The sequence below is a fragment of the Triturus cristatus genome, chromosome 6 (assembly GCF_964204655.1).
Source record: "Triturus cristatus chromosome 6, aTriCri1.1, whole genome shotgun sequence".
Lineage (NCBI taxonomy): Eukaryota > Metazoa > Chordata > Amphibia > Caudata > Salamandridae > Triturus > Triturus cristatus.
Genome location: NC_140589.1, coordinates 21,762,790 through 22,339,505, shown reverse-complemented (window position 1 = coordinate 22,339,505; position 576,716 = coordinate 21,762,790). Strand labels below are relative to the sequence as shown.

The 576,716-nt window shown below is 47.9% G+C and overlaps 1 protein-coding gene across 2 annotated transcripts; it reads right to left on the bottom strand.

Moving 5' to 3' along the window:
* Positions 1-160,831: 160,831 nt before the first annotated feature.
* SRF (serum response factor) lies at positions 160,832-565,420 on the bottom strand. Of its 2 annotated transcripts, XM_085610157.1 has the most exons (8): positions 564,460-565,420; positions 506,986-507,252; positions 405,649-405,741; positions 374,654-374,909; positions 286,451-286,567; positions 216,841-217,032; positions 183,639-183,715; positions 160,832-165,457 (listed from the first exon to the last, which is right to left on the bottom strand). In XM_085610157.1, exons 1-8 carry the CDS (start codon positions 564,895-564,897, stop codon positions 165,362-165,364), a joined length of 1,536 nt encoding a protein of 511 aa, XP_085466283.1. In that variant the 5' UTR covers positions 564,898-565,420; the 3' UTR covers positions 160,832-165,361. The 2 variants fall into 2 exon arrangements, with proteins under 2 accessions (XP_085466283.1, XP_085466284.1); XM_085610158.1 differs by lacking the exon at positions 405,649-405,741 and having other exon boundaries at positions 564,460-565,416.
* Positions 565,421-576,716: the final 11,296 nt, after the last annotated feature.

The following is a 576,716-nucleotide window of genomic DNA, read 5'->3' as shown; positions in this document are numbered from 1 at the left end:
CCAGGAACAGAGGGGAAGAAGACCTGCACACTTGAGGAAAAAACATAGTCAGAAATGTGCCTTTCTGAAAAGAATGTAGTGTAAAAGAAAAACCCAACATATGCCCTGGATAAACAAGCATTTGCAATGCAATAGGTCTCGCATTTGCAAGAGTTTGAGCTATTGGTATTGTAAATGACAATGTCTTTTATTTATGTGTTTTGAAAACCTGCAAGCGGTGCGTAAACACGCACTTTGTACATATAGTCCTTGCTTACGAAAAGCAAGGTTGGCAGTAAAAGAGGCGCAGTTACTGCCAGGCTTGATTCTTGTAAGCAACAAATATAAGTCAAAAAAGTGCGTGTTTACGCACCGGTTTCAGGTTTGCAAAACACATAAAAGACATTGTCATTTACAGTGCCAATAACTCAAACTCTCACACGTGTGAGGCCTACTGCACTGCAAAGGAGTGTTTTTTTTGCAGAAGGAATGAGACTGTGATGTTTTAGGTTGAACTCCTGTTTTGCTCACTGGGGCTCTTCCTATACACTGATAAAATAACATTGGCAACGCCAGCAGGCCTGGTTTAATACACCAACGCAGGCATGTACAAATACTGTTTGCATGCTTTCATGCACTGAAGCCAGACCGGTTGGCTTTGTCCCTGCCTGTTTGATGTTATAGCGTTATTGGAGTAGACGCCCTGTTACTGGCTTTAGTTATCTCTTTGAGTTGCTCCCCAGTAGGTTTCATTGACTGATTTAGGGACAGCCGCTTAAAAGCATTTTCACCTGAAAGAGTCCTAGGGACTAATCTACAAGCCTCTTGCGCTGCCGGTACGTCCGTTTTTCCTATATTAAAAGTGGCGCACCGGTGGCGCAAGGGGCTTGTAAATGTGCCCCCCAGTGTGGTGTTCTGTCGCAGTGTAAAGGGCCGTGCAAGTGTGACTCTATGCTGAATTGTTTGCAGTAGCACGGTGACAGTTTGTGCAAGCGCTGTGTTTATTTGAATATGCATTAGTCGAGGCAACGCTGCACAGGTGCACTCTGTGTAAGTGCTATGCATCATCCAGACATGCCTAACTCTAGGCTATGCATTGCATAGCGGCAGTCTGTATATGTGCTACGAGTGACTCGCATATGAATAATGCTAGGCTGCATACACTGCTCAATGGCAGCCTGCATAAGTGCTTTGGGTGGCAGTGCATGCAGCCATAGTAATTAAACAGACTTCTGCTGAGCAGTGCATTCAGCCTAGCCAAGTGTCGGGCATACATGGAGAACAGGCTCAGTGACAGTCTGCATAAGTTGTATGTGTGAGGTATGTAAGCTTAACTCTAGGCTAGGCTGCGTGCACTGCACAGTGGCAGTCTGTATAAGTGAGCAGCATGACCCACGAATGCATAACTGAAGGGGAAGCTCCATGCAGTGCTCAGTGGCAGTCTGCATAAGTGAGCAGCGTGACCCATTAATGCATAACTGAAGGGGAGGCTCCATGCAGTGCTCAGTGGCAGTCTCTATACGTGCTGGCACCTTGCACTGTTTAGCAGCAGTCTAGAACAGTGCTGTGCATGGCCCATATACTCATAACTTGGCGCTAGACTAGGCAGCATGCGCTGCTCAGAGGGACGCCGGTGTCTGCTATGGCTGCATGCATTGTGTAGTGGCAGTCGTTAATAGTGCTATGCCTGGCCCGCATATGCATAACACTCGGAGAAGCGAGGCGACAGGCACTGCTCAGGCACAGTGACAGTCCCCTTTTTCCAGTGCAGGGCTCATATAGTTGTTGCTACACCAAACTGCAAATTTTTCTTATCGCGAGGCACCATGGGAGCCTGACGTCATCCTTCTTCCTGGTAGTCTCGGACTGTCTATCAATGTTGTCCCCGTAAGAGTGTTTAAACAAGGAAAACACTTCACTCGCCCGGACCCGCAATGTTAACTAAATCCGATATTTTATTTCAATATTTGCTTCCTCAGATGCCCATACGTTTACAGTGTTTGAACATCTATCACTGTGTTTTAACTACTAACATTTGAGGAGAAGCTGTCGCCATTGTGAAAATAATAGAGCGCTTACCGACTAATGAAGAAGATAGTGTAACCCTGCAAGTAAAAGATCCAGTCCTGATGGGCGGTCACAAAAGGAGACCTGGCGGTAACAAGGAGGGACAAATAAGCCTCATTATAAATGGGAAGCCAGCATTTACCATGGATGATGACACCAGCCAATGAAAAAGATGGGTGGGCTTCCACTCCACTTCTAAAACATACCCTAATACAGCATGCCTTGCAAAGTGAGCAGCGCATGCGCTGCAACGCTAGGCTCGACCTAAAAAGAGACAAACCAACCCTCAGGACATCATAATGTACATTTATGTAAGTTAAGGTAAAATAGAAGTCATAACAAATCTGGGTGGGGGGGTAAACTTGGTCAGACATATAGGATAAATATAGTTTTTTTAAGTCCTTCATTATGGTGTGTGGGTCCCCCACATCTTGCCTTGCGCAGCCTTAAAATGTCCTTGCGACACTGTTTCAAAGCCATCTCAAACGGTGTGAGGAAGGCCAACAAAGCCTGGATTGGGGCTGGGCCGCTAACGGAAGCTCGGGTTTGAGGACCAGATGGTGTGTGCGTAGGGAGGCGACGTCCCCGTCTCCTGGAAGGTACCAGCTGCGGGGATACTGCTGTACTGGGCAGCCTGGGCTGAATGAAGGCCTTCCAGGAGGTCCACAACCCTGTCCAACTTTCTGCTCATCTCCTGGAGAGCACCCAGGGACGCAGTCTGCCCGGCACGCAGGTCCTTCAAGACATCGAGAGCCTCCTGGGACGCAAGAACCGAGGGCATGGTCGCAGGGGGTGGGGTGTATGCGGCATGCGAGACCCTGGTCTGATATCTTCTGGCAGGGAACTGGTGCCTCGTGGATGACAAAAAAGCAAAGGAAGTGGTGGTGGCAGCTACAGGAGCACATGTCACAGGTGGCGGGACAGCAGCAAATGTCTGTCTTTTGTCGTCGCTGGAAGTGGTTGCTCCTGAGCGGACATTCCAGCCAGCCACCTCACCATCTGCACCACTTAGACAATTGGAGGAGCTTGCACCACCTTCTGATTCCAGTGGCACCTCCTGAGTCTCCCCGGATGATTGGCCGACCTCTTCCTTGGGTCTTCGTAAGGTTCCTGGAGGTGTAAGAGAGATCAGTCACCATAAGATTATCACCATATACAAACATGTCCTATATCATCTGAACGTCAAATTGTAGAGACTGCATGTCAGCTACCACCACCAGGCATCAAACACAGCATTGACACCTCATGGTACACAACTAGCACGTAGAGGCTCAGAGGTGGAAGATACACTGGGATGGCTGAGCGCGCGATTGCCTAGAACCTGCAACCCAAAACAGTGATCACAGCATTTGTTGTGGCACTGAAAAGGGGGGCACCCTTGGTTGCAAAAAACACTACAAGTATTGCACATGTATGTGTAACACAGACAATGCCACAACAGCTTGGTTTGCTCAGTGCAGTGTCACATTACAAGCTTGACTGTTGCCCCCTCATTTCCAATGCCGTGGGTCATGTGAACGACTGTGAAGCAATGGAATCAATGCAAGAACATACATACAAAAAAAAAAAAAAGGACCATGCAGCCAAATCCTGGTTGACTGGCCTTCCTAAGTGACATGGTATGACAAATCCCTGTTACACACTACAACAAGCAGATAGTTCATAGAATATTAGGTGTTTCCCTCACCCGCTTCCTGCTTCTCTTTGGCCTGTAGCTGCTCCGCCAAGTCGGGGTACGCCACCGCCAGGATCCTGCGCATCATGGGCGTCATGGTGCGGCTCACCTTCTTCTTCTGCTCAGTGGACCTCCCCAGCAGATGCACACAGGTGAGCCGTGTCCAGCGGCGAAGATCCTCCCAGCGTTTGCGGCAGTGTCGGCTGTTGCGCTCATAGACTCCCTTGGTTCGGACACTCCTGGCGATGGCCCGCCAGATCTTCACTTTAGCGTGCGCTTTGACCTTTAATAAGACAGAATTAGCACAGCGGTTAATCATTCCAGGTCACCCTCACCATCAGCAATCATAACTGCTGAACCTCACAATGAGACCATGCTTAACACTTGCAAAGGAAGAGAACTCTGAAAGGCGTCCCTGCAAAACAAATAAAGAAATACAACAGTACTGCTTCTGTGGTGCTTAACCATGCCACTGTGAGCATAGGATACACTTCTGAAGAAAGGCGGTCTTCGGGGACAGACAAAACTAATGCTCATCACTATTATCCCTTTAAATGTTTATCAAGTGGAGTTAACAGACCCTCACCCAACTAGAATTCTCTGGTGGGGACCTGAACTTAACCTACTCTAACGTCTCAATGTGGTCACGCTGTCCCTGTGGAATTAGGTACATGGCTGGCCACCTCTCCAATCTCAAAGTCCCTAAACTCATGCTAGTCCTGCTGTGACTGTAGGGATATCTTCACGTGACCCTAACTTGAGTTACTAGTATGTGTAGCAAAAATATACATAATCATGTATCCACATTGTATGTAGTTCGAAAAATACTAGAATGTGTGGCGGGTGAGTTACCAAACCTAATCCGGTGGGTAACTTCATACAGTGAGGCATACATGTGTAAGCTCATACATGTAGGACTAACCTGCTTGTTTGCGGGGCCATACAACTGGGAGTACTTCGCCAGGGCCCCCTCTGCCAGCAGCTCCAGCTCCTCGGGACTGAAGTGTGGGGCCCGGTCACTACCACCCTCAGCCAGGACGGCTCCTTGACAGGACAGGAAGCCATCAGCGGAGGGATAGATCGGGCCAGATTTGGGGTTGTGGAACTGGAACATTGCTGTGATGGATTTCCTGTCCGTGGACATTGGAAAGTCTTTCGATCAGTCACCTGGAGCTCGTCCCTCAGATTTTTTGATCTTCAATGATGGCGCTTTCCACCTTCTCTGGTCGCCACGTCTGCCTTACGCCATGGTGAACCCACTACGGTCAGCAGGTGCAGGTACTAGAGGAATTAGCGGAGGTCATGGCAGACCGAGAAAGAGGACACCAACCTATGGAGGAACAAGAAGGGAAATGAAAGAGTGAGCAGCTCAAATACTGCATTATAAAGGCTTCAATCTTTGTGAGGACGTTGGACTGCGTGAACCGTCATGGACACCGTTCATCCACTGGATGTGGTCTGAGCTTCACTGATCTTCAAAATTAAAATGACCACAAAGGATATGGGGGATTAGGGAGAAAGAGCACCGACTCACACCGACAAATAACCTGAACCCTTCTGGGACCGAAGGAAAGCCCTGAAGATAGTAATACACTTTAAATCACATTAATCAATATTTAACTTACTCCATCCTCAATATCAAGGTAAAGTATTGCAAGAAATCTAATGTCTGATAATTGAAAAAGATCCCTTTAGTCAACGTGATCAAACATGAAATAATGTATTTAAAAGTGATGGGCAGCCTCGAGGAAAAGCCCCACAGAAAAGAAATGCTGGTTTGAACAAACCCAATCAGTCCACCCAAAGTTAAAAACAAGGTCCTGTTGAGCAACACAAGTCCCAGAAGATGGAGGAAAGTAAACAAATGTTTGGGTCCCCCATTAGGCCGGACAACAGTGGAAGGTTTAAAATGTCGACACACGTTTCAGGTTTCAGTGGCCTATCGCTGATGCTTTTTACCAGCTTCATCAGGACCAATTACAACGTAAATTATGAAACCTCAGACATCTTAGATCCTATCTGATAACATAGTGGGGTCTATAAAAAATATAGAAATGCATAATCAAGACCAATAGACATAATGAAATCATATTCCATAAACAATTTAGGATAAATACAGAGATACTTTGACGGCGGACTGCTGTTTCTGCACCTCACATCAGTTTCAAGTGTATCAGGTCCCTTGCGCAACAAGCCCTTGCCCCAGCCGTCAGGTGATGCCTCCAAGTCAGATCCTAAGCAAAATAGAGGGGTTGGGCGTGTGTCAGGTGATAAAGTCCAAGAAGCCAGTATTTCATTTTTCAAATGAATCTTTATTTTCAATCAGTTAGTTCTCACAGAATTGGTGATTTTACGGTCAGCCAACGTGTTTCGTTCTCATGATGAGAACTTCGTCAGGGCTCAGTAGGCAAGTATCTTTTCTTTAAAGTTAAAGGGATACGTTGAGAATAATCGCACTCCACAGGTATAATGGGTGCAATGTAGACTCGGTCCAATGTGATCTCTCGTGTCGAAATTGAGAAAGCGATCCTTCAGTCAAGTCAGTGTTCCAGGCTATTCCTCTGGAAGCAATTTAGGATATCATTTATGAGCTCATTCTGGCAGGAGAATTTCGAATCTAAGATATATTACTGAGACCGACTGAGGCCCTGCGAGATCCTAATTTGTCAATTTGTTATCTTAACACCAGATCAATGGTGAAACACCAACTTGAGACCTTTTATTTTCTTGATTCTGACAAACCCGACATTCTCCTCTTATCCGAAACTTGGTTGACGGACGAATCTAGGCCTGACATTTTAACTGCACTCCCAAATAATTACTATATCCTCCAGTCCAACAGGTCAGAAAAGAGAGTCGGAGGAGGGGTGGCAGCTGTAATCGCTCAAACACAAATTTAATTCTCTTGCTACACTGCGAATTCCACTAGTTGATTATCTCTTGCTTAAACTTGAGTCCGACCACTTTTCTTTTGTCTGTGCCGTATTTTATAGGCCTCCTGTCCTCATGCCTACTTTCTCGCGGCTACTGAGTGAAGCCATAAATCATGCTAGAGTATTGATTGTTGGCGACTTCAACTATTGGCCTAACAATGTGCGGGAAAGCTCTCATTCGGCTGAATTTACTGTCAGGTATGAACTACATCCAGCACATTAAAGTTCCCACTCATGCTAAGGGAAACACCCTAGATCAGGGCTGGACCTCTAATCTAGAGATAGCCAACCTATGCATTTCCCCTTGTTCATGGTCAGATCATCTGTTCATCACTTTTACCATCTCGAGCACCCTTATTCCTAGATTTTCTCCCCCAATTACCATTATGGCCAGGAAATGGAGTCGGGTAGACACTAAAGAATGTAGCACTTTATTAGCTGCATCTCAACCCCTACTGGCATGGCTGTCTCCCTTCACTCCCAGGCAGAAAACATTAACACTTGGCTGGAATCTGCTAGAGACAGTATTGCTCCGTTACAGACAATTAAAAACAAAAGGCCCCACGACGCACAGCACTGGTTTTCTGACAATCTGAAGGCCATGAAATTGGCCTTGCGACAAATCGAACGGAAGTGGAGACAGGACTACTGCCCCCATAAAAAGACCGTCTTTATTGCAGCACTCAAAGATTATAGAAGCGCCATTATCAGGACTAAATCTGAATATTTTTCTTCAAAAATTCTGGCATCTACCAACAAGGCCAAGGATATTTTTTCAATAGTGGACGAACTTGTCAAACCTGACCGCGTTATCGTAAAACCCACTCCCTCACAATCCTTATGTGATTCACTCAATAACTACTTTATTGAGAAAATTGTTAACATTAAATCTAGTATTCCTCAGTCCCCTGCATCTGTGGACTTCCGCGGCTCAAATATTAATCCTCATTGCCTGGATCAATTCCCTCTTATCACCCAAGAGGTTTTTCTCTCCTTACTTAAGAAGGTTAGGTCAGGATCCCCCTCTGACAGCTGTCCTCCTTCTATCCTTCGGGAAGTCTTCTTCTATTGCCCTGAGCCCCCTATGTCCCTTCTTAACAATTCCCTTACCATGGGATTTGTCCCCAACCTTTTTAAGACTGCCGAAGTGGTACCTATTTTAAAAAAAAACAGGCTCCGACCCTTCCATTCCCAGCAATTTTCGTCCTATTTCATTGTTGCCCTTTTTGGGAAAAATCCTGGAAGCTCATGTGGCCAACTGTCTCAGCACTTTTGTTGAGAAGTCACACTACCTGGACCCTCATCAAGCTGGTTTTAGACCTGAACATTCCACCGAGTCTGTTATTTTGGCAGTTCTCGATGAATTACGAAGGGGGGCTGACCAAAGCTCCACGCAAGCTCTGGTGCTCCTAGACCTCCCGGCTGCGTTCGATATGGTCGACCACCATCTTTTGGTCGAGAGCGCCGGGATCCGGGGTCCTCCTCGCCAGCTTTTTGGCTAAGAAAAGGAGACGGACGTGTGGGGTTCCACAGGGCTCATCGCTCTCTCACCTCAAAAGAGGAGATTATGACCAAGATCTATATGGAACAATTTTTGGAAGCCTTACCATTCGGAACACAAAAATGGTTGAAACAGCACCCCCCTTTAACCCCCGAACAAGCGGTAGACATGGCCAAGTATTTCGCAAGGGCCCAACCCCGCTCCTATCCCCTGGAACTGGAGAAATCCAATAAACACCCGATGGGAGGTAGAAGCGAATGCCTGGGAAAGTGCTCATCTCAACCAGACTCACCCCAGAGAGACATATCCCCGGTTTGTGATAAAAGATGGGCTGTTATACCGGGAAGGGAAGGAAGGAGGGGATCGACAGCTGTTAGTACCCCAGCCCTTTAGGGACCAGATACTTTTCTTCTCCCATGCACGTCAATTACAGGTGACCCCCTCCAGAACGCAAAGCTATCATATAAACCTGCTCAAGAAATGGCTAGGGTCCTGTAGGACGGAGGACGACTCGGCACGGCGGAAGTATGAAGATCCGGACGGAGCCGTGCGGGAAACGCCGGAAACTGGACTCGTTCTAGTCACCCTGGGAACAGGTGACGTCGGGACGCCTGCAGCGGACAAAAGGGGCGGAACCCGGAACAAGGACGAGAGGAGCAGGACGGAGGACGAGAGGAGCAGGACGGAGGACGAGAGGAGCAGGACGGAGAACGAGAGGAGCGGAGGAGAACGGACAGCGGAGACACCGGATAGGAGGACCGAAGGCGCTGGAGGAGGAGAGACGGAGGTCGGAAACCCAGGCGTAGGAGTCCCAGAGGCCACAACAACCCCAGAGGAGGGATACACTGCGCTCAAGCCCGGCGGCTCACAAGGAGGAGAGGACGCCCCGGGTACGACTGCCACGGCCCGGTACACGGGTCGTGGCCTCAGGCAAGTGCCACTCAGAGGGTCTTTTTGGTGGGGTAGCTGGGACATTCGTTAGGAAGTATACACTACCGGAACCCCTACTCCCTCACACCCCTGTACAAAGTTCCTTGCCTGATAACCCCATACCCTTCCCTCACGTCGTTATGGTGGAGGTGGCACAACCAAGACTAGATCAGGACAATTCCTAACCGGAGCATTTCTGTTCTTTTATTTTCTTTTGGTGGCCTGGTGAGGAACCCTGGAGAGAATCCCAAGACCCCAGAAGAGGGCGGACCAGGATAACCAGGAGTAGAAAGTGGTAGCGGGACAGCTACTCCTCGCAATCACCAGAATTCACCAGAATTCAGAAGCCTGATTTCTTGGAGACTGTTATCGTATTCCTTTGAAAAACACTTGGTCACATAGACTTCTTGCCTATTGCTGTGGCGAATAAACAGTACCCCGTATGCAAAGAATAAATTGACTGGTTTCTTCCCTACCCCTAGTCTGCCATCGACCATCCTTACAGGTCCCCTCCGAAACCCACGCATTTCTTAATACCCACTTACGGCCCGAAAGCCTCCACGGTGGGTTCCTTGGTGGTAAACCCCAAATTACCGGACGGGAAGAAGGAACAGCTAAGAGAGGCGCTCAGTCCCTTCGAAGACATCTTCTCGGACTCCCCGGGGAAAACGCACCTAGCAGAGCACTCCATTGAAACCACACCCGGAAAAATAGTGAGACAAAAGGCCTACCGAGTGCCCGCTGCAAGAAGAGAAGCTATCCAGAACGAAGTAAATGGCATGTTACGGCTAGGGGTCATACGACCCTCCACCAGTCCATGGTCCTCACCGATCGTGATGATTCCCAAACCCGACGGGTCATCCTGGTTTTGTATGGATTTTAGAGCGTTGAACAGCATTTCCACCTTCGATGCGTACCCGATCCCGCGCGTGGACGACTTGATTGAAAAGATTGGAGAAGCCACCTACATAACAACGTTTGACCTCACAAAGGGGTACTGGCAGGTGCCCCTCCGGGAAGAAGACCGGAAGAAAACCACCTTTTCTACCGACCTAGGGCTTTTCGAGTTCACTGTGTTGCCGTTTGGGCTCCACGGAGCCCCGGCAACCTTTCAGAGGCTCATGAACCAAGTGCTGTTGCCCTACTCCTCCTTTAGCTCGGCGTACTTGGACGACATAGTGGTGTTTAGCCAATCCTGGGAGGAACATCTGCAACAGGTTAAGACGGTACTCAACGCCCTCCGCCAAGCGGGTTTGCACATAAACGCTCGCAAATCCAGAGCTGCTTTTCACAGGGTACAATATCTTGGATATGTTCTGGGGGACGGGGTCATATCTCCACAAGAAAAAAAGGTCACGGCCATAGTCAACACCCCCTTCCCATCCACAAAAAAAGAACTGCGGGGTTTTCTGGGTTTAATCGGCTACTACAGGCGTTTTATACCATCTTTTGCTGACCTAGCCTCCCCCTTAAGTGATCTCCTCCGAAAAGACTGTTCCACCCATACCCTCAGGCATCCCACTGCTGAAACACTGAAGGCGTTTAGGGAACTAAAGGAAGCCATCACTTCGGCCCCGGAGCTTATATCCCCCAACTTCCAGAAGCAGTTTATCCTAGCCACTGACGCTTCAGAAACCGGGATCGGGGCGGTATTGTCCCAAACCGGGGACGATGGGCATGAACACCCGATCCTATACGTCAGCCGCAAATTATTCCCCAGAGAAAGCTCTTATCCCACGATTGAGAGGGAGTGTTTAGCGGTCAAGTGGGCGGTGGAAAAACTGCGGTATTACCTAGAGGGGAGGCCATTCATCCTGTACACGGACCATGCCCCATTGCAGTGGATGTATCGGAACAAAAGCAATAACCCCAGGGTCCTCCGATGGTTTTTATCACTGCAGCCCTTCTCGTTCTCTGTGCTCCACCGCAGGGGTCGGGACAACAGTAACGCTGACTTTCTCTCTAGGTCTTCACCTCTCCCCGAACGGGAGCAGCCAGGGGGGGTGGTATGTGACGGGACCCTACGGTCGGATCAGGGGGCACAAGGGGGAACGGACTGGTGGACCCCGGTATCGCGTGTTCCTAACGTTCTCCCCTCTCAACAGGACGAGTGGGCATCGGATACTGAAGACCGGCTACTATTAGCCGATGTGGTGCCCTTTAACTGGGACGATATGGGATCACAAGCCCCTCCCCTAGACGACGTCACGCAGCCCGGGACTCCAAAAGGGGGAGGAGCCAGGAAGTGGACGGACGGCGATTCCAGGAGGAAGGACGGAGACGAGCGGAGCGGCGAAGGAAACGAGGACACGGACGAGGCCAGAGAACCAGAACAGGCGGAGACCGGAGGAGAGAGAGTCGAGAGGACCAGAGGCTACGGACCCCGCGAAGCGCCCCGCCACGTTCCCAGGGGAGGAGCGTGGCTTGGACAGGTACGGGACCGGGTAGCGGGTTGGATGGGAAGGCGGGAGTACCCGCGTTAACCGAACGACCGTAGCTTAGAGCTATCCCCCTATTCTTTAATTATAAACCCCTCACCGTTACTGACACTCTAGTCGACGTTTCTGTTGCACACACTGAAGGTGATTCCTCACTCCCGGTCCCTGGTGGTAGGTGACGCGCCTGTAGAGATCGAGACTAATCTCGTCCCTTGTCTTTCTCTTCTTCTGGGGCGTACCGGGAGCCGACCTCGCGACTGGAGAAAGGGCCGGCAGAGGGAACCCGACCAGAAGAGAGGCCCACGGAGGAATAGACACCACGGATCCCGCCACCTTTGCGAGGGAAAGGCTAACCAGCCGGACTAAGAGAAAACTCGTATCAATAAAACCACATATACCAAGACCTCGTGTAGCGTCCCTCCTTGACACCCCGTCACACCATGACTCGAAGGACTTAATGCCATCATGGAAAGGCAATCATCAAGAGGAGAACTGTCGTCTTTGTGGTTATTCGGACAAAGCATTAACCAATTTGCTGTGTGTGCGCCCAGCTGCAAAGGATCTAAGGAAATCCTCTTTAAAACTAAATATTCGTACATGCAGACAAGCTGTGATTAGATGGATGGAGGGCTCATCAATCATTCTGTCTTGTCGAGGTGTAAAATATTTTGCCCATATTAGGAAATTACTTCGACAAGCAGATTAAGCAAATATGAACATTGGTCGACAAAACACGATCATAGGTTGTCCGAACATTACAGGCTTTACAGCACTAGGCACTTTGAAGGCATTTTAACCGCATGATTGGTTTTAAACTAGAAGATTTTCATCCACCAGCGATAGTTGCGCATCCCTAAATAAGAGACAACTGCGGTTTGTGATAATGATTTTTTTTTTAATTATGTTAGTGGAATACAAAAAGACATTTTTGACTTCAGTCAAACCATCTTGTATTTAAAATTTAATCACGTACCAATGATTCCTTTTCATGTGATTCCACGGTTTTTATTGTGAAATTTGTTTTATGCAATTTTGTAATGATTTTAAGTAATCACGCAATAAACTACTACTACTACACTGTTTTCGACTTAGACGGACTGGGATCCTGCTTTCCAGGACCCCAGCCTGTCTGCTTTCTCCTGTATATTGTTTGCATGTACTTTACGTACACTCCAGATTGGATTCTGGGGTACCCTTATAAGTCCCTAGTATATGGTACACCATGTACACAGGGCATAGGTACCCCAGAGGCCTCCCAGAGGCTGCAGCATGTATTGTGACACCCCTGAGAGACCATTCAAACTGACGCTACAGGTCTGCTACTGCAGCCTGTGTAAGGTGGTGCATGCACCCCTTACTTAGATATAGGTTACCCATATCTCAATTAAATCACTGCACATATGTTATGTTAGCAGGAATTTCTATAGCGCACGGTCACCGAGAGGTTTCATGCACTTACTTTGGGCAATGTCAAGCGGAGATGGATTATGCATGGGCTTTCTCGAACAGCCAAGTCTTGCGCATTTTTTTTTTTTTGCAAAACCTTTTATTTATAAACATCAGCTTATCGAGCACATTACAGAGGAAGCAATAAGTCAGGCAATATGGGGACAATAGGTAAAATAAAACAGTACAAAATATCACTTGGGAGGTCTAGGGCGAGGGGGGGTCTTCACTGCCCATGGTGAGGGGCGGTTGACATATGTCCCCACGATAGGAGTTCCACAAGCCCCACACACGGGCCCACTTCTTAGGGCAACCTCGGGCCACATATACCGTCTTTTTTCTGAACATTGACCAATCCAGATCTTTATCCCAGTCGCCCACCACAGGAGGTTGAGACGCTCCCCACCGCTGTGCAATGTTTATTTTAGCGAGCATAAGCTCCAAAGTGACCCATTGCGTTAAGCAATCATTCAGATCTGTCGGCTCCCAAATATGCAATAGACATCTACGCGCCTCGAGGCTGAGTTGTGTGGATAACACTGTGTTAATGATGTTGTGTACCTTGCGCCAGTAGGGTTGGATATCCTTTGACTGGGTGTGAGTGTTTGATTGGTTCTGATGCTCCGTCCATCACCACCCCCTTTTGTACCGCTTTGTTCGCCATAAGTTGGCAGGGTATGCTCAAACGTGAGTCCCTTGCTCACTTTGCCACTGGATTCAAGCAAGCCTGGCTGAAGACGGCTGAAATGCCAGAAACCGGTCCTAGGAAGCTTGTTTCCGGTCCAGGGAAGGCATGGCTTGGCAGTTCGGGCTGGACTGTTCCCATGAGGCACAGGGTCAGACTGATTTGCATATGGCCATGTCTGAACTGGGGTGGCAGAGTGGGCTAAAGAACAGTGATGGCTCAAACCCAGATCTGTTGACTGGGTGTGAGTGTTTGATTGGTTCTGATACTCCGTCCATCACCACCCCCTTTTGTACCGCTTTGTTCGCCATAAGTTGGCAGGGTATGCTCAGACGTGACCACCCCCTTTTGTACCAGTAGGGTTGGATATTGTCACATTCCCAAATTATATACATAAAAGTACCCACCTGGCCACATCCCCTTCTACAATCCCCCCCGTCCATTCTCCCCATCCGTACCAACTGTGGTCCTGTCACATAAATCCTATGGAGTACTTTAATTTGGACTAGTCGGAGGCACGCTGGTATTGCCACGACTCTAGGCAAGGAAACGGCCTCTTGCCATTCCTCGTCATCCATCTCTATTCCATCTCTGGACCATTTCTCCCGAGGTGATTGAATGTTATTTATCAACTTTTTATACATCAGTGAGTTAGTTTTATCTGGGATGTGGCCATCTAAGATTCTGTCCTCCAATGAGGAAGATTCGGGAAGGGTGGTACCACGCTGCAGATGGGAACGCAGAGCGTGTCCTGACCTGTGTGTAAAGGAAGAATTCCGAGTCAGATAGCTCAAATTGCTGTTGCAGGGTGGCGAATGACTTAATATCTGACTTGTCCCACAGATCACCTATACGCGAGAGACCTATGAGGTCTCATTTGTCAAACCCTTTGCTTTTCCACAAATTACCCAGCTGTTCTGAGTCCCATAACGGGGTAGCAAGTGTGAGCCTGCGATGCCATCCAAGGCGTTTAACGGCAGTGTGCCAAACATGGACTGAATGTTTGGTGGGGCCTGTAAGTTTAAAGCGTTGTGGTTTGGAGTAAAGGGCTCTATTATAGTTCCCACCAGAAAGAAGCCATCTATCCATGTTATAGCCTGGGTCACCGGGACGGGTATAGGTGCCATGATTGATGGCAGCTAGGTGGGCTGCCCAATAATACTTTTTAATATCAGGGAGGCTAATGCCCCCGTCATACCAATTCAGGGTGAGTTTACTAAGGGCGATACGTGACTTTCCATTCCACAACAAATCCCGCTGAAGGCCCTCCACCTCTCTGAAGTAGGACGTTGGGACCGGGTCTAAGGAATTCTACAGGGCATAAAGAAACTGAGGCAAAGACATCATTTTAAAAAGGGCCGCTTTTCCTAGTAGGGAAAGAGGAAGGGACTTCCAATTGTTTATGTCTTTACACAGCCTGGTTAAGGGGCGGAGAAGGTTCTGGGAGTAACGGAGTGATGGATCCAGGGAGAGAAAAATCCCCAGATGCAGACAGCCTTCGTAGTCGTCCAGTTTTAAGTCTGTGAGTTTGCGGAAGTTTTGTAAGTCGCTGACTTCTCCTTGAAGCGGTGTGACATCTCCAACCATACTTGTGGCGGTGATCTCCACCTGCCTGACCTTCTAGTCAGCTTCCCCAGATCAGCTCTGATGAGGTTCACGTCGATGGCCATAGCGTCCATTTTAAATTCAAGGGAGGTTTTGACTCCGGCGATAGCGGTCATGACGTCCTTCAGTGACAATTCTTGCTCCCCCTCACACGAGCCACCCTGGGAGACCTCTTCGGACAGTCGGTTCTGGTGCGTGTCTTTGGGAACCATGTACCGGTCAAGTTTGTTGGTTTGCGCAACCTTGAGCTCCCGGGCCCCAGAGCCTTTACTGCGGTCCATTACGCTGCTTAGCTGGTACTCAGGCCCTTTCAGGTTACACAGGGCAGGCGTCTGCACGGCCTCTGGTTGCACTCTACTGGCTGGTGAGCCCGTGGTCCTGCCGACCCCAATGTCTCAGGTGAAGTGAGAAACAACACAGTTTCTGATATCCCAGGAGGAGCCTACCACTATGCAATGTAGCTGCAATCGCGGAATCCGGTTTCTGCATTGACACACTTGCCTCCCTCTTGAAGGCTTCCCACAGCGTCTGCAGGGAATCCACAGATCTTTCATTGTCAATAAAGTAATTATCTATTGCGGTGAGAAGTGCTTTGCGGGTTGATGGGGGCCAACCGTCCCACGGCTTATAATTAAGAGTCACGTGAAGCCAAACTGGCGAATGGTCAGAGATACCCCTGGCCAAAAGTTTAATTTCATGGATATGAGCAATCCGATGCGGGGATCAAAAAATAATCTATACGCAAGAGGCTCCCGTGTGCCCCGGAATGAAAGGTGTACTGCACTGTGTTTGGTGATAGGTCCACCACCCATCTACCAGCCCCTTGGTCTCAAGAAATTCAGAAAGCCAACATGATGTGGGGCTCGTTTCTCAGGGGGGATACCGATCTAACTCGCCCGAGACCGCTGAGTTTAAGTCCCCTCCTAATATTAACAGACTCTCTGGAATAGCTAGCAATATAGTCCCTAAATCTCTAAATGTGGTGGCTTGTAGGCCAGGCGGCACATAAACCGAAAGAAGTGTGATGGAGTGCCCCTCCCATGTGCCCGAGACACCGATATATCATCCCCGGTCGTCTTGGCAGGTTTCCTGTACCACAAGAGGAAAGGATTTCTTCATCATAATACCCACCCCCGTGAGCTAGAGGTGAATCCCACACGAGCCAACATTATGTAGCCCCCTCCATGTAATGCTTTGCATGCATTTCGAATGAGATGGGTTTCTTGGAGCAATACAATATCAGGGGCCTGACGCTTAATGTATTGAAGAACCACACTGCGTTTGATCTTGTCCCCTAACCCATTGACGTTCCAGTTTAACAATTTAATCCCTACGTCCCTCCGTGGAGCCATGACTGATTAGGAGATAACTCTACTCCCTCTACAGGAATAGCGACATGAATTTCGACTTCCTCTACGGGAATTACAATAAGAGCTGCTGATGCGATGAATACAACCAAAATCAAACAAAACACTCCCACCCAACAACCCTCCACCCTGCTGCCCTGCACTCTGGGCCTAGAGCTGCCCATCGAAAACTTGCAGAGTAAAGAACTAAAAGTAGAAGAAAAGGGGGAAATAAAGCGCTCCGCTTCCCTGTCCCCAAACAAGTCAAATGTACATCCTCGTTGAACTAAATGTGTCAAGTCTAAGAGGGTCCACAGCCGTGAAGGATCGGAGATGAGGAACTCCCCATCTAAACCCCCCGCACCAGGCCCAAAACACTCACTCCGGACAGAAATGTCAATACGGCCCTCTCTTCAGGCAAGACGACTGTCCTCACTCTCCATTCCAATGTGGTCGCCTGGGCTCCTCATTCCATGGTGCTCGATCCAGTCTGCCACTGCTTCGGGCTGGTCAAAAAAATAGGCCCTTCCATCCGCCTCAACCCGAAGACGTGCTGGAAATAACATCGAATATTTCAGACCTCTGTCTCTAAGTACTCGTTTCACTGAGAGGAACGACCTCCTCTGCCTTTGTACCCTCTGTGTGAAGTCTGGGAAAAAGGTTATGTCTGCATTCTCATAGCGGAGGTGGGGCCCCCATCCTGGCATTTTGGAGGAGGACATCTCTGTCCCGAAAGTTCAGAACTCTGGCCAACATCGGCCGCGGGGGAGTGCCCAGCTTGGGACGGCCGCCCGTTCGATGACAAAGAACTTGCTGAGGCCTTTAGGCTTTAGATGTTTTAGGATGAGGTCTTCAACAAATATGTCAGGGGACTGCCCCTCCGATTTCTCCGGAACACCCAAAATGCGGAGATGGTTACGTTGCAGACAGCCTTCGTAGTCGTCCAGTTTTAAGTCTGTGAGTTTGCGGAAGTTTTGTAAGTCGCTGACTTCTCCTTGAAGCTGTGTGACATATCCAACCATACTTGTGGCGGTGATCTCCACCTGCCTGACCTTCTCGTCAGCTTCCCCAGATCAGCTCTGATGAGGTTCACGTCGATGGCCATAGCGTCCATTTTAAATTCAAGGGAAGTTTTGACTCCGGTGATAGCGGTCATGACGTCTTTCAGTGACAATTCTTGCTCCCCCTCACACGAGCCACCCTGGGAGGCCTCTTCGGACAGTCGGTTCTGGTGCGTGTCTTTGGGAACCATGTACCGGTCAAGTTTGTTGGTTTGCGCAACCTTGAGCCCCCGGGCCCCAGAGCCTTTACTGCGGTCCATTACGCTGCTTAGCTGTTACTCAGGCCCTTTCAGGTTACACAGGGCAGGCGTCTGCACGGCCTCTGGTTGCACTCTACTGGCTGGTGAGCCCGTGGTCCTGCCGACCCCAATGTCTCAGGTGAAGTGAGAAACAACACAGTTTCTGATATCCCAGGAGGAGCCTACCACTATGCAATGTAGCTGCAATCGCGGAATCCGGTTTCTGCATTGACACACTTGCCTCCCTCTTGAAGGCTTCCCACAGCGTCTGCAGGGAGTCCACAGATCTTTCATTGTCAATAAAGTAATTATCTATTGCGGTGAGAAGTGCTTTGCGGGTTGATGGGGGCCAACCGTCCCACCGGCTTATAATTAAGAGTCACGTGAAGCCAAACTGGCGAATGGTCAGAGATACCCCTGGCCAAAAGTTTAATTTCATGGATATGAGCAATCCGATGCGGGGATCAAAAAATAATCTATACGCAAGAGGCTCCCGTGTGCCCCGGAATGAAAGGTGTACTGCACTGTGTTTGGTGATAGGTCCACCACCCATCTACCAGCCCCTTGGTCTCAAGAAATTCAGAAAGCCAACATGATGTGGGGCTCGTTTCTCAGGGGGGATACCGATCTAACTCGCCCGAGACCGCTGAGTTTAAGTCCCCTCCTAATATTAACAGACTCTCTGGAATAGCTAGCAATATAGTCCCTAAATCTCTAAATGTGGTGGCTTGTAGGCCAGGCGGCACATAAACCGAAAGAAGTGTGATGGAGTGCCCCTCCCATGTGCCCGAGACACCGATATATCATCCCCGGTCGTCTTGGCAGGTTTCCTGTACCACAAGAGGAAAGGATTTCTTCATCATAATACCCACCCCCGTGAGCTAGAGGTGAATCCCACACGAGCCAACATTATGTAGCCCCCTCCATGTAATGCTTTGCATGCATTTCGAATGAGATGGGTTTCTTGGAGCAATACAATATCAGGGGCCTGACGCTTAATGTATTGAAGAACCACACTGCGTTTGATCTTGTCCCCTAACCCATTGACGTTCCAGTTTAACAATTTAATCCCTACGTCCCTCCGTGGAGCCATGACTGATTAGGAGATAACTCTACTCCCTCTACAGGAATAGCGACATGAATTTCGACTTCCTCTACGGGAATTACAATAAGAGCTGCTGATGCGATGAATACAACCAAAATCAAACAAAACACTCCCACCCAACAACCCTCCACCCTGCTGCCCTGCACTCTGGGCCTAGAGCTGCCCATCGAAAACTTGCAGAGTAAAGAACTAAAAGTAGAAGAAAAGGGGGAAATAAAGCGCTCCGCTTCCCTGTCCCCAAACAAGTCAAATGTACATCCTCGTTGAACTAAATGTGTCAAGTCTAAGAGGGTCCACAGCCGTGAAGGATCGGAGATGAGGAACTCCCCATCTAAACCCCCCGCACCAGGCCCAAAACACTCACTCCGGACAGAAATGTCAATACGGCCCTCTCTTCAGGCAAGACGACTGTCCTCACTCTCCATTCCAATGTGGTCGCCTGGGCTCCTCATTCCATGGTGCTCGATCCAGTCTGCCACTGCTTCGGGCTAGTCAAAAAAATAGGCCCTTCCATCCGCCTCAACCCGAAGACGTGCTGGAAATAACATCGAATATTTCAGACCTCTGTCTCTAAGTACTCGTTTCACTGAGAGGAACGACCTCCTCTGCCTTTGTACCCACTGTGTGAAGTCTGGGAAAAAGGTTATGTCTGCATTCTCATAGCGGAGGTGGGGCCCCCATCCTGGCATTTTGGAGGAGGACATCTCTGTCCCGAAAGTTCAGAACTCTGGCCAACATCGGCCGCGGGGGAGCGCCCAGCTTGGGACGGCCGCCCGTTCGATGACAAAGAACTTGCTGAGGCCTTTAGGCTTTAGATGTTTTAGGATGAGGTCTTCAACAAATATGTCAGGGGACTGCCCCTCCGATTTCTCCGGAACACCCAAAATGCGGAGATGGTTACGTTGCAGACAGCCTTCGTAGTCGTCCAGTTTTAAGTCTGTGAGTTTGCAGAAGTTTTGTAAGTCGCTGACTTCTCCTTGAAGCTGTGTGACATATCCAACCATACTTGTGGCGGTGATCTCCACCTGCCTGACCTTCTCGTCAGCTTCCCCAGATCAGCTCTGATGAGGTTCACGTCGATGGCCATAGCGTCCATTTTAAATTCAAGGGAAGTTTTGACTCCGGTGATAGCGGTCATGACGTCTTTCAGTGACAATTCTTGCTCCCCCTCACACGAGCCACCCTGGGAGGCCTCTTCGGACAGTCGGTTCTGGTGCGTGTCTTTGGGAACCATGTACCGGTCAAGTTTGTTGGTTTGCGCAACCTTGAGCCCCCGGGCCCCAGAGCCTTTACTGCGGTCCATTACGCTGCTTAGCTGTTACTCAGGCCCTTTCAGGTTACACAGGGCATGCGTCTGCACGGCCTCTGGTTGCACTCAACTGGCTGGTGAGCCTGTGGTCCTGCCGACCCCAATGTCTCAGGTGAAGTGAGAAACAACACAGTTTCTGATATCCCAGGAGGAGCCTACCACTATGCAATGTAGCTGCAATCGCGGAATCCGGTTTCTGGATTGACACACTTGCCTCCCTAGACCCGGAGCGCCCTCCTTTATAAGCCAGTATTGGCACTCGGCCTTGCGCCCTTACTGTCTGCCGGGGGGGGGGTCCTCACCTGCATGTCTTATTGGTGATGATGATACAGGACAGTCTCCACCTCAGCTCGGGCCACAGCTTACACGGCCTCAACACTGCCTGGGTCTTTGCCGGTGCTACGGGCCCCAGTGTCGACACAGTGGGCCCCTGTATGCAAAGCCCAGCAGCCTGAGGGGGGGAGGGAGGGGGGAGGAGGGGAAGCCAGATGACGCGTCACAGGCCTCCGCGGCGCAGCTTCGCCGCTCGCCGAATTTAGGCCTGCCGCGCGTGGACGGCACTGTTCCCGGCCCTTCCTGCCCGACAGAGCTTCTTCTCAAGAACTCACCCGGCGGCATGTCTCAGCGGGGTCCCGGTCCTCACAGTGCGGGCAGCAGTCCCTTCCCAGCGCCGATAAGTCCCGGATTTCGCGCCGCCACGTGAAGTCCCCCGCACAGCTGAGCCACACCCTGGCCTCTAGCAGCACTTTAGGTCCCGGCTTCAAATCGGTAGGTAGGCCTCACCGCTCCAGTCCCTATATCTTTGGTGCCAGACGACGATTGCGAGCTGGGATGGGTGGGATGGTTACTGCAGACATTCCGATACACGGAACCACCTTAGGATGGATCGGATCAAGGTGCCGAAAAGACGTTTGGGAAAAGTCGGGCGGCGGAGCTCTACTCTACGCAGCCATCATGGATCGCTGCTTGGCCATGCCCCCTTGAGCATTTTTCTGAACCCCAGCAGGTTGTCACAGGACCTGATCACTAGTGGTAGGGAGTTCCAGAGTTTAGGGGCAAGATAGGAGAACCTACCCTCCCTGGCATTTGTGCTTAAAGGCAGGGGTAGTCAGTAGCTGGAGGTGGGCTAACCGCAGGTTGCGGGAAGGAACATGCCTTGATATCATACTGCTGATGAATTTGGGGCTATGACAGTGCAGGGCCTTAAAGATTAGGCACCCTGTCTTGAAAGCTGTGCGCTGGGCAATAGGGAGCCAGTGAAGTTTAGCTAACAAGGGTCTGGCAGATTGCCATCTTGGTTGTTTGTGAATTAGTCTCGCAGCCTGGTTCTGCACCATCTGGAGGCATTTAAGCAAGAACAGTGGCTGGCAGAGGTAAATCGAGTTGGAGACGTCGAGATGAGAAAGTACCAGGGCAATCACTACCTGTATGAGGGCGGAGTGTGTAAGCAGGTGGGCAATCTTCCTGATTTTGCACAGTTGGAAGAAACAGGTAGATACCACTGCCCTTACTTGGCCTCTGTGCGAGAGACCAGCATTTATGGAAACCCCAAGGCTTTTCACAGAGGGGGAAGGGGTGGGGGAAGGTCCCAGTTTGGTCGGCCAGTAGTGTGGGCCCCAGATGATCTGACCCTTCCCTAGCAAGACTAGTTCGGTCTTACCCGGATTGAGTTTAAGGTGATTGAGATCCACCCAATGCTGGATGTGGAGCATGGTGGCTTGGAATTCATGGACTGAGTCCGGGGAGTTGTCAATAGTGAAGACAAGCTGAAGATAATCAGCGTAGTTGAAAGTTGTTACCTTCCTGTTTCTTAAGGAGTGAATCAAGGGCAGGAGGTAAAGATTAAACAGGTGTGGAGATAAAGACGAGCCTTGTGGGACCCCACATGTGGTGGCGATCTTGGGGGCAGTGAAAGGGACAAGTCGTACTGCTTGGGTTCGACCTGCAAAGAAGGACTTGATCCAGTTGAGGGCAGGGCCCCGTATGCCGGCCTGTTTGACACGGTCAATCAAGATTTTATGATCGACCGTGTCGAACGCAGCCGACAGATCAAGAAGCACCAAGGCCGGAGGGACACCCTTGTCCGCATTTGCTCGCAATGCGTCCAGCACCGCGAGGATTACTGTCTCAGTGGAGTGAGCAGGCCGAAAGCCTGCTTGACACGGCTCTAGGGATTCCGACTGTTCAATAAAATTGGATAGGCACTTGGCAACATGAGCCTCTAGGATCTAGAAAGGGAGTAGGGAAATGGGGCGATAGTTAGAAGGATTCAGGGGGTCCGCCTCAGGTTTCTTTAGGAGAGGGACCACTATCGCATTCTTGAATGCGTTGTGGAGCTTGCCCTGTGAGAGAGACTCATTTAGAAAGGGTAGCACGGTATGTGACAGGGCGGAGAAGGTGTCCTTTAGAATGTGAGGGTGGCAGCAGTCGGATTTGACTCGGGTCAATAAGTCTAAGAAGGTCTGTGGGCATATGGCAGGGAAGTGGTCTATAGTGGCTGTATTGGTTATCGTGGTGTTGTGGGGCTCCATACATATGGTGGTGGAAATGCTAGCTTTAATACTGGAGATTTTATCTATGAAGAAATCATTCAGGGAGTTGCATAGATCTTGGGTAGGAGTCTGTTTGGGGAGAAGTCTCTCAGCATTGCAAAGGTCGTTAACTATTGTGAAGATTTTCTTCGACTTGTTATGGGAGCTTAGAATTCTGGCAGAGAAGTAGGCAGCCTTGGCTGCCGTTATGGCATTTTTATACTCTTTACGAGCCAGTGAATACTGAAGTTTGTCTTCTAGGGAATATCTTAGTCTCCATTTCCTTTCTTTTTGGCGGAGCGCAAGTTTTTGCTTTTTTAGTTCAGTAGAAAACCATTTCTGAGCGTCTACTCGGCGAGCACGATTTAGTTTAGTAAGTGGGGCATGCGTGTTACTAGCCGCTAGTAGCCAAGCAGAGATGTTCTCTTCCATGGAGTTAACATCGGGATTAAGAGTGGGTGCTGAGCTGGCCACGGTATCAATAAATTCCTGTTTATCAAGGGCCCTCCACTTTCTTATCAGGTCACCCTCAGCCGTGGGAGTCATAACCTCAAGATTGATTGTTGCTGTGAATTTTATTAAATGATGATCTGACCATATGCATGGTGCGATTGTGGGCGCCGACAACATAAGATTGGAGGACTAAATTTGGTCCAGTGTGCGTCCCTTGATATGGGTGGCAGAGGATATATAAGGATGGAGAGCAAATCGGATAGTACTGCGGCGTTTGGCCCGCCGAGGGCGTCGTTAAACCAATAGTTCAGGTCACCTTTGAGTAAGATGTTAGCGTAATTCGTGACAAGATTGGCCATTTGTTCACTCAAGGAGAGAGGGAAAGTGGGCATGTGCTGTGGGGGCCTGTAGATAATAACACAAATGAGGGATCCAGAACTGGAGTCAAGTTTCATGGCGATATTCTCTACCGCCGGGAGACTAAGGGGCGTGATGGTAGTAAACTTGTGGTCTTTATGTATGATGGTGGCTACTCCGCCACCATTTGTACCTGAGGGCCGATTTGCATTTAATATGTAATAATCCTGAGAGAGCGCCGCTAGTATGTCCTGGTTTAGCCAAGTTTCTGTGACCAGGAAAACGTCAGGTTTTTCTGCCATAAGCAGCAGAAGGATGTCCAACAGGTGTTGAGATAGAGAATACGTAGGGCAGTGTGTATTACTTTGGTAGGACTAGTAGTTTGGGAGTGGTAAGGAATGGGGGGTGGAAGATCGACATGGGATCTCTGTGTTTGAGAGATACCATAACCGCTGATGCGTTTGTGAATAGCGGGGTCGAGGGGGATGCACAGTTGGGCCATTGATCCGAGTACCTCTGAGGAGTATTTGATGATTTGGCCACAGGTCATGGCCCCTGGGCCCGTCAGGGTGCAGAGGGGCTTGCCTTTGGCGCGCCACCGGCACGCCCGCTGCACTCCCGCGCTGCGACGTGTATTATGCCCAAACCCTGCCTCTAACTCCTCCCCCTCTCAGCAGGATTGGCTAAGGCCAAGGGGTGGTGCCGAGCAGAACGTCAGGGGTACGTGTCAAGAAGGGAACAAGTTTCAATTTTAAAAAGAGGTTTGTGTTTAAAAATACAATTACATTCTGGCAAGTTTTAAAAGGAATTCAACAAGGCGTGAGCAGCAGCGGTTCGCGCGGCAGTCACACAACACCAAATTGCCCGCTCCCGTGCTGCGACGTGCTTTATGCCCAAACCCCGCCTCTGACTCCTTCCCCTCATATAAACCTATCAGTCACCCCTATGGCCTTATCGATCCTGAAGGCAGGGTGCTGGGTTTTGTGTGAGAGGGTGCCCCTGCATGAGTAGAGCCCTTCTGCAGCCTTCGGAATATATCCTCCAGGGTTGTCTGTGATGCAGCCAAACCATATATACTTAAGTGCATTATAACCTCGCGGTGAAGGCTAACTTTAAAATGGCTGCTTAGAAATAAGTCTTGTTTGGTGTCAAACACCTTGGAATCATACCTCCCCGCCAGTAACTGGCGCATAAGGTATGATTCTACCCTTCTAGAGGGACTTATGTGAAACACCGGTACCCCTGGTATCAGTTCTCTCGACCTGGGCATCACAAAATAGATGCTGCCAGCCACAGACATGAGTCTGCTCTCCTGCTGCTAAGCCAAGCTCGAGCGGAGGAAGGCCTGACAATAGGTTTCCTGTCACAGGGAGGTGTGACCACCTCCCAGACAGGATTTAGTGTATTGGGGCAGGGTGGGTGCACTCTTAAGAGTGCTAGAAAGTCTGCACTGGGAGCACATTTGGTGTCCCCATGCATAGTCCAGCTCAAACCGGTTGCAGAAGCCATTTGCTCCTGTTCTGGCACGAAACTGGACAAAGGACATGGGTGTAGCCACCCCTCTGTCCTATCCCTCCCCTAGGAGGGGCCCCAGAGTTAGTCCAACACCTTCCCTGGGTATAAAGTGGGAAACCTGACTACAGGACTTTGGATTTTACCTGGACTAAACTCCTGCAAGCAGAAACCAAGTACTTCGACGGTCTACACTTCGCTGGACGACAGAAGAATCTCCCTTGGAGTAAAGGAGTTACTCTCCTGCAGCAGCAGGCACCTAAATGCATCTCCTGAGGACTCCGAAGATTTCTGCAACACAATAGGTGGGTTCCCGAGCGTCTCTGAGGTCGACCTGCTCTCTCAGCAATCCTGAGACCAGTATCCCTTGTGGGGACCGTGCAACCCGAACCCCTGTGCACCGTGTACTTTTGCAGCAGCATATGCGTTTTAGCAATCCCTGAGGCTGTGCTTTGGACTACCTGTATTCCCGACCCTGAGCAACAGTTTCACTGAAGATCTTCAGCCTCCACTCCACGAGTGCTCTGTGGTCTGGTACTTTGTGATTCCCCTCAAGGTCCCTTCGCGATCTCTGGTCCATTGGCCTGTGGGTCCTGGCGAGGGTCACTTTGATTTTTGTTGGGCTTCCCTGGTTGCTCCAGACGTGCCCGGACTCCCCATAGCTTGGAGAGTCTCCTGGACCTTGCTGGTCCTCACCGTAACCTGTTTCCTATGCCTGCGTGGGTTGCCTTTGCCAAGGCTTGTTGGTGTTCAATCCGGACACGGACCCCTGAGCACTCAACATCCTTCATGGGACAGCTCACCTCCGGACTTTGGTCATCGTCGACATCTCCTGGTCCCCGTGGCTGCAGAGTCAAGCATCCTATCTTCACATCTGAAGCACCCGACATCGTGGTCATTCGTCTATCGAGCCCCTGGTCAGCCTGAAGTGACTCAGACTCTGTCCCCTCTGCTTTCAGGTTCTTCTCACCTCGGATCCAGGCTTGGATTCCACCGAACACTTTTCAACTTCCCGGCAGCAGTACTTCTTCGAATCACACCATTGAAAAAGACAAGGGTTTCCGACACCACTTGACCCCTATGCACCCGTCTCTTCTGGGATAGGTAACACGGGTACCTCGGTACTCACAAGGGTGCTGGCCTTAGAACCTTCTATGTTCCAAAGGGTTTGCTTGGAGTCCTCTCCGAAGTGTCCTTAAACTGTAATTTTCCAACCGGAACTTTCCCTTAGAGTTGTACGGAGCTCGCGTCTGTGTTCCCACACTTCACCCGTCCTCCGTGGGCTCCCTGTGTCACTCCTTTGGGTGGTTCCTTGAGGTCCCAGGGATTCTACGTGCTCTAGGCACCGTGTCTATTGAAGTCGTGGTTGATATACCATTTTTTTAGTATATGGTTCGGTCTCCGCCTGGAGCCCCCTGTGTATTGTGCTATTTACTGTCGTTCTATTGATTAAGTATTGTGTGCTTTGTGCTCTAATCTCGTATAGATATTAGTAGAGAGTGTTTCGTAATAAATACATATATTTTATATAACACTTGTGTGGTTCTCCTTCCATTTGATCACTCAGGAGGTTCTGCTCTGGTAAAACAAGCTGCTTTACATTCCTTCAAGACTTAGCCTGAAGGCTGCTCTCCATAGCTACCACTAGGATACCTTTCTATAAAGGTGGTCTTTAACCTATCACCATAAGGGTCGTGTGGACTGGTGCAAGGTGCCCACTTTAATTAGTGGACAGCATATACTAGGCCATCTTCTCACACTCGGGATTTGATAAGGGTTGTCAAACAACTCTTTTTAGTCCAATGGCCCCAAACGTTTGTGTCAGGTATGTGATCCTTGGTATACGAGTCACACCATCAAGGCTGGGACAATCCTGAACCCAGGACGTAACCAAGGTCCTTAATCCATGACTTAATCCAGAATAAGAGCGGGCAGTCCAAACAGATCTTCCAGTCCTAGTTCTTCATGACATACGAGGGTGGCAGCGCCGTCTGGGATCATCCGTAGTCTGAGAATGAACCGATTCTCTGCCCACTGGAGAACAGTTGAGGTTGAATAACCCCATAGACCTGCCCCATATGGCCCTGCAGAGATGCATCTAATGTGGTACAGGGACAGCGTTTCTTTAATGGGCTTCCTACCCAGCCTGTGCGAGGACCCAATAGCGCTTGGAGACCATTGCCGTCGTGCTAGGAGGACCGCATCGTCCGCATACAGGAGGTTGGGAATTGGTTGTTTGTCTGTGTGAGTGATATTCTTCCCAACTTCTGCTAAATGTTTGACAATTCCATTCATATTTAATAAAAATAAGAAGGGGGGGGCGAGGATATATCCCTGGCGGACCCCTCGTGTGGATTTAATGTGGGGAGTTGTTTCACTCGACATACTCTAACAGGCAGAGTAGGATCTAAGCGCCTTGACGCCCTTCAGTAATTGTGCGCTTTATAAATCTGTCATTTCATTTCATACATATGCATTTCATTTCATGTCATTACATTTCATTTCATACCGAGCATCCTCGACGCCTTTCTCCCATGCGGACCTTGGCTTGGACCGGTCTCAGCTGAAGTCTGGGGCCCCTTCAAACTCGTCCAAACATCTGCGAAGCAAAATAAGGCCTTTAACAGGACATTTCATCAGAACAGGGCATGGTACCTTCATTCTTTCAAGTCAGACATTGTTACTCCCATGCTAAAATAAGCATTAGCAAAACAATTGCTTTTGCCTATGCTAGATCTATTGGAGTTGTCAATGTTTTTTTAGACATTGTACAGCAGCGTGGGCTGCTGTGCAACTTAGCTCAAAGAAAAGAAAAGGCGCTCGTACGCAGCCAGTGTCGATCGTGTCATAGCGCTTGGTGTTCTTTAAGCGATGTTGCACAGTAGACTGCGCCGCCACAGAATATGCCTAAAAAACATTAACAAAGCCAAACAGCTCTTGGGTGAGGGACTGCTATTTGGCATTGTTACGGTTTTTGTGGCAGACGGGAGGATTGGAGGGGGCAGGGGAAGCGCAATGGGGGCAGGAACATAAAGGGCAGCTGGAGGCGGGCAGGGAAGCAACACAGGCAGGTGCGGGAGGAGGGAGGGAGCAGCAACACAGCGGATAGCAGGGAAGCAACACGAGGGAGGTGCAGGGAGGAGGGAGGGAGCAGCAACACAGCGGATAGCAGGGAAGCAACACGAGGGAGGTGCAGGGAGGAGGGAGGGAGCAGCAACACAGCGGATAGCAGGGAAGCAACACGAGGGAGGTGCAGGGAGGAGGGAGGGAGCAGCAACACAGCGGATAGCAGGGGAAGCAACACGAGGGAGGTGCAGGGAGGAGGGAGGGAGCAGCAACACAGCGGATAGCAGGGGAAGCAACACAGGCAGGTGCGGGAGGAGGGAAGGAGCAGCAACACAGCGGATAGCAGGGAAGCAACACGAGGGAGGTGCAGGGAGGAGGGACAGAGCAGCAACACAGCGGATAGCAAGGGAAGCAACACGAGGGAGGTGCGGGAGGAGGGAGGGAGCAGCAACACAGCGGATAGCAAGGGAAGCAACACGAGGGAGGTGCGGGAGGAGGGAGGGAGCAGCAACACAGCGGATAGCAGGGGAAGCAACACAGGCAGGTGCGGGAGGAGGGAAGGAGCAGCAACACAGCGGATGGCAGGGGAAGTAACACGAGGGAGGTGCAGGGAGGAGGGAGGGAGCAGCAACACAGCGGATAGCGGGAAGTAACACGAGGGAGGTGCGAGGAGGATGGACGGAGCAGCAACACAGCGGACGGCAGGGAAGCAACACAGGCAGGTGCAGGGAGGAGGGAGGGAGCAGCAACACAGCGGATGGCAGGGGAAGTAACACGAGGGAGGTGCAGGGAGGAGGGATGGAGCAGCAACACAGCGGATAGCAGGGGAAGCAACACGAGGGAGGTGCAGGGAGGAGGGAGGGAGCAGCAACACAGCGGATAGCGGGAAGTAACACGAGGGAGGTGCGAGGAGGATGGACGGAGCAGCAACACAGCGGATGTCAGGGGAAGCAACACGAGGGCGGTGCAGGGAGGAGGGACAGAGCAGCAACACAGCGGATAGCAGGGGAAGCAACACAAGGGAGGTGCAGGGAGGAGGGAGGGAGCAGCAACACAGCGGATAGCAGGGGAAGCAACACGAGGGAGGTGCGGGAGGAGGGAGGGAGCAGCAACACAGCGGATAGCAGGGGAAGTAACACGAGGGAGGTGCGGGGAGGAGGGAGGGAGCAGCAACACAGCGGATGTCAGGGGAAGCAACACGAGGGAGGTGCAGGGAGGAGGGAGGGAGCAGCAACACAGCGGATAGCAGGGGAAGCAAGACGAGGGAGGTGCAGGGAGGAGGGAGGGAGCAGCAACACAGAGGATAGCAGGGGAAGCAACACAGGCAGGTGCGGGAGGAGGGAGGGAGCAGCAACACAGCGGACGGCAGGGGAAGCAACACGAGGGAGGTGCGGGAGGAGGGAGGGAGCAGCAACACAGCGGATAGCAGGGGAAGGAACACAAGGGAGGTGCGGGAGGAGGGAGGGAGCAGCAACACAGCGGATAGCAGGGGAAGTAACACACAGGGAGGTGCGGGGAGGAGGGATGGAGCAGCAACACAGCGGATAGCAGGGGAAGCAACACGAGGGAGGTGCAGGGAGGAGGGAGGGAGCAGCAACACAGAGGATAGCAGGGGAAGCAACACGAGAGAGGTGCAGGGAGGAGGGAGGGAGCAGCAACACAGCGGATAGCAGGGGAAGCAACACGGGCAGGTGCGGGAGGGAGCAGCAACACAGCGGACGGCAGGGGAAGCAACACGAGGGAGGTGCGGGAGGAGGGAGGGAGCAGCAACACAGCGGATAGCAGGGGAAGTAACACACAGGGAGGTGCGGGGAGGAGGGAGGGAGCAGCAACACAGCGGATAGCAGGGGAAGTAACACACAGGGAGGTGCGGGGAGGAGGGAGCAGCAACACAGCGGATAGCGGGAAGTAACACGAGGGAGGTGCGGGGGGAGGGAGCAGCAACACAGCGGATAGCAGGGGAAGCAACACGAGGGAGGTGCAGGGAGGAGGGAAGGAGCAGCAACACAGCGGATAGCGGGAAGTAACACGAGGGAGGTGCGGGGGGAGGGAGCAGCAACACAGCGGATAGCAGGGGAAGCAACACGAGGGAGGTGCAGGGAGGAGGGAGGGAGCAGCAACACAGCGGACGGCAGGGGAAGCAACACGAGGGAGGTGCAGGGAGGAGGGAGGGAGCAGCAACACAGCGGACAACAGGGGAAGCAACATGAGGGAGGTATGGGGAGGAGGGAGGGAGCAGCAACACAGCGGACAACAGGGGAAGCAACACGAGGGAGGTGCGGGAGGAGGGAGTGAGTAGCAACACAGCGGATAGCAGGGGAAGCAACACAAGGGAGGTGCAGGGAGGAGGGAGGGAGCAGCAACACAGCGGATAGCAGGGGAAGCAACACGAGGGAGGTGCGGGAGGAGGGAGGGACCAGCAACACAGCGGATAGCAGGGGAAGCAACACGAGGGAGGTGCGGGAGGAGGGAGGGAGCAGCAACACAGCGGATAGCGGGAAGTAACACGAGGGAGGTGCGAGGAGGATGGACGGAGCAGCAACACAGCGGATGTCAGGGGAAGCAACACGAGGGAGGTGCAGGGAGGAGGGACAGAGCAGCAACACAGCGGATAGCAGGGGAAGCAACACGAGGGAGGTGCAGGGAGGAGGGATGGAGCAGCAACACAGCGGATAGCAGGGGAAGTAACACACAGGGAGGTGCGGGAGGAGGGAAGGAGCAGCAACACAGCGGATAGCGGGAAGAAACATGAGGGAGGTGCGAGGAGGATGGACGGAGCAGCAACACAGCGGATGTCAGGGGAAGCAACACGAGGGAGGTGCAGGGAGGAGGGACAGAGCATCAACACAGCGGATAGCAGGGGAAGTAACACGTGGGAAGTGCAAGGAGGAGGGAGGGAGCAGCAACACAGCGGATAGCAGGGGAAGCAACACGAGGGAGATGCAGGGAGGAGGGATGGAGCAGCAACACAGCGGATAGCAGGGAAAGCAACACGAGGGAGGTGCGGGGAGGAGGGAAGGAGCAGCAACACAGCGGATAGCAGGGGAAGCAACACGAGGGAGGTGCAGGTAGGAGGGAGGGAGCAGCAACACAGCAGATAGCAGGGGAAGCAACACGAGGGAGGTGCAGGGAGGAGGGATGGAGCAGCAACACAGCGGATAGCAGGGGAAGCAACACGAGGGAGGTGCAGGGAGGAGGGAGGGAGCAGCAACACAGCGGATAGCAGGGGAAGCAACACAAGGGAGGTGCAGGGAGGAGGGATGGAGCAGCAACACAGCGGATAGCAGGGGAAGCAACACGAGGGAGGTGCGGGGAGGAGGGATGGAGCAGCAACACAGCGGATAGCAGGGAAAGCAACACGAGGGAGGTGCGGGGAGGAGGGAAGGAGCAGCAACACAGCGGATAGCGGTAAGTAACACGAGGGAGGTGCGAGGAGGATGGACGGAGCAGCAACACAGCGGATGTCAGGGGAAGCAACACGAGGGAGGTGCAGGGAGGAGGCACAGAGCAGCAACACAGCGGATGTCAGGGGAAGCAACACGAGGGAGGTGCAGGGAGGAGGGACAGAGCAGCAACACAGCGGATAGCAGGGGAAGTAACACGTGGGAAGTGCAAGGAGGAGGGAGGGAGCAGCAACACAGTGGATAGCAGGGGAAGTAACACACAGGGAGGTGCGGGAGGAGGGAAGGAGCAGTAACACAGCGGATAGCGGGAAGTAACACGAGGGAGGTGCGAGGAGGATGGACGGAGCAGCAACACAGCGGATGTCAGGGGAAGCAACACGAGGGAGGTGCAGGGAGGAGGGACAGAGCAGCAACACAGCGGATAGCAGGGGAAGTAACACGTGGGAAGTGCAAGGAGGAGGGAGGGAGCAGCAACACAGCGGATAGCAGGGGAAGCAACACGAGGGAGATGCAGGGAGGAGGGATGGAGCAGCAACACAGCGGATAGCAGGGAAAGCAACACGAGGGAGGTGCGGGGAGGAGGGAAGGAGCAGCAACACAGCGGATAGCGGGAAGTAACACGAGGGAGGTGTGAGGAGGATGGACGGAGCAGCAACACAGCGGATGTCAGGGGAAGCAACACGAGGGAGGTGCAGGGAGGAGGGACAGAGCAGCAACACAGCGGATAGCAGGGAAAGTATCACTCAGGGAGGTGCGGGAGGAGGGAAGGAGCAGCAACACAGCGGATAGCGGGAAGTAACATGAGGGAGGTGCGAGGAGGATGGACGGAGCAGCAACACAGCGGATGTCAGGGAAAGCAACACGAGGGAGGTGCAGGGAGGAGGCACAGAGCAGCAACACAGCGGATAGCAGGGGAAGCAACACGAGGGAGGTGCAGAGAGGAGGGATGGAGCAGCAACACAGTGGATAGCAGGGGAAGTAACACACAGGGAGGTGCGGGAGGAGGGAAGGAGCAGCAACACAGCGGATAGCGGGAAGTAACACGAGGGAGGTGCGAGAAGGATGGACGGAGCAGCAACACAGCGGATGTCAGGGGAAGCGACACGAGGGAGGTGCAGGGAGGAGGGACAGAGCAGCAACACAGCGGATAGCAGGGGAAGTAACACGTGGGAAGTGCAGGGAGGAGGGAGGGAGCAGCAACACAGCGGATAGCAGGGTAGCAACACGAGGGAGATGCAGGGAGGAGGGATGGAGCAGCAACACAGCGGATAGCAGGTAAAGCAACACGAGGGAGGTGCGGGGAGGAGGGAAGGAGCAGCAACACAGCGGATGGCAGGGGAAGCAACACGAGGGAGGTGCAGGGAGGAGGGACAGAGCAGCAACACAGCGGATAGCAGGGGAAGTAACACGTGGGAAGTGCAAGGAGGAGGGAGGGAGAAGCAACACAGCGGATAGCAGGGGAAGTAACACACAGGGAGGTGCGGGAGGAGGGAAGGAGCAGCAACACAGCGGATAGCGGTGCGGGAGGAGGGAAGGAGCAGCAACACAGCGGATAGCGGGAAGTAACACGAGGGAGGTGCGAGGAGGATGGACGGAGCAGCAACACAGCGGATGTCAGGGGAAGCAACACGAGGGAGGTGCAGGGAGGAGGGACAGAGCAGCAACACAGCGGATAGCAGGGGAAGTAACACGTGGGAAGTGCAAGGAGGAGGGAGGGAGCAGCAACACAGCGGATAGCAGAGGAAGTAACACACAGGGAGGTGCGGGAGGAGGAAGCAGCAACACAGTGTACAGCAGGGGAAGCAACACAGGGAGGTGCAGAGAGGAGGGAGCAGCAACACAACAGATGACAGGGGAAGCAACACGAGGGAGGTGGAGGGAGCAGCAACACAACAGATGACAGGGGAAGCAACACGAGGGAGGTGCAGAGAGGAGGGAGCAGCAACACAACAGATGACAGGGGAAGCAACACGAGGGAGGTGCAGGGAGGAGGGATGGAGCAGCAACTCAGTGGATAGCAGGGGAAGTAACACACAGGGAGGTGCGGGAGGAGGGAAGGAGCAGCAACACAGCGGATAGCGGGAAGTAACACGAGGGAGGTGCGAGGAGGATGGATGGAGCAGCAACACAGCGGATGTCAGGGGAAGCAACACGAGGGAGGTGCAGGGAGGAGGGACAGAGCAGCAACACAGCGGATAGCAGGGGAAGTAACACGTGGGAAGTGCAGGGAGGAGGGAGGGAGCAGCAACACAGCGGATAGCAGGGTAGCAACACGAGGGAGATGCAGGGAGGAGGGATGGAGCAGCAACACAGCGGATAGCAGGTAAAGCAACACGAGGGAGGTGCGGGGAGGAGGGAAAGAGCAGCAACACAGCGGATGGCAGGGGAAGCAACACGAGGGAGGTGCAGGGAGGAGGGACAGAGCAGCAACACAGCGGATAGCAGGGGAAGTAACACGTGGGAAGTGCAAGGAGGAGGGAGGGAGCAGCAACACAGCGGATAGCAGGGGAAGTAACACACAGGGAGGTGCAGGAGGAGGGAAGGAGCAGCAACACAGCGGATAGCGGTGCGGGAGGAGGGAAGGAGCAGCAACACAGCGGATAGCGGGAAGTAACATGAGGGAGGTGCGAGGAGGATGGACGGAGCAGCAACACAGCGGATGTCAGGGGAAGCAACACGAGGGAGGTGCAGGGAGGAGGGACAGAGCAGCAACACAGCGGATAGCAGGGGAAGTAACACGTGGGAAGTGCAAGGAGGAGGGAGGGAGCAGCAACACAGCGGATAGCAGAGGAAGTAACACACAGGGAGGTGCGGGAGGAGGAAGCAGCAACACAGTGTACAGCAGGGGAAGCAACACAGGGAGGTGCAGAGAGGAGGGAGCAGCAACACAACAGATGACAGGGGAAGCAACACGAGGGAGGTGCAGGGAGGAGGGAGCAGCAACACAACAGATGACAGGGGAAGCAACACGAGGGAGGTGCAGGGAGGAGGAAGCAGCAACACAACGGACAGCTCGAGGAATATGAGGGAAGAGCGGGGCAGAAGAAAGGGAACAGCAACACAGCGGATGGCAGGGGAAGCAACACGAGGTAGGTGCGGGGAGGAGGGAGGGAGCAGCAACACAAGGAGCTGCAGAGAAGAGGGAGTAGCAACACAGAGGGCAGTAGGGGAAGCAACACGACGAAGGTGCGAGGAGGAGGGAGGCAGCAGCAACACAACGGACAGCTCAACCAACATGAGGGAAGAGCGGGGAAGGAGGGAGGAAAGCAGCATGACAATGGGAGGAGGATGGGGTTGGAACAAGCGCACGGATGGTGGGAGGGAGGGGTACAGACTGCACACAGAAGCAGTCTTCTAGAGTGCAACGGGAAAAATTTACCTCCAGGAGCATGCAGCCAGTGGAACAGCAGTGGCCAAAGACAGGAAGCTGCAGTTTGTCCATGCTCCACAGGAGGGGCAATCACTGCAAAAGCCTGCAGAAAGAAGGCTCTGACCAATAAAATTCAAGGAAATAAGAGGGACGTCAAAGCCAACCACTAGTAAGTAATGTTAGGATCTCGCTGAAAGCACATGCGTGGAACCTAAAAATGTGGTCCCAATCCCAAAATCATGAAAAACACTCGACCAATATCTTTGTTGTGGACAGCAGCTAAACTCCTTTTCCGTATTTCCGTGACCGATGGGTCCACTTATAGACGGAGCTCATCCACCTAAAATGCTTTGATATTCAGTGATGGTTCCATCAGCCATCTATGGCAAGCTTGTCCGCCTTCCACCATGATATATCTGCCATTGGAAGCAGGCATAGTTACTATAGGAATTACCTGGTATAATTCGGAACAGAATATCTGGATATGACGACATCATCTGGCACCCATCATGGTGTCATCACCATGGCAACAGGTCATGTCCAGCACTTTCAATCCCTGTGCTCGCGGACAATGGTGGATACATGATGGCAAAAGGCAGAAGTTGTAACCACTATAGAAAGCGTGCAGTGCCGTCACCGAAGATCGGCCGGAATTCTTCTAGGCCTACAGGAAAGCCCTGAAGATAGTAATACACTTAAAATCACAATGATCAATAATTTTACTTACTCTTTTCATCTTCAATAACAAGGTAAAGTATTACAAGAATTCTAATGTCTAATAATGAACAAAGATCACTCTAATCAACGTTATCATTAAACATGCAATAATATATTTATAAGGGATGGACAGCCGTCACATACAGATGTGTATATAACAAGGACTTCCAAAGTCAAGCAGCACTTACTCAGGGGAGCGGCTCTGCAGTTGTGGTTTGGGTGTAGAGGATGTTGTCTGTGGCAGACCTGGTTATGGCGACTCGGAATGGAGTTAGCCTGTGATGCAATGTCTGGGTTAAGGGGCGCAACATCGGAGGCAATGTCGGCAGACAAGGGTTTAGGCCCAGTCATGGCTGCCATCAACACGTTTCAACACTTTGCGTTGTGCGGCTTGTTGGCTTTTGCCATAGTTTGCTCACAGGCCTTGTGTCTGCTCACTTTTTGGTTTCCTTTCCTCTGTAGCTCACTGAAGTGTACCTTTCCTCTGTAGCTCACTGAAGTCTACCTTTCCTCTGTAGCTCACTGAAGTCTACCTTTCCTCCGTAGCTCACTGAAGTGTACCTTTCCTCTGTAGCTCACTGAAGTGTACCTTTCCTCCGTAGCTCACTGAAGTGTACCTTTCCTCCGTAACTCACTGAAGTGTACCTTTCCTCCGTAGCTCACTGAAGTGTATCTTTCCTCTGTAGCTCACTGAAGTGTACCTTTCCTCTGTAGCTCACTGAAGTGTACCTTTCCTCCGTAGCTCACTGAAGTGTACCTTTCCTCCGTAGCTCACTGAAGTGTACCTTTCCACTGAAGTGTTCCTTTCCTCTGTAGCTCACTGAAGTGTACCTTTCCTCTGTAGCTCACTGAAGTGTACCTTTCCTCCGTAGCTCACTGAAGTGTACCTTTCCACTGAAGTGTTCCTTTCCTCTGTAGCTCATTGAAGTGTACCTTTCCTCTGTAGCTCACTGAAGTGTACCTTTCCTCTGTAGCTCACTGAAGTGTACCTTTCCTCTGTAGCTCACTGAAGTGTACCTTTCCTCCGTAGCTCACTGAAGTGTACCTTTCCTCCGTAACTCACTGAAGTGTACCTTTCCTCCGTAGCTCACTGAAGTGTATCTTTCCTCTGTAGCTCACTGAAGTGTACCTTTCCTCTGTAGCTCACTGAAGTGTACCTTTCCTCCGTAGCTCACTGAAGTGTACCTTTCCTCCGTAGCTCACTGAAGTGTACCTTTCCACTGAAGTGTTCCTTTCCTCCGTAACTCACTGAAGTGTACCTTTCCTCTGTAGCTCACCGAAATGTACCTTTCCTCTGTAGCTCACTGAAGTGTACCTTTCCTCTGTAGCTCACTGAAGTGTACCTTTCCTCTGTAGCTCACTGAAGAGTACCTTTCCTCTGTAGCTCACTGAAGAGTACCTTTCCTCTGTAGCTCACTGAAGTGTACCTTTCCTCTGTAGCTCACCGAAGTGTAGTTCTGGTTGTTCCCGTCTTCCATCTTTTGCCACTAACTATACACAAGGCTTGGAGGGCCCCGTCACAAGCAAGCCAGTAAGTACGCCTACAAGGGGGTGGAGAAATATGTACCAAAGGTTATGGTAATAGGGCTTGTAATTCCTCAAGAGGCGGAGACAAACCTACAGTACACCCCGGAGGGCTGGAGCCAGTAAGGACGTGTCTCACTCTGGGCGTCTAAAGATGCTGTTGGGCTTCGGTGAGGTCTTGAGTCGTTGCTGGTGGCGGGGTTGGGGTCAGAGGTATGTGAGACTGTCAGGGGGCCACTTCTTTGGGTCTACAGCACATGTGAGCTGGAAAGGCAGGTGTACCACAGAAGTGCGAGGGAATGGGGCAGAGAAAGAGAGAGAGAAAGAGAGAGACCAGCAGGCCCAGGCCCCCCGGGTACCCCGCCACCCAAGACAGACACATCTCTGTTTTATTTGGAAGTCGGAAGGGAAGTGACCTGCCTCTCCCTAAAAGCAGATTGGTGGGAAAGGGGAAACACAGCGTCTGCCTGGACACTTACCGGCCTCCGGGGGGTGGGGGAGGGGGGGCGACTCTCTTCCTGTAGCCTGTAGACGCTGTAAGGGTTTAAGAGTAAAAACCGTCTGTCTGTGACCCCCCTTCCCTCGGTTCTGGCCCCTCCACGTTATTCCAACTGCATCAGCCCGACAGGCCCTGGGGGGTCCAGGTTTCCTCAGCCCCCCAGCTCACTGCCTTCCTCAGTCCGCCCTCCCCCCAGCTCACTGCCTTCCTCTGAGCCTGTTCAGCCCAAGGCCCTCCAGCCGTCCATAGATCTCTCCTCGGACAGGCCCAGCTCACACTCATCCATTACAGACGTCATTCCTCGGCGACAGCACGTGAATGGATGACCCAGGCTCGGAGCCGGGCTTCCTGGACGCCAATACTCTGAGGGGGCATGGAGCGATGTGAGCTGTGGACGCACGGAGCTGTGAGAACTCTGGACGCATTGAGCTGTGAGAGCTGTGGACACATGGAGCTGTGGACACATAGAGCTGTGTGAGCTGTGGACTCAAGGAGCTGTGAACACATGGAGCTACACAGCAACTTCTCTGCAGCCTTCGACACCGTCTCCCACCGCATACTCACCACCAGACTCAACGACGCCGGCATACAGGGAACAGCCCTAGACTGGATCCGTTCCTTCCTCGCCAACAGAACTCAGAGAATAAGACTTACGCCCTTCCTCTCAGAATCCACAGATCAAATGCGGAGTACGCGAAGGTTCCTCACTCAGCCCCACGCTCTGCAACATCTACATGGCCCCTCTCGCAGCCATTGTCAGGAAATACAGACTCCGCATTGTACCCAATGCCAACGACACCCAGCTCATCCTCTCCCTCACCCAGGAACCTAACATCATCAGACAGAGCTTCCAGGAAGGGAATATGGACGTCGCATCCTGGATGAGCAGCAGCTGCCTGAAGCTCAACTCGGAGAAAACAGAAATCCTCGTTGCCACACCCTCCGCGTGGGACAAAACCTGCTGGTCACATGCCCTCGGCAACCCTCCCGCACCTAAGGACCATGCCCGAAACCTCAGCATCATACTCGACTTCTCCCTCAGCATGAACCGACAGATCAACGCCGTATCTTCCACGTGCTTCAACGCCCTCAGCATACTCCGCAAGACCTTCAAGTGGATTTCCTGGAAGCCAGGAAGACCGTCACCCACGCATTCATAACAAGCAGACTGGACTATGGGAACATTCTCTATGCCGGAATTAAATCTCTACTCCACAAACTCCAGACCATCCAGAACGCCGCAGCCAGGCGTGTCCTCGGCATCCACAACAAGACCACATCACCCAGCACCTACAAGACCTCCACGGGCTCCCCGTCAAAAAGAGAGTGATCTTCAAGCTGCTCACTCATGCCTATAAATCCCTCCACAACACCGGACCCCAATACCTCAACAAAAGAATCTCCTTCCATGCCCCCAAAAGCAAGCTCCGCTCCGCCGACCTCGCCCTGGCCGAAATCCCTCGCATCCGCAGAGCCATAACGGGAGGAAGAGCCTTCTCCTACATCGCGGCCAAGACCTGGAACGAACTACCCCTCAGCATCAGACGAAGCCCCACACTGCAAGCATTTAGGGAGAGCCTCAAGACCTGGCTCTTCGGAGGACTCTGCGCTGCCTGATATTCCTCCCCCCCAGCGGCTTGAGACCCTCATGGATGAGTGAGCATTTCACAAATCCCGGGTTGATTCAGCTGTGTGGGCTGTGGACGCACGGGCTGTGTGTGCATGGACTCTGTGAGCTATGGGCGCATGGAGCTGTGTGCATTAAGGTTATGCCAACAGGAGTGCCCTTCTCATCTTCCTCCAGCCTTGTCCCCCCTGCCTGTTCGTTTCTGTCCGATTTTCAAGCTTAAAGTATTTTTAGTCCTTCATTATCATACGGGGGTGATCTTTTCAACACCCCTTTAGCCCCCTCCCTTCACCCTCTGACCCCTGCTGGCATCAACAAAGCCATCACCCGCGTGAGGCTGCTCGGCTATCCGTGGTTTGGGTGAGTTGGCAGAGGTCGGGATGTGTGTGTCCAGGGGCCAGTCCGAGTGCTCATCCAGGCACTGACCTGTGACCACAGAAGCCCCCCCTCATTTAATTTACTACCATCCTCGAGGGCGCCAAATTCCTCTCCGCCCACGCTCAGGGCACTATCCTAGCAAAGGCCGGCTCTGCTGCCAGGCCAGTACCTGCTACAACCGATCGTGGCCTCTCTCAGCGCCTACGCCCCGTGCAAATGAGAGAATGCCCTCTGGCGATAGCGCTGGCACTATATGTGTGCCAGCGCTATCGGTATTGCAGAAAGGGACGCACAAGCGTCTGCGGCCCCTTCTGTAATACCAAAGTGCCCTGGGGGCGCGCAAACGTGGGCACTAACTCACATTGCGCCTCCAGGGCACTTCCGTAATACAACCCCAGGCAGAAGTTAGTGAGTGACTGGCACAATCGCCCCTCCCCCACATCCCTCTGGGAGCCTAGATGTAATGTATCTATCACAAGTGGTGAACGGTACTGTGAAGCAATTCAGGAAGGCACCAATGACGGCGTCTAAAATGAGCCTTTTTAGGTTTTGACTAAACAGAGCATGTGCTGTCGGTAAAAGTTTTTGCTAACAGACTGCCCATCACTTACCATTGGTTGGCTTCAATGTCACTTTTATTTCCTTGCTACCTATTGGTCAGCACCACCTGCTTGCCTCCTGGCTCTTCAGTGTATGTCCCTGCAGTGGAGCAGGGACCTGGTATAGCTTCCTGTCCGAGGTCAGTGTCCCTCCACTGGCACTCGCTCCTGTGAGTTAAAAAAAACGTTTTGCCGTGCACTGTAAAGGAGTGCATATGTCTAAAGTCCATTTCCCCCCACCCTCGGGTATGACAGAGTGCAAACCATCTAAAGAGTGAAAAATATCACAGGGCCACCCTGGGACACCTGGTCTCCCCCAAAACACCATCCCAAGGAGTCCTGGAACCCCTACAGAAAAGCCTTTTCTAAGGATGGAAACTCATTTGGGAGGTGGCTTGCTTGGATCAATCACAATTGATAACATTTGCCACTTTCAACCACTGGCTCTGACGTCAGTTACAAGATGACGCATTGTTTCTGTATGTCTGGTACCTTTGAGCCGCTGCTCTAGCTACAATCAATCAAGCATTTATAAAGCATGGCAAATCAACCAGAGATAATGGTTGCAAATCAGTCTCAACCGTGCTCCAATGGGAACAGTCCAGCCCGAACCACCACGCCAGTTCCTCCCTGAACCGGAATACAAGCAACTACAACCAGTTTTGCCCTAGTTAGGGCTCATCAGCCAGGAATAGCTTAGTTCCAATGGCACTGCGACCGCAGACCCATGTGTAGGTATAACCGTCCTGCTTAGGGTGTAACCCATTGAAGTAGGGTCCAGGCTGATTTGCATATAGCTGGATTCAAACTGAGGCGAGGTGGTGTGCAGAATGATGATGACCTGGGATGCGGCCTTTAATTCCTCTTTTTGTTTCCTGTGGGTCACGAGGGGGGAGGAGTTGGTCTTGGTGACATCTACGGACACCCCCACTTCCGATCTTATGTTGGGTGCGTGACAGCTACACCCCTGCATAATGGTCAGTACCCTCCTTGATTTCCTGCCCTGTACTGTGGGGTGGTGGGAAGCGGGCGCAATGGAACAACTCAGAGGTTCAGAGAGACGCACCTCTGCGCTGCGGGTGCCCCGTGCACCCAGTGAAGTAAAATAGTGGAACACATGTATTTGTAAAGCGCTCATTCACACTTAGGAGCATCCTGGCGCTGGATAACAGGCGCTGCCTGGTTACTTACCGGTAAATTTCATTATCCTTAGTCCCGACTGTACTCGTCTCCGACAGTACTTTTGAGCTGGACCCACCTCCGCCAAGAGTGAGAAACAGGAATAACCCCACCCACCCCTTGGTACCATGAGCACCCTCTGACCCACACCACATGTTGCCCATACCAGGCCTCTGAAGGCAGCTGCCAGGGAGAGAGGCTGGACTGTAATGACTGACATTAGCGACCAAGGATAACCAGATGTTCTGGTATATACAGGGCATTATCCCGACATCCCACGTCCTCGTCCCACTCATTATCCCTACATCCTGCGTCCTCGTCCCACTCATTATCCCTACATCCCGTGTCCTCGTCCCACTCATTATCCCTACATCCCACGTCCTCATCCCCATTTATTATCCCTACATCCCGCATCCTCGTCCCACTCATTATCCCTACATCCCACGTCCTCATCCCCATTTATTATCCCTACATCCCGCATCCTCGTCCCACTCATTATCCCTACATCCCGCATCCTCGTCCCACTCATTATCCCAACATCCCGCATCCTCGTCCCACTCATTATCCCTTCATCTTGTGTCCTCGTCCCAGTCATTATCCCAAAATCCCGCATCCTCGTCCCACTCATTATCCCTACATCCCGCATCCTCGTCCCACTCATTATCCCTTCATCTTGCGTCCTCGTCCCAGTCATTATCCCAACATCCCGCATCCTCGTCCCACTCATTATCACTACATCTCGCATCCTCGCCCCACTCATTATCCCTACATCCTGCATCCTCATCCCACTCATTATCCCTACATCCCGCATCCTCGTCCCACTCATTATCCCTACATCCCACATCCTCGTCCCACTCGTTATCCCTACATCCCGCGTCCTCGTCTCAGTCATTATCCCTTCATCTTGCGTCTTCGTCCCAGTCATTATCCCAACATCCCGCATCCTCGTCCCAGTCATTATCCCTACATCCTGCGTCCTCGTCCAAGTTATTATCCCTACATCCCGCATCCTCGTCCCACTCATTATCCCTACATCCCGCATCCTCGTCCCACTCATTATCCCTACATTCACATCCTCATCCACATTTATCATCCCTACATCCCACATCCTCGTCTCACTCATTATCCCTACATCCCACACCCGTCATTATCCCTACATCCCGCATCCTCATCCCACTCATTATCCCTTCATCCTGCGTCCTCTTCCCAGTCATTATCCCTACATCCTGCGTCCCAGTCATTATCCCGACATCCCACGTCCTCGTCCCACTCATTATCCCTACATCCCGCGTCCTCGTCCCAGTCATTATCCCTTCATCTTGCGTCCTCGTCCCAGTCATTATCCCAACATCCCGCATCCTCGTCCCACTCATTATCCCTACATCCAGCATCCTCGTCCCAGTCATTATCCCTACATCCTGCGTCCTCGTCCCAGTTATTATCCCTACATCCCGCATCCTCGTCCCACTCATTATCCCTACATCTCAACTCCTCATCCCCATTTATTATCCCTACATCCTGCTTCCTCCTCCCAGTCATTATCCCTACATTGGGCGTCCTTGTCTCACTCATTATCCCTACATCCCGCGTCCTCGTCTCACTCATTATCCCTACAACCCGCATCCTCGTCCCACTCATTATCCCTACATTCACATCCTCATCCCCATTTATTATCCCTACATCCCGCATCCTCGTCATTATCCCTACATCCCGCATCCTCATCCCACTCATTATCCCTTCATCCTGCGTCCTTGTCCCAGTCATTATCCCTACATCCTGCGTCCTCGTCCCACTCATTATCCCTACATCCTGCGCCCTTGTCCCAGTCACTATCCCTATATCCTGCGTCCTCGTCCCAGTCATTATCCCTTCATCTTGCGTCCTCGTCCAAGTCATTATACCTACATCCTGCGTCCTCGTCCCAGTCATTATCCCTTCATCTCGCGTCCTCGTCCCAGTCATTATCCCTACATCCTGCGTTCTCGTCCCACTCATTATCCCTACATCCCGCGTCCTCATCCCAGTCATTATCCCTTCCTCTCGCGTCCTCGTCCCAGTCATTATCCCTACATCCTGCGTCCTTGTCCCACTCATTATCCCTACATCCCACGTCCTCGTCCCAATTATTATCCCTTCATCTTGCGTTCTCGTCCCAGTCATTATCCCTACATCCTGCGTCCTTGTCCCACTCATCCCTACATCCTACGTCCGCGTCCCAATAATTATCCCTTCATCTTGCGTCCTCGTCCCACTCATTATCCCTACATCCTGCGCACTTGTCCCAGTCACTATCCCTACATCCTGCGTCCTCGTCCCAGTCATTATCCCTTTCTCTTGCGTCCTCGTCCCAGTCACTATCCCTACATCCCGCGTCCTCGTCCCACTCAAAATCCCTACATCCCAGTCATTACTTTTGAGGATTACGCAAGCTAAGCTGGCCTTCCTGACCAACCCATGTCAATACACACTACAACAGTACACTGATCATGATTACTGATTTTTCTATTAGTGCACAACCTAATAACAGAAATTGTAAGAGGAAAATAAAATGTTCAATACATTTCCCCAAAAATATATTACCTTTACTACACTCTCAGTTCGACAGTGCTTAACAAATGTGTGAGCCGAAGCTCAAGCACCTGCTTGACAAATATCAGGCAAAGGTACCCCCTGCGCCTCAGTCCAAGAGATGCTCTAGAAGAGCTTCCATGTATCCCTCAGTTCAAGAGGCAGTCACTCCTCTAGTAGATCTTCCCTGTAGCCCTCAGGGAAAGAGGCCATCACTCCTCTAGTAGAGCTTCCCTGTATCCCTCAGCCCAAGAGGCCGTCACTCCTCTAGTAGATCTCCCCTGTATCCCTCAGCCGAAAAGGCCGTCACTCATCGAGTCAATCTTCCCTATAACCTTCAGGTCAAGAGGCAGTCACTCCTCTAGTAGATCTTCCCTGTAGCCCTCAGGGAAAGAGGCCATCACTCCTCTAGTGGGGCTTCCCTGTATCCCTCAGCCCAAGAGGCTGTCACTCCTCTAGTAGAGCTTCCCTGTATCTCTCAGCCCAAGAGGCTGTCACTCCTCTAGCAGAGCTTCCCTGTATTCCTCAGCCCAAGAGGCCGTCACTCCTCTAGTAGAGCTTCCCTGTATCTCTCAGCCGAAAATGCCGTCACTGCTCTAGAATATCTGCCCTGTATCTCTCAGCCCAAGAGGCCGTCACTCTTCTAGTAGAGCTTCCCTGTATCACTCAGCCTAAGAGGCCGTCACTCCTCTAGTAGATCTTCCCTGTATCCCTCAGCCCAAGAGGTCATCACACCTCTAGTAGAGCTTCCCTGTATCCGTCAGGTCAAGAGGCCATTACTCCTCTAGTAGATCTTCCCTGTATCCCTCAGGTCAAGAGGCCATCACTCCTCCAGCAGATCTTCCCTCAGACCAAAAGGCAGTCACTTCTCTAGTAGAGCTTCCTTGTATCCCTCAGGTCAAGAGCCCATCACTGCTCTAGCAGATCTGCCCTGTATCCCTCAGCCCAAGAGGCTGTCACTCCTCTACCAGAGCTTCCCTGTATCCCTCAGCCCAAGAGGCCGTCACTCCTCTAGTAGAGCTTCCTTGTATCCCTCAGGTCAAGAGCCCATCACTGCTCTAGCAGATCTGCCCTGTATCTCTCAGCCCAAGAGGCCATCACTCCTCTAGTAGATGTGCCCTGTATCTCTCTGCCCAAGAAGCCATCATTCCTCTAGTAGAGCTTCCCTGTATCCCTCAGCCCAAGAGGCCGTCACTCCTCTAGTAGAGCTTCCCTGTATCCTGGAGTTCAAGAGACTGTCACTCCTCTAGTGGAGCTTCCCTGTATCCCGCAGCCCAAGAGGCTGTCACTCCTCTAGTAGAGCTTCCCTGTATCTCTCAGCCCAAGAGGCTGTCACTCCTCTAGTAGAGCTTCACTGTATCCCTCAGCCCAAGAGGCCGTCACTCCGCTAGTAGAGTTTCCCTGTACCCCTCAGCCAAAGAGGCCATAACTCCTCTAGTAGAGCTTCCCTGTATCTCTCAGCCGAAGAGGCTGTCACTCCTCTAGCAGATCCGCCCTGTATCTCTCAGCCCAAGAAGCCATCACTCCTCTATGAGAGCTTCCCTGTATCCCTCAGGTCAAGAGGCCATCACTCCTCTAGTAGAGTTTCCCTGTATCCCTCAGGTCAAGAGCCTATCACTCCTCTAGTAGATCTTCCCTGTATCCCTCAGGTCAAGAGCCCATCACTCCTCTAGTAGATCTTCCCTGTATCCCTCAGGTCAAGAGCCCATCACTCCTCTATCAGAGCTTCCCTGTATCCCTCAGCCCAAGAGGCCGTCACTCCTCTAGTAGAGCTTCCCTGTATCCCTCAGGTCAAGAGGCCGTCACTCCTCTAGAAGAGCTTCCATGTATCTTTCAGGTCAAGAGGCCGTCACTCCTCTAGTAGAGCTTCCCTGTATCCCTCAGGTCAAGAGGCATTCACTCCGCTAGTAGAGCTTCCCTGTATCCCTCAGCCAAAGGGGCCATCACTACTCTAGTAGAGCTTCCCTGTATCTCTCAGCCGAAGAGGCTGTTACTCCTCTAGCAGATCCGCCCTGTATCTCTCAGCCCAAGAGGCCGTCATTCCTCTATGAGAGCTTCCCTGTATCCCTCAGGTCAAGGCCATCACTCCTCTAGTAGAGCTTCCCTGTATCTCTCAGCCCAAGAGGCCGTCACTCCTCTAGTAGAGCTTCCCTGTATCCCTCGGGTCAAGAGCCCATCACTCCTCTAGTAGATCTTCCCTGTATTCCTCAGCCCAAAAGGCCGTCACTCCTCTAGTCGATCTTCCCTATATTCCTCAGGTCAAGATGCAGTCACTCCTCTAGCAGACCTTCCCTGTATCCCTCAGCCCAAGAGGCCGTCACTCCTCTAGCAGAGCTTCCCTGTATCCCTCAGCCCCAGAGGCCGTCACTCCTCTAGTAGAGCTTCCCTGTATCCCTCAGGTCAAGAGCCCATCACTCCTCTAGCAGATCTGCCCTGTATCTCTCAGCCCAAGAGGCCGTCACTCCTCTAGTAGAGCTTCAATGTATCTTTCAGGTCAAGAGGCCGTCACTCCTCTAGTAGAGCTTCCCTGTATCCCTCAAGTCAAGCGCCCATCACTTCTCTAGTAGATCTTCCCTGTATCCCTCAGCCCAAGACGCCGTCACTCTTCTAGATCTTCCCTATATCCCTTAGGTCAAGAGGCCGTCACTCCTCTAGAAGATCTTCCCTGTATCCCTCAGGTCAAGAGCCCATCACTCCTCTAGTAGGTCTGCCCTGTATCCCTCAGCCCAATAGGCCGTCACTCCTCTAGTAGAGCTTCCCTGTATCCCTCAGCCCAAGAGGCCGTCACTACTCTAGTAGAGCTTCCCTGCATCTCTCAGCCGAAGAGGCCATCACTGCTCTAGCAGATCTGCCCTGTATCTCTCAGCCCACGAGGCCATCACTCCTTTAGTAGAGCTTCCCTGCATCCCTCAAGTCAAGATACCATCAGTCCTCTAGTAGATATTCCCTGTATCCCTCAGCACAAGAGGCCATCACTCCTCTAGTAGAGCTTCCCTGTATCTCTCAGCCCAAGAGGCCGCCACTCTTCTAGCAGATCTTCCCTGCATCCCTCAGTCCAAGAGGCGGTCACTCCTCTAGCAAAGCTTCCCTGTATCCCTCAGCCAACGGGGCCATCACTCCTCTAGTAGAGCTTCCCTGTATCTCTCAGCCGAAGAGGCCGTCGCCCCTCTAGCAGATCCGCCCTGTATCTCTTAGCCCAAGAGGCCGTCACTCCTCTATGAGAGCTTCCCTGTATCCCTCAGGTCGAGGCCATCACTCCTCTAGTAGAGCTTCCCTGTATCTCTCAGCCCAAGAGGCCGTCACTCCTCTAGTAGAGCTTCCCTGTATCTCTCAGCCCAATAGGCCGTCACTCCTCTAGTAGAGCTTCCCTGTATCCCTCCGGTCAAGAGCCCATCACTCCTCTAGTAGATCTTCCCTGTATCCCTCAGGTCAAGAGGCTGTCACTCCTCTAGCAGACCTTCCCTGTATCCCTCAGCCCAAGAGGCCGTCACTCCTCTAGCAGAGCTTCCCTGTATTCCTCAGCCCAAGAGGCTGTCACTCCTCTAGCAGATCTTCCTTGTATCCCTCAGGTCAAGAGGCCGTCCCTGCTCTAGCAGATCTGCCAGTATCCCTCAGCCCAAGAGGCCATCACTCCTCTAGTAGAGCTTCCTTGTATCCCTCAGCCCAAGAGGCCGTCACTCCTCTAGCAGATCTTCCCTGTATCCCTCAGGTCAAGAGGCCGTCACTCCTCTAGTGGAGCTTCCCTGTATCCCTCAGGTCAAGAGGCCATCACTCCTCTAGTAGAGCTTCCCTGTATCCCTCAGGTCAAGAGGCCGAACTCCACTAGTAGATCTTCCCTGTATCCATCAGCCCAAGAGGCAGTCACTCCTCTAGCAGATCTTCCCTATATCCCTCAAGTCAAGTGGCCGTCCCTGCTCTAGCAGATCTGTCCTGTATCCCTCAGGTCAAGAGGCCGTCCCTGCTCTAGCAGATCTGCCCTGTATTCCTCAGCCCAAGAGGCCATCACTCCTCTAGTAGATATTCCCTGTATCCCTCAGCACAAGAGGCCGTCACTCCTCTAGTAGAGCTTCCCTGTATCTCTCAGCCCAAGAGGCCGCCACTCCTCTAGCAGATCTTCCCTGCATCCCTCAGCCCAAGAGGCCGTCACACCTCTAGTAGAGCTTCCCTGTATCTCTCAGCCCAAGAGGCCATCACTCCTCTAGCAGATCTTCCCTGCATCCCTCAGCCCAAGAGGCTGTCACTCCTCTAGCAAAGCTACCCTGTATCCCTCAGCCAAAGGGGCCCTCACTCCTCTAGTAGAGCTTCCCTGTATCTCTCAACCAAAGAGGCCGTCACTTCTCTAGCAGATCTGCCCTGTATCTCTCAGCCTAAGAGGCCGTCACTCCTCTACGAGTGCTTCCCTGTATCCCTCAGGTCGAGGCCATCACTCCTCTAGTAGATCTTCCCTGTATTCCTCAGCCCAAAAGGCCTTCACTCCTCTAGTCGATCTTCCCTATATCCCTCAGGTCAAGATGCAGTCACTCCTCTAGTAGATCTTCCCTGTATCCCTCAGGTCAAGAGGCTGTCACTCCTCTAGCAGACCTTCCCTGTATCCCTCAGCCCAAGAGGCCGTCACTCCTCTAGCAGAGCTTCCCTGTATTCCTCAGCCCAATAGGCTGTTACTCCTCTAGTAGAGCTTCCCTGTATCTCTCAGCCCAAGAGGCCATCACTCCTCTAGTAGAGCTTTCCTGTATTCCTCAGCCCAAGAAGCCGTCATTACTCTAGTAGAGCTTCCCTGTATCCCTGAGGTCAAGAGGCCCTCACTCCTCTAGTGGAGCTTCCCTGTATCCCTGAGGTCAAGAGGCCGTCACTCCTCTAGTGGAGCTTCCCTGTATTCCTGAGGTCAAGAGGCCGTCACTCCTCTAGTGGAGCTTCCCTGTATCCCTCAGGTCAAGAGGCCGTCACGCCTCTAGTAGAGCTTCCCTGTATCCATCAGCCCAAGAGGCAGTCACTCCTCTAGCAGATCTTCCCTATATCCCTCAAGTCAAGTGGCCGTCCCTGCTCTAGCAGATCTGCCCTGTATCCCTCAGGTCAAGAGGCCGTCACTCCTCTAGTGGAGCTTCCCTGTATCCCTCAGGTCAAGAGGCCATCACTCCTCTAGTAGAGCTTCCCTGTATCCCTGAGGTCAAGAGGCCGTCACTCCTCTAGTAGAGCTTCCCTGTATCGCTCAGGTCAAGAGGCCGTCCCTGCTGTAGAAGATCTTTCCTGTATCCCTCAGGTCAAGAGGCCGTCACGCCTCTAGTAGAGCTTCCCTGTATCCATCAGCCCAAGAGGCAGTCACTCCTCTAGCAGATCTTCCCTATATCCCTCAAGTCAAGTGGCCGTCCCTGCTCTAGCAGATCTGCCCTGTATCCCTCAGGTCAAGAGGCCGTCACTCCTCTAGTAGAGCTTCCCTGTATCCCTCAGGTCAAGAGGCCATCACTCCTCTAGTAGAGCTTCCCTGTATCCCTGAGGTCAAGAGGCCGTCACTCCTCTAGTAGAGCTTCCCTGTATCGCTCAGGTCAAGAGGCCGTCCCTGCTGTAGAAGATCTTTCCTGTATCCCTTAGGTCAAGAGGCCGTCACTCCTCTAGTAGAGCTTCCCTTTATCCCTCAGTCCAAGAGGCCGCACTCCACTAGTAGATCTTCCCTGTATCCATCAGCCCAAGAGGCAGTCACTCCTCTAGCAGATCTTCCCTATATCCCTCAAGTCAAGTGGCCGTCCCTGCTCTAGCAGATATGCCCTGCATCCCTCAGCCCAAGAGGTCATCACTCCTCTAGCAGATCTTGCTTGTATCCCTCAGGTCAAGAGGCCGTCCCTGCTCTAGCAGATCTGCCCTGTATCCCTCAGCCCAAGAGGCCATCACTCCTCTAGTAGAGCTTCCCTGTATCCCTCAGCCCAAGAAGCCGTCACTCCTCTAGTAGAGCTTCCCTGTATCCCTCAGGTCAAGAGGCCGTCACTCCTCTAGTAGAGCTTCCCTGTATCCCTCAGCCCAAGAAGCCGTCATTCCTCTAGTAGAGCTTCCCTGTATCCCTCAGGTCAAGAGGCCGTCCCTCCTCTAGTAGAGCTTCCCTGTATCCCTCAGCCCAAGAGGCCGTCACACCTCTAGTAGAGCTTTCCTGTATTCCTCAGGTCAAGAGCCGTCCCTGCTCTAGCAGATCTTCCCTGCATCCCTCAGGTGAAGAGCCGTCCCTGCTCTAGCAGATCTTCCCTGCATCCCTTAGGTAGCGCGAGTTTAGACATAGAATAGGTCAGCACATGAGTTAACCTGATTCAGTGGCTCAAAATCACGTCAGAAGCTTTTTGACCCTTGTTAATTCACACAAAATGCTCCGATTTTGAATCCCCGAGAAGGCGGAAGGTCAATCTATACTGCTCTTCTTACCTCCAACAAATGTAAAGGTTCCTCCTCCTTGGACAAGGAAAACAGAGGACACGCATGCAGCAAGACCCCCTGCTGCCTGTGGAACCTCTGGGACTTGGAAGCCACCTTAGGAAGGAAGGTTGGATGATGTTTGAATAAAAGCCCATCTTCCAGGATCTTCAAAGATGGCGACTTTCATGATAAGGCTGCAGGTTTGCCAATCCTTTTATACCAAAGTGATGGCAGTAAAAATACCACCTTTAAACATGAGAGCCTTACACCAACAGAGATCACACAGAAGAACTCTGCACCAATGAAGATCATGGGCTTGAACTGCACCCACTCCCTGTGATGCTGATCAGTCTAGGACAGTCAGTCTAGAAACAGTTCCAGACAAAGCTAGACCTTTCAGGGGTCTGACCATCCAATCAAAATCTTTCCCAGAGTCACCCTACGGCTCTGTAACTCTACAAGGACTGCCCACCGCGCCCTTAGAGGGGTCACGGCCACCGGCTCCTGGAACCCATCCAACAGGAAGAGTTACGTCCAGGATCTCTCACTCCGCTGGAGACCAAGATCCAGTGGTCCCCAACCTGTGGCCCGGGCCCCATCAGGTACGAGAGACTCCTCAGGGGGGTCCACGACTACTTAGAAAATGAAATAAAAGGAACAGTAATAAAGTGTATAGAAATAAAGAAGCGCTCTGTGAGCTTGCAGCTATGAAGGCTGCAGGCCCAGACCAAATTCCACTAGAGTTTTATAAAATTTTCTGGTCCGTTCTCGGGGAAGATCTCTCAAACATGCTCTGTGGGGTACAAGCAGGGGACCCACCCCCTGAATCCTGAGCCCAAGCCAGTATAGTGGTATTTTTGAAGAAGGGGAAGCCAGCCACAGATCCAGGTTCTTATCGGCCGATCATGCTGATGAACACAGATACTAAAATATACTCAAAGGTCCTGGCAAATCGCTTGAGCCCGGTCCTCGGTCGAGTTATCTTGCCTAGACAACACGGATTCATACCTGGGAGGGGCACTACAGCTCACGTTAGGAGAGTCATCACGCTCTTCGACGCAGCATCAGTCTCAGGAGACCCTATGGCGCTTATTCTTTTGGATGCAGAGAAAGCATTCGATAGGGCCTCCTGGGGCATTCTGTGGGCGGTCCTCGAACAACTGGGGGTAGGCATGGGTTTTATAAAAGCTTTACATGTCTTATATGCCGCTCCCATAGCCAGACTGGCATTGGCTGACAAACAGAGGAATTCAAGGTTAAAAGGGGGACTAGGCGGCGCTGCCCATGCTCCTCGCTATTATTTGCATGCTATATTGACCCCTTGATTCGCAGAATCGATGCTAACTCCAGGATAAAGCCGATAAGTAGCTGTGGGATGGATACCAAGATCTTGGGCTATGCAGACGAGTTAGCGGTTATGACATCAATACCAGAATCAGCTCTGGCCGAAATCGCGAAAGAAACACTGGTTTTCGGGAAAATATCAGGGTACTCTCTTAATCAGCATAAAACCCAATTCGTAATTAATGAATATCTTGGGCTGAACGACCCTCGGGTTGTGCCATCGGCATTGTATTTAGGAGGGAATATCTCATCCAATACTGGGGAAATTGTCGAGCTGAATCTTGCCCCGGTTATCTATAAAGGATCGCATGAATTTGCCCGGTTGAATAATCTTCATCGATCATTGATAGATCGCTGCAATGTGCTGAAAATTATTTTTTTTAACAAAAGTTTTATTTCTTTTTAGATCAATACCGTTGATATTTGAGACGGTATGGTTTAAAAAGTTGGATGGCTTGGTAAATAGATTTATATGGGCATATGGCAAGACAAGACGGGCCATGAAGTTCATGTCTCTTCCTCAGCATTACAATACATGTGCCTGTTAGTGGGGGGAAACCCCTTCGATCCCTGGAACCAGGGGAGGGTGCCAGACATTTATGAATTATTGGTGGGGAAGGACGCTAAAAATCTGTTTTAAAGGTTGACTGAACATATTTACTATAAGAAGGTAAAATTCAAGACGCTATTGGCAGCCGGTCAGGTGTGGAAGACGTTAAAAAGGAAGACAGGGATAGTAGAATAAACTACTATACCCCCGTGTATAAAATCTCAGCATTAGCAACAGTTTTTCATGATTATATAATGAAACGATGGAAAGATTTAGGGGTCGGTATAGTGGGGGACTTAATCAATGTAGCTAGACTCAGGCCATTCTTAGAGTTACCGGATAGATATGGGGTAGAGAGGAGGGATTTCTTTTAAATACCTGCAGGTTTGTAGTTATCTGGGGAAGAAAACAGGGGGTCCAAATGGGCTAGCCAAGAACACCACGATTGATAGTCTGAGGAATGAAGCTGGATGTTCTATTAGCAGAATTTACAGGGAGTTGATTGCCATGCAGCCAGACGATCTAGAGAGAGGCGGAAAAATGGGAACAAAGGCTCGGGATAAAGGGATCCGGGTTTCTTGATTCGTTAGATGAAGGACATCAAAGTTACAGGCGCAACACTTCAAAATGATTTTAGACTTGTATTACACACCTGATAAAATAGCAAAATGGGGCGGGTCTGTAGATGTAAAACTGCTCGTGCAGATGTGGTACACATGTTTTCAACTTGTCCGCAGCTGGACGCTCTTAGAAAGAGTATAGAACAGTTTTTAGAGCGAACCCTGAAGGTTACTGTGGTCTTAACTCCGGAAGTGATGTTACTGGGGGTCAGTGGCCAAGGATCTGATGGTGCACAACCATACTTAATTTTCTTGGCAATGGCAGTGGCTAAGATCTGTATTGCTGCAGCCTGGCTAGACCCGGTGGCTCCATCTTTTTCACAATGGCTTGCACGGCTTCTCTCCACTTTCAACCTGGAGAAAGGAATTTATGAAAGAAAAGGCTGAAAGTCCAAAAAGCTGGGTAAAACAATATGGGCTCCAATTTATCGGTGGAAGGAGGAGGCTGGGGACCCCTGAAGTAATAACGAACTGAAATTCTGTATATAAAAATAATGTCGCTATAGCATGCCGGGGTGGTTTCTCTATCTTTTTTCTGCTTCCTTTATTGTTTTTTTTTTTTTATCCTCCAATGTAGTAATCACCTATCAAAAAGAGTAATACTGGACTGGGGGAAAAAAATAAAATTCTTGTATACACGAGAAGAATGATAGCACAAAATGTATACATTTTTACTCGTTTAGTTTTCTACTGAATCTTTCGCAATAATTATTTGAATATGAATTTATTTATGTGCCACTATTAAAAAAAAAATATATTTTTAAAAAACAAAGAAAAAATAGAAAAAAAGAAGCTAAATGTGCAATTGAACGTTTTAAAATGTACTGTAAATGTGAAGGAATTTGAAATTGGAGACTAAAAATGTAACTAGTATCGTCAGAGTTATTCGTGGGAGCAGCGCAAGAGCATGAAACAGAAAACAGGATGGATGATGAGTGGCCTCACTTGAATTTAGAAAAGCTTCAACCTTCATACTAAAATGTGGATTTTTGTTTTTTTTATATGTGTTTGCAAATAAAATAAAATAGGTCATCATTTGTGTATTTGTTTGAGTGTATTATTTTGTTGTTCAAATCATTGACAATGCTTAGGCTGGGGCCCTCAGCTAGCAGTCAGGACTCAGTGGGGGATCCCCGGATTCCAATAACGGTTCGGGGGGCAGGAAGTTCCCGGGCTCCATTAATGATAAATTGGGAGTCCCTAGAAGTCAAAAGGTTGTGAATCACTTTTAGGGGATCCATTCAAATCCCTCCAATACCTGGAGTAGGATTTCAGAGAAGAGGGGTGCTTGGAACTTTGAATGACTTTCGCTAGAGGTTCAGGCCCCTTCTCCTTTGAAGACCAGCCCTTTCAGTCGCCAAACCGACAAGGCCAACTTCTGTAGAGAGAGACGACCCTGCAGAGGGAGGAGACTTCTGCAGAGGGAGGCGACTTCTGCAGAGACGACCCTGCAGAGGGAGGAGACTACAGCAGAGCCGACCCTGCAGAGGGAGGAGACTTCTGCAGAGCCGACCCTGCAGAGGGAGGCGACTTCTACAGAGGGAGGTGACTTCTACAGAGGGAGGCGGCCCTGGAGTTCTGCAGAGGGAGGCGACTTCTGCAGAGCCAACCCTGCAGAGGGAGGAGACTTCTGCAGAGGGAGGAGACTTCTGCAGAGGGAGGCGACTTCTGCAGAGGGAGGCGACTTCTGCAGAGCAGACCCTGCAGAGGGAGGCTACTTCTACAGAGGGAGGTGACTTCTACAGAGGGAGGCGGCCCTGGAGTTCTGCAGAGGGAGGCGACTTCTGCAGAGCGGACCCTGCAGAGGGAGGAGACTTCTGCAGAGGGAGGAGACTTCTGCAGAGGGAGGCGGCCCTGGAGTTCTGCAGAGGGAGGCGACTTCTGCAGAGCCGACCCTGCAGAGGGAGGAGACTTCTGCAGAGGGAGGAGACTTCTGCAGAGCAGACCCTGCAGAGGGAGGCTACTTCTACAGAGGGAGGTGACTTCTACAGAGGGAGGCGGCCCTGGAGTTCTGCAGAGGGAGGCGACTTCTGCAGAGCCGACCCTGCAGAGGGAGGAGACTTCTGCAGAGGGAGGCGGCCCTGGAGTTCTGCAGAGGGAGGCGACTTCTGCACAGCCGACCCTGCAGAGGGAGGCGACTTCTACAGAGGGAAGCGGCCCTGGAGAGGGAGGCGACCCGTCGCAGAGGCCTGCAGGTACGCCCACCTCCATCAGCGGTTCCGAGTCGGTGGGCCCGGGAGGCCTGCTTCCTGTTCCTGGAGCCCAGGCAGACAGGACATAGACAGCCTCCTGCACATGGAGAGCCCCTCGCACACTACAAGTGCAGTGTCTCGGCCGGCTGGAGATCGCTTCAGCTGCCCCACCCACCTACCCCTTCGCTCCCGCAGGGGCTCTGTCGCCAGATGGTCGCCGTTTGCCAGTCTATGAGGCCGAAGCTCTGTCGTGCCACGCCTGCTTCCTGCACCGCTTCAGACCACGGCCTGATGTCACCCCTCACAGCAGTTAATGCTTCCTTTCCTCCTTCCGGCCTGAGCTACCTGCCCGCGCCCATGAGTACCTAGGATCTCTGTATTGCCCCCACCCCATCCCCCCCGACCTCGCCTGGCTGATGTGTGGGCATAAGCAGAAAGGGTTTGATGGTGCCCCGCCCCTGTGTGCTGCTGCTGCTGCCCCAGCATGATGTCCATCCCGGCCCTGGAACCTTTTAATGTCACTGGCCCCTGCTGGCACAGGGTGCCCAGTGGAAGGCCTGAGTGTTCCACTAGGCCCTTGACATTAGCGATGATAGTAAAAGGCCCATGCTTTTTCATCTCGGCTAAGCTTATGTGCATAAGATCTCCAAACCTGTCGCAGAGGCGGGCCCACGGCGCTGGTACACAAGGCTCCAGAAGGCCATAGCACGCACTTTGAGCCTTTTACAAACCCTGACTAAGAGCGTTTCCTCCTCCGCCAAGCACGGCAGAGACCAGACAAGTCTGTGTGTGTGTTACATGGCCACCCGAAGGGGCTGGCGAGCACTTGCACGCTGCCAGACGAAGGGGAGGAAGTGAGGGAACAGTCAATACAAGGGTGCGCTTCAGAGAACGCATGCGCAGGAGCCTATCATGTCAATGATGGACATCCTGTCCCTAGGGTGGTCCAAACAACTCTCCAAAGCGAGGGGGGCCACCAGGGCATGGCGCAGCAATCGCCCAAAGAGAAGCTTGTCAATTCCATCCTCAAAGAGACCCGGAAGTCGAAGCCAGAGACATCTAGACCTAAGGTGCCAGGCTGGGCCTGCAGACGGTGTGGGGATTCGTACCCTGACACAGGCAAATGCCCAGCACAAGGAAAAACACACAGCGCATGCCAGAAATGGAATCACCTTTCCAAAGTATGCCGCTCTACCCCAATACACTCAGCATCCCAGTCGAAGAGGGGCATCCACTCTCTGAGGTGGTGTCAGTGAGCGACATGCATGACGACGAACACACAACGCTCCAGTCTGCACCCATGTGCCTCCTCAAAGTCAAGAGCCAGCCGATCACTGCTCTAATCGATGCTGGAGCCTCCATCAAACTCATGGCTGCGGATCTGTACCACAACATGCCGGCCGCGCCTGCTCTGTGCGCCGTCAAGGTTTACGCTATTGGTAACTGCTCGCCTCTGCAGTTGGCAGGGGTTTTCCTGCTGAGGTCACCCACCATACTACATCCACAAAAGCCGTGGTCTACGAGTCCCAGGAAGGTGCTGGGTTCCTCCTGAGTTGCCAAACTGCCCACGATCTCAAGCTGGTGTGTTTCGCCTGCAGTGCTCAGACAAGCGATAGACAGAGGTGCGCAAGCGTTTGCTCCCCTGTTTGACGGCATCGGGAGTCTTGAGCGCAAGACCATCTGGCTGCATTTCGACGAGTCAATCGCACCTGCGGCACACCGCCACCAGCGGGTAGCTTCTTATCTCCACCTCAAAGTGGCAAAGGAGCTGAGGATCCTCGAGGAAGCCGGCAGGTAGGAATGTAGGATCTGCTTTTATGGTTACCACCACTTTTTGCTGGTATTCTGCTGTTTCTGACTAGTCTGGCTGGGATCCTGCTAGCCAGGACATTAGCCCCTAAATTGGACATGGCGAGTACTAGGGTAACTCTCCGATTGGCTACTGGTGTTCCCTGATAAGTCCCTAGAATATGGTACTAAGGTACCCATGGCATAGGTACACCAGGGCTCTACCATGGGCTGAAGCATGTATTATGCCACTCATGGGAGACCACCCAAACTCACTACAGGCCTGCCGTTGCAGCCTGTGTAACCTGGTGCCAGCACCACTCACAACAGATATACGTTTCTTATGTCTGAGGTCACTGCACTTAAAACCTATAAGTCACTCCTAAGGCAGGACTTTCAATTCTGAAGGCAGGGTGCTCAGTTATAAGTGTGAGGGTGCCTCTGCATGAGCTGGGCACCCTTACAACCCGGGAGAATGGACTCCAAAAGTTGTAAGTGCATGTCATTTCGACATATAGAGTGGCCATGCAACATTACGCGATGACCATCTCTAAACTGGCTGTAACAAACCCAGTCTTGTTTGGTATCAAACAGGTTGGAAGCCTACCCCCACACCGTAAAGCATGCACTGTAAAGCTCCTCCGTGAGGCCCTCAGTGCTCCCGGTACCAGACTTCCAGAACCGGACAGCAAGCTAGGGCTGCTGCCGACCAGAGACATGTTTCTGCCCTCCTGCAAGCTCAAGAAGGGGAAGGCAGAACAATAGATACTCTGTCACAAGGAGGTGTGACCACCTCCCAGACAGTGTTCCGTGTATTGGGACAGGGTGGGGGCGCTTGCCAGCACCACTGAGACTGCTTGAAGGGCACATTTGGTGCCTTAATTGCCTACTCCAGTTCAACCCAGTTCAGGGAGCCGTTGGCCCCTGCTCTGGCACAAAACTGGACAAAGGACATGGGAGTATCCTCCCCACTATCCAGCCCCTCCTCTGAGAGGGACCCCTGAATCATCCCAACCCTTTCCTTAGGGTACTTAAGGGGTTACCTGTGGGTGGGTCCCCAGATTCATCGTGGGACACGATTCGGATCCGAAACCACTTCATCTTTGACCGTCTGGGCACTCTGGACTTCGCTGGTCTTCAACCTGGACATTGAGACTGCAACTGGGAAGACTCCTGCTGCTCCTGGTCTCATCGTCCTGCAAAGCGGCTGCAACGTCCATGCCCGTGCTCCATACAGGATCCTCCCAAGCCCTGTGGACATCCTTCACTTCAAGGGAGATTCTGAAGGAGTCACTTCCCTGCATTGCAGGCACTACAACACAGATGACCAGTCTGCTGATCCTGGGCTCCCACGGACGAAAGGCTGAGCAACACAGGTGGTGGTTCTACAACTTCCTCGAGGCCTGCACGGTCTTCTCACCGAGTTGGAGGCCAGCATTCCTCGTCTGGACCGCAGGAACCCAACCCCTATGCACCGCGTTGACTTGCTGACTCTCTTCACCAGAGATATTTGGGCTCCAAGAAGCTCCAGCCTCGAACAACTCCTGCAGCCAAGATCTTCATCCTCACCGCTTCCTTTGCACCTTGGGCCTGCATCTCTGGTGAGCTGCTCACTGTCCTCTTGCGACTCCTGTGCCTCCGGCCTGTGGGCCCTCGAGGGTCCTTCTTGACTCCAGTGGGCTCCCCTAATTGTTCGGGCCTACTCCAACCTCCCTGCTGGTGGTGAGTCACTTGGACCTTTCTGGTCCCGACACTGCACCTTTTTCGTCTACCACGTTGTTTGCGGATGATGAGGCTTGTTGGTGCTCTCAATGGACACAGAACCTTCAGCTCTCGACATCCGGCGTGGGACAGCTTGTGAAAGTCTCCAGGTCTTCCTCAGCATTGCCTGGTCCACACAGCTGCAGCTCCAAGGTCAACGTCAACTCTCCTGCATCTCACGACATCGGTGGACATTCGTCTTAGACTCTGTCCCCTCTGCTTGCAGGTACTTCTCATCTTGAATCCACCTTTGGGTTCCACCGAACACTTTCATCTTCTTCATCAGCAGTATCTTCCTGAAGTCCTCCATTGGGTTTGACTGCGGTTTCTGACATCACTTCGCACCTATGAACCCGGCTTCCCTGGTGTATGTATCCTGGTTCCTAGGGTATCCACGGGTGGGGGGGGACTCTCCAACCTTCTGTCTTCCACGAGTTTTCTTCAGGGTCCACTGGGAAGGGTCCTTCTTTAAAACTGCAACCGCGACTTACCCATTGACTTGAATAGAGTACGCAGTTGTGTTCTCACACTGCACACAACCTCCATGGGGTTCGTAGATACTCACCTTGGGTGGTTTCTTGGGTCCCCGGCTCTTCTACGTCTTCTGGGTCCACTCTGGTCTTGAGGCGTGGTTTGCATTCCACTATTGTAGTATATGGTTTGGTCTTCCCCTGGAGACCATCGTGTATTTGTGCTACTTACCTGTTTTATTTGCAAAGTATTATGTGCATATTTTTTTATTTCTGGGTAGGAGATATGGTTATTTGTCAGTGTCTTATAATAAATCATATTTTTATAAATACCTTGTGTGGTTCTTTTTCACTTAACCTATACCAATAAGACTAAGCTCTGGTAAAACAAGCTGCTATACACTCCTTCTGTAGTAAGCCTGAAGGCTGCTCTCCACAGCTACCACTTAGAGAGCTTTCTAAGGTTGTCTAAGACCACTAAAATCACCAGAAGGGTTGTCTGGATTAGTGCAGTGTGCTACACTTACATACGTGAGCACCATATACTGAGCCAGCCTCCTACACGGCATAATTGAAAGAGTGACAGGCCCGACTCCATGGGTATCGCTCATTGTGGTTGCGAAAAAACCCAAACAGTCTGACGCTATGTGGATCTGCATTGACATGAGAGTACCCAACCTGACCACCAAACGGAAATGCCACCAGACACTTACTATTGATGACATCATTGGAGAACTCTCGGGATTGAAGTGGTTCTCCAAAATGGACCTCCAGTCTGGCTACCACCAGATACCGCTGCACCTAGATTCACTTCCCATAACTTCTTTCTTCATAAACGTAGGTCTCTGGTGGTATACCCAGCTGAACTTTGGCATAACGAGTGCAGTCGAATTTTTCCAACACATAATCAAAGAGGTGTTAATCGGCCTCCCTAAGGTATTGAAGATGAGGGATTACATCTTGGTGTATGCTCCAATACTGGACAGCTATTTCACTCGCCTCAGAGCTGAATTTGCCAGGCTAAAAGATCATGCTTAACTTTTCACAGAGTAAAGTGTGAATTTCTGAGGAAGAGCATCTGTTTGTTCGTCTACTAGTTCTCTGACCGGAGAATAGGTCCTTACCCGGCAAAGGTGAGGGACAGTTAAGACTCTCCAGCACCCACCTTCATATCAGGAGTTCGCAGTTTCCTTGGCATGTTTACTTATTGCGGATGGTTCATGAAGAACCTCTCGGACATCACAGGCCCCCTTTGTAAACTCACTGGGTCCACCAGCTTGTGGGTGTGAGGAGAAGAGGAAGATCAAGCATTTTGGAACACGAAGTAAGCACTATCCGCTGATGCAACTTTAATTTACTTCAACTCGAAGAACGAGTGTCAGCTAGTGGTGGACGCCAGTCCCACCAGACTGGGAACCGTACTGTCCCAACATCAGAATTCTGGGGAGTGGGCCCCAGTTGCCTAAGCGAGTTTGACAATCACGCCAGCCGAACGGAGGTACTCCCAAATGGAACGTGAGGCCATTGCAATTTAGCGGGGTACCATCACTTCTGCATGTACTTGTACGGCCACCCTTTCACCATCTTCACTGATCATAAACCGTGGATTCTTTTATTGCAGGGATCTGCATCCAAACTGCCCCAAAGAATTGAGAAATGGATCCTGCAGCTACAACAGTTCAACATTTCCGTAGAATACCAGACAGGTACTCGCAACCCTGCAGACTTTTTGTCACGCCATGCTTGGCCAGCTACCCTCACCAAAGCCAAGAAAGAGCAGGACACTGAAGAATATGTCCTCCTTATTGTTGAGAGATCCAAGTTAATCCCCAAGTCCCTATCGGACGTTGAAGAGGCCACAGGGCAAAATGACTGCCTACAATTTGCCATCCAAGCGGATCCAATTGGTGAGTGGCGGACTCTCCGCTGCCAGTCAGCCCATTGTACCGAGTATGCGAGATTAACACTCCAATCGTTAAATCATGTTCTGCAAGAACTATCAGTAACAGCTGAAAGCTGTCTCATACAAAAGCCACGGCTAGCCCCACACAACAGTTGGGGACATGGTGCGGTCCTCCTAGCTCATGGAGCCCACTAAGGGGTGGTAAAGTTCAAGTACAGCCTTAGAAGCAAGGTCTGGTTCCACACGTTCATCCTCTTAGACAACTTCTCACTAAATCCCAAAGCGGAGATCATGCGACCTACCTCAACGTCGGAAGTCTTCTAAAAGTTGAGAAAATTATGGGCACCCACGGGCTGTTGAAATCTACACCGACAACGGCCCACCATTCAACGATTATGAGTGGGCTGAATATCCCCATTCATGGAATACAAAGAATTATCGTATCACACCAAGGTGGCCCCAAGCCAACAGGGAGGTGAAGTGGTTTTTGAGGATATTAAAGAAAGTCATCTGCATTGCTATTGCGGAAGCCAAGAATGTGGAGAGCTCCTTTTACACCTCTCTACAAGAATATTGGCTAATGCCTAACTCCACCAATGGCATTGTCCCCAGACGACTTTGATTTGGTCAGACACTGATGGACACCATTCCTCACCACCCCCTGTGGGCAGATCAACCAAACCACCTAAACCGCTCTGTCTCCCGAAGAGCAAGCAACAATACGACTCGTGCTGGTGGCGTGCCAGGTGTCGCACTCGTCACTTAGGAAACAAAGTGTTGGTTAAAGAACGACGCCCAGGAAGAATGTTCCGCCTGCCATTCGAAGCAGCGCCATGGACAATCACAGACATCGAAGGCACTATGGTAACCGCCAAGAAAGGACCAGAGACGGTCACCTGGAACTCCCGTTCAAAAAGGTGCCCCCACTACATGGTGGGGCACGGTCAGATGGCGACACCATGGAAGGCGCGCCACTGGACAGCCCACACAGCCCCGACTGGGCAGTAGAGAAATTTAGTGACACCTCAGTTCCAGCTGGATCGTCTTCAACACCACCAGATTCGACACTGCTGGTCCCTATACCGCCTCCCTGCGAGCAACGCCTTGGTGCGCCCTGAGACTGTTGAAGCCACCCAAGCACTAGCGCAGAGGAGCGGCCAGAGCGAGGTCACCTGAGGTCCAACCCAACTCCGTCTTTACGGCTTGCAGACTTTCTGACTGACTGAAAGAGAGGGGGAGTCAGCACTACTACTGTGGAGGTCGAGCGAGAACATTCACCGCCCGTTTGCCAGTTTTCTGATGTTCAGTGACTCAGTTTGAGGAGTGTTCTGGTTGTATTGGTTTCCTGTTTCTCTGTGTTATGGAAGGGATATTGTGTTGTATCATTTGTTCAAGCACCACCACATGGGACACCGGAAGGAGGGGGGTTCCTGGTTTTTCCCCGTGTGTAGTTTGGTACATCCTGGTGTCCAGCGATAGCTACCTAATCAATATAGCCCAGGGGATGGGTGGAGTTAGTTATACTGGCTGCAACTGAATCCCCAGTGTCTGGGAATTATTTGCTGCGAGTGCATGCGCCACGCAACACCCTCCAACCATGTGGGCACATGTCTCCCTGCTGGCAGCTGCGTCCAGGGACAACAGGGGCATGCTCCGGAGTCTGACCTCTAACCACATATGGACTGTACACCCTTCTGCCCTAGTGCCTGGTACAGAGAAAGCCCCCGGCAGGGGTCTGATGGCCATGACCGTATCCCAGTCAAGGTAGGAGTAAATAACAAGCATTTGCAATGCAATTGGTTTCGCCTTTGTGACCTTATATGTATTTAGCTGTATTTCTGTGTGTTAGATATGGTGAGACTTAATGAGAGAGGAGGTAACAGAACACAGGATCTTAGACGCCTTGAGTCAAAATTGATTATTCAATATAGAACTTTAGCTCCTATAGGGCATAATTGTGATGAAGAACTGGCAGTCCACCTGGGTTAAAAGATTGTATCTTTTTGATACGTAATGTTGTGAAACACTGCTTCTAGGCTTGTTCACTTTTTTAAGTGATTTTTCAGATGATGAAACGTTATTTAATTATTAATAATGTAAATAGTATCCTGTTATTTTCTTAAGAACAGCTTGTAGTTTTTTAAATTGTATGCACTGTGGTATGGTGGTAGAATGGATTGTACATGTGAGATTAACAATCTTTTATCATTTTGTTTTTGTTTCAGAGGATGTATTGGCGGCCACATGGAAGAATGCGAAAGAGCAAAAGTATCCTTTGGTTTGCCCACTAGGGCAAGACCGTACATAGTAATGAGATTGGGGAGGTTGACCTTTAAATGAATTGTATGCCGATTAAGCACAATGCTTTGTGATAAGTCATTTGCCCACTGGTGTAATACTGTGGTACAGAGTCCAGAGAGTACAGCGGTAATGTATTACACTGAAATACTGATTTAAAGCTTTATTTAAAATAAGAATTTTGTGCGATTAGGACGATTAATCTTTATACGCCCATTCAGTTGAGCAATGCCATATTGTTTGATATTGAATTCACATTTGCATCTTTTAACGGAAGGTCTTATCACATAACAATGTATTTACGGCAAGTTGTTTAATCAAAGGCACAACAGAAGATACTTAAGATTGAGATTTTAATCTAAAACCGGTTATATACGCCAATACGTGTTATTGATAGACAGAGTGAAGTAACTCTAGTCTTTGAAGTCTGTTTTCACTGTTTGTTTTGAAACAAGATCACATGTTTATTTAAATGCACATTGGGCGTTACCACGGCACTCGTGAACAAGGGAGTTGGTCCTGAAACGCGTCGAGGTGGTTGAATTGTCTGCTAAATAAATCACTGCGTCAAAAAGCTTGAAGAGTCCGTGGCTGCTGTTTTTGGAATTTATGAATACCAGCTTTGGTGCATGTATTTAGCTATGCGGCACATTAGCCTGCGTGCTGAAACATCTACTGTTCTTTAACATGGAGGGAAAGTAAGCACCAAACTGCGTGACACGCCAGGTATGGGAACACATGGAGAGAAATATTGTCTTTCAGCGGGAAATGGTATAGTGCAAAGCTCTGTTTTCAAAATAATATCAGGGCCTTCGGTGGTCATATCACTGAAAATACAAGATTTAAAAAAATATTGTCTACGGGTGCTCATAGAAGACAATTTCTATGGACTGGAATCTAGAGAATGCTAAAGTGATAATGGTATATTACTTTTTATTTTAAAGTCCCTCAGCAGAAAGCAATTCGGGTATTTTACTGACCTCTACTGGTCGTGTTCTATCAAGAAAGTTAAATAGAGGCAGTTGAACAGAAAAAAAGTCCCTAGGCGGAAGCAGACAAGTCCTAGGGATGATCTTCAGAGCCCACAAAGTACGTACACATATAAGTATACACTAAAGTATATACAAGAGGTCTCAAATGCTCAACCTAAAAAGGGAGTGTTGTGGGATGAAGGAGCTGAGAGCACACAAGGGGTGGGTGGGCCTATCCTACACGTCCTGTTTCTGTCTCCTGGCTGAGATGGGTCCACTTCAAAAGTAGTGACTGGGACGAGAACATGGGATGTAGGGGTGGTTATTAATGCCCATCTCAGTGGCACCCAGACCCCGGGAGGCTTCGTGGACCTGCCGGGCCTGAACCCGAGGCCATGGGGGTCAAACACAGGTTTCCGGAGTGGATGCAATACTTCAGAGTCCCTTTAAAAAAGGCTCGGGATGGGTGGGGTCACTGCAGCCGCATAAATACAGTGTGCACATTCCTTCTGACTCCATGTAACGGCCCCCTTCTCACCCAAACACGTCATCAAAAACCAAGTGCGTTAAGAACACATGAAGCGTGCCTTCCACGGGCATGAAGTGTGTAACACACCACATACCAACCACACAGGCCAGGTAACCAGCTGCACACACCGCTCCATCCCCCACAGGCCAGGTGACCAACCGCACCCACCGCTGTGAGAAGTTGGCCTGATATATGCTGTCCACTAGTTATAGTGGACACCCTGTATCAGTCCAAACAACCCCTTATGGTGATAGGTTAAAGACAACCTTTATTGAAAGCTATCCTAGTGGTAGCTATGGAGAGCAGCCTTCAGGCTAAGTCCAAATGAAAGGACAAGCACACCAGGTATATATTTAAAAAATATATGTATTTAAGATAAAACACACCCCTCTAGTCACTTCAATTCAATTCATGAAGCTTTATTCGGTACATATAAAATGACCATAAAAGCACAACAACAAAAAAAATATAACAGATGCATTAGGGTGTCGGGTACAACCGGTTTACAGTCAAAACCTAAATATTACAAATAATAGATTAAAAACACATACTTTTCCTGGCCTTAATAGATTGAATTAAAAACATAGCAGTAAAAAAACAGATAGACGTGTTGTAAGTTAAAAATTAAGCTCATAGCCTGATTAACAGTACGTATACCATATTTAAAAAACATAGGTTTTAAATAGGCGATGCGTAAATTCATATACAGTGTACATATGAAAAGAAAGTGCTCAGTGCTCTGTTTGGAAACGCCATCACACATACAGGGTCCCTACGGGTGTTTCTTGAGTGTTGGCAATGCCACTAAATGATGGGCTATACCAAACCTTAGTCTGGTCAGCACAAACTTATGGGATGGCCTTGTTACCCATACTAAATAAATGGGTAAACCTTCAACAGTTATGTTTATTATAAAACATAACAGTAGATAGAGAGCCGTTAGCAATGGCCCGCTTCCTTGCGGCAAATGCCAAAAAGTTTATTTTCAGCTCTTGTTTCGTTACTAAAGATGCTGCTCTAGGGTCCGCCAAGATGTTTAGATTAAATATTTCTGAAAAACATCTGATAACATAATTTAACCAGGGTATATTTAGAAATGTATCCACCCCTCTAGTCTCTTTATGAGACCGGAGTTCGAAGTACTTAATTTACAAGTGAGCAATCAACAGTAATAGCACAAATACACGTTTGGGCCCTAGGGGCATACCAAACCATATACCAATAAAGTGGTATAAGAACCACGACTGAACTAGACACAAGCCCTAGTGCCTGTAGAATCGCTGGGAACCCAAGGAACCACCCAAGGTAGTGACACAGGGGACCCACGGGGACTGTATGCAGTGTGTAAACACAACCGCGGGTTCCCGTTAGCTTCTATGGGCAATGTCGCGGTTGGAAATTTAAAGATTAGGGACACTTCTAATCCAGTCAGGACCAAACCCCTTTGGACTTAAGAAGTTCTAGGGCTAGCACCCACGGGAGCACCGGAGTACTCATGTTACCTCACCCAGAGAAGCCGGGTGCATAGGTGTCTTTTGGCGTTGGGTCGCGTCATCGATTTCAATGGGAGCCTGCAAAGAACTGCTGCTGCCGTGAAGAGAAGTGTCCGAAGCGATCCAAGCCTGGATCTAGGATGGAAGGAACTTGAAAGCAGAGGGGACAGACTCTGGGTCACTTACCAGTGACCCAGTGCATGATTGACCAATGCCCACAGATGTCGGGTGCTTCAAGTGAGTTGACGGGTGTCTTGACTCTTCAGCCACGAGGTCCAGGAGGCGCCGATGATGACCAGGTGCTGGATTCGAGCTGTCCCATGAAGTCTGTCGAGTGCTGCAGTGTCGGCGACCAGATTGGACCCAACAAGCCTTGGCAACGGCAAGTCACTTAGAATCAGAGAAAGGACGGCTGTGCAGACCAGCAAGGTCTGGGGGACTCACCCAGCGAGGGTAAGTCGGGGCACGTCTGGAGCAACCAGGAAAGTCCAATCAGAAGAGGAGTTGCCTTCGTGGTCACCCACTAGCCAACGGGCTAGCGATCGCGAAGGAGCCTCGAGCGGTCGCACTGGAAACTGGCCCACGGGTCACTCGTGGAGTGGAAGCCAGAAATCTTCGGTGCAGGAGGTGCTCAAGGCTGGGGCTACTCGGAGCCCAAAGCACAATTTGAAGGAAGACCAGGAAGATGATGGTGCTACAAAAGTTCACGGTGTCCAGGGGTCATGGTTCCACGTCACCCACGATAGCCACGGGCCTCAGCTTTGCTGTGGACTCAGGGTAGCCTCGGGGAAGTCTGGAAATCCACCTCTGGGGATGCAGGGACATCGGCGTCCGGCGGGAGCTTCAGAATTGCAGACCAGTCAGTTGCTTCATTGGTGCCTGCCAAGCAGGGGAGTCACTCCTTGACCCCAAGAGAGATTTCTTCAGTCTTCTAAGCAAAGTAGAACGTTGAAGGTCCAGAATATATGTTGCAGAGTTTCGTTCAGGGAAATCTAAAGTCGCAAGGACTGGGTTCCCATACTTATAAAAAGTTTGGGGGATGGACATACTCTAGGGACCCACCTATGGGAGGGTTTGGAAAGAGGGGTGGTTACACCCATTTCCTTTGTCCAGTTTCGTGCCAGAGTAGGGGCAGGTAGCCCTTGCAACCGGTTTGAACTGGACTATGGACAGGGACACCAAGTGTGCCCCCAGTGCAGGACTTCAAAACACCAGAGAGTGCTCCCGCCCAGCCCCAATACACATCTGCCTATCTGGGGACCTCCCTGGGACAGGAAACCTATTGTCCAGGCTTCCCCTGCCGGTGTTTCGGTCAGCAGCAGGAGGCCAGACCCGTGTCTGTGGCAGTGGCATCCATTTTGTGATGCCAGGGCTCTAGAAAGTCCTACCGGGTTAGACCAGTGTGAACATGTCTCTCCCTCTAGAAGGGTGGAATACTACCCCCACTGCCAGAAATGGTGGGGGGAGGGGGGGGGGGAAGTAGTATTCCAAAGCGTTTGACACCAAACACAACATTTTTCCGTGCAGCCATCCCAAAGTTAGCATTTACCGCGAGGTTATAATGCACTTAAGAGTATATGGTCAGCTGCACCACAAACAGCATCAGAGGAGGTACTCCGAACGCTGCAGAGGGGCTCTGCTCATGCAGGGGCACTCTCTCACATAAAAACCAATCACTCTGCCTTCAGGATTCTTAAGGCCTGTCATAGGAGTGACTTATAGGTTTTATATGTGTGTGCAATGGTAGTGATATAGGTAGCCTATACCACTGTAAGGGGTGCAAGCACCACCTTACCCAGGCTGCAGTAGCAGACCTGTGGTGCCATTTTGGAGTGCTTCCCAGGAGTGGCATAATACATGCTGCAGCCCCCGAGGTACCTATGCCCTAGGTACATAGTATACCATATACTAGGGGCTTATAAAGCACTCCAGAATCCAGTTAGATATGTACCTAATGTACAAGGAAACCATTTTAGAGAGGAAGCAGCTAGGCTGTGGTCTTGATTAGCAGGGTCACAGCCAGACTAAGGTCGAAAAACAGTGAAACACCAGCAAATAGGGGGGGTACCCATGTGAAGCAGATCATACTCTCCTACAACCGCCCCATCCCCCACAGGCCAGGTGACCAACCGCACACACCACTCCATCGACCCACAGGCCAGGTGACCACCCGCACACACCGCCCCTCTACATAACATCATGTGCATTTGTAAAGCACATGGTCAAGGGTATCTTGGCACACAATAACAGATGTTTACTGTTCCCCAACTCAGTGGTACTCATTTCATCAACCTCAGAAGGATAAAAGGCTGAGTGGCCCCGGTGGGATTTGAACCTGTGACCATGAGGTGGAACACAGGCCCCTGCAGTGGATGCATTAGCTCGCTGAGCCACCAGACCATGGAGCACTGAAGACAACCTGTGCTGAAAGCCAGGCACGAACCAACCCCACGTGCCACCAAACTGCCCCAAAATCACAGATAGCAACGAAGCAACGTCAGACACTGGCCCCAGGGTCTGAGGGATAAACACGGGAGCAGTGTCAGTGTGGGGTTACCGCACCCCTCCACGGGAATCCCGTTACTGGAAAAGGAAACACAGAACGGACAGTAAACATCCGGGAACATTGTAACTGAGCTCTTCCCACTGAGTCTCCGGCACCAAACATCCGGCCGAGTACCGCGCAGTCATTAACTGACTGCCCCGGTGATGAGCGCCGAGTGAGAAACGAGGGGCTGGGGGTGCACCTCCCACCTCCCTCCCTCTCCCTCCCCCCCCCCCCCCCCCAGGTCCGGATCAAGAGCCCAGCTCAGCCCGGCTCCTGCAGGGATGTCCTTCAATCTCTTTCTACAGACAGCAGAAGGTGCGGACAGTGAGTCTCCTACCTGAGCAGACATCGCCAGACTCCCTCCTTCTGGGGGCCCCTGGGCCGCTCTGAAGGTAAGGACCACAGCCCGGCTCCTACGGAGATGTCCCCGAGGGTCATTCTCTTTATTTCCACAGACACAGCAGAAGGGGCTGACAGTCAGTCTCCTACCAGAGCAGACATCGCCAGACTCCCGCCTTCTGGGGCCCCTGGGGAGCTCTGAAGGTAAGGACCACAGCCCGGCTCCTACGGAGATGTCCCCCAGGGTCATTCTCTCTATTTCCACAGACACAGCAGAAGGGGCTGACAGTCAGTCTCCTACCAGAGCAGACACCCCCAGCCTTCCTCCTGCTGGGGCAGCTCTTGGGGCCCCTGGGTGAGTCTGACGACGAGGATCACAGCTCAGTGAGCTCCTGCAGAGATGTCCCCCGGTGTCATTCAGTCTGTTTCTACAGAGAGCAGAATGGACTGATAGTCAGTCTCTTACCTTAGCAGACACCCCAGCCTCCCTCCTGCTGGGGCAGCTCTAGGGTCCCTCGGGCGGGTGTGGCGACGGGGTCCACAGCTCACGCAGTCGGGGGTCCTTCCTCCCCCACCGCAGGCTGGACACTGAGGGAGGGGCTGGAAGTTGCTGCCCCCAGAAGCGGAAACTCTCTTTCCTGTGAGATTCGTGGCTGAAGCCGGGGGTCATGTCCGAGCTTGGGGCGCCCTCTGGCGGCAGCAACAGGAACTCTCCATCCGCCTCCAGGAGTAAAAGGCTGGAAATTGGCGCTAATTTTAGAAACCTATAAAACTGATGTGGTATTCCCCCGTTCTTACTAAAATAGACCTCTCCTTGCAAGTCAAGCGGCCACCGCTAGGCATTCTGGGACTTGTAGTGTGGCACTGTCAGGACAGTGAACTGAAAACTAGCGCTGGCTTCAAATCAAGCAAGCGGTCAAACAGGGGTTCAGTTGACATGCGAGCAGGACGCGGCCTCTCTGGGGGTTCCAAAGGTACACTTGGTACGTAGGTGACATATCAATTTATGTAAAAAAAAAAAAATCAGCAAGAAATTCTATTTACCTATTTGAAATATAAACGTAAAGCAGCAGATATAAGGATACATCAATGCACAAGTAATTCGTAGAAGATGTCAATCACTCCTAAATGTTTATTGCAATCAGCAGTGGCGGCGTTCCGATATTAAAATACAGGAATATAATATTCCATGCAGCTGCAGCCCCCCCGGGCCCCCTCTGTAGTGTCGTGGGGGTCTGGGCCCACGACGCAAGTTTCAGTATTGTCGTTAGCTCCGAACTAACTCCGCCCAGGGGGGCTGTAGTGTCCTGCGAGACACGTTCTAGTGTTTCAACAGGAAGCTGTAATCCCAGCCACTCCCTCGAGGGCTGGACACACTGCACCCCACACCCATCCATCACGGGTGTCACGAGTGACGTGGCCCCGTCAATAAAAGGGCCCGAATGCACGTGCTCGTGGCCAGTTGCTACCCGATATATCCATGTGTCTGTGTCACTCCTTCGTATTCATGTGGGCCTGAGGCCCAACATTCCACTGGCGACGAGGCGGGTTGCTAACCCCGCATGACCGCTGGCCTACCCGTCATGACTTCGTGTAGGGGGGGAAGGACACTAGCCCAGAAGACGGCACCCCACAGCGATGCCTACGGCCACCAGTGACTGCCGCAGTAACCGCGTGCGACACCGCTCCCCACAGCCCACGGAGCGTCCTCCGGAGTGCAGCCGTGCCCTCATCCCCACTGAGGCGGGAGTGATGTAGGAAAGGACGGACTGGCGACCCCAGTGAAGGTGGGAACCCCGCTAACCAGCGTGCCTGCAGGGCCCAGTGACCCGCAAGTGAATCCCCGCTTTACCTTCTTTCATCGGTGCAGCTGCCACCTACTCAGCGCCACCACATTGCATGAGCAATGAGAGGACATGCTAATGCTGCCCCGACACGGCAAGCGAGGCCACAGCTCCCGGCGCAATGTGATTAGCCCGCCCCAAGCGGTGAAAGGTGCCCACACCGGCAGCCCCAGTCCCGTCCTGCCTGCCGGTTCACCCACGGAAGAAAAAACCACAAGCCACTCACTACAAAGATCGCCACATAGCAACCGCTGGAATCCAGCGAGAGCGCCGACCTCCGTAGGGACAGGGAGGAGCGCTGCGCGGCCTTTGGCGGCTGCCTGGCGCCGTGCTACCTCCCACGGAGCAGAGAGCGCAGCCCCTGTTTGGCGCCATCCGAGGAATGGAGAATCCTGCCTTGCGCTGAACCTGCATGGCCAAGGGAACCGTGAGTAAGGCGACTCGCACGCAGTTGCCTCAGCGCCACCTGCTGGTCACTCTCCGCGCCAGCGTCCCCACCAATACTCGCAGTTTGTAATCGGAGGACAAACTGCTACAGCCTGCGAGGTCGCCCAGCATCACAACACACAATAAAGGCAAGGAGGGACCCTGAAGCCCAGAGGCCACGTCCCTGCCACAACACACGCACACAATCAGCAGATAGCTGCTCACCCGCCAAAGCACAAGAGCCGCCACCACGCCAATCGATCCCTTGCCCGTGCGTGTCCGGACTCCAGATCCAGGCCGACAGCGTTGCCAGGACACATAGCTGCTCACCTGCCAAAGCACAAGAGCCGCCACCGCGCTCACTGCACCCAAATCAAAGTAACACACCACAAGGGAAAAGCACACAATGGTATACAGTCGGCAGTGGTCTTTCAGCTTCCAACGCTACACCACTCACCTGAAAACGTCCTGTGAGGCAGCCCTGAACAGAAACAGCATCAGGAACGGACCGGAGCCGTCCCAGACTCCAAGCAGCCCCCGCGTCTGCATCCCCACTCCAGAACCATTCCCAGCTCGGGGCAAGAGGCTGCCACGATCGAGACAATCAACTTACACCACAGTGCCACCCAGTGGCCACCCATGGTACTGCAGCCACGTCACTCGTGACACCCGTGATGGATGGGTGTGGGGTGCAGTGTGTCCAGCCCTCGAGGGAGTGGCTGGGATTACAGCTTCCTGTTGAAACACTAGAACGTGTCTCGCAGGACACTACAGGGGCCCGGGCTTTTTATTGACTTGCTCACGTGGTCTCGACCTTGGTCGAGACCACTTCTAAACACTGCAAACTGGGGTTTTGCATATCACTAAATCACCCCTATCGTGACGAGAGGCGTGGGCTGTCCCATCGCCTCTCGCGATATTACATTCCTCCTTAACCAGGAGACAACTTAAAACAACTATCAACAACGTCCACGTTCCATTCTATTCCTGACCGTTGACTACCGGTCTTACCATAACGAAATGAAACAGTCTTACTTGGGGTTGGATTGCAGCAGCTCACCCTGGCCGCGAGCCGACATCTGGTCTTTGGGAGAGCTTGGGGCAGGGCCGGAGGTGATACCGGCTTTGACTACTGCGCAGTTGCGAATCTGGAGCCTGGTGAGCTGGATGATGAACGGAAGTCCCACTCTGCTCTCCCTCTGAATCCTGGGCTGATGGTGGTGAGGACGGCTGGTTTGTGGATTGATCAATGGGGCTTGGCTGTCCATGTCCAGCACTTCTGTTCCTCTGCGTTGCAGGTCTCCTTTGGGGCGCCCCATCTTGCTCAGGAGTGTCCACTGGGTCGTTATCTTCTGTGGGAGGGACTTTCTTAAAGAATGACACATTTCGGGTCACTGTCTCAGACCCTCTCAGAGCGGTCACCATGGTGCCCTTGATGGCAATGTCAGTCCATGGGGTTGGTTCGAACGGTGTCCGGAACTTCCCTCCGGGATGCTGATCTTGTACAAGCACTTGGTCACCCAACACGATGGGGCTCTCTAGGGCGCGTCTCCTTTGAGATGCCGCCTCGTTGGTTTTTGTTCGCCTGAGGTCTGATAGGTTCGGAGGATTTGCGGCTTTTTCCCATGTGGAATGGTGAGGAATGGTGTCCATGACTGCTCGGCCAAAGCATAGGCGGCTCGGGGACACCCCTGTGGTGCAGTGAGGGGTAAGTCGGTATTCTCGAAGGAACTGATACATGGCCCGCTCTAGGTTGAGCCCCTCTGACAGCGCAATCTGTATGGTTTTATTTAAAGTCCGCATCAGCCACTCTACCTCGCCATTGGCTTGGGGCCACCTAGGCGTAATTTTGCTGTGCTTTATCCGATGGGATGCGAGGTACTCCGCGAGTTCCGTGCTGGTGAACGGTGGCCCATTGTCAGTCTTGAGTTCTCCAAATAGCCCGTGAGTGGCTATCACTTTCTCGAGTTTGGGGATGACTTCTGCTGCGGATGTTGAGGAGACAAATTCTACCTCTGGGTACCTGGAGAAGTCGTCGACTACCACCAACATGTGTCGTCCTCCGGGGAGACTGCCGAAATCCGCGCTGACCTTAACCCATGGGCTGCTGGGGCCCGCTTCGGTGACCACTGGTGCTGGCCTGCTTGGGAGACTTGTGGCGAGGCATGCGGGACAATGTTGTATGAGAGACTCAATTTGTTGGTCGAGGCCGGGAAACCACACTTTGCTCCGAAGTCGGTTCTTGGACTTGACGATCCCCTGATGTGCTCCATGGGCTAGGAGTGCTGCTTGTCTGGTGAGGCTCGCAGGTAGGACTAACCGCGGACCACGCAGGAGACATCCTTCCGTCGACACCGACAACTTGTGATGGACTTGGTGTAACGATTTGAGCGTGGCTTGAGCTGCGGCTGTACGCCTGATCGACGGGTTTTGGAGATGCTGCCAGTCTCCGGAGCCAACCGCTTGTATTGCCAACTGAAGGCAGTCGTCGTCTTGGGTAGAGGCTATGACTTCTTGCAGTGATATCGGAAGGGGTCGGGACCATTCAACAACCATCCGGACGTAGTCCTCTGTGGCAGCTGCTTCTTCAGCTTCGGGAGGGGTCACTGGCCGGGCATGCCGCGACAGGAAGTCGGCAGGGTTGCGTGTGCCGGGTCGGTATTCCACTTTCAATTGGAACTCCTGTAGCTGCAGTATCCACTTTTCAATCCGTGGAGGGGGCCGGGACGATGAACCTAGGAATAGCAGAATGAGCGGCTTGTGGTCCGTGATGACTGTAAACGGGTGACCGTACAGATAGATGTGGAAATGACGGCACCCCCACAGGATTGCGATGGCCTCTCTTTCAATTTGTGAATAGCGCTGTTCAGTGGGTGTTAAGAGTTCTGCTCGCATAGGCTACTGGCGCCCAGTCACCGCAATCCTGGCGTTGCGCTAAGACGGCACCCAGACCGGTGGGGCTGGCGTCTACGACCAGTTGGGAGTCATGGCGTGGGTCAAAGTATACGAGGGTTGTGTCTGCGGACAATGCGGCCTTGGTCTGTTGGAGTGCTTGCTCCTGTGTTGGGCCCCAGTTCCAGTGGGCGGTGGTCTTTGTGAGCGCTCGAAGGGGGCCTGTCAGGTCCGACAAGTTCTGGATGAACCGGCCACAATATGTGACCATGCCCAGAAAACTGCGGACTCCAGTCACCGAGGTGGGGGCGGGCGCATCTTGTACGTCTTTGACTTTGGCAGGATCAGGCCCAATGCCCCGGTCTGAAAATCGGTACCCAAAGAAGCTTATGTCTCGTCGGAGGAACTCGCACTTCTCCCTGTGGAGTGTGAGGCTGCGATCTCTCAGGCGTGTGAACACTGCGTTGAGGCGGACGATGTGTTCTTCTAGAGAAGGGGTGTGGACCAGGATGTCGTCGCTCACATTGAGCACTCCTTCTAGCCCCTGCAGGACCGTTTTGATGATATTTTGGAATACTTCGGCTGCGCTGGAGATCCCGAAGTTCAGGCGCTTGTAACGCCACAAACCGGCGTGGGTGGAGAATGTCGTGATTGGACGCGAGTCCGGGTGGAGCGGGACCTGATGATATCCCGATCGAAGGTCCATCTTCGAGAACCACTTTGACCCTGCCAGCTCGCCTATGATGTCATCCACCGTTGGCGTTAGGTGGCGTTCCTATTTGATGGCGAGATTCGGGATCCGCATGTCGATGCATATGCGGACGGCATCAGGCTGCTTCGGTTTTTTCGCGACCACGATGGGCGACACCCATGGGGTGGGACCACTCACCCGTTCGATGATTCCGGCCGCTTCCAGCATGCGGAGCTCTGATTCCACTTTTGGTCGGAGATGGAAGACAATTCTCCTGTGTCTGAGAGCCACCGGTGCGACTGACTTGTCTATGTGTAGGCGAACTGCCGGGCCTTTGAGGCACCCGATCCCGTCGAAGAGGGGTGCAAACTCAGATATCAGCCTATCCAAATCGTGTGCTTGCACCGCAAACGCAAACTGGATGAGTCGCAGTTCTTGGGCTGTGCGACAGCCGAGTAGAAAACCTGAACCTTCTCTGGAAACATAGACTTTGGCCGACCGACAGACGTCACTGTGCGAGATTTCCATCTGGAATAACCCGTGCATTCGGAGTGGGGTGTGGGTCCGAAACGCGTACACTTGAACGTTGGTGTTGCGGAGCGCTGGCGGGTTGGGCAGCAGCCGGTATGCGCAGAGGGCCATGAGATTGATTGTGGCGCCGGTGTCAATGAGCGTTGCTACCGGATGCCCTTGCATTTTAACAGTGCACATGGGTGCATCTTGCGGTGGCGCCGCGAGGGCATGTAGCATGTGCACCACGTGCACAGCGGCGGCTTCATCGTCGTCCATGTCTCCGCTTGAGGAATCACCAGGTGCCGGCTCCAGCACGCGCACTGGTCGCGGAGGACCTTGCGATCGCATTGATGGCCTTGAGCGACAGACTTTGGAGAAGTGATTGATTTTTCCGCAGGCACTGCACGTCTTCCCTTGGGCTGGGCACGCGCCGTAGTGTGGGAGCAGGTCCCCGCACCATCCACAGAGGCGGAGTTTAGGATTATGTCCCGGTCCTTGGGCTGAGGGTCTTCTGGGCTTCTGTCGTGGGCCTCGCGGATTGGTTTGGACAGCACAGACTGGTTCCTCTTTGATGGACGCCGGAGCTTTTAGCTCCATATGGGCTGCTCTGGCCTTGGACAATTCTTTGGAGCGTCCCAGGGTCAGTATGTCCTTCATCGCCATGTTGTGCTCTTCCAGGACGCGTTCACACAGTTTTGAGGAAGCGCACCCCTGTATGAATTGTGCTCGTACCTCATCGTCTTTATCAGGCAGGGTTTACGTGCTCGCTAGTTCCTTGAGCAGAGCGTAGAATACGTCGACAGATTCTTCCGGGAGCTGTTTCGCTTGGCGGAGGAGGAAACGTTCGTAGTCTGGGTTCGCATATGGCTCGAAATGCGCGGTGATGGCATCCCGCAACGTGGCGTAGGTCTTCGGGGGCCCTGCTTCGTGTACGGTCTTCGCTATTTTGTGGATTTCCGCGCCGCCCAGATGAAGGAGCATGGACCGCTGTCGTCGCTCTTTAATCTCAGCAGCTTCAAAGAATGTCTCTAGCCGTTCCACCCATTCCTTCCATCACGCAGCCTGGGAAGGCGGCGGACCAGTCACGGAAAAGGGCTCCAGTGGCGGGACGGTGGTCATGGTGGCACCGCAGTGGATAAACTCAGGGGCTCAGGACGGATATGCCACGGCGTCTATGTGCCACCAGAGCGAAGATGGCAGTACGAAGCAAGTGTTGAAAACCAGGCGGCGGTGTCTTCACAGGTGGCTGACCAGCAGGAGACGGTGTCCGGGGCCACACCGGGGCGTGCATACTACAGGTAGTACGGACTGAGCTTCAGCCAAGGGTCGTGTCCCGGAGGCAGGCAGCAGCGCCAGCTGGGGGGAAGGATCCACCGGTGAGGCGGCGTGAAACTGTGAGGCACGGTAGGGCCGAGGAAGTCCTGAAGTTGAGCGTCCAGGATGTGCTTGGCATTTGCACCTGAGGGAGCTGGTGGAGCTTGGTGGCCAGATGACCTGAAGGCACTATGCAGTATAGGCGCTTGCAGCGCGCGACCTCTGGGAGGGGTGAAACACGGCTCTGCCGGGTCAAGGCCTCAGAGGGTGCAGTGGCGGTGATCCGCCAGAGGGGGCAGCAGAGCGCACGCGAACGCTCACCGGGTTGATGACGGCGGTTTGCAGGGCATCGGCACACACGCTGCAGTCATCCCTGATACGGCAGCACCGCAGGCGCTCTTCATCGGTGAGTTCCAGCCGCCACGCGGCTTCGTTGATCAGTGGGAAGCCTCCGGCAATGCTCACAAAGAGCGAGGCACACCCGCGGGAGGGGCCGCTCGGCGACCGGCAGAAGCGTGGTAGCGGCAGTTGCTTGGCACGGTGGGATTGAGGTCGGGCAGCGGCAGCTGGCACCACCTCGTCACCAGTGTAGTGTCGTGGGGGTCTGGGCCCACGACGCTGAATGAAGACACAGTACGCAAGTTTCAGTATTGTCGTTCGCTCCGAACTAACTCTGCCCAGGGGCCCGGGCTTTTTATTGACTTTCTCACGTGGTCTCGACCTTGGTCGATACCACTTCTAAACACCGCAAACTGGGGTTTTGCATATCACTAAATCACCCCTATCGTGACGAGAGTCGTGGGCTGTCCCATCGCCTCTCGCGATATTACACCCTCGAGACCCGAAGACATGCGCATGTGGACGGCGTGTCTCTGCCACATGGGGGTGGGCGTCCGTGCCCCGCTGTTCCATGGCCTGGACCCCTCCCCTCCCCGTCCCCCGGAGAGCATCTAACCTGCTCGTCAGATCCTGTCATTGAGGATTTCTTGTAGGCGGGGTATGAGCCGGTCTTCGTCTCCAGGTTGCAGGCTGTCTTGTCTTCAGGATGGAGCAGTTCTTGAATCATCCCTCTTGTTGCAAACCCTGATGAGTGACCTTCCAAACCTTCAGAAGATACTCATTCTTACAATGGTAGCACCAGCTGGCAGTAGGGCACTCCCATCACACGAACACCCCTCACTGAGACACACCGTCACAAGGATCAGCCTTACTGACACATACCTTCACAAGGACAACCTTTAGAGAGATATACCTTCACATGGACAACTTTTACTGAGACACCTTCACAGGGACAACCATTACCAGCATACACCTTCACATGTATAACTTTTACTGAGACATACCTTCACAAGGACAACCATTACCAGCACACACCTTCACATGTATAACTTTTAGAGAGATATACCTTCACATGGACAACTTTTACTGAGACATACCTTCACAGAGCCAACCATTACCAGCACACACCTTCACAGGGACAACCATTACCAGCACACACCTTCACATGGACAACTTTTACTGAGACATACCTTCACAGGGACAACCATTACCAGCACACACCTTCACATGTATAACTTTTACTGAGACATACCTTCACGCGGACAACCATTACCAGCACACACCTTCACATGTATAACTTTTAGAGAGATATACCTTCACATGGACAACTTTTACTGAGACATACCTTCACAGGGACAACCATTACCAGCACACACCTTCACATCTATAACTTTTACTGAGACATACCTTCACAGGGACAACCATTACCAGCACACACCTTCACATGTATAACTTTTACTGAGACATACCTTCACAGGGACAACCATTACCAGCACACACCTTCACATGTATAACTTTTACTGAGACATACCTTCACAGGGACAACCATTACCAGCACACACCTTCACATGTATAGCTTTTAGAGAGATATACCTTCACATGGACAACTTTTACTGAGACATACCTTCACAGGGACAACCATTACCAGCACACACCTTCACATCTATAACTTTTACTGAGACATACCTTCACAGGGACAACCATTACCAGCACACACCTTCACATCTATAACTTTTACTGAGACATACCTTCGCAGGGACAACCATTACCAGCACACACCTTCACAGCGACAACCTTTAGAGAGATATACCTTCACATGGACAACTTTTACTGAGACATACCTTCACAAGGACAACCTTTAGAGAGATATAGCTTCACATGTATAACTTTTACCGAGACATACCTTCACCCGGACAACCTTTACCAGCACACACCTTCACATGTATAACTTTTACTGAGACATACCTTCACTTGTATAAATTTTACTGAGACATACCTCCACAGGGACAACCATTACCAGCACACACCTTCACATGTATAACTTTTAGAGAGATATACCTTCACATGGACAACTTTTACTGAGACATACCTTCACAGGGACAACCATTACCAGCACACACCTTCACATCTATAACTTTTACTGAGACATACCTTCACAGGGACAACCATTACCAGCACACACCTTCACAGGGACAACCTTTAGAGAGATATACCATCACATGGACAACTTTTACTGAGACATACCTTCACAAGGACAACCTTTAGAGAGATATAGCTTCACATGTATAACTTTTACTGAGACATACCTTCACACGGACAACCATTACCAGCACACACCTTCACATGTATAACATTTAGAGAGATATACCTTCACATGTATAACATTTACTGAGACATACCTTTACAGGGACAACCATTACCAGCACACACCTTCACATGTATAACTTTTAGAGAGATATACCTTCACATGGACAACTTTTACTGAGACATACCTTCACAGGGACAACCATTACCATCACACACCTTCACATGGACAACTTTTACTGAGACATACCTTCACAGGGACAACCATTACCAGCACACATCTTCACATGTATAACTTTTACTGAGACATACCTTCACACGGACAACCATTACCAGCCCACACCTTCACATGTATAACTTTTAGAGAGATATACCTTCACATGGACAACTTTTACTGAGACATACCTTCACAGGGACAACCATTACCAGCACACACCTTCACATCTATAACTTTTACTGAGACATACCTTCACAGGGACAACCATTACCAGCACACACCTTCACATGTATAACTTTTACTGAGACATACCTTCACAGGGACAACCATTACCAGCACACACCTTCACATGTATAACTTTTACTGAGACATACCTTCACAGGGACAACCATTACCAGCACACACCTTCACATGTATAGCTTTTAGAGAGATATACCTTCACATGGACAACTTTTACTGAGACATACCTTCACAGGGACAACCATTACCAGCACACACCTTCACATCTATAACTTTTACTGAGACATACCTTCACAGGGACAACCATTACCAGCACACACCTTCACATCTATAACTTTTACTGAGACATACCTTCGCAGGGACAACCATTACCAGCACACAGCTTCACAGCGACAACCTTTAGAGAGATATACCTTCACATGGACAACTTTTACTGAGACATACCTTCACAAGGACAACCTTTAGAGAGATATAGCTTCACATGTATAACTTTTACCGAGACATACCTTCACCCGGACAACCTTTACCAGCACACACCTTCACATGTATAACTTTTACTGAGACATACCTTCACATGTATAAATTTTACTGAGACATACCTTCACAGGGACAACCATTACCAGCACACACCTTCACATGTATAACTTTTAGAGAGATATACCTTCACATGGACAACTTTTACTGAGACATACCTTCACAGGGACAACCATTACCAGCACACACCTTCACATCTATAACTTTTACTGAGACATACCTTCACAGGGACAACCATTACCAGCACACACCTTCACAGGGACAACCTTTAGAGAGATATACCATCACATGGACAACTTTTACTGAGACATACCTTCACAAGGACAACCTTTAGAGAGATATAGCTTCACATGTATAACTTTTACTGAGACATACCTTCACACGGACAACCATTACCAGCACACACCTTCACATGTATAACATTTAGAGAGATATACCTTCACATGTATAACATTTACTGAGACATACCTTTACAGGGACAACCATTACCAGCACACACCTTCACATGTATAACTTTTAGAGAGATATACCTTCACATGGACAACTTTTACTGAGACATACCTTCACAGGGACAACCATTACCATCACACACCTTCACAGGGACAACTTTTACTGAGACATACCTTCACAGGGACAACCATTACCAGCACACACCTTCACATGTATAACTTTTACTGAGACATACCTTCACACGGACAACCATTACCAGCACACACCTTCACATGTATAACTTTTAGAGAGATATACCTTCACATGGACAACTTTTACTGAGACATACCTTCACAGGGACAACCATTACCAGCACACACCTTCACATCTATAACTTTTACTGAGACATACCTTCACAGGGACAACCATTACCAGCACACACCTTCACATGTATAACTTTTACTGAGACATACCTTCACAGGGACAACCATTACCAGCACACACCTTCACATGTATAACTTTTACTGAGACATACCTTCACAGGGACAACCATTACCAGCACACACCTTCACATGTATAGCTTTTAGAGAGATATACCTTCACATGGACAACTTTTACTGAGACATACCTTCACAGGGACAACCATTACCAGCACACACCTTCACATCTATAACTTTTACTGAGACATACCTTCACAGGGACAACCATTACCAGCACACACCTTCACATCTATAACTTTTACTGAGACATACCTTCGCAGGGACAACCATTACCAGCACACACCTTCACAGCGACAACCTTTAGAGAGATATACCTTCACATGGACAACTTTTACTGAGACATACCTTCACAAGGACAACCTTTAGAGAGATATAGCTTCACATGTATAACTTTTACCGAGACATACCTTCACCCGGACAACCTTTACCAGCACACACCTTCACATGTATAACTTTTACTGAGACATACCTTCACATGTATAAATTTTACTGAGACATACCTTCACAGGGACAACCATTACCAGCACACACCTTCACATGTATAACCTTTAGAGAGACATACCTTCACACGGACAGGCGTTAACGAGATAGAACTTCACATGGACTCTCCGCTGCGTTCGACACAGTCTCCCACCACACCCTCAACAACAGACTCCACAGCGAAGGCATACAGCAAGTCGCCCTCAAGTGGATCGCCTCCTTTCTCACAGGACGGACACAGAGTATCCGACTCCCTCCCTTCACCTGCGCACACAAAGACATCATATGTGGTGTAATCCAATTGGCTAAAATACTTCCACACAACATCCAACATGGAGGATTTTCTAAGGAGGGGGGTCACCTCAGCTCGGGACACCTTAGGGGTGGTCCCGGCTGAGAGAGGACACCTCTCCTGACTACTAAGTTTCCTGCCGACCTTGCCGCCAAAAGTGGGTCTTGGTCAGTGGGGCAGGCATCTCCACAAGCAAAAGGCTCCCACCTCAGGGGGTCAGAAACATGTCCATGTGTGACAGGCTTGTGCTGACCAGTCAGCTGTACACTAGGGAGTTGATCGATTTCAGGGGGCATCTCCAAGATGCCCTCTGAGTGCATTGTACAATAAATACAACACTGGCATCAGCGTGGGTTTATTACGCTGAGGAGTTTGATACCAAACTTCTCAGTCTTTCGTAAAGCCATCATGGAGCTTTGGAGTTCATTTTGACAAACTCCCAGCTCTTGTACTCAGTATGGCTTCACTGCACTTAAAATGTCGAAGAATGGATCTGACACTGTAGGAGCATTTTGCTTATACCGCTATGCCCTCACCAGTTGTACAGTGCACCCTGCCTTAGGGCTGTGAGGCCTGCTAGACAAGCTTTAGTGTATTGGGGCTGGGTGGGTGCACTCCCAGAGTGCTTTGATGTCTGCACTGGGGGCACATTTGGTGTCCCTGTGCATAGTCCAGCTCAAACCGGTTGCAGGGGCTACCAGCCCCTGCTCTAGCGCAAAACTGGACAAAGGACATGGGTGTAGCGACCCCTCTGTCCTGACCCTCCCATAGGTGGGTCCCCAGAGTTTGTCCCACCCCTTCCTTGGGTATAAAGTAGGAACCCCTGACTACAGGACCTTACAATTCATCTGGACTAAACTCTGCTACAGAAACCAAGTACTTTGACGATCTGCACAACTGGATGACTGAAGAATCTCCCTTGGAGTAAAGGAATTACTCCCCTGCAAGACAGGCACCTAAAACGCATCTGAACGGTTTGCATCTCCCGAGCTCCTGAGGACTCCGAAGATTTCTGCAACACAGGAGTTGGGTTCCTGAGGTCTCTGAGGTCGATCTGCGCTCTCAGTAATTCTGAGACCAGTATCCCTCGTGGGGACCGTGCAACCCGAACCCCTGTGCACCGCATACCTTTGCAGCAGCATATGCTTTTTCGCAATCCCCGATGCTGTGCTTTGGGCTATGTGAAGTTCTGACCCCGAGCAGTTTTTCCACCAAAGATTTCCGGCCTACAATCCACGAGTGTTCCGTGGGCTGGTATTTCATGATTCAGCTCGAGGTCCCTTCGCGATCCCTGATCCGTTTGCCTGTGAGTCCCTGTGAAGGTAACTTCAACTTTCTGTGGGCTTTCCTGGTTGCTCGAGATGTGCCCTGACTCTCCATAGCTTGGATAGTCCCCAGAACCTTGCTGGTCCTCACCAAAGCTTATTTCCTCTGACCGCGTGGGTTGCAGTTGCCAAGGCTTGTTGGAGTTCAATCCAGACACTGACCCCCCAACACTCAACTTCCTTCGTGGGACAGCTCACCTCTGGACTTTGGTCATCGTCGACATCTCCTGGTCCCCGTGGCTGCAGAGTCAAGCATAGCATCTTCTCACCTGAAGCACCCGACATCGGTGGGCATTCGTCTATCGTGCCCCTGATCACTCTGAAGTGACCCAGACTCTGTCCCCTCTGCTTTCAGGTTCTTCTCACCTCGGGTCCAGGCTTGGATTGCACCGGACACTTTTCATCTTCCCGGCAGCAGCACTTTTCCACATCACGCCATTGAAAACGACGAAGATTCCCGACATCACTTGACCCCTATGCACCCGGCTCCTCCGGGATAGGTAACATGGGTACCTCGGTACTCTCAAGGGTGCTGGCCTTAGAACCTTCTATGTTCCAAAGGGTTTGCTTAAAGTCCTCTCTGAAGTGTCCTTAATCTTTAAAATTCCAACCGCAACTTTCCCATAGGATTGTACAGAGCTCGCACCTGTGTTCACACACTGCACCCGACCTCCGTGGGTCCCCTGTGTCACTACCTTGGGTGGTTCCTTGGGGTCCCAGAGATTCTTCGTGCTCTAGGCACTGTGTCTAGTCAAGTTGTGGTTGTTATACCGCTTTCTTAGTATATGGTTTGGTCTCCCCCTGGAGCCCACTGTGTATTGTGCTATTTACTGTCGTTTTAGTGATTTAATATTGTGTGCTTGGTTCTCTAATCTCATAAAGAGGTTAGTAGAGAGTGTTTAGTAATAAATACATTTATTTTATATATCCCTTGTGTGGTTTTCCTTTCATTCGGTCATTCAGGAGGTTCTAATCTGGTAAAACAAGCTGATTTACATTCCTTCGAGACTTAGCCTGAAGGCTGCTCTCCATAGCTACCACTAGGATAGCTTTCAATAAAGGTTGTCTGTAACCTAATCATCAATAAGGGTTGTTTGGACTGGTACAAGGTGCCCACTTTAATTAGTGGTCAGCATATACCAGACCAACTTCTCACACCTTAGAGGCCCTCTCTGGTTACAAGGCCCTTTGTACCAATGGTACCTTTTACAAGGGACTTATGTGTGTGCCAGAGGTGTGCCAATTGTGGAAACAAAGGTACAGTTTTGGAAAAGAACACAGGCACTGGGAACCTGACTAGCACAGACCCAGTGCACATTCAGTCAAAGTGCATCAGAAATCAGGTAAAAACAAGGGGGGGGGGGGGCAATCATGCAAAAAGGGGCACTTTCCTACACAATGCCACCACCACAAACTAAAAAGAGTGTGCAAAAATTCCTGGGCCTTTGCAATTACTTCTGGCAGTGGGTGGGTTTTTGATTACAGTACACTCATCACCCCCATACTCGAGGCTATGAAAAAGGCAAAAACCGTCAGCGAGAAACTTACGTGGACACCCAAAATGCACAATACTTTCTGTAAACTCAAAACCGAGATAATGCGGTCACTTGCGTTAGGGACACCGGACTATAAGGAATTCTTCTTATTCCGTCACAGTGATTGGGGCACAAACCCCTTGCGCACTACAGCGGACACCTAGACTCTGTAATGCAGGGTCACTTCCCATGCGAGCAAGCTCTGGCAGCAGCAACGTTTGCCGTCAGATAAAAGCACCTCCATTGCAGAGGGGGGCTCCGCTGACACTGTATACAGAACATTCAGTGTTTGTTGTCATACATAAAAGCAAGAGCTCACCGACTACGCAACAGGTTTTCGGGTTATAAACTGATGCACTCCAGACCTTCATTAAAAGTGGTGCGATGACACCTAGCAACCTTCATAGCCCATGAAGTTCGGGAGGGAGAGAAGCTCCATAATTGTGCAACATACACCCCTGACGGGATCAGCCAGGCAGAAGAGGATCCCAGACAGTCACAACACAGCTAACACTCCTACCACATCTCTCAGCACAGACAGCAGAGTTAATAACTTTGATTGAAGCGCCCACCCAAAACACGTGGAAGACAGTAATAATTTACTCGGACTCAGCCTAAGTCACCACAATAGTGCATTTGAGCATAGGGAGATTGAAAAGGCAAGGCTTCCTGAAATAGGAAGGAGCACCTGTCATGTGTAAGGACTGCCTCAAGCAACTAATTAATGCATTGACCCTACCTAAATGCCTAGCTGTACTGAAATGTGCTGCGCATTCCGGGGACAAAGACTTTCTATCACAGGATAATGCACTAGCCGAACCGATGACAAAGAAGGTAGCTTACAGAGTGGTTAGGGAGACACACGTCCTCTCTGTGCAGCAGGCAGCTGAGGGAAAACCCACTCAGGACAGACCATATACAGAAATGGCAAAATGATATCTGAAAGAATTGCAAGAAACAGCATTACCACACGAGAAAGAGCTATGGGAAGCCAGGGTCTGCACCCAGACAGCACACAAATTCATATATCAACCCACACACACGGGAAAACCAGTCAGGCTTCAGAGCTTAGTAGACATAGCACTGCACCAATTGCACCTTCCAGCGCATACTGCAAAACAAAATATGCTGGCGGAACTTCAGACCAATTGGTTTTCCCCCAACATTGCGTAAGTAGTCACGATGTACTTAAACAAGTGCACCGTTTGCCAATTATATTCACCTAAACCCACACTCAAGGTCATAGCATTGTCCATCCATAGACCAACAGGAACCTTTATGGCACTGCACATGGACTTAATTGACATGATCGATGGGTCAACGAAAAGAATTTGATTGTAGTTGCTTGTCCGTACTCTAGATGGATTGAAGCAGGCCCATGCGTGCATTGTGATGCCAAAGCAGCAGCAACCTTCCCGGTGAGGGAGATCATACCCAGGTGGGTGGGGGGTGTGTGCCAGACGTTATCAGATCAGTTGATAGGATATATTTTGTCTATATCCTCCTGCGAATCAAGCATAAATTAGCATAAGCTTACCATCCCCAAAGTAAATGCATCATAGAAAGGCTCAATGGTTTATTTAAAAATAAAAGAAGTACAATTTGTGCATCCCTTAAAAAGAAGTGGCTACACTGGTTACCCCTAGCCTTATTTGCACTAAGAAATATATCTAGCAGCAATCTCCATCTGACACCACAACTGGTAGACTGATGGGGACTCCCATTCCAACAACTATGGCCAGGCTAAGTTCCGAACCTCTAAGTGCACTATTGCCAAGCTGCCATATACAACACCTCAGCCTAGACAAGAAGCGTGCATTCTAAACTTTGTGAGAAAATGGAAAGAGGCAAATTTGAGGGGCCCTACTGGGTGGTCTTTCAAACACCCACAGCCCTGGAGGTGGAAGGAAAAAGTAAGGGGGTCCACCTCTCTGATGTGCTGTTGAACTTTTCTACAAAGAACCCCCCATAAACGAAAAAACTGCAAACTTTTTAAACTGGTAGAAGAAACACAGTCACCGGAGGAGTACAGATGACTCCCTAGGGAATCCATATCTCGAACTGCAGCGTCACGACAAAAGTTATATATATATTTATATGGTTATGTACGATCTGAACACTATGCATAGTCCCACACTTGAGTACTACAGAGGAACTGCCAAGTCAAGACAGTTTCACTTATGGGGAACAACAGCACCCGTGTAGGGACCTCTCGTATGTTACCTACAATTACACTAAACAGAACACCAGCATCCTCTGCCTATGTAGAATAAGGGCCAAGATCCAGCCCAACAAGATAGAACCACACAGGGTAGTGGTGAACATAAGTCGATATGACACCAATCCAACACCTCTATTCATCCTCACCAAACCCACTGATATCCAAACCAAGCTGAACAGGATGCATAGGTAAGGTACCATAGGAGGAAAATATCACATGGCCCAAGATTTCCCGGAGAAGAGATTTTTTTAACCCCTTCAGCACGGCGCGGATTACCACGCCGTGCTGAAGGTTCCATTGAGCAGGCGGGGCCATGACGGAGTGGTTCCGTCATGCGCACAGCGCGACCGACGCGCATGACGGAACCACTCCGTCATAAGTAGCGATGAGGTTAAGGGAGCAAAACCCCCAACTCAATGCACAAACATGTCTGCTCCAGCATCAGTCTGTGGACTGATTGTGGCTCTTCGTGTAAATGAGTGTTACAGCAAACAAATGATGGACGGAATTCTGACAATGCAAACATTCTCCCCCAGTCAAAAGATCTGGGTTAAATCCATCGTTCTTTTGCTCACTACGCCACCCCAGTTTGGACCCAGGCATATGCAAATCTGTCTTGACCCTGTGCCTCATGGGAACAGTCCAGACCGAACTGCCAGGCCAGGTCCTCCCTGGACCGGAAACAAGCATCCTCAGACATGTTTCAGGGTATGTCACCCTTCTTCAGCCAGGCTAGCTTGAATCCAGTGGCACAGTGAGCAAGGGACCCACGTCTGGGCATACCCATTCCACTTAGGGCGAAAAGTCTTATAGCAAACAAATGATGGACGGAATGCAAACATTCTCCTCCAATCAAAAGATCTGGGTTAAATCCATCGTTCTTTTGCTCACTACGCCACCCCAGTTTGGACCCAGCCATATGTGTAAACGAGGCAGTTATTTTAAAACAACAAGTGGTCCCCTGACATGGAATTCCTGTATAGGGCTGTCCAACTATGGGATAAAAAAGGGAAATGGGTCGAATGGGGGAGGGCTTAATGAAAGTGTGACTACCCCATGTCAGGAAATCTGGGACACCAAGGTGAGTGGATACACTGGGTTAGAAGGGAAAGGGCAAGCCCTGATTGTACAGAACCTTACACTGTATTCCTTATGTTTCAGAAGAAAAGGAACGCTTTGGATGGGAACAAATGCTAACTGTGGAGTGATATTATATATTCTGGATATGCAATGGGGCACCTCAATGCTGATGGATTACCACTGGTTGTGCAGCGAGCATGCCTACAATCAGCTGGCTCTCAGATGGAGGGTATTGTGTTCCCTGGCCACCCTGCACACCTCAACGCTGGTAATTCCTGCAGAAGAGCTAACAGACTTGTACCAGCACCCGTTAAAAAAAAAAAAGACTACCTTGCAGCACCCAGTTTGTGAAAAGAGAGCTGCTGGCTATTTTGGCTGGGCTCAATTTAAAGACATTTCAGAAGAGTTTAGACTGTTCACGGAAGCACAGCTGAGGGCAGGGGTGGTTGATATTCTTCTTCACCCTGCAGACAAAAGCTAATGCCCGCTGGCTACAGATAACCGGTGGGAGATGCTAAAAAAACAGCACTGAGATCCTCCACAATTCTATCAAGGAAGAATTGTGAGCAATTTGCCTCATGGTAATTCAGCACTGTTATGTACTGGACTGAATGACTGCAAAGGAGAGAGGGGTTTGTGCCAAGATCTGAGCCATCTGCTGCACATTCATCCCAGGGAAGGACATGGACAATGGAACACGGACGCTTGCTAATCAGGAAATACACAATCTGCAAAGAAACATGTGTGAAGAGGTAGGTGCCCCTGAGCAGGAGTGGTTTTCGAATGGTTCTCCTGGCTTCCACGATGGATATCCAGTTTATGTAAATCATCACTGTTGCCTGTTCTCACTATGTTGCTATTGGTATGCAGGGTTATACAATTGGGGAACAACTGCTGTAAAAATGCAGTCCTCATACTGGGAAGAATGCAAATATTTAGGGAGGTAGTTATAGTCAAAAGCGCGCATAAGGAACAACCGGCCCCCAAAAAAGTAACTGTACAAATGCAGGAGTTAGATAGTGTAATTGATGAAATCAACTAGAGGGGGGGAATGTTAATATGGAAATTGAGGCGTTCTTTGATAAAAAATGAAATATCATCCTTATTAACAGAATCGCCCGTTCTGAACTCCGCATCAAGCTCGACACACATATATATAGTCAAGCAAGGCCCTGAGACCTAGGCCTGAGATTACTGATTGATATGCCACAGGTGGGAGGGTGTGTAGCTGGCAGACAAACACTCGGGCAGGAAACTCTTGATCAATCCCACAGATAGGCACAGCAACATTACAATGGTTAGGAGAAATTGCTCTAATATAGCACACTTGGCCGAAGGGGGCACGTGCGTTCCTAAAAAACATCTTAAAAAGTCAGATGCCACATGAGTTAGGAACACATAGCCTATCAGGACCTAGCGCGCGTAGTTATCACACACTCCCCATGTCGGACATCTGTGCACGTTATCCACTGGCCAAACTGTGTCCACGCAAGGTCGAGACCCACCTGTAGTAAACATTAGACCATTAATTTACAACTCTGAAGGCAGCAACCAACATTCCTCACCATATATGGTATGCTAAAAACCTTTATTACCTATTGTGCTTTTGTATAAAACAAGAACCTATACCAATTGTAAATTGAGACAGTCCTCAGACCTAGTGCCAGAAACTGTTCCTTCAGGCCGAACTGTTTCATTAAACAAACTGTTCCTGTTTTGCCAAACGCTCTTGACTTCTGTTTTTTAAAGGATTGCCTACACCAAGGAACACCCTAGACCTTCTGGAGCCACACTTTGTTCTTGTTGCCTTAGATATCTGCTTCTCTTGCCACTACTCCTGGTCTTGGGAGTCTGGTAGGAGGGTGGATTTTCACCCATGGTTTTGTTCTCCTGAACTTTAATAAGCTCTTTTGTGGATTTGCCTGTCATTCTATTCACCCTATGGAACGAACATTGCTGAACAAGGAATCATTTTATAAAAAGTCAAAGATGATTTTGTGAACTATTACTGGGCTGCGTGTGCTGTTAACTTACTTCATATCATATCGCGTCATTTAATTTTGTTTCTAGAGAGCGTCAGAAGTAGGGTAAGTTCCTTAACACACATTTTTATTATTGTCTTTCTAGAAGATGTCATCATAAAAAGTCATTGCTGTGATATTTTTTGTTTATAAATACATTTACATGTTATAAAAAATGTAAGGAGAGTAGCTGAGAAAGAGGTGCTTGTAAACCAGGTATTAGTTTGTTTTAAAACAAAGCGATACCAGGATCCAGCTTATATCAGCCAAGGGAAAACGGATAACTTATATTTTCTTTTGTAGACCAGAATACAAAAGTTGCCCTTACCGAAATCGGTCTGATGTGAAGAAAGCTTCACACCAGCTATTTTTCTCTCTTATCCCATTTCCCATTCCCTATTTCCCTGGGGTATTGGTGATTCACATTGAATTTGTGTGGGTCTGGAGTGCCTTTTTGGGAGAGTAGGAGCACGCCGCTGTTTATTCATGGTACTTATTATTATTATTATTAAACTTATAAGGCGCACAGCTACCCTGGTAGGGTTTCCCGGCGCAATAAGTCTCAAATTTAGACTAGGTAATTTAGGCCATTTGCTGAATGAAGAGCCATGTCTTAATGTCTCGGCGGAATTTTAGATAAGAGGGTTCCAACTTCACATGGTTAGGAAGGGAATTCCAAATTTCTGCAGAACAAAGACTTCTGGTAAGTCCCCAGAGTTCATGACACTCCTAGCTTGAAGACGGGATATGATTCAAGCAGATGAATGTAGGAAAGATCCAGTGATGAAGCAAAGGAGCCCCAGAGAGTGAAAAAAAAGACAGACCGAGACAGACAGGCAAAGGTAGTAGGGAAAAGTTACTAACCTGTAATTCTAGATCTCCTTTTGGGGCATCTTCATTACATTTATAAGCACTTACTAGTACCTACTCACTAAGTAAACCGGAGTACTTTACACAAATATACATCTAGTCTAATCTTTCATTGGAAAGGTCAATTGAGAAGCAATACTTTTTAAAGACAAGAGAAAAGCAGGGTAACATAGCTTAAAAAGTGACATGGCTCCTTGAAGGAAGGACACCATCGCGTTCCCATCATATCTGGTCAGTGGCGGTCAGCTCAGACCTCTTTAAAGGAATCAAGCATCCACAGTTTTACATAAACAATCCCTTGTTTGTTTCCTCTGAAGAGGAAGTAGGGCTAGGGATGAAACAGGGGATCTACAGACAGGGGTAGATGATGTTTCCTTCTCCTAGTCGTAAGCATTGGACAGAATAGCAAACACATCCCTTAAAAGGCGGACGAAAAAGATGGGTGTTAGACCTGGCACCTTGGCGAGGGTCTCCCATTTTTTTTTGCTGTTGCCTCATGTGTTTTTGCTGGTTATAGATGCTTTGGGCACTGTGCCACTGCTGTCCAGTGCCACAGTGCAAGTGCTCCCTATGGTAAATTGACGTATGAATTAGTGATTCCATGATTGTCTGGTTTGGTTTACTTGTCAGACCGTAGTACAGTGCACTGAGTGTGCCCAGGGCTTGTAAACCAAATGCTGCTAGTGGGCTTGCAGCACTGGTTTTGCCACCCACAGAAGCAGCCTGTAAAAGTGTGTCTCAGGTCTGCCATTGCAGAGCCTGTGTGCAGTCTGGTACTGCCATGTTGACTGGGCAAGTGCACCCACTTGCCAGTCCCTAAACCTTCCCTTTTCTGCATATTAGTCACCCCCATGGTAGGCCCAAGGGCAGGGTGCTTTGTAAGTATAAGGTAGGACATGCCCTGGTGTGTGTGGCATGTCCCAATAGTGACTTACAGCCATTTTCGTTTTCCACTATTGCAAGGCTACCTGTTCCCCATAGCGGTACAAAAGGGGGTGGTGATGGTCGGAGCATCAGAACCAATCAAACACTCACACCCAGTCAACAGATCTGGGTTTGATCCATCACCGTTCTTTAGCCCACCCTGCCACCCCAGTTCAGACATGGCCATATGCAAATCAGTCTGACCCTGTGCCTCATGGGAACAGCGCAGCCCGAACTGCCAAGCCATGCCTTCCCTGGACCGGAAACAAGCTTCCTAGGACCGGTTTCTGGCATTTCAGCCGTCTTCAGCCAGGATTGCTTGAATCCAGTGGCAAAGTGAGCAAGGGACTCACGTCTGAGCATACCCTGCCAACTTATGGCGAACAAAGCAGTACAAAAGGGGGTGGTGATGGTCGGAGCATCAGAACCAATCAAACACTCACACCCAGTCAACATATCTGTTGGCAGGGTATGCTCAGACGTTGAGTCCCTTGCTCACTTTGCCACTGGATTCAAGCAAGCCTGGCTGAAGACGGCTGAAATGCCAGAAACCGGTCCTAGGAAGCTTGTTTCCGGTCCAGGGAAGGCATGGCTTGGCAGTTCGGGCTGGGCTGTTCCCATGAGGCACAGGGCCAGACTGATTTGCATATGGCCATGTCTGAACTGGGGTGGCAGAGTGGGCTAAAGAACGGTGATGGATCAAACCCAGATCTGTTGACTGGGTGTGAGTGTTTGATTGGTTCTGATGCTCCGACCATCACCACCCCCTTTTGTACCGCTTTGTTCGCCATAAGTTGGCAGGGTATGCTCAGACGTGAGTCCCTTGCTCACTTTGCCACTGGATTCAAGCAAACCTGGCTGAAAACGGCTGAAATGCCAGAAACCGGTCCTAGGAAGCTTGTTTCCGGTACAGGGAAGGCATGGCTTGGCAGTTCGGGCTGGGCTGTTCCCATGAGGCACAGGGTCAGACTGATTTGCATATGGCCATGTCTGAACTGGGGTGGCAGAGTGGGCTAAAGAACGGTGATGGATCAAACCCAGATCTGCTGACTGGGTGTGAGTGTTTGATTGGTTCTGATGCTCCGTCCATCACCACCCCCTTTTGTACTGCTTTGTTCGCCATAAGTTGGCAGGGTATGCTCAGACGTTGAGTCCCTTGCTCACTTTGCCATTGGATTCAAGCAAGCCTGGCTGAAGACGGCTGAAATGCCAGAAACCGGTCCTAGGAAGCTTGTTTCCGGTCCAGGGAAGGCATGGCTTGGCAGTTCGGGCTGGACTGTTCCCATGAGGCACAGGGTCAGACTGATTTGCATATGGCCATGTCTGAACTGGGGTGGCAGAGTGGGCTAAAGAACGGTGATGGATCAAACCCAGATCTGTTGACTGGGTGTGAGTGTTTGATTGGTTCTGATGCTCCGTCCATCACCACCCCCTTTTGTACTACCTGTTCCCCATAGGCCAGAATGGGCAGTTTTATTATTACATCTTATAATCCTAACTGACCCAGGGAACTAGGTGGAAATTTGAGTTTAGTATGACTGAACTCAGAATAATAAAATGCATCTTTTAGTGAAGTTGGTTTTAACATTCTGTGTTTGAAAATACCACTTTTAGAAAATAGGTATTTTCTTGTCTAACCATCCAAGCCTGCCTCTGCTAGGTTGTGTTTTTCTTGTCTAGAGTTTAAGTGACAGGGGGTGGGGGATTCCAGGAGACAGGGTGAGTCAGCACAGGGCTGAATAGAGAGATCTGCATGTAGATGGGTGGGAGAAGTTGCACCTGGGACCTGAATAGGGCTGTGCCTTCCCTCCACAATGCTGGCTCCACCTCCTGTGGTGAATCTGATGTCCCTGCCCTGCACTGTGAAAGGAAAGGAGGAGTCATGTCAACAAAGTGTTCCAGGACTGACCAGAACTGGTGTGGACTAGGCAAAGGCCTCTCTGCCTTCAGAGAACAAAGAGAAACTGGGTATAAAATGGGGGACCCAGACTCCAGAACTTTAGATCACTTTTGGGAAACAATAAGAAACCTTTGCTGAGGAGAGGAACCAGAGAGCCTGATGAGAGACTATCCCTAAGCTTGAGGGATTGGCCTGCAGTGGTTGCCTGACTGCCAAAGAAAGGAGAGAGGAACTTTGTGTGTACTTTCATCAACTTGTGAAGGATCTCCAAGGGCTTCAGAAAGAGCTTGCCGCCTGCTGAAGTCTCAGGGACAACAGACTTCACCCACCAGCTCCCCAAGAGTTCTTTGGAAGTGCCTGCAGTTGTGTTGGGTTTTCTGAGGGACTGCGTGTCGCAAGGAGCTGGAAGCGCGATGCTGGACAAAGAAGCGTGTCGCCGAACTGCCGCTGTTGCTTCACAATGCGAAAGTGCCTCGCATCGCCATAGAAGAGGATCGACGTCACACCAGACGCCGCCACATCATCGGAGAAGCGTGTCGCAGCCGCTGTCGTCGCATCGCTGGGAAAGGGTGTGCCGCTGCAGTTGTCGCATTGTTGCCAAAGTGCCTCGCATCGCCGGAGAAGAGGATCGGCGTCGCATTACCGGGAAGCGTGTCGCAGGGCCAGTCGCGGCTCAGAAGAATCGTTGAGACGCCGCACGGCCGTCGGGTGTGCACGCATCATGTCGCATCAAGAAGAAGACGCCATCTTTGTCGCATTGTACCGGATCTTCATCGCATCACGGCGTTGCGAGCCGCATCGCCACGGAAGCGCAGTAAGAAACCGACGCATCACCTTGCCTCGCAGAGAATAACCAACGCATCCCCTACACATCAGTAGGGACCCGACGCATCACCGTTCTTGTGTGTAAGGAACCGACAAATCATCTTCCCCTTCCCTGCAACACTTTCGTTGTATAGCGTTACGCATCCTAAGGTACATTGAACTCAAAGTGTCTCATTTTACATCTTAAGAGAACTAAGCTATTTCTACCATTTTTAAAGTACAGTATTGTGGATTTTTGTCGTTTATGGTCTTGTGAGAAGTCTATATAAAAATACTTATTTTTATACTACAACTTGTGTGGTGTCCATCTGTAGTGTTGTCACTGGGTTACTGTATGTGTTCACAAATGCTTTACACACTGCCTCTGAGATAAGCCTGTCTGCTCGTGCCAAGCTACCAAGTGGGGAGCAGGGGTTATTTTAGGAGTGTACCCCTCTACCTTGATTATACGCAAGGGCTCCTATTTGGTCAAAGGTACCTACCTCTGCCAACTAGAGACCCCCAAATGTAACAATGGGGAAGAATTTACTTTATCCAAAGAGGTCCAGTTATGAAATCTAGTTCCCAAGTGTGCAATCCGAATCAGGACAGTAGCATCTCATAAATGAATGAATGGACCTCCACATGGCCTCTGTACACATCTCTGTGAAGAAAATGCTTCTTTGTAAGGCAACAGTGGCTGTCTCATCCACCTTTGAATGTGCCATTGGCCCACCTGTTAAAGTTCTGTTAGTATTTCTGTAACAAAACAGAATACAGGCGCAATCTATCAAACGATAGACTTCTTTGGCAGGTTGGATTGTCTTTGTGAAAATGATGGTGATAGCTACGATCCTGTATCTTTTTGTAAGCAGCCCACTCTCCTTTATACAGAGCATTCCTAAAGAATTTGCTGTAATGTTTGAGCCATTTGACATGGACAGGTAATTTACTATGGATTTTCAGGGAGACTTTGGTTCTCCAAAAGAGTTAAGGGGGTTTTATCCCCAGATTTCATGTGGCACAGACACGTTTTGCTCACTAATGGCTCTGCCCATCTCCACAACTCATTCACCAGATTGTTGAAAAAGAGTCTGTCATTCCCCCCCCCGCTCTTTTTACAGTGCGGTCAAACCTTCTAACCAGGCTGCATATGGAGAGTGACCCACATCGTGCAGAAACTGAGCATGGCACCACCTGGCATGCTATACAGATTTGGAGGCATTATACATAGGCGTTTTCAGTGTTCAGTGTCTATAGACGTGTCCAATGGACCTATGTTACACTGTTTTAAGCATAGAATGTGTGTGTATTGCCCTCTCACTCACTCATGTGTCTCATTAACTACTCTCTCTTCTCGTTACATCTCATACTCACTCTGACAGGACTCGGTATGGTTTAGAGGCCTAATAATGGATTAAGAAAGTGAGAATCCTAAATTCAAATAGTTCAATATACAAATTCATGGACAAAGTTGGGGACATTCACATATTCTTTACTGAATATTTTGACATTGCAGGGGTGTTCAACACTGACAGCAACACAGTACATTTTGAAAGTTTTAAAATTGTGAATTGCACCAGATAAATGCATAGTCCTGTATTCTAAGGCACCTGAATCGTGATATTTTAAGCATGTTCACCACTGCTTTTCTGCACTCTTTGCACTACAATAAGGTGCTGCTGCTGCTGTTGTGTTGCCATTCATAGCTGTCAATTGTGTCCATGGCAAATGTCTCACTAATTCAGTCCTGACCCTTTAACAGACATCACGTTGTATTCTAGGACTTGAAATTTGGCTTTTATCATCGTATCTATGGGCTCATACACCCAATCAGTTAAGTGCATTGGGAGGGAGGGGGGGGGGGGCACAGGGTTCGCTGAAGATATCACACACACACCTACAAAGCCCACACGACGCAGGATCTGCATACCTCAACCCCTGTCTCGCATTCCACGCACCAACCAGAGACATTTGTTCTGCCTAACTGGCCCTGGCCACCATCCCACGTATCTGCAAGACCACGACCAGAGGAAAATCCTTCTCCTACCTCGCAACAAAGACCTGGAACACCCTCCCTCTCCACCTCAGGCAATCAATGTCAGAGGTTCAATTCAGGAAGGACGTCAAGCCCTGGCTCTGCAACTGAACCACAGTGCATTCGCCGGATCAGCAGCCCCATCCCCAAGCACCTTGAGACCCTTACCGGTGAGTAGGCACGTTTTACAAGTCACTTGATTGATTGATTGACATAACAATGGGACACCTCGCAGCTATGAATTTTGTTGGTATGTGGAAAGTCTTGTGTCACGTTTTCACCAATATCCCATGTGCATGCTGACAGCACTTTATTCACAGGTACCGGTCAGTGCACATTTTACTGAATGTTTAAAGTCTGGGGCTTTGGCAGTTGACCTGCTATAAATACTGACTTGTTAGAAAAGGGAGTGGATGTATCAAAGAGTTTTACCCATTCTGCGAATGTGAGTAAATGTAATAGAACATTTTAGCCAAGATTCTTATAAGCAAGGAATTCACCAATCATTAAAAGAGTTAAACACTGCCAAAAGATCAAATATGATTTTAATATTTCCAGATTCTCTACAGTGTATTAACTAATAAGATCAGACCCAAACCATGCTTCTACAACCTGCATCTTTAATCCAAGTACAGAAAACCGGAGGAAACAAAAAGAAGAAACAATATTTTGGGGACATCCCTAAACAATCAAATTTACACACAATATTCTTATACAAGTCCTTCTTGCTGCTATCTTGTAAAACAAAGTTACATTTTTCTGTCCTCCTCAGGAAGGAAACAACTCATTCTTCCTCACTTCCCTTTGTTTGAATGGCATTTTATCCTGTTGCTGCACAGGTGTTTATCAGGGTTTATATGTTTACACTGATGAGGGCCGTTTCCCTTTCAGTGGAGTTTTATCAGTTATTCTAAGTTTAAACCTAAAATAGGATAGCCTCATTGTACCCACCTAAGCTTGTTAATAAGTCTTTGTTCGGCTTACTGCAAAGCCAAGATCTTGAACACATCATTACCACTGAATTTGCTCACCATAGAAGATCTGTTCCCCAATGGTTGTTTTTCTTTTTAACATTGACTTTATTTAAATAGCATGGTCATACTACTCATCTTTGTGAGTCTGTACTTTGGCCTTTGCGGAACAGTGCAGACTTACTATTGCACTCTTCTTAGAAGGCATTCATTGTTCTCTCTTTTTTTTTAATCTCTGGTTATATTTTCATCCACTTCATTGTTTTATCACTTCGATCTCCCATTTAGCATCTTCTCAATTTTCAGCACCTTTTGCACATTTCTTTACTTTCATAACTTTACCCTCCCTGTTTCATTTCATGATAATTTATTTACTGCAGCTTTTCACGCCTCAAACTTATTGCTTTGCCCCCCTGCTTACAGCCTCTTCGATCCTGCTATCCTTTTCCTTTAAAAAAATTTCTGTTCCCAATTTAAGAATGGAGACATGATGATGAAACCGTCCCTTCCTTCACCTCATTTTTGTAGTAAAATCTTATAAGCTGTTTAACATAGGGAACGCTTTTCTGTAGTATCTAGTTATGTATGCTTGTGTTTTGGAGGGATATAGTTGCTAATTTGGGTCCCGGAGTAGCGTGCTACTTGCCGAAAAGCACTCGACGCCTCATCAGGGGTACCAAGCGCTATTAAATGCAAACCCTTGCCTCTCCTATGTCTCCACTTTACCTTTTTCAATCTAAATTACACTCATGTCCACTGCTCAAATTAATTTTATACTTCCCTATACTAATTCCCCACAAATCCTTTCTGGGTTCCGCAGTAGCCTGCTACTCGCCAAAAAGCGCTTCGACCCCTCATCAGGAGTAGTAAGCGCTACATAATTGCAATTATAATATGCCAAGCGGAGCATTTCATGGTCTCGAAATGCTCCGCTTGGCATATTGGTACTTATCAGGGTACTAGATATGGAGCCTGATGAATGTTATCGGTATTAGCTGTAGGCCACCTAATAAATTGAAGACCCAGTGTAGTAGATTCTTTACCTCTGAATGTATGGAGGATCAACAAACTATATGGCATATATATATAAGAAATAATCTGCATATACTGTGTGGAGCCTGATGAAGTTCCAGGAGTTTCTGAACGAAACGCGTTGGCTGGATCTTACCGTTTTTATATAGATTACTTAATAAAGGAACTATTTTGAAATTTATATTGCATGGGACTTCTTACTGGTGCACCTTATTATATTTTTCATTCTTGGATATGCTGGACAGTGGCACTAAACAGCAATAGGTGCTGGAAGATATGTGCACAGGACATTACATTTGTTTGGACTAGGACTGAGGTGCAATTCATATAGTCTGCTGCGGTTTCTTTTGTGTAAATCCTGCAATTTTGATAACATTGCCACAGTGCAAGCAACATTAGATAAATATGTAAGTTGGGGAGGACAAGCTATGTTTTCAAAATTCATTGACTTTTTGAATGCATTTGTTAGAGTTGATGGACACATTTTGTGGAAAAAGATAATTGCCCCAGAATTGAGGAGATTGGTTATTGCACACCACATGATCCAGCACAGAACCAGGTCTCCGATCCTAATGTCCCTGCAACGCTTTAGGGGCACATGCTGTGAGGCGGAATCGAACACATCAGGGAGATACAACAAGATCAGAGCAGCATTGCTCCCCTGATCTAATTTCCATTTGATGTGATCAGACACCGTCGCCAACGCCGTATCTGAAGTATACGCTCTTACCACCTGGGTATCCAGCAGCACTCCCAGTTATGGACTGATTGAACATGACTAGCAATTATAACTGCCTGACACTTGGCTCTGGCTGCTGGAAGATGCGGTCAGGCTCCTCCGTTCCGATATCCTCAGGACTGTGCTGATGCTCTAAAAGGGCCCACCTCTAGACAACCCCAAGTCTGGCATACAGTAAAACACAGACTGTTGGGGTAATCGAGCGGGGGCAGGAAAGGGTAGGGACTGTGGGGAGGGAGATCTGAGAAAGATACAAAAAACACAATAGGAGCCCAGTGTCTGAGTTATACGAGGGCACTGAAAATGTAAACGGAAACAAACATCATACCCAACGTCTCCCTCACCTCACCTGAAAAGCAAAGAAGGTGTAGCCTAACATACAGAAGAGAGCAAAGGGCAGCGGCAAGTTCACCTCAGGCAACTAGTGTTTTAAGACAAAAAACAAAAGAACATACAGATTTGATAGGCACTTCAGGGATCGCTACACATTAGAAAATGCAGGATTCAGTTCCCCCTATTACACCTACCAACTCTTACTTGAAGTGAGGCTAATATGCCTAGCCTATGTGGCAACACACCCTCTCAGGAAGCTCTCTCCTATAATAGGTATAGAAAACAAGAAATAATAGTGAAGTCTTGCTTCTGGACTTTGGAGCAATAAACGTCTTGCTTTAGCCAGAATGTGCTCTGCTAGCGTTTGTTATACATCCACAATGTCACCAGCATAACATGTGCAAAGTAATCCATGTAACATAGTAACTGTCCCCTTACTGCTCAGAAACGATGTTCGCCAGGGATAACAGTTCCCAACAATACTGACAGAGGTTTCTCTCGGCCAACATAGGAATGCCGAGACTTCAGGGCTACGAAACAAAGGCTCCTCTGCCTGACAGGAAACAATGGGTCTCAGCCAACAGAGGAGTTGCGAGGCTTTGGGGATCTGAAACAAAAGGGCTCCTCTGCACAAGACCAACAAAAATGGGTCTCAGCCAACCAAGGAGTTGCGAGACTTTGGGGATCTAAACCAAAAGGCTCCTTTACACGAGACCAACCAAAACGGGTCTCAGCCAACAGAGGAGTAGGGGAGGTAAAAGCGAGGTTCGCCTACCTCCGGTCAGTGGCGAGATAACCAGGGGTGCTTTCGCACTCTTACCGCCCAGAATGTTGACGTCCACAGGAAACCGTTACAGGCACATCCAAAAGGAATTATCAGCGACGAAGAAGTCTTCTGTCGCCTTTTTACTTCCGCAATTGACGTTACGTTGGTCACGTGAGGCGTGACTAGCAAAGCCTGCCGGGACGTGTAGTTTTGGCAAGGTTGTGTCCTTATGTCCACTCTACACGTAATAACGGCAGTCAGTGTACTACCGGTAGCGCAATCATGACAGATGCGGTCAGGTACATGAAGGTGATACGGTGTCCAGAAATGTTGATGCTTTGAGGAGCCGAAGATACAGATTTATCAAGAACAACCAATTTTTTTTTTTAAGTTCTTAGAACCGACTAAAGAGCAAATGGAAGACCGTTCTAGTGATAATGGTCATTGTGCACCAGGAGCCTCAGGAATGTGATGGTTCCTTGTTCAGCGGAGTGCAGACTTCCTTGAAGGTATGACTGGAGGAGCGGAACTGAACCTCAGAGGATGGTTTTGATGCACAATATACATAAACCATTTTAAAAAAAACATTCTTTGCCTCTGGAATGGGTCTAGATGCTTTCTGCTACTGGAATGGTTAATGGTCATTGCTTTGTACTCGGCCTTCCTACAGTCAGATGTTTGTTGAGCGCCTCTCCCTTTTGCTGATGCTCAAGGTCTGTAAGGTTGCAGGTGTTGCTACTCACACCCTCTGCTGCGAGTAGCAAGATTCCTAAGGTCTGTATGGATGTGCTCCTTGTGAACTTGTCTAATCCTTTCTATCTAAACCAACAGTTAAGGGTTTTCACCTTGACATTCACTCTTTGCATACTTTCATCTCCATGCAAGACCAGTAATATGTTTCCAGAAAAGGAAGATTTAAAGCCCTCTGTTGAGCTTCACCTGTAAGACGAAGCCAAGAAGCACTTGGCACTGCCAGACTGACACTATGCATAAGCTGCAAGATCAGAGGCGTCTGTTACTTTAGGGGGAAACGCGGCAGTCCACAAGGACCCATCACATTCTCCTAGTAAGGCAATAGCACTTCATTGCACTGGTTGACGTCCCAAAAACCTTTCTTCCCACTGTTGAGGAAATATGAATTTTGTGATCAGTTATGTCCCCTATCGTAGACCCCAACGGCTCCATGTGCATGCTATAAGTACATGTATGTTCCCTCCAGTTCCAGTTATGAAGACGCAAATACATGTGCGTCCACCGTCAACATGTCCTCTTTCAGATTCGCCATGAATGGGTCAGATATTCCATTCCTAAGTATGAAAGGCCACCGACTTTATGTGGTTCACTTTCCACATTTTACAGATTCAGGCGAGTAGGCCCTGAATTCTGCCATCAAGCCTTTTCCTGCCTTCTGCCTCTGAAAGCTCCAGTCCGAGCCCGCATCTGTATCCATGAACTTTGTCCTACTCGCTGCGCGGCTAACGGTGCCTGATCCAGCCTGTTGCCTGCCAAAAACTGTATTTCACCTTCAAGATTATCTGCTCCGCTCCTCATCCGATGCATTCCTGTCTAGTAGTTTAGGTAAACATTCTTCCAGCTACAGTGCAAAGGGCCAGGCCTCACTGTCCTCATGCAAGTAATTCATAGCCCCTGTTACCATGGAAGATTCCTGCCCCCTCGCATCTCATGTAGACACTTAGACGCTTGTACACGCACTAACAGTCAGTATAGAATAGATTCCGCCCGAGAGACTTTTCCTTTTGGATAATACAGTTCTTTAAACATAAGATATTAGATATGATTTGGGATTAGGTTGACATGACCCCTCAGACTTCTGTCTCCACATGTAGAGCTAAATGTCAAATCCCCTTCACCCTCTAGTTGCACGTCAATCACACGTCATGCGGCTGCGCGCGCATCTCTGCCAAATATTTCTGCTGACATTGCAGGATTCTCTTATGGATCCACCCACTTGTGACATCATGTTTAATGACGTATTTAGTTACGCCTATGTTTACGCCTTTTTTCATTACGTATGTGTATCATTATCTGTATTATCAGCTGTTACGCCTCTTGCATCTGTCTTAATGTAATACTTTTCATATAAATATCATTACTTGTCAATAATGTATTGCCTTCCCTTCCTGAACCTTCGTGGTGATGGAATTTGAAGCCTACAGTTCGAACTGTAATTCCTTTGTAGAGGAATAAAGCCTTTCAGAACCTCTAATACCACGGATTCTGCCTCTTATTTTTACTGAGTTATCTTTACTAGACTTTACCGCATAAAAATAGTACCGGTAATGAAATATTTACCACACTGTATCCAACCAATTGCTGTGCATCGATTTCTGCCCTACATTGGTCGCCACTGGTAATACTAAAGACTGATCGGTAACTATACTGGGAACATGACTTCTAACCAAAACCAGGGGAATGTTTGCTCTCAGCATGTTGATATGCCTTTACTTTGGCTATGCCATCGGCTTCATCCTCCTTGAGTTTTGATAGTATAAATATTGTGGCAGTAACTTATGGCATAACTGGGGGTGGGTAGCGTCGTCTTTCACCAAGATCACATTCCACAATATGGGATGCAGTGTCATGACTCCAATGTGAGAAATATGTTGAAAATGTTCATATGTTTAAAAAAAAAAATGAACAATGCATTTTTTATTTTTCCCTTGGTTATTAAACATTAATTTGTGTTTAATTTATAGTCTTGACGAAGCAGTATCATTCAGCAAAACTCCTGATGGTTGTCAACTATGAACTGCCGTGAGTTTATTATATACTGAGCTAATCAAAAATAAAGAGGTGATGTTTTGCCACAGAAAGAATGCAACATATATTGGACATTCTGATCCTTAAAAAGTTTTTGGGCTGTATTAAGTGTCTGATATTTGTATAAATGTTAGCTTTCTCCCCACGATCCACAGAAGTAACCAGTAAGTAACAAATGAGTAAGGGTGCCGGATTTAGGTAGGCAGTAGAAACTCTTTATTTTGTATCTTTTGAGCAAATGCTGTCCTTTAAAGAAACGCTTCCAAAATTACTTTTCATAAAAACAAGCGACTTCTGGTTTACTAGGTGAATGGAGCATGGCTAATAATCCATTTGCAAAGCATTTGTCACTTGTAAAGAAAGGTAATTAAATTTATAGAGTATATTTGGTAGCCTGCAAGTCTGGCAGCGAGGCGTAGAGGATTTTTCCGTAGATTAATATACCTGCAATAATGGTAGTCAGCGATGAGCCAATGCCGAGGTGAAACTACCATTTAATATCTGCTTTGCACCTATTCATTTCTGGCAGAAGATAAAACTACAAGGTAAAGAACAAGCTACTTACCTTCTGTACACTCTTTCTGGTGGAGACTCTATGGAGCTTCAGATTTCTTGCTGCATGTTCCTCACCTTTTGAGTAGATACCAAAGTAGTATGGATTTGGAGGTGGGTCTGTGAATGCACTCAAATCAGAAAACGCCCCTCTCGGTGAACAGGATTGTCCAGGCAATAGTGCTTTGTGACAGCATGGATCGATGCCCAGTTAGACACCAGGCAGATGTCTAGGACAGGGACTATGCATGGTAGCAGCTTTCACCCTGGTAGAACGAGCACGCAGTCCTTCGGGCAGCTGCTTTTTGGCCACTGCATAGCAGATCTGAATGCAGAACACAACCCAGGGGAACATGGGTCCCTTCTGAACTACCTTGCATTTGTTTACTCCAGTGAACCCCAGAAAGAGCTGATCGTCCACCCTCTGATACTTGGTTCAATCAATGTAAAAGCTGAGTGCTCTTCTGAGATCCACGTGACGGAGCCTCTCCTCCTCCTTACAGGGATGAGGTGGAGCACAGAATGCCAGCAGACCGATAATTTAGCCAATGTGGAACGAGTTACAACATTTGGTAGAAATGATGCGCACGTACGCAGAACCAGTTTGTCAGTTTTACCAAAAGTTGCCTATCTGAGCGACCGACATCAAGGTGCATGCTGAATACATGCAACTTTACTAACGTGTGACCTTATACAAAATGGAAGTTGACAGGAAAATGTATGTACCAGCATTCCGAAAGCATGCGATGAACTAACACACCTTCTTACCTTGACGAAGTTGCGTCACTGAAACGAAATGCTTTTGCGGTTTGTTGTAGTGCTAAATATGAATAAATTGAAGAAAATACAGGAATTGGATTGTCATATTTCTTTGTGAACTGAACACACAAAATAAGGTGTTCTTCCCCATTTCCATTGAGAATTTGTCCGGAAAGCAGGTAACGCATGGTGGATTGACAAAACAGCTTGTAATTCACTCATGCCGTGCCGAGATGAGCTGCGAACCGGCTCGAACAGAGTGATCATCAGATAAATAAGGACCAGGTAAATGTCCTATTAGGGCATTACAAAGAGAAAAGGAGGAAACAAATGCTGCACCCCTTTCAGAAATGCATCACAACTGGTGAACTAAACAAAGAGGGTGATCTGGCAACAGTAAGAATGCTGAACGACAACACTTAACCATGGCCAAAGAAAAGGCGTGCCAGGCAGGAGACAAGAACAACTGAACGTCAGATAACTTGGTATGGAGGGGAGTCAATCTGGCATGTGTCACACCAAACCACACATTTGGCCAAATGATAGGCATGTACAGTTTTCATCTTGAGGAGCCTGGCTGCCAGGATGACAACAACCAACTCCGGAGGTGGCGCTTGTGAAGGGCTGGGCGCAGACCTCTGCCCTGTTGCTCTTGTCATTCCAGAGGGGCAGCCTGATCAGAGAACATATGTGCAAGCCCAGGAGTTCTGGATACCATACTCTCCGTGCTCAATGACGAGCCACTAGGATAACGTGGGCTCGTTTGGTCCTGATCTTCTTGAGCACTCAGGGCAGGAGTGGCGTTGGCAGAAATGCATACAGGAATCCAGAGTTCCACTCGAGGTGGAATGAGTCTATGAGTAAGAGACGCCTTGGAAAGTCCAATGGACAGAAGCTCTGGCGACCAGAAGCCATCCCTAACCCAGAAACGATGCATCAGTCACACTGTCAGCTCTGGGTGGGAAAGCAAGATGGGCCTGCCACGGACCCAATCGCGGTTCAACAGCCACCACTGCAGGTCTTTTTGAAGTTTTCTCCGGCATCTGAACATGGTCGGAGAGGTCCCCTTGATTTGGGCACACAGACTTCAGATCCCACTGCAGGGCCCGCATATGATAACTAACGTGTTCGACCTGCAGGAGGCTATCAGTTCCAGCAGCCACAGAGTCGACCTCACTGAAATCCAGGACAGAGACTGAAAGATCGGGATCAGAGCCTGAATGTCCTGGACTCTCTTTCCCGGAAGAAAGGCATGAAAACCGAACTGTGTCCAGAATGGCTGGGATAAAGGGGAGAATATGAGGAGGCGCCAGGTGTGACTTTGGCACGTTGATAGTGAACCCTAAAAATGACAGGAGGTTCACAGTAGTCTGGAGGTGGCTGATGACTACCTGGAGCGAGCCCGTCTTCAAAAGCTAATCAGTAGGATAGGGGAAGACTAGGGCCTCAAACCTTCGAAGACGAGCTGCAATCACCATCATCACTTTTGTGATAAACCTGAGGGGCACTGGTGAGACCAAAGGGGAGCCCAGCAAACTGAAAATTCTGCTGTCCCACTACGAACCGCAGGTAGCGCAGACGGTCCAGCTGGATAGGTATATGGAAGTAAGCATCCTACAGGTTCAGTGCCACCATCCAGTCTCCAGGGTCAATGGCAGACACACCTGGGCCAGGTAAGACATCTGAAATTTCTCCTTTAAAAGGAAGGCATTGAGAGGGTACAAGTCTATAATAGGACAAAGGATTCTGTTCTTCTTGGGCACCAGAGAATAGGAAGGTGTGGTGGAAGTGGCAAGACGTATGTCCTGCGAACGATCCATAGGACCCATCAGTCTGATGTGATTGCCTGCCAACCCGGTAAGAATTGGTGGATTCTGTTTTCGAATGGGTGGCTGTGCTCCTGTAAGGGTACACTAAAGAGGTTTGGCAGGCGGGGCGGCAGGGGTAGTATGAGAGGTCCTATGACCTTGGCCGTGGAGGCAGTGGGCACCACAGCCTCAATCATGAAATTGCTGGGTTCCCTGTGGAGGTTAGAGGTACAGGACACGTTTACCAAAGCCACGGAAGTAGCAGGTGAACTGGGGTGATAAGCAAAGTCCAGAGAGCATGCAGTAGCCCTGCTCTCTTTAAAACACTTTAGTGCATAATCAGTTGTGTCCCCAAACAGGCAAGTCCAGTCAAAGGGCATGTCCGTCAGGGAGGACTGAATATCATTGGAGAACCCAGCTGATCACAGCTAGGTACGGCGGCAAATGATCACTCTGGTGCCCATGGACCTCCCAGTGGAATCGAGGTTGTCCAAACCACAATAAATCATGAGCTTGGCTGCAACACAACCATCTTGAATCGCCCAAGCAAGAGATGTTTGGAGCATGTCAGGCACATGAGGGAGGACTTGTGCTACTGAGACCCAAAGGACATAGGAATACTATCTCAACAAGCAGGTGGCGTTAACTCAGTGGAGCACCAGACTGGTGGAGTAAAACACCTGTTCCCCCAAATGTCTCCACCCACTTAGACTCCCTATCAGGGGAGTGGTAAGGAAGGTTTTGTGGTTAGACCGGCTCGTGAAGGCTTTCACTACTAGACTTTCGAGGGAAGGGTGCTCGAAGAGAAAAGCAGGGATACGAGGAGAGGGGCAATCGTGCCTGGCTATTGACTGGAGGGCCAGAACAAGTCCCCAAAAAGGTATCAGTCAGACCTCACTAAATGGAAGAAGAGCCTCAGAAGATGTTTGGCCCAGTTGAAGTACATCTGCCAAAATATTGGCCTTAACCTCCAACGTGGGAAACTAGAGGTAAAATAGTTCCACTGCCCTAAGCATTACCACGGTGTAGGAAGCAGAGTCCTCTGTGGCCAGGCCAGGGGGGTGGAAGTAGGCCCAATTTCTGGGCAGGTATTGAGACCACCTGTAAGTCATCATACCAATTATCATCCAGGTAGGGTTTAGCAAACTCATAACCCGGGTCATAGTCATTGTTTTAGTCGAAAAGGGAACGCAGTGTGAGTGTTTTCCCTTGTGGAGACAGTAATTCAGGTGGGGGGGGGGTGGAGTGGTGCCTTGGGTGGTATTGGGAGCAACTTATGTTTAGGTTGGCTCTGCCTCACAGAATTGCAGATCTTATCTGCAGCGTCAACAACAAAGTGCTTGGGGACTCGTTCGTGATCCCAGAAACTGTGTCAGGACCATAGCCAGAGGCAAGAGGCCTCAGAGGGTCCAACTGGTGCCAAGGGCAAATCCGCAGTTGGTACTCCAGATGGAGGACCTCTTCGGTCCTTGTTGTCAGAAGGCGCACCAGAGAGGAATTGGTAGAGATCCGAAGAGCTGGAGCATAGTTGCGTAGAACTCTTATCTGATGTGGCGTGGCTGTTCGCCCCAGAAACTTGGGTTGCGCCGGAACCAGCTGGAGGACCAGCGCCAACGTTGGCTGAATTCAGGATCGAGAGTTGTAATGCCACCCCGTGCTTGTTCAAGCAAAATCAAGGTGCGGAATCCCACTTCAATTTCTCTTACTTCTTTTTTGACTTACCGGACAATTTGGATCATGATGAAGAAGGGCCTCTTGAACGGCTACGACTTTGGGAACAGGAACAGAACTGCACTTTCGATGCGGACTGTGACTTAGAGCAATCTCAGCTAGAGGTCTTTTCATGCTTGCTGGTCTAAAGCTTTGCGCTCACCGATGGCCTTCATGTTCATCGACGTGCAGATGCTGCTGGCCTTGGAGTCGGGGCTCCAGCCTTGGAGTCGGGGCTCCAGCCTCGACACCACAGGCATACCTGATGGGATGTGTCACATACATTTGTTTGCAACAGTTTTTATAGGGTTTAAAATCTGTCGCCTTAGGAGGTGACATTCCTTGCACACTGAAGAAACATTTGGGGTAAATGTCTCAGAGAGACACGAAGAGAGCTCCAGATACTTGTCTGGTGGTGCAGAAAGAAAACACCTTATGTCAGCGTGCAGGGTGGAGCCTATATAGACCCTACACATTTCCAGAGCTGGACAGCGTCAGTGTGGAGCTGCAAGACGCCACCTGATTACAGTAAACCCTACTTAATCCCAAAGTCGAATTTAAGGTAACTTGTAAGTAAATGGTAACTTTAGAAAGTTGCCACTCTGTTGGCCAAGTTTTCCACTGATCACTTACAGTTACTGGCCACAAGACACCCTTATGCCCTCCATGTGGACGTGTTAATGATTCTCAGGAAGGAACACAAACAAACAGGTGTTTCCTCTCACTGACAGGAAGGCCACACAGGGTGTGAACCCGAAATGCAAGCTTTAAATGCGAAGTCGCCTTTGAAGGGCAAATGGTGGACACACATGAGAAGGGCTGCTCTTTTGTTCCGGTGGGCAATTTGGTGTTGAGGATAGAGGGGTAAACAGTTGCCAACCAGTTTTCCTGTGGGCGTTTAGTCTTCTGGTAGCCACACCTATACCAGTGCATAGCGGATTACGATGCCTGGATCTTCACACACAAATGTGCTTATTTCACCAGCAAAATCGAAGCCGCAACTAACACATCTCGTGCTCTACCAACTTTAGTCTACCTTTATGCAATATAGTGGCTGACACATTTCCCATAAAGTCGAAGACATCTTCGACAATTTCTCTTCCGAGTCGCCAATCTCCAGAGGGCAGTCTGATGCTAGTTCTGTTACACTATCATGCTCCTTGGATGTTTTCACCCTGCCCTCCTCTCAGGAAACCGATATTCTGATTAACTCTTCTAAGTCAGTTTCCCCCACGGATCCCTGCCCGTCCAGGGTTCTCTTCTTAGTTGCAGAGACCATCGCACTAACTTAAGCGCACATTTTTCATCTTATGTGCTATTCTGGCCCTTTTCCATCGGTCTGGAAAAAAGCTTCTGTCCTTGCCCTCATTAAGAAGCCTTCCTTGGACCATGCTGATCCCAATAATTATTGACTTATCTCTTGTCTTCCTCTGCCCGCCAAGTCGATTGAGAAGGTTCTCAATAAACAACTTATGCATTATGTGAAGGTTAATAACCTGCTTAATGACACTCAATTTGGTTTTCGAGCAGATCACAGCACTGAAACTGCGCTCATTAAAGCTACTGAGGACATTTGCTCTTCTTTAGATCAGGGCTATTGTGCTGCCCTCATCCTGCTAGATTTGTCGGCAGGCTTTGATACAGTAAACCATCAACTGAGCAGGTTGGGCGTACAAGGCCCTGCTTGGAAGCTTCTCCATTCTTTTCTCAGTGATCGTGAACAATCTGTTCGTTTAGGGGATTTCATCTCTCACTCCTATTAGTTACCATGTGGGGTCCCTCAAGGATCCTTGCTGAGGCCACATTTTTAATATTTACATTACCCCACTGTCATCACTTATAAAAAATCTTTTGGGTTCTCATCGAAGTGTTACGCAGATGACATGCAAATTGTGGTCGCTTTTGATTCCGATGTCTTGGGGACGGCATCCAATTTTCAGGACTGCATGCAGGCTGTCAGTTCATGGATGTCCTCCAACTGCTTCAAGTTAAACTCAAGCAAGACAGAGGTTCTGACTTTTGGCGCTTCGCCTTCCTTCTGGCCTCCGACTGGTGGTCCTCCAAGCTGTGCTCTGCCCCGATCCCTGTGAGGAAAGTCAAAAATCTTGGTGTCATCATTAACGGCAAGCTATTCTACCTTGACCAGGCAAACTCTGTTGCAGCATTGGCTTTTTTTTGCAATCTGATTGGTCAAAAATATCCTTCCGTTCATCCCAGCTACCCTACAGAAGTCTTTAGTCACTTCCTCCATTCTGTCTAAAATAGATCATTGTAATGGTCTTTATCTCAATGCCAATCAACATGCTTTAAATAAAGCTTCAAACTTTAAAAAACGCAGCAGCACGTTCCCAAATATCAATCAGTTTCAAATTTCTAGGGAAGCTTCACTGGTTACCTGTCAGGCTGAGCATCCATTACAAAGCACTGTGTCTTGTTTTCAAGGCGCTTCACAATCAAGGTCCCATCTATCTTCAAAACAGTTTCACCCGGTACACGCCAGCCAGAGCTCTCCACTCGGCCTCTGCGCTCCTAGTCAATGTTCCCAGGATCAGGCACACTACCTGGGGTGTCAGTGGCTTTATTCACAACGCTGCCAAATTATGGAGCAACCTCACTCCGGCTATTAAGGCTCAGCCAACTCTTCTGGCCTTCAGGAAGACGCTGAAAACCTGGCTGTTCTCCTCTTAATGCCCTTATCCTCTCTTTTTACGCCTCACTGTGCTTTCTTTTTTTCTGTGCCTCATGTGTAGCGTTGCTAGTGTTAAGACGCCTCCGGGCAATTGAGCACTCACCTCTAGAGTGGGCCACCAAGCACCACACACAGAAAGAGGGGTTCTGTCATCTTGAGAGTGCTAGATGCCACACTATTAAGAAAGTGACCTTCAGGCAGTAAGAGATCTGGTAGCCCATTCGCTAGTAGTAACTGCATTTGTTGAGGGCAATTTCCAGGCATAAAAGTGGCACCAGACCTCAGATGACTGCACTGGAGAGAGGTGGATGTTCTTTACAGTCGGCAAAGAGAGGCTGCACCAAAGACTGGACTGGACCTAGTGATGCTTGGGCGAAAAAAGAAAGGACTGTGCCCGAGGTGCCCTCATCCAGGAATCGTACCCCCCTCCCCCCCCCTCGAGCCCCTGACAGAAGAGGTGACTTCCTGATCTAGCTACAGGACTACAAAAGCAGAAGAAGCCTGCCTTGGTGAATTGGTAGCCACAATTGTTTGATCGAGTCTGAGTCTTGACTCTCAAAAGTTGCACCAGAGTCCCCTGGACCCAGGAGAGTCACCAGAGTACAGTTTGGTCATTCAAGATGGACACTAGCCTCAGTTAACCACTGGTTTCACTGTAACTTGAGACCAGCGGCAAATGGTTTTTGGCTGGAGTTTAATTGGACTTCCAGGGACATCAACTTCTGTGGCCAAATCCATCCCACCGTGTTCATGAATTGAGGTTCAGATCCAGGAAGATCTTGGCCACTGGATCAGCAACCTGCAGCATCCCCGTTCCCTTGCATCAGGGCCACTCTATTGAGGTCTATGGCGGTTAGCCAATAGAGCCTGGAACTGGAATGGAGTCTGCTTTGACTGCAAGGTAACTGTCCTGTCAAGCCTCATTTGCCCCTATGACTTGCTCCCTGCTGGAGCTGGTCGCCCAAAGCAAGTCGAAGTAACTGAACACTTTAATAATAAATAAAATAAAAAGAGAGAAAACTTTTGTAAAGAAACCACTAACAGTGGTCGTTGCCAATGTGTGTTTATGATTTGAACGCACAGCAGTGATTTATTTGCTTAATTTTACATTTTCGGAACTCTCCGGTGGATTTTGTTCATTTTGGTGTCTATAAATTCATAAATATAACCTATTGTTATAAATGGGTGTCTGACTTTCCTTGTGTTGTATTTCTCTCTTTTTAAACTGTTCTGTGCTTCTAAATGCTTTGCACTTTTTTCCTTTGACAAAGCCTGACTGCTCGAAGCCAAAGCTACCCAAGGTTGAGCTAAGGTTTGGCAAACGAGCCTAACTGGACCCAAGATGCATGTGTGAGTTTATTACACAGTGAGGTTTCGCAACCACACCTTGTAATACACTGCTTTCCTCACAGAAAGCAAGTAACAGTCCCTTCTGCATCGTAGGATCTTAATTGATAGTCAAAGATCAGATCGGAACAGCACGATCATTACAAAAACGCACAACTTGAAGATACAAGAAAACGGAGACGGGAGTAGAAACCAAGGATCCTGAAGTTAAACCAGTTTGTACCATACAAGAACAGATTTATCAGGGTAGACTGACTGACCCTTAAATCCTTTCTGTCACCGGAGTCTAAACAGTAGTGCATGTGAAAGTATGGACAAACTTCCATGTTGCAGCTTTGCAAAATACTGACAACACACAATAAAACAGTAGTAGTGTTGAATGACCTTTAGGTTTACATAACAATGCTAGCTAACTGGTAACTAACTAGTAACATAAAACTAGGTAACCAACCCTTCATCGGGAAGTAGATTGCTTGGAAGCCACCATATCTATGCATATATGGCCACAGTTTACAAATAAGAAACTAGTCACTTGCCTGTGAAAAGGGTTCTGAACCTTAAAGATCTTCTAGCTTCACATGCTGTGCATAATTCCGCCATCAAGTGGTTGGGTTCGGAAGAGTTATGGTTCGAAATTAGACAGTTACTTACCTGTAGGAGTATTTTTCCAGATTGAAGAATTTTCTGGCTTCACATGCAGTGCATTATTCTGCCATCTGGTGGTTTTCCTTCTAGTCTTTTCTTTTTCTCTTAAGGCGGTGTTGACAGTTTGCTGATAAGTCCAGCCTACTGTGATGACAGCCCCCGTGTGGTACAATCTTCAGGTCATTTTTAGGTCTCGCCTATGATACGAGGGGATCTTTTGGAATCGATCAGCATTTTTGCCAAAAACGTGCATGTTTTGCATTGCTTTCTATTGCAACTCATGCACTTTTGGTGTTTCCCTTGCGGGAGCGAGCTTTGGCGCCCTCTGTTTGTAATTATGTTGAAAACAGATGGTGCCCCTGCTCGCTCCCGCAAGGGAAACGCTGTGTGAGCCTGGGATGCAGGCTGTGTCAGTTGCCTTTCAATTCGATGGCATGCCGACCCTCTACCCCCTTCTGCCGTTTTGGTCTTTGCCCCTTCCGTGCTGCGATTGGCTCTGTATTTTGTTAACGTTTTATTTTGTTTTGTGCTCTTCCGCACTATAACAACTTATATTTTCAGCTGGCTATAAGAGATATCACTAAATGGCGGCGGTTACCCTTTCCTCCTCTGAAAGCTCCCTGGAGGCAGTAATACGATACTAAATCCAAAGCATTATATTTTATAGTGCACGGACACACTGGACTAGGACGAATGAGTATATGAGCCTGCAAACAAATTAATTTCAGTGTTTGGTGGGCCGATTAAGTTTCTTTTCTCAGCAAGAATCAAATGCCTTTAGAAACTAATACTTTGAATAAATATGTTCGAACTGAGAACCCAGATAATATTCGGCCTCTTTCTGGTCTCCCATGTGCCTCCTTTGAGATCCTCCTCTCCTTCCACATTCTGCTAGCACCCTCCTACCCAATAGTCCTCCACCACCACATCCACCACCACCATGTCCACCACATCCTCCACCACCACGTCCACCGCCAACACAACCACCATGTCCACCGCCAACACCACCACCACCACCACATCCACCACCCTGTCCACATCCACCACCACGTCCGCCAAGACCACGTCCACCACCACCCGTGACAGGTAAAGTCTCACTGGAGGGCAGGGGTAATAGGAGTGTCAACCCCGGCTGTACATGGGACATTTAAGGATGCATTGGGTGCGAGAAGACAGGAATAGGGGCTAGAAGTATTACACCAGACTGAAGATACATTTTGAAAAGGCGCAGTGTCACAGGGGCTCCTGTAAAAGCACTCGCAGGATCTCTACCTTACAGTGGCATACCTGCACGAGCCACTCACTCAAAACAAGCATTGGCATAGCCAATAGGTCTCGCCTTTGGGACCTTATAAGTGTTTAGCCATTCAACACTTGATGTTGTTGCACCAAGGATATTGTGCTGGATAACTAAACACTTATAAGGTCCCAAAGGCGAGACCTATTGGCTATGCCAATGCTTGTTTCCTATGTCATTTGGGCGTTCCTATTTCTTTCTGCATACTCCTTTTGTTTCTCCGTTCCAAATCACCTCATTTTTAGGTCTCGCCTAGCTATTGCGTAGCAATCGCTATGCGAGACTCTATTAAGAGGGGCTCCCAAAAGTGCTCCCAAAAGTGGATTGCATGGCGAGCACGCGCACAATCACGTGCATCGTGCCGCCATGCAATCCGGGAAGCGCTTCAGCCCACTGGCGCCCTCGGCATCAAACTTCAAAGGGTCCGCTCCCCCGCCTGGAATGCGCGCCCCCGCCAAGCACGCGCGCCACGTCGCAAATTTGCTTTCACTTTCGCGGCGGGCGCTATCTTTATGCTGCTTTCTTTCTATAAGTGATTAATGGAAATGAAAATAATATGTTTTACGTGTTTCCATCAACAATTCTTGTCCTATCTTGACGGTGGCCCCATACATCTCTTCCTCTCACCCCTGGCCTCTCACTCGTTAAGATACTCGTCTTGGTCTCTCTCTCGCACCACTTTCCTCTCTCTCTGTGCCTCTCTCGTCCTCTGTCTACTCCTCTTCAGGCGTCTGTCTTGATCTGTGTTCCTCTTCTCTCCTCCCACCTTGTTACTCGTCTTTAACGTCTGCCCACCTGCACCCCCTTCTCCGAGCTCTCACTGCCTCTTTCTGTCAGGTCCCCGTGTTTTTTGCTCCTAATGAAGTGTGGAAGACGGAGGGCACTGGCACGGAGGAGTGGGGTGGGGTGCCTCGCTGTAGACCCTGGGGGTGAGGTGGTGTCGAGCGGGTGGGGGGAGGACTGTCTGTCACAGCTGCTGCCCTCCTGCATCTTTGGTAATTGGAATTTGTAATTCCGAAGGCAGTGAAGGTTGATCAGCAGCCGCTACCAGGATGCACTGCGAGCGCTGGCTCGGGACTCGAGGCATGCTTCAAGAGAGGAGGGGGCAGGGCATCACCAGAGTGGAACACACTATCATCATCACACACCCTGGTTTCGCTGTCGTCCTTTCTTTGATCTTTAAAGGTCCCTGGATGTCGACGGGTCCTTGGGCAGTGTGAACCGTGGTTTGCAGGCAGACAATGACTTGCAATTGTTCACCACCGCCATGAAAGATCCTCACTGCTTCCTCTTCTCGCATGTTGAACAGCAGCATGGCACAGGTCCCAAAAGCGAGACCTATTGGCTATGCCAATGCTTGTTTTAGGAGGTGGTAGGGTCACAAGTCCATCTAAAAATCTTTCAATTTGTAAAAAGTCTCCTAAAAATAGGTAACCATTTCATTTTACATTGTGAACCTTTTCTGGATTCACATGCGGTGTTGATTTTGTAGCAGCATTCTCTCCTAGAGAGGCTGGGTTGGAATGAGTGTTCATTTTTATACAGGGGTTTTGGCACCTTATGTCTTACCTGGACTTTGTCTGGACCACCAGCACAGGGGCCACTACTGCTCTATAGCAGGTTTAGATTTTTTTGGACTATCCATCTTGCTATGGTACCCTTGGCGATTGGCAAACCTTTATTTGTTGGCGTGAAGGAAATACATTGGCTGGTATGAACCAATTACCCTGCCTTGTTGAAGCTGTGATAATATCTCGATTTGTGACACTATGCATGTATTACTCATTTGCCCAAAGTTTTCTTATCTCAGATATAAATATATAAGGCCCCTTTTAATTCCTTAACAATTCAGACAGATTACACCTGCATGTCTCTATTTACAGCTTCTAGCTACACCCAATCGGTGTTTTTTGTGTTTCCCATTTTTTGTCTGGTGTTCTATTTGTAAGCCATTCATTTTTTTAACTTTAGGTTTTAGTTTCAGTAGGTTAATTATGGTAGTTTTGTTAAACGCTCTTTCTAATGTATTTTTCTATGTTTCTTTCAAATGTTTAGCGGATGTATCTTTAACTGATGCAAGCTTGTGTCATATTGCTGTTTTTTAACAAGATGTACACTTTTATGATTTTTATAAAAAAATTTAATAAAGTTTAATGATGAAATAAATTGGCTCCCCTTCTTGATTTGTTTGCCTCAAGTAAAGCCTAATGGCCCTCCCGAAGTCTAGCATGGGAAAGGCCCTGTCCCTCGCGGTATAGCTTTTAAAAAAAATAGTTTTAATGGAATTTTTCAAGTAATCCAGAGGCAAACAACGAACAATCCAGTACTGTCACATAATTTACGATACAACATGTTTCCCCAAAAATATCTGCACTTGCAATGTCATTTACTTTGCTAAAAACGGGAGAATAAAACAAAACAAAAAGGAATAGAATGGAAGGAAGGTGATGGGGGGACCCACTCAGCAGGGGACGTCAATGTCAAGACACGGCGAAGGGATCTGAATAGTCTGCTGTCCTATGTAGGGCGGTTGGAGGTTCATGATGCAGGGTAACTAGGCCGCCTCTGGAACCTAAATTACAATATTGGGGTCTGAGGGACCACCCGCCTCCAGAGGCAGCCACTTGTAGTCTTCGGGCCTATGGCTTATAAATTAACAGAGACCACACGTGCTGTATTGTAGTGGCCAGCTTAATGCCTGCCCACGCCCAACGCTCCGGGCTTTTTATTGCATTACTCGCGTGCCTTCCATGTGCACGTAGGGCGCGTCCACTGCGCACACGCACGGGGGGTGGGGGGGTGGGGGGGGAGTTATTCACACCTCTCCCGAGACGCCCGTAGCAAATGGTCAGGCCCGGCTTGGGCAACACTACACCACTGGGCCCTTCAAGAGCGCGCCTGGGCGAGTAACCAGTTACCTCCACTAGAGCGCCAGATTTTTTAAAAACAAACTTTATTGGGTTTTTCAATGTCCTCCAACATTATTCCGTTATGAACTAGAGCGCCAGATACCATGCCCAGAAGTGCTGAACTCCAGACAGTCCCAAACTAGATGTAGGAAGTCAGGGCAGGGCACACTCTGTGGAGGGTGACCAACCATCCGTAAATTTCACGGACCGTCACATCCGTTGACCGTGACCATCCCTCTTACGGAAGCCCTTTGTCCGTAATTTTGGGGGGTTTACTTACAGCGACCTGCACTGCTCACCTTTGAAATGGCTTAGTTTTCTGAGAACTCCCTGCTGGGGCCACCTCGCACTCTGTGCTCAGGAGCAGCCTCTCACAGACTGTGATGGACCCACTGTCCTCCTGTCTGCCGGCTGATTGTGGCAGACAGAATGACAATGGGCCAGTCTGGGCGATTAAGGCATGTGGTGGCCTGAAGGCAAGGAAAACAAGCATTGGCATAGCCAATAGGTCTCGCCTTTGGGACCTTATAAGTGTTTAGCCATGCAACAGTTGCATAACTAAATACTTATAAGGTCCCAAAAGCGAGACCTATTGGCTATGCAAAGTGGCCGTGAGGCCGTGAAAGTGATCGCGATCGCAATCACGATCAAACATCAAAGCGGCCGTGGGGCCGCGAAAGTGAAAGCAATGGCGGTAAAGCTCGGCGCGCGCGCGCCCGCGCACATGCACTGTAGCTCTAGGCTGGCCTGGTAGCACTTTTTGGAGCCCTCTCAATAAGTCTCGCCAGACCAGCGCATGCGCTGGGTCAGGCGAGACCTAAAAAATATGTAACAAATTCGATGGAAGTAACATTGTCCAGTTACTTTTAACCCCTTCGGTGCTCATGACGGAACGGTTCCGTCATGAGCCACGGTTGAGCTGTGCTCATGACGGAACCGTTCCGTCATGACCACGCCCGCGCAAGATTCCGTCAGCACAGCGGCGGAATTTGCGCAGCATGGAAGGGGTTAAAAACACAAGCATATGCAATTGGCCATGCCTTTGTACAAGTTAGAGCTTCTGTTTACCTACTACCTAATATCAACTTATTTTACTTGCACTTATGTTGGTTGTCTATTTACTTATATATTATTGCGCGATCTTTTCTCCGATGTGTCTTTAAAACTTACCTTTTGTCCCAAAGTTTTGTGGTGAATTTTGACCTTCTGTCCTGAATTTTGACCTTTTGTCCTGAATTTTGACACTCACCGCCCTGAATTTGCACCCATACCAGTTTTTTTCTTTTTAGAAATTTATAGAGCACACAGCTACCCCAAAGGAGGTGTCCCGGCGTTAAGGCAGTCGACTGAAACAGGTACACAGGGTTTTAGGAGCTGTTGAAGAAGCAGGTTTTTAGAGCTTGCCGTAAAGCCGGTTCTGATTCAGTCAAGCGGAGGGGGAGTGGCCAGGCGTTCCAGAGTTTCGTGGTCCTGACCGCGAATGCTCTGCCGCCTGTCCTCGCCTTGGGAAAGTGGGGAATGGCGTGGAGCCGCTGGTGGGTGGATTTCAAGGCCCGGTCATGGTGGTAATGCTTGAGTCTGACTCACAGGTTAGCCGGGCCATGGCGGCTCTGTACGCCAGGGTGAGTGCCTTGAATACTATGCGCCTGATGGGCAGCCAGTGAAGGTTTCTCGGGTGGGGAGTGATGGAGTGGCGGAATGGTACCTTGCAAATCAATCTGGCGGCAGCGTTCTCATTCATTTGCAGTCTGCGCGTCACATAGGCAGGGAGTCTAAGATAGAGACCATTAGTGTAGTCCAAGTGAGATGTAATTAAGGCGTGGACTACCATCCTTCTGCACGCCAGAGGGAGGAAGTGGAGGAATTTTCTCAAGGTGCGTAGCTTCCCAAAACATGAGCAGGAGACGTGCCTAATCTGAGATTTACAACAGAGCATGTTGTCAAATCTGAACCCCAAGTTTCTCACCGAGTCAACAGGTTCAGGACAGGGATTCAGTTCATGTAGCCACCAGAGCGCTGCGGGTGGTGGCCACCAGAGCGCTGCGGGTGGTGGCCACCAGAGCGCTGCGGGTGGTGGCCACCAGAGCGCTGCGGGTGGTGGCCACCAGAGCGCTGCGGGTGGCGCGAACTGCTGGTTGAAGAGCATCTCAGTTTGATCAGAGTTCAGCTTGAGGCAATTGTGGGTCATCCAAGCCGACATGTTACTCAGACACCTTCTAAAGTTGGCAAATGCAGCCTCCGACTGTTCCATAAATAAGAACACCAGTTGGGTGTCATCCCTGTAGGAGATCACCTTCACCCCGCAGGCTTCAACCAGAGCTGTGAGCGGCGAGAGGTAGGCATTCACAAGGAGAGAACTCAATGCGGATCCCTGGGGAACCCTACATACCAGGGGTTTCTGGGAGGAGATGAAGAGGCGGAGAAAAACTACAGGAGAATCAAGTGGGCTACCGTGTGGAAGGCCGTGGACAGATCCAGTAGCACAGCATAGCTGTGTTGCCCTGGTCAATTGTCTCACGAACAGACACTTCTAGGAGGGCGGTTTCCATGCTGTAGCCTGCTCTAAAGCCGGATTGAGAGTTATGGAATTGATTGTTCGATTCCAGATATTCAGAAAGTTAACTGGAATAATTGTTCAAGAATTTTCGCCGGTGCCGGGAGAAGGGTCTGAAGTTTTTATATTCTGCAGTGTCAGCATCTGGTTTCTTGAGGCTAGGCAGAAGGAACTCCCGTTTCCACATTGCTGGGAAGATGCTCGATCTCAGAGATTGAGTTGGTCACCCTAATTCTGTGCTTCATTTTTGGGGTGCAGCATAATTTATGGAGATATTTGAAGTGCACAAGGCCCAACCTATAATTTGAGGAAAGCGCGTACAATCGAGTGCAGCATCGCTTCCATTAATTGTCCGCAAGGGGAGCAGACAGATGTGTCCCACACCCGCGGGCTGACAGGACACCTCAGGGTAGCAGTGCGCTTTATAAGTTTTATTAACATTAACAGGAGCATGCAGTGGTGTGATCTCCTGCAGACCGGCCTAGTCTTATGCTCAGCTTGCGATCGTCCCCAGTAAGTGGGGCCTTGGGAACGAGTCGTTAACCATAAGTACTGCAGCATGTACTGTTGGTAATATGTGGATGTGTCCAGTAGAGACCTGTTGGGCTCCTGTAAAGCTTGTTTCTATAAAAGTGTCCTCCGGATAGAAAGCTCTCCTTGAAGTCAGCTGCAATTTACTCAGCATGCTGCAGGTCCCTATGTCAAGAGTAATAGGGAAGGAGGGGGGTCCAATTAGGGGAACCTGATGAGCAAGTACCCTTCCCAAACAAGCCTGTGTCGATGTTCATTCCATGCCTATATTGTGCAAACAACAGGGTCTGTCTGCGCTCACGCGCACTTGAGGGCCAAGAAAGACAACAGATGAAGAGGGCATGGCACAGCGTGGTCATGTTCGGGTGCTGTGTGCACCAGACATTGTGCAGGGAAAGGTCAGTAATGTACAAACTGTGCCTGGGCACTCTAGTAGGACAGATTCATATCTGGGGCCCCAAGCCCACCCTGCTCAGCGGGGAATATCAGTGTCTCCCATGCGTATCAGGGCTGCCCTCCCACCCAGGTAAGGGATACCAGGCGCAAGTGAAGCTGTCGGCAGAAATACGACGGAAGGGGCAGGTTAACAGAGAAATCATCATCTTGGCAATGGCTAGCCTCCCAGTTAAGGAAAGCGGAAATTTCCTCTAGCTCTCCACCCGCTCATCCAACCAAGTCATTAAGTGCCCATAACTGGCTTAACTCAGATCATCTAGGTCCCTGCTATGCCAAGTCCCCAGGTATCTTACCGGCTCCCTCAGCCACATCAATGGGAACTCCGAGGAAAATTCCGTCGTCGCATACGTCAGAGGGAATAGGATCGACTTGGCCCAGTTTATAGTAATTCCCAATATACTGCTAAACGTAGTGAATTCTCTAATCAGCGGGACTAACTTTTTAAATCGGTACCTCACTTATAGGGTGACATTGTATGCTTGCATTGAAACAATTTTGCGAGGCATGAATGACATACCCCGATGTGCATGGTGCTGACGCAATTTAGCCGCAAGAGAGTCAAACGCCTTAGAGGCGTCCAAGAAACACTGCTGCAGCACTGAGGTTATGATCAATAGTATGGATTAGGGAAAAGAAGGTTTACAAGTGTGAGGCGTTGACCTGCTGGGAACAAAGCTCCCCTTGACCCTGCTCCAGGCAGGTCGCTCCCCATGCCGCACAGCTCCACCTGCCTGTGCCCGTGCCTACGCTTCCGCTACGAGTTCGTGCCTCTTGTGCCTGCTCTCTTCGTTTCTGCTAATTGCCCACTCTCTGTAATTGCCCATATCTACCTGTCCGCTGTCCTTTTTCATACGCTGTGTGCCTTTTCTGCCATTTCTTTACCCCTTCTGCCTCCCACCACTTTCCACCGCTGCGTTTCCTGCGGTCCCGTCTCCCTCCCAGCTGCTCCTCCCTCTCACCTCCCCTTAATGGCACCTAAGGCAAGCCCGCCTGCGCCTGGACCACGCCCAGCACCAGACCCCCTGGCCCCTGTGAGAGCCACGACGCCCGACGCCACTACGACATCAACCTCCTCCACGCACTCAACGCCGGCAGTTCATCTACCTGCTTCCATGCCACCCCGTGATGCACCCACGGACCCTTCACCTGCCAGAACTGCAGCTACACCAGCCAGCGAACACCAGCACGACTCGCTCATCCCACCAGGGCAGGCCACAGCCATCTCAGATGCATACTACTCAACACCCGCTCTGCCCACAAGCACGCCGTCGAAATCTGGGACCTGCTCGACTCATCCTCCCCGGACGTCACCTTCCTGATGGAGATCTGGATGAACTCCTCATCGGCACCAGACGTTGCCATAGCCATTCGGCTACAAGATCACCCGCAGGGACCGCACCAACACACCAAGAGGAGGAATCGCCATCGTCCACAGGAATACCCTCAGAATGTCGACCAACACCGAAGACACCCTCAGCACCGCCGAACACCTGCACTTCTAGATTCACATCGATCCCAACACCACCCTCAGAGGAACCCTCAACTACAGACCCCCCGGACCCCAGCCACAGGTCAGCAACTCCATCACAGACATAGTCAGCTCGCACGCCGTGGCCTCCAGACTACATCCTCCTCGGAGACCTGAACTTCCACCTTGAGAACGCCAACAACTCCACCACTCTGCTGAACAACCTCAGACTCAAACAACTCGTCATGACACCCACCCACTCCGCCGGACACACGCTCGACCCCATCTTTTCCTCCAGCAACCACGTCACCTTCAGCCACACTGCCAAACTCCACTGGACCGACCACCGCTGCATCCACTTCTCCTTCGAGAAAAACACTGCACACAACCACCCGCAACAAATCCCACACCGCAGCTGGAACAAGGTCACAGAAGACCAGCTAATTACCACCCTCGCCCGAGACCCACCAACCGACCACACAGACAGCCACCCACAACCTCAGGCAATGTATCGAAGTCTGTGCCAACACTCTCACCCGATCATGAAACCCTCAAATAGACGCACCGACAAAAGAGCCATCTGGTTCACCACCGACCTCCAGGCATCCAAGCAGACCTGCCAAAGACTCTAGAAGAAATGGCACCACGAACAGACACCGGACAACCACGTAGCCCTCAAGAACGCCAGCCGCAGGCACCACCAACTCATTCGAACCACCAAAAAGATCTCCTTCAAGGAACGCATTGACAACAACGCACACAACAGCAAAGAGCTCTTCAACATCGTGAAGGAACTCGCCAACCCCAGCTCCAACTACATCCCGCCATCACAAGACCTCTGCAGCTCTCTAGCCACCTTCTTCCACCGCAAGATCATAGACATCCCTGACAGCTTCAACACTCAGACCCCCACTCCCCCCCGACAGCCGCCGACACCTCAGTCTCACCGCCCCCCAGTCACACCAGACTCCTGCTCTCCTGGAACCACTTCAACAACGAAGACACCATCAAAACAATGAACACCATCCACTCCGGCTCACCGTCAGACCCCTGCCCTCACTACATCTTCAACAAAGCGAGCTCCATCATCGCACCCCAACTCCAAAAGATCTTCAACCGCTCCTTCGAGAGCGTCACTTTCCTAGAAAGCTGGAAACACACAGAGATCAAAGCCCAACTCAAGAAACCCGAGGCAGACCCAAAGGACCTCAAGAACTTCTGGCCCATGGGGGACGTGGCTAACTGCCAAGCATGGCGGACGTGAGCTAGGAAAGCTCCGTGCCCAACCAGACACTTTGCCAAATTATCCTGATAGAATGGGTCTTGCTGCTGAATCTCCTGAGGCACAGCCGGGAGAAGGGACCCCTAGCACTATTTTAGACTTGTGTGTTCACTTCTGTTTTTAAAAGTTTAATCACTGTACCTTACTCCTCGCACAGCGAAAAAACGCTGCCGAGGGCGGGGGTTTGTTGTATTGCTGAGGCACAATTGGCCGGAACAGAAAGCCACGCCCACCAACCGTAGCCACGCCCCTTTTTTGCCAAAACGCGCGCTGAACACGAGCGCTGCGTCTTGCTGCTGAATCTCCTGAGGCACAGCCGGGAGAAGGGACCCCTAGCACTATTTTAGACTTGTGTGTTCACTTCTGTTTTTAAAAGTTTAATCACTGTACCTTACTCCTCGCACAGCGAAAAAACGCTGCCGAGGGCGGGGGTTTGTTGTATTGCTGAGGCACAATTGGCCGGAACAGAAAGCCACGCCCACCAACCGTAGCCACGCCCCTTTTTTGCCAAAACGCGCGCTGAACACGAGCGCTGCGTCTTGCTGCTGAATCTCCTGAGGCACAGCCGGGAGAAGGGACCCCTAGCACTATTTTAGACTTGTGTGTTCACTTCTGTTTTTAAAAGTTTAATCACTGTACCTTACTCCTCGCACAGCGAAAAAAACGCTGCCGAGGGCGGGGGTTTGTTGTATTGCTGAGGCACAATTGGCCGGAACAGAAAGCCACGCCCACCAACCGTAGCCACGCCCCTTTTTTGCCAAAACGCGCGCTGAACACGAGCGCTGCGTCTTGCTGCTGAATCTCCTGAGGCACAGCCGGGAGAAGGGACCCCTAGCACTATTTTAGACTTGTGTGTTCACTTCTGTTTTTAAAAGTTTAATCACTGTACCTTACTCCTCGCACAGCGAAAAAACGCTGCCGAGGGCGGGGGTTGTTGTATTGCTGAGGCACAATTGGCCGGAACAGAAAGCCACGCCCACCAACCGTAGCCACGCCCCTTTTCACTCCCTACCTCATCCCTTTGTAAGATGTGCCCTTACAGGAAGCGCAGCGGACGAGCGCAGCGGGCGCGACGATTGCGCGCCGAAGGCGCGCTTAAGGCAAGCTCGTCTGCGCTCGTCCGCGCCGAGACCGGGCCTAGGGCATCCCCCCCTGCCCGAGCTCTCCCGCTCCACAAGGCAAACAGATACAGTAGAGAAACACTAATGCTACTAAACCCTTTGGCAGGCAGAGCTAACTGCCCTCGTCTAAGTCCCCATTTTGAGTCCGAGACCAATAGTCTATGTCCCAACTGCCTAGGGCGCCTGCCTCATATCAATCCCCTCCCACTAGTTTTACATTCGAACCCTGATCAGAACACAGGATATAGGCACTTCCTGCCAACACACACCGTCCCCAAACAGACCATTAAGGGAGAACTAGTCAGTGGACTATTAAACGTCAGGTCTCTGCCGAAACACGCCACTGAAATACAGCTTTTGGTCGAGTCCAACCATTTGGACATTTTATTTCTGACTGAGACATGGACGGCTGCGGGAATGGAATTAGAGCTAAGGCTGGCCTGCCCGCCAGGATACAAGATCATTCATAAACCTAGGACCATAGGACGAGGAGGAGGAACAGGGATCATCTTTAAAGAGGAGCTAAATATTGCTACCTTAGATGTCGACACGGTTTCATGTGCTGAAATACTTGGGATATCGATCAGACATGACTCAGGCCACTGCCTCACGAGCCTAATCTGCTACAGGACTCCGGGACATATGAACGCAACACAACAGCAGGAATTGATTGCCGTCATCAACAACATATCAATCTCACACAGCAAACTACTGGTACTAGGAGATTTCAATCTTTGGGATAATGACCAACTACACACGGCCTTCCACAATATCACCCACTCTTGGGAAAACTTAGGGCTGAAACAGTGGATAACTACCCCCACACATAAACAGGGAAATACACTGGATCTAATATTTGCTGCAGAGGATCTTATTACAATGAGAACAACGCTCCCAGTAGATTGGTCAGACCATCACCTCCTACTTTTCAACATTCACACCTTGACTAATACAGGACCTACTAATACACAGAGCAGATCCTTTATTGGACGCGATTGGAAAGGCCTGCTAAAAAGGAAAGAGAAAGGAAAGTTCAATCTCCATCACATTGGGATTTCGTTCAACCCAGAGAACGACATCACCACTAACTATCTCACGCTGTGTAAAGAAGTAACCAAAAAGCTCGACGATACTGTACCCCTGAAAGAAATCAGGAAAAGAGGAAGACCCTCCGCGCCCTGGTACACGGATAACCTGAAGGCACTGAAAAGAGCCTGTAAAAACGCCGAAAGGATGTGGAGAAAAAATTACTCGGAGCCGGAGAAACTGATATGGAGACAAACCATTGTAAGATATAAAAAAGATATCATCGCAGCCAAAGCTAACTATTTCGCCGACTTACTACTCCACAGCTCTAATAAGTCCCGTGACACTTTCAGGATAATCAGAGAGTTATCCAATCCGGATTGTGCGAACAGTCAAATTAAGCCCTCACAAGAATTATGCGATGACTTAGCTTCCTTCTTTCAGGAAAAAATCACTAAAATCATTGAGGGAATGAAGGGTGTTTCCATCTCCTCTGAGCAGGATATTAGTAACCCCGAGAATAGGGAAAAGAGCGAAGACAACGCAGGACGACCCAACCCAAAGGCTACTTTAGAACATTTTAAAGTCCTTACAGAACAAGACTTCACAAAAACTGCTCTTAATACAACCTCAGGGTCCCCTCTGGACCCTTTGCCTCACAAAATAGTAAAGGAGTTCAGGGATGACCTTTTCCCAGTATTGCAACAGCTTTGCAATCAATCCCTCATTTCTGGCACAGTACCAAAAGAATGGAAATTGGCGGTTGTTACCCCCCTATTAAAGAAACCTAATCTAGACCCGAACTGCAAAAAAAACTACCGTCCTATATCGCTCCTGCCATACCCTATAAAGATCATAGAGCGGTGGGTCAGCAGATCCCTTGCCCTCTTCCTAGAAACCAACAACATCCTGGAAGAGGAGCAATTCGGTTTCAGACCAGCTCACGGAACCGAGTCAGCTCTGCTGACAGTTCTGGATGACCTGCGAATGAGGGCGGACAGGGGGGAATCAGCAATCCTGATTCTGCTGGACCTGTCCGCCGCTTTCGATACGGTGAGCCACGACATTCTGCTGACAAGACTAAAAAACATTGGAATCGGCGGAGTGGCGCTCGATTGGTTTCACTCCTATTTAAAAGACAGATGGCAGGCAGTAGCCATCCCCCCTTATCAGTCGGAATTTGTTAAAGTCCCACATGGCGTCCCACAAGGGTCCGCAATCAGTCCGATACTTTTTAATATATATATGCAACCCCTGTTGGGCATTATCAAGGCCCACGGTATTAGCGTGATCAACTATGCGGACGACACGCAGCTGATGATTTCCCTTGATGGTGCCCAGGCCAACTCACTCACGGCTTTCCATACCTGTATGGCAGAAATGACACTCTGGCTAAACCAGAACTCACTACAATTTAATAGTGATAAAACGGAAATAATGCACTGCGCAGTTGGCAGAATTACCAGAAGTCTACCCACCGATTTCTGGCCCTTGGACTCGGGGGAGTCATTCGCCCCAGTGAAATCAGTGAAGAATCTCGGAGTCAGCTTTAACAACTGTCTGAGCTTAGAGATCAATGTCAACAAGCAGATGAGTAGCTGCTTTGCTTTAATGAGAGGACTGCGAAAGCTGCTACCCCTCCTACCAGCGCAGGTCAGAACCACCATAGTTAGGAGCACCATTCTCAGCCGCCTGGATTACTGTAATGCTCTGCTTCTGGAATCCCCGGCCTATTTGATCTCCAGATTGCAAAGCATCCAGGCGGCAGCAGCGAAGCTGGCACTCTCCCGAGAGCGAAGATCCTCTACCACCCTCGCTCTAGCCGATCTTCACTGGCTACCTGTACATCAAAGGATCTGCTTTAAATCCCTCTGCATTGTCTTTAGGGCAGTACACGAAATGGGCCCCCGACCACTTCAAAAGAAATTCAAATGGTATATACCCACACGGTCCCTCCGTTCCTCATCTTCCAACCTGATAAGCATACCCAGGATCAGGAAAGCCACTTATGGTGGCAGAGCTTTCAGCATAGCCGCAGCCCATCTGTGGAACAAATTGCCTATCGACATCAGGAAAACAGACGAACTGATGGCTTTCCGTAAAAAGGTGAAAACATGGCTCTTCCCCAAAGTTTAATCTCACCAGAACTTTATACTATCCCCCTCATCTGATGCACAGTATTTTCAGCAATATGTACACAGCGCCAGGATGCCCGTAGGGTTGCAGAAGCGCTATACAAATGCTATAAATAAATAAATAAATAAATAGAAACACCTGCAAGTAGTAGCGGAGCGGACACGGGGCAAGCGGACTGCACACGAAGACTTCAAGCAGCCCCCCTCCTGTGTGAAACAAATCGAGCTGCTGCTGCGTGGTGACCCTGGAGGAAAGTACGGACAGGAGCTCCGGAGCGCGGCCAGGCGAGGGCCTCGCTGGGCTGAAACAGAAAGAATTTCTCCTTTTTCCTGTCGCCCGACACGAGCTGGAGAATTGGGACGTACCGAGACAGGTGCACGCGGCATGTTGCTGTGGTCGCTGGTGAGCCGGATGGGGCTTGATGACACTGCAGGGCGGCGATGCTCCAAGATGGCGCCGGAGAGATGAAGGCAGCGATAATAGCAGGCAGCGGAGGCATTGCGGGACTGTGACTCCCGATCCTGCGGTTCGGAGTACACAAGCGGGGCGCATATGGAGGCATGAACACAGTGGTAGGAGAGCAGCAATACGGAGAATTACAGGCATAGTGGGGAGCTACGTTGTGTGGGCTGCACCCTTCCCCCCTTTGCAGACTGAGATCCAGGAGCTGCGCGGACCACGGGCGGTGGAGGGGAATTGACTACACCACGCTGCTGGTAATGAAACGTATTGCATGAGAGGCCAGTTGCTGGGACCCATGGCTGCCTAGAGACTGATGTGACGGCGAGAGGGCTCTGGAAACGCGAGGAGGTGTGTGGTGCACTGGAGCCTGGAGGCTGGGGCCTTGTGCATGGAAACAACTGCCTAGAGGAACTGGACATGTCAGACTACCAATAATATCGCACAAGCTTAACAGATGAGACGCTGCGCTGACTGAAGGGCGTGCTGTCCTGAGAGTGTTACACCCTTCCCCCTCGGTGGTACCGAGCCTCGGAAGCACGTGCGGCCTGCGGGTAGTGTCTCTGTGTAGACTGCGACCCTGCTGTTTTGGACCCTGGAACTTTGTGGGGCCACGAGGGAACGCGGCTCTGGGGCTTAAGAGGATGGAGACACTCAGGCGCAATGTTTTATTACTGTGTTTTTCAAAATCTCCAATAAAATTGTTTATCAAAAAAGAGGATGGAGACACACTAGCATGTTTCCCTGGCTGGGTGCGCGCTGTGCTGGCGGCCTATGCAGATGACGTGCTGCTGCCGGTGATGACTGAAAGGGATACGTGGGCAGAGTGGGGGTTTGCATACGACTCCAAACAAGACCCAGGGGACACCGCGGAGCGGAACTATACGGGAGTCCTCCACCCACGCTCTTGAGTCAGGAATACTGGTGCTACCAATTATCTTCGTGCTCGGAAGATACGGAATCCAAGAACACAGACGGCACCCGGTGCCATGGGGCGCACTAGGGCAAAGCACCAGGACGCCCATGCTGTGGCATCTACGGGTACAGTAAGGTTGAGTGGCCGGACACAGGTATAGGACGTGGACGTGGTCCCCCCCACAGATGAAGCGCAACCTGTAGACAAATTAGACCTCATATTGAAAGAAATAAGTGACTCGCGCTTAGCAATGGAGGCGCAGCTGGGATCCCTCTCTACTATCTTCAATCTGTTAAAGGCGGACCACAGGAAACTGGCGGAAACGGTGAAATGCAATAAAATCGCCATCGATGACTTGATTCCGCAACAAACGGAGCAAACTACTCAAATGGAACAGGTGTGGCGCCAGCTGGGGAGGCACCAGGACAGGGTGGACGACACGGAGGGGAGGTCCCGTAGGAACAATGTACGTATTCTGGGAATACCGGAGAAAAGTGAGGGGCGCAACCCCACACAGTTCGTGGAGAACTAGCTAAAAGAACATGTGACGAAGGAGGGGCTATCGCCCCTGTATAGCGTGGAGAGAGCGCTTAGAGCGCCGCCTAGGCCTCCTCTGCCTGGAGCACCCCCAAGACCGCTGATTGCCCGTATCCTGAACTACAAGGATCACGATACGATTCTAAGAGCGGCACGAGAAAATGCTCCTATCCAATTTGAAAATAAAACGGTCTCCTTGTACCCGGACTTTACACTGGCGGTCCAGAAGGCCAGGACCACGTTCCAGGAGGTTAATAAGAAACTAAAAGCGCACAGCCTGAAGTATGCCTTACTCTTCCTGGCCAGGTTGAAGGTAATTTATGGGCAAAAGTCAATTTTCTTCGAGAACCCAGAGGAGGTCGCGGACTGGCTCGAGATTACTTTCTCCCCCCGGCCACGCTGGACTCCCTTCAGCGGGGTGGCTCTAGGAGTTCTCCAGTGCGACAGGATGCACCATCAGCTCTGGCAGATATGGAACACAGAGAGACGGAACCTGGGATGCCTCCATCAATGGAACAGATTACAAGCAGTCAGAGGGACGCATTACTGACAGCGGCGACACTGGCAGAGCATGATGCCAGGTCCCGATCTGCTTCTGCTCACTCGTCTCGAGGGGGCAACGGCCCGCTCGGGGTCCGAATCTAGTCTAACATTGTTCCCTTTAGTGACTGCCCAAACGGCTGCTGATTTCTGAATTGGTGAAGAGGTCCAGACAAGAGTGGTATCGTATACTGTACTGCCTAGTGGTCTGTTATACTGTTGATGTAATAAGTTGTTCTGTTCTATATCATTGCATAGGAGCGTAAAGGGTTTGTGATGGGGCGATGAAAGTATGATACATGATCAAAGTCAATGACAAATAATATTCTGGTGGTTGCCTCCCCCCTTGGCGACTGCACTGTGGTATGATTCCAGTAGATTTCTGGTTGAACGGTTAGTTGTGGTTTGGTCCTCTGCTGTTCATAAGGGGACCAGAGTATTGGGGTGTTTTCTTGTGCTTGTGGGCTCAGCGTTAGTTCATATGTTACTGTCCAGGTTCCTGGGGTCCTGGGTGGCCACTTTATGCAAGGCCTGATGGCACACCCTGATACCTATAAATTTCACTCCTGGAATGTTCGGGGCTTTGGCTCCATCCAGAAACGACAGACTGCTCGCCCAATTGAATAGGCGGAATGTGTGTGTGGCGTTTCTACAAGAGACACACTTCAACCATGATGAGGCAGTAAAGTTAAACAAGAAGTGGAGGGGGCAGTTATTCTTTACATCATATTCGGCCTTTGCTAGGGGGGCTGCAATATGGATTAGGAATGGCACGCCCTTTCAGCTACTAGAACAAAAAGTTGATAAGGATGGAAGATATGTGTTTTGATACATGGGTTACTCGATGGGGACCACATTGTACTGGGAAGTATTTACACCCCGAATACGGAGCAGGACAGGTTTTGGGAGGTTCTGAACATGCTGTTGGTTGGCTGGGAGGGATATCCATGGGTGATAGGGGGTGATTTTAATGCGGTGTTAGATATTGGAATAGACAGGTCACACCCACCGCTGCATAACGCACCCAGTAAGAAACTTGCGGCGGTACTGCGAAACTGGGCACACGGTTGGGGGATAATGGATGCATGGAAGGAAAAACACCAGGGGATCAGGGAATACTCGTTCTACTCCCCAGTGCACAAATTACATACCCGAATTGATAGGATATTCTGCTCGGCCACGTTGATGGACGCAGTTAGTGACTCCACTCACTTATGGAAAACTTTATCGGATCATAACCCAGCAGAGATCACACTGCAATGGGGCAAAGTCCCGGCCATAGTACCAACATGGAGACTACAACTGCAACTACTGGAAGACTCAGTTCAAGACAACGCTAGCTACTGCTATAGATACTTACTTCACCGAAAATGCAAATACAGCTTCCTCCAGACAGATAGAGTGGGACGCATTCAAGACTGTATTGAGAGGGGTGGCGATCAGTACAAGAGTGGGACTGAGGCATACCCTAATCACTCAGCTTACCGACATTGGGGAGATTGGAACAGATGACTGCCTCGGACAAAGCGCATAGGACACAGCTGCAAGACGCTTATGTACGTTATGCTGAACTACTGGAAGATCAAAGACTAGTGGACAATAGGCTTTATGCGCAGAAGCAACATGCGGTAGCAGACAGAGCAGGACTGTTACTGGCTAGGATTATTAAAGATGCCCCACCGGTTGTCCCCATACTGGAAGTTAAAAACACGAAAGGTGATATGGTATGTACGCAACACGACATAAATGAGGCCTTTAGGGAGTATTATGAAACTTTATATACTAGACCAGAGGACGTAGAAGAAGTGGACTTGAACTTTTTTTTGACGGGCTACCTCTCCCCCAATTACTACAGGCTCACAAGGAGGAGCTCCGACTCCCAGTGACCGCAATGGAAATCAAAAAAGTGATACATAGCTTGCCCCGGAATAAATCACCAGGTGGGGATGGACTGCCCGTGGAATTTTATGCAGCATTTGCCGATCTGTTGGTACCCCACCTACAAAGGCTATATCACTTGTCATTAGAGGTAGGCACCCTTCCGCTTACTACACTGCAGGCCACGGTGGGTTCACTGTTAAAACCAGGGCGGGATAGCACGGACATGGCAGGGTATAGGCCCCTCACCTTACTAAATGTAGATTATAAAATTCTGAGTAAAATACTGGCGGTTCGGATTTGTCAATACATACCGCAGTTAATACAAACCGACCAATGTGGGTTTGTCCCAGGAAGGAGCACGGCCCTTAATATAAGGCAGCTGCATCAGATAATGGCTCATATTCTCCAGCGAGCTGATGCAGTGGGTTGTATCATTGGATTTGCGCCAGGCCTTTGATTCGCTACAATGGGAATATATGTTTTATGCTCTGCCCAGATACGGTATCCCTGAAGAATACATAAAATGGGTAATGCTGTTGTATAAAGATCCTACGGCCCAGGCAAGAACGAATAGGCATATCTCGAGGCAATATGTGGTTGCAAGGGGCACCAGGCAGGGATGCCCGCTGTCGCCTCTGCTGTTTATCCTGGCGTTAGTACCCCTTCTATTGAAGCTGCGCGCTACCGTGGGTCATAGGGGAATAGTGTTGGGCCCCACCACACATATTGTATCTGCATACGCAGATGATCTAATACTATATTTCAGAGACTTGGATAATGAGTATGAACCGGTGCCTTTGATCTTTGCCGCATTCCAAAAGCTGTCTGGACTGTCTATTAATGAAAATAAATCCTATGTCTATTATTTTTCAGACGCAACACGTACTGGTACGGGGGTGTTTGGGGACTGGTCGTTCCAGATCACGTCTGGCACTTTCAAGTACCTAGGAATCAATATATATAGGGAAAAGGTGGACCTCCTAGAGGGCAATCTGGGCCGTGCCATCACCTCGCTTCGTTCCCAAATAAAGTTCTGGGTCACATTGCCCTAGTCTGTGGCAGGCAAAGTAGCAATTGCCAAAATGGTGGTGCTCCCTAGATTGTTGTACTTTTTCACCAATCTACCCATAATGGTACCATCCAAGACGTTTAAATTGCTCTCCTCCATGCGGATTGAACTGATCTGGGGTAGGGGCAGGCGGCGTATAGGGCTTACAAAACTGTACCTAGATACTAAACAAGGGGGAATGGGAGTCCCTGATCTGAAAGCCTACTGCTATGCGAGTCAATTGCGATGGCTAGCATATTGGCTGGCAGGGCGAAACTTGCAGGAAATAGACATTACACATTCCCACTGGCGAAGGGGTGAAATACATACACTTATGTTGCCTAATAGCAAAATCCCACTGTTGGCACCACATCATGATAATTGCGTTACTCTATTGGAGAAATTCCCTTCGATACACCGAGACGGCGACCCCGTATGCCCCCTCTATACCTCTGCTGGGGATCCCCACTCAGATGGGCAGAATTACCATGAGGAAGATAGGAGCATGGGAAGAAGTGGGCGTAACCACAGTGGGTGATTTCTTTACGGAGGGTATCAAGATGCCACATGATGGGTTCGTACGGGAACACGGAGCATCGGGCTCACTGTTCCTTTTGCACACAAGTCTATCTCACTACATCCATACTACATGGATACCTGGGGGGGGGGGGGGGGAGAAGGGGGGGGGGGTAGAACTAGCCACGCATACATTGATCACAGTGCAGCATTTGATGGGTAATGGTCGGCACCTTACAAGGTGGCTATACAAAGGCATTCGCACAGTGGCAGCAGTGTCCCTCCATACTCTGTGTGACAAGTGGGAAACAGACATAGGTCGGGCGCTTAGTGACAAGGAGTGGCGTGTGCTGGTGGAATACACCAGGAAGGTGTGGAGACTCGAAATTCGAGTTCATACAACTCATGCTCCTACATAGAGCATATTTGACACCGCGCAGGTTGAAAACCATGTTCCCAGACACATCAGGCGTGTGCCCGCGTTGCCAACTACAGGCAGTGGATTTGATACACATGCTGTGGAATTGTTCACGATTACGACACAACTGGGCGACAGTCTGTGGGATACTGACAAGTATAGCTCCAGTGAGGAATAATGACAGCCTGGAATACTGTCTGCTGGGGCCGGGCCCCACAGGAAAGAAAGGTAGTCCGGTCACCAAATTTAACAACTTGGCGCTCATTCTGGCCAAACGTAATATTACAATGTAATGGAAAGCTACTAGACCACCGGCATTGAAAGATTGGTATGACGAGCTGTTGAAGTGGGGCAGGGCTGAGGGAGCGGAATTGAAAAGGGAGGAACAGCGCGGATTGCGTAGGACGCCTATATCCATGGAATGGAATTTGTTGATGGAGGAGCTTGGCGCTTTGGACATACTAGAATACTGTCCCTAGTGTGTATTCTGAGGAGGCTTGAGTTGGGCAGCAACAAGGGGGAGCTAGAACTCTGACATGCACAGGAGGGTTGCTGGAGGCCAGCACACTAATGAATGTATATAACAAAGAGACAATGTGCTGAACTGGACTATGTATACAACTGGACAATATCTCATTCGCTGAGCCTGCGGGGGGAGGGAGAGGGAGGGGAAGTTAGTAAGATTGTTATTTTTTTTTAAATTTCTTATGTTAAGCTATTTGTTGATACAGTGCTTACTGGACAGAATAACATGTTCCAGGATGTCTCCTGTCAGAGCTCCATGAAAATTAGTTATGGATAATAAGGGATGTTTTTTCTTCATAACGTAACAAAATGAAAGCAGGAATGATACTGGGTATGCTTCCAGGTAAAGAAATGATAAGTTGTGATAAATGCTGTATGATAATGTTTTATCATAATATGACTTGCACTACTATGGAATGACCGTGCGGAATACATCACCCAAGCGATGTACTGTATTACAATCCTCTAATAAAAATGTTTTAAAAAATAAAAATAAAACAAATAAAACTTCTGGCCCATCTCCCTGCTCCCGTTCAAAGTCATCGAGAAGGTAGTCAACAGACAACTGACCCGCTTCCTCAAAGAGAACACCTTGGATTCATCCCAGTCCAGATTTTGCAGCAGCCACAGCACCGAAACCACCCTCGTCGCCGCCACAGACATCAGGACCCTGCTGGACAAAGGCGAAACCGTGGCCCTCATCCTCCTAGACCTCTCGGCCGCCTTCGACACGGTCTGCCACCACACCGTACGCACACGCCTCCACGATGCAGGGATCCGCGACAATGCCCTGGACTGGATCACCTCCTTCCTCACAGACAGAACCCAGAGAGTCTGCCTCCCTCCTTTCCTTTCCAAACCCACCAAGATCTCTTGCGGCGTACCCCAAGGATCATCCCTCAGCCCAACCCTTTTCAACGTCTACATGACACCGCTCTGCATAATCATCTGATCGCACAACCTCAACATCTCATATGCCGACGACACCCAGCTGATCCTCCCCTGTCACCAAAGACCCCGCCACTGCCAAAACCAACTTCCACGAAGGAATGAAGTCCGTCGCCAAATGGATGAAGAACAGTCGCCTGAAACTGAACTTGGACAAGACGGAGGTCCTCATCCTTAGCTCCACCCCTCCGCCTGGGACGACTCCTGGTGGCCAGCCTCGCTGGGAGCTGCAGCCGACACCCAGCGACCACGTACGCAACCTGGGGTTCATCCTGGACTCAGCACTGTCAATGACCCAGCAAGTCAACGCAGTCTCCTCACTCACAAACCACTCCACGACGCCGGACCAACATACCTCAAATGACTCACCTTCTACACTCCCAACTTTGCTCCGCTGACCTCGCCCTTGCCACCGTCCCACGCATCCACCAAATGACTACTGGTGGCAGATCTTTCTCCCACCCCGCCGCCAAGACATGGAACACCCTCCCCATCCCCCTGCAACAGACCCAGGACCTGCTGACCTTCAGGAGACTTTTCAAGACCTGGCTGTTCGAACTGTAGCAGCTCCCCCTCTTCCCCCCCCCCCCCCCTTAGCGCCTTGAGACCCTCGCGGGCGAGTAGTGCGCTCTACAAATGATTGATTGACTGGTCCAGGCGCACAATAATAGCTGCCAGGCAATCAACTTAGCAAGCATTTTATTGTCCCTGTTAATCATGGATAAGGGTCAGTACATCTCACATCGCTGAGGATCCTTATTCGGCTTAAGTATTGTCACGGTCAATGCCTCCCGCAAGGAGAGGAGGGGGGGAGCATGCCAGCAGCAAGGGACTTCTCATACATGGCAAAAAGATGTGGGGCTAGGGAATGGACACATTCCTTATAGAGGGCTACAGTGAGCCCATCCAGGCCAGGAGCCTTGTCCCCAGGTAGTGCATTAATAACCTGTACAACCTCTTCCACGAGAAGGGCTCATCTAAGAAGCGCTGATGGACCTCCTCGAGCCATAGCAACTGCAAGGAGTCAAAATAAGAGGGAAAACCTTGGGGTGGTGCCAGATGCCTGGCCGCATAAAGGGAGGAGACAAAGGCAGTCATTTCTCTCTGGATAGCGTCAGTACTCACAAATTCATCAGATAGGTCATCCCTCAGCACAACTATATAATACTTGCACATGGTCTGCACAGTATGTTAGTCAGTGTCTTGCCTGCCCTGTCACCCTCACCATAGTGCCGAGCATGGGCCTCCTTCCCCAGATAAAGAATATCCCTCTGTGCTTCTTCATAATCCGCAAGTTTGCAAAGAACAGACGCTAACATGGCTGCGCTGCAATAAGCAAAATACTGGAGCTCCAGCTCTCATATCTTCGCCAATCACGTAAGCTCGTCACACCACTCATGCGGCATACCCGCCTGTTTCGCTATACATGCTCCTCTGATCGAAACCATGAAGGCCTCCAAAAGAGAGGCATGCCACTTCACCGAGCGTACATTAAGTTTAAAGTATTCCACCGATCTAATCCCCTCCCTGAACACTCGATTATGCAGTGCCCCGGCCGTGAGGCGCCATGAAAATGCGCATGCATCTCCTCCTGGAGGAGCCATCTCCAGCAACACTGGTGCATGGTCAGACAAAGTTCTCAGCAAGTGTGCGACATTTGGGGCTCATAGATCAATATTGTGTGCTGCCAACCAGTAGTCAATGCGCGACCATGTAGTATGAGTAGAAATAATGTAAGTGCCCTCTGCGCTGCACAAATGTCAGGAGTGCCAAAGATCTGTAAGGTCATTGTCCTCCATGAGCAGACAAAGCTACGAGGCTGCCTTCAGGTGAGGCCCACGAAAGTCCCTGGATCTATCAGCCACGGAGTCGAGGACCAAGTTAAAATACACCCCCCACCACAGAATCACCCCAGCATACCCCCAAGTCTCCAGTAAGAATCTGAGGATCATCTACGTTTGGACCATACATGGAGAGTAATCTGATCGGGTGTCCCTGCAGCATACCAGAAAGCGGGACATATCGCCCCTACGAATCACATAAAACTTTACACATGTGCCATGGCAACCCCTTACGGCTCAAGATAGCCACCCACTGGGCAAAGTTGGAGTAGTCCACTGCATGGCGTTCGCCTATCCACCCCGCCCACATACGTGCCTGGGTGCCCTCTGTGAGATGTAAGTCGTGTAACATGCAAATATCGACGTTTTGTCTCTGTAGATGAGCAAAAACTTGTTGTGCCCTGTGCCCATCATTGAGGCCCCTTACATTCCAGGTTCCATATTTAATGGACGCAGTTGCATCCATATGCTAGTGTGTAAATCACTGATGCGCCAGTAGGAACGCCAAAAAGGAGAGCTTCCATCAAGAAGCTGATTGGCATTCAAGGGGGGGAGGGGACAAAAAAAACATTTTGCAGCCAGGAGGCTGCTTACACAACACTCATTCCCTCACCCACCACGGCTCCCCAATCGGACAAAATGCCACCAACCCGCCCACCAAAGAGCACCCGACGAGCAACTATAGAGAACATCCAGGGGCTCATCCCAAAGGGAACTCAAGCCACAGGCCCAGCACTCTCCCAACCAGTATATAGCCAGGTGGCCGGAGGGTGAAGAAGAACCAGGGAGCGAGGGTGAACCCAAATGGACCAGCAAGGGCAGTCTCATGATCATCCCTGATTTTAGTTCACAGCACATGTCAAACACAGGATCAACAAGTATGATGTAGGAAGAAGTCCTCGACGGGCTTGACATCAATTTCATGACAGCACAAGCGGTCCCCGCAGGGAAAGGGACACCATTATTGTGGATCAAATCAGCATTTTGCGCCGCCAATGGCGAACCCTGCGTGTTTGCTGGTATAGTTTTGACAAACCTTGCGGGTGCCTTTGGATCTGTGAAGTAGTGAGTTTTACCCAGGTGGTGTATGTCCAGCTTGGCTGGGTACAGCAAAGAGTATTTGGCCTCCGTTTGCTACAGCAAGTGCTTGACCAGCAGAAAATCTCTCCTGGCGGCCAGCACGCCCTCATAGTCTAGTTGTATAGCTTGGTTAAGTTGGAAGTGTGAAATGAGTTTTGGGAAGAACTGTTGGTTTGTCCTCATTATCTTTGTCCTAGTCTATCTACAAGTAGGCGTATGCGTGCCTACAATTCGCTAACCCTACGTAAATATGTGATCGCGAACAAGGCGTGTGAGAAGTTGGCCTGGTATATGCTGTTCAATAGTTAAAGTGACCACCTTGTACCATGCCAAGCAACCCTTATGGAGTGGTTGTAAATCAACCTTTTCGGACTAGCTGCCCTAGTGGTAGCGTAGGCTAAGCAGTCTTTGAGGCTAAACTCGTTAAAGCGTGTTAAGCAGGCTGTTTTACCAGATATAACCCCCCTTTATACCAATGAAAGGACACCACACAGATATATATTCAAAATATATATGTATTTATTACTCAAAGTATCCCCTAGACTCTTTATGAGCACAGGAGCACAAATCGTTAAACAAGAAAGTATTACAATATACAGAAGTTGCACTTTATATGGATGGGCCCTGGTGGCCACTCAAACCATATACTGAAATAGTGGTATAAGTACCACGAACAGGAAAGGGAAAAGGCCTAGGGCCTCTAGAATCGCTGGGCCTACAAGGAGCCAACTTCATTTAGTGACCAGGAGGTCCACGGGTCGCGTGTGCAGTGAGGAAAGTTACACGCGTGCTCCCATAGGTTTTCAATGGGTGCGTAAAAGTTCAAAAGTTACTGCCAGAAGGGTCTTCTGGATGGACTACGAACTTAAGACTTAAAACACAGACACTAGAGATGTTTCTCTACACTTGGGCACCGGAGAGCCAGCGTTACCTCACCCACAGGAAGCGGGTGCATAGGTCTCGAAGTGCGTCGGGTTTCGTCTATCGATTCAATGGAGCCTGATGACAAAGATGCTGCAGGCGGTCGGCCCAGAAGAGATGCGGTGGATCCAAGAGTGGATCGGAGTTGTAGAAGACCTGAAAGCAGAGGGGACAGTGTTCACAGTCACTAGCCAGTGACCGGCGTGGCACCAGGTAGGTACCAGGCGCTGTTGGGTGCAAACAGGTGATTAGGTGTAGCTTGTCTCCGCAGCCACGTGGTCCCTGAAGGTAGACTACGTCCAGGAGTCGGTTCACGAGCTGTCCCACGCAGGCTCTTGCTGTCGGCGACTCAAAAGAAGCAAACAAGCCTTGGCAAAGGCAGGAGTCGTGGAAAGTAAAGAAAGCTGATTGTTCTGACCAGCAAGGTCAGAGGGGCTGCTCCTTTGGAGAGCAGCTGGGGCCAGTCTGGAGCAACCAGACCAGCGTCGTAGTTTTCAAGTTAAGTCGCCAAAATGGCCACTAGCCAACGGGCCAGGGACCGGGCAGGCGCGTCGAGTTGCAAAGTGCAGAGGGGCCCAACGCAGATCGTGGAGATGCTGTAGGGCTCACCTTTGGTGCAGATGCTGCTCGGATGTTGGGCTTCTCAGGACCCAAAGCACAACTTGGAGGGAGCCTCTGTTGTCGCGCTTGCAGCTTGTTGTCGGTCTTTCAAGATGGCTGGCTCCACGGGTCTCGGTGCCTCCACGGGTTCCTTCTTCTCAGGGACTGTGGATCGGGCGGTGAGAGGTCTGGAGGTCCAGGTCTTGTCGGGCTCTGGCAGGAGGCGGCGGCAAAGCAGACGTCGAATAGCTGGTTGGTGCTTGCGTTAGCAAGATGGTCACTCCCTGACCATAGGGGAGATTTCCTTTTGTCCTCTGTGCAGCAGAGCGTCGAAGTTCCCGTCTTCTTCTTTGTAGTAATTTGATTCCAGGATGTCTGAAGTCTTAGGACACAGCTCCTACCTTTAAGCGGATTCTAGGTGCCGGACTACCTGCTAGGTCCCTCCCTAAGGGTGGGACCAGGAAGGGGGGTGGTTACACCCCCAATCCTTTGTGCAGCTCGCCCCAGGTCCGGGGCTGGTGTGCCCCAGGACCGGTTTGAACTGGCATATGCACCGAGGCTCCTTGTGAGCCTCAGGCATGTCTCATTCCATTCAAGCCCTACCTGACCAATACACAAAATCCTGTCTGGGGTGGTGCTCGCACCTCCCCTGGCAGGAAACCCTTTGTCCACGTCTCCCAAGCTGGAAGGACTCCCAGCAGCAGGAGGGCAGACTTGTGTCTGTGGTGGCAGCATCCATTTTGTGGAGCTGAGGCTATGTCTGATTTTACCCGGGTTTCAGGCACTGTACATGTCGTGTCCCTCTAGAAGGGTGGAATGCTAACCCCGTCGCCAGAATTGGCGAGGGGTTAGTATTCCAATTCGTATGACACCTTACTCGACATGTTTTGATAAAGCCAAACCAAAGATAGCATTTAACCGCGAGGTTCATAATGCACTTAAGAGTATATGGTATGACGATATCTGGAAACAGTATAAGGAAGTTGTTCCGACCACTGCAGACAGGCTCAGCTCATGCCAGAGCACCATCTCACATGAAACCAAGCACTCTGCCTTCAGGATTGTTAAGGCCTGCCATAGGAGTGACTTATAGGTTAACATGTGTTCCATTTAAGGTTAGGTATAGGTATACTACACCTAAGTAAGAGGTGGTTACACCAACTTACCCCAGCTGAGTGATCAGCCAGTTGTGTCAAATTGCTAGGCCAGGCCAGGGGTGGCACAATACATGCTTCAGCCCCTGGTAGGCCTTAGATACACCAATGCCGTGGGTACCTAGTGTACACTGGTACAGGGGCTCACAGGGTGATCCAAGTCTCAGCAGGAGCCCCACACTTCACCATATTGGGCGACTTCAATTTCCATCTGGAATCTACCTGTGACCCTGATACCCTGGCACTAATTAACGATTTATCAGCGGCCGGTCTTCATCAAATCGTTAATCAGCCAACTCACAAAGCCGGACACACCCTCGACGGGCTATTTACCAGCAACCCACATATTTCTGTTTCCAAAGTGATTCCGCTTACATGGACGGATCACGCGGCTGTCACTTTCTCTATAAAATTAACTTCCCTTCCACCCTCGTCCACTCCCTCTTCTCCTATCACCTACCGAAACTGGAAAAATGTCGACCCTTCTTTTCTTGCGGCTTCACTGTCTGACAACATTATCATTACTGACAACGATCCCTCACTAGCCTCCATTAACTATCTCTATAGTTTAAATACGGCCTGCCACAACGCAGCTCCTCTAAAAACCTGTAACCGTAATAGAAAATGCCCCTCGGCTCCCTGGTTCACGGAATCTCTCCGATTGCAGAGACAACATTGCAGAAATTTGGAAAGGCACTGGCGCCGTCACTACAACCCCACTGATAAATCAGTGTACAAATGCGCCCTCTCCAAATATAAAGAGCTGATAACCACCGAAAAAACGTTCTACTTTACTTCCCAAATCAACCATGCCAAAAATTCATCAAAAAAGTTGTTTCAGGTAGTTACCCACCTTTCCAACCCTTCTGCCCCTCACTTCAAAGAAACTCAATCACTTTGTGATTCCCTTGCTAATTTCTTCACAGATAAAGTAACTGCCATCTTCTCAGCCTTCACTCACGCTCCTTCCATAACCACCATGAGCTCCCCCTCAAATAGTCACACACCTAGCTTCCCGGTTTTCGAAGCGGTTACGGAGGAACAAGTCCATCGACTTGTCCTGACCAGTAAATCAGGCTCACCCCTAGACCCCTGCCCCCCTGCTATCCTCAATTTAATCCCGGAAGCTGTTTCACCCGCCCTGACAAATATCTGCAACACTATGTTCACGACGGGCATCTATCCGCCAGTCTGGAAAAAGGCTATTATCAAACCTTTACTCAAAAAGCCCACCCTTGATCCCCTTCTTCCTGCCAGTTACCGACCCATTGCATGTCTCCCATTCCCAGCAAAAACTTTTGAAAATATCATGAACACCCAACTATCAACATTCATTAACAAAAACAATCTACTGGATGACACCCAATTTGGGTTTAGACAGGGTCATGGTACAGAGACCGCACTACTAAAAGCCACAGACGAAATTAGAATGACACTGGACACTGGAGGAGCGGCAGTATTAATTCTATTGGATCTTTCTGCAGCTTTCGACACGGTCAATCATTCAATTTTGATTGACCATGTCTCAGCCATAGGAATTCAAAATCAAGCTAAACAACTTCTTGCAGCTTTCCTTGCCGATCGCTCGCAAAAAGTAAAAATGGGCCCTTTCACCTCCCAATCCTTCACCCTCCCATGTGGTGTTCCACAAGGATCATCGCTAAGTCCGACACTATTTAACATTTATGTTTCGGACTTAGCGAGGGTAATAAAATCCTACGGAATCGCCCTTACCACATACGCTGATGATACACAACTAGTGCTGTCGGTACATAATGACGGCCCAGTAATTGCTGCAAATTTCCAAGAGGGTATGCGGGCCATCAGTTCCTGGATGTCATCAAACTCTCTCAAATTAAATTCTGATAAAACAGAGGTGATGACATTCGGGAAACTGGAGCCTGTCTGGTCCCCTCAATGGTGGCCACCTGAGATGGGAGCCCCCCCTCAACCAGTTACTAAAGTACGTAACCTTGGAGTCCTTTTTGACAACAAATTGACGTTTGTCCACCACGTCAATTCTGTGGTCTCCTCATCCTTCTTCATGTTAAAAATGATAAAAAAATTAATGCCATACCTTCCACCTTCAGCCAGCAAAACCTTAATCAGTACTTTGGTCTTTTCAAAAACGGATTACTGTAATGCCCTCTTGATGAATGCCCAGGAAAAGGTCCTGAACAGACTACAGCTAATCCAAAATGCTTCAGCCCGAATTTTACTGGGAATCCCGAAGTTCAAATCTATTACACCTCACATTAGGCATCTACACTGGCTCCCAGTTAGAAGCCGGATAAAGTTCAAGGCACTATGCATCGCGTACAAAGCAGTTAATAACGTTGGCCCACAGTTCATCAGAAATGCTTTCCGCCCTCTTGAGCACTCTAGAACACTCCGTTCCTCTTCCGCTCACTTACTCAAAGTGGCGCGAACCAGGAAGGCTAATTGGGGGGACAGATGCTTTACGGTCTCCACAGCAAAAATCTGGAACACACTGCCGGTTGATGTCAAAACTGCTCCTACCCTTTTGATTTTCAGGAAGAAACTGAAAACTTGGCTCTTTTCACCTTGATTTACTTGCTGTAGCATCATCTCCTTCCCCTGAGCGCCGAGACACCCTCGGGTATTTGTGCGCTTTAAAAATTGCATAAACAAACAATTCCAATTGGTTATGCACCTAGGGTGCATAGTGTCAATTTAGTAGAGAGAACAGCAGGCTGGGTGTCTGATTAGCAGGCCCACAGCCTCAACATGTCAAAAACCAGTGAAGCAAAAAGCAAAAATTTGGGGTGACCATAGGATAGCAGACCCTACTCTCCTACAAGGCGGCTGTCCACCTTACGCATAGGTTAAAAGGTCGCCTTCACTGGCTGTGTAAACACTATACTTGGATTCTAGATCGGTGCTCACTTTAGTGGAGATACCCTCATCGCTCCCTCTATAAATCTCTTAATGACTGGTGCATTGAAGACGCTTCTCCCTGCGGACCCCGCATGTACATCCCTATGGATGACAAGTGCACCTTTACTAAAGCAGAGGAAAGGTTCTTACCTAGTAGGCGAATCAGGTACTTGACAAAAGTAGCATTATTTCCTCTGCTGTCCATAAGCCCTACCCTATTGCACCAGTGGATCTCTCACACACAGACACACACACACAGTATAGCATTGTCTTTTAGCCTCTCTTACGACTTTCATGCATCTTCGGAGAAGACCTAGGTGCCCCGATTGTCAGGAGCCACACTTCTAAACCGAGCCTGGCTTGCTGAGTGTGTCATACCAGTGTTTTTTGCATTGTTAGCAGGTCCAGAGGGGATGGTAACCTCATCAGCCTGCCCAAAGCTATATCCACCAGGTCTGAAAACCGTATCTGCCTTACCCTTAGTGGAGTTGATAATTTTAGTTACGCGGGTGTCTGCTTGCACTCGTTTAGCACTAATGCTACCACTAGAATTAGGAGCGTATGCAAATTGCCATGACCAATCTATCAATAGGGTATTGAATTGGGACAGGTAGTGTGTGGCAATGGACACAAAGATGTGGCATTTTGCATTTTCTGGTGTTGCAAAGATTTGCGCCTCACTCCTGAAAGACCTTTTCCACTATGTCTTGTTTTAGTTCTTTCGTGTGAGGTGCTTGTTTGCTTGCTTAACCTGCCTGCTTCTATGCTATGAACACTGGAGAAGAGTATGGTTATTAAGGTTACGCTTCTCTGAAGAGTTCATTCCATATGTCCTGGGCTAGTTTGTACAATGTGTGTTTAAGAAAGTGCCCTCTTGTTTAAAATGGTTTCCTTCACTTTTTGCGAAACTTCCGATATACATTGACTCAGTGTGCCCTGGGTTCCTGCCAAACAGGTACTAAGGGCCTGTGTTCTTTCCCTAAACTACAATAAAAACAAAACCCAATTGGCATCTCTGGCCAAAGGTCAGCCCCTGGTAAATGGTACCACAGGTACCCAGGGATGGACTCTAAGGGCTGCAGTACTTATTGTGTCACCCTTAGAAATCCTGTACCCTTACACATACACACTGTCTTTGCAGGCTGCGTGATTTGGTGCAGAACAAAGTGAAGCGTCGACATGGCACACATCCCTGTGTGCCATGCCTACTACCCACTGCCCTGGCATAGATAAGCAACCCCTCTAGCTGGGTGCACTATACCAGTGGTGAGGATACAGGTGCAGGAGTCCTGTACCCCTACAGTGTCAGCCAATTCTTAGTGCGCCGGGACGCCCCTTAGCTGGGGCAGCTGTGCGCTCTACAAATCCTGATAACATAACATTGTAAGTGCACTGCTGCCATTAAGAGTATATGGTGCTGGGAGTTTGTCATTACGTACTCCACAGCACCATAATGGCTACACTGAAAACTGGGACGTTGGTATCAAACTTCTCAGTACATTAAACCCACACTGATGCCAGTGTGGGATTTAATGAAAAATGCACACAGAGGGCACCTTAGAGAGGCCCCCTGAAAACTATTCTACCACTAGTGTCCAGGCTGAGTGACTGCTTTCAGCTGCCACCACCAGACATATTTCTGGACCCCTGGGTCGAGAGCCTGCTGCTCTCAGGGGCCTGAAACAATGCACATCCTGGGACGAGGTGCCAAGCCTCCTCCCCCAGGATGGGCAGGGTTCATGAAGGAGAAGCTTCAAAGGCTTGCCGCCTTTGTGAGCTTCCCCAGGCCTTTGCTACTTCCAGCAACTGGCCCCCCACCGGTTCTGACCCCTACTATGGGCGGGAGAATCGGCGGGAAAACCAAGTGAGGAAGGGAGGTGTGCCCACCTTTGCCAACCCCACCCCTCAGGTGAGGGAGGCAAGGTGAAGCACAACTCTCAATCCCCGCCATCTTGCAGATGGGGGACTTAGCCAACCAGGGAAAGGCTTATGCCCCCCTCCCACTGGAGAGTGGCATAATAGTGGTGTACCCACCCCAAGGAGGGGGCCCATTGGTCCCTACTTTTTTTTTATTTACCTGTAACACCCCTAAATCTAGTATTTAGGGGCAACCCTGAACCTTGCTTCCCCAGCCAATAACCAGCCAGGAAGAAGAGGACATAAGAGCTGTGTTGAAACGAAGAGGACACCGCCCACTGACTTAGCCACAGCCCTACCGGTCCCCTCGAACCTGCTCCACCAAAATCCCAGTGTGTCCTGCAGCCAGCAACCTCAAAAACCCCGGAGGACCTGCCTTGCCTTTCACAAGAAAGACTGTCTCACGTGAGCACCGGATTTTCTCACCCACAGACTCTGGCTTCGGCCAAATCAGCGAGTCTGCACCGCTATACACTCTACGTCTACGGCCCAAGTTCAAGTGGCCCAACACCACAAGGAGGTCTCCCTGGCGATCCTGACATGAGATCTAGTGATCTCTGACCTGCCTTGAATCTCCAAGTGGAGTCTGCAGCCTTTTTCTGGAGAATCCCCCAACCAGGACCAGAGCTGGTAACGAGAACCAGATGCTTAAAGACACCCCTGCACCTGACATCCCACGGCCTTGGGTGGCCCAACCAACGGTATCTCAGCATCCCCAGGCATCCCAACTTACCTCTCCAACTGGTGGTCACCTCCAGAAGATCTTCATCCCTGAGACTTTGTTGTAACCGGAGAATCTCCATTGAAATCAACAGGGCACCCAACACCAAACAAGCACACTGCACCCAGACGACCCTGCGGGTGCCAACTCTGATCTCCCTTTGCCCTGAGCCTAACACCTGGAGCTTTGCTCCCAAAACCTCATGGCCTGCTCATGAGCAGCCACCAACCGGAGGCCCCCTATCACCCATTGGTTAACATTGGGCCTCAGCACTCTGCAACCGGCCGCCCTAGTGCAGCGGAGGGTGTAACAAGAGGGCATCACTGACCCTGGGGGAACCCTGGTTCTAACCCCAGAATACCCACTCCCACAAACTTGTACTTCTATGTAAACCGATAACTCAATTTCCTTCCATAGGATTGCATTGACTGCTTTTTCCTTAAAATTGTTCTAAGTTTGTTTGTATGAGAACTTGGAACACTGCAAATAACTAAATACTGCTTTACTTACCTTTTCTCTAGGAAATGTCCCAGTGTGATATCTAGGCATATCACACTGAGTAGAAAAAGTAATTAATAAAGTAATCAAAAGTAATCCACAGTAATTTCCACTGTATTGAAAAGATTTACAAACCTGTAACAAAGACATTTTCATTCAGCTTGCTTGTATTGTTCAACCTGCCTTGAAAAGTACCATTTACACTTACCTGTACCAGGCTTGCTTGGTTCTATAAAATAAATCTAACTAAATATTTTTATACAAATCAAATTGGTCTGAGTTCAGTCTTTGAGTGTGTGACATCACTTGCTTATGTTTATGGGGATTTATAGCGCGCACAGATACACAAAGAGTGACCCGGCGTGAGCCCAGTGGAAGGAAAAGCAGCGAAAAACGATAAAAGGCATAGATAACAAGCATTTACAATGCAATAGGTCTCGCAGTTGCAAATGTTAGAGCTATTGGCATTGTAAATGACAAACCTTTAATTTATGTGTTGGTTTTGAAAATAGATAAATAAATGCCATTGTCATTTACAATGCCAATAGCTTAATCTCTAGCTAATGCGAGACCTATTGCATTTGCAATAGGTCTCGTTTTTACGCGAGTTTGAGCTATTGACATTGCAAATAATGCGTTTTATTTAGGTTTCAAAAACCAAAACGTAAATTAAAGTCATTATTTACAATGCCAATAGCTCAAACTTGTGTAAATGCTAGACCTGTTGCGTTGCAAAGGCGAAGTATTAGGTGAACTGAATATTGAAAACAGCCTGGGTGCGGGTCGGGGGGCGGGCATCTGGCAGGACTAGATAAAAAAGGAAAGGAAGCTGCTTTGTGGGCAAGTATTACTTACTCCCCGTGTGCGCTGCCCCCGTAACAGTTTCTAGGAAAGTATCATGGAGGAGGGGCGGGGTAGTTCACAAACGCAGCGTTTTACACCTCCACCATGCTTCTAATCAAAGCCTGCTCCCAATAAATTCCACATTGAGCCGAATGTGACAGCACTTGGTAAAATAATAAAATGATCATTCTGCAGCAAGGTTTAAGACGGCAGATTTCGCTGTTGTTGTGAGTAAGTCAGGCTGTGTTTAAGAACAGGAAGCTCCCGCTCACCTGGTATTTGGAAGCCACACATGGTACTGTGTTTTTAACACGCATGGCAAAGTGTAAACGGCGCGATGTCACCTTGTCGCCCTCTAAACGGGAAGCTAGCCAGCAGCAGTCATTTATAAAATGCAGTCAACAAGACAATAACATTTCTATTTACCAGAATGAACAAAAAAAAGCTTGGACCTACAATTGGTCTTGTGCTGCTTGCCGTACACGAGTGCTGGAGGGAGGGGGGGCCGTAGCAAGGGGGTGGGGGATGGCGGGAGGGGGCTTAAGGGAAGAGAGGCACCCCGAGTGGCCAACTAATAAAGATGAGGGAGTAGTTTATTTTCTGTAACTCCAGTTCTGTAGTAGGGGTATCTCTGTTATAGTCATAATCTAGTAAATAGTCCCGCCCATGTGCGTGGACCCCGGAGCAATACAAATAATCTCTTAAATTGTCAAGCCATGCAGACCTGCATCCACACTTAAGAGAGAATTCAAAGACAGATAATGCAGCCTATATCCACAGGCTACACTGTCCAGTACTTCAACTAGAAAATTCCACCAACATCCACAAACAGCACTGCCTGCCCAGCTTTTTCCACAGAGAAAAACCTGCCTCTACCAGCAAAAGCCTCTGGAATGATAGAGAGGGAGGAATGGACAGACAAGCCCCATAGGCTGCCAGTATGTGGCTCAGAACAGGATACTGTGCCTTTAAGAAAACTTTCCAGAACTTTTCCAGTATCCCAGAATGCACAGCAGGTCCCTTTTACTTTCAGTTCTTTTTGAAGGTGAAAACACGCCAGACCTGTAGCATTCCTTACATTAACATTTATCTCTCCAACGGGGAGGAGGGCGGGCGCTTATGACTATAACAGAGATACCCCTACTACAGAACTGGAGTTACAGAAATGAAACTACTCCTTCTGTAGTAGGGGATCTCTGTGTATAGTCCTAATCTAGTGAATAGAATGGCAAGCCCATCCCCACACCAAAACGGCGGTGGAGAAGATTACAAAATAATACCACTACTGTGCGAACAAATTTCGCAGCGAAGCCTTCCCAACCTGAGCATCTGCCCTGGCATCCGTGTCCAGACAGTAATGCGCAGCAAAGGTATGGACCGACCTCCAAGTGGCCGCCTTGCAGATTTCTGCAATCGGAACATTACGCAGCAAAGCAGTCGTGGCAGCTTTGCCCCTGGTGGAATGAGCCTTAGGTTTACCCCCTAAGGTCTTATTAGCCTTTTGGTAACACAATTGTATACAGGACACAATCCACCGAGAGATTGACTGTTTGGAGGTAGCAAGACCGGTCCTGACTGATCCATAATTGATAAACAATTGGTCTGACCTACGAATATCTTTGGTCTTATCAAGATAAAACTTCAACACCCTCCTATCGTCCAGGGAATGTAGAGACCTTTCCGCTGGAGAAGAGGGATTCTGAAAAAACGTAGGTAAAGTTATGGTCTGGTTGACATGGAAATCAGATATAACCTTAGGAAGAAATTTAGGGTGAGTACGCATAACAACCTTAGCAGCATGAAATACCGTATAAGGTTCTTGGCAACACAACGCCTGAAGTTCACTCACCCTGCGGGCCGATGTAATGGCCACTAGGAACGCCGCCTTCCAAGACAGGTGCTGCAACGAAGCCTTGTGAAAAGGTTCAAAAGGCTCCTTCATCAATCTGGACAGCACCACATTCAATTCCCATGAAGGCGAGGGAAAGTCTGACAGGAGGAAACACTTTCTTCAAGCCTTCCAAAAAATCCTTGATCACAGGGATCTGAAAGAAGGAAGTCTGTGAAGGGCATTTCCTGTAAGCAGTCAAAGCAGCGAGATGAACCTTAATGGAATGGAAATTAAGGCCAGACTGCGCCAAATGCAAAAGATACGGAAGGATGACATCTTCCTTACATGTCGTCGGGTCAAAGTGCTTCGACTTGCACCAGATGCAGAATCTCTTCCACTTGTAAGCATAGGACGTCCTAGTGGAAGGTCGCTTAGCCTCCTTCAGTATATCCATACAATCTGCTGGTAGATTCAAATGGCCATATTGCACTATCTCAGGAGCCATGCCGCCAAACTCAAAGACGAGAGGTTGGGGTGCACCAACTGCCCCCGAACTTCGTGAGAAGGTCCAGCCTGCACGGCAGCCGTATGTGAGGAAGGAGAGACCGGTGAAGCAGGTCCGTGAACCACCACTGTCTGGGCCATTCCGGGGCAATCAGGATAATCCGCGCCCCGGACTGGGACAGCTTGATGAGCACCGCCGGAATCAGGGGAATGGGTGGAAAAGCGTACAGAAAGCTGTTCGACCAGTTCTGTAGTAGGGGTATCTCTCGACCAGTTCTGTAGTAGGGGTATCTCTGTTATAGTCATAATCTAGTAAATAGTCCCGCCCATGTGCGTGGACCCCGGAGCAATACAAATAATCTCTTAAATTGTCAAGCCATGCAGACCTGCATCCACACTTAAGAGAGAATTCAAAGACAGATAATGCAGCCTATATCCACAGGCTACACTGTCCAGTACTTCAACTAGAAAATTCCACCAACATCCACAAACAGCACTGCCTGCCCAGCTTTTTCCACAGAGAAAAACCTGCCTCTACCAGCAAAAGCCTCTGGAATGATAGAGAGGGAGGAATGGACAGACAAGCCCCATAGGCTGCCAGTATGTGGCTCAGAACAGGATACTGTGCCTTTAAGAAAACTTTCCAGAACTTTTCCAGTATCCCAGAATGCACAGCAGGTCCCTTTTACTTTCAGTTCTTTTTGAAGGTGAAAACACGCCAGACCTGTAGCATTCCTTACATTAACATTTATCTCTCCACCGGGGAGGAGGGCGGGCGCTTATGACTATAACAGAGATACCCCTACTACAGAACTGGAGTTACAGAAATGAAACTACTCCTTCTGTAGTAGGGGATCTCTGTGTATAGTCCTAATCTAGTGAATAGAATGGCAAGCCCATCCCCACACCAAAACGGCGGTGGAGAAGATTACAAAATAATACCACTACTGTGCGAACAAATTTCGCAGCGAAGCCTTCCCAACCTGAGCATCTGCCCTGGCATCCGTGTCCAGACAGTAATGCGCAGCAAAGGTATGGACCGACCTCCAAGTGGCCGCCTTGCAGATTTCTGCAATCGGAACATTACGCAGCAAAGCAGTCGTGGCAGCTTTGCCCCTGGTGGAATGAGCCTTAGGTTTACCCCCTAAGGTCTTATTAGCCTTTTGGTAACACAATTGTATACAGGACACAATCCACCGAGAGATTGACTGTTTGGAGGTAGCAAGACCGGTCCTGACTGATCCATAATTGATAAACAATTGGTCTGACCTACGAATATCTTTGGTCTTATCAAGATAAAACTTCAACACCCTCCTATCGTCCAGGGAATGTAGAGACCTTTCCGCTGGAGAAGAGGGATTCTGAAAAAACGTAGGTAAAGTTATGGTCTGGTTGACATGGAAATCAGATATAACCTTAGGAAGAAATTTAGGGTGAGTACGCATAACAACCTTAGCAGCATGAAATACCGTATAAGGTTCTTGGCAACACAACGCCTGAAGTTCACTCACCCTGCGGGCCGATGTAATGGCCACTAGGAACGCCGCCTTCCAAGACAGGTGCTGCAACGAAGCCTTGTGAAAAGGTTCAAAAGGCTCCTTCATCAATCTGGACAGCACCACATTCAATTCCCATGAAGGCGAGGGAAAGTCTGACAGGAGGAAACACTTTCTTCAAGCCTTCCAAAAAATCCTTGATCACAGGGATCTGAAAGAAGGAAGTCTGTGAAGGGCATTTCCTGTAAGCAGTCAAAGCAGCGAGATGAACCTTAATGGAATGGAAATTAAGGCCAGACTGCGCCAAATGCAAAAGATACGGAAGGATGACATCTTCCTTACATGTCGTCGGGTCAAAGTGCTTCGACTTGCACCAGATGCAGAATCTCTTCCACTTGTAAGCATAGGACGTCCTAGTGGAAGGTCGCTTAGCCTCCTTCAGTATATCCATACAATCTGCTGGTAGATTCAAATGGCCATATTGCACTATCTCAGGAGCCATGCCGCCAAACTCAAAGACGAGAGGTTGGGGTGCACCAACTGCCCCCGAACTTCGTGAGAAGGTCCAGCCTGCACGGCAGCCGTATGTGAGGAAGGAGAGACCGGTGAAGCAGGTCCGTGAACCACCACTGTCTGGGCCATTCCGGGGCAATCAGGATAATCCGCGCCCCGGACTGGGACAGCTTGATGAGCACCGCCGGAATCAGGGGAATGGGTGGAAAAGCGTACAGAAAGCTGTTCGACCAGTCGATCCATAGCGCATTCCCCAGCGTCCCCCGCTGGTAGTACCTGGATGCGAAGTCTCGGCATTTGCTGTTTTCGGCGGTGGCGAACAGATCTACGTCTGGAGTCCCCCACCTTGCAAAGACGTCCCCTAGTACTTCGTCGTTTATGACTCATTCGTGGTTATCCTGAATCAGTCTGCTCAGTGCGTCCGCCTGAACATTCTGCACACCTGGCAGATGCGTGGCCGTAATAGTCAGTCCTCGGGCCAGAAGCCAGTGCCAGATCGACTGCGCCTCCTGCGACAGAGTGCGTGATCTCGACTCCCCCTGCTTGTTGAGGTAATACATCGTGGTTGTATTGTCCATCTGTACCAGCAGCGAGTTGGTCTGGAAGGACGGATGGAAGGCCTTCAATGCCAAGTAAACCGCTCTGAGTTCCAGGAAATTGATGTGGTACGTCGACTCCAACGGGGACCACTTTCCTAGTATCTGTAAGTCTCCGGAATGCACTCCCCAGCCTTGGAGAGACGCATCCGTCACGATACTCTTCGTGGGAATGTCCTTGTGGAAGGGAACCCCCCGAGGAGATTTTCCGCCGAACACCACCACTTCAGCGACTGAAGAGCATGCAGAGACAGCCGTATCTTGTCGTCCCAAGAACCTGTCCTCTGATCCCACTGATCCTCCAAGCACTCCTGCAGCGGTCTCATGTGCAGCCGTGCGTGAGGAAGATACATGAGGCCATCGATCCCAGCAGCGAAGACACCTTCCTCATGGTCGTCGATGGAGTGGTCATAAGAGCCTGAACCTTCCGAAGGAGTGATAACCGTCTCTCCTCCGAAGGAGACACGCTTGCTGACAGCGTATTGATGGAGGCCCCCCAAGTACTGTATGCACTGGACCGGAGTCGGGACAGACTTGGACATGTTGACGTGCAACCCCAGCTTGTTCAAGAGAACGCACGTCTTCTGGAAGTGCGCTTGTGCTTCCTAGAAGGAGAAGGCCTTGATCAACCAATCGTCCAGGTACGGGTAGACAAACACCTTGTTCCTCCGCAGGTGTGCAGCTACCACTGCCATGCACTTCGAGAAGGTCCTGGGCGCAGGCTCTAGCCCAAATGGCAGTACTGTGTATTGAAAATGATTGGCGGCGACTTGGAATCGCAGGAACTTCCTGTGCTTCTGTGCAATGGGCACATGGAAGTACGCATCCTGTAGGTCTATGGCACAGAGCCAGTTTCCCCCTTGCAGCGGAGGGTAAATCTGATGCAACGATAGCATGCGGAATTTCTCTCTGCGAATCCATTTGTTTGCTTGACGCAAATCCAGAATGGGCCTGAACTCGTTCTTGTCCTTCTTGCGAACCAGGAAGAACCGAGAGTACAGACCTCTTCCCCTTTGAGACAGAGGTACGTCTTCCACCGCCTTTTCCCTCAACAGGATGTCTGCCTCCACTTGGAGCTCTCGCAGTTGATACTGTGAGCTTACCGGCGGAATCGCTGGAGGCGGGCTGATGAACCGAAGACTGTATCCATTGCAAACAATATTCAGCACCCACTTGTCCCGAGTAATTTTTCTCCACTCTGCCAGAAAAGATTGAACGCTTACCCCACTGGAGTGGGTAACGGTTGCAGGGGAAGTAATCGCTCAGGGCCGAGACCCAGCCGGGCCCTTGGTCGCTGTAGCGGACTGCTGGCCTCCTCTACCCTTCTGGAAGGGTTTCCGGAATTGCTGCTGCTGTCCCGAGGCCTGCCACGCCCTCTGCCTGCAGCCCCGAACCGTCTCTGGAACAGGTGTTTTTTCTTCTCAGGCTTCTCTAACCAGACAGCCGTCAGGGTCTCTGCCTCAGTCTTCATGCGGGCCATTTCGTCGTCCGCATGCTTGCCGAACAGGGTTTCCCCCGAGAAAGGCAGGTTGGCCACTCTTTGTTGCGCCTCCGGTTTGAGTGAGGTAAGGCGAAGCCAAGCGTGACGCTGTTGGTTGATGCCATGACAATATCCATGTGCCGCTAACAGACACATCCGCCGCAGCGCTGATAATCTGATTGGACACCAGCATCCCCTCACGCAAAGTCTCTAGAAAGTCCTCCTTGTCACGAGGCAGCAGCTCCGCGTACTGCTGGAGAGACTCCCATAGGGCACGGTCGTAGCGCCCCCAACAGAGCCCCGGCACTTGCCGCCATCATGGTGGTAGAAGCCGTCCCACAGACCTTTCTGCCCGCCGAGTCTAGCCAACGGCTATCCTTATCAGGCGGCACTGTCGAGGAAGGAGTGGTAGCATGCTGCTTCCTTGCCGCCGTCACAATGACCGAGTCCGGGTCCATCCTCAGAAAGGTCGTGTCCGAGTCCGGCGCCCGATACTTCTTCAGGAGCCTTGAGGGGGCTGGTTTCGTCTCCGCCGGAGTGAGGAACAACTCCGTAACGGGATCCACCAATCCCGGCACTAGTGGCAGCAGGTGGCGAGGCAGGTGCTTCTTGGGCAGCGTCTCGAAGATCACGGACGTCGTAGGTGTTGGCACCGTCACCGTGATCCCTAGCTTGGCCACACCCCTCAGTAGCACCTCCTGGAAGGAGAGTAAATATCGTCGACAGGCGATACTCCCGTCCCTGGTGAGTCCGACAGCGTCGGAGAGTAGTCCCTGGCAGACGATTGGGTGCGGGACCTTGCTCTGCGCCTCCTGCGGCGTCGCCCAGATGTCGATGACGACCGTCCATGGCTCCGTGATCTTCCTCTCCGTCCAGAGCGGGAGCGCGATCTGTTTGGCTTCGGCCGCTCAGCCGGCCTCGCAGGCGACGTAACCTGGTGCCGCGGCCTCAGAGTTCTCTTCGGCGGCGTCGGATACCTAGGCAACGACACCGACCGTGGCGGGGCCACAGGTGGACCCGACGGTGTGTGAGGCGGAATGGTATGAGGCGGCGGAGGAGGAGGTGGAGGCATAGGGATCCGTGGTGAGGGCTCCCTTGGCAAAGGAGGAAAGGGTGGCGACCTAGGCTTAGGAGGTGTATACACCACTGAGTACACCGAGCCCGGTGACTCCGTTATCTTCCCTTGTGACCCCGAGGGACTCCTGGCGTCAGGACTCCTCCTGCACTGCCTCGGTGTCGATGAACGCCTCCTCGACGGCGAACGCCTGTGACAGGTCCTTGACGTCGGGGATCCCCTCGACGGTGACCTTCTCCTCTTTGCCGACGGCGAATGGCGACCTCGCCTCAACGGCGAGCGCCTACGCCGGGACTGTTCGACGCCGATGACTCGACGGAGAAGTCGACGGCGTCAACGAAGATGATGATGAGGTCGTCGACGGCGGACTGCTCAGCTCCCTAGACATCGAGCGGTGACGCAGTTTCTCCCCAGAGCCCTGGGGAGACGGCGAACAGACTGCCGCCATCCCCCTCGACGCCGTAGTCGACGCACACGGAGAATGGGGACGTTTGCTGGGCTTCCTGCCCCTGGGGGCCTGGGGATTCAATGTAATGACGATCGCGTGCATGGTGCGCTGTCATCATTACATTCAAGGGGAGGCAGATGGGGATTCCCCCACCCCCCAAAGTTTGGGGCGGGGGCTGCCCAGAATGGGCATGCAAATGCCCCATCCCCCCAAAAAAATGCCACAGCCTTTCTGCCCCACCCAGCAAGGTGGATGAGGGCAGTCGCCCCTGATCTGCCCCCTTAGGGGGAGGGGGGAGGGGGAGAATCAGAAAGCCCACAAGGCAAGAGGGATTTTTTTTTATATACTTAGGGGTGGGGGCTGCCCAGAATTGGCATGCCAATGCCCCCCCCAAAAAATACTAGCCCCCCTTCCCTGAGAAAGATGGGGCCATATCTCCAGGAGGGAGGCAGACAGCCCTCTAGGCACCAGGGATTCCCCCCCCCAAAGTTTGGGGTGAGGGCTGCCGAGAATGGCCATGCCAAAGCCCCCCCCCCCCAAAAATGCCAGTCTTTCTGGCACCCCCCCCCCCCCCCCCCCAGGAGGCAGATGAGGGCAGTAGCCCCTGATCTGACCCCCCGGGGGAGGGGCAGAAAGCCCACTAGCCACCAGGGATTTCTTTTGTTTTTTAATACATGGGGTGGGGGATGCCCAGAATGGGCATGCCAATGCCCCCACCCCAAAACAATTACCAGTCTTTCGGCTCCCCCGGAAGCAGATGGTGGCAATAGCCCCTTATCTGCCCCCCTGGGGGGGCAGAAAGCCCACTAGGCACCAGGGGTACATTTCTTTTTTAATTCAGGGGTGGGGGCTGCCCAGAATAAGTATGCCAATGCCCTCACCATGCCACAAAAAGATGCCACAGTCTTTATGCCCCCCCCCCCCAGGAGGCAGATGGAGCATTAGCCTCTGATCGTCCCCCCAGGCAGAGAGCCGACTAAGCACCATTCATTATGCTGGCTTTTTTATACGTAGGGGTGGGGGCTGCCAAGAATGGGCATCCCAATGTCCCCACCCACCCAAACAACATAGCCACAGTCTTTCTGTCCTCCTTGGGGGCATATCAGGGCAATAGCCCCCGATTTCCCCGCTCCCTAGTGCGGCAGAAAGCCCACTAGGCAATGACATTTTTGCCCCCGTTTCCCAACCCGAATCGTCTGCAAGCCTCAAATTTAGCTGGAAAAAAATAAATCACTTTTTCCATACATTTTTTTGTGTGGGATCATCGTGCCAGCACAAATGTACTACTACTCAGCCTTCCCCTTGTTCGCCTGAGTAAAACGATACCTTACTTGTGCGGGTGGGCCAAAGGCCTGTGACTGGGAAGAGCCAAAACATAAGGATTAAAGGTATAGCACCGTGAATTCTAAGCGCTACAGTTTAAAAAAATACCTTTTCTAGAGGATTCTGCATTGGACAGCCAGAAAAGCGAGGTATCATTTTACTCGAGAAACTAAGGGAGAACGCTAGGTGGTAGGACATTTGTGCCGGCACAGCGATCATACACAAAAAAGTGTGGAAAAAGTGATTTTTATTGCTAAATTTGAGTTAAGCAGGGGATTCTGGGTAGGGAAACGTTGGGGGATCCACGCAAGCCCTACCTCCCTAGACTCCCCAGGGTGACTTTTCAGAAATGTGTGGATTTGGTAGGTTTCTCTAGATGGACCGCCAAACCCAGGACCAAAACTCATGTGATTCCCCCTCCTTGCAAAAGCAGATCGTTTTGTGATAGGTAATTTTGATGTCTCCACAATATGTTTTGGGCGCTTGCCTGTCGCGAGTACTTAACCAACCCACATGAGAAAAGTACCATTTTTATCGTGAGACTTTGAAGAATGCCATTCCATCTCAGAAATGTGAGGAACAGGTTTTTTTTTTTTCAAACAAAGTTTGAGGTTTGCAAGGTATTCTGGGCAAGATTACCTTGTGAGAGCCTCACAAGCACCCCATCCTTGATTTCCCTGAGTGTCCAGATTTCAAAAATGTAGGTTTGCTAGGTTTCCCTAGTTGCCGGCAGAGCTAGTGTTCAAAATTTACAGGTAGGCACTTTGCAAAAAAAAGGGTACATTTTCACAGTAAAAGTGTGGTGAGTCCATGTTGTGTTTTGTGCCGTTTCCTGTCACGGGCACTAGGCCTACCCACACAAGTGAGGTATCATTTTTATCAGAAGACTTTGGGGAATGCGGGGTGGGTGGAAGTTTGTGGACCCACGCAGATTCCAGAACTTATCACAGAAATGTGGGAAAATGTTTTTTTCTTTTTTTTTTTTTTTTTACAAGGTTTGAAGTTTGCAAGGGATTCTGGGTAAGAGAACCTGGTCAGAGCTATACAAGTCACCCCATCCTGGATTCCTCTGGGTGTCTTAGTTTTAAAAAATGTATACGTTTGCTAGGTTTCCCTAGGTCCTGGCAGAGATAGGGTTTAAAATCTACAGCTAGGCACTATGCAAAAAAGGGTCAGTTTTCACTAATAAAAATGTGGAATGTCCAGGTTGCGTTTTGGGCCGTTTCCTGTCGCGGGCACTAGGTCTACCCACGCAAGTGAGGTACCATTTTTATAGGGAGACTTAGGGGAACACAGAATTGTAGAGCAACTGTTATTACCTATTGACTTTCAATGCATTTCTGCCTTCCAAATGCAAGACAATGTGTAAAAAAAAAAATCACTTTGAAAAAGGTCCTATAATTCATATACTAATATGGGTACCCACAATTTTGGAGATGTGCAAATAGCTACTATATTTTGTTCCCATTTCAGAAAATACATAGGAGTCTTTTATACAAATTTTTCGCTGTTTATATTTTCCCCAAATTAATTGCTATATACCCGGTATACAATAAAAAAACCATTGCAAGACGCTGCTCATTTATTAGCTCTAGGTTCGTCAGATTCTTGGTGAACCTCCAAGTCCTATATATCCCCACAACCAGAAGGATAATAATAATAATAATAATAATAAAGGGGTTTGTAGAGCGCATGGTGACGCCTACCGGCGTATCCCCGCGCTGAGGAATAGAGTCAGAGATCAGAGGAGGGGAAGAGCCTAAAGGGCAAATAGGTGTGTTTTTAGAAGTTTCCTGAAGGTGGCTTCATTTTTTGCTAACCTAATATTGATGGGAAGGGTGTTCCATTTGGTTGCTGCCAGGGAACGAAAAGGATCCAGCGGATGTAATGGTATTTTGCTTTAAAAATCTGTAATACTTAGAAGTTACAGGTGAAAACGTTGGCACAAAAGGCTGTTTTTTCCAACTCCTTTTCAATTTTTCTTATTGTCAACTGTTAGTTTCTATAAAAAATTTTTTTAAGGATCTACACAAATGACCCCTTGCTGAATTTAGAATTGTGTCTACTTTTTTTAAACGTACAGCTTTCCAGGATCTATTATTGCTTTCATACCCATTTCTACAATTAACTGGAAGGAGGTTGAAAGCACAAAAATAGGCTATGTCCCAGTAAAATGTCAAAAGTGTAAACAAATTCTGGTTTTCCGGCAAGTCAGTCTGTTCCTGAAAGCTGGTAAGGTGGCGATTTCAGCACCACAAACCCTTTGTTGATACCATTTGCACAGGAAAAACAGACCCTTATCTGCAGCACTTTTTCCAAATTCTCCCCCCCCCCCCGCCCCAAAATGTGTCTGTATTTTGGCTAATTTCAGGGTCCCCTCAATGGTAATCAACAAACCCGGGGTACCTTTAAAATCCCCATAGTGTTTGAAGTAAAGGTCGCCAATTTGGCTTGGATACCTTATGAGGTCAAAACGTTACAGGGGCCTAAGTGCAAACTACCCCAAATAGCCCAAAAATGGCTTCATACGGGGGGGAGGGGACAGCCAAGGGGTTAATTGTATTATACAGTGAGGTCACACAACCACACCATATAACACCACATTTTCTCACAGTATCCAACTGCTTGTAGATGATAAAAACGTGGAACGATCAACCCTCTACTTCCACCAATATCTTGCAGTCAGTCCAGGTGGTAATATTCTCCCACCTGGACAATGATAAATACTTACCTGGGGACGCCAAAAGGTCCGATTTCTCAACTTTAAACAAATTAAAATCTAGCAGCTAGGCTCAGTCTGTGTCTAAATAGATCCACTAAGATACCCCCTTGTCTTAACTCCGCATCGGTTCTCCATATCCAATAGCGTTGCCTTCAGAGCCCTCTAAAGAGGCCAAATGCAATATTTTCAATGTATCCTGCTTTTCTGGTATTTTGGCTCCATCAGCCCACACACATGCCGAAATAGTCACACCTTTGGCTTTGCTTGCGTTCCCTAGTCTAGTTTAAAGTCAATCTAAACTGGGGATATCAGTCTTTTTTTCTACGTACTTCTAAAAACTGTGGAACAAAATGCCACTTGCCGAGGTCTCAACCTCTCCATCAGTTAATTAAGACATGATATTTTCTAGAAGTCTTAGAGGGTCAGAGTCTGCATGGTTTATGGTCAGTGCATGATCAGCCATGTTTGACAACCGATGCACAATACAACTATGCATCAATCATTCCAACCAATAGATATAAGGGAAGGTTTGTCCCAAGAGTACACAAACAGTACATACATTTAAACACATCTTTACAAGGAGATGCAATCTTCTTCTACTCAAACACAATGACAGGCACAGAAAAAGGGCAAAATTGTGCACAAATTCATACCTTTATTGAAAGTATATAATTTTTGTTTTATACAAAAGAAAGTTATGTACACAGTACGGTGTTTACTTCCACATCCCTTCCAGGAACGATCCTGGAATTTCTCAAATAAAAAAATAAAAACACACAAATAAACTTCAAAAACAACCATAAAATTAGAGTGAATTCTTCACCACACAATAAATGCCAATTTTTCCCTGATACAGAAGTGTTCAGACAAATTCTCAAACAGAACATTAGCATTTAAACTACTCAATTTTCCTCAGGCTGCAGTAAAAAGATATATTGTGATTTCTACACAGACACTTCCCTCCAAAAAGGGCCAGAGCTCGGGAATCAGAATTCAAGCAATATTCTCAGAGCAGGAGTTCTAAATGTCATAAGTAACCAGAGAAGGTAGAGGGGGCCAGTAAAACCATCCGGTGACCTTAGCTTTGGTGGCAGCTAGAAAACCCTTACCAAAATATTTGAACTGCTAAGAACCAGTCAAGTAATCTCACTAGGCCTCTTCGTCAATAAATTAGACATTTTTGGTAAATACTTATGAATACACTTAAACAAAAAACAGGATGGACTGTATAGGTGTAGAAAGAGGTTATTTAAGAATTAGACCGTTTAGGAAATAAATTGTGTGTTGAGTTACTCACATGATGAAGTGATCGCCTAATACAGTAGAAGACAGGACTGTAGGTACAACAGTAGAAGGCGCAGGTCACTTAAGTATTAAAACTCAACTTTACAACCACAATATTCAATCATACCAACAAGACCTGGTCACAGGTAATAACCAATTCAGTCTAACTTTATTTTATTTTTTAAAGGGATAAGAATTCTGGTTAGCTATCAACTTTAATGCCAAAGGGTCAGGTTCTTGTTTTATTCTGGCCACATTAAAGTGTGGCTTGGTTTCTGTGATTGTCTTAACATGTGCAGTTGTCAAATCTTTTGAGTTATGAGATGTATCATAAAGACCAGGAAAGAAGACGCCATTCATCAATACAAATAATTATTTGTAATGATTCAAAAACAAATGGCTGCCCAAGATTTAATTTACAAATGTGCATTCGGACGTCTAGCCAGTGAGGGCAAGAACACACTTGTAGAACTTTGCCCACAGAAATCTACTGTTCAGCCTGGCAGCAAGATTCTTCTTTCTTCAGACCTCTGCGTGGTCAGGAAGTTCTCAAGCTACATTAACCTATAATATGGCAGCCTTTTTAGAATAGTTATGTACATAGCAGAAAACTGCAGGCATCCACCTTGTACTGAGTATCATACAGTTACACTAAGAGATGCTCCACTATGGGCTGGGCGGTTTATCTAATCTCATTTTATTCCATATTGTTCTGCACTGGAGAGCCCTGCATTACACAGGATTCCAGCAGAACCACGCTGCATACTTTGGGGCAGCAGAAATGATCATGGAAGGCACCCAGGTGGACTCTTGCACTCTTCATCAGGTGTCGTTTTAGATTTGGGTGGCATCGCCTCCACTTTTACTAATCCATCCAAAGAACCTTTAAACAAAGGTTAAGTAGCAGGTCCTCACTGGAGCACTCAACCACATCATTTCATATTTCCTACAGACCCCCCCAACCCCAACAGAAAAACATGTTACTGCCCACCAAGCACACAAATAGAAGTTTTGGCAGAAGAGGTACAATTGATCAACTTAAATGCCAATGTTCCAAAACATTTAAAAAAGTAAATGAAACTCCCCTCCCCCCTTGCCCTAGCCCTCTCCTCATGTGATACAAACGTGTAGACAAAACTCATGAAAACTGTACAAGAGCCTGTGTCTTTATTCCTTTTTAGGAAATACATAAATACTGAGCATAACACTTAGAAAAATAAAGTATTTTCTTCAAGGCTTTCATCAGTTTTTATTTTACTAAAAAAAGTTTTAACGCCCTTTCCTTCTCTTTGAAGAGAAAAACCACACAGGTCTACCCCTGCCCAACCCACTGCCTCTTAATAAAAAAAAGCAGGGTGTATTATTCCTACGTTATCCTCTGTACTGAAGGCAGAGCTTACTCCAACCAGTCATGGCCGCACCCAAGAGTGGCTTCTCCCCGACATATCTTATGGCACAACGAATGAAAAGTGTCTGACACAAATACTGACATACCACACCATAGGAATCCCCTACCCACAAATACATTCCAGTAGGGAATACACTACCCCCGTCTTCATCTCTAGTTGGGATAAACCAACATGGTCAGTAAATGGCGTCGCCACTTGCAAGACCAGTGGTATACGGTTAGGCTTACTGCGTGCAACTGTACAGGAGACTGCATACTACATACCCTGCTGCTTTTAGTGATAACAAAAAAAATCTGAAGCGCCACACAACACCCAGCAGCAAGTCTACTCAAGACTATGCTTTGTCCAGTAGACACAATGACAGGATTTGGGCAATGCCTACTTAAGTAGGTAACAGCCAAGATGCTTTCTAACCTGATGCAGTGCTCAATGCCTTTTTCAACAATCAAGACTTAGGCTATTGAAAATAGAACCAAGTTAGCAAAATACACAAGGTCCAAACAAGGCACCAGAAAAAAAGCATGCAAGGCAGTGTATGTTCCCTGCTAGCAATACCCATGTCGTAGGTAGCAGTGCAACTAAGAAGCACACTGCAATGCAACCCAGCAGCACTGGTAACACGGCTTGGCTTCGAGCACCATGTAAAGCTTCATCTAGGGTACGACTTCATGTCCCTACTACTCCCATGCCGCATGGCCTCAAATTAGAAACCTGGACCCCTGTGGTATTCCTCAAGGGGATGTGCAATGGTACAAGACACACAAATAGGCTGTATATATCCGGGTACACAACTACAGTGAGATGTGCAGAAACATTGTATAAACTAGGCCAAATATATGAACGGCATCTTCTGCTGGCACACGACAACCATGTTGTGGCGAATACAGTAACGTTACTATCACATCAGAACGGAGTTATATACTTTCACTGATATGCAAGACATTGCATTATATATTCAAGGGAATACATTAGTGTATGACCCACATACTGTTGATATTAACTTTACTGGCACGAGGAACCACTTTGTTTACTCTAGCGCGTAGTTTCCCTTCACTAGCACACATGGAGTTCAACTCCAGGATATACAGTAAACCACACACTGCACTGATCACAGCAATGTCACTTGCTGTTTACTGTGGTGCATTTTAAAAAGAACACAGAAAACCTGTTATTCTTAAAAGGATACATTTCAGGATCTACTGAGGTTTTGTGTCCCCGGCAAGCATGGTAGCAGTCCTAGCTAAGATCAAGTTATGACCACACAGATATTTGTACACAATGCACCTGCTCCACCGTCCATCGCATGAACTCTTGTAATTTTAAAATAGGAGAAAACACTGGGTTTCACTCCACTCTCGGAATCTAAAAGGTGTATCGCGAGAATCCCCAGAATGGCATGAGTTTATCTCATTACCTACACAGCTCTTCACCAAAGCCTAGCAGTCTCCCCCTACTCCCAGTAAATATTGCACATGAGCAGATCAACTCCAAGGAGGTTCATGACAAGATCACCACTGTAGGAGTCACTGCCGCCCTTCATCCCAAAACCTCATGAAGCAATTCCCTCCCATTGCAGGAACCCCATTAGAAGAGCAGTCCAGGAGATGATCCCTCTGAAGGAGCCAGTCGTGCAGCAGAAGCGCAGCCGTGTGAAAATGATACAGACCATGTTCATTCTAGTGCCTGGAACGGAGGGATTCCCACTCTTTGTTCAGGATTTTAGAGCCCACGCTAGCACTCCCTCATGCCAAGGACAGCTGGCATGGGACACTGCCCACCGCCTCTTTGTCTCAGACCGCCCTAATGCAGTCACATAAGGGAGCGGCGCAAAGGATGGAGTTTATGTATCCCACTCATGCATAGAGGATATACTGAGTCCTCGCATCTGGCAAAGGTTCTTCCCCAGTCACTCTGCTTCCCACTGTGCAGTTCAGAGATGTACCAGCCGATTCGCACTAGAAAACTAGTGCATGGATGGAATCTGCGGAGGCAAACATTAAGTGCAATGACACCTACGTCCGTCTGTCTGTCCATCATCAAGCAAAGGATACAGCTGAGCTGGTTACAGCATTAAAAATACAAATCGTCATTTCAGATGGCAAACATCTCAGGCACTTCTGAGCTAATGCATCCTTCCATCAACCTGCCATTCTCCCCACAATCCTCCATTCTGCCCTAGCCCCTACGCAGTTGGCTGTTTAGACTGGTGTCAGGCTAGACTGCACCAGAACATTCTCACATTCCTTTATGTTTAAACACAACAGTGCACACCCAACTACTATGCCGCCTCCAGGCTGGGCGCCCAAAGCGAGCAGGACTTCACCTCTGTATTCTTACACATGTATATAAAGAAAACGTGAGAAGGCAACAAATAAATAAGTGAGGCAGTCTGTATTAAGTAAAACTGCTGCAGTTCTTGCTTCACGCCAGGTGGTGGCAGCCATGGGGCAGAAGAGTAGGCCAGGTAGTCGGTCAGTCACTCTTGCAGTTGTGTGTTGTGTCTAAATTGACCACCTGGAGTTCTGTCAAGCTACTCCCACTGCTGGACTGCTGGCCAATAACCGCCATCTAAAGTGAAGAGAGAGGTCACTGGAAACTTCATTAAGACTTGAGCAGTTTCAACAAAAAATAACGGGTACTAAAAAGTGAAATCACACGGTTCCATTTCAGTGAAACAACAATTATTTACTATCATAGGGGTGTGAAGCAAATTCAATATATTGCCACACAGGACAAGCACTGCAATAACTCTAGAAATAAAATAGGATGGACCAGTAAGTGAGAAGACCAAGAGTCACAAACATTTATTCCCACCACTAAATATAACCTTCTGCTGGAAACTAAAATTAATACTTGGGAGGGTTGGTCAAAAACGTTCATTGCTCAAGAAAAGAATTATAATGACCTTTAACAGCAGCGACCAGGTCTTCACATTTCCATCGGCACCCAATAGGAGAAACCAGAAAAAGGAAAATATTTGCAACCTGTCCCTGCTAGAACATTACTAAAACAATCCATCCTACAACTAAATCTGAACTTCTAAACATATTGAAGAGCAGCAAGAGTGCTCCTGGCAGGAGCTGGCTGCAGTAGTGTTGGATAATCCTTTACCGCAGAACCTACTCGACTGATATCGGAAGAGAGGCACAAGGTTCTACCAGCAGTAGTGTTGGACAATTCTTTACCGCGGAACCTACTCCACTGATATCGGAAGACAGGCATGAGTTTTTACCAGCAGCAGTGTTGGACAACCCTTTACTGCTGCACCTACTCGACTGATATCGGAAGAGCAGCATGTGTGGTCCTGGCAGGAGCTGGCAGCAGTAGTGTTGGACAACCCTTTACTGCTGAGCCTACTCGACTGATATCGTAAGAGAGGCACGAGGTTCTACCAGTAGTAGTGTTGGACAACCCTTTACTGCTGAATCTACTCCACTGATATCGGAAGAGAGGCACGTGGTTCTACCAGCAGTAGTGTTGGACGAAACAATAATTGATGGACAGAATGCACAACAATGTCATAAATTCACCCCAGTACAGAGATCTGGGCCTGGGGGTGAATGTTTTGATTTGTGTTGCATTCCGTCCATCAATTGTGTGTCTTTAGCTTTCTCGCCCTAAGTGCGCCAGGTATGCCCAGACGTGGGTCCTGGGCTCACTGTGCCACTGGAATCAAGCTATCCTGGCTGAAGAGGGGTGAAACCCTGAAACCGGTCCTAGGATGCTTGCTTCCGGTCCAGAGAGGACCTGGCTTGACAGTTCAGGCTGGACTGTTCCCTTGAGGCACAGGGTCAAGACTGATTTGCATATGGCCAGGTTTAAACTGGGGTGGCATGGTGAGCAAAATAATGATGGATTTAACCCAGATCTCTTGACTGGGGGTGAATGTTTTGATTTGTGCTGCATTCCGTCCATCAATTGTGTGTCTGTTACCCTCCTTGTCCGGCGGAGCAGTCAGCAAAGCGGAAGGATTTTTTGATTTCCACTGAGCAGCTTGAGTAATGACTGAGTCCGGCTTCGGATGGCCTGTCAGGCAAGCCGGAGCAGTATCTGGAGCTTTATATTTCTTATCCAGACGAGGCACCGATGAAGGGTTCTGCATGATCTTATGTTCCCATATGTAGTCTATAATAGGGATAGACCTAACAGACTTCTTTAAAGGCTCTTTAAAATCGTAGAGGAAACAATCCTGTTGGTGCGAGGGCATGGGTATTTGAAAGCGCTGCGCCGCTCTCTCTACGATATTGTGAAAGCCTCCTATGTCTTCCGGAGGCGAGTCAGCTGTGGTAGGAACGGGAGAAGCTGAACAGGGATGTATGTAATCATCCCACTCGTCCCGATTAGATTGGGAATCTTGAAGTTCCCCTTCTTCATGGTGGTCTTCTTCATCATCTGTAGAAAGAGGAGGTGGTGACGTGACAGGCTCAGACTGCAAGTTCAATGGAGGAGGTCGTGGCCGTGGTGTTGGAAGCACAACCGGAAGCGGAGATGGTGCAGGCGTTTGAAATCGCGGCTTATAGTCCAAAATGAGGAACTGTAGGTCAGAGACCAGGGAAGCAGGCAGACAAACCATGGGAGGTGGAGGCAGATGGTATTCCTCAGGAGAAGCCTCCTGATCTTCCTGCCCTTGATCTTTGTAATCGGAGCTGTCTTGGTATTTAGCGTGCAGTTGCGATGAACTTGTCGCTGTGCGGAACATACTGCTATCGTCAGAGTCCTCCTCCTCTAAAAGATGTGCTGGAGGCAAGAGCTGGACCCTACTAGGGGAGGTTAGGGCCGGTGTTAGTGCACGTTTGGTGATTTTGAGGTGCACATATGTACTTTGCATATAAGAACCTGTAGCTGTCGACGGGCCCGTCGACGGCATAGTTGTTGACGGTGAAGTGTGGACGGGCATCATAGTATATTGAGATGCTGTCGTCAGGGCCGTCGTCGACGGTGTCGTCGTTGACGATGAAGGCTTAGTCGACAGTGTCGGCGACGATGAAGGCTTCGTTGATGGAGCCGTCATCGACAGAGTCCTCGTCGACGATGTTGATGTCGACGGGACAGTCTTCGTCGACAGTGTCGTCGACGATCGCATAATCGACGGCAGCTTGGATGTCGACGATGTCTTTTTAATTTTCAGCGTCGACGAGACAGACCTACCGGCCGTCGACGATGGAGTTGTCGCCGTCCATGTGGATAGGGAATGAGACGCGACAGAAGTGGAAACTGTCGTAGTCGACGAGGTGACATGTACTGCCGTCGATGGAGATTTCCTAGTCGTTAAAGCCACCGTCGACGAGGTGGTCGTCGACGGGGTGGATGAAGGCTTTTTGAAGGCATGAACAACTTCCGGAGGAGAAACCTTTGCTGGCAGAGTCTTAGTAGGGACCTCTGAAGACTTAATACACCTTCTTTTGAGGTGGCTGCGACGAAGGGCCCGGGGAGGCCACCCTTGGTCTTTTCTGAGAGGACTGTGAAGAGATGGAAGAGCCTTCACTTTCCTCAGAAGACAATGCTGTATCTTGGTCTTTAAGCCTCTGCAGCCAAATTAAGAGGCGCCCCTCACAGTCTAAGGGTTTTGGACGAAAAGGTACGACATACCTTACAATCCTTTGAAGAGAGGTTTGGATAAAGGCAGTAAAGAGTGCTTGTGTTGGTTGTCCACATGAAGTCTCTTTTTCCCACAGGAAGCACAAGACCTGAAAAGGCCCTTCTTTTGAGTGTCTGCCATAAGGAACTGAAGAACTTTACTCAAAAAAAGGAAAGTCGAAGCAACAAACACTGGTAATCCAGAAACAAGGAATGCTGAGCAGAGCTCAGTTGAGACTCCCTTAGCACGACGTGCGGTAGAAAATCGGAGGGACTAGAGCTCCTTCCAGGAAGGTTCTAGAGGGTGGTAATAGCTGATTGGCTACTCTCCAAGGTTTGGTCCTTTTTTTACAAAAGGACGTGGATATGTTACTAAGGTGAGGCCTTTGGCCTATTACTCTATATGTCTTCTGAGACATTACTTTATTTATGTACCGGGGACTCCCATCCCGACGATGGGGGAATGATTCAGGCATGTGAATCTATGTAAGATACCCTAATACTGGATAAACAAGGTTTCCCAACAACACAGACTTAAAACAAAATGAATGTTGAATACTACTTGTAGCTGTACAATAGGTGCTGCCCTTCTTAAAGTAGGTGAATACTGTGGGGCTCATCAGCCAGGGATGTTTCAGGTTGAAAAAACAGAAAAGAAAGGCAGATCAATGTTTTTGTATAACCAGGCATGCCTATGCACACATGGCATTGTCACACTGGAAAATGTTTTTAGGGCCTGAAGTAATGGGGCCTGCAGAACCTTAACAGGCCCTGCAGGTGATTAATAGGCAGGACATTCTCTTCAAGCTCAAAGGAAGACATGCCTCAGGCAGCTTGTGCCTCACGTGCTAGAGCACAGAATGTAGATCCTATCGGTTAGATGCCGTTTCCTTTAGTGAAGGAGCTTTCCGCACATATTTATTCTTTTAATACGTGGTCTTATTCCTCATACACCAGGAAAGACTGGATAGGTGGTTCTGATGTTGAGACCATGTCGCTACCCCGCTCCGATGCCTAAGAATTCTTTGAGAATCTGGACATTATTTTGATAAACAAAGCTACACAAAACCCAAGCAATCCTGCAACCAAAGTTTAGATTGTCACCATGGATACAGACTTGGCTCGATAACTGTATGAAGTGATTTAACTAAGAGCCAATGAAACCTCTTGTGGAACTTGGCAGTAGTCTGGCTGCAGACCCACGTCACCAAGCCTAATTGCTGCAGTGGTGCAATGACAGGAGAACTCCTCAGAAATGGAAAGGTTTGCAGAGTACAGGAGTAGGCCTTACAGCTATTGGCTTTCGTTTCCAGACATTCTGTGTAAGGTACTTGTACAAAGGAATCTACTCTTACAATCATACAGACAAAAGATTTCAACCCTGTAATTGTGCCTGGTATTCGATGCTAAAATAGGTTTAATAACTTCCATGACAAAAAAATCTTGTTTTTTGACAATACACAAGAACATTTTAAATGTTTTGAGTGAACTCCAAAATTGGAAAAGCAGAAACTCACTTGTCTTTATTCCAAAAACACAACACACAGGGTATTTGGTCTCAGTTTATTTTATGGAAGTTGGAGAAAATTCAGGCTCATAGGGTTGCTCTTTACCTGAGTGAAGGAAACCAGTTACTTACCATAACTTAAATCATCAAGTACTGGTATCTCATGTTTACAGGCCATCGGATTGTGAATACCCAATACCGTGTTAGACCTGTCAGCCCTTTGGGTGGTTCCTCCTCATCATTATTTATTTTGTCCCTCTTTTGCCTCAAACCCTGTTATCATTTTTCCTTTTTGGGAACCACAGACTTTTTAGTGTTGATGCAGGGTCAGGGAGCCATTTTCCCTACCCCTGGAACTTCTGTCTGAGGGCCTGAGACACAAAATGGTGGCCACCCATTGTCACCTGTGACATCATCAGAACCCACTGGAGATTTCTAGAACCTTCCGTAACATTCTGGAACCCTGTGACTGTGAGAGGCAGTTTAGAATGTTGGGAGGCCATCTCAGAGTGGCAGTTGGCATCTGACTAGAGAGGAGAGAGGACCAGTTCAGAAGGAGGTCTGAGTGAGGCAGCAGGGGTGGAAACCAGTGCTTGGAGTGGGGTCCAGAAACCCACCCTTGATGCTAGTCCCTACTGACCAAGCCCAGCCTAGAGCCCTGTGTGGGACCAAGACCAGAAAAACCATCTTAAGGACCTAAATATTGTGAAGAGGCCTTAAAGAAGAAGACCAGCAAGCTCCTGACCTGTTTAGCGGTGTCCTCCTGGAGTCCTGACGTCGAGAAGCCTGGAGACCTGAGGCCTGAGGTGGAGAAGCGACGCTGACAGAAAGCAGACGTCGTACCCGGAGCCGTCAGAGGTCGAGAGAGGGCGCCGACGGAGGTCGTGGAGAGGCACCGGAGGTCGAGTAAGGAGTCACCTGAGGTCGAGGTGAAGCGCGCCGGAGGTCGGGAGTGGAGATCGCACTCCGGAGTCGCCGGAGATCGAGGTGAAGCGCGCCGGAGGTCGGGAGTGGAGATCGCACTCCGGAGACGCCGGAATCTGAGGTGAAGCGCGCCGGAGGTCGGGAGTGGAGGTTGCACTCCGGAGACACCCGGAAGCGGGGAGACCGTGACCCTGCGACGCCGGAAGGCGACATCGAGCCGGAACAGCCCAGCGACATCGAGCCGAGGCCGCCCAGCGACATCGATCCGGAACAGCCCAGCGACATCGATCCGAAGCCGCCCAGCGACACCGAACCGGAGCCGCCTCACGACATCGACACGGCGCCGAGCGGAGCCGATCATCATGAAAAGGGCAGTAAGTGGTAGAAAGGGCATCTGAGGCCCTGTGGAGCCCTAAAAGACCATTCTAGGGGCTAGAGGGGTGTTAGAACCAGCCTGGGAGTGCCAGGGGTGAACTGAGACTGGTGCAGTGACCTCTGTGAGGGGTTGTGTATTTTGGGAGAGCCAGATCCTTAGGTTACCCTTATTCTACCTCAGTTCAGGCCCAGCCTTGACCAATCTAGGTGGGACACCCCCCCCCCGTGTCATCCAAATGACCACAAGTTGTACTTGGGCATAGTAAAACCAAACTACCTCAGGAAAGCGATGTGAACTGTAATTTTCATTAATTGTGTTATTTAAGTTATTGAAGGTGCTTTATTTACTGACTGTATTTATTCCTGCATTGTATTTATTGTCTGACAGTATTTATTAGCCATTTGTATTTATTGCACCCCTATTTATTCCTTGCTTATTTATGACCTGATCCTATTTATTGAAACCCCACTGTGGTATTATTTATTTGACCTGCTCTTTTAAAGGAGAATCTTATTGTCTTGTATTTATTTTATGAACCCTGCAACTAAGAGAAAATAAGATAAAGACAAACTACTTTCTTTCATAATTTTTACGGTATAGTGTCGTTTTTGGAACGGATGAACGGATGGTTATTGTGAGGGTGTGACGTACGCTTAACACGGTGCCTGTACCCCAACCGCTCGAGCCAAGCTACCGTTGTGCTGGGAACCTGGTGACTGCTAACCCGGTTGCCCGGTTTCCAACACTTACCATAACTTAAATCATCAAGTACTGGTATCTCATGTTTACAGGCCATCGGATTGTGAATACCCAGTACTTTTCAAAAAGCAATTATAAAAATGTCCATAGGGACAAAACCTTATTTGAAACAACCGGAATGTTGTGTCTTCCTCCTCTTCAGTGTGCAATGCTAGTATGTTGGAGACCTGCAAGGAGGCGTCCAGGTCGGTCTTCTCTATCAGCAGCGACATTGATGCTGGCCTAGATACCATCCTGGTGGGAAGATTGTTCTAAAGGTTGTAAAGGAACCCGTACTGGGTCCTCAAAAGGGATTATTGATATAAGTGGTCATAAAAGCAGTGGATGTGGATCTAGAGTGACAGGAGGACTCTCAGCTTGAGGAGGTCTTGAAAGACTCTCCACTTTTTTTCCAGAATTGAAGAGGTGGAAAACTGCAGAGCGAAGTCAGGAGACATGAGGTGATAGCCTTGGCGAATGTAGTGGCAATGTTGAGGCAGTGACAATCAACAGCAAAGTAGCATCAATCTATGTATCGATGACGTAGGTGATGAGCACAATAAAGATGTTTTCAGCATCAACGATGAGGGGGACCTGGATGTTGTCCTGTGGCATTTTCTCTTAGACGTCAAGGAATGAAGACGATGGATGGTACAGTTAGAACATTTGTGTTGTGGGGAGTCCCGCTGACATCTATCAGGAAGAAGGTTTAGCAGATGTCAGTATTTTAATGAATGAGAGGCTGGTAGGAACACCAAAAAGACCTTGTTGAGGATCAGAAAGCTTTCTTCCTCCCATAAGAAGGACCCAAAAAAAGAAAACAAAATCACGTCACTAAAAGGAATTTTGTTAAAGACGTTGAGTAGAAATGAATTCCCTAAAAACTTTTATCCAAAAAAAAAACGGTTCTTGCTCAAAGCAGCCAGAAAAACAACTTCTAGTATTTTACAATGGAGAGGGGAAGCTCTTGCAGTATTAAAAAGACGGGACTTTTCTCAGCTTTCAAAGTAAGCCAGACTGTAGGTTTCCTATATTTTATAGACTTTCACCACTTTCTTCTGCATCAGACGCTGCAATTCAGATTTGAAACTACTAATTAGAGATTCATAATTTTATTTCCAGGAAAAAGGTAGCCTCTGACAGGCTATCACACTGCGCTGCTCATCATAAGGACAGACTGAGAAATCTCGATGGACTATACATATATGACATCTACTCTGGGTCTAAACATGCAGCGGGGGATCAGTCAAATGTTGAAGACTATCAGTGACGATCTAATGATGAAGACCTACGGGTTTGCTGTGCCGTCCAGGTGTAGCCCCAGACGGGTGTATGTAGTGGCCCCTTTGCAGTAACAGGCTCATTGTTGGCGTCTGGACACAGGAGGCTTACACACCAATGCAGAACCACAGGTTTGCTGTGTGTGTGGGGGGTGGGGTGGGGGTGGTGGTGGGCAGGCGGTTGGGTCAACTGAATGTCTGTACTGGCCAGGAGGAGTGACCAGATGTCCACAAAGCCCTGCATCAGGAAAAGCTTGGTGGAGCAGTTGGGCCTTATTCCAGAGCTGGTAGTGTTGGTAGCCTCCTCGGTATAGAGTCTGTCTTCTTCTACTGTACCCTTGAAAGGACTGTTCATGCTCCCAGCAATCTTAGTTTCCATGTGCGTTTGCATGTTTACAGGGAAACACGGATATGTTTTCCAAAGAGGGTCCGGTCTTTGCAGCACCACTAATTCAGATAATAGACATCCACTGTTGAGTAAATTATTGCAGTTCAAGCCTTTTCTCCTACCTGCAAAATCACTTTTGAACATCTGTCTTCTGGGATAAGCTCTAGGAAAGGGACAATGTCTTAGCACATTTGCCTAAAATGGCTGAAGAATTTTCTGCAACACTAAAGTGTCAGCCACTGTAGACCCTTTAACAATATTCTCTAGGCACCTGTCTCCCCCCTCTTGTGGAGCCATGCAGGGCACGGATAGATTCTGGCACCTGTCTTCCCCTCTCTGGAGGAGCCATGCAGGGCATGGATTGATTCTGGCACCGGTCTCCCCCCCCTGTGCCTCATTTGGCTCGATTTCTACAGCCACAGGAGAATTGTTTCTTCCCTGTCCTAAAGGTGCTTTGTTGAAATGTTTGTACAGCTCTTCCAGTGTTTCCATTTATGAGCCAGCTATAAGTAGATCTGTTCCTTGTGAGGAGCATCCGAGTGGTCCTTTTCACCACAAGTACCATAAGACTGAGGGCCAGATGTATCAAGGCTTTTTGCATTAGCAAATGGGCCGATCCGCAGAATCGGCCCGTTTGTGAAAGCAAAAAGGCCTTTTGCAATGTATACTTTTGACATTTGCAATATGGTTAACTGCAATTTTTTGTGGTTGCCTAAATTGCGAATGCAGTTAGGGAATCGTAAGCTGATGGTAATTTGCGATTCCTTTGAGAAATGCACAAAAGTGCAATGTGTGTGCGCGTCATATGTGCTCACTTACCTTATTTGGGGGTGCATCAGGGGTACCCATAGGCCCCCTAGCAGCCTTGGATTTGCATTTGCAAATTGAGATTCCCAATTTGGTAATTGCATTCCCATTCCTTCCTATGTGCCTATAGGCCCATAGGAATGAATAGGAATGCATTCCCTAATAGCCAATTACAATGTGCTATTCGTTATTAGGGAATGTGTAGGAATCACAATTTTTTTTTGTTGCAAATCCTACATACATTGCATTTTGCAATTCAAAAAAAGCGAATCGGTAAGATTCGCTATTTCAGACTCGCAAAATACATTCGTGATACATCTGGCCCTTGGACCTTTTTTAGAGGATTCAGACCCTGCTAAAATGCATCTTGAAGCAAGTCTCTAGGATCAGAATCTGTTCGAAAGCTGCAGTAATGCCGGAGTTAAATATTACTCATCCAAAATAGAAATCAGATGTGAGCAGAGTTCAAAGGGACTCCCGTCAGACAAAGTCAGGTAGAAATCCAAGGGCCGATTTATGTGGAGTGTGGTCTTCATTGTGTTCTAACCTCAATGGTTAAAGGTTTCTTTTTTTTTTTTTAAGTTTCCACTTCTCATGCAACTAATTGGTTAAAGTTTTTCAATGAAGGAGTAGGCTAATTCAGTGACGTTTGTATAGTCTTAGGCATTATTTACCATTATGATGAAAAATATGAAAACAAGTTACTTACCTGTAACTTTGGTTCCATTGGTAACTTTCATAGATTCTCATGCTTTGTATCATTCCCCGTCGTCGGAATGGGAGCCTCGGTAACAAAAAAAAAAAAAAAAATATATATATATATATATATATATATATATATATATATATATATATATATATATATATATATATATATCACAACCATAGAAACAAAAGAGAAAAATAGGCCTAGGCCTCATCTCATTTTGTAGTATATCACCCTCTTTGTGTAAAAGAGCCCAAACTTTTGCCAGGACCAATCAGCACAGCCTCACCCCTTGGAACCTTCCTGAGAGAGCTCAGAGCCTCAGATTTTCGTAGCCGTTGTGCCAAAAGCCACTACCTCAGTAAACCGGCAGAGCTTTCCCAGGGGAGGTGGGTGGGCGCATGAGAATCTATGAAAGTTACCAATACCGGGGAACCAAAGTTACAGGTAAGTAACTTGTTTTCTTACCCCAGTATTGGAACTTTCATAGATTCTCATGCTTTGTATCAGAATAGTAAGCAGTACATCAGAAAAGCACATTTTGGAAGACACATGGCCTTACACAACCATCTCAGTTTACAGTAAAAACAATCATTACTGAACCAAATGTGCTTACCAGGATGGAGGGATTGTAGGGAAAGCTCACCTCTCATTGAAAAAGATTCCGGAGGACTGCTTGACCCACAGCAGCGTCATCTCGTCCCACCGATTCCAGGCAGTAGTGTTTCGTGAAGGTGTGTACACTGCTCCACGTTGCTGCCCTGCAAATGTCTTTGATAGCCACTCCAGCAAAGAGAGCCACTGAAGACGCCATCGCTCTCGTAGAATGAGCACGGGCCCTTCTATCCAAAGGTTTGCCCGCAGCCTGATGACAGTATTGAATTGCACTGGAGATCCAGCGGGAAATGCCACTCTTGGCGAGCGGCAACCCCTTCCGTGGTGCACTGTAGGCAATAAATAGCTGCGTAGACTTCCTAAAAGAGCGCGTGCGCTCGAGATAGAATTTCAGACATCTCTGGACATCCAAAGAATGCAAAGTTCGTTCCGCCTGGGTAGAAGGACACGGAAAAAAAGAATTCAAAATCAAAGGTTCATTCAGATGAAACTCCGAAGGCACCTTCGGGATGAATTTTGGGTTGGTTCTCAATACTAGCACATCCTTTTTGAATTGCAGAAAAGGCTCCACTATGGATAGAGCCTGGAGTTCACTCACTCTTCTCGCCGAAGTTAATGCTAAAAGGAGGGCCAGCTTCCACGACAGGAACTTCAAGTCCGCCCTGTGAATAGGCTCAAAAGGAGCTTTCATGAGCTGCGCCAGCACCAGGTTGAGCTGCCAGATTGGAGGGGGTGCTCGGACTGGAGGAAACATCCGGAACAACCCTTTAAGGAACTGTTTCACAATCCTTGAGGACCATAGAGATGGCCCCGATGTCTTTCTCCTAAAACGGGATATGGCAGCCAAATGCACCTTGACAGAAGAGTGCGCCAAACCTGATTTAGCCAGTGACAGGATGTAAGGCAAAACCTGATGTGGCCGGGATTTATAAGGATGGAGTTTATTCCTCTGGCACCACAGACAAAATCTCTTCCATTTTGCCCTGTATGTATTATTAGTGCTTGGCGCCCGCGCCTGAGACAAAACATCCCTGCACTCCCTGGAGAGATTCAGATGACGGAATTCTCTGTATTCAGGAGCCACGCTGTCAAGTGTAGTGACTTCGGATCCGGATGGAGCACCTGTCCCCGATCCCGCGACAACAGAGATGGAATCAGCGGCAAGCAAATTGGGCGATCCTGGGAGAGAAGCAGGAGTTCCGTGAACCAGAACTGCCGGGCCCACGCCGGAGCAATGAGAATCATCTTGCATGGTTCCGCCCTGACCTTCCTGAGAACTCGAGGAATGAGGGGAATGGGAGGAAAGGCGTAGCAAAATGCGGCGAACCAGGCAATCGAAAGGGCTTTCCCCAGAGATCCTTGATGGGGAACCTTGCTTGCGTAAAACCGGCACTTGGCGTTCTCCGGGGACGCAAAGAGGTCTATGGTCGGAGTACCCCATCTCTCGAACACTGCCTCCAGCGTGGCTTGGTCTAACTCCCACTCGTGAGTCACTTCCGTCTGACGACTCAGAGCATCCGCTGTGATGTTGAGGCACCCTGCTAGGTGCTCGGCTTGCAGAGTGATCTTGTGAGAGATCACAAAATCCCAGATCGTCTGAGCTTCCTTGGACAGAGTCCGCGACCTTGATCCCCCTTGCTTGTTGATATAGTGCATGGCCGTCGTGTTGTCTGTCCGGACCAGCACTGCACGATTCTGAAGTCTGGGAAGGAACGCCAGCAAGGCTAAGTGAATGGCCCTCAGCTCCAAGAGGTTGATGTGGCGTAAGCTGTCTGCTGGACTCCAGTGACCGCTGACCTGAAGCTCCTGGAGCACAGCTCCCCAGCCTTCTAAGGAGGCATCTGTGGTCACCACCATAGGAGAAGGAGGGATTCGAAACGTTAATCCTCCTGCGATGTTCTCCTTCACCAGCCACCACTCGCAGGCTTTGCGCATAGCAGGTGTTATCCACACCTTGTCGTTTAACGACCCTTCTGCCTGGCGCCATTGTTTGTCCAACTCCTCCTGTAGAGGACGCATTGAAGCCTGCAATGCAGTATTAAAGGTATGCAGGATGAGATCGATCCGAGTAAGGACTTGTACCGTCGAACCGATACATATCTCCTGTGCAGCATTTGACGAGCGGAGGCGGTCAGTTTGCCCTGACGCTCCTCCGACGGACGAGCCGTGCATAGTTTCGTGTCCAGAATAGCCCCAAGGAACTTTCGTGACCTGGAGGGTATCAGCACCGACTTGGACCTGTTGAGCTGAAGACCCAAATGGGCGAACAACTGTATGCAAGTTGATACGGCCTGAGAAGTTGCCTTGAACGACGGAGCCTTGACGAGCCAGTCGTCCAAGTATGGGAACACTTCCAAGGACTGCTTCCTTAGAAAAGCAGCGACTGGTGCCAGCATCTTTGTGAATATCCGAGGTGCCGACCGAAGGCCAAACGGAAGCACCTTGAACTGGAAATGGCTTCTGCCTACTGTGAAGCGTAGATATTGCCTGTGAGATGGGTGGATCGGAACGTGGAAGTATGCATCCTCCAAATCCAGGGACGCCAAAAAATCTCCCGGATTCAGTAGTCGTAGAATATCTTGGAGAGTGACCATCCTGAAAGAGAGATTGAGGAGATAGGTGTTGAGCTCCCTTAGGTCTAGTATAGGACGCCATGTATCTTCCGTCTTCCGAACCAGGAAGAACCTGGAATAAAACCCGTTGCCCCTCTGCGAAAGAGGTACTGGTTCTATCGCCCCCTTGATGAAAAGTTGGTGGGCTTCGAGATGCAACAGTCGGAGATGTTTTGATGGACAGGCGTCCGGAGCTCTCGTTGGAGGAAGATCTTGGAATTCCAACGTATGGCCACTCTGAACAATATTCAAGACCCACCGGTCCGATGTTAAAAGGACCCAGCTGTCCAGACAAAAGGAGATCCTGCCCCCAACCGGTGTTCTTGGTAGGGGAGGAACAGTAGCCAGAGCCAGGAGGCCGCTATTGCCTCTTGGCATTGTCTCGTCCCTGGTGATTCTGACGTCCTCTCTGGGACTGACGAGAGAAAGACGCCGAATGACCTTGTCGTTGGTTGGAGTATTGACCTTTGACGTTGGTTTCCTCTGTATGTAGAAAACCCTCGACCACGTGCTCCTCTGAATGGCACCTTGTGATAATTCAAAGATCCCAAGGACTTAGCTGTGTCCGTGTCTTTCTTTATGCTTTGGAGGGCGTCATCCACATGCTTACCAAAAAGCATCTCTCCGTCAAAGGGAAGGTCCAAGATCTTATTCTGGACCTCCTGGCGAAACCAGGTCGCCTTCAACCAGCCTTGACGGCGCAAGACCGCTGACCCTGCCAAAGCCCTGAAAGCAGTAGAGGCTATGTCCATCGCACAGTCAATGACTTCCGAAGAGCATCTTTCTCCTTCCATGAGAACCTGCCTGGCTTCTTCTTGACTCGACTCTGGTAGCTGGTCCATAAACGGCTCCATGTCGCACCACATCTGGCGGTCGTACCTGCCTAGAATAGCCAAAGAATTAGCCGCACGGACCAACAAGCTGGCCATGGTGGAGAATCTTTTTCCTACATTGTCCAGCCGCCTGCCCTCTTTATCCGGAGGCGTGGTTAACGGAGTGGACGGATTCTTTGACTTGCTCTGCGCGGCCTGAGATATTACGGAATCCGGCTTAGGCTGTCCTAGAAGACATGCAGGACTGCCCTCAGGGGCCTTGTATTTCTTCTCCAGCCGGGGAAGAACCGGGATGACCGTCGCTGGGTTCTGCATCGTCTTAATTCCCTCATCCCAGACATGTTCTATGATGGGAATTGATCTGACCGACTTTCTATATTGTGCTTTAAAGTCATATAGGAAACAGTCCGACTGCTCCACTTTAATAGGCAGACCAAACCTCTTGGATGCACGCTCCATAAGATTATGGAAACCCCCAATATCTGCCGGGGGCGATACATTTGTCTCCCGGCCTACAGAATCCGGATCCTGCATACCAGTGTCATCAGGATCCCCATCCGGATCCCTTGGATCAGTCAGGGGGATCACCTGTCCCACATCGTCATCTGTAACCAAATCTTGTGTGTCCTGATTGGCAGGTTCCGAATATGAAGACTGAGGAACCACTAACGGTACCACTGTTGAAGCGGTACAAGGTATATCCTTAGGCAGAGGTGGCAAGTCCATTGCCATGTCTCGCGGTACCACAGACGTAGATGGGCGCACCGGTGTGACGTCTGGGAGTGACGGAAAACGAGCTTTATAGTCTTGCAGCATCAGCTGCAAATCTGTCACTAAAGCCACTGGCAAGGCTATCATATCCTGCCTCAGAGAGCGGGGATGTACTTCCTGTGGAAAGCTTTGTCGCTCCTCCTGCACTTCTGGATCATAAAACTCCTCAGTATCCGTGTCCTGCTGTTTCACATTCAGGTCTGAAGGGCTGTAGGCGTCCCCATACTGCCCATCCTCTTCATCCTCCTCCGAGTCATCGAGAAGCATGGATGGTGGCAAAGGCGTGACCCACCTAGGTGAAGTCATGTCCGGTGTAATCTTTAACCTCTGGATGGCAAATCCTGAATTCTTCGTAGTCGACGGTCCCGTCGACGGAGTCGTCGTCAAAGGGATTCCCTGCATCGACGAACTAGACGATGACCTCGTCGACTGAAGGGTAGCCGTCGTCGACGGGGCGAGAATTGTCGTCGACGATGAGGTCGACGATACAGGAATCGTCGTTGACGGTAGGGCCGTCGACGGAGCCTTCTTCGTCGACGGAGCATGTTTCATCGTCGACGAACTCGTCGTCATCAACATCGACGAACTCGTCGTCGTCGTGGTCTTCGTCGTCGACATCGCCGTCAAAGACGAGAAAGAAGCTGTCGTAGACGATTAAGTAGATATCGTCGACGGTCCCGTGGACGACCCCATGGAAACAGTCTTTACTATGGAGATCGTCGTCGACGTACCTGCTTTAGCCAGCGTCGACGGACGCTGTTTCTTCACTGGAACTGTTTGTGAAGTTCCTGCAGCGTGTTTCTTCACAGGTTTCTCCTTCTGGGACGGAGGAGAAGATGTTGCAACCTCCTTCTTGTCCCTAAGGGCTACGTCCACACCAGCAGCCCGTCCCTGCCTCTCCTTTACACTTCCGTGAGGAGATTTCATGGGACCAGCCTCCTCAGACCTTTCAGAGATCCCGTGAGGGGCTTTGACAGGGGGTTCCGCAGAGGTGGAGGGAGATGACCTACCCCTCTTCCTAGATCTCCTGGAGGAGGTGCCAGATATTGAATCCTCCTCATCCGAAGAGAGAACCTCCGTCCTGGTCTTCAGCTTCTGCAGCCATGTCAGCAACCGACCCTCTCTGTCTCTCAAGGTTTTGGTAGAGAAGGTCCGACATATTTTGCAGTCTGTGGCCTTGTGTTCCGGGTATAAGCAGTAAATACAGTTTTCATGCTTATCTTCCACAAAAAGTCTCTTCTTCCCACAAGAAGCACAAGGTCTGAATAAGGCTTTCTTCTCCTTTTCTGACATAATGTCACAAAAGATGGCAAATAAAGATGTCTAATAGTAAAGTTCTGAGAAACTGAGCAGAGCTCAGTGGAGACTCCCTAGCAAAACGTGCGATAGAAAAATCTGAGGCTCTGAGCTCTCTCAGGAAGGTTCCAAGGGGTGAGGCTGTGCTGATTGGTCCTGGCAAAAGTTTGGGCTCTTTTACACAAAGAGGGTGATATACTACAAAATGAGATGAGGCCTAGGCCTATTTTTCTCTTTTGTTTCTATGGTTGTGATATATATATATATTTTTTGTTACCGAGGCTCCCATTCCGACGACGGGGAATGATACAAAGCATGAGAATCTATGAAAGTTCCAATACTGGGGTAATCAATGTTTACTGCCAGCTTCTAGAACTAACTACATTTCAGTAAAGTAGAATTACATCCTCTCAAATTTAGAAAATGATGGCTCTGGTTGTTCTCACTGTAGACAATGTGGTCTGCTTTGTCCGGTTGTATGCCTCCTTTTTCCCACAGTGCCATTTGTCCGGTTTCAGTCATATTTGATTCACTTTAAGTGTTCCACCAGCACTGGGATGCCGTAGGGGTTGCTACTGTGCTTTATAAATCAACTTTCATCCATTCATGTTAATGTTATCATGAGACTCCCACAGCTGGAGGACGGAAAGGATTCAAGCTTGGGAAACAATGAAAAATACAAGACTGATAAATCTTTGCAGCAATGCTCCTTGTATTGATACCCTGCTAAAGTGAGGTACATGTAAGCACTATTCATCGAGCCTCCCAGATCACTAGCTCTCCCTTGGAATGCAAGCCAGCTCCTTGTATTGATATCCTGCTAAAGTGAGGTACATCTAAGCGCTATTCATCGAGCCTCCCAGATCACTAGCTCTCCCTTGGAATGCAAGCCAGCTCCTTGTATTGATATCCTTCTAAAGTGAGGTACATCTAAGCGCTATTCATCGAGCCTCCCAGATCACTGGCCTTCCCTTAGAATGAAAGCTAGCTCCTTGTATTGATACCCTGCTAAAGTGAGGTACATCTAAGCGCTATTCATCGAGCCTCCCAGATCACTAGCTCTCCCTCTGAATGAAAGCCAGCTCCTTGTATTGATACCCTGCTAAAGTGAGGTACATCTAAGCGCTATTCATCGAGCCTCCGATATCACTGGGTCTCGTCGGAATAAAAGCCAGCTCCTTGTATTGATATCCCGCTAAAGTGAGGTACATCTAAGCACTATTCATCGAGCCTCCCAGATCACTGGCCTTCCCTTAGAATGAAAGCCAGCTCCTTGTATTGATATCCTTCTAAAGTGAGGTACATCTAAGCGCTATTCATCGAGCCTCCCAGATCACTAGCCTTCCCTTAGAATGAAAGCCAGCTCCTTGTATTGATATCCTTCTAAAGTGAGGTACATCTAAGCGCTATTCCTCGAGCCTCCCATATCACTGGATCTCGTCGGAAGGAAAGCCAGCTCCTTGTATTCATATCCTGCTAAAGTGAGGTACATCTAAGCACTATTCATCGAGCCTCCCAGATCACTAGCCTTCCCTTAGAATGAAAGCCAGCTCCTTGTATTGATATCCTTCTAAAGTGAGGCACATATAAGCGCTATTCATGGAGCCTCCCAGATCACTGGCCTTCCCTTAGAATGAAAGCCAGCTCCTTGTATTGATATCCTGCTAAAGTGAGGTACATCTAAGCGCTATTCATCGAGCCTCCCAGATCACTGGCCTTCCCTTAGAATGAAAGCTAGCTCCTTGTATTGATACCCTGCTAAAGTGAGGTACATCTAAGCGCTATTCATCGAGCCTCCCAGATCACTAGCTCTCCCTCTGAATGAAAGCCAGCTCCTTGTATTGATATCCTGCTAAAGTGAGGTACATCTAAGCGCTATTCATCGAGCCTCCCAGATCACTAGCTCTCCCTCTGAATGAAAGCCAGCTCCTTGTATTGATACCCTGCTAAAGTGAGGTACATCTAAGCGCTATTCATCGAGCCTCCCAGATCACTAGCCTTCCCTTAGAATGAAAGCCAGCTCCTTGTATTGATACCCTGCTAAAGTGAGGTACATCTAAGCGCTATTCATCGAGCCTCCCAGATCACTTGGTCTCGTCGGAATAAAAGCCAGCTCCTTGTACTGATACCCTGCTAAAGTGAGGTACATCTAAGCGCTATTCATCGAGCATCCCAGATCACTGGCCCTCCCTTGGGAATGAAAGCCAGGATAGGTCTTTACTGGATCATTTTATTGCCCCTAGTGGTAGTGCTAGCAGATTTAAACAAATGTCCTCTGACTAGCAATGAACCGCTAGGGGATCACTGTTGAAATCCTACCTGGTGGAGTTGCACAGCAGAGACCGGGATCTGCACCGTTCCCGATGGAGCAGTTAGAAATACTTGTTGCACACCACCTGGAACAAAAGAATGTTTAAATCATTACCAGTCTGTGAAAGAATGTATTGGTTACAAAATTAATTTGAACTTCAATAATACTTCTTACAGATCAAGCACAATTTTCAGGAAAGTGGGTGTCAACTCCAGTTACAGTGCATTCCCCCTTACTTTATACACTGCCAAATTTCAGGATGGGGTTGTAAAAGGGTTTCCCCTCCAGAACATGCATAACTGTCACTTCGACCCAAAATCAAGGACGCCAGTCCACTGAACTCAAATGGCAGGATCATTTCACTCCAAAGTCAAGGGTGATGATCCACTGAGCGCTGAATTCAAAAGGCTGCGTGCAGTGTCAAAACACCAAGATCACATTAAGTACTTCGCCTTGCATATTAATCACTAGGCTCCAACGTCTGTTCCGCATGACACCGCCCAAACGGACTAGAAGGAAAACTTCTATCTATCCATCCATCTACAACTCTATACCTACCCATCTCTCACTATATATATTGATCTATCTCTATACCGTTCTCTCCCTCCCTCATATCGCTCTCCCTCCCTCCCTCATATCGCTCTCCCTCCCTCTCCCATATCGCTCTCCCTCCCTCTCTCATATCGCTCTCCCTCCCTCTCTCATATCGCTCTCCCTCCCTCTCTCATATCGCTCTCCCTCCCTCTCTCATATCGCTCTCCCTCTCTCTCATATCGCTCTCCCTCTCTCTCATATCGCTCTCCCTCTCTCTCATATCGCTCTCCCTCTCTCTCATATCGCTCTCCCTCTCTCTCATATCGCTCTCCCTCTCTCTCATATCGCTCTCCCTCTCTCTCATATCGCTCTCCCTCTCTCTCATATCGCTCTCCCTCTCTCTCATATCGCTCTCCCTCTCTCTCATATCGCTCTCCCTCTCTCTCATATCGCTCTCCCTCTCTCTCATATCGCTCTCCCTCTCTCTCATATCGCTCTCCCTCTCTCTCATATCGCTCTCCCTCTCATATCGCTCTCCCTCCCTCTCATATCGCTCTCCCTCTCTCTCATATCGCTCTCCCTCTCTCTCATATCGCTCTCCCTCTCTCTCATATCGCTCCTCATCCCTCTCTCATATCCCTCTCTCATATCGCTCTCCCTCTCTCATATCGCTCTCCCTCTCTCATATCGCTCTCCCTCTCTCATATCGCTCTCCCTCTCTCATATCGCTCTCCCTCTCTCATATCGCTCTCCCTCTCTCATATCGCTCTCCCTCTCTCATATCGCTCTCCCTCTCTCATATCGCTCTCCCTCTCTCTCATATCGCTCTCCCTCCCTCTCTCATATCGCTCTCCCTCCCACATATCGCTCTCCCTCTCTCATATCGCTCTCCCTCTCTCTCATATCGCTCTCCCTCTCTCTCATATCGCTCTCCCTCTCTCTCATATCGCTCTCCCTCTCTCTCATATCGCTCTCCCTCTCTCTCATATCGCTCTCCCTCTCTCTCATATCGCTCTCCCTCTCTCTCATATCGCTCTCCCTCTCTCTCATATCGCTCTCCCTCTCTCTCATATCGCTCTCCCTCTCTCTCATATCGCTCTCCCTCTCTCTCATATCGCTCTCCCTCTCTCTCATATCGCTCCCCCTCCCTCTCTCATATCCCTCTCTCATATCCCTCTCTCATATCGCTCTCCCTCTCTCATATCGCTCTCCCTCTCTCATATCGCTCTCCCTCTCTCATATCGCTCTCCCTCTCTCATATCGCTCTCCCTCTCTCATATCGCTCTCCCTCTCTCATATCGCTCTCCCTCTCTCATATCGCTCTCCCTCTCTCATATCGCTCTCCCTCTCTCATATCGCTCTCCCTCTCTCATATCGCTCTCCCTCTCCCTCCCTCTCTCTCATATCGCTCTCCCTCCCTCTCTCTCATATCGCGCTCCCTCCCTCTCTCTCATATCGCCCTCCCTCCCTCTAGGGTGACCAACTGGCATTGGTGCAAATTCAGGACGGTGAGTGTAAAAATTCAGGACAAAGGGTCAAAATTCAGGACACAAATTCAGGACAGGAGGTCAAAATTGAGGACAAAACTTCAGGACAATAGGTAAGTTTCACAGACACATCAGAGGAGGTCGCGCAATAGTATATAAGTAAGCCCAGCCATATCCAAACATATTCAACCATTTGCAAACCTATCCATCATGTATCCTTCCATCTATCATTTCACTCGTCCATCCCTTCATCCATCCTTTCACTCATCCATCCATTATCCATCCACCCTTTCACCTTATCTATCCAGCCATTTACCCTTTCACCCATCCAGCCATCCTTTCACTTACTCATCCATCCACCCAGTCACTTATCCTTCCACCCATCCACCCTTTCAGTCATCCATCCATCCTCCCTTTCTCTCTCCATGGACCCTTTCACTTAGCCATCTGTCCATCCACCCACCCACCCATCTACTCATCCACTCATGACTTCATCCATTGACCCAATCACTCATCCATCCTTTCTCTCATCCATTTATCCTTTCACTCCTTCACTCATCTATTCATCCTTTTGTCCACCTACCCTCCCTTTCACTCACTCATCCATCCATCCATCCTTACATCCACCCTTTCAATCATCCGTCCATCCATTCACTCTTGCACTTATCAATTAATCAATCCATCCATCATTTCACTCATCCATCCACCCACTCATCATCCATCCTTTCACTCATCCATCCTTTCACTCATCCATCCTTTCACTCATCCATCCTTTCACTCATCCATCCTTTCACTCATCCATCCTTTCACTCATCCATCCTTTCACTCATCCATCCTTTCACTCATCCATCCTTTCACTCATCCATCCTTTCACTCATCCATCCACCCTATTACCCATCCAGCTACCCTTCCACCCATACATCCAGCTATTTACCTTTTCTCTCATCCATCCTTCCACTCGCTCATCAATCCATCCATTCTCATTCTCCATCTATCCAATCTTTCATTCACCCATTCACCGTTTCACTAATTCATCCAGCCATCCACCCATCCCTTCACTTACTCACTCGCCCACCTTTTCATATTAATTTTGAGCGGAGCCTTTTTGAGAAGAGGCCCATCAAGAACTTCACCCTCGTTGCAGGAGCCATTCCAGGACTGGGGCAGAAGCCACCCAGGGCGGAGACAGGATCCACCATGGGGGGGACAGGAGCCACCACATGGGGGGGACAGGAGGCATCACTGGGGGGGGGGGGGCAGGAGCCATCACAGGAGGGGGAACAGGATCCACCAGGGTGGGCACAGGGGTGGGCATGCAGTATTCTAGTATCATCTTAGCCCCTCCAGGGTGGGGTGGGGTGGGGCTCCTCACCCCCACCTGGACAGGACATCAAGAAGACAGGCTCTCTTTCCAAAATGTTAGTTTTATCATCCCCCACTGTGATGTACAGTACTTAAAGGAGATACTCCAAGAGAACTGGTCTAACTGATTGTTCTCCATACTTTGTTAATCAGTGTGGGTGTGATTGTGCCATTTCTTTATTTTATTACATTATAGACTGCATGTTTGAAGAACCGAGGTTTGCTTACAATTTAGTAACAGTAATTAGGCTCTGTGAAGAGAACCACGTGCTGCCTTGGGGTAATCAGGGCCGGTTCTAGGATGTTTGGGGCCCTGGGCAGAAAAGGGAATGTGTGAGGCCCCTCTAAATTGTAGAGACATGAGGCATTCAGGGCTGTTTGCATCTGAATAGATGCCCCTGCGCCTGAAGCTGCAGCCCCTCCCTCTCGGTCACCTTCAAGCACCTCTTAACAGCTCATCAAGGGCAGAAGGTGTGAGGGTTGCCATCCCACTGTGCCTCTCCAGTGCTGCCGGGTATCTGAGATTTGGTACCGCATCGGAGTCTGTTACACCCGACTTCAACAGCATCGGAGTCAAGAAAGGAGGTGGGTGGAAGCTGTGCCGGTTTTAGTGTGGTGCGACCGGTGCCCGGTTAAAATTACGGACAAATGGCGTCCGTTAAAGAATCCTTCACGGACAACGGACAGACGGCCGAAATTACGGACTGTCCGTGAAATTTACGGACGGTTGGTCACCCTACCTCCCTCTCTCTCATATCGCTCTCCCTCCCTCTCTCTCATATCGCTCTCCCTCCCTCCCTCTCATATCGCTCTCCCTCCCTCCCTCTCATATCGCTCTCCCTCCCTCCCTCTCATATCGCTCTCCCTCCCTCTCTCATAGCGCTCTCCCTCCCTCTCTCATATCGCTCTCCCTCCCTCTCTCATATCGCTCTCCCTCCCTCTCTCATATCGCTCTCCCTCCCTCTCTCATATCGCTCTCCCTCCCTCTCTTATATCGCTCTCCCTCCCTCTCTATCGCTCTCCCTCCCTCTCTCATATCGCTCTCCCTCCCTCTCTCATATCGCTCTCCCTCCCTCTCTCATATCGCTCTCCCTCCCTCTCATATCGCTCTCCCTCCCTCTCATATCGCTCTCCCTATCGCTCTCCCTCCCTCTCATATCGCTCTCCCTCTCTCTCATATCGCTCTCCCTCTCTCTCATATCGCTCTCCCTCTCTCATATCGCTCTCCCTCTCTCATATCGCTCTCCCTCTCTCTCATATCGCTCTCCCTCTCTCTCATATCGCTCTCCCTCTCTCTCATATCGCTCTCCCTCTCTCTCATATCGCTCTCCCTCTCTCTCATATCGCTCTCCCTCTCTCTCATATCGCTCTCCCTCTCTCTCATATCGCTCTCCCTCTCTCTCATATCGCTCTCCCTCTCTCTCATATCGCTCTCCCTCTCTCTCATATCGCTCTCCCTCTCTCTCATATTGCTCTCCCTCTCTCTCATATCGCTCTCCCTCTCTCTCATATCGCTCTCCCTCTCTCTCATATCGCTCTCCCTCTCTCTCATATCGCTCTCCCTCTCTCTCATATCGCTCTCCCTCTCTCTCATATCGCTCTCCCTCTCTCTCATATCGCTCTCCCTCTCTCTCATATCGCTCTCCCTCTCTCTCATATCGCTCTCCCCTCTCTCTCATATCGCTCGCTCTCCCTCTCATATCGCTCGCTCTCCCTCTCTCTCATATCGCTCGCTCTCCCTCTCTCTCATATCGATCGCTCTCCCTCTCTCTCATATCGATCGCTCTCCCTCTCTCTCATATCGATCGCTCTCCCTCATATCGCTCTCACTCTCTCTCATCGCTCTATTTCTCTCCCTCTCAAATATATATTTATTCGCTGAAAAAACTGTTACAGGGACAATATATTTAGGTTCAGATTTCACTAGTGCAAAACCAGTCAAATTTGGCAGTTATAGTAACCTGAGCGAACTATAACTTACGCCCCCGCAATGCACTGCTTATGACCTCACATATTACATCACTCGTGACCTGGTCAGTGACATCATCCAGCGAGTAAGTGTTTTCTAAGTTTATGATCGTTAAACATATATACTAGGCCACTAAAGTTAAATCAGTATACCAGGTGTACAACGGAGTGATACTACTTCTAACATATATTATGTGAGTGGCTGAGTGAGACTGTGTGTCCATGTGAATGGGGGTGTGAGGTTGTATGGCTGTGAGAGAGGGTGTGGGTGGGTGTGTGAGTTGTTGTATGGGTGGGTGTGTGAGTAGCTGAGTGAGTGTATGTGTGAGTAGTTGTATGGTGTTGTAAGTGGGTGTTTGATTGGTTGTGCAAGTGGTTTGTTGGGTGTGAGACTGAGTAAGTCAGGTATGGACGAGTGACTGCATGTGTGAGTGGCTGTTTGGCTGTATGAGTGGGTGTCTCAGTGGGTGTATGAGTGGTTGTGTGGGTCTATAAATAGAGGCTTGAGTGATCCCGTGGATGATGTAATCAGTGATGTAATTTGAGATGACATCAGTGGTGTTCTGAGTAATGTCACTGACTGTCATGAGGGATGTAATATATGAGGTCATAAGCAGTGCATTGTGGGGGCCGAAGTTATAGTTAGGTCAGATTTTGTGTTTTGGACCCTTTTTTTTTGCCTCCCGCTGGATGGATCACCCTCAATCTTTTCATGCTAGCAAAAGGTTTGGGGAAAATTTTGTGAAGATGCGTCAACCAGCGCCAAAGATACAGGTCAGTCAAAATAAGCGTGTCCTATGGAAACAGGATCCTAACTATAACTGACTACTGGCAACTGCCAGTGGGTAAAATACAATATAACACACACACACACACACACACACACACACACACACACACACACACACACACACACACACACACACACACACACACACACACACACACACACACACACACACACACACACACACACACACACACACACACACACACACACACACACACACACACACACACACACACACACACACACACACACACACACACACACACACACACACACACACACACACACACACACACACACACACACACACACACACACACACACACACACACACACACACACACACACACACACACACACACACACACACACACACACACACACACACACACACACACACACACACACACACACACACACACACACACACACACACACACACACACACACACACACACACACACACACACACACACACACACACACACACACACACACACACACACACACACACACACACACACACACACACACACACACACACACACACACACACACACACACACACACACACACACACACACACACACACACACACACACACACACACACACACACACACACACACACACACACACACACACACACACACACACACACACACACACACACACACACACACACACACACACACACACACACACACACACACACACACACACACACACACACACACACACACACACACACACACACACACACACACACACACACACACACACACACACACACACACACACACACACACACACACACACACACACACACACACACACACACACACACACACACACACACACACACACACACACACACACACACACACACACACACACACACACACACACACACACACACACACACACACACACACACCAGTTATACTTAGGTCAGTGTTTTTATAGGAAATGAGTTGTGTGTTGCTAATAAGCTCAGCACCGTTAAACGAATCTCCACAACACTTCCCAAAAAGGTGCTTTGACTAGTTTGTGCATGGAAAGTTTCGAGGTGATCCATCAAGCAAGGGCCAAGAAGAAAGGAGGATCCCAAAACACAAGATCTCCATGCTTTTTCCAGAGACTTCTTTAAGAAGAGCTACAGCAAAAACCACTGAACGGAATTACAACAAATTTGGCAGGAAGATATATCTTGGTACACAGATTGTGTTTTTATGATTTGGTATAAATTCATTCAGTAATTTCAGAAATAAAGGGTAAAACATATTTGTATATCTGGATGGTTGGGCCCGCGAGTGGCACGAGAAACTCTTGAGTGAACGCCTATTTAACAATGGAGCGTTCCGATTGACCCAGGGATCTTTATTTCCGTTGGGCCAATCAGCTCTTGCGGGAGTCAGACTCACATGGGAGATGGCGTTCCAATTGGCTACCAGCAACATCAGAAAAATTTTAATGGCAGCCATTAAAGTACGCAAGTCCGAGTCCACAGACCTGAAAGTGATACTAGGCCCCTCCCTAAGCTATATTCGAACCCAGGGACCCCATTCCCTGGAGCCCAAAACCTCAAATATGGAGAGGGGGGCCATGTAGCCCCCCTCCCATTGCCATTATAGGCCCTGGGGAGCACACCCCTGGGGCCGAAATTCCCTTTAAAAGAGGGAGGGGCTGCATGACCCCCTCCCTGAGACATTAAAAGCACCGGGGACCCCATCTTCCAGGGCCGGCTCACATGCTATGTCCCGGGGAGCCCATCCCCGGACATGGTAATTTCCCTGCCCACACTGGCGCAAGCAGGGAAACTTGTTTGCTTCTTTAAATCTCCTGCTATACAGGAGCAAACATAAGATCAAGCTATTGCTCCTGCCCGGAGGGTGCAGCATAAATAGCTGCTCCCTCCGGACAGGAGCAATGCGTGTTCTGTTTCCCTGCCTGCATCAGTGTCGGCAGGAAAACTGATTACAAGTCTGCTTCCAGCTGGCGGGAGCAAACACAAGGGAAACAATGAGTCCTGGGGGTGGGCTCCCCAGGACGCAGTATGCGAACCAGCTCCGGAAGAAGGGTCCCGAGGCCAAAAAGACTCCAGGAGGGGGGCCCACCTCCATTCTTCTAAAGTTAGCTGCCCTGGGGTGTATGGTATAGTATCAATGTTGCACATAAAACAAGCTTGCTTTACCTATGGAGGTTGTATATATGATCACAGTAATGATGCCTCATATTATTCGGAGCTATTTAGCACTTACTTTCACAGCTCTAATGCTATAAACATGTAGAGACTAATGGGTACAAAAGAAGCTTGAGTGATGTCATCCGTGATGTCATAAATGATGCCACAGAACATGTCATGAGCAGTGTTCACTTGAAGTTGTGCGCACCTCAGTGCCCCCGAGTGCGCAGTGCTGCGTGTGTGCGGCACGCGTACACAACCCCCGAGAGCATTCGCGCCGCCGCTGCAGCGCAAAAAACAGGCATTTCCAACTTGCAGAGTTAGAGGCATTTAGCAAGTGCTCCCCCCAATGAGAGATCAATTGCTAAATTTCTTTTTTTTCCTAGAGTGTGGCTGCAGGGCTCATTTGTGCTTGTGTTTAAGTATTCGTGTTAATTGCAGAGCCCGTCACAAGCTGAGATTAACATGAATGCTTAAAAACAAAAGCACACAATCTGCCCCGCAAAACAAAAGAAATGCAGCACCAAATAGCATGTGCTTTTAGGATCACCTAAAAGCACACGCTGTGTTTGTAGACTTGCTGCCTTTCTTCTCTTAATAGAGCTGGGCTGCGGGTGATTGTGTGCCTTTTTAAAAAAAAGTTTTTATGTTAATTGCAACTCATGAAGGGCGCTGCCATTAACATGAAAACGTTAAAGGCACATAATCACTCCGCAGCTGCGCTCTATTAAGAGAAGAAATGCAACAAGCCTACAAACGTGGCATTTGCTTCCAGGTGACAAGCTTAAAATTGGAAGCACCGGAGTTTGAAGACCGTGTCTCCCTTTACGCGGATGACATCCTTCTGTATCTCACCTCTCCCCGAAAGTCGCTAATCGTATTGGTGGACGTACTGAATTCCTTTGGTCGCAACTCTGGCCTGGTTATCAACTGGGCCAAGTCGTGTGTTTAAGTCCTCTCGGGCGAGGCCCCCCTCCTGCCACGGGATTGCCCCATCCAGATTGCTACACTGGGGTTCAAATATTTGGGAATCTTTATCTCTCTGGATCCCGCGGTCCGCTATGAGCGAAACCTTCTCCCTCCCCTCCAGCGATTGAAGGCCGATGTCGCGAGGTGGCGACGACTTCCGCTTTCGCCGCTCGGACGGGCGGCATTGTTTAAAATGATGTCGCTACCTCGCTTCTTGTATGCTTTGCAAAATACTTTAGATGTCGTGCCAGCCCGTTATTTTCGGGAGGTGGAGGGTCTTCAGCGCCAACTGTTTTGACGGGCGGCCGCGGATCGCTCTCGCCAAGTTGATGCTCCCTTGGTACGATGGGGGGGGTCGCCCTCCCCGATATTAAACGATACTATTGGGCGTCTCAGTTGGCGGCAGTGAACCATGGGATATACGGTCCTGCCTTGAATCCGGCCTTCGAGATGGATACATTTCTGCTCCCGGGTGGGGATTATAATAGGGCGCAATACTCGGTGACCCCGGACACTCGGTTGACAGGACCCACGCGGGTTGCGGTACGTGTGTGGCACGCGGCGAGTGCTGCGATGGGGTGGAGGGATCGCTTGACGCGGGCGACGCCGTTGTATGCCTCCGGGCGGCTGGGCTGTTTCTGGAGATCGAAAGGCTTTGAGAAATGGGATAGGATTGGTATATGTAAGGTGGGTGATCTTTGGGCGAAGGGGTCTTTCAAAACGTTTGAAATGCTTAAAACTGAATACAAATTAAATGATAGAGAGTACTTCCGGTAAGCGCAAGTCTACCACGCGCTGTGTTCGGTTTTTCCGGACGTTGCTGCTATCCCCGAGTATTCCCCACTGGAGGATAGAGTGTTGGATGGCTACGTGCCCGACAGCACTATTTCTCTGATTTATAAGAAACTCATTAATGATCGCGCGGACTTGCTTCTCCGTCTGCGGGAGGCATGGACGGGCGACGGCTTGGAACTGGACGATGAGGACTGGGTATCGGCGGTGGCCTCCCCGAAAGAGGTGGCGATCCCGGCCCGCTTACGATTCGTACAGCTGAAGATCCTTCATAGAGTGTATGTCACGGGGCCCGGTTTGCTGCGTATGGGTTACTCGAGGGATGGACTGTGTAAGCGTGGATGTGGCCTGCCGGGTACCTTTCTTCATATCTTATGGGAATGTTCGGAGGTTGTGCGATTTTGGAACGGTATCCACACCGTAATGGAGGAGGTCACGCACGTTGCTTTGTTGCCAGAGGCTAGGAGGTGTTTGTTGAATGTCTGGGAACCGAATGATTATAATGCGGCACAGACGCAGTGGGTGACTTTGGGGTACATGGTGGCTAAGCGTAACATTGCACAGCTGTGGGGCTCCCCGAGGCCGCCCACGATAGAGGTATGGAAGGAGAATATGGACTGGTGTATGTTTAGGGAAAAGACGGTGTATGTGGCGAGAGGCAAGCCAGGGAAATGGACTAATGTATGGGGTCCATGGAATTTATATCGTGGACGTACTGCACCCCGCCTCTGCCATTAGAGGTCGATATTGCTTTGTCCCCCTAGCCACACCTTCTGCGGGATTGTGTGAGGTGTGCTCCATGGCTTGTCTTCCCGTTGCCCCCTACTACCGCTTCCAGACAAGAACTGCTTTGGACACTGTACGTTGTTCCCCGTCCTGGGAAGAGCACGCTGCTATTTCGGACTCTCATTGCCTTGAGTGTGTTTTGTATTTAATAGAAAATGAAACTGTTTTTTCCGATTGCTCCTGGCCTATGGCCACGGCCTGTTATATGTGCTTACGAACTGCCGGGAGCTTTGCCTCTGGTTCATTTGAATGTGTGGCGTCGCATTGCGGGCCCTCGGGCTCTATAGCGGCCGGCCTTGGTGGTTGTAGGCCCTTGTCTGTATTTTATCGTGTAATAACGGTTTCTAATAAAAAAAAATTAAAAAAAAAAAAAGTGGAAGCACAAACCATTTGTCTCTGAGCTATGCAGCTTCTGTCATCAGCACTTCTCCCTTTTTCCACAAGAGCAGTTCAAGCATGAGTGGCAAAATATCCTAGTTAGCAAATGTTTTCTAACAATTCTAGTTCTGCAATATTTACCGCATAATGCATCTGCCGCATAATTTGACGATTTTATCTAATGAATTGTTTGTAGCTCAAACAGATCAAATGTTATAAAAAAATGTGACGTGTTTCTGCGAAGTGGACGGCCCTTTGCAAAGGTTGACTGATCACCTTTATCACTGCTGGATTTGTATGTTACACTGGCACTAATGAGGCAACATTTTTCCAGAGATTGTTAGCATCTGTAAAAATGTAAAAATAATAAATTATCAGAAAATATACTGCATTACGCTGCAGCTTTTTTTGCTGCATAATTTAGTCTAAACTACGGCATCATTTTGTCCTCCATTGCTGCATAATTCCAGTGGCCCCAAAGCAGTCAGCACATGGTAAAAGTGCTTGTGCATGAGGCAGAGAGACTGTGAAGTGTGTGAACTCAGTTTGATGTGCTTGCAAATCCTGCATTGCTGACCCCTGGTGAGTTACAGCTACTACTGCTGAAAGAAGGCCAACGGAGGGACCCAAGATCTCAAGGGCAGGGCCGGCTTTAGCACTTTTCCTGAATGACCACCTTTTGTCACCGTTACTGCTGTTCCTTTTATCTATGCCGTGCCGCTCAATTCAAGCTTACGCACTCGGAGGGCAGTCTGTGAAATGTTACTGTTTCACAAGCGAAGTTACACTGCAAGGGATTAAACTGATGGCAAAACAGCAACTGCCTGCTATAGCTATCGATACCTTGAAACTTCTCACGAGAGGGGTAAAGGGTAACTGGGAAGAGCTGGTTACACATTCATATGCCAGAGGACGCCGCTCAAACCCGTCTTGCCCAGGATTTCCAAACAAAGGCTACAATTACGAAAGCTTTGGGAGCTTCTTAAATATTTGGACATCCACTTAAAAAACAAGAGGTAGTAGGTAAAACTCAAGTTGCAGTGTTACTCTCACAGTCTATGTTCCCACAAGAGACTGTGTGTTGTCGTCATTTGTTGCTCGCTCTCGATTGCTTTGTGCTGGGGTGTAGAGGGTTAAAGCGTGCTCGGACACCGAAGTCTGGCCAGAGCATACAATACTAAAAGATAAGGTGGCCATAAAGTGTGCAACGTAAGCAAACAGTAACATGAGCTGGGTCCATGGAACCAATGAAAACAGGAACAAGCACCAGAAAATGTGTACTGTCTGAGGCGGCATTGGCTTAGTCGGAAGTGAATTACTCCTTAAAGAATTCACATCAGATGCTTCCGAAGTTAAGAATAACAAGCTAACGAGGAGGGAGGGGGAGAAGGGGGCAGAAGAGAGGGGGGAAGTGAGAGCAGACAGCAAGGGGGTGGAGGAGCAGGATTCACGCGCTGGAAGGCTTAATGAGCCATGACAGAAAGGCAGATGGTGGCTGTGCACGTGCACACAAGCTTTAGGCCACCAAAAGCCTGTGGCAGCACTTTGAAAACCCATACACTAAATGTATTGCAGAGCAGCGCATGCGCTGACTCAGCGGGACCTAAAAAGGACCCTAACACGCCCCCATCCTCCTCATGCCCTTTGACTGCCCCTGATACCCAACATCAGTTGTTCCCTTCACCCTCCTAGTGGTCTCCCCCGACAGGGATTGGCCAGAGGGAGAATAGATGGGGCTACCCCTACTTCGCAATAACCACCTTTCTGCTAACTCAATTTCTTTAGATACTACTGAGACAGCCGAGTCAGAGGGCATTCCATAGTAGTAACTCGCTGGGTCTTGGGTGGCGAGGATACTTTTGCAATATGGGCTTACCTTTTTCTTAAAGTTAAATACTCCAGGGACACCACTCAATCCAAGTGACAAACTAAGGAAGAAAAATAAACAATACAAACTCCCACCCCCCCTGAATCCCAAGTTCAAATCAATGTTCCATCCACTCCGGACAGCAGGCACTAGCTGGCAGGTTCATTAGGCTCTACCTCACAACCCACATACGCAGGGCCAGTCTAAAAAATTCGTCCGTGTGGATCCCTCTCTTCAGTAGTGACGTGTATCCTGAACAAAGTTAGTTCACCACTTTGGGCCCTCCAAAATAAAAGCCCCTCCGTTCACCAATGTCCAAATCCTGCTGGGCAGACTAGGAGTGCCAGGAAGGAAATCAAAAAGGGGTGGCCCGCCTCTTCCTGGTGCTGATGGGTGCAGGAAAGGCGTGCCCTTGGCACAGGCTCATCCCGTGCAGCAGGAATGCAGGAGCGCTTTTGAGCATGAGTCAGTGGAGGCCCAGTCCCCAGCTGGCAACAATCTGCACCAGCTCCTCCTGATGCGATGCACAATGGGCGACTGAGTCTCCTGCCATGAGGAAGGTGTGAGAAGTTGGCCTTATGTATGATGTCACTAGTTCTAGTGTACACCTTATATCAGTCCAAACAACCCTTATGGTGATTGGTTGTAAAGTCAACCTTATAGACCAGCTATCCTAGTGGTAGCATGGACAAGAGCAGTCTTAGGCTAAACTCTGAATGGCATGTGAAGCCAGCTGTGATACCATATATAATCCCTTGAATACCAAATGAAAGGACACCACAACAGATATATATATAAAATAAGGTGTATTTATTCTAGTCAAACCCTCAGCACTCTTTATGAGATTAGAGGTAAGTACAACACAGTCTTATTCAAGCATACATTAAGTCACACAGGTAAGTTAGGCCCTAGGGGCCACGCAAACCATATACTAAAGAAGTGGTATAAGGACCACTGTCACGGAAATAGGATAGGCCTAGGGAATCGCTGGGGCTACACTACACTACCCAAGGTTAGGAAGTGGGAGGCCCACGGGATTCAGGTGCAGAGTGGAAACACTCACGCGTAATGCGTATAATCGATAGAAATAGTACAGTTCTGAAATAAGCAGTTTTAGGACACTTCTGGTATAGCTAGAAAGTCGAGACTCGGAAACTAGACCCTAGGATAGTCAATACCCTTGTGAGCACCGGAGTACCCAAGTTACCTAGCCCACGGGCTGTGGGTGCATAGGTGTGAACTTGCGTCGGGTTTCGTCGTGGACTTCTATGGATGCCTGAAGGAAAGTTGCTGACAGGCAGTCAGTACAGAGTGTCCGGTGGATCCCAAGGCCGGGATCAAGAAGGAAGGAGACCTGCAAGCAGAAGGGACAGAGTCTGGGTCACTAGCCAGTGACCACGTGGAACCAGGAAGGAACCAGGCGATGTCGGGAGATTGCAGGTGAAAAGGTGAAGCTTGTTGCAGCAGCCACGGGTACCAGGAGACGTTGAGGAAGACCAGGAGGCGAGCTGTCCCACGAAGGCTCTTGCTGTCGGCGGCGTCGAAGTCAAACTAGGACTCACCAAGCCTTGGCAAGCGGAACCCACGAAGAATGGAGGACTTGCTTCTGGTGCAGACCAGGAAGGTCTGGGGTGCTTCTCTTTTGCAGAGGAGCAGGAGCCAGTCTGGAGGAGCCAAACCAGCAGTGGAAAATCAAAGGTGTGTCGTCGCAAAGGCCGCTAGCCAACGGGCAAGCAACCGGACAGACGCGACAAGCAGGAAAATGCAGAAGGGCCGCACGCAGGACTCGTGGAGTGTGGGGGGCTGATCTTCGGTGCAGATGGTGCTTGGGGTTGGGGCTTCTCAATCCCCGGTGCACAACTTCGAGGGTGCCTCAGAAGCTGCGCTGGAAGATACTCGCCACTTTTCCCAGGTAGCCGGTTCCACGTCTCTCGTCGCCTCCACGGATCTCAGCTCGGCTGTGGATGTGGATCAGGGTCGGAGAAGTCTGGAAGTCAAGGCTCTGGTCAGGCTCTGCAGTCGGTCCCTCATAGAACTTCAGCAAAGCAAAGGGTAAGTCTCTTGATGGTGCCTGTTTGCACAGGGTAGCCACTCCTTGGCCACAAGGGAGATTCTTCAGTCTTCTTCTTTCGTCGAATGTCCAGAGTTTCTGTTCAAGTTGCAGGGTCAGGATAATCTAATCTCCTGGGGCCCAGCTACCACACTTATACTAATCTGGGGGGCTGGGTTGCCTGCTAGGTCACGCCTTATGGGTGGGACCTGGGAGGGGGTGGTTACACCCCCTTCCCTTTGTCCAGTTTCGCGCCAGGACTGGGGCTGGAGTGCCCCAGCACTGGTTTGAACTGGACTATGCATGGGACACCTTGTATGCCCCAGGCATGTCTCATTCCTTTCAGCCCTCCCTGCCCCAATACACTAAAGTCTGTCTGGGGAGGTGCTAGCACCTCCCCAAGCAGGAAACCTGTTGTCCAAGCCTCCCTTGCCGGGATCACTCCCAGCAGCAGGAGGTCAGACTCGTGTCTGTGGCAGCAGCATCCATTTTGTGATGCTGAGGCTTTGGTTAGAGTTAAACAGCAAAGTAGGATTTTAACATGTCTCTCCCTCTAGAAGGGGGGAATAATATCCCCATCACCAGAAATGGTATGGGGGTATTATTCCAAAGTGTTAGACACCTTACACGACATGTTTTGATAAAGCCAAACCATAGTTACCATAACCGTTTAAGATAAGGCACTTTAAGAGTATATGGTAGGCTATATCATAGTAGAACAGCTATAAGGACATGGTTCTGAAAGCTGCAGACAGGCTCAGCTCATGCTAGAGCACCATCTCACATGTTACCAAGCACTCTGCCTCCAGGATTGTTAAGGCCTGCCATAGGAGTGGCTGATAGGTACACATGTGTCTATTTTAAGGGTAGATATAGGTATACTATATCTAAGCAAGGGGTGATTACACGACCATGCCCCAGCTGAGTGATCAGCCAGTTGTGTCTGATTGGAAGGCCAGACCAGGGGTGGCATAATACATGCTGGAGGCCTAGGTTACACCTATGCACTGGGTACCTAGGGTACACTGTACAGGGTCCAATAAGGTGATCCTTACCAATTGGGTATGTACCTAGGGTACATGGAGTCCATTTTAAAGAGAGAGCAGACAGCCTGAGACCCTGAATGGCAGGATCTCAGGCCAACTAAGTCGAAAAACCAGCTAGACACTAGGCAAAAAGTTGGGGGGTAACCATAGTCCGATATCCACCTTCCTACAGAAGGTCCAAGGGGGCACAGTACCCCAGAAGCAGCAGCCAAGATTACCTGCACCGCGGGAATCCAGGAACGCTTCTGAGAGCAAGTCAGTGGAGGCCATGCCCCAGGCTGGCAACAAGCTGCACCTATGCCTCCTGATGGGATGCAAAGTGGGAGACGGAGTCCCCAGTACTGAGGAAGGTCCAAGGGGGCAGAGTAGCCCAGAAAAAGCAGCAACGTTTATCCACCTTGACTTAGCCAAATAAAGCACGGTGAGGACATAATGCCGCTCATTCCTGAAATTTCAATGGATCGATGTTTCTCTGAAAGTACAAATGGAGAACCTCTTCCAATGAAAGGAATAAGGCTCACTGCTAGAGGGGCATCTGGCTCGAATTGCGCTATAAGAGTAGTTCAGGACTCAAGCTGCCAAGCATATTTATGGTAAGCTGGGATGCAGAATCTGGCCCTTGAACATGAAGGAGATCTGTTTTGCCTGGGAGTCTCTTGTGCAGTCGCTCTGGCAGGTGAAGGCCAGTGAACCACCATTGTCTCGGCCACATCAGAGCAAGGAGGACTATCCTTGGAATAAATCTGGTGCGTAATGAAGTTTCCGTGACCAGTTGATCAACAGTATTACCCTTCTTCACTGGCTGGTAGTATTGGGGTATTTGTTTTTTGCATTTGCGAAGAGGTCTGAGGGGAAACTACATTTGCAGAGGACGTCTAAGATAGTGCATTAACCTCTTGTGAGTTCTGCCGAGAGCATCTACCTCTGCATTTTGCTCTGCTGGATAATGAAATGCAGTGTTTGAGACCCCTGAGCAGTAGCCACTTCCATATTGCTTGGGCTTCTAAAGAACTATGAATGTGATCTCTCCCTGCTTATTCAGGTCATCCATTGTTGTAGTGGTAGTCATACAATGATGGAACGTGTCTTAAAAGCAAGGAGAAACAACTAGAGCGAGCTCCAGAATGATGTGGTATGACACTCCTCTTACGCTATGTGACTTCAATCTGGGGATGATTCTTATGCGCACTCACTCTTGCCAGAGAAAGATCTGTTATGCAAGGGAACATGCTGGTAGAACAAAACTCCCCTCAAGAGACTGGTCATACTGCATCACCAAGGGAACGACTGCATAGCTGCTGACGTGAGCTTTAGCATCTAGGCCTGTATGTCATAGAACTAGGACCACTGTCTTCAAGAGACTGCTGAAGGGGTCTCATGTGGAGGCAGGAAGATGCCAGAAACCAATGAGCGTCGAGAAGAGAGTAATAACTGCCCAATGTGCTCGCTTTTGAGGATTCAGACATTTCATGCAGGCAGAAAGACTTTCGTCTTAAGGAAAGACTTTTGCACTCTTGTTTTCCAACACAACCACCAGATAATGAATGGGCTGAACTGGAATCAAAAAGGATTATTAAATGTAAGCGTTGGGACGTGCCAGAGATTGAAATGAAGACTGACTCTGCTGAGAAGAATATTGTCGCAACCATAATATAGACATTGGCAGACGGAAATTCTCATTATTTTCAAATGTGCTGCTACTTTGAGAAAGTTATTGGGGCTAAACAGAAGGAACTTTATTGAAAATGGTCATCATCCATAAGAAACCTCAGGAATTTGGGATGTTTTGCCACTATCAAAATATGAAAATAGGTCTAGAGCACACATTCACGCTCCTCGTTGTATTTGATGATCGATCTGGTGAATAGCTGGAAGCCTGAATTTCTTTCTTTATCCATTTGTAGGCTTGTTTAACATGGATAGTTGCCCCAAATGTGTGTGTGGGTCAATATCACTATCAAACCAGCTAGTAGTAGGAATACATTTGGTTTCCTTTTGGAGAATTGGGGAATTTTTATACTAGCTGCGGATGCAACATTGCCTTCTGTAATTGTTCCTGGTCAAAAATTAATTTGTAATTTTTATTAAAAAAATTTAGTATAGCACAGAATTAGCCAAAGGGCAAGAGCGATTTGCAAGTAACAGGGGTAGTTACAAAATAAACTGAGAATCTGATACAAGTATGAGCAGAATGAACAATTGTTACTTACCTGTAAACAGGTGGTTCTCCAGTATTGGTGTCTTTCATAGATTCACATGCTTGAATATTCCCAGTCGTCGGAGTGGGAGTCCCACGGTAAATAATATAGCAATATATACAGTCATAATATATATATATATATATATATATATATATATATATATATATATATATATATATACACACACATATACATAAGTAATCATATAAAACAGAGATATAAGTAAGTGATAAACATCAAGAATGTCCCTATATGAAATCTCCATAGAGATACATGGAAAGAGAAAAAAGACATTCGCAGTCTATCTCTGTCATTATGTTAGTCCAAACTACGGCCAATCAGGCGCCAGCTCCTCTCTAGAACCTTCTCCTCAGAGCTCCTCACCTCCAGATTTTCGCAGCACCAAAGTGACTTTAGAGTGTATGAGGAGAAGAGAGCCTCTGAAGGGAGGAGGGAGGGTCGCATGTGAATCTATGAAAGACACTAATACTGGAGAACCACCCGTTTACAGGTAAGTAACAATTGTTCTTCTCCAGTATTGGGGTGTCTTTCATAGATTCACATGCTTGAATATAGAATAGCCAGCAGTAACAATTATTATTGTTTCCATACTAAACAGTTGTAATGCCAATCAATATCCTTATATATATGATATTACTGAATATCTATATAAGTGTAAATGAACCATTATCTCAACAGTAAATGGAAACAATATGGAGGAGGGAAGGAAGAGGCTCACCTTATTTAAAAAGATTGCGAAGCACTGCCTGCCCAACTGCAGCATCCTCTTCGTTTTAAGCCGCCAAACAGTAGTCTTGTAAAAGTATGTCTGCTCGACCATGTAGCTGCTCTGCAGATTTGATGTAAAGGCACTCCAGCAAATAAGGCGGTTGAAGAAGACATCGCTCTAGTGGAGTGAGCCCTCACTGGTGACTGCAATGGCTTGTTTGCCTTTTGATGGCAGAAGACGATGGCTGCTGAAACCCAACGTGCAATAGTTGGTTTTGTCACTGGACGTCCTTTGTGATAGCGTCCATAAGCTATGAAAAGTTGATCAGTTTTCCGTAAAGAAGCTGTTCTGCTGATGTAGAACTTTAAACATCGTTTCACATCCAGGGAATGTAATCTCTGCTCCGCAGGAGTTTGAGGATTAGCAAAGAATGTTTTCAAAATCACTGGTTCGTTAATATGAATGTCTGAAGGCACTTTAGGCAAAAAAGTTGGATTTGTACGCAACACTACAGAATCTGGTTTGAACTGTAGGAAAGGCGCATTTATGGTAAATGCATGAATGTCACTGACACGACGTGAAGACGTTAGTGCCAGAAGAAGAGCCACCTTCCACGTTAGATACTTCAACTCGACCTTGTGAATAGGTTCAAACGGTGGCCTCATTAGTTGTGCCAATACGATGTTTAGATGCCACAATGGAGGCGGGCGTCTAACAGGAGGAAATTTGCGAAATAACCCCTTGAAGAATTGATGGATAATCCTTGAAGAACAAAGGGACGTTGAACCATCCTGACGGAAACGGGAAATTGCCGCCAGAAAAACCATCAAGGTTGCATGAGACAATCCGGAGTTAGCTAAATGCAAGAAGAAAGGTAGCAATTGTTGTTGCGTGGAGTGAAACGGGTGAACCCCATTAGCTGCACACCAGTTGCAGAATCTTTTCCACTTCAATTTGTACGTTTTTACCGTAGAAGGAGCCCTCGCCTGAGCCAAGATGTCTCTACAGTCCTGTGGAATGTCTAAATGGGCAAATTCACAGTGCTCAGGTTCCAGGCTGATAAGCTCAGTGAGGAGGGATTCGGATGACAAATTTTCCCCTTGCTCATTGTAAGTAGATCTGTACGAGGATGTAGAAGCATTGGTTCGCATTGAGACATTAGGAGTAACTCTGAGAACCATGCTTGCCGAGGCCAATGGGGGGCTATTAGAAGTAGATGGCAAGGTTGCCTCCGCATCTTCCACAGGACACGAGGTATGAGTGGGATTGGAGGAAAAGCGTAGGCAAACAGATTGTACCAGTTCATCAAAAGGGCATTGCCCCGTGACCCTTGATGGGGATGCCAGCTTGCATAATCTCGGCATTTGCGGTTCTCTGGTGTGGCAAAGAGATCCAGTTGTGGGCGACCCCACCGTTGAAATATTTTCTCCAGAGTTGGCTGATGCAACTCCCATTCGTGGGTCGAGGAGGAGGACCTGCTCAGGGAATCCGCTAGGATATTGGATACCCCCGGTAAATGAACTGCTGCAATCGTGATGTGATGGTTGAGAGACCAATCCCAGAACGACTGGGCTAGTCGAGACAGTTTCGGAGATTTTGTTCCACCCTGCTTGTTGATGTAGTGCATGCAGGTTGTGTTGTCTGTCTGTATTAGGACTGATTCTCCTTGGATTAAAGGGAGAAAGGATTTGAGAGCCAGAAATATAGCCATGAGCTCCAACCTGTTGATGTGCCAGGCTTTTTGGCATATTGTCCATTTTCCTTTGATTGATAGATCCTCCAAATGAGCACCCCCTCCTTCTAGAGAGGCGTCTGTTATTGTCATGTCTGGTACTATCGACAGAAATGAAATGCCTTCCATTAGATTTAACGGTTGTGTCCACCACTTCAGCGCCGACTTCATCCGATCTGTGACGGTTAGGAGATCGTTGAAAGAACCCGTCACCTGACGCCATTGAACATCCAGTTCTTCCTGGATGGGGCGTGTCCGTAATCTGCAATGAGGGATTAATGCAATGCCTGATGACGCCATTCCCAGAAATGACTTTAACAGTCTTACAGAAACGGATCTTTTTGCTCTGATAAGGGTAACCAGACGGAGAATCCTTTGAAGACGGTCTTGGGAGAGAAATGCCCTTGCTGACACTGTCTCCAAAGTTGCTCCCAGAAAATCTGGCTGTAGGCTGTAGATGGGACTTCGTGGCATTTATGAAGAGCCCTAAGGCGCGAAACACCTCCTTGCAAAGACGTGTATGCTGTCGAAGTTGCACTTCCGATTGTGATTTTAGGAGGCAGTCGTCCAGATATGGGAAGATCTGGACACCCTGGAGACGTAGGAACGCTACAACAGGGGCTAGCACCTTCGTAAACACTCGCGGGGCAGAGCGTAGGCCGAATGGTAGTACCTTGAACTGGAAATCGTTCCGACCCACTCGATAACGAAGAAATTTCCGATGTTGTCGTAGTATGGGGATATGAAAATATGCATCTTGGAAATCGATTGTTGCCATGATATCTCCTTGTGAGAGTAATCGCAAGATCTCTACAAGCGTCAACATGCGAAAGGATTGTTTCTTCAGAAACCTGTTGAGAGCCCTCAGATCTAGAATGGGTCTCCATTCCCCGTTCTTCTTGGTGATAAGAAAAAATCGGGAATAAAATTCTTTTCTTTTTTGAGATCTTGGTACTACCTCTATAGCTCCCTTGTCTATTAGAAGTTGAACTTGATGTAACAGTTCCTTGATATGAGGCGGTGGTGGTCCGGTAGGTGGTGTGGGTGGAGGGAATTCGGTGAACTCTAAGGTGTGACCTCTTTCTACAATGTCCAAAACCCAACGGTCCCTTGTTATGGAGGACCATTGAGAAGAGTTCAGAGAGATTCGACCTCCAATTTTCTGGGACTGATACAAGTCATTGTCTCTTAGGGGTGGAACCCCTATAAGAGGATTTTCCTCTATAAGTCTTGGAAGACTGCTGTCGAGAGGTTTGCTGTTGGGTATAGGAATATCGGTTGGAACCCTGGTTATAAGTTCGATATTGGTTGTTTCCTCTTCGAAAATTAGAGGAGGTGCCGCGTCCGCGTGCACCCCGAAAGGGCTGTTTTCGAAACTGTAATGTGCCAAGAGAGCGAGCAGTGTCCGTATCTTTCTTTATCGACTGGATAGCTTCATCCACATGATCTCCGAATAAAGCCTCTCCGTCATATGCCATGTCCAATATCCGTGCCTGCACTTCCTGACGAAAGGATGTTGAGCGCAACCAACCTTGCCTGCGCAATACTGCTGCTCCAGCAAGTTGACGGAACCCCGTACAGACGATATCAACTGCACAGTCTATTATCTCTGCAGAAGTGCTCTCTCCCTCTTGGAGCAGCTTTACTGCTTCGCTCTTTGACGGTTCCGGTAGTTGATCAACTAGCGCTGATATATCTGCCCATACTTGGCGGTCGTAACGACCTAAGATGGCTAACGCATTAGCCGCTCTCACAATGGTGGAAGCCATCGAGGAAAACTTTCGCCCTATGGCATCCAAACGACGTCCATCACGATCAGGTGGTGCAGTGATCGTAGATGCAGGGTTTTTAGCCCGACGTTGCGCTGCCTGTGTGACTACAGAATCCGGCTTCGCTTGACCAGTGAGGCACGCTGGCGCTCCTACTGGTGATTTGTACTTCTTTTCCAATCTAGGCACCTTTCCTTCCTCCCAAATGAATTCAATTATAGGGATTGTATTCGTTTGTTTATAAGGCTGATTTTTAAAATCGTACAGGAAACAATCTTCTTGTGTTCTGTTATCAACTTGAACTTTTGTGCTGCCCTATCAATTAACTGGTGGAAACTTGCAATATCAACAGGTGGCGAGTCACCAGGTAGCACCGGAGAGGGAGACGGTGTTTGGGCATGATAGTCATCCCACTCCGCCATATCATCATCATCGCCCCCATCATCGAGAATTTCACCATCCTCCCTGTCCTGTGGAATTTCTTCTTCATCAGTATGATGAGGAGGGAGTGTACGGGTTGAAGAATGTCGTAGTGGTATTGGAGGTATTACCACAGAGGGTATTGGAGCCGGCACCGGTTCCGATATAGTTGCTGGCACTACCGGAGTAGGCGGAACCACAGACTCTTGTGGTGATAAAGGAAACCTTCGATTATAATCGTCCAACATGAGTTGAAGGTTAGTTATCAGCGACAATGGTAGTGTCGTAGTTTGTCTTTCTGTAGGAATTTCTTCCTGATAAAATTGCTCCTCATCACTACTACCTTCTTGGCATTTTATTATTAAATTTGAGGGACTGTGTGCCGTCCCAAACGATTCAGGTAAACCTCCTTCTGAATCCTGATCTGAGTCAGTGGCAAACAATGGTGAAGGAAGGTGGGAATCCTCCAACGATATAACCTGACCCGACATATCTTGTCGAGTACTCGGTGGTAATGCTAATAAAGGAACAGCGGCAAAGGACGAAGTAGGCGCTGTAGACGTGGATGAAATTTGGGTTTTCAATTACCTCTGCGTAGAAATCGTCTTTTTAATCCTTATTTTCACTGACGAGACTGCCGTCGACGGACTCTGAGGCAAAGAGGCTATTGCAGACATCTTCGTCGACGGAACCGTCGTCGACGGGATCGTTGTCGACGGGATCGTCGACAGAGTCGTAGTCGACGGGAACGCCGACGAGGTCTTCTTTTTCGTCGACGGAGCACTCGTCGACGGGTCAATCGCCGAGGCAGATTTCCCAATCTTCGACGATGGCAACGTCGACGAGATTTTTCCCTTCTTCGTCGACGACGACGATGCAATTGGTAATATAGATGACACAGTTTTTATAGTACTTATCATCATAGTCGACGCCGACAACGTCGACGGAACCGTCGTCGACGCGCTTGATGCTGACGTCGTCGTCAGGGTCACCGTCGACGAGCAGGAAACTGCGGATTTTGTCGTCGGAAGCCTCGTCGACGATGAAGCCAGTTTTTTTGCCTGAAAATTGGGAAGTTGAAGCCTCACTAGCCTGAGAACTAAGTCTCGTGGGCGACAAAGCAGTAGTCAATGTAGAAGAAGTGGCAGATGTCATAGTCAGACATTTTCTTCTTTTTAATGAAAGGAGATGGTAAATCCTGTACACTACTGCGCTTTGAGGCTGTGTGGGAACGGCCAGAAGTAAAACTCTCTACCTCAGAAAGTACTTCATCTTTATCCTTCAGTCTCTGTAGCCACAGTAAGAGACGGCCTTCCCTGTCTTTCAGAGTTTTTGTAGAAAAAGTTCTACAGAATTTACATTTACCCACTTCATGGTCCGGGTAAAGACAGTAAATACACTTACTGTGTGGATCCTCTGAGAACAAACGTAGCTTTCCACAAGAAGAACAAGGTCTAAACAAAGACTTCTTACTTGAAGACATCCTGAAGAGAAAAAACTGAGCAGAGCTCAGGGAGACTCCCTTTCACACGACGTGCGGTAGAAAATCTGAGGTGAGGAGCTCTGAGGAGAAGGTTCTAGAGAGGAGCTGGCGCCTGATTGGCCGTAGTTTGGACTAACATAATGACAGAGATAGACTGCGAATGTCTTTTTTCTCTTTCCATGTATCTCTATGGAGATTTCATATAGGGACATTCTTGATGTTTATCACTTACTTGTATCTCTGTTTTATATGATTACTTATGTATATATGTATATATTTCTCCAGTATTAGGGTGTCTTTCATAGATTCACATGCTTGAATATTCCCCGTCGTCGGAGTGGGAGTCCCACGGTAAATAAAATAGCAATATATATATATAGTAAAATATATACATAAGTAATCATATAATTAGCGCATATAGGTGTAAAACACACATAGTGTACCTATAAGAGAAAACTCCATAGGAATACAATGGAGAGAGACAAAAGACCTTTGTAGTCTATCTCTGTCATTATGTAAGTCCGAACTCCAGCCAATCAGGCGTCAGACCCTCTCTAGAACCTTCTCCTCAGAGCTTCTCACCTCAGATTTTCTACCGCACGCCGTGTGACAGGGAGTCTCCCTGAGCTCTGCTCAGTTTTTGTCAGTGAGGATGTCTTCTAGTAAGAAATCTTTGTTTAGACCATGTTCTTCATGTGGAAAACTGCGTTTGTTCTCTGAGGACCCACACAGTAAGTGTATTTACTGTTTATATCCTGACCATGAGGTGGCAAAATGTAAGTTTTGTAGAACTTTTTCTACAAAAACTCTAAAGGACAGAGAAGGCCGCCTGCTATTATGGCTACAGAGACTGAAGGACAAGGATAACCCTCTCTCTGATGTGGAAAGTCTCTTTTCTGGTCGTTCTCAACCAGCCTCTAAGCGCAGTAGTGTGCAGGAGTTACCATCTCCTTTCCTGAAGAAAAAGAAGCTGGCTTTGCCTCTGACAACTGCCACCTTTGTGGTTTCACCTACTGCTTTGTCGCCTAAGGGACACTGTTCTCAGGCTGCTTAGGCGTCTACTTCCCATTCCTCGGGGAAAAACTGGTCAGCCTCGTCGACGATGCTCCCGACGACGAGATCTGCTGTTTCTACCTCGTCGACGGTGACCCCGACGACGACGTCAGCTACTTCGTCGTCGACGAGCGTTATGTCGACGTTATCCTCGTCGACGATTACCATCAGTTCTTCAAGGGCGGTGACTTCTGTTGTGCCCATTACTTCGACGTCGACGAAGAAGGTAAAGGTTCCGTCGACGAAGACTGTGTCGTCGACGAAGAAGTCGTCGAGCTCGTCGACGCCCATTCCGTCGGCGAAGAAAAAGAAGATCCCGACGACGACACGGTCGACGGTGGTTCCGTCGACGAAAGCCTTGTCTACGAAGACCTCGACGACGGCTCCGTCGGCAGCGGCTCCGTCGACGGTGGCTCCGTCGACGATGGCCCCGTCGACGGCGGCTCCGTCGACGGCGAATCCGACGACGGCAATTTTGTTGCCACAGACTTCGTCGACGATAATTCCGTTGACCATCATTCCTTCGACGACGGCTCCATCGACGAGTACATCTCCACAGACATTCGTAAGGGTACGAATAAGCGGTGTGGCGGCTTCCCAGAAAACAAGAAGGGAAGGAGTTTCTTGGACACCATTACCTCCTACTGTGGGCTCGGAGAGCCAGGAACATAATATTCCTTTGGGAGTTGCACAGCCTCCCTCACCATTATTCGCTACAGATTCGGATCAGGAATCCGAGGGGTTACCGGAGTCTTTCGGAACGGCACAAAGTCCATCCGACTTGGTTATTAAGTGCCAGGATGTCAGTAGTGAGGATGAGGATCCGGTATATATACACCAGGCCCCTCCGAAGCATAAAACGGCGACTCTTCCTCTGTCGCTCATTACTAATCTCCAACGCATGTTGGACGACTACAACCAACGGTTCCCTCTATCCCCTCAACGTTCAGAGGTTCCGTCAACCCCGGTGATTCCAGCAATTATTCCACCGGTACCTATTGTAAATCCTGCTCCTCAGATGCCGCCTGTACCTCCACGACAGGTTCCGGAAAGGTTGTTGCCTCATTATGAGCCTGTAGAGGAAGGCCCTCAGGACACAGAAGAGGGTGAAATCCCAGATGATGATGGGGATGTAGATGACAATGATGATGATATGGCGGAGTGGGACAATTGCCAGGCACAAACACCATCCCCCTCACAGATAGTAACAGGGGATTCACCTCCAGTGGACATAGCCAATTTTCACCAACTGATGGAAAGGGCATCACACCGTTTTAAGTTAACAACGGAGCGCAGGGAGGAAGATTGCTTCCTTTATGATTTCAAGAATCAACCTTACAAACAGACTCATGCTATTCCTATAGTTGAGTTTATTTGGGAAGAAGGCAAGAAATTAATGCAGACACCGAATACCTTGCCAGCTCAGGTGCCTCGATTAGAAAAGAAATATAAGGCACCAATAGGAACCCCAGCATGCCTCACGGGTCAGGCTAAACCTGAGTCGGTCGTTACGCAGGCAGCGCAACGTAAGGCGAAAAATCCGGCATCTTCTATCACCTCGCCTCCGGATCGTGACGGACGTCGGATGGATGCCATAGGGCGTAAATTCTCTTCTATGGCCTCTACGGTGGTTAGAGCAGCTAATGCCTTGGCCATCCTGGGACGATATGACAGACAAGTTTGGGCTGATATCTCGGATGTGGTGCAGGAGTTACCAGAGCCATCTAAAGTGGAGGCAATGAAGTTGCTCCAAGAGGGAGAAGCGGCATCGTCGGAAATAATCGATTGTGCAGTAGACATCGCCTGCATGGGTTTCCGTCAGCTTGCCGGAGCGGCTGTTCTGCGTAGGCAAGGATGGTTAAAATCTACATCCTTTCGTCAGGAGGTTCAGTCCATGATCCTAAACATGGCATATGACGGCGAGTCTTTATTTGGGAGCCACGTCGATGAAGCTCTACAGTCCATAAAGAAAGACACTGAAACAGCTAGATCACTAGGAAACCTTCAATTTCAGCGGAGTAATTTTCGTGGTGCACGCGGACGCGGCACCTCCTCAAGTTTTCGAAGAGACAATAAACAATACAAACCTTACAATCAAGGGTCCAACCGTTACTCTTATGGACAGCAACAGCAAACATCACGGCAGCAAACCTCCAAGTCATATAGAGGAAAATCCTCATACAGAGGAACCGCATCAAAGAGGCAGTGACTCTTACCGGACGGACAAGGTTGGAGGTCGAATCTCTCTGTTCTTTTCCCAATGGTCCTCCATCTCAAAGGACCGTTGGGTTTTGGACATTGTGAAGAAGGGACACGCCTTAGAATTCACCAAATTCCCTCCTCCCACTCCACCCTCCGGACCGCCACCACCTCACATGAAAGAACTGTTGCATCAAGTACGACTTTTAAGGCAAAAAGGAGCTATAGAACTGGTACCAGTGTCTCAGAAGGGAAAAGGTTTTTATTCCCGGTTCTTTTTGATCACAAAGAAAAACGGAGAGTGGAGGCCCATCCTCGATCTAAGAGCACTAAACAAATATATAAAGAGCCAATCCTTCCGTATGATGACGCTGGTAGACATCTTGCGCTTACTCTTGCAGGAAGATTTTCTGGCGACGATAGATCTCCAGGATGCCTATTTTCATATCCCTATTTTACAGCGGCATCGAAAGTTCCTGCGTTCGAGTGGGTCAACACGATTACCAATTCAAAGTGTTACCATTTGGCCTGCGCTCGGCCCCTCGAGTGTTCACGAAGGTACTGGCTCCAGTAATAGCGTATTTGCGCCTCCAGGGAGTGCAAATATTTCCATACCTGGACGATTTTCTCCTGAAATCTCAGTCAAGCACTCACCTGCGACAACACACTCTTCTGTGCCAGAACGTGTTTCGCTCTTTAGGCCTGTCCGTAAATGTGGAAAAATCCCAACTTCATCCATACCAACAAAGAGATTTCCTGGGCGCAACTCTGGAGACTGTGTCAGCGAAGGCATTCCTCTCCCAGGAGCGTCTCAAAAAGATGCTGCGACTGGTGGCTCTGATCAGATCAAGAGAGTCAGTTTCTGTGAGACTATTAAAATCATTTCTGGGGATGGCGTCATCATCCATTGCCTTGATCCCTCATTGCCGGCTGAGGACACGTCCTATACAGGAAGCTCTGGATGCTCAGTGGCGTCAGGTAACGGGATCTTTCCACGACATGATATGTGTCACTCGCATGGTGGGCAATTCCAGCCAACTTGACGGAAGGCATGTCCTTTCTGTCGCTGCCACCGGACAGAACACTCACAACAGACGCCTCATTGGAAGGATGGGGCGCTCATTTGGAGGATCTCTCTGTGAAGGGAAGATGGTCCACACATCAAAGATCTTGGCACATCAACAAGTTGGAGCTCATGGCGATTTTTCTGGCTCTAAAATCGTTTCTGCCTTTGCTCCAAGGAGAGTCCGTGCTAATACAGACAGACAACACAACCTGTATGCACTATGTCAACAAACAGGGCGGAACAAAATCCCCAAGTCTCTCCAGGCTGGCTCAAAGAATTTGGGACTGGTCTCTCAGTCATCAGATCTTGCTTACGGCAGTACACCTGCCAGGAGTATCCAATGTCCTAGCGGATTCCCTGAGCAGGTCCTCCTCGTCGACCCACGAGTGGGAGTTACACCAACCCACTCTAGAGAGGATATTCCAACTATGGGGCCGTCCGCAACTCGATCTCTTTGCCACGCCGGAGAACCGGAAATGCCGAAATTACGCAAGCTGGCATCCCCACAAGCAATCACAAGGGAATGCCCTTTTGATAAACTGGTGCAATCTATTTGCGTACGCCTTTCCTCCAATACCCCTCATACCTCGGGTTCTTTGGAAGATGAGGAGACAACCTTGCCACCTGATCCTAATAGCCCCGCGCTGGCCACGGCAAGCGTGGTTCTCAGAACTGCTCCTCCTGTCCCAATGCCAGCCAATCCTCCTGCAACATCGGACGGATCTGCTCACAATGAGCGAAGGGAGAATTTGTCATCCAAATCCCTCCTCACTGAGCTTATCAGCATGGAACCTGAACACCATGAGTTCGCCCACCTAGACATCCCCCAGGATTGTAGGGATATTTTGGCCCAGGCAAGAGCACCTTCTACAATCAGGACGTACAAGTTTAAATGGAAACGATTCTGCCATTGGTGTGCTGCTAACGGAGTTCATCCGATACATTCCACGGCAGAGCAATTGCTACCATTCTTCTTGCACCTAGCCAGTTCTGGACTGTCGCATGCAACCCTAAGGGTTTTTCTAGCAGCCATTTCCCGTTTCCGGCAAGATGGATCAAGTTCCCTTTGTTCCTCAAGAATAATCCGCCAATTCTTTAAGGGCCTATTCCGGAAATTTCCGCCAGTTCGGCGTCCTCCTCCGTTGTGGCACCTCAACGTTGTGTTGGCACAACTGATGAGACCTCCGTTTGAGCCAATTCACAAGGCCGACCTAAAATATCTCACTTGGAAAGTAGCTCTACTTCTGGCACTAACGTCTTCACGTCGTGTCAGTGACATCCATGCTTTTACCATCAAACCTCCGTTCCTGCAGTTCAAACCGGATGCTGCAGTGTTACGCACCAATCCATCATTTCTACCCAAGGTGCCTACTGACTTTCACATTAATGAGCCAGTAATATTAAAGACCTTTTTTGCCAATCCTCAGACACCTGCAGAACAAAGATTACATTCTTTGGACGTCAAGCGGTGTCTTAAGTTCTACATCAGTAAGACAGCTTCTTTCAGGAAATCCGATCAACTTTTTATAGCATATGGACGCTGTCATAAAGGACGTCAGGTTACTAAACCAACGATTGCACGCTGGATCTCGGCAGCGATTGTCTTTTGTCACCAAAGGGCAAATAAGCCTCTGCAGTCTCCAGTGAGGGCACACTCCACTAGGGCAGTATCATCATCTACTGCCTTATTTGCTGGAGTATCTTTGCAACACATCTGCAGAGCAGCTACGTGGTCGACCAGACACACGTTTACTAAGCACTACTGCTTGGCAACTTTAAGCGAGGAGGATGCTGCAGTGGGACAGGCAGTGCTGCGCAATCTTTTTAAGTAAGGTGAGCCTCTTCCTCCTGCCTCCATATTGTTTCCATATATGTATATTATGCATTTACAATGTTACAGTTGTTCAATACTGTTTTTATGCATAAGAAGATTGATTATCTATATATGTTGAATCTATTTTGGCATGGAAACAATGGTGATTGTTACTGCTAGCTATTCTATATTCAAGCATGTGAATCTATGAAAGACACCCTAATACTGGAGAAGAACAATTGTTACTTACCTGTAAACAGGTGGTTCTCCAGTATTGGTGTCTTTCATAGATTCACATGCGACCCTCCCTCCTCCCTCCTCCCTTCAGAGGCTCTCTTCTCCTCATGCACTTTACAGTCACTCTTGTGCTACGAAAATCTGAGGTGAGAAGCTCTGAGGAGAAGGTTCTAGAGAGGGGCTGACGCCTGATTGGCTGGAGTTCGGACTTACATAATGACAGAGATAGACTACAAAGGTCTTTTGTCTCTCTCCATTGTATTCCTATGGAGTTTTCTCTTATAGGTACACTATGTGTGTTTTACACCTATATGCGCTAATTATATGATTACTTATGTATATATTTTACTATATATATATATTGCTATTTTATTTACCGTGGGACTCCCACTCCGACGACGGGGAATATTCAAGCATGTGAATCTATGAAAGACACCAATACTGGAGAACCACCTGTTTACAGGTAAGTAACAATTGTATATATATATATATATATATATATATATATATATATATATATATATATATATATATATATATATATATATATATATATATATATATATATATATATATATATATATATATATATATATATATATATATATATATATATATAATGACTGTATATATTGCTATATTATTCACCGTGGGACTCCCACTCCGACGACGGGGAATATTCAAGCATGTGAATCTATGAAAGACACCCCAATACTGGAGAAATAGAGCACAGAGTATAGAGTAAATACTTTAAAGTGACAGATGGTGTTCCAAAAGAACACTGCTAGGAGTTAGACGTGTTTCAATTAGAGATGCAATGTTCCAACAGATAGATTTGTTAAGTCTTTCCTGTTAGTCAGTGTGGGGGAGTGGATTATTTGAGGTGGACAACTGTACTGCTGAATATCGAGGCCAAGAAATTAGATACAAGAATACCTTCTACAAAAACCTCGAAGACCAAATTATCAAAAAGTAAGTGCATACATAGGAAGTATGTATTTACAATTCCCAACTCCACATCTACATACCTTGAAGATATATGCATCATGAAGGTACAAATATGTGGAGTTTGGTATAGAAAAACTATACTTAAATTTCGATATCTTCGATTTAATACTTTGTTCTGGATATTTTTGTATCTCGATATTCTAGCTTCAATATTAAGGGGGCATACCACCTGAAAGGATAAGGCTACCACTTGCCAGATATATTGCTATGTCCTTGGTACTAAGACACAAAGTGGTTAATCTCAAAAGAGACCAAATGTCTCGCACACTGTCCATCCTGTCACCAGGCCTAAGCCATTGCTCTAATCTGAGAGCGGTTTTCACACCTTAAGGTCAAACAACTGCTAAGCAGCCGCAGCAAAGCTAATGCAAATTAGCCTCCAGGAACTTTAGGCCGGGATATGGTAACTTTCTAAAAGCTTCTTTTTCAAATACTTAACGAATATCTAACCTCACCAATGAATTGGACATTTAATGAATATGATGGCTAGAACTGAATGATTTTTGTACTTGCCTTTTTCCTGTCAAAAAATACAGAAGATATTTTAGAATATGGACTTGACATTGGAGGATTCAGCTACAGCCCCGGCAGTAAAAATAGCTTTTGGGGCCTAGTTACTGGAGGAACGTGCCCATTTTAATTTCGCACGTGCCACTTGTAAATATCAGGCACTATCTTGTGGGCGACAAAGAGCACTTAGGGACAACTTGATAATGTTTAAAGCAGGGATTCTAGCCAGTCAAAATGGTTTGACAGGTCTCTACAGCAGGTTTTTAGGCAGTCCACGGGTGGCATTTAACTTCCAGGCCCAGGGTGTATTTCCTATACCATATACTAGGGACTTCTAGGCAAGATAAATAATTCAATCAGGGGTAAGTTCATTTAACCATGTTTGAAAGAAGAGTAAAGGCACTTTACTCATGTTTAGGAAGGGTAAACTGCATAGTTAAACAGCAAAAATGGGATCCAGAAAAAGGCAAATAATCTGGGGCGACCGTGCAGAAGGTGGATTTGCTACACATCAAGTAATCGGGTTAGACAGAAAATAGGGGCTAGGTTTTTATAGGCCCTGCAATTAGACAGTCTGGTCTCAAGTGACTAGACATTTTTAATAGCGATAAGTATAAAAAAAAGATAATACTAGGAGCAGGACATTGGTTAAGAAAACTTGACTATACAGTAACACTGTTTTAACATGCACCAAATTGAACACATGCATTTGACGCATTTCACTAAGCAGAAGTTGGTTAAAAGACTTGTAGGCGTTTAGTCAGAGACATGCTTACCTTGCTCCTGGACCTGCCCATGAGACATCTGCATGGCGGAGGGTACTTGGGAAAATGCATTGAGGACAGCCAAACCACCATCTGTAAGACCAGAGGTCTGAGCGTACATCACTGCGTGAGGGCTTGGGTACATCATATGGCCGCCAACTGTAGTTGGTACAGAGGATGTCATTATCGTAGCAGGGATAGTAACTGAAATGGGAGTAGAAAGTTGCATCTTAATCACAGAATTCTTAGAGAACAAGTAAAATGTATTAGGCTCAACAAATCTGAAAGATATGTTCCTCCCACAGCCAGCTCCTACTCTTCCCTTAATCAAGAAACGTAAGTTTTAAACAGTTTCGAGTATCGAACGTCAGACTTCCCAATAAAATTACTTTGGAACCTGGCCCCAAGGAAAACTGCAGCTACTATATAACAGACCTATCTACTCAAAACATTTCACAGGTTCCTTAGGGATTATCTTCTAGCAAATACTACCAGCTTTGAGAACAGCACTCATCACAAAACCAGGTAAAACTAGACACAAGCGATGAGGTGTTGTCTCATTATCAGACGGTTCAGTCTTAGTCACATTCATAAATTACAATCCCTCCATAAAATGCCAAAGTAACATCAGGAAACCTTTAACCAATAAGCAGGCTGCTCTGCAAACTCCACTCACTCCCACAATGGGATAGGAAACTAACCAGAATTTTAAAGACAGCTTGAGAATCAGAAGGATGAAGTTAGTTGCATGGATTCAGGTCAACATCTCGCAATAGCTTAAGGACGCAGCTGCCTAGGAAATGAGCAGTGCTTTGTGCGGGTGCACAAGGGATTCACTCTTATTTGGCTCCCTTGAAAGGAGCACAAAACAGAAAAGAACAAAAGTTACTTACCTGTAAACACTGGTTCTCCAGTATTGGTCTCTTTCATAGATTAACATGCTTGGATCATTGCCCGTCGTCGAAGTGGGAGTCCCATGGTACATAAAATAGCAATATATGCATACATATATACATAGTCTAGCAATAGTATAGCTAAAAAATACCATAGGAAGTATTGTAACAGCAATCAATAGGAAAAGAATTGTCACTTTATTAGCTCGTCCAAGTAATTAGATATAGTCCAAACTCCAGCCAATCAGGCGTCAGCACCCTCTAGAACCCTCTCCCCAGAGACTCAGAACCTCAGATTTTAGAACACAAGAATGACATAATAGTCAAGTAAACGAGGGGAACCTCTGAGGGGAGGTGGGCGGGTCGCATGTGAATCTATGAAAGACACCAATACTGGAGAACCACAGTTTACAGGTAAGAAACTTTTGTTCTTCTCCAGTATTGGGGTGTCTTTCATAGATTCACATGCTTGAATCAGAATAGATAGCAGTAAATCCAAAACTGTACATAGTCAGCTATATATACACATGTAAAGATGGCTACAAACACACAGTGTTTCTCGAGTCTCTTTTGCAATCATCCACGCTGAGACAGGAGCGCAGACACCGATTTTACAGTGCAAAATTCCTTGATTTTCTTTCAGCAGCTATTGGCCATAACGCGTTTCAGCCCCGGAGGGCCTTGATCACGACGCGCACACAGCTGTGCTACCACTTTGTGATTTTTTTTCTTAAAGTGCTCAGTGCTAGTAACATGCAGTCATAGACATAGGAAACAGACTCTGCTGATGTTTTACCTTTTTGCAACTCATTTTCATTTGTTTAAAACATACGAATTTGTTTTGGAATCTTTGCTCTTTACACTTAAAAATATCTTGATTTGTTTACATCCATGTATAAATACATAAAATCAGATAAAAGGAATATGCTACTTACCAGTATGCATCTGTTCTTGGCATGTAGAGCTGCAGATCTACACACTTTTGCATAGATCGCCATCTGGTGTTGGGCCCGGATGTTTGCAGATTGTTTTTCCTCTTGGAAAGTCTTTGGAAGTCACGAGGTCGGTGACTCCTCCCTTGGTTCGTATTGCGCATTGGCTTCGGCTCCATCCTCAGATTGTTTTTCGCCAACAGGGAAAGATGGAGCGTAGTAATAACAGTGAAGAAACCCATGTGTGTTGTATCTAAATGAGATAGACGAACAGATACAGGTAGCCGGGGAGGCGGGTGGGCGTGTGTAGATCTGCAGCTCTACATGCCAAGAACAGATGCATACTGGTAAGTAGCATATTCCGTTCGAGGCATATGAGCTGCAGATTACACACTTTTGCATAGACTATATAGCAGTTCCCAACCTTAGCGGCGACCACCGGTATCTGTTGCACTGGTTTGAAATAGTGTTTTTAGTACAGCCTGGCCCACACTAGCTTGTTGCTTGGTTTGCACATCTACACAGTAATGTTTAGTGAAAGTGTGCGGTGTTGACCATGTAGCTGCCTTGCAGATATCATCTAATGGGATGTTCCCTAGAAAAGCCATAGAAGCCCCCATCTTTCTTGTAGAGTGGGCTTTAGGGGGAACAGATAGCATGCGTTTTGCTTTGTGGTAGCAAATCTGTATGCATTTTACAATCCACCTAGCTATCCCTGATTTAGAGATGGGGTTGCCTTTATGAGGTGGAGAAAAAGAGACAAACAGTTGCTTTGTCTTCCTGAAAGGTTGTGTTCTTTGGATATAGTAAAGCAAGGCCCTTTTAACATCCAGTGTGTGTAGAGCCCTTTCTGCAACCGTTTGAGGTTGCGAGAAAAAAAACGGTAATTCTACCGATTGGTTTAGATGAAAGGGTGAGATGACTTTGGGTAGGAATTTTGGGTTGGTACGTAGGACAACCTTCTTCGGGTGCATTTGGAGAAAAGTTTCTTGTATAGTAAGTGCTTGTATTTCACTGACCCTTCTAAGGGAGGTGATAGCTACAAGGAAAGCTGTTTTCCATGTGAGGAATTGCAGTTCGCATTTATGCAAGGGTTCAAAAGGCGGACCCATTAGCCTTGTGAGCACTATATTTAAGTTCCACACAGGTGAGGGTGGCACTCTGGGGGAATTATTCGTTTTAGGCCTTCCATGAAGACTTTAATGGCAGGCACTCTGAAAAGTGATAGGTGCTGTCTGTTTCGTAGGTAAGCAGCAATCGCTGCGAGGTGTAGCCGAATGGATGTATATGCTAGGTTACATCTTTGTTGATGTAGTAAGTAGCATATGATGTGCTGTATGGATGCGTCTAGAGGGTTGATTGTGTTGTTATGGCAATAAACAACAAATCTTTTCCACTTGGCCGCGTAGCAGGCTCTAGTGGTAGGATGTCTAGCTTCTCTGATAACATTCATACAGTCGGGGGGGAAGGTGAAGGTATCCGAATTCTAGGATCTCAGGAGCCAGATCGCAAGGTTGAGCTGAGCTGGGTCCGGGTGTCTGATCTCTCCATGGTTTTGGGTTAGGAGGCATGGTGAGAGGTGTAATTTTTGGTGGGGCACTACTGAGAGTTCCAGCAGCGTGGTGTACCACGGTTGTCTGGCCCATGTTGGAGCTACTAGAATGAGTGTGAGGGAGTGCTGTTGTAGCTTTCGCACCACTAATGGAATTAGTGGGAGAGGTGGAAAGGCGTATGCAAATTTGCCTGACCAGTTCATCCATATCGCATTGCCTTTAGACAATGGGTGTGGGTATCTGGCAGCGAAGCTTGGGCATTTTTTGTTTTCGTGGGTGGCGAATAGGTCTATCTGTGCATGCCCCCACATCTGAAAGAACGGGTGAAGAACCTGCGGGCGACGTTCCCACTCGTGGATCTGCTGCGTCTGTCTGCTGAGCAGATCTGCCATGGTGTTTTGGACTCCTGGGACATGCTGGGCCAGGAGAAAGATTGTGTGGGATTGCCCATCTCCATACGCTCTGTGCTAGTTGAGAATGCTGTGGAGAGTGTTTGCCGCCTTGTTTCTGGATGTAGTACATGACGGTCATGTTGTCTGTGCGGATAAGGACTGCCTTGCCTAAAATCTGTGTGTGAAAGGATTTTAGGGCTAGAAAGACTGCCAGTAACTCCAGATGATTGATGTGGAGTAACTTTTGTTGCGGCGTCCATGTGCCCTGCACTGTGAGGTGTAGTAGATGAGCTCCCCAGCCGGAGAGCGATGCGTCTGTTGTAAGGATTATTTGTGGAACCGGGTCCAGGAATGGTCGACCTCTGGAAAGATTTGTGGTGTTCCACCACTGCAGAGAGCGATGGGTGCGACCGTCTACCAACACCAGTTCTGTCAGTTGCCCCTGGGCCTGGTTCCATTGGCGCGCTAAGCACTCTTGGAGTGGACGCATCCGGAGTCTTGCATGAGGCACTATGAAAATGCAAGAGGCCATCATCCCTATCAGTTGCATAAACACTCTTGCTGGGAGGGAGTGTTGAAGTATGAATTTTTGACGCAAAGCCTGAATGCTTGCGATCCTTGCCGGATTGGGGTAGGCAATGGCTTTTGAGGTGTCTATGGTGGCACCGAGGTATTGCTTTATGTGGGATGGTGTTAGCTGGGACTTTTGGTGGTTCACCGTGAAGCCTAGTTGGTGAAGTAGCTGGATTGTAGTGGCGGTGTGGTGTACACATTGGTTGTGGGGAGCGGCTTTTATCAGCCAGTCGTCCAGATACAGGAAGACGTGAATGTGCTGTCTTCTGAGGTGTGCCGCCACTACCGCTAGGCACTTGGTAAATACCCGTGGTGCTGTTGTGACCCCGAATGGGAGCACCTTGAACTGGTAGTGTTGCCCGTCCACTACAAATCTGAGGTACTTTCTGTGGGGATGGTGTACCGGAATGTGAAAGTACACGTCTTTCAAGTTCAGTGTGGTGAGAAAGTCGTTCTGGGAGAGGAGCGGAAGTACCTGCTGAAGTGTTACCATGTGAAAATGGTCCGAATGTATGTATGTGTTTAGAGTACGGAGATCTAAGATAGGTCATAGAGCCTAGTCTCTTTTTGGTATCAGAAAATATAGGGAGTAGACCCCTACATTTTGCTGATCGTGGGGGACCTGTTCTATTGCATGTTTTTGTAGGAGGGAGATTACCTCCTGTTTTAGTAACGTGGAATGTTCTTGTGACATTGGGCGTTGCCTGGGTGGAATGTTGGGGGGGGGGGGGGGGGTAGGGGGTAGATGTGAGTTCTAAGCAGTACCCTGAACGAATAATTTGGGTCACCCACTTGTCTGATGTGATGGACTCCCAGACGGGAAGGACATTTTGTAGTCTGCCCCCAACCGGAGTGGGATGGTCTGGGGGGAGGAGGGGAAAGTCATTGGGTAGGGGGTGTGGCAGAGCGGGCGGTATTTGTTTTGCCTCTGCCTTTATTGTTATTGCCTCTATAGCCGCCTCTTTGATAACCTTTTGTGAAGGTGGACTGAGGAGGGGATTTGTAAGACGTGGACGCGCTATCTGAGGAGTAGCCTCTACCGGTGTCCCGAAAGGAAGAGCGGCGAAAGGAGCGTCTAGAAGGGTGACACTGTAGGGCTCCCATAGATTTCGCCGTATCTGTGTCTTTTTTCATCTTCGAGGGCCTCATCTATCTTTGGACCGAATAAATGTTCCTGATCGAACGGATGGTTTAATATGGATGCTTGTACCTCGGGTTTAAAGCCTGAAACTCTCAGCCAAGCGTGTCGACTGAGTAGGACACTGGTGTTAATGGCCCTGGAGGCTGTGTCTGACGCGTCTAAGGCACAGCGTATAGAGGTATTAGTTATGGTCTTACCCTCTTGGATGAATTCATTGGCCCGATTTTTATATTTTTCTGGGAGATGGTGCATGATGGTTTCTAGCTCATCATAATGCGCTCTGTCGTATCTGGCCAATAGCACTTGAGTGTTGGCGATACGCCATATATTAGCTGCCTGTGACGCAGTGCGTTTTCCTGACGCGCCAGGAGCTTTGATTCTTTGTCAGGTGGTGGAGCTTCGCCTGACGCCTGGGAATTTGATCTCTTTCTTGCGATGGATACCATTAGGGAATCCAGTGGCGCTGGCCCTTTGATGTAGGCAGGATCTGTAGGGGCAGCTTTATACTTTTTTCTATGCGTGGGTTTAGGACCCTAGCCCTGACTGGGTCTTTAAAAACCTCTGGCGCATGTTTTATTACCCCTTTGAGCATAGGTAGTATAGCAGTAGACCTATGTGCAGTATCAAAGGAGTCTAGGAGGAAATCTTCCTCTACTGGGTCAGTGTGTAGCTCCACCCCGTGATAATGTGCCGCCCTCTGAAGTAGGTGGTGAAAACCTAGTGAGTCTTCTGGTGGAGATGGCCTGGATGGATAGAGGTCATCTTGTGGGACATCTGGAATGTCTGGATTATTATAATCATCCCAGGGGTCTGGGGATCCTGTAGGGGTGGGGTCTTGTTGCACATCTGCTGGGTCGTAGTATGGGTCCCCCTGATCATCATGGTCTGGAGACGGGGTCGGAGAGCGATGAGGCAGGGGTGGAGAAGGTGGAGGGGTGGAAGTGGAGAGGGTGGAGGAGGTGGGGAAGGCACTCTGAAAGGGGAGGTAGGACAGTCCTTCCTCTTTGGAGGTGGAGCTGGTTTGTCCAAATGTCTCTTTATAGAAGACAGTGCCAAATGTCCAGTTTTTGGATCCTTGGTAAGTGTCTTTTGCAAAGGATCCGGTGTAAAAAGTTCTTGCGACACTGGTTGTTGGGTCGGCGCCGACGTTTTCGGGGCCGACGGCTTCTTAGGCTTGTCTGTGCCGTGCTTTTTGGGAACCTCCGATTTTTTGTTAGGTGCCGAGACAGGCTTCGGCGCGGGAGTGTCGGTGCCGAGGGCCTTATGATGTTTGGTCGGCACCGAGAGGCTGGGTTTGGACACTGAGGGCTTTGGTGTGGAGCTCGGTGTCAAGGTAGAGGCCGATCTTTTCTTCGGTGCCGAAGGGTGTTTTTTGGCACCGCTGGCAGGCTGGCTCGAGCCCGAGCCGCCGGAAGGCTTACTTGGCTTAGTCACCGGGCCCGAAGGTGGGGTGTTCGAAGTAGTGTCTTTGGTCTTGCCTAGGCCCGAAGGCGTGACCAAAGCCTTTTTGGGTGTCGGCACGGGTGTGGGAGGGGGTATTTTACTCACATCACTCTGCGCCGGGGTGATGTCCTCCACATCCGAGTCGTCTGCTTCGGAAGCACTGACGAGGTCCTCTTCGGAGTCCCGGAGCTTCGACGTCGTCCCCGAAGATGTCGACTGGAACGGAGGTCGAGGAGTGCACCATTTTCAGCCTGGCCCTTCGATCTCGAATAGTCTTTTTGGATCTAAAAGACTTACAGGCGGGACAGTCTCGAGCCTCGTGTTCAGGGGAGAGGCAGAGGTTGCACACCTCATGAAGATCGGTGTGGGGGAATTTGGACCCACATCGAGGGCACTTCTTGAATGGAGTTCTTTCCATCAGCCGGGACCGGAGCCTGGATAGGCCCGAAAGCCGCCGTCGATAACTGAAATCGAAGGTGCATCGAAGAAGGTGATTGAGGAGATCAGTATCTAAACAATACCGCGGAGAGCGAGGATTCTGCTTCAATCGTCGAACTGGAATGTTCGGAACCGGAGCGCGAAGTATTACATCCGAGCCCGATGGTGGAAAAAAACTATCTGAGGATGGAGCCGAAGCCCATGCGCAATACGAACCAAGGGAGGAGTCACCGACCTCGTGACTTCCAAAGACTTTCCAAGAGGAAAAACAAACTGCAAACATCCGGGCCCAACACCATATGGCGATCTATGCAAAACTGTGTAATCTGCAGCTCATATGCCTCTAACTTAATGTTTACGCGCTAAGATCATATTTAGATGAATGTTAAAATTCTATACAGTAAGTACTGTGCAAATTTGCAAGTTTGGTCTGTAAACAAAATGTATGTAAACCTTCTGACTGCCTGAAAAAGTGCAATGTTTGGTACAAACCCTTACGAAGTGCCAGTGCCTAATATATTTTTTTTGTTTTTTTAAAAGGATAACTGGTGATAGCTAAAAAAAACTGATTTGTTTCGTTTAAAATCTTTATTCGATCTATTAAAAAAAAAATCATAAAAGCAAAAGTTCATCATATCAAACCATTAAAACCATAAAACAATTTACAATTTACAATGATTCAAGTTAGTGTGCCCATCGACTTTTTTTCTCATGCAAGCCCACAAAAAAAAGATGCTACTGAAAAAACAAATGTACTGATTAGGTAAAGACTTCAAAAAGTACAGTGCCACCCTGCATTGTTTAAAGTTTTAAAATAGGTAATATCAAAACAGTACCAAATGTAAGTCAGTTTGGGGTAAGACATTGTCACACAGACACAGTATGAGATAAGCATGCTTGAACTTCCTCTCTGGGACCTCAAGCATCAGGGGGATAAAATTTAGACAAAAACACACCAGAATAAATCTGTGTTGATCCATAGTAATATGTGAGATCGAAATAGTGATGCTCTCCCGCAGGTCTAGGCGAAACAGAGGCATAAGCGATAAGCGCCTGTTGGTGACAAATCCTCCCCCTGCGAATAAAAGCAGCCCAATGCATGTATAGATCAGTCAATTTCTGTTTAGACACTTTCTGCAGGAAGCTGAGTCTTTGCACAGCTCCTCCTGCCCGATGGCTCTTAGCTCAGCTTCTACATAACTGAGCCAACATATCCCATGCACTGCGACCCTCCAACCTGAGGCAATCGCCAATAATGCGTTGGGTTAAATTAACCGTCGACGTCCGCCAGATGGAGAGCCACAGTAGGATCGGTGCCAACCTAATGCAATCAGACAAGTAAGGGAGTCCTAATTCAAAGGTGTAAGATTAAATTAGATGCTGTAGGTGGTAGTGAGACCCTAGACAAAAAAAAAGGTCTTCTTCCATTCTCTGCAGTTTCTTGATGTGAGCCATCCCCCAGACTCCAGCCCCATAGGTTACTGCCACCTTTGTTTTGGGTAAATAGATGGTTTTAACCGTGTCCACGGGGCTGGCCCCCAGCTTCTTAATAAAGCCTCTTATCGCTAGTAGGCTGCTTTCCATGCCCAGGGCTCTGGCTGCCACCAATTTCGACCAAGTTTGTTTGCTGTCGAACAGAAAGCCCAGGTATGCAAAGGAATCAACTACTTCGATTTTTTTGGACGCTAAATGAAAAGGAGGCACTTTTGCACCTTTGGTAGCTCCAGCCATAATGATAAAAGATTTACCTTCATTAACGCGGAGGTCCAGCGAGGCCATAAAGGAAGCATACGCGGTTAAAAGGCGCTGGAGAGCTACACCTGTCCTCGCTAGTAACACTGCATCATCAGCGTAAGCCAATAATGGTAAAGGGGAGTCATCAAATCTGGGAATGTCGAGAGTTGAGCCAGACAGGGCCGCCTCCACCCCGTTAGTATAGATGGAAAAAGGAAACGGGGCGAGGACACAACCCTGCCTAACCCCCTTCTCGATTTTAAACATGTGTGCATTCTCCATTTCGGCAATATCTCACACATAGCGTATAACTGATAAATGAAGTGAATGACTGGAGGATCGATCCCCATTTCCACCATCATGGGCCACAACGTCTGATGGGACACACAATCGAACGCAGCTGACAAGTCAATGAAGGCCATGTATAGCTTTCCGCCCTTGGCCATAGTGTACTTGTCTATGCATATTGAAAGATTAAGACATTGGTCCACCGTCCTCTTTCCCTTCTGGAAGCCATATTGTGCCTGCATTAAGAGGTTTCATTCCAGTGCCCATGCCTCCAGTCTGGCTAATTATAGCCTGCCCATTAATTTTGCCGTTGTATCCAGAAGGGAGATAGGTCTATAGTTGGTCGGACAGCCCGTATCTCCCTTCTTGAAGATGGGGACTAGAACACTGTCTCCAGGAAGGGGGGGGGCCCTCTATGGCTATGCGGTTAAATAAGTTTGTTAAAAGTGGGACTCGCATGTCTCCATTTACCTTAAAGAGGTCAATGGGAACCCCGTCTGGGCCTGGGGCTTTTACCGGGACGCAGGCTACCAACCCTGTTCTTACTTCATGGATCGAAAAAGTCAAGAGGCTACTAGGGAGGGGGAGGTACTGGGACGGGTTGTGTGGATTCTGTGATGGCTTTTGATCTAAAAATGCCCTCCAAATGGTTTATCCACGCCTCTTCCCCTACATGCTTATCTAGTGACGGATCTTTTACGTCTTTGAAGTAGGGGGTATTTAGGATTTTCCAGAACGCCCGGCTGTTCCCAAACCTGGCAGCTTGTTCAAGGTCCTCCCATGCCTTCTCCCTTATGTCCTTTATTCGTTTGGATCTCGCCTGCTTGTACTCACTTCAGTGTTCTTACCAGCACCGGGTCTTTGGGGTTAGATTTTAAGGCACCTACTAGGGATGTCTTTGCTTTAGAACAAGCTGTATCAAACCAGTCGTTGGCTGGTTTGAGACGGTTAAGTGCACCTTTTAATTTTATTAATAAGTCTCTAAACTGTGTGACTATTTGGGAGGGAGGAAAGTCCTCTGCCAGGCAGTATAAGATGTTATCACTTACTTGGGCTATTAGAGTCGGTCAAATTTAATTTAACAACCTGGGTCCATTTTAATTGGTAACCATTTTTCCTGGCTACTACGATGTCATCCACTACCTGCTGGTCTCTTTTCATTTAATATGGGAGGGTCAAATGGGAGTATAAAACTGAAGTTCTAAAAACTAGGGAGGGAGCGGTTCTATTCTCTGGATCTTTTTCCACTAATGTTCTTTAAGCGATATCTTATTAACCCATGTGAATACCTGTTTCTTGTACTGCTGCTTGGCATCTCCACTTTTCATTGCCCGCCCTTCTGCCTGATGTTTATAAGCAGGTATATAAATCTTCCGTGGCGTTAAGACCCCCAGGATGTTTGGAATCTAGGTCAAGGATGTACCTCGTTTCTAATTTGCGTAAAATCCGTTCCCCGTTTCCCTCTTTTGCTGGGTACTACGGAGTCAATCAAATAGCATTTTAGGTCAGTAGGATCTGAGTCATGGTGTTCCATCAAGTGGCGCGCCACAGGCTATGTTATATCTTTGTTTTTAATAGCCCTTATGTGCTGAGTATACGTTTGTGGCCTTGGAGTATTGTACTCCCTACGCAACGTAGGCCGTACGTACATTCCAGCACATATATGACATGATCAGTCTTGCATGTGAGTGACTTCATGATGGTTCTTTCTTGATCCCCAAATGGAGTTTTGCATGATGTTTTGTCAAAATTGTTTTTATTATAATTAAATAAAAGACACAAACAAAATAACCAAAGAAAAGGGAAGACATGCGACAATTCCGCCATAATTTCCACGCAGGGGAGGTGCACAAGATGAGGGGGGCCGCCAGGACTAGCGAAGGCCCTGTTGTCCGGCCCAGCAAGGTAGTAGCGCTAAAGAGGATAATGAGGGGCCAAGACCGGGTCGCCAGATCGGGTGCTTTACAGTTGGACAAAGTCCGCTCTACGAAAACGTACACCTACAAGTGAGTCTCCAGGGCCGGATCAGCCAAGTCCAGTATCTCGGGCCCGTCCCTCTCGGATTCCGGACTGTCACAATTATCTTTCAAACCAAAGAAAAGACAAACAGGGAAACTCCCCCCCCACCCTCCAACAACCCCCCCCTCCCTCCAGTGGTGGAAGCACGCACTCATACCGTTGCCAGCTCCCCGCGGTATTCACACTTGAAATAGATGTAGGGCACTAATCGACGGTGGGCACACTGCAGCTGGTAGACCCCGAGAAAGGAAGCACACTAAGGGCCCCCAGCGGAAAACAAAGTTCTGAAAGTCCCCCAAAAATATGTCCGCCATTCGCTCTATGCTCAACAACTTCCACAACCTCGCATGCCAGAGAGATCGCTGGGGCCTCCCTCTTTTTCCTGGCCGCTGCCAAAGTAATTTTAGCCGCCCCAATGCAGAGCCAGAAGATTTTTTTGTCCGCTCGGGTCGGATGTTCTAGAAGCGGGTCCCTAAGGCCCAACAGCACATGTTCCAAGGAATCCACAATAGGGTACCCCAGGATGTCTTTAATTTGGGCCAGAATCTCTTCCCAATAAGGGCGGATGATCGGGCAGTCCCACCAGATGTGGCGGAAGTCCCCCAACAACCCACAGCCTCTCCAACATCTATCCGAGGTGTTAGGAAAGATGCGATGGAGCTTGGCAGGGGGGAGATACCAGTCCATCATAGTTTTAACATGTGCCTCCCGCAGCTCCATCGAGTGATTGTGCCTGGCCAAATCCCGCCATAGATGGGACCACTCCTCGTTCGTGATGTCACGCCCAATTAGGCTCTCCCAGTGACCCATATATCGCGGCCTAGGCGTGACAGTTGTGGCAAGGAGGTGGCTATAGATGAAGGAGATAGCCCCACGCATAGTCGAGGTGCGGGAGAGAAAGACTTCAAAGGGGGTAGGCGGCCGAGTGGCCGCCTCCCGTACTGACGGGGATAAGGCCCAGTGTAGCAACTGTCCGTGGTGGAACCTTTCCGTTTCAGCAATCCCGTAGTCCCGCCCACAATTCGGGAAAGTCAACGGGGCAGAGCCGTGGAACAAATGCGTGAGGGCCAGGCAGCCTCCCTCTCTCCAGGTGTCAAAGGGCCCCTCCTTAAGCGCAGGCGGAAAGGCCGGATTGAAGTGAATGGGAGTGAAGGGCGATGGGAAGGTGGTCCTTCGCTCGTCCCCGGAGACCGCATCCCAAACCTTAAGGGTGGTGCCGGTAGGGGTGCTAAGATAAGCATTCTTGGGCCTATCCCCCTTAGGTTTCCACACCAGGTCCCAGATCGTGCGGCCTGCAACACTCCTATCCATGTGGAGCCAATGCTTTTCCGAAAGCGGCTGGGTCCACTCCACCAAGACTCAATTGCGCTGCTTTGTAGTAGAGGTGCATGTCAGGGAGGCCCATCCCTCCCTCCGCCCGTGACTGCCGAAGAGTGGCAAAGGAAAAGCAGGCCCTGCCCCCCTGCCATACAAAGCGCAGCATAAGCGTCTTTATACGGCGAAAAAAATCTCTGTCTAAGACAATAGGAAGAGCCTGAAAGAGGTATAAAAGCTTCGGAAGGAGTGTCATCTTGATCGCATGAATCCTGCCCATCCTGCTGCAGCTCTGCCTGAATAGTTGCCAAAAGCGGGGGGAAATTAGCCGAATATAGCTTACCCACTGTGGGGGTCAAGCGGACCCCAGATACATCAGCGAGGAGTGAGACCACGGTAGGGGCGAGAGCAGGCGAAGCCGTTCCACCTCCGCTGAGGAGAGCGTAAGGTTGAGGATATACGATTTGCTATAATTGACCCGAAACCCCGCCACGTCCTCAAAGTGCGCCAGGGCAGTCTGCACATGAGGGAGAGAGTGCGCCGGATCCGCAAGGGAAAGGAGGACATCGTCTGCGAACAGGGAAATCTTATGTTGTTCCCCCGTGAAGGGCAGGCCCCGGATGTCTGTCTGTTCCCGGATTGCCATTGCAAGGGGCTCGATACTCAGGGCAAACAGCAAAGGGGAGAGAGGACAACCCTGTCGCGTTCCCCGCGAGTGCGAGAAGAAGGGGGACAGGTGCCCATTTACCGCGACTCTAGATCGGGGGCTGCTATAGTTGGCTTTAAGCATGGTCACGAACTTGTCCGAGAAGCCAAAGGCCTGAAGAGTGCGGAACAGGAACTGCCAATCCACCCGATCAAATGCCTTCTCGGCATCCAGCCCAAGCAACACCGCCGGGATACGAAACCGGTTGGCCTTCTCAATAAGGTGGACCACCCTTCTGATGTTATCATGGGTCTGCCTCCCCTTAATGAAACCGGATTGGTCCGGGTGGATCAGTGCCGGCATCAAATCCTGCATGCGCAACGCCAAGATAGAAGAGTAGAGTTTAGCATCGAGGTTGAGAAGAGCTATCGGTCGGAATGATTAACAAACAGAGGGGTCCTTACCCGGTTTGGGGATCACCGAGATAACCGCCTCCGCCATGGAGACTGAGGACACTTCCGCCTGGGCCATTTCATTAAACAGGCGAACCAGAAACCCACTGATTTCCACAGCAAATGTCTGGTAGAAAAGGGCCCTGAACCCATCCGCGCCAGGCGCCTTGCGAGGCTTCAAATACTTAATGGCGTCCAGCACTTCCTCGCTAGTGATGGGGGCAGATAGCAGGTTGTTCCATTCGGGAGAGACTCGAGGGAGCGGGAGAGCGCGTAGGTAGTCCTCCTGGGCAGTGGGGTCCAAGTCGTCCCCTGTGTAGAGTGCGGCATAAAAGTCCCCGAAGAGTGCTGCTTTGGTTGCGTCGTCGTGTTGCAGCAAGCCGGCGGCATCCCTTATGCCCCCTATGTATTCCCTCTCCCGTTTGTGGCGTAACTGACGGGCCAAGTGTCTCCCCACCTTATTCCCCTGGGAGTAAGAGTGATGGCGGAGCTTCAAAAGGTTGAACTCAGCCCTGTTGTTGTAGTGGACCCGAAGTTTGCCCCTGATAGCCGTGAGAGAGCGCAGCGTCAGCCTGGACGGGTTGGCTTTATGCGCCTGTTCCACTGTTGAGAGCTCCCCCTCCAGCGCCTCCCGGTCCACTCTCCGCAGCCGATTAAGTGCCGCGTTGAGGGCCAAGCAGCTCCCTCGGATTGACGCCTTGAAGGCGTCCCAAGTAGTGAAGATCGATGTGTCCCGCACCGGGTTGAGCCGAAAGAATTCCCGGATCGCCTTGCGGAGGTCGTTACAAGAAGACTCATCCCGCACCACTGACGCCGGAAAAAACCATCTACGCGGCGCAGACCCCTCCGGAGCCCACTGAAAGCCCAGAGCCAGTAAGCTATGATCAGACACAGAGAGGGGGAATATCTTCGCGTCTCTCAGGGACCCCTGTAGGGATTGGCTGTAGAAAACATGATCCGGGCGGGAGTAAGAGTTGTGCACGTGGGAAAAAAAAGGTGTAATCACGGGAGCGGGGGTGTAGCGAACGCCACCCGTCCCGCAGACCAAGCTCCTCGAATCGCCGCCGTGTCTCCTCAGCGAAGAGGCCGGCCTCGGCCCTCCGCTGGTGAGAACAGTCCAAGTCCCTGTCCCATACCAAATTGAAATCGCCCATCAGAAAGAGGCCGCCCTCCACAAAGTCTTCCACCGAACGCAACAGATCCAGGAGGAACCGATTTTGCCTAGCATTGGGGGCATACACCACTAGGAACATGCAAGTTCTGCCAAGGAGCACTCCCTTAACAACGAGCCATCTGCCCTCATCGCTGCGCACCCCCAGCGGATGACGAAACATCAGGGCTACTCCCCTGTGCTTTGACGCCGCCGAGGACCTGTAGATAAGAGGGAATTGTCTATGCTTGAGACGGGACTCGTCACTCCGGGTCAGGTGCATCTCCTGGAGCCCCACCACATCCAGGTGGTGGTCCAGGATGTATTTCCAGACCTTCTGGCGTTTCTGCGGCGAGTTCAGCCCCTTCACATTCCAAGTACCTAAGGTAACAGGCATCCTACCACACTCCCCTCTCTCTTCTCCGCCAGATCTCCCCCTGCTCTACACAGCAACCTCACACCTCCACTAGCACGACCAGCACTCCCTCTCCAAATTCGGGCCAGCAACGCACCTCGGGGCCATCGCTCTCGAAGCACAGCACCAGAGACTACCAGATCACATCCCGGGTTGTCATGCGGCTCATCGTGCCTATCAGCCAGTAATTGCCTCACGCCTGGACATGGCAAAAAGACCAAGGACCCAAACCCATTCTGCCCCCGACTCCCTCGTCTGCAGCCGAGAAGAGCACTGTCACTCATGCCAGGGCCTCTCTCCATACCCCACCCAACAGACATCCCTCACATCGCTCGCACACTCTCCCCCTGGCCTCCACCACTGGACCCTCCCATCCCCAAGCCCAACCAACCCAACCCAACCCCCCCCCCCCCCCCCTTCCCCCCCCTCATCCCGGGAACCCCCCCAACCAGGGACCCACCAAAGAAAAACAGAAATAACCTGAGTATCCAAGAACCCCAAAGCCGGGACCACTGTGGTTATCCCCCAAGTCCCTGAGGCGGGGTCTCCGCCCTCACCCCTCCAGTGAACAGGTCCAGGGCATCTCCTCAAAGTACATCAATACCCAGTGGTACCTGAAAGGAGGACGGCCCTCCGGCGCCGATCAAACTGAGGTCTCCCGGGTGGCTAGGCAGCAGAAGAAAAGTCATGTAAGGCTGCCTCCGTCACGTTCACCACCGAGGCCACTCTCTCCTGCACGCTGGTCTCAGGGTCCGGCAGACCCGGGGCAGCAGAGCGCCCCACTCGTTGCCAAGGGAAGGAGCGCCGACGTTGCCTCACAGGAGAGCCCCCATCTCCCTGCGAGGGGGACCCGTAATCCAAACCAAGGAGATCCTTGGCAGCCTGCAGAGAGCGGACCTGAATCAGCCTGTTTTGCCACCGAAAAATCAGCCGAAACGGGTGCCCCCATGAGTGGATGATGTTCTGGCCTCGCAAGAAAGACGTTCCGGGGCGAAAGTCACGGCGTTTCTGCAGCGTCGACGCCGCTAGATCTTGAAACAGCTGGGGATGGTGGTCCCTATAAAGCAGTGATGGAACCCCTCTCGCCTTCCGGAGTATACGCTCTTTAAGCTGATAGTCGTGGACGCAAACCAAAATGTCCGGGGGAGGAGCCCCTGTCCCTCTTGGCAACCCCACTCGGTGCACCCTGTCCATCCTGACTTCGCGGATGTCATCCTCTCCCAAAATCTGCAGAAACAGGCCCTCCACATAGCCCCGCAGGTCCCCAGCCTCTCCGTCCCAAGGTACCGAGCGAATGCGGATATTGTTCCGTCGGGACCGATTTTCCAAGTCCTCCGCATGGGCCTGGAGGTCCAAATTCTGTTCCGTGAGCTGGAGAACATCTTGCTGAAGCTGATGGACGTCGCCAGCGAGCCCAAAGTCGTGCTCCTCCAGGGTGGCCACCCTCTCTCCAATACCATCCACATCTCGTCGTACCTCTAGGAGGTCAGAGGCCAGCTGGGAGCGGAGGCTGGTGATATCCTCCTTGATAGCATTAAACAGTTCCAGCATAAAGGCCTTGGTGACAGGCGCATCATCATCAGGTGGCTTAGAGGAGGCACTAGCGCCAGGCGGCGTCGAAGGGGCGGCTCCCCGCTGCGGACCATCTCGTCCGGTTTTGCCCCCACGGTTCTTGCCAGACATCGTGTCCTATTCAAGGCAGTTCGGTGCCACCCACTGGCAGATTACGTGTCACCACCGCCGGTACCGCTCTACCACGTGCCCCCCCGGTCGGGTGAGATCAGTCTCCGGACACGGCCACTCCGCAGTTCGTGCCCAGCGTGGGGAAAAGTCAGACACCGCCCAGCTCTCAGCCGTAGGCCGAATATCCCAGCAAAAGAGCCGCTCCACCGCACCACCGGCCACAGGGCAGCTCCCCGATCGGCCCCGCGTCTTCGGGCCCCCGTCTACTCTCCGCCTCTCGGGCCACACAACCAACCGGGAAAGTCGCGGGGCGATGGTCCCCCCCAGAGATCACCGGGAGGAGACCACACCTCGGGCCCCAGCAAAAGCTTACCGGGTCCTCACGGGGAGCGCCTGGGTCCAGGTGGAAGCCCTACAGTCCGCGGCTCCTCCAACAGTCCGACTAGGTCAAAGCAGGCCCTCCAGCGTCACTACGGCGGAGCGCGCTCAAGCTCCCATGCCTCAGGGCCTCCCAGGCGCTGTTAGGCGATGGCCTCCTGTGGCCACAGCCCCACTACAGTCTCCGCTGCTTTCAGAAGCCCCGGGGAGCCGGACACCTTCCCGCACACCGCGTCCTCGGGCTGGCCTGGTTGGGGCAAACTCCGGTTCCACAGCTCCTCGGTCCGGTGACTCCCTCAGGCTTCACCCTCCTCGCCGGGGCGGGGATCCGTGCCCCCCAGGCGCCCACAGCTGCGATCACTCGTGGGTTAGGGCGCTCCGCTGCCGCCTAATGGGTGACCGCTTCTCCTCGCTGCCGCCAGCATAAGCTCCACCCTCGCCGGGAAGCCGGGCTCCACAGCGTCGGCCTCAAGCCGCAGGCGTGGTCCCGGCTCCTCCTCCGCCAGCCGCCCCACAGGCCTCAGATGTTACGGGACAGACAGCACCTCAGGGGAATCCGCCGGCGACCCCAGATTGTCTCCGCCGCCACCGGACATCGAGCGCTACCGCCGCCAGGTCTTCGAAGTCCCCGGGAGGCCGCTCATACAAAGCTATGCAGGTTCGGCGTCGGAGGGACCTAGGAGAGCGTCCTACTCCGTCGCCATCTTGACTCCGCCCCTTGCATGATGTTTTGTTTAGGCCATGTTGGCATGCTTTGAAAGATATGCAACGAAAAAATCCTTTTCGTTGCGCAAGCCATGATGTGCCTGTTTGGGATTCCAAATTGTCTTTAACCAGGCTATCTCGCATGGCCCTTGTCCTGCTGTATGTAATGGATGGATTTCTGGGTAGTAGATGGCCTATGGTGGAATCATTAAGAATAGGGCAATTTCTTTTGATAATTCGTTTGATAGCCTTTTCTTGAGCGCTGTATTGTAAAATCAGTATGAACTCACTCATGTTGTCACTATTACTTTCTTCTCCTGTCTCTCTTTCTTGCCTGTGAGTTTTGGGCTTTGTTAAGTTGTCAGATCTATTGGCTAAATTACTTTTCTTAATTGCCCTGTTAATACATTTTTTGGAATAGCCCCTTTTTAAAAATCGAAATTTGCTTGCCTGTTGCGCTTTCTTGAGGTCATCTTCATTACTGCATATTCTTTTTAATCGCAACATCCCACCATATGGTATACTTTGTATGAGATGGCATGGGTGTGCGCTGGACGCGTGTAGTACTGCGTTTCCAGCTGTTTCCTTTCTATATGCCATGGTTTCTAACTTGTTTTTGACATAGATCTGTACATCTAAAAAGCTCCACTCCTCAGTGCTGATGTTTGCGGTACATTTCAAATGGATCTCATTTGTATTGGTTTTATCCCTGAACTCCTTGCGCCAGAGGGGCCCCTGCCATACCACAAAGAGATCATTGATTAAACGTAGCCAGAGGTTTACATTCCCATTGGATTCTTTTGTGTATTGTTTTTTTTGGAGTACCAGCCCCGCCCACCAGCCCATGTGTAAACACACACAGCTGGGGGAGAAGTGGCACCCATCTCCTCACCACGCAACTGTTGGTACAACTTGTTTTGGAACATGAATATGTTATAGAGGCAAAATTCCACCATGCTTAGTAACATTTTGCTGTGATTATACAAGTGTCCTGGTCTAGTGTTCAGATGACGTTTCTGCGTTGTACACAAGTATCAACCATCTTGACGGTCTAAGGTCACTGCAACATTAAGTGTTATAAGTAGATAATCTTCCTGCCATACAAAATTATGTATTTTGTTCAAAAAGTCGCTGGTGTCCCCAACGTAGGACGGTAGTTGGCGAACATAGTCTTGTAAAAGGAATATGCTACTTACCAGTATGCATCTGTTCTTGGCATGTAGAGCTGCAGAGTTGTACACTTCGCATAGGTCGCCATCTGGTGTTGGGCCCGGATGTTTGCAGTTTGTTTTTCTTCTTGGACAGTCTTTGGAAGTCACGAGTTTGGTGACTCCTCCTTCGGTCCGTACTGCGCATGGGCTTCGGCTCCATCCTCAGATTGTTTTTCGCCAACAGGGAAATGATGGAGCGTAGTAATAACAGTGAGAAACCCATGTGTTGTATCTAAATAAGATGTACTGGAACGGATACAGGTAGCCGGGGAGGCGGGTGGGCGTGTACAACTCTGCAGCTCTACATGCCAAGAACAGATGCATACTGGTAAGTAGCATATTCCGTTCGAGGCATATGAGCTGCAGATTGTACACTTAGCATAGATTACATAGCAGTACCCAACCTTAGCGGCGACCACCGGTATCCGTTGCAGCTGTTTGAAAAAGTGTCTTTAGTACAGCCTGGCCCACCCTAGCTTGCTGCTTGGAATGCACATCTACACAGTAGTGTTTTGTGAAGGTGTGCGGTGTAGACCATGTGGCTGCCTTGCAGATGTCATCTAAGGGTATATTCCCTAGAAAAGCCATAGAAGCCCCTAACTTTCTTGTAGAGTGGGCTTTAGGGGGAACAGATAATGTTCTCTTTGCCTTTTGATAGCAAATTTGTATGCATTTTACAATCCACCTAGCTATCCCTGATTTTGAAATGGGGTTGCCTTTATGTGGTGGAGAGAAGGAAACGAACAATTGTTTAGTCTTCCTGAAGGGTTGCGTTCTTTGTATGTAGTATAGTAACGCCCTTTTTACATCAAGCGTGTGTAAGGCCCTTTCTGCAACAGATTGGGGTTGCGAAAAGAAGACAGGTAATTCCACTGATTGATTGAGGTGGAAGGGGGAAATGACTTTGGGCAGAAACTTCGGATTTGTGCGAAGTATGACCTTGCTGTGATGCATTTGTATGTAGGGTTCCTGTATGGTGAACGCTTGTATTTCACCGACCCTTCTAAGGGAAGTGATAGCTACAAGGAAAGCTGTTTTCCAGGTGAGAAACTGTAGCTCACATTTGTGCATTGGTTCGAAGGGCGGACCCATTAGACGTGTAAGAACTAAATTTAGATTCCATACAGGGGAAGGTGGTGCCCTGGGAGGAATTACTCGTTTAAGGCCTTCCATGAAGGCTTTAATAGCGGGCACTCTGAAGAGTGATAAATGCTGTCTGTTTTGTAGATAGGCAGCAATCGCTGCTAGGTGTAGGCGTATGGATGAATATGCCAGGTTACACCTGTGAAGATGGAGCAGATAGCATATGATGTGCTGTATGGATGCATCTAGAGGGTTGATTGTATTGTTACGGCAGTAAATTACAAATCTTTTCCACTTTGCGGCATAGCATGCTCTAGTGGTAGGACGTCTGGCTTCCATGATGATGTTCATGCAATCAGAGGGAAGGTTAAGGTATCCGAATTCTAGGATTTCAGGAGCCAGATCGCCAGGTTGAGCTGAGCTGGGTCCGGGTGCCTGATTTCTCCATGGTTCTGGGTTAGGAGGCATGGGGATAGATGCAGTTTTTGATGTGGTACCACTGACAGTTGTAGTAGCGTGGTGTACCACGGCTGCCTGGCCCACGTCGGAGCTACCAGAATGAGTGTGAGGGAGTGCTGTTGTAGCTTCCTGACCACTAATGGAATTAGTGGGAGAGGTGGAAAGGCGTATGCAAATCTGCCTGACCAGTTCATCCATATCGCATTGCCCTTGGACAATGGGTGTGGGTATCTGGCGGCGAAGCTTGGGCATTTTTTGTTTTCGTGGGTGGCGAAGAGGTCTATCTGAGGATGCCCCCACTGTTGGAAGAATGGGTGAAGAACTTGTGGATGCAGTTCCCATTCGTGTAGTTGTTGCGTTTGTCTGCTGAGCAGATCTGCCATGGTGTTTTGTACGCCTGGAACGTGCTGTGCCAGGAGAAAGATGTTTTGGGGAATTGCCCATCTCCATATGCTCTGGGCTAAGCGGGAGAGCTGGGGAGAGTGTGTCCCCCCCTGTTTTTGTATATAATACATCGCAGTCATATTGTCTGTGCGAATGAGGACTGCTTTGCCCGAAATCTGTTTTTGGAAAGATTTTAGGGCTAGAAAGATCGCCAAGAGCTCCAGGTGGTTGATGTGGAGCGATTTTTGCTGTGGCGTCCATAGACCTTGCATGGTGAGGTGTAGGAGGTGCGCTCCCCAGCCGGAGAGCGATGCGTCCGCTGTTAGAATCACCTGAGGAACCGGGTCCAGGAACGGCCGCCCTTTGGAAAGGTTTGTGGTGTTCCACCACTGCAGAGAGTGATGTGTGCGGCCGTCCACCAACACCAGATCCGTCCGCTGACCCTGGGCCTGGTTCCACTGTTGTGCTAGGCACTCTTGAAGTGGACGCATGTGGAGTCTTGCATGGGGCACTATGAAGATGCAAGACGCCATCATTCCTATGAGCTTCATAAACACTCTTGCTGGAAGAGAGTGTTGAGGAAGGAATGTTTTGCGTAAGGCTTGAATGCTTGTGATTCTGGCTGAGTTTGGATAGGCAATACCCTTGGAGGTGTCTATAGTGGCCCCGAGATATTGCTTTGTGTGAGATGGTATGAGGTGGGACTTTTGGTAGTTCACCGTGAAGCCTAGCTGGTGGAGCAGTTGGATGGTGCTGTTTGTATGTTGCACACATTGGTCGTAGGACGCGGCTTTTATCAGCCAGTCGTCCAGGTAAGGGAAGACGTAAATGTGTTGACGTCTGAGGTGTGCTGCTACTACTGCTAGGCATTTGGTAAACACCCGTGGTGCGGTGGTGACCCCGAAGGGGAGAACCGTGAATTGGTAATGTTGCCCGTCCACCACGAACCTGAGGTATTTCCTGTGAGAGGGGTGTATTGGAATGTGAAAGTATGCGTCTTTCAGATCCAAGGTTGTGAGAAAGTCTCCCTGGCAGAGGAGTGGGAGGACTTGCTGTAGGGTGACCATGTGAAAATGGTCTGAATGTATGTAGGCATTTAGAGGCCGGAGGTCGAGAATGGGTCTGAGGGTCCCGTCTTTCTTTGGTATTAAGAAATATAGGGAGTAGACCCCTAGATTTTGTTGATTGACGGGGACCTGCTCTATAGCGTGTTTTTGGAGGAGTGAGAGTACCTCTTGTTTGAGCAGTGTGGAATGTTCTTGAGACATTGGACGGTGCCTTGGTGGGATATTGGGTGGGGTAGATGTTAGTTCGAGACAGTACCCTGACCGAATGATTTGGGTCACCCATTTGTCCGATGTTATGGACTCCCATACGTGGATAAAGTTTTGTAGTCTGCCCCCGACCGGAGTGGAATGGTCTGGGGGGAGCGGAGGGGAGTCATTGTGCGGGGGGGGGTGGCAGAACGGGTGTTGTTGGTTTTGCCCCTGCCCTTATTGTTGTTACCCCTGTAACCACCTCTCTGATTGCCCTTTGAAAAGGTATTTTGAGGAGGGGACTTGTAGGAGGTAGAGGCGTTATCGGTGGAGGAGCCTCTGCCTGTGCCACGAAAGGACGAGCGTCGAAAGGAACGTTTGGAGGCTTGTGTTTGGAGTGCCCCCATAGACTTTGCTGTGTCTGTGTCTTTCTTCATCTTTTCGAGCGCTTCGTCTACCTTTGGCCCAAAGAGTGTTTCCTGGTCAAAGGGGTGATTGAGTATGGATGCCTGGACTTCAGGCTTGAACCCTGAGATCCTGAGCCAGGCGTGGCGGCGAAGCAGGACACTGGTATTTATGGCCCTAGAAGCAGTGTCGGCTGCATCGAGGGCACACTTAATGGAGGTGTTTGTAATTAGTTTACCCTCCTGTATCAGGTCATGAGCCTTGTGCTTGTATTTTTCTGGAAGGTGCTGCATAAGAGCCTCTAGTTCGTCATAGTGTGCTCTATCATATCGCGCAAGCAGTGCTTGTGTGTTTGCAATGCGCCACATGTTTGCAGCTTGGGAGGCGGTGCGTTTACCAGACGCGTCCAAAGTTTAGATTCTTTGTCTGGCGGTGGGGCATCTCCTGAGGATTGGGAGTTAGCCCGCTTTCTAGCTGTGGAGACAACTAGGGAATCTAGGGGAGCAGGGCCCTTGATGTAAGCAGGGTCTGTGGGTGCCGCCTTATACTTCTTCTCTATTCTAGGGTTCAGTACTCTGGCTCTGACAGGGTCTTTGAACACCTCTGTAGCGTGCTTGGTGACACCCTTAAGCATGGGTAAAATGGAAGTGGATTTGTCTTGTATATCAAATGTATCAAGTAGGAAGTCTTCTTCTACTGGTTCACTGTGCATGTCCACCCCGTGGTAGTGTGCTGCTCTCTGCACTAAATGGTGAAACCCTAAGGAGTCCTCTGGAGGAGACGGTCTTGATGGGTATAGGTCGTCCTGAGGTACATTGGGTATATCAGGGTTATTGTAATCCTCCCATGGATCTGGGGTCCCTGGTGGAGTGGGATCCATTGGGGCGTCCGCCGGGTAATTGTCCGGATCCCCATCATCCGGATCTGGGGATGGGGTCGGATCGTAGTGAGGTACAGGTGGCGGAGACCTGTGAGGTGGAGGCGGTGGAGGAGGTGGAGGGGGTAGGGGAGGCGGTGGTGGGGAGGGCACTCTGAGGGGAGAAGTAGCAGAGTCCTTCCTTTTGGGTGGAGGAGGAGGAGGAGGAGGAGGAGGAGCCGGAGCATCAAGGCGTCTTTTCTTGGTAGTTAAAGTCAAAAGCCCAGTCTTTGGATCTTTGGACAAAGTCTTTTGTAAAGGGTCTGGTGTAAACAGAGCCAATGGTGTCGAGTCGTCTGTCGGCACCGGTGATTTCGGAACCGGGGGTTTCGATGGTCTGTGTGCACCGTGCTTTTTTGAGGTCTCCGGGTGTTTCGGCGTCGAATGATGTTTCGGCGCCGGAGCATCGGTGCCGACAGATTTGTGTTTGTGTTTGGTCGGCACCGAGTGTCCAGGCTTCGGCACCGGTGGTTTCGGAGTCGAGCTGGATTTTGCAGTCTTCGGTGCCGGATGCTGTTTTTCGGCACCGGGTGTTGGCTGGCTCGATCCCGAGCTGCCATGAGACTTTGGGAGCTTCGACACCGGGCCCGAAGGTGGGGTGATCGAAGTTTTGGTTTTGGTTTTGCCCAGGCCGGCAGGCGAGGGAGTAACCTGAGTCTCTTTGGTTTTCGGCGTGGGGGTGGGAGGGGGCATAGTACTCACGGCCCGCTGCGCTGGTGTAATGTCCTCCACGTCGGAGTCGTCGGCCTCGGAAGCGCTGACGACGTCTTCCTCCTGCTCGGTGTGTGTTTGCCCCGAAGCTTCGGCGTCGTCTCCGAAGATGTCCGGTGGAGCTGCAGAGGATGAGTGCGCCATGGTGCGTCGAGCTCTTCGATCTCGGATGGTCTTCTTCGATCGAAAAGACTTGCAGGCGGGGCAGTCTCTGGCCTCGTGTTCCGGAGAGAGGCAAAGGTTACACACCTGATGGAGGTCGGTGTGGGGAAATTTAGACCCACATTTTGGGCACTTTTTGAACGGAGTCCTTTCCATCGGCCGGGACCGGAGTCGCGGAGGGCCCGAAGGCCGGTGTCGATGTACGGGATGGAGAAAGTGCCGCTTCGAGAGATGAAGATGATGAAGGAACTCGAAGAATCGAGGATTTTCCGTCGAGGCTGGAACCGTAGAAGTTCGAAGCCGGAGCACGAAGTATCACATCCGAGCCCGATGGCGGAAAAAAACAATCTGAGGATGGAGCCGAAGCCCATGCGCAGTACGGACCGAAGGAGGAGTCACCAAACTCGTGACTTCCAAAGACTGTCCAAGAAGAAAAACAAACTGCAAACATCCGGGCCCAACACCAGATGGCGACCTATGCTAAGTGTACAATCTGCAGCTCATATGCCTCGAACAGAAATCCACATATTGCGATGACGTCTCTAACAAGCTGTTGCATGACGATATTATTGGCCGCCCTGGTGGATTGATCAGATTTTTGTGGATTTTAGGTATAAATATATTACAGGAACAGTTGGATTTTCATTTTTTTAAAACCTGTATTCCTGCATAGATATTAAACCTGCGCTTTTCCATGCCAGAAGCTTGCTGTAATAATCAGGATACATGGTTTTAATAATATGCTATCTGTTTTCTTGTAGCTTACTTAGTCTTGTAGCTGGCTTATGGCTTCTTCCAGCTATGCCTCCTTGCCCCAGATAACCACATTTCCACCCTTGTCTGAGTTGCGTATTATGATTTGTGGGTTATTTTTTAATTTTGTTATCAATTGATTATATTGATATTGTTGCAAGTTGTATTTAAATGCATTTCTTTGGACATCATGTACCCTGTGGTTTAATTGTTTTATTTCCTTGGGGTGCTCGACGAGCCAGCGACATACAGGCTTTTACTATTAAACCGCCTTTTCTTCACTTCACCAAAGACTCTGGTGCTCCTCACTAACCCAGCATTTATCCCAAAGGTGCCTTCTGATTTCCACTTAAATGAGCCGGTCATCTTTAAGACTTTTTTCCCCTAATCCTCAGTCGCCAGCCGAAAAGACTTTACACTCTTTAGATGTCAAAAGGTGTTTAATATTTTATCTACAAAAGACAGCCAGTGTTTGAAAAACTGATCAACTATTTGTTGCTTACGGCATGATGCGTAAAGGACATCCAGTAAACAAACAATCGCTAGATGGATATCTAGTACAATTTCTTTCTGTCATCAACAAGCGGGGAAGACACTTCAAATAACGGTCAAGACACACTCTTCGACTGCACTTTTTGCCGGTGTGCCTCTTCTTCAAATTTGTAGAGCTGAAACATGGTCTAGCAGACATCTTTACCAAGCATTACTGTCTGGAAGCTGCAGACAATGCGAACACAGCCGTGGGGCAAGCAGTGCTACGTAATCTTTTTACATAAGGTGAGCTTCTGTTTCTTCCCTCCTCCTGCACAGAATGTACTTAATGATCTATGTTTTAGATACATAGCCTAGGCAGCCTCAGAGCAGACGTGGATTGTAGGTTAGGTTTAAGGGGGCACCTCTAAGATGCCCTCTGGGGTGCTGGGTACATTAAATCCCACACTGGCATCAGTGTGGGTTTAATGTGCTGAGAAGTTTGATACCAAACTTCTCAGTCTTTAGTGTTGCCATTATGGTGCCGTGGAGCTCGTGTTCGACAAGCTCTCAGCACCATGTACTCTTAAATGGCAGCACTGCACTTACAGTGCTCAGGAATGGACCTGGGCACTGTAGGGGCACAGGGCTCCTGCGCCCACACCATTGGCATAAGGCACCCAGCTAGAGGGGTGGCTGATGTATGCCATGGCAGTGTAGGTGATGGGCATGGCACACAGGGATGTGTGTCATGTCGACTTTGTTATTGTCTTGCACCCAAACACTCAGCCTGCAAAGGCAGTGTGTGTGTGTAAGGGTACAGGGCCTCTAAGGGTGGCACAAGGAGTGTTGCAGCCCTTAGAGGCCTTCCCTGGTCACAAGGCCCTGGGTACCTAGGGTACCATTTACCAGGGGCTGACATGTGGCCAGGGTTTGGTTTGTTTTAGGGAAGGAACATAGGCCCTGGGCACCTGATTGGCAGGAGTCCAGGGCACACTCAGTCAAAGTACATTCAGCAATTCAGCAAAAAGTGGGGGCATACCATGCAAGACAGATGGCACTTTCTCACACCTTGGCCTTAGGAGATGTCAAGTCCGCCTCACTAGCCCTTTTCTTAGAGGCAGTCTTAAGAAAGGAGTTACTCTCCACATCAGAAACTGGGCCATCCTTCATTTTAGGCTACTGTAGCCAAAGTAGTAGTCAACCTTCTCTGTCCCTTACGGTCTTTTGAGGAAAAGTCCTGCATATTTTACAAGCTCTCACCTGATGGTCAGGATGTAGGCAGTAAGCGTCTGAAGTGTGATCTCTTAGTAGTAGACATTGCTGTGAAGCTTCAAGTAGAATTCTTTAAAAGAAGAGTTGAAGTACTGAGCAGAGCTCAGGGAGACTACTTCACAAGACGTGCGGTAGAAAATCTAAGGTTCTGAGTCTCTGGGGAGAGGGTTCTAGACAGACCCCCCAGGATATAGCGGCATGGATTCGCAAATTTAGCGGCACAAATATGGAAATTTAGCGGCATTTTTGCGGCACTTTATTTTACTCATAATCATTCATTTTCAGCCTTAAATCAATGGAAAGTCTTTTAGCAGAGTATTCCACTTTGAATAGACAACCTGGAATATGGAACAGAGGAAGCAGCCCACAGGTGAAGGCTGTTATCCTTTGGAAATGCAATTCTCCATGTGCTTTAGTATAGGTTGGTAGCAGTTATCACACCTTTTGACACATTGCGGGACCGGTAACCCTTTTCTCGCCTTAAAGTCTGAGGGCGGCTGGACACCGCTTTCGTGGACAGGCCATGGCCCTTTGAGCAGGTCCGAGAAGGTCCACTGTGAGAAAAATAACTGACTATTAGTATGAAAACCTTTTGAAATCATACCACTGCCCATTTATTTTAAAGCGCAAAATGATTCTGGTTTCTTCCCACATCCTAAAGCTAACTTCCTGATTTGCAGAAGGGAAGAATATTTGTAAAACATCCTCTCACATTTGCCTCAATTTGTAACAAGCTAATATACAGAATTTAGCACACAATCCCTGGTAACCCCTAGTTTTACTGCAGAATAATTAGACACAATATCTCTGCCCAGGATCGATAGGTGAGTGAGCCAATAAATTAACCACAAGCCGCGCTAAGGGTCAGTCTTGGATTGAAGGGTCCATGCACGAGCCAAGCCTTGAAAATGTTTGGCACGTAAAAATATATTCTCAATCAATCAAATATAGTTTGTTTTGGGACAAAACCTATAAAACCATATCAGTAAAATAAAAAAATAAATAAAACACATGCTAGACCTAAATAAATATGGCACTTAAAAGTCAACCTCTAAATTAATGTTATATAAATAAATTAAGATTATAATTTTAACATGTCAAGGAAACGGGAAATGAGTAGGTACGGGGGCACTCCTAATATTTTAAATGGGATTAATCAGGGTCTCCGCGATAAGTCAGAGGCGCTGGCGATAGCCCACATGTCTGCACCACACAGAGTTGCTCTTTGCCATTGTGTTTTATATGCCTTCAAGGCCACTTGGATCAGTTCCTTTATTTACATTGGATCAGGATCCTGCAGAGTAGAAAGCGCTCCCGGTTTGCTGGGGAGTTGTTCGATACCCCTGTGGGCAGGCGTGCAACACCCATTGGACGCAAAGGGCTTCAGCCCCCCCCCCCCCCCGTCGTGTGTGGCAGCCCGGACAGCTTCCCGGACACACACACAGCCGCACCCTAGCACTTCACAGGTCTTTAAAAGACCATTTGCATGTTAATGAGGCCTCGCTGTTTCACCCCCACTAAGAGCCCCTGCAGCTCCACTCTGCCTATTGCTTAAAGATTCAGCCCCCCCCCCCCCCGAATTTTTTTCTTAGGCCACCCCCCGAAATTTGGCTCTAGTTGCGCCTCTGTCTGTGGGGGCAAAACATCATCAACTACGGGATTAGGTCACTTTTGTAAAAATTGCGGCATTTTTATAAAAGAGCCAATTTCGCGGGCACTTTTGTAAAAATCGCAGCATTTTTATAAAAGAGCCAATTTCGCGGCAAGCCGCGAAATCGCGAAATCCTGGAGTGTCTGTCTAGAGGGTGCTGACGCCTGATTGGCTGGAGTTTGGACTTTATCTAATGACTTTGGACGAGCTAATAAAGTGCCAATACTATTGCTATACTATGTATATATATATAGCTATTTTATGTACCGTGGGGCTCCCACTTCAACGACAGGGAATAATTCAAGCGTGTGAATCTATGAAAGACACCCCAATACTGGAGAATCAAAGGTTCTCTTCTTTCAACCAAGCCTTGAAAACATGTTAAGCACATCTAGGGGCTCTTCCACCTGCTATTACAAATATATTGATGCCTTCAAACTCATCCATGACGTATGCACACTTCCCTTCATCTCCGTCTCAAATTCTTTGCGCAGAAGCCCAGAAATAAATTGCCATCTTACTCCATGGCTTGAGAGCTAGTCATAGACCAAAAAGTACTGTCTTGCTGGCCAGCCAAGGACAAACATTTGTTTGTGGCATCACAGGCACACCTGAACAAGAATTAACACTTCTGTCCCCTCCCCATAAGCAATCTCAGAGTACAACTGGACCCCAACGTAACCCTGGGCTAACACAAGCACACTGGCAAGACCTTTGTAATGGTGAAAAGAAACAATATCCTGCGACCCAGAATCCTGCTTGCATCATCCCACGATCCTGCCTGGACTAGCCTGAAAACAACAGCCCTCTAGGAGAGCTAGGATGACCAGGGCGACCAACCTACCAAGGGTCATGGTCGAACAGTGCAAACCATGCATTGCCTATACCCGATGCCGATTCTGTGCGATAGTAGGAGAAAAGGACTACATTTATGTGTACTAGGGAAACAATGCTGTTCTATTCCACTTCCCCACCCACAAAAACATTAAAAGGGCTTTGCAACTACAAAGCAAGGCTTGCAGTGTTAGTACCAATAAGTACAGTCAAAATCAGCCAATCTCATTGGTTTCTGGCTTCACACTAATTCCTAGTAAGGGGTCGTGGCTCTAGTGAGCTCTTGCTGCAACTCGGGAAGTTTCCCAATGAAAGAGCAACAGTTTGCCAAGCCTTTCTGAACTTTACCAAAGGCCCGGGATGTAGTTACTGGACAGCCTCATAGTTAACGGCAGAGAGGAAGCTCAAACAGACTGCAGATTTAGTACCTACATAACATCCATCAGCAACAACTGAAATCCCTGTGTTTACTGAAAAGGAAAGCTGTAGATAATGTAGTTCTTAATCCAGTGCCCCGATTGCAGTTTTATCACCTGTGCAGTAATTATTTAAAGTTCTATTTATGCTAGAGGTCACATACGTCCAAAAACGGAAGCGGTTCTTCGGCCCATTCCCTGGAATGGGAATCTTGAAAAGTAAACTGTACCAACACATTCACAACCCTTCTGTTCCAAAACGATCTACATCAACCAGCTTCCGAGCCTGCTCCTTTAATCCCAGGGCTTGCACAGCAATGACCTTACCCCTTCCACTTGACCTCTTGATATGCCTATGCTTCCCTGAGCTCAATCACCTTCAATTGGCTGCTTGGGAGTAACCCACGTCAACATGACCACACGCAAAGGTTCGATTGCTATGCTGATCTGATCCAGGCGCATTTGACTAAATTACTCTAGCATGGAGCACTTTCACTGCAAAAAGACTCCAGCACAGACATCTAGCAGGAATGACAAAGGTGCACTTACTGAAGTGAGGTGCTAGTCCGCAAACCTGCCATATATGCTGCAAGCTTTGCACACATACTTATATTTATATAGACATGAAGACATTCCGGGGGGGTGGGGGGGGGGGGGGGAGGAAGAAGAGGGAGTAAGGGGCATCATACCAGAAAGCGTCTAAGTCTTCATTTTACAAAATGTAAGTTCTGTACAAAATGATTGCACCCAAAATGCTAATGTGTTTCGACTGAGTATGGTATTTGCGGCAAAGCCTTACCTTTCCATCAGTTTTGATACAATCTTACTCCATTGCAGATCATTAAATGTAATTAATCATTAATGCACATCTATATTGGCAATAGTCACAAATCATTTCATTTCCGTTAATAATGTACATATCTGTAAGGAAATGCAGTGTATTATATGGTGTGGTTGTGTAACCTCACTGTGTAATGCACTCACCAACCCCTTTAGGACCCTGCGGTTTCTTATGTGAAACCCTTCAGCTCAACCCTGCGCAGCTGTGGCTCCGAGCAACAAGGCTTACAAAAAAGGAATGGGTTTAAAGCATTTAAACAGCACCAAAACAATTGATGAAGGCGACACAAGAGATCTGACACCAATTTATAAAAATAGCCTATTGTTATAAGAATTTAGACATTAGAACGAAAAAGATCCAGAGATAAATTTCACAAGCAATAATAAATCAAAGTATTTTCAATAAATTGCAAACAAGCCTTGGCAACAGAAACTAACAAGATACTAACCTTTAAGAAAACATTGTTAATTGTCAATGTGGTCGGTTACGAGTACTTGGTGTGACCAACTCCAGCATGGAACTAGTCAGGAGGACCAGCAAGCCCCTCAAGAACTATTAACTTCCCAGAAGAAGTAGTCCTTCAGCAGTTAAGGGCACTTTATCCACGTTGCAATGGACTCCTATGGAGTGATCCTGATGCAAGGAATGAAAGATGCTCTATGGATGCTGCAGATGCGACAGTCTTCCTGCAGGGATTCCTCGGTCCACAAAGATGGTGAGGAAGTCCTGGTTGGAGGTTCAAAGCCCCACAGAGACTGCTCTGGCTGAAGTCTGGACTACCAGCCGCCCATTGCAGAGGTCACAGGCCAATCCTTTCCGAGCCAATAACTCACCTTCCGAGGGTCTCAGCAACTCTGAGACAACACTCAGCGAACTCAGGTGCAATTCTGTGTCGGGTCTTGGTTCTCGGTGTTGCACTTCTGCAGTGATGGAAACTTAAAGGGTTTGGGCACCAACTTGTCCCAGCAGGCTTTTTCGGCTGTTGTGTCCCTGTACTGTGAACAGGGGGCCAGTCAGCTGGCCCTTCGAGTTCTATTGGTTAGCGTGGGCTCTGGAGACAGCTTCACCTTGAGCAGGTCACAGTAGGCAGTCTCTCTCTTCGCTAGCCACCGATGGCAGGAGATGCAGCACTAGTCTGTACAGCCTCTTTGCTGCTCTCTCAGTGCAGCAGGGCAGCCCTTCTTCCAAATCAGTATAAGTCTGCAGACTGGGTGCCAGGGATGGCCCCTTTATGCTCAGAAAGTGCCCTCAAGGAAGGATGCGATTGGTGGCCAATGGGCTACCAGGTTCTTTCCCACCTGGAGACAACTTTCTGTAGTGTGGGGCATCTGGCTATCCCAGGATGCACCATTCTACCCACTCCCAAGGCGGCGAGACTTCTCTGTAGTCAGAACCTCCCTAGCCCACACCCGTGTGCGTCTACCTCAGGGATACAGACCCCCGGGGGGAAAACGGTCTGACCACTTGATTCTGCTCCCTACTTCCCATGCCAGCCAGTCTACCTGAATAAGGGGGTAGCCCTACCACCCTGGTGTTACACATCTGCCCTTCAAAAGCGGCTTCACCTTTGAACATCACTGTTCTCTTTTCTGAGAGTTGTTGGAATCTCTCTCCAGGAGGGCAGAAAACTGCTCTCGTGGAGCAGGCTCCATGTGTACCCAGAAAGCCACAGGAGCAACCAAGTAGCAGCTTTGCTAAAGCTGCACACTGCAACAAGTTACATTAAATTGAACTTGAGAAACAACTTGGGCGTAATGTAACAAGCTGTTTGATACCTTGGAGTGCCTACTTTGGTCGCAGTGATCCTGAGTTGACACAGCCGAGGTGTCAGCGTTAACACTACTTGCCAATTGGACAGCCAAGTGTCTCCCAGTAGAAACGGTTGTTTCGCTGTCAGGACATACATAGCACATTTCCTGCCTGTGTCATATGTTATCCTTGCTTTTAAGACTTGGTAGGCCTGCCAGAGGAGTGACTTTTGCAAAATGTCAAGGGGTATTGGTAGCTTTGCAATTGAAAGCAATGGCAAAGTCAGGCCAGCAGTGCATGACTGCTCTACCAGTCTGCAGTGCCATACTGGGGCACTTCTTCTTGGGGGATCTCTAGGGTGGTAGAACAATTGTTGCAGGCCCTGGAGTATCCATCTAACTCACATGCCCTGGGTACCATTTACTATGGACTTACAGGTAAATTGGACATTTCTAATTGGGTATGGCAACGTGGCATACACTTCTGGGCACAGTCACTGAGGTTTGGTTAGCAGGCCTCAGCAGTTGAAAAACTTGGGGGTGACCATACAAAAAGAGGCATTTCCTTGCAATTCCCAGTCGCAATAAAAGGCAAATAAAAACTCAGAAAAGGGCAATAGAGAGGCTATAGTGTCTGAAATCTTTTTTTAAGAAGACAAAGTAACAGAAAAACAGCATTAACGGGGCTATTAAGTGAAAAACAACTATCTGGTTGAGGCAGTCATGCAATGACAAAGAAGAGGCAGTGGACAGTGAAGCTTTGAGTACGCAGTGGGGACTCTGGTTTCGTGACATCACAGGTGAAGGCTCAGGGACGGGTGGGGGTCGGTTGCGTTGGGGGGGGGTCATGGGATGGGGGTGTCGCGATTGCGGGAGGTAGTGAGTAGAATGAAAAAAAATAACGAATAGTTTCTTACCTGTCGGTGTAGTTTTGCAGCTTGAAGATCTTTCTGGATTCACTATGCTGTGCATTATTCCGCGATCTGGTGGTTGGGTCCGGATTCGTAGTCTTTCTTTTTCTTTTGTAGCCCAGGTGGGTGTCCACGTCCCACCATTTGGTGCACCTCTCGTGACGTCGTCGTGCTTCCTGCGGAAGTCCCACCTTTGGGGCGCCATCTTTGGGTTCTTTTTTCCCTTTTTTTTTTTTTTTTTAACCCCAAGCGTTGTCTTAATTTTCCTTTTCCAATTCTCTTTACTATTCCAATTATTCTGATCTTCTTAGTCCTTCCACCTCTATCTCCATCCTCAACTTCCTGGCGGAGGTGGGTGGGTTCGCTAGTGAATCCAGAAAGATCTTCAAGCTGCAAAACTACACCGACAGGTAAAACTATTCGTTTTGCAGCGTGAATCTTTCTGGATTCACTATGCTGTGCATAGACTTTGTAGCGGTTTGTTATCTCTGCGGCAGCTGGGTGGTAGATGAGTGTTGGCTGTTGAATATGTGTTGAAGCACCTTCTGTCCTACTTGTGCTTCCTTGTTCATCTGAATGTCCACGCAATAGTGCTTAGTGAACGTGTGCACTGAAGCCCGTGTTGCCGCCAGGCATATGTCTTGAATGGGCGTATTTGCCAGAAAGGCAATAGTTGCCCCCTTCTTCCTTGTGGAGTGGGCTCGTGGCCCATCCGATAGTTCCTGCCCTGCTTGTTTGTGGCAGAATTGTATTGTCAGTGCAATCCATCGTGCAATGGTGGACTTTGTCACGGGTCTACCCAGGAAACTAGTTGCAAAGGAGACAAAGAGCTGCTTGGTCTTTCTGTGCTCTTTGGTCCTCTCAATGTAGTGCATCACTGCCCTTCTAGCGTCCAGTGCTCTTTCTGCGCTTGTCGTGGGGTTTTGAAAGAAACTCGGTATCTGAATTGTCTGGTTCATATGGAACGCCGACACCACTTTAGGCATGAAGTGTGGGTCCGTTCTTAGAACCACCCTCTTTGTTTATCTGTATGTAGGGCACTTGCAGTGTCAGTGCTTGCAGCTCGCTCACTCTGCGCAGCGAGGTTATCGCTACCAGGAAGGCTGTTTTCATTGTCAGCATTTGCAGCGTGGCCTTGTGGATGGGCTCAAACGGCGCCTTCATAAGCTCGGTTAGGACCACGTTGAGGTTCCATGCCGGCGGTGGCATCCTCTTTGGTGGCGCAATTCTTTTTGCCCCCTCCAGGAACCTCTTTACTACCTGTGACGTAAAGAGACTTCCTCCTCTCTCCCCTCGTGTGTACGCTACGATTGCCGCTAGGTGTACCCTTAGGGAGGATGAGCATAGATTACTTATTAGTAGGTGTGTGAGATATCTAAGCACCGTTGACTCTGTTGTCATTTTATTCTGTAGTTTATTTCTGCTGCACCATATTGTGAACCTTTTCCATTTCTCCACATAGCATTTTCGTGTTGTAGGTCTCCTTGCCTCCCGCAGCACTCGCATAGTGCTTGGAGGTAGGTTCAGGTGTGCAAACTAAGTCTTCAGGAGCCATGCCGCCAGGCTTAGGCTCTCTGGTTCTGGGTGCACGACCTCTCCGTTCTGCATGGAGAGCAGGTCCTTTCTTCTTGTGAATTTGTGAGGAGTGCCTTGTGCCATTTCCACTATTTGAGAGAACCATGTCTGCCTTGCCCACTACGGTGCTACTAGGATCAGTGTCATGTTGCTGGTTCTGCACTTGTCGAGCACCCTGTGTAACAGCGGTATCTGTGGAAAAGCGTAGGCAAATGTCCTTGACCAACTTATCCATAGGGCATTCCCTTGCGATTGCTGTTCTGGTTGTCTGGATGCAAAGTTTTGGAATTTTGCATTCAGGCGTGTTGCAAACAGGTCTATTGTCGGTGTTCCCCACCTCTGGAACAGCCTCTGCGTTTCCTGTCCATTGAGCTCCCACTCGTGGGATGCCGATGTCTGTCTGCTGAGCCAGTCTGCCTCCACATTGTCCTTCCCCGGTAGGTGTATGGCCAGCAGGTCTATCTTGAGTGGGATGGCCCATTTCCAAATCTCCTGTGCCAGAGAGGAAAGGGGGAACAATTGTGTCCCTCCCTGCTTGTTGATATACAACATGGTAGTCGTATTGTCCGTCTGTATCAACACTTTCTGGTTGTATATCCGTTTCTGGAAGGCCTTCAGGGCTAGCAGGACAGTCTTCAATTCCAGGTAATTGATGTGTCTGACCGCATCTGCCGGAGTCCACAGACCCCTCACCCTGAGTTTGCTCATGTGTGCTCCCCATCCCATTTGTGATGCGTCCGTGGTAATGGTCACAGTTGGGTTTGGTGGTTTCAAAGTCTTTCCTGTAGTTAAGTTTTCCCTGTTCCACCATGTTATCTCCTCCTGCACCGCGTGCGTAACAACCACTAGATCCTCCCAACTCCCGCTTGCTTGTGACCATTGCTGTTGCAGCCATTCTTGGAATGGTCTCATGTGAAGCCGTACATTGGGGACTAGGTGGATGCATGACGCCATCATCCCCATGATCTTGCTCACTGTTCTCACTGTCAGAACTCGCCCCTTCTGGTAGAGACGCGTCTCGTTCAGCAGGGCTATTGTTCTTCTGTCGCTGGGCATCACCGTGCCGTCTATGGTGTTGATCTTCGCTCCCAGGAAGATCTTCACCTATTCTGGTTCTATCGATGACTTCCCCCCAGTGTATCGAGAACCCCAGGTTTGTTAGTGTTCTTGTCACCCGTTCTGCGTGCTCCTCGCACTTGTCGCGAGTGCTTGCTTTGACCAGCCAGTCGTCTAGGTAAGGATACACATGAATCCCTTCCCTTCATAGGTACGCTGCTACTGCTTCAAGGCATTTTGTGAAGACCCTTGGGGCTGACTTTAGGCCGAATGCCAGGGTTGTAAACTGATAATGATCCTGGTTGATGTTGAACCTTAGCAGGTTTTTGTGTCGCCTGTACATTGGGATGTGCAGGTAGGCGTACTTGAGGTCCACGGTGGCCATGAAGTCTCAGCCTCGTATTTGGGGTAGAACTTCTTGTAGTGATGTCATTTTGAATTTTTGCGTCTTTATGAATTTGTTTAGGAACCTTAGGTCCAGGATGGTGTAGGAAGGTGGATATCAGACTATGGTTACCCCCAACTTTTTGCCTAGTGTCTAGCTGGTTTTTCGACTTAGTTGGCCTGAGATCCTGCCATTCAGGGTCTCAGGCTGTCTGCTCTCTCTTAAAAATGGACTCCATGTACCCTAGGTACATACCCAATTGGTAAGGATCACCTTACTGGACCCTGTACAGTGTACCCTAGGTACCCAGGGCATAGGTGTACCCTAGGCCTCCCAGGGGCTGCAGCATGTATTATGCTACCCCTGGTCTGGCCTTCCAATCAGACAACTGGCTGATCACTCAGCTGGGGCAAGGTCGTGTAATCACCCCTTGCTTAGATATAGTATACCTATAGCTACCCTTATATTTAGACACATGTGTACCTATCAGCCACTCCTATGGCAGGCCTTAACAATCCTGGAGGCATAGTGCTTGGCAACATGTGAGATGGTGCTCTAGCATGAGCTGAGCCTGTCTACAGCTTTTGGAACCATGTCCTTATAGCTGTTCTATGATATAGCCTACCATATACTCGTAAAGTGCCTTATAATCTTAAACGGTTATGGTAACTATGGTTTGGCTTTATCGAAACATGTTGTGTAAGGTGTCTAACACTTTGGAATAATACCCCAATCCCATTTCTGGGGATGAGGATATTATTCCCCCTTCTAGAGGGAGAGACATGTTAAAATCCTACTTTGCTGTTTAACTCTAACCAAAGCCTCAGCATCACAAAATGGATGCTGCTGCCACAGACACGAGTCTGACCTCCTGCTGCTGGGAGTGATCCCGGCAAGGGAGGCTTGGACAATAGGTTACCTGCTTGGGGAGGTGCTAGCACCTCCCCAGACAGACTTTAGTGTATTGGGGCAGGGAGGGCTGAAAGGAATGAGACATGCCTGGGGCACACAAGGTGTCCCATGCATAGTCCAGTTCAAACCGGTGCTGAGGCACTCCAGCCCAGTCGTGGCGCGAAACGGGACAAAGGGAAGGGGGTGTAACCACCCCCCTCCCAGGTCCCACCCATAAGGCGTGACCTAGCAGGCAACCCAGCCCCCCAGATTAGTATAAGTGTGGTAGCTGGGCCCCAGGACAATTAGATTATCCTGAACCTGCAACTTGAACAGAAACTCTGGACCTTCGACATTCGACGAAAGAAGAAGACTGAAGAATCTCCCTTGTGGCCAAGGAGTGGTCACCCTGTGCGAACAGGCACCATCAAGAGACTAACCCTTTGCTTTGCTGAAGTTCTATGAGGGACCGACTGCAGAGCCTGACCAGAGCCTTGGCTTCCAGACTTCTCCGACCCTGATCCACATCCGAGCTGAGATCCGTGGAGGCGACGAGAGACGTGGGACCGGCTACCTGGGAAAAGTGGCGAGTATCTTCCAGCGCAGCTTCTGAGGCACCCTCGAAGTTGTGCACCGGGGATTGAGAAGCCCCAACCCCAAGCACCATCTGCACCGAAGATCAGCCCCCCACACTCCACGAGTCCTGCGTGGGGCCCTTCTGCATTTTCCCGCTTGCCGCGTCTGTCCGGTTGCTTGCCCGCTGGCTAGCAACCTTTGCGACGACACACCTACGATTTTCCACTGCTGGTTTGGCTCTTGCTCCTCTGCAAAAGAGAAGCACCCCAGACCTTCCTGGTCTGCACCAGAAGCAAGTCCTCCATTCTTCGTGGGTTCCGCTTGCCAAGGATTGGTGAGTCCTAGTTCGACTTTGACGCCGCCGACAGCACGAGCCTCCGTGGGACAGCTCGCCTCCTGGTCCTGGTCATCCTCAACGTCTCCTGGTACCCGTGGCTGCTGCGACAAGCTTCACCTCTTCACCTGCAATCTCCCGACATGGCCTGGTTCCTTCCTGGTTCCACGTGGTCACTGTCTAGTGACCCTGACTCTGTCCCCTCTGCTTGCAGGTATCCTTCCTTCTTGATCCCGGCCTTGGGATCCACCGGACACTCTGCACTGACTGCCTGTCAGCAACTTTCCTTCAGGCATCCATAGAAGTCCACGACGAAACCCGACGCAAGTTCACACCTATGCACCCGCAGCCCGTGGGATAGGTAACTTGGGTACTCCGGTGCTCACAAGGGTATTGACTATCCTAGGGTCTAGTTTCCGAGTCTCGACTTTCTAGCTATCCCAGAAGTGTCCTAAAACTGCTTATTTCAGAACTGTACTATTTCTATCGATTATACGCATTACGCATGAGTGTTTCCACTCTACACCTGAATCCTGTGCTGCTGTTGGGGGCTTCTGTGTGCGGCCGGGCTGGTGCTCCGCTGAGCACACTTTTCACCTACTTTCCCCCTCAAATTGACGACCGGCCGGGCTTGGCTCCGCCGGCCGTGACTACATTTCCCAGCATTCCCTGGCGACGCTCCCGCTGACTATCTTTCCCGCGCCTTGAGGTGCTTAAATCAGCGGGCGGTGGCGAGGACCCTGTGTGCTGCTGTTGGGGGCTTCTGTGTGCGGCCGGGCTGGTGCTCCGCTGAGCACACTTTTCACCTACTTTCCCCCTCAAATTGACAACCGGCCGGGCTTGGCTCTGCCGGCCGTGACTACATTTCCCAGCATTCCCTGGCGACCTGGTGACGCTCCCGCTGACTATCTTTCCCGCGCCTGGAGGTGCTTAAATCAGCGGGCGGTTGCTCGTCCCGCGAGGACGCGCGCGGGACGCACCGGGCGAAGCCCGGGCAAAGGGCGGGCCCTCTGAGGCCCTCAGAGGTCAACAGTGGTCGGGCGGGCCATCCCTCTAAGCTGCTATTTAAGGTGAGCCCTGATACATATCAAGTATGTGGAACCGGAATGCCAACACCACCATAAAGCCATCTGTGGGACATTCTGTCCTCCCGCCGTCTTTAGAAAGTATGCTGGACAATGCCTTTAATTTGGTTACAAATGAAATAGCTAACACTGAGAGGAGAATGTCTATGGAGTATACACGCCTATATTCAGAGCCCCAGGAAACAAGTTCAAATCACACTTTACCGCTGTCCCCCGTGGTCACAGTTTTGAAACCTAATTTGGCCAACCCACCATCTACACTATTAGGGGGTAACTGCGGTACCATTATAATCGACTCACAGCCCGACCCCATTGCGCATGCCCCTATCCCTTCTCTGCCCCCGAACAACAAAACCGCAGGAGAAAAAAAGGAAGAGAGGCCCTTTGAAACCATCAGTTGACAAAAGGAAACAACTCCCTCGCAACAAGAGCCAACCAACACCTCAGAGCATGTGGACTAGAGGGAAGCAAAAATTGCCAGGGGGCAGCAGCTTTACCACTGAATCTTTGCAACTCGCTGAGGGGCTTTTGGACACTGTTCCCCCCAAAGAAGGACATAACTGTGCATGCATACAGACTGATCCCGTAATTGAAAACGTCACTCTAAAAAAGTCGAATGAGAATTTTATGGAAACTATAGTTGACACTATTTTTAAACAAATGGAAAGTCAAATGATCAAACAGTTTAAGAATATTTTTAAAAGATTAGATAGACTGGAAAATCTGATAAAAAACGAAGATGCAAAAAGGAAAGGGGTGATTAGCCTTGATTTAATGAGGGGAGATCGCCTTTTGAAAGAGTTGGAAGTTGCTAGTAAGGGTCTCTTGGGTGGAGGGACCAATACCATTAGTAGCACAGCCACATCCAACACTGCATCAAAAGGTGTTATTGGAGGGAGTAATTATACTGCCATGACTCCACAGTATACCCCGGTTGTAGCAACTGAATCAGTTTGTCCCACTAGCGTGGCCTCCAATACGTCAAAGGACGTATCCATCCTGCCCTCTACGAGGCCGGAGGCACCCACTAACATCAGGCCAGACAAGGGCCAAACCGTTGTTACTAGGCCTATCAAACATCTGGGGCCTGCCCTTCATTTGCCTCCTGATGCCTGCCCTTATGTTTTAATTTTGGCAGGCGTACCACAGCTAAGGGACGGACAGAGTGAGTCATGGGTTCAGCTAAACAACAAGTGTCTTGACTGGTTGTCCAAACACAAAGGGGTAGGTCCTAATATTTCGAGTGAAATTTTGTCTGTCCGACGGGTGAGTTGGGTTGGTCCGTCATTTAAGAATATAACAGGAGACTGTATCGTAATTAACTTCAGAAACCCTACTACAGTTAAATCTATCCTTGGCAGTAACAACACTTATTTTTCAACTCCTACTGTCATAACCCCATTGCCACTGGGCTATTTTTATAGACCCCATTACAGACCACCCAGCCCTGTTTTACCACTTTTTCCACTGCATAATAGGTTCAGTGCATTGTCTGAGCCGGGTACCCTGGACTGACCATTAGCTACCACCCCAGATTTAGCAACCAGGAATTATATTAACACACCTGGCTCTGTGGGGGAATTGTCAACTTACCCCCACTACAATGGCATCTCATGGCACTAAAGCGCCTGCATTGCCAATCCACCCTAAAGTCACTAGCCATGTCACTGCCACGCCCACACCGAATCATAATTTGACAATTATGAGTTGGAACATTGCAGGTCTTAATGCGAAAGTGAAAACTAGGGAATGGGTAGATTGGGTTTTTAATTTCGACATCTTAATGTTCCAAGAAACTTGGTGCACTAGTTCCCTACTTTTTGAGGGCTACAGCTGTTATAATCAAACTGTACCGATCCCGGCCATGGGTAGACCTAGCGGGGGGACTATCCATTTGGGTTAAAATCAGGGCAGAAGTTAAAATAGAACTGCTGGAAACAAATGATATGAGTTTTCAGGCCCTGCTTTATATTAGTAGGATTAAACTATGTTTAATTTTTATAATAACTATTTCACAACACATCCCAATATGAATTTTATAAAATTGTTTGATTTTATTGATGAAATCGTAGATGGTCAAAAGTATGGTAAACCTGATGGTATATGCTTAGGAGGAGACTTTAATGCACACATTTATTCCAAAACCCCTCCTTGCAAAAGAGGTGAAGAATTGTCTAACCATCTAGCCACACGGGACCTAGTTAATGTCATGGAAAAGGCAAATACTGCCGTAAATAAAGGTCCCGTGGCCACCTATGTCGGGCGACGGAGCTCATCTATAATAGATTATGTATTTATAACCTCCCTGCTCGCGGATCCCTTATTAGAGGCCGCAGTCGTTAGAACCATATACAGTGACCATCATCCGATTTTATCTTGTTTTAAATCCATTAAAAAAGTGGTGAACCGGAGAGAAATTGGGGCTAAAAACTTAGCAGTGTCAACAGATAAACTTAGGGTGGGCTGGAAGGGGATTGACAATAAGGGGGTTCTAGCTCGCATTATAAAGTCGCAGCCTTTAATAGTATTCACCTGCCTATCTATTGATAGCTCCGGACATGTTATCGTTGAAGCATTTACAGGGCTGTGTAAGGCTATAAAAAAAAGGAGATTTCCAAACCAGCCCCAGTCAACATCACCAAAAATCCAAGGTGGTTTGACAACTCATGTTCCAAAGCAAATCGGGAACTAAGGGCTGCCCTTACAGCTGATCCACCAGACCAGTTACTGTTGAGGAGTCAGAGGTCAAGATAAAAGCATACCTTAAAAACAAGATCTGAAGAGCTTTTAAAAATCCATTGGGAATCCCTTGTACGCACAGCGACAATGAAGGATGCTGCTGGGTTTTGGAGCGAGGTTAAGAACCTGAGATCGATTGGATCTAATATCACCCCCATAAATTGTAACATATTAGGGGATGTGAGGGTGGAGCATTTTCCAAATATTTACGCGGCACCGCCCCCTCTCATGGAAAATTTTCAGCCCCTTAAGTCACTGAACATTTCCATAACGGAGGTAGAAGATGCCATTTCACAAAGTGCAGGGAACAAAGCTCCTGGCCCTGATGGACTATCTATTGACTTAATCAAATCAGAGCCTGACTTTTGGTCACCTTTACTGTGCAATGTTTTTAATAATTTATCTAATACCCTACTGCCAGATTCCTGGTTTAATAGTATTATCGTACCAATTTTTAAAAAAGGTAACAGACTTGACCCTGGCAGTTATCGCCCAATATCTTTAATCTATAATACCTTGAAGATTTTGGGCAGGGTCATCTTTAATAAGATCAGTAACTGGGCTGAAGAAAACACGATCCTACATCCATGCCAGCTAGGCTTTAGAAGCAATGTAGGGACCGTGGAGCAATGCTTAAATCTAAATTTAGTATTAGCCAAATACACTATAGCTAAAAAATCCCCACTGTATTTAGGATTCATGGATTTAAGTTCTGCTTTTGATTTTGTTAATCGCTCCCGTTTATGGTCAGTTTTGTTGAGTTATGGCTTAGATGAACCTTTGGTCCACTTTTTGGCCCACCTACACAGTGATTTAAAAGCCAGTGTTAGAATAAATAATGACGGTGAGGTCTCGGGTGAGATTTTAATTGGCAGGGGGGTAAGACAAGGCTGTGTCTTGGCCCCCCTGCTTTTTATTTCATACATAAATGAACTAAGCAAATCCTTGTGTAAACTAACTAGCGATGTTCCGCACATTAATGGTAATCCACTCCCCGCACTTCTTTATGCGGACGATGCAGTCCTCATGGGCTGCACACCCAATGCACTGCGCACTTTAATCTCAGGTTTTGTCTCATACATGGCCGATCTCGGCTTATGTACCAATTTTAAAAAGTCTTATATAATGTCCTGCGGCCCAAAGAAACACAAAATTCGTTATATCATGTCAGGGAACAACGTTTTAAATAGCACTTGCACTTTTCCTTATTTAGGCCTGTTGTTGTCCGACTTCGGATCCTGGCAACCTCACGTTGCCAGAGGGAGGAACAAATTGGGTAAAGCTATTAATTCTATAATCACCCTCCGTCAACCTAAACACGCTGAGCTTATTTTGCCACTTTTACAAATCTATAGAACCCAGTGCTTACCAACAGGGACCTATGGCGCTGAGGTGTGGGGATACTCAAATTGTACCAATATACAGACTGAAGAGAATAAATTCTGTAGGAAGGCTTTTGGGGGTGGGGGGGGGGGGGGGGGGGGGGGAGGGTCATTTCGGCCCCATCTTACGTGTACCATAGAGAATTGAATCTCCCCTATATAGAGGACTTCATAAAATCAAGACCCGCTCTGTTCTGGTTGAAAATATGGCGGAACCCTGCTGCCTCTTTGACCCGTGATATTATCTCAGACTGCCTAAAGAGCGAGCGGGCCAACCATATACCTTGGCTCAGGGCAGTAGAGAAGAGTTTAGCAAGTGTGGAGATGGGGCACCTATTCTCAGCACCCCAAACAATAGATTGCACGCATAAGAATTTAGTAAAAAGGGCTTTATATGACCTGTACCGAGAAAATAGAGAAAAGACAGTTTGTAAAGCCAGCAATCCTTGGGTACATCCCCATTCAGGAACCATGTGGTAGGCCCTACAATATGCCCCAAGGTTACCTGCGAAAGAAACTGGGTAGATGGAACAGGAGTTTGCTGTTTCGGTTTAGGGACGGAAGTGTGGTAAATTTACTTTGTTTCCCCTTAGGTTATATTAAAAATTTGGGAAATCTAAGCTGTCCCTGTAACCTAGGTGGCAAACAAAGTCTGTTACATTTTACACTTGTCTGTGGTTTCTACGCAAAATACACTAAACATTACCTAATTCCGTATTTTAGAGAAAGTGCTTTGACGGACTTTAACCTAGCTTTTAGAGATTTATTGTTGTTAAGCTCAGATGATGTAATTTTTAGAGTTAGCCGTTTTCTTCAAACCGCTGTCCGTTCTTGAGCAACAATGAATATGGCCTGATAAGTTTGCACTATTTTTTGGCACTATTTGCACATTGCATATTTGCACAGTGGTTGTTCCTTTGCACATGTTATAGTTATCAATGCCTGTTTTTATTGTTTTATCCGGATAATTGTTGTGATTTATACGTATTTTTATGGATGCAACTTTTAGAGCCAGTCATTTCTTTTAATTTGTTGTTTGATCTCGAGCAACAATGAACACGGTCTGATAAGTCTGTACTACCTCTGTATTATTTGCACATTGCATATTTGCACCAACGGTTGCCCCGTTGCATATGTTATAGCTAACAAATGCTGTTTTTATTGTCTATAGGGATGATTGTTGTGATTTATATGTACTTTTATGGATGTCTTTTAATATATCCGAATAAAGATCATTTGACTTGACTTTTTAAATCCCGTGGGCCTCCCACTTCCTAACCTTTGGTAGTGTAGTGTAGCCCCAACGATTCCCTAGGCCTATCTTATTTCCGTGACAGTGGTCCTTACACCACTTATTTAGTATATGGTTTGCGTGGCCCCTAGGGCCTAACTGTATTACTTACCTGTGTGACTTAATGTATGCTTGAATAAGACTGTGTTGTACTTACCTCGAATCTCAAAGAGTGCCGAGGGTTTGACTAGAATAAATACACTTTATTTTATATATATATCTGTTGTGGTGTCCTTTCGTTTGGTATTCAAGGGATTATATATGGTATCACAGCTGGCTTCACATGCCATTCAGAGTTTAGCCTAAGACTGCTCTTGTCCATGCTACCACTAGGATAGCTGGTCTATAAGGTTAACTTTACAACCAATCACCATAAGGGTTGTTTGGACTGATATAAGGTGTACACTAGAACTAGTGACATCATACATCAGGCCAACTTCTCACAGATGGGTCTTAGTGATTCGGCCACCTTTGGTACAAGGAAGTAGTTTGAGTACGCTCCATTGTTCCTTTCTCTGCGTGGCACTGGTTCTATGGCCTACTTTGTCAGTAGTTGAAGTGTCTCCTCCCTGAGATGAGCAAGCTCCTGACCCGAGCGCTGTCTTCTCTTTGGTTTCTTGTTTGGAGGCCTTTTCTCTAACTCTATGCAGTATCCGTGCTGTATGACGTTGAGAACCCATTTGTCTGATGTTATTTGTTGCCATTGTCGAAGGTAGAGGCCCAGTCTTCCGCCTACCGGTGTTGCATGCTCGTAGGCGCTTGTTTTGCGTAACCCCCTTGGTGTTCTTACACTGCGCTTCACCCTTCGGAGTATGCTGTGGGTGAGCGTCCTTTTGTGTGTGTAGTCACTTAGATGAGGGTTGGTCTCCCCCTCTCCTCCTTTGGCCACGTCCGTTTCCTCTCCCTCGAAAGGACTGGCCTCGAGGCTGGTACTGCCAGTTCTGCTTATGCTGTCCCTGCTGGCTGTGACTGTCAGCCTGCTGGCCGTGCTGGAATGTCTGGTGCGACGTACCCTGCTGGCTTCCTCTCCTTCCGTAGGGTCTCCGATTTGGGGTGCCTCTTCGCATTCCTCTGAATTGCAGGGCTCCCATGGATCTTGCTGTCTCATTTTCCTTTTTCAGCTGGGTGAGCTTCTCGTCCACAGTTTCCCCGAACAGCGTTTCACCGTTGAAAGGGGTGTTCAGTATGTTATTCTGGACTTCCTGCTTGAATTCAGAAATTCTGAGCTAAGCCTGTCTCCTTTCAGTGATCCCTATGGCCATCAGTCTGCTCGAAGTTTCCGCCCCGTCCAATGCAGTCTTGATGCATGAGTTGGCGATATTCTTCCCTTCCTCCACTAGATGGGAAGCTCTTTGAAGGTACTCTTCTGGGAGATGCTTGACTAGTTCCCAATCTCATCCCAGTGCTGGTACTGGTGTGTTCAGTAGCGCGTTTGAGTTCGCTATGCGCCAGTGCATTGCGGAGTTTCTTTCCACCTTCCTTCCAGTGAGGTCCATCCTTCTGCTCTCCTTATCATGAGGTGGACCCGAGGTCGCCGGCACATTGGCTCTTTTCCTGGCCGTGGAAGCAATGATGGAATCTGCCGTGACCGATCCCTTGATGTAAGGAGGATCCTGCAAGGAGTGCTTGTACTTTTTATTTATTTCTGGTATTTGTAGAGCGCAGCATTCATCCCAAGGGATATCAAGGCGCTAAAAAAGAAAAGGCAGCTGAGGTTTATGCAGGAGGGGTTAGTATTTGGGAAAGAGGTGTGTTTTGAGTTTTTTTCGGAATGAAAGAAGGTTTACGGTATGTCTCAGGTCAATAGGTACTTCTTTTCCGTTCTGGGTGTGATGGACCGACATGTTCCCGGGTCCTTAAACGCCTCCTTCCCTTGGTTCATCACGCTTTGGAGCATGGGGAGGAACTGGCTCCTCGTCTGGATGGGGAGCAGAGTTTCGAGTAGGAAGTCTGCTTTCGGCTTCTCCTCGTCCAATTTCACACCAAAGGCTGCTGCAGCACTCTTGACGACCATGGTGTATGCCCCGATGTCGTCAGGCGGCGAAGGCCTCGAAGGATACGAGTCCACAGGCTCTTCGGGGTTTTCGGTGTCGATGTCCTGCCATTCCAGCTCCTGACTCGTTGACGGCGCCGAGCCGTAGAACGACTGCTGATCCTCATCATCACCTTCTCCCTCATAGTAGGTGCCTTCTTCCTCCTCTTCAGGACCTCTCGACTGCTCTTCAGCGTCGAAATCCCCTTCTTCCTCGATCTGCACGACATCCGTCGACGGGACCGTTGGGATTTTTAATTGTTTCATTCGTTCGTCAAACTCCTTCTTCCTCTGAAGGATGTTCTCCATCTCCGCCTTGAGCCTTCTCTTTTTCTTTTCCATGCTTGAGATGTGCTCTGCGTCGACCGCAGGTCTCTTCGACGGAGCTTGCGTCGACGCGGCCTTGTCTTTCGTCGCCGAACGTCCCACCTCGTGGGTCTGTTTCGACGAACTCTGCCTCTCGGCGGTCTTCGGCACCTGGGAGTCCTTCTCGAAGGATCCGCTCGGCCTTTTGTCCTTAGAACCACTGGCGGACGTCGAAATCTTCGGCGCCGGTGTTTCCTTCGAGGACTTGGACACATTTTTTTGAGAGTCACCATCCCATTTTCGGGGCCCTTTCGGTGGTTTTGTACTCGACGTGTCTCTTACCTCGTCAGGTGTTTTCTTATCGGTCTCTGCGACCGTGAAGACATCAGGTCCCTCGGCGATGTTGTCTTCATCGTCGGTGGATAGGCCCAGATCGTACAGCGACGGGGCCTTACCCTTGCCTTCCATGCTGAAGTTGGCTCTCCTTTGACGTTCTCTCACCCGGAGAGTCTTCGGCGCGAAGGCGGAACAGGCGTTGCAGTCCTTGCTCTCGTGGTCGAACGGCTGGCAAAGGTTGCACACCGGATGTTGGTCCTTCTGCGCGAACTTGTGGTGGCAGTTAGGGCAGAACTTAAATGGTGTCTTGTCCATTGCGCTCAGAGCCTCTGAGTGCGCATTTTCCTCTGTACGTCGAAGAATTTCGAGGATCCCCCCCTTCTTCGTCATCCCGGCTAATACCTTTCTCTCTGTAGTCTTCTAAAGGTTCTCCTTCGATGAAACTCGCGTATTTTCCTTCTTCCTTCGTCTAAAACTCTGGAGCTTCTCGATGACGATCCAGACCCAACGGCGGAAAAAAGAATCTGAAGATGGCGCCCCAAAGGTGGAACTTCCGCAGGAAGCACGACGACGTCACGAGAGGTGCACCAAATGGTGGGACGTCGACGCCCACCTGGGCTACAAAAAAAAACCAAAAAAACAAAAGAAAGACTATGAATCCGGACCCAACCACCAGATCGCGGAATAATGCACAGCATAGTGAATACAGAAGGATTCACGCTGCAAAACTTACCTTGTCGAGTACTGCGTCGCTGCTTCTGCTCTCCTGCCAGGAAGCAGGCAGCCAGGCTCCCGCCCTAAAGCCAATCACAGCGTTGTGATTGGTCTGAGCGCCGCAACAGCGCTCGGCCAGGGGCTGGAGGGGTGGGCATGTTCTCCATGCATGCTGTAATGTAGCCTACGTGGAGAACTGGAATAGTACACGTGACTGGTTTGGCAGCCCGAGAGGGCGATAGAACAGTCATTGCTTACTTAAGAGTGGGCAAACCACTCCTCCCCTGCCCTGCTCCGGGAGCAGAGCAGACCTGTCTGCAAAGAAACAGACATAACATGGTAATAACTGAACGTTATCATTTTATGTTTTTGCTTCTCCACGGCTTGAAAGCAGGGAGGCGACGCTCCTCCACCAGAGCGGAGGAGCCGCCGCTGAAGACTGTAGGAAGCTGGCTCTGTGCACACTGTACCTTACTTTGGTATGGTATATACAGAGTCCAGTGGATATCTGTAGGAAGCTGGCTCTGTGCACACCGTACCTTACTTTGGTATGGTGTATACAGAGTCCAGTGGATATCTGTAGGAAGCTAGCTCTGTATATACTATACTAAAGTAAGGTATAGTGTGCAGAGTCCAGGGAGTCCCCAGAGGTATAGCAGAGGCTAAATTAGGTAAGTACAAACCGCTCTCTTTGTGATAGCGTGGTCGAGCAGTTTGGCTTATTCAGAGGGTGTGTTGAGCATTTATTGTATTCGCTCAATCAAGGCTGATGCGCGCGCGCACACACACACACACACACACACACACACACACACACACACACACACACACACACACACACACACACACGACCAATTAGGTAAGTATAAAATGTGGTGTATACAGAGTCCAGTGGATATCTGTAGGAAGCTAGCTCTGTATATACTAAAGTAAGGTATAGTGTGCAGAGTCCAGGGAGTCCCCAGAGGTATAGCAGAGGCTAAATTAGGTAAGTACAAACATCTCTCTTTGTGATAGCGTGGTCGAGCAGTTAGGCTTATTCAGAGGGTGTGTTGAGCATTTATTGTATTCGCTCAATCAAGGCTGATGCGCGCGCGCGCACACACACACACACACACACACAACCAATTAGGTAAGTATAAAATGTGTACTTATGCTTTATTTATAGAACCAAGCAGATCTTGGTACAGGTAGGTAAAATCGTAGAACATTTCAAGAAATGCAACTGGCAATTAATTTACAATCGTTACAGGTTTTGATTTGTTCAAAAAGCAGTTTAAATTACACAGTAATTACTTTTGGATTACATCGACAACTCGGGTGGCATGCTTAGATACCACGCCGGGGATCTCAATACACAGTAAGTAAGGCTCTTCAGGATTTAAGGGACAGCTACTTTTCTTCCATACAAAACAGCAGTTCAACACTTGGAACATTTTTGGAAAAAAAACTTGTAACATTAGTTCCTATGGGAGAAAAATGGTTATCGGTTTTACTGGCATGTACTGGACTTACAAGTGGGAGTTTTGGGGGTTAGGACCAAGGTTACCCAAGATCTAGGTAGGCACTCGAATTGCACCACCAGCGGCACTGGGGCAGCCGGTCACAGAGTGCAGGGCCCCAATGTTAGCCTAAGGGGCCTTTGGTCAGGCACAGCTCATGAGCAGGGCACTTGGCTGTGGGAGCAAAGCTCCTAGGGTAGGGTCCAGCACTGCAGGGGCCAACAATACGCACAGGAGCTGCCCCACCAGCAGCACGGAGGCAACCGGATGCAGAGTGCCAAGAAAATGTTGGGGACCTTGTGGATTGCAATGGAGATCTCCGGTTCAGAAAAAAAGCTGAAGGCTTGGTCAGGGAGGCTTCCTGAAGGCGACCACCAGCTGTAGAGGAAATTTGGGATCTTGGTGGATGCCTGGACATAGTCAGAGGCAAAGCTTGGCGGCATCGGGTGCAGGGGTGTCTTTTGGTGTTTGGTTCTTCTTAACAGCTACGGTCAGGGACCCTTTAGGTTGAGGCTGCAGGCATCAGTTTGAAGATTGAACGAGGTCAGGGGTCACAAGTTCCCAGGTCAGGATCCCTGGGGAGACCACCATGTGGTGTTGGATCACTCGAACTCGGGATGTGGGCGTCGGGTGCAGAGTGGTGCAGAATCGCGAAGCTGCCTGGATCCGTATTCTGTGGTTGTGCCTTTGCTTGAGCAAATCAGGTCCTCACCGGAGACAGTCTTAAAGATGGTTGCAGTGCAGGGCTCTGGAAGCTGCTGGACTCACTGGGGTCCTCGCTGTAGGCAGGTCGAAGTCGAGACAGGCTGGTAGGTCTGAGGCCAAAGCAGTAGGTGTCCTGGGTCGGCATGGCTCCACAGTCCTTCTTTCCTCCTTGAACCTCAAGAGGCAAGGTTCAGGATTGCCCCTAAATACTAAATTTAGGGGCGTTAAAATAGGTGTGCAGGTTGGGACCAATGGGTCCCTTCCTTGGGGGTGGGTACACCCCTTACTATGCCACCCCCCACTGAGAGGGCGGCATGAACCTCTACCTAATGGGCTGGGTCACCTCACCTGCAAGATGGAGGAGACTGAGGTGTGCTTCACCTTGCATCCCCCACCGGACGGGTGGGGTTGGCAAAGGTGAGCACACCTCTCCTCCAAGCTTGGTTTTCCCGCCGATTCTCCCACCCAAAGTGGGGGGCAGAACCGGTGGGAGCAATTTGCTGGTGGCAGCAAAAGCCAGGGACAGCTCACAAAGATGGCAGTCCTTTGAAGCTTCCCCTTAGTGGACCCAGCTCATCCCGGGTGAGGAGGCATGACCCCTTTGCCCAGGATGGTCTTTGTTTCCTGTCTGGTGGTAGCAAATGGCGGGCAGCCATTCAGGAACCACATCAGGGCTGGTCGTTGTTCATGGAGCATCTATTAGATGCCCTTTGAGTGCTGGCGAGTATCTTTTTTTTACCTTGTGCAGTGGGATCTCTTCCAGACCCACTTCTTTAGCATTACAGACTTGTTCTTCATTTGTTGGATTTTCCTCACTAGTATGAGGATCCCACACTGAGCCAGCCAATGGAAGCTACATGAGCCATTTGCTCGAGAACCAAGACAGCCAAAATGAGATGCAGAAAGTTACTCCATGACAGTACTTCGATATGGCTAAGTTGGCATATTCAAGGGAGTCACTGATAACATTGACTCTATAATGGGAGTCCTTCATGTTCTATCACAACAAAGTCCTGTCTGAGAACTTTAGGTAGCTCTTGTGAGAACCTCTATGCTCTCCATAAAGGAACGATCATAGTGGCTCCTTGAGCTGTACATGCCCTAGATATCGAGGTCTTGGATATCAAGTGGAAATGGTGGCATCATTTGATTTATTTTCTCCTTGGAACTTCCTCCAAGTGGGTTCTTTGAGATCGATGTGTAGGTTGCAGTGAAAGAGGCTCATTCCCATTTAGCAATCTTCGTGGGCATCTTCACTCCAGAGGTTCTCCTACTTCCCTCTGAGGCGAATACCTTCTCGTCTTAATGTTGTTCCTGACGAACAAGTTACTTACCTTCGGTAACGCTTTTTCTGGTGGATACAGTATCTGCCTGTGGATTCCTCACCTTGTGAATATCCCCTGCGCCAGCAATCCACGAAACTTTTTCCCCCAGCTCTCTACGCTGACGTGGACGACGTCATAATGCATCGGCTCCGCTTGTGACTCCGTATGACGTCACCGGAGCCATAAGAGAGCCACGTCGGCATGATGACGTTAGTTCCACCCATTTTTTCCGTCCCCCGAGGCGCACATGTGGACCAACGACAGATTCAAAGTATACACAGTATACAATATACAATCAAATATACATAGTACATAAACAAAAGGAAAGCTAAATAAAACAAGCATTTCCTACCAATGTACCAGAAAGCATAACATCTCAAACAAGACAACTTTTAAGGTATACAAAGGTGGACAACGGTGAGGCGGGTGGGCCAGTGAGGAATCCACAGGCAGATACTGTATCCACCAGAAGGAATATGCTACTTACCAGTATGCATCTGTTCTTGGCATGTAGAGCTGCAGATCTACACACTTTTGCATAGATCGCCATCTGGTGTTGGGCCCGGATGTTTGCAGTTTGTTTTTCCTCTTGGAAAGTCTTTGGAAGTCACGAGGTCGGTGACTCCTCCCTTGGTTCGTATTGCGCATGGGCTTCGGCTCCATCCTCAGATTGTTTTTCGCCAACAGGGAAAGATGGAGCGTAGTAATAACAGTGAAGAAACCCATGTGTGCTGTATCTAAATAAGATAGACTGGAAGAGATACCGGTAGCCGGGGAGGCGGGTGGGCGTGTGTAGATCTGCAGCTCTACATGCCAAGAACAGATGCATACTGGTAAGTAGCATATTCCGATCGAGGCATATGAGCTGCAGATTACACACTTTTGCATAGACTATATAGCAGTTCCCAACCTTAGCGGTGACCACCGGTATCTGTTGCAGTGGTTTGAAATAGTGTTTTTAGTACAGCCTGGCCCACACTAGCTTGTTGTTTGGTTTGCACATCTACACAGTAATGTTTAGTGAAAGTGTGCGGTGTTGACCATGTAGCTGCCTTGCAGATATCTAATGGGATGTTCCCTAGAAAAGCCATAGAAGCCCCTATCTTTCTTGTAGAGTGGGCTTTAGGGGGAACAGATAGCGTGCGTTTTGCTTTTTGGTAGCAAATCGATATGCATTTTACAATCCACCTAGCTATCCCTGATTTAGAGATGGGGTTGCCTTTATGAGGTGGAGAGAGAGACACAGTTGCTTTGTCTTTCTGAAAGGTTGTGTTCTCTGGATATAGTAAAGCAAGGCCCTTTTAACATCCAGTGTGTGTAGAGCCCTTTCTGCAACAGTTTGAGGTTGCGAGAAAAAAAACGGTAATTCTACCGATTGGTTTAGATGAAAGGGTGAGATGACTTTGGGTAGGAATTTTGGGTTGGTACGGAGGACAACTTGTTCGGGTGCATTTGGAGAAAAGGTTCTTGTATAGTAAGTGCTTGTATTTCACTGACCCTTCTAAGGGAGGTGATGGCTACAAGGAAAGCTGTTTTCCAGGTGAGGAATTGCAGTTCGCATTTATGCAAAGGTTCGAAAGGCGGTCCCATTAGCCTTGTGAGTACTATATTTAAGTTCCACACAGGTGAGGGTAGCACTCTGGGGGAATTATTCGTTTTAGGCCTTCCATGAAGGCTTTAATGGCAGGCACTCTGAAAAGGGATAGGTGCTGTCTGTTTTGTAGGTAAGCGGCAATTGCTGCGAGGTGTAGCCGAATGGATGTATATGCTAGGTTACATCTTTGTTGATGTAGTAAGTAGCATATGATGTGCTGTATGGATGCGTCTAGAGGGTCGATTGTGTTATGGCAATAAACAACAAATCTTTTCCACTTGGCAGCGTAGCAGGCTCTAGTGGTAGGGCGTCTAGCTTCTCTGATAACGTTCATACAGTCGGGGGGAAGGTTAAGGTCCACGAATTCTAGGATCTCAGGAGCCAGATCCCAAGGTTGAGCTGAGCTGGGTCCGGGTGTCTGATCTCTCCATGGTTTTGGGTTAGGAGGCATGGTGAGAGGTGTAATTTTTGGTGTGGCACTACTGAGAGTTCCAGCAGCGTGGTGTACCACGGTTGTCTGGCCCATGTTGGAGCTACTAGAATGAGTGTGAGGGAGTGCTGTTGTAGCTTTCGCACCACTAATGGAATTAGTGGGAGAGGTGGAAAGGCGTATGCAAATTTGCCTGACCAGTTCATCCATAACGCATTGCCTTTGGACAATGGGTGTGGGTATCTGGCGGCGAAGCTTGGGCATTTTTTGTTTTCGTGGGTGGCGAATAGATCTATCTGTGCATGCCCCCACATCTGAAAGAACGGGTGAAGAACCTGCGGGCGACGTTCCCACTCGTGGATCTGCTGCGTCTGTCTGCTGAGCAGATCTGCCATGGTGTTTTGGACTCCTGGGACATGCTGGGCTAGGAGAAAGATTTTGTGTGGAATTGTCCATCTCCATATGCTCTGTGCTAGTTGAGACAGCTTTGGAGAGTGTGTGCCGCCTTGTCTTTGGATGTAGTATATGGCGGTCATGTTGTCTGTGCGGATAAGGACTGCATTGCCTAAAATCTGTGTGTGAAAGGATTTTAGGGCTAGAAAGATTGCCAGTAACTCCAGATGATTGATGTGGAGTAACTTTTGTTGCGACGTCCATGTGCCCTGCACTGTGAGGTGTAGTAGATGAGCTCCCCAGCCGGAGAGCGATGAGTCTGTTGTCAGGATTATTTGTGGAACCGGGTCCAGGAACGGTCGACCTCTGGAAAGATTTGTGGTGTTCCACCACTGCAGAGAGCGATGGGTGCGACCGTCTACCAACACCAGATCTGTCAGTTGCCTCTGGGCCTGGTTCCATTGGCGCGCTAAGCACTCTTGGAGTGGACGCATCTGGAGTCTTGCATGAACACTTTTGCTGGGAGGGAGTGTTGAAGTGTGAATTTTTGACGCAAAGCCTGAATGCTTGCAATCCTGGCCGGATTGGGGTAGGCTATGGCTTTTGAGGTGTCTATGGTGGCACCGAGGTATTGCTTTATGTGAGATGGTGTTAGCTGGGACTTTTGGTGGTTCACCGTGAAGCCTAGTTGGTGAAGTAGTTGGATTGTAGTGGCGGTGTGGTGTACACATTGGTTGTAGGACGCAGCTTTTATCAGCCAGTCGTCCAGATACAGGAATACGTGAATGTGCTGTCTTCGGAGATGTGCCGCCACTACCGCTAGGCACTTGGTGAATACCCGTGGTGCTGTTGTGACCCCGAATGGGAGCACCTTGAACTGGTAGTGTTGCCCGTCCACTACGAATCTGAGGTACTTTCTGTGGGCATGGTGTACCGGAATGTGAAAGTATGCGTCTTTCAAGTCCAGTGTGGTGAGAAAGTCGTTCTGGGAGAGGAGCGGAAGTACCTGCTGAAGTGTTACCATGTGAAAATGGTCCGAATGTATGTATGTGTTTAGAGGCTGGAGATCTAAGATAGGTCGTAGTGTCTCGTCTCTTTTTGGTATCAGAAAATATAGGGAGTAGACCCCTACATTTTGCTGATCGTGGGGGACCTGTTCTATTGCGTGTTTTTGTAGGAGGGAGATTACCTCCTGTTTTAGTAACGTGGAATGTTCATGTGACATTGGGCGTTGCCTGGGTGGAATGTGGGGGGGGGGGGGGGGGGGGGGGGGGGGTGGGAGGAGGGTTGATGTGATTTCTAGGCAGTACCATGAACGAATAATTTGAGTCACCCATTTGTCTGATGTGATGGACTCCCAGACCAGAAGGAAATTTTGTAGTCTGCCCCCGACCGGAGTGGGATGGTCTGCAGGGAGCAGGGGAAAGTCATTGGGTAGGTGGTGTGGCAGAGCGGGTGGTATTTGTTTTGCCACTGCCTTTATTGTTATTGCCTCTATAGCTGCCTCTTTGATAACCTTTTGTAAAGGTGGACTGAGGAGGGGATTTGTAGGACGTGGACGCGCTATCTGAGGAGTAGCCTCTGCCCGTGCCCCGAAAGGAAGAGCGGCGAAAGGAGCGCCTAGGAGGGTGCGACTGTAGGGCTCCCATAGATTTCGCCGTATCTGTCTTTTTCTTAATTTTCTCGAGGGCCTCATCTATCTTTGGACCGAATAAATGTTCTTGATCAAATGGATGGTTTAATATGGAGGCTTGTACCTCAGGTTTAAAGCCTGAAACTCTCAGCCAAGCGGTATTAGTTATGGTCTTACCCTCTTGGATTAATTCATTGGCCCTATTTTTATATTTTTCTGGGAGATGGTGCATGATGGTTTCTAGTTCATCATAATGCGCTCCGTCGTATCTGGCCAATAGCGCTTGAGTGTTGGCGATACGCCATATATTGGCTGCTTGTGATGCAGTGCGTTTTCCTGACGCGTCCAGGAGCTTTGACTCTTTGTCAGGCGGTGGTGCTTCGCCTGACGCCTGGGAATTTGATCTCTTTCTTGCAGTGGATACCACTAGGGAATCCAGTGGTGCTGGCCCTTTGATGTAGGCAGGATCTGTGAGGGCAGCTTTATACTTTCTCTATGCGTGGGTTTAGGACCCTAGCCCTGACTGGGTCTTTAAAAACCTCTGGCGCATGTTTTATTACCCCTTTGAGCATAGGTAGTATAGCAGTAGACCTATGTGCAGTTTTAAAGGTGTCTAGGAGGAAATCTTCCTCTACTGGGTCAGTGTGTAGCTCTACCCCGTGATAATGTGCCGCCCTCTGAAGTAGGTGGTGAAAACCTAGTGAGTCTTCTGGTGGAGATGGCCTGGATGGATAAATGTCATCTTGTGGGACATCTGTAATGTCTGGATTATTATAATCATCCCAGGAGTCTGGGGATCCTGTAGGGGTGGGGTCTTGTGGCACATCTGCTGGGTCGTAGTATGGGTCCCCCTGATCATTATGGTCTGGAGACGGGGTCGGAGAGCGATGAGGCAGGGGTGGAGGGGGCGGAGGTGGAGAGGGTGGAGGAGGTGGGGAAGGCACTCTGAAAGGGGAGGTAGGACAGTCCTTCCTCTTTGGAGGTGGAGCTGGTTTGTCCAAATGTCTCTTTTTAGAAGACAGTGCCAAATGTCCAGTTTTTGGATCCTTGGTAAGTGTCTTTTGCAAAGGATCCGGTGTAAAAAGTTCTTGCGACACTGGTTGTTCGGTCGGCGCCAACGTTTTCGGGGCCGACTGTTTCTTAGGCTTGTCTGTGCCGTGCTTTTTGGGAACCTCCGATTTTTTGTTTGGTGCAGAGACAGGCTTCGGCGCGGGAGTGTCGGTGCCGAGGGCCTTATGATGTTTGGTCGGCACCGAGAGGCTGGGTTTGGACCTCGAGGGCGGGCTTTGGTGCTGAGCTCGGTGTCGACGTAGAGGCCGATCTCTTTTTCAGTGCCGAAGGGTGTTTTTCGGCACCGCTGGCAGGCTGGCTCGAGCCCGAGCCGCCAGAAGGCTTACTTGGCTTCTTCACCAGGCCCGAAGGTGGGGTGTTCGAAGCAGTGTCTTTGGTCTTGCCTAGGCCCGGAGGCGAAGGCGTGACCGAAGCCTTTTTGGGTGTCAGCGCGGGTGTGGGAAGGGGTATTTTACTCACGACCCTCTGCGCCGGGGTGATGTCCTCCACATCCGAGTCGTCGGCTTCGGAAGCACTGACTAGGTCCTCTTCGGTGTGCTGCTGACCCGGAGCTTGGACGTCGTCCCCGAAGATGTCGACTGGAACGGAAGTCGAGGAGTGTGCCATTTTCCGTCTGGCCCTTCGATCTCGAATAGTATTTTTGGATCTAAAAGACTTGCAGGCGGGACAGTCTCGAGCCTCGTATTCAGGGGAGAGGCAGAGGTTGCACACCTCATGAAGATCGGTGTGGGGGAATTTGGACCCACATCGAGGGCACTTCTTGAATGGAGTTCTTTCCATCAGGTGGAACCGGAGCCTGGATAGGCCCGAAAGCCGCCGTCGATGACTGGAATCGAAGGTGTGTCGAAGAAGAAGGTGATTGAGGAGATCAGTATCTGAACAATACCGCGGAGAGCGAGGATTCCGCTTCGATCGTCGAACTGGAATGTTCGGAACCGGAGCGCGAAGTATTACATCCGAGCCCGATGGCGGAAAAAAAAATCTGAGGATGGAGCCAAAGCCCATGCGCAATACGAACCAAGGGAGGAGTCACCGACCTCGTGACTTCCAAAGACTTTCCAAGAGGAAAAACAAACTGCAAACATCCGGGTCCAACACCAGATGGCGATCTATGCAAAAGTGTGTAATCTGCAGCTCATTTGCCTCGAACAAAGCGTTACCGAAGGTAAGTAACTTGTTCTTCTGATGGATACATCTGCCAGTGGATTCCTCACCTTGTGAATAGATTCCCACAGCAGTCCCCACTCCCGGAGGAGGGTGTCCACCTTCCTATACCAAAAAGTATTGCAAGACAGAGCGCGCAAAGTGGCCCTCCCTCCTCATCTCAGAGTCCAAGCAATAATGCTTTGCTAAAGTATGGAGGGAGGCCCAAGTCGCGGCTATACAAATATCTGCCACAGGATCACCCCTGGCCAAAGCAGATGTAGATGATTTAGCTCTAGTTGAATGAGCCCTAATACCCTCAGGAGAAACCTTAACAGCCAGGGCATAGCAGATCTTGATGGCAAGGATGATCCATCTCGATAAAGTGCACTTGTGCACCGCTCTTCCTTTAGAATGACCAACATAGCCCACGAAGAGCTGATCGTCCAGACGAAAGTCCTTCGTTCTGTCCAAGTAAAAGCTCACAGCTCTCTTTGGGTCCAGGCAATGAAGTCTTTCAGACTCTTTGGAGGGATGAGGAGGTGGATAAAAAACAGGTAGAGTAATAGACTGCCCCAAATGAAACTGAGTAACTACTTTAGGTAGGAAAGCAGCCCTGGTCCTGAGTACCATCCTTTCAGCATGTAATGTTAGAAAAGGGGGTTTAGAACTAAGAGCTGAAGCTCACTCATCCTCCTTGCAGAGGTTATGGCTACAAGAAAGACCGTCTTAAAGGACAACAGCCTCAGAGGACAACTATGAAGAGGCTCAAACGGGGACCCCATCAGAAAAGTCAAGACAAGATTAAGGTCCCACTGTGGCATTACAAAAGGAGTAGGAGGAAACTTGTTTGTAAGGCCCTTGATAAACCTTAGCACAATCGGAGATTTAAATAATGACGGTTGATCAGGAAGACATAGAAAAGCCGATAAGGCCGAAAGATAGCCCTTGACCGTAACCACAGCACAGCCCTGCTGAGCCAAGGAAAGAGCAAACTGAAGCACATCAGAAAGATGGGCTTTTAAAGGGTCAATGGATCTCTCTCCACACCATTTAACAAACTTACACCACCTATATGAGTAAACGGACTTGGTGGAGTGTCGCCTGGCCGATAAAATAACATCCACCACATCTGGCGGGAGAGAGAAGGAATTCAGGTTGCCCCGTTCAATCTCCAGGCATGAAGGTGTAAGCTCTGGAGGTGGGGGTGTAGAACCTGCCCCTCCGACTGCGAGAGGAGGTCTGCCCTCGGAGGGAGATGGAGTGGAGGGCACGAGGACAGGTGGAGAAGATCTGTATACCACACCCTTCTTGACCAATCCGGGGCGACCAAAATAACTTGGGCCCGGTCTTGGCGAACCTTCCTCAGAACCCGAGGAATTAAGGGTATGGGAGGAAACGCGTAAAGGAGTTGTGAGCCCCAACTCAAATGAAACGCGTCCCCCAACGCTCCCTGCATCGGATACTGGAGACTGCAGAATGACAGGCAGTGCGCGTTCTCGCGGGTGGCGAAAAGGTCCACCCGAGGAGTCCCCCACGTCCGAAAACCATGACGAACCACCTCTGGATGGAGCCTCCACTCGTGGTCGGCGGAGAACTGCCGACTGAGACTGTCCGCATGCACGTTCAGCACCCTGTCCAGATGATTATGCCATCAGACAAATCTGATGGTCCTGAGCCCAGGACCAAAGACGCAGAGCCTCTCTGCAGAGACAATGCGACCCCACTCCTCCCTGCTTGTTGACATACCACATCGTGGTAGTGTTGTCCGTCAGGACTTGAACAGACTGACCGCGAAGGGAAGGGAGGAAGGCCTTGAGTGCCAAACGAATCGCCCGCAATTCCAGAAGGTTGATGTGAAGCAACCTTTCCTCTGGAGACCAAAGACCCTTGATCTCCAGATCCCCCAGATGCGCACCCCACGCCAGGGTGGAGGCATCAGTCATCACTGTGGCCACCAATGGAGGTAGATGGAAGGGCTTTCCTTGAGACAGATTGCCCTCCACGCTCCACCAAGATCGATCCGCTGCAGCTTCTCTGGAGATCCTGATCGACTCCCTGAGATCTCCGTTGTGCTGATACAACTGCCTGCGGAGGCACCACTGGAGCGCCCTCATGTGCCAGCGTGCATGGTTGACCAACAGAATGCAGGAGGCGAACAGACCGAGCAGGCGAAGGACCTTCAGAAATGGAACAACCGCTCCATTGTGGAATAAAGGGACCATCTCCTGAATGTCGAGAATTCTTTGAGGTGGAGGAAATGCTCGACACACAGTAGTGTCCAGTACCGCCCCTATGAACAGGTTGCGTTGAGAGGGCACCAGGTGAGATTTGGGCACATTTATCGAAAAACAAATCGAATAACAGCTGAGATGTTACCTGCAGATGATGCTGCACCATCTCTGGGGACTCTGCCTTCAGAAGCCGGTTTTCCCCTACCTGGACGACTGGAATCCCCGACCTCCTGAGATGGGCTGTCACCACTGCCATCACCTTCGTGAAGACTCGAGGTGCGGTAGTAAGACCAAACGGGAGGACTGCAAACTGGTAATGTTGCGACCCAACCGTAAAACGGAGATACTTCCTGTGCGACTTCAGGATCGGGACATCGAAGTACGCGTCCTGCAAGTCGATCGACACCATCCAGTCTCCTTGCTGCAACGCTTGAAGAACCTGCGCAAGGGTCAGCATCTTGAATTTCTCCTGTTTCAGGTAAAAGTTCAAGACTCTGAGGTCCAGTATCGGACGCAATCTGCCGTCCTTCTTGGGAATCAGGAAATACCGGGAGTAGCATCCCTGACCCCTTTCCTGCTCTGGAAGCACCTCTATCGCACCTTTTTGAAGCAAAGCTAGTACCTCCTTCTGCAGAAGAAGTAGATGGCCCTCTGAGCAGTAACCCTGGCAAGGAGGGGAAGGGGAAGGAAACTCCCGAAAGGGAAGGGCGTACCCAGTCTCCACGAGGTTTAAAACCCAAAGGTCGGTTGTAACAGATTTCTATCCTCGCAGAAAATGGGACACCCGACCCCCCACAGGTCTTACATGATCTAGGATAGGGGATCTAGGGCTGCTTCCCTGAAGCTTCATTGGGAGCAGAGGAGGCAGAAGATGAAGATGGGTTGCGGCCAGAACCTCTCCGACCTCTTTGTCTCCCTCTATAGGACCTATAGAGGGGATTCTGCTGCTGCTGTTGCTGCTGGAAGGAGCGAAATGAAGACCTCCCAAAACCTCTTAATTTCTTAAGCCCAAATCCTTTAGCAGGAGCCTGCAGACCTAAAGATTTCGCCGTCACCCTGCTCTCTTTAAATCTCTGCAAGGCGGAATCAGCCTTTTCACCAAAAAGTCTCTGTCTGGCAAAAGGCAAATCCACCAATGTGGCCTGAACGTCCGTAGAGAAGCCAGACGAACGAAGCCACGCTTGCCTCCTAGTGGCTATAGATGACCCCATTATCCTTGCCACCGAATCAGCCGTATCAAGCCCCGACTGAATCACCTGCCTTGCAGCAGCCTGAGTGTCCGTGACCACTTCCATAAAGGACGCCTTATCACCTTCTGGCAACTTAGGGGCTAAAGATTTCATTGAGTCCATAAGAGCATGAACATAGCGCCCTAGTAAGCAGGTGGCATTAGTGGACTTAAGCGCCATGCTCCGCGAAGAAAAGGTCTTTTTAGCCGCCTGATCAGCCTTCTTAGACTCCCTATCCGCAGGAGTCTGAGGAAAAGCTACTGAAGCATGCTTCGAGCATGACGCCTGTACCACCAGACTTTCTGGAGAAGGGTGGGAAGAAAGAAAACCTGGATCCCCAGGAGCCACCCTATATCTTCTTGCCATCTGCCTGGAGACTGCCGGCGAAGAGAGTGGCTTACGCCAGACATCCATAACTGGCTCCAAAATAGCCTCATTAAAAGGCAGCAAAGGCTCACTGGTCGAGGTAGGCGAATTTAACACCTCCGTCAGAAGGTTAGATTTATACTCAGCAGAGGGCAACTGCAACTCCAGCAACTCTGCGGCCTTCTTTATTACAAGATGGTAAGGAGCCAGTTCCTGCGGTGGAGAGGACCTAGTGGAAGAATGCTCCCACTCCGGAGTTGTATCGAGACCACTAGCCTCTTGAATCCCCTCAAAGTCATCAGAAGAAGTATCCACCTCACCTTCCACCTCCTCCCTAGAACGCTCCTCTTCCAAGACTCTCAGGGCCTCTCTCCTTGAGCGGATCCGAGGAACCGGCGGCGCCGTACGTGGAGTTGGTGGAACCAAACGTGGAGCCAGAGGTGTTAGTCGGCGGTGCCGGAGGCGCCGGACGCGGAGCCGAGGGAGTCGGCAACGGCGTCGAGGAAGGCGCCGAAGGTCGATCCAATCGAAGCCGAGATGGATCCCCAGACGGCGCCGGAAACTGCCACGAAGGCGCCATAGTGCATGCCATAGGACCCACGGGACCAGTAGGTGCGCCGGATGGGAAGGCAGCCCGTTGGAAAATCCCATACATAGCATTTAAAAAATGCGTCGAATCCGCACCCGGAGTCGGGAACTGCGGATAAGGGAATAATCCCGGATCCGGCTGAGTAGTACCTGGTACCGGAGCCGCAGTGTCCTCAACAGGCGCCGCAGGATCATCCGGCTCTGGAGAAGGCTCTTTTCCTTGTTCTTGCTCGGCCTCAGAAGCCGAAGACTCCACTGGAACCGGTGACTGCGCCGGTGACTGCTTCGGCGAAGGAGATCTCTCTGGAGACTTAGATGGAGAAGGAGACACATCCTTACTTCGAGGTCGAGGCGAAGTCTATCTCGATGCCTTGCTCTTCAAAGACAGGCGCCGAGAGGAATGCTTCCTCTTATGATGTTTCTTCGACTTTGAAGAATGCGAAGTCGACGACTCCGGTCTCGATCTCTCCTTCCTACCTCTCTTCTCCTTCTTAGCCTTGGCCATAAAGAGCTTCGCCTCCCTTTCCTTCAAGGCCTTGGGATTCATCCTTCTGCAGCTGGAACAATCCTCCACGTCGTGGTCAGAAGTTAGGCACCACAAACAATCTTCATGGGGGTCTGTCATTGACATGTGGACCCCACATTCCCTACAAGGTTTGAAACCAGACTTCCTAGTCGAAGACATGGCAATTTTCTTCAACAGTAAAACACTACACAACTACAAAGTAGCAGGAGAGTGCTGGAAAACCGTTGCGCGTCGACCGCGTGGAAAAAAGGGAACTGACATCACGCCGACGTGGCTCTCTTATGGCTCCGGTGACGTCATACGGAGTCGCGAGCGGAGCCGATGCATTATGACGTCGTCCACGTCGGCGTAGAGAGCTGGGGAAAAAAGTTCTGTGGAATGCTGGCGCAGGGGATATTCACAAGGTGAGGAATCCACTGGCAGATGTATCCATCAGAAACAAAATTCACAATCTTCAGTGGAATGTTAAGGAGGCAAGGAGAATACACACAGTGCAGACCATTATTTTACTCTCTCTAGATGGTCTATCAGCAGCACCGGTGCAGAACTCTCTCTACATGGTCTATAAGCAGCACTGGTGTCCCACTCTCTCTAGATGGTCTATCAGCAGCACTGGTGTCGCACTCGCTCTAGATGGTCTACAAGCAGCACCAGTGTAGCACTATCTGTAGACTATCAGCAGCACCGGTGTAGCACTCTACATGGTCTATAATCAGCACCCGTGTAGCACTCTCTACATGGTCTATAAGCAGCATCGGTGCATAACTCTCTACACAATCTATCAGAAGCACTGGTGTAGCACTCTCTCTAGATGGTCTATCAGCAGCACCGGTGTAGCACTCTCTAGATGGTCCATCAGCAGCACCGGTGCATCACTCTCTCTAGATGGTCCATCAGCAGCACCAGTGTAGCACTCTCTACATGGTCTATCAGCAGCACTGGTGTAGCACTCTCTAGATCTATCAGCAGCACTGGTGTAGCACTCTAGATGGTCTAGCAGCAGCACGGTGTAGCACTCTCTCTAGATGGTCTATCAGCAGCATCGATATAGCACTCTCTCTACACGATCTATCAGAAGCACTGGTGTAGCAGGGTCTCTAGATCTATTGGAAGAACTACTATATCACTCTCTAGATGATCTAACAGAAGCAATGGTATAACACTAATTTGTAGTTGGTCTATATTATTCATTGCAGGTTTACCCCTGCATATTCATGACAACAGGTTGGTCTGCTTTCAAATGGACAAGTTACTTACCTTCGGTAACACCTTTTAAAGCTTCAGACTGGATCCGGAAGATTTTTCTGGGAGTAAAACCCCTGTGTGCGGTTAGGTGGTATTGGTCGGCTCTAAGTGACGTCAGCCGCATCGTCCTCGCTGGTGGTGATATCCACGTCTCCTAATTTGGCACCACCTTGGTGCGCTGACGTCAGTTACTTTTCACACATTTCCATGCCAGGATCATGGAGTCATAAAGTGCACTGACATTGGTGTGTTTGAAAAAACTATTCCCTGAAAGGGAACAACCTTGACCCTAGAAACTTGTCCACAGTGCAGAGAGGGTGGGTTCGTAAGAAATCTCCGTCTAGAGCACGTCTCTACCAGATAAGGCGCTACTGAAGGTAAGTAACTTGTCCATCTGATAGAGAAATCTAGCCGCATATTCCTTACCTTTAAATATAAACCCAAACAATACCATCCGGGTGGAGGACTGCAAACAAATTTCTAAACTAAGAAGTCGTGCAGACCCGAACTGACAAAGTGCCCGTCCCTGCGGCCCAGACTGTCCCAGCAGTAGTGCTTTGTGAACGTGTGCAGACACTCACATTGCTGCCTGGCAGATATCCACGTGCTAGTGCAGTGGTCGCAGCTTTAGCTTTGGTGGAATGTGCCCTTAAGCCTTCAAGAGTCTGCTTCTTTGCCACAGTATAGCAGATCATGTTGTAGAGAACAACCCATCGAGAAATGGCCCGTTTCTGCACCACCCTAACATTTCTTCACACCAACATACCACACGAAGAGCTGATCGTCCACTCACTAATCCTTAGTGCAGTCAAGGTAGAACGACAACCCTCATTTTAGGTCCAGACGATTGAGTCGCTCCTCTTCCTAAAGGGATGTCGAGGAGCCTAGAAAATGGGCAAGGTGACCGATTGTCCCACATGAAAGGGTGTCACCACTTTCAGAAGGAAACAAGCCCTAGTGCAAAGCACCAATTTGTCAGGGAATATCGTCAAGAAGAATATCGTCAAGAAGGTTTGGACGATAGAGTCTGCTGCTCACTCAATCTCCTGGCAGATGTGATTGTCAAACAGGCTGTTTAGATGGTGAGTAGCCAGACAAGGCAATTGTGCAGGGGCTCAAAAGGAGAGCACATTAGGAAGGTGAGGACCAAATTAAGGTCCCACTGAGGCATAATAAAGGGGGAAGGAGGGAACATATGTACAAGACCTTTAAGAATCCATTTACAATAGGTGACTTAAAGAAGGGTTGGTCTGGCACGCTGAGGAAAGCAGACAAATACCCTTTCAGGGTGCCCCAAGAAAGGGCCCTTCTGGGCAAGGGTCAAAATAAAGAGTAACATTTTGGAAAGGAAAGCTGAAAGAGGGCAGACAGGCTTTACTGTACAATATATTACACATTTCTTCCACCGGCAGGCATATACTGTCTAAGTGGAGGGATGCCTGGCTGCCAGAATAACATTGCAAATTTCAGGAGGAAGGTCAAAAGCTGTCAACTGACGTCGCTCATTCTCCACGCAAGAAGGCGTAGAGTTGACAGTTGGGTGAAGGACCCACCTCCGCTGCTGCGACAGAAGATCCTCCTGAAGGGGCAGCCTAATTGGAAGATCGTTGCTCATTTGCAGAAGCTCAGGATACCAAATGCTCCATGCCCAATACAGAGCCACAACGATAACTTGGTCCCAGTCATTGCTGATCTTCTTGAGAACGCTGGGCAGGAGTGGTATGGGCTGAAAGGCGTACAGGAGGCCTGAGCTCCACTTGAGACGAAAAGCATCTCCGAGCAAGAGCTGCCTTGGAAACTCCAACGCACAAAACTGCAGACATTGCGCATTCTCCGTATGGACATGTCAGTTGTGATCCGCTAAACACAAGGGAATGATGGACGGAGCGCTGAAACTTTTCAGACACTCACACACAGTCGCAGATCTGGGTTGAATCCATCATTCTTTAACTCACTTCGCCACCTCAGTTCAGACCCAGCTATATGCAAATCAAGCTTGACCCTGTGCCTAGTGGGAACAGTCCAGCCCAAACTGCCAAGCCAGGTCTTCCCTGAACCGGAAATGGCATCCTGGGACCGGTTTCTGGGTAACACCCTTCATCAATAAGGCTAGCTTGAATCCAGTGGCAAAGTGAGCAAGGGACCCACGTCTGGGCATACCTTGCCAACTTCGGGCGAAAAAGCTGTGATCCGCTAGGCATCAACGGCTGAGTTTTTCCGCCCTGGTGTTCAGAGAACCTGCCTGGTGTTGAACCCCCAGGAACATACCCTGCTGTTCCAGCCATGTCAAGGAATGTAGGGCCTCTTGACAAAGGGTCCACGATCCCATCCTGCCCAGTTTATTGCAGAAACACATGGCAATGGTGTTGTAGATGAACACCTGCACTAGCCTTCCTTTGGAGGGTAAAAGGCTTTCAATGTCAATCGGGTCGCAAAGAGCTCCAGCATGCTGATGTGGAGTCCGGATTCAGCAGAGATGAGTCTTCTCTGATTTCCACCTCTCCCAGGAGTGATGTATCTGTCACTAGTGAGATTGGTTGGGGAAAGGAGAGTGGTCGGCCTCTGACCCAATTGCAGTTCATCAGTCACCACTGCAGGTTTTGTGCCGTACCCTCTGAGATCTGGACCATGTCAGGAGAGTCCTCAGATGCTGCGCCCACTGGAACTTCAGGTTCCACTGCAAAGCTTGCATATGCCATCTGGCATGCATAACCAGCAGGGTGCAACGAGGCCACGAGGCCTAGCAACCTCAGTCAGTCTCACCAAAACACAGGATAGAGGCAAAACATCGGCATCATAGCCTGCATGTCAAAGGCTGAATATTCGGGACACGCCGCTCGGGAGGCTAAGCCTGAAACTGCACTGTGTCCAGAACAGCTACGATGAAAGGAAGCGACTTTGGCATGCAAGTGCAGAAGGTTCCTCATACTTTGGAGGTTGGTGTCGACAGCCTGAGTTGAGATCACCTTTAATAGCCAGTCGTTGAGACAGGTGGGAGGGGAGGGGAGAAAGACTGACCCCCTGATATGCGCAGATGATCTGCGAACAGCGCCATCACCATGGGGAACACCTGGGGTGCGCTGATAAGGCCAAAGTGGAGCACGGTGAACTGAAAATGCTCGTGCCCTACGATAAACGGCAGGTAGTGCTTATGGGCGGTAGGGCTGTGGACTTAGACTGACCGGATCTCTGGCCTCACGAACAACGTGGTCAGAATGAACTACAACCACGCAGGGGTTGCTGAATTGGTTCGGCTTGGAACCTGGGGTATGGCTGGCATGGCTGAAAGCTCCTTATGTTGCCAATAAAGAGACTGGGTGGTGCGGCCAAAGAGAGGCCCAAGGACTTGGCTGTAGCCCACAAGTCCTTATTGCAATCCAGTGCCGTGTCTGCCTTGTCTGCGAACAGATGGGTACCATCAAAGGGCATTCGCATGAGCAAGGTCTAGGCATCCCCAGAAAAGCCAAATGTTCAGCCAGGCGAGGTGTCTGACCACCACCGTACATGAAACTGTTCTGCCCAGCGAGTCGGCTGTGCCTAGAAAACATTGAATGGCACACTTTTCTGCATCTCTCCCAGCTGACACTGCTTGAGAAAGGACAGCCTGGGCCTCCTCCAGGACTTGCGGCAGCACTTCTGCAACAGTTTCCCACAGAGTGAGAGAGTAGAGGCCCAATAAGCATGCAGTGGGCACCGACAGCAAGGTAAGGCTGGTGATAGAATTTTTTTTGCCCAAACTATCCAACCTCTTGGATTCTCTCTCCGGGGGAGAGAAAGGCAAGGCGCCCTGAGAGGTAGAGGCCTGGACTACCAAGCTCTCAGAGGTAGGGTGGGCGGTGAAGAATTGGGGGGGGTCGAAGCAGGGCTATGGCGGCAGGCAATTGTCCTATTCACAGGAGTCCCTGTCCTGGGCTTGGACCAAGTTCCCAGAAGGACATCCGTGAGAGTTTCATTACAGGAGTAAGAGTTCCATAAAGGAAGCTCCTGGCTGTAGGGGGCGAAAGCATGCCAGTATCTAGAGAGTATCCAGTCCACTAACCTCACCCATTTCTTCATTCCAGGCCATTTCCTCTTCAGGTTGGTATTCTAAAGGGTCCAGCGACCCCTCCAAATCTTCTCCCACTCTTGGCTCTCCAGAATAGGGCTGAAGAAACTACCTAGGACCTGGAGGTCCTGTTGGCATCGGTCGACAGTACCAGCTCCAGATAGTCAGGGATTAGAACAGGGCTTGCGCCGCCAGATTGCACCAGCGGCGTAGGTCGCAATGGTATGCTCGGTGCAGAGTCTGATCCATTCCTGGATCCATAGGGGGATGCCGGGGCTAAAACCACCGGCAGGGCACCTGACGGAGCCCCTCTGACCCCATGGGGCCTGAAGACGCATCGGTGGAGTCAGGCTGCCCAAAAATGAGGCGTATGGCCTAATAAAATCCTCAAAGTTGGGTGGGGTCGATACCGGCACCTGGGAAAATCAGGGAGGCACCGAGTCGACCCAGGCTCTGTTGAACTGAGCCTAGAATGTAGAGTCCCCTCCATTGGGTCAGCCGATCGACGGGGAGAAGTTGAATCAAGCTTTGACTTGCTGTGTTTTTTGTGCCTCTTACCCAAGTGTCACGACGATTTGGAGTGGGACAAAGAGGACTTGGGACTCCTGGAGTGGCACAGGGGCCTTCATTTCGCCAGGACCTCCGAGGAGTAGAACGACATGGTGTTGCCTGCTGGGCCGCAAGCAGCTTTAGGTAACACTCCCTCAAAGCCTTCGGTGCCATGGCCCAGCTGCTGGAGCACGACTTCGAGTCATGTTCGAGCTTTAGACACCAGAGACAAACCAGCAGGTCTGTCTCCGACATGATAGTGACAGGTGCTGCAAGGCTTGAAACCTGAAGTCTTCCTAGACATACATACACACCAAAAAGTCGACAAAAGGTCAAATAAAATCCTGTCGAAAAGAGACAAAGGGCATCTCTTCACGGATCAGCGTTTGACCGGTACGGCAAGAACAGAGCCGATGTCAGCGTGCCAAAGAGGTGCCTATATAGGTGACACGAACATCACTACCAGCGAGAAAGATGCAGACTATGTCACTCGGAGCTGACCGACGCCATCTAACAGCACACAGGGTTATTGCCAGAAGAAAAATCTTCCTTATTCAGTACAACACCTGGGAAATTCAAAGGTAAGTTATCTGCGTATAGATGCCCATCAGATATATATATTTATTCATTGTTTTCTCTGATACAACGTTCTCCACAATATCCAATTTGTTTAAAAAAAAAATTTTTTAAAAACACTGGTCTGTACCTGTTCCACTGGAGGAGGTCTGAATAAAATCTGAGCTGCTGTCACTTGAAGGAGATGTCTGATGGGCTGAGTGCACCTGGATAGCCTGAAGAGGAACTGGCTGACCCATGGGGCCTCCTGTAGAGGATGTCCGACATCAAGGAAAGAGAAAACAATGGAGAGAAGACAGGAAAAACTTACTGCCTTTACACAATACCCTCATGTAATCATTTAGCAGTATTACCACAACACACCACGGGCGAAAACACACTTACATGGTACTAAAGCAACCCAGCTTTCAATTACTTTCAGTTGTACTCTGTTATAGCAGCTAAAACAGTGGATGGTGGGTCATACAGCAATAAGAAAAAGAACTGCTGTCTGTACTTCGAGGCATGTAGGGAAAAGCACTACCGCTAGCATGTGGAACATTTAATAAGAAAGCGGTTTAAAACTGGTCCATGTAATAGCAGTTGTATGCTCTAAAAAGGCATCAAATTAAACATAGTATTTAGAGAACATCCAAATGCTCTTTTGTAAAGCGGACAAAATGAAGCGCAAAGGTTTGTAGTGTGAAAAGCTGCACGGTCTCCTTAGGCTAGGTAGGCCAATCTGTCCCAGAGGGCACCATGGGTGATGAAAAGTACTAAAGGCAATAGAGCAAACTTGACCCGAAGGTTTTAGAACACTTTACATGAGCACCAGTTGCATTACACAAAGACAAATTGTGTAGCCACTGGGAGATTAGGTGATTTGATAAGCATCACAGGATGTTGAACCGACGCAGGGTCTTGAACCTGGTTTCCCCCTTCCAAAGTCAGCAGCTCTGACCCAAACACCACATCTTCATCTCTTTTAAATCATAAGCACCACATTGTCCCATCGATGAGTGGGATACAGAGCATTTAACAAAATAAAATATACTTTATCTAGAAAAGCAATTTTATTATTCTTAAAATTAAAAACAATTTACCATCCTATTAACCCCTTGCATGCCCGCCCCTTTCCCCGCCCAGTGCCGCGCTTTTTATTAGCGGGCGGAGTTCATGACGAGCTGGACTCGTCATGGGCACAGCGCCACCGCAGCCCATGACGAGTCCAGCTCGTCATGGGCACTGAAGGGGTTAAAAGCTATATTGGTAAATATTTATTTTCAGGTCATTAAAAAAAAAAAAAAAAAAAGCTGAAAAGTGAGAAAATAAGGACAATGTAGTTTGACACTGTTCCTTTTGCTAAAAAGGCAAATACAGAGGCTAACCAGTGTGTTTAAGGGACTGCTTAATCTGCTTTACAGTTTAAATAGTGTTTGGAAAGAGTATTTAGCACTAGTTTTTGGCTAGAAAAGTGATTTACGTGCAAGAAAAGTAGGATTTTTGGTAGCTTTAGATTTTGGAACTTACCTTCAGGGCTGAACAGGAACCACACAGTGTGGATTCAGCCCGTCTGTATCCAAGGAGATTCTGACTTCAGGAGCACCTTTCTGCCCCGTGCCCACCAGTCTGCTTTACTGATGGGCTCCTCAAGCAGCAGCCTTCAGCCCTCCCCTCACACCTGCACTGGCTCTTATGTTTGTGGAGGGAAGCCCAAGACAGACACCTCCATTTTGGAGCCCCAGCTTCTGAGCCATAAACTGTCCAGTGAACAAAGACAGTGGTAAGTAACAGACTTTGTGCTGTCGGTTTTCAAAGTTTTAAACTGTTCTTTTCCTCTACATGTGACTTTTTAAATGTATCTCTTGGTTTCTGTGCCATTTGTAATTCTAAAAGGAAAATGCTACTTACCAGTATGCATCTGTTCTTGGCTTGCAGAGCTGCAGATCCACACACTTAGCATTAGATCGCCATCTGGCGTTGGGCTCGGATGCTTGCACCTTGTTGTCATGGAAGAAGTCTTTGTAGTCACGAGATAGGGGACTCCTCCCTTGGATGATAGTGCGCATGGGGATCGACTCCATCCTCAGATTGTTTTTCGCCATGATGGGAAATGGAGTTAGTAGAAAAGAAAGATGTCCATGTGTGTATATCTAAGTAAGATAGAACTGGAACAGATACAGGTCCCGGGGAGGTGGGTGGGCATGTGTGGATCTGCAGCTCTACATCCCAAGAACAGATGCATACTGGTAAGCAGCATTTTCCGTTCGTAGGCATATGAGCTGCAGATCACACACTTAGCATAGACTGTACAGCAGTGTCTCCCCTAGCGGTGGTCACCTGTATCGGTTGCAGTAGTTTGAAAGTTTTAAGAACAGCTTGGCCTACAGAAGCTTGTTGCTTGGCTTGCACGTCAACACAATAGTGTTTAGTGAAGGTGTGTGTGGTAGACCATGTCGCTGCTTTACAAATTTCCTCTAGGGGAATGTTCCCTAAGAAAGCCATGGAAGCCCCTAGTTTGCGTGTGGTGGAATTGGCAATGTGCGTTTAGCCTTTTGGTAGCATATTTGGATACATTTAACAATCCACCGTGCAATCCCATCTTTGGAGATGGGTTACCTTTATGAGGTGGGGAGAAAGCTAGAAACAATGGTTTTGTCTAGCGAAAGGATTTAGTTCTGTCAATGTAATAAAGTAGGGCTCTTTTGACTCCTAGCTTGTGAAGAGCTCTCTCTACTTCGGAGTCTGGGTTTTGAAGAAACACCGGTAGCTCTACTGATTGGTTAAGGTGAAATGCAGAGATTACTTTAGGAAGGAATTTTGGATTTATTCTGAGAACCACTTTTGTTAAGATGTATTTGTGAGAAGGGTTCTTGTATGGTTAAAGCCTGGATCTCACTCATCCTTCTGAGAGAGGGGATTGCAATAAGGAAAGCTACTTTCCATGTGAGTAACTGAAGTTCAGAGGTTCAAATGGGGGTCCCATGAGCCTAGTAAGTATAATATTGCGATTCCATACCGTAGAGGGTGGTAATCTGGGAGGAATGATCCTTTTAAGGCCCACCATAAAGGCTTTAATTGCTGGGACCCTAAAAAGTGACAAGTGTTGTCTGTTTAGTAAGTAAGCAGCAAGTGCTGGTAGATGTAGACGAGTGAATGAGTATGCTAAATTACATCTTTGCAAATGTAGTAAGTAGCAAATGATGTTCTGAATGGACGCATCCAGTGGATTGATATGATCGTTAGTGCAGTAAATGGCAAATCTCTTCCATTTTCCTGCATAGCAAGCTCTGGTGGTAGGGTGCCTGGCTTCTTTAATGATGTTCATACAGTCCAGTTGAAGGTTAAGATAACCTAATTCTAGGACTTCAGGAGCCAGATCGCCAGATTCATTTGAGTTGGATCGGGGTGCCTCATCTCTCCATGGATCTGCGTTAGTAGTGATGGGGAGAGGCGTAGTTTTTGGTGTGGGACTAGTGAGTTCCAACAGTGTTGTGAACCACGGTTGGTGTGCCCATGTGGGAGCCACTAGGATCATTTTTTAGAGACTCTTGTCGGAGCTTGCGTACCACTAGTGGAATCAGTGGGAGTGGCGGAAAAGCGTACGTAAATCTGCCTGACCAGTTGATCCACATCGCATTGCCCTTGGAAAGCGGGTGTGGAAACCTGGCGGCGAAGGCTGGGTATTTTGCGTTTTCATGTGTGGCAAACAGATCTATGTCTGGTCGGCCCCACATCTGGAAAAATAGTAGAAGAACTTGCAGATGTAGTTCCCATTCGTAAATCTGTTGTGTCTGTCGACTTAACAGATCCGCAATCCGATTGTGAACTCCTGGAAGGTGTTCTGCAAGCAGGTATATGTTTTGTGGGATGGCCCACCTCCAGATGTTCTGTGCTAGCTGAGACAGCTGTAGAGAATGTGTGCCTCCTTGTTTTTGTATGTAATACATGGCTGTCATGTTCGTCCGGATGAGGACAGCATTGTTCTGTACATGGAGTTGGAATGATTGGATCTCGGATAGTCTTTTTTGATCAAAAAGAGGCGCAGGCTGGGCAGCTGGACTCGTCCTGTTCTGGCGAGAGGCACAGGTTGCAGACCTTATGATGGTCACTGTGTGGAAACTTCGCTCCACACTGGGGGCATTTATTTGAACGGCTTCCTTTCCATGAGTCATAGGCCTTACGGAGTAGATAGGCCCAGCGGCCCGCGTCGACTGGAATCGAAGCAGCAAAAGGCGCGGCGAAGATTTCGATGTTCAAAGTCAATCCAAAGAGTTTGAGGAAGTTTTGCAGGTCGAAAAAGTTTGAAGGTTGCATCCGAACCCAATGGTGGAAAAAAACAATCTGAGGATGGAGTCGATGCCCATGCGCACTATCGTACAAGGGAGGAGTCACCTATCTCGTGACTACAAAGACTTCTTCCAGAACAAGGTGCAAGCATCCGAGTCCAACACCAGATGGCGATCTACTGCCAAGTGTGTGATCTGCAGCTCAAATGCCTCGAACCTGCTGTTTTCTTCTAACCATGACTGTTTACATTTCTATCCTGGTTTTTGCCCTATTCTGTGTTAAGGCCTCTAGAAGGCATCCAACCCCCTTCAAATAAACTAAAGGACCAAATCTACCCCATACCCCTAACCAGTGTGTGAGAAAGTGCCATCTTTCTTGCATGGTATGCCCCCACTTTTTGCTAAATTGCTGAATGTACTTCGATTGAGTGTACCCTGGGTTCCTGCCAATCAGGTGCCCAGGGCCTATGTTCCTTCCTTAAACCACACAAACTCCAGATTGGCAAACCCTAGCCACATGTCAGCCCCTAGTAAATGGTACCCTAGGTACCCAGGGCCTTGTGGCCAGGGAAGGCCTCTAAGGGCTGCAGCACTCATTGTGCCACCCTCAGAGGCCCTGTACCCTTACACACACACTGCCCTTGCAGGCTGAGTGTCTGGGTGCAGGACAAAACAAAGAGTCGACATGGCACACATCACTGTGTACCATGCCCATCACCTACACTGCCAAGGCATATGTCAGCCACCCCTCTAGCTGGGTGCATTACGCCTATGGTGTGGGCACAGGAGCAGGAGCCCTGTGCCCCTACAGTACCCGGGTCCATTCCTGGGCACTGTAAGTGCAGTGCTGTCATTTAAAAGTACATGGTGCTGAGAGCTTGTCAAACACGAGCTCCACAGCACCATATTGGCAACACTGAAGCCTGGGAAGTTTGGTATCAAACTTCTCAGCACATTGAACCCACACTGATGCCAGTGTAGGATTTAATGTACTAAGCACCCCAGAGGGCATCTTAGAGATGCCCCCTTACAGCTAACTTACAATCCACGTCTGCTCTGAGGCTGCCCAGGCTGCCACACAGCAGACACGTTGCTGGACCCCTGGGTGGGAGAGCCCCTGCTCTCCCGGGCCTGCAACAATGCACATCCTGGGTGAGGTGAGAAATCTCCTCCCCCAGGATGAGCAAAGGGAAGCTTCAAAGGCAGGCCGCCATTTGGAGTTTCCCCAGGCCACTGCAACCCCCCACTCTGGCGGGAAGCTTGGCCGGAAACCCCATACAAGGACAGGGGATGTGCCAGCCTGCCCACCCCACCCCTCAGGTGGGGGAGGCGAGGAAGCACATCTCCGGGCTATCGCCATCTTGAAGATGGGAGGCCCTACCCTATCAGGATTAGGCTACTGCCCCCCTCCCACAGGAGAGAGGCAGGATAGGCGGTGTACCCACCCCAGGACAAGGACCCATTGGTCCCTGGCCTTCACCTACCTGTAACGCCCCTAAATCTAGTATTTAGGGGCACCCTGAACCTTCCTTCCGGAGATTCCAGATAGAAAATTACAAGAAGAGCAAGAAGAACAAAGACCTGCCCTGCAGCTGCAGCTGCTAAAAAGAGAAGAAGACACCAACTGCTTAGGCCCCAGCCCTACCGGCCTGTCGACTCTCGAACCTGCACCAGCGCGGCATCTCTCGTGGCCAGCAACCTCACCAACCCCGGAGGACCTGGCTACCTTTTGGCTCTAAGCCCCTGGAACTCCCATGAGTAGAGGCTCTACTCAAGAAACCTATTTTTAACCCCTGGCAGCAGCCCGGAACCGCGGACCCAACACACTCTGCACCAGCCAAGCCTGGCCAGTGCCGGAGTGGACAAAGACCCTGAGGACGACCCCACTGCGACTGTGACCCCGAGTCCGGCACCCAAGGACCCCCCTCGACATCCCGGAGGAAGCCTGCAGCCTCAGAACCAAGTGCCACCCCAACCGCGATCAACCAGAGGGTAAGATTCCCGACGTCAAAAGGCACCCCTGCACCCGGCGCCCTGCGGCCCCCTGTGCCCAATCCCGGGGTACCCACCTAACCTACAACTACCCAACTTACCTCTCGAAGTGGTGGTGGCACCTGAAACATCCTCGTCCCCGAGCCTGCAGCCTTTTTCCAAACCGGAACATTCCCATTGATTTCCATTGAGCGCCCGAAGGCTCAAAAGCACCCTGCACCCAGTCGCCCGAGTGGCCCTGGCAGTGCCCTCTCTACACTAACCTACTTCCCCACTTGCCCTGAGTAAGTGACCAGGAGCCCAGCTCCCACAGCCGCGTGGCTTGCCAGACAGCAGCCACCAACCAAGGCCCCCCTATCCCTCATAGGATAACATTGGGCCTAACTCTCTCTGCACCCGGCCGTCCTGAAACCGCTGAGGGTGAACCAACTGTACCTACCTGACACTGGGGGACCCCTGAGTCCATGCCCGGAATTTCAACTCTGCCAGTCGAGTACTTACCCTTAAACCGCTAACTTCATTTTCCTCATAGGGTAACATTGACTGGCTTTTTCTTCAAAAATCTTCTAAGTGTGAACTTTTCAAAACTGCAAAAATTCACCAAAAATCAGCCAAGTGACAAAAACGAATTTACTCACCTGCTCCTAGGTGAGCTCCCAGTGCTGTATCTTGGTGCCCAGCCCTGACCCTGAAAAGTGTTCACAGCTATACTTACCTCTAACTCATTTTTCTCCCATAGGAAACCATTGTCTGCTTTTCTGTGAAATTTCTTCTAAGTGTCTATTTTTGCAAATTTGAAATATTCTTTTAAAATCGTACCATTTCTGCAAACGAAATTACTTACCTGTTTTTGATAAGGACCCCAGTCCTGGGTCTAGGTACCCAGTCCTGGATTACTAAAGTAACGATAAAGTACTCTACCTGCAATTTGAATTTCTTGCCATAGAGATCCATTGAATGTTTTCTTTGAAATATTTTCAAAGTGCTAACTTTTGAAATAGCTAAATATTATTTAAAAATCATTACAGTTATTAAGTCGACTTTCATCACTTGATTCTGAATACTGACCCAAGGCTGGTTCTAGGAGCCAGACCTGGAATTCCAAAAGTAATCTGAAAAGTAATTTATTACAAATAACCTGAATTTACCATTGAGCTCAATGCATTGTTATGTTTAGGAAATAGGATTGTTTATTGCAACCAACTGTGACTGTTTACACAAATTTATTGCTTAAGACAAAAGTATTTATATTCAACCTCTCATTCTGAGAAAGTATATTTTTACCCCCTTTGTGGTTCTAAAAATAAAACAAGCATATATTTTATATATATCAACCATTGGCCTAGAGTTCAGTTATTGAGTGTGTGAAACCATTTGCTGAGTGTGTACAATAAATGCTTTACACTGTCCTCTGGTACTGCCTTACTGCTCGACCAAGCTACCACTTTTGAGAGTAAGGTCATACCTAACTTTGACCTCTATCAGCCTCTGGGGGACTGTGGACTCTGTACACCCTGTACCTATTAGGGAACAGTATATACAGAGCCACTTTCTCACACAGTGTACAACAAGACTGCTTAATCTGCTTTGTGGTTTAAATTGGGTTTGGAAAGTATGTAGTGCTTGTTTTTGGCTAGAAAAAGTGATTTGGTGAAGTGCGAGAAAACCAGGATTTGTAGTGGCTTTAGATTTGGGCCATGCCTGCAGGATTGAACAGGAACTACAAAAAGTGGATTCAGACAGTCTGTATCCAAGGAGATTTTGACTTCAGGAGCACCTCCCTGCCCTCCTGCACGTGCTTAAGGCCACATGTATAATCGGATTACTGGTTGTTGCATCTGTGCTCTGACAGCCTCCTAGGGCTAGGGTTTCAATTGAACCTAGGGTTTCGGGTCCGAGCTCAGATTGGTTCCTAGGGGTAGGGTTCGACTGGACTTCGTGGTTAGGGTTTGAGATCTGACTGGCTGATAGGTGTAGAGTTCTGATTGGTGCCTAGGGCTAGGGTTTCTATTGGACTTAGGGTTTGGGTTTTGATTGGCTAATAGTGCAAGGGCGGTGATTGGTTGATAAGGTCAGGTCTCTCAAGGGTACTAAGGTTTGGTGCTAAGGTACTGACTGGGTAGGGTTAGGATTTAGATTGGATGGAGGTCACCTGACCTAGGGTTATTTAACATTAGGGATCAAGGCTTTGTAAGAAAGTTTCCAAACTGAAATGACCACGTGATGCAATTCTGTAAGGATTTCCTATTTTGTATGTTATCTTCATTGTTTTCATAGGTGGAACCTGGACCCAAGGAATCACACAGCTTTATAGACATACAAGAGTTTACTTAATACAAATTGCTTTAAAATGTAGAAGGGGCATTTTATGTAACATAGCAAAGGAAAAGAGGGAGAAACAGTAAGAGGAGAAAGAGGTCCAGGTTGGACAGACAATACAAAGGTGAAATAATAAATGTTAACTTGCAGTCCTGATTCTGCACTGCAGGACTTTCATTGAGAGTGCTAGAGCAGATTTATTAATTACAATTAATGCTAGTTTAGGTTAGCATAAAAAGACTGCAATATAAATTAACTGTTTTCTCTGCTTGCACTGACAGCTGAAGTGGCTTTTCAAAGTTTCATGAAAAGTTTATGTGCATGTTTTTCGCTCTTCTGTGTTAGAATTCATTCTGTGGAGAAGCTTCTCGTACTGCATCTAGCTTTGGAGGAAGCCATGGTGGAGATGTTCACAAACAGTTGCAAATAATCATGGCTGTTGCCTGCAGCGACAACTGAATGTTAATTTATTTAAATGGTTTACTGGCCTAGCAGTGCAATGCAATTTCCCCTGTATGTTGGTTAAAGTGGGATCTTTAATTATGACTTACTGGTCCCTGGGCTAGTTTGTTTTATGTAACACCATTTCAACAATGTTTTTCGGTTTATGTCATATAACTTTATTAGTTCAGCCCACGGTGCTACCATGCTGAGTGCGGACTTCTACTCCTCAGAATCTAGAACATTTGCCTCACTTATTATGTATGCTAGACCTTTCCTTGCTTTTATACGGAGCAGTCTACATTTCAAACTCTTATAGAATCCGTACTTAGAATCATTTTGATTCTAGCTATTGATTTATTTCTGACCTTATGTTGAAACCTCACTTATTATGAACTGACTTAATCTGACTACATTTTTTGCTTTCTGGAATGATTCTTAATTTTGAATAACCCTTCCCAGTACTACGTGAATTTATTTCCTTTGGGTCATAGTCTTTTGGGACTCATGTGGCTCCGGAACTGGATATCAGCCCTTTAGCATTTTAGTGGGGCAAAGCACCGACAGATTGGTCATACTGAAAGTGAGTAAATGGCAAATTGAGCCAAATGTGTGTACATTTTGGTGCTAAAATTAAATTTGCACTCCAAAATATATCAGGTGTTAGGGAATCCTGGAATCGCATGGATTAATGCAGGTACACCAGCAGCGGTAGTACATAGAGGTACCAGACCTGCTGATGCTTTCAGGAGTTGCATTACATGAGTAAATGGACTTTTGATAAGTTAGCTGTCAGCTTGGCAAGACGGTCGTGTGTGGTTTGTGGCAGCGGATCTGTTGTCTTGAGATGTGATCTGGAGGGAATATTTGTTTGTGATGAAAGCAAATTGCATAGTTTTAAGGCAGTGGTGTTTATGTTCAGTGTTGAACATTCGTTAACTTTGTTGCATTGTAATGTTTTCCTCTAATTACTGAAGATGTTTAATTAGGATTTTGATGAAGAGATGAGTAATTTATTCATGTACAAAGGTTTATGGATGTATAAGGTTTACAGAGTTATGGAAAACCGAGAACGATAAAATATTCAGGTTGTCTACTAAAAAGGCAAGTGGCGTCACTACAAGTTATAGGCTGAAGTTCTTAAAAGTCTAGCTGTGTATAAACTGATCTGTATTTCCCATGCTCAAAGAAACCACTGTACCCAAACATGGACTCAGAGGTGGGTTACCGCTAGTTGAGAGCCTCTCATAGCATAATTGAAAGCACAAATTGTTTCACCATTCTGTGGCGAGTTTGAGTTCCACCCCATTTCCTGGTAAGATAGAAAAGGTATGTGTTTTTTGGCTTACGTATTGCATTTCAAGTCTCCTAAACTGTATTTTCATTGGTTAGATTAGGATTGTGTTGTGAGTAGAGTTGAAATATAATGGAGAGTTTGAATAAACCAAAAAATCCTGCTAACAGAGGAGATTCTCCACCCCTCACTGGTAACCCTGCCCACAAGATGCTGATGATCATGGTTACATAGATGTTTGTGGCTTAAAGAATGGAATACAATTACACCAGACAACAAAAAGTTAGTTTACTGAGTATGGTACATTTGAAGTGGAAAACAAATTAGAATTTGAAGTGTGTCATGTTTTAGATGAAGCTGCAGCCTAGAGCTATGCAGTCTGAAGCTTTTAATGAGTTAGCCTATGTGTTGAACGAGACAGCACAAAAAATGCCTAAAAGGGCAAATTGGTTAGGCTTTTACCCATGAGATTGGTGTGAGACTGTATTTACAGAAGAAATCATGAAGGCAGAAAGTGTTCGAAACCACAGGTGCTTTTCCTGCCATTACTAATAAAACAGATAAGAAAACTAAAAAGGACAAAAATGAGAACAATAAAGAGAAAAGACAGATAGGTTGAGCTTATGGCTATATTGTGGACTAAAGCAAGACCACAGTATAGTGAGTAATGTGTAAACTAGTGCAGGAAAGCAAAGTGTCAGGCTAAATGAGGCGGCGTCTCGTTCATCCTCACATAGTGAGATGAGAAAAGTGAAAATTGATACTTTGTCTCCAAGGAGATTTGAAATTAATGGCTTTAAGACAATTTCAAATTAAATAGACATTTTATATTTAACTAGAGAAGTAGGAAAACTTGCTCAAACATTTGAGAAATTACAGGAATTGGCTAGAGACAGGAAGTAGATCCTAGATAAAAGAAAATGTGAGAGTCCCAAGATACGGAAGTCTGTAAACTAATGAATGAATCCGAATTTTAATATTTGCAAAATACTCTTGCTGTGTTGGGGCCCGACCCAGGGAAGTAGGGCACAAACACGGTATGTTGCGACTAGCAGGACCTCTATTCAACCATCTGTCTCACAGACCCTTTATCCCTCTCCCTGGAGTCATATCACTTCCGGCCGTGACCCTACAGCCCATTACTCTGTGTGTAAGTGCATTACTCCACACTACGAATCACCCCCCTCCCCATTTTAACCTTAGACTCCGGTTGTCTTCCCAAATTTACATCTCCTCGATCAATCGTTGAGGTCAGATTACTTGGTGACCGAGCATGTGACCACATTGTGTTTGTTGCATTGGTGGGGTTTTCTTTAACCCCTTGCTCATCCTCGCTCTTTTGAGGTGCTTGTCCCCGAGTGATCCACTGGTTGGTCTGAAGTGGGACGCATTTCCTAGGATGGACTTCAGGGTCGGTTCGCTGTGATAATGCTTCCCTTCCATTCAGTCATCTGTAACAGCTCTATCATTGGGGATGTCTTCTTTCCTTTTTTGATTGACCATCACCTAGTCACCTTCAACTGGGAGCGTTTCCTGCTTCTGCCGCTTGAAGTCAGCGTAGGTCTTTTTTCTTTGTTCTCTGATGGTGGCCTTAAACTTGTCGATGTCTGTGGTACAAGTTGCTGTCTATCGTGGGAGCTTGGTTCTCGCAGAACGGCCAAACATGAGCGGTGGGGCTAGCTCTTGGCCTGGATTGTGGGTTGGCTCAATAGGCGCACATAACTTTCTAGATTATCACAACTTCTCAGTTGGATTGCCACACAGTTCTTTTGAGTCATTCTGCTAGTCCATTGATCCATGACCATAATGGCATTATCGGCAGTGTACAAGGACTACGTGTGTTAATTAGTCTGAATTCTCTATTACTGAAGGGCAGACTGTTGTTCGACTAAGGTTTGCGGGAGTCCCAACGTTGCGAAGACGTCACCCAATATCCAGATTACTTTCTCAGCTCCAAATGAAGAGATTATCCTGACTAGAGGGAACCAGGAGTATTCGTCCACTAGTACTAGGAGGTATTGACCGATGAGTGGGCCTTAGAAGTAAACATCAACAAGGTCCCACAAGTTCTCTGGTAGATTTGACATTGTCAGCGCTAGTGACTTAGTTGTCAGGGACAGGCATGTGTACGGTCATATGTCTGCAGCTCTGCCTAACCAGGTCATTGTGTTTCAGGACCCACAGTCTCGCATAGGGCTCTTGTGATGGCCACTATTCCCTGACGTCCCTCATGTTCAAGTTTGATGGCTCTTTGGGGATTACAATTCATGACCCCCTTAGTAGGAGTCTTTCTTTGGTCACTGGTAGATCTTCCTGGATGTTGTGAACGCTCAGATTTCCATGGGGCCAACTACCCAGTCCATGCTGTGACGATTAGTGTTTGGCAAGTTTTAGGTCTCTGTTCTGTCACTGTGGCTATCTGGGGAATTTACAGCGTGGGGTTTTGTTCTTTCTCCAGCTTGTGGACAATTTTGTAGTTTTATTCCTTAAGGCAAATCCCCCATCTTTTAATCCTTGGGTGCAATTTTTGCTTTGGTGTTGCCGAAAATCATTAGTAGGGCCTAGTGGTCGGTTATGACTGAACCACTTGCTGTACAAGAATATGAATAAGCGATCGCAGGCCTCAGCTACTGCCGGGGTCTCCTTCTTTGGGCAGAGATTAGGCTCTGTGTGTCTGAGAGGCTTCTGCTGGTTTATGCTACCACATCATTGCACTTCTTTGTGTTTTGTGCAAGTAAAAGCATAACAGCTGCTTTTTCTATTGCTGTCTTGACTTCAAAAACTTTTCACACTCGGGTGACCATTTGAAGTCTATGGTTTGATTTGTCAGGTGTTGGAGTAGTGCATTAAAGGTAATGCAGTCTTATGTACCTGGCGTAGTAACTTGCCATGCTGCGGGAGGATCCCACCATGATTATGTCTTGTCAGTTTGGTAATGGTGAGAGCCTAGACTTTAGCTGGGTCTGGCGTCATTCCTTTCTCTGAAAATATGTGGCCAAAGAGTTTTAGGTTGGTTTTGTGAAACTCCTATTTCTCCGCATTTAGAGCGAGTCCTGCTTCTCAAAGTAGTTAACTTGCTCGATCGAGTGCCAAGTCATGCACCTCATTCGTCGCCCTCAAACACCAGTATGTCATCACTATAGTTTGATGTGTTTGGCACAGGCTGGATGATGTGACGAAAAGTCTCAAAATGTCTATGCCACTGAGGAGATTACAAGCTTAGTCACTTATACCAAAAACGTCCAATGTGTGTGGAGAATGTTATGATATAGTGGCATCGTTATTCTAGTTCTATTTCTTGGTACCCTTTATTCAGGTCAAGCTTAGAGAAGAGTTTCCCTCCATTCAGTTGTGTGATCATATCTGCTATGTGTTGGACAGGGTGTCGGTCTGGCTCAATGGCTTTGTTCGGCTGGTGCATGTCTGCAGATTTGCACCTCTCCACAGGGGGAGGCCTTTGGCAGTTTCAGTGATGTCCTCATTGATGTGTAGTTTTACACAGGCATCCATCAATTTTCCCATTCCACTGAATAGTGTGAGGAATTTGAGTCACCACTATACTGGAATGTATATGGTTGCTGATTGAGATCAGTCCCATTTCTGCTGCTGTGGAGAAGAGGAGGCGGCAAGCGCCTGGTACTTTCCCCTGTGCCACGTGTATGGTTGATTTAATGGTTGTCTTCTTGTGTGACACGGCTGTTTTGAAGAATCCTCAGCTGTGTAGTGGCTTGGATATGGCCCAGGTGTACACATGGACATCTGTTGCTTCAGGTTCAAGTTCTTTGAATTGGTTTAGCGACATTACATTGACGGACGTTCCACTGTCACTGATATTTCATGATTGTTTACTTGCAGGCGGACTAATAGGCACTTGCTTTCCACTCCTTTTGGTTTCACATGATGTATCGTATCCCCTTCAGGGTGCATGTCTGCTAATCCCAGGCAGGTTGCTGTAGCTAGACATAGGATGCTGGGCGCGGACGTCCGACTAGTACCTAGACTTAGGCAACCATTTCTTGACCCCACTGTGTGAAGGACAGAAACGTTCCTGTGCATTTCAAGGGTTTCTTTTCTGCACACATGTAAATGATCCAATGGGATTAGACTAGCTGAGGTTTGTATGGCAGGCTTGCGAATTTGTGTTTCCCTTACATTTACTGATATACCAGCTGCTTCATGAAGGAGGCTCTGCTGTGCTGATCTTATTAGATCGAAGTGCCCTTTCGACATTGTAGCCCATAAGGTTGTTTTGGGGGTCTTTTAAAAGCTGCACGGAAGTGATAGCTCATTGGATGCACTCGAACGTCCTGAAACTTAAAGCCAATAAGACAAATTATTCTGCTAGACAAACAGTTTGGGAATTTGGTCCCCCGAGGTGGCCAGAAACACAAGCCAGGCTGGTCCAAGCTTTAGGAGCAAGGTAGAAGGCACGACTGCTGAATCTATTTCTGCCTATAATGGGGCGGGGGGGGGGGGGGGGTGACAGCAGGAGTAAGCGGGGATATGTCTGCTAGGTTTGTAGAAGTTTGTGGTTGTTGAGGTATGAAGGGGCCAATCTGTAAGACGGTGTGTGTGAGGAGTTTGGAGAATGATAGCTTATGGATTGTGAGCCAGTGAAGCGGCGGTGCAGGGTGGGAGGTTGAGGGGGAGCCTGGCCGCTGGGTTTTGTATGGTATGAAGTAATGTTATGTGATGTGTATTTCTAAAGCCCACTATCACTCGTATCTTGGGTGCTGAGCAGATGTGTACCTAGCCCTGCCTGCGATAGGTTGGTTAATTGAATAGCCAGGTCTTCAGCTTTTTCAGGAATGAGAAGAGGCGGCTGTGATGTGCAGTAGGAGGCTATTCCACTCTTTAGTAGGTGAAGTAAGAGCATGCTTGTCCTCCTGACCTGGTTCTGTGTATGCACGAGATGCGAGTAGGAGTCCAGTGGAGGTGTCTGAGGAGGAAGGAGATGCAATTGTCTAGGTAGATTGGACCGGGGGGGGAGTGTGTGCGAGAGAGTGTGCGAGAGAGTGAGTGCGAGTGCGTGAGTGCGAGTGCGTAATGAGCACGTTTGTGTATCAGGAGCCAGTGGCGCTCCCTGAGGTGTGGTATTATGAGTTGTGTGGGAAGCAGAGGAAAAGTCTAGCTGCCAAGTTGTCGATGGTTAGTTGTTTACTGGTGAGTTGCTTGAGAAGCTCAGCGTAGAGGGTGTTGCTGTAGTTCAATTTGCTGGTGACTATGCCGTGAGTGATAGTTTTTCTAGTATTATTTGTGAGCCATTTGAAAATTGTCCTCTCCATCTTCAGGGTATGGAAGCAGATGCAGTGGCAGCGCTGACTTGTGCTGTCATGCCCAGTCTGATCTCGAGGATTATTCTGAGGTTCTTAACATGGAGTGGTTTAGAGTTCGTCTGGCCATCAGTTGAAATTCCATGGTGAAGTGTTCCTGCCGAAGCTCAGTAGTTTTGTCTTATTGATGTTGAGCTGGAGACAGCTGGCTTTCATTTAGTTAGCAACTTGGGTAATGTAGGCAGTGAACTTGTTTCTTGTGTTGGGGGTTTTGGCTGGGAGGGTAAAGGTTGCGTGTCATCAGTGTAGTGGAATATGTTGATGTTTGCGCGCATGACGTTGGCATGAGGATCATGTGTGTGTTGAAGAGGGCAGGGCTGAGCGATGAACCTTGAGGCACTCCGCAGACAAGTTTGTGGGTTTATGATAAGTAAGGTGCTAGGCTGACAGCCTTTGCTATGAGCAGATGCAGCGGCGAGCGGGGCCTTGGATGCCAGTCTTGTGCAGGTACCTGATGATTATGAGGTGCGAGTGTCAAATGCTGCAGAGATGTCAAGAAAAATGAGGGCTGCATAATCTCCTCTCAGGATCAAGCAAGTTGTCTGTAGTGGCGATGAATACGGTTTCTGAACTGTAGTTGGGCCTGAATCTGGACTGTATGGCATAAAGAAGCTGGTGGTTGCTGAGGTGGTCAGTGAGGCATTCCTTGATTAGTTTCTTTAAGACCGTTGCCAGGCATTGTAGGAGGGAGATGGGTGTGTAGTTGGAAAGCGCAGCTGGGTCAGCAGATGGTTTCTTAAGCAGGGGTATAACTGTGGCATGTTTCCAGGTGTACAGGAATGTGGCTGTGTCGATGGAGGTGTTGAGGATGGGTGTTAGTGCTTTGTTGGTCAGTAGGAGTACTTTAGTGAAGATGTGGTGGGGGGTGGGGGGGGGAAGGGTCAGATGAGACTGCTGAGTGAATTGTCTTCATGATAGAGGCGATTTAGATGGTGGTGACAGAAGGTCATGAGGTCAGCGTTCATTCTTCAATTGTGATGGGAAGTAGAGTTGGAAAGGTGACTTGGTCGTCCGTTTGAGGGCTGAAGTTACTGTGTAGAGAGGATATTTTGTTACAGAAGAATCCTGAGAGATTGCTGAAAATGTCTTGTGAGGGGGTGATTATGCTGGAGGCGCAGTGAAATCTTTGATAGTGAAGATTTACTTGCTGCTGTTTCGATGGAAACTGCTGTGTTTGTTGTTCCGTATCTGATGGTAGGGTTTTGGGCTGATTTGAAGAGGTCTTCATTTGTGGTGTCTTGCCTTGCTTCCCATTTGCGCTCCATCTGCTTGCAGCAGCGTTTTGTCAGTCTGAGTCCCTCTGTGTACCAACTAGCTAAGCTCTTGCCGTTTTGTTGTGTGGCAGGCCAAATCTTTAGGTTACATTTTGGCCTATTCAAAGTATTGTAGTGATTGCTGCATGCTAAGAAGAAAACGACCAAGGAGAAATTGATCATAGCTCAATCTAAGGTTTTACAGAAGGGTAGCCACCGTGGTTTTCAAACCCCTGGATTTGGTGCAGCGTTGGCGTTACTACACAAGAAAAGGGGCCTGGCTTCTACAAGGTGGAAATGGTGGCCCTTGAGGCAGAGGCTTTACTGACATGCCTACCCAAGAATATTAATAATACACATATGAGTGGGAAGACTGGTCACTGGGAAAAAACCCAAGATCGCAGGTTTAATACAAATATGCTTCAAATTAAGCCACAAACAGTTCCCCAAAATGCAGACTATGAATCAGATGTCACAAAATGGGATGGTACATTCAACTACTCCAGCCCTACAAGCCTGTATGCAGTACATCCAAAAACCAAGGCAGTTAAATGGCAATATGCCTTCAGCGTTAATCATGCAACAACCAACATAGAATAATATGCAGCCTTTCCAATAGTTTATTTTAGCAAAACCCTTATGTGTTCAACAATCTTTCACAATTTGCAGGTATACTCAGAGTTCTCACTGGACAGAGTTCGGCACTAGGATGGTGTCTGAGGGGCAGGTGGATAGCATACTTCCAAGGGGTAGCCCAGAATGACACGTTTGTGGAAATAGTACCATTTTTTAATAATACAGATGTTATATACTCCACTGTTGGACCGCTGGTTTATAACCTAGCGCTCTCGGGAAACAAAGTCTAAGTTTAGGCATTTCAAATAAATAAGTGACTAATAAGCGGTCAGTTAATGTCCCAGTAAAAAAAGGCTCCGCCGTAAGCGATTAGGAGTTCATAAATCAGTAAGACAAGTGCAGGTAATTTATTAGGATTGGACTTGCTTTGTAAACCCAACTCTAATATACAGTACACAGGATGGCATTGGTATTCAGACAATTTTAAGATAAAATTACAAGAGACAAGCGCTAAAAAGCTCCCAGTTTTACAGATGAAGGCTTCCCTCCAGACTTAAGACATACAATTTATGTTGACTATTTTTTAGGAAAAGAGACTGGATTGATCAAAAGTAGAGATCAATGTAAAACCAAATGCAGCATATCCTCGTTCTCCGCAGAAACAGCTTACTCATGAAGCAGAGCAGGGAACTGCACTGGTTATTGACAAAATGATTCAGAGGGGCACATTGACAGAAGTGTTAGGAATACCCTATAACTCTCTGATCATGGGTTTAAAAATATTTGGTGGAAAATGGAGGATAATACAGGAACTGTACAAAAATTATATAGTAGTTCCCTGCTGTCCCGTGGTCCCAAATCATACAGTAATATTGTTTCATATTCCAGAAGAAGCCCGATGGTTTACTGTGATTAATTTGTGTCAATCATTTCCCCCCTTCCTCTACATGAGGATACTGAAGATTTCTTTGTGTTCAAATTCTGTAACCGAATTGAGGTTTGGTGTGAGAAAGTGCCATCTTTCTTGCATGGTATGCCCCCACTTTTTGCTGAATGTACTTTGACTGAGTGTGCCCTGGACTCCTGCCAATCAGGTGCCCAGGGCCTATGTTCCTTCCCTAAAACAAACAAAACCCAAATTGGCAAACCCTGGCACATGTCAGCCCCAGGTAAATGATACTCTAGGTACCCAGGGCCTTGTGACCAGGGAAGGCCTCCAAGGGCTGCAGCACTCATTGTGCCTCCCTTAGAGACCCTGTACCCTTACACACACACACACACACTGCCTTTGCAGGATGAGTGTTTGGGTGCAAGACAAAAACAAAGTCGACATGACGCACATCCCTGTGTGCCATGCCCATCACCTACACTGCCATTGCATACATCAGCCACCCCTCTAGCTGGGTGCCTTATGCCAATGGTGTGGGCACAGGAGCAAGAGCCCTGTGCCCCTACAGTGCCCAGGTCCATCCCTGAGCCCTGTAAGTGCAGTGCTGCCATTTAAAGAGTACATAGTGCTGGGAGCTCGTCAAACACGAACTCCACAGCACCATAATGGCAACACTGAAGACTGAGAAGTTTGGTATCAAACTTCTCAGCACATTAAACCCACCCTGATGCCAGTGTGGGATTTAATGTACCAAGCACCCCAGAGGGCATCTTAGAGATGCCCCCTTAAACCTAACCGACCATCCACGTCAGCTCTGAGGCTGCCACACAGCAGACATGTTGCTGGACCCCTGGGTGGGAGAGCCCCTGCTCTCCTGGGCCTGCAACAATGCACATCCTGGGCGAGGTGCTAAATCTCCTCCCCCAGGATGGGCAGGTGGAAGCTTCAAAGGCATGCCGCCTCTGAGCTTCCCCAGGCCACTGCAACCCCCCACTCTGGCGGGAAGCTTTGGCCGGAAACCCCAAATAAGGACAGGGGATGTGCCAGCCTGCCAACCCCACCCCTCAGGTGGGGAGGCGAGGTGAAACACATTTCCGGGCTCTCGCCATCTTGAAGATGGGGAGCCCTACCCTATCAGGACTAGGCTACTGCCCCCCTCCCACAGGAGAGAGGCAGGATAGGGGGTGTACCCACCCCAGGACAGGGACCCATTGGTCCCTGCCCTTCACCTACCTGTAACGCCCCTAAATCTAGTATTTAGGGGCACCCTGAACCTTCTTTCCGCAGATTCCAGATTCAAAACTACAAAGAAGAGCAAGAAGAAAGAAGACCTGCCATGCAGCTGCTAAAAAGAGGAAGACACCAACTGCTTTGGCCCCAGCACTACCAGCCTGTCGACCCTCGAACCTGCTCCTGCACCAACCCGGCATCTCTTGTGGCCAGCAACCTCACAAACCCCGGAGGACCTGGCTACCTTTTGGCTCTAAGCCCCTGGGACTCCCATGAGTAGAGGCTCTACTCAAAACCTACCTCTAATCCCTGGCAGCAGCCTGGAACCGCAAACCCAGCACACTCTGCACCAGCCAAGCCTGGCCAGTGCCGGAGTGAACAAAGACCACGAGGATGACCCCGCGGCGACTGTGACCCCGAGTCCGGCACCCAAGGACCTTTCTCGACACTCCTGAAGAAGCCTGTAGCCTACCGCGATCAACAGAGGGTACGACTTCCCGACACCAAAAGGCACCCCTGCACGCGGCGCCCCACGGCCCCCTGTGCCCAATCCCGGGGTACCTACCTATTCTCCAACTACCCAACTTACCTCTCGAAGTGGTGGTGGCACCTGAAGAATCCTCATCCCTGAGCTTTCAGTCTTTTTCTATTGAACTCAATTGAGCGCCCGAAGGCTCAAAAGCACCCTGCACCCAGCTGTTTGAGTGGCCCTGGCAGTGAAAACTCTACACCTACCTACTTCCCCACTTGCCCTGAGTAAGTGACCAGGAGCACAGCCGCGTGGCTTGCCAGTCAGCAGCCACCAACCAATGCCCCCTATCCCTCATAGGATAACATTGGGCCTAACTCTCTCTGCACCCGGCCGCCCTAGCGTCGCTGAGGGTGAACCAACTGTACCTACCTGACCCTGGGGGACCCCGGAGTCTATGCCCAGAACCTCAACACTGCCAGTCGAGTACTTACCCTCAAACCGATAACTCTATTTTTCTCATAGGGTAACATTGACTGGCTTTTTCCTGAGATTTCTTCCAAGTGTGGACTTTTCAAATCTTAAAATATTCACCAAAAATCAGCCGAGTAACGAAAACGAAATTACTCACCTGCTCTTAGGTGAGCTCCCAGTGCTGGATCTTGGTGCCCAGCACTGACTCTGAAAAATACTTACAACTGTACTCACCCTTAACTCCATTTTCTTCCATAGGAAACCATTGACTGTTTTTCTGTGAAATTTCTTCTAAGTGTCAATTTCTGCAATCTTTAAATATTCTTTAAAAATCGTATAACATAACATCTGAAAACGTAATTACTTACCTGTTTTGGATAAAGGTCCCAGTACTGAGTCTAGGCACCCAGTACTGGATTACAAAAGTAACGAGAACATACTGTACCTGCCACTTGAAATAACTTCCATAGGGAATCATTGACTGTTTTCTTTCAAATATTTTCAAAGTGTCAACTTTTAAAATAGCTATATATTGTTTAAAAATCATCACAGTAATTAAGTCGACTTTCATCACTTGATTCTAAGTACTGACCCAGGACTGAATCTAGGATCCAGTCCTGGAATTCCAAAAGTAATCCTAAATCTGAGAGTTTGTGTAGTGTTGTGATCCATGGTTGCCGTGCCCATGTGGGTGCAACCAGGATCATCTTGAGTGACTGCTGGTTGAGCCTGCGTACTGCTGGCAGAATGAGTGGGAGTGGCGGAAAAGCGTACGCAAATCTGCCTGACCAGTTCATCCATATCTCATTGCCCTTGGACAATGGGTGTGGGTACCTGGCGGTGAAGGTTGGGCATTTTGCGTTTGCGTGTGTGGCGAACAGATCTATGTCTGGGTGGCCCCACAATTGGAAAAAGGGTCGCAGAACTTGCGGATGAAGTTCCCATTTGTGTATCTGCTGAGTCTGACGACTCAACAGATCCACAATCCGATTGTTCACTCCTGGAAGATGTTCTGCCAGAAGATGTATGTTTTGTGGAATGGCCCATCTCCATATGCTTTGCGCCAGTTGAGACCGCTGCAACAAGTGTGTTCTTCCTTGTTTTTGTATGAAATACATTGCTGTCATTGTCGGTGCGGACTAGGACAGTGTTGTGGAGGAGATGTACTTGGAATGACTTTATCGCTAGAAATATTGCTAGTAATTCTAGGTGATAGATGTGGAGCTGTTTTTGTAGTGTGGTCCACTTGCCCTGAATTGTGTGGTTTAATATATGGGCTCCCCAGCCTGTGAGTGATGCGTCCGCTGTTAGCACTATCTGTGGAACTGGCTCTAGGAACGACCGCCCTCTGGAAAGGTTTTGTGTGTTCCACTACTGCAGAGAGCGATGTGTGCGGCTGTCCACCAACACCAGATCTGTAAGTTGACCTTGAGCCTGGTTCCACTGACATACTAAGCATTCCTGTAAAGGGCGCATTTGAAGTCTTACGTGAGGTACAATAAGAATGCAAGAGCCCATCATTCCTATGAGTTGCATAAACACTCTGGCTGGAAGAGAGTGTTGGGGCTGAAATTTGGCGATGAGGGTTTGCATACTGGCTTTCCTGGCTGGATTGGGGTATGCTAGAGCTTTGGAAGTGTCTATTGTGGCTCCTAGGTACTGATGTAGGTAGGAGGGTTGAAGGTGTGACTTGGTGTAGTTCACCGTGAACCCCAAGCTGTGTAGCAGCTGAATAGGTTGATAAGTGTGGTGAACACATTGCTTGTATGACTTGACTTATCAGCCAGTCGTTGAGGTATGGAAATACATGGATTTGCTGCCTTCGAAAGTGCACTGCTACTACTGCAAGGCACTTTGTGAACACTCTGGGTGCTGTGGTCACCCAGAATGGCAGAACTTTGAACTGATAGTGTTGGCCGTCCACCGTGAACCTTAGATATTTCCTGTGAGCATGGTGTATGGGAATATGGAAGTAGGCGTCTTTGAGGTCTAGTGTGGCAAGGAAGCCACCTTGTTGAAGCAGTGGAAGGCCTTGTTGAGGAGTGATCATGTGAAAATGATTGACTATGTAAAAGTTTTAGAGGTCTGAGGTCCAGTATTGGTCATAGAGTACTGTCTTTTTGGGGGGATGAGGAAATACAGGGAGTAAACTCCTGTTCCTTGATGCTGTAAGGGAACTAGTTCTATTGCATGCTTTTGAAGCAGTTCGAGAACTTCCTGTTTCAGGAGTGTCAGACGTTCCGTGGACATCGGATGTTGTTTGGGCGGTATGTGGGGGGAGTTGCAGTAAGTTCCAGGCAGTAACCATACTGGATAATTTGTCTTACCCACTTGTCTGTAGTGATGAAATTCCAGACAAATGGGAACTGTGAGAGTTTCCCTCCGACCGGAGTGGAATGGTCTGAAGGGAGTGGAGGAAAGTCACTGTTTATTAGTGGGAGAGGCACGAGTGTTGTTGTTACCTCGGCCTCTATCTTTGTTATTTCCTCTGTACCTACCTCTAAAATATCCGTTGTGGAGGGATGTTTGTGTGGGGTTTTTATAGGAGGAAGAAGCAGTGTCTGTACTGAGGTTTTTGGATGCTCCTCTATAAAAGGAGCGCCAAAAGGAGCCGTGTGTCAATGGAGACTAATGCTCCCATGGATTTAGCAGTCTCCGTGTCCTTTTTCATTTTTTCTAATGCTCTATCCACAGCTAGGCCAAAAAGGTGTTCCTGATTGAACGGCTGATTGAGGATAGTAGTCTGCACTCATTGTTTGAACCCAGGAATGCGCAGCCAGGCATGTCTCCTTAGTAACACACTAGTGTTGATGGATCTAGATGCGGTATCTGCTGCATCGAGGGCACACTTTGATGCATTTGTTATTAACTTGCCCTCCTAAACCAAATCATTGACTTTATATTGGTTGGCAAATGCTGCATTAGGGTTTCAATCTCGTCATAATGAGCCCTATCGTACCTGGCAAGTAATCTCTGCGCATTAGCTATCCTCTAGTGATTAGCTGCCTGGGCGGCAACTCGTTTGCCCAAAGCATCTAGTAATTTAGACTGTCTGGAGGTGGAGCATCACCGGAGGTCTGAGAGTTGGCACGCTTTCTAGCATTGGTTACTACCAGGGAGTCTAAGGGAAGTTGGCCCTTAATGTAGGTGGGATTAGGGGCAGGTTTATATTTTTTATAAATCCGAGGATTGAGAATTCTAGCCCTTACAGAGTCTTTGAATAGCTCTGGGGCATGTTTAATGACACCTTTTAACATGGGTAAAATTTGTACTGTCTTTTGTGACTGTGCGAACGTGTCTAGTAGGACGTCTTCCTTTGTGGATTCCGAATGCATTTGAACACCATGGTACTGGGCAGCCCTATCAATGAGCTGACTAAAGCCAATATTGTCATCATCATCCTGTGGTGGTGGTGAATATGGGGGGGAGGGGGGGGGGGGGGGGGGGGGAGTATGGGAGACGTAAGGGTGAAGTTACAGTCTTTTCTTCACAGGCACCTCAGGGATGTGTGGGGTATCCAATTTCCTCTTCTTGTGTGGAATGCTGACAATATGGCCCGTCTTAGGGTCCACTTGGAGAGTTTTTTGTTTCGGATCGATGGGATCCGGTAGAAAAGTTCTTCCTCTTCGATAGTCGCTTTCGGCACCGATTTTTTCGGTTCCGAGCGGGATTTAGATTTCTGCTCTGGAGCCTTTGAAGGGGTTTTTGGATCCTTCAGCATCGAGTCGGAAATCTTTTTCGTTTCCGAGTTTTTTGGTTTCGGATCCAAGGCCTTTTATTCTTTCGGTGCCGAGGCCTTTTTGGAGACTGCGGGAGTAGGATGTGCTCCCGACTTCGGTGCCGATGGTGTCTGTGGGGCACTGACATGCGGCTTGCTCGGTCCCGAGCCGCCGGAAGGCTTTTCCTTTGTCTTCCGAGCTGGGCCCGGGGGCAGAGTTTCTGAAGCTTTCTTTCGGCCACGACTCGGGCCTGCAGGTGAAATCTTGACCGGAGCCTTCTTTTTTTAGGGTGGGGTCGCAGCAGGAGCAATTGTGCTCACTCGTTGACCTGGAGTGATGTGGCCGTCTGAGTCGTCTGCCTCGGAAACTATGTCCAGATCCTCCGAATCCTCAGCCTCCAGAAAACCGGGGCCTTCATCGAAGATGTCTTCTGGCACCGGTGCAGCCTGTTGCACCATAACGTGTCGTTGGGCCCAGCGATCACAGATAGTCTTCTTGGACTGGAAGGAGGCGCAGGCTTGGCAAGTTTTCTCCTCGTGCTCGGGCGAGAGACAGAGGTTGCAGACCTTGTGTTGGTGGTTGTGTGGGAATTTAGCTCCACACTGGGGGCATTTTTTAAAGGTTAACTTTGTTTTATTGACTTTCAAGCATATGAGAAACTATAGTGCCACCATCGGAAGTTCTCGTATCTCGTTTTCAGAGTATCCCCCTCCCTCCATTCTGTTCGAACCAACGTAGGCATGTAGGAGCACCGGAAAGTCCATGTGGTGCGATCGTAGGGGCGGCCTCTCTCGAAGCAGGATACAGGGCTAGCCCCATCGAGCAGTTCAAAAAGTCAGAGTAACCCAAAACAACCCACCCTCCCCTGAACCGGTGTGCTAGGAATCCGCCCCTTTAGGGCTCTAGTTAAAGGGTCTTCGTTAGACAGCAAATCAGGTAGCCTCATTCGTGGGCCTGACCTGTCTTTCTCGGCTTCCATGACCAGGTTAAGGTCCGCCCCCAACCACCTGTCTCCTGTCTTGTGCGCGTAGAACTACCGAGAGGGCCGTCATGAGGAATTTTTCTTGTCCTGAGTTAGGGGCATAGAGGGAACACACTACCAGGGGAGCACCCCCCCACCCATAGTTTGTAGGCCAGAAAACGGCCTTTTACTTCTGCCACCTTGTCACCCACTGAACCCTGGAATGCTCTTGCAATCAGTATGGCCACTCCCACTTTTATCAGGTGTGGAGGAGTAGAACTGTGGGGGGAAAGCTCGGGACCTCGTCCGGTGCCAATCTTTGGGGAGGAGATGGGTCTCCTGCAATAGATACACCTCTGCGCCTGAATTCTCTAGATAGGATAGCTCTCCTTTGAATAGGGCTGTTTAGCCCTTTCACATTAAGGGTGATTATCTGACGTGGATCGCGACATGAGGCAGCCGTAGGCCTAACCTGCTGTATCTGTTTGAGCTTAGTCACCGTAACCTCTGATATGACCCCAGTCTCCCTTATGTCGTGTGTCTCTATGTCGGACCCATGCGTGATCCCCGCCCTTAATTAGAACACCGGTTCCCCAACCCCAACTGGAAAACCCCATACCCCAACAAAAGTCCAGTGCCAGTCACTCGCGAGTTCGGGCATTTGTAGAACGACTCATTTCGGAGCATGTGTGGACCAAGTTTCCCGGACCCTGGGCTGGGCAAGATCCGGACCAAGCACAGCTAGCCGGCGCAGTGTGCCGCGGCCATTTTGCCTCACAGGCACTCAGCACGCGCGGACCTACTTACTCCGAGAATCCAGCCGTCCAGAGCTCGAAACATCCCTCTAAGGCTGCTCCGCGTTGAATGGACTCCGTATCTGTGAGGATGGTAGCATATACGAGGGTAAAAAGTGCTGTTAAGCCCAGGTTAACTGGCCGGGAGTGGAGAGCTGCGGGAAGTTGCGACTCACCAGTCCGCCATCTTGGCCACGCCCCTGGGGCCATTTTGTTAATGGAGTCCTTTCCATTAGCCGTAGGCCCGAAAGGCGTCGATAGGCCCAGCGGCCTGCGTCGACGACCGGAATAGAGTATTTGAGTTAGCACGTCGAAAGGCACGTAAACGAAAACAATACAGTCGAGTTTGAGATGGTTTGCGTGTCGAAAAGGTTTGGATAACACGGTACTGAACCGCTGAAGTTACATCCAAACCCGATGGTGGAAAAAAACAATCCGAGGATTGAGTCGATGCCCATGCGCACTATTGTCCAAGGGAAGAGTCACCTATCTTGTGACTACAAAAGACTTCTTCCAAGACAACAACAAGGTGCAAGCATCTGAGCCAAACACCAGATGGCGATCTATGCAGCCCAACACCAGATGGCGATCTATGCAGTGTGAATTCTGCAGCTCATATGCCTCGAATATATAATTTTTGTGAATCCAAGGTGATTTCACTTTATTGTTCATAGTGTGCCTGCACAACTCTCAGATTAGAAACAGTTAGAGATTTCTTTTCTTATGCCCGTATTTAACAGTTAATGTACAATTTCAAGGCGACTGATTTTGAATCCTCAGGAAGATAATTGTGTGTCAGCCCCGAACATTAGGAAACGGAACTCATGGATAATATATCCGCGTATGGTTCTATTGAGCAAGTTAAGAACTGATACATCAGGATTTCTGTTGTTTTTGAAGAATTTATTTTTAACATTATGCACCATGTTTGGAGGTTTTGCTTTTGAGAGTTGTATTCAAATGGAAGGATGGCTACTTGCAACAACGGAAGTATCAACTTTTGCCTAGCTCTCAAAAAAAGATTCACATTTCAGGGATGTGGAATTCCTATAGCCCGATGCCCAGGGCATCTTGTTTGGGGTCAAGGGCAACAAGTTTTCATGTGTATTTTGTCCTTGGGACAAGTAGGCCCAACCCCCTGCAGCACCAACCCTTTGGCTGCCAGTTTGCAGTACCACATTATGGATCAGGGAAGGGCACTGTCTGCAGTTAAGGTAATATTTGTGTCCATATGTTTATGCTGTTCAAACTTGTATTTATGGTTCATTAATTGAAAGCCTTTGTTATTGGGGTGAGCGCTCTTAAGCACATGTTGTACGCTCCGACTGCACTACCGACCGTGGTTCCAGTAAAAAATTTTTACACACGTTTTCAAAGTTTAGCAATATGAGGCTATGTATAATGCTCCCAGAATGCTGTATGAATTGATGCACATATTTTCAGAAGCTTGAAAGCAAGAGTAATGATTTTGTTTCAAATAATAGTGTTCATAAAAAATGAAAGCCGGAAAAAACATTTCGCTGAACTACTGTAAAATTTAAGGTACCTTTTCTTTGCAGCATCATTTAGTAACATGTGTTGATGCTGGCTAGTATTTCCCAAAAACATTAATATTGGAAAATCAGTGAAACCAGTTTCAATAAGATCATGGGAAACAAAAACAAACAAGCATTGGCAAAGCCAGTAGGTCTGAAATTGGTGGTCAACTGTTTAGTTTTGTCAGTGTGTGGCTTGTTTTGGCATTGTTTTTGTAAAACTTTATTGGTGTGGGAGCTGCTGGGCCCTCCCCATTATAATAAACATTGGCAAAAGCAAAAATTGTGTTTGGTCTCAAAAAGCCCATACTGCCACAGTAGTTACTGGCACTAAACAAAACTACTTTTTAAGCCAATACGCTCCTTGCGAAAGAGCAGAATGCGGTCACTCACAGTGAAGCCAGCCGATACAGAGAGAGAGAGACAAAGGATTGTAATAAACACAAAAGGTCACGGTCAACGGCAGAACAAATTAGAGGCCCAATTATTAAAGATCGTCTCAAAAGTGCACACGTGGTATACATGTCCTTTGCCTTAAGTGCAGCTATATGGCTTTCGTGAATTCCCAAGAATTTACAGAAGGAGGAAAAGAAATAGTACTCATAGAAAATATTTGTGAACTACGTTTTAGCATGAGCAAATATGCATGTGTAATTTGCTCATGCGAAAATCTGAGTATTTGCAAGTACACTTTCAATCCATCCACTTTTTTCACAACTCAGGAAGGTTTACATCTGCCATTGTCAGGAGTAACTTTCCAACCTTTCTCAGCGTAGGAAAAGATTATAGAAGAGTTGTTGAAAACCCTTAAATCATGCAAGTTAGTGGGTTTGCACAGACTCAAAAGGGCATTGTAACCCTGGAACTATTGATTACCACTACCTTCAGCCCTAGTATGTAGATCTGCGGAAACGTGGCAACATAAGGGGATTGCAAGTATTCAAACCCTACTATGGTATGAGCCCTGGCATTATCAAAGAGGCTATATCAGAGCTCTTATATAATGAGATTGCTGCGATAATTTGTCAAAGGGACAAGTGGATTTTGTTACAGGACATGTAGATTTATGAAGCAACCTGCCTCGTGGACAAGTAGATATTTTACTAAATTCCACACCCCTGACATTTTAATACTTTTAATTACATAGCAAGTGTGAATGAGAATACAGTTTACTATCAGTCCATATGCCTTCCATGTTTAAATGAATATCTCTTTGCCTGCAGTTTTAACAAAATTATAGACTAGTAATGTATGGACATGTACAAAGGGAATGTGCTAAGATACTCTATAGTATCTAGTGTTACATAATGTGCAATGAGAAGTAGTTCAGTTCTAGTGTGAATGAATATGGCAATAGACATACAAATGAAGGTGTCTTGAATATTTGACAAACCACAGATTGAGGATATCTTGACCCATATAAGTTTATGACTAGAGGAGCTCACCCCAGTAACGACCAAGAGGACTTGACATTTCCTAGTTAGGGTAAAAAGGAAGTATGAGCGTATGCTTTGATCACTCTACCCATATGTGCTGAGTAGATCGGCAGTGTTCACAGTTCTCCTACCTTGGTACCTTTACTCCTACATATTCTTACCATTTCACCAGGGTTGCCTAGGTAAGTTTCAAAATCATGTTTTACGATTTTAATGCCTCTACCCAGGTCTTTGCAAAATGGGAAGATATCGTTTCACTTTAAGAAGCGACAGGTGTGAGTGGATATATGTAGTGTTTAGAAAGGGATCTGCATTAGCAGAATGAGGGATCTGATTCTCTTGGACATAATTATAGGCTGAAATGTCAGCACATCCACAGAAGTAAGAGGCAATGTTTGCATAACACATCCATACTTTTGTTTTTTAATCTTACCCAGGGTACTCTTAATTAAAAAAAGAAATTTAGTTTACTAAAAGGAAATTTTAGAGATCTGGACACCCATTATATCCAGTAGCCTCTTAAGAACAACCTCAGTCCAAGGTGGAGATTGTTTTGGCATTACTATCTTACCAGGATGGTGCAAGGTTACCAATGATGAAGCATATCACAAATACGTGATTGAGGTTTCAGTCTACAGAAAGGTTGGCTTCTGTTGGTAATCAGTTACATAATGGCCACCGGCAACTGTCACATTCTTTGTGGTTTAGTAGATTAGCATAGCAGTCTTGCAATGATTTTTCCTTTAACTCTATTTGAGGTCTAATAGAGGCAAAGTATTAATCTTGTGAATTTTGAGTACCTACTTTTTTGTTGTTCGTTTTATGGTATATTTTGCTGAAGCTGCCTCTCAATTTGGGCTATTGAAGGTTTAACCTGACGGAACCAACTGTGGTCAATTTGCTCCTTGTCCATTTACTTACATTTGGTTGTGCTCTTTCTGGTGGATACATTTCATCACTTGTGACTCAGCTTTAGAATATTTCCCTGGAGCTAGACTGGATCACGAAACTTTTTACAACAGTGTTCCCGTGCGCTGCTGCGCACCACTATTTTGGCTTTGTTCCACCCGGTAAGTGAAGAGCAGAGCCACATATAAGCACCGTCCCTATGTGCGGACATCCGTTTCTTGATCAACTCTTTCCACGCCCTCGGACTTGGAGCACTATACAATTGGAGGTACCAATGTGCAAATCTCTAAACGGGGACCTTTTTAGATGCCAGAAAGATAACCAAACGGGAAGGTGAGAAGGCAATGAGGAATATACCTGAAGGTGAGTAACTTGTTCTTCTGGTGGATATTGCTAGCCGCAAACTACTCACTTTTAGAATAGCTATCAAAGCAGTACCTCTTGAAATTGGAGGGTTTTTGGCGGGGCCTAAGACAAAAAAGTCTTGCAGGCCGAACAGAGGAAATGCTTTTGCCACTGGAGAATGCTTTTTGGTCAATGCCTAACAGATCTTAACGCAGAGGACTATCCACCATGACAGAGTCCTTCTCTACACCACCTTGTATTTCTCCAGAGAACCTCACAAAAAACTGATGGCCCATCCAGGGGTCTTGGACATAAAGTGGTGATGTAGTACAAGAAGGCTGGGAGCGTGATAGATTGCCCGTCAGAAAGGCCACCTGTGTGCTCAGTACCAGTTTGTCCAGAAAAAGGTGGTTTTGCAAGGTTGCACAGAGAATTGGAGCTCACAATCATGACAAGGAAGCAGCCTTCAGGATCAGAAGATGCAAAAAGCTGCTGTGCAATAGACTCAAAGGGAGTACACAAGACCTACGTAAGGTCCCACTGTGGCAATTTAAACAGTTTGGGAGAAAATACATGGTCAAAGTGTTAATAACATTCATCACAACAGGTAATTTAAACAAGGCCTTTTGGACCAATAAACACGAAGGCTGATAGGGAAGACAAATAACCCTTAATAGTGCCCACTGTAAGACCTTTCTGGGACAAAGGCAAAACAAATCAAATATCTAATAGTTTGGCATCTAAAGGGTCTGTATTGCAGAATTCTCACCAGGCCACAAATTTGTCCTAACACACAGCATAAACATACTTTGTGTAAGGGTGTCTGGCAGCCAGGATGAAACAAACTTCCGGTGACAACTCAAACGCAGCCAACTGCTGCTGCTCTTCACACATGAAGGTGCTGATTGCAGGCGTTCAGGGGGAGATCCTTGCTCTGCTGCCACAACAGGAGTTCCTTCCAAAGTGGTAGCCTGATCAGATGGCAGATGTTCATATCCAGAGTTTCCAGGAACCACACTCTTGGCCCAATCCAGTCGCTAGGATGACTTGGGCCCAGTCATTCCTGTACTTTAGAACTCTGGGTGGCAGAGACGGAAAGGCAAACAGAAATCCTGTGTCCCACTCCAGCCAAGATGAATCTCCTAGTGAGAGCCTTCGAAAGAACTCCAAGCCGTAAAGGTTTGGACATCTGGAGGGGGGAAGGGGGTCATTCAACTGTGGAGAAGAGATCTAGGCAGGGTTTTCCAAATTGTCAAAATATTCCCTATGCCACCTTGGGGTTCAGATGCCATTCATGATCTGTCACGTACCATCAGAGAAGCTTGCCCACTCTGGCGTTCAAAGTCTGTCAGGTTGCTTGTAATCAAGAGATGCCCTGATGGGTAAACCACATCCAAGAGCGCAGAGCCTTCTGGCACAGGACCCCGGACCCCAATTCTGCTGTGCTTGCTGCAATACCCAATAGCGGTGGTGTGAGAACCTGCACCAGCCTTCCCTTAATGGATGATAAGAAGGCTTCCAGCGCCAAAATCAAATGGCCCACAACCCCAGCAAATTGATATTGTGCTGGGTTGCTGCCAGAGATCAGTCCTCTGATCACCACCTCTCCCAGGTGACCTTCCCAGCCCACCAGTGAAGCATCTGTCACCACAGTCCGCTCTGGGTGGGAAAGGGAGAAGGTCCTGGCACTGGTCAGGCTGCAGTTGAGCAGTTACCACTGCAGACCTTGTTCAGTCCCCTCCTAAACCTGAATAGCATCTGATAGGTTTCCTTGATGCTGGGGCCACTGCAGAGCCTGCCTATGCTATGTCGCGCAGCCAACAAGCAGGATTTAGGAGGATAGGCTGACAAGAAGCCGCTCTCTCAGAGATCTATGACCGAGGTTAAAACATTCGGAGCATAGCCCAAATGTTCTGGACTCATTGCAATGGTGGTAAGGCACCGAGCTGCACCGTATCCAGGGAGGAGTCCGGTGCACCTTCAGCTTGCAGATTGAGAAACCCAATGATGTCAGGATGTTCACCGTCGTCTCAAGGTGGTCCCTGGCTGAATGTGGCAAGTCAGTCATGAACAGCTAGTATAGGTAAACTTGTATTGCAACCTCTGAAGGTGAGCAGTGACCACCACTTTCATGAACACCCAAGGGGTGCTGGTGAGCCTGAAGGGGAGCACAACAAACTGAAAATGCTCCCAGATGAGCTTGACCTGCAGGATGGACACCTGAAAGTACATGGCCTGCAGGTCCAGGGCTACCATCCAGTCACCTGAATCCAGGGCAGACAGAACCTGGGCAAGTGTAAGCATTTTGAACCTGTTCTTTCATGGGAAGATATTCAGAGGGCAAAGTCTAATGTAGGCCAAAGACATCCATCCTTTTTCGTTACTAGGAAATAGGGAGTGTAAAAACACATCCCTATTTCTGTAACCATAACCCTCTTGATGGCTTCTTTGGAAAGTGGAGCTCCCACCACTTGCAGTAAGATGGAAAGGTGCTCCTCGGTGGCAGAAAGCTGCATCAGGTCAGAAAGAAAGGGAAGGGCATAGCCTTTCTTTATGTTCCAAGCTGGAAGAAAGTGTTGGAGCCTGCCCCCACAGGGTGACTGTGCACTGTCAACAGAAAGTAAAGCAGCTTGAAAGCAGAGGTTGCAGGGGGCGGAAAGACAATTGCCCCTGATGGTCTGCAAGTTGCCTGCTCAATCTGTCTCCAGCCACAGAAGGACTTTGGTGACTGCAGTGAGGCTGGGGAATGGCATTGCCTGAACTCCAGCCCTCTGGAGTAGCCTCTGAAAGGCTGAAACTGATGAGCAATTGTCTGGCAGGGGTCAAGGGACTCAAATAAGCTGTGGCCAAAATTTCCTCAAAATATTCTAAGATGGCATCTGCTTTTTGCCACATAGGCAAGATGGATTAGTTACTTACCTGTAATCCTAGTTCTCTTCCAGGGGTATCCTCATCAAAGTCATAAGCATTAGAATATTCCCACGCATGGGCGGGAATATTCTAATGCTTATGACTATTGATGAGGATCCCCTGGAAGAGAACCATCGGAAGGCATGTCTTGAAAAACCTGTGGATCGCATCCACGCATGGCGACTGAATATCGGACTAGTATTGACTGCTCGCCCTAAGTGATTGGTAGTATCCAGGCAAGCATAAATCACATATCTGGCCAATTCCTGACTATCTTGAATGGTTTGAGCTGAATAGACCAAAGTCCTTCCGTGACTGCAAACAAAATCGTGCTGCCCATGTCCCAGATGGCATGAATTTATCAGCTGAGTCGGCAAACTGCATTGACCGACCTCAAGGCTAGGCTGGCCAAAGAAAATTAATTTTCCAAATGTCTCAATGCTTTTAGACTGTCTGTCCAGGGGCAGTCGTGTGAAATAGGGATTATGGGCCAGATGTATCAAAGGGTTTTACCCATTCTGTGTCTATGGGAAAATGTGTTCATACATTTGGCCCTACATTACTTAACCTGCAAGCATCTGTTTGTGGCATCTAGTGCTGTAGATTCACATGCTCTGCATACTCATGCCATCTAGAGTTGGGTTTGGAGTAGTGCAAATGGATTTTCTTCAAGACTTCTTTCGTGTCACAAGACAGAGTGGCTCATGGGCACATGGGCACTGACACCTTTGTTAGATTGTTACCTGCAGGCATTGAGAAAGGAGTATAAGGAAAGTGCAAGAAAAGTGATGTCCATGCTAAATGTACGAATCACATAAGTATGTAATGCAATTACAACGGCTACAGGCGTCCAGGGAGGAGGGAGGGAGCATTTGAATCTACAGCACTACATGCCCCGAACAGATGCTTACAGGATAAGTAACAATCCATTCAATGGCACGCATGGCTGTAGATACATGCGCTGCATTGACTGTAAAGCAGTCCCTTCTAAGAAACTGTGACCAGCCTGTAAGAAATGGAGTAGTTTGAAAAAGGGTACGTAGCACTGCCTGATCTACAGTGGCTTGTTGGTATGCTAAAACATCCACACTGTAGTGTTTTGTAAATGTGTGGGGTAGCCCATGTAGCTGCCTTACCAATGTCAGCTATGGGAATATTTCCTAGAAAGGCCATAGTGGCTTTCTTTCTATGAGTGGAATGTGCTCTGGGAGTAACGGGTAAAGTTCTTTTCACCTTAATGTAGCAAGTTTGAACATATTTCACTAGCCATCTGGCAATGCCTGAGTTGGCTATTTGATTGCATTTATGAGATGAAGCCAAGGCTACGAAGAGTTGCTTTGTTTACCTGAATACTTTAGTTCTATCCATGTAGAATGGGAGTGCTATATCTAGGGTATGGAGAGCCCTTTCCACAACAGAATCTGGGGGAGAGAAAAAAAACTGGGAGCTCAATGGATTGTTTGAGGTGAAACAGACTACTTTAGGTAATAATTTAAGATTGACATGAACAACCAGCTTTTCTTTATGTATTTGAAAGAATGGTTCTTCTAAAGTTAAAGCCTGGAACTCACATGCCCGAGTGAATTAATAGCAATTAAGAATGCCACTTTCAGTGAAAGAAATTGAAGGGGGCATGAGTCAAGAGGCTCAAAAGGGGGATACACGAGTCTGGTGAGAACAATGTTAGGGTTCCAAGAGGGTACTGGAGTAACACTAGGAGTGATTTAAGACTGTCCATGAATGCCTTAACAACTGGGATTTGTAATAGTGAGATACTATTTTGGAGATGGGCAGCGATCACTGCGAGGTGTTACTAATGGAAGTATAGATGAAATTAGCCTTTTGCAGATGGAGTAGATAGCAGAGATGTCTAGCACCGTGGCTTTGATAGGATCAATTTGTTAAGGTTGACAGTAGCAAACAAAAAGTTTCCATTTTGCTGCATAGCATGCTCTGCTTGGGTGCCTGCGTGATTGCTTGAGAATGTTAATACATTCTTGAGGAAAATGAAGATATCCAAACTATGATATCAGGAGCCAAATTGCTAGATTGAGAGTTTTAGGGTCTGGTTGTCTGATTTGTCCTAGATTCTGAGTGAGAAGGTCCAGCCTGTTGTGGAGCCTCATGTGGAACTACTGACAGATCTATTGTGTTGTGAAACAGGGCTGATGGGCCAAGGGGGAGCTACAAGGATCATGGTGAGAGATATTTACCAGAGTTTACAAACTAGAAATGGAATGAGAGGGAGAGGTGGAAAAGTGTAGGCAAATATCCCTGACCAACTTATCCATAGTGCACCACCCTTGGATGGTGGGTATGGGTACCTGCAGGAAAAGTTTGGACATTTTGAGTTTTTGGCTTTGGCAAAAGATTTGTGGAAACACCCACTTTTGGGAAGGAGGACTTGTGGGTAGAGTTCCCACTCGTAGCTCTGTTGCTGCATCCTGCTGAGCAGGTCTGCAAAATTGGTGACCGCCCCCAGGAGATGTTCTGCCAACAGATGAAAGTTGAGGTGAATAGCCCAGTTCCATATGGTCTAAGAAAGGTGTTATAGTTGAGAAGACAGTGCACCACCCCACACTCCCTTCCCTGTTTTTGCAAATACATGGCTGTCACGTTTGTCCGAACTGGGACAACCTTGAGTGATCGGTGAGGGAGTAAAGCTTTCAGTGCTAGGCAGATTGCCTGAAGCTCAAAGTAGGTGATGTCTGGCATCCTACAGGCCTTGTACTGTAAGGTGCTGCAGATGGGCACTTTAACCTGACTCCGATGAATCTGTGGTGAAAGTGAGGAACAGGGTCTAGAAAAGGACGCCCCTTTAAGAGGTTCCACCATTGCAGAGACCGGGGAGTGTGGCGGTCTATCAAAACTAGATTTTGGAGGTGCCCCTGTGATTGGGACCACTGGCGAGCTAAACATTGCTGTAGGCGACACCGGTGTAACCTCACATGGGGTACTATGGCAATGCAAAAGGCCATCATTCCTAGGAGACTACAATCAGTACTGCAAGAGTTTTATTTGGTTGGAAATGTGGTAAAGTTACCAGGAAAGCTTAGAGCTCGAGCAGGACTGGGATAAACTAATCCTGATTGAGTGTAAAGGATTGCTCCTAAGTAAGGTTGAATTTGGAGAGGTTGCAGGGGAGACTTTAATGCATTCATAGGGAAGTAGATTCACTTTGAGTGTACTGTTGGCATTGAAGGTGGGTACTGGCTTTGCTAAGCCAATCGTCCAGGTATGGGAACACATGAACGTTTTGTCTTTGTAGATGTGCTGCGACCACTGCAAAACACTGAGGTGCTGTGGTCATCCCGAACGGAAGAACTGTGAATAGGTAAAGTTTGCCTGCAGTGACAAATCTGAGGTATTTGCAGTGGGCAGGGTGTGTTGGTATATAAAAGTAGGCGTCATTTAGGACCAGTGTTGCCATAAAGTCACCTTGTTGGGGAAGTGGAATATCATCCTGTAGAGTCACCATATGGAAATTTTCTGATAGGATGAAGTGGTTGAGGGGTCCGAGATCTAAGATTGGTCTTAGTGACCAACTAGGTGTCTTTTGTCAAAAGGCATATTTAGTACTGTCTGATGGACCTCTGGTTTGAATCCAGATGCCCTAAGCCATGTGTGTAGTCTAACAAACACGCTTGTATCAACACCCCTAGCAGCGGTCTGTTGCACATTGGCTGAATTGTTTGTGACTGGTTGAACCTCTGAGAAATTGTTGATCCTGTTTGCAACTCTTTTTGCCAGCTGCATTTATACCCTTACTCTCCTCCACAGAAAGTGGTGCATCCCCAGTAGCCTGGCTGTTAGCCCTTTTACGTGCAGTGGTTGCAACTATTGAGTCCGGTGGAACTAGGCCCCTGAGGAAGAGGGGATCTGATGGAACAGCCTTACATTTTTTGTCCACCGTGGGGTGATAACTCCAGCATAGACTGGCTCTTTAAAAATTCTCAGCATTTGTCATCGTGCTGGGAATAGGCAAATACTGGGTGTCCCTGTGTGTGGATAAATATGTTTTAAACAAAAATTCCTGTTCTAGGGACTCTTTGTGCAGCTCAGCACTATGGAAATCTGCTGCCCTAGCATGGACTTGCTGAAAAGAAGTGGAATTTTCTGGAGGAGAGGGACAAGCAGGATAAAGATCTGGATCGTTGGGGGTAGTGGGATCAGTGTTGTATGCATCCCATGGATCAGCTTCCCTTAATCGGTCGTGTAACACCCCACACACCCCTCGTCTGTACCTGGTGACCCTGAAGGCGAAGCATTAAATGGGTCAGGTGGTGGCGATGGAGGAGGGATGGACGTGGTGGTGATGGCGGAAGAGATTGGTGTGTAGGACTGTGGATTTATCTTTGATGTTCCTTTTTTGAGGAAGACTGTCTAGTGCCTCTTGGAAGGACAGCCGCCTTTTTGGTAGGGAGAAGCAAGTATCCGCCCTGTACCTTCTTAGATGGGAATTTCCTTTGGCAAACGTCCATTTTTTCAAGAATGGGCTCGACCGGAGACATGGAAGTAGCTGAAGGTTTAGAAACTTTTGGGTCCATAATTTTCGGTACCAAGGCTTTTGGTGTGCAAACAAGTTTGAGGTAGATGCGGTCGGTTGCTGGCTCGTTCCCAAAGGTCGCTCTCAGTCCAAAGAGGTCAATACCGAAGGCTTGGCACCAGCTTTTGGTGCCAGGCCCAAGGGTGGTGTGTCCGAAACAGTCTTTCGGATCCGATCACGGCCAGACGGCAGTGTTGGTCTAGTGACCTCTGTGAGAATGTTTAGAGGTCTGCTTGGGCATTCGAGCAGGGTCTGGGGCCATAGTACTCAAGCGTAGACTGGATGGAAGACTACACATCTTCATATCAACCTCCGTTTCGGAGCCGGAGCTTTCAGCACGGTGGGGGGGGGGTGGGGGGGGGTTTTGGGGGGGGTCAGGCTGAAAATGTAATCTCTGCTTCTGCAAGAAATATTGAATCGACGAGCCCTTCAATCCCGTAGAGTTCCTCCCTTCCTCGCTAACTCATTTCCAAGACACTATGATCTTCATTAGCGAATGGATGAATGAAAACCAGCTGAAACTCAATCCTGACAAAACGGAATTAATCCTCACGGGCGGACCTGCTAACCCATGGAATTCCAATTTTTGGCCATCCTCCTTAGGCAACCCCCCTACCCCGGCCAGCTCTGCCAAGAGCCTTGGAATATTGGTCAGCAACGACCTCTCGATGAAAGCCCAGATCAGTTCAATGGTCTCTGCCGGCTTCTTCCAACTACGCAGAATCAAGAAAATTAGCAGATTCCCGTCTCAGGAAGCCTTGACCTTAGTAATCTTAGCCCTGGTCATCTCCCGACTTGACTATTCCAACTGCCTCTATGTAGGCATCCCGGCATACCAGATTAGACGCCTCCAACTTGTCCAGAACCAGACTGCCAGACTGATTTTCCATCAGCCTAGATGGCACCGTATTCCGCCTCTAATGAAGGACCTTCACTGGCTGCCAGTGGCTATGCGGGGTCTTTTCAAATTGGGATGCACTATCTTCAAATCCCTGTATGGGAACTGCCCAGCCTTCATCTCATCTAAAATCACACGTTATGTTCCCAACCGCAACCTCCGATCCATTCACCTAAATTTGCTAGTCACCCCCACCTTTAAACGCAAAAAATTGGGCCGTGCTCGTTTTGGAGTATTGGCCCCGCAGTTCTGGAATTCGCTCCCGCTGGAGCTAAGGACAACCACCACCTATGCCTCATTCAGAAAACTACTGAAGACCTGGCTGTTTTCTCAGGCCTATGACAACTAGCCCTCTTCTCCCCTGCCGCCCCATGTTTCTCCTAGCGCCAAGAAACCATTGGTGAACGTGCGCTTAATAAATCCCCTGTAACATAACATAACATAACAGCAGGAATTTTGGTTGAGTCCTCAACCACTTTACTGGAATGAAAAAAGGTGTATGGTTCATGAGAACATAACACCTGAATTTCACTAACCGAGGGCTAATGCGATAGCTATGAGGAACTCTGTTTTCCGAGAGAGCTGTTGCAATGAGGATTTGTGAATGGACTCAAATAGACCCTGCATGAGGCAAGCTAACTATATCGAGCTTCTAGTGAGGAGATGGATACCTTATGGGAGGGAAAGCCTTTTTCAAAATCTCATTAAAAAAAAATCTTTGAAAATAGGAATTTTGAAAATAGGTTTGTGAAGGACATTTTCTGTAGGCAGTAATTGCCGCCAAATCAACTTTTATGGAGGAGAATTGTAAGCCTGACTTGGCCAGATGAAATAAATATGGAAGAATCGTCTTTTCTTGGAAGGTCGTTGGATTCAAGTTCTTGTCAGTACACCAAATGCGAAATCTCTTCCATTTAAATGAGTAAGCTGAATAGGCCAACGGTTGTTTAGCCTCCTTGAGAATATTCATGCATTCTTGTGGAAGGTTCAAATGACTATCGAAATGGCTCAGGAGCCAGGTTACCAAACATGGGGAGAAGGTCTGAACTACCATTACCGGGGCCACTCCGGAGCAATCAAGATCATACTGGCCCTTGAATAAGACCGCTTTATGAGAACTGATGAAATCGGGGGATCGGAGGAAAGGTGTAAAGAAAACTGCTGGACCAGTCGGTCCGTAGGGCATTCCCCAGTGTCCCTGGATGGAAGTATCTTGAGGCGAAGCCTTTGAATTTTTTGTTTTCTGTAGTGGCGGATAAATCAACATGGGGAGTGCCCCACATTCTGAAATATTTCTAGGCCTCTACTGAGGGAGTCAGCTTGAACATTTTGAACAACTGGGAGATGAGTTGGAGTGATCCACAGGTGTTTGGCTTACAGCCAATTCCAAATTGTCTGGGCTTCGGTATACAATGATCTGGACCTTGTTCCCCCTTGCTTGTTGAGGTAGTGCATGGTGTCACGTGGCCCATAGGGACATAATAGTTTTTCACTAAGAATGAGCATGTTGCAGCTTGTCTGCTGCTTTGCACACGTTACTACACATCTTTATTTTTGCAATAATTTCAAAGACTGCTTTTACATGAGAATTCATCACTCTGTTCACTCTCTGCGTGTTCCTGGGATTTTGAACTAACATTATGTGCAAGGTCGAACAACAATGCCCCTTGTTATTTTGTTCTGGCCAGACCTTTGCCAGTAGACAAAACATACCGATGCAGCTGTCTGGACAGCATATTGGCGTTTTTAGTGGGGTGCATGAATAGGTGACACTTGGGAGAGGGACATCTCCAGGGAGAAGAGCACCTATGATGTAGATCTACCATCTATAAGCTAAGGAATGGGGTCTGCTGACAAAGCACAGAGATCTATTATATAATAATACTTCTTAGCAAGGGGAGGGAGGTTAGGCACTATAGTCCTTTCTCCATTGTATTTTTACTATAACATCTCCCTTCATGATTTATGGACTGACTGCTATGCTGACAATATTTGTACTATACATTTTCCAGCTTGTTGTGGCACGTATACTGCATGTTAGGGCACGTTAGTTAAAATAAATGTTTCTGGTCTCTGTCAGACCTTATTGTGGACAAGTTCAAGAGAGCGAGCAAAAGGGTGTGTCTAGTTAACGCAATTCCCGAGAGATCTGGGGTGTCTAATCATTTGTTTCTCTGTGAGAAAGTAGGAGAGCAAGTGTGACACTATAGCTAGTCGGTCATGGGTTCGTGGCTACTAAGGTGGTAGGAAGACTCAGTCCCTAAACACCAAGGTCGCATTTATCCTACAATGTGCCACACTTGCTCTTAAAGATAATTATTTCTAATTGGAGGGGGGCTTTCTTTCTCCAAACCAACGGGACATCTATGGGCAGTACTTTCGCCGAGAGTGTGGCTGGACTATAAGTGTACCATCTCGAGACTACACACATCCTGCCCCCTCTCAACCCATTCAGTCCTCACATCAAATTCTGGCATTGTTACATAGACGACATTTTAATGATTTGGACTGGGAACGAGGACTCCCTAGCCACCTTCTTGACGTGGCTAAACAGTTGGGACCCACATCTGAATTCACTAGCTCTGCAAGCGCCACCAGTTTGGCTTTCCTGGATCTCACAATTTAAGCCAGAGAGGGATCGCTACAGACTACAACATTTTATAAACCCACGGCTAGGAACTCCCTACTGAACTTTGAGAGTTTCCACCCTCGTCCACTTGGGGAAAATCTCCACTACGGCCAGTTCCTCCGTATTAGAAGAAACTGTAGCAAGACACCAGAAACAGTCCTCTGAATTGGCCATCAAACTCAGCCAAAGAGGATACCCTGACAATCATCCGGACCACGAAAAAGCAAGCACGGAATCGAGAAGCCCTACTCTAGGACAACCAAAAGAAGGACGACACCATCCCCCTCACATGTGTGACCACATACAATCCAGCCTAAGATAGTGTAGCCAAAATAATCCGCAAAAACTGGCGCATCTTAAACACTGGTGCTCTAAGATGAGAACAGCCACTGTTTTCATACAGGAGAGCGGGTAGTCTGAAGGACCAATTAGTGTCCACTTGCCCCAGAAAACCCCTTGCCTCGGAGGACAGCACTGTCCTTAATGCATGGGGCTTACCCAGTGTAGTGGGCCACTAACCATGTGGAAATTGTTGCATTTGCAACCTAACTAGAGCCACGAAGACACTATCTAGAGGAGGGCAAACATGGCACCTTAGAAAGCACACAAACTGCAATTCAACACTTGTGGTATGCCTCATTGAATGTCCCTGTAAACACTGTTACATCGGGATGACCAGTAGAAAAATTGAGACTAGAATTGGCAAAAACAGCAGCATATGCTGCAATAGGAACACCACAAGGATGACTGAACACTTCATCCAGAGAGGACACACACCCAACAACCTCAGATGGACCGTGATCGAGCAAATCGGAGTCAATAACATGACAGATGACAACATCCTACTCCAGAAAGAACAACGCTGGATCTACCGCTTATCCACACACAAAGGCTCAACTACAGCATTCCGTGGAACGCCCTCAGCAATCACGGAAATGATGTAACATCACCTCTACATATGTGCACAACACTCGCCTGTGATATGAGATAGGGCGCAACATGAAAACACTCACCAATTCATGATGTCTCTACCCACTTAGTAAGGATCTCCCTGTACCAAAGATATGGTACAATTGCGTCATGGGGTTTTACCCGTACCCTGATAAGAGTGCTACCAATATTACCTCCTCATAATCCTGTACCATCTTTGGGACACCAACATGACTCACGGGTAACCATGTACCCCACGCCATAGCACACCCCAGCGAGCCCATTCCAAATACTGGGGCTTTGTGAGCATACCCTCTCTACACCTAACCGCGCACGACATCACCCCTTATACATACATATGGGCCTTAACTTCTCGGTGTATCTATTACAGACTAAACACTCTTGCCTCTGTCACCACCATTCAAGGTCTGACAAAGGGACTCTTAATACCCAACAGTAGGTCTGACTGCCGGACTCGTTCCGACCGGAAGAGCGCAGCAGCGGCAGTATGATTATTTAATTCCAACCTACTCATTCATGATCTGGATCTCATGCACATTGTAACAATATAATTTAACTTTGTGGACAATTTTATTAAACACAACTTTATTCACACTGAGTTCTCCAGACATGGACTGAAGACCATACAGTCTTCCTTCAGTCTCTATTCAAAGAGGATGCTAGTCGCGATGACAACGCAGGTAGACGCTGATTGCTATGATGGGCAGGCCCGCATTGATAAGTAGCACCTGGCTGAACAAAACAGTATTTAAACTGCCTCCCAACTACCGGCTCACATCGACGGAATTCCGGTAGCAGGCCGCATTAGGTATGGAGTGCGGGTCAGTGACTTTGACGAAGTAAGTGGGGCTCTGGGGGTCGCGTTCTCCCAGCTGGTGGATGCAGTTCCACATCCTGACTGGGAACTTCTCTCTTAACCATTCTCGTTTATCTTTCCTCACTCACACAGTGTGACAATAGGTCCAGCCCCCTCACGGGACTCCTGTTGCTCACTCTGAAGATTTCAGTGTAAATATTTTTTCCTCTTTTGCACGATTTACCTTGTCACTCATACCATGAGCATACTGACAAAATGACGCTATTTATTAAAGGAACAGTAGCGCATAACTAACGGCATTATTGAACAGCCACTTCCTCACAATCAGTTTCACTGGCGCTCATTTTTCCGCATAGTGTACGGACACGACGCTAAACCATTCACAATACCGTGTGTGAACAAGAGAAGCTATTATCACTTAAATGTTTATGTCGGTTTGTTTTTTGTCGTTTTAATCCCTACGGGATTTGAGCTACCAGAGGAACACCTCCACTCTCAAAATACGCACCTTAGCGCGTGCGACACATACTGGTCTAGCAAGCTACACTTGACCATCACTAAACCACCCATACACCTAGGTCCTGACGAAAGCCAGCACACTTAGCAGTCTGGCTGAAACATGTAGATCTCATTGGATATTGGAGACCTAACCGTACCTCCTCATATCTGCGCTGTTTTTAACACTGCCAAGGGCCCATTATTATTAAAATTCTCTAGCCAAACGGGACCCATTGGACCGTTGAACAAGTTACTTACCTTCGGTAACGATGTATCTGTAAGAAACATTAGTTAGTTAGATTCCTCACCTTAGAATATCCCCAGGCGTCAGACTGGATCCGGAAAATTTTTGTAGCCATACCCCTTGCGCGTCGCTAGGCGTTTTCTGCGGCTCCGCGTCAGTCGTTGGCGTTGTGCGCCGGAATGACGTCGGAGTACTTAGACGCCGCCCTCGCGCGCTGACGTCCGTTCTTGTACATAGCTTTCCGCGCCAGGCACGCAGAGCCATGCAAGATACCAACACTGGTACCAAAAAATTCTAGGGCCCTGAAAGGGATAGCCTTAACCCTAGATGTCAGTTCGCAGAACGGGGAGGATGGGTGGGTCGGTGAGGAATCTAACTAACTAATGTTTCTTACAGATACATCGTTACCGAAGGTAAGTAACTTGTTCATCTGAAAGAAACACGTTAGATTCCTCACCTTAGAATAGATACCCAAGCAATACCAACCCCGGTGGTGGGTCTGCGAACCAAGATCACACCAGAAAGTCCTGGAGGACAGAACGGCCAAAGAAGCCATCCCTCCGGACTTGGCTATCTAGGCAATAATGCCTGGCAAACGTGTGCAGCGAAGCCCACGTCGCCGCCTGACAGATGTCCTGCAAAGGGACTCCCCATCCCAAAGCAGTAGTAGCCGCTGTGGCCCGAGTAGAATGGGCTCGCAGCCCAACAGGAGGGTCCTTTTTTGCCAAGGAATAACAGGTTTTTATACACAAAACGACCCACCGGGAGATGGTCCGTTTGTGCACAGCTTTTCCCTTCTTAGCACCCACGTAGCCAACGAAAAGCTGGTCATCCACCCGGAACTGTTTCGTGCGTTCCGAATAAAAGGTGAGCGCACGTTTTCGGTCCAGACGGTGGAGCCGCTCTTCCTCTTTGGAAGGATGCGGAGGTGGAAAGAAGGTGGGCAAGGAGACAGATTGCCCAAGATGAAAGGGGGTCACCACTTTTGGTAGAAAGGAAGGACGAGGCCGAAGGACAACCTTGTCCGGATGAACAGATAGAAAAGGAGGCTTGGGCGATAGAGCCTGGAGCTCACTCACCCGTCTAGCCGAGGTGATGGCTACCAGGAAAGCAGTCTTAAGAGTGAGAAGACGAAGAGGACAATTGTGAAGAGGCTCAAAGGGAGTGCACATCAGGAATGTTAAGACAAGATTCAAGTCCCACTGAGGCATTACGAAAGGGACAGGAGGGAACGTGTGAGTAATGCCTTTAAGAAAGCGTGACACTACAGGGGACTTCCGCCGGCAGGCGTATACCGTCTTTGTGGAGGGACGCCTGGCTGCCAGAATGATATCACAGACTTCAGGAGGCAAGTCAAATGGCATCAACTGCCGCCGCTCAATCTCCACGCATGGAGGTGGAGGCTGGACAGGTTCAGGTGGAGGACCATCCCCTGCTGCTGCGACAGAAGATCCTCCCGAAGCGGCAGACGTATCGGAGGATCGGTCAACATACTGAGTAGCTCGGGATACCAATCAATCAATCAATGACACTTATAGAGCGCGCTACATACCCGTAGGGTCTCAAGGCGCTGGGGGGGGGGGGGGGGGGGGGGGGGCGCTACTGCTCGAACAGCCAGGTCTTCAGCTTCTTCCTGAAGGAGAGGTGGTCTTGGGTCAGGCGCAGGTCGGTCGGGAGGGAGTTCCAGGTCTTGGCGGCCAGGTAGGAGAAGGACCTTCCTCCTGTAGTCGCTCTTCGGATACGGGGGACGGCGGCGAGGGCGTGGTTGGCTGATCGGAGGTGGCGTTTGGGAGCGTAGAAGTTGATCCGGCTGTTGAGGTAGCTCGGGCCTTGGTCGTGTAGGGCTTTGTGTGCGTGGGTGAGGAGGCGGAAGGTGATTCTTTTGTTGACGGGGAGCCAGTGAAGGTCTCTCAGGTGTCCGGTGATGTGGCTGGTTCGTGGGATGTCGAGGATGAGTCTGGCTGAGGCATTCTGGATCCGCTGGAGTCTCTTCTGGATCTTGGCGGTGGTACCGGCGTAGAGGGCGTTGCCGTAGTCCAGTCGGCTGGTGACGAGGGCCTGGGTGACGGTCTTCCTGGTCTCGGTGGGGATCCACCAGAAGATCTTCCGTAGCATGCGTAGGATGTTGAAGCACGCCGAGGAGACGTTGTTGACTTGCCTGGTCATGGAGAGGGAGGAGTCCAGGATGAAGCCCAGGTTGCGTGCATGGTCTGTCGGTTTGGGTGCGGCGCCCAGGGCGGGAGGCCACCAGGAGTCGTCCCAGGCGGAGGGTGAAGAGCCCAGGATGAGGACCTCTGTCTTGGCAGATTCCGGTTTCAGGCGGCTGGTCGCCATCCACTCGGCTACCTCATTCATCCCTTCGTGCAGGTTGGCTCTGGCGGAGGCGGGGTCGTTGGTCAGGGAGAGGATCAGCTGGGTGTCGTCGGCGTAGGAGATTATGCTGAGGTTGTGTTTGCGTACGATGGCCGCGAGGGGGCTCATGTAGACGTTGAAGAGGGTGGGGCTCAGAGATGATCCTTGAGGGACGCCGCAGATGACTTCGGAGGCCTCTGACTTGTACGGTGGTAGGCGGACTCTGTGTTCTTCCGTCGAGGAAGGAGATGATCCATTCCAGCGCCTTGTCCTGGATTCCGATGTTGCTGAGGCGCTGTACTAGGGTGCGGTGGCAGACCGTGTCGAATGCCGCGGAGAGGTCTAGGAGGATGAGGGCCGCAGTTTCTCCATTGTCCATCAGGGCTCGGATGTCATCGGTGGCGGCGATGAGGGCGGTCTCGGTGCTGTGATTGGCTCGGAAGCCGGACTGTGAGGGGTCGAGGGATCCGTTCGTCTCGAGGAAGGCGGCCATCTGCTTGTTGACGGTCTTCTCGATGACTTTCGCAGGGAACGGGAGGAGCGAGATGGGGCGGTAGTTCTTGAGTTCGGTGGGGTCCGCTGTTGGTTTCTTGAGCAGAGCGGTGAGTTCGGCGTGTTTCCAGCTCTCAGGGAAGGTGGCGGTGTCGAAGGATGTGTTGATGATGTCTCGCAGGTGGGGTGCGATGACAGCGTCGGCCTTGTTGAAGACGTGGTGAGGGCAGGGGTCGGTCGGTGATCCGGAGTGGATGGAGTTCATCGTGCGGATGGTGTCTTCGGTGCTGATCGGGGTCCAGGCGTGGAGGGTGGTGGTGGGGGGTGGTTGTTCGGTCATGGTGTGCGTTGGTTGGTTGTTGAAGCTGTTGTGTATGTCCGCGATCTTGTTGTGGAAGTATGAAGCGAGGGAGTTACAGAGGTCTTGCGATGGGGTGATGTCGTTGTTTCCTGTGCTGGGGTTGGAAAGCTCTTTCACGATGTTGAAGAGTTCCTTGCAGTTGTGTGCGTTGTTGTCCAACCGGTCCTTGAATGCTGTTTTCAGTACCTTCGTGCCCAATCCGGAGCCATCAAGATGACTTGGGCCCGGTCGCTCCTGATCTTCTTCAGCACTCTGGGCAGAAGTGGTATAGGCGGAAAGGCGTACAACAGACCGCAACTCCACTTGCGACGAAAAGCATCGCCGAGCGAGTGCCGCCTTGGAAATTCCAACGCGCAGAACTGCTGACATCGCGCGTTCTCGTCGGTGGCGAATAGATCTAACCAAGGCTCTCCCCACTGCTGAAAGAGACCTTGCGCCACCTCGGAGTTCAGACGCCATTCGTGATCCATCATGCACCGGCGGCTAAGTTCGTCTGCTCTGGTTTTCAGAGAGCCCGCCAGATGTTGAACCACCAGGGTGATGCCTTTGTGTTCCAGCCATGTCCAGAGGCGCAGAGCCTCCTGACAAATGGTCCACGACCCCACCCCGCCCTGTTTGTTGCAATACCACATGGCGGTGGTGTTGTCCATGAACACCTGCACAACACTTCCCCGGACAGAGGGAAGGAAGGCTTTCAGTGCAAGTCGGATCGCTCTCAGCTCCCACAAGTTGATGTGGAGGCGAGACTCCGCCGGAGACCAGAGGCCTCTGATCTCCGCCTCTCCCATATGGCCACCTCATCCCAGGAGAGACGCATCCGTCACTACGACATGCTCCGGTAGGGAGAGGCTCTTGCCTGTGACCCAATCGCGGTCCGTGAGCCACCACTGCAACTGCTGTGCAGTGCCCTCCGAGATCAAGACATGGTCGGACAGGTTGCCGTGATGCTGGGCCCACTGAAACTTCAGGTCCCACTGCAGAGGCCGCATGCGCCGCCTGGCGTGATGCACTAGTAGGATGCAGGAGGCCATCAGCCCCAGAAGCCGCAACACTAGCCTGACCGAAACCCAGGATAGAGGCCGAAAGATGGGAATCAGGGCCTGTATATCCCGGACCCGCTGTTCCGGTGGATGAACCCGGAACTGCGCCGAATCGAGAACCGCTCCGATGAAGAGGAGCTTCTGAGAGGGGCTCAGGTGTGACTTCGGCACGTTGATGGAAAACTCCAGCAAATGCAGGAGATCCGCCGTAGTCTGGAGGTGGGAGACTACTGCCTGGGGCGAGCCCGCCTTCAACAACCAGTCGTCGAGATCGGGGAAGACTGGAACTCTTGATCTGCGCAGATGAGCTGCGACCACTGCCATCACTTTCGTGAACACCCGAGGGGCACTGGTAAGGCCGAAGGGGAGCACGGTGAACTGAAAGTGCTCCGGACCCACCGTGAACCGCAGGTAACGCCGGTGGGCCGGCAGGACGGGGATGTGGAAATATGCGTCCTGCAAGTCCAACGCTACCATCGAGTCTCCAGGGTCTAGGGCAGCTAGAACTTGAGCCAAAGTCAACATTTTGAACCTTTCCTTCCGGAGGAAGGCATTGACGTTCGAGGTCCAAAATAGGGCGCAGGCCCCCCTTGCCCTTCTTGGGAACCAGAAAGTAGTGGGAATAACAACCACGACCTACTTCTGGGCTCGGAACGCGCTCAACGGCCTCTTTGGCCAAGAGGGCCGAAACTTCCTCTCGCAGAAGATTCAAGTGATCCTTCGAGATACGGTGGTGCTGCGGTGGCATGGCTGGAGGGGTCGTCTGGATGGGGAGGGAGTAGCCCCTTCGGACGATTTGCAGCACCCACCTGTCCGAAGTGACGGTACGCCAGTGGAGCAGGTGATGGCGAACCCTGCCTCCCACTGGCGATTAATGGGCCTGAAAGCTCGGACTAGGAAGGCTTTGAGGCGGATGCTGCCGGGGTGGATATGGACTGACCGCGTTGTCCTCCAGTACCGCCTCGGCGGAAACCACGTCCGCGTGCAGGCTGGTTCTGCGGCCGGTGGCTAGGCGGACGTGAGGAGGTGCCCCTTCCTTGGCCGCGAAAAGCGGAAGTTTGTGGCCGCGGGCCGAGAGGCCCAAGGACTTGGCCGTAGCCCGGGAGTCCTTGAAGCGAGCCAGCGCACTGTCCGCTTTCTCACCAAAAAGGCGAGCGCCATCAAAAGGCATGTCCATGAGAGTGCTCTGGACATCCCCTGAAAAGGACGTGGACCGCAGCGAGGCGTGACATCGAAGCGCCACCGTGGTCGAAATCGCCCTACCCAGCGAGTCATTAGTGTCGAGTCCACATCGGATGGCATGGCGCGCTGCATCTCTCCCATCGGCCAGAGCCGAGGAAAGCCGCGCCCGGGCCTACTCCGGGCACAGTGGCAGCACGTCCTCCACCGTATCCCACAGAGTGGGAATAATGGTCAAAGAGACAGGCGGTGTTCAAAGACCGCAGGCCCAAACTGAGCGAGGAGAACAGCTTTTTACCGAACTGTTCCAGTCTCTTGGAATCCCGGTCCGGAGGAGCGGACGGGAAGGAGGATTGGGAGGTAGAGGCCTGGATAACCAGACTCTCGGGGGTGGGGTGTTGGGACAGAAAACTGGGGTCGCCCGGAACAGGGCGGTGGCGCCTGGCAATGTTCCTATCCACAGGAGGGACTGTGGAGGGCTTGGACCAGGTGCCCTGAAGAACGTCAGTGAGGACCTCATTGGATTGCAGCAGAGGCTCAGTGGAGCATGTGGCAGACTGAAGCACCTCAGTGAGGATGTTAGTCCTCACAGCCACGGCAGGCAGCTCAAGCCCAAGGGCGGCGGCCGCCTTGAACAAGAAAAAGCTGCACCCTCCTCCGAAGCCACAGTCGGAGGAGAGATGAATCCAGTGTTCGGTGAGGTATCCAAACCACTGGCCTCCCCCAGTGCATCTGCCCAGTCCTGTGAAAGTTGGCCCTGAAGGGCCATAGGGTCCTCAGACCCCTCCCAGTCGCCCCCGTCATCCGATTCCTGGTATACAGGAGGAATGATCGGAGCCGGTCGATAGACAAATTGTGTCTCTAGCGGCGTAGGATGCGGCGTCGGGCGGCACCGCACCGGCGTCGGGACCGGACAGGGGCTGAACCGGGGATCGACGTCGACCTGAGTCAGCGTCGGGAGGTGGCACCGGTGTCGACGCCGGCGGAGGAGGCGTGACGAGGTCGACCGGGGCCGAGGCCTGGGCCCCTCGGGGACCTGCGGCGTCGGGGCCGGAGCCTTGGGCGTCGACGGCGGGGCCAGGCTCCTCATGGCCGAGAGGAAGGCACTGACCTCTGCCGGCGTCGTGTCAGTCCCAGGGACCGGCGGGTATGGGGACGTGCGCGGCGCCTGCGGCTCCGGCGGAGCCGCAGGGTTGGAACCACCCTGACCCTCGGCCGAGTCGCGCGACCGGCAAGGGGAGTCCGAAGAGCGGTGTCGCCTCTTGGACTTCTTGGAGTGCTTCGACTTACCCGAAGACTTCGAGCCAGACGAGCGACGATGTCGAGTGCGGCTACGCGACCGATCCTTGGACCTCCTCCTAGACCGGGATTGAGAGTGGCGAAGCTCGAGAAGCTTACGGGACCGCTCCCGCCGAGCTTTCGAGGTCAGGGCCATACAATCGGAGCACGACTCCGCGTCGTGGTCGAGGCCCAAATAGTACAGGCACCGGCGGTGATGATGATCGGTCACCGACATCAGTCGGTGACAGTCGTCGCAGGCCTTGAAACCAGGCATCCTACCAGCACCAGAGTCGAGAAAGTGACCAAAAAGAGTCAAAAAAGTTAGTAGAAAAAATGACTAAAGGGGTAGCTCTCCCGGATCGGCGCTTACTGGCACGGAAAAAAGAATAACTGACGTCAGCGAGCGAGGGCGGCGTCTAAGTACTCAGACGACGTAATTCCGGCGCACAACGCCAACGACGGACGCGGAGCCGCAGACGACGCCTAGCGACGCGCAAGGGGTATTGCTACAAAAATCTTCCAGATCCAGTCTGACGCCTGGGGATATTCTAAGGTGAGGAATCTAACTAACGTGTTTCTTTCAGATTTTAAGAACAAATGTTACTTACCTGTAAACTGTGGTTCTCCAGTATAGGTGTCTTTCATAGATTCCCATGCTTGAATATTCCCCGTCGTCGAAGTGGGAGTCCCACGGTATATGAAAAGCAATAAGTGATATATATATATATATATATATATATATATATATATACACACACACACATATATATATACATATATACATATCCAAATAAACTTTATATACAATTCAGAAATATCACATCAAGTGAAAAAACCATAGGATAGTTGTGAGAAGTTGGCCTGATGTATGATGTCACTAGTTATAGTGTACACCTTATATCAGTCCAAATACCCTTATGGTGATTGGTTGTAAAGTCAACCTTATAGACCAGCTATCCTAGTGGTAGCATGGACAAGAGCAGTCTTAGGCTAAACTCTGAATGGCATGTGAAGCCAGCTGTGATACCATATATAATCCCTTGAATACCAAATGAAAGGACACCACACCAGATATATATATAAAATAAAGTGTATTTATTCTAAGCAAACCCTCAGCACTCTTTATGAGTTTAGAGGTAGGTACAACACAGTCTTATTAATGCATACAGTAAGTCACACAGGTAAGTAATACAGTTAGGCCCTAGGGGCCACGCAAACCATATACTAAAGAAGTGGTATAAGAACCACTGTCACGGAAATAGAATAGGCCTAGGCCTAGGGAATCGCTGGGGCTACACTACACTAGCGTTAGTTAGGAAGTGGGAGGCCCACGGGATTCGTGTGCAGAGTGGAAACACTCACGCGTAATGCGTAAAAGTCAATAGCAATATTACAGTTTAGAAATAGATAGATTTAGGACACTTCCGGAGTAGCTAGGAAGTTGAGACTTGAAAACTAGACACTAGGATAGTCACTATCCTGATGAGCACCGGAGTACCCAAGTTACCTAGCCCACAGGCTGCGGGTGCATAGGGGTGAAGATGCGTCGTTTTCGTCGTCAACTCCTATGGATGCCTGAAGAAAGATGCTGACAGGCAGTCAGGAGAGAGTGTCCGGTGGATCCCAAGCCTGGGATCAAGAAGAGAAGAAACCTGCAAGCAGAGGGGACAGAGTCAAGGTCACTAGCCAGTGACCACGTGGAACCAGGAAGGAACCAGGCGATGTCGTGAAGAGTTGCAGGTGAAGGTGAAGCTTGTCGCTGCAGCCAGGAGGACCAGGAAGCGTCGAGGACGACCAGGACCAGGAGGCGAGCTGTCCCACGAAGGCTCTTGCTGTCGGCGGCGTCGAAGTTGGACTAGGACTCACCAAGCCTTGGCAAGCGGAACCCACGAAGAACAAGGGACTTGCTTCTGGTGCAGACCAGGAAGGTCTGGGGTGCTTCTTCTTTGCAGAGAAGCGGGAGCCAGTCTGGAGGAGCCAAACCAGCGCAGAAGATTTCAGGGAGCGTCGTCACAAAGGCCACTAGCCAGCGGGCAAGCAACCGGACAGACGCGGCAAGCAGGAAAATGCTGAAGGGCCCCACGCAGGACTCGTGGAGTGTGGGGGGCTGGTCTTCGGTGCAGATGGTGCTTGGGGTTGGGGCTTCTCAATCCCCGGTGCACAACTTCGAGGGTACCTCAGAAGCTGCGCTGTAAGTTACTAGCCACTTTTCCCAGGTAGCCGGTCCCACGTCGCTCGTCGCCTCCACGGATCTCAGCTCTGCTGCAGATGTGGATGAGGGTCGGAGAAGTCTGGAAATCAAGGCTCTGGTCGGGCTCTGCAATCGGTTCCTCGTCGAACGTTTCACAAAGCAAAGGGTAGTCACTTGATGGTGCCTGTTTGCACAGGGTAGCCACTCCTTGGCTACAAGGGAGATTCTTCAGTCTTCTTCTTTCGTCGAATGTCGAAGGTCCAGAGTTTCTGTTCAGTTTTGCAGGTTCAGGATAATCTAAAGTCTTGAGGCCCAACTCCCACTCTTATACTAATCTGGGGGGCTGGGATACCTGCTAGGTCACGCCTTATGGGTGGGACCTGGGAGGGGGTGGTTACACCCACTTCCCTTTGTCCAGTTTCGCGCCAGAGCTGGGGCTGGAGTGCCCCAGCGCCGGTTTGAACTGGACTATGCAAGGAACACCTTGTGTGCCCCAGGCATGTCTCATTCCTTTCAGCCCACCCTGCCCCAATACACTAAAGGCTGTCTGGGGAGGTGCTAGCACCTCCCCAAGCAGGAAACCTATTGTCCAGGCCTCCCTGGCTGGGATCACTCCCAGCAGCAGGAGGTCAGACTTGTGTCTGTGGCAGCAGCATCCATTTTGTGATGCTGAGGCTTTGGTCAGAGGTTACACAGCAAAGTAGGATTTTAACATGTCTCTCCCTCTAGAAGGGAGGAATAATATCCTCATCACCAGAAATGGTATGGGGGTATTATTCCAAAGTGTTAGACACCTTACACGACATGTTTTGATACAGCCCAACCATAGTTACCATAACCGTTTAAGATTATAAGGCACTTTAAGAGTATATGGTAGGCTATATCATAGAACAGCTATAAGGACATGGTTCCGAAAGCTGCAGACAGGCTCAGCTCATGCTAGAGCACCATCTCACATGTTACCAAGCACTCTGCCTCCAGGATTGTTAAGGCCTGCCATAGGAGTGACTGATAGGTACACATGTGTCTATATATAAGGTAGATATAGATATACTATATCTAAGCAAGGGGTGATTACACGACCTTGCCCCAGCTGAGTGATCAGCCAGTTGTGTCTGATTGGAAGGCCAGACCAGGGGTGGCATAATACATGCTGCAGCCCCTGGGAGGCCTAGGGTACACCTATGCCCTGGGTACCTAGGGTACACTGTACAGGGTCCAATAAGGTGATCCTTACCAATTGGTTATGTACCTAGGGTACATGGAGTCCATTTTACAGAGAGAGCAGACAGCCTGAGACCCTGAATGGCAGGATCTCAGGCCAACTAAGTCGAAAAACCAGCTAGACACTAGGCAAAAAGTTGGGGGTAACCATAGTCAGATATCCACCTTCCTACACAACCCCCCCCCAAACGAAAGGAGATAAGGCTGGCCTTGACAAGGTAAGCCTCTATTGCCTAAGTGGCCATATAAGGAAGAACCAGCACTGGCATGGTTACCCCCTGTCTCATGGTCCACTAAGCAATCCCTCATCCTAAAGATATCATAGGGTCTCCACCATAGGGAATCTCTACCTTTGGTGTGTCTTTGCAAAGTAAAAGGCTGGTGTTGAGATGGAGTACTGAAGTGAGTGCCCTCAAAGTGAGGCCTCAGCTTCCTCCAATCATCCTCCACCATGGATGCCTTTCTTTCTCTAACTGAGTTGCACTGTGCTCTCAGGGTCAGCCTCTGGCTACCTAAAGCTGGAGGCTGGGTCCCTTTTGTGGGCTTACTGGAGGGACAGGTCAGGTTTGGGGCCCTAAGGTCCCAGGTTTGCCTGTGCCCAACAGAATCCCTCTGGGGGAGGTCCCTAACTACCTGTAAAGGGGATCCCTCAGGAATGTTTTTACCCATCACCTGGCTAGGGCTACTAGCCAGGCAATCCTCATTCTTTTGATGGGGGGGTTCTTGTGGACAGGGGCCCTCTTGGGGTCCACTGGCCTCCCTGACCTCTGCAGCCCTGGGCTGACTGAGGCAGGGTAGAGAGAGGCAGGTTACCTGCACCAGACTGGGTCCCACCTTGGAAGGGGCCACTGACATCAGAGGCTCTGCCAGGCCAGGCCTGACTACCTCTGGGGCAGTTCCTTCACAAGGGGTGAGGTCAGATCCCTGAGGAGGCTGACCTTTTCCTAATGTCTGGGGAGAGGGAGACTTTTCTTCCTCCCCACTACTCTCTGTTTGTGTGGAGTGATCCATAGTTTCAGGCTTCACTACACCTATATCAGTCTGAGTGTGGGCTGAGACCATTACAGCCTTGCCAACCTTTTCAGGAAGGCACTCAGTTTGTGTTTGAGCTGTGACTGTCACAGCTCTGCCAATTTCTACAGGGAAGTCTGTCTGTGCCTGGGCTGTGGCTACCACTGCCCTTCCAACCTTTTCAGGGAGGAAAGCTACTTGGACAGGGGTTGTGACTGGCACACCCCCACTACCCTTTTTGGAAAGGCCTACCATTTTAGAATGGGTGTCTTGTTCAACTCCAGCCCAAGCTGAGAGTTCTAAGTCATTCCCCAGCAAGCAGTCCACAGGCAAGGTTGGAGACACTGCCACCCTTTTAGGGCCAGTGACACCTCCCCAGCTGAGACATACCTCTGCCATGGGATGACTGTTCTGGTTGCCATCAATGTTAGTTACCTGGTATGAGAAACCAGGCAAAAGCTGCTCAGAGGGAACTAGCCTATGGGCCACCATAGTGATGCTAGCTCCAGTGTCTCTGTAGGCCTCAGCTTTTCTGCCATTGATGTAGGGTTCCTGTCTGTACCTACCCAAAGTGTTGGGACAGGCAGTGAAGTTGGCAAACCCCATGCCACCATCACAGACAAGAGTAGCTGCTGCAGGGGAATTGGCTAAGCCAGGATCCCCCTGTGTTCCCCAAGAAAACCCAACCAAATTTTTGGGGGCACTCCCACCACCTGGGGGATTACTGCTGACAGTAATAGGTGGTGTGACAGGAGTAGTTGGAGGAACAGTTTTGTTTTTAGCCTGTGGACAACTGCTGTCAGTTTTCCAATGCCCAGGTGTTTTACACACATGGCAGTAAGGCTTTTTAACTGTGGTAGAGGAGGGAGCTTGGGACCCACCACCCTGTGTGGAGTTTTGGGGCCCTGAGGAAGATTTCTCTTTTGCTTTATCCCCACCCTTCTCTTGAGGCTTGGTGGTATCTTTCTTTTGGTCACCACCCTGATTTTTAGGCCTAATCCTGGTCCTGACCCATTTATCTGCCCTCTTTCCCAATTCTTGGGGAGAGGTCAAATCTGAGTCTACCAGGTGTTGATGGAGAAGCTGGTTCTGACAATTATTAAGGATCTGCTCCCTCATAATCAAGTTGTACAATCCTGTATAGTCCTGCACCTTGCTGCCATTTAACCAACCTTCCAAAGCCTTAGTGGCACAATCCACAAAATCAGACCAGTCCTGTGTCTGTGTCTTCTGGGTGTCTCTGAACAACAACCTATATTGCTCAGTGGTTAAGCCAAACCCATCTATCAGAGCACTCTTCAGGACTTTGTAATTGTTTGCATCCTCATCACTGACTGTGAGGAGCTTGTCTCTACCTTTGTCAGAAAAGGAGAGCCACAAGATAGCTGCCCACTGACTTTGGGGTACCTGCTGTACTTTGCAGGCCCTCTCCAAAGCAGTCATCCATTTGTGGATGTCATCCCCATTCTGATATGGGGGGACTATCTTGCTTAGGTTTCTATGGTCATAAGACCTATCCCTATCTCTAGGAATGTTGCTGCCACCAGTGGGTTCTGACCCACACAATTTTTGCTCTCTAGCCAGAGCAAGCTTCTCTTTGGCAAGGGCAATTTCTTCCCTCTGAATCCTCAGATTAGCTTCCCTCATTCTGGCTTTATGCTCCTTTCTCTCAGGTGAAGTCATTCCCCTGTGAGAGGAAGCATTAGAGATGCTAGAAACATGGGAGTGGATGGATTCCCTTGAAGGGGATCTGTCCCTCCTGCTTCTCTGTGAATGCCTACTTGTGGGTCTGTATGGGGGGACCCCATGCAAACTCCCATGTAAACTTAAGTTAGCCTGGCTAAGTCTCCTTACTTGGCTCTGGCTGTCTACCTCCCCATCTGAAGCCCCATCTGACTCCTCTGTGGTGGGTAGACCCTCCTCTGTGCCTAGGGCACCTTCCTGAGATGCCCTCTGAGCATCATACTCCTCTAGGAGTTGTCTTAACTGAAGGAGGGTAGGGTTTGCACCCTGTTTTATTCCTCTGGAGGTACACAATTGTCTCATCTCCTGGAATGTTAAGGTATCATACCTAGAGGGGGTCTTCTGCAGACCTGCCCCTCCTGAGAGAGCATCTACTTGATCTCCTCCCAGAGGCATGATCTAGTGAGGGTGTGGTGTGTGCACCTACCTACACTAGTTGTTTCTACTAAACCTCTCTAGTAGTTGTAGTCAGGGTGTGTTACTCCCTTCAACCTACAACCACTAAGTCCAGTAGGACTTAAGTATTATAAACTATGTTATATGTACCTAGACAATATCTGTGTGATCTTTCAATTTAGTATCTCAAGATTACAATGGTATTACAACAGCAAGCTCAGATCCCAACCGCTGCTCACCAATGTGAGAAGTTGGCCTGATGTATGATGTCACTAGTTATAGTGTACACCTTATATCAGTCCAAATACCCTTATGGTGATTGGTTGTAAAGTCAACCTTATAGACCAGCTATCCTAGTGGTAGCATGGACAAGAGCAGTCTTAGGCTAAACTCTGAATGGCATGTGAAGCCAGCTGTGATACCATATATAATCCCTTGAATACCAAATGAAAGGACACCACACCAGATATATATATAAAATAAAGTGTATTTATTCTAAGCAAACCCTCAGCACTCTTTATGAGTTTAGAGGTAGGTACAACACAGTCTTATTAATGCATACAGTAAGTCACACAGGTAAGTAATACAGTTAGGCCCTAGGGGCCACGCAAACCATATGCTAAAGAAGTGGTATAAGAACCACTGTCACGGAAATAGAATAGGCCTAGGGAATCGCTGGGGCTACACTACACTAGCGTTAGTTAGGAAGTGGGAGGCCCACGGGATTCGTGTGCAGAGTGGAAACACTCACGCGTAATGCGTAAAAGTCAATAGCAATATTACAGTTTAGAAATAGATAGATTTAGGACACTTCCGGAGTAGCTAGGAAGTTGAGACTTGAAAACTAGACACTAGGATAGTCACTATCCTGATGAGCACCGGAGTACCCAAGTTACCTAGCCCACAGGCTGCGGGTGCATAGGGGTGAAGATGCGTCGTTTTCGTCGTCAACTCCTATGGATGCCTGAAGAAAGATGCTGACAGGCAGTCAGGAGAGAGTGTCCGGTGGATCCCAAGCCTGGGATCAAGAAGAGAAGAAACCTGCAAGCAGAGGGGACAGAGTCAAGGTCACTAGCCAGTGACCACGTGGAACCAGGAAGGAACCAGGCGATGTCGTGAAGAGTTGCAGGTGAAGGTGAAGCTTGTCGCTGCAGCCAGGAGGACCAGGAAGCGTCGAGGACGACCAGGACCAGGAGGCGAGCTGTCCCACGAAGGCTCTTGCTGTCGGCGGCGTCGAAGTTGGACTAGGACTCACCAAGCCTTGGCAAGCGGAACCCACGAAGAACAAGGGACTTGCTTCTGGTGCAGACCAGGAAGGTCTGGGGTGCTTCTTCTTTGCAGAGAAGCGGGAGCCAGTCTGGAGGAGCCAAACCAGCGCAGAAGATTTCAGGGAGCGTCGTCACAAAGGCCACTAGCCAGCGGGCAAGCAACCGGACAGACGCGGCAAGCAGGAAAATGCTGAAGGGCCCCACGCAGGACTCGTGGAGTGTGGGGGGCTGGTCTTCGGTGCAGATGGTGCTTGGGGTTGGGGCTTCTCAATCCCCGGTGCACAACTTCGAGGGTACCTCAGAAGCTGCGCTGTAAGTTACTAGCCACTTTTCCCAGGTAGCCGGTCCCACGTCGCTCGTCGCCTCCACGGATCTCAGCTCTGCTGCAGATGTGGATGAGGGTCGGAGAAGTCTGGAAATCAAGGCTCTGGTCGGGCTCTGCAATCGGTTCCTCGTCGAACGTTTCACAAAGCAAAGGGTAGTCACTTGATGGTGCCTGTTTGCACAGGGTAGCCACTCCTTGGCTACAAGGGAGATTCTTCAGTCTTCTTCTTTCGTCGAATGTCGAAGGTCCAGAGTTTCTGTTCAGTTTTGCAGGTTCAGGATAATCTAAAGTCTTGAGGCCCAACTCCCACTCTTATACTAATCTGGGGGGCTGGGATACCTGCTAGGTCACGCCTTATGGGTGGGACCTGGGAGGGGGTGGTTACACCCACTTCCCTTTGTCCAGTTTCGCGCCAGAGCTGGGGCTGGAGTGCCCCAGCGCCGGTTTGAACTGGACTATGCAAGGAACACCTTGTGTGCCCCAGGCATGTCTCATTCCTTTCAGCCCACCCTGCCCCAATACACTAAAGGCTGTCTGGGGAGGTGCTAGCACCTCCCCAAGCAGGAAACCTATTGTCCAGGCCTCCCTGGCTGGGATCACTCCCAGCAGCAGGAGGTCAGACTTGTGTCTGTGGCAGCAGCATCCATTTTGTGATGCTGAGGCTTTGGTCAGAGGTTACACAGCAAAGTAGGATTTTAACATGTCTCTCCCTCTAGAAGGGAGGAATAATATCCTCATCACCAGAAATGGTATGGGGGTATTATTCCAAAGTGTTAGACACCTTACACGACATGTTTTGATACAGCCCAACCATAGTTACCATAACCGTTTAAGATTATAAGGCACTTTAAGAGTATATGGTAGGCTATATCATAGAACAGCTATAAGGACATGGTTCCGAAAGCTGCAGACAGGCTCAGCTCATGCTAGAGCACCATCTCACATGTTACCAAGCACTCTGCCTCCAGGATTGTTAAGGCCTGCCATAGGAGTGACTGATAGGTACACATGTGTCTATATATAAGGTAGATATAGATATACTATATCTAAGCAAGGGGTGATTACACGACCTTGCCCCAGCTGAGTGATCAGCCAGTTGTGTCTGATTGGAAGGCCAGACCAGGGGTGGCATAATACATGCTGCAGCCCCTGGGAGGCCTAGGGTACACCTATGCCCTGGGTACCTAGGGTACACTGTACAGGGTCCAATAAGGTGATCCTTACCAATTGGTTATGTACCTAGGGTACATGGAGTCCATTTTACAGAGAGAGCAGACAGCCTGAGACCCTGAATGGCAGGATCTCAGGCCAACTAAGTCGAAAAACCAGCTAGACACTAGGCAAAAAGTTGGGGGTAACCATAGTCAGATATCCACCTTCCTACAATAGTATTGACATATAGGAAAGCATTGAGAAAAAGAATCACTTTACTGACATATCATTGTCGTTTTATAGTCCAAACTCCAGCCAATCAGGCGCAAGCACCCTCTAGAACCTTCTCCTCAGAGGCTCAGGCCCTCAGATTTTCGTAGCACTTGAGTGACAAAAGAGCCGAAGGAGGTGAAGAGAGCCTCTGAGGGGAGGAGGGTGGGTCGCATGTGAATCTATGAAAGACACCAATACTGGAGAACAACAGTTTACAGGTAACATTTGTTCTTCTCCAGTATTTGGGGTGTCTTTCATAGATTCACATGCTTGAATAGAATAGTGAGCAGTAAGCAGCAGCCGTCTGACAAGGCCGTAATAATATTGCATGAAATACAATGACAATGTATTTAATACGCAATTAAGAATTCCCAAGGAGGAGGGAAGTAGCAGAGGCTCACCTTATTTAAACAGATTCCGAGAACTGCTTGTCCCACAGCCGTGTCCGCTTCATTAATCGATTCCAGGCAGTAGTGCTTCGTGAACGTGTGCCCTTCTGGACCACGTACCTGCCCGGCAAATCTGATGGATGGGTACACCAGCGAACAGGGCAGTGGAAGATGACACGGCTCTCGTTGAATGAGCCCTTACTCCAGAAGAGGCTTGCCAGCCCTTTGATGGCAAAAGGAGATTGCTGAAGAAACCCAACGGGCAATCGTGGGCTTGGTAACCGACTGTCCTTTACAAGTGCGTCCGTAGGCCACAAACAGCTGATCCGACTTGCGAAAGGATTGTGTTCTGCTAATGTAAAATTTCAGACATCTTTAAGTCCAGAGAGTGTAAACTCTGCTCCGCCGGAGACTGCGGATGCGGGAAAAAGGTTTTTAAGATTACTGGTTCATTGAGATGGAAATCAGATGGCACTTTAGGCATGAAAGCCGGATTAGTGCGGAGAATAACGCAGTCCGATCTGAATTGAAGAAACGGAGGTTGTATTGTAAAGGCGTGAATGTCACTGACTCTGCGGGAGGAAGTCAGAGCAAGGAGGAGGGCCACTTTCCAAGTTAAGAATATGAAATCCGCCGAGTGGATTGGCTCAAAGGGCACCTTCATGAGCTGAGCCAATACGATGTTTAGACGCCACGTGGGTGGAGGACGCCGAATGGGCGGGAACATTTGGAAGAGACCCTTGAAAAATTGCTGTATTACTCTAGATGAATAGAGAGAGGACGAGCCATCCTGCCGAAAGCAAGATATTGCCGCTAGAAAGACCTTTAAGGTAGAGTGTGACAGTCCAGACTGCGCTAACTGCAGGAAGAACGGCAGAATGTGTTCAGGGGAGGCGTGCACTGGATGTATGTGAGCGGACGCACACCAAAGACAAAATCGCTTCCACTTTAGCTTATAAGTTTTCACTGTGGAGGGTGCCCTTGCCTTAGCCAACACCTCCCTGCAGGCTGGTGGAATGTTCAAATGAGCAAATTCAAGGTGCTCAGGTTCCAAGCAGACAAGCTGAGTGAACTGGGATTCGGATGGCATATCCGTACGTCGTTCATTGTTAGAAGGTCCGGCCTCGGGAGAAGGACGGGTTCGCATTGGGAGAGGAGGAGAAACTCTGAGAACCATGCCTGCCGAGCCCACCGTGGAGCTATGAGGAGTATCTGGCACGGTTGTTGCCGCATCTTCCGCAACACTCGAGGAATCAGAGGGATCGGCGGAAAAGCGTACGCAAATATCCTGTACCAATTTATCGAAAGGGCATTTCCGCACGATCCTTTGTGGGGAAACCAGCTTGCGTAGGACTGGCATTTGGTATTCTGAGGGATTGCAAACAGGTCGATATTCGGGCGACCCCAAAGGCCGAAGACAAAGTCTAGAGTCTGCTGATGCAACTCCCACTCGTGGGTCGATGACGTTGACCGACTGAGTGCATCCGCCAGAGTATTGGAAATGCAGGGCAGATGGACTGCCTGGAGCGTAATCCGATGGACTATGGCCCAACTCCAAATCCTCTGAGCCAGACGGGAAAGCAGCGGAGATCTTGTCCCGCCCTGCTTGTTCAGGTAGTGCATGCAGGTGGTGTTGTCCGTCTGAATGAGTACTGACTCCCCCTGGAGCTGGAGGCAGAAGGATTTCAACGCCAAGAAAATGGCCATCAGCTCCAATCTGTTGATGTGCCAGAAACGCTGAGCCGTTGTCCACTTGCCCTCGATGGATAAATCTTGAAGATGTCCGCCCCAGCCTTCCATGGGTGCGTCCGTGGTAAGAACGAGCTCTGGGGCTGTTAGAAAAGATGTTCCTGCTGCGATGTTGGAAGGACGGGTCCACCAATGCAGCGCCTGAGCCATGCGGGGTGTTACCACGAGCTGGTCGTTGAAGGAACCGGAGACCTGACGCCACTGCTTGTCCAATTTCTCCTGAATGGTACGACTCCTCAGTCTGCAATGTGGGATCAAAGCGATACATGACGCCATCCCCAGAAAAGACTTTAATGTGCGGACTGAAGCGGACTATTTTGCTGCGATGGATCTTGCAAGCTGTCGAATTCTTGCTTGACGTTCCGCAGAGGCAAAGGCCATAGCCGTGCTCGTATCGATGGTCACGCCGAGAAAGGTCTTGTACAGAGCTGGCGTGAGCTGAGACTTTTGCAAGTTGATCGACAAGCCCAGAGACTGAAACAGATTGAGACAGCGCTGAGTATCGAGGGCCGCTTGGTGGGAGGATTGAGATTTGATGAGACAATCGTCCAAATACGGGAATATTTGTATGCCCGTCAGTCTCAAATGAGCCACTACCGGGGCCAGGATCTTTCTGAAGACCCGTGGAGCTGAGCGGAGGCCGAAGGGCAGGACCTTGAATTGGAAATCCCTGTGGCCCACACGAAAACGTAAGTACTTCCTGTGGCGTGGAATTATGGGCACATGGAAATAAGCATCCTGAAGGTCGATAATTGTCATGAAATCGCCCTGAGAGAAGAATTGAAGGATGTCCTTTAGCGTGAGCATGCGGAATGATTGGTCCTTGAGAAATTTGTTGAGCGACCTTAGGTCGAGGATGGGGCGCCACTCCCCCGATTTCTTTAGTATGAGGAAAAATCGGGAATAGAACCCCAATCCCTTTTGTGATTTCGGAACCACTTCGATGGCCCCTTTTTTGAGCATTATCTGAATCTGATTGAAAAGTTCTTTGAGGTGAGCGGGAGGAGGCCCGGATGGAGCGGTGCGTGAGGGAACCTTCACAAACTCTAGGGTATGGCACCTTGAAATCATGTCAAGAACCCAGCGGTCCGAAGTGATTGAGGACCAAGTTGAAAAGAACTGGGAGATTCGTCCTCCAACAGGAGAAAGGGGAAAACTTGAAAGAGGGGTCGTTTGATGTACCCAGTCATTGTTTTTTGGAAGAGTTTCCCCTTGTAATTGGACTTTCCTCTAAAAGATTTGCCAGACTGCTGTCTGTAAGATTGTTGTTGCTGTGAGGAATAACGTTGTTGTAGGAGCGGTACTGGGAAGAGGAGCCACGAAAAGGAGGTGCCGCGGCCGCGCGCACCCCGAAAGGGCTGCTTCCGGAACTGGAGAGTGCCAAGGGAGAGAGCCGTCTCCGTGTCCTTCTTGATAGCTTGCAAAGCGTCCTCCACATGCTGGCCGAATAGAGATTCTCCGTAATACGGCATGTCCAGAATCTTGGCCTCTACCTCCTGACGGAACGAGGTGGAACAAAGCCAACCCTGTCGTCTTAAAACAGCCGCTCCAGCCAATTGACGAAAACCCGTGGAGGCAATGTCGACGGAGCAGTCGATTTCGGAGGATGCCCTCTCACCCTCTTGCAGGATCTTTAGAGCTTCCGCTCTAGAATCTTCCGGGATAAGCTTAACCAAAGCCGCCATGTCCGACCACATTTGTCGATCGTAACGACCGAGGATGGCCAAAGAGTTTGCTGCCCGGACTGTTGATGAAGCCATAGTTGAAAACTTCTTGCCAATGGCATCCAGGCGGCGGCCGTCACGATCCGGAGGTGACGAGAGCGGAGACGATGGATTTTTGGAGCGACGTTGCGCCGCCTGGGTGATCACCGAGTCTGGCTTAGGCTGGGACACTAAGCAAGCTGGGGAAGAGTCTGGGGCCTTGTACTTTTTCTCCAGTCGCGGGAGGACAGCCGGGATGGAGTTAGGCGTTTATCAGTTTAATGCCCTCGTTCCAGATAAAGTCATTTATGGGCACGGCTCGTACCTGCTTCTGCGGCTGGGACTTGAAGTCGTACAGAAAGCAGTCCTCCTCCCTAACCATCATGGGAAGGTGAAAGCGTTGAGCTGCCCTGTCCATCAGTTGATGGAATCCTGATATGTCGACAGGTGGTGAATTTACTGGCGATGTTGGAGGGGATGCTGGCGAATTGACTTGATAGTCATCCCAGTCCGCCATAGTCTCGTCATCAGGAAGCTCTCCCTCCTCCGTATCCAGATTGTCGACCACCTCATCTGTTGCAGGGGGAACCACGGATGGTGTCGGCATTGTTGGCAACACAGGGGTAGACGGAACAGCAGATGGCGTCTCACGTGGAGAGCTATGAAAGGAAGCTGGAAAGCGCCGATTATAATCTTCCAACATGAATTGAAGGTTGGAGATGAGCGACAATGGAAGTTGCGCCATGGGAACTTGTGCAGGGGGATGTTGCTCCTGCTCCTGACAGTAATAGTCTTGCGCATAATCATCCTCTTCGATATCTTGGCATTTTATGTGAAGCTCAGAAGGACTACTAGCATCTCGAAAAGAGGACTGAACATCGTCAGAGTCCGAAACCTCCTCAGCACCCGTGGGGAATAGCTGATGAGATGGCCGAGTGACCGGTGGCAGCATAACCGAGCCTGGCGCCGGTGCAACAAGGTGTCCACCGATACTGGCGCTGATGTAGACATTGGCACCAAAGGCATAGTTGCAAAATTTTACACCTCCGTCGTCGAGATTACCGTCGACGAAGTCGCCGTCGAAGTAGTCGCCGACGAGGCCGCCGACGTAGACGAGGGTGCCGTCGGTGCCGTCGACGAGGGTGCCGACGAAGAAGCCCGTGCCGACGAGCCCGCCGTCGACGAGCCCGCCGTCGACGATGCTGTGAGCGTCGACGGCTACTTCTTTTTTATTATAGTCGACGAAGCCTTAGACGTCGACGGAAGCGCCAGCTTCCTATTCGTCGCCGAAGAAGATAGCGGAATAGTCGACGAAATGGTCTTCAGGGAAACACACACCACTGTCGACGGTGAAGATGTCGACGAAGTCGTCGTCGACGATGAAGGAAATCTGCTCGACACAGTCGTCGACGAAGTGGCATATCTCGTCGACGGCCCGTCGACGGTTTTGCGCGTTTTTGACTGGAAACATGCGCTGACGGACTCAGAGACGCCCGAGAGCCAAGTCTTGGGGGCGCTGGCGTGGTAACAGAGACTTGGCCTGTAGACACTTCCTCAAGATGAAGTATCTTCTTTTTCAGAAAGGGAGACGGCAAGTCCTGAACACTACCACGCTTGGAGGAGACTCCTGTTCGAATAGAGGCTACACTCTCCACCTCAGAAAGGGGGTTATCCGTATCCTTTAGTTTTTTAAGCCACAATAAAAGGCGACCCTCCCTGTCCTTCAAAGTCTTTTGAGAGAAGGTTCTACAGATTTTACAGTTGGCCACCTTATGGTCAGGGTAAAGACAATAAATACATTTGTCATGAGGGTCCTCAGAAAAGAGCCTTAACTTCCCACAAGATGAACAGGGACAGAAGAGACTTCTTACTTGAAGACATGATGAGAAAAACTCAAACCAGAGCAAAGAACTGAGCAGAGCTCAGGGAGACTCCCTTCACACGACGTGCGGTAGAAAATCTGAGGGCCTGAGCCTCTGAGGAGAAGGTTCTAGAGGGTGCTTGCGCCTGATTGGCTGGAGTTTGGACTCTAAAACGACAATGATATGTCAGTAAAGTGATTATTTTTCTCAATGCTTTCCTATGTGTCAATACTATCCTATGGTATTTTCACTTGATATGTTATTTCTGAATTGTATATAAAGTTTATTTGGATATGTATATGCTATTATGTGGTTATGTATGTTTATGTATATACATGACACTTCTTGCTTTTTATATACCGTGGGACTCCCACTTCGACGACGGGGAATATTCAAGCATGTGAATCTATGAAAGACACCCCAAATACTGGAGAAATTACACTCATTCACTTCAATCTTACTACTCAAATACCCGCTCCACTGTAGTCAGGCGTTGAAGCACATCCGATGTGCATTTAGTGCCTTGGGTGGGACCAGATGAGGACGCATGCCACCAACTAGGTTGGTGGGTGAGGGTCTTCATAAAAAACAATGTTTTCTACCAGACATGGACACCTAGCTACCATTAATTAGCTAGTCTGTCGGAACAAGCAAGAATTGTGTCTTGCAAGACTGGAGAAAAGCCTTCAAGGCTAGGTGAACAGCTCGTAGCTTGAGGAGACTGATGTGATAAGTTATGTCTCTGAGACCACAGACTGGATTTGAAGGTGATCCATATGCGGTCATCATCCTAACAGCGAGGCATTTGTAACTTATGTTTTAGAGGAAAGCAGATTTTACAGAGTGCACAACCATTTCAGAGACTGCTTGGTTTGGGAGAGATTGTGATCTTGGGCTCGCAATTGCCTGAGTATTGGTCCCACTGATACTCAAGACATTCTTGTAGAGGTCTCATGTGGAGAAGGGCGTTTGGGATTCCGATAAATACAGAAAGTCGATAAAAGATGACATTGTTCTCACCATGGGGGGGGGGGGGAGAGCAGAAGCAGTTCCGCCACTAAGGCAATGCAAAACTAAAATGATAAAGTTATTATTTTAGTCTGCCTTTAAGGTCCATGTTAGGGCAGGACGGACCTGGGCTGCATGATGCCAGGAGAGGGAGGAGGGGTGGCTGTACCATAAGTGCGCATGACAGTTTGGCCCGCCACCTTAGGCCAGCCAAACCGTCATGTGCATTGTGCATGTTCTCCACAGGGTGTATTGTACAGCCCGGGTGGAGAACATGCCCAGACTCCCAGTCCCCCTCTGAGTGCCGAACCACAGCGCTCAGACCAATCACAACACTGCTGTAAGGCAGCATCGTGATTGGTTGGGAGAGACTGGGAGCCAGTGTGCTTACATTCCAGAGGATAAGCGGCTGCGGCGTTCCCAGGCAAGTCTTTTTTCTACCCCCCACCTCTTTTGCCACAGTCCCCTATCAGCCGCCATTGGGTGAGAGACTAAGGAGAGCGTGACACTTCAGGCAGATAACAGTCTCTCCTCCGAAGGATACGTTCTTGCTTGTATGGTGTCGATGGTGGGATCCAAGTAAGGTAGGGATTGGATTGGATTAGAGTAGAGTAGAGGTTGATTTGCAGTCCTATTCCGTGGAGAAGAATGCTTGTTTACTGGTAATGCATTTGGGATTCTTGAGTTGTTGATGCCTTGATGAGCCAGTTGTCTGGATACAGTCAGACAATCATTCAGAGTTTTACGAGGTGTGCAGCTACCACTGACGACAAACCTCAAGAATTAGCTGTGCTTCCTGGTTATTGGAACGTGAAAGTACACATCCAGGAGGTCTATCGAACAGAGCCTGGCTCCCTGGTGTATTTGGGGATATATAACTGATGCAGTGCAAGCATTCAGAACTCTTCAAATCCATTTGGTAGCTAGTTTTAGACCGGGAATGGTTCTAAATTAGTTTTTGGGGACTTTCCTTTTCAACAGAAAATAGTTGGAATAAACTCAATTGACTCGTTTGAGAGAAACAGTTCCCACCCCATGTTTCTGCAGAAGGATGTTGACTGCCGAGTGCAACATCTGCCGATGTTTCTTGGATTGTTTTAGTGGATTATTTGATGGAGGACTGGTAAATGAAATACCCCCCTCCCGCTCCCCACCAGAGTTGATAACCGAAGGGAGAGGGAGGGGTGGAGGGGGGGTGGGAGGAGGAGGTGAAAGAGTAGAGATCTATTTTTGGAGCCTGCCGTAGGTTTTCCCCCTTGAGCAGGCGGTTGTCTAGCTCTTCCTCTGGGTTGGTGACGTCGTTGTTGATAAGGTCGGTGAACTTGGTACCACTGAGGGGTTTGAACCCTGAGGGTAAAAACTTAGTTGATAAGGCTTGTATGTGTGCTTTCGGTCTTTTTTGTTTGTTTCGAGACCTACTGTCTCAATCTCGGACTTCATTCAAGCCATTTAGTCATCGGTATGGCTGCTGAATAAGGAAGATCCAGAGAAGGGAAGATTAAGATTAATCTGTTGTTGGGATTCATGTTTAAGGGCTGTAAGGTGAAGCCAAGAGTACCTCCTTAGGGCAACACCATGACAGGACCAGTGGACTGGCAATTACGACCAATCAACAGCAGCACTAATTTTATGGTTGAAGATCATCATGCCCTCATTTAAGTCCTCAGAGAAGTCCTCTCGTCGATCTCTAGGAAGGTCTTCTGCAAATTTCTGTAAAGACTCCCACAAGGCTCTTTCCTATCTGCCGAGGAAGGCCTATGCACTTGCTGCTTTCATGGGGGTAGCAGAAGTACAACAAACCTTGCACAGTGGCGTAACAAAACTGGAAGGGGGCCCCCCTGCAAAGTCAATACTGCCCCCTCCCGATGCTCCAGACCCAGTCCAGAGCACTCCGGCCAGGGTCCTGCCAGTGCCAGAGGGGGGCCTCCCAGAGCTTGGACCGAAGAGGCGTCGGAAGAGTAGGAGTGTCTGGCAGCAATATAAGCGACGAAGGAGAATAAACTCTGGAGTAATTTAATAGTCAGGAGATGATGGTATAAGTCTAGTTTTTTTTTTCTTTGCAAATCTAGATTATCTCAACGTCATCAGACTTAGATGTCGATTTTCTCCTATGTCTTGATGTCAACATACTCCGATGTCATGGTCTCCTTCAACATCAACCTTCTATATTTCGACGTAGACTCCTGTTCGACCCAGCTCTCGACAGAGAACATGTAGGAATTGTATCTTGTCTCAACATCGATGCTCTCAACTCGGAAGAATGTTTTTTAAATGGGCTTCTCTTTTTGGATCTCCCGTGCCTGGAGTCCTCAGAGGAAGGCTGAAGAGCCCTTGTAGAGGACAGACCCTCTCCTCGCTCTCTGGATGTCCCACCTTCTGATTGCGCCTGCTGCATGCGTCGCTCTTCTGTACCATGGAGGCAAATCTCTCCTCCAACATCCTGCAGTGTGGACATCTGTTAGGAACAAAGTCGTATATGCTTGAGACCTTGCAAAAACTAGATATAGAGGGCAAGATCAATCAAGTTGTACTTGTAGAATGTGGCCTATCTCTCTAGAGTATCCAGGCACTGTGCTGCAGTTATCAGTCAAAAAGTCAGGTCTCAAGTCCGTTCCTGAAGTGGGTCAGCAAGAGCGGAGGTGGAGTAGGTGGTTGGTTGATACAATTGGAACTGCGGGTGTTGGGGTTGGTGCATGAGCTGTTCCAGCCAGAATTGGGATTGCCTGTCATCAAATTCCCTCCTGAGTGTGGCGTATGCCGGTCACAAAAGGGCATGGAGTATTGCACGAGGCCTGCCATTGTATGTGCCGGAATTCCCGTTGAGTGTCATTCATTCGTTTTGAGTCATGGACCCCTTGGGAATCGGTAGGGGTTGGTACAGTGGGTGATTTATTCCAAGATAGAGCTTTGATCCCCTTTGACCTCCTGACTGAGCAGACTGACCTGCCGGCGGGGCAGTTTCTAGCACAACAGCGCCTCCTGAGATTGCTAGAAGGTATGTGGGGTATTGTGGACTCTGAGCCTGATACACACCCCCTAACACAAGTCCTCTACATGATGGAAAACAGGATGACATTGATGACATGGTCACATAGACCCAAATCCTTCACTGCACGCAACCCACTAACTGGGGATACAGGACGTGTGCTGACCCAGAGTGGGATCGAGTCTTGCTGTACCCGAGGAAGGCCTCCCGTAATGCCCGCTTCCAATATATTCAGTTTAATATATTAACAGGGCTAGGTTACGCAAGACTTTCCACACTCAGCCTCCACAATGTTCTTGGTGCAGGGCCCCTGCAGCTCATATGTTGCATGTGTTTTGGGGCTGTCCTGTGTTACGGGTGTTATGGGGCGGCGGTCTCAGCCATACTTACAGAGGTTACAGGTGGGAAAGAATTAAAGTGCGTGTAGAGCTGTGTCTTGGGCCTCCAAGCACTGCAGAAAAGGCAAAGCCACAAATTGAGTTATAGACCTGCCCTTGTTACTTGTTAAGAGGAGGTTGCGATGCATTGCGAGTCAGCGATATTGATGGGAGTGACATACTGGTGCAAAATGGCAATACAGTGGGATATGGTGGAGACAAATGCCTAGCGACATGAGTAAATAAGTGGTTAGCAAAGCGAACCATAGTGGCAGATTGTAAAGCGTTGCTTGCTGCCCTTCAAGCATGCCCTGATTAGAGTAAAGGTGATTAGCCCAACAATATATCTGACAACTGTATAAATAATGTTGAGAACACCTCTCTTTATGGTACATGCGGTGCCCCCCATCCAGCCTTGCCCCCTCTACATATTTTCTGACTGGGTGTGCTCTAACTCAGACAAACACTGGAACTCCATGGTCAGACCAGCATTTGCTTGCTTTCCAACATAAACCACCACAAAGGAACACACCTAAAACCACTTCACATGCATCCAACTATCAAGCGTGGAACAAACTCAATTTGGAAAAATTTGAAAAACACCCAATACACATCTAGGCACAATAAACTTAAAACAAATATATGAATGGCTACAGGAAGCTTTTGCTATCCCATTACCACTCAAAACAGGACAAAAGAAAACCGACACCTTGGAGAAATGTAGAACTAAAAAACAGAAAACAGCAAATTATAAAGCTGCAACGCGCCTGGCTCAAAATAAACACCAAGCAAGACAAACTTCACCTACAGAAAATTAACAGATTATACAAGTGAGCAATAAAAAAAGCTGAAATAAGATACTATTCAGAGAATTCAAAATGCCAAATGGGCAAGTAAAGAATTTGATAAGATTCGCACAGAAATTCGTGAACCAAATTGCCTTGAGTTTATCCCATTACTCAAGAATTAACAGACAAACTGGCAAATCATTACATAACCAAAGCAGACAGGTTGGACTCCTATTTAAAACAAAGGAAACCCACCAGCACTGACCCCTTTCCAAAAAAAAAAACTCTAAGAGGAGGCTAACCTGGCCTTTGCATTCCTTCCAACCAATATCACAAAATGAATTTATGGATCTGGTCAACGCAAGCAGGCCTGCCGGTATCCCGATTGTCCCAAGAAAATGTTTGATTACCTCTGCTGCCACCATTAGGAAGAATCACCAACAATTCCTTACGCCACATCCTCTCATGGAGGAGAGGGTGTGGCATAATGGCCAGAGCTGCAGACTTTGGAGCTGGGGATCCAGATTAGAGTATCAGCGTCGGCTCAACATCCTGTGATTTTGGGCAAAATCACTTAACTCTTCCGTGCTTCTGAACAGCGCCTGGATACCCTCACGAGTGATAAGAGTGCTATACAAATCAGAGTATTAGTATTATTAACTATGGGAATATTTCCAGTGGACCTAAAAAAAATAAGTCACATACAGCCCTTACTAAAGAAAATAAACCTGGACCGGCTTAACACCGACAACTACATACAGATTACAAATGGATCTTTTCTGGGTAAACTGATAGAAAGAGCAGCATTTGCCCAGATTCATTTCATACTTTCGGATTTCCAAACAGGATTCCGCCTAGAAAGTGTCACAGAATCTGCCCTCACAGAATCTGCCCTCATTGCCATCTTGGACGACCTTAAGAACATAGTTGACTGGAACAGGGTTAATGCACTACTTCTCTAGGACCGCTCGGCTATCTTTGACACAACTGACCATGATACTCTAAAACAAAGACTCTACAAATCTGGTATAGAGGGGACTGGTCTCGAGAGGATCATCTCTTGTACTGTCTAAACTCGAATAAACCAATAGCCCCTACCATGGATCATCTTTAAGAAGTATAAAAAGACTGCAAAGGATTTAGTACTCTGTCAGACAGCTCCTACATATAAAGCCACAATCCCACATCTCCACTGCTTTTAAGGCCCTAAATTGGTTGCCGAAAGAACCACATTCAAGCTTCTCTGTATCACCCACAAAGCATTACATGGAACAGGACCGCTCTTCATCAGGAATAAAACCACCAAATACATTCAACAAAGGAACCTCTGACCTAGATTGGCACCGCACCTCAAAATCCCACCATACAAGAAAAAAAGACATAGGTGGCACATCCTTCTCTGTTCAAGCAACCAAACTATGGTGAACTCTTTACTCCCAAACATAAGATCCACGGATAACTATCTTAACTTCAGAAGACTGCTCAACAGTTGGCTCTTCCCCACATAACCACCATACTCCTATTGTATACAAGAATTAATTTGGATTATATGTATCTATCTTGATATGTGTATTCCTTGGTATAAATGTGTATAATGTTTAGAAATATTCATTAGAAGTGCCTAACAAATGTACACCTTACTTATGGTTATATTATTCTATGCTTAACATGTATTTAGGTCACTGCATAACTAAGTAGATTTTTATCATAACCATCTACAATTGCTTCAGTATTTAATTATTAAAGAAAAAAAGAATTATAAACGAATAAATTAGCTTAAAATACAGCAACTCCTGAAAGACTGAGTTTACTAAATACAACTTAAATCTTGATATATAACCTTCCAAATAGATATATACATTCAATGTACTTCTCTATCTATATATTACTTAACTTCTACTCCGGCAACTAAAATGCGCTACCCTATATCTCACCGTATACCTCACTATATCCTCTACTTCCACTCTGACTCATCGCAAACCTCATTCTTCTACTATGATCCCCCCAAATAACCCTTAATAGACCTTACATAATCTCAAACTTATTTTAATATTCAGATCTCTCAGACAAGCGTTTCTAAACCCTTCACTCATGCATCCCTCCTAGACTCAGACACCTCATCTCTCCCACATTCACTTCCAGAGACTCTTCCCCCCTTCCGTCTCTCCTGTACTCATCCCAATCCTCCTCCTACTGCTATGATCACCAAATTAACACTTTCTAGACCCTTCCCTCTACTATCCCTCCACTATCCTTCCAATCCAACTAACAGACTCGCATGTCCGCCCCACAAACTAATTTTATATTTCCCTTTACTAATTCAGCATTTATCTTTTTTGGGTTCCAACGTATAATGCTTCTCACCGAAAAGCGCTTTGATGCCTTGTCTGGGGTAGTAAGCACTATTTAAATGCAATTACAATTATTTAATACCATGCTATCTAGTGTCTGGATAACAAAACTGGCCGATGTGTAGGAGGATGTTGAAAAGGATGCTGTTCCATACTGTTGATATGCAAATTGTGAAAAATCAATAGAGACCGTTTTAAATACAAATACATGAAACACTGATCAATTCAGGGAGGTACTGTCACGTGGCCCAAATGGGCATGGTCATCTTCCCTATGTTAGCATAAGCACGTTGCTGCCTGTCCACTGCTGTGCGCATCTTACTACAAAATGTATTTTGGTTGCACCATACTGTAGGAAACTGGCTCTATATATACTACACCTAAATGAGGTATAGTGTGTATAGAGTCCAGGTGACCCCAGAGGTAGGCAGAGGTGAAAAGTTAGATAGAACCTTACTCTATATTTGTTGTAGAGTGGTCGAGCAATAAGGCAGTATCAGAGGACAGTGTTAAGCATTTGATGAACACACTCAGTCAGCAAATGAATCCACACACTCAAGAACTGAACTCTAGGCCAATTTTTTTCGTATAAAAAATATACCGTTTTATTTTAGAACCAAGCAAGCCTGGCACAGGTAAGCATTACATACTTTACAGGAATACGTTTCTGATTGTAGAACAGTTTGAAAATGCAATGGAAATTGTACTTGGTTTGATTTACAGGGAGTGCAGTAGGTTGCAACACTTAGCAAATACAGTACATTGGAATGAATAGGCTTTTTCAGTAAATTGCAGGTAAGTTACTTTTCACGTTACTTTTCTTACTCAGTGCTGGATACCTGGATTCAGCACTGGGACATTTTCTGTAAACAGGTGAGTAAATAAGTTTGTCAGTTGTGCGATTTTTCAAGAATATTTTTAGATTTCCAAGCTCAACACTTAAAAACTTTATGGAAGAAAATTGTCAATGTTATCCTATGGAGGAAAACAGGTTATCGGTTCACAGTAATCGACTGTGGGAGTTAAGGTTCTGGGGTTAGACTCAGGGGTCCACCGGGGTCAGTGATGCACTTTAGTTTGCTCCCGGCCGCCCTAGTGCCGCTGAGGGAGAGCGTGTTGAGGCCCAATGTTATCCTATGGAGGAAAGGGGGTCTCCGGTTGGTGGCTGTTGACGAGCAGGCCACTTGGCAGTGGGAGCAAAGCTCCTGGACTTTAGCTCAGGGCAAATGGGGAAACAAGCCAGCACAAAAAGGTGCACCCTCAGCAGCGCTGGGGCGGCAGAGTGCTGTTTTGGCGTCGGCTACCCTGTTTTCAATGGGGATTATAGTTTCTGGTTTTTAGCTCCAGGCTCGGTCCAGGAAGACTTCCGGGAGGAACCAACAGCTGGGCAGGTAAGTTGGAGGGCTTGGGGACGTAGGTGCACCTCAGGTTCTTTTCTCCAGGGCAACTGGATGCAGGGGTGTCTTTTGAGGTCGGATTTCACCTTACTTGGCCACTCGCGGTTGGGGTCGGGGGGGAGGGTCTCCATGCAGAGGCTGCAGGCGACGTCGGGGAATCCTGGAGGGGTCAAGCCGCGGTGGACTTTGAGTATGGCGCGCTGGGGGACCTCGCTGGAACCGGTGGGCTACTCAAAGGGCCTTAGGCGACGGTTGCAGTGGTGTTTCCAGGCGTCGAGTTTCTTTGTTCTCAGCAGGCTCCGAGTCTTGCTTTGGAGTTTCTTTTGTACAGAACTGCTGTTCACCGGAGATCCGGTCTTTGTTGAAGGCAGCCAGTCCTCCGTGGGGTTCTGGAGGTCGCCGACTTCAGGACAAGGCAAATTTTAGTGCAGGATCTCTGAAAAGTGCAGACGGGCCGGTAGGGCTGGGGCCAGGTCAGTTCTCTGCACTCTTCTCTGCTGAGCGTCTTCTTTCGTCCTCCTTCGCAGGTTGCAGGAATCTGAGGAAGCAAGGTTCAGGGTGCCCCCTAAATACTAGATTTAGGGGCGTTACAGGTAGATAAAGGGCAGGGACCAATGGGTCCCTTCCCTGGGGTGCGTACACCCCCTATCATGCAACCCTCCAGTGGGAGGGTGGCAGGCGCCCCAGAGAGCAGCAGGCTCTCAACCCGGGTGTCCAGAAACATGTCTGGTGGTGACAGCTGAAAGCAGCCACTCATCCTGGACACTAGCGGTGGGTTAGTTTTCAGGGGGCACCTCAGAGATGCCACCCGTGTGCATTTTTCATTAAATCACACACTGGTATCAGTGTGGGTTTAATGTGATGAGAAGTTTGATTCCAAAATTATCAGTTTTCAGTGTAGCCATTATGGTGCTGTGGAGTTCGTAATGACAAGCTCCCAGCACCATATACTCTTAATGGCAGCACTGCACTCACAATGTCTTAGAATGTACTTAAGCACTGTAGGGGTACATGGCTCATGCACCTGTACCCTCACCACTGGCATAGGGCACCCAGCTAGAGGGGTGACTGATCTATGCCAAGGCAGTGGGTTGTAGGCATGACACAGGGATGTGTGCCATGTAGACTCTTTACTTTGTTCAGCACCATAACACGCAGCCTGCATAGGCAGTGTGTATGTGCGTGTGCAAAGGTACAGGGCCTCTAAGGGTGGCACAATAAGTGCTGAAGCCCTTATAGGTCTTCCCTGGTCACAGTGCCCTGGGTACCTGTGGTACCATTTACCAGTGGCTGACCTGGGACCAGAGATGCCAACTGGGTTAGTTTTGGGGAAAGAACACAGGCCCTGGGAACCTGATTGGCAGGGAACCAGGCCACACCAAGAAAATGTGCATCAGTAGTCTGGCAAAAAGTGGAGGGGCTACTGCAACAGAACCCCACTTTCCTACACATACTGAAACTTTCACATAGAACATGCTATTTTTGCGCTTTGCCTGTTGCTGGGATTTAGGCTGAAGATTGTGAACAAGGGCAAACAACAATGCCCTTTGTTATTTTGTTCTTTTCAGGCCCTAGGATCTAGACAAAAAATGCAGATGCAGCGGTTTGTGAACTTGTACTTTGGTCATAGGTGGGTACACTGATAGGTGGAACACACTTGGAGAGGGACCTTTCCAGGGAGAAGAGCATGAAAGGCACCTGAGATGTAGATCTAGGCTCTATAGACTAAGGTACGGGGTCTGCGGATGACTCGGATCTTCTAATATATAATACTTTTGCTTTTATACAAGGAGAGGGAGGTTAGGCTACTTTGTCGTTTATCACGACAGCTCCTTTTATGATTTACTGACTACCTGCAATGCTGACCGTATTTGTGTTAGGCATTTTTCTACTGGTTGTTTCACGTATACTGTATAATAAAGCACATTAGTTAAAATAAACATCTTAAACTTTTTCGTGTCTGTCAGATCTTATTGTGGACGAGTACAAGACAGTGAGAGAAAGGGTGCATCTTGCTACGGTGATACCTGAGAGAGTCTGGAGTGTTGTGTTCGGGGGTGTCTAATCACCTGTTCCTCTGGGAGGGATTAGGAGTGCAAGAGACACTATGGCTAGTCGGTCCCAGGCAAATGGGTACTAAGGTGGTAGGATAACTCAGTCCCCGCCTACTAAGGTCCCACCATAGTTCTGTCATTTTGCAGAATCCCTGCAAAAGTACAATTTATATGGTGTAAGCTTCATGAAATTAACCCCATGAAACTGCCAATGTTAGCCCAGATAAAAGACCCGTTTAGCAAAAGGAGGATGTATTGCCCGTCAAGCCCAGCTCTGGGTCAATGTCAGAGGAAGCACTCCACACGCATTCACAATTTTCATATGTGCGGAGGGATTAAAAACTATTTATGGAGAATCTGAGGTAGGGGTGCAAGTCCCCAGAGTCATGGTGGGGTCGTATCCAGTCCAAAAACAAGCACTTGAAGAAATGTCTTCGAGAGCTTGGGGATATGGCTGGAAGGAAAAAGTGGCACATCATGTAAGTGCCATGGAAGATTCTGATGCGCAATTCACGTCAAGGGCTATCCTTTGATGTCTAGTTTCCTAACAGGATGCACGTAACTCGATAACTTTTTTCTTGACAGCCAATGCCCTTACAGTAAACAGGTCTGATCAATGCTTTAGAAATGCAACAATTTAAAAAAGCAGGAAAGGCAGGAAAAAGGTACATTCCTCCATTTATTTGGGGGGTTGAGGGGGAGAGATACAGTGCAATACATAGGACATGTGGTCAAGCTAGAACCTAAATGTGGTGCACCACCACAAAGCTCTGAAGATACTATTCTGGAATGTCTTCTAAGCACTAGTCCTCTCCTAACTTTTTTCAACCTCATGGACATTTCCTAACAGATGCATTATTCAAAAGAATAATGAACAGGAAGATATAACCGGCAGATAGGATATACCCCAATGAATGCGAACACTAACACCACTTCCATCCCAAAATAATGAGGAACAATTCCTTAACTGGCTTTCAACTGCAAAAGCACTGCCATCTGGGATAGAAGGTTGACATCCCTAATTAAAGAATATATACATATACACACACAAATACATACACATATATACATATACTAATCCACACGTATACATACGTACACACACGTATACATATGTATACAGACACATACATATTCCACCTTGTTTTTAAGTTTCCTGTTTAAAGGACAATTGTTGAGGCTCTTGTGAAGTACTTACACCTACTCTAGATAACTTACTCCCAGTCATTAGACTCTGATCTCAGAAACAATCTTGCAGCTACCAGGCCACCTAGTGTCAGAACAAAAACCGCTCCTTTAGCAATCATTAAACAGCTTTGCATGCCAATACTACACATGCACAGCACACCTCCATCCCATGCACGCCTTACATTCCTAACCATGAAGAAAGCAGTCAGTTGGTGTATGGGTTTAGGTTGATCGAGGGGTTAGCAGGATTCTATTGAATATGAGGAGAAAGCATACAGAGAGGCAGGGATAATGTATAAACACATTTTCCTACTTTATAAGTCCTGGATTTCATTTTCAACCATAGGGGCATATTGAACAGAACCAGAAAATGAGGGGGGAAAAACTGTATCAAGGAAAGGTCAGTAGTATGGGTCAAACATTATCTCTCTTCCACAATATTCATAGCTACAAAAAGCAGTAGATACCAAGCTAATTTCGCTGCCACCCTTTATTCACCAAATGTACTTTTTCTGGAGAGCCAAAAATAAACTAGTTAATTTCTTTGTGTAGTTCATAGGTGTGAAAGAAAAGTAAAGTCTAATTCAAAGCGTGGCTAACAGTAGATAAGGTGCTTGTTTGAAAGATTTTTTTTTTTTTATGAACAGTGGATGGATTTTATGTTGCTCAATCCGAAGGTGCCTGAAATAAGACAAGGAGCGGAATAGTACACTCCATGATGTAAAGACCAATCTTAAGGGGAAAGGAGAAGACCTCTGATCTAGACACTTCATATGTACTTGTGTCAGAGGCACTCTTAAGGCTTACAAAGCACTGATCTAGAATAAAGACATATCAGTCCAGTAATAGACTGGTTCAATGAGAAACCTTGGACAGAATATGAAATTGATCCTTTTCTGATGTTGGTGAGCTAGGGTTGCGGGTCAAGCCAAGATTCAGCCTTGAGATCGCTCTAGGCCATGGACTAGGAGGTAGTCTGTAAATCTGAAAAAAGGGCAGAACGATCTAGGTTGCAATGATCCACTCGTGGGCTCCTACACTGCTGGATCAGTGTGGAGACTGCACACACCTACCAGAGATCCTAGCAGGATCATTTTCGGTGGGGTCATCCACGTTAGTTCTGAGAAGACCAGAAATACAACAAAATAGGGTCTATAAATCTTTATTATGTCCTACCATAGTTTATGACTCATGGCAAGCATTTTTTCAATAATAATTCAAACTATTAGCACAAATGAACAGAACAAAAAAATGAAAACCACTTTATGCTCTATTTAATTTTTTTTTTTAAAACAATGAAACAGATTTGCATCTTTAGTTTCTTCTACTATGTGGAAACGCACACCTTTTCCTACACTGGCTTCTGTGAGCGATCCTCACATGTATCCTAAGCACTATTCCATGAAGAATGGATTCAAAATGGAAGGCTGATCTTTCAGTATGTCCCAGAACATAGAGATTCTCCTCCACAGTTAGTAACAAGAACATGGTGTTTTTATATTGTGGTGCACAATTACTCTCCAGGTACAAAAGTAAAAACGTAAAACAGAAAAGAGCTGCTCCACTGCTGTCCCTAGAGCCTTCGCTAGCTTAAGGCCTTTGCACTCAACACAGTTTATGATGGACGCCAGTAAACGAATGCGGCACCTGACAGAAGAGACCCAACTCGGGTGAAACTGGGCTTGGATTCCAGTTCGGAAAGTAACTGGCTTGGCAGTTCGGGGTGTGCTGTTCCTATTGGAGAAGGACTAAGGCCCATTTTCAAATAGCTGCGTTTAAAATGAGGTGGCATGGTGAAACAAGCATTGGCATAGCCAATAGGTCTCGCATTTGGGAACTTCAACAGAAGGAATATGCTACTTACCAGTATGCATCTGTTCTTGGCATGTAGAGCTGCAGATCTAGACACTATGCATAGATCGCCATCTGGTGTTGGGCCCGGATGTTTGCACTTGTTTTTGTCTTGGAAAGTCTTTGGAAGTCACGAGGTAGGCGACTCGTCCTTTGGATCATAGTGCGCATGGGCATCGGCTCCATCCTCAGATTGTTTTGCGCCAGCAGGGAAATGATGGAGTTTTGTAAAAAACAGGAAAGATGCCCATGTACGCTGTATGTAAATAAGATAATACTGGAACAGATAACGGTAGCCGGGGAGGCAGGTGGACGTGTGTAGATCTGAAGCTCTAAATGCCAAGAACAGATGAATACTGGTAAGTAGCATATTCCATTCGAGGCATATGAACTGCAGATTACACACTACGCATAGATTGTATAGCAGTATCCCCTCCTAGCGGCAATCACCAGTATCTGTTGCAGTAGTTTGAAATAGTGTTTTGAGTACAGTTTGGCCCACACTAGCCTGTTTAGTTTGCACATCTACACAATAGTGTTTTGTGAATGTGTGCGGTGTAGACCATGTAGCTGCTCTGTAGATATCATCTAAGGGAATGTTCCCTAAAAATGCCATTGAAGCCCCTTTCTTTCATGTAGAGTGGGCTTTAGGAGGAGCAGATAATGTACGTTTTGCTTTGTGGCAGCAAATTTGTATGCATTTGACAATCCACCTAGCTATCCCAGATTTTGAAATGGGGTTGCCCTTGTGTGGTGGTGAGAAAGACACGAATAGTTGTTTGGTCTTACGAAAAGGTGTTTTTCTCTCGATGTAGTAAAGCAGTGCTCTTTTGACATCTAAGGTGTGAAGAGCTCTTTCTGCGACTGTGGCTGCGAGAAGAATACGGGCAGCTCCACAGATTGAGGCGGAAGGGAGAAATGACTTTAGGGAGGAATTTAGGATTAGTTCGGAAAACAACTTTATTATGATGCATCTGCAGAAAGGGTTTCTGAATGGTTAGTGCTTTGTAATTCGCTAACTCTTCGTAGAGAAGTAATGGCTACTAGGAAAGCAGTTTTCCATGTTAAGAATTGTAGCTCACATTTATGTAGAGGTTCAAATGGAGGCCGCATTAGTCTTGTGAGAACGATGTTTAAATTCCACACGGGTGAATGTGGTACTCTGGGGGGAATAATTGTTTTGAGGCCCTCCATAAGGGCTTTTATGGCAGGTACTCTGAAAAGTGATAGAGGTTGTCTATTTTTTAGATCCGCTGCTATGGCAGCAAGATGCAGTCTAATAGACTTGTAGGCTAAGTTGCATCTTTGGAGGTGTAGTAAGTAGCCTATGATGTGTTGGATAGACACATCTAGGGGATTGATGTTATGACAATTTATTACAAAACGTTTCCACTTGGCTGCATAGCACGCTCTAGTGATAGGTCGTCTAGCTTCTTTAATGACGTTTATACAGTCAGGGGGAAGGTTAAGGTAACCGAATTCTAAGACCTCAGGAGCCAGATCGCCAGGTTGAGCTGAGCTGGGTCCGGGTGTTGGATTTCTCCATGGTTCTGGGTTAAGAGGCGTGGAGAGAGGTGTAACTTCTGGTGCGAAACTACGGAGAGTTCAAGCAATGTGGTGTACCACAGTTGTCTGGCCCAAGTTGGAGCAACTAGGATGAGCGTTAAGGAGTGTTGCTGTAGATTGCGCACCACTAGTGGAATGAGTGAGAGAGGCGGAAAAGCGTACGCAAATCTGCCTGACCAGTTCATCCATATCGCATTGCCTTTGAACAATGGGTGAGGATATCTGGCGGCGAAGCTTGGGCATTTGGCGTTTTCTTGGGTGGCGAAGAGGTCTATCTGTGGTTGCCCCCACATTTGAAAAAACGGTTGAAGAACTTGCAGATGAAGTTCCCACTCGTCGATCTGTTGTGTTTGACGTCTCAACAGATCGGCTATGGTGTTGGACTCCTGGGACATGTTGGGCTAGGAGAAAAATGTTCTGAGGTATAGCCCACCTCCATATGTTCTGTGCTAGCTGAGAGAGCTGCAGAGAGCGTGACCGGCCTTGTTTTTGTATGTAGTACATGGCTGTCATGTTGTCCATGCGGACTAAGACAGCCTTGCCTGATATGTGTTTTTGAAATGCTTTTAAGGCTAGGAATATGGCTAGTAACTCCAGGTGGTTGATGTGGAGTAACTTTTGTTGAGGTGTCCACCTGCCCTGCATGGTGTAATGTAGTAGGTGAGCTCCCCAGCCGGAGAGCGATGCGTCCGCCGTCATAACTATTTGAGGAATTGGCTCTAGAACGGTCGCCCTTTGGAAAGGTTCTTGGTGTTCCACCACTGCAGAGAGCGATGAGTACGACCGTCTACCAACACCAGATCTGTTAAATGACCTTGAGCCCGGTTCCATTGGCGTGCTAAGCACTCAGAGAGGACACATCTGGAGTCTAGCATGAGGCACTATGAATATGCAAAAGGCCATCATCCCTATGAGTTGCATGAACACTCGAGCTGGAAGAGTGTTGCGGTTGGAATTTGGTGAGAAGAGCCTGCATGCTTGCTATCCTGGCGGGACTGGGATAGGCTAGCACCCTTTAGGTGTCTATAGTGGCACTGAGGTATTGTGTGTGGGACGGTTGCAGATGGGACTTGGCGTGGTTTACTGTGAACCCCAGGTCGTGAAGTTGCTGAATAGTGGCGCGAGTGTGTTGTACACACCGATTGTATGAGCTGGCTTTTATGAGCCAGTCGTCTAGATATGGAAAGACGTGGATGGGCTGTCTTAGGTGTGCTGCCACCACCGCTAGGCACTTGGTAAACACTTGTGGTGCTATTGAGACTCCAAATGGGAGTACTTTGAATTGCTAGTGCTGACCGTCCACTATGAATCTGAGATACTTCCTGTGAGCGGCGTGAAAGGGAATGTGGAAATAGGTATCCTTGAGGTCTAGGGTAGCAAGGAAGTCGCCCTGTGAAAGCAGAGGCAGGACCTGCTGGAGTGTGACCATGTGGAAATGGTCTGAGTGTATGTATAGGTTTAGGGGTCGGAGGTCTACAATAGGCCTTAGACAGCCTTCCTTTTTTTGGTATGAGAAAATAGAGGGAGTAAACTCCTTTGTTTTGTTGGTGCAGGGGAACTGGTTCTATTGCACTTTTTTGTAGGAGGGAGATTAGCTCCTGCTTTAGCAGTAACAAATGTTCTTGTGACATTGGACGCTGTTTGGGTGGTATGTTTGGGGGGTAGATGTTAGTTCGAGACAGTAGCCTGATTGAATTATCTGTTGCACACACCTGTCTGAAGTGATGTTGGCCCAGACCGGAAGAAATTGTTGGAGTCTTCCCCCGACTGGAGTGGAATGGTCTTGGGGAAGTGGAGGGAAGTCATTGGGTGGGGGTAGAAGCAGAGCGGGAGTTGTTGGTTTTGTCTCTGCCTTTGTTGTTCCCCCTGTAACCACCTCTTTGGTAACCTCTAGTAAAGGTGGATTGGGTGGGAGCCTTGTAAGAAGTGGAGGGGCTATCCGAGGAGTAGCCTCTGTGGGTGCTTCTGAAGGATGAGCGGCGAAAGGAACGTCAGGGAGCTTGCCACTGCAAGGCTCCCATAGATATGGCTGTGTTGGTATCGTTCTTCATTTTTTCCAAGTGATACGTCCACATTAGGGCCAAATAGGTGTTGCTCATCGAATGGCTGATGGAGTATGGAACTCTGGACTTCAGGAGGACACTGGTGTTTAATGCCCTTGAGGCAGTATCTGTCACATCTAAGGCACATTGGATGGAGGTGTTAGTGATGGTTTTACCTTCCTGTATGAGTTAATTGGCCCTATTTTTATACGTCACCTGATGATTGGGAATTGGCACTCTTTCGCGCACTGGAGACTACAATGGAGTCTAGAGGTGCGGGGCTTTTAATGTAGGCTGGATCAGTAGGGGTAGCCTTATACTTTCTCTATTCTAGGGTTGATGACTCGAGCCCTGACCGGGTCTTTAAAGACCTCTGGTGCATGCTTAATGACCCCTTTAAGCATGGGTAAAATTGAGGCGGACCTTTGTGTGGTATCAAACATGTCCATGAGAAAATCTTCCTCCACGGGGTCTGTGTGTAGGGCAACCCAGTGGTACTGGGCAGCTCTGTGGAGGAGCTGGTTGAAGCCAATATTGTCCTCTGGAAGGGAAGGCCTGGAGGGATAGGTGTCCTCTTGTGGGGTATAAGGGACGTCTGGGTTACTATAATCATCCCAGGGTTCTGGGGAGACAGCAGGACTAGGGTCCCCTAGTGGTTGATTGTCCGCACCTTCCCCTGCATCATCTGAGGTGTTAGCATCATCATCATCTACTGGAGATGGGGATGGTGTAGGAGATCAGTGTGGAGGAGGAGGAAGCGGAGAAGGGATCATTAATGGAGAGGTAGCAAAGTCTCTTTTTAGGTGGTGGAGCCAGTGCAGGCGTATCTAGTGGTCACTTTTTGAAACTAAGCATCAAGTGACCAGTCTTAGGATCCTTTATAAGAGTTTTTTGGGTAGGATCTGGGCGAAACAGTTTCTGTAGGAGGCAGATCCTTCGGTGCCGACTGGGTTGGTGCCGTAGGCTTTTTCGGCGCCGACTCAGTAGCGGTTCTGGGTTTGGAACCGTGTGGTTTTGCAGTGTCTTTGGCCGATGGAACCGGTTTCCTCGGTTCCGAGGTCTTTTTCGGCTTCGAAGCATGGGAGTCGGGGCCCTTTGGGAGCAGTTTATTGGTCGGCTCAGAGTGTGTTGTCAGTGTCGAGGAGCCGGTGCCAGTCTTCGACGCAGAGTGCTTGCATGTCGAAAAAGCGGTCGGCGTGGATGAGTAAGAGGACGACTTCTTTTTCGGTGCCTGTGTATGTTTTTTGGCACCAAGGGTAAGCTGACTCGAGCCAGAGTCACCTGAAGACTTAGTAGGCTTCTTTACCGGGCCCGAAGGCGGGCATGGGAAGCAGTCTCTCGGTGTGCACCTGGGCCCGAAGGTGGGACCGAAGCCTTTTTTGATTGTGTCGAGGGGGGTGGGGCTAGGGTCGACGTCTGTACTCAATGTTTTATGCTTTTATAAACAGGCATATTTTAGAATTTAGTATTATGTCGTCAGTCTGTACTCACGGCCCTCTGTGCTGGAGTGATGTCCTCGACGGAGTCATCTGCTTTGGAGGGGCTGATGAGGCCTTCCTCAACCCACCCCTGCTCTGGTACATAGACGCCTTCTTGGAAGATGTAATCGGGGATCGAAGAGGACAAGCGAGCCATGGTTCTTCTAGCTAGTCGGTCCCGAATAGTCTTCTTGGAGCGGAAGGAGGCGCAAGCTGGACAGTCTCTGGCCTCGTGCTCTGGTGAAAGGCAAAGGTTGCACACCTCATGCAGGTCGGTGTGGGGAAACTTCGACCCACATCGAGGACACTTTGAATGGCGTCCTTTCCATGAGCCAGAAGCTGAGGCCCAGGTAGGCCCGAAGGCCTTCGTAGACGACCGGAATCGAAGACTTCGAAGTTGTTGAGTCGCGTTGTTTGGGAAAACGCGATCGAGACAATACAGTTGAAAAGGGAAGGATTGCGCGTCGAAAGAGAAAAACGGTAACTGTTTCGAACAGGAGCGAGAGAAACACATCCGAGCCCAAAGGCGAAAAAAACAACCCGAGGATGGAGCCAATGCCCATGCGCACTATGATCCAAAGGAGGAGTCACCTACCCAGTGACTTCCAAAGACTTTCCAAGACAAAAACAAGTGCAAACATCCGGGCCCAACACCAGATGGCGATCTATGCATAGTGTTTAATCTGCAGCTCATATGCCTCGAACATACTTTATCTGCAGTCCAGGACACCTGTATTGCTAAATGTGTGTAGGAAAATTAAATGCTTTGTCCAAAATCACACCCTATTGAGCAACATTTGAGAATGGAACCTGGTTTCAGAGCTTGTACAGTTAGAAGTTTTGCCCTTGAAAGCACATTCACTTCCCATTAACACAAGTTGTGTGCTGCCCGTTAGGTCGGGTATATAAACAAGTATGTTGTCTGAATCTGCTGCCTAATAAAAGCCCCAGCAGTTGTAAGGTTACAAATTAAGCATTGGGAGTGCGACTGGAGCCGGATGTTTTGTCCTATACAGTAACATTCCCTTCATATTACACAGGTTGTGCGCGGTGTTTTAATAGTGACACCAATACTGAATGCAGGTTGCTGTGCTTTATATTATGTTGTGGTGGTTTAAACATAGGGAGAGTGCAGTGCCAAATAGGAGCTGGTGGTTTCTGCTGCTCAACAGCAGCACCTAATAATCAACAGAAATACTTTATCTGCAGTCCAGGACACCTGTATTTTTACTGCGTGTATGGAAATTGAATGCTTTGTCCAAAATCACACCCTATTGAGCAACATTTGAGAATGGAACCTGGTTTCCGAGCTTGTACAGTTAGAAGTTTTGCCCTTGAAAGCACATTCACTTCCCATTAACACAAGTTGTGTGCTGCCTGTTAGGCAGGCTAAAAAGAGTAGTAGGTTGTCTGAAGCTGCTGCCCAATAAAAGCCCAAGCAGTTGTAAGGTTACAAATTAATTGTGTGGTTGCGTTGCTCCTGGCCAAGCGGAGAATATCGTTATGCTGGGGCAGCAAGAGAGCTCCAAAGGTTAAGCAATGGATTCAAGACTTGACATAGTGCAAAGACACCTTGCAAACCTATGAGGAAGAACTACCAATGGGTTCTAAACCTAGAGACTACTGGCAATATTTGGATCAATACTTACAAACGTACCAGGTTGACTAACTATGATTAACAGTTGCACTGTACATGATGTGATCTCCAGTAACATGGTTAAATTATCAACAATGGACGAAGGATGTTGTTGTACCATGGCCTGTAAGTTGCCTATATGTTGACTCTGTATGTTTTCTATTGTTCAAACATGCCAATAAAAAAAAAATGTTACAAATTAACCATTGGGAGTGCGAATGGAACCAGAAGTTTTGTCCTTTAAAGCACATTCCCATCAAATTTACACGAGTTGTGCGCTGCCTGTTAAGCAGGCTAATCAAACGCAGTCGCGGAAGTGAAAGCGACCGCACTGGGTTAATGATTAACATGATCCAGGAATGCAGCTTGCATCCGGCGCGATGCTGCTCGCTCCTGAGACCCAAACGCCATGGGAGTGAACATTTTAAGAAGAGGTGGGACATGCACCCACCTTTGGCCATTTGCGTGCTTTCATTTTTAAAGCCACACGCAAAGGCCAATAGAATGTGACAACCACACGCACGTCTGGAGTGTTTCTAAGAGGCCCTCTCCTAGAGCAGTGCATGCGCCCTGCACTAGGCTCAATCTAAAAAAAGGAAAAGGTGGATTGGGATGTGGTCCCAAGTAGCTGGCTGATATCCGTTCAAGTAATCCATCGATCACTTTTTTCTTTACTCTGGTTTACTTCAACTGAATTTATAGGTGAAGAAGTCTTGTGGTATTTGATGCCACTAATGTAGTCCGTAATAAAACGGTAAAATCAGTTGAGTATGCGGTGTGAAGGGAGTGACTGAACTAGTGCAGTATATGTAAAAACAAATCTACTGACAAAAGTACTAAAATAGATTTTAATGAACAGAGCTACCATTTTTGGGAGCGAATCAAGAGAGCACTGGTTCCAGGGTAAGGGGAGGCCAAGAAAGAACACTGGTGCCATATTAATGGGAGCTCAACTGAGAACAGAAAAAGCAGCGAAAAAATGTGACAATGGTAACCGATGAAGTCCACAGCATTGCAAAATGTAGAATACCCCCCGGCCAAGGCCAAAACAGGGCTTGTTCAGAAGAAGAGCAGACGTGTTTAGCACAAGAGTCCTGTTGAAATGATTGTCTGCTGGCTGCAGGCTTAGTGGATTCTCAGTACCAATGAAGGAGCAGTTCTCATCACAAAGCAAATGAAGGACCTGCCGTTTCTGAGCAAGATTATGTTCTAATGGAACTGGTCTCCATATTATCCCATATTATCAAGCAAACAATGGTACTAGCAGGGAACGCTCCAAACATTGAGGTATACAAAGACTTGCACTGAATCAACCTACCCTAGTTGATGTGAAGAAAGGAACCAATAGGAGAGCATATCCTAGCACTACAAAGTGGGATGGTTCACCGGGCACATATGGAACAAAGACTATCTGTTGTATGGATATGTTTAGTAGTCATCGCTTCAAGCTGCTGCTCTGATCCAACTGCCTCGCTTAGCAGCTTAATACTACCCCTTAACTCTAACAAGCCCCATTTAAGTCTTACATTGCTTATATCTTTACAGACAGCAGATTAGAAGCACAGCACTGCTCTCAAGTGAAAAAACACATCAGAAAAAGACCAGGAGGAAAAGAGAAATCTGCCATGGGACAAGTCACCTATAGTTGCAGAAAGGCCTGTTGTCTGCATGTTTTTGTTATCTTGAATCTACTCTGAATACCCTTAAAGTCTACATGCCCTACTCCGTTACACATTGTGAAAATAGAACTGAAACAAATTTAACTCGCTGTGAAATTTTAAGCTGAAGTCCAAAATAAAATTGACACAAACATTTCTATCGAATACTCTGTTTTTCTATGCTTCATTACTTGTCCACTTCCGAGTTAATCCTGGTTTCTTCAACACTTACCAGACATCAGAGTGAAGCCGGGGCCGAGCTGCATGAGCCCTCCGGAGGACATTGTGCCTGCAGACGTTTTCAGAATTGTGCCATTTGCACTTGTGATAGAGTTCGAGCTACTACTTGTAGAAACTGGGGCCAGGTAGTTGGTGATGGGAAATGAATGACCACTGCTGATCTGCATAGAGGTGGAAGTAGTAGGAGCGGTTTGGATAGTGGATGTCCCAGGCAAATTGGTGACTGTAAACGCAGGCTTTAACGAGTCCTAGGAGACAAAGATCAACAATGAGGCAGATGGTTAGTAGGCCCAAAAATGTCGAAGAAAGTTTATAAAAGGGGAACTGATTTGAAAAGATGGTGGTGAAGGAAGGGCTACGTATCAAATCAGTTCCCCAACAAGTCCAATAATCTGCTTTAACTAAAGAAAAACTAGTCAGCGGCCTTTAATGGGAATAGGACACTGCACAACTAATGTAGCCAGGAAGAAATCAGATGACTTGCCTTTAACCACAGTCGTTCAGCATTGGTATTGTTCACAGATTCACATGCTGGACTTACTCCAACATCAAGCTAGGAACAATTGGTTTCCAATGTCACCACCGCAGAAGGCCACTACTGCAATGCACACTGAAGCATTGAGAAGAACAATTGTTACTTACCTGTAAACAGGTGGTTCTCCAGTATTGGTGTCTTTCATAGATTCACATGCTTGAATATTCCCCGTCGTCGGAGTGGGAGTCCCACGGTAAATAAAATAGCAATATATACATATATATATGTAGTAAAATATATACATAAGTAATCATATAATTAGTGCATATAGGTGTAAAACACACATAGTGTACCTATAAGAGAAAAACTCCATAGGAATACAATGGAGAGAGACAAAAGACCTTTGTAGTCTATCTCTGTCATTATGTAAGTCCGAACTCCAGCCAATCAGGCGTCAGCCCCTCTCTAGAACCTTCTCCTCAGAGCTTCTCACCTCAGATTTTCGTAGCACAAGAGTGACTGTAAAGTGCATGAGGAGAAGAGAGCCTCTGAAGGGAGGAGGGAGGGTCGCATGTGAATCTATGAAAGACACCAATACTGGAGAACCACCTGTTTACAGGTAAGTAACAATTGTTCTTCTCCAGTATTAGGGTGTCTTTCATAGATTCACATGCTTGAATATAGAATAGCTAGCAGTAACAATCACCATTGTTTCCATGCCAAATAGATTCAACATATATAGATAATCAATCTTCTATGCATAAAAACAGTATTGAACAACTGTAACATTGTAAATGCATAATATATATGGAAACAATATGGAGGCGGGAGGAAGAGGCTCACCTTACTTAAAAAGATTGCGCAGCACTGCCTGTCCCACTGCAGCATCCTCCTCGCTTAAAGTTGCCAAGCAGTAGTGCTTAGTAAACGTGTGTCTGGTCGACCACGTAGCTGCTCTGCAGATGTGTTGCAAAGAGACTCCAGCAAATAAGGCAGTAGATGATGACACTGCCCTAGTGGAGTGTGCCCTCACTGGAGACTGCAGAGGTTTATTTGCCCTTTGGTGGCAGAAGACAATAGCTGCCGAGATCCAGCGTGCAATCGTTGGTTTAGTAACCTGACGTCCTTTATGACAGCGTCCATAAGCTATAAAAAGTTGATCGGATTTCCTGAAAGAAGCTGTCTTACTGATGTAGAACTTAAGACACCGCTTGACGTCCAAAGAATGTAATCTTTGTTCTGCAGGTGTCTGAGGATTGGCAAAAAAGGTCTTTAATATTACTGGCTCATTAATGTGAAAGTCAGTAGGCACCTTGGGTAGAAATGATGGATTGGTGCGTAACACTGCAGCATCCGGTTTGAACTGCAGGAACGGAGGTTTGATGGTAAAAGCATGGATGTCACTGACACGACGAGAAGACGTTAGTGCCAGAAGTAGAGCTACTTTCCAAGTGAGATATTTTAGGTCGGCCTTGTGAATGGGCTCAAACGGAGGTCTCATCAATTGTGCCAACACAACGTTGAGGTGCCACAACGGAGGAGGACGCCGAACTGGCGGAAATTTCCGGAATAGGCCCTTAAAGAATTGGCGGATTATTCTTGAGGAACACAGGGAACTTGATCCATCTTGCCGGAAACGGGAAATGGCTGCTAGAAAAACCCTTAGGGTTGCATGCGACAGTCCAGAACTGGCTAGGTGCAAGAAGAATGGTAGCAATTGCTCTGCCGTGGAATGTATCGGATGAACTCCGTTAGCAGCACACCAATGGCAGAATCGTTTCCATTTAAACTTGTACGTCCTGATTGTAGAAGGTGCTCTTGCCTGGGCCAAAATATCCCTACAATCCTGGGGGATGTCTAGGTGGGCGAACTCATGGTGTTCAGGTTCCATGCTGATAAGCTCAGTGAGGAGGGATTTGGATGACAAATTCTCCCTTCGCTCATGGTAAGCAGATCCGTCCGATGTTGCAGGAGGATTGGCTGGCATTGGGACAGGAGGAGCAGTTCTGAGAACCACGCTTGCCGTGGCCAGCGCGGGGCTATTAGGATCAGGTGGCAAGGCTGTCTCCTCATCTTCCAAAGAACCCGAGGTATGAGGGGTATTGGAGGAAAGGCGTACGCAAATAGATTGCACCAGTTTATCAAAAGGGCATTCCCTTGTGATTGCTTGTGGGGATGCCAGCTTGCGTAATTTCGGCATTTCCGGTTCTCCGGCGTGGCAAAGAGATCGAGTTGCGGACGGCCCCATAGTTGGAATATCCTCTCTAGAGTGGGTTGGTGTAACTCCCACTCGTGGGTCGACGAGGAGGACCTGCTCAGGGAATCCGCTAGGACATTGGATACTCCTGGCAGGTGGACTGCCGTAAGCAAGATCTGATGACTGAGAGACCAGTCCCAAATTCTTTGAGCTAGCCTGGAGAGACTTGGGGATCTTGTTCCGCCCTGTTTGTTGACATAGTGCATACAGGTTGTGTTGTCTGTCTGTATTAGCACTGACTCTCCTTGGAGCAAAGGCAGAAACGATTTTAGAGCCAGAAAAATCGCCATGAGCTCCAACCTGTTGATGTGCCAAGATCTTTGATGTGTGGACCATCTTCCCTTCACAGAGAGATCCTCCAAATGAGCGCCCCATCCTTCCAATGAGGCGTCTGTTGTGAGTGTTCTGTCCGGTGGCAGCGACAGAAAGGACCTGCCTTCCGTCAAGTTGGCTGGAATTGCCCACCATGCGAGTGCTGACTTTATCTGATCTGTGACACATATCATGTCGTGGAAAGATCCCGTTACCTGACGCCACTGAGCATCCAGAGCTTCCTGGATAGGACGTGTCCTCAGCCGGCAATGAGGGATCAAGGCAATGGATGATGACGCCATCCCCAGAAATGATTTTAATAGTCTCACAGAAACTGACTCTCTTGATCTGATCAGAGCCACCAGTCGCAGCATCTTTTTGAGACGCTCCTGGGAGAGGAATGCCTTCGCCGACACAGTCTCCAGAGTTGCGCCCAGGAAATCTCTTTGTTGGTACGGATGAAGTTGGGATTTTTCCACATTTACGGATAGGCCTAAAGAGCGAAACACGTTCTGGCACAGAAGAGTGTGTTGTCGCAGGTGAGTGCTTGACTGAGATTTCAGGAGAAAATCGTCCAGGTATGGAAATATTTGCACTCCCTGGAGGCGCAAATACGCTATTACTGGAGCCAGTACCTTCGTGAACACTCGAGGGGCTGAGCGCAGGCCAAATGGTAACACCTTGAATTGGTAATCGTGTTGACCCACTCGAAAACGCAGGAACTTTCGATGCCGCTGTAAAATAGGGATATGAAAATAGGCATCCTGGAGATCTATAGTCGCCAGAAAATCTTCCTGCAAGAGTAAGCGCAAGATGTCTACCAGCGTCATCATACGGAAGGATTGGCTCTTTATATATTTGTTTAGTGCTCTTAGATCGAGGATGGGCCTCCACTCTCCGTTTTTCTTTGTGATCAAAAAGAACCGGGAATAAAAACCTTTTCCCTTCTGAGACACTGGTACCAGTTCTATAGCTCCTTTTTGCCTTAAAAGTCGGACTTGATGCAACAGTTCTTTCATGTGAGCTGGTGGCGGTCCGGAGGGTGGAGTGGGAGGAGGGAATTTGGTGAATTCTAAGGCGTGTCCCTTCTTCACAATGTCCAAAACCCAACGGTCCTTTGAGATGGAGGACCATTGGGAAAAGAACAGAGAGATTCGACCTCCAACCTTGTCTGTCCGGGAAGAGTCACTGTCTCTTTGATGCGGATCCTCTGTATGAGGATTTTCCTCTATATGACTTGGAGGTTTGCTGCCGTGATGTTTGCTGTTGCTGTCCATAAGAGTAACGGTTGGACCCTTGATTGTAAGGTTTGTATTGTTTATTGTCTTTTCGAAAACTTGAGGAGGTGCCGCGTCCGCGTGCACCACGAAAATTACTCCGCTGAAATTGAAGGTTTCCTAGTGATCTAGCTGTTTCAGTGTCTTTCTTTATGGACTGTAGAGCTTCATCGACGTGGCTCCCAAATAAAGACTCGCCGTCATATGCCATGTTTAAGATCATAGACTGAACCTCCTGACGAAAGGATGTAGATTTTAACCATCCTTGCCTACGCAGAACAGCCGCTCCGGCAAGCTGACGGAAACCCATGCAGGCGATGTCCACTGCACAATCGATTATTTCCGCCGATGCCGCTTCTCCCTCTTGGAGCAACTTCATTGCCTCCAGTTTAGATGGCTCTGGTAACTCCTGAACCACATCCGAGATATCAGCCCAAACTTGTCTGTCATATCGTCCCAGGATGGCCAAGGCATTAGCTGCTCTAACCACCGTAGAGGCCATAGAAGAGAATTTACGCCCTATGGCATCCATCCGACGTCCGTCACGATCCGGAGGCGAGGTGATAGAAGATGCCGGATTTTTCGCCTTACGTTGCGCTGCCTGCGTAACGACCGACTCAGGTTTAGCCTGACCCGTGAGGCATGCTGGGGTTCCTATCGGTGCCTTATATTTCTTTTCCAATCGAGGCACCTGAGCTGGCAAGGTATTCGGTGTTTGCATTAATTTCTTGCCTTCTTCCCAAATAAACTCAACTATGGGAATAGCATGAGTCTGTTTGTAGGGTTGATTCTTGAAATCATAAAGGAAGCAATCTTCCTCCCTGCGCTCCGTTGTTAACTTAAAACGGTGTGATGCCCTTTCCATCAGTTGGTGAAAATTGGCTATGTCCACTGGAGGTGAATCCCCTGTTACTATTTGTGAGGGGGATGGTGTTTGCGCCTGGTAATTATCCCACTCCGCCATATCATCATCATTGTCATCTACATCCCCATCATCATCTGGGATTTCACCCTCTTCTGGGTCCTGAGGGCCTTCCTCTACAGGCTCATAATGAGGCAACACCCTTTCCGGAACCTGTCGTGGAGGTACAGGCGGCATCTGTGGAGCAGGATTTACAATAGGTACCGGTGGAATAATAGCTGGAATCACCGGGGTTGACGGAACCTCTGAACGTTGAGGGGATAGAGGGAACCGTTGGTTGTAGTCGTCCAACATGCGTTGGAGATTAGTAATGAGCGACAGAGGAAGAGTCGCAGTTTTATGCTTCGGAGGGGCCTGGTGTATAAATACCGGATCCTCATCCTCACTACTGACATCCTGGCACTTAATAACCAAGTCGGATGGACTTTGTGCCGTTCCGAAAGACTCCGGTAACCCCTCGGATTCCTGATCCGAATCTGTAGCAAATAATGGTGAGGGAGGCTGTGCAACTCCCAAAGGAATATTATGTTCCTGGCTCTCCAAGCCCACAGTAGGAGGTAATGGTGTCCAAGAAACTCCTTCCCTTCTTGTTTTCTGGGTAGTCGCCACACCGCGTATTCGTACCCTTACGAATGTCTGTGGGGATGTACTCGTCGACGGAGCCGTCGTCGAAGGAATGATGGTCGACGGAATTATCGTCGACGACGTCTGTGGCAACAAGATTGCCGTCGTCGGATTCGCCGTCGACGGGGTCGCCGTCGACGAGGTCGCCGTCGACGGAGCCGCCGTCGACGGAGCCACCGTCGACGGAGCTGCTGCCGACGGAGCCGTCGTCGAGGTCTTCGTAGACAAGGCTTTCGTCGACGGAACCACCGTCGACAGTGTCGTCGTCGGGATCTTCTTTTTCTTCGCCGACGGAATGGGCGTCGACGAGCTCGACGACGTCTTCGTCGACGACACAGTCTTCGTCGACGGAACCTTTACCTTCTTCGTCGACGTCGAAGTAATGGGCACAACAGAAGTCACTGCCCTTGAAGAAGTGATGGTAATCGTCGACGAGGATAACGTCGACATAACGCTCGTCGACGACGAAGCAGCTGACGTCGTCGTCGGGGTCACCGTCGACGAGGTAGAAACAGCAGATCTCGTCGTCGGGAGCATCGTCGACGAGGCTGACAAAGTTTTCCCCGAGGAATAGGAAGTAGACGCCTCAGCAGCCTGAGAACAGTGTCCCATAGGCGACAAAGCAGTAGGTGAAACCACAAAGGTGGCAGTTGTCAGAGGCAAAGCCAGCTTCTTTTTCTTCAGGAAAGGAGATGGTAACTCCTGCACACTACTGCGCTTAGAGGCTGGTTGAGAACGACCAGAAAAGAGACTTTCCACATCAGAGGGAGAGTTATCCTTGTCCTTCAGTCTCTGTAGCCATAAAAGCAGGCGGCCTTCTCTGTCCTTTAGAGTTTTTGTAGAAAAAGTTCTACAAAACTTACATTTTGCCACCTCATGGTCAGGATATAAACAGTAAATACACTTACTGTGTGGGTCCTCAGAGAACAAACGCAGTTTTCCACATGAAGAGCATGGTCTAAACAAAGATTTCTTACTAGAAGACATCCTCACTGACAAAACTGAGCAGAGCTCAGGGAGACTCCCTGTCACACGACGTGCGGTAGAAAATCTGAGGTGAGAAGCTCTGAGGAGAAGGTTCTAGAGAGGGGCTGACGCCTGATTGGCTGGAGTTCGGACTTACATAATGACAGAGATAGACTACAAAGGTCTTTTGTCTCTCTCCATTGTATTCCTATGGAGTTTTTCTCTTATAGGTACACTATGTGTGTTTTACACCTATATGCACTAATTATATGATTACTTATGTATATATTTTACTACATATATATATGTATATATTGCTATTTTATTTACCGTGGGACTCCCACTCCGACGACGGGGAATATTCAAGCATGTGAATCTATGAAAGACACCCTAATACTGGAGAACATCTTTAGATTACCAAAAGACCACCCACCTCATTTTATGCCCCAAGTTCACCAATCGGCTGGACCCATTAACATTTCAACCCTCCTCTTGCGGTCATCGTCACAGCTCACCTCTAGGAGTCACTGGTCGCCTCATGAACAGGGAGGAGGGTGGCACAAACTGAATCTATGAAAGGTGACTGCTGAACAACTGTACTTACAGGGGAATAACTTTTCTTTTCCAGCACTGAATCTATCAGATCAACATACCGGAGTTAAAGATTACCAAAGCAGTAAATTGAACAAAAATAATAAATCTACAGAAAAGAAGCTCACCATGATGAAAAAGGTTGTGTAGCACTACCTTTCCCACAGTTCTAACCAATCTAAACTAAGCATCAAGCCAGTAATGCTTCATAAAGGTTTCAGATGAAGCATGTTGCAGCTTTCATATGTCCATGAGGGGAACTCTAGCAAACTGTGTATCTAACTCTAATAACTCTTGGTAGCAAGATCTGAAATGTTTCTTCAAGCTCGATGATGTAATGTATAGTGGTCATACAATCTATTGTTGGTTCGGAACAGGTTGCGTGAAGAATCCAACTGCTCTTACGGGAAGAAGCAGCAGCTTCTGGCTACAAATAACTCGTTGCCAGCTCCTGGAGAAGTAGTCCTCATTACATGAAGCTACAGTTTGAATATGCAAGTCTTTCTCTCGAAAGGCATGGGCCCCCTACATACACACGATGAGTGCAGTCCTCCGCAGCGGCTCTTCCTAATGACTGGCGAGTTGCTGCCACCGGGGTCTCTGCTCCTGGAATGGGCACATTCACAAAAGGCCTTGAGGCACCAAGAGAATGTACGAGGACATCATGCTCAGCAGTACTTTGTATTTTCGAGGGGTGATCTGATTGAGAGAATGTCTCGGTCTAGAATTAGAAGTCTTTTGCAGCGTTCTCCTGAGGGAAACACTTGGACAGTGTTCAAATCTCCTTGCCAGGTGACATTTGGTTTTCCAACATTTAGGGTTAATCCTAGCTGCTGGAAGTGGATGATTTTTTTCAAATTGCATCATTAATTTCCTGGACCAGGCAACTGTCCAAGTTTAGGAAAGATTTTTCCTCAAAATCAATTCAGATGGGCTGTCACTTGGGCTGAGCATTTTGTAAAACTCCACTAGGAAAATAAAAGGCCAAATCATTGGGGATAAATTCAAAGGGATTTAAATAAATATATTAATATTACTATTGTGAAACTTTGTCTTGATTTATTTGTTCACAGCCCTTATGTCTAAAATAAGGTACCCATCTCCTGACTATTGATAAGAACCTAAAATCAGAATCATTGAGAAGGTTGGGGCCGTGGGACACCATCAACTACGTTTTTGGGGAGGAGCTTTAGCATTCATATTGCTCCATCTAAAAATGTTATTTTTTTTCTTTGGAGGCCCGAGGTGGCTTTATAGTGAACTCTGAACGTCTCTACTGTACAATATCTAAAACAAAGTTGCCGCAGGGGACGTTGAACAAGGCTGAAAGGAATACCAGAAGAAGAAGGAATGGGCACCGTGAAATCCGAATCAGTGAATCTCGTCGTTGCCTCTGGGGGAAGAGCCACCTCATCCTATCTTTTCCTGCCTATCAGAAGACAGACATTCTTCCCTGCTGGGAGCGCACCTGGACTGGATGGTACAAACTGGGCTTCTATTGATTAAAGTTAGAGCATGGTAATAGCCTTTTTGTTCAGCCAAACGGGTGCAGGCCATCCACGGGCACACTGTATTGGGCTTCCAATGGAAAGATGTGCTACGTAGTTATCCACAGGGTCTTTGCTGGGCTCCTGAGAAAATCTGCTGGAAGGCGGCCTTGTTAGACAAGTCTAGCAAAGCAGCAAGAAAGATAGAAGTTCTCCTTCTATTAAAATAGCTCTGGCCTGGGTGCATTACCAGACTGGCAGTTTATTCAGAAAGTAGGCTATTTCATGCCAGAGATGCCTATAGCAGCAGGATAGCGTGGCATTGGCAATTTTGCAGACATTGCAGCAAATACACCTATACATTTGTTCATTGCATCAAGATTACAACCCTCTCAGGTAGTGCAGTACACGGTTCTGTAAAGACGTGTGCCGCTGCAGCAATTAGTGAGACAGTTTTCATTTGATTAAACAAACAAGTCATAGGAAAAGCAGAGGCCTTATTTTTCACAACAAACGCCGCCAATGTTGATGTTCTGGTTGGATTTTCCATATGACATATGCACCTCACAATGGCACATGTTCATATGTAGGCAATGGGTCATCTCCTTGGTCACGTCGGAGTCCTCATCAGTGTGATTTGGACCGTGGTCATCAGAGCCACAGGATTTGTCATCTATTGCAGGTGTTCATAAGACGGACCAGAGAGGACACAGGTGAGATCAGTGGAGGAGAGAGGAGCTGGTGGTGGTGGTGGTAGTGTGGGGCTCATAGGTAATGAGGTATGTAGTGTGGCGGATGCTGTCTAGGTGAAAGCACCCATCATACAAATCCTGAATCACCCAGCTTCCAATCCATTAGGAGAGGGCTGTGCGTACACTGATTTAGAAATGCTGGGTGACCTGTACAACAAGAACAGGATTTGTCATAGGGAACAAATGAGAGCCTGCACCCTGGAGAAGACCGTACTTGACATATTCCTATACTGCAGAATAGATAGGCGACATATCCAGAATTCCTGCTGTAACCTGTGGCCCTGCCTTTGCTAACCTATATAATGCAAAGTCCCAGCTTGCAACATGACACTGCTTGCTTGGATGCCATCTTGTGGAGCTCAGCACCTGTGGCCCCAGTGTGGGTGTGCATGAAATGGCAGAGCGAACTAGACTAGGAAATAATGGACGACCAATGCAGATACTGCTGTTCAGCTATCAAAAATGTCTCCCTGCAGGGCAGTTTCAGGCTAATTTGATCATATACCTACGCTGTAGTGACCTTGGATGGTAGCACTTTGAATTGACAGTGTTTACCATTAACTTAAAGCGTAGATAACGGCGGTGTACTGGATGAATCGGGATATGGAAGTATGCATCTATGAGGTCTAGTGCGGTCATGAAATCTCCTTGCTGGAACAGGGATATTACTTCTTGCACTGAGACCATGAGAAAGTGTTCCTAGGAGATGTACTTGTTTAGTGGCCTGAGCTCTAGGATAGGCCTTAATGGTTATCGTTTTTAGAAATGAGAAAATAAAAGGAGTACACTCTGTCCATGATTTTGTCCATGATTTTGTAAGAGCACTATTTCTATTGCCCTTTTTTGAAGGAGAGAAATAACCTCTTCCTGTAAAAGCTTAAGAGGTTCTTGTGACTTTTTTTGTTTTGGTGAAATTGTGGGTGATGTTTGAGGTCTAACCAATACCCATCTTTGATTATGGATAGCACCCATAGGTCTGCGGTGATGTGTTGCCATGGTTGATAAAAGCTTTGTAGCCTTCCCCCAACTGGTGTTGTGTGGCTAGGGGAGGTGTAGGAGATCAATGCTGGAGGGGTTGGGATTTTAGTAGTGGTTGCACAGCCTCGACCTCTTTCTATAATTAGTTGATAGAAAGATCCCCTTTTATTAAATTTATAAGGCGCAACAGCTACCCAAGAAGGGCTTCCCGGCGCCATGGCAGATCAGAGACTGTGTACATCTGTATCGACCCCTACAAAAGGAACCACTGTGTTGATATGTCTGTTGAGCCCCCATTGCTTTAACTGTTTGTGCCTTTGAGCTTTTCTAGCCTTTTATCCACGTGTGGGCCAGATAAATTTTGGCCATCAGAAGGTAGATTAAGCAGATGCTGCTATAAGTCTGGCTTGAACCCGGATACTCTGAGTAATGCATCGCTCTTAAGGAGGATACTAATATTGACCTCACTGGTCCTGGTGTCTGCAGAGTCTAAGGCACATTGTGTCATGGCATTAGATACTGCTCTGCCCTCTTGCACCAATTGTGGTGCACGTTCTTGGTATTGGATATAAAGGTGTTGCAGGGGGTTCCTGGATTTCATAACACATGGCCCAATTTTATCAGGAGAGTAGTCCCACAGAATTTACGATATGCATGTGGTTGGCTGTCTGTGCTGCCACTCGTTTACCTGCTGCATCATATTTTGTACTCATGGGGATTTGTTCATTTTCTGGCAGTGTACTCCAAAAGTGAATCTGGTGTACTTGGCCCTTAATATACTCCGGGTCCAGTGGACATGCCTTATATTTCTTCCAAATACGAGGGGTGACTACTCTAGATTCAACAGACTGCTTAAATATGTCCTGTGTGGATGACAGTATATCTTTAAGCACAGGGAGCAATTGTGCTGTCTTTTGTGAAAGTGTTTCTACCAGAAAATCCTCTTCTTGTTAAATAGTGTGTAGGCTTACTTTGTGGTATGCAGCAGCCCTAATGATGAGGTCATAAGCGGATATATCCTTGGTGGTGAGGTTTTGGACGGATAGATATTTGGATCGGTATCGTCCGAAGGATCAGAATCAAATGTCTCATGGGTCAAAGACAGTATCGGGACCTCCCTATGGATCTATGAAGTAAGGGATATTGTGCCCTTCATGTTGATGGTCCCTTTGAGGTGATTGATTTGGTTATGGTAATGGCTGCTCAGAAAGCAATTGTTCTGGCGAGGGTGCCTGCTCTGGCCTTGAAGTTATAGTAGGTGAAGTTGGAACAGGAGATTATGGAGCAGAAGGAATTAGAGGAGGAGGAGATAAATAAATAGGGCTTGAGCTTTCAAATTTTGACACTAGTCGAAGACTTTCCAGGCGTAGTGGACTTTTGTTTGTGTGCCTTGTAAATTGATACTTGAATAGCGCACTACTCACCCGCAAGGGTCTCAAGGCGCTTGTACGAATACCGCTGTGGAACCCATCCTGGCTTTCCCTGTGAGGCGTCCACTCCTGGGCACCCCCAAGGTGGAGGCCAGGCATCCTTAGCGTTGTGGGGGTCATTGTGGAGATTAAGCAAGCTATTGCCCAGAGTTGCAGAGTGGGACTCCATGATTGGAATAGGCACCGAGGCGAGAATTGTCAGGTCTGTGGAATTTTGAGCCCAAGACCCGCCGAGGCGGGGAATTGAACCCTGGTCCAGACCTCTGCATCAGGGTCTGCCGCTCTAACCATTGAGCCACACTTCTCCACCTTTTGAAGACCCAAGGCCCGAAAGCAGTAGGACTCAAAGCTGGTGTGGGTGGTTTGGTAAGAGTTTGGCAGCCTTCGACGAGCTACTCACGCACCTGTATGGAGTCTGCCTCAGAGTCCGAACTGTCCCCCGGCTAGCCAGTAGTATCTGCATATCTGTTGGCTCAGTCAGAGTCTTTCAGCTCTTGACTGGGGTCTGGCAATTGGTCCCTGAAAATATCTGGTGCATCTTCCGTGCGTCGCTGCATGTTTGTGTGGGCCCAACGCCGCTTCATTTGTAGCTGCAGGTCGGAACCCTCAAGGGCTATGCACCTGCGATGTGTATAAGGACCCAAGTGCCTCAGAGGGAGAGAACCGCCGGTGCGGGCACAAAGCACCCCTTGCCTCCTTAGGGCCCAAAGGCGCTCCAGAGAAAGGTGAAGACCCAAAGATGGCGTGGAGAGCACAATAAGTCTCATTTAGGTTAAAGTCACCCCAGCTCCAGGAAAGGCAGAAACGCACAGGAGAGAGACTTGCACGGGGTCCTCAGCTTGAGGATGTGAGGAGCAGTTGAGAGACAAAGCCGGGAGATGCCACGACTTAGATAATTTTTTACACTATTTACAGCTGGATGTTGACAGCGAGCGGCATGTATGGGAACGGCTCCTGGAACAGCTCAGTGAAGGGACCATTGATCAGAAAGGAGACAGATCGGTGAGATTGAGAATTTCGACAACCGAGCCATCTGGTGCTCCATCCGTCACTCGTGCAACGCCCTTTGCTTCACTTGTTGACAGGCGTCGCACACATCGGAGTCGTAGTGCTCGCCCAAGCCCCACATACATATAGAATGAGGGTCTGTGCCAGACATCTGTCGAGCACAAGACTCACAAGGTTTAAAGCCTAAGGCATAGAAAAAAGGCACACTATTAAAGATGAAAAAATTTCATAGAAGGCCAAAAAACAGCCAGAGGAACCGCTTCCCCAGATACACGTAGCACGGAAAAGAAGAAACTTACATCGCATCGAGGAAAGGCTTATATGGACTCAGTCAACGTCACATCCAGTGGAGGACGTCACTACAGAGTCGCACGACACCCTCAACAAATACGCAGATGTTCTGCTGGAAAACTTTTCCGGATTCAGTCCGACAACTGGAGTGAATTCTAAGGTAAGGAATCTGCGGGTAGATGCCCCTATAAGATGTGATCAATAGCACCAGTTGCTGTCGTCCAGATCTGAGATTTGGTGATCTGGAGATAAAAGACCGAGAACCTATGAAGGCCTTGGTGTGGATTAAAGCTTCAGTCTTGGAGCTGCTATAACGACTTCCGAACCAGATGTCACAAAAAAAAAAAAAATCTTACTGAGGAGCATGCACAACGTACACCGGAGGAGGAGTCACTATAAATCATGACTTGAAGACTTCTTCAAAGAAAAACAACTTGTAATCATCCGAGCCCAACACAATATGGCAGAATAATGCTAAGCATATGAATCTACATCACAACACGCTACGAATAGATGCTCACAGGGAAGTAACATTCCTTGGTGTACATGCCGATTCTGCTCTATAGCGGTTCAGAGATTGTCGGTGTGACAAAGCCACCTAGACAGGTCTTGGAATGTTCTGGTTGGATTCTTTCTGACTTGTAAGGAGTAAATGTCTATACATGAATCGAGTTGGCATACGTATTTTATCTGGTGACCGCCAGTGTTTCTGCTTACTACAGGGGTTTATGGTTAATTCGTTCTTTACACATTTTGCCATGACCCTTAGCTCCAGTCAGTTAAGATAATTATATGTGCATCTACTCTGAAGGATTTTTTTTTTTTTTTTTAGTGGTCATTCTTTAAAGTATATTCCGCGATAAGTGGCTCTCGATTAATTTCAAAACTCCTTTATTCGATATGTAAAAACATTATCATAAAAGTACAATAAAAATGACATTAAAACATCATAGATTAGATAAAAGGTTAAAAAGAGTGATAGTGAACATATCAGATTCAATTAATGGAGATAGAAAGTATATGGCATAAAAAGGACAGTTTAATCTTTTATGGCTGCATGGAGGCCCTGGTTATTATGATCTTTTTTAGGTAAAAAGATACCACTGCAACGGCTAATGGGCTATCTAAAGCTTTCATTTTAAGATAGGCTGCCCTGCAGGAGCGTAGTCCCCAGGATTTGAGCAACGGTTTCAAATAAGTGACCCTTGACAGTTGATAGAACTTACAAAATAAAATGCAGTGGATATTAGACTGTGATGACAGCCCGACACATGGGCATTTCTCCAAGTTTCGCGACCAACAGTTCTGGTTAGTGAATGTCAACAGTCTGAAGAAAGTATCAGAGCGGAAACGGGTCACAAGCATACGGGAAAATGCAGAAGGAATTAAGAAAAGATAATGTTGCATCCCTTCAACAGTAGTGTAGAGTTGATGCTCCAACACAGTATGCTTGGAATTTTCAATGATCCAGCGTCGATTGGCCAGGTGGCTAGTGACCAATCGTTTTAAGGTGACTAGAGATATTGTTAAGCGTGGCGGGATCAGTAAAAAATTCTGGGTGTCCTAAGTCGTGTAACAGATTTCTGACATAGTTCAGCCATTTAAATCGATCCGCATTGCTCAAGCTGAGACAGTCCATGATGATTTCCCTGTTAAAGTGTGTTTCGGGAGTAGTCCACACTTTGTGCCATAATATAATAGGCGCAGATTTTATCATGTCCGTAATATATGTAAATCCAAGTTCTTTATGCATGACAAAAACAGAAGTACCAGGTGGGGTGGCCAAAAGATAACGTAGGAATAGGTTCTCAGAGCGTTGTATGGAGGCTGCCTGAATTATTCCCCAAATCCCAGATCCGTATATGCCAGTAGAAACACACTTGGCACGGTAGATCTGTGATAAGGGGATGATCGGCCGTCCCCCTAGTTTTTTCGAGAAATTAATAAGTGCTCCTATAGCTTTAGAAAAGGCAGCTCCTCTAGCTTGGGCGGCAACCCGCCAGGAGCCCTTCTTCTCGAAGGTAATACCCAAATACGGGAACCTGTCAACACTTTCAAGCTTGCTACCATTTATAAAGATGGAGCATTTTCTTTTCCCTATTCCCAGGCCACAAGACATGGTAAAAGTCTTTGATGCGTGGATTTTTAAGCCTCGGTGTGACATGAATTCTGTAAAATCATTTACTGCGCTTTGGAGGCCCATGCGGGTCTGTGACATAATTGCTGCGTCATCCGCGTAAAGTAGTATGGGTATGGGTTTCCCATTTATTGTGGGGTAATCGTGATAGTTTCTATTAAGATACTGGCCTACAGAATTTATGTAGAGAGTGAAGAGTAAGGGGGCTAAAATACAGCCCTGCCTTACACCTCTTAATATAAAACCTGTCTGAACACTCTCCTTGTCTGCCGTATCTAACACGAGCTGATGCTCCCCTATACAGCTCTTTAATAAAGGCGAGAATGGAGGGCTCGATACCAATCTCGACAAGGGATTCCCAGAGGAGCTCGTGGTTGACGCAGTCAAATGCAGAACTAAGGTCTACAAAGGTCAGGAAAAGGTTCCCTTTTTTTGCCTGAGTGTATTTGGCAATAATAAGGGTCAAATTCAAACCTTGCTCGATAGTGCCTCTGCCCTGTCTAAAACCATATTGTAAATTTGAAATTATATCTTGTTCACCCACCCAGTCATGAATCCGATTTAAAATGATACGCCCTGCGACTTTCATAAGGGAGTCTAACAAAGAAATAGGGCGATAATTAGAAGGGTTGTTCCTATCACCTTTCTTAAAAAATCGGGACAACGACCGCTTCGGGCCATGTGTCTATAAAACCTGTTTTGTTCAGGGAGTTTAGGACATTTGTTAACAAGGGGGCCCATAAGTCCAACTGTGCTTTAAAAACGTCAATAGGTACACAGTCAGGACCGGGAGCCTTCCCAGAAGGGCTTTCTGTCAATGCCATGAGCACCTCAGTGCAGTCAAAAGTGAGGTCTAAGGGAAAGAGAGAGGGAACATTCAACTCTTTATTATGTTTGTAATAATGATCCGAGAAAGCTGTAAGGGCTGTATGGTCATTTATATCATATAATGTTCCAAAGTGATCAACCCAAATATCAGCGGGTATAGCCATCTCGATCTTGGTATCCCGTATGCATTTCAAGAAAGGTGCATTGACAGCTTTCCAGAAGGCGGTGTTATCCCTGTTATTGGAGGCTTCCTGTAAAGCTTGCCATGCCTCTGCTTTTAACTGTTTAGTTCTAGCCACCCGTGCTGCGCGATATTTTTGTCTGGCATCCCTGATTTCCTGCTGGTTACGGGGTTTATTTTTCAGGCTAGTTTTTAGATGTTTCAGAGCTTTTGAACAGGATCTATCAAACCAGCCTATACTGCTCTGTGAAGTTCTCTTTGGTGCTCTAGAGAGTAAATTCTTAATCTCCGATGAAATAACGGAGAAGGCATTCCTAATTGCCTGTGGGCTTTCTAGGGTAGACAAACATGTCTGGATATGCTCGTATGTATTATTAATCAGCGAATTAAGGAACACTGGAGGAACCACTTTGTCCCATTTAAGGTAAAGTCCCATCGTGCATCCTAAAGTAAGGGGCGGGGTGTAAGACGGGTTTACCCTTAAATCGTCATTAGATGTAACAACTGTTTTAATAGACGCCGTTAATGGGTAGTGGTCACTGATTGCACAGTCCAGTGTCTCCCAGTTAGTAATAATCTCTGAATACCTAGAGGATATCAGGATATAATCGATTATAGAGTGGCAACCTCTCCCATTAAAAGTTGGTTTAAAATCCTTCGAGGGGTTACACAATTCATTCGCATACGATAGATTAAAATGCGAAATTAACCCATTCAAAAGGTCACCTAAAGTGGTGTGCAAGAAATGGGAAGTGGTGTCACTTCTAATAGAATCTAGACCACAGGTGCCTCCCATGCTCAATGGACACAGAGAACAGTTAAAGTCCCCTGCCCATATAAGCAACATATCGGTTTGAAGATGGGACTCAACTTTAATTAGATCTGCCTTTAAGCCGTTAAGGACCGTGTCATAGCGGGAGCTAGACATGTTATTGTAAAAATTAACCAAGGTAATGTTATTATAACGGTTACCTTTTAAGGAAATGATCTGATAATTTTCAGTCCCAATAAAATTAATAGATGATATGCCTGATTCTACAGATATACAAGTCACTAGTCCACCTCTGTTCCTACCATGCGAGCTCGGCAGTGCTGGAGTGTGTAAGGTCTTATATCCTAAGAGATGGAGTTCATCAATAGACCATGTTTCCTGTAAACAGATGATACTAAAAGTGGAGACAATTTGGATCCATGACGGATTCGACAGTTTGTCGAGAAGACCTGCCACATTCCAGGACAAAAGCCTTTCGGCCGAAGGTTGATTATTAGTGCCGGTATTACTACTCTTAACACCGTTGGAGTGCTCAGGGGTGTCATTTAACTGACAGGGAACAGATGGGACTGAAGAACATACCATAACGTCAGTCTGATGTTGATTCAGAGATGGATTATTAGTGGGTATTGCTGTATTTATTTCAAGGTTACCAGGACTCATGGGAATGATCTTATGGTGTAAGTAGTCTACCTCTGGAGTGAGTTGGAAAGGGCTTCGTATAGCAGTTTTACTCGGCTCATTATTCAGCTGAGGAAGTCAATCTAAATCATCCAAGCTGGAGAGGATGGCAAATCTATTTGAGGTAGGGAAAGGTGAGTAAAAAGATGGAGTGTTGGGTCTGGGTAAGATGTGTAGATTTGGGGGATTTAACAAAAGGGAGCGCGGGTAAAAGTAACTTAAAGCGTGTGTCGAAATACCTGGCCCATTGTTTGGGATATACCAGTCTACCATATGGCGCAATACCCTACGGTCTCTGAAGTTTACAATGATTACGTCTCCCTTGATGTCCTTTGGCCTAACACCTACCCAATCCAACCTTCTTACATGAAGTATTTCCCCATTGATATCATTGGGGAGGGTCCTGTTTTTAGTGAGCCAATGGACAACCTTATTTTTAAGTTCCTGATAGCTCTCTGATTTGTCCCTGGCGAGTGCAGGAACACCGGCAAGAATCACCACATATGGGGCTGCTTCTGGGGGCAGATCAATGTGGTCGATCATTCCCTCCGGGCCTGACTGAAATGACTGTGTTGGCATTGTAATTATTGGAATCTGCAGAGTTATGCTTTGGGATAGCTGTAGGGTGTTTTCTGACTAGGGCACTATTTTCCTGTATGCGCTTTGCCGGAGATAAAATTACCGTTCTAGATGGTGATGTTACAGGAGTTAATTTTGGGTCTGGGAAGGTATGGCCAGCGTTTGATGAATCAGGGGGATTAGTTGGAAGACTGGAGTTAAGATCCCTAGTAAGTGTGGTAAGTGAGGTGACAGTTGTTTCCAGGGATGTATGCTGGGCAGCAAGATTTTTCATTCTCTCCATTAACGGGGAGAGTAGAGACTTCACCAGATGCTCAATATCGTGTAACAGGTTAGGGGGGTATGGTGGGCATGTCTGAATATCGTCCTGCACAGATTCTACAAGTGTTGGGGTCTGGTCAATTTGAGGGGTAGGTTTGGGAAGAGGGGCATTGGTATTTTTCTTACGTTTTGTAATTTTAGTACCGATGGATTTGTTCCTAGGAGGATTTTTATTAGCTTTCTTAACGGTTTTAATCGAAATCTGTTCCGTTGTTGAGTTATCAGTTGTATGTAGGATATCGGAGGTGTACCCATTGTTAGTATTGGGGATAATTGATGTGTCCGTGGCAGCAAGGGTCTGAGGGATGGAATTCAAATCAGGTGCGGAGGGCACGGCTGGGGTAGAGATAGAGGTGGTTGGAGGTGAAGGGACGTTCACAATATGTCCTAACGACGAGCGTTTTTGAAAAAGAGGCTCCAAGGACAAACTACGTTCAGTAATAGCTATCTCCTGCTCCAGGACGGTGGCAGCCCTAGTAATGAAGTGGTCTAAGGTCCCCCTAACTGATCCTCCCACCACAGATTTTCTGCTTTGACTTACACGGGTAGTCATGGTATCTCTATAATATATGGGACAGAGTGAAATTAAAAGCCAATACAGCAATGGCAAAAGTCAGTGCATTGCAGACAAATAAAATTTAAATGGCCTAGGAGCAGTACTTCACAAACAAAGCTGCAACCAGATGCTGCCAACCATAAACTGTGACCAAACAGGGTGAGCAAATAACAATCGGAAATTAATGTTTACGAATCCCGTATAGTCAGGATGCAATAACGATGTCGATTACAGTCGTCTCCTATGACACTCAGGCACAGTCCTGATGATTGATATGGTGCCTTCGATCCAACCCTCTCACAGGCAGTTGACAACTGCAGTAATAATCTAATGTTGTAATACAGTACCTCCAGGACGATAGCAAGAGATGTGGCTCTGCTCTGCTTCTTCCTGCCTCTGAGGGCCACAGAGGGCCCGCCCTTTGCCCGGGCTTAGCCCGGCGCCGACCCACGCGCGATCCCGCGTCGCGGGGGCTAGCAGTTAATTTATGCGCCTCTGTGCGCAATGCCGATGACGTTGGCGGGCTTCCCCCGCAAGGGTTCTTGGGGACTGTAGTCCCGCTGCACACTGCGGCTGCAAGGGATGAAACTGCGGCAGCGGCAGGGAGACGCTGGAGGTTGCAGGTATGAGCGTGGGTCCAGGAGCACGATCAGAAACGCAACCAGGGCACAGGTAGGGTCAAATGTCCACAGGTGACAGAGTACTCTTTCTGTTCACCTATTAGCCTCTCTCACCTAAAGCCTCAAGTCATATTAATTTCCCGCTACCACCACCGTCACCTTCCTGCACGAGTCCTCTCCTCGACTCCACTGCTGTCGATTATTTACTACTTGTTGTAGAAGTGGTGCCTTTCTACTTCGGTTCTGCCAATGAGTTTTTCAGCAGTTTAGTTGCATTTCATTTGTTTAATTGATGCCCGATATACAAGTGTGGCAGTTTTCTTTACTTTGATGAAGAGCTCCAGCTCAAGAGTTGATGCCTTCGTGGTATGGACCTTACTCTAGGTGGAATATTGTTTGTATGCTATCGTGAGCATTTATAAAGGTCACTTTATTGCTCCTTATTTCCAACACTCACCCGATGAGCCAAAAACAATCTAACATAGGAGCTGAGGAACACGCACATTACACACCGGAGGAGTCACTATACCTCGTGACTTGAAGACCAGCAAAAAAAAACTTGTAAACATCTGAACCCATCACTAGATGGCAATACAATTCCAAGCATAAGTATTGACGGCCAACACGCTACGAATACATTCACCATCAAACGGCATTTCTTTCAGGCTATTCTATACAGCCTCCGAAAACCCATATAGACACAGTAATGCTCGTCAGAGCAGAGCAACTAACTAAGCCATAGCTGTACCCGCTGAATCAGTGGTGTCCATACCACATTTCATGGCAAATTTAGCTGCTTCATTGGCCATCTTGTACCACTTGAAGGAATCCATCCCAGGCTTCCTCTGGAAAAGAAGGTAGCAGATGTGCCACTGAGTCCCATAAAGCATGAAAAACTTGTGTTCCAATCATCTGGACTATTTGGTGAAACCAAGGGAAGGAAACTAGGGTCAGGCGAAGTTGTAGCAGCCTGTGCCACCAGTCCTTTCATGGTGGAATGATGCAAGAGACAAACTGGGTCCCCAGGAGCGGGTCAATGCCTATGGGAAACGGCCCTGTCAACTGGAGCTCCCGCGACAGGTTTCACCCAAGCTTCTAAAAAAGGTCATATAGAGACTCATTGTAAGGACGTGAAGGCTCCACTCCCATCTCACCTTGGTAAAGAACATCCAATTAAGGGTATGTGGATAATTCCACTGAGGGAAACTGGCAATCAGACTACAGGTGCTCGCCTCAACACATCAGCATAAGGACTCCTCTCTGTTGCCATACCAAGTGGAGAAAGTAAATCTGAAATTGGAGAGGACTCAAAAGAGCCTGGACAGGTCTGCCCTAGGGGTCTTGACACCCCAAAGTCTCTCCTTCACCTTTAAAATTGTGTGGTCTCATAGGGAAAACATTGACAGGTTTTATAAGGGCAGATGGAGTGGTCTAAAAGAGACGGCTCAATCTGATGCCATTGCAGTGTCGTGTTGACGTCAGAAAGAGAAATTGGCTCGGCTTTGATAGGTGCTGCTGAGGTAAGTGACTGACCCAACCCAGACAAAGAAGTGGGAGTCCAGAAGGGCTGTGAACTGGCTCTAATCCGAAAATCAGAGGGTCAAACTGTCATGAGGGCGAACCCGCCGGCAAGGATGCAGTTAGGGCACCTCTTCCCTCCTTGGGACTAGAAAGTGCTCCAGTGGGAGGCTCAGACTTAATGAAAGGAATTGTAACACTCCTGCATTGGGGCTGGAGTCTTCCAGGGTCCAGGAAATTTTGGGAGGAGCGGGGTAGACTTCTGTAGAAGGCTGGGAGACTATGTCAAAGACACTTACATTTCAATAGTTTGTGTTTCAGAACCTCCTTCGACATCGGAGACGGCCTCTCATGCAAAAGGCTCCTCAGTCAGTCTCTGGACTTCGACGAAGACTGACTCGGTGCCTCAGATAGTAGCACCCCCAGAACTTTCATGCAAAGCTCAGCGCCTTCGGCCGAAGACACCACACTGCTCGGAGGCACCACAAACAGATGGTATGAGGATCTGTGGCAGACCTCTGTCTGCCATAAGATCGACAGGGCTTAAACCCTGAATGTTGAAACTGGCCAAAAAACGACCCCCTAACTGCTCCAGATCCGCGTTGCAAGCACAGAAAAGAAGGAATTGACGAGGCATCGGCATGGGGGTTATATGGACACAGTCGACATCCCATCCAGTGGATAAAATAAAGATAACGTAACGTTTCTAAATCACAAACAATTGCCTAGAAGGGTCTCTTGGCGCTGGCAGCAAGAACTACAGTGGTTAAAAAAAGATTACAGAGGAAAGAAATAAACCACAAGTAGTAAGGATGAGGAAAAAAAAGCCAGGTTTTTAACTGTTTCCTAAACGCGAGCAAATTTGCCTGAAATCTGAGGTTGTGTAGCATTTGGTTCCAAAGCTTGGCTGTGGCATGTACGAAGCTTCTGCCACCACAGGAAGTTTTATGCATCCTGGGCATTGCCATAGCCTTAGGTGAAGTTGAAGGTAAACATCTACAGGGAGAATACCATCTCATTTTGTTTTGCAAGTACTCAGGACGGTTCCGTGAAGGGCGTTTCATGCCACACAAAGATTAAAAGGCAATTCTGCTCTTGACTGGCAGCCAATGAAGCTTCCTTGAACCCACTTCTTGCAGATTTGTGTTTTTTCAAGAGCCGAACAGAAGCAAAATACAGCCTCTGGAGCTTTAATAGGCCTTGTTGGGCAGCTTAGTAGATTGCATTGCAATATTCCAAACGTGATAGCACTAGGGAGACAACCACAGTGCCTTTGTTCGTTCGGGATAAATCAGCTGATCTCATCTTTTATCCCGATCTTTGAATGTGAGATTTGTATCCAAGTTCACACCAAGGTTTTAACCTTGGGGGCCAGTGATGGCAAAGGGCCTAGCTTAGAAGGCCACCACAATTGATTCCAGAAAGACTGGTTGGAACTAGGCCTGGGCGGTAAATTCCGTTCCGCTCGCGGAATTTGGATAATTTCGCATTCGGCGGAGAATGCGGAATTGCCATAAATTCCACGATTCGCTAAATTGCTTGATCACGCTTTCAAAGTGCGTGTTAAAAAGATATTTCCCTCCCGAGCACGCAAACAGCGTTCGCGAACAGGAAAAAAGCACCGCGAACTGGCGGAACAAGCAATTCCGCATGTTCGCGGAACTCTGCATGCTCGCGGAGATTGTTACAGTTTCGCAGAGTTTTGCGTCGCGCGACTACGCAAATTCCGCCCACCTCTAGTTGGAGCTTAAAAGGAGTACTTCAATCTTGTCGGATTTTAACTTTAAGCAATGGTTGTCCATCCAGGTAACTATTACGGACATACAGCTATTTAATCTCCTAGCAACCTCCTAGACAATGGATGGATGGACACGACAATTTGTGTGTTGTCAGCATAGGATATTGTACTGAAACCGACAACAGGACAGGAATTGCACAAAGCAAAAGAGTGACACTCTGCACTTGTGACAATGCTCCTGGAACTGCCTGATCGATACTCGTCCTAGGCTAACCCTCGGTTCTCCCAGACACAGACCTGTGAAAGCCTGAAGCAACATCAGACTGCCCTTGACTAATATCACTAGTCCCCTGCAAACTGCATGTAAAACAAATCTCTGGATCTGAAGAATCGCTCGCCTTCAAGCCCTCCGAGAGATCGCCCAAATCCAGACAGTCTCGAGCATTGTGGGAACTGTAGTCCTGCCTTCCACTAAGATACAGTCAGCTACCATGTTCCCCAGGACCAAGGGAACTTTACTTACCTTTTTTCAACGATTATCACTGCCAAGGCATGTTTGGTCACCAGTCCTGCAACTGAACCCTTCACGTGATGCTTCACCTGAAAGGAACACGATTCAACCTTCAACAGACGTCAGCAACCACTGTTTATTTTCCATCTTGTTCCCCCACAGCACTGTGTAAACGAAGAAAGCAGCTTTCCCGCTGCTCCCATTTAGCAGCAGGAATGGTCAGGGCAACTCTGCACCCGGGCTCCACGGGCCATGTAAAATTGGTTTGTCAGGGCCTGGTCGTGGGACCCACATCACCCTTACCCTCTGCAAGGGTATCACCCAACTCAAACTGCATGTGACCAATCGTCACTAGTGTTTACTATTGAATGTAAAGTTAAATTTTCACTGTTATTTTGCACGGATTTTATATTGCTTCTAAAATTAAAACACTGGTTATATTTATGCAAGTCCGTTCGTTTTGGTGTCTAAATTAAGCTAAAAATACAATCTATTCATATAAATTGGTGTCCTATTTCTTTTGAGTCGTGTCAACTGCTTATTGTTCATGTTGGTACTCTAACAGGATTAACACAAGTTCCTTTAGTAAATCCTGACTGCTTTTTACCATACAACCAGGACCGAGCTAAGGATTTATTAGAAAGAATCCAAAGACCATCTTTGGGGTTTGTAACAGTATTCGATGGTGAGGTCTAACCAGCATCACCGCATAATACACCATCACCCTACAGTGGTACATTTTCCTGCTTCAAGTGATTTCAATATACTTGCTGTGTGTGGTAGAAACAGATTTGAAAACACTGGGAGACATTGCTTATGGTTTTACCCCAAAAAATGTAAAACAAAACTAAAATGTTAAAAACAAAAAGAAATATCTGACAGCGTTTTCATTTGTCATTTTTGCCCGATTGGCAGATTCCCAAAAATGATAAACCATTTTGTCTGTAAAGCGGTTTTGGTCTCAAGGATATACTGAATTTAATGGTGGTCGAAAAGCATGCGGTACCCAGAGCAAACAACTCTACTTCATTGTTTACTGATCATGCAGCAAGTCATATGATCAAAGCTATATAAAAATAAACAGGTAGGAAGGAAACCTAAGCATTCTTAAATGTGGCCTACATAAGTTTCGAATGAGGAGTCATTTATTAGGCTTGGGCACCAAGTTCTATTCTGCTTGAGGAATTGGTGGAATTTGACAACTCTGCGTTACTCTTGTAATGCGTAGTTCTGGCCAAATTCTGCCAATCAGCGCATGGCATAATTTTTTCTTCTTCAAGACTCCAGAAATGTGAGCTGGCGACCATGCGCAAGCAAGCTTTGCTGTCCCCCGGAGCAATTGCTGGTAGCTTGGAGTGCTTACGGAGAAGGTTTTCCTACGTAGGCGGTCGCAGTTGGAGGGCTCCTTCTCAAGCAGTAGCAAAATCAGCTGGAATGGCCAAACGCTACTGCGCACTGCTATTTGCGCTGACTTTTGTGCATGGCATGTGCTACTGGCTCTAAATTGCAGCGCAAAGTGCATATTTACGCCTGTTGGAGGAACTCTACAGAATCTCTGGAATTTCGTGGCGTAGCATAAAAACTCAGTGAAATTCTGCGAGTTCCGCCCTGTAGTGTAGTTCCTAAATCCCGGATAGGCTTTGCGCATTGTAATAACACACTATATAGATTTGACATAGGACTAAGGTCAGTAGGTCTCTATCGAGTATATTAAACTTAAATACTTGTGTGTGCCAGCTCTCTCAGAGGTCACTAGAAACTTTGAATATACAATAAGGGATTAGTCTCTGACAACCGCATAAACATGACAACTTTGTTTCCTTTTAGAATCAGAACAGTCTCAGAATCGTGGAAACAATAGATAACAGTTTCACTCAATCGTGCATGCTTAGTTTCTATAGAGTTGCACGGAAATAGGGAGACTGACGTTTCAATAAAAGGGTTTATTGAACAATCTTATTTCTCATGCAACAGATTTGAATTGCTACAATCGTAAGACAGACTGCGAAGTACAATATGTACGAGGTTAGCAGCAAGATAAAATAATACTGCAATAGCATGGTTTGTAGCTATGACATTAATCAAAATACATACATAAATAACAAGCAAAAATGTGATACTCATCGGATGCTTCTAAATTGTTTTACCCCAGTGTACCTAACACAAGTGCAGTATGAGGTTTGAAGTAGGTGCCATTCCTAAAGTATAGCTAGCTATATTTTAGTTTAGCCAAGAGTTGCCAAAAGTTTCTCTAAGTTCTGGTCAGCTCCATACCTTAGATGAGAGAGTTTGGAATCTCTTTTCTGGACTCGATAGGCTAACCCCCCCGCAAGGGAAGTCCGAGAGCACTGGAGCTGGAATCTCTGCGAGGAGGATGGCAGAGTCAGATCAGTGCATCAGGCTGCAACTCGATCTCCTTCCGAACTTGCCGTGGCGAACCGCGTAGTCTGGGTTGGATCGAATCCTCCGGGAACCGCAATTTGCCAGGGCAAGTGCTGGTATATTTATACCTTGAAGGTGTCTAGGAATGCCAGTCTTGACGTAAAAGTCGGGCAGAGGAACGTCATGAATGAACCCCTTAATGAATTCTTGGAGAAATCAATATTCAAGCTGAGGGAAATTCCTAAAGGCTTAAGGGTCTGGTTTTCCAAGAATTCATAGTGACGTGGATGGACGGATGTAGGTGGCCATGCCTGTATTTGGATTATACGGACAATGTCTAAATAAGGGCTGTATTTCTATGTCCAAATAAGGGCAATGTGAATTGTACCTATACAAGGGCATAAATCGGGAAACCTATATACGAAATCTAAATCTGCACACAACAGCCCATCCCTATAATAGTACAACTCTGAAAGGAGCTTACACGTACTGTGATTCAGGGAGTCTTTTGCTGCACATTTGCCATCATTCGGAAACTGAGTGAAATTAATGTAATATTCTATTGTGTGGGCCTGTCACATGCAGTAGTGAAGGTCCCAAAACACAAGGAAACCTCATTTGTCAAGAAAGAGGACTCTTTTTCAGGATGTTGATAGCTGCAGAATTGGAGCCCAAGTTTAGTCTTAACCATGGGAATCCTACAAAACCCAGACATTTCTAACAACTGAACACCCATGGGAGTCTCGGGTGGTGTAACTTGTGTGGCTCGCTCTACGTTCTTACCCAGTACGGCCAGAAAACCTCAAACATTGGCTAAGAGTACACGTTTTCCTCACATCTGTGTTAATTTTGAATAAATATACAGCTATTCCTTTTCAGGTGTTTCGATGCAGCGTACCTTGCTGTCATCAGCTGCAGTAACCTCCAGGCCTGACCGATGCTTGCTGCACCTCCTCCGGCTGACCGTGCCTCAGAAGCTGGAGCTTGAGATGCGAGGTATGAGGCTGCCTCTGAGGCCTGCCTCACTCCCATCAGCTGACAGCGTCACAGTGTCTGGAGCGTGAGATGTGAGGTATGAGGCTGCCTCTGACAGACCTGCCGCACTTCTAGCTGACAGCCAGAGTATCTGTGTGAATGAGATGCGAGGTATGAGGCTGCCTCTGATGCCTGCCTCACTCCCATCAGCTGACAGCGTCACAGTGTCTGGAGCGTGAGATGTGAGGTATGAGGCTGCCTCTGACAGACCTGCCGCACTTCTAGCTGACAGCCAGAGTATCTGTGTGAATGAGATGCGAGGTATGAGGCTGCCTCACTTCCATCAGCTGACAGCGTCACAGTGTCTGGAGCGTGAGATGTGAGGTATGAGGCTGCCTCTGACAGACCTGCCGCACTTCTAGCTGACAGCCAGAGTATCTGTGTGAATGAGATGCGAGGTATGAGGCTGCCTCTGAGGCCTGCCTCACTTCCATCAGCTGACAGCGTCACAGTGTCTGGAGCGTGAGATGGGAGGTATGAGGGCACCTCTGACAGACCTGCCTCACTTCCTCCAGCTGGAATGCTTCTTTCTAATCAAGGGCTGGCTGGTGTTCGACGATGGCCCACTTTACCAATGCTTGTTAGTGGCTGCACTGGGACACGGAGTCACGTGGGACCCGCCTCCGACAGCAACCATTCCCTCTGAGCCACAAGAGTCCGGCTCCAAGAGGTGAAAGGAGTGTCTACGCAGCCACTCCCCACCCCAGTGCCGGGGCGTATGTTGCGTCCCGGCGCCCTGCTCGTCCCTCTCCCACGGCACAGAGGTGTGCTCTGCGGCAGACACTACTGGAGCTCAAAGATGAAATGCAGTAATACACATGAAAACACCCGAGGACTTGGCAGAAGGTGTTTCTAAAACGGGCCTGATCCCGGGCCGGCGCAGACACGGAGATATATTTTGAGTGGAGGCGGGGGGTGTGCAGCGCCCCCGACCCCGCCCCGCCAGTGTCCTCACAGCGCCTCCCCAAAGCTGGAGACAGCTGCAGCTTATAAGGAATGTGAGGCCCAGGCCGGGGCTCGGGCAGGGAAAGGGAGCCTTGTATGGGCATGGAGGCCGACTCCGACTTTTATCAATGAGAGGCGGCGCGAGGCGGGGCTGGGGGCCTCGCAGACCAGGGCCCTGCCCGACCCGGGCTTCTTACTGCCAGCAACGGACCAGCAGGACCGAAACTACACCGCGGCCACGGACTTCATTACTACAGGCACCTATGTACACGTGCCCTCGACGCAGCGCCTCGAGGCCCTGACTCAGCAGGCAGGCACCGTGCTGCAAAGTGCCAGGGCACACAGCACTGCCCTTGGACACCCATGCAGACCATGGATGCAGCTTGAGGTCCCTCTTCAAGGCAGAGCCCGGCGACTCCACCTGGAGCTCCCTACAACATCTCCAGAGGCACAGAGGGAGAAGGTTACACTACACCTGGAAGGCTCTGTCAGCTGCATCCTGCGTGCCTGCGGGCTGCGCAGCGGGCCCACAGCGCGCGCCTCCGGGCTGTGCAGCGGACCCACAGCGCGTGCGGGCTGCGCAGCGGGCCCGGCGCGCGCACCTCCGGGCTGCGCAGCGGGCCCGGGGCGCGCAACTCCGGGCTGCGCAGCGGGCCCGGGGCGCGCACCTCCTGGCTGCGCAGCGGGCCTGGCACGCGCAACTCCGGGCTGCGCAGCGGGCCCGGCGCGCGCACCTCCGGGCTGCGCAGCGGGCCCGGGGCGCGCACCTCCGGGCTGCGCAGCGGGCCCGGGGCGCGCACCTCCGGGCTGCGCAGCGGGCCCGGGGCGCGCACCTCCGGGCTGCGCAGCGGGCCCGGGGCGCGCACCTCCGGGCTGCGCAGCGGGCCCGGGCTATACTTTGGTATCACAATTGTAGCTAATAAACATTTGAATGCAATAGGAGAAATACAATGCAGTCCCATGGGAGAAAAACGGTTATATGCATTAACAGGTAAGTAGACAACGTACTCTTCCAGTTTTCAGGGATTTAGAGGGACACTAGGCAAGGGTCGAACTGAGGTAGGTACTGCACCACCAGCGGCACTCGGGCAGCCAGGCTCGGAGGTGACCCGGGCCCAATGTTATTCAATGCAGACTGAGATCCCTGAACAAGGTGCAGATTGCAGGGAGGGACCCGTGGCTTCAGGGCAAAGGCCTCGGGGTTAAAGCAAGCACTGGGGGGGGGGATGAGAACACAAGGCAGCACTAACCTTACACCGCCAGCAACACGAGGCAGCTGGGTGCAAATCAGTGTCGGGCACCCAGTCTGTTTTAATTGGGAATCTCGGTCGCACACAGAGGCTGCAGGCTCGGACAAGGAGGCTGGATGAAGGAGACCACCGGCAGAGCAGCTACGTTGAGAGCTCAAAGGAGGGCTGGGCACCGTCTGCTGAGTTGATGATCCGGGGTGCCCTTTGGTGTCTGAGCAGGTTGCGGTCAGGGGGCATTCCTTCGTGTTGAGGCTGCAGGCAACTTAGGGGGGTCCAGGAGAGGTCAGCCACCAATGGAGTCGAGGTCCAGATCGCTGGGGAAATTTCACTGGACATGTGAGCCACGCAGACTCTGGACGTGGGTGTCTGGTGCAGGGGTTGCAGATTCGCCTGGATCCGGAGTCCTTGAAGTTGGACTTTCCCGGACTGGGCCGCTGTCCTTAGGAGATCTTGTCTTTGTTGAAGAGTGGCAGTCTTACTGGGGCTCTTAGAAGTGGCTGGGCACAGGACAGGTGTCTTCTTCGTAGGCTCTTTCTGCTGGAGGTGGGCTTGTAAGGCTGAGGCCAAGTCATCAGTCGTCTTCAAGCATTGCTGCACAGCCTCCTCTTCGTAGGTTGCAGAAATCAAAGGTTCAAGGGTGCCCCTAAAAACTGAATTTAGGTGTGTTAAAGGTACTGGCAGGTAGTAGCCAATGGTCTATTTTGCCTTTAGGGAGACTACACCCTTTGTATGTACCCCTTTCTATCGCTTTGGTGAGGGGCTTCCCCGAACCTTATTGGTTAAAATCCTTACATTCAAGATGAAGGATTTCTTAAGGAGGGGGTCACTTCAGCTCTGGGCACCTTAACGGTGGCCGTAGCAAAGAGGGCACACACCTGTCCCGACTACTAATTTTCCCGCCGACCTTGCCGCCAAAGGTGGGGCTTGGTGGCGGGCATGTCCACTGACTGAAGAGGCCCGGCTAGCATTACAAAGAGCAGGACGCCTTTGAGCTCATAGCCCTGAATGCTGTTCCTACTAGAGGGTAAGTGTGAAGCCCCTCCACCCAAGCAGGCTTTGTTCCTCACCCACGAGAGCACAAAGGCTCTTACTTCAGGGGGTCAGAAACTTGTGTGAGGCATGCTGGTGCAGACCAGTCAGCTGAACACGAGGCAGTTGGCTGTTTTTCAGGGAGCATCTCTAAGACACCCTTTGTGTGCATTTTACAATAAATCCAACACTTGCATCAGTACATTCTCTGATGATTGGGACATTGAAACTGTGAATATCATGCTATCTGATTTAGAACAAAGTGCTGCTTTTTCCAAAAATGATTTGTACGATGATACATCTGATCTTGTCACCATGCATTGTTATCAGCATTATAGTCATAAATTTTTGCACAAAGCTAGTATCCCACGTAACATTGTTTACTTACAATCAATGAGAACATTGCCCGACACCACCGAAAGGTAGTTAACAAATGTTTTCACAGAAGTTTGCTTATTTTCTCGGTTTAACACTTCAGACCCGACCTCATTATTACAAGGTTGCACCTACACCTTCAAGGAAAAATATGCTTACCAACATGAAACCGATATACTCTGCTTCCTTTATTTCCCAGCTGTCTTTACAAGGATTCGACTTTTGGAGGGACACTATAGACACGAAATCGGTCTGGGGGGAAATAAAGATTGGCAGGTTCAGGGAACTGAGGCATTATTTAGAGCGTGTCTCATACCACAACAGATTGTCTTTCTGAACAATACAGTGCAACAAACTTCCTATCTTGGACTAGCCAAGATCAAGGACTTGAACACACCTCGGATTCCCTCACTTGCACACTTTGAGGGATGGCAAAATCATAAACAACAGTGAGGATGAGCAGAATGACATTTTACGTGATGGTTCATACAATTCAAGGATCCCAAGTGGAAGGGATGGTTGGTTTGGCCTATAGACACAAATAGGTGTCAGTTAAGATTCAGGTACCGCTGAAGCGTTTAGTATCCATAGGCCTTATCAAAGCTACGTACAACAAGAACATCCGGGGAGGTGACATCCTACAGTGTTGGGAAGTTATGCCTACATTGGCTAAAAACCTCAACAATGTCCCAGGTGAAACACTTATCGTTACTTAGATGACATGGACCTAAGGGATTTTTTGTTAGGTCCCCGAAAAACAAATCAAAAAAGCTTCTTATGCGCTATTTACAACGAAGTATGAAAAATCTCTGAACAGGAGGCTGCAGAGAGATAGCGTGAAATTGATAGGGCTAACCTAGAGAAGGCTTTGGCAGTGGTCGACAATGGCATGACCACACCAACATCAAGGATTTATTCACTGGGCAACATAGTTTCTTCCGCTATAGATATTATTGAACAGGATGTGTCCATTCTTTTTCATGAGCAATCACAGCTAGGATCAAGTTTGTTACTGAGCTGGACGTTACAATCATTGCACTCCGGTCACGTGCCCTGGCGATATATCAACAGTACGTCTGTTTTCTGCTTATAATTTAACGAAACAACTGACAACAATGACACGAAGAGATGCAAAAAAATACAATGCTGCACATGAAAAATTAGACCAATTACCTTTCACTGTGGCTGAATCAACTTCCACAGAATGGTTAATCCATGGCCACATCACATTGCCATTGACATTTCAATTTCAAATTGGTCTACAGTACCACCAGATAGGCAGGCATGAACCGTTGGTGGAGGAATGCATCCATGAATCTTGGGAGTTGCCATACAGATTTAGATGCAGAAATAGTGACACTGAAGTGTCAGCGGTTCAGACTCCCAGAATTTGTTAAGTGGATCTTAAATTTGTCAGGATATTATGCTTCACAGAGCTTGCAACGCATCGGTTGCATACTTATCTCGTCACTTGAAAGGGTCCACAGCTGCCATCATTCATTCAGTGTTCAAACTACTCTCGAACAAGAGTTATCGGATGTTGAATAATCAATATTGCTGCAGGATGCTGCCAGGCATCGCTTATCTGGTCACAGTAAGTTCCAGCGTTACTTGTTGTATGCAAGTATTGTTTCCACTGACCCATACAGTCAGGGAGGCGCCGCTATGGCCTTCGGGGAATGTTTCCCCAATACGACCTCGGCCTGCAAGACTTTTGATCTACAGGTTGCAAGGTCTTCAGCTGAGATACAGGCCCTAGTCCGAACTAACTTCCCGCCCCATTTCGGGGAAAATGGTACATAGTATCTTTAACATGTCTGATACAAGTGGGATAGCACACTTATGTAAGACCATAGCTTCTGAGCTATTAAGCACCTTTTAGATGATTTTTGGAATTATTCCATCCTTGATACACACTGTATTTGGAAGCATTTTCGGAGGTCGTCTTCTTATCCTGCTACTTGAAGTGGGTGTCCTGGCTTTAATTTTTCTGCTATGCAATGGACGTCTCAGTTACCAAGGAGATGGAAAAGGCGCTCTTGGAGCGACTGAGAAGTTGGCCTGGTATATGCGTACCACCAGTTAGAGTGGGCACCTTGCACCAGTCCAAACGACCCTTATTGATGATTATGTTAAAGACAACCTTTATTGAAAGCTATACTAGTGGTACCTATGGAGAGCAGCCTACATGCGGAGTCTCGAAGGAATGTAAAGCAGCTTGGTTTACCAGATTAAAACCTCCTGAATGATCAAATGAAAGGAGAACCACACAAGATATATATAAAATATATGTATTTATTTCTAAATACTCTCTACTAACCTCTTTATGGTATTAGAGAACAAGATACACAATATTAAAGCACTAGAACGACAGTGAATAGCACAATACACAGTGGGCCCCGGGGGAGACCAAACCATATATTAAGAAAGTGGTAAACCACGACTTGACTAGAAAGCGCCTAGAGCACGTAGAATCGCTGGGACCCCAAGGAACCACCCAAGGTAGTAACACAGGGGACCCACAGGGGATGCATGCAGTGTGAGAATGCAGCCACAAGCTCCGTACAATCCTATGGGAAAGTCGCGGTTGGAATTTTAAAGATTAAGGACACTTAGGAGAGGACTTTGTGCAAACCCTTTCAAACTTAAAAAGGTTCTAAGGCCAGCACCCATGTGAGTAACGAAGTACTTGTGTTACCTAACCCAGGGAAGCCGGATGCATAGGTGTCAAATGGTGTCGGGAATCTTCGTCGTTTTCAATGGCGTGAGGCTGCAAAGTGCTGCTGCCGGGAAGATGAGAAGTGTCTGGTGTGATCCAAGCCTGGATTGGAGCTGAGAAGAACCTGAAAGCAGGGGGGACAGAGTCTGGGTCACTTCACAGTGACCAGGGGCTCGGTAGACGAGTACCCACTGATGTCGGGTGTTTCAGGTGCAAAGAGGTGAAGCTGGACTCTGCAGCCACGGGGACCAGGAGACGTCGACGACCAAAGTCCACAGGCGAGCTGTCCCACGAAGGATGTCTAGTGCTGGGGGGGGGGGGGGGGGGTCAGTGTCCGGATTGGAGACCAACAAGCCTTGGCACTGCAACCCACACGGTCAGAGAAAAGATGCTTCGGTGAGGACAGGCAAGGTCCTGGGGACTCCCCAAGCGATGGGAAAGTCAGGGCAAGTCTGGAGCAACCAGGAAAGCCCACTGAAAGTTAAAGTACCCTTCTCAGGGACCCACAGGTCGCGAAGGGACCTCGAGAGGAATCACAAAATACCAGCCCACGAAACACTCATGGAATGTAGGCCGGTAATCTTCGGTGGAATCACTGCTCAGGTTCTGGACTACAAGTTGCCCAAAGCACAGCCTCCGGAATCGCCAAAAAGCATATGCTGCTGCAAATGTGCACAGTCCCCACGTGGGTTGTGGGTCTCAGGTTTGCTAAGAGCACTAGTCGACCTCGGGGAAGCTTGGGAACCCACCCTGACATTGTATCACTAAGGCCTACCACCTACCTGCTCTCTGACCACCTCCTGTTCCTCTGCCCCACCCCTCCCCCTCCCCATGGGGTTTATCCCAAGACTAAGTGCACTAATCGAGGTTCTCTCAGGTCTCACATACTATCTCAATACTGCACAGCACACTTGGACCTCCAAACCTATATGTGGATCACTGCTCTACTAATGACTCTTGCAAGAAACTGCTGTGGTTCAACACAAGACAAGGTGCACTAATCGAAGCAATCTTAGGACTCATGTACTACCTCAATACTGCACAGCGCACTTGGACTTCCGAACCAATATGTATAACAAGATAACAGGCTCTATTACATGACTCTTGCTGTTAAAACTGCTGGAAAGCGCTCCGATATCCCTGGGTCCGGCCAGAGATATATAAAACTCCTAAAAAAAAAATTTTTTTAAACTCCTGTGTTGCTAAATCTTCGGAGTCCTTCAGGAGCTGCATAGATGCAAACCGGTCAGATGCGTCTTTGGTGCCTGCCTTGCAGGGGAGTAACTCCTTTACTCCAAGGGAGATTCTTCAGTCATCCAATGTAGTGTAGATAGTTGAAGTATTTGGTTTCTGTAGCAGAGTTTCGTCCAGGTAGATCCAAAGTCCTGTATCCAGAGGTTCCTACTTTATACCCAGGGAAGGGGTGGGACAAACTCTGGGGACCCACCTATGGGAGGGTCAGGACAGAGGGGTGGCTACACCCATATCCTCTGTCCCGTTTCGCACCAAATGTACCCCCAGTGCAGACATCAAAGCACTCTTGGAGTGCACCCACCCAGCCCCAACACACTAAAGCCTGTCTGGGAGGTGGTCACACCTCCCTGTGACAGGAAACATTGTCCAGCCTTCCCCTGCCAGAGTTTCCTCCAGCAACAGGAGGGCAGACTCGTGTCTGTGACTGGCAGCATCCATTTTCTTATGCCAGGGTCTGTGGAGTTGGTACCGGGTGTACCCGTGCAGTCATATTTCTCCCTCTAGTAGGGTGGAATCATACCTCCCACACCAGTTACTGGTGTGGAGGTATGATTCCAAGGTGTTCACCACCTTACACAGGCTGCTGTAGCAGACCTGTTGTGTTATTTTGAATGGTCTCCCAGGGGTGGCATAATACATGCTGCAGCCCGAGAGGCCTCTGGGGTACCTATGTCCTAGGTACATAGTATACCATATACTAGGGACTTATAGGGGTTCCCCAGAATCCAATCTGGAGTGTACCTTATGTACATGAACAACCAATTTAGGGAGAAAGCAGATAGACTGGGGTCCTGATTAGCAGGATCCCAGTCAAACTAAGTTGAAAACCAGCAAAACACCAAGCAAAAAGTGGGGGTAACCATGCAGTCAGATTCCACCTTCCTACAGCGACATTGTCGTGAACGAATGGTACTCCATCTGGGCACAACTCTGCTTCAGGAAGTAAGTGAGCATTGGTTTCTGTCATTCAGATCAGTCTGGGGTGACTGCGTTTGGCCTGTACTCCGCTGCTTATTCTGCAGACAAGAATGGGTGTTGACATCGGTCTAACACTTCCATTCATTGCGCCTCCGGACGTGGATGTACTGCTGGACCCGTTGAAAGCCCATGTAGTGCAGTGTCCTCAGCGTATTCCAATTCTGATGTCGGCTTTCTTAGAGCCACCAAGGGATGCCTCAGCTCCTGTTGGATTGGACACCGGGTCTGCACCAAGCTTACAAGCATCATAAGCTTCCTCAGCAACAGCTGTGGGAACTGGAGAAGATCACATTTGCTCCATTGACCTGATCCAAGAGGTGTTACAGGGACAGTCGACTACGAAGGCAGGTAAAAGTAATGTTGAGTCTACCGCACAGAACACAAACATTTGGCCCTCTGTGTGCTGGGAACAATTTGTCTTTTTCAAAAACAACTAAATCTGGAATTCGAAAACATTTGTTTTATTTTTCCTCTTCTGCCCTCACTGACCACTACGGCTTTCGGATTGCTCAGTTGGTCTGACAGTATATTGAATTTTTAGAGGATTTAGAGAGCTTTTTTTTAACGTATACAACAGTTTTACACATACCATGTTTTTAGATGTTTTTTAAACTCCTATTTTAGCAATGTTTTATGCTTTTATAAACAGGCATATTTTAGAATTTAGTATTATGTCGTCCAGTCAGATGAGGAGTGGGTGTTATGAACCTCAATGGACCCCAACATAGACCTAGGCAGTTACACAACCTTTTATCTACATCGGTCCTACCATTGTTCTACATACCAGGTCAGGCGATTACCTTTTACCTAGTTAGGTGCTGAATGAATGTCATGTGGTTTTCTCCGAAAACTAACCTCATTTATTATGCATGAGGATTCTAAGAATCCCAGAAGGATTACAATCTTCTGCATTACAACTCTGTATAAGGGTCACCCTTATCATCATCCTTGCCAGACATGCCCACATAACACTTCCACGTAGCACCCCTGAGGGTACCCTTCGGGTATATAAGCACTACATCTTCCCTGGGCAACCCAGAGGAGAAAGGCTTCCATGCTGACAAACTGATGCAAGAAGCAGAGGTCCCAGCATGCAGTGGTCTGACATCAATTGCAGGGTGTCCATCTCGAGACCAAGACAGGGTACCACATCAGGTAATGGGGTTGGCTCTATCCTAAGGGGATTTTTGGCTACAGACCTACATACATGCTAGGTACATTTAGGTACATCTAGTTGGGGTTTGCATCGTAGGAGTGCGCATTATTACGGTTATGTATATATATGCCTGCATATATTCATGGTCTTAGCACTATAGTAGAATTCTAACTTACTAGTGCTCATATTCTTATATCTTTTTCTGTCTTATGGTTGTTGCAGCACAATTATACTAGAAGGCCGCTGGTTCAATAAATACTTATTGAAAACATCCCCGTTTATTTTGTGTATCTCTCGGAGACAAAGTAAGCATGAGTGACTGAGCAAAATGTACTGTACTGCTTCCACTATCCTTTCAGGGTCAGAGTTGTCATGTTTGATAGATGCCAGAAACAATTCGCTCCTTGGTAAGAGTGGCTCATCGTGGCACTGTTAGCTAGCTGGTCTACAGACTAACATCCTTCGGGGGTACCTGGAATCAGTCTGGATACCAATCCCCTAGTTTATGTTGTCTAAACGCGCAGATCCTACATAGATTTGTTGGAACTACACAACACCTCGTGCCAGAGCATGCAGTGTTTATTCTGACTGGAGTTTCCCACTGAAACCAACAGGGATCCCGATGTAGATCCAGCACCCTACACCCAGCCGCCTGTGCCACTGTGGACGCACTGTGTGCTATCTTGGATCCCACTTTGCCCTGAGCTAAACTCTAGGAGCTTTGCTCCCACATCCAAGTGGCGTGCCAGTGAGCAGCCACCAACCGGAGGCCCCCCATCCCTCATTTGGACAACATTGGGCCTCAGCAGTTTGCATTCAGCCGCCCTAGTGCAGCTGAGGGTGTTCTTTGAGAGCATCTTTGACCCTGGGGGAATCCTGGTTCTAACCCCAGAAATCCAATGCGCAAGACAGAGTACTTACCTTAAGACCGATAACCTGATTTTCTCCCATAAGATTGCATGGACTGCTTTTCTGTGAAAAAGTTATGTGGAGTTGAAAATTGTATGAGAACCTAAGAAACTGTTTTAAGAAAACAAACTTACTTACCTTTTATGCATGAAATGTCCCAGTGAGATATCTGGGCATATCACAGAGTAGAAAAAGTAATCCTGAAAAGTAATCTGGAAAGTAATCTAAAAAGTAACTGCAAAGTAATTTCAACTGTTTCTGGACATTTGACCTGCCTGTAACAAAGCCAACTGCATCCAATTGCTTTTAACTGTATTCTTAAAAAGTACTATTTTACTTACTTGCACCAAGTCCTGTTTGGTTCTAAAAATAAAATGAAACAAAAGAAATATTTGATACAAACCATTGGTCTGAGTTCAGTCTGAGTGTGCGACATCATTTCTTGCCAGAGTGTGTACAATAAATTCTTAACACTAGGCTCTGATAAGGCCTTACTGCTCGCCCACACTACCACAAATGGAGAGTGGGTGCTATCCACTTTTTATATCTGTAAGCCTCTGGGAATCCACTAGATTCTGGGCACACTATACCTTAGTTTGGCATAGTATATACAGAGTCAGCTTCCTACAGCAGGCCGGTGCCTCACTGAGGTAAGGATGTCTCTGGTGTCGTGGAGCAGTCACCATAGGTTAGTCCTTCCCAGTAGAGGGTCCTTGTGCAGGATCTCTCCTTACTCTGCCTCCATCCTTTTCCTTGCCAGCCCTGCTAAGCTGAAACCCTGCCAAGGGCAGGAGCCACTGTTAAAATATAAAGATCAGAGGCAGCGGGGAAATTAAATCAAGACCAGAGTATGCAGTCTATGGCTCTGAGGGGAGCAGGAGCTCTAGCTGCAAGTCCCACATCAGCAAACCAAGGGGCTAAAATGAAAGCAGCACATTCTTGCAGTAAGGAGAGCGAAAAACCCGGAGAAAAGGCAACGCAAAAGATAGTATGATGGAGCAGGTATCAATCTTTTCAAATAAATCAACCTCCCCATGATGGCTACACCTGCACCTCTCCTAAATGGTGCCTCTACTGGTGCTGTATACATTATAGATAATATGAACAGCAGTTTCAATCCCCAGCAACGGAATAGTAGTTATTCCAGGGAGGTGGACTAGCAATTGGATATACTCAACAGAAGTGGGAAAAAGATAAATCAAAGAAAAAGGTTGGTAAAGAACACAAAGAGTACCCTCTACTTCGTAGAAGGTAACTATATGTACAGAAGGTTTGGAAGAAGTCAGACTTTCGGTAAAACGAGACTCTTGCAAAGGATTGGCACCGGTTTCTGTGGATAGCTTTGTTGCTAAATCTTGATCCAATGGTTAACACTGGGGGAGGAGAAGTCTCTGATTTATGGTCTCAAATTAAAGAAACCGACTTGAGAGAATGGGTCAGGAATTGGCAATTGTTGAAAGACTATCCAAACAAAAGAAGGGGACCCAGGAGCTGATTATGGTCCAGTGTTCACGCTCCTCATGCCTAGCGATTACAACAAAAGAACACTGTTCCTATGGTCGGGTGCAAATAGTCACCCAGGCCTATCAAATAAAAGAAAAAGAAAAACCCAGAAAAAGGTAAGACCCCAGGTATAGTGCGTGAACCTACTAGAGAAGTGGGAAGAACATCTCCTTTTACTTGTTGCCCTCACACACCCCGAAGGATGTCATGCTTCATCATCGGGCAGGTGCTCCTCGTTGGGCCGGCGCTGCAATTCCCAACGGGTCCCCCGAAGGGTCGCTTTGTCGGAGATCTTTTAAGGACTGCCGGATGGTGCATGTGGGTGTGCGAGGAAAGTGGGTGCTCTATATAAGGTGCATAGTAACGTGCAAGATAATTAAAAGCTGGCCAGGGAGTGTCATACAGCATGTGTAGAAATGATGAAACCCTAGGCAGCATAAAAAGGAATATTGTCCTAAAGGGCATAGTATGTCCTCATGTAAAGGGTCCAGGGTCCCCATCTTTTGTTTGGATAGTGATAGCACGGCAGTTGTGCCGAGGGACCTCTATCTTCTCTCTTTCCGTTTTCCTTTTTTCCTTTCACACACTAGGCATTTTGGTCCCATATTGCGGGCGTATAATACATTTTTTTTCTATATATTAATTTTTATACATATATTCATGCCTTCATTCAATTGGCTTGTTTTGGGATATCTACTTCCCTACCTCCTGCTCTGTTTGAGGTATCTTAGCTACTGGGGTTATAGCCACAATGAGTGTGGGCTACCTTACGGGACTCTGTTTGACTCTTTTGCAGAGATACTGGCCCAGCCACACCAGCATCTCTTGTGGGTGGCGGGTATTATTGCACACTAATTTTTGTGTCCTGACACCTGCCTGGTGAGAGCCAATGTCATTATACATGCATTTTTCAACTAGAACGCCGATACCTTGTCACCGGATGTAGTCTCCCTGGTTGACGCATGCGCATCCTTGATAGCATCTCACGCATGCGCATGACTTGGGAGCTCACCCGGACACCCCGGAAGGGGATTTCAATCGGGTTCCGACTTCCCTGAGTATATTTAGCCCGCTTCCCCGCCAGGAGTAATGCACCATTGGCGGATGGATGGACGGGTCTCTAAGATGGGAGCCGGTCCCCGACCAGTATCGTGAGTACAGAGTAGACACCCGATATGTGTTAGTACACCCTACAGTAGCTGAGTCACCTCCTTGGATGTTTTATAGGAGTATATTCTGCCCTTTTGCCTTATGTGTCTTTGTGGGTGTGGTTGTGAGCACACGACCGTGGCACACCATGATACATCAAGCCAGTCTGATGATCATAATTTGTCTTCTTTCCTGTGTTTCTTCCCCTAGGTTAACATCAGGAGCGTTCACAACCAATGGGTTGTAGCCATCACACAGTCCTACTTGTCAGCCCTGAAACTTTGAGAGGGTACCTATATTTTAAATTTGGATATCACGTGCACTTCACTCTAATTGTTGTTTTGGTCCTGAAGAAACGCCAATGACCTGTATGGCAATAAAGGCGTGAAACATGTCGACCTATTAGACCCTTTACATGAGGACATACTATGCCCTTTAGGACAATATTCCTTTTTACGCTGCCTAGGGTTTCATCATTTCTACACATGCTGTATGACACTCCCTGGCCAGCTTTTAATTATCTTGCACGTTACTATGCACCTTATATAGAGCACCCACTTTCCTCGCACACGCACCATCCGGCAGTCCTTAAAAGATCTCCGACAAAGCGACCCTTCGGGGGACCCGTTGGGAATTGCAGCGCCGGCCCAACGAGGAGCACCTGCCCGATGATGAAGCATGACATCCTTCGGGGTGTGTGAGGGCAACAAGTAAAAGGAGATGTTCTTCCCACTTCTCTAGTAGGTTCACGCACTATACCTGGGGTCTTACCTTTTTCTGGGTTTTTCTTTTTCTTTTATTTGATAGGCCTGGGTGACTATTTGCACCCGACCATAGGAACAGTGTTCTTTTGTTGTAATTGTTGAAAGACCCCAGGCTGTGAACATCCCTCAGGGGTGCTGGGGCAGCAGCAAAGTAAGGAGATGGCTAATTCGATGTACGAGGTTCAGCAATTGTTTTAAACTATCCTAGCCGAAATTAGAGACTGTAAAATCGCCCAGGGGCCGAAAATCGCCTCAGTTCATCTTAGGTTAGATAGGAGAGGGAACGGTGCAACACATTCCAGAACAAATCAAGGAACTTAAGCAAAGAGTATCGGGCTTGGAGGATCGCTCTTTTAGCTGGGACAAAGATATTTTGACATTCTTCAGAAAAAACTACAGGCTTCACAATCTAAAGTAAATGAAATGGAGAACTATGCGGGACGATCTAATCTGAGTTTCATAGGAATCCTTGAGAAAAATGAATGTATTAATGGGCACGCAAATCCATTGATGTATATTGAAACAATGCTGAAAGAACATATTCTTGAGAATGCACAAGCAGATCTTACTATAATGCGGGCACATAGGGTCCCTGCGCAGCGTTCAGCTGATGTCAAGTATCTAAGGACCATGATAGTAAATTTCTCAAATTATCGTATGAAAGAAGCCATTTTAACTAAAGCGTTTCAGAAAAAAGCTTTTTTTTTCTAACTGATGGGTCAAGATTGAGTATTTTCAGATAGGTCAGCATTAGCATCTTGACGAAGGGATTTCCTGGGCTTGATTGGTCAGTTTGAAAATGCAGGGGCACAGGAATCCATTGTCCAACAATCCAAGTTCAAATCGTTATTCAAGGGACAATTCCATCTCTGTGTTACTCTTGAGGGAGCCCAGGAGGTGATGCACAATGTGTTTAAGGAAAGTAATGGACAGAGAAGCAGAGGAAGCTAGGTAAAATTAGTAAAGTTAGAGATTACAAACTGAGTTAGCGGTTATCCAGAGCAAGTTAATATTACTCACCTTTTGTATTATGGTTTTCTAGGCATGCGGCTAAGAACCAGTCACTTTTATATAGCAGGGTATAGCGCACTGTTGATGGATATGAAGCTAATGTAATGCTGCTGGATGTCAGTTGCATATATATCTCTATTCTGCTAAGCACTTGGATAATCCTCATCATCATCATCATCATGATGATTATCATAATCATAATAGCACTTTTTGGCAAGCTAGCACTTCATACTCGGCCCTGGTCCCAGGAAGAAGATGAGAGCTGCTGTGATATGCTGATCACCAGTTACTTTTTGGGCTTTATGCATATTATAGCATATTGGTACGATCTTGGAGTTTATGGAATGCAACGAGTTGTGGGAGGCTATCTATTAGATATATGTGTACTTTGTAAAGTACAAGTCACTTTGTTAAAATAGCACCTTTGGTCTGGGGTGGGGGTCGGAGAAATGGCTGTACAGTTATGCAAATCGGGAGTGGGGTTACTTGCGTTCCCTGGAATTGTTCATGGGTGGGCGACAGGCACTCTGCATGTTGGGAATGGCGGGCGGTTTTGGTCCTGTTAAGCAGGGAGGCAGGGAGGGGGGTACATTAACTGGGATGGGGTAATCTGGAGTTTACTTTGTTGGGGGGGTGTTTTGCAGCAAGTCTAAATGATTGCTTATGTATGCACGTTTGGGTTCATTGTTTAAATGCAGCAGAACGAATTGTCATTTTATATAAGTGCATCTTTGCTGGTACAGATGGTCAGGTCACGGATCTCCTATCCTACAATGACACAGTGTGATGCAACACAATGGGAGCCGCACAGTCACCGTAGAGGGTTCCACCAGACAGACACTCCATACAATCCATTATATCGTTATTAGAGACATATGGCAAGAGGTCAGGGACTTGGACTCATGACATAACATGTCAACGGGTTAGGGGACAAAATTAAGCGAGGGATAGTGCTACAATATCTACACCGTCAAGGGCTGGATATGGTGTTGTTCCAGGAAACCCATCTAATAGGTAACTCTTGTATGGCTCTTAACAGAAAGGGACATCATATGATAGCGCATACAGGCTTCACCACGGGGTCCAGAGGGGTGGGAATCCTACTTCAGAAAGGCTGCCCCTATGTGATACAAAATACATGGACTGACCCACAGGGCAGATGTGTAGCTTGCACGGGCATGTGGGAGGGCAGAGTCCTCAATGTTATCTCGGTCTATGCCCCTCCGGGTCCTCAATGCATGACACTAGCAGATGTAGGAGTGCTCTTACTGAACCTACCCGTGGGAACACTAGTGATTGGGGGGGGGGGGGGGGGGGGGGGGGGAGACTTTAACCTGACGATGGATGGCCAAAGGGACCGATCCACGCCCAGACGCAACTCCAAGCACGGCTCACAATTACATGACTTTACTAATACACTGGGGATGGTAGATATCTGGAGGTGGTCACATCCCCACGACACTCCACATTCCAATCCGGCGTCCATGGCAGCCAATCACGACTGGACTACCTGTTTACCCATGCACAATACATACAGGACTTTGCGGATGCCACCTGCCTTGCGCGGGGACTGTTTGATCATTTCCCAGTCACGGCAGTCTTCGGAGCTCATCGTGACACACAACCGGGTCCCATCATGATCCAGCCCTGGGTGTTTAGGATCCCGCACATCAGAGATAATTTAAGAAGGACACGGACTACTATTTTGAGGAGAACTTGGGGGTCTGTGAAGTCAGCAATCACGCTCTGGGATGCATATGGGGTGGTGATAAAGGGACGATCGCTGTCAATGATGGTGGGCAACAGGGCAGAGCGCAACCGGAGAGTGAGCGAATTGGAAACGGAGATCCTCGATCTTGAACGGGGGACATCGCAGAACCCTGATCAGGAGACCCAACATAACCTCAGTATCAAGAGGCAGGATTATAGATAGTTGCTTTTGGAGGACACCAACAGGCGTGCTCTCGCCACCCGGCATAGAATTTACGAACAGGGCGAGCGAACAGGGAAACTTTTGGCATGGCTGGAAAGTAAAGAACAGTCAGCGAGATGGGTGCGCGCAATCAAGTGGCCCAATGACGTTCGGATTACCGACCCCCAGGGCATTTCGGAGACGTTCGCGAAACACTATGAGCGAATATACGCAATTCCACAGCACTCACAGGCACAATGGACGGCAGATATCCTAGCTACTATCGAGGTAACAAGTATTTCCCAACAGGACAGAGAGGCTTTAGATGCAGATATCACGGTCGAGGAGGTTCAGAAAGCTATTCAGGACATCCGGGCAGGGAAGGCGATGGGCCGTAATGGGCTTCCGATTGAACTGATGAAGCCCATGGCTTTGACGCTCGCCCCCCACTTACTGAATCTATACAAAGAATGTTATCAGATCGGCCTCCTACCAGCGGATATCCGCGCGGCCATCATTGTGGTCATTCACAAGCCTGGAAAACCAGTGGATGAGTGCACATCGTACCGACCCATTTCTCTGATAACCGTGGAGGCCAAAATCTTGGCCAAGCTGTTAGCTAACCGTCTGCTCCCTTTTCTCACTGACTTGATTCACCCGGACCAGTCGGGATTTATGCCGGGTCGGAATACAGCGCGTAATTTACAGCGAGTCCATGGTGCGCTGGGCAGGGTTGAGACAATAGAAGAAGAAGCGATGGTGCTCGCGCACTTGATGCAAAAATGGCATTTGACTCCGTAGCATGAGATTATTTGTTTGCGGTTCTGACTCGCATAGGGATCGGGCCCAAGCTGATTGGGTGGATCAGACTTTTATATACGCTTCCCCCTGCCCACGTCTCAGTGAACAACCATCGCTCAGACTCTTTTCCCCTTCGTCGGGGTACGAGGCAGTTCTGTCCATTGTCGCCGCTCCTCTTTGCCCTGGTCCTTGAACCTTTAGCTGTACGGATCAGGGGGGACCCCGGTATTAGAGGCCTTAAATGGACGGACGAACATGAAGACCGCATATCTTTATATGCAGATTACATTCTACTTTATCTTGCCTCACCGGCGCGCTCACTCCACCATGTTCTACATATTTTCCACATATTTGGGGCCCACTCTGGATACCAGATAAACTGGTCCAAATCTCAGATGTATTCCCTCTGGAGTGACCCTCCGCAAAGTCCTCGAGGATATATCATTCCTGTAGCGGCCCAGGGTTTCCGGTACCTTGGCATCTTTATAACGATTGACGCAGCAGTGTTTTACGAACAGAATCTACTAGGACCGTTGCAGAGGTTTAAATTGATGTCATCCACTGGAAAGCATTGCCCCCTACCATTCTGAGACGGGCATCTTTAAGATGCTTGCTCTGCAACGCTTTCTTTACGCCCTGCAAAATACTCCCATTCCGGTCCCTGAAACCTATTTTTTGCAGATTGAAGCAGCAGTTAGAGACCTACTGTGGGAAAATAGGCCGCCTCGGATAGCTACAAGTAAGCTCACTATGGGCTGGTACGATGGGGGTATCGGGCTGCCGGACATGCGTCTATTACCAGGCGTCGAAACTAATTGCCATCAAATGCGTGTTTAGGTCCCACGACGAGCCCAGTTTCCGCACAGACCTGTGGTTAATGGGGAAGGGAGGCTACTCCAGAGCGTTATACACAAACCACAAGAAATTACAGTTGACTGACCCCACGGCCCGTACAGTTGAGGTATGGCACGATGTCCAGCGGCGGTTGGGATGGCGAGGGCGCCTCACGAAAGTCACCCCCCTGTGGGAACCCAATATCCTGGGACGTCCGAGTGCCAGTGCAGAGTTCGACAAATGGGACATGATCGGAATTTCCACTGTGGGGGATATGTGGATCAAGGGCAAGAAAGCGTCCTTTGCGGATCTTCAACTCAAATATCAGCTGGCGCCGTCAGAGTACTTTCGCTATCTCCAAATCAGTCATGCCATAGACTGTCCTCCCTATGGACACCCCACTCCCAGACTCCCCCCCTCTCGAGGACCGTTTACTTCTGGATCCAATGGACCGTAAGGCCATCTCCCTCACGTATAAGAAATTGATCAACAACCAGGCCGACCCAATGCTAAGGCTGCGTGCTAGTTGGGAGGTGGATCTGGGGGCAGTGGCTGATGACTGGGTGGAGGCACTTGCTTCCCCCCCCCTCCCCCGAGAGGTGGCGGTCCTGATGCGACTCCGGCTTGTCCAGCTTAAATTTCTCCATCGGGTGTACTTTGATGCTAAATTGTTATTTAAACTAGGTAGGAGACCAGATGCACTCTGTCTTAGACACTGCAACCAAAATGGGACATTCATACATATCCTATGAGAATGTCCCCACATACACCAATACTGGACAGACGTCATCCGACAAATGTCAAGGTCTTGCGACAAACCCATCTCCCCTCAACATCTGGGAGGCAACTGACCTCACCCAGGCTGAACAATCGTGGGTCACCATGGGGTGGAGCATAGCGAAACAAAACATTGCCCAGAAGTGGGGGGTAGACACTGTGCCACATTTACAGGATTGGGCTAAGGACATGGACCACGCTATGGTAGCGGAGAAAACTGTATATAAAGGTAGAGGTTGCCCACGGAAATGGGATCAAAAGTGGGGACGCTGGAATAAATATAGGGGGGACATTTGTATTTCACCCATGGTGGAACTTAGACGGGAGAGACTTGCAATACTGGAGGAGGCAAGTGCAGACATGATGTCATGAGATTCCGAGCCACAAAAAACTGTGTGTAAGTGGTGTTCCCAGTCCCGAAGGCGTAATTGTAACTCATTTTACTGTTCAGCCTTTTCCTCTGCGTACTTTAAGGTGCTCCCGATGGATTGCAAGTCACATTGTAATGCTAAAATGCTTGTATTCCCAACTGAGATGTTCATATAATGTCATTATTGCTGAAGTTTTGTTTCTAATAAAAACGGTTTAAAAAAAAAAAGAAAAAGACGACGAAAATAGCACCTTCCGCAATTTAGTACTTTATACTTGGCTCTAGTTCCAGAGATACGATAAGGCTAAAATATGCAGGGGGTGGAGGCAAAAGTGCGAGTAGGCACCAGGTCAGGCATCATACCTTCATGGGTGGGCTGAGGAAGGGAGACAAGGGCCATCCTTTTCCTCCGATGAGTTTGGGGTGGAGAGATGGCTATGGCCGTGTGTGGTAGGGGGGTTGCACAGATAAAAAGGAGCAAGATGAGAGCAGGTCATGTTTGAATCGCCAATAAGAGAAAGAGAAGAATGGGAGGGGAATTGAAAATAGAGTCAGATATGGAAATGGGCCAAGTCCAGCAAGTAAAGAGTGGTGCACTGTTGAAATGGTTGGGGACCTTTTCCCCGGAGTTAAGATTTTTGCAGGAAATGCATTTTAAGTGTAACACTCCCAGAGTGTTTTTGCCGAGAAAATACTCACAAGCCTATTTCGGCAAATATTTCTTGAATACGATAGATTGGGGCGATTAAGGAAGTCATTTTTGATCGGAAGCTAGATGGATTTGGATTAAAGTTAAGGTCTCAATAGTGTTTACCTTTTTAAAAAAAATATTATGGCCCAATGTTTGAGGATACTAAAGTTTTGGAGCAGATCTATGATCTATTAACCTTGGAAAGACCCATAGCTATGGGAGGTGATTTAATTATATTCAAGAGCTAGGGCTAGACACTTCGAATGAAATTAAGCGACAATTAAAACCTAAAACCCCAAAATGGATTAACATAAAGGATGATTAAACCCTAATAGATCCATGGCAATTAGATTATTCGGGTCTTCCCCAGTTTACGTGTTATTCTTCAAGATTTAAAACAGCTTTGCACTTTGATTTCTTTCGGGTGGATAAGTTATTAAAAAGAGAAAAGTGTTAGGTAACAGCCAATTCTTTCTTAGATCACTCCAGTAATAGTGTTGGGAATATCTTGAAAAAGTAAATCCAGATGTCAGTTGGATAAATCCTTGCTTGTGGGTCAAAATTGGATCAAAGAAATGCGACATTTCATTCAGATGTTTTTGTGAGCAATATAAATACTGCCCCAATATTTATGGTGTGGGAAGTTTTTAAGTTCTCTTTCTGAGATCAGGTTATTTGTTATAAAGCTAGGATAGATAAGCAGCGAGTGCAGAAGACTGAAGCTTTACAAGACCGAGTAGAGGGGTTAGGAATTAATTTCATTTAGGGATGACAGGAGATCACTTTGATAGGGTATTACATCAAGAATGAATGAGGGCGAAGGAACGAATATTAGAAGATATTGCTAGCAGTAAGGCTTATCAACCAAAATTGTACACAGAAAGCCAGCATATGGGTAAATATTTATTTTGGACTTCTAAAACTCAAAAGTAGGCAAGTAAATAATCAAGTGAGATCCAAACACAGGAATCATTGAGGAGAACGAGTAGAGGATAGCAGAAATATTTGCCACTTCAAGCAAATCTATGCCAAAGCGCAGATAATAGAACAAGAGTTAGTAGATTACTTCGGGTCTTTCCAGCTACACAAAATTACCAGGGATCATATCAATGCTGTGAATAAGCCAATATGGCCAATGGATATTGCTGATGCACTTGAAAATACGGCTAGTGCAAAGGTTAGAGGAAATTATTGTATTCCCACAGAAGTATAAGGTTTTTCAAGCTCATCTTTTTCCGTTAACATCGCTTCTTAATCAAATTAAGGGTGGGGTCACCATTTCTAAGAGATTTGAGTCCGTAGTGATGAGCTTTCTTGAGAAAGATCAAAGGGACCTCAATTTTTATCATCCCATAAGCTTATTAACTTATGATTACAAATTATTTATGTACATTTGAGCGACCAGGATTGCTCCAAGTGCCCAACAAATGACCCATGCGATCAAACGGGGATTTTGCCAAAAAGATCAACGGCTGCTATTACCTATTATTTGACCCAGGCTATTGATTACCTTTTAGTCAACAAGGACAAGGCCCCAATACTAATGATGAATGCGGAAATGGCTTGACCTTGTTGACTGGCAAGCTTTGTTTGTTATCCTGGGGAAATTTGGCTTTCCATCTTAACTTGTAGCGATGCTAAAGGAGTTCTACAATGAGTCAGAAATTAAATTTAATATTAACACGTTAAGAGGTGGGAGAGGTTCTGATAAAGCGAGGAACTCAGCAGGAATGCCAGTCGTCCCCACTTTTGTTCTCCTTATTGAACCACTAGCAGTTAAAATTCTTCTAATCCATCGATTTTAGCTCCTATAGGAGGGATGGCAAAAATCTAACTATTTATAGACAATATTTTATATCTGAAGGCAGAGGGTTGAAATATACAGAAAGTGTTGGAGGAAATGATGCTTTTACATGTGTAGAGGGATATAGAGTAAATCAGTCCAAAACAGAAATGCTCTAGTTCAACTATGGTTTCCCAGCTGATTTACAGTTTCTACCACAACGGCCCATTAGATATTTAGGTATTTTTGTAACAAGTGAATATGCTCAACTGTTCCCCCTAAATGATGGTAATACCCTTATAAAGTTAAAAAAGTTATTAGATAAATGGAGTATGCTGCCTTTGTCTTTAGTGGGACGGGTTTTGAGTCAATACTTGGTTTTTATTTTTGTTTCTGAATCTTCTCTTATAAAGCCCCCTATTCATATTTTCACAAATTAGATAAGGCCATCCGCAAGTTCATTTGGGCAAATAAACAATCAAGGGTAAAATGGTCAACTCTCCAATTAGACACAGCACAGTGGGTTTAGCATTACCACATTTTTAAACATATTACAACATATTACCAGGCTTCATTGGTTAGTTTGATGGTACAATTACCAATAGCATCATCAAATTAGGACAACTTTTTTCTAATATCTTATGTTAATTGAATGTGCAATAAGATTACTAGCTTTTGTGCGGTACACAAAGCTTCCTAAGAAAATGAGGGTTAAGGATGGAAAACAATAAAAAATGTTTCAACAAAACAAAAAAGGTTATATGGACGTTAACATTGCATATTCAGCTATGTTCTAAAGCACAAAATACACCCGTCTGTCATGCGTTTACTCTAATGCAAGATTGTGAGATTTGGGGCATACAGCTTTCACGGGGAGTCTTGTAGTCATGGAGACATAGGCTTTTAAAAATTAGGGGGCTTTTATTATCATACAAATTTGATAACATGGGAATCAATAGCTCGGCAAATTGGTAGTCAAAATGCAGTTTTATGTTAAAAGTTTTAACCAAGTGTCTAGCTTTCTTAAAAACAACTATGTGATGAGTGAGTCTGCATACGTGATGAAAGGGTGTATTAACTAAAATAAGATAATGGGGGAAACTGGTATTGATTGCTATGTCAGAGTGTCAACAAGAACCTCCTGGATTAATTACTTCCAAGAGTTTTTCAAGACAGGTTACAGATTTACTATTCAAGAATGGCAGTTACTGAGTGATATCGGATATAAAGCATCAAGAAAAGCAAACTTTAAAAGAATGGCCTTTTTATCAAGATGGATGGAATATTATACACCACATTGACTGCATAAGATGTTCCCATCGGTCCCGGATCAATGTTTAAGGTTTAAGATGAATGGAGCGGGTGGATGGGCTCATATGTTTTTGCATGTGCTAGCCTAAGGCAATTTCGGGAGGATGCGTTTAAGATTAGCCATTGCATGTAGACCATCATTCTTCCATCAACTATGTTGGTCCTATTTGGTTCTTTGCATGAAGTGCACCAGTTAAAGAAATACCAACAATATTTTATTTTTAAAGCAATAGCGGTGGCCAGGTATTTGATTCTGCAGAACTGGAAAACACCAACGCTACTGACAATAGGGAAGTGGCTGAATAAATTGGTTTGGACCTATGACTTCGTGGAGGCCTATGCTAAAAAGGATCAAGGAAACCTGGGCAGGTAATTTTTCTTTTTTATTTATTTATATTTTATCAGTTTCGGTTGTTGTTATGCATACATTAGAGACGATGATTCAGCAATCAAAAAGTACATTCGTACATTAACATGGAAAAATGGTCACATTTTGATATCAGCCATTGCTCGGTCCCTATTCCGCCTCACTTCCAGTTCCCTCGTTGGGGGAATACAAAGATTACCACGGTACACATTCCATTTGCCCCATTTCCTATCCCACTTCTTAGGGCACCCCGAATCACAAAAACATTCTTTTCTGCAATCATACATTTATCTACTTCCCGTAGCCATGCTCGTATGGTTGGAGAACTCGCCACCCCCTAGCTATTTCTCTTTTGACCAGGGTATATCCAAGCGTGGCTAGCTGTTGTTCCACCTCTGTAAGATCTCTTTCCGCCCATATATTGAGCAGCCTCAACCCCGGCGTGAGAGTCATTTCTTTCCCTAAGGCCGCTTGGATTTGAGACGTGGCCCCCCTCCCTTAGCTGGAGAAGCCGAGGACATCCCCATATCGTGTGGAAAAAGGTAGCCGTAGAGTTACAACCCCCGAGACCTAGTGAGTCAGTCCTGGCTCCTATCTTTGCTAGTGTTACTCCCGTTAAATATGATCTATGTAGAATCTTGAATTGTATTAGTCGGTATCGGAGGGTGATGGCTGCCTCTCTAGGGGACATCAGAGCAGCCTGCCAATCGTCATCTTCAAGTATCCAAGGTCCCCCTCCCATTTTTCTCTGAGCTTATGCAATGTATCAGGTATGTTATTGCACAGTTTCTTATAAGTCAGCGAGATGCCTTTGGCATATAGTGGCCCATCAAGCAGCCGATCTTCCAATGGTGACGATGACTGGTAGCTCTGCGGGGTTCGGCAGCGCTGTGGTGAGGGCGTGTCGAATCTGCATTCATCGAAACTGCTCCCCCTGTGCCATTGCATACTGATCCTGAAGCTCCCTAAAACTAAGGATCGACCCCTTTTTGATCAGGTCACCGACGACTGAGATCTCAATAGTGTCCCACCTATCAAAGCCGGGTTGATGACAGAGAACCCAACCGTTGGGAATACCATAGCGGCGTTGCCTTTGTGAGGACGTTTGACCAACCCAATCGGGAGTTATCCCGATGCCAGATAGCCAATGTATGAGAAAGCGGCCCGAGGTATCGCCCTCGTTTTGCTTTGGAGTACAGCGCTCCCAGGTAACCCGACCGTCCAGTTTGATATCTGTCTAGCATATATGCTGGATCATTAGGCGAGCGGTAAATCCAATGGTTTATCACCACTAATTGCGAGGCACAGTAATAGAGTCTAAGGTCCGGGAGGGTTATACCTCCGTCGTACCAACCTTTCGTCAGTTTATTGGTGGCAATGCGGGGGGCCCTTCCATCCCAGAGCAAGGTACGAATTGCACTCTCCACCTCTGTGAAATATGTGTCTGGAACTTGGTATGGGCAATTTTGGGGGATATATAAAAACCGAGGGAGTGCCAGCATCTTAAACAGGGCCGCACGGCCAAGTAGTGACAAGGGCAGGGATCTCCAGTGTTGAACATCTGTTTTGAGCTGGGCCAGTGGGTGGGGGGGGGCGGGGAGGGGGCATTTAATCAGGTGAAGGCCGTAAATAAGGGCAGGGTAAGATGTTGCATAAATTCCCAAGTACCGAAAGCCAGCCTCTGCCACCTTAATTTCGAAACTTGGGCGAAGTCGGGGAACCCGCCCCCGGAGCATAAACAGTACGGATTTACTCCAGTTTATTCGATAGCCAGAGTACTTTCCAAAATTCGTGAAAATGTCCAACACCACCCGAATGGATTGATATGGGGAGGCCAGAGGAGAGGCAGGATATCATCTGCGTACAGGGATATTCGATCTTCCTGGCCCTCTGCCCATTTCAAGCCCCGCACCATCACGTCCCGCCGGATCCAGGCTGCCAATGGTTCTAGCATTAAGGAAAATATCAATGGGGACAGAGGACAGCCCTGTCGGGTTCCTCTTTGCATCGGGTTCCTCTTTGCATCGTGAATACTCGTGAGCTATAGTTATTGACTCTCACTTGGCCCTTTATATCTGCGTAGAGTAATTTAATCCAACCTAGAAATTTCGGGCCAAATCCCATCCTGGTCAGGACTTCAAATAAATACGGCCACTTAATGGAATCAAACGTCATAGAGGCATCCAACGACAACACCACGGCATCCTCTTCCAGAACTACCCTCCGTGCCAGCACGTTGTTAAGTCTGCGGATGTTCAGTGCTGTGTTGCGCCCCGGCATAAACCCTGACTGGTCAGGATGCACCAGCGATGAAATGACTGGGATCAGTCTGGTGGCCAGAACTTTAGCTAGGATCTTGGCCTCAGCGTTGATCAGTGAAATCGGTCGGTAAGAGCCACATTGATCCCCAGGCTTCCCTGGTTTACGGATTACAACTATAGAGGCAACATGCTGGTCTCTGGGCAGCCTCCCTTGCTCATAGCATTCGTTATACATGGCACGCAAATGAGGGGTAACGTATGAGGCAGTTGCCTTCGAGAATTCGATGGGGAGTCCGTTGGGACCCATGGCCTTCCCTGAGTGGATTTGGCTTATCGCATTTTGGATTTCTTCATCCGTCAGGTCACCCTCTAGTGCGGCTCTGTCGGAGTCCGAGAGAGTTGAGATATTGCTATCAGAAAGAAGTTGGCGAGATTCCTCTGCACTGTATACAGTGGATGGAGAGTAGATCTGCTCTAGGTGATCCGCAAAGGCTTGTGCTATATCTTTAGGATGCGTTACAGTGCTGCCATCAGACATAGTCAGGCTCGACACCCACCTCTCCCCTTGCTCTCTTTTTTCCAGCCAGGCCAGCGTCCTCCCAGTCCTGTCTCCAAGTTCGTATATACGATGTTGTATGTTAAGATGCTTGGCCACCATGTTTTCCCTATACTCTTCCTGTTTTATCTCTAGGTGGTGCATTGCTTCCTCTGACGGCTCATCTGAGCTCTCGCTTTCCAATTCACAAAGCTCATCTTCCAATTTGGCTAGCTGGCTATGTTTCTTCTTTATGTATCCCACCTTCAGGGACAGGGCATGTCCCTTTAGCACCACTTTACTTGCCTCCCACAGGGTTTGCACTGAGCCTGCATTTTCATTAAAGTAATTACAGGTTTGCTGACAGAGTTCTGCTCTGATATCAGGTATCTTCAATAACCACGGGCTTAGAACTATTGTGGAACGCGGCTGTCTCTCCCAATGTGTAAACTCTGCAGTAACCGGCGAATGATCTGATATGCCTCTTGGCAGAACCGCAGGTTTTTGAAAATCCCCAATGGAGGCTGCATACGTCAAACAATAGTCTATTCTAGATGAGCTTCCGTGTGCATTGGAGTAGTACGTATAGTGGATCTCGTCGGGCTTCAAGGCCCGCCCCACATCCACCAGACCCATGGCTGTGGTGAATTCTCTCATTTGTACATTGGGACGTGAACCCGCCCGTCGGGGACATCTGTCTTTTTCTTCCTCCATAACCATGTTGTAGTCCCCTCCCATAATCAATGTGCCCACCGGGAGGTCAGTCAATATTTTTCCCAAGAGCTATCAAGGCTTCTTTGCCCAACGCAGGAGGTAAGTACACTGAAATTATATTAAGCGCTCTCCCCTCCCACTGGGCCTCCAAGACAGAGAATCTCCCCCCCCTGGTCCATCCGGGTATTCTTTACAATGAGGGCTAGATTTCTCTCAACAAGAATTCCAGTACCTCTAGATCCCGTGGTGAAGTCGGCGCGCACCAGGAGTTTGTACCCCCATCGTGTTAGGGCTTTACTTTTGTTCCCCACCATGTGTGTTTCTTGCAACAATACTATGTCTGGGGCCTGCCGTTTCAGGTATTGCTGGACAATGCCTCGCTTAATTTTATCTCCCAGTCCGTTCACGTTCCAGCAAAGTATAGAGATTGACGAATCCATGTTACCCCCCATCGTCCAATGTGGTACGAGCGCAAGTATTCAGCAGAAGTGTGTGTTGGACAATCTCTTGTCGTGGTATATCCAGGGCCAGACCTGGCTCGCCCTTCCTACAGATAGAATCTAGTGGTGACCCGGCATGAAGCAGCAAGCATAACCGCTTTTGTTTCTCAAACGGTTCTTAACACAATGAACACCCAACCCCCCACCCCTGTACCTCCCCCCTCGCTGCCGCCCTGCCCGTGGATTTAGAACTACCCACTCCCCAACTAGGCAGAGTGCCTCTACCCCTCCCAGAAATACCAAACAGTAAGGGTGTGCGGTCAACCCATCCCCGTTTATAGCAATCAGTGGTATTCCCCCGTCCTGGTAGCTCCCAGCCCGGACCATGGAGGAGCAAAGTGACACCATTCCCAACTGAGGCCCAGCAACAGTAACCATTACTATAGCAAATGCCCTCCAGGCCAATAGGTCACTGTTATAGTAAGAACGTTCTCACCAATGTCTCGAGTCACTCCCGGAGGTAGATGATTCAGCAGCACCCGACCTGAATACATCGATACCACTAGAGTTACGCTTAAGTGTTTTTGTTACCAGCGGGGCCATCCTCCGGAAGTGTGCCCTCAGACTCTCTATGCACTTGTGTCCCTGTAGTGCGGTCTCGACGGTGTCCCCTCAACTGTGCGCCATCCCTCTAGCCAATCTCACGCGTCTTCCGGCGAGTTGAAGAAGTACGTCTTACCGTCCTTTTCCACTCTCAGTTTCGCCAGGAACAGCATGGCATATTTCACCTCTCGATCCCGGAGCTCTTTCTTTACTGCTTGAAAGCTGCGACGTTGAGCCTGGACCTTGGCTCTGAAGTCTGGGAAGAAAGTGACGTTATTGTTCTCTACTTTTAGTGGGGGCCCGATCCGTGCCGTTTGCAGAATAGTATCTCTGTCTCTATAGTTAAATACACGGGCTATTAGTGGTCTCGGAGGAGCACCAGGTTTTGGCCTTCCTCCCGGAACTCGATGTGCTCGCTCGATTGAGAAATACCTGGAGAGACTTTTGGGCTGCAGATGCTTCACTATAAGGTCTTCGACGAAGAGGTCCGCAGCTGGCCCCTCCGCCCGTTCCGGCACACCTAAGATTCGTATGTTTTTCCTGCGGGCCCTCCCTTCATACTCAAGCTGTTGCGCCATCCTCACATGTTGGCGACCTGTGTCTGGAGTTGAGCAGTGTCATCCTGCAGGAACAACGTGACCAGTTTGAGGTCTTTGACTTTTTCGTCCATTTTCCGGAAGTCCGCTCGTAGTAGGGATACTTCAGTGGTAACAGAATCCAGAGAGGACCTCACTACACTGATGGCCTCCAGCACGTCTCGTAAGGTGGGTTCAGGCTGCGGTCTCGACTCTTTTGGCGACTCGTGGTCCTCCAACCGCTGCGTTTCCTAGTTCTCCCCGGTCTTAGTCGATGCAAATTTAGCGAGTTTGCCCTGTACGCCCCCCTTCGGACCCCTTCCTGTCGCCATGACCGTTCTCGCAGCCCAAGGGGCAACAATAGAGAGATGGGGGCCGCCGCTCATAGCACTCCAAACCTCTGAGTCACCTAGCTTGCGTCGTCGCAGGGCCCCTGCCAGCTATGTCCGAGAATGGTCCTCTTAAATCCAGGTATAGGCTCAATATGTGTCCCCAGTAAATAGGTGTTTCATATACCTAGACGTCCCCCAGGCGGTTCATATGAGGGCGTCCAGGTCAGGGACCTTTCCTTGTCTCGGCCGCCTACAGCAATCAGGCCAGCAGGTCACTACCTCTTACTTGGGGAATCAGAAGGGGGTCAAACCCCCACCCTGACACTTCTTGCGGTTTGCTGTCAGCCTCTTTCCACTTTACTAAATGGGCTTTATGGTAGCCTGCCACGAGGTCTCCCACGCTGCACCGATCCAATCCAATCCTCTGGTGGGGTAGGCACTATGTGAGCACAGCCCCCGCCGCCCACAATCCACCGAGTCTCCCCGGAGCCGGCAGCAGCCTAGCGCCCACAGCGCCTCCCCTGGGACCTGGATCCTCCTGATGTTGCACCTCCACCGGTGTCTGCAGCCCAGCGCGGCCGGAGATCTCTCAGCAGCGGTTCAGGGGCCCTGAAGTGCACACTCCCTGGTGGCAGCAGCCCAGCCGCAGCGCCGATATCCGCGCGGCCGGGCCCCACCCTCGATCTTCCTCTCGCCGCTCCAGCTTCTCCCACAGCGACGCCCAGGCCCGTGGCAGCTGCTGAGCCGTCAGCACGCCGGGGCCTCCTGAAGCGGTGTCATCCAGCCGGGCCGAGACTGCCCCGCCCGCGCGACTCCGATATTTCACCCCCGGCAGGCTTCGACTGACCTCCGCAGTGCAGCCGAGGGGATACCTCAGCGGTTAACCGCTGGCTGGATTCCTCGGAGCCCGGACACCGCCATGCGTCTCCGCCGCCATTAGTCTCCGCCGCCATTAGTCTCCGCCGCCATTAGTCTCCACCGCCATTAGTCTCCACCGCCATTAGTCTCCACCGCCGAGTGCCGCAGGCTTTACCAGGTATCAGGGACGATGTTAAGAGAGCCAATTATCTGCTGACAGTGGTCCCGGTGCCGGGAGTTTTTTTTCCCAAAAGTGCTGCCAGTTTGGGATCAGGATAATATCGGATATTTCACCGGGAATGCGGAGCTCCGCTAGCCAGCCACCATTCTCCTCGGCTGCTAGCCACGCCCCCAATTTTTCATTTTTAATGAACATGCAATTATCTGTAAATGATCTAGTTAGTCGATGTTGGATACGGTTAGTATTTTATACTTTTGACCGAAGGTTTTTGCAGAGCAAGATTAATGCTATATTGATTTGTGTAATATGCAGCATGAGCACTTTATATAGTGGCCAATTATGAAAAGTTGGTTGTTTATAAATGCACTTTGACTTTACATTCCTTCAAGTAGGAAGAAGAGGAGTATTATGTATGGTGCGGACTATTTTGGCCTACGGAGACATTTGCTGTATGTTGATGCACTTTAGAGAGTTGTGCAATATGCTGCATGAGCACTTTGTATAGAGGTTCGCCAACTGAGTGCACCTTATGGGCTTTGTGCAATATGATAGAAGCATTAGCAATTTATATTTTAGACTCCGATTTCTGCAGGATTAAAATTTATTGTTTGAGAATATTTTAATAGTGATTATATATTGATATATTTATGTCATTGCATCATTTGTGAGTACAACCCAATTATTCTGAAATATACATTGCCAAGTGGCAAATTGCAATGTAGGAATATTCTGGTTTCTAGTCTTGAGAACTTCTATATTAGAGTATATATTATAGTTTTCTCTCTTCTCCAACCCCTCAATACACTTATTTTCCCATTTTAGGTATATGTTGTGTATTTCACTTTATTTTATGGAATTAACCTACGAGACTGTTGTAGACAGCCCTTTGTAATAATAGTTCCATCATGGCTGACACCCATTGTCAAAGATCTTGCATTCAGCATTCTAGATGCTGCCAACAGGAAGTAGTGAAAGTAGACGAAGAGTCCTTTGTTGCTTTCTTAAATACACTGGTTGTGGGTTGGATGGGAAAGCCCAATTGAAGGAGCAAGCCGACACGCGTAGGCTTTACTTTGGAAGGTGTTACTATGATAAAAGAAAAACAAAGTTAGTTATCGAGCACTGGACCAGTGGTAACACTGTCATTTTTAGATATATGAGGGCAAGTGCGGCTGGACTGACCTGGAATAGGTGGGAGTCGTTGTGGAGATATATATATATATATATATATATATATACACACACATACATATACACACACACACACACACACACACACACATATACGTCCGACTCGAACATACATTTAGGACATACTGTTTAAGAGTAGAAGTTTCTCAAACAAAACTGATCACCCGTGTATATATAAAAAGGATTATGTTGAACTATACATTCACTGTAAACGAGCATTTTAGTCCTTCCTCAAAGTTCTTGGCATTCAAGTATTTAAACTAACGAGCAAATGTTCTTCATTTTTGCATATGATTAGGACCATGCGGTCGAAACGCGTAATGCTTCTGGCGGTACCTGCTGGAATAATAACTTTGTCTTACTTTTCTCCTCTCCCCCCCTCTCCTCCCACCAAAAGCAGTACTTCACACAGTCCACCCGTGTAGCGGCACAGACTAGCAGACTGAATCCTAGTCTCTTCAGGATGATTGATTTTTCATCTTTTATTTTCTTTTTCATCTTTAAAACAAACGTGTCAAATTCATGTGGCATCCAACAATTGCTTCAAACGACCGACGCATTTCGGCAACCGCCTTTCAACTGGGTATATATATCTGCAGAATTTCTCTGGTTTTGTAAGAGGGAATGTCAGCCTAACTATAACCCCCCTGTAACCATTTTTTTTTTCCGGATGTGTTGGTGGCCATTGAATGTCTGCTTTTGTTTTCTGCTTTTGCGACATGTCTGCGGGGATCGCGAATACGGATGACATCGCTGTATCAGGGTTCAGCGCGAAAAGATAAAATAGATTTTAGAGATTGTTTTTATAGAAACTCTCAAGAAAACCTGACTTTAGAGAATACTGTAAGAAACCCCTAGTGTGTAACATACTGTAATGTGCGGATATATGTATTTTAGACTTTATGGAAACAATGCGATAGACGCTGTTAACTGATATATATATATATACACACACACACGCATACACATACATGCACATATATACACACATACTTTCAGATAGATATATTATCTACTGGCGGTCACCAGTAGATAGTTAGGACCTATTTTCCATAGGAAATACACAACATTCTATTCCCAATAAGTCTGGCGCCGGTTGATGAATCCTCGCGAAATTTTCCAAACTTTTGGCCAGCTCTGCTCCGCTCCTACCCTGAAAGTTTCGTGGAGATTCGTCAAGCGGGGGCCGAGAAAAAAGGGGGGGGTCCCAAAAAGCATTTTCCCCATGCAATTTCCCCATAGGATCTGTTGTCGCAGCTACAGCCCGAACCGCTGAACGGAATGACACCAAATTTGGCAAAGAGGTAGTCCTCAGTTCAGACTCGTGCCTTTTGCATAAATGGTGTGAATCCGTTCAGTAGTTCCTGATAAAATTAGAGTTAAAAGTACATATATATCTATGGCCGGGGAGGATCCGTGGACCCTACCCGCACCGTATGCGCACCCTCCACGAACCGAGCGCGCACTCTCCAGATCGCCCGCTAAATGCTAATTGGCTATAGAGTGTCTGTCTACATTCGAAACCAGGAACTGTTGGCGGCCATTTTCTGCCTCGGTAAAAGCAGGGCTGAAGCAGCAAGGGGAATAAGTGTGTAAAACATATAAAGGGGGTAGAGTGGAAATACTCTGACCCTCTAGAGGTGCTTAGGGGGTCCCAGAAGGACCTCCTGGGGCCTCCTTTTATTTATTTATTTTAAAAACCGGCAAAATGCGCACAGGGTGCACGCATCCTATCACGTTAGGTGCACGGATTCTCTCGCGTTAGGTGCGCGGATCCAAGGGAAAAAAAATTGAAAAAAAGACAGAAATCATTGGTTGTATTACAACTTTCTACACTGAAAGGTAGGGTGTATATTTCTGTTTGTTAAAGGCATGATTCTTATTGTGGTTATACATTATATATGATAAGCTGATATGTTGAAAAGTCAAGCACACTTGCTGTCTTGTTTAGCAACATTGTGTGCTGAACTTGTGACCCGTGTGCTCAGTGCTGTGTTCCATGACCTGTTTCTAAGGCAACAGGCAGAAGGCAGATTGGGGGAAGGGTTGAAATGTATTTCATTTGGAAAGGGTTGAAATGTTTAACCAATAGAAATGTGTGTTTGCTTTTGAATTTATGTGTGAAGGATTGTGATTTGAGGTTTACATGTGTATGTGTGGAAAATGAAAGGGAAACTTTTCCATTCTTTGTTTTTGCTGAGTGGTGCACAGTGCTGAGATTCTGTAAAAGAAAATCTGGTGTGTGACTGATATACTTCTTAATCTACAAAAAGGTGAGTTATTTAATTGTGAGGGGATGTATGTAGACTATTTTGATTTTAATCAGACTAATGTATTTCTCCTGCTAAAGTGTAGGGAGTACTTTTTTTCTCTACAATCTTGTTGACAGTGTGTGTGCATGTAGAAACCATTCTGTGATAAGCATTTGTGTTTTTCATGTGTTTGCAGACAGATAACTGTGCTGTTTTTATATTTTGGTAGAATTAGAAACCAGTCATTGTTTATGAAATTGTGAAATTAGTTCTGTTTCTATACTAAAATGTAGTACTCCTTCTAGATGAAGAAATGTGTTTTGGTATAGTGTAAGGGATAGTGTTGTTTGTCTAGAATCACACAGTGAGTATGTGTGCATTAGGGAACCACTGTGAGAGAAGCATTTGGTAACATTGTGTATTTGCCGACAGATAACTGTTTTAAAACCGGTCATGTTGTCAAGTTTTAGTAGCATTAGAAGCCAGTCTTTGCTTATGCATTGATAAAATAAGTCATGCTTTGACACTAATGTGCTGTACTTTAATATGTAGATTGTGTGTAGTCTCCTTACCCCTTGCACAGTAGTGAATGAGTTTTGGTAAGCTGCTAGGCATAGTGTTGCTTGTCTAGAATCATACTGAGTCTGTGTGCATTTGGGAACCACTGTGAGAGAAGCATTTGGTAACATCGTGTATTTGCTGACAGATAACTGTTTTAAAACCTCTCATGTTGTGAAGTTTTAGTAGCATTAGAAACCAGTCTTTGGTTATGCATTGATAAAATTAGTCACGGTTTGACACTAAGGTGCAGTACCATGTACTATTCTCTTCACTGTGCCAGAACTGAAAATGTAAAAGTTTTACCCAGGCACTGTCCTAGCAGTAGTCTGATGATTTAGTCAGTTTCTGAGTACTTATGTTGTGAACCATACATTACCACATAGACTGTGACCAACTCCTGAGGCGGAAAGCCGGGAGTACGCTTGTTTTTAAAAAAAATTGGAAGTGATTGTTTTACCTTGTTGTGCACTCCTCCCTGGGTACTTCCCCTCCTAAACCGCATCTGGTATCTCCGCGCAGCCGAGCACAGCGCTGCCGCGGGTTAGAGCTCACTTGCCGCCATTCCACACGAAGCCCACAGGCCACGCCCATGGCCGTGAGGCCACGCCCCCTCTTGGCTCACTATATAAGTCACGCTGAACTCCTCGCCTGCATTAGATGTGACCAATTCCTGAGGCGGAAAGCCGGGAGTACGCTTGTTTTTTAAAAAATTGGAAGTGATTGTTTTACCTTGTTGTGCACTCCTCCCTGGGCACTTCCCCTCCTAAACCGCACCTGGTATCTCCGCGCTGCCGCGGGTTAGAGCTCACTTGCCGCCATTCCACACGAAGCCCACAGGCCACGCCCACGGCCGTGAGGCCACACCCCCCCCTCCTCTTAAAAACAATGTGCCTTCCCCGGACGCGCGCAGCGGACGCGTCGCCAGCGCGCCAAAGGCGCGCTAAAGGCAAGCCCGTCTGCGCCCGTCCACAGCAGACCGGGGCCATCCCCCTATTCCCAACCCCCCACTCCCAGAAACAAATAGGCACTACAATAGTGACTCTCTTCACAGGCTAAGGTTCACCACAAAAACCAAATGCTGCCAAGCATTCTACCCCTTGGAAATCCCTTACCTGTGCCCCCATTGTAAAACAGAGCTCATTTGCTCTCTTCATAAGAATGAGCTGCGGGACTATCAAATGCTGCTGCTAAACTGTAGATCCCTCCCCAAACACAGTTTGGAAATATCAATGCTACTGGACGAGCTCATGCCAGATATAGTCTTTTTGACTGAAACATGGCTAACTCAGGACTCAGAGCCCGATCTGGTTCAAGCGCTCATACCAGGCTATCAGATCGCCCGCCGGGACCGTGTCCAGGGTAAAGGTGGGGGGCTCGCCATCATCTACAAGGACATTTACACCTGCCGTTGCCCCTCGGAGCCCATTGCAGACTGTGAAAGCATGCATTTTATCATTGAATTCTCCCCTAATAAAAGCTTCACTGGTCTCCTCATCTACCGCCCTCCTGGGGCACTTAAACAGTTCCCGATAGCGTTGCCTTCTGCCGTGGCCGAATTAATTACTTCACCGGCAAACTTCACAGTACTGGGCGACCTCAACATACACTTCGCCAATATACAGGATACTGTCGCCACAGAGCTGACGGCCAGCTTAGCGGCAGTATAACTAGAACAGCTTGTCGCCTCGCCCACGCATATAAAAGGCCATTTACTAGACCCTGTTTTCAGCAACTGTCCACAACTAGTAACCGGTACTCTCAGCCGTCTTCCTTGGACGGACCACTTTTTGATCCCTCTCACTTGGACTACGCGCAAGTGTGCCCCACTCCCCCACATCCCCCGCACAATGGGGAAATGGTCCAAACTGTGTTTGAACAAATGGGCAAATGACCTTACTAAAATGAGACCTGTACTCAGCAGCGACCCCTCTAAAGGCAACAACGAGTACGACAACTGGATCACGAGCTCTTTAGACTCCATATTACCTCTCCGCACTATTAGCTCAAAAAGACACCATAAAACGGCGCCCTGGTACTCGGAAGAACTTAGAACGAAAAAACGTATCTGTAAGAGGCTGGAAAGGAAGTGGCGCCTTTGCTATGCTGCCACGGACAAAGCCACGTACAGAGAGGCCATTAGAGACTACAAATCAGCAATAATATTAACACAATCAGTCTACTACGAGGACAAAATAATGTCAGCTAAGTGCAAGCCCAAAGAAATGTACCAAACGGTAAAAAGCTTAACTACGCTCCCCTCCCCGCCGGTCGCTATTTCCAATGAGTCCCCCCGATGTGATGATCTAGCGGACTTTTTTTTTTAAACAAAATACACAAAATGTATACATCTTTCCCGGATAGTGACTCAGATCCACCTTCCCAAGAACCCTCTTTAGCTGCCGAAGGAGAGGAACTGTCTCATAACACCTTGGCCCACCTACCACAGCTAGACTCAGCAACACTAGAATCTCTAATGCGACAAATAAAATCTGGCTCACCCTGTGACCCTGCCCCACCGAACACACTGATTTCGGTCAGTCAGGTAATTCTTCCCACACTATTGGAATTACTGAACTCTTCGATAGAGACCTGCACAGTCCCACTAACATGGAAACATGCCAGGGTCCGTGCCCTTTTGAAAAAACCTAATCTTGATCCTGGCAATCTTAATAATTATCGCCCCATCTCACTGCTCCCCTGGGTAAGCAAAATCCTCGAAAAACACATTAACACCTCCTTAACCAGGTTTTTCGAGAGTAACCATCTGCTTGATGTCACCCAAACGGGCTTCCGTCCCAAGCATGGTACGGAGACGGCTCTGGTGGCAGTCACAGAGGAGGCAAGGCGGATCCTCGATCGGGGGGGGAGGGGGGGGGGGATCAGTGGCAGTGATCCTCCTTGATCCGAGCGCCGCCTTTGATACGGTGAACCACAAAATCCTCCTCCACCGCCTTCTAAGCCTGGGAATATCAGGAGAAGCCCTAACTTGGCTAGAATCCTTCCTTAAAGATCGCACATTTCGAGTCTTCGAAGGAGCCTCAGTCTCTTCAAGCAAGCCTCTGGGATGTGGGGTGCCACAGGGCTCCTCACTTAGTCCCACGCTTTTTAACGCATACATGAGACCACTGGCAGAGATTGTTCGTCCGCATGGCATTAAGATCGTCACTTATGCGGACGACACTCCGCTAGTGGTCTCTCTTGCGCATGGGAACAGTCAGCAATCACCGACCAACTTGATTCCCTGTCTGGAGCAGGTGAAGAGCTGGATGACAAAGTCATGCTAAAAGCTCAATGGGGATAAAACCGAGCTAATGTTTCTCGGCCCCTCAGCCCCTTTCACCTTAGAGCTTCTGTGGCCCCCCAACTTAGGCGCCCCCCCTGCTCCCAGAGACAACATAAAAAGCCTTGAAGTATGGCTAGATAAATCCCTGACATTTAACACGCAAGTCACCAAACTGTCAGCTACATGCTTTGGTCCGATTAGGCTGATGAAAAAAATTCTTCCACTTCTCCCCTTTGTGGCAAAACAGGTAGTCATCCAGGGCCTAATTCAGTCCCGCATTGACTACAGCAATGCTCTATATTTAGGGGCCCCTGAATACTGCCTGAATAAACTCCAGCGGATCCAGAACTGCGCAGCCCGCACTCTCCTTGGAAACCCCCGCAAAAATTCCATAGGTCCTGGTCTAAAAACTCTGCATTGGCTCCCTATTAGGGAGAGAATTAAGTTCAAGGCCATGTGCATTACCCGCCAAGCCTTCTGGAAATCCGGGCCTGCAATCAACCACTCCCTGATTACCCCCTACTACCCCAGGAAAGAGCTTCGCTCCTCCAAAGCCTTTCTAGCCGTTGTCCCACAGATACGAAGATCCAGATCAGGAGGCCGTTCCTTCTCCTATACCTCATCCAAACTGTGGAACTCTCTCCCTCTTCATCTAAGGTCCAACTCCAACTTACTAACTTTCCGTAAGCAATTGAAAACCTTCCTCTTCAACTAAAATAAATTAACAATGACCTACCCCCTTAGCTATCCACCTCAGCAGAAGGTTCATCTATTCACTAGCGCCTGGACGCCTCAGGGCAGCTGTTCGCGCTATATAAAAACTCTTTTCATTTCATTTAATTCATTTCATTCACTGCTTCAAATGTCTATGCAGTATGCATGCAGTCTTCTAACATACTATACACTTGTCTTTCACACCTTCAATTCCCTAGTCAGTATCCATACATTTCCAGGACACACCCTGTCACTCCCTTTGCACTCGTCTAGTGACCCATTCAGTACCAAGTACTAATCCATTCACTGTGCCAAAAGCCAACTACTTATAAATTCACCAAGGCACTCTCCTCCTTGCTGTACTCTAATCATTCAGTCAGTACCCAAGTACTCATGCAGTGAGCTAGGCCTTATCGCAGACTGCTTCAAACGCCTATTCACTATGCATGCAGTCCTCTAACCACCTACACAGTTTTTCACACCTTCAATTCCCTTGTCAGTATCTATACACTTCCAGGAAACACCCCGTCACTCCCTTTGCAGTCCTCCAGTGACCCATTCAGCACCATGTACTAATCCATTCACAGTGCCAAAACCCAAACACTTATAAATTCACCAAGACACTCTCTTTGCAGTACTCTAATCATTCAGTCAGTGCCTAAGTATTCATGCACTGAGCCAGGCCTTAGCACATGGACTGCTTCAAACCCCTATCCACTATGCATGCAGTCTTCTAACCACCTAGACACTTGTCTTTCACATCTTCAATTCCCTAGTCAGTATCCATACAGTCCAGCAAACATCCTGTCACTCCCATTGCACTCCTCTAGTGACCCATTCAGTACCAAGTACTAATCCATTCTCTGCGCCAAAAGCCTACCACTTATAAATTCACCCAGGCACTCTCCTTGCTGTACTCTAATCATTCAGTCAGTACCCAAGTACTCATGCAGTGAGCCAGGCCTTCGCATATGGATTGCTTCAAATGCCTATCCAGTATGCATGTAGTCCTCTAACCACCTACACAGTAGTCTTTCACACCTTCAATTCCCCAGTCAGTATTCATACACTTCTAGAAAACACCCTGTTACTCACCCAGTGTGTCTCCTTATAGTACTGTAATCATTCAGTCCGTTAGCATGTAGTCTTTTAGTGAGGTAGGCTTTAGGGCATGAACTGCTTCAAAGTAGTATGCACAATGCATGTAGTGTTTTGACGATCGTCACACTTGTGGTTCAGGGCTATAGTTTCTTAGTCAGTTTTTATATAAAATGTGTTTGTACAGTAATGGAATAGTATAAATGTGAAAGTTATTAATATACATTTATTTGTGATTCTTTTTTACAGATACAGAATAGGAGTGTTTCTCATCCGTTTGCACTCTTCTCGTGCAAGATTGTTTGGATGAAGGGTCCTTCGGTGTTTCATCATACTTGCCGTACGAGTATTTCTTGTTAGGATCCCCTTGCAACAGAACTCTTTTGCAAATCTTGCACGTGACCAAGGTGGCATTGATCTTTGTTTGCCCTTTGGGAAAAGTAAAAAATTTCCACACCACTGAAGGAAAACGTTGTGGGCGTGGTGCGTCCTCCAAAAATTCATCCTTAAGATTCGGTGAATATTTTAAAGCGACAACATTTACAGTTTTTGTAATTTAAACTTATAAAATTGTTAGCTGTAAGCATTCTATAAATCTGATTTGTATCTTGTGGTATTTGTTGAGAATAGCATGTTGTTTTTTTAACAATCTTTGATTGTTTTTTTTTGCCCGCCGTTAAGTGATGAGTACGATTGAAATCACTATTTTCAGTGAAATTTACTATATTCTGGGAACAGCAAAAAAGATAATCAAATTACTTTGTGGAAATTATGTTGTGTTGTAAAAAATGCATTATTACGTTATAATTTTTTTTTCCTTTTCTTTCACAGATCCAAATTTTAAAATAAGCAATTTATATGAATTTAGATTGCAATGAAAATCTGAAAATAATGTATACCATTTTTTATTCCTATTACTGTGAAGGTAAGTTTAACTAAGTCTCAATATGCAGAATGAGGAGGTCTGCAAGAAGCTACAAAGTTGAAACACGTTTCTAAAAACACTCTGTTTATACCCATGTAGTTTTGAAATCTGACCATAATCAGATATCATGTGACCTGCAAAAAAAAGAGATTGGAGGGGTTCATAATGTTTCCCATTGTAGCTATTGAAGGACCGCAATCATTTCAATCATTCTTCTTTGAACATCTTTGCAGACAAAACTGTGGTTACCTTCTATCATTCGCAAGAAATTTTAAAACCGGAAATATGTCACTTTTTGTAACAGTTATTGTGCAAGACACTCTTTCATATTTACAAAAAGAGAGGAAAAGGCACTCTGTACTTTTTATACTACATGTAAATACAACCTCATTATGCACACCACTTTACGTTGAAAGGGTGTACTATAGGTGTTGTTGTGCATGATTGCACTGAATACTCATAGAACAAGACATGTCTAGATTTATCAGAATTCATAAATCTCGATATGTGTGTGAATGCTGCACCATTCTAAAATTGGTGTAGGAAAGCACAACAAGGAGAATTGTTTTCATTTCTCCAAATTTTTATATCTTCAATGCATGCTGAAATATTCAGCATACATTGAAGGAGAAAAATGTATTTTCTCATTGTTTTTGTGCAGGAAGGAGTGTCTTCCTGCAGAAAAACAAATAGCACATGACAGATATCCTTGCACTATGGTGCAAGGGTGCCTGTGTCACCACATGGCTGCAGTTTAAGCAGATGTGCAGAGAGAAGCATAGATTTGCAACATATTTATGTACATATGTTGCATTCCTGTGCTTCGGAAGTACTACAGCACACTGTAGTTAAAGAGGTTACTGTGTGATGCTGCAGCACTTCCTCATAGTTCTGTACTTATACATTCACCATACGCTACTAATGCATTCATTCACTCAATTACATACTACACATACATTCATCTAAACTTTCACACACCAACAAATAAATTTAGCTCTTTTTTTAACCCCTTCTGTGCCCATGACGAGATAGTCTCGTCATGGGCACAGCGCAACCGCGCTCCATGACGAGACTATCTCGTCATGGACCCCGCCCGCTAATGAAAGGGCCGGCACAGGAGGGGGAAAGGGCGGGGCACTCAAGGGGTTAAGCCAGGAAAGTTAGTTCTTACAAGAACTTTTTTTTTCTTTTTATATTTTTTTGTGGTTTTTCTAACCATTTTGTGATTTTTTTGGTTTTCCTGGAAAAAAACAAAAAACAAAAACAGGAGGAACCAAACAATGAACTTCAGGGAACAAAAAAAAAAAAAATACAAAGAAAGCCTAGCAAATGTGACTTTCTTGCCGGCAGCAGATCAGATCGATCGACTGCTCCCTGTAGCACAAAGTCGCATTGCACTTAGTGCAGAGCACTTTTAAATATTGAAATTGAGGACAGATGTCCAAGTTTTGGGCTGATGGATGCACTCTTGAAGTGCTCGGCTGCGATGAGGTGGAAGGCGCAGGAGTGGGAGTGATTCTCATCCGTCGGCACTCTTGCCGTGCAAGATCATTCGGATGAAGGGTCCTCAGGTGCTTCATCATACTTGCCGTGCCGCACGAGTATTTCTTGTTAGGATCCCCTCGCGACAGCACTCTTTTGCAAATCTTGCACGTGACCAAGGTGGCATTCATTGGTCTTATTCTGCCCCTCGGGAAAAGAAAAAATTTCCACACCACTGAAGAAAAACGTTCTTTGCGTGGTAACTCCTCCAAAAATTCATCCTCAGATGTATGAGGAGATGCAGGTGATGCATGCTGCCCTGAAGCCATTTTTAGTTGAAAAAAGTTAGAGCTAAGTGTAAACTTAGTCTAAAAAATCTTCTCTGCAAAGAGATGCTCCTCCAAAGGTCAAAGAAGAATGATTGAATTGGGTGGGGTCTTTCAATAGTTAGAACAGGAAGTGTAATAATCCAATCAAATTTTTTTTTGCAGGTCACATGGGATCCGCGCACCCTGCGCTTAAGCAGCACACACCCAGCGCGGATTCGCGAAATTGAATTAAAAAAAATTATAGGATTAGATGTAAAAATATATTAGTTTTAAGACTAGTTTAGAGTTTGTCTTCAATTAATATTCACATAAAATACATATATATGTTTTTTTAAATGTTAAATATTTCACGGGATCCGCGCACCTACCGCGTCAGACGCATATGACGCATCGCGGAAGCGCGTAAACGTCGCGTCCCGTATAGGCTGGGAGTTGCGTACCAGTCCCATTGCAATCGCGCACTAAACACGTACCCAACGCATACCATGCGCGGATGCTATCACGTAGGGATCGAGAACGGTGCGCATAGGGTGCGCGGTTCCAAAAACATGGGGAAAAAAATGTAAAATAAAGTTTTGAACATAGTTAAAGAAATATATAGAAAAGTATAAAAAAATATGTTTGAAAAACCCATTAAATTCAAATAATATTTTTTAATTTTTAAAAGAATTAATTGAAAAAATAAGTTTAAAAAATGGTGATAAAAAAAGTATTTAAAAAAACATCATTAATGAAATTGACACACTGGATTTGAAAAATATAGAAATCCAATGAAAATCATTAAACATGATATCTTTAGAGATAAGTTCTAGAAAGGAATTCGCATTTAAAAAACCTTTTAATTCACTGAAAAAACCATAGGTTTCAGGGGCGTTATAGCTGGACATTTCCCTCGTACAAAACCCTAGAAATTCCCCTGTTATAGTTAGTTCAGCTAACTATAACTCGCGCCCCCGCAATGTACTGCTGATGACGTCACATATTACATCACTCATGACATGGTCAGTGACATCACTGATGACATCATCCATGTGATAAATTAGTGCATTTTCTCACACCCTAATATAACCTTTGATACACCAACTCAAAATTTCAGACGGCCATTTTGAAAACCATAGATACTCCAATACCAATAACTACATACCCACTCATTAACTCTTAGGTCTACATACACCTTCACTCATTCACCTGTACAGTCACTCCGTACAAGACTATCATATGCATTTATACACCTATATAGACACTCACACACCGCCAATCATCCACTGAGGTACTGACACACCTAGTCAGTCGTGCAAGTAATTAAACAGTCCAATTTACTCACCTATACAGTTAAACACACTAGTTCACTTACTCATAAAAATAGTACCACATTCTTACGCTCTTATACAATCAATGATACAAGCACACACTCATCCATGCAGCCACTCACAATCACACACTCATATACCCACTTATATACTCTTACACACACATATACTGCCTTTCACATATGTAGTTAGTCACACATGTACCACTGAGATATACATTCAATCCCTAACAGACCCACACATACACTCACCCAACCATACAGTCCATCACAGATGCACTCTTAAAACCACGCACCCATAGAATCACCCACTCACACATCTATGCATTGAGTCACACACATCCTACCCACACAAACACTCAGGCACCCATACAGATACTCAGACAACCAATCAATAACTCTTATAGACACTCATAGCTATTCACAAAACCATGCAGCCACTTATACACCTACACACAGACACAAAGACATTCACACAGTTTAGTCACTAGTCTGCAGTAAGATACATTTAATGACTCACTTAGTCAGATACGCACCTAGAACATCATCCATTCACACACTTTTACACCCACTCATTCTTCAACAGATTTTTCCCTATATATATTAAACATATTAAAACTGTACAGAAACACACTCACTAGATGTTATCAGTGATGTCATTTGAGATGTCATGAGTGATGTCACTGACCATGTCATGAGTGATGTAATATGCGACGTCATCAGCAGTGCATTGCGGGGGCGTGAGTTATAGTTAGCTGAACTAACTATAACGGGGGGAATTTCAATAGTTTTGTACGAGGGAAATGTCCAGCTAACTATAACGCCCCTGAAACCTATGTTTGTTTCAGTGAATATATACACACACACACACACACACACACACACACACTTTCAGACAGCACTCGTCATCCACTGGCTCATTCACCCTTTTCTTTAACCCACTACAACACAAAGCCTAGGGAAATAGGCCAGCCCACTTCAGCTATTCCCTAACTCCACTTTAAGTTATGTCACTCCACTCTTTCAGTAGCGGCACAACCACGCACAAAGTACTTCCCTTCAGTGTCATGAACTATGGCAAATCATGCTTTTTGAGACCAAAAAAACTACTCTTAGCAATTTTTCTTTCTAATGTCTCGGGCCCAGCAGCTCCCCCATCAATGAAGTTAGACAGAAAACATGACCAAATAATGAGTTTATGGTTACAGTATTAACAATGGTTGTTCCTAAACTATTGTACAAAAACTTTGTTATCTTTCCCCAAAATGTTCACATGTATAAAAAAGACAAAATAAAAAAAAAACATGATTAAACAAAAACAAGCATTCACAATGTAAAAAGCCTGGAAGCCAATGTTGGACCTACTAGCCATGTCAATGCTGGTTTTCAATGCTTTTAAGGTCACTGGAGTTTACAAATATAGACACCGGTTTGGTATATAAAGACTGTGTGGAGGTACGTTTTTTAAAGGAAATTACAATTGCTGTGACCCGATCTGCTGTATAAATATCTGTTCTATAATCAGTTTATAGAGTGAAGCTTAGCAACAGAATGCACAGACGCTCCTTTACAAATATACGAATCAGGCACATTCTGCATGAGAGCAGTAGTAGCTGCTTTACTACGAGAAGAAGCAGCCTTCTGCTTAGCCGATTTATGTGCCTTTTGGCAGCAAGTAATTATCCAAGATACGATCCATGAAGCTGTGATTTGCTTTGAAACCAAACCTGTGCGGACTGTACTATAATGCATGAATAACTGCTTGGACAGTCAAATGGATTTGGTATTGTCAAGGTACTATTTCATAGCTCTCAACCAGTAAGAAGCACTCTCATCTGGAGGAACAAGTTACTTACCTTCGGTAACACTCTTTCTGGTGTATACTCTAATCAAAAGATTCCTGACCTTCTGAATATTCCCCAGGCGTCAGACTGAATCTGGAAACTTCCGCTGTAGCCCTGCGCACCAACGGGCATTTTGTGGCTCCACACTAACAATTTAGCTCCAGAAATGACGTGTGCCACATTTAAGCGCCATTCATTCATTACAACGCCAGTCAATGTCCGCGCCCATAAACGCAGAGCTCAACAGCCGATTGGCTTCAACCAGTGCGCACATTTTCAGAATTGTGACATTATTAAATGGAAAGAGTTAATTTCACAAAACAGGGAAGATGGTAGCATCTGTGTGAAATTGCAGTTAGGGTATCAACCAGAAAGATACGAAAGCATACTTAAAAGGTAACTTGTTCTTTCGATGGATACTTCTATACGCAGATTTCTCAACTTTTTAATAGATATCAAGGCAGTACCTCTCAGATGGAGGGCCTGTGAACTGGCTCACATCAAAATGTCCTGCAGATCTGCTTAGGCAAAGTGCCCTTCTATATGGACCTGGCCATCCAGAAAGTAGTATCAAGTGACGTATGAAGGGACACCCACATAGCAGCCTGATGTCCAGAACAGGCCCTACATTTGCCAACACAGTAGTATCAGCTCCAGTGAATCCAACAAAGAGCAGATTGTCCGCACAATGATCTTAGGTAAAATTAATGTAAAAGCTGAAGACTTTTTAGGATCCAACCAATGAAGTCGCTCTTCCCGAGAAAGGTGAGAGGGAGTAAAGACTGCAGTAAGGGTGATGTTTTGTCTGACCTGAAAAGGAGTGACCACTTTAGGAAGAAACAAAGCTCACATCCTCAACACCAGCTGGTCTAGAAAGAATCTTGTATACATTGAGTTGACCGAGATGGCTTGTAACTCACTCAACTCCACGTTGATGTTGTGGCGATCAGGCAGTCTGCCTTGGGAGGGAGAAGTCACAATGGACTGCTGTGCAGTGGTTCCAAGGGAGTACACATTAGTAATGTGAGGACTATAGCCTGAGGGGTCCCACTGAAAGCTCAGCGTTGTCTAGGGAGAAGTATCGAGACTCCACAAACATCCTATAGCCATGGTATGGGACACTTAGCTAGAATAGTACAAGGCCTAAATGGAGAACCCTAATGAGGCCTGACACACCAGGACTGATTTACCAACCTATGGGCTCTGGAATTTAATATTCCTCTTCACATCTGTGGTAGACATTAGTCACTGAATACTTAGGAATGACATAAGATGGGACAACTCCGACTCCTTTACCAACAAGTTATTTACATGTTGGCAGCCAAACTATCTTGGTGGTGGGATTTAGGTGGGGAGGATTTATTGGCTTCTCTCTACACTTACGTATGTTGCAGATCAATTGCAGCGCTGCAAAACACAATGCGATAAACTCCTCAATGTCATTCTAACATGCACATCTTTTGTTTGATATAACGCAATGCACATTGTATCCTGTGTTGAAGTGCAATGCTTACGTTTATGGAAACAAATGAAATAAGTTAGAATGCAAGGACTAAATTCAGCTCCCTATAGGGCATGGTGAAAGGTGGGAACAAATAAAAACTGTTGTGTTTAGCATTGTTTGTTGTTTTTGCTATGTAGAACCTTTATGGGTTGCCTCGGTAGCCCTCAAGCATGGGGGGTTCTAGGTTTGTCAGTTGGAGGCTCTCCTCTTCTGAGAGAACAGCGGTGGTTCTGTGAACCCGAAATAAACACTGGTAAGTGTTCACTTACTGTCTCATGCTTGAGAGGGAACAACATTTTGGAGACGAGGATGGGATCATTATGGGAGATGAAAGGTGCATTCCCCCATTTGGTGTCCGTGCTCAACTGGTTGATTGTGCCCATAATGGACATTTAGGTGCCACAATGACGAAAAGGTATGTCAGATCGCACTATTGGTGGCCTTCAATAGCCGTCATCTTACTGGCATAATCTGGTATGAAACGCGAGTAGAACTCCCACAGCCCCAAAACGGAGCGCAATTCATCCTTGCTCTTGGGACTCGACACACAACTGCCTTCACCAGGCCTAGGACTAACACCTTTAGATGAGACCAAGTGCTCAAAAACTCAATTTCTCTCTTCCAAAACTCACACTTTTCTTTTTTGACAAAAACGCCCTTCTCTTCCTGGAAGTTCGTTTTTGTGCTTCCCCCACAGCGAGTAGTGCTATCACTTTAAGAGATTTTTATGAGAGAGGGTTTTCAAGAAGCGTTAGCGTCTGACAATGGTGTGCAGTTTGTGAACCAAGAGATGGATTTCTTTTGTGTGAATATGGAGTTAAGCCTCTGAGAAGCTCAGTTGTACACTCTCAAACGGTTTGGTGTAAAGGATAAATAGGGTGGTTGTCGAAAGTATCAAATGGGCAAAACACAACTGGTAGGATGTGGAGGGGGCTGTTGGATCCATCTTGTGGTTTTACCACACTACTCCTATTGCCTCACGAAAATTGCGCCTTTTGTGTCCCTCAGGGGTCGGAAGCCCCCGTCCGTTTTATACCCAGCTTGGCTTCTTAGGACTGTTCATGACAAAGTGTCATGCTGGGTGGACCAAGGGGCGTTGGAGTCCAGGGTTGAAGCAGCACAAGAGAAAATGAAAATAAGATACGATTGCAAGAAGTCTGTGAAATCTGCTGCTTTGTTGCCTGGCGACATGGTTCGTATTGCCACACAGTGTGGCAGGCACCGTGGGGTGCCCGCCACAGGGTGCAAGGTTTTATGCAACCACCCCTTTTTTCAATGGGAGCCTGTGTAGTCGGTCGGAAAACAGGCTCCCACTAAAGTCAATGGGATATTTTTCGAACGGTGATCAGAACCATCGCAATCAGTCAGGAGGACCCACCGAATACGATTTGGTCGGAACACAGTCCAAGACTGTGTTGGTCAGAAAAGTTTCCGAACAACATTGTAATTAGGCTCAATGGGCCACATGCATCAAGCTTTTTTTCCGGTCACAAATGGGCTGATTGACCAGAAAAAGGCCATTTCTGACGCATGTTCCCATTTTGCATTTGCAATATAGGTAATAGCAATTTATTGTAACACTGTCAGAAAACAGACAGTAGGACAGGTTCATTTCACAAATAAGGGGTCATGTACGACTATGGACTTAAAAAGGCCAAAGGCAATAACGAACACCATGTGAATTACAGTTCCCTACGCCAGTAAGTAATCAAAACAAAGAAGACACTAACCTCCGCAGTGGATAGACTATGTATTCATAGTAAAGTAGGAAAGACCAATCCAAGAACAAAAATTGATGCAAATCAAAGTCTAAATTGGAGAAAAACTCATTAGATAAAATGACCACTACAAGGGTCCCATAAAGCATAGAACCTGTAAAGAAAAAGATGACAATTATCCAGATATGAACATGCCATAAATAATGAACAAATAATGCCCAACTCTATATGGCTCACACTGCACATATATATATATATATATTTCACTTGAAAAACCATAGGTTTCACACATGTTATAGTTAGGTGGACATTTCACTCGTAAAAAACCAATGAAATTCCCCCGTTATTGTTAGTTCAGATAACTATAACTCACGCGACCGCCACTATCACAAGGATGATGTCATCAGTGATGTCATGAGTGATGCCACTGACCATGTCATGAGTGATGCAATATGTGACGTCATGAGCAGTGGATTGCGGGCGCGCGAGTTATAGTTATCTGAACTAACTATAACGGGGGAATTTCATTGGTTTTTTACGAGTGAAATGTCCACCTAACTATAACGTGTGTGAAACCTATGGTTTTTTAAGTGAATTTGTACGTTTTTTTAAATGCTAAGTTATGTATGTATTATATTTTTTTAAGGTTTTTCACCGTGCGCGCAACGTGCGCGCACGGTGCGCGCACACCGCGATTAAAAAAAAATATATTTTTTTTTTCACCCTTCGGGGTCCTTCAGGGACCCCCTGACAAAGGCTAGGGGGTCAGGAACTCTCTACCCTGCCCCCTTTTCACGTTCGCCACCTCTCTTTTTCAGTGTCGCACCCAAAACAAACAAAATAGCGGCCGACACTTCCTGATTTCGACAGATTCGAACGTTGACTAACATGTAACCACCAATCAGAATTACGCTCGCACACGTAAGGGTGCGCGCACGGTGCACGGCTATAGATATTTATGTACTTTTAACTGCAATTTTCTCAGGAACTACTGAACAGATTGACTCCATATATGCAAAAGGCACATGCCTGACCTGAGGACTACCTCTCTGCCAAATTTCAAGTAATTCTGTTCAGCCGTTTGGGCTGTACCTTCGACTAAAGGTCCTATGGGAAAATGCATGGAGAAAACGCGTTTTGGGACCCCCCTTTTTTCTCTGCCCCCGCTTGACGAATCACCCCGAGACTTTCAGGGTAGGAGCTGAGCGCCCCATTAGTTTTGAAAATTTCACAAGGATTCATCAACCGGCGCCAAATTATTCAAAATAGAATTTTGAGATTTCCTATGGAAACTAGGTCCTAACTATAACTATCTACTGGCGACCGCCAGTAGAAAATAAAATAAACATATAATCACTGAAAAAACCATATGTTTCACACATGTTATAGTTAGCAGGACATTTCACTCGTGAAAAACCAATGAAATTCCCCCGTTATAGTTAGTGCAGGGAACTATAACTCACGCGACCGCAATCCTCTGCTGATGTCAGATATTACATCACTGTATTTAGACACTTATTTACCCATGTCTTCTTCCATTTATCTTTAGCTATACATATATTACAAATATTTATTTTTCATAAAGACACATATGTCATCAGTGATGTAATATCTGACATCATCAGCAGAGGATTGCGGTCGCGTGAGTTATAGTTCCCTGCACTAACTATAACGGGGGAATTTCATTGGTTTTTCACGAGTGAAATGTCCTGCTAACTATAACATGTGTGAAACCTATGGTTTTTTCAGTGAATTTGCAAGGTTTTTTAAATGCTAATTCCTAACTATAACGTGTGTGAAACCTATGGTTTTTTCAGTGAATTTGTACGGTTTTTTAAATGCAAATTTTTTTTTGAGATTTTTGGTAAAAAATAATATCCAACCTATGTATAAAATAATATATGTACTATATCCTGCATTATGGAATGGTTAATTTTTTTTAAATTAATGTTTACATACAGTTGTACATCACAGTTATTATCTTCTACAACTCTTGAAACTTGTACTTTTTGTTTATGCATTTTTTGCCGTGCGCGTACGGTAAGCTGACGCTACGCGCTCCGTACGTCATTAGTACGGTGCGCTTACGTGATACGTACGTGACGTACGAATACACGCATGAGCGTTGCGCGGAACCAACGTCGCGGTTACGTGTAATGCGCATGCGCGAGTGCGTCCTACGTACGCACTCCGTAAGCGCATATTTACGTCACGTTTGCGCATGCGTACTTGTTTACGAGCGCGTACCGTAAGCTTACGGAGCGCGCACGGTAGGTCATGTGATCCACAAAGAACACTTTTCATTGGTTGAAACTACTTTCAGTTCCAGAAACTTCCCACACCACACCCATTCCCCTCATTACTGCTTGAGATCCCCTAGGAGAAGGAGCTGAATTGACATTGAGATACAATGGCAGAGCAGCAGTCCTCTTCTGAGTGTGAGCCTAGCAGCACCATCATCAGACAGAGAAGGAGGAAACAAAAGGATTCTTTTGTGTGGGAGTATTTTACTTTTCCAGAGGGGCAGAAAAAGGTCAATGCTCCATTGGTCACTTGCAGACTTTGTGAGCGTGTTTTATCTAGAGGAGATCCAAGGAAGAAGTATTGCTTTGGAAATCACTCTATGATGAGACACCTTAGGGATAAACATCCCAGGACCTTTGCTCGACATACTGAAGAAAACTCTTCAGTAAGTCACCGGAGCCCAACCTCAGAAGCTCAGCCGAGTAAATCATCGGCAGCTCAGCTGAGCCCTTCCTCTGAGGTGGGAGCATCACCTTCTTCAGCTCCTCTGGACATTAACCCTCTATTTCGGAGGGTTTCAATGAGGTGTACAACGTGTTGTGGTCTTATTGTTTTTGGGGAGACCAGTGTTTCCCTTATTAACAATAAGATAGACCAGCACGTTTGTAGACGTTCATAATATTCCCATTCTTTCTTTCCTCTATCCCTGTATTAACCCAACGGCTCTTTTAAGAGCCAACCTTACCTCACAATTTTTTTTTTATTTTTTTTAAGCTTTCCTTTTTGAAAAAAGTTTACGGTACGCGTAATCGCGGAATAGTTACACGAAGTTTGCGGAATTTTTCACGCGGGATTTTTCCGTTTACGCCGTGCGCGTGCGCTACGCGCATTCCGCGATTTTTCGAAAAAAAAATAACATTAATTTTTGCCCTTGGGGGTCCTTCTGGGACCCCCTGACAAAGGCTAGGGGGTCAGGAACTGTCCACCCTGCCCCCTTTTCACGTTCTCCACCTTTGTTTTTCACCCCCTCAGACTGCGAGAGACAAAATGGCGGCCGACACTTCCTGGTTTCGACCGATTCGAATGTTTACTAAGATCTACCAACCAATCAGAATCGCGCTCGTGCACGGCGGCGTGCGCGTACGGTAAGCTTACGGTACGCGCTCGGAGCGCGCCTATAGATATATAGATTGATTTAAATGCTATTTTCTCAGGAAATACTGAACAGATTTACACGAGACCTTCAAAAGGCACATCCCTGACCTGAGGGCTACCTCTCTGCCAAATTTCAAGTCATTCTGTTCAGCCGTTCGGGCTGTAGCTCGGACTAAAGGTCCTATGGAAAAATGCATGGGGAAAACGCGTTTTGGGACCCCCCCTTTTTCTCAGCCCCCGCTTGACGAATCCCCCCGATTCTTTCAGGGAAGGAGCGGAGCGGAGCGCCCCACCTATTTTGAGAATTTCGCGAGGATTCGTCAATCGGCGCCAAAGTTATTCCAAATAGAATGTTGCGGATTTTCCTATGGAAACACGGTCCTAACTATAACTATCTACTGGTGACCGCCAGTAGATAGATAGATAGATATATATATATATATATATATATATATAAATATATATATATATATACACACACACATGTTATAGTTAGCTGGACATTTTACTCGTAAAAAAACAATGAAATTCCCCCGTTCTAGTTAGTTCAGCTAACTATAACTCGCGCGCCCGCAATCCACTTCTGATGACGTCACATATTACATCACTCATGACATAGTCAGTGACATCACTCATGACATCTCAAATGACACCACTGATGACATCACTGATGTCGTCCATGTGATAAATTAGCACATCTTCTCACACCCTAATATAACCTTTGATACACCAACTCAAAATTTAAGAGTTCAATTCTCAAAACTATACATACTGCAACACCAATAACTACATACCCACTTATTAACTTTTAGGTCTACATACACCTCCAATCATTCAGCTGTACAGTCACTCATACTTACAGTCACTCCATACAAAACTATCTTATGCATTTATACACCTATATAGACACACACACCAATAATCATCCATAGAGGTACTCTCACACCTAGTCAGTCATGTAAATAATCAAACTCCCATTTACTCACCTATGCGGTTATACACACTCAAGTTCACTTAGTCATAAAAATAGTACCACATTCTTACGCTCTTATAGAATCCTTCACACAAGCACACACTCATCCATACAGTCACTCTCACAATCACACACTCTCACATCTACGCACTTATATACTCTTACATGCATATATACTGCCTTTCACATATGTAGTTAGTCACAAATGTACCACTAAGATATACATTCAATCCCTAACACACCCATACATACACTCACTCAACCATACAGTCCATCACAGATGCACTCTTAAAACCATGCACCCATAGAATCACCCACTCACACATTTATGCATAGAGTCACACACACCCTACCCACACAAACACTCAGGAACTCATACAGATACCGAGACAAGCAATCAATAACTCATATAGACACTTATATAGGTATTTACAAAACCATGCAGCCACTTATACACCAACATACAGACACATACAAACATTTACAGTTTAGTCACTAGTCTGCAGTAAGATACATTTAATGACTCACTTATAGAGTCAGTTACGCACCACAGAAAATCATCCATTTACACACTTGTACACCCACTCATTCTTCAACAGGCCTTTCCCTATATATATTAAACATATTTAAACTTTACAGAAACACATACTCAATGGATGACGTCAGTGATATCATCAGTGATGTCATGAGTGATGTCACTGACCAGGTCATGAGTGATGTAATATGTGACGTCATCAGCAGTGGATTGCGGGCGCGCGAGTTATAGTTAGCTGAACTAACTATAACGGGGGAATTTCATTGGTTTTTTACGAGTAAAATGTCCAGCTAACTATAACATGTGTGAAACCTATGGTTTTTTCAGTGAATTTGCAAGGTTTTTTAAATGCTTTTTCCTAACTATAACATGTGTGAAACCTATGTTTTTTCCAGTGAATTTGCAAGGTTTTTTAAATGCTAATTCCTAACTATAACGTGTGTGAAACCTATGGTTTTTTTCAGTGAATTTCAAAGGTTTTTTAAATGCTAATTTTAGAATTTATTATATTTTTTATATATTTCTTTTACAAAAATTTCCCTATGTATACATTTATAAATTATTTGTATCCTTTAATTTGGTGTGGCTAATTTTTTTTTTTACTTTGAATTTGCATAAAGTTGAACAGCATTGTTAATATGTTCTATTAACTTATGTCCACTTTATTTCTTTTTCTATAAATTTTTAGGGTGCGCGCCCTGAGCGCGCACCTAGTACGCATGCGTACGTTTTTCATGTACGCCTGCGTACGTTATCTACATACGCATACGTACGTTTTAGTACGCGCTCGCAGCGCGCACCCGGTACGCATGCGTACGTACGCTTGCGTGCGTCGTACGTGCTCCGCGCGCTACACTCGCGCGTACGCGCGCTGACGTTCACGCATGCGCGCGTGCTGCGTATGCGCGTTACGTACGTGCATAATACTTATGCGCATGCACGCGTACGCGTTTGCGCATGCGTACTTGCACCGTGCGCGCTCTGAGCTTGCTCCGTGCGCGCACCTCGGGTTATGTGATTAATAAAACAACACTTTTAATTGGTTTTCATTACTTTCAGATTGTTTCAACACCACACCCAATCCCCTCATGGCAAGTCATGTGATCAAGAAACATCACTTTTCATTGGTTCAAAGTACTTTCAGTTCCAGATTCTTCCAAAATCACACCCACTCCCCTCATTGTTAGTTCTGATTCCCTTGGGGAAGGAGCTACTCTGTTTTTGTGAGACAATGGCAGAGCACCAGCCACCTTCTGAGAGTGAACAGGAAACTCTTGAGAGACAGAGGCAGAGGAAGCAGAAAGACTCCTTTATATGGCAGTTTTTCACTTTTCCTGAGGGACAAAAGAAGGTGAATGCACCAAAAGTCACCTGCATACTTTGTCAGCGCACCTTTTCACGTGGGAATGTTAATAAGAAGTACTCTTTTAGTATTCACACAATGTTGAGGCACGTTGAGAAAATGCATCCTGTGACTTTGTCAAGCTTCGGGAGCAATCCCTCCACCTGCTCAGCCGACGACATCTGCAGCAGCTCAGCCGAGCACATCTTTGGCAGCTCAGCCGAGCACTTCTTCTGCGATGGTGCCTTCACCATCTTACACACCTCTGGATATTCGTCCTTGTTTTGGGAGGATGAGTACACACTGCATGGATTGTGGTACTCTTATTACTATGGGTGAGAGCAGTGTTGATATTCAGAGAAAATTTGAGGAGCACTATTGCAGTGAGCCATAGTTTTTTTTTTTTTCTTTCTTTTTCGTTTTTCTCTTCCTCTGTCCCTACATTAACTCAAGGGCTCTTTTTAGAGCCACCTAAAATCTAAACACAAAAACTTGTTTTTTGAATCTATGTCATTTTTTTTTGGGGGGTGCGCGCGTCCAATGATGTTTTTTAGAAAAAATAATCATTTTTTTCACCTTTAGTAAACCTTCAGGGACTCCCTGACAGAGAGGGGAGTGGCAAAGTAATTTAAAAAGATGGTGTACATTTCAATGATGAAGGGAACAGAGTCTTCCTCTTGAACTTTAGACTCTGCATCGGTACTTACTTGTAGGTACCGAAAAACACTCAAACACAAGGGCTCTTTTTAGAGCCACCTAATATCTAAACACTTAAACTAGATTTTTATTTCTATTATTTTTAATGTTTTTTTTCGGGTGCGCGCACCTCGCGATGTTTTTTAAAAAAATTTAAAAAAAATTTTGCCCTTCGTGGTCCTACTGTGACCCCCTGACAATGGCTAGGGGGGTCAAGAACTCCCTACTCTGCCCCCTATTCACGTTCTCCACCTTTCCTTTTCAGTGCGACAGACAAAATGGCGGCCGACACTTCCCGATTTCGACCGATTCGAATGTTTACTGATATCTAACAACCAATCAGAATTACGCTCGCGCACGGCAGGGTGCGCGCACAGGGCTTGCACAGTGCGCGCACCCTGCGCGCGTATAGATATTGATATGCTTTTAAATGCTATTTTCTCAGGAAATACTGAACAGATTAACACCAGAAAGGCACTTCCTTGACCTTATGGCTACCTCTCTGCCAAATTTCACGTAATTCTGTTCAGCCGTTCGGGCTGTAGCTGCGACTAAAGGTCCTATTGAAAAATGCATGGGGAAAACGCGTTTTGGGACCCCCCTTTTTTGAGATTTCCTATGGAAACTCGGTCCTAACTATAACTATCTACTGGCGACCGCCAGTAGATTATATATATATATATATACATATATACACACACACACACACACACACACACACACACACAGATACACACACTCCTATATCTACAGGATGTGACAGTCGCAGATAAAACTGCTGAATAAAAAGCAAACTGCAACTCATAATAAGATTTCAAAAAATATAATGCATATCCTGTCTTTTTGCCTATGGCCAAGCTATATCTAAATATGCACCACAAGGATACATTACACCCGTGTGTATACTATATACCCCAGGCGAATTGGCATTAAGATAAAGCCACCTGCTCATAACTGTCCTGAGCGGCTGTTACTATTATCAGCCTAAAAGAAAAGACAGAAAATGAAACCTTGCCAACAGCAAACACTTACGACCATGCCGTGTCCAATAGCCCAAGATGAAGTACAACCCAACCCATGGAAATCTCAAGAGCGATCTAGTTGGAAATGCGACTGTAACAGACAGATATGTACATATATATATATATATATATATATATATATGTGTACAAGAGTCTGACAACAAAAAGGGGGGGGGGGGGGGGGGAGTTTATTCAAGTCATAAACCCGCTGTGATGCGTTTCGCCCTCAAAAAGGGCTTGTTCACACAGCGAAGTTACAATTTACAAGACATTATATACTCTTTCTAGTATGGCCGTAAACATAGTAAAAGGACTATACACGTCTATGCTCGGGAGCACGATGGGTACATGTTTCGCGCCTAGTTTCGCGAATCTGTTCATGGGGGCCTGGGAAGAGGACAATAGGTCAAATATTCACCTACAATGCCTTCACCAAAGTTACATTTTGGCTTAGGTACATAAACATTTTTGTTGTCTAGCAGGGAGAATAACGTGATGTTATGCTGTTCATTGATGACCTTAATCGAAATGAAAAAAACCTTACCCTGACTAGTACGATCAGCAAGAGGGCGGTTGAGTATTGAGACACAAGGGTACAAGTAGTGGACAACAAAATCCGCACAATTCTTTACCGCAAATGCACAGCTGGTAACACCTTGCTACATGCTCTGACCAGCCACCCAGATAATTTGAAATGGAGTATACCATACGGGGAGCTGCTCAGAGCAAAAAGGAATTGTAGCACTGCAATAGATTACCAAAAAGAAGAAAAGATCATGATTAAAAGGTTCAAAGACAGAAGGTACCCAGCTTGGGATCTCAAAAAAGCAATGGAAAGAATATAAGAAACTGATAAAACCAGTATGCTGGAAGATATCACCAAAACACCGGGAGAGAATGAAAAGAATGAAACACACATGATTCTTACATATAATGGTAATTCAAACCAGATACGCAAGGCTATCACACAAAATTGGAACATACTGAAAAGGGATACGATAATAGGTGACAGCGTGCCAGATAGACCAAGCATAACCTATAGAAGAGGACGCAATCTTAAGAGATCTGCTTGTACATAGTGATCTAACAGAAATTGTAAGTGGCAGGGGAATTGACCTGAAAGGCTTTTTCCCATGTGACCAGTGCAGGCCTGTGGTAACAGCCGGATTGTCCAAATGTTTTGGAATACTAGTACCAATACTGTAGGTGCTGACATGCAACAGCACCTACAGTATATATGTAATGGAATGCCCATGTAAATTAAGATACGTGGACAGCACAATACATATGGCGAAGAAATGCATTTTGGAGCACATGCGGGCAATTACAAATAGAGATAAACAGTACCCTATTGCCCGTCATTTTGAAAGCCATCATTTCTCGGACTATACCAAGCTTTCATATTATGTCATAGAACAGATTTTACCCAATAAAAGAGGGGGGAAAATCCCACTCTAAGACAACGAGAATCGAAACGTATCATAGGTATGTATATGCACTCATTTTCCCAATGGGCATAATCTGGATGAGGAGCTGGCAATTCATCTGCAAGGGGAATAACAGCCCCCATTGTCATCTCCATGCCTGTATATATAAGATTACAGAAATAATCTTTAGTTTTATCTTATTTTGACAGGAAAGACAATCATGCTATACTCTTTCTGATAACATTTATCTCTTTCGAAGGAGGAAAGGGATAATGTCTCAATCCAGAGGCATCGGGATCCCTACCCTTTTCTTCACTCTTCTTCCAACTTCACTCCAAGATGCAGATAAGATTTTTTTCAAATTTGTGGTCATTGTGTATTTGGTAGCACTACGGGTGGTACACAGGGGGTGAACATAAACATAGCAACTCAGAAGTAACCGTCGTAAGGTAACACAAAGTTACACTTTTTATGTATTCCGTTTATTCCCTCTACAATGGCAGAATAAAGATTGTCTGATGACATAAGACAGTTTATCCTACATGGAACATGTCGAATGGACTCAAGTATTCCCACTGTTAGGGTATTCATAGATGACTTAATTCTTATATGTGTAACGTAATCATGTACGATTTAGTTTCCCTTAACAAAGACATGTTACGTACACAGTATCTACGCTAGCAATTTTGTCAATAAGGAATACAGCATTTGCTCCCACTAACAAGGGACACTATATACACATAATTTATTCAGTCGCTGTTAATGGATTACAACACGTCGCGCTAACTGGGGGTCTGTACTTCAACACGAACAAGGTGATGACAACCTAGTCCTGTACATTTAAAAAAAATTAAGTGGACATACGAGGCTATACCGTACGGCAGGCCAAGCCACATACACCAGAATACATTGCGAGAAGCAACGTAGGGCAAGAACACCACGTCAGCACCATGCACTCATTTGTGCATGTAGATTATGACCATCGAAGATTGAGGATAGATTTCCTAAGCATGAATACTACTGTTGATTTACGGTATAAACAACGATGCTAGTAAAAAAAACGTATGTTTTTTGTAACATTCAAAATTACGTTATAAAACGAAAAATTGAGGTGTGTAGATGGTAATACACATTGAATGAATAATGCCAAAATGTAATGATCCATGTTTTATGATTTACACGGTATCATGTAATGATTTGATTTCAACTGCATTAATATTGTATTAGGACAACATGGCGCCCAATGTCACTTCTATTGAGCATAGATAGACGTGTATAGTCCTTTTACTATGTTTACGGCCATAAGAGTATGTAATGTCTTGTAAATTGTAACTTCGCTGTGTGAACAAGCCCTTTTTGAGGGCGAAACGCTTCACGGCGGGTTTATGACTTTAATAAACCCCCCCTTTTTGTTGTCAAACTCTTGCGGAACCCTGCTGACTTGACGGTCTGAGTGTGCGAGTGGAACTCCGTTCTTTAAGTAATATTGAATTACTGGTTCTCTCCGCCGGCATCGCGCCACCCCTCGATGGGCCACGAACTCCAGAAGGAGTACCTTGGATTGTATATATATTCACTGAAAAAAACATAGGTTTCAGGGGCGTTATAGTTAGCTGGACTTTTCACTCGTACAAAACCATTGAAATTCCTCCGTTATAGTTAGTTCAGCTAACTATAACTCGCGCGCCCGCAATGCACTGCTGACGTCACAAATTACATCACTCATGACATCTCAAATGACATCACTGATGACATCATCCAGTGAATGTGTGTTTGTCTGAAAATTACATATGTTTTATATGTATATCTCAAGGTCGATGCAAGAATAAATGGGTATACAAGTGTCTAAATGGATGATTTGTTTTTGAAAAATTGATTGTATAACTGACTAAGTGCATCTTAGTGAATGCATGGCTTAGTGAGTAATGTTTAAATATGTAAATATCTATCAGTCTCTCACTTTGTGTATAAGTGGCTGCATGGGTTGGTGAGTAGCTACATGAGTGTCTATATAGGTTATTAGTTGGTTTTTTGAGTATCAGTATGAGTGTCTGAGTGTCTGTATGGTTCGGTGGGGGGTATTACGTAGTGCAAAGGTGCATGAATGAGTGATTCACTGTATGTGTTGAAGACAGCATGTGTGCAGGACTGTATGGGTGGATGAGTGTGTGCATGGTTGTGTTAGTGAGTGAATGACTCTCAATAGTGTCTTTATGAGTAACTACATGTTTTAAACTAGTATATGTGACTATTGGTGTATATAAGTGAGTATATGTGAGAGTGAGATTGGAAGAGTTCCTGTATGAATATGTATGTGGTTCTGATTGTTTAAAAGACTAAGTATGTGTACGTTTCTGTAGAAGTAAGTGTGGTGGGGTGTGTATAACTGTATATGCAAGTAAATGGATGTTTGATTCTTTATTAGCATGAGTGACCATGTGTGTGAGTAACTATGGATGAGTGGCGTTGTGTAACAGGATGTATATGTGTACATATGATGAGTGAGTATATGTATGAGTGACTGTATAGGACTGTTGGTGAATGAGTGGATGTGGATCTTAGAATTACTGAATAGGTTGTTGTATCTGGTATTGGTATGTCCATTGTTTTGAAAATTGTAGTTTCTATTTTTGAATGTGTGTATCAAAGGTTATATTAGGGGGAGAGGAGGTCTGCCACTCTATCACAAGGATGATGTCATGAGTGATGTCATGAGATGTCATCAGTGATGTCATGAGTGATGTCAGTGACCATGTCATGAGTGATGTAATATGTGACGTCATCAGCAGTGCATTGCGGGCGCGCTTGTTATAGTTAGCAGAACTAACTATAACGGAGGAATTTCAATGGTTTTGTATGAGTGAAAAGTCCAGCTAACTATAACGCCCCTGAAACCTATGGTTTTTTCAGTTAATTTCAAAGGTTTTTTAAATGCTAATTTCCAACTATGCCTACAGAGATAGGACATGTTAAGAAAGAAGAAAAACGCACAGAAAGGAAAAAAAAAAACTGCAGAAAGAAGCAACAGAAGTCCTCCAAGATGAAGAAAAGTGCAGGAAGAAGGATAACTTGTAGAAAGAACAAACAGAAGAGCAGAAAGAAGCCTTGTTGCAAAATCATCCTGTACCCTCAACTTTTTCAGACGGATACTGGTGGTAAGGGAGTCTGACTAACCAGTCCTAGAGCCAGTGCTATGTTAAAAGACACTCAGAATACAGTGAAAACACCTACATACACTAGGGAACACTATGCGTTGGGGTCCCCCTGTGATTAGCATGACCTCCTCTGTAAGCCCCTAGTATATAATAGGGCAGGAGATTAAAACTACCTCTTAAAACGCGCCACAGGGCATGTTTGCACACGTCACCTCAGGCCCTGTCCCCTCCCCACTGTGATATATATATATATATATATATACACACACACACACACACACACACACACACACACACACACACACACACACACACACACACACACTATCTACTGGCGGTCGCCAGTAGATAGTTATAGTTAGGACCTATTTACCATAGGAAATCCGCAACATTCTATTGGGAATATCTTTGGCGCCGATTGACGAATCTTCGCAAAATTTTCCAAACTTTTGGCCAGCTCCGCTCCTACACTGAAAGTTTTGAGGTGATTCGTCAAGCGGGGGCCGAGAAAGAAGGGGGGTCCCAAAACGAGTTTTCCCCATGCAATTTCCCATAGGATCTGTTGTCGCAGCTACAGCCCGAACCGCTGAACGGAATGACACCAAATTTGGCAAAGAGGTAGTACTCAGTTCGGACTCGTGCCTTTTGCATATATGGTGTGAATCCGTTCAGTAGTTCCTGAGAAAATTAGAGTTAAAAGTACATAAATATCTATGGCCGCGGAGGATCCGCGGACCGTACCCGCACTGTAAGCGCACCCTCCCCGAACCGAGCGCACACCCTCCCAATCGCGCGCTGAATGCTAATTGGCTGTCGAGTGTCTCTCTACATTCGAAACCAGGAACTGTTGGCGGCCATTTTCTGCCTCGGTAGAAGCGAGGCTGAAGAAGCAAGGGGAAAAAGTGTGTAAAACATATAAAGGGGGCAGAGTGGAAATACTCTGACCCTCTAGAGGTGCGTAGGGGTCCTAGAAGGACCCCCTGGGGCCCCCCCCTTTTTAAAAAAAAAACAAACGCGAAATGCGCGCATCCTATCGCGTTGGGTGCACGGATTCTCTCGCGTTGGGTGAGCGGTTCCTAATGCGTTGGGTGCGCGGATCCAAAAAACATGGGAAAAAATATATAAAATAAAGTTTTGAACATAGTTAAAAAAAATATTTCGAAAAATATTTTTTTAAAAATTGAAAAACCCACTAAGTTCAAATAATATTTAATTTTTAAAAGAATTAATTGAAAAAATAAGTTTAAAAAAATGGTGATAAAAAAAGTATTTAAAAAATATGTAATTAATGAAATTGACACACTGAATTTGAAAAATACAGAAATCCAATCAAAATCATTAAACATGATATCTTCAGAGATAAGTTATAGATAGGAATTAGCATTTAAAAAACCTTTGAAATTCACTGAAAAAACCATAGGTTTCATGCACGTTATAGTTCGGAATTAGCATTTAAAAAAACCTCAGAAATTCACTGAAAAAAACCATAGGTTTCAGGGGCGTTATAGTTCGCTGGACATTTCCCTCGTACGAAACCCTAGAAATTCCGCCGTTATAGTTAGTTCAGCTAACTATAACTTGCGCCCCCGCAATGCACTGCTGATGGCGTCACATATTACATCACTCATGACATGGTCAGTGACATCACTGATGACATCGCTGATGACATCTCAAATTACATCACTGATAACATCACTGATGACGTCAACCATGTGATAAATTAGTGCATCTTCTCACACCCTAATATAACCTTTGATACACCGACTCAAAATTTCAAACGGCCATTTTGACAACCATAGATACTCAATACCAATAACTACACACCAACTCATTGACTTTTAGGTCTACATACATGTCCACTCACTCACCTGTACAGTCACTCATACTTAGTCACTCTGTGCATTTATACACCTATATAGACACACACACCGCCAATCATCCATTGAGGTACTGACACATCGTCAGTCATGCAAACAATTAATCACAGTCGTATTTACTCACCTATACAGTTAAACACACTCAAGTTGACTTACTCATAAAAATACTAACAAATTCTGTGTCTTCCTGCAGAAAAACAAACAGCACATGACACAGATATCCTTGCACTATGGCGCATACAGCCACTCCCAAAATCACACACTCACATATAGATAGTTATATACTCTTACACACATATGCACTGCGTTTCACATATGTAGTTACTGACACATGTACAACTTAGATATACATTCAATCACTAACACACCCATACATACCCTCACCTAACCATACAGTCCATCACAGATGCCCTCTTAAAACCATGCACCCACTGAATCACCCACTCACACATCTAGTCACAGAGTCACACACACCCTACCCACACAAACACTCAGGCACCCATACAGATACTCAAGACAACCAATCAATAACCCATATAGACACTCATAGCTATTCACAAAACTATGCTGCCACTTATACACCAACACACTGACACATACAGACATTCACACAGTTTAGTTACTAGTCTGCAGTAAGATACATTTAATGACTCACATAGTCAGTTACGCATCTAGAAAATCATCCATTCACATACTTGTGCACCCACTTATTTTTCAACAGGCCTTTCCCTATATATATTAAACACATTAAAACTGTTCAGAAACACATACTCAATGGATGATGTCATCAGTGATGTCACGGACCATGTCATGAGTGATGTAATATGTGACGTCATCAGCAGTGGATTGAGGGGGCGCGAGTTATAGTTAGCTGAACTAACTAGAACAGAGGAATTTCTAGGGTTTTGCACGAGGGAAATGTCCAGCTAACTATAACGCCCCTGAAACCTATGTTTTTTTCAGTGAATATATATATATGTACACATACATATGTACACATACATATATACACATACATATATACACACATACACATATACACATACACACACACACACACACATTACCTACTGGCAGTCGCCAGTAGGTAGTTATAGTTAGGACCTATTTTCCATAGGAAATCCGCAACATTCTATTTGGAATAACATTGGCGCCGATTGACTATTCTTCGCAAAATTTTCCAAACTTTTGGCCAGCTCCGGTCCGCTCCTATCCTGAAAATTTCACGGTGATTTGTCAAGCAGGGGCCGAGAAAAGGAATATGCTACTTACCAGTATGCATCTGTTCTTGGCATGTAGAGCTGCAGATCTATACACTGTGCATAGATCGCCATCTGGTGTTGGGCCCGGATGTTTGCAGTTTGTTTTTCCTCTTGGAAAGTCTTTGGAAGTCACGAGGTTGGTGACTCCTCCTTTGGTTCGTATTGCGTATGGGCTTCGGCTCCATCCTCAGATTGTTTTTCGCCAGCAGGGAAAGATGGAGCGTAGTAATAACAGTAAAGAAACCCATGTGTGTTGTATCTAAATAAGATCAACTGGATCGGATACAGGTAGCCGGGGAGGCGGGTGGGCGTGTATAGATCTGCAGCTCTACATGCCAAGAACAGATGCATACTGGTAAGTAGCATATTCCGTTCGAGGCATATGAGCTGCAGATTATACACTGTGCATAGATTATATAGCAGTACCCAACCCTAGCGGCGACCACCGGCATCCGTTGCAGTTGTTTGGAACAGTGTTTTTAGTACAGCCTGGCCCACACTAGCTTGTTGCTTGGTTTGCACATCTACAAAGTAATGTTTTGTGAAAGTGTGCGGTGTTGACCATGTCGCTGCTTTGCAGATGTCATCTAGTGGTATGCTCCTAGAAAAGCCATAGAAGCCCCTATCTTCCTTGTAGAGTGGGCTTTAGGGGGAACAGATAGCGTTCGTTTTGCTTTGTGGTAGCAAATCTGTATGCATTTTACAATCCACCTAGCTATCCCTGATTTAGAAATAGGGTTGCCTTTATGTGGTGGAGAGAAAGAGACAAATAGCTGTTTGGTTTTTCTGAAAGATTGTGTTCTTTGGATGTAGTAAAGTAAGGCCCTTTTAACATCCAGTGTGTATAAAGCCCTTTCCGCAACGGTTTGAGGTTGTGAGAAAAAGACTGGTAATTCTACCGACTGGTTTAGATGGAATGGAGAAATGACTTTGGGTAGAAATTTTGGGTTGGTGCGGATCACAACCTTGTTCTAATGCATTTGGAGAAAAGGTTCCTGTATAGTGAGTGCTTGTATTTCACTAACCCTTCTGAGGGAAGTGATGGCCACTAGAAAAGCTGTTTTCCATGTGAGAAATTGCAGCTCACATTTATGTAATGGTTCGAAAGGGGGTCCCATTAAACTTGTGAGAACTATATTCAAGTTCCAGACAGGTGAAGGTGGTACCCTGGGTGGAATTACTCTTTTGAGGCCTTCCATAAAGGCCTTGATAGCAGGCACCCTGAAAAGTGATAGGTGCTGCATGTTCTGTAAATAAGCAGCAATTGCTGCGAGGTGCAACCGAATGGAAGTATATGCTAGGTTACACCTTTGTAGATGGAGCAAGTAACATATAATGTGCTGTATGGACACATTTAAAAGGATTGATTGTGTTGTTGTGGCAGTAAACAACAAATCTTTTCCACTTTGCAGCATAGCATGGCCTAGTAGTAGGGCGTCTAGCTTCCCTGATAATATTCATGCAATCAGGGGGAAGGATAAGGTATCCGAATTCTAGGACCTCAGGAGCCAGATCGCAAGGTTGAGCTGAGCTGGGTCCGGGTGCCTGATCAATCCATGGTTCTGGGTTAGGAGGCATGGTGAGAGGTGCAGCTTTTGGTGTGGTACTACCGAGAGTTCCAGCAGTGTGGTGTACCACGGTTGTCTGGCCCACGTTGGAGCTACTAGGATTAGTGTTGGGGAATGCTGTTGTAGCTTTCTCACCACTAATGGAATTAGTGAGAGAGGTGGAAAAGCGTATGCAAATTTGTTTGACCAGTTCATCCATATCGCATTGCCTTTGGACAATGGGTGTGGGTATCTGGCGGCGAAGCTTGGGCATTTTTTGTTTTTGTGGGTGGCGAAGAGGTCTATCTGTGGATGCCCCCACATCTGAAAGAACGGGTGAAGAACCTGTGGGTGAAGTTCCCATTCGTGGATCTGCTGCGTTTGTCTGCTGAGCAGATCTGCCACGGTGTTTTGGACTCCTGGGACGTGTTGGGCCAGGAGAAAGATTTTTTGTGGAATTGCCCATCTCCATATGCTCTGTGCTAATTGAGAGAGCTGTGGAGAGTGTGTGCCCCCCTGGTTTTGAATGTAGTACATGGCAGTCATGTCTGTGCGAATAAGGACTGCCTTGCCTGAAATCTGCGTCTGGAAGGATTTTAGGGCGAGGAAGATTGCCAGTAACTCCAGATGGTTGATGTGGAGTAACTTCTGTTGCGGCGTCCATGTGCCCTGTACTGTGAGATGTAACAGATGAGCTCCCCAGCCGGAGAGTGATGCGTCTTGTCAGGATTATTTGTGGAACCGGGTCCAGGAACGGTCGACCTCTGTAAAGGTTTGTGGTGTTCCACCACTGCAGAGAGCGATGGGTGCGACCGTCTACCAACACCAGATCTGTCAGTTGCCCCTGAGCCTGGTTCCACTGGTGCGCTAAGCACTCTTGGAGTGGACGCATCTGGAGTCTTGCATGAGGCACTATGAAAATGCAAGAGGCCATCATCCCTTTCAGTTGCATAAACACTCTTGCTGGGAGAGAGTGTTGAAATATGAATTTTTGACGCAGAGCCTGTATGTTTGCAATCCTGGCAGGATTGGGATAGGCTATGGCTTTTGAGGTGTCTATGGTAGCACTGAGGTATTGTTTTGTGTGTGATGGTACCAGGTGGGACTTTTGATGGTTCACTGTGAACCCTAGCTGGTGAAGCAGTTGGATTGTAGCGGCCGTGTGTTGCACACATTGTTCGTAGGACGTGGCTTTTATTAGCCAGTCATCCAAGTAGGGGGAAGACGTGAATGTGCTGTCTTCTGAGGTGTGCAGCCACTACTGCTAGGCACTTGGTGAATACCCTTGGTGCTGTTACCCGAATGGGAACACCTTGAACTGGTAGTGTTGCCCGTCCACCACAAATCTGAGGTACTTTCTGTGAGCCTGGTGTACTGGGATGTGAAAGTATGCGTCTTTCAAGTGTGGTGAGGAAGTCGTTCTGGGAGAGGAGTGGAAGAACCTGTTGAAGGGTTACCATGTGAAAATGGTCTGAATGTATGTGAGTATTTAGAGGTCTGAGATCTAGAATAGGTCGTAGAGTCTCGTCTCTCTTTGGAATCAGAAAGTACAGGGATTAGACCCCTAAATTTTGTTTATTTATGGGGACCTGCTCTATGGCTTGTTTTTGCAGGAGGGAGCTCACCTCCTGTTTTAGTAACGTAGTATGTTCTGGAGACATAGGGCGTTGCATGGGTGGAATGTTTGGGGGTGGTAGATGTTAATTCTAGGCAATACCCTGAACGAATAATTTGGGTCACCCATCTGTCTGAGGTGATTGTCTCCCAGACGTGAAGGAAATGTTGTATTCTGCCCCCGACCGGAGTGGAATGGTCTGGCGGGAGTGGGGTAGAGTCATTGGGTAGGAGGTGTGGCAGAGCGGGCGGTATTTGTCTTGCCTCTGCCTTTATTATTGCCTCTGTTCCCACCTCTTTGATAACCCTTTGTGAAGGTAGATTGAGGAGGGGATTTGTAGGACGTGGATGCACTATCCGAGGAGTAGCCTCTGCCCGTGCCCCGAAAGGAAGAGCGGCGAAAAGAGCGCCTAGGAGTGTGTGACTGTAGGGCTCCCATGGATTTTGCTGTGTCAGTATCTTTTTTCATCTTTGAGGGCTTCATCAACTTTTGGGCCAAATAGATTATCTTGGTCAAATGGGTGGTTCAATATAGAGGCTTGTACCTCAGGTTTAAACCCTGAAACTCTGAGCCAGGCATGGCGACAGAGAAGGACACTGGTGTTTATGGCCCTGGAGGCTGTATCTGCTGCATCTAGGGCACAGCGTATAGAGGTATTAGTTATTGTTTTTCCCTCTTGGATCAATTCATTAGCCCTATTCCTGTATTTTTCAGGGAGATGGTGCATGATGGTCTCTAACTCATCATAATGTGCCCTGTCGTATCTGGCCAACAGCGCTTGCGTGTTGGCGATACGCCATATATTGGCGGCTTGCGACGCAGTGCGCTTCCCTGACGCGTCTAGGAGCTTGGACTCTTTGTCATGTGGTGGTGCTTCGCCTGACGCCTGTGAATTTGAGCGCTTCCAAGCTGTAGATACCACTAGGGAATCCAATGGTGCAGGACCTTTAATGTATGAAGGGTCTGTGGGGGCGGCTTTGTATTTTTTCTCTATACGGGGGTTGAGGACCCTGGCCCTGACTGGGTCTTTAAAAACCTCCGGTGCATGTTGAATTACTCCCTTTAACATACGTAGAATGGCAGTAGACCTATGTGCATTGTCGAAGGTGTTTAGGAGAAAATCTTCCTCCACTGGGTCAGTATGTAACTCCACCCCGTGGTAGTATGCCGCCCTTTGTAATAGGTGGTGAAAGCCTAAGGAATCTTCAGGTGGGGATGGCCGAGATGGGTAAAGGTCATCCTGTGGGACATCTGGGATGTCCGGATTGTTATAGTCGTCCCATGGGTCTGGAGATCCAGTAGGGGTGGGGTCTTGTGGCACATCTGCTGGATCATAATAAGGGTCTCCTAAATCATCTGGGACAGGAGACAAGGTGGGGGAACGATCAGGCAGGGGTGGAGAGGGTGGAGGTGGGGAGGGTGGAGGAGGTGGGGAAGGCACTCTGAAAGGGGAGGTAGCAGTGTCTTTCCTCTTTGGAGGTGGTTTGTCCAAGTGTCTCTTTTTTTAAGACAATGTCAAATGTCCAGTTTTTGGATCCTTGGCGAGTGTCTTTTGCAGAGGATCCGGTGTGAAAAGTTCTTGCGACACTGGTTGCTCGGTCGGCGCCGAAGTTGTCGGGGCCGACGGCTTTTTAGGCTTGTCTAAGCCGTGCTTCTTTGGGACCTCCGATTTTTTGGTCGGTGTCGAAGAAGGCTTCGGCACGGGAGTGTCAGTGCCGAGGGCCTTGTGATGTTTGGTCGGCACCAGAAGGGCAGGTTTCGACGCCGAAGGCTTTGGTACTGGGTCCGGTGTGGAGATGGAGGCCGATTTTTTCTTCGGTGCCGAAGGGTGTTTTTCGGTACCGCTGGTCGGCTGGCTCGAGCCCGAGCTGCCGGAATGCTTAATAGGCTTCTTTACCAGGCCCGAAGGTGGGGTGTGAGAAGCAGTATCCTTGGTCTTGCCTAGGCCCGAAGGCGAAGGTGTGACCGAAGCCTTTTTGGGTGTCGGCGTGGGTGTGGGAGGGGGTAGATTGGTACTCACGACCCTCTGCGCCGGGGTGATGTCCTCCACATCGGAGTCGTCGGCCTCGGAAGCACTGACGAGGTAGTCGTCCTCTTCTTCGATGTTCTGCTGTCCCGGAGCTTCGAGGTCGTCCCCGAATATGTCGACTGGAGCGGAGGTCGAGGAGTGCGCCATGTTGCGTCTAGCCCATCGATCTCGAATAGTCTTTTTAGAGCGAAAAGACTTGCAGGCGGGACAGTCTCGGGCCTCGTGTTCAGGGGAGAGGCAGAGGTTGCACACCTCATGAAGATCGGTGTGGGGGAATTTGGACCCACATCGAGGGCACTTCTTGAAGGGAGTTCTTTCCATCAGCCGAGACCGGAGCCGGAATAGGCCCGAAGGCCGACGTCGACGACCAGAATCGAAGAAGTGCCGAAGAGAAGGGGATTAAGATGATTTATTATCTGAAGGAGCTCGATGAGCGAGGATTTTTGCGTCGATCGTTGAACTGGAAAAGTTTGGAACCGGAGCGCGAAGTATTACATCCGAGCCCGATGGCGGAAAAAAACAATCTGAGGATGGGGCCGAAGCCCATGCGCAATACGAACCAAAGGAGGAGTCACCAACCTCGTGACTTCCAAAGACTTTCCAAGAGGAAAAACAAACTGCAAACATCCGGGCCCAACACCAGATGGCGATCTATGCACAGTGTATAATCTGCAGCTCATATGCCTCGAACAAGGGGGGTCCCAAAACACGTTTTCCCCATGCATTTACCCATAAGACCTGTTGACGCAGCTACAGCCCGAACTGCTAAACGGAATTACACCAAATTTGGCAAAGAGGTAGTCCTCAGTCCAGACTCGTGCCTTTTGCTTAAATGGTGTAAATCCGTTCAGTAGTTCCTGAGAAAATTAGAGTTAAAAAGATAGATATATCTGGGCGGAGCCTAACCACACATCTCATCGTGAGATCTGATTGGCTGTCAGTACTTCATCCAAGAAGTGTTGGCAGCCATCTTGGGACCAATATACACGATAGCACCTCATTAAAAAGCATTGCAGTTAATAGAAGGTTTTAAGACTTTAGTTACATTATAAATCATTTGTTGATGTACCATACTCATTTTAGGAATTGTGGTGTGTTCTAAGGTGATTTTACCATGTGAAAAAGCCTTCTGCTGTGATATCATGAATCAGGTTTGAGAAAACTATTTTCTCATGCTTTTCCCACTGAGGTTTGGAGTCTGACATTCTCAGTAAAACATGTACATCCACAAGGGCAGGGACTGTCAGTCGATTCCTTTGTGTTCTACTGCAGCTTCCCAGAGTGTTCTAAAGAACAACTAGAGCGCTAACAGTCTTACTTATGACAAACGTATTGCACACCTTAAGCCATCTTGATTGGAATAAAGTGGTAACTCTTAAAACATTTAATTTACAAAGTTACAAAATGAGGGGATTCATTTTGCCATAGAAAGTATGATTAGCGCTGAAGAAAGAAAAATGAGGGCACATTTTGAGTGACTTCTCAAATCCTCTTCTATTTCATTAAAAAATCCTGACATGCAGACTGAAACATGCACTTTCAATACCAGCAGCAGACTTCCCTGGTGAGCAGTAGCTTTACTACAGTGAGTGCCAACATTCTGAATTTATGGCAAACGTGTGACACATCTGAATGCCTTCTTGGTGGCATCAAAGTAAAAAAATGAAAGTATTTCCTACTGAGGAGACTGCAGTAAATGAGGAAATTAGGAAACTTCATAACAAATAAATCTCCCAAGATGGCCACCAGAGACAATAGAGCCCAAATGTAGCCCAAATATCACCCAGATGTAGCCCAAGTATAGCCCAATGACAGAATGTCCCAGAGTGTTCTAACGAACAACTGGAGTGCTTACTGTCTTACTTATGACAAAGTATGGCATACACACAGACCATGGAGGGAAGGTGGGAGGGGGTCAGGGGCAGATAGCTGACCGCACAGGGAAGGTGGGAGGGGCCATGGCAGCACAGAAGACCATGCATGGCAAGCGGGAGGGTTAGTGGCAGCACAATGGCTATGATGGGCAAGAAGGAGGGTGCAGGGGCATGCACAAAGGACCATGGAGGATAGAAGGGAGGGTCAAGACCTGGGCACAGACAAGAGAGTTCAGGGGAAGGGGCCTCACAACAGACTGCGCGGGCAGGCAGGAGGAGCAGTTGCAGCACAACAGACCAGGGAGGGCAGAAGGGTGTGGCAGTAAAATGGACCATGGAGGACAGGAGGAAGGGGATAGGGGCATGGCATGTGGACAGGCAGGGTGGAGGTGGCAGGGACAGGTTACAGACATCTGACAATGCTAGGCAGGTGGGAGGGGAGTGGCAGCTCAACAGAACACTCAGAGTAGATAGGAGTGGCAGGTCCATGGAACATGGTGGGCAAAAAGGATGGAGCAGGGGCATGCACAAACATCGGAGGGCAGGGGGAAGGAGAATAGGGGCAGCAAGCTAAGCACAGAGTTTAAGCAGGAGGTCAATGATGGGCCACAGAATTGGGCAATGGCGGGCAGGAGGAGTGGACTGGTACATCATGATAAATGGAGGGCAGTGGCAGCACATCAGACCATGCATGGCAGGAGGGAAAAGGCTAGTCCATGGTTTCAGACAACAGAGGATAGGGAGGAGGTGGATGGGGTAGCAAGCTAACTGTTCAGAGAAGGTGGGTATTAGGAACTTTATTGTTTTTAAAATGTGTGTCTGTGCGAACTACTTAAAATATGAACAAGTATGCAGCATAATCTCACTTTTATTCAGGAAAAGAGGACGTTTGTGACTGACTCCGGGCTCACTTGGCAGAAACCCCCCCTGACCCCCATCGCAAAATGTAATGCCCGTGAAATGGATAGGTGGACGCAGTGTTATATAGAACATAGTCCTGAGAGCACGACTGAAAATGAAAACTAGATATAGTATATGGTATAAGCTATGCACCAAAAAGTGTGATATAAGATGAACCGGGCGTGAAATATAATATGCAATACATTGTGCGCAATGACAGATTCATAGGAGAGCGCGAGATAGCACAGGCACTAGCGCGTGCTATGCGATATGCGCCTTGGAGTGTAATATGCACAGGGCAGTGTTGTGTAACTTAACTAGTCTCTAAAGTTGTAATATAAAATATGTGCTGGGGAGTGTAACGTTGCATATGCACTGTGACAAAGATATGGATCCCACATTGAAATAGGTATGGCATAGCGCTATGCGTTATAACATAGGCATCGAGGAAGGCACGTTAGATGGGCAATATAACCCGTGCGAAGGCAAGTGTGGCATGACATTCACGGGGTGGTGTTACAGTGCACATGGGCTAGAGAGTGTTATAGCATACGCATTAGCTGGTGGGATACAACACAGAGGTGTGTGGCACTCGGCAGGCACTGGTGGGTGTAACACAGCATTGGGCTCAGCCACGAGCACGCTGTGACTCAATTGAGGTTTGTCTCCTTTCCAGAGAGTAAAATAAAAAGGATTACACATCCGGCGGTGGATGTGTGTTTTATTAACCGTGAGGGGGGTTTCTTGCATAGTTTGGTCGAATCCCCTTTGAATGGCTTGGTGTGCGTGTGTATTAAATGCACCCGTCAATAGCTACCCATGTTTGTATAAATAAACTACAAGGGTGTCTACTTGGAGAGTACCCACCGGCGGGGGCGCCGGATTAGGCACGGTAGGGCGTCAGACACGTCAGAGCTTCACTAGCGGTGTAAATACATTCCACGTGGATTCATTGTATGCATAGTCGCCTTTTAATGAATATCACGCAAATCGTCATGGTGATAGGTACATACGGTTTGTCCAGCATGTCCTAGGTGTTTCTATAAATATATAGTTTTTTAAAATAATAAAAAACAAAGGCCGGCCCAGGAGGGGGGCAACGCAGCCCCCTCCTAAAGAATTTAAAAAAAAAAAAAAAGAAGGCCATGACCCGGGGGTTGGGGTCCCCGGGGCCGTGGGAGGGGGGCCACGCGGCCCCCTTCCAAATGTATTTTTTCAACAAAAAAAATTAGGGTGCAGGCCCTGGGGGATGGGGTCGCCAGGGCCAATACATTAGAAAAAGAAGGGGGGGGGGCCACACAGCCCTCCTAAAAAATAAATAAAAAAAAAAAGACCGGCATCGCGCCGGAGGCCACGCCCCCTCCTTGTAGCACTCTGCAAACGCACCCCCTGGCCAGTTGTAAGTTGGGGAATTAATTCCCCTTCAATACGGAGGGTCCCCGAGGGCCAACTAGCCCAATAGGTATCTCCAGTATGCGCCAGGGAGCTGCGTTGCAGACAGGTGTTCTGAGGCCACGCCCCTTTTTACACCTCTATGCAACGCAGCTCTGTGGCGCTTACTGGAGGTACCTAGTGGGCTAGTTTGACCCTAGGAACCCTTAGGATTAAAGGGGACTTAATCTCTCAACTTAGAACGGCCACAGGGCGCGTTTATACAGTGGTGAAGGGAGGGGGCGGGGCCTGAGGTGACGTGTGCAAACACGCACTATGGCGCCTTTTAAGTTGGGGAAATAATTCCCTTTCAATCCTGAGGGACCCTGGGGGCCAACTAGCCCACCAGGTGCTTCCAGTAAGCGCCACTGATCTGCGTTGCAGAGAGGTGGTGCAGGCCGTGCCCCTTTTTACACCTCTCTGCAATGGCACTTACTGGAGGTACCTAGTGGGCTAGTTGGACCCTAGGGACCCTCAGGATTCAAGGGGACTTAATCTCCCAACTTAAAACGGCCACAGGGCGTGTTTACACAGTGGGGAAGGGAGGGGACGGGGCCAGAGGTGACGTGTGCAAACACACCCTGTGGCGCGTTTTAAGAGGTCGTTTTAATCCCCTGCCCCATTATATACTAGGGACTTCCAGAGGAGGTCATGCTAATCACAGGGGGACCCCAACGCATAGTGTTCCCTAGTGTATGTAGGTGTTTTCACTGTATTCGGAGTGTCTTTTAACATAGCACTGGCTCTAGGACTGGTTAGTCAGACTCAGTTACCACCAGTATCGGTCTGAAAAAGTTGAGGGTACAGGATGATTTTACAACAAGGCTTCTTTCTGCTCTTCTGTTTGTTCTTTCTGCACGTTATCCTTCTTCCTGCACTTTTCTTCGTCTTTGAGGACTTCTGTTGCTTCTTTCTACATTTCTTTTTTTTCTTTGTGCGTTTTTTCCTCTTTCTTCACATGTCCTATCTCTGTAGGCATAGTTAGAAATTAGCATTTAAAAAAACTTTGAAATTCACTGAAAAAACCATAGGTTTCAGGGGTGTTATAGTTAGCTGGACTTTTCACTCGTCCAAAACCATTGAAATTCCCCCGTTATAGTTAGTTCAGCTAACTATAACTAGCGCGCCCGCAATGCACTAATGATGACGTCACATATTACATCACTCATGACATCACTGATGACATCATCCTTGTGATAGAGTGTCAGACATCATCCTTGTGATAGAGTGTCAGACCACCTCTCCCCTAATATAACCTTTGATACACATTCAAAAATAGAAACTAAAATTTTCAAAACAATGGACATACCAATACCAGTTACAACAACCTATTCAGTAATTCTAAGATCCACTCATTCACCAACAGTCCTATACAGTCACTTATACATGTACTCACTCATCATATGTACTCATACACCTATACATCCTGTTACACAACGCCACTCATCCATAGAGTTACTCACACAGTCACTCATGCTAATAAAGAATCAAACATCCATTTACTTGCATATACAGTTATACACACACACCATCACACTTACTTCTACAGAAACTTACACAAGGTAAGTCTTTTAAACAATCACTTATAGAAACACATACTTATTCATACAGGAACTCTTCCAATCTCTCACTCTCAAATATACTCACTAATATACACCAATAGTCACATATACTAGTTTAAAACATATGTAGTTACTCATAAAGACACTATTGAGACAGTCATTCACTCACTAACACACCCATACACACACTCATCCACCCATACAGTCCTGCACACATGCGGTCTTCAAAACATACAAAGTGAGTCACTCATTCATGCACCTATTCACTACGTAATACCCCCCACCGAACCATACAGACATTCATACTGATACTCAAAAAACCAACTAATTACCGATATAGACACTCATGTAGCTACTCACCAACCCATGCAGCCACTTATACACAAAGTGAGAGACCGATAGATATTTACATATTTAAACATTATTCACTAAGCCATGTATTCACTAAGATGCACTTAATCGGGCATTTATACAATCAATTTTTAAAAAACAAATCATTCATTTAGACACTTATATACCCATTTATTCTTCCAATCGACCTTGAGATCTACATATATAAAACATATGTAATTTTCAGAAAAACACACATTCACTGGATGATGTCATGAGTGATGTAATTTGAGATGTCATCAGTGATGTCATGAGTGAGGTCACTGACCATGTCATGAGTGATGTAATATGTGACGTCATCAGCAGTGCATTGCGGGCGCGCGAGTTATAGTTAGCTGAACTAACTATAATGGGGAATTCTAATGTTTTTGGACGAGTGGAAAGTCCAGCTAACTATAACGCCCCTGAAACCTATGTTTTTTTTTAGTGAATATATATATATATATATATATATATATATATATATACACATACACACACACACACACACACATATACATATACGCACATACACACACACATACATGAAATTTCACAATCTATGAGTGAGCGACCAGTTTATCCTTGAGTTTGGGAGGATTGTGAATGTGTATATATACACACACAATATATATATATATATATATATATATATATATATATATATATATATATATATATATTACATTATATTACACACACACACACACATACACATACACTCTCCCTGTACAAATGGGAGCAGAAAGCCTCCAAGCTGAAATGTCCAACACACCGGACCACTGTGCCCCAAAATCTGTTAATAAACCTACCAGAGCAACACCATCTGCAAAATGGTATTCGCATGAACTCAAGGTACTAAAAGAAAGTGTAAAGCACTTGAACATAAATGGAGACTATCCAAGCGAGATGAGGATATATTACTATACAAAGTTGAGCTGAAAACCTATAACAAGGTCATCAAAAACACTAGAAAGAGCCACTTCGCAAATCGGATAAATAACAGCAACTCGCCCAAAGAGCTCTACAAAATAGTGAAATATCTATGTAAACCATCGAACCTGTCCCAAACCCTGCCACACTCGGTAGATTGCTCTGAGAAAATCAGCCACTTCTTTGCTGCTAAAATCTGAGATTTACTCCTCATTCAGAAACCATACCCCCTTAAATGTTATCTGTTGGGAAACATTGAATCTCCACCCTGAGGCTCACTCCTACTTCAGCAATTTTTTTCCCTTCACAGAAGAACAGGTAGCCAAAGCAATGGCTGAAGTCAATTCAGGGTCCCCGCTAGATCCATGCCCCCATTTTATTTTCTCTAGGATTATACCGACCCTATGTCCTCATGTAACCTGCCTATTTAACAACTCACTGGACACTGCTGTATTCGCAGAGACTTGGAAAAAAGCCACTGTAGTCCCATTACTAAAAGCAGGCACGTACCTTCATAGTCCGGCAAACTACTGACCTATCTCTCAGCTCTAATACCTATCCAAAGTGATGGAGAAGCTGGTAATTAAACAGCAGTCCAATTACCTTGAATCCAACGAGCTCTTGGATCCCTCCCAAACTGGCTTTAGAGTCACCAACAGCACGGAGGCTACCCTCTTATGAGGTCTTGGATAACATTAGATCCCCAATTGACCAGGGCAAGGCCTCCATCCTGATCCTATTGGACCTGTCTGCGGCCTTCAGCATGGTATCCCATGACCTATTGCTGAGCACCCTACATGAAAAGGGCATACACTCCAAGGCCCTCCAGTGGTTCTGCTCCTTCCGAAGGAACAGAACACTAACAGTACAAATGGGACCTTTCACCTCCACCCCAAAAAAAACATCCAGTATGGAGTCTCACAGGGAGCTTCCCTGAGCCCTATCCTTTTCAATGCCTACGTATAGTCTCTGGCTAAAATCAGCAGAAAAAGGGGGATTTAGTATTTTTTCCTATGCGGACGATACACAACTGCTGATAGCCCTTGAAGAAGACACCAGAGGACTTCAGGCTTAAACTAACTGTCTAAAATTAAATGCTGATAAGTCAGAGATACTACTCTTCAGAGGAGCCCAACTAATCTGGGACGCAACCTGTTGGCCCAAATCACTTGGACCCGCACCCGCGCCCAAACAGGTCGCAAAAAACCTGGGCATTTTCAGGGACAATGCACTAACCATGCAGGACCAGGTCAGCGCATTATGTGGGACAAGCTTCGCCACATTAAAACTTCTAAAAAGACTTTTCATATGGATCCCCCTGAAGTGCAGAAAATCCATCACCCGTGCTTTGCTTATAAGCAAACTGGACAACAGGAATGCGCTCTAAGTGGGCATGGCATACTATCTTTTCTTAAGTCTGAGGGCGATCCAGAATGTGGCTGCCAAGTTGGTGTGCAACAAAAGTAGGTACAGCTCAGCCTCAGAACGTCTGAGTGCGCTCCATTGGTTGTCTGTTTGGCAAAGGTCATGCCCACAAGGCCCTAAACCATCATGGCCCTAGAGTCCTACAAGATAAAAATCGACTTCTATGTTCCAACATGAATTGTAAGGTCGTGCAATCAGGAGAGGGCAAAAACAAAACGCATTAGGAAGGCCAGAGCAGGAGGCACACTCTCTCTCATCTGGCAGTAACTCACTGGAATGAACTTCCGCTGGAAATTAGTCTTACCGACGACTGTTATTCAGAAGAAAACTAAAAACCCATTTGTTCCCCAGGGTTTAATTAAAGTAATAAGAGTTCTTGAGTGTCACCTTACTCTCATTTTAGGTGTTTGCTCTCCTAGCACCGTGATATCCACTCAGATGAATGTTGCGCTTACAAATATTTAAAAAAAACTATAATTAAAATATAAATATATATATATATATATATATATATATATATATATATATATAACACACACATACACACACACATATACACACATACATATACACACACATTTATACACACCGCATATATACATGCTTTTATACACACCGCATATATACATGCTTTTATACACACCGCATATATACATGCTTTTATACACACACGACATATATACATGCTTTTATACAGACATACATATACACACGTTATGGTATAAATTTCTACAGCGCACAAATACCAAATGGTCTCTTGGCGCCAAGTCAAAAAGCGAGCTGTGGCACTATTCATTGAATAACCAGATCTTAATGGTTTTCCTGAAAGACGTCAAGGAGGGAAGATTCCTGATAATGGGGAGGGTGTTCCAGAGCTTTGTAGCACCCACTGTGAAACTTTTGCCGCCCCAGTTAGATTTAAAAAAAAATCTGAGAAAGAATCAGTTTCGCCCTTTCTGACCGGAGGCATCTGTTTGGCAAGTACCAGTGCAGTGACCGCCTCAAACGGAGGACCGGTACAGTGTAATGCCTTATATGTAATGCACAAGGCCTTGAACTTAATATGACTCGTGACTGGCAGCCAAGGCAGACTCCGAAGGTGCTTTACCACAGATTGAAATTTGGGGGTCCCCAGGAGGAGCCTTGCAGCCGCATTCTGGATCCTCTGAAGCCTATATAGCTGCTTCTCGGGTACACCGAGATATAGCCTGTGGCAATAATCTAGTTTGGAAAAGATTAAAGATGTAACTACAGTTCGCCTGCTTTCTGTTGGAATCAAAAGGTAAGATTTTCTTAATCACTGAGTAAAATGAAGCTGGATGAAGAAACTGCCTTGACTGGAGCTTCGAAGTTCAATCTCTCATCAATCACCACACCCAGATTTTTGTATTTAGGGAACGCAATCGGTACTGTTCCCGGTCATCTAGCCATCAAATCTGAGACCAGGTGGGGGGGGGGGGGGGGGGGGGGGGGGGGAGTAGTTCCTGAACAGGATTACCTCAGTTTTTCTGGAGTTCATCTTAATGCCGCGCAAACTCATCAATGAGTCGACTGCCATCATGCAGACCCTAAATCTTTTTACTGGCAGCAAGATATTTTTACAGACTGACAAGACAATTAGAGTGTCGTCGGCATAGGATGTTCGTGCCATCCCGAACGATCTAATTAATGCCACCAATTCAGATATATACACATTAAAGTGTGTAGGGCTCATAGGAACCCTGAGGTACTCCACGTGGGAGAGTGAAGGACAGTAGTTTAGTCGTCCAAGGCAACTGATTGTATCCTATCAGTTAACAAAGAGGAAACCAATGCCAATGCCTTTTCTGAAGAGCCAAGAGAATCCAGACGGTTAAGCAGCATCTTATGGTCTACCGTGTCGAACGCACCAGACAGGTCGATCAGGATAAGAGGCACAGCACCTCCAGCATCCAATACTGCTCTGATTTCATCTGTAGCCTTTATTAGAGCAGTTTGTGCTATATTCTGCCCTGAATACAAATTAGGACTCATCCAGAAAGCTGTGTTCATGTAAATATAATATGAGCTGGTTATTCAAGACTTTTTCCACCAACTTAGCTCAAGTGGAAGACGCGCGATAGGCCTATAGTTACCTGAATCTAATGCATAGAGGTTAGATTTTTGTTACAAAAGGAGCAAAACCAAGGCCCTCTGTGAACATGGACTTAAAAATGGAGGTTAAACTTGTGCCAAGGATCTCAGAGGCTTGCTTGAATATCACAGGAGGAAAAAGTATCATGGGGAGAGTCCGATTTGGTTTTTAAAATAGGAGTGGTTATCTCATCCACGGTTACTGCTCTGAATTCTGAAAAAGTGGAAGCATTGTGGCCTTATAGTAACATAAGTATCAGATGTTATCCTATTATCAAAAGTGGCATAGATTTGCTCCACTTTGCTTTGAAAGTGCTGCAATAATGAGATACAAAATTCCTGAGAGTAATCATTCCCCTTTCTTGCGGGGAGTGTGGACAGTTTGGTCACCACCCGAAAGAGCTCTTCAGAAGCGTTTTCAGCCTCCGTGATTTGACTACAGAAATTATAAAACAAGCATTGGCATAGCCAATAGGTCTCGACTTTGGGACCGTATAAGTGTTTAGCCATGCAACAGTTGCATAACTAAATACTTATAAGGTCCCAAAAGCGAGACCTATTGGCTATGCTAAGCCGCCGTGCGGCCGCAAAAGTGATCGCGATCAAACATCAAAGCAGCTGTGCGGCCGCGAAAGTAATCGCGGTCAAGCGCGGCGCGCACGCCCGTGCACATGCACTGTAGCTCTAGGCTGGCCTGGAAGCACTTTTTGGAGCCCTCTCAATAAGTCTCGCCAGAACAGCGCATGCGCTGGGTCAGGCGAGACCTAAAAATGATCTCGTCAGACATTTTTTCTTATCAGCTAATAGAATCTTGTACTTGGCAAATTCATGTTTATTATAGTTTGTTCTCCAGCATCTCTCTTGTCTTCTACACTCCTGTTTTTTTTTAGCTCTAAGGGAGTACGAAAACCATGAGACTAACGGGGTTATCCTGTTGCTGAAGACTTTTTTTTTTAGGGGAGCTATATTAGGTCCGGTCCTAGGATGCTTGATTCCGAACCAGGAAGGAACGGGCTTGGCAATTTGGGCTGGACTGTTCCCATGAGGCACAGGGTCAAGACCGATTTACATATGACCAGGTCTAAACTGGGGTGGCACAGTGAGCAAAAGAATGATGGATTTAACCCAGATATCTTGACTGGGGGTGAAGGTTTTGATTTGTTCTGCATTCCGTTCATCAATTGTGCGTCTTTTGCCATTAGAGGAAACATGCATTTGCAATGCAATAGGTCTTGCATTATTGAAACTTTGAGTTACCGTTGTTGCAAAGTGTGAACAATCAATCAGCTTGAAGACGTTCTTGAAAGGCTCTGGCAAGTTGAATGTGTTCTCACTGAGGGTTTCAAAATCTAGAAACACTGAGTGAGACATCACGCAAGTAGTGTGTGGGCGGCCATTGTAAAACTGAAAGCACGCATGGCGCACTGAAAGAAAGAAAAAAGTGGCCACCATTATTGCTCAAGAACAGCATCCACGAGTGGTGTGTGCGGCTTCCACTGCTAAAGCGCAGGGTTCCGGGCTGCTTGAAGAAATAAAAACAAAAGGCATAATTATTTAAAATCGAAGGGGGAGAGGAGGGGTGGTGGACGCCATGCTAAAGCCTGCCTTAAAGAGGCAGTGCTGTCACGGGCTGGATATAAAAGAAGCAGCCGGCATTGCTATGGGCTCACAGACCATGTCGTGCCTGCTTCTACAGACATTAAGTAAATAGTTCTCCCTAACGACAAATAAAAGCTACAAGTAAGGACATGTAACAGGGTATGTCCCTATGGGAGGTAACAGGAAAGGGAGAGGGACTACTATGCCTAATGAAAAATCAAACGCCATTATTTAGAAAGGACTGAAAGGGAGCCAATTTTAATAAGCATTGGCATAGCCAATAAGTCTCGCCTTTAGGGCCTTATAAGTATTTAGACAGACCTATTGGTTTTGTGAATGTTTTTAATATGTGTTGTAGAGCATCGTGAATTTTGTGCAGCAGGTTTAAAAGTTATAAGGTATAGCAAAAAAGTTAGCCATTTTTGTCACGTTATATATAACCTAGAAAACATATACAACTGAAGTACCCTAATAAAAACCAGAATTAGTACCAAAAACGTGTTCTAGTTTTTTTGTTTATGCAATGCTGACAATTTCACTGCCTGTTCGAATGCTTTTGTGTTATAGTTTGTTAGTTGGGGGCAGTTCATCATAGTAACAAAGCGGACTTAAGGTGTGCGGCGCGTGGGTCATGTTACAGGCCGCGGCGTGTGGGGACTGAGGCAAACATGGCCGAGTCCTGGGGGATTGCAGCTGGCGAGGGCTCCGCGTGGGGAGATGTGCACTAGAGTTTGAGCTTGTGGTAGGTTTCTGAGGGCTCTTGTTTGCGAGGATCCGAGTACTGTAGGTGCTTCGAATCCACCAGCACACCGAGAAGGCACACCAAGTTCAGCTGGCTGCAGTCTCCGGGGGTATTCCTGCAGTGCCGACCCTGAGCCTGGTATTAGAGGATATGGGCCGTGGCAGTGTACTGGAGCGGTTTGTTATAGTTACGCATCTCTGCAATATTACAGCGTAAGCAACATGACGTACTGCACGATGCCCTGATATCCGAGCCGGGTCGGTTTAGCTGCCTGCATTGTTGTGAGGTTGCAAGCAGCATTGTTGTTATACTGTTAGCTGCCACACTCAGATGATGTTTATTATTGCAAGGTTATTGGTTAGGGGCATTATTACAGCACAGACTGAGTTTTCCCTTAAAAACAATGCTAAACCAGCCACATCGGCTTTTGTTACGATGCCGCCTTAGGCTGCGCCAGAACTGCACTGTTGTGGTGCATTTACAGTGCAGTTATTAGATGCAATACTACATCACACACGGACACGTGACTCCTTTTATTATGATATAGTCTGTTTTATTACACTGCAGGCTGAGCTTGCTGCATTGCTATGTTGTAACCAGGGTAAGGCAAACAGATTGCTGCTTATCAGAACTCGGATTAAGTATCTGTGCCGTGGACTTGTCGGGATGCGTTTAGCCTGCAGAGTTATTACAGTCCAGGCTGCATTGTTATGACGACATCAGTGACGAGTGCATTGGGGCTCTGCCGTGGAAGGGAAGGGAAGGGAGGTGATCGGCAGGGATGGTAGCTGGGGTCAGCCCAGTTAGGTGCACAACGAAGAGATGGGACATGCACCCGCCTTTGGCCAAATGGGTGCTTTCATTTATTGAAAGTATAAATACAACAATAACTCAGCCGGATTCATTAAGACTGATTATATTTGTATGTACAAGACATTACAATAAAGGAAGAAAGGGCAAGAGACTTCAAAATATTTGTTAAATGTGCTCTTGGGCATCATATATTTTTAGAAGACCAAAAAAAAATACACAACAGTTGTAACAGCACAGTTAGGCATGAATGCGAAGGCAACCCAAAAGAGAAGTGCACATCGTGCTCGGGACAGGAAGTGACGGCGCAAGTGACAACGTGAAAAAACACACTACAGCGCAAGGAAACCGTAATGTACAATATATACAGGATAAAAAGGTTCACACAGTAATTGTTTCAGATAAAGAGATTGTCATTTTCAATATTTTGGAGAACCAAAGTTCGTGGTGCGCCTGAGGCGTTTTGCCTGGTGGGCAAGGGTCGATGGCGTTTCGATCCTGTTAAGTTAGGATCATCATCAGGACCGGGTGGCCTATTTGATGAGTGCTGTATGGAAAAAGGGAAGTATCAGAGCAGCTGGGTAGAGACAGGGGGAGGAGCGGTAGAAATGAAAGCTGGAGGGAGGAGAGGTATGCCTACCTTAGGCACGTAAGGATCAGTGTAAGGAGGGGCTCGCTGTAGTAATCGAATCGACTGGGCAGGGCGTCAGCAACGATCGTCCGGGCAATTTCTGAGGAGAGAGACGAGGCGCCGTAAGAGAAGGAGCCGGGATGGGGTGTGGGGGGGAGGAGAAAGAGGGTGGGTTGGGGGGTAGGCTCGTCCTAAAAACTGGCGGAACATGGGAGGAGATTAATGCCCATATCCTGAATACAGCATGTCTTGAAGAGACAGCGCAAGTACTGCCTAGGCAAGACCTAAAAAAATGGAAGAGAACTTATCCAGTAGGTATCCTTGTACCACATAACCGGTCAAAGATAGCAGTGAAACAATAATACCAGCTAACCACAGCAATACCACATTAGATATCAACAGGCAGAACCTATATCACCAGGACCAACAGTGCAAAAACCAAAAGATTAATAACACAACCCCCCCAAAAAAAGAATTAAGTAGGTATACAATTATAGAGAGAGAAACTAAGACGGTCACGGACACTCCATAAATAGTCGGCCTGGGCACCAAAAAGATGGGTGCCATCAAAGGGTATTATTGACCAAAGCAGTCTGGACAGCTTCTGAAAATCCTAAAGTTTGCATCCAGGCACTACACCGTAGTGCCACGGAGGAAGCCATGTTCGTCCTACTGAATTAGTATTTACGAAGCATCTACTAATCAGCTTAGGTGCCTGCTGTCAATCTAGAATCAGTTGCTTAAGATTAGATTGGAGGTCATGAGGAAGTGTTAGCAACATAGTCTGCAAGAAGTTCCCACAACGAGCGAGAAGAACAGAAGACGTGTTAATGGAACTTAAAGCAGAACTAGTTGAGGAAAAAATGTCTGCCACACGAATCTAGTCTCCTAGAATTTCTATCCAATGTAACCTTAGGTAGAGAATCCATACTTTGTGAGGGTGAATCAGCCTGAACTAACAAACTACGAGGAGTAGGATGTTTTAGAAGACAAGCTGGATCTCCCTGAGCAGGCAAAAGACTGAGATATAGCCTGATCTACCAAGACCACTGTATGAAGCTTGGCTCAAGTTCCCATTTTGTACAGGGCCTCACTACATGGGAAAACACCCGTCTGACCTTGATAAAGTGTAATGTTTCATATAGGTACCCCAATATAGGCTCAGGGAACCACCTAATTTTTATTCTCCCCTACCATTACACTACATAACAGATCCTGGAACTGACCTATAACCTAGTTAAGGTACTGCTTACAGGATGTCACGTTTTCCCTGAAAACTAGCTTCATCCATTATGTAGGAGGATTCTTGGAAACTCAGCAGGACTACCATTTCCTGCATAATAACTAGGTATAAGGGTCATTACTTCCGTCATCCGAAGTCCGACATGACAGAGCAAGGTAGAACCCCCCCCCCCCCCCCCCCCCCGCCAGGGTACATATACACACACCATACCTTTTCTGAGGCGAGGAGACAAGGACATCCATATTGACACACTGACGCGAGACGCGGAGGTTCCGGCATGCAGACACTCCAGCTCGCATTGGTCTGACAACCCTCGTGAGGTGTCCATCTCGAGACCAAGACGGGGCCCCACAGTCTCTCCCTTTAGGTAATCGAATGGACATTATGCTAGAGGGATTCTTGGCTTTACACCTACATACATGCTAGGTACACTTTGGTACAACTAGTAAGTGTCGCATCGTAGGAGTACGCATTTTATTGTCATGTAATTTTATACTTGCCTGTATTCATTGTATTAGCACTATAGTAGGAATCTACCATCCTTTTACTTTGTTGGTGCTTGTAATCATTTATAACAGTGTCTGTCTCATGGTTGTTTCAGCACACCCTTTTTAAATTAGAAAGACGCTGGTTCAATAAATGCTTATTGAAAACGTCCCCACCGTTTATTCTGTGCATCTCTCTGAGACAAAGTGAGCACAAGTGACTGAGCGAAAAGTATTGCACTGTTTCCACGATCAGGGTTGTCATGTTCGATAGTTGCCAAGAACTATTCTCTCCTTGGTAGGAGGGGTTTCTAGTGCACTGTGAGCTAGCTGGTATAAAGGCAGACATACCCGGTGGGGGTGTCTGGAATAGGTCTGGACACCAATCCCACAGTGCATGTTGTCTAAACGTGCAGATCCTATATGGGTTTATAGCAACTACACGACAAAAGGACGTCAACCAGGGGATCAGTGTACTTCACCACAGGCAATGATAACTCCAATACTGTAGCCACTCTCCAACATATCTACAACAGAGGAACTCTCCTCAATAGAAAGACTAGGAGGGGAAAACAACCCAGAGGCTGGAGAAGACTTCAACCCACTAGCCTCACAGAGTGCAGAAAGCCAATTCTCCTATATAAGAGGTGGAATAGTCTCCAAAATAGGCTGTAACAGCCCGGACTCTGATTCACCCACTACACAGTGTTTTCCACAAATCCCACCATGAGAGGAAGTTGGCAAAACAACGTTCTCTTTAGTTGCCTCTACCGACTCCACACCAGATGCCGTTCGACGGCGAGAAGTCGGGAGAAAGCGGCAAATGACTTTGATCGGCGCGGCCAACGTCTATGCAGGAGTCAGCTGATAATGGATGGACGCCATAGGTGGAGACCCTGCAGGGCTGTGCATCGACATCGAAGGAAAATCGGGCAACGCCAACCCAAGAACTTCAACAGCCCAACTTGCACAGACGATAAACATACTGGTGTGGCTCTTCTCACCTCCATGGGGTCCAACAGCCCTCCAGAGGAAGTTAGTGTCACAAAGATAAGAAGCAGAGCACTATAGTACTCTCTCATATGGGCCATCAACGCCCCAGCTCCCGGAGAGACGGGGAGGTGTGGGCGGAGTAGTGTACAGCCTCATCAACCCACAAGATGGGAGGAGCTGTAGGAGACTTAGTCTCCACATAGCGAAATCAGGGGTGCTGCGACTTTGAACACCTGCGCTTACCTCGTGAATGGCTACAGCTCCTGGAAGGGCCCCGCGAACCACCCTCCGCACGAGCAGGAGACCGAGGCCGACGTGAAGACTGTAGACCACGACATCCGAACCACCAGAGGTTTCATACGCATTCCTTGACCGCCTTCTGCTTCAGCTTCTGGCAGGAGCCACAGTCTTGTGAATCGTGGTGTTCCCCTAAACACCATATACAAACGTAATGTGGATCTGTAAATGACATTTGTGGAGTACAAGACTTAAAGCCTGAAGACATAAGAAAGGCACACCGACTCCAGTCAACAAAAACTGTCACAGTATGCCCAAATACAGCCCGAGGAACTGCTTCTAAGGATCCGTGGTACAGCACGGAAAAAAAGAAGAAACTGACATTCGTACATCAGAGGGGACTTGTGACTGACATCACAACGGGAGTAGATGTCATCCACCCAACGCATGGAGGTACTGTTGAAAAATGTTCAGATCCAGTCTGGCGCCTGGGAAGATTTCAAAAGTTAGGGAATCTGTGGTTAGATGTCTATCAGATAAGCGTAGAATAACTATCAAAACATTGGTGAAACTCCCAATTAGTGCTCAGCTACTCCGATTAAAATTTACATTTAAAATCATTTACTAATGTGGCCAACCTAAAACCAATTTTATATTGAATTTGCATATGGACAAACTAGTTGGTGCCCTATAGAGAACGTCTTGAGGATATATATTAGGCAATTCTTTGTCACATATAATCCCTTGGCTATGTTGTATAAAAACATGGTCTAGTAGGCTAGGACTGAGTGAGTATTGGTTGCATCCCTCCTCAATTGCAGCAGGCGCTTGCAAATCTGCGAAATCTAGCTACTGCAACACGGTACTAAGCACTAGGTTCACTGTTCCGACGGGCAACCTTTCTGATCGTTTTTGTGAATATCAATTTGAGAAATTCATGGATCACATTAATTTTCTGTCTACTAGGCCATTGTTTATCAAATTTAGATTAGGAATTCTCCCTCTTGCTGTCACCTGTTTATGGACCAAAAACAGCAGTTATGTTCTATGGGTTGTCCAGCAAAAAAGAATAAAGAGCACTTGTTATTTTCTTGTAGAGCTTATGCAAAGCAATGTGCTCAGTGGATTATCCCTCTGTCGTTCTCTTGGAATCAGTGATAGACAATGCAAGATAGACAATAAAAGTTGTATTGTTTTCTCGATTTCAAAATATTTACAATCAATCTGGTATATAAGATCAAAGAAAGATATATTTAGATTTTTACACATACCTCAAAGAACAGAGCACTCTAGAGATTATCCTAATTAAATTTGGTAGGTGGTCTCAGTGAATTTTGTTTAGCACAATAGGGGGCTTTTGTTGGGGAGAGGAGTTGGCCTAACGGCTAGGGCTTTCCTGTCAGTCTTTAAACAATATGATCTTATAAGAGGGAAATAGCTGCAAGTTAATTGATCTAGGCCAGAGCCCAGTAATTGAGCAAACTTTCACTGCGAGTTTTCCAATGCTTCCGGTGAGCATAGCGGACCCTTTGGAGGTTTTTGCTGATCGGTCTTAGACTTGTTTAGTAAATCTGTCTAGTATTCTCCCTTTTATTTTTCATGTTAACTAACTCAGTAAGTCTAGGATGTTGTATTGATCCAATAAATTGTCTTACTGCATTTTGTACTTTTATGAGCTATCAATATTTATTTTTACATGTTTGTATGAGTACTTTTATGGTTACGTTAAGCAAAATTACGTTTTTTGATTATGGGTTTACATGTTACATCCAAGTTAAGCCTGCCTGCTTTCTGCCAAGCTACCAGAAAGTTAAGTACGGGTTAATTTGAAGTTTGCTTGTGACTTCATAGAGTGGTTGTTGTTTGAGTAAAATATCAATACCCTAAAAAAATAACCCCATTTCCAAAAAAAGACAACCGTGTTCTTTAATGGAGATAAAGACTACTGCCCTATATCAATCACTCCTTGACCTCAAGGAACATCAAGATGTTGCTGATGTGGAATGCTTCAATGGGGACGAACTGCAATGTTTTGTTGTCGTTGTTGCTGATCTAGCCTTTTAACATTTATTACAAGGCCCAAGCCTTCAACAGACGTCGTAACCTTAGACATTGACTTGGGAGTGTTGATATTTTCCATCACCTTTACTCTACCTTCTCTCTCCAGATCTCCCTCTGTGGGAGTCTCTGAGGTGCTGGATGTTTCTCCATCGATACTGTGTAACTGGATGTAGAAGTATTTTTCCTAAATTTCTGCTGCTACTTGGCTCTCGTGTCTTCCAGTTTGCCTCTCGGCCTGATTAACCAGACTCCTTTTAATAGAATGTGTAAACAGTAGGCAAACCACATATCTTGTGCAGGATCCATACCTGTGCAAAAAAAGCAAATGGAGAGGAAAACCATTCTAAGCTATAAAAACAAGTGTACTCCGTAGATGGACACACTAAATGAAGCTGCAAAAAAACGAAACTGAGAATTCTCTGAAAAATAGGTGTGATCATTCTCATACAAGCAGGGAAAAAGAACAGACTCAGCCCTAGGAGGCAAAGGCCTGTACAATGCATCATGGGGAGTGGAAACTCCTAGAGCCTTTTAGAGGGACAGGAGTCTATTTTGACAGCTTTTCAATGTAGGTCTATTAGGAAGTACTTTTCCTAAAATGTTCGACTAGTGCTCAGCATTTTAAGCTACGGCTGCTAAAATGAAGTCTTGAAATACGACTTCCCGGGAGTTTGGTAGTTCACATTTTGAAATCTTCTTGCCATGTATAAGCTACTGAAAGATGCTTCTCATCACATGAACATATGGCCAAGTTGCACACTTTATGTATACAATTATGGATAAACACATGGAGGTCAAGTGTTCCAAAGTCTATGTATGCAGCAGGGAACTTCTCTAAGATTTCTGAGTTCGTTTTGTTGCTGCTGATGCATAGATACAAGCTGGCAGTCAGACTGAAACATGCTGCTAGAATTAACCATTCCGTAGGCTTTTAGTGAGATCTCAAAATGTTCCTCCTTCCTTTCTCTTCTGCATTAATCCTTTCAGATCATCGCCTGCAGCTCCATTTTGGCGAGCACTGCAAAGTCTCAGCAGTGAATGACTGATTTATATATTTCTGCTAAGCCTAGTGAGGCTGAGACATGACGGTCAGAGACAATGTATCAAAAGCCATACGAGGACAACGCTCTGACATGAGCCAAGGCACATACTACCAGACGAGAGAGACAAGCATGCCCTTGTTCTCCCACACAATCCTGGCTTTCATCCTGGATTAATGAGAAGGCATGCCAAAATCCTCTGAGACACCTACTCTGGTAAGAGGTTGTTCCTTCAAAAGGCAGTCTTGGATCATGCGGCATCTATAGTATTGGCAAGGATACCACGGAGATCTTTCCCACCACTACTCTCTGAAGGTACTCAAAACAAATACTGGTGAAGTCAGCTAATGCATTCTTAAAAGTGAAACTAGAATCGAACCAGGTGAAGGATCATCTGAAAACTGAGTTGTCTGCAGATTTGAATTTTTTGTTAAAGTCCGGTGGTGCAGTCTCCGTGGTCACCTCAAGGATTCAAGAGGCGATCTGCATCAGAGATCTTGCACAATTATTGTACTATTTCAAAATAACCAGTAATAGCCTTGGGGGATGTCAAATTTTCATTTAGTTTTGTGACAGTCTTTCAGCAACCCAAGCCCCTAACTTGACAATACGTCACGTCAGTTGACTTGACAGATGGTAACCTACACAGACACCTTGTACACTAGGGCTAAAATTGTCTTGATGAAAACCTCAGTGTTGTGTCCCTTTTTGGTCTTCCAGATATGCTTGAAGTCACCAGCGTTTGGGAAGGCCAATCCAGTGCACAGTTTTGTTGGGCTGTGGCAGTCGAATGCCAAGGAATTTCCAGTGAAGGGGTAGAAGCAAGCCTTTTATTTGAAGCCTCCAGTCTAGGAAAGTTTAGATTACTTCTTTTGAGTGCTTTTTCTCAGACAGTATGAGAAAAATACTGCAGTCAGCAGCTTCTTTGAAGCGAGGGTTGGGTGGGGGAGGAGAACTGACAGGCACATTTTCCTATTCGATTCTGGATGTCCTTACCGTATCCATCTCAGATACAGGCCGCTGTCATGAGGTACGCAAAGGCCCATTTATGCTCTTCGTTGACCCTTTGCATCCATATGAAGGGGGTACACTGTAGGTACAAGATAGATTTTTGATGGGCTTGTCTTGGCATTAGGCGCATGATTTCAGGAGCAACTCTTGTGGCAGCAAAATAGTGGGCTCAGCATAAAAGACAACACCCCAACAGCTCCAAGCCTAATTCTTTGCTTCTGGGGGCCACTATAGTTGCTGTGGGTTTCTACTACTGCTTAATGCTAGCTCTCTTCTGGGCAACGTCTTTGGACCTTGGTGATTATCTGTGACGCAGACCTGGACAGTGGCTGTGCGAGCCAGTCTTTCATCCCTGGTAGTGGTTTCCATGTGACAGTATTTGAAGCACAGTTTACACATTGGTAAGTGTTTCTTTGTGACTACATACAAGTTTAGTCTTTTGGATCTAGTAAGCCATTTACCGATGTGTCTGGTTGTTGAATACTGAAAACCCTAAAACTCTGCACAGTTACCCTACCCCAGAAATTTGACGCTACTGCTGTTCACAACTCTAGATTCTGAGTGGTAATCACTGAAAGAAAGCACCCAAGAGACACGTATCTTCACAGGAGCGAAGGGTGACCAAGAAGCAACAAGAAACATACGCTCTAGGTACTGTTGGCTGTTAAGGGATTCTCTCTGCTACTCTCTTAACTAATAGAGATCATTCTTACATATGCATACAGCTTTTCAGTCCACAAAGCCATGATGCAATGAGTACTACATGCCTGCTAGCCATTTCATGTTACTGTCAGCAAATGACTTCACAAAGTCCTCAAGTGTCTGCTTCGGAATAAGACTCCAACCCATCATGTGTAAGTCTTGTTCCAGGTGTCCCATCCATCCGCACCCTTCTCAATTACTTTTCCCACAGTGTAGAACTCCAGACCTCAAGGTTTCACAAGCAGAACTGGTGCAGATGAAACGTCGGATGAAGGAGCATGCCAACACTGAAGGATCAGAGTCAGACACCAGTAACCTATTGGTACAGCATTGTTCTAAATGGCTTCGCAGCAAATGCAACAGTATGTAGGAGCATCAATAGCTGAGATGCAGATGAGTGGAGAGGGCCCTCTACAGACAAGATCGAGGCTGAACATCTGGGACCTTTGAGTGAAGCTCCCCTGCCAAATGAAATTGTAGCTTTATTTCTAAATAATGTGTTCCGAGATTTATGATCCCTAATCTGAGGATTGAAACTGTACAAAAGTCAGTCTCATCTGTGAGTCCACAAACGTTAAGGGGGAGCTACATGTAAACCTAGCTGCCATAGAGACTTTACAGAGCGAATGTCTAAACATAGATCCGGAGCGGGAATATAGATTAAAGTACTGGTTCTCTAAAGGGCACCAACTATATCCCAGTGAGCTCCTTTGAAATCCATGCCAGATGTCCAATCTACTCTCAAAAAACAGATCGCAAACAAAGCTACATAACAAATGAATCGCATCCGAAAAGTGTCAGCATAGGGAGGAGAAAAAAAAAAAAAAAGAGGTCTGTGGCTGATCCATGCCTTCCAAAGCAAAAAACACAACTGCATAAGTAGGGGACTAAGCAGCATACTGAGATACAAGAGATCTCGGATTCCTCAAAGGAAGCTGAACCATGTTTCTGGTGGTACCTACATATGCAATGGGACGCTTTTTTTAAATTTAGGAAGTTAAAGTGGTTTGCTAACTAAATTAGCTACGTTGTATAAAGAACAATGGTGCATACAAGGCCACATGGGTCCTAGAAAGGTGCGTGGTGTGACGAGTGCTGGTGACATTAAACAAGCATTGGCAAAGCCAAGAGGTCTCACCTTTGGGACCTCATACGTGTTTAGTTATCCAGCATAATATCCTTGGTACAACAACATTAACTGTTGCATGGCTACACACTTCTAAGGTCCCAAAGGCGAGACCTATTGGCTATGCCAATGCTTGAGGACAAACTGAACCAGGAGAGACTAAAGTGTGTCGTGCGCACCATCTAAAGTGAATAAAGCCAGAAAATGTGAGTCACAAATCATAAAGCCTATGGTAATCAATGGCCAGAATGTATTCCAAGGTCAATTTTCTGAAATTCCCCAAGATGTCTTTAGCAAGCCAGACAGACAGCTGCGACTTAAAAAAGGGGGTGGGGGGGTGCATGCCTATTCTGACTGCTGCCCCTGACCAACCGGCCTGCCCAGTAATGAATGTTGTCAACCGATGGGCACATGCAGGTGTTACATATCTGGAGGCAAGGGATGGGGTGCTATTGTTACTGCAAGGGGCAGATATCTTGCTTTCGGCGCTGTCACGCGTTGAGGACTCCACATCAGACATCACCAGGTACATGAGCAGGCACATGGGGACCAGATTCAGAAGTCCAGCAATGTGGAGGCTATTGGACGCTCAAAGGATCCCGCTAGCTGACATGTTTGTGAGATTCAAATGAGGCTCAAGCCTGCATCAGCTCTCCAAGTCACACCAGCAGCTTCGAATATACTAAGCACGTGCGCCCTCATCCCACTCCAGCAATTTTAGTGTTGCAGAGGGAATGGCACTCGGCTGCGTGAGTCGTATGGGCAGTATGGCGGCAGGGCAGCACATAGGGAAGTGGAGGATGACGTGCTCGGAAGCACTGCCGCCTTTGACCATAGCTTGATGTGGATATTAACATTGCTACACATAAACCCTACACAACATCTCCCATCCATATAATATATTTTATGACGTTTTGTTTAAATTCTATTGACAGCTGACATTTGATGGTATTCTGCAGGGGATCCGACAGAGCTATGGAGGACCTGGGATAACAACTGACAGAGGACTGACTGCTGCGCTGGTGTACTTGCATCGCCTTATAGAACATGGTGGTGGGAGGTCGTAATGTTGTGACATTGAACAATTGTCACTGTGGCAGACATACTGAGGCACGTAAATAAATGCATCTGTAAAAGGGAACAGAAAAGTACTCGGACAGAGTCCATCTGCCTTTACTCACCGCCACAATGAGGTTATTTGGCTGTTTTGGTGGGAGTGACATAGCACATAGTAAGTACACTGAGGCTGAACATCTCATTGTGCCCTCAGCTCGTTTGTTTCCCAGGCCATCAATTGACTAAAGCAGGTATATAAGGAAGCGCAGCTCGCGAATGATCGCCAGAATACTAAAGGAATTGAATTGTGTGTGAGAGAAGGTGCCTGAGGAGTTCATTCAATCAATCATGTAAAGTCACAGCCATCGTGAAGCCGGTGTGACAAGGGAGGTCAAGCATGTAAAATTTGATTTACAAATCATTTCAAAGGTAGTATGCCAGTCAGCACAACCACAGCAGAGTTATGTGCCAGACAAGCATGATCGTAGAAATACAAGCAGCGGTCGTGTTGTCTCAAGGTTGTGGTGGAATATACGGATACAAACTCAGAAAAGTGGCGGAAGGAAGGCAAGTATGCGCTCACATGCACTTGCCGTGTAAGGGCTAGGGAGAGTGCCTAAATTGCATTATTTGCGGGAAAGTGCGGGCTTACCCGGGGAAGAACCGGTATTGAGTTCAGTGTAGAAAACGAGGGTTGCGGCAGGAAGCTCGGACAAGCGACCTTGTGTAACAGTGCAGCAAAGTGCAAGTTTGGAGACTGGATGAGCGTCCTAGCATGAGTAAGTCAAGAGGAGGAATTACGTGGGGATCGAGGCAGAGTGAGGATCCTAAGGGTCACCTGATGGCCAGTAATGAGACAGAGTACAGTGATTACGGGCGGTTATGCAGTCAATCAGGGCGCACCACCAATTGGTTGGTGTCGGGCTGAATCTAAATAAGTACTCGATCGCCGCTTGTGTATTTCTATGATCACGTTCATCTGGCACATATCTCGGCTGTGGATGTGCTGACTGGCATACTAGCGATGAAATTATTGGTAAAGGAAATTTTACGTGCTTCACCTCCCTTGTCACACCAGCTTCATGATGGCTGTGACTTCACATGATTGATTGAATGAACTCCTCAGGCACCTTCTCTCACACACAATTCAATTCCTTAAGTATTCTGGTGATCATTCGCGAGCTGCACTTCCTTATATACCGGCTTTAGTCAATTGTTGACCTGTGGAACTCAAACTTATAATGTTGTTGTTATTAATTCTGTTCTATTACTATCATGACCAGCCTAAGTAATACCATCCTTGACCTTTCTCTCTTGTTTTATGGAATAAGTTACTTGCAGAGGATTTATAGGATTGTAAATTAACACTATGTATCTAGGGACCACGTTTTAAATCTTTTTTTCATCATCCTTAGATTCTTCTTGCTCACGTTTTCGTCCTGTTGATCTCAAACAATTGAGATCGAAATGTCGTCGACCCATGGGCACTCGGATGGCTCCATCCTATGCAAATATCTTCATGGGCAAACTAGAGAACTGTATACTTGCTACTTCTAGCATCAAACCACTGGTATGGCTACGATACATTGACATTTATAATATGGAATGCAGGAAGTAGAACATTGGAACAATTTACAGCTTATATCAACAATATCCATCCTACCATCAAATTTACCAGCAGCAATACTAAACAGAAGCCTCATCTCCCTTTTCTGGCTGTGCTACTCACCATTCATGAACACAAAATTACAACTGATCTGTACCACAAGCCTACAGATGCTCATTTGTATCTAAACTGGACTTCATGTCACCCACACCACACTAAACTGAGCATCATCTACAGCCAAGCACTCCGAATAAGACGCATCTGCAGCAATGAGGAAACCTGTAAAGACCATCTACAGGAGCTTGCTACATTATTTAAAAGGCGAGGCTATCCTCTGCATATCATACAGCAACAAATTGACAAGTCTTTGCAGTTATCCATAGAAGCTCTTATTTGGAATACCAACGGCAGAAACAAAAGTGACAGAACTACATTTGTAGTTGACTATCATCCATCAGCTCCTAACTACAGAGATAATATGCAAAAAACATTTCCCTTACTGTCCACTTGTGAAAAATTGCAAAAGGTTTTTCCAAAACCACCAGTCATTGCTTACCGCAGAGCTCCAAATTTACGATCTCTTATTGTGAGAGCTGAACTCAAGCAAGCTGTAACAAATGCAGGGGTTCATTGCTGTGACTCTAAAAGGTGCATCACGTGTGAATATCTTTTACAAACATCATCTGTAACTAGTTCTATTACGAGAAGGACCTATGCAATAAGGCAGCATCTTACATGTCGCTCAACATGCATTATTTATGTGATTCAGTTCCAACGGCAAAGCTGTAAAAAACAATATGTAGGCCAAACAGTGAATGACCTCCGTACACGATTCAGGAACCACAAATCTGCAATAATTAATAAGAAAATTGACCAGCCTGTAGCCAATCATTTCAACCTTGTGGATCATTCACTATCAGATTTGAAGATTTTTCCCATGGAACATGTTTCAAAGGAAGAACTAGTGGACTCCAGGGAAAACTTCTGGATGTACAGTTTAAAATCATTGCATCCAGATGGACTGAACATTACTGACAACACAACCTGATTACTGCATATCTCAAGAGCTCTCAGGACTGCATTGATTCCACATTCCAAATGGAATCTTCACTCATGATGCTTTTTGAAATTTCAGCTGTGTCATCTGTGCAGCCACAGAGCTAACCATCTTGTACTACCTGAGGAAGGCGGAAGCTGAAACGTTGCAGTAGAAATATATTTTTGTTCTTTGATGAATCTGTTTGAGTCACTTCTTTCTTGGATATTTTATTTCTTTGTGACTCATTGTATCATACATACACACATATATACACATACATATATACACATACATATATACATACACACATACACATACATATATACACACATACATATACATACATATATATATATATACATACATATATATATTCACTTAAAAAACCATAGGTTTCACACATGTTATAGTTAGCTGTACATTTCACTCGTAAAAAACCAATGAAATTCCACGTTATAGTTAGATCAGGTAACTATAACTTGCGCGCCCACAATAAACTGCTGATGACGTCACATATTACATCACTCATGACATGGTCAGTGACATCACTCATCACATCAATGATGACATCTGAAATGACACATTGTGGATTGCGGTCGCGCAAGTTAGTTACCTGATCTAACTATAACGTGGAATTTCATTGGTTTTTTACGAGTGAAATGTACAGCTAACTATAACGTGTGAAACCTATGGTTTTTTCAGTGAATTTGTACGGTTTTTTAAATGCAAATTTTTTTTTGAGATTTTTTGTAAACCTATGTATAAAATAATATATGTACTATATCCTGCATTATGCATTTTTTTCCATGCGCGTACGGTAAGCTGACGCTACGCGCTCCGTACGTCATAAGTACGGTGCGCTTACGTGATAGGATACGCGTACGGTAAGCTGACGCTACGCGCTCCGCACGTCATAAGTACAGCGCGCTTACGTGATACATACGTGACGTACGCGTACACGCGGAAGCAACGTCGCGGTTACGCAGGGGCGTGTAATGCGCATGCGCGAGTGCGTCTTACGTACGCGCTCCGTAAGCGCTCCGTAAGCGTCACGTTCGCGCATGCGTACTTTTTTCCGAGCGCGTACCGTAAGCTTACGGAGCGCGCACGGTAGGTCATGTGATCCACAAAGAACACTTTTCATTGGGTGAAACTACTTTCAGTTCCAGAAACTTCCCACACCACACCCATTCCCCTCATTACTGCTTGAGATCCCCTAGGAGAAGGAGCTGAATTGACATTGAGATACAATGGCAGAACAGCAGACCTCTTCTGAGAGTGAGGCTAGCAGCACCACCATCATCATCCAGAGAAGGAGGAAACAGAAGAATTCTTTTGTATGGGAGTATTTTACTTTACCAGAGGGGGAGAAAAAGGTCAATGCTCCATTGGTCACATTGGACCGTGTTTTATCTAGAGGAAATCCAAGGAAGAAGTATTCCTTTGGAAAGCACTCTATGATGAGACACCTTAGGGATAGACATCCCAGGACCTTTGCTCGACATACTGGAGAAAACTCTTCAGTAAGTCACCAGAGCCCAACCTCAGAAGCTCAGCCGAGTACATCATCGGCAGCTCAGCTGAGCCCTTCCTCTGAGGTGGGAGCATCACCTTCTTCTGCTCCTCTGGACGTTAACCCTCGATTTGGGAGGGTTGTAATGTGGTGTATAACGTGTTCTGGTCTTATTGTTTTTGGGGAGACCAGTGTTCCCCTTATTAACAATAAGATAGACCAGCACGTTTGTAGACGCTCATAATATTCCCATTCTTTCTTTCCTCCATCCCTGTATGAACCCAACGGCTCTTTTAAGAGCCAACCTTACCTCACAATTTTTTTTTTTTTTTGTAAGCTTTCCTTTTTGAAAACATTTTTTTGCCGTGAGCGCACGGTACGCGTAATTACGCGAAGTTCGCGGAATTTTTCCTCGCGGAATTTCTCTGTTTACGCCGTGCGCGTACGCTGCGCGCATTCGGCGATTTTTTGAAAAAAAAATTTTAATACATTTTTTGCCCTTGGGGGTCCTTCTGAGACCCCCTGACAAAGGCTAGGGGGTCAGGAACTGTCCAGCCTGCCCCCTTTTCACATTATCCACCTTTGTTTTTCACCCCCTCAGACTGCGAGAGACAAAATGGCGGCCGACACTTCCTGATTTCGACCGATTCGAATGTTTACTTTGATCTAACAACCAATCAGAATCGCGCTCGCGCACGGCACCGTGCGCGTACGGTAAGCTTACCGTAAGCGCACGGAGCGCGCCCACAGATATATATATTGATTTAAATGCTATTTTCTCAGGAAATACTGAACAGATTTACACAAGACCTGCAAAAGGCACATCCCTGACCTGAGGGCTACCTCTCTGCAAAATTTCACATAATTCTGTTCAGCCGTTCGGGCTGTAGCTCGGACTAAAGGTCCTATGGAAAAATGCATGGGGAAAACGCGTTTTGGGACCCCCCTTTTTTCTCAGCCCCCGCTTGACGAATCCCCCCCGAGACTTTCAGGGTAGGAGCGGAGCGTAGCGCCCCATTAGTTTTGAAAAATTCGCGAGGATTCGTCAACCGGCGCCAAAGTTATTCCAAATAGAATGTTGCGGATTTCCTATGGAAACACGGTCCTAACTATAACTATCTACTGGCGACCGCCAGTAGATAATATACACATACATATATATATATATACATACATACACACATATATATATACATACATATATACATATACATACATATACACATACATACATACACATACATACACATACATACACATACATACACATACATACACATACATACACACACATACACATACACATACATATATACATACACATATATACATACACATATATACATACACATATATACATACACATATATACATACACATATATACATACACATATATACATACACATATATACATACACACATATATATACACACATATATATACACACACACACACACACACACATACATATACATACATATACACACACACACACAAGGAACTTCGTCTTCAAATTCCAATCCACAGGGAAAGACGACCACGGACCCAACGAGATAAAGTGCAAGGTGTAATTTAATTTCATTTGTGCACCTCATACCACCATGACGCGTTTCGGCCTCAACACGGAGGCCTTGATCACATGACGCTTAGGGCGGAAGCCGGAAAATTTAAAGTGCAAGTGCAGACAACATGTGACAAGCATGCCAATAGACATAGAAAAAATATATGTGTTGTCACAAATGTATTTGTACATATTGTTAAGCGTCAAGACAGTCAACACATTAACCTGAACTAAGGCTGTTATCAATCTAAATCTTCCAGATTGATAGTGTAGATTATTCAATTTTTGCATAAAAACAAATCGTGTCAAATATTGCAAAATATTAAAAATTCAAAATGACTGTTGGTACCATGCCACCTATGTTAGAGTAGATGAGATAGCAAAATTGCCTTTACTACTTTGGATTTGATTATGCCACCACGTCTATATAGATGAGGTGACTGTGCAAATAGCTGCATAGTGCAAATTTATACAAGTGCAAAAGATACTGGAATTCTACAGAACAATAATGAAATAAATATCCATTATTAACCTGCTGTCCGCATTAAAGTCTAGAATACTGAATAATTTCAGTAAACAGTGCGCTGGTCATATCATACTATCTGCCTAGCTAAAAATCACTGTGCAAATCAAGGCAATGTGCAAAATATAGCATGTACAAAACTTGGGCATGTGCAAGAAGTATACTCCTCATAGTGAGGTGACGTCATTAGATGATCATCATATTAAAGTGCGAATGCAAACAAGAAATGTTATTAATATTACAACATCTGCGACTATCACGCTTAAGAGGCCACATAGTATGGAAAATGCATCACATAGGTTCCCGAGCCCGGAAACCCATTCCATTGTTAATGTCTAATCTGCCTGACAGAGAGTCACGTGTTGAGTGAATCGATTGTGCAAAAGAGGAGTGAAAAATATATACAAAAGTAGCTAAAAATGCAGACGTGCTCCTAGGTTATGACTTGCTATACAAATGAAATGTCAGCCAGAATCACCTTCGCTGAGACCAAATAGGGAGACACATATATATCACTCTGTCAACCCTACAGCTGTCAAATTATAACCAAGGTACCAGCAAGTCTCATAGGCAGGTAAACAGGTCTTCGCTGGAGTCCAGCTCAAGTATGTACCTCGTCTCCAATTGTCTGAGCAATGACTCACGGTCACCACCCCGGCGAAGACGCGGGACAGTGTCAACTACAAAGTAACTCAAAGACTCCAGGCTGTTACTGTGGAATTCCTTGAAGTGCCTCGCAACAGGGTATGTTGGATCACTATTACCAATTGCCCGTATGTGCTGGAGAATGCGTTTGTGAACCTGCAGCTTGGTGCTCCCAACATACTGCAGGCCACACGCACACTCCAACACATACACGGCAAACTCCGTCTTGCAAGACAGTTTCTTGGAGATTGGAGTTAGAGCATCACTAAAGGGTGTTATATATGAAGTCCTATTTTTTCCAAATCTGCAAGCCTTGCAGCTTGCACATTTAAAAAAACCCTTAGAACTCTGTAACCAAGTACCGCTAACACTGACTTCAGGGCTACTCTTAACCAGCATGTCATTCATAGAACGACATCTACGAAATGTAATCGCTGGGAGTTTGGGCAACTGTTCACCTAGGATCGGATAATTTTGGACCAACGGCCAGTTTTTGTTAAAGATTGATCGCACCTTGCTATGTTGACGATTATACGTGGTGATCAATCTAGGTGGCTCCGAATTGGGGCCACCTTGTTCAGGCACTCGATTGGAGGCAGGACAGTTATCAAGTGCAGCCAAGCGTGTGACAGAATTGGCTTTGTGAATTGCTAAATCAAGCACTTTGATGGAATAGCCTCTGTTTAAGAAACGTTTCCTGCTTTCCAACTGAGCTGACACGCAGTCAATATCCCTACTGCAAATCCTTCTGATGCGCAGCATTTCACCATAGGGAATGCTGCGCACCAGGTGTTCGGGGTGATGACTAGAAGCGTGCAAGATTGTGTTGCCTGCCGTGGCCTTGCGATGTAATTTGGTCTCCAAGTGACTGTCCCTGATGAAGACTTCTGTGTCTAAAAAGTTAACTGAAACATTACTTACGGAAGCTGTAAAGACCAAATTCAAACTGTTCACATTGATGTCATTGACAAACACATGAGCTGAGGCTTCAGAACCCTTCCAGATAATAAACAAATAGTCAATAAAACGATAACAGGCTATGATGTGATCATTGATGACATGACCAAAACGCACTCTGAGGACCTGCTCCTCCCACAGTCCCATATGTAAACAGGCGTAACTGGGGGAGAAGCAAGCCCCCATCGCCACGCCTTGCATCTGCCAGTGGCACCACGGGCGAGCCAGTGGAGCCACGGGCGAGTCAGTGGCGCCACGGGCGAGTCAGTGGCGCCACGGGCGAGTCAGTGAATGAATGTGTCAGTGGTATATGGGTGAGTAACTGGATATGTGAAAGGCAGAATAGGTGAGTGTTGGAGTATATGAGTGACTGTGCGAGTGAGGGATTGTGATAATGGCGGTGTGGGTTAGTGAGTGTATTAGGGGATGTATGGGTGAGAGTATATGTTAGTATCTGTACGAATAAGGAACTGAGTTGTATAACTGTAAAGGTTAGTAAATGGCTGTGTGAGTGACTCTAGGCGAGTGAGTAGGAGTAGCTCAATGAGTGACTGACAGTGTGAGTGGCTGTATGGGTGTATGAGTGGATATATCAGTGGCTGTAATAGTGAGCAAGTTGGTGTATGAGAGGCTGTATGGGTGACTAGATGGATGTGTGTAGACCTAAGAATCAGTGAGTGGGTGTGAAAGTACTCTGGTGGGTGTGTCGATTGTTTCGAAAATGGTAGTGTGGAAGTTGGAGTGCATGTATGAAAGGTAACATGAGGGTGTGAGTGGGTGTGTCGGATTATGTGGATGATGTCATTTTAGATGTCAGTGAGGTCACTGACCAAGTTATGAGTGTTGCAATATGTGAGGTCATAAGCAGTGCATTGCGGGGTCGCAAATTATAGTTAGCTCAGCTAACCATAGCTGCTGAATTTCTCTGGTTTTGTACAAGTGAAATGTCAGCTCAGCTATAACGTCCCCGTTACCTTTGCTTTTTTCACTGACTAAGGTTTTTTTAATTCTATTCCTCAACTAGAACATCCATGTCACCTAGGAGTTTATTGAATTTAAGGTTTTAAAATTGTATTTTCAATCAAAAATGATTCGGTGGATTAATATGCGTTTTTTTCTTTTTACATTTTTTATATTCGCGATGTCGCGATACCCATGGTGACGTCGCAAAAGCAGATATTCAATGCTCACCAACACATGCAAAAATATGTAACAAAATCCATTCTGAACATTACCCTACACATTACTATATACATACTTCTTTAAAAATATGTTTGAACTCATTTTTTTAAATAAGTTTCTTTAAAAACCATCTTGCAGATTTATTTTATTTCTTTGCGGTTATTCGGGACGTCGCAATGACGTTGTTAACCGACATGGTTGCGCTAATGTTAAAACACATATACATGTATTTCACACACTAGGAAAGTATTACTGTACACTTCAAACTCCTGTTTTTCTAGAACCACCATCTCTAAAACCAATTTTTCATTTCACAGCGAGACCGGAGATCGTGATGTTCGTTGTCACGAACCCCGGATCAAAACTGCGTTGACTTTGCACATTATGAACCCTTATTGTATTAGGTTTTTGGTGTATTGTCACATGTCATGAACAAAATTAGTTATGCATCGACATTATTGAATCACAGTGTGTTACATGTGAGCATGAAGCACTTTCAGTGACAACACTACTCTTTTTTAATGTTGCCAGGTTTTTCATTATAACTGCTTGTTTCCGAAACTGTATGTTTGATTATACATCATCATGTCTAGGACTTGGGGACCACAGTTTTGTTTACCTGGATGTGGAACAACATCCCTCCATAATGAGAGCAGCAACCAACCCTCCCACAATTCAGGAGGAAATCGAAAATGTACTCTTTAAGACATTCTCAGACAGGCTGACTTCACACCTGTTCTGCTAGATCTACCCCCTCAAACTGTCCCCTCTTCTCCATGTATATTTACTGGCTTATACCCCATTTAGAGCGCTCTGCTGCTAGCCAGCCAGGGGCACGCTTCAGGAATAAGCACACATACATGCATCTACTGTGTAGTGTCCTCAATGGACCATTGTGTTTGACTTACATCTTATAGGCCAATATCTAATGCATCGCATGGCTGTGGCTGTGGTGTAGCTGCTCTATTCTAGAGTGCATATACTCTAATGTGGAACCATGCCGGCATAGAAACCGAGCATTGCAGGGTTTCATATATGAAATACAGACAGCACTTTCCAAGTACACCGTGCACATCTGACTCCAGAGGAGAGTACTCTTTACTGCCCGTGGCTTGTCGCTCAAGGTTATACAAACACAGACCTCCCACAGAGTTCAGAGATGTATACTATGTTCCTCAACTGCAGTCCATAAGTCAAACCGTGTATTCACAAAATGTTAACCGTCTGAGGCATGTTTCCTTTGCGAATTTTCAAAAATTAATATTTTATCTATGAAACTGTACTTGCAGATTCCACACATAGCCAGAGACATTTTGAGGCGATAAATATCAAATCGGAATCTCTGTACAGCTAAACGTTATAAAAGCAACACTAATAGCAAAAAAAATAATGAGTATGTTTATGGTCTTTCACTCAAGATCAGGAAAAACAGAAGGTTTTAGAAACAAAGTTGCAGATTTCAAAGCTTAACACTAGATGTCAGAACATGCACAGCATACAAATCTTAAAACAGACTTATCTGCCTTCACAGAAAAAGAAAAAACATCCATAGGCTTGCAGCTATTAAAACTAAGCAAAACAAAGGAAATTTGCTTTAAATAAATGAGCAAGATAAAGTTACTTTGCAAAGGTCCCTGGTAACTAAACCAGCAATGCATCGGGGGAATCTGGAGCAGCCTGGTTGCCTGACCAGGTCCGGGAATTGCCCACAAATGTAAAGTTTCCCACTGCCCACTCCATCAACTGACCGGCAACCTTGACTCCCACCAACAAAACTTTCCTTCCGCCTGAGATTTCATGCATTGGGAGCAGTTAACTGGACAAATGATTTGCAGTAAAAGGAACACACCGACAGCAGATAGGTTGATATGGCCGACCTCATGGTTGCTAATCACCCTGGAAAGGCAGAAAAAGGATCGTCATGATTGCTCACATACATCAAGACCTTGATGAGGGAGAAAGGTCACCTACTCAGTTTTACCCTGAGGCACACATGGCTGAAGAAAAAGCTATAATGGCCTAGTCTCAAAAAGCTTCAGAAACCAGTATACGACGGCTGCCCCGCCACTGCGAAAACAGCACCCCAAATCAATCTCAATCAAAATGTAAGCCACCTATGCCTGTACAGGTTTAATGAGAGAACACAACCCTACAGGGCCTGCCTAAATGCTTCTTTTAGACAGAAGATAGAAACACATGGTTTTGAATCACAACACAGTACACAGTCAAAGAGAAGACCTTCAACTACCTTTGTTTCTCCGCTGCTGTCCGACTCAGACACCTGGTACGTGAGGTCAGTCTCCTCGAAGCCTGTAGCACTCATACGTTGGTCTGTGGTGGGGTCTGAACGAGGGGGAGAGTCTGGAGAATTCAGGCAAGTTTGGATTAGCGCTTTCCCAGTCTCACTAGTGATCATGGGCTGCAGCTTGCGGGTGGCAAATGTGTACACATGGCCAGTCTCACTGGCAACAAGCAGCAACACCTGAGTCCCTGTCAGAGTGGAGAGTTCGTAGGCCTGCAAGACAAAAAAGATGCATTGGAACATCACTGCCTCAAAAACATTCACCTCAGCTTACAAAATCTAACATTCATAGATTTCAAATCAAAGACAGTAGTATACCCGAAGACCTGTAGCACAGTCATTTATCTTTAATTTCATAATGCAATTAACCATAAAATCAGCAGCAAGCACTGAAATTCAAATCAATCAACAAGCATACGTTACTGACCACAGTAACCATAGACTATAGCCCCCTTTATCGGCCATCATTCATACATTGTTAACCCAGAACTACTGGCTACACTTTAGCACGTCCATGGCTTTGGCCAATTTTCATTAGTCTCCATCTCTGTTGGAAAAAAAGAAATCACAGAGCTGTCACGAAGAGTTGGAGGAATAAGAACAAGAGTTCCTCCTGTGAGTGAGTAACTTGCACATAACCCTAAAGCCAAACACTCCACCTTCAGGCTGATCGCCACAATTTCAGATGCATAGAACAATCCTAGAACCATGTGCCTATTTGATGTATACAGTTCAACGACCAGACAAGGGAAACCGAAGGATACCTTGGGACCAAGAGTAGTATTAGAGCTTTAAGGAACAAGGGTCCCTAAGCGGACATCAAGGACATAATACTCTAAGTGCACCAAAATAATGCATCGGATGAATTAGAGGAATCATTAATTTATATAAAAAAGTAAATGTGCTTTTTAGGGATATGTACCCTTACGGGTGCACCACAAGCATTGCACAAACAAACAGGCTCTAAAAAGAAGTGTGCGAAATCAAAATTTGCATAGAATCAAGTCAAACTTCTTGTTAAAGGAAACACTACTGCCCCGAAAAAAATAATCACAGAATCATGCGGGTCAGAGTGATTTAGTGGACAAGGTTTCAATCCCCTAAATATATGGGATCATCAGGAGGATAATACAATGTTTGCTTGGTTATATATTTCAAAATACTAAATTAGAAAATACAAATTGCAACCTAATAAGAGATGAATTACAGCCGCGTTCCTAGTCTGTGGACCAGAGGAAGTGCCGGGGGTTACTAATCAACTAGTGAAGAATGCACCTCTCAAATAGGGACTTCCCATAAGGTATGATTATTCGCCCACTCAATCAATTCCTGGTACTGAACCTGCTCAATGGAAGGACTTGAGGACACCCAATGGGTCCAAGAAACACCCGGGCAGTAAACAGTGGAACTGGCAAGGACCGATGACAGATACAAGGTCAAGGACATGTGGATTCCATAACGTAAACTGAAGTCCAAATCATAAATAATACACACAGTGAGGAAATGTTGGTACTACAGGGACACCCTTGGGGCTAGTACTGCACCCGACATAACAGGAGTTAAGGAAGGCTTTCCCATGGTGCACCATGAAGGAACTGAGCAGCTCCGGCGCACCCTGTAGGATTGCATACACCTAAATAACCCATTTTAAATTTTATATAAACTATAGATTCATCCAATTCCTCCTGTGCATTATTGATGTGCACTCTGAGTATTATGCCCTTCAGGTCAGTTTAGGGACCCCTGTTCCTTATAGCTCTGTTTTATGTATAAAGGCTGGCTAAATGCATGGACCTGTAATTGTAATGTATGTGTTATTAGAGGAATTTAGTCAAGCATGTCCAGAATAGCCTTTATTGTAACTACTCAACACTTTCATTTAGTCATTCAAATTGGTAACCTAAAAAGGCCTGATGTCGATGGGCATCTCCAATTGATTCAAAAGGCAATGAGGTTGAGCAGAAACCGATATGGAAATTCACAATCCATAGTTTCCTGAAGTCAGTTCAATTCAAAATCTTTATTTGGTTAAAACTGGTTGACCATAAAAGAGGTTAACCACAAAAGAGCACACATAAAAATATAAGCTCAATAACTTAAAACAGCCTTAAAAATAGAACAAATAAATCAGATCAAATAAAAGAGAAGACATTCTTTAAAAACATGTCTAAAATGGATCCCTGTCCCACCATGGTGTGAGCTGAAACACCTACTCCAACCACACCCCATTGGTATAGAACAATGTAGCGACGTGAAAATATTCAATGGTGCACACAAGGATCTTTAAATGAATGTAAACCCTGCCTAAAGGTTACTACAGAGGGCAGTTTAAAGTGATATTCCTTTGCCACACTATAAAACCATCAAAGTAAAAAAAAGTGGAAATAATCCATATTAAGGAGCTAGAGAGTGATACTCCAATACAAAATGCTCCTCATGTATATCAGGCAATACAAAAACATAAGAGGATCTGTCTGAACACACAAACATCTGAAAGCCGCCTTATAGACCCTAGCATTATTTGTTCTAAAAAGAGGTTTCAAATAGTTTCTCCGTAGTCAATCATAAAAACTGCAAAAAATAAAAATAATAAAGTGATGTGTCCTCTGCTTGGAAGTACCATCAAATGGGCACAGAGTATACCACTAGGCCTTTGCTTCATAACAAAGGAAGGCAAAAAATAAATGTATTATACCCAGGCGTAGCCTAGTCAAAACAAATCGATGTTGGGGGGGGGGGGGGGGGGGTTGAGGCCATAGTTCGATGCGGCTGGAAACCATCCCCAGAAGAGATCAACATATATGAAGTTTCTATTGGTTTCCTGGACTCCGTGGACCCCATTTCCAGACCTTCCCCCCAAGTAAAGGGCTTTGATCTTGCTTTTATGCAATGCCAACACGTTACATGGGGCTCTAATCACAGAGGTGTAATGCAGCAGTTAAAATAGGAAAGCCAGGGAAGGCTAAAAACATGACCACAGGTTAGAAATCCATAATGGATTTACCAAAAGGCCATTTGAGACTTGGCCCTCACTGAGCACCAAAGCAAGACCAGCTTAAGTGAGAGGAAATCCTCCAACTAGGTTAACCGGATCTCTCGGTGGATAATGTAGGTCGAAGTGGAAATGGAATACTCAGTCTATAACCCCTTCCCTGCTCATGACGGAACCACTCCGTCATGAGCCACGGGAGCCGTGTGCTCATGACGGAGTGGTTCCGTCATGCTGCGGCCGTTGGCGGCCGCTCCGCTCACGCGGCGCCAATTCCCCGCCTGTGCGGGCGATTAGCGCAATGGGCGTTGTCTTGACGGAACCACTCTGTCATGAGCACAGCATGCCCGTGACTCATGACGGAGTGGTTCCGTCAGGAGCATGGGGGCGCCGCGCTGCCCCCAAACCCCCCCAGCGCCGCGGCAAAATTTGTGCCGCGGCGAAGGGGTTAAGGAAGGCATTCTCCTCAAACTGAAGAGGATGGCAAGGCATATAGCCCCAAAGGCCCCCTCCACACATAGCAGTTAACAATGCTTTAGCTTTATGTAGATTAACCATTTCTTGAATGAGGCGGCTACCAAGTTTGCTAGAATATCAGAAAACGCCCACAGAGCCTACTCCTTTTTAATCTACCATTTGAACACGATTAACCCATAAGCCATTACTGCCAAATAAAATACCCAAATAGTTGAATGAGTTAACCATCTTGATCAGGGAACCCCAATATAATTTGCTTCGAGTCAGCTGAAGAGCCAGGTTTTGAGGCTCCTCCTGAAGGTGTGCAGAGTGGGGAAGCGTCTTATGTTGATCGAGAGCTCGTTCCAGGCCTTAGCCGCTATGGAGAAGGCTCTTTCACCCGCTCTGGTTCTGTGGATGCGCTGGGTTTCTGAAAGAGCGAGGTCGGTCGAGCGGAGGTTTCTCTTAGGTACGTGGAAGGAGACTTTTGTTAAGGTATTCGAGTCCGGTGTTGTGGAGGGATTTGTAGGCATGATGAGTAGCTCGAAAGTTACACTCTTCGACGGGGAGCCAGTGGAGGAATCGCAGGTTGTTGGGTGATGTGTTCATGTCGTGGGATGCAGAGGACGAGACTGGCCGCGGTGTTCTGAATGGTCTGCGTAGCAAGGATTTGTGGATTCCAGCTTTGAGGGCGATTCCATAGTCCCGTCTGCTCGTTATGAGTGCTTGGGTGACTGTCTTTCTGGAATCTTCGCTCATCTAACGACGCAATACGCTTTACCACGCAGGTGCTGCTACCAGCATATGTTCTCACCACTTACATTGTTAAAAAAATGCGTGGTGAAGGCAATGTGTGGTAACTGTGTATGCGTGGTAAAGGCCCAGTGTGGAAACAGCTGCGTTGTAATGGCTGTTTTCCCTTCCCGACAAGCAAGTCCAAGTTGACACACTTTTCTACTGACTCCAGCCCCTTCCTTACTAAAACCATACTGGGATTCCAAAAGAATGGAAAAGTTTGTAGCACACTGTTTCAATCTTTGCAAGAGGACCCTGCCCATCAATTTTGCAGAAGAGCCCAGAGGGGACATGGGACAATATGACTTGGGGTCCGATCTGTCTCCCTTCTTAAAAATAGGCACTAAGATAGGATCAGCCCAACTCGGGGGGAGGGGGCGCAACATTAAGCACTCGCTCAATAAAGGACCCCAGAGTTCACTCTTAGCTCTGAAGGCATTGACTGGGATCCCTTCAGGGCCAGGCACTTTACTCTCTGCACTGCGGTCTAGGAGAAGAAGGACCTGTTCCAAAAGGCACTTCTAAGGGCTTGCTACAAGTTTGGTTGATTGTCGTACCTGTAGCCACCTTCAGGGGGATGCCCAAAAAAAGATCAACCCATGCATGAGGGGGCACGTGTGAAGTAAACTCAGGAACAGTCTGATCTTTTTTTAAAAAAAAGGGGCATAACCATGTTCCAGAACAGAGTGGCATCATTGGTCCCAGCTTTGTAGGACAAATTAGTCCAGGCCTGTTCCTGGAGCATCTTTTTACTATTGGCTAATGCAAAAATATAATCTTTCCTAAGATGTTTAATGCCAATGAGATCCCTAGGTGAGCTATGCAGAGCAAGCCACAGCTGCTAAGCTAACTCAGCGGTCAAACCAACTGTGTTTCATTGAGAGCCTGGGTTTAGGGCACCGGGTCAAAAAGCGTTAAGTGACCAAGCGATTGTTACAAATGCGTGTACCACACCCATGTTATCCACCTTATCGCCCAGGCAATATTTAAACTCTACCGAGTGTTTAATTAGCTTTTGCAACACAACTAAAGGATCAACCCCAGTCCATTTAATCTGAACACCGTTTGGTTTAATAGGATCCATGTTGACAATACTGGTGTTCGTCCCCAGACTCAATGTGAGAAAGTGCCATCTTTCTTGCATGGTATGCCCTCACTTTTTGCTGATGTACTTTGAGTGTGCCCTGGGCTCCTTCCAATCCGGTACCCAGGGCCTATGTTCCTTCCCTAAAACTGTGTTGAAGCCTAAACCCAATAGGCATCTGTGGCCACATGTCAGGCCCTGGTAAATGGTACACTAGGTACCCAGGGTCTTGTGACCAGAGAAGGCAATTAAGGGCTGCAGCACTTATTGCGGCACCTTGAGGCCCTGTACCGTGACACACACACTGCCCTTGCAGGCTGAGTGTCTGGGTGCAGAACAAAACAGAGTGGACATGGCACACATCCCCGTGTGCCTTGCCCACAACACACACTGCCCTGGCATACATCAGCCACCCCTCTAGCTGGGTGCCCTATGCCAGTGGTGTGGGTACAGGTGCATGAGCCCTGTGCCCCTACAGTACCCAGGTTCATTCCTGGGCACTGTAAGTGCAGTGCTGCCATCTAATATTATATGGTGCAGGGAGATCGTCAACACAAACTCCACAGCACCATGATGGCAACACTGAAGACTGAGAAGTTTGGTATCAAACTTCTCAGCACATTAAACCCGCACTGATGCCAGTGTGGGATTTAATGTACAATGCACAACAGAGGGCATCTTAGAGATGCCCCCTGAACCTAACCTACAATCCACGTCTTGTCTGAGGGGCTGCCTAGGCTGCAACACAGCAGACATGTTGCTGGGTAGAAAGCCATCCACTCTCCTGGGCCTGCAACAATGCACATCCTGGGTGAGGTGCTAGGTCTCCTCCCACAGGATGGGCAGGGGAAGCTTCAAAGGCATGCCGCCTTTGTGAGCTTCTCCAGGCCACTTGCTGTACTTAGCAACTGGCCCCTACCGGTTCTGACCCCACTCTGGCGACAAGACTGGCCGGAAACCCCAAGGAAGGAAAGGGGGTGTGCCAGCCTCTGCCAACCCCACCCTCAGGTGGGGGAGGCGAGGCGAGGCACATCTCCGGGCTCTCGCCATCTTGAAGATGGGAAGCCCTGCCCAATCAGGACTAGGCTACTGCCCCCCTCCCACAGGAGAGAGACAAGATAGGGGGTGTACCCACCCCAGGGAGGGGGACCACTTGATCCCTGCCCTTTACCTACCTGTAACGCCCCTAAATCTAGTATTTAGGGGTACACTGAACCTTCCTTCCTCAGATCCAGATTCCGAAACAAGCCAGAAGATCAAGAAGACCTGTCGTGCAGCTGCTAACGAGAGAAAGACACCAACTGATTTGGCCCCAGCCCTACCAGCTTGTCGACCCTCGAACCTACTCCTGCTAAACCCCGGCATCTCCAGTGGTCAACAACCTCAGAAACCACGGAGGACCAGATTGCCTTGTGACTCACTAGCTTGGACTCCCACGAGCAGTGGTACTGCTCAAAGCAAGTAACTGACCCCTGGCATCAGCCAGGAACCACGAACCCTGCACACTCAGCACCCGCCAAGCCTGGCCTGTGCCGGAGTGAACAAAGACCACGAGGACGTCCCCCCGGCGACTTTGACCCCGAATACAGCACCCAAGGACCCACCTCGATGCTCCGGACGACGCCTGCAGCCTCAGAACCAGGGACCCCTCCAACCGCGACCAGCCGAGGGTAAGATTTCCCGACACCAAAAGGCACCCCTGCACCCGGCACCCTGCAGCCCCCTGTGCCCAACTCCTGGGTGCCTACCGATCCTCCAACTATCCAACTTACCTCTCGAAGTGGTGGTCGCACCTGAAGAATCTTCGTCCCCGAACTTGCAGCCTTTGTTCGTTCTTGACCTTCTCCATAGAGCGCCCGACAGCTCAATAGCACCCTGCACCCAGCCGCAAGAGTGCCCCTGGCAGTGCAACCCCTACTCTAATCTACTTACCAATTTGCCCTAAGCAAGTGACCAGGAGCCCAGCTCCCACAGTTGCGTGGCCTGCTATCCAGCAGCCACCAACCAAAGGCCCCCTACCTCCCATAGGATAACATTGGGCCTAACTCACTCTGCACCCAGCTGCCGCTGAGGGTGTAACAACAGTACTTACCTGACCCTGGGAGACCCTTGAGTCTATGCCCAGAACCTTAACTCTGCCAGTCAAGAGGGAGGAGCCAAGATGGCCGACGGGACGGACGCCTGAGCTCCCGGCTCCGTGGACCGTCTGGCTTCTTTTGTTAATCCTGATTAATTCTCCTGACCTGCGCCGCCCAACCGCCGCGGATTACCGGCACTGAAGTGACTGGCGTTTTCCTGACACCTTTGTCGGCGGGTTTGGTAGCTGACTCGGTGTCTACTACGACCTCCGGCGCTCCCACGGGTCCCTGCGTAGATGGCCGCCGCTGGACGCCGAGGGATGTGGACGGGGTGCTGAGCTGGAGTACTGCGGGTGATTGCGGGGGAGGAAACGCTGGCCGTGCGACTGGAGTCAGACCCTTACGTCCGGGTCGGACTCCCCCGAGCGCCGGCAGTGGTGTGGACGACGTCGGAGCCCCCTAATACTAGCTCTCCTCCGCCACCCTGAAGACAAGCGAGCGGACTGCATTTTGTAGTGTCTTCCTGCGGCGAGCGGCCGGTTCTCGCGGTGGCCGTGGGGCGCTCTCGCCCGTTGCAGTTCCCGAGTGGAGCACGACGCTTTTCCGGTGTCTACATCCTCGGATCATAGTCATTTTTGTCCCGTCACTAATTGCCCGCAGTGGAGATGACAATGGCGTCTGCTCTTCTTGCTGAGACGCTGGCTGACCCTGGACTCGCAGTGTCTGCGCGCCCATGTGCCCCGGAGCTGATTGCCGCATCGGAGGAACAGCGGGATAGTGCGGACCGATGCTTGGTACAGAGGGACCCGACCTGTTGGGATGTATTGGCCGCCCTCGTGGCGTTAAAAGTGGCAATGCAGAGTACTTGCCGGGCGCTGACCCGGAGAATCGATGAGGCACTGTTTGCAACGGGACGTCCCCGGCTGGAGGATCCCCCGCCGCCCCTGTTTTCTCCTGGAGGTGAAACAATGTCGCAGAGTGAGGGGACGGTGGTGCGGAGTCCTCCTGGCTACAATGTAACGCGTCAACCCATCGACACGGCTACAGTTGCAGGGACACCCTTCACTTTGAACGTCGTGACTCTGCCTACGAACTACCTGCTGAGACCTAGCCTTTCACTTCCCTTGCCAGTTGTTACCCTGAATGCACCTATCGCTCGAGCCTCTGTGGCATGTTACTGCTGCGTTTGGGACCCTGCGGTACGATACGTCTTCATTGTCCCCTTTCCTCGAGAGCGGCCATCTTGTCTCTTTGTCCTGGCTGAAGGTGACTCGCAGCAATGGCCGGGCCTGAATCATATCTGCCGGTCCGGACAGGGGTGATGGCATGCCGGTTGTCGCTTTGGTTGGATCGGCATACGGGGCCCTGGACTGATACACGTCTTGTAATTTTGGATGCGTAGTCCTTAATGACCAGTTTTTGTTACATGTCGCTGTGATTTCGCCTCCTGTTTCCTTCTTCTGCCGGGGGGAGGACTTGTGAAGTGCTGAAGTGCTGGGTGTTATTGAATCGGGACCACTGGGTTTAAGTGGGTCTTTTGATACTGTGCTGTACATGGCGCAGGATGTATGGGCGGCGCGGGAGTCCGGGAGTTCGGCAGTGTGGTGGGCTCCTCCCCGCTTTATGGTCTTTTTTCCTTTCTTCTTTCCTTAATTCTATATTTCGGGTTCCTATGGGGCGACAGACACGTAGCTAGGGGGGGGTAGGCCATAGCCTCGGCATGCGTGTAGGGTGGGGGGTCTTCTTCGATACGTTTTTTGTTACTATGGGCCTTCTTTCTTTTTTTTCTTCCGTCCTTTTCCTACGTCTTTTTCTAGGGTCAGTGGGGGGGAATGGTGTTAGGAGGGTAGCGGCTGGGAGGCACATTTCGCTGCGTATCTATATCCTGGTATTATAGTTTCGTGCCGCCATTTTAGATATGTTCCCTGTTAGTTGACTCTCCTGTTGGATGTTACCCATTTATCGTATGTCTGTTCTGTGCACTGATCCGTTCTAGCTCTGTATTTCCTTAAATTTAAAACTTTTTAAAATTAACCTTACTGTCTCCTGCCACTCAGTGCACGTGGATTTTGCAACATAGGTCGTATGCTTTTATGTGCTGCCGTGCCACCGAGTGGACGTATACTTTGCTATCAAGCATCAGAAGTGTCGAGGCCGGCCGGATGGTTGTAGGCCCGTATTTGTCTTGTACACAGTGCTAAATAAAGGTTTTATAAAAAAAAAAAAAAAACTCTGCCAGTCAAGCACTTACCCAAAAGCAGATAACTCACTTTTCTTCCATAGGGTAACATTGACTGGTTTCACTTGGAAATTCTTCTAAGTGTCGAGTTTTGAAACCTTAAAATATTCCTCTAAAATCAGCCGAATTACAAAAACGAATTTACTCACCTGCTATAAGGAGAGATCCCACTGCTGGATCTTGGTGCCCAGCACTGACCCTGAAAAGTAATTACAACCATACTTACCGCTAACCCAATTTTCTTCCATAGGAAGCCATTGACTTTTTCTGTGAAATTTCTTCTGTCGATTTTTGCAAACTAAAAATATTCTTTAAAAATCGCACCAAATGTGAAAACGTAATTGCTTACCTGTTTTAGCTAGATGTCCCAGTGCTGAACTTAGGAGTCCAGCACTAGATTACAAAAGTAACGAGAACATACTTTACCTGCAACTTGAATTTCCTTCCATAGGATAACATTGCCTGGTTTTTGCTGAAAGTTACTAATTGTCGATTTTACAAACTTACAAATATTCGCTAAAAATCGCCTGTATAACCAAAACACATTCTTTCAACAGTTTACATATGATGCACCAGTGCTGGACCCAGGATCCAACACAGAGTTAGAAAAAGTAACCATAACCCCACTTACCTGCTAAGTGAATTTCCTCCCATAGGATAACATTGGTGATTCTATGTGAAAAAGTTTCCAAGTGTCAACTTTTAAAATACAAAAATATTGCTTAACCCCTTCGCCGCGGCACGAATTCCGCTGCGGTGCTGGGGGGGTTTGGGGTCAGCACGGCGCCGCCATGCTCATGACGGAACCACGCCGTCATGAGTCACGGGCGAGCTGTGCTCATGACGGCGTGGTTCCGTCATGACTCCGCCCACTTGCATTGATCGCCCGCACAGGCGGGGAATCAGTGCCGCATGGGCGGAGCAGCCGCCAACAGCCGCAGCATGACGGAACCACTCCGTCATGAGCACATGGCGCCCGTGGCTCATGACGGAGTGGTTCCGGCATGAGCAGGGAACGGGTTAAAAATCACAACTGTAACCAAAACGCTTTTACTCAATTGTTTACAGGAAATGTCCCAGGACTGAATCCAGGATCCAGTCCTGTGGTTAGAAAAGTAATCCTTAAAGTAACTAATTGCATTTAACTAGAAATCCCCATTGAGCTCAATGTATTATTGTGTTTGAAATTGTGTTGCCTATTGCAACCACTGTTATATTCAAAAGTCTATTGCCTATTGAAAAGTATTTATCTAAAGCATCTCATTCTGAGAAAGTATATTTTGATACCCATTGTTGGTTCTAAAATAAAACTATATATTTTTCTACAAAAACCATTGGCCTATGGTTCAGTTCTTGAGTGTGAGACCATTTGCTGACGGAGTGTGTACATCAAATGCTTTACACTGTCTTCTGATACTGCCTTACTGCTCAACCAATCTACCCCTTTAGAGAGTAAGGTTATATCTAACTTTAGCCTCTGCCAAACCTCTGGGGGCTGTGGACTCTGTACACACTGTACCCATTTGCGAACAGTATATTCAGAGCCACTTTCCTACACTCAGCATGTATAAACATGGATACAACTAAAGGGATAGGAGCGCTCACTGCAGTTAGGATTATCCTACTATCAACAACAAGATATCTAGCTGGCAGAGAGGCTACAATATGGTTAATGATCGTACTGAAACCTCTACCAATAAAAAAAGGGGACCTGCACATTATTTACGTCATTATAGGTCTCCAGAATTCAGACGTCATATTTGAAAATTAAAGAATGAAGTGACTGCCTGAAGGTTTCATGTAAAAAGTGTAAGACTCCCTCACCTGCTAAATCAGCAATGCCACACATACTCAGCAGAGGAGAGACATTTCTGTATATAAAAATTCCCAGTCCATAATATAAAACAACTTAGCAGACTGTCTCGCAAGAACATACTTCGGATCGTCTCCAAGTCAAAAAAGGACCTCACTGCAGGAAGAGTCAAACACATTATTAAAAATTGATTAAAACCAGATCAGACCCAGGTGTAGAAGACAACCGCACAAGCTGATAGTATGGCATGGCTGTAAGAGACCTAATAACCACAGGCAACAAGAAATTAAAATTTGGAGACCACCCATATGGCGACCTGACAAGGATGGGATAGCAGGAGTGAAAATGGAGAAGAACGCCTACTCATTTAAGGTTTCTGCAAGTTTCCTGAAGGCAGATCAGGAGAGAAATAGAAGTGATATAGACAATCTGTGCCATTTAATTTGCTTTTAAGGTAAGCAAATAAGTTCCTTTTCATCCCACTGGTGTTAGGAGAGGACATACGGTAGTCAGACTAGGGGCCCTTATTGCCGCATTTGAGCAGCAGGGGGTACATTGATGGTAACAGTTTTTGATGGCTCCCCCTCCTTCCCAAAGCTACAAGTATTCCCTAGTAGTTGTTAGGCACATTCTGATGGGGAATGAGTGGCGGGAAGCTGGACGCACACCGGAGGGGATTACTACTTCCGGTTTTAAAAATCACAGGTGTGCAGTCTAGCTGTTCAACTTCCAACACCTTATAAACCACATGCCAGTCGCTGGGCGCAGTGGGCGAGCTGCACGCGCGCCAAAGGCAAGCCCGTCTGCGCCTGGATCGGGCCCTGGGCCATGCCCAATGGCCCTTGGAACACAGAGTCCCACAGTAAGATAATAACTTACACCAGTAGACCTCTCAAACATCTACGCAGCAGCAGCAAAAACACTCACAGCTGCCCGCGCCTCAATTTTGAAGCCACAGCCACTCAGTTCACCACCCACTGTCCAAACTGCCCATTCTCACTAGACAACCTCCACGCCCCTCCACCCATAGGCTCCAATCCACAGTCCACACACCATGATAAAATCAGATCCGCTCTCATAAACGCCCACTCTCTGCCCAAACATAAATATGAAATAATGAACCTACTAGAGGATTACAAGCTTGACCTTCTCTCCATAACAGAAACCTGGGGTGACCCCTCCTGTGGTCCAGACTTCTGCACAGTAACACCTGAAGGCTACGCCTCCTGCAGATTCAATAGATCCCTCAAAAAAGGAGGAGGCCTTGCACTCATTCACCGAGAAAAGTACTCAGTTAGGACCGCATCAATACCTACCAAGATCTGTGAATCCTTTACCTTCACGATCATGGTCTCCCACTCCTGTCCGTTTAAAGGCATTCTCCTCTACCGTCCCCCTGGCTCCCGAACGGAATTTCTTTCAGCCATGGGCTGCCTCCTAGAGTTAGTAGTAGGAGAAAGTAATTTCACCATCCTTGGAGACTTCAATTTCCATTTAGAAGCCCAGGACGACTCAGACACGTCAGCCCTTGTAGCCGAACTACAGGGGATAGGCCTCTCACAACTAGTCACTTCCCCCACACATTCCGCTGGCCACACACTTGATTGACTGTTCTCCAACAATCAACAAATCTTGTTGGGAGTACGTCCTCCCGTTGCCATGGACAGACCACTGTGCAGTCCTTTTCGACATCCAAACTAAAACAAATACCACCCATCAGACCAACATTCTTCCCCCAGGCAGTTAAAAGCGTGGGGTAACATCTCACCGCTAGACTTTAAATCCCACCTGCTCTCCACCCAGCAAGACCTGCCACACGACCCCGATCTAGCAGCCAACAACTACACACAATGGCTTCAAAATGCAGTTATATCAAAAAGAAGGGGGAAAGAGAGGTTTTATAACGGTTAGGTTCACCCTCCCAGTGTGTACATAACTAAATAAATAACCCGAATCTTCAGATTATGAGAACCTAACCTGAGGGTGTAAGGAAAGCACTTGTTTCCCGACAGAACACCCAAGTAAAAGAAAGAAAGGGACAGGGCAATTCCTTTCTTGAGTCCCCTCACTCACCAGGGTTTCCCCACGGTGACATGCTTCATCATTGGGGTCCTCTCAGTCCTCTACGGGCTGAGGCGTGCTGCGACTTGCGGATTTACGTAGGAGCACTGAACAAGACTATGTGTTGTGCAAGTGTTGTGGTGTGGAGTGGTTTTAAGTGAGTTAAAATAATCAACTAGTGGGCCAAATAAATTTTATTCTTGCTCCTAGCTAATTGGTTAAAAAATGGGTGAAATGCTAGAATAAACTACTTTAATGGGTAAGTGTACCTAGCATACGGTCGACTAGTTTCGAGCTTCCCTAGCTCTTCATCAGGACTACACTGGGACCAGCCCAGTGCAAGTACCACTCCTAGAAGACCTGATTTGGTGCAAAAATAAGTGAAAAAACATACAAACGCTGCGCAAAACTTGCATGCGTTAATCAAAATACATACGTAATGTACGTCTAATGAGAATATTTTAAAAGGCAAAACTGTGCCTCATGGTCGACTGAGGGGGGGTTGGACACTCGTACACTTGTACTCTTCAAGCCACCCACCGGAAACACCTACTGGAGACCTGCCTCGCCGACCGCATACTCGGTCTGCGGTCGGCGAGGCAAGCTCGAAACTAGTCGACCGTATGCTAGGTACACTTACCCATTAAAGTAGTTTATTCTAGCATTTCACCCATTTTTTAACCAATTAGCTAGGAGCAAGAATAAAATTTATTTGGCCCACTAGTTGATTATTTTAACTCACTTAAAACCACTCCACACCACAACACTTGCACAACACATAGTCTTGTTCAGTGCTCCTACGTAAATCCGCAAGTCGCAGCACGCCTCAGCCCGTAGAGGACTGAGAGGACCCCAATGATGAAGCATGTCACCGTGGGGAAACCCTGGTGAGTGAGGGGACTCAAGAAAGGAATTGCCCTGTCCCTTTCTTTCTTTTACTTGGGTGTTCTGTCGGGAAACAAGTGCTTTCCTTACACCCTCAGGTTAGGTTCTCATAATCTGAAGATTCGGGTTATTTATTTAGTTATATTCAAAATGCAGTTAACACATGGGTCCCCCTCAAAAATGTATCCAACATTAGAAAAACTCCATCCGCCCCTTGGTTTTCAGAGACACTTCGACTTGAGAAACAAAGATGCAGGTACCAAGAACGACGTTGGTGCAGAAACTACGATCCGGCCAAAACAAATCCTCTACAGAGAGGCACTTGCCAAATACAAAAGCCTCCTACTCACTGAGAAAAGCAATTACTACCTTAAACAAGTGGAATCGGCACAAGATTCCGCCAAACAAATGTTCCGAGTAGTCACCAATCTATCAGGACAAGTGACCAACCCCCCCCCCACATCGCTTCTCAAACAATGCAATTCACTGGCCAGTTACTTCCAAGAAAAAGTCAGTCACATCTACGCCAATTTTGCAGCCCCACTATGGTCGACAACCCCACAGGATCCCACATCAAAGACAAAAGCCCTCCCCACCCCCGCAAAATGACTCCAACCAAACATACTTCTCCCACACTTCAGGAATTTACTCAAGTCTCCCCAGAACAGATTACGCACCCAATTACTACAGTTAAATCAGGATCCACCAATGACCCTTGCCCCCCCTCCTACTCTCAAATTGACCCCCGACATCATAGGCCTCAACCTAGCTAACATCTGTAATTCAACGTTTAGGACAGATTCATACCCTTCAATCTAGAAAAAACAGTCATTAAGCTCCTACTAAAAATAAAAAAATGGGAGGAGCCTAGCGCGCAACCAAGATGGCCGCGTAGGTGCGAGGCTCCCGAGGACCTCCGCGACCTCCTACATTAATCCTGACAGAATCCTGTCCCAGATGAGGGGACTGTATTTGTGAGCCCGAGCAGAGGTGACGCCCGTTTTCCGTTTTTAAATCGGACCTCGGACACCGGCGGGAGCATCGATAGAGGTTTGCGGCCTTCTCCACACCGGCCCCCCGTCCTGGAGTGGTGGGGCGATCCGGACAAGAAGTGAACAACAGCGGCGGGTGAGGCTGGGTAGCTCGCGTGCCCCGCACTTTCACTTTCGCTTTTGCGCCCTCCTTGCTGCCAGGCGAGGTTGGGTTGCGGGGCGGTGTGCGGTGCTGTGGCCTCGTTGGGCTGCCCTGCCGACCCGCTGGCAGCGATCTGTCCTGAGGACCGGCGGTGGCCCCCCCCCCGGAGCCCTTGAACGGGATTGTCTGCCCCCTTTCTGAGGAGATTGGCTCGATTTGGGGATTGCGACCATGGCCACAAAACAAGATGGCGACCGGGCCAAGGTGAAGTCGACCCGTCGTGGCACGGCCCAACAATCCAATAACATGGACCGCTACACCCTCCAGAAGGGATCTCCAGAGGTGCTGCGTAAGTCCCCGACGGGCCCGACGGATGCTCCCGCTCTGCCCACGGACCTGACCCTCCGGGACGTCATGGGCGCCATCGCCGAGATGAAGGCCTCGGTGGACCAGCGCTTTGACACTCTGGCGCAGAAGATCGACTCGGTCCTCGTGGACGTGGGCCTCGTGAGAGCCGATCTGTCGAAAACAAATGACCGGGTCGATTCTTTGGCCCACTCTACCTCGGGCCTCACCACTGACGTGGCGGCCCTCCAACAGGAGGTGCGCAGGCTTGGCCAGGCGAGCGCCCTGATGAATCGTCGACTGGAGGATTCCGAGGGTCGGGCCCGGAGAAACAACGTCCGCATTATCGGGGTGCCGGAGGGACGAGAGGCGGAGGCAGCGGATCTGTTCGTGGAGGACCTGGTCCTCACCCACCTACAGCCCCGGGGGCTGAGCAAATTCTTTGCTGTGGAGCGGGCCCATAGGGTCCCTGGGGGTAGACCTAAGATCGGCGCCCCTCCGAGGCCTCTCATCGCCCGGATCTTCAATTTCAGGGACAGAGATGCTATCCTGCAGACTTCTAGGCTCCAAGGGCCGGTCAGACTGGACAACATGGCTATTAATTTCTATCCTGACTTTACCCCGGCGGTCCAAAAGCAGCGATTGAGCTTTCTGGGTGTCAAACGTCGCCTACGAGACCTGAATCTCAAATATTCTATGCTTTTTCCAGCTAAGCTGAGGGTGGAGGTGGATGGCCACACACACTTTTTTGATCGTCCCGAAGCGGCCGGGGACTGGCTGGACACTTTGCCCGGAGATCGGGGCCGGGGGGGCGGGGGGGGAGCGGTTGGTGGGGAGGGCCCGCCGGATCAGGACTAAGAGACTAATGGTAGGCCTTGCTCCGGACTGTGTTATTGTCACCATTGACTGTTAGGGTAAGTTCCCCTCCTGAGGGGGTCGTGCGGGGTCTCTTGGGGGATCTCCCTCCTCCTCTGGGGGACTAGTTAGTTTTCTTCTATGGGGCGACAGGCACACTGCACTTTGGGGGGGCTATCTGGGCTCATGCAGGGGTGCAGGGTGGGGGGAGTTTTGTTGGGATGGGTGGGTTGGGGTGGGGTGTGGTTCGTTTCTACCGCAAGGCAAACCCTTTATTGTACTAGTGTTCTTGAGTTGCTCTCGGGGGGACAAATGATGGCTTCTGTATGTGATGGGGGGTAGGGACCTGACTTTATTGTCCTGGAACGTAAACGGGCTGGGGGATAGGATTAAGCGGGGTGTGGTCCTGCAGTATCTGAAACGGATCTCGCCTGATGTGGTCTTTCTGCAGGAGACACACCTTATTGGTAACTCCTTTTGTGCCATGAGTCGACGTGGTTATCGTCTGGTGGCCCACTCGGGCTTTACGTCAGGCTCACGGGGGGTTGGCATTATGGTCAAGACCTCGCTCCCGCTAGAAATAGACGAGGTGCGCCATGATGAGAGGGGACGCTACACTGTTTTGGTGGGGAGGATGGAGGGCAAAGTGGTCGTCTTTGTCTCAGTGTACGTCCCACCGGGGTTGCAGTCCTCCACCTTTGCGGACCTGGGGCGCCTCCTTCTCGACCTTCCGGGGGGGCTTCTGGTGGTCGGGGGGGATTTCAACGCAGTGGTTTCTGGGACTATGGATCGTTATCCCCCTAGGGACCTCCCCCGAGCACAGGCGTGGCTGTCGGGTCTTTTGGATACACTGGGATTGGTGGACTGCTGGCGTTTAAAGCATCCCACTCAGCTGCAGTACACCTTCCATTCGGGCGCCCATGGTAGCCTTTCGCGGCTTGATCATATCCTTGTCCCTGCGGCCTATGCCGGGAGGGTGGGGGAGGTGCGCCATTTGGCGAGGGGCATTTCAGATCACTCCCCACTCCTGTTGCACTTTGGTGTCTTCCCGAGGGGGGAGGGCAGGGTAGCCCCGATCAACGCTTGGTACCTGCACGACCCCACTATTCGCGCTGACCTGATTAAATCCTTGCAACGGTATTTCGAGGAGAATGTGGGGTCAGTCCTGTCGGCTATCTCCCTTTGGGAGGCTTTCAAGACAGTGCTGAGAGGGGAGGCCCTCTCCCTTATCTCCCATGCCCGGAGGCGCGCACAGGAGGAGGTGACCCGGGTGGAGGCTGAAATTACTGAATTGGAGGGTGATTTGGGGAGTGGGGTGACTGACGCTGCGCTGCACGTTCTGCACCTCAAGCAGGCGGCCTATAGGGCCCTCGTCGCGGAGGCGGCCAGGGGCCTCAGCAGAGAGCAACAGGGGCGATTGTATGATGTGGGTGATAAGGCGGGCAAGTTGATTGCGTGGTTGGATAAGAAGGAGAGAGCGAGTCGCGTGGTCCCGTTGATTGAGAGGGCGGATGGCGTGCGTGTCACTGAGCCGGAGGGCATCGTTTCTTGCTTCGCGGATTATTTCCGCGAGGTATATTCCCCGGTTTCTACCTGCTCGGAGGAGGATTCCCATGCCCTGCTGCGTGACATCGCGCTCCCCTCCCTTTCTGTGGAGGACAGGGAGTTGCTGGATGCCGCCCCCACCTCGGACGAAATCGCCCTCGCCATCCGCTCGGTCGCTTCTGGCAAGGCCATGGGCCCGAACGGCATTCCTATCGAGTTATACAAGCTGCGACCGGATGTATTGGCACCCCACCTCCGCGCGATGTTTCTTGCGGCCCACTCGCGGGGCTCCCTCCCGCCGGACCAGCGTCTGGCTACCATCGTGGTTATCCACAAGGAGGGGAAGCCTCGAGACCGAGTCACATCCTATCGGCCCATCTCGCTCTTGAATGCGGAGCCTAAAATCCTCGCCAAGGTGCTCGCCAACCGGCTGGTCGGTGTGGTGGGCGACCTGGTCCACCAAGACCAGTCCGGCTTTATTCCCCATCGCAATACGGCTCTTAATCTACGACGCCTGCACGGCGTGCTAGCGCGTGTTCCGTTCGTGCGGGAGCCGGCCATCTTGGCGTCTTTGGACGCCACCATGGCGTTCGACACACTCGAGTGGCCGTACATCTGGGCGATGCTGGCGAAGTTCGGCTTCGGGCCGGGTTTCGTCAGCTGGGTCAAATTGTTGTACTCGGACCCACTTGCGCAGGTAGTGGTGAATGGTCGAGTCTCGGCCCCATTCGTGCTGGGACGGGGCACGCGACAGGGTTGCCCCCTGTCGCCGCTCCTGTTCGCACTGGCCTTGGAACCTCTGGCGGAGTGGCTGCGGTGGCACCCTTCTATCCGAGGTCTCCGTTGGACCCCCGAGTATGAGGACCGCGTGTCTCTCTATGCAGACGACATCCTTTTGTATTTAGCCTCCCCGCGTAAATCACTGATCGTCCTGGTTGATGTTCTGCACTCATTTGGCCGTAACTCAGGCCTTGTCATCAACTGGGCCAAATCCTGTGTCTATGTGCTTTCCGGGGAGGCTCCTGTCCTCCCGCGGGGCTGTCCGATCCAGATTGCCTCGGAGGGATTTCGATACTTGGGTGTCTACATTACGCTTGACCCAGTGGCCCGCTACGAGCGAAATTTGCTTCCCCCCCTCCAGCGTTTGAAGGAGGATGTCGCGCGCTGGAGGCGCTTGCCACTTTCGCCGCTCGGCCGGGCGGCTTTGTTCAAGATGATGTCACTGCCGCGCTTCCTGTACGCTCTCCAGAACACCATGGACCTGGTCCCAGCGCGCTACTTCCGTGAAGTGGAGGGTCTGCAGCGCCGCCTGTTCTGGGACGGGAGGCCGCGTATAGCCCTGGCAAAGTTGACGCTCCCGTGGTACGACGGAGGGATTGCCCTCCCGGATATTAAACGGTATTACTGGGCCTCCCAGTTAGCTGCAATTAATCACGGCCTCTATGGGCCCGCCCTAAACCCGGCATTTGAAATGGACAAGATGCTCCTGCCCGGTGGCGACTACAATCGAGCGCTCTACGCTAGTGTGCCCGATTCCCGCTTGACGGGACCCACGCGTGTTATGGTGCGAGTATGGCACGCGGCTAGTGCAGCTATGGGCTGGAAGGACCGTTTGACCCGGGCGTCACCGCTGTATGCGTCCGAGAGGTTGGGCTCTCTGTGGACCTCAAAGGGCTTTGCGCAGTGGGACACTATAGGCATCAGTACAGTGGGGGATCTCTGGACGAGGGGAGGATTTAAAACATTTGAGACGTTGCAGGCGGAGTTTCAGCTGCGGGGCAGTGAATACTTTCGGTACCTGCAGGTCCGTCACGCACTGGGCTCCGTCTTCCCAGACGTGGCCTCCATCCCGGAGTCCTCCCCCCTGGAGGATCGAGTGCTAGATGGCCATGTTCCGGACAGCACGATCTCCCTCATTTACAAGAAATTGATAAATGATCGCTCGGGCTTATTGACTGGCCTCCGCGAGGCCTGGGTTGCCGATGGGCTGGAGTTGGACGACGAGGACTGGATTTCCGCGGTGGCCTCTCCGAAGGAGGTGGCCATCCCGGCTCGCCTTCGTTTCGTCCAGCTCAAGATACTCCACCGGGTGTACATGACGGGGCCAGGGCTTCTGCGTATGGGCTATGCCGAGGACGGACTGTGTAAGCGTGGATGTGGTGCCTCAGCGACCTTTCTACACATTTTGTGGGAATGCCCGAGGGTGGAGCGATTCTGGCGTGGTGTGCATGAGGTCCTGCGAGCGGTTACGCATGTCGCGCTGTTGCCTGAGGCGAGGAGATGTCTGCTGAATGTGTGGGAACCGACCGATTACTCAGTTCCGCAGACGCGATGGGTGACTCTGGGCTATATGGTGGCTAAGCGGGACGTTGCACAGCTGTGGGGATCCCAGAGGTCCCCGGCGGTGTCGGCCTGGAAAGAACACATGGATTGGTGCATGTTCCGAGAAAAGGTGGTGTATGTGGCGCGGGGTAAGCCTGGTGCATGGGTGAAGATATGGGGCCCCTGGAACGCCTTCCGCGGGGATATCTGCGAGCCGCCGTTGTTGCCTCCCGCCTCACCAGCTCCGTCCCCTTAGTTGTCTCCCTTCCCTAGCTCCAAGCATAGTGTTCCCCCAGTCCTGGACTTGTTTCCCTTCCCCTCCTGGGAGTTTTCAGTGGATGGTTTGGGGTCCCCCATTTGAGGAGCACGTGCTGTCATTCTTGATCGTGGGTTGCCTTGCGGGTGTGTGTTTATTTATGTTGTTGTGTTGTAGAAAATGAAACCGTATTGCGGGCTCTGAGCCATATGGCCTGCGTTGTTGATACCTCCTGCCTTAGTGTCTATGCAAAGCTAAGTGCCTCATTGTATGTTTCTCATTTGTTCTCGTCACTTTAGCGGCCGGCCGGAAGGTTGTAGGCCCATACCTGTATATATTTGAGATTGCAATAAACGGTTTCAAAAAAAAAAAAAAAAAAAAAAAATAAAACAACCTCGATCCCGCAGATACAAAAAGTTACAGACCGATTGCCTGTCTACCATACCCAGCAAAAATCGCCCAAAACAAATTATAAACACGCAGCTAGCCAAATTCATCGACAATAACAACCTCCTTGACGACACCCAATTCGGCTTTAGAAAGGGCCATGGCACGGAAACAGCTCTCAAAGCATCTGACAAAATCAGGAAGATACTTGATGGGGCAGGTGCTGCAGTCCTTGTGCTATTGAACTTCTTCAGCAGTATTCGACACGGCCGATCACGTAACTCTGATTGACTATGTCGCAGCCATCGGCATCACACACAAGGCCAGGGACCTCATAGCCTCCTTCCTCTCCAATCGCACCCAATCAGTGACGCTTGGTGACTTCAACTCACCGCCATTTGCCCTCCCATGCGGTGTCCCTCAAGGATCCTCGCTAAGTCCGACCTTGTTTAACATCTATGTGTCAGACCTGGCGAGGATCATCAAATCTTACAACATGGGCTTAACATCGTACGCAGACGTCGCGCAACTAGTGCTAGCGGTACACAATGACAGGGGCGGTGGCTGCAAACTTCCAAGAGGGGATGCTATCCATCAGTACCTGGATGGCAAACAACTGCCTCAAGTTAAATTCTGAAAAGACGAAGGTGGTGATTTTCGGTAACCTGTCCCCTTCCTGGTGGCCAGCCAAGTTGGGCTCACCCCTGTCTCAAAAGGTCAGAAATCTAGGTGTTATTTTCGATGACAAGCTGTCTTTCATACACCACGACAATGCAATAGTCTTGGCTTCCTTCTACGTTATCAAGATGATAAAGAAACTTCTACTCTTCCTCCCAACCTGCGCGGCTAGGACTCATCAGCACACTAGTCATGTCCAAGGTCGACTATTGTAACGGACTATTCATCAACGCCCAAGAAAGAGTCCTTAACAAGCTACAACTAGTGCAGAATGCAGCCGCTAGACTTCTGACTGCCACCCCTAAATTCAAACCTATATCCAAAGTGGTACGACAGCTTGACTGGCTGCCCATCAGGAGCAGATCCAAGTTCAAGGCGCTATGTATTGCCTATAAGGCAGTCCACGACATAGGTCCTGGCTTCCTAAGGAAAACTCTCTGCCCCTACAACCCCACCAGACCACTACGCTCATCAGCAGCTAACCTACTGATTGTTCCCCGAACAAAAAAAAGCCTCCTGGGGTAACAGGACTTTTACTGTCGCCACCACCAAACTATGGAATAAGCTCCCCCTCCACATCAAGACTAGTCCCACACTGATCACTTTTCGGAAACAACTAAAGACCTGGCTCTTTAATCAATAGCCATTTCTGCCAGCCTTCCTCTGACCGGTCCATAGCGCCGAGACACCCAAGGGTATTTGGGAGCTCTAAAAGTTGCATAAATAAAATAAATAAATCCAGAGGGCTGTATACTGCCCGGCAAGGTGGCCATATCCATTCCTATGTGGTGTGGCTGAGCAAAGGGTAGAATCGTTGCTGGTCCCAAAGTCCTGGCAATTGTCACATCCCTCATCTGCCTAGGGAGCCTGCCCACATTTCAAGATACATCAGCAGCTCACAGTTGATTATAGTGTCGGAGGCAATTACTATGTGCAGGCCAGTTTGAAGGTACATTACAACTGACCGAAGTGCCATCAAGGCCTGAATAGGAGGTCCCTTGTACCATGTTAGATGTCATAACCAGTGGACCAACAAATGTACAGTGCACTGTCTTAATGTGGCTTAGAATCTCTTCAATAGCCCCTAACCATGCATAAATGGGAGAGAGTAAACCTTCCAACACCCCCTTTACACAGAACATCAATTTCTCTTGGTACAAGTCCGCTTCCATGAATTAAAGAACTGTACTCTCTGTACCAGGGGACGGTGCACAAGTTTGGAGTGGAAGAAGGGCATGTGATCTGGTGTCCTGCCGTCTCTTGCACCTAGCTGGAGGGGCACTATTAGGTGGTGAAGAACGAAAGGTGCTGGTATTCCATCTTCCATCACATGAAAATGGGTCTTGGGGCCGACGACTTACCCTGGACAGACACGGAGATGGAATCAATTGCAAGCTGTGTGGATGGCTCTAGGAATAGTGTCATTTCCTGAGCTGCAGCCATAGTAGCAGATAGCCGGCACTCTGCTTGTTCAATCTCCTTGTTGAAGGCACCCACAGCCAGTCTAATATATCCATCCAAGGATGAGGCAGTGAAGCCAGACTTGGCTGGCATGGAGGCTTTTCGCTTCGCCACGGTAAAAAAAAAAAAGGCACTAAAAAAGGAACAAGCCTAAAAGAGCCAACACAGAATAATGATAATGTCATTCCAAATGACATCAGTTCAAAAGCAGATCCTGCAACTAACAGTGCTCTATATAAAAAAAACTGTTACTAGGAGAGCGAGTACAGGGCTAAAGCGGGGGAGCCCTGCCTAGTCAAGGTCCAGACGGGCCTGCCCTTGGCCCAGACTTTTCCTTGGTGTGGCCCGCGCTGCTGGAGCTACAAGTGTGCTCTACTGCGCCCAGGCCGTCACAGGCGTGCAGTCAGGTGGGTTGCCTCCTGGCCCAGGTCAGTTTTACAAATGTACTACAGCACACCTTCCCTCTCCTGCCCAAGATCTCAAACGCTTCCGAGTCTTTTGAATAATGGAACGTAATTGGACGTAGATGAGTGGGCACACCATTTTTGTTATTTTTTTTTTTTTTAAATACTCACACTACTGCAACTCCACTTAAGAAAAGTAAAAGAGTACCGTATGCCCCATGCCATCCCTTTACTGGGGTCGCCAAAAGGGAGATCACACATCACAGCGGCGAACTACGTGTCTGGGAGGCTGCGGACCTACACAACGTAGGAGACCCCTTTAGGGATGGTGCGCTAATACCCTATGCAGACTTTCTCAGATGACGGTGTGCCCCCGGGTCAATTGCTGATGCACCGCACCCTCATAGCTTCACTTTCAGCTAGGTGGAGCAACTTAGCAACCAAACCTCCCATACATCACCCATTACAATACCTACATGCGATGGTCACAGGAGGGCACCCGATACGTTGGTTCGCTTCCTCACTTGGTCAACACACGGCAATATCACTGATCCCCCTTGAAACAATACTGGGAGGAAGACCTAGGTCGGCCCCTATTAGAGAAGGAATGGGTGGCCATATTAGAAGGACCCAAGAGTACCCCATGCAATCAGCGCTTCCGGCAGATCCAATATTTCATTCTTCATCGCGCGTACCTTTCCCCTGCTCAGATAAATAAGCTCTTTCACAGGGAAGAGGCTGCATGCCCCAGATGTCACCTGACCAATGCAGACATCCTCCACATGCTTTGGCGCTGTCCTGCACTGGGTGATTACTGGACAGACGTGGCAGCCACCTTGCTTCAATGCACCAAGCGTGTAGTTCCCTTCTCCTGGGAGGTGTACATATTGCATCTCTTTCAAAAGGAGAAAGAAACAAGGCTGCTACACGATTCTTAGATTTGGGTTTAATTAACGCAAAGCGCCTGATCACCAAAAGATGGGAAAATCCTGCGGCGCCCCCAGTGGTTGCCTGGTGACATTCTCTGCTCAATTGGGCCAGGGCAGAGGGCATGGCACTCCAAAGGGAGGACTTACTGGGACTTCGCAAGTTGACACTTGCTACAGGTTGGGGGGGGCTATGGTGATCGAATTGCAGAGGTCAATCACACCTACAGCTGGCAGAAGGGAAACAGCAGCAGTCACTTCGGCGCCATGTGGACACTCCAATCCCACTAGCGCGGTGTCATAAAGGGGGGTTACCTCACGCAATCCTTGCATATTTCGCGGACACAGGGGGTTTTCATGTGCTGCGCCTGCAGTCGCTTAGTCGTTACATTTCACGGGCGGTTCTCCCCTACCTTGAGTCGAGTTTTTTTGTCCTCATTATGTTGCACCTAATTCCCACAGTTCACTACATGGCAATATCGCGCACACTTCATCATTGCGATAAATAGTACTTGGTCTACACATTTGCTCGCACTGCTTCTCAAGCGTTTTACAACCGTAGATACCATCGCTACACCATAACCACTATGGTACACTACTGGAATTGTTATCAGGGACACCTCAATGATTTACTGCACTGTATTTGTTTGGCAATTGTAGTTTGACATTGTTGTACTGGAATGTTAAAATACAAATGTCAATAAAGAGATTTAAATTTTAAAAAAGAAAGTAAAAGAGTATTTCATTTAAGGCAGATGCACAGAATAGCATACTTTAAATAGCAAAAAAGAACAAATGGACAGAATGTTGAACAAATCATACATTCACCCACAGTCACAGATCTGGGATCAATCCATTATTTTTTGGCACACCACATCACCCCAATTTAGACCCTGCCATATACAAATCCGTCTTGACCCTGTTCCACATGGGAACAGTCCAGCCTGAACTGCCAAGCCAGGTCTTCTGTGGACTGGAAACAAGCATTCTGGGACCAATTTTGGGCAGCACCCCTCATCAGCCAGGCTAGCTTGAATCCAGTAGCACAGGGAGCACGGAACCACATCTGGGCATTCCTCTACAGCGAGAGAAGCAAAAAGAACAAATGATGGATGAAATGCGGAACAAATCATACATTCACCCCAGTCAGATCTGGTTTTGATCGCTCTTTTTTTTCTGGGCATTCACTTCCCACTGGATTCAAGCTAGCCTGGCTGATGAGGGGGCGATACAACAAAATAGGTCCCATGATGCTGGTTTCCAGTCCAGGGAGCCCATGGCCTGGCAGTTCGTGGTGGACTGTTCCCATGAGGAGCCGGGTCAAGACTGATTTGCATATGGTTGGGTCCAAACTGGAGTGGCGTGGGGAGCAAAGGAAACAATGGACTTAACCAAGATGTGTGACTGGGGTGAATGTTGGATTTGTTCAGCCTTCCATCCAAAATCTGTTCTGAATACTATAAAGATGCATACTTTAAGAGTACAGATCTGAAGTACGCCCACTACAACCTACCAAGGAGGACTCAAGAGCGATTAACCATCGTAGGGGAGAAGCCAGGAACACCAGAGATGACTCACTGACAGAGGACAACGATACGAAGTAATAGAGTGTGCCAGACATACTGCAAAAAAGTATGTTAAACAGTTAGCGTAATGGGCTGGTTAATGTTTCGAAGTAAAAATATTCAAAGCCTCACACTGACGGACATCATAGCTAAACAGCATATTTCGCCATCACGCTGTGAACCAGAAAAGTGACTAGAAATTAGTTTCAGAACCTACAACCTAAATTACACATACAGCGATACTCAATGATTAAGAATGTTAGGCTATCGCTCAAAACTCCATGACAATTTTTGCTGGCGCCTATCGACGTGAAATCTCCAAAAGGCAGAATACAGGGAGTGCCTGGAGAACGCTCTTGATCAATACTTGATGTGGGTTTGGTATCTGGGGCTGACTCCCTGTGGAAAGCGCTGAAGCCCACACTGCAGGGCGTGGACATATCCTTTTGCGTGGCAGCCCGCAGGACACGGAGGGAGGCTTTGCTACAAGTGGAGACTATTATTACGGATCTTGACCTCCGTTAGAGGGGATGGTGGTCACCACGCGCGGCAGCAGCAGCAGCTGTTGCTGGCGCAACAAAACTATGCAGCTCTTATGGATGAAGCCAGTCTTGCCTGGCTGGCAACGCGTAGTAGGATCTACCAATGGGGGATAATTCTAGCAAGATGCTACATCGGCTGTGTCAGGGGACGTTCCATTCCCAGCCCCTTCCTGGCATAGTAGGCCTGGATGGTGGGCCTCTTACAGACGCCCGGGATATTGCAGAGAGCTTCTCTACCTACTTTGCGGAGCTATATGCCCCCAGAGAATGTCTCCATGAAGACGTCAGAGGCTGATTTTCGGATGACCTCCCACCTCCGGCCCTGTCTGATGAAGCAAGGGAGGAATTAGACCTCACGCTAACAGAAGGAATTGGGCGCAGCCATGGGAGACCTTAATTCGGGAAAGTCTCCGGGGCCCAATGATTTCTCTTGAGAATTCTTCAAGAAATTCTTTCTGCAACTTGGAGCCCACTACCGCAGAGTGGTGGAGGAGTCCCGTGAGCGGGGGTGTCTTCCTCGGGATTGGCGCCACACAGAAGGGGTGGTGGGCCTTAAACCAGGCAGACCGCCAGATAAGCATGCCTCCTATTGTCCTATTTCACTCCTAAATGTAGAAGCCAAAATCCTGGCCAAGGCGTTGGTCAACCGCTTGCGGTTCCATATTTCTACCTTGATACACCCAGATCAAGCCGGGTTTATGCCCCAGCAGGCGACCAGACACACTATTCGCCGGGCGCAGTTTGCAGTTGAGACTATCCGTGGATTGGGGGTACAGGCGGCGCTCTTGTTAGCTGACATGGACAGGGCCTTTGACTCCCTCAGTTGGGTCTATCTCATCGCGCTGCTACCCAGATTGAATCTTGGCCCACGCTTTCTGTCCTACCGGTCTCTATACTGATCTCACTGCGTCGGTACAGGTTGCGGGCTTTGTTTCCTCCACCTTTCCTCTTCAGCGGTCCGGGCTGTCCGTTGTCCCCATATTTGTTTTCCCTGGCCATGGAGCTTCTGGACGCCTGGGTCCATATGGACGCGCAGGTGTCTGGCTTCGAATGGGCGCATGGATTGTCGGCCCGTATTGCACTATAGGCCGATGAGGTTTTGTTTTTTTCTCACCGACGTTGACCGGACGGGGCCGCGACTGCTTCGGATTATGCAGGTCTTTGGGAAATCTTCGGGTCTTCACATGAATCCCAGGAAGTCTACTCTGTGGTCCCTTAGTAATGCGTCGGGACTGGGTGCAGGGGCCTCGTCCGTGCGGTTTGTTACAGACGGGATGAAATATCTTGGGGCGTTTTAAATTCGGACTCCCTCACCATAGCATGGGAACGGAATTTGGTCCCGATCTGGGAGCGTGTTCAGGAAGATCTAAAGAATTGGTCCCATATGCCGCTGTCTATATATGGTCGGTCGGTCCTCTTCAAGATGGTGGCTCTTCCCCGTTTACTTTACCAACTGCAGGATCACCCTTATCAGATTCTCCCCCCCCCCGCCTCCCCCCCCCCGAGATGGTTTAGGCAGGTCAATGCAGCGTTGGGCAAATTTCTGTGGGCAGGAGGAGCGGTGAGAGTCGCCCTCCAGGCGTGTTCTCTCAACGTACTGTGGAGGGCTGGCGACCTCTGATATATTGTCATATTATATGGCCTCCCACTTATTGGTCTTGAATGAATGGTGGTATGGGGGCAGAGATGATCCTGCTTATGCTGTGGAGCGGCGTCTTATGGGGGATTTATCCTTACATAGGACTCTTTACTCAGCACCTGCTCGCAGAGCCCTGCCACTCGCGACTCAAGTGGTTTTCTAGATTTGGCGACAGGCCCTGCGGAGGATGTGGTGGTAGAATAAGCGGACGCGGGAGACCTCCCCCCCCCTTGGGAATAATGGCCGCCTGCCACAGTTAGCTACCCTGGCGGGGTTTTGTGGATGGGACAATATCGGTGTATCTACACTGTGGGAGGTCATGGAGAGGGCTGGTCTTGAAGTCCTTTCAAGATTTGCAAAAAGACTTCCAAATGGCGAGCACCCAATTTTATAAATATCTTCAGTTTCGGCATGCCCTCTCCCAGAGCTTGGAGGGACTGGAATCTGGCAGAATTCAGCCCAATAGAAGCAAAGGTATTCATGGGGGACTTGCAGGACCATAAAATCTCCAAGATCTACCAGTCCCTTGTTACTCACTGCTCCTCTACACTGCAGATGCTTTGAGTGGCCTGGGAGGGGGATGTTCGCTCCCTAGATGAGGAAGACTGTCCAGAGGTCCTGGCCTCCCCGAGGGGGGCAGTCATAGCGACTCCGCTGCGCCTTGTCCAGTTTAACAGTTTAAATACCTTCATAGGGTCTATTTCACGCGGGTCTGGTTATGGAGGGCGGGCCTGGTGGCCTTCCCTGTACGTCTTCGTGTGAGCGGGAGGAGGGGACCCTGATACATACGATTTGGCATGGTCTCTCGCGGTCTTGGTTTTGAGGCGGGGGGGGGGAAATAGGGACTGACCTGCCTCTGAGGTGCTGGGCTGGGATCTGCCCTACTAGCCGAAATTAGTGCTTTTACATATCATGGAGGGGATTGGGGGCAATATTTATAAACGACACCTTATGCTTCTGGGGTTTATTCTGGCGAGGAGGGACATTGCTAGGGCATGGTAGGCGTTGGTGCTGCCTTCGGTGTCGGTCTGAAAGAAAGGTTTGGATTTCTGTATGGGCTTGGAACGCCCTATTTTCACTGCAAGAGATTGCCCACAGAAACACTAAGATCTGGAAGCGATGGGCCAACTACCGGGGCTTGCCGCTGGAGCCAGATGACTAAGCAGGGCCCCTCCGTTTGGTCTAATATTACCCTGAAGGTGCAAATTGTAGCTTTCTTCTTTTTCATTCAATGGAACGTGTGGTGGTGGTGTACGGATACAGCTAGATCTTTGCTGAGACTCTCAGTGCGACTGGGGAGTGGGAGGGTAGTTGGGTGGGGGTTTTCATAAGTTTTTTTTTTAGTTTTTTTATTTCATCTGTATTGCTTTCCATTTCTTCTGGATTGTACTCTTAAAATATCAAAGTCCGGAAGCTTTGCATTTTTTTGTGCAGATGTCTCAGGATAACAGAGCCCTGCTGTATACGTGTCATTTGATGAATAATATCTCTTTTTAGAAAAACTCCATGACAATAACACACAAAATTCTTATGGTCAATGGCATGTTGCGATTACTATACTTCGGGGGTCCCATTGAGAAGGCTAAGTGCAAGGTTAGAATGCACTACACATTCATGCAGGCTCCCCAGACGTGGTAAACTTAATGTAACTTTGTACCTAACAAACTTGATGCAGGTCACATACTAATTAGCAGATACCCAAAACGTAGCATTTTACACTAAAGAATTTAGAGCACAAACCGATAATCATTTATGTTTTTCAGACATGCGATTAGGAGAATATGTACTCTAGCGGCTCTGGCAGCTGACTTTGGAACCAGGACCCAAGTTCCAATCTTACTCTTGGTGCTAGATTCAACACTGTGACTGGCAAATCATCTACTCTCCGTGACTAAAAGCATTTGTGGAATTCCCACAGTCTTATAACCTCCAGATACCTCCCATAATTTAGATGGTTCTGCTTCTTCATAGCCAGGGTCACCCAATATAAAAATACCAATACACACAGTCTCTTGTATAATCATTATGAATATTTTCCATATGCACACAACAACTCGTAAGTTACAAACTTAAAAAGATTACATCAACAAGGGCCTTTAGACAGGAGTGAGATTCATTAAATAGATCTTGAGCTACAAGATCATTTTAATAGCAACTGTCAGGTTTGGATTAATAATGGATTGAAGGAATCAAGTGCAAGCCTCTCAAATTACATGGGCAAGGAATTCGTATTTTCATTCAACTAAGGTGCAATTCAGGTGAGAAAGGTTAACAGTCTCATTTCTGGACGGGGGGAATTAAATGAAAGCAGGGTGCATTAGGGCAGAAATTGCATCCGCTACAGATCTTTAAAAAAAAAAAAAAATTAAAAGAGGGAACAAACGACAACCAAGAAACCCAACCTAAACATCCAATCTGTAGGAAAGATCCTTTTTTATATGGTCACTGCCTTATAAATCCCTGGTAAATGGTACCAGTGGTACCCAGGGCATAGGAGAAAAAAGGGGTCACCAGGGCCTAAAGCACTGTTTGTGCCACCCAGAGTGACCCAAGTAAACAGATGACAGCAATCCTCCCTTTGCAGACTGCAGGAGCAGTGCAAACTGCTTGAACTCGACTTTGCCCTCACCATGAGTGGTGATGTCACAGCACTATCTTTAATGTATGCCAGTCACCCCTAAGGAAGGCTCCCGAGCTCGGTAGGCACGGTGCATTATATTAAAGATGAGGACATACAAGTTCATGGTTATATAAACCCTACAGTAGTCTCCTTCCATTAAGGGCTACTATACGTGATCAGTGGGCCATAGGATAACAGGGGTTGGCACTCGGACAAGCCGAGGTTGCCAGCTCCATTATGATACCGCTAAAATATGTCAAGTTTAGTATAAAAATAACTTGGCTCATCACCACCGACATGATTCTTGTGTCATAGTCGATGTGGCATGCACCCATAAGACCATACCTTGGAGGTTGCCCACTTGGTTGCCCCAGCCTTTCCTGTGCCCTGGCTGGCAGCACGCAGCTGCCAGGACAAGAATCGGACGCCCTGCCAGGAGGTGTTAACTCTCCCAGGAGTCAGAAACAGCCTGGACAGGAAAGAGATGACACCTCCCACCCCGACAGGACGGCTAGTGAAGTAGCAGACCAAGGTGGCAAACTTCAAAGCTTTCACAGACTCGGATATGCATCCATGCTGCCTGCCAGAGGAGGACAAAGCTGCTCCCCTGCCCCCTAGCACATCTGCCCCTGGGAAAGCTAAAACAGTATATAGTCAGGAGGTGTACAGCCCCAGAATGCCAGCCAGACCCCTAGGTTGGACTAGCTGATCTTAACAGCCAAGGAAGGTTTCTACTATTTTTAAGTCAGAATAGAGGGTTCTAGGCAGAAAAGGTGACACACCCCCTGGAATTGGTCACCTCAGGGGCAGAATAGCTGCTGGGACTAGTAGCCCATTGGCCACTTGCAGGCACACTCCTAACATACCTAAACCAAGGAGTTAAGAAGCACCATTGTCACCAGAACCTCAGTTCTGATATGAACTGCAACAGAGGACAAAGAAGAGACTAGAGTGTGACTACAGGAACCGCAAAAAAAACAAAGAATAGTTACTCTGTACCTGTGGTAATCATTTGGATACTCACGACAGACGCGTCCTGGTCCAAAGACTGGGTCCCCCAAACAGAGGGACCCCTTCGCGCGCCTAAGGCAACGCCAAACTGCCCTTGGACTAGTGGCATTAGTCCCCTACAGTCCACAGGTAAAAACAACATCCTGGAACGAAAGAATCGCTGGCCGTCGGGCCCTCTGAGGGTTAGCCCAAAAGTAAATGCTCAAGTGCATTGTGGGAAAAGTAGTCCTGACCTCTACCAAGTTTCAGGTGGCTACCGCTCCCCCACCCCGGATCTCAAAACACCTTCTCACTGACCTTACCACTGCCAAGGCTTGTAGGAGGCCAGTTCAGCTACCATACTTTTACTCAACACTGCAACACCGAAGTGGCCCCATAGTGGACTTTTTGCATCTATTTTCTCACTAGCACCATCTAAGCAGTGAAACCATCTCCCCCACGGCTTCTGCTTCAGCACCACAGCCAGCCAGAGCAACTCTGCACCAGAGTCCTACGAGCCAGGTACAATTCAACTGACTGCCACGACCTGGTTCTGTGAACTGCATCACCTTATACCATAGTGGGTTCCACACAACTTGACCTGCAAGTGACTGTCACAAAGCTTTTTTACCACCAACCACAATGCTAAGGTTTTGCAGTAATGATTTGCACGGATTTACTTTTTCCTTCTAAAATCCAGAACTCCCATTATCAATTTATATTAAATTCTGCTTTATTTTGATAAATTGTGACATTTATTTTGTGTTGTGTCAATTAATTATTGGAATTGCTGGAATTCTTAACATGTTCCTCCAGTAAAGCCTGACTGCTCTTTCCCACACTACCAGGACTGAGCCATGGATTTATTATTGTGAATCCAACGAGCATCTTTGGGGTATTGAGAGAGTATTACATACTGAAGCCTAACCAGCCTCACTGAATAATCCTTTTCTTACCTACACAATCTCATTATTTATGATGACAAACTAAAAAGAGAAATAACATCCACCTTTTAAGTTATCAGTATATACTGCTCAACTAAAAACAAGAAAGCCTAGGATTTACTTCTAAGCTTAGCAAAAGACAACACATAGTAATTCCAAGGGGGTGGGGGGTCAGAATCCATATTCATGCAATGCTTTTAAAACCTTTAAAAAAAAAAAAAAATAGATGCCACTTCTACTTTGAAGCAAAACTAAAGGGGATGATGGACGGAGTGTTGAACATTGCAAGCACTCTCCCCCAGTCAACTGATCTGCGTCTAATCCATCATCATTCTTTAGCTCACTCCGCCACCCCAGTTTAGACATGCTTCTTACCAGTCCAGGGAGGACCTGGCTTGGCAGTTCGGGCTGGACTGTTCACATGAGGCACAGGGTCGAGACTGATTTGCATATGGCTGGGTTCAAACTGGAATGGCATGGTGGGCAAAAAAACAATGGATTTAGGCCCAGATCTCTGTACTGGGGTGAATGTATGACATTGTTCCGCATTCTGTCCATCAACTGTTTTTGCACTTCGACTTTGAAGCCACAGAAACCAGCTTGGCTCCCCAAGCATTCACATACTTAAAACCAAATACTACTTTTGACCATTGCGTATGTTCTTCAATTGCCTTTTTAATCTGGTCTGATGTGTTTCGTGCAATAAGTATAGATAAATTGCCCTCAGTTTTGTTTTTCAACAAGGGCAAAGGTGGTTTTAAGTTCAGTTGAGGGCTTCAAGATTTTCTTTTCTTTTGTATTGTTTGGTTTATTAACTGTTCATGGTCGGACTACTGGTCAATTTTTTCTCAATTATGGATATTTTAGTATAATTTCAAAATAGTCTGTAATGTCATTTTATTGACATTTCTCTTCATCCACTAGCAGACTTTTGGTCAATTGTCTTTTTTGTCCTTGTGTTCTATGGTTATATGTAAAACAATGCCAAAGCCATGAGCCCCATATCGACCAACAGCTGTCTTCCATAAACACTTTATAAAGGTAAGACAAAAAAAAAAAAAAAAATTAACACCCAGGACTGCTATTATTAGCCACAGTATCTGTGTGACAACCATCCAATAAGTTCAAATCAATACCACTTCATCCATGTTTCAGTAAAAACAAAGTGCTTATTGTGGCTCTACACTACTGTTTAGATCTCGGCTAGACAGCACTTGCGCGGTCTCGATGAGAGAAGATGTATTAAGGTATGGATTTTAAGCTCCGCCCATCTTTTCAATTGGCTCATATTACTGTCCTTTGTAAATGATGGCTTTTGATTTGTGAATAGACTTAGTAGTTCATCCTTAGTATCTCCGGCTCATTTGTTATTACCTCCCATGAGGACGGCCCCTCTTACATGTTGCCTTACTCCGTAGTTTTCATTAACAGTTACTGAGCACTATTTAGTTAATTATTGTCGTACTGCAGCAGGATCGGCATGCTGTCTGGCTTTTGCAACCCACGGTGTGTAGTTGCTGTACGAGGCGCATCACCCTGTGATGCTGCAGTTTGAAATGTGCTTTTTTTTTACCAATTATTTAATTAGCATTCGCGGCATGCTGCGCTTTAAGCTTCACAAATTTAAAGGTGAAGCGCGGCATGCCCAGATTGCTTCAAAACTAAATAAATCGAAAAAAAGATGCAGTCACACACCTTTTTAGGTCTCGCAAACCTAGCGCCGGAGCGCACATGTGCTCCACGAGGCTTATTGTAATCGAGGAGATTTTAGAAGTGGGTTTGAAGCTCCGTCCCTATTTTTCATTGGCTGGAGTCATCCTCCATGCTAAATGCTGGCTTCCGATTGAAAAGGAGGCTTCTTAGACCCTCCTTGTTACCAAACTGTCTCCTTTTGGAACGGCCCATCTGGACTGGATCTTTTGCTTGCTGCTTTACACGGGCTCCTTCATTAGTCGGTAAGCATGCACTATTTGGGACATTGATGGGCACGACGGCTGCACAGCGCTATGCGCTCTAAAGTGTATATTTATTACTTTAATGAGCGTGGCGCCCACTGGGGCACCACGCTCCCTTTATTTATATTTCACATTTATGTTGAGCACAGCGTCCACTTCAGGGACACCACGCCCTTTTTTTACTTTAAAACGAGCACGGAGCCGCTTCAAGGACACTGCGCTCTGGTTCTTTATATATTTTTTTTACTTTAACACGGTGCGCAGCGCCCGCTTCAAGAACACTGCGCTCAGTGTTCAAGTTTTAAAAAAAACAAAAAAACAAGTGCAGTGTCCTTGAAGCGGCGCTGCGCTCAGTTTCTTCACTAGACCCACAGTCTCTCACCAAGGCCTGCAGTTCCCCCCCCCCCCCCCCCCCCTCGTGTTGTGTACACAGTGCCTGCTTGCCACTTGTTAAATAATTTACACCCTCGCGACACGTTTTGCCTGGCCGTAGGTTGTCATCTCCCACGGGCTGCTCCCAGCTAACTAAACTCGCCCCTTGTCTCTTCCTCTCGCTTTCAAGTGTAAAGCGCTGACGGTGCTACAGCTGCAGCCTTCACGTAGCCCTCAGTGGGCCACCGCCCCGTGACCTCACGCAGACTCGTGAGCGCCTTGTGCCAACAGCAATATAGCTTTCCTGAGAAGCCTTTATATCATGCGCTGCAGGGTATTGCTGATGCAGCTTCGTTTTATTATTAAGTCTTTTCAAACGCACCCTTCGGCGCCTATGAATGACATGTGCTCTGTGAGGGTCTCAGATTTTAGAAACATCACTTTTGCAAACCGAATAAAACAGATAATACACCTAGCCGGATTGTGGAGGCGTTTCGGGGGGGGGGGGGGGGGGGGGGGGGAATGTAGATACATCAGGGGGAGTTCGGGGAGGCGTAGGGTGGGTGTGGCGTTTAAAAGTGTGTGGGGGATTGTGAATGTCTCTAAAAGGTGAGTGGGAAAAGAGGTGGAACAAGGGGTCCTTTCCAAGAGGCATGCCCTATATAATTAAGGTCGTGGTCTAGAGCATGTCATCTAAAATGCTGTACTTATGTGACATGACAAGTATTTGGGGGCACCTCTGTTAGTTTTTTTGCTAGGCAATATCTCCGCCCTTCGCACTCGCAGGTATTCATGAAAATCTGCGTTTGGGCTGTATACCCATCCCCATTGTCCTGAGGAAAACCCGCCGTGACGCTTATTAAATTTTGCGCAGTACACGGGGGTCGAAATGTCGACACACCTTATATGTCTACACAACGCTTCTGATCACAGATTAATTTACAAACGATCGCGAAGTATATGTGAAAAATCATAAAGACAACAAAAAATAGTACACTTCCCTTTTTTGATACATGAAATGTATATATGCTTTAAACACTAAAGACATTAGAAATTCCCGACAGAACCATTGAATTTATATAATACGCATACCCAGGTTCTGAGGGACACCCCATTATTTTTCTAGCTGCTGGGATATTTAGCAAGAAAAAATATAACAGACATTATTATAATTATATACTAAATGTTTGTTTTACAAAATCACTGGGGCCATCCTCTACTTACTCGTGCAGAGACCATGTTATAGGCTTAGAAGTAACATAACACGCATTTGTAAAGTGCATGTTCATCCAGAATGGTACCTTGCAGCGGAATAACAGATGTTTATTGCTACCCAACTCAATGGTACTCATGTTATCGACCTGAGATGAATGAAAGGCTGAGGGGACCTGCCTGGATTTGAACCTGTGACCATGAGGTTGAACACAGGCCCTTAAAGTGGATGCATTAGTCCACTAAGCCACCTGACCCAGCAAGTAGAACAATGAACATGAATTGGCAGAATACAGCAAGGATATTCTCAATCAACACAATCCCTAAATTGGAGCCCAGAACTGAAGATGGTCTTCAGATGAACAACCCCTTAAATACCACACACATCAGCAGGAAGATCAACATTTAATCTATAAAACAGCCTCACTAGTGTGAGTTGAGCTCACTCTTCTCATGCACACCTGCTGCTATTCGTGAACCCTTGGCAATGTGAGTAGAATTCATTAAACTACAACCGTCTCCTGCTCTCTGACATAATTCATGCAGTCCATACCCTGTAGTAACAGAGAAGACAGAAAAGAACCACATCCACACAAATAAGCCTCATCCTGGAATGTTACAAACTTAAAACAGTACAGGAAAACGTTTGCAAAACCACAAGAGAAATATTTCTATAGGCAATCCAAATTATAACTTCACCTCCTCCTGTTTAGCCGCGACACGACTACACCAAAGACGTATTTTACACAATTTAAAACTGCCCGCCAAACACAATGTGGACACTGCAGATCTTATCAAACCTCTGCTACAAACCCCACCAAATGTCATTCAGTTTCATTAACACTGCATATACCAATCTCATAATGAAATCAGGAAACCCACGAGGACAAGACGATGAATCTAAACTACTAGATGATTTGGCTCAGGCGGGCTTTAGGCCACACATGGCTAGCAAATCTGTTATTGTATCAGCAGATGACAACGTAAGAAGATTTGCTGAAGGTGATGAAATTTTGCAGCACTATTACAAGATCTTAGCACAGCATTGGACACCATCGACTGTAGCCTACAATTAAAACTAACTAAAATGGGATGGCATATCCTTTCATGAGTAATGTAGGCTGTTCAAAAGGAGGGGTTTTTGATCTAGCTTCCATCTAGTTAAATGGAAGTCCCTTGTCACATGGCACTTGAGGACACAGTAGTCTTCCCTATGTTGGTATGAGCACACTGCACACCGTCTGCTGCTTTGCACTCGTTACTATGCGCGTTTATATTGCATATGCCTCTCTGAAACTTTCACACAAGAACCTACAGTTGTTTTCACACTTTGCAGGTTCCTGGGATTTAGTCTGAACATTGTGAACAAGGTCGAACAACAATGCCCATAGTTATTCTGTTCAGGCCCTAGCACCTAGACAAAACATTCAGATGCAGTTTGTTTGGGATCACGTACTTTGGTCTTATTCGAATGCAGATAGGTAGCAGACACTTAGAGGGGGACCTTTCTAATATAGAATCATCTTTCCATTCACTACGACAGCTCCTTTTATGATTTACAGACTAATTCCTATGCCGACCGTATTTGTGTTATGCATTTTTCTGCTTATTGTGGCACAAATACTGCATACCAGAGCACGTTAGTTGAAGTAAATATTTTAAACTTGTTCGTGTCTCTGTCAGATCTTATTGTGAACAAGTACAAGAGTATGGGCGAAATGGTGTGTCTTGCAGCCGCGATTCCTGAGAGAGTTGGGAGTGTTGTGCTCTGGGGTGTATAATCACTTATTCCTCGGTGATGGAGTAGGAGGCCAAGTGAGACACTATAGCTAGTCGGTCTCTGGCTCATGGGTACTAAGGAGGTAGGATAACTCAGTCCCTACATCCTATAATCCCACGCATAGTTCTGTGCTTGTGCAGAATCCCTGCAACATGGCACCACCAATGTCTGGCCTGGCACTTATAGGCGAGACACCCGAGTAGCACTTGTGATTATCCACGATACCGTCTCACTGGTTCCCTGAGACGTCCATAGTGAGAGGGCTTTGCCTCCTTCAGTTGTAGGTTTTTCCAAGCTTGAATTCTAAAAGGTTTAGACACTACAATTTTGCTGACTTTGGGCTATAGATTATGGCACAGACTGTCGCGATTCCGGCACATAGCCAAGCGGCAGTTACACAACATTTAACACAGCATGGGGTCCCCAATACAGGATCACCAATCGTTTTCGTGGTCGAGGTGGATCCAGCATACCACGGAGGTATTTTGTACCTGGGTTACATTTTCTGCAGTTGATGCAAATTATATTTTTTTCATGCTTACACAGTCACGGCTGCCCCAGCAGCTTATCGTCCGTATGCGATGACTGAAGTTCTATTAACGTCCTGGGAGCTCACGATTTCGTTTAATGGTGCCCTTCCTCACCCAGTTTCTTCTATTCGAATTGGCCCCTTAAGTACTGATGTGGCTTTTTGGCCTATGTTGGCTGGTTTTACACCACATCCCAACTATATAGCAGAACTTCGATTTCTATATGGACAAGTAATTTTACTCTAGATGAAGGATAGCGTTTCTCCTTCTTTCCTAGCGGCTCCAGCTGGGGATGCGCCACCGGTACAGGGTGAAGACCTTGTGGTAAGTCCCGTAATGATTAATTCAGTGATGGTCAAACGTCCTCAATCGTGAGGACCTTCCCTTTTGGACTGCTTAGAAAATGTAACAGCTTGATGCTGTTTTCCTACAAACAATCCTTACTATGTGTTTACTAAGTGGTCAGATTCCCCTTCTAGTGGACTGCAACACCTGGGGGACGGTGTTTGCCTCTGTTTATACACTTGGTTTTGGCACCCCCTCCATGAGCTTTCTTCCGGGCGTTCTAAAACGTGTACAGGATATATACGGGGCTGGTCCAGCCTTGGATTTGGGGATATAATTAGTGGGTATGTTTCCCATAGTCTACGATATGATTCTGGCTAACATTAAGGGTGAGGCTGTTTGCTTAAAGGTATGCGAACGCCTAGTGGCGGTGGCAGGCGAAGATAGGGAACGACAATTATTATTGCGGATGCTTATACATCATCGGGACGCAATCATTTGGGAGTACGACCATTTACACAAGTGCATGGTAAACACCCTCCTGACAAGGAGGGTCGTCCGGTCTTTCCAAAAAAGACATGGGACAAGAATAAGCAGCAACAGAAGCCTAGCTCTTGTGCTGGTTCGCCTCCACCTGACGCTTCTGAGCATAGATATGATTTATGTGACCACTCTAAAATGAAGACATCCAAGAGGCTCCAGGTTCCTGAGCCCCGTTCCTTTCAGGAATCGTCAGAACAATTTGGCGGAGCGGGCTACGGGATCACAGACCCGGCGAGTCCACGCAACAAAGGCGAGAACCACAGCACCAGTTTGATGTGAAAGTCCAACTCGAGGAACCACCTCAATATTTCAGAAGAAAAAATTTGTCGCATTTACAGCGAAGTAAGCCCCGGACTATGAGAATCCTCCTCCTAGACAGGAGTGGGGCGGTGACTCTCCTCGACAGCGCGGCGGAAGTTACCATAGCTCGCCAGACACTCCACCACCTTTTGGAGGCGAAAGCAACCGACTTTCTGAACTGTTGAAACCGCGGATACCCACGTAGCTCCACCTGATAAACTATCACGTAACTCTTCAAATAGAAGGGGACGTAAAGCGCGAAGGCAATGCAGTGTTTTGGGACAATTTGACTTCTTCCCATGACGTTTTGCTGGCGAATGCTGATTGGCCTCCCCCTGTTGTCCTCGCGTGCCTTAGGGGCGAGGATGTCATTCTTACCTCTTTTTCTCAGTATGTCCCTGCGGAGACTAAACAAGATTATGCTTCGAGGTGGGCTCTAGCCTTAGCTTCTGCTTTATACCATAATCAGGCAGGTTGAGATAAGGATTCTTCTTTGCAGGTTATTCCTCTACGGTCTACACCTCAGCGGCAACCACAATATACCATTAAACATGATGCTAAAGCATCATGTTAGTGGCATTCTGACTCAAATGAAATATCAGGGTGTAACCGAGCCCCATTTCTCTTTGATGGATAATACTCTTTTTCCAATATTGAAACCGGACGGTTCATATCGCATTGTTTTGGACTTCCAACAATTGAACAGTCATGCTCATATCTTCGCAATACAGAACACAGTTCAGCGTTAGTAAATCATATGGTCTGCAAAAAGTTTAAAGCCATCTTAGACATTTCTAATGGGTTTTACAGTCACACTTTGGCTCCAAAAAGCAGTGACTTGACCGCATTCAGTGCTCTCTGCAATCAGAGGCGATATGCAAGATTGCCTATGGGGTATAAGAAAAGCCCCAGAGTTTTTCTGCACGCATTGGGTTGATTTTACATGAAATAGATCCCGATGCATTTTCATGTGTCAATGACATTTACCTGACAGATGATGAGCTCAATCCCCATCTTACGTGTGTGGATCACTTTATTTTCCGCTTCACCACTTTGGGTTACAAGTTCAATTTTGCAAAATCCTGCATTGCATTTTTGCCAGTTCTTTTCCTTGGTTACGAATTAAACAGTGAGGGTAGGGGTTTGGTACCCCACTTTTGGGAAAAATGTGCTCAATTGCAACCTCCGACAACCCTCAAGAAGTTACAATCTTTGCTGGTCTTCTTGAATTTTGGCAGAACCTATATTCCAGATTATGCCCAAAATATCAAACCACTATATGCATTGATACAACCTTTTTCATCATCCAGTTGGCTCCCGGAACACCGCGGTACTGCCCTCCTTGCAGTCGGATTTGCTTGCAACTCAATACTTGCTAACTAGAGACAATACTAACACTTTGTTTATACTGCTTGTACCAGGATCAGTAGGATTCATTAGACTTTTAATGAAGGGGACACGGTTCCCATTGCCTATAAATAGCATTTGTACACTCCAGCAGAGTAGAGTTTTTGTATACTGAATAAATCTTAACTGCAAGCTGAGGATTCTAAAGGAGCACCCTCTGGCTCAGGGTAAACGCATTCTTGACATTTCGCCAGCGCCCGCTTTGGAGGCTGTCAAGAAGGCGAGTGTACACCATTCAAAAGCTTTGCGTTGGATACAATGGGCTACTTCGTTGAAATCGGCGCATGTCAATTTTGTTTTTTCTTTACAAACACAGGAGTTTCGTCAATATGAACAGGGCCATCCTCCTCCATTGTCCCTTCTTCCTCTCAATCAGTACAGATGAATAATTTACACTGATGGCTCCGCACAGCCAGCCACTGCTTCTAAACAAGCTTATTCGGCTGCCTGCGCAATAATAGTAGGTACGATTGAAAACAGTGACTTTATACAATCCATCCGGGATTGCACGGCCTTATTGGCCGAGTTACATGCTTAATCCTGGCTAGAGTTTGCTGATCCTAAGTTGACTACCCCAGTAGTGTGAGACTATTGTGAACAATCCTATATTGACAACTTATTCTTTTGGAAACAATTGATTCGAGATTCTAAAGGTAGCGTAATAAAGCATAAAACACTTTGTGTCAGAGTGGCTGCTCTTAAAGAATGATGGCCAGTCATGCATGTTATCCATACCCTTGGACATCGGCATGTGGGAGCACACGCTGTTGGCGCATGAAGTAGCCACATCTGCAGTAGCCACATGTTCAGTTGCAGCTGTTAGAAGGCCCATGACTAAAATTGACAATGACATTTTGGCGGCTATAGCCGCAACGAAAGAGGGTACTCCGTTTCTCAGGGTTTCCCTTCCCATTATACCTACCAGTTAACTACTGCTCCCATACCATTTGTGACTATTCCTACAGTTGGTGATTGCATATTTCCCAACGAGGACCTCAGACTTTCACCGATTGTAGCCGCCCATGAAGGAAAGGCTTCTGCACACGCAGGGGTGACTGCTGCAATTTCTCTTTTACAGCAACGTTATTGTTGGCGAGGTTTATACTAACAAACACGCAAATATGTGCTTTGATGTGACATTTGTCAACAAATTAAAAGTTCTACTGTTTCGCGTCCACCACAGACTCATCTCGTCATTTCTACTCATACATTTGGGTGCATTTATCTTGATCACTCTGGTCATTTAACATCAGACAATGCTTTTGATTATATTTTGGCTGCCGTGGATTTGTGCACTAGGTTCCTCTGGGTTTGGCCACAGCACTGTGCTGACGCTCTGACTGGTATAAAAGATTTGCATGTCTTTGTAGGGACTTATGCCTGTGGCACCATCCATTCAGACCAAGGTCCAGCTTTTGCCTCTAAGGCTTACCGTAGTTCGATGAAGTCTATGGGGGTGCAGGTGCATTTCTCGTTGTCATATCAGCCTGGGGGCAATTCTGTTGTGGAGCGGATGAACCATGGCTTAAAGCGGTCTTTACTAGCAAGGGTATTAGGTACAGACCGTGGCTGGTTGACTCATCTCTATGGGGTTCAACGTGCACCAAATATCCCTAGAAGATCTCTGGGTGGGCGGGCCCCGTACGAAATGCTCTTTGGCATTAAGATGTTTGAGCCAGATCTTGACGGTCTAGACTTTGTGGTGGCTGCAGTGACATTTGACATAGATAACCATTGTGCTATGTTACAGGATCTACAAAAGAATCCAGATGCTCTAGCATAATTCCATTTGCCCTCGCCAAGGGATGCAGCGGTGCCAATTCCGGTTTCTGGCTGGCTTCCTAAAGTTGGTGATCTGATCCGGGAGAAAGTGGCGAACAAGAAAGAATTTGGTGTCACATGTCGTGCTCCGGTCCCAGTCCTTGGTCTTAAGTGCACACGAACTATGACCTTACCTCCACTAACTGGATGCAAGGAGAATCAACTCATTTCAATTGAACATGTCAAGTTACACCATATGGCCGATTCTCAATAGTGTGCTTACTAGCATCCCGTGTCGGGATGTTTGACTACTACAGATAAATTTTGTTTTCCCCCAGATTCTCCCCAGCAGCCAGGTGGGGAGCTTGAGTCTTCAGTTGATCAATTAACTGTTTAACCTTCTACATCTTCCACGGTGGAAAACGAGTATACTTCCCCACCTGTTGAACTTTCGGTTGATCTCCCCGACACAGGAATGCATTTGACTTCTAGTGAAGAACAGCTCCCATTGTTTCAGCTCAATTCCAGCGGTTACTATATCGGCCAAGATAATTTTTCTTCTGAAAGATCTTCGTTGTCATTGGCTAATCTCTCTGCCCCAGCACAGATTTGTGTTTTCATCTCGTGGTTGAAAAGAACTTACCTGCTCCAAACATGGACTTGCATCTGGATCGGATTGTCAGTGGTATTCCTCCATGTGGATTGGATTTGGGACTGTCTTTTTCCTTTCGATTAATGGAGACAACCTGCCTGAACACTCTGCTGTAGAACTGGTTGACTGAGTACTAGCCCCTCCTACTTCTGCCCATAAAATGAAAAGAGACCAGACCCTGGTTAACATTTCACCAGTCCCAATCGCAGAAGACATTGTTTGGGACAAGGTGCCATTTGATGTATATGGTCCTAAAGAGACTGTAAATTCCATATGTCTTCCGTGTTTCCTTAGGCGATGTCGTTATACCTAGAGTGCATTCAGATGATTGGGATGTTAATGCTGTAAATTCTTTTATTTTCAGATTTGTAATACTATACTAGTTTTGATACTGAGGATTTATATATGAATTCCGCAGGTTTATTTTGTTACCAACATTATGGGCATCACTTTCTTCTTAAAACCAGTACTCTGCGTACAGCTTTTAAATTATACCCAATGGAAGCACGTAATGAAAGTTTTGTTTATGCAGCATATTATGAATTTTTGAAACTGTCACAGATGGAAGCAGCGGTATACTTATGCCAAATAGATCAGAATAATTTGGAAAAGGTACTTGCAGTAGTTGATAACAGTTTTAACACGCTATCTTCTCATACAACATACACCTTGGATAATATGTAGATAGTTTGATGTGGCCTTCCATTCTAACTTTGAAAACAGATTTCAATAAGCAAAGCACTATTGTTTCAACAAAAAGTGGCTCTCACATCAGCCTGTGAGACCTTGAAATCACAGGTGGCAAGAATGCATACCAATCTCCCCCTACACTTTGGAGAGTTAATTCTTTAATGCATCTGATACAGCAGACCTAGCCCACGTTTTAAAAATTGCGGGATGCAGCCTTGTAACCTCATTTTAGAATATTTTTCTAGTAATCCCTGCCTTTATTCATTCAGGGATCCATAAAAAGTCTCGGCATCTGGCTTGAACCGGAGCTGTCGATGCACACTCAGGCGAAAATAACTGCAGGGTGTTGCTATGGGCTGCTCCGCTCAATACGGAAAGTTATGCCCTTACTCCCATTAGACTCTAGGAAATTGCTGGTACAGGGCCTTATTCTGTCAAGACTGGATTATAACAACGCCCTTTTCCTGGCTGCACCGGAATACACCTTGAACGTGCTCCAGAGGGCACAGAATGCAGCTGCAAGACTGCTGACGAACACACCTAGAAGAACGTCAGCAAAACCGGCCTTGAAAGCGCTCCATTGGCTGCCCATAAGAGCGAGAGTGAAATTCAAAGCGCTCTGTACAGTGTTCAGAGTCCTCCAAGGCACAGGCCCTCCGATCCTCAGAGATCTGATCCGCCCTTACAAATCAGTACGAACGCTCCGCTCTGGCGAGGAAAACCTGGTAGCTATCCCGAGAGCAAAAAGAACAAGGACCGGAGGACGCCGCTTTTCAATAAACGCGGGTCAGCTATGGAACTCCCTCCCAACATCAATGAGGAAAGAACCTAGCTTGACCAGATTCCGAAAATCCCTTAAAACGTTCCTTTTCCCCCAGAATGACTAACATCTCTGGATGCGGCTCAGAGGAGGTCTGTCTGTGTGTACACGTAGCGCTGGGACGCTCAAGGGCAGCCATGCGCTTTAGAAATTCTTTTTCATTTCATTTCATTTCATTTCATTTCATTTCATATTTTTTCCAGCGTATTCGGAGGGTTTCTCCTACTGCTACTCCTGGTTTGTGGCATCCTTGTACTTCTATTGCTGTTCCGAAATTGCTGCTCGATCTGCGGTTCTACCTAGCCAGGAACAGTTGCAGCTGTACCATGAGCGGATGCTTTTTCGTTTCATGCCATTGGAAGTTCTTAACTTCGACTACTGGGTAACCATCCGCTATGCCTACTGTGTGCAGCCTGAGTTCAACTGCATCAGATGTCCCTTTCACTGGGCCCTGGACATCTGCCTGTCCACCACGTCACACCCTGCCCTGGACTTTGAACTGTTGATGTCCCATAACCAGGACTGTTCCTTGGGTATGCGGCTTGTGTTCGATCCTTCGTTGGGCTGGTGGCCGAGGAGAGTCCCTGTGCCCAGCACCTCTTGGATCGGAGTTTCAACAAAGTCGACACGGGTTGCCCTGAAATGCTCCTGCCAGCCACTGGATATGAGGAGCATGTCTGCTCCCTTGATTTGCTTAATTATGGCATCCCTTTACACTCTGGAAGGTTCTGCCGCCTTATTTGAGCTTATGGCATTTCACTTGTCACGCAAAGTTTTTTGCCCGGATGATGTGCTGTGATTGGATATATTTTTGCGTACTTTTTTTTGTCTACTCCATTTTTCATTACATCAACGTCCTGCTATGGACTTTGGTTTTTAATTTTGCCTTCGAATGAGACGCTTTGGCTCTGCTTACCAGTGACTTCTGTTTTAGTCCAGTGTTAATGTCCTGACCAAAGGGAGGGTGTCACATGGCCCTTGGGGACATGGTCATCTTCCCTGTTAGCATGAGCATGCTGCACATTGTCTGCTGCTTTGTGCACGTTACTATACGTGTTTATTTTGCATACGACTCTCTGAAACTTTCACACAAGAACATACAGTTGTTTTCACGCTTTGCAGGTTCCAGGGATTTAGTCTGAACATCATGAAAAAGATCGAAAAAAAATGCCCCTTGTTATTCTGTTCTGGTCAGGCCATTGTGTCATGTCTTTTAGAACAGTCTCATCGATGTATACCCCATTTTAAATACATTATCCCATCCACTCGACTAGAACGATTCTAAACCTTCTACCTAATAGCTTGCTCAGGTCTCTTCGACATCTGGCTCTCAATCTTCTATCTGAATCCCTGTACCTGACGTACATAAACATGTCCTCAGGCACAGCAGATTTATTCCGTAGAAGGGTCACCACTTTTTTCATTCTTGACCAACAGCCAGCTGTGCATGATCACACTTGTTTAGAAAAGCATCGGTGACCTTTTTCAAAACATCCATGGTTGTTTTAAAAAACATATCGATTCTAGACAAAACCCTGGAGTGATCACTTTAGTATAAAAGACCCTCAATCCCCCCCTACATATTAGAGGAGAATTCCTTCCAAGTTGAGACTGTGGTCCTGCATGCCGAATTGCCGACAGGCAGCGGTCTGACATCCCTTGCACATTGTCATCCTTGACGCAGAGACGGGGTCCTTTGTTCTAAACCATCAGGTGAGGGGGCTGGTTCATTCCTAGGGGGTTTTTGGCGACAGATGGACATATCTTGATGCATATAGACCTCACATCCCGGTTAGGCTAGGTACATTTTAGCAAGTTAATTAGGTATATTTTAGGTATATGCAAGTGCTACTGTTTTTAGGTCGAGCATTCGAGACCTCTTGTATACTACTTTAGTATATACTTGTTATATACTTATATGTGTATGTACTATGTGGGCTCTGGGATCATCCCTAGGGCTTGTCTGCTTCTGGACTTTTTTTTTCTGTTCAACTGCCTCCATTTAACTGTCTTGATAGAAAACGACCAGCAGAGGTCAGTAAAATACCAGAATCACTTTAGCATTCTCTAGATTCCAGTCCATAGAAATTGTCTCCCACGAGCACCCGTAGACAATATTTTTTTCAGTCTTGTATTTTCAGTGATATGACCACTGAAGGCCCCAATTTTATATGAAAAACAGAGCTTTGGACTATACTATTTTCCGCTGAAAGCCATGATTTCTTTCCATGTGTTCCCATACCTGAGGTGCCACGCAGTTTGGTGCTTATTTTCCCTCCATGTTAAAGAAGAGTAGATGTTTCAGCACCCAGGCTAATGTGCTGCATAGCTAAATACATATAAGGTCCCAAAGGCGAGACCGACTGCATTGCAAATGCTTATTATAAAATACCAGTCTACAGCTTTAACACACTGTAAGCACAATCCACCTTTAAAGGTCTATTATATTTAACAGAGGAGTTTGACAAATAATTCACGATTACAGTCTTTTTCATAAATTTTCAATATCGACAAATCAAACCAGAGTCATCGGACATAACATTTCCCATAGAAACAACTAGGTCGAAATGATGCATCATTGGCTTATCACCAGCCCAGGCACACAGCATCGTGCAAGTATTCGCCTTTGGCAGCCTTCAGGCAGACCGACATATTACCAATGAATGCGTGTAGAAAAACTTAGGAAACTGATAGAATTACGGGCAAACAATGAACTTAATAAAGAGATTTGAAAAATCACTCCCATTTCTACATTTATTCATTTGAGATTGATGTATCAGAAAACTTTTAAATAGTAATGTTGCTATACAGTACTTTTTTTATTCTAACCCAGATCTGTGTCTAAAAATTATTTTTTAGATGAAACTCATCATGGCTTCCTGATGAAGGCTGTTAGGCCAAAACGTGCGTAGGAGATATACTTGATCTTATCCATCTGCCATGTTGTGTCTGCAATTGTTTTCTAAATCAATTAAGTCTTTAGAATTGTAATCTCTTTCTGTTTTAAACTGAATATAAAGATTCACACTCCTAGGCCATAGATATAAAGTGAAAATGATGTGATAGTCTATGGACCATGATACATCAATCTCAAATGAATAAATGAAGTGGGAGTGAATTTTCAAATGTATTTTCATAGTAACTGATCAAAGGAGACATTTGCTGTTTTATGAATCTTGGTTCATGTGCTTCATCAAACACATTGTAAATTGTTTTTTACATGAATATATACCTTGGATACCATTACATTATTTGTCAGGCTCAGATCTGGGTTCTCTATTAAGTTCATTGATTGCCTGCAATGATATCAGTTTCCTGAGTAGTTTTTACACAGTCATTGTTTAATCCCCGACTTAGGAACGCATCCAGTCACAGGGGTACCCTCTGCTCTATACACTCTATATTATTACCAATGTCCAGGATTACCTTCGCCACCCCTCCTAGGAGGGCCTGAATAGGTTTCGGGAGAAAGGGGTCTAAGGGGTCTATCAGGCAGCAACATCGTTGTGGTGTCACCAGGGCTTCAAGTGGAAGCTACTCTATATTATATAGAAGCCACAGTTGCTGCTTATTTATCTTACGCAAATAACCACTGACATAGCAGATAGTCATGACTTGTAAGTATGATGTTACTTGTTGCATCATATCTGGCTGCAATGACGAACAGCAAATTACAAGTCGGGTGGAACACTATGCTACACAGATTTTTAGCTTATGTTTTTAAGCCACGCCCTTAATTACATTGGCCACACCCCTTTGAGACGACCCCCCCCGTTTTTTCATCCCACTTAAAGCCCTGCCTACAACACTCGACTGCCTGAAGGTCTCTATCCCAGACAACATAACTGCACAAGGAAGAGAACAGAAGGCATTAGTCACAGATGGCCCAACATCACCTGACATTAAACCCACAGTTCTGACCTACTCACAGACTTCGGACTTACTCATACTTGACTGCAAGATCACCACTGCCGAGATAGGGAAATCCATGGGCCACACACTGGACAAGGATCTAAGCCTTCATGTCCACATAAATGCCACAGCAAGGAGTACACAACACAAAATCAGACTCCTTTGAAGGGTTAAACCCTTCATTCCAAATAAAAGGGGAAGATTAAACACTGCAGGCTGTTACTGGGGTCACTGCTTATGGGCTGTAAAACCATAAACCAGGGGAATATTAACAGACTGCAGGCGGCTACTGGAGGTCACTGCTTCTCAGCTGCAAGTCCACAAACCAGGAAAATATTAAACAAGAAACACTGCAGGTAAGCGCAGGGACATGAAGTGTAAAACAGCAATGAAGGATCAAATCCCACCTCAAAATGGCTCCTGTGAGATATAGAACACCTCTTATTTTGGGTGCAATGTTAGCCCTTGGAGGCTGCACACTGTGGGGTGACCTGTGCCCCAGGGCTTTGGCTTATCAGTAGGTATGCAGCTCATGGTACAGGTTAGCCCTTGGAGGCTGCACACTGTGGGGTGGCCTGGGCTTTGGCTTCTCAGTAGGTATGCAGCTCATGGCACATGTTAGCCCTTGGAGGCTGCACACTGTGGGGTGACCTGCGCCCGAGGTTTTGGTTTCTCAGTAGGTATGCAGCTCATGGTGCATGTTAGCCCTTGGAGGCTGCACACTGTGGGGTGACCTGCACCGGGGCTTTGGCTTCTCAGTAGGTATGCAGCTCATGGCACATGTTAGCCCTTGGAGGCTGCACACTGTGGGGTGACCTGCGCCGGGGCTTTGGCTTCTCAGTAGGTATGCATCTCATGGCACATGTTAGCCCTTGGAGGCTGCACACTGTGGGGTGACCTGTGCCGGGGCTTTGGCTTCTCAGTAGGTATGCATCTCATGGCACATGTTAGCCCTTGGAGGCTGCGCACTGTGGGGTGACCTGTGCCGGGGCTTTGGCTTCTCAGTAGGTATGCATCTCATGGCACATGTTAGCCCTTGGAGGCTGCACACTGTGGGGTGACCTGTGCCGGGGCTTTGGCTTCTCATTAGGTATGCAGCTCATGGTACATGTTAGCCCTTGGAGGCTGCACACTGTGGGGTGACCTGTGCCGGGGCTTTGGCTTCTCAGTAGGTATGCAGCTCATGGTACAGGTTAGCCCTTGGAGGCTGCACACTGTGGGATGACCTGCGCCGGGGCTTTGGCTTCTCAGTAGGTATGCAGCTCATGGCACATGTTAGCCCTTGGAGGCTGCACACTGTGGGGTGACCTGTGCCCCGGGGCTTTGGCTTCTCAGTAGGTATGCAGCTCATGGTACAGGTTAGCCCTTGGATGCTGCACACTGTGGGGTGACCTGTGCCCCGGGGCTTTGGCTTCTCAGTAGGTATGCAGCTCATGGTACAGGTTAGCCCTTGGAGGCTGCACACTGGGGTGACCTGCGCCCCGGGGCTTTGGCTTCTCAGTAGGTATGCAGCTCATGGTACATGTTTGCCTTTGGAGGCTGCACACTGTGGGGTGACCTGCGCCGGGGCTGTCTTCTCAGTAGGTATGCAGCTCATGGCACATGTTAGCCCTTGGAGGCTGCACACTGTGGGGTGACCTGCGCCGGGGCTTTGGCTTCTCAGTAGGTATGCAGCTCATGGCACATGTTAGCCCTTGGAGGCTGCACACTGTGGGGTGACCTGTGCCGGGGCTTTGGCTTCTCAGTAGGTCTGCAGCTCATGGTACAGGTTAGCCCTTGGAGGCTGCACACTGTGGGGTGACCGGTGCCCCGGGGCTTTGGCTTCTCAGTAGGTATGCAGCTCATGGTACAGGTTAGCCCTTGGAGGCTGCACACTGTGGGGTGACCTGCGCCCTGAGGTTTTGGCTTCTCAGAAGGTATGCAGCTCATGGTACAGGTTAGCCCTTGGAGGCTGCACACTGTGGGGTGACCTGTGCCGGGGCTTTGGCTTCTCAGTAGGTATGCAGCTCATGGCACATGTTAGCCCTTGGAGGCTGCACACTGTGGGGTGACCTGTGCCGGGGCTTTGGCTTCTCAGTAGGTATGCAGCTCATGGCACATGTTAGCCCTTGGAGGCTGCACACTGTGGGGTGACCTGTGCCCCGGGGCTTTGGCTTCTCAGTAGGTATGCAGCTCATGGTACATGTTTGCCCTTGGAGGCTGCACACTGTGGGGTGACCTGCGCCGGGGCTGTCTTCTCAGTAGGTATGCAGCTCATGGTACAGGTTAGCCCTTGGAGGCTGCACACTGTGGGGTGACCTGTGCCGGGGCTTTGGCTTCTCAGTAGGTCTGCAGCTCATGGTACAGGTTAGCCCTTGGAGGCTGCACACTGTGGGGTGACCTGTGCCCCGGGGCTTTGGCTTCTCAGTAGGTATGCAGCTCATGGTACAGGTTAGCCCTTGGAGGCTGCACACTGTGGGGTGACCTGTGCCCCGGGGCTTTGGCTTCTCAGTAGGTATGCAGCTCATGGTACAGGTTAGCCCTTGGAGGCTGCACACTGTGGGGTGACCTGCGCCGGGGCTTTGGCTTCTCAGTAGGTATGCAGCTCATGGTACAGGTTAGCCCTTGGAGGCTGCACACTGTGGGGTGACCTGCGCCCCGAGGTTTTGGCTTCTCAGAAGGTATGCAGCTCATGGTACAGGTTAGCCCTTGGAGGCTGCACACTGTGGGGTGACCTGTGCCGGGGCTTTGGCTTCTCAGTAGGTATGCAGCTCATGGCACATGTTAGCCCTTGGAGGCTGCACACTGTGGGGTGACCTGCGCCGGGGCTTTGGCTTCTCATTAGGTATGCATCTCATGGCACGTTAGCCCTTGGAGGCTGCACACTGTGGGGTGACCTGTGCCCCGGGGCTTTGGCTTCTCAGTAGGTATGCAGCTCATGGTACAGGTTAGCCCTTGGAGGCTGCACACTGTGGGATGACCTGCGCCGGGGCTTTGGCTTCTCAGTAGGTATGCAGCTCATGGCACATGTTAGCCCTTGGAGGCTGCACACTATGGGGTGACCTGTGCCGGGGCTTTGGCTTCTCAGTAGGTATGCAGCTCATGGTACATGTTAGCCCTTGGAGGCTGCACACTGTGGGGTGACCTGCGCCCCGGAGCTTTGGCTTCTCAGTAGGTATGCAGCTCATGGTACATGTTAGCCCTTAGAGGCTGCACACTGTGGGGTGACCTGTGCCCCGGGGCTTTGGCTTCTCAGTAGGTATGCATCTCATGGCACATGTTAGCCCTTGGAGGCTGCACACTGTGGGGTGACCTGTGCCCCGGGGCTTTTGCTTCTCAGTAGGTATGCAGCTCATGGTACATGTTAGCCCTTGGAGGCTGCGCACTGTGGGGTGACCTGTGCCCCGGGGCTTTGGCTTCTCAGTAGGTATGCAGCTCATGGTGCATGTTAGCCCTTGGAGGCTGCACACTGTGGGGTGACCTGCGCCGGGGCTGTCTTCTCAGTAGGTATGCAGCTCATGGCACATGTTAGCCCTTGGAGGCTGCACACTATGGGGTGACCTGTGCCGGGGCTTTGGCTTCTCAGTAGGTATGCAGCTCATGGCACATGTTAGCCCTTGGAGGCTGCACACTGTGGGGTGACCTGCGCCCCGGGGCTTTGACTTCTCAGTAGGTATGCAGCTCATGGTACATGTTAGCCCTTGGAGGCTGCGCACTGTGGGGTGACCTGTGCCCCGGGGCTTTGGCTTCTCAGTAGGTATGCAGCTCATGGCACATGTTAGCCCTTGGAGGCTGCACACTGTGGGGTGACCTGCGCCGGGGCTTTGGCTTCTCAGTAGGTATGCAGCTCATGGTACAGGTTAGCCCTTGGAGGCTGCACACTGTGGGGTGACCTGCGCCGGGGCTTTGGCTTCTCAGTAGGTATGCAGCTCATGGTACAGGTTAGCCCTTGGAGGCTGCACACTGTGGGATGACCTGCGCCCCGGAGCTTTGGCTTCTCAGTAGGTATGCAGCTCATGGTACATGTTAGCCCTTAGAGGCTGCACACTGTGGGGTGACCTGTGCCCCGGGGCTTTGGCTTCTCAGTAGGTATGCAGCTCATGGTACATGTTAGTATTATGCTGGTTTGGGCCGCGCTTTCCTCGTCTTTCCTATGCAGAGCGCTCTGCTGCCCTTGAAGTGTGAAGCCCGTACCAGCAGTGCCCCCGCATGGTACCTGGGCAGGGCGGGGGGGGGGGGGTGAGGCTGTCACGTCACCAGCTCCGCTGAGCCCACCGGTTCAGTGTACACGGACGAGGAGCTGGGCTGCTAGCAGGGAGGGGAGAATGCCCTGTAGACAACACTGAAGCCGCGGAGCCGAAAGCATCCAGTCATTTCTAACAAACACCCTCGGGGGCCACAGAGAACACCAGACCAGAGGCGCCGAGAGGCCGCCGTGCCAGCGCTCTCCAGGGAGGGAGCTCCCCGATGTGCTTCTGCTGAGACGAGGCGCTAGCTCTGGAGCTCGTCTGCGCACCTCTGCTGTGCCCACAGTGCCCTGACGCCGCTTCTGGGCGCCTTTAAGTGAATGGAGGCGAGGCTGCCCTTCTCCGGCCCACGTGTCGGCGCTGCCCTGCGGGTGCCCGGCTGTCAGGCTCGGGAGATGGGCTGCACAGTTGGGTAAACCCCGGGAGGACAGCTGGCCGAGGCAGCTGCGGGTCCATCCATCTCCCCACCCCGCCCCACCGACAGGGACCAGAAACACCCGATACATGGACATCAGTGTCACCCGTCCGGACTGGGCCGGGCAGCTGGGGCGACCACTGGAGCACAGAGCACACTGCCCACCATCACCACGGGTGCCCGGGCAACCACAGCCCCACCATCACCCAGGGTGCCCAGGTAACCCCAGCCTCACCGGGCACTCCTCACCATCAACCAGGGTGCCCGGGCAACCCCTGCCCCACCGGGAACTCCTTTCCTTCATCGCAAAAGGTGCCCGGGTACCTCGCTCCACCGGGCACTCCCTGTCCTCCGTCACCAAAGGTGCACGGGCACCCTCTGCTCCATCGGGCAACCATCTCATGGGGTGCCTGCCCCCCCCCCCCTTGCCCACCATCACCCGGGGTGCCTGGGCCCACCATCACCTGGGGTGCCTGGGCCCACCCTTGCCCATCATCACCCAGGGTACCTGGGCCCACCCTTGCCCATCACCCAGGGTGCCCGGGCACCTCTCAGAGAGGTACAAGTCCAGCTCTGACCCCAATGTTTCTTGTGTCTTACACTCCCCACAGTGCGTCCTCTCAGAGCATCCAATGCCCCTAACACAAGCGACCCTGGGGTCCTCAAGTGTGTCCCCAATCCCACCCACCACTTCATCCTGCTTGTGTTCACCTCAGAGCTCCTCCACGAGGTCTCACCTTCAATAAGCACTGCTTCCTCTTGCCGAAGGTGGTGTACCCCTAATCTAAGTGTACTCCTCTGTGGGGCCCCACCTATGGGTCTCACCTTCATAAAGCCCATCTTTCTCTTGCTGTAGATGGTGTACCCTTGATCTCAGTGTACCACTCTATGGCGGTAGGACAAGGTGTCCATCAAGGCTCTATCCTTGCACCCACTTTGTTCAATATTTATACTGTTGGGAAAACTCCTAAAAAATAAAAAAATAAATAGAATCCATTATCACCTCTTGCTGATAACACCCAAATCTACCTTACGGTGTCTTCTGCACACGACATCTCAATCCTCAACACTACTTAACTCCATCAACTTATTCTGAATCCTTCCAAAACTGAATTCCTTCTCATCTCTACCGTACTTTCTCCTCCTGTGGTTCAATCTTGGATGGATCATCTGAACATACTTAACAAACCTATTGTTGTCGACAGTGCTAAATCCCTTGGTGTCATTCTAGACAAAAAGCTCAACCTTGACTCATACCAATACTATCGCCAAGAATGCACGTTACTAACTTCGCCTTCTCTGGGGGGTTCGGCGTTTCTTTCCTGAGCAAGACCTAAAAGCCTTGGTCTAATCACTGGTTCTCTCCAGATTGGACTACTGAAACTCTCTCCTTGCTGGTCTCCCCAAAACCCACCTTTCCCCTCTTAAATCAGTCCTCCATTCAGTGGCACGTTTTGTATATGGGACCTGAAGAAATAATCACATCACAACCATACTGTTTTCTCTTCACTGGCTTCCCATCGAAGCAAGGTCAATTAACAAGCCTGCATCACCCACAAAGCCTTGCACACCTCCAAGCCCTCGCTATCTGGCGCATAAACTCGAAATCTCAGGCAGCTCTAGACCCTCATGTAATGCTGAAAACGTACTGCTCGAGCCCCCAACTTTCAAAAGGGAAAGATTTATGGCTCAATCCTTCTCACTGTGGCTAGAATCTGAACTCGCTTCCTACAAGCCTCCAAACCACTCAGTGTACCCCTCTCCCTGGTACCCCCCAGGTCTCACTTTCTTGGTCGTGTACCCCTCTCCCTACTCCCTTCATGATGCCCGTCTTCCTCTTGCTGAAGGTGGTGCACCGCTGATCTCAGTGTACCCCTCTCTGGTACCCCCCAGGGTCTCACATTCATGGTGGTGTACCCCTGATCTCAGTGTAACCCTCTCCCTGGCACCCCCCAGGGGCCTCACCTTCTTCATGATGCCCGTCTTCCTCTTGCTGAAGGTTGTGTACCCTTGATCTCGGTGTACCCCTCACCCTAGTTTCCCCCCTCCCCCCCCCCCCCCCGAGTCTCACATTCTTCATGATGCCTGTCTTCCTCTTGCTGAATGTGGTGTACCCCTGATCTCGGTTTACCCCTCTCCCTGCCTCCCCCAGGGGTCTCACCTTGATGATACCATCTTACTCTTGTTAAGGGCAGTGTACCCCTCTGCCTACTCCCCATGGGTCTCAAGTTCATGGTGCCCGTCTTCCTCTTGCTGAAGGTGGTGTATCCCTGATCTTAGTGTAACCCTCTCCCTGGCCCCCTCCCTACAGGGGTCTCACCTTCATGATGCCCTTCTTCCTCTTGCTGAAGGTGGTGCACCCCTGATATCAGTCTACCCCTCTCCCTGGTGCCCCCCCCCCCCGGGTGCCACCTTCTTGCTGGTGTACCACAGATCTCAGTGTACTTCTCTCCCTGGCACCCCCCAGGGGTCTCACCTTCTTAATGGTGACAGTCTTCCTCTTGCTGAAGGTGGTGTACTCCTGATCGCAATGTACCCCTGAGTCTCACCTCCTAACTGGTGTACCCCTGATCTCAGTGTAACCCCTCAAGGTCTCACCTTCCTACTGGTGTAACACTGATCTCAGCGTACCCCTCTCCCTCCGCCCCCCGTCTCACCATCATGATGCCCATCTTCCTCTTGCTTGAGGTTGTGTACCCCTGATCTCAGTGTACCCCTTCAGGGTCTTACCTTCTTACTGGTGTACCCCTGATCTCAGTGTATCCTTCTCTGGTACCCCACAGGGTCTCACCTTCTCGATGGTGTACCCCTGATCTCAGTGTACCCCTCTCCCTCCATCTCACCTTCACGATACCCGTCTAACTCTTGCTGAAGGTGGTGTACCCCTGATCTCATTGTACACCCTCAGGGTCTCACCTTCCTACTGGTGTGATCTCAGTGTACTCTTCTCTGTTACCCCGCAGGGTCTCACCTTCTTGATAGTGTACCCCTGATCTTATTGTATCCCACTCCCTGGTACCCCCCTGGGGTCTCACAGTCTTCATGGTACCAGTCGTCCTCTTGCTGAAGGTGGTGCACCGCTGATCTCAGTGTACCCCTCTCTGGTACCCCCCAGGGTCTCACATTCATGGTGGTGTACCCCTGATCTCAGTGTAACCCTCTCCCTGGTACCCCCCAGGGGCCTCAACTTCTTCATGATGCCCGTCTGCCTCTTGCTAAAGGTGGGGCACCTATGATCTGTGTACCCCTCTCCCTGCCCCCCAGGGGTCTCACCTTGCTGGTGTGCCCCTGATCTCAGTGTACCCCTCTCACTGCCCCCCCCAGGGGTCTCACCTTCTTGCTGGTGTACCCATCTCCCTGGCATCCATCCACAAGGTCTCACCTTCTTCATAATGCCCATCTTCCTCAAGGTGGTGTATCTCTGATCTCAGTGCACCTCTCTCACTACCCCCCAGGCTCTCACCTTCTTCCTGATGCCAATCTTCCTCTTGCTGGTGTGCCCCTGATCCCAGTGTACCCCTCTCCCTGGTACCCCCAGGGGTCTCACCTTCTTCATGATGCCAGTCTTCCTCTTGCTAAAGGTGGTGTACCTCCGCAGCTTGTTGTCGATGAATTCCATCTTGATCTTCACCCGGCCCCGGGTCTTCTTGCCAGGTTTGGCTCCGGTCACTGTGGCCCCCGGGGGCCAGGGAGGGCCCTGCCCGGGCCCCCCGCCGCCGCCCTCGGGCAGCTCCATCTCGGACAGGCCTCTCTTCAGGGCCCCGGCCCTCCGCTCCAGCTCCTCGTCCGCGGAGTCCGAGTCGGCCTCGGAGCCGCTGTAGAGGCCGGAGGCGGCGGCGGGCTCCAGTTCGAAGCGCCGACCCGGGGGGCCCGCCAGCACACCGGGGCGCAGGCCTCCCCGCGGAGGGCCCCCGGTTCGCCGGCCCAGGTTCAGCCCGCGGCTCAGCGGCGACGGCCCGTTCCCGGAGCCCTGCGAGGGCAGCATGTCCGAGGGAGGCGGCGGCGCAGAGTGATAGGGGCTGGGGGGAGGTCAGCGACGCACGGCCATGGGGCCTCACGGGTTGGAAGCCGGGCGGCCTGTGCGGCTCCCGGCCGGGCCCGGCTCGAGCTCACCCCTGACCCCGGCTCGAGCTCACCCAGTGACGCCGCCTCGCGCGCGCACAGCCGCTGCAGGCTCGCGCTCCTTCCCAGGGTGTCACCGGCTCGCGCTGAGTGACGGGCACCGGCTCACGCACACTTTCTAACGGCCGCCGCCTCGCGCCCGCTCGGCCCACCAACAGGCTGGCTCCTAACGGGCTGCGTGCACTGGTCGCGCGCGCCCTGGCCCTGCGCTCTTCGGCTCGCGCTGCCACTTCTTCTAGTGCCTGTGTGTGTAAACTCTGCCCGGCCTGTCACTCTGCCATCATGCCAGAGGCGGGCCGGATCGCAGATCCCTCCGCGCCAGGGCCAGTTCCCCCACCCCCGGGGCTGCGCGGCCCATCCGCCCCTCCCATCGGCTCGACTCCCGGCCTCGCTACTTCAATAAGGTATGGTGCGAGCGGAGGGATAATTCTCCCAGGGACTACTTGGTTCCATATAAAGAAAGACAATATTTCCTTTTATGGCGACGGCTTTCCTTATATGGTGAGTCACAGCTGCGCCTGCCCATTGGGCGAGGGTTGCCGGAAAAAAGAGCTCCCATTGGTCGTCGGGTGTGTAAATTTGCATACACATACCAAGACTGTAGCAGTCATTCCCCAGACGTCAGCCGGCACCTGGCCCGTCAGAGGCTTTTAAAGGGACAGAGCCAGTGATAGCGACTACGCAGGCGCACAACAAAATCGGCTACTGATGCGCATGCGCAGAGAAGGTTCCACTGTTGCAATGCGCAACAGTTTTATGTAGTTTCCTCAAAGAGGCACAGATGGTAACAGCTGGCACACCTCCTGTTATAGTTCAGGGCGCAATTCATTAACTAGGAATAATACCTGTAGAGAACTCCCTCTAGCTGTGTTATTCCTGGAATACACCTGGAAAACTGGAAAGGTCATGTGAACGTTCCTATAGCTTGTTCCTGCAGTGCATAGTGGAGAAGTCCAGTTAAGACTTTTTATTTATTTAATTACTTAAAGTATTTGTAAAGCACTCAATCATCCTCGAAGGGATATCCCGCCAGTAGACAACACAGGTCATCAAAAATGTAAATCCAGTATTTGCAAAGCACAATTACCCAAGGGCGTCAAGGCGCTAGGGGCTGTCGGGAAGTTTAAGCGAGCTATTGCCCGGCCCCAGAGTCATATGGTGCTGGGCTGATATACCGCCAGTGATCGATCAAGCCGTGAGCCCATGTGTTCCAGAGTCAGCCGTCCGAGCCTTTGTGCCACACCTCTTCCCAAGAACCAATAGGGTGGGAAAAGCCAAGTGTTTAACGTCCTCCGGAAAATGAAGAAATCAGAAGTCAAACGTAGATTGAGAGGGAGGGTGTTCCAGTGTGAAGCTGCCAAGTAATTAAAGGCGCAGTCTCTCATTCCGTCACACCGCTCGCCAACATCATCCAATCACAAGACATTACCGTCATCTCTTAAGCCTAGTATAACCAAATCATCCTCTCCCTGACAGGCAAGACAATCACCACCAGGACCAACTTCATCAACTGCATAACCATTGTAGCAGACTGAATGCAAGCCAACTGTCTGTAGCTCCACTCCGACAAGCCAAGACCTCCCCAATCAGAATCGACTTCAATAGCCATGAAATCTACAAGCTGTTGTTGCAGCATTATCTTCGTGTTCTCTGCTTTCTGGGATACAGGATTTGGAACATACAGGGTGGCGCAGAGCCCGCATATAGCGGGACCACATTGTAGGCAACATGAGAAGAGAATAGCCAAAGTCGCTCCGACAAGGGTAAGAATCTTCCATCCCCATGTAGACAGTAGTCCCCCAAACCATCCCATCAGAGACCAATTCCCTTCATCCTGGTGAACGGACTCAGCGATCTTATGTAGTTTAGAGATGGCTTGGTATACTGTAGGGGCGTTGTCGGGAATATAAATGCAACAGCTAGATCCGATCAATTTGCATACGCCCACACGGTCAGCAAGAATAATATCTAATACCATCCTGTTCTGAAGCGTGACAAGGCGGTCAGCAACGGGTTCTGCAGTGAGATTACTCAAAGCTCCAGCTGTTTCATTGACAGTGGCTTCTACAACTCAAATTAGTTGTCTTATGTCTCTACTGTTGTCTATTGGATCCCAGAATGGAAGAAGTCCTTTCAAGACATCCCCGACTTCTTGTCCTGACGTATCCTGGTCTGACGCCACCCTTCTTTTCTGTAAATGATGCTTTGCATCTGCTATATATGTAGGGGGCAACAACCAAGCGATATAACAAGTGCCTCTCCAATTACCAGGTAGAGAAGTGTAAGCCTTATTTCCACACACAAAGTATGTATTACGTGAGGGAACCATGCGAGGCCAATCTGTCCCATTCAAGGTCACAATATGTTGGCATTTGCTTGTACCTTTATATTCTAACCCTCCTTTCCTAATACAGAATGGTGCTTGTCCAGGTACCACTAGAAAAGCTGGTCCTTTTCGAGAGGTTTTATTAGAGGGCAGGAAATACAAATCCGTAGATCTGGTTTGGCGATCAGCATATTCTGACTTCTCACTATTCGTCCCATATATCCTTTTTCTGTCCCGCCAACATAAATGGTATAGATGTACTCCCAAGCTCCTTACGTCTCGGGTATCACCATCTCCAGAAAATACCCAACTGGCACTCAATTCCCACCATGCACTACACAAACCATTAAATGAAAAAGGAAGGGTAATGTATGGTATTCCAGTATTCACTGAACTTGGCAGACGACCACAAACCCAACAGTTCGTCGCATTAGTAGCCAATTGATGTTGGTGTAGCATAGAAACAAATGTGTTGTTACGGAATTCACTCCTTTTTGACTCAACATGAGGGGTTAGAGCGACATGTGTATGCATTTCAACTGTAAGTTTGGGAATAGGCTGCGTAAAAATTACATGTAGTCCCCATCCTATGCAAGACAATATAATACACATTAAAATAAATATTATTAAAGCCACTACAAAACGATTATGCAATAATTTACAATGCTTCGTGCTCATTGTTTGTATTTTGTCCATTCCCTTTTGAACAGTCATTTCCATCTCTAAATGTTGCCCGTGACGGAAGGTTGCTTCACTCAGCTGTGATTGTCTGTAGTTCTTTTATTTACCTACAAGTCCTACAGGCCTAGAGCCACACCTTGGGTCACAATTCTGAGACTACGATCACGGCCCTGCAACATGTGGAAATCGGGATAAAGACAGTCAATGAGGCACTATTGAGGTATTTTGTTCAGTCAGGGCCTCAAATCGTACCTCTGGGAACCAGGTACAGTTTGTTCTTGGAAAAGGAGATGTGGTTTAGTAGTGTCCAATTTCAATGCCGGTGGTATAGCTGCTTGGAGGACCTCGTCGTCGTCTTTCTCTGATCTGGCAAAGTCTAGGTGTGCATCACTAAACAGTCCAAATCTTGGTATTCTTTCGCTTTCAGAATCGCCAATTGGGTTACGAACCCACTGATCATAAGGCAAAGGTAGGGGCACTTTCTTGCAATGTACCCCATGTACCCAGTTCTTTTTGCCGACCACCTTCACTGCAGTACGCGTCGTTAGAAGTACTTGACGAGGTTCTCTCCAGCGAGGTTCCAAGTTCTTCGACCTCTGGAAGTTTTTAATGCAGACCCAATCTCCGGGCCGTATGGTATGACCAGGATCCGTTGAAGCCTGAGGCAAAGTATCTTGTACCCGTTGGTGAAGGACACGTAACTAAGTGGTGAGATCATGCAAATAGTCAATTAACAATGGATGCTCTATCTCGGAGTATTTCTTTGGCCTTGGGACTCCCCAAACATTTGCAGGGCGTCCAAACACAACCTCATAAGGACTAAGCCCCATACGGGAATGGGTGGTTGTTCTGGTGGATAAGAGAGCCAAGGGCAAGGCATCAGGCCAAGCAAGACCCGTGCTGGCTTGTATTTTCGCGAGTTTAAGCTTAAGAGTGCCATTATAGCATTCCACCAAACCTGCTGACTGAGGATGGTTTGCTGCGTGGAACTTTTGTTTAATGCCAAGGCCTGTACATACTTTCTGCATGATCTGACCCACAAATTCACTTCCATTGTCACTCCAAATAATTCTGGGTAACCCAAATCTCGGCAGAAACTCCTTCAAAAGAACTTTTGCCGTGGATAGAGCAGTATTATCTTTCAGGGGATAGGCCTCTATCCATCGGGAGAAGGCACATACCACAACAAGAACATACTTCAGATTGTTACATCGTTCCATGTGAATATAATCTATTTGCAAAACCTCAAAAGGGTATGTTGGGGGGGGAAAGTGGCCTGCCGGTGTTGGTGTTCCCTTCCCCGGGTTATGCATCAAGCATATATTACAATGCTTAACCAGATTGTCTGCACATTTAGGGATCCCCACATTCTGCCATACCGGAGCCAGAAGTTTGCATATACCTTTAGCGCTAATGTGGGCTGGACCATATGCCATGGTAACTACTGGGAGTACATAAGCATCTGGTAACAACCATCGTGGATGTTCCGACAAGTCTGTCCAGCACCCTGTCACATCCAACCTTCCTATACTCTCTTTCCACGTACTCAATTCTTTCTCTGTGGCTTCTGCCTGGATCATTTTCACACTGTCCACAGTATTCTCACACATCCCTCCTTGCCATCTAGCAGAGCCCGCAACATACATGCGGCTTGTAGTGTCTCTAGCTGTCTCTTTCGCTATCTGGTCTGCGAAAGCATTTCCTTGACCTACATCATCAGTGATCTTCTTATGTGCACTACACTTCACAATTGTTATCTGAGTGGGCAAGGTAAGTGATTCAAGAAGGTCATTTACCAATTGGCCATGCTGTATCTTAGTGCCATGGGATGTGAGAAACCCTCTTTTCTTCCTCAGGTGGCCAAAACTATGGGCCTCTCCAAACGCATACTGACTATCAGTGTACACATTCACCCTTTTTCCTTCAGCCAACACACAAGCTCTAGTCAGTGCTATCAAATCAGCTGCCTGGGCTGAATTATGTATAATACGAGCTGTTTCCACAACAATGTATAAGGTAGTGACTGCATAGGCTGAGGTCGTTTCACCATTGGGAAGCTTAAAACAAGAACCGTCCACGCATAGGATCCCATCCGGGAGCGGAGTATCCTTTAAATCAACTCTGCCTCTTGTCTCTTCCTCCGTGCTGAGGAAGAAATCATGCTGCTCCTGAGTACCATTTTCTACTGGAATTGGTAGCAATGTTGCCGGGTTCAGGGCATTACATCGCTTAATGTGTATGTGGCTAGCCAAGAGCCTCAATTCGTACCCCGAAAGGCGGGCACTCGGGAGGTGTTGAGTCTTTGTTCTATTTAGGAGGGTGTCTACTGTATGCGGCACCATGACCATGAGGGTATTATCTAATACCAATCCAGCAGACTGGCGAATGGAAACTGCCGCTGCTGCTGTAGCCCTCAAACAGCTAGTTAATGCCTTGGCCACTGGATCTAACGTGGCCGAAAAATAGGCACAGGAACGTTGCTTGTCCCCGAATCGTTGCGTTAAAACTGATAATGCGCAACCTTCTTTCTCATGAACATAGAGTGTGAAAGGCTTACTGTAATCAGGAGTTCCTAACACAGGAGCAGAGCACAAGGCAGTACATAAATCAGTGAAACTTTTCTGACATTCCGCAGTCCATGGGAGAGGGTGCGGTGTATCTTTAAGAGTAAGCGCCAACAAGGGTTTCGCCAGAAGGGAAAAATTGGGGATCCATTGTCTACAATAAGAGGTAATACATAAAAGGGCACGCACCTCTTTTTGCGTACATGGAATAGGCATTTGGGCAATTGCTTGGATATGTTCTGGGGTCAATCGCCGTCCCTCCTTTGACAAGAGATGACCTAGATAGGTAACCTCTTGGCAGCAATATTGCAATTTAGATGGTGAAACCTTGTGGTGGTGGTCAGATAAGTGGCGTAACAGTGAAATGGTAGCCTTTTTACAAGTGTCCTCAGAATCTGCTGCAACCAACAGGTCATCAACATATTGAATGAGAGTGGCCCCTGGTGGTAAAGACATAGTATTGAGCTGTGATTTTAATGCTTGACTATAAATGGAGGGGCTCTCGCAATAACCTTGAGGAGCCCGCTTGAACCGGAAGCTTCGGCCTGCTAAGGAGAAGCCAAAAATATCCCTACTTTCCTCAGCAATGGGAATGCTGAAGAAAGCATTTTTTAGGTCAATGACAGAAAACCAGGAAGCCGAGGCGGGTATCATTGTCAACAGGGCATTAATATCCGGGACAACAGGGAATTGAGGTACTACAAATTTGTTGACCTCTCTGAGTGTAACGTCCTGGCTTTCTCGGGGTTGGGACAAACAGACGACGGACCAGAGAAATGGAGGTTTAAGGATGATTTAATAAACAGATAAACAACTACAGACAACAAAGAATACCGGTACTGGAATCACCAGTTAAAGTACGATACCCATTCACAGCTCGTCTAACCATCCTCCGCATGCACACCGGACCCGGTATGCTCCAACGGAGGGCACAGTGCTAAGCAGTGGCCGACAATGCCACTCGACCGCTGTGAAGGGTAGTTCCAAGGTTGTGGAATCTACGGGGGGCACGTGGGAGTCACCCGGCCGGGCTCTCTACCACCTGGGAACAGCCGCTCTACCAGTATCCCCCAGAGTGCTGCCACAACACAAAGACGCTGGGAACACCTCCTAGTGTGCGTCTCTTGTATCCGGGTTTAAGTGATGATACCCAAGGTGGCGCAGAGAATGGATGGGAGCAGCCGCTCTACCTATCCCAGTTCTCCTACGAGTGTCGATGGCTAAGACGCGGAAACACCTCCTGGATAGCGTCTTAGCTCTAAGCGTGTGTTTACCCAAGGAACGAGGGTTGGGAGCTTCGGCTCGCACCAACCTCGTTTTCTCCAAATTGTCAGGCCGTTGGGAGCTTCGGCTCTACCAACGGGACTTGTGCCCAATGACGTTGAATACGGCTCTCAGAACGGGACAGGACACGGGCAGGAAGCACACGCCAGCACCTCTCCTCCGCTCCTTAGAATGTTCCTTCCGCCGCTCAACTCACCAACGGGTCCGTGTACCTCAACCAGGTACTCCGGCAAAGATCAGAATATCCGACGCCGAGTCCCAGTGATCTTCTCCTTAAGTAGTACTCTCGGCGTTGTATAACCATGACTTTTGAGTTGCATAACAGGAAAACTAGGCGTTACCCTTGGTGTTATGTAACCAGAACTCTTGAGTTGCATAACATGAAAACTAGGCGTTCCCCTTGGTGTTATGCAACCAGAACTCTAGAGTTGCATAACATGAAAACTAGGCGTTTCCCTTGGTGTTATGTAACCAGAACTCTTGAGTGGCAAAAGGCAATTGTTGCCGGAGGGAATTCTGAGAGTTGTAGTCCGCTCTCCTCCAAGCGCACCAGGTTCACGGAAGTGGCATCGTGGGAGGGAATCCATGTGCGGGAGGGGATTCCTGACACTGAGATCAATCACAAAACGATAGACAGGTGGCTGAGAGGGGTCAGTTCGTTTAAAAACAGGCAGAACAGGGCTATTGCATACATTTCCCCTAGTCTCTTCAACCACACCATTTTGTACCAAATCATGAACTATAGTCAAAAGAGCTTTTTCGCCGTCACTGGAAATTTTATACTGTGGAATGTGAGGAAATTTAATATTAGGCTTGAGGGTTACAATGTAGGGCGGGATCCGCAGGAGGCCCACATCATTGGGGCCGGTGGCCCAGAGGGTGGCGGGAAGAGATTGTAATTCAGGGGGGAGCTGGTCTTTAGACAAGTACATCGGTGAGGTCAATTTCTTACCTAAGGTAAGACGTACACCAGAAGGGGAACAGTGTAATGTCGCATACAATCTCTTCAATAAATCCAAGCCCAACACATTTTCACCACAACCAGTTGTTAAAAGGAGCGGGGCCTCCAATTTGTAAGGACCTATTGAAATGGGCAAAGGGCGTGAAACTGGGTTTTGAACTGGGGCGACAGAAAAACCTACAGAAACATTCGTACAGCCAGACAAAGGTGCCCCAGGGAGTTTAGAGTGAATCATAGAGCTCTTCGTCGCACCAGTGTCTAATAGGAATGGCTCTGTAACACCTAGTGCTACCACATCAACATAAGGCCCGCTTTGGTCCACTGGAACTGATACTACTCCCTTACTTTGTCCATGGCTGTCCTAGCTAGATTGGGAATTCTGGCTCTCATCCCCGGTATAATAATCATCATTGTAATAGTTGGTAGACATTTTGCTGATCAAAATAATTCGTGGAGTTTCCAGGGGGCATGGAACGTTGGTTATTAGGCTGCGTACCCCGTCCTCTACCTCTGGGTGCTGACTGATAACCGGCCTTGTGACCCGGGAATGCCACTCGTACGCTGGAACAAAACCGGGCAATTATACTTTAAATGGCCTTCTTCTTTACAGTAGGCGCATTGATTCTGGCCCAGTGGGGGTTGGGGAACAAAAGGCCCAGGCCTCTGCAACTGTCTCTGAAATTGTGGAGGCGGATGATATTCACGTTGGGCAGGGCGAGGAGGATAAGCTTGTTGCAAAAGAACTTTTGTTTTCAGCTCTTTAGTCTTTTTATCAAGTTTCTCTCTTTCCTCTTTATCCCTATTTTCATAATACTGAGCAGTAGCCAATATCTGGGCTGAAGAGGAGACCGCCCACACACTTTCGGAATTCTTCAATTTATTAGATATTTCCGGAACCAAATTTGACACAAATTTATCTACAAACAGTCGTTGGCCACCTTCCGTGCTCATATCCTGACCACTATGATCGATAAACGTCTCCTCAAAACGAGCGAAGAAATCAGAGACGTTTTCATCTGCTTTCTGCTTACAAGCTGCTAACTTATCCCAATTAACTCGCAGAGGGGGCATCATAGTTTTCAGTAAGGCAATGATCCTAGCTGGGAGTTCTGTAATTAAAGCCTCAGGTTAGGCACCACCCACTTGGAGTCTGTCCACGGCAAGTATGGCAGCCCAATCACCCCCCAATTCCCCGTGATGGTCCTCCTTTCGAATCCTAGCCCATAATGGTTGTGGGACCACATTACCCATTAGCATGTCTATATCGGCCAAATTCATAATACATGCATCAACAGTTTGGGACAACTCTTTGTAGTACCCTGCAGGATTTTTACGGGGGTCCGGTAAGGACTGTTTAAGGGCCAATACCTCAGATCGTTTCCAAGGAACGTGCACCCACACACATTGAAAGTGAGCAGGTATAAGAGGATTACCACCCTGAGCTGCAACCTCCTCTCTCCACACTGGGGGAACCTCTCTCATAGGATAGTGTTTTAATTGTCGCCTAACAGAGGAATCGCGTTTTGGCAAAGACCGGCAAGCAAACATCATTCTAAATGTGACAAGCGTCCTTACCGCATCCTCAACCTCTGCGCCCACAATCAGCCCTTTATCAAACTCGGCCTGAACATCTAGCAGGCCCTGAGGGGCTGGTCCCAATCCCATATCCTCCCATTCTTGACCTAAAATGTTACACATAGAATCAAAAACATATCTCTGCGTTGGTGCCTCCCACTGTTGAAAGGTGACCATAATGTCTTGCACACTATACTGGGGGCCATTCGTGATCCACCTTCGGGCAAGGAGATCTAGCACTTCCCGTTCATCTGGACCTGGGAGCTGACTACGAGTTTGTCTACGAGGAGGAACAGGGGTCATTTGAAGTGTCCCAAAGAGAGGGGACAAAAGGCCAGAAACGGCATCAACCATTCACCTCCGAGCGGAGGGAGAATTCGTCATTAGGACAGGAGACAGAATATTAGGCGGGGCAGAAGAGGGAGTAATAGGTACAAAGGGAGACGAAGGTAGGGTAGAGCTCGGTAATACCGGAAGAGGCTGTGATGGGGGTGCAGGAACCGATTGAGGAGCGACAGGTGGAACAACAGGTGGAACAGGTGGGGCAGGTGCTAATAATAAAGGTGCATTCGCTCCCGGGGCAGGCGGTAGTGCAAAAGGTACATTTGCCCCCTGCGCATAGGGCGGGGGTAATCTCAACAGATGGGACATTAAAGGATCCTTCTCAGGGTCCACATTTTTCTCTGTAGGGGAAGTTGGCAACACTGGATAACATTTATCTACCGCCATACGATGTTGCCTATCTGAAACCTCAATTGCATGATCGGTCTCATTATTTTTAAACTGTTGGGCAGCTTGTAAAATAGACATATCCCTCCTATCTCTTTTAGCTTGTTTTATTTCTTTCTGTTTGGCCTCCTTACGCCATAAGCAAAAAGAGTCAAACATAGCCGGCCGGGCTTTTCGTTTAAACAAAGTGTCCTCCATCTAAGATATTGAGCTCAAAACTGCCATTCTGCGGCCACCGTAAAACACCATCTTTCCTAGTATAGCGAACTCACGCCTCATTAAAGGCTATGGGGCTAATACCATGTGTGAGAAGTTGGCCTGATGTATGATGTCACTAGTTATAGTGTACACCTTATATCAGTCCAAATACCCTTATGGTGATTGGTTGTAAAGTCAACCTTATAGACCAGCTATCCTAGTGGTAGCATGGACAAGAGCAGTCTTAGGCTAAACTCTGAATGGCATGTGAAGCCAGCTGTGATACCATATATAATCCCTTGAATACCAAATGAAAGGACACCACAACAGATATATATATAAAATAAAGTGTATTTATTCTAAGCAAACCCTCAGCACTCTTTATGAGATTAGAGGTAAGTACAACACAGTCTTATTAATGCATACAGTAAGTCCCACAGGTAAGTAATACAGTTAGGCCCTAGGGGCCACGCAACCCATATACTAAGTAAGTGGTATAAGAACCACTGTCACGGAAATAGAATAGGCCTAGGCCTAGGGAATCGCTCGGGCTACACTACACTAGCGTTAGTTAGGAAGTGGGAGGCCCACGGGATTCGTGTGCAGAGTGGAAACACTCACGCGTAATGCGTAAAAGTCAATAGCAATATTACAGTTTAGAAATCGGTAGATTTAGGACACTTCCGGAGTAGCTAGGAAGTTGAGACTTGAAAACTAGACACTAGGATAGTCACTATCCTGATGAGCACCGGAGTACCCAAGTTACCTAGCCCACAGGCTGCGGGTGCATAGGGGTGAAGATGCGTCGTTTTCGTCGTCGACTCCTATGGATGCCTGAAGAAAGATGCTGACAGGCAGTCAGGGGAGAGTGTCCGGTGGATCCCAAGGCTGGGATCAAGAAGAGAAGAAACCTGCAAGCAGAAGGGACAGAGTCAAGGTCACTAGCCAGTGACCACGTGGAACCAGGAAGGAACCAGGCGATGTCGTGAAGAGTTGCAGGTGAAGGTGAAGCTTGTCGCTTCAGCCAGGAGGACCAGGAAGCGTCGAGGACGACCAGGACCAGGAGGCGAGCTGTCCCACGAAGGCTCTTGCTGTCGGCGGCGTCGAAGTTGGACTAGGACTCACCAAGCCTTGGCAAGCGGAACCCACGAAGAACAAAGGACTTGCTTCTGGTGCAGACCAGGAAGGTCTGGGGTGCTTCTTCTTTGCAGAGAAGCGGGAGCCAGTCTGGAGGAGCCAAACCAGCGCAGAAGATTTCAGGGTGCGTCGTCACAGAGGCCACTAGCCAGCGGGCAAGCAACCAGACAGACGCGGCAAGCAGGAAAATGCTGAAGGGCCCCACGCAGGACTCGTGGAGTGTGGGG

Excerpts from the sequence above, each read along its gene's own strand:
- SRF (XM_085610157.1), bottom strand. The coding sequence starts at position 564,897 with ATGCTGCCCTCGCAGGGCTCCGGGAACGGGCCGTCGCCGCTGAGCCGC. Across the intron at positions 507,253-564,459 it reads AGACTGGCATCATGAAGAAG|GCCTACGAACTCTCCACTCT; the intron begins GTGAGACCCCTG and ends TTTGTCTTGCAG. Across the intron at positions 183,716-216,840 it reads TGGGCAGGTCCAGGAGCAAG|GTGGTGTGCAACAAGTATTT; the intron begins GTAAGCATGTCT and ends CTTTTGTTCCAG.